Source organism: Pithys albifrons, chromosome 4 (genome assembly GCF_047495875.1).
Source record: "Pithys albifrons albifrons isolate INPA30051 chromosome 4, PitAlb_v1, whole genome shotgun sequence".
NCBI classification, from domain to species: Eukaryota; Metazoa; Chordata; class Aves; order Passeriformes; family Thamnophilidae; genus Pithys; species Pithys albifrons.
The window spans coordinates 79331944-79908659 of NC_092461.1; the positions used below are offsets into that span (position 1 = coordinate 79331944).

At 38.7% G+C, this 576716-nt stretch overlaps 2 protein-coding genes across 6 annotated transcripts; one reads left to right on the top strand and one right to left on the bottom strand.

Annotated features, from left to right (window-relative positions):
• The first annotated feature begins 16044 nt into the window (after positions 1-16044).
• Positions 16045-25783, top strand: TGIF1 (TGFB induced factor homeobox 1). Its single transcript, XM_071554747.1, is given in 7 exon segments — positions 16045-16216; positions 16432-16465; positions 16468-16506; positions 16509-16629; positions 16631-16722; positions 23166-23392; positions 24720-25783. Coding segments are annotated over 7 exon segments (1092 nt in total). The 5' UTR covers positions 16045-16204; the 3' UTR covers positions 25287-25783.
• Positions 25784-44831: 19048 nt separating this feature from the next.
• DLGAP1 (DLG associated protein 1) lies at positions 44832-467877 on the bottom strand. Of its 5 annotated transcripts, none has more exons than XM_071554750.1 (13): positions 307789-307893; positions 218308-218474; positions 182253-183278; positions 168351-168565; positions 140424-140601; positions 137890-138130; positions 107964-108104; positions 71869-72242; positions 68578-68669; positions 60695-61113; positions 50828-50919; positions 48889-49041; positions 44832-46070 (listed from the first exon to the last, which is right to left on the bottom strand). In XM_071554750.1, the coding sequence occupies exons 3-13, from the start codon at positions 183204-183206 to the stop codon at positions 45861-45863; spliced, it is 3069 nt and encodes a 1022-aa protein (XP_071410851.1). In that variant the 5' UTR covers positions 183207-183278; positions 218308-218474; positions 307789-307893; the 3' UTR covers positions 44832-45860. The 5 variants fall into 5 exon arrangements, with proteins under 5 accessions (XP_071410851.1, XP_071410852.1, XP_071410853.1 ...); XM_071554751.1 differs by lacking the exons at positions 218308-218474; positions 307789-307893 and adding exons at positions 240076-240127; positions 243680-243704; XM_071554752.1 differs by lacking the exons at positions 218308-218474; positions 307789-307893 and adding an exon at positions 467514-467877.
• Between the last annotated feature and the right edge of the window lie 108839 nt (positions 467878-576716).

A 576716-nucleotide genomic window follows, 5' to 3' on the forward strand; every position in this document is an offset into this window, starting at 1 on the left:
CAGCAAAATCTAAGAGCTGTTTTTCCTAGGATACATTATTCCAAAGTATGTACAATGCTGAATTCAGGTCTCTCATTTTTCATTAAAACCACATCACTTGGTACCTCTAACAATTTCAGTATAGACCACAAAGAGCTGAATTATACTTGGACAGAAATGTAAGCTTTCAGGATCTAAAGGATGAACTGAAGTTATCACTTCAGATGCTTTAAAAGATGAATGTACAACTTGACCTGAACCAAACTTCAAAGTCAGTGAAGGCCAAGGGAAGATAAAAAGAAAATTGAAAAATATTTCACCAATTACTTAGCACTGCTATTTTAGTAGTAGAGAAACAATGTATGCTTAACTTAGAAGAAACCTCCATGCCTCTGACTAAATAACCTGATACTTTAAAAAACTCAACAATAAACCCCAAAACTATGAAAAATAATATTACTTTACATTCTAATTCATTCTTTTCACATTACAGGATAAATAGCAGTAACGACTGTGTTTCTTACAATACAGATGTTCTTCAAATAAATATTAGCAAGAAGGAAATAGTAGCAAGGGAAGGAAAAGGGGAGAAAAGGAGGAAAAATTATTTTTCCACCCTACGAGTGACCTAAAGACCTGCTGAGCTATATAAACATGGGGGGACGGAAGGGGAGAGAGGCAGTATCTTTCCTATATCCATGAAATTCACCACAATTATCTGTATGTATTCACTTATATCCATCTCTGCAGAATTTTACTGCTTCAAAATAGCATAATATTTCCTAAAAGGAGAATTACACAAGTTACTCATGAAAGGCTAGAGAATTCTGAGGCCTCCCAAACCTATCATTCACAGTAACAGCTAAAGAACTTACCATGTCAGTAAACCATAACCTGGTCATATTAGTGAAGGTACACCAGCTGAGAGATCACTGACTTACAACCAATGGCAGGTAGTGAACCACATGCACACCCATCTGACCATCTAAACTAAAACTTCCATTTTCAATTCCTAAGGTAAGGAAAGCTTGCACCCACAAACTCTCTTAGCCATCCAAATACATTTGGACTTCTGATACAATTTTCTTGGTGGCAAATCTGCAAACCACACAGCTCAAAACCAAGGACTTACCACTTCCTGCTCCTGTCTCAAAGACTTTCTGCACACCATCTCCTCCCTCTATTCCTCAGAGGCCAGGGAGTGCTTTGTAGTTTTTCAGCCTTTAACCCGTTCACAAAGGCTCAAGGGGCAAGTAGGGGTGTCACCATTGCTCTGTGTATGCAGTGAAGCACTTTCTTATGTGACCCTATATAACTACTTGGATCTCTGTGGGTAACACCTTGAGCACCATTTCACCACTACAATATGACTATAGCAGAGCTGCCTGGTTGGTTGCCATCCTGCTAAATATCAATACCCAGAAAACATTAAGCATACACAATAAGTTAACATGAAGTCAAAGTATGCACACCAAAACAGCACAAACTAATCTTGTGAGCTTGGTCATATTTGTGACACCACAAATGGTGTTATGCTAATTGGAGAGAACCTTTTCCACAGCGTTTGCTCAGCAGGAGGTGTTCCTGTTTTATGGATATGGCAAGACCACTACTAGTTCCCTGTACCAAGTCCTTCAGTATCAGGTATGCCAGTCAGGTCCTTTGATTCTTAATTCCTCTGTTCTAATGACAGCTATTCTCACACTTTTGATATGTTTCAAGTTTTTTGTAAATTATTAAGTGCAAGGATTGCAACTTGACACTGCAAATACCAGAAAACACTTAAAGGCAGGTTAAAATCTTAGGCCTGGACATCAGTGGTTATGTTGTGTCTTCATGGCTAGATGTAACTTTTTTCCAAGCTTTAACTGCAGTGTTTACTGTTATTATCAAAACAGGATCATCAACTTTGTAAGCTTTGGTAGCTATGAAAGAACAATTTAGTAAATTGGGAGTCAGAGATCAGTATCTGTCCAGTCCTCAGAGTAAGTACAAGGAAATTATGATATCACAGAATTAAAAGCAAGGATATCTAAAAAACCCTCCTGTGCTTTGAAAAGCAACATGAGAAAATGAAGACCCTTACTTCCTTGCAAATACTCACTCCTGTTAATTTTAAGATCCATCAAAATTATCTCTTTGGCATTCTAAACAAAGGAGGGATGTCCTCCATTCTCAGCGCCAAAGAAGATGCAAAACCACACAGTTCTGGGAGCTCCTGAATTGCCAGCACGAGAGGTTCATTGATGATTTCTGACTTGGATATTATAGTTAGTTTTAATGTTTCATGACCATATCCTCTTTGATCTGCAAGTCTTCCATAGGCAGTTCTGGGTGTTGAATTTATAGGACCAGACACTGCTTCAAGTAGTTTAAGAGCGAACAGATTTCCACTACTAATTCAAACTAGAACTTATTCAAAATATAAAATAAATACCTCCAACAATATAGTTGAAGGCATTGTTCTATTATCAACAGTTAAAATTAAAGCCTTGTCATCAGTTATCCATTGTTTAAATTCCACTGGTGATCTACCACAAAAAAAAAGAGGAAGACAACTGAATGCATCTTTAGAAATTGAACTCTGACAAGGGACAAACAAGCCAAGCTATTCGTTTAACACCTTTGCACAAAACTAAGTTCATCAAGACAAGTATTTGTTTTGGTGTGGTGGAATTTTTTTTGGTTGGTTGGTTTAGGTTGTTTGTTGATTGATTGTTTTCAAAGAGAAATCGAGAAGACATGAGATTTGGTGTTACTAACTCACTCATCTGTGCAATCACCATAGTTATGCATGTGGGTTTGTAACTGCAAGTATCCCAACTTTGGCTTTAAAAGCACAAATGATCCATCAAACTTTTAAAAGGCCCAAAAAGTTCCCCAGGAAGTGAAATGTTCTTCACATATTACACCTTCAGCTTTGTGTCTCATGTTTCTGTTATCCCATTTCAACTTAGATATGAGCTCTCATTACCTTTTCTCTTATGCTTGGGGCATTCAAAATTTCCCCTTTGTGGGTTTGTCACTAAGAACATAACTCCTGTCATAGACTTCCCTTCTGTGGAGAGATTCAGGGTCTTCATCCACTCGTTTAGTTTCAGTGAGAACAAACATCTCTAAGGATTTTGAATTCTGTAAAATTCACCTGAAACTGTCCTACAACTTCTAAAGTTCCTGAGGAACCCAGACAGACCAGGAACACAATTATGTAAACCTCTTTTCCCTAGGAATCCTGGCTAAAATTCCCGACCTTGTTCTTCTATAATGTTATGACTGTAACATTTCAAGGTTCATTCAGTGCCAAGAGCTACCCCTTAGTGCCTGCTCCTTAGAGAAGTCCCCGTTTGTCACTAAGAGGAAGCTCCATGCTACAGCAGCACACCACCTCTGCCCAGACTCTCTGAAGACTTCACTCTGTTTTCTGACCAAGTCTGAGGGGTATAACTTCCCCAAGACAGGCCATGGAGACAGAGCACACTAAGCTTTTTGGTTTAATCTCTATTCAACTTCTATGAAACTCACGGTTCCTTCTACTTTCTCAGCTTTGAACAAAGGTAGCATATGACATTAAAGAGCATATGTCCAGCCAACCCAGAAGCAGCTCTGAATGATCTCATCTGCAGGGGCCAGTTTTCCCTATCCCTCTGCCTCACTTTTATTGAAGTCCCCTAGCTCCAGTGGCATTAGATGATGTTTCAAAACAGCATCAGGCACACTCAAGGCCCATCCAAACATGCAAAAAAAAAGTACTGAAGTGATTTACAATGCATCAGGCAGTGACTTGTGTAACTGGCTCCCCTGAGAGCTCTTTTGAAGTGTACATGAGTCAACAGACTGACAGCAAAGCACAATATGCCATCACCAGGCATTCAGGGGCAGCCTCACTGTTTCTTCTGCTGCACATCTCATTCTTCTGCCTCCATTATTTCTCCTTTATATCTCCCTCCGGCTCTGTCAAAGCAGGTTTCACTTTATTAATTTGCAGATCAGGTCCATTCACACTGGAGAAATCAAGTTAATGAGAAGTGCAGCATCTTTGAATGCTAGCACAACTAGAAGTTATAGGACCTTGCCTCACTGAAGTTCATGGCAGTTTTTCCATAAATCTGAACTAGGCCAAAGTCTCACTTTCAAACTCTAAGATCATCTGAACCCCAAGTGTGGCTGCTTGAGCAATGCTGAGCTCCTCATTTGCCCATGTAGTCTGCAATCCTTGGTGGCCATGTGTTTATCTATCTCCACCAACACATGCTTCCATTTCTGCTGCCTTAAACTGCTTCTGGCATTGGGCCACTAACAAGTTCCTGTCTTACTTGTACTGAATTTTACACTTTTGAAGTATAATGGACATTTCTGACAGGGACACTGTATTTCTGAAACAGCAGTTAATAAATTGTTCAGCCACTTAAGAGAAAGTGCATTGCTGAAAAGAATCATCAGCATGATTCTCTTAGCAGTTGTCATGCATAGCATGGTGTTATGTGGACATGAAAGCCTAAAGTTGGTTTGAGAGGGAAAGGTGGTATAGCTGTATTAGTGTGATGTTTCATCAACACTAAGCCTTACATCTCACTAGTTAGTGGAGCAGGAATGCCACAATGACGAGATCATACTGTCACCAGTGCTCAGAGTTAATTTAGCATGGCATGTGTCACTTGGACAGGACTTAAATTTTGGCCAGGCTACAGAGAACTTTTACAGAAGCTTATCATTTCCCAGCAGACATCGGCACAACACGCACACCAGAATGATCATTTCTGCTAGGCCTTCCATTCACTAAGCCTTCCAAAAATAACAGTGTTACCAAATCTGAAAAACAGTATCTTATTATTATTAGCGTAGTAACACAACCAGGAACATAAATAAAAGAACTAACAGCATTGTGTACATATTTACACACACAGATACACAGATCTATGCAAAAAGAGCTTAATGTTCTCTGCTTTGTATTTTCTTCTGAGATTTACACCAATGGTGAAGCTCAGGAGAGGTTGCTGTATTGTATATGGATTTATTCAGAAGCACATATATATTTGAAAGCCCAGGACATATCCATACATATAGAACAGAACACTCTGAAGTGCTCTGTATATTACACAAGGCAGCAAAAAATATTAGATAGACGCGCTCCACATTATTCTTTATTATTCTTTTCCTTTTAGTTTTATAAGAACAACAATCACATTTTCATACCAAGACTCTAGCTATATTAACTATATTACTATGAAATATAGCAAGAAACAGTACAGCACTGTCAGAAAGCAACGGTTTTCTCTCAATGTTTTATCTCCATAGCATAGCACAAGCTTTATTTAAACTTTTGTATTTATCTAAGTACTGTGTAATAGAGTCATTTAACACTTCAGAATGCATAATAGCTGGCAGAGTTTTAACCTTTACACAATGTAAAGCTATTCCACGTCTAAAAACCAAAACAATTTGAAAAATCATATTTTGGCAGATGACACTTACTACCACCACATTAGTTACCAAGCAATGACTACTGTCTCTTACGGAATCCTTCTCTTTGTCTCTCTCAAGTATGTGATTTCTGTTAAAGAATCAGATAAAAAAGCTTCAGTTTAAAGCAGGAAACTAAGGGGGAAAAAAAGGGGGTGCGGAAAGGGAGGGCAAAAATTTATTTCAGCATTTCAGACCTCCGTAACTGGAACACAGATTGCAAGCCCATGCATTGCAAAAACACCCCCCTTCCCAGATCCTCAGATCTTCCAAACTCTCAGTGAGGGTAAGTACGGAATGCCATTCTGGACTTAGTTTTCATGTCTGTTTCAGTGTTGTACATCTCATACAGTGCAAAGCCTATCCAGTTGCCACTGATGAAAAGGTTCTTTATTTGGAAGGAGAAATTAGGTTCCGCAGAAGCAGCTACCGCTCTACTGCCCTCCTGAGCAGCCCTGATCGTGGCTACGTGGCTCCCAGTACCCACATGACATAATCACACACAGCTGGGCGCTCGGTATTTTTGCATGCCTCGCATGTTATCTCAACCATGACTAGGTAGATACAGGTTAACAATTTGACAGTATATAGTTATACAGTGCTTTGTGTCCACTAGAGTTTCTTGCAGGCATAGACAATTTATCTAGCATTAAACCTGGCAGCAGTTTCTTTCTAGAGAAATGAATGAGGGCACATTCATCGGTACGGTATCAGTTAGCTTTCAGTTAACAAGTAAAAAAATACGTAAGGGGTTTTTGAAACTTTAAAACATTTTCATTTCACATATAAGGTTAAAAGGTTCTGTCTTCGAAGCGGAAGTTACTCAGTCTTAAACTAGCAGGATTTAAGAATACAGCAGCTTGCAGCCAGAACTTGCAGCTTGCCTAGATTTTGTGACTGCAGGCACACAGATGCCACAGGTAAGACAATTAGCACCTTGTAAAGTTGTGAACAACACAAAGATTGAAAGTCGTTCGAACTGGCTGTGACCTTCTGTTACACTTTTCAGGACTAACCAGTTAATCACAGTTCCACACCTCAGATAAGTCAGATAAGTCATGGGACTGTTAGCATCCAAGTGATTCCATTCCAGGTCCTCAGGAGACTGTATTTGTCACATTTTGTTACACTTCATAGGGGATACTAGGGTGGAAGGGGTAGAAGAGATTTCTAATATTTGCTGGAATTAGGATGATACCTCTTACTATGCGTCTTAACTGCAACGGGAGGAGGAAAAACATAGATTTTAGCGTCTTAATAGTTAATGCATCAATATATGATTAACAGCTGTGCAAATATTTCAGTTTGTTTCAAAGATTAAGAGTTTGTTCATCTAGTTTCACTTCTTTCTTAAGTGTCTCGAGGACCTTTCTTACCAAGACATGAAATCTCCAAGCTCTAAGCGTAGGCTGCTAATGTACTCACTTTACACTGAGGATCCAAGCTCAACTAGTTTTACCTTCAGTGTCTCCGAATGCATTACCACGATTTCCCAGAGCTCCCATGGCAGTAATCCCCGCCCCCCTTCTCTGAAGGAACAATGTAGCTCTGCCTACTGCAGGACAAAGGAACAATTAGCTGTGACTCTTATCACCTAGCTATTTATGCAGGCTACGAAGCACTCAGGGACTAAAAGACGTCCCCATGATTTCTGGCATTTGAGATGGTATGTTTAAAGATTCACAAAGATGATCAAAATCATGATGACTATAACAAAAATATTTCCGCGAAGGACAGCTTCAGCATTTACACCCTAAAACCATCCGAATGCTCAAACCCTACGAAAGTCAATGCTTAGAATACACACAGTTTTAGGACTGCCTGTCATAAGGCCATTCATTTTACATAACTAAACAGTGAGAGAAGCCGTAAGTGTTGTCACAGGTCTCATACTGTGCCCAAGAGGATATTCGTAGAGCCACTGTGTTTTTAGGTTCATGAACCCTCATGTTAATTTTCGGACATTGTGAAAGGTTACTTGGTGACAAGGTTGCCTTGAGCCTTCACAAAACAAACCGGTTGTCTTCAGCTGCTTATGGACTACGCAGAATACACAAATCTTCAGGTGTCACGTTCCAAAAAACCCAATCCTGGGGATGCTTCTGGGTTACAGTTTACCCTTCACTGATAGGTCACAGTTAAAAACAAACAACCAAACAAACTGAAATTTTCAATTCTGCAGGCTGCATCCAAATGGAAGGCTGTCATAAGTGCTGGACTTGATCACGTGTAGAAAGACAACACTACATAGAGAACAGAAAGCTTCAGTCAGACTCAAAAGTGTCAGCACCTCTCAACACAGATAGTATCCATTCCTGTTTCTCTCTGCTGGCAAACCCTTGTTTGTCTGCAAACCTTCACGTTTTGGGTTTTAAAATCAAGCACCAACACCTGACATTTACCCTAGTACAAAAGTACCGAGGATGAGAGAGCAGAAGTCTGAATCCAATTGATGTGAAAAACCCAAAACCTTCATGAAATTAATTTTGTCAGATTGTCACTCTCTCATTGTCTCTTAATATTCACATGTGAATGGGCCACATGTAGGTTTAGTGATCTTCTTGGTGACCTAAATCATAACTGCGGGCAGGCAGTCCCAAGTCATCACAACATGCATTTGCCTTGAGAGCACCAGGGCCTCAGGCTATGTCTAGGATTTTATAGAAAGGTAGCCAACACCCATTACCTGTCACTTTAAGGACCTTACACAACTTCTTCAGCAGTGAAAGCTTAACTCTTTTCTTTAGTCATCAAACACCCTTTTCATGCCTCCACCCAGGTGGAAAGATCAGCTTATTACTATCACATGCAAGACAGATGCAGTAGTCCATAATTCTATAAACCTGCTCCTTTAGGCTGAGCCTCTCAAGCAGGCACTGAATCTTTTTTTAAGCTGAGTACTATGTACATAAATGCTCAGTAAGTTACGTTAACATACTGAAAGAATACTCTTGTTTGCACTTAAAAGCACAGAATTTTTTGGGTTGCAAGGGACCTTAGATATCATCTGGTTTCAAGTGCCCTGCCATGGGCAGGGACACCTTTCACTAGACCAGGTTGCTCAAAGACCCATATAGCCTAGCTTTGAGCACTTCTAGGGATGGGGGCATCGACAGCTTTTCTAGGTAATCCATTAACTGTGTCTCACCACAGGCACGTTGAAGAATTTATTCCTAATACCTAATCTAAACTTGCTCTTTTTCAGTTTAAAGCCACTCCCCCTTGTCTCATCACTCACTACATGCCCTTATCAAAAGTACCTCTCCAGCTCTCTGACAGGCCCCTCTAGGTGCTGGAAGGCTGCTCTGAGGTCTCCCTGGAGCCTTCTCTTCTCCAGGCTGAACAACCCGAATTCTCTGGGCCTGTCTTCATACCAGTGGTGTTCCAGTCTTCTCAATACCTTTGTAGTCCTTCTCTAGACTTGTTCAAACAGGTCCACATCTTTCCTGTACCGAGGACCCAGAGCTGGATGGAGTACTCCAGGTGGAGATCTCCCCAGAGCAGATTAGAGGGGCAAAATCACAGTGTTGGCCATGCTTCTTTTGATGCAGCCCAGGACACAACTGGCTTTCTGGACAGCAAATACACATAGCCAGTTCGTGTCCAGTCTTGTATCGACCAGCATCCCCAAATTCTTCTCCACAGGGGTGCTCTTAATCCCTTCATCCCCCAGGCTGTGTTGATGCGGGATGTTGCCTTGACCAAGGTGCAGGACCTTGCACCTGGTCTTGTTGAACCTCATGAGGTTCCCGTGAGTCCATTTCTTGAGCTTGTCTAGGTCCCTCTGGATGGCATTCTTTCCCTCACTTAAGTTTATGGCACCACTCAGCTTGGTCTTGTCTGTGAGCTTGCTGACAAAGCACTTGAACCCACTGTGGATGTCATTGAAGAAGACATTAAAAAGCACTGGTCCCAGTATGGACCCTGAAGGAACACCATTTTGTCACTGATGTCCATCAGGACACTGAACTATTAACCATGTAAATATGTGACAATTAAAGCTAATTTATAATAACACCAGTATTAATTTCAACTTGTGTAACACCAAGGATTGATAAAGCAACCACGGCAGCCAAAAAAAAAAAGATTAAATGGATACAAAACCTATAGATGTGCAAATCTGACAACTTTGAAAACAAAGCTTTCAGGACATATTCAGAGCAGGAATGGCACAAAGAGCAGTGAGTTTTCCTAAATTCAGTATATGGTGTTTCACTGTGGCCTGTCAATATCCTTCTACTTTTTAATTAATATGAAATCTTTTCAATTTCTATTGAACATGAAGTTATATATCTGAATAGTTTTTTCCTGTACTATTATATCTCATAAATAACATCTACATTTATATTCTGCTAAGAAGGCATGAAAATTCTGCACTCCCAGAAGGCATTCTTATTTTCTACATAAATCTTCCACCTTAATGACAGGGAAACAGTGACAGTGTGTCTTTAGCAAAATCCTTCTATTTTGCAAAGTATTAAGATGTGGTATCAACTACTTCCTTAGTTCACAGGTAAACAAGTATTCCAAGGTAGATTTTTCTTTTAAACTAACTTGGTCATTTATTTTTATACTGGATGATATTTAGTGTAATAATAAGTAGTATATTTCATTCACTACCATTGTATTTTTCTGTCCTTCTGCAAGTCAAATTTAACATTGTCTCATAAGAGCAGAAATAACTTGTGTTCCTGAAATGCAATTCATAAAAAACAACACAAGCAAAAAAAAAAAAAAACACACAAAAAACCCCAAAACAAGCAAATACTCGGCTGACCATTATTTTGCTTAGGATAGACTACACTAAACAAAATAAAAGTGCCTAGATACAGCTATTAATAAAGTTATTTCATTTTAAATTAACATTCTACCCTGAATAAAGTCAGCTATGAAACATAGATATCTCTTAGGCTTTGTTTTTGTTGCTTTATACAGTGATTATTGTACAGTTAGATATAGTTTGCTGATACATAACCTTAAGTGGAGATAGACAGTCTTTAGTTAGACAAGTCAGCAAAGCAAGGTCACTCGTTTTAGGTGCCTTGCAGTAAACCTCCTGCCTTGTCTTCAGTATGCAATAAACAGTCTGTGGTAAAAGCAAGTTAGGCATCCCACAATTAAAACAAAACAAAAACCGCTAAAACCACATTTTTTTTTGTTAGCAATACCTGCTTTACCTGCTTAACTTCTTACAGATAAGCAAAACTTGATTGCATAAAAATTGCAACATTGCACCCACAGTTTTGAATTTCAGGAAAGAAGGATCTGTTTCCTTGCAAGCCCCAAGTTCTGGAGCTGAGAATGTAAACGATGATGCCATTTGTCATGCTGATTTTGATACACCCACTTTGTGCCACAAAAGAAAAAGAGCCAAAGCACTGCCTCTTTAGACAAGAGGACAGAGAAGTTACCAGTTACGAGATGTGCCTGTGACAGACAGAAATTATGTCTGCATAACTGAAAGGAATACATGAGTCATGTTCCTTGTCAAAACTGTACTTTTAATTTAAGTTAAAACCTGAAAGAGTAGACTAACTCCAAGAAAGATTAAACCTACAATTCATTTTTTGTCTTTAATTTTACACAGGACTTTGACTTCAAATTATGGAAAAAAAATTGCATTTACATTAATGCAAGTTTCACAAACCACTCCCCAGAGTAAGCTACACAGCTTTTAGTCTCAGAGTAGAAGTGATTACACCACTTATGAAGTTTCTGCATTGTCTTATAATCATAACTAACATTATTCAATATACTTAAGTTGTCTCTACAGTAATAATATTATTCTATTTCCATATCCTTATGTGCTGAGGCACAGACATGTGAGAGGATGCTGTGGAGATGAGGGAGCAATAGGTTGCCACAAGGAGGAGTTAAAGGAGGCCCCAGAGAGAGACAGTGCTACAACCTACTAGAGAAGCCGTTACTACTCTTCTCCAGTAAATGCCTGAAAACCCCAGGAGCAAGCACAGATCACTCCAGCATCTGATCCTCATCAGGAATGGTAAGTACTGCCTGTTACCTTGAGTCATTACTAGAATGCATGCTGAGAACAAAAAGGTGGCAAACATGATGCTGTACCAGTCAAGAGTCTGTATGATTTTACGTTAAGAATTCCTGGGGCTTTTGCTCTTGTTTGATCTTCCATAGCCACAAGAATATGCACAGACAAGAAGTAAAAAGCATGTTCAAATTGCAGAGTCTATTTTGCAGAAGTTCTGAAATCTTTGGATTGTCTTTATGATTTTGATTTATCCTTTTTAACATGGCACAAAGGTGGCAAAGTGAACACTGCTGGTTGGCATAATTTATTTAGACTTTGGAAAAGGTTTTTGACAAGGTTCCATGCAAGGAGCTAATGGAGAAACTAAGATATTGCTAGGGAAAGGAGGCAAACAAGTGTCATGGAGGACTATCTATCTATCTGGTTGGAGCAAGTTAATCTAAAGCTTAAGATTAAATCTTTTGGGTTTTTTTTTTTTAAATTATGGCAAAAGCTTGACAGCGGGGTGTTTTTGCATCCTATACACAATCCACTGTTCTTTAATATAATAACACAGACCAGTGAGACAGGGAGAAATAGGAAGTCAAAGAATAGTAATATGTCAGAGTGTGCAAATATCAAAAATGTATTTGGGCGAAAGGGAGATTTGTAAGTTCAGTGCAACTTCTGTTACGTGAATTAACAGTGCAATAACGAAAGATTCACCACTGAGATGAATATGAAAATGTGCATAAGAGAAACTTCAAACAAGCTATATAACCTGCAAAGCTGATAAAGCCCCATACTGAGTATGTAGCAGCAGCCAAAGATAGAGCCTATCATGATGGATTCCACAAAATAATAGGCCAGGTAGTAATATCAAATACATGTATGTTATAATCAGAGGCATAACCTTACTTAGAATACTGCAGGCAGCATAAGTCACCTTTACTGAAAAAAATATTGTAGAATCAAATAGACTTGTGAGAGAACCAAGGCAAGGAGCAAAAGTTGGGACTAATTCTCACAGGAAAAAAGTGAAAAATTTTCTGTCAAAAAGCAGTGATGCTGAAAGTATATAAAATAATGGATAGTACAGAGAAAGTAAACACCAATTTTTTGTGGGGGTTTGTTTTGGTTTTTTTTGTCTCAAAGCACAAGAGTATATTAAATGAAATAGGTAAGAAAAAATGCTAAAAATGTATTTTTATGTAATTCACAGCTCAACATGCTATTCTGCCACCCTCTGCTAATTACAGAGTTTTAATGCTATGAAGATATTAAACTTTCATGCCAGTATAAAGACTGCACTGCTAGGTCAGTAACAAAATCTGAACTTTTATTAAACTATAGCTGTAGTGCCTGCATTGAACTATTAAAGATTTTGATGGGACATTTGCAGGAAAATATTACCTCACATTTGCTTTCTGTAGCCGTTCCCTTTCCTCTGCTATACTGAAACTAGACAACATCATGGATAAGAAAAGATGAAGAATAGCTGTGACCCACAGTAGTGATTCTTACCCAGGACAGATTTATTCACTAGAAGTTTTTTGTTGCATTGCTTTAGTCTTATTGCCATAAGCATGATCTGCTTAACTGTATGCTACTTAATTCTATCCTGTCTAAAATTTAATAAATTTCATCACAAACATTTCAGTGGCATGTGAGCATTCTATAAAGATCAATGGATTTATTTTCCTAGTGTCAGGAGAGCTAGAGAGGAAATGCTATCTAGTTTATAAATGGGAAACTGAAATAAAAAGACTGAAATAACAAACATCTACAAGTCTGATTTGCCTAGGTCCTCATTTCCCAGACTACTTCCTTTATTAGTTTCTATGCCCAAAACATAGCCTTATCTTCAGCAGTTAGGCAAACACAGACCCAGCACCTCAAAGCAAAGCACCTGTAAAGTAAGAAACAGAATTAGTGGTGCAAGATATCATATGTAGCAGCGTGACAAGATAGAAACTCGCATACAACTCCACAGAACATTGATAAACATATAGACAATCAAGGAGCAAATAAAAATCTAGTCACTCCAGTTTCATTTCTCTCCCTTCTTGGAATCCACTTTTACAAATACTTACAGCATATCTATGCAGATGGGTCCAGACAGAGCTGAACTTGCTCTGACTAAACCAAGCTGTTTAAACCTGTTGGCACAGAAGTATCTTGATGCACGTGTCTACCACTACTTACCCAAGGAGTTGCACAGATGCCAAAGTTGCTCATGATGAAGTAGTGTGAACTGCTTGTGAGATACGATTAATAATGCTGATGTAGTTTCAGCAGATTAAGTAATACTAAGAACACAGCCTCACAACATGTGAAGGGAAAAGATAAACTGTGGGAAGTTACATATTGTCTTCCATGCTATCTATTTCTGCTTGGAAGTAGCAGCCAATACCAACATCCATTATCAATTTACGAGCCACCAGGCTATGGCATTTATTGTAAAACTAAGTTGTTCTATTCATTAGAGTTGAGCTTAGGCAAACCACCTGTCCTTCTTGTTACACCCTTGTTTTCACATGTGTAAAAACTTCACTGGCAGAGAAGAGGATGAGGGTTTTCTTCCACTTATATTTTTGCAAATTTTATCCACTCTACCACTATGAACACGTATCAAGAGTCTTCAAGTAGCAAAGGCAGCCAGAACTTGTTGACAGACCTGAGGTACCGCCTCAGGCAACAACTGCAGTGAGAACTGCACAAACCCACTTTGTCTTTCCATACTCACATCCACGGACTAACTTGGTTCAAAACAATTCCTTTCCGTGCATTTTATACTTGGGGACCTAGGAATGAACAGCCAGTGGTCTACCGCCTGCGCCTACTAGCTAAAAAGCTACTCCACAAAGTCGAAATCGATCTTCTTCTAGCATCCTTTAAAAATTCTTAGGAAGTCACGTTCCAGCAGAGCTAGAAAGGCTGTTTATAAAATATCTTTTAAAAAAGGAGAGGAAAGGAGAGGAGAGGAGGTTGGAGAAAAAGGAGAGAGCTAGCTTCACAGATTTGTCGGCGGTCCCAGGGACAATGAGCAAGCGTGAGGCAGCTCTGGCAGCATGGAGAAGAGGAAATCTCTTCGAATCCTTGACGTGTCTTTTGGTAACTTCCCAAAATTGCTTTTTTGGCATGACCAATGCCCGGACGCTCGGAACAACCAGTCCGAAGAGCCAGCCCTCACAGCTGAGAAGCTGGGCTTTTCCACAACAACAACAAAACAGTAAAAAAACCCCAAAATAAAGCCATACAGTGGCGTGCACGCGTACACCCCACCCCCCCTCGGGGGCACTGCTCGGGTGAAAACACCCGCCCCGAGCGAGGGCCGTGCCCCCGAGCACCGAGCTCTCGCTCCTCTAGACACAACCGAGGGGCGACGCGGGCACCGCGGCGGGAAGGGCGGGCAGAGAGGGCTCGGTCGGAGGGTAATGGCTCGTATCGCGCCGCCGCCGGCGGGACCTTGGTCCGCGCCGCACAACTACCCGCCTGACGCGGCGCCGTCAGTCAGTCAGTGTGCCGTGCCCAGCTCACCACACTGACCTACAGGCGGACACGCCACGGAGCAGCCACCAGCCCCAGGCTGACACCGGGTCCTTATCAACTGACGTGACTCACCAGCTGCCCTCCCCCTCGCACACATTCCCCCCTTTAGGCTCTAGCAGCTGTTTTATCTCCCGCTGCAATTACGCCACATAAAAATAGTTACAAGGTACTTAGGGGAGGGCTTGATGTTAACACGCTGTTGCTTCCCCCTTGTCCAGTGAGTGCGGAGTTGTGCGGGTGCCCGCAGCGCCGGGTGGGGAGGGTGGTGGGGAGGGAACGATCCCTGCTGTGCCGTAGAAATGCAGGATTTCATCAGGCCTTTGACACGGCCGCTGCTCACCCCCCCGCGCCTGGCCGGCCGGGAACAGCCCCGCACGTGCCGGTGCGGGAGTGACACAAACACGCTCCGTGGAATAAGCGCACGTCTGTTCCGAGGCCAGGCGGCTTTTTTTACTTTCCGCGACGAAACCTTCGCCCGTGACACTTCAGCCCGTGCCTGGGCGTCCGGCTCTTTGGAGCAAGGGTATCTGGCTTTGTCGGGGGGGCGGCGGGAAGGGCCGGGACCCACTGACGAGGCCCTCCGCGCCCCGGGAGGGCTCTCCACGCCGCCACGCTCGGAGGAAAGCTGGAGCGAGGCGGCGGCTGGTCCCGCGGCTCCCATACCGGTGGAAAATAAACTGTTGCTGTGCAGCGCGTGCTCGCCCGAGAGGGATGAGTCAAGCTGGGATACTTCTCTCTTTTACAGCTACGAGCATGTGCTGCAGCAAGATCTACCGGGCGGAAGGGGGGGGGAGGGGGAGGGGAGTGGAGGGGCAGAAAACCCCTTTTAAAAAGTGATGTAAAAATAACCGCAGGAACGGGGCTCGCCTTCCCCGCGGGGCGAGGATTGGCCGACACCAACTCGCTCCCTCGGCACCCCTGGGGAAGGAGGTGGGGGCAGCCCCGGCCGGGCGGGCCGCTCGGCAGCCGGGAGGGGGGCACCGAGCTCCGGAGGGCTCTTTTGCTTCCCCTGCAGTGCGAACTCTTCTTTCTTCTCCTCTATTCACGCGAAGGAGTGGGTGGTTCGTCTGGCAGCAACAGGAGGAGGCTAGTCAAGGGCAGCTGTCACAGTCTCCCCCCACCGCCTCTTCCTTCTCCTCCTTCCAGTTTAATGATCAAACGTCTGCCTGGAAGAAAGGCGAGGGAGCGGGAGGCACGGAGAGCTCCCCCCGCCGCTGCTGCTGTGTGTGCATGAGCGAGCGGGTACGGGCGGGCACCCCCCCGCGCTGGCCGGTCCCTCCCCTCCCGTCTGACAGAGCCCCAGCAGCCCGGGAGGGAGGAGAGAGGAGGAGGAGGGAGCAGCAGCCGCCGCGAGTGCCAGTGCAGCGTTCGGTTACTCTCCCGTACTCACTGCGGGGAGGTGGGGGAGGGCGGGCTCTGTGTACCTTTTTCTACCGTGCCTTTCCTCACTTTAACAGGCCGGGGCCAATCGCCGGCAGAAGGGAACAAAGGGAAGGGGGGAGGGAAGCCCACCCCGGCCGCACCAGAAAGCCCCCGGGGAGGCAGAGCCCTGAGGCTCCCGCTGACAGCAGCGCGGCCGCGCACCGGGCGCCTGGCTCCGCGGCGGCGTTTCTTCTTTCTTCATCGACCTTCTCCTCGCCGAGCTTAAAGGGGGAGCAGCGTCCGGCGAAAGGAGAGAAACTTGGGTCGGTGTGTGGGGTGTCCTGCGATCGGCTCGGTCCTCGCGATCAAGATGAAAAGTAAAAAAGGTAGCTGTGATGGGGCGCAGGGACAAAGAGGGGTGCCCCGCACACCTGCCCGGGGTGCAGAGGGTAAGGGGGGGTTGTCGCTAAGCCAGGCGGAGTGTCGTTACCCTCTCGGCCGGTTTGCCCTCCGTGGTCCCCCACCATCCCCTGGCCTAGCTCCTGTGGAAGATTGCAGTGGATGCTCCGCTCCTAGACAAAACATGCAGGGCTGTTTGGAGGCAGTCGCCTCTCCTCGCCGCTGGCTCCCTGTCAAAAACATGTCCAGCCGCCCGCCTCGTGCCTCCTCCGCCAAGTTTTGTTCTCTCTCCCTCCGCCAAACCTCTTCCCCCTGTCCCCCTGTAAAACACTTTTAAACGCTTTTCCGCACCGATTCCTGGTGTGGGGGCCCGAGGGTGCAGGTAGTTTTCCCGACTTGGGGCGAGGAAAGCGGGGCTGTCCGGCAACTCTTTGTTCGCGGGCACGGCAGCGTGGGGCTGAGGTGGTGGGGGGGGTGAGCATCCGCGGGAGGGCTTCGAACCACCTCCACGCCCTCGGCCGCCTAGTTTTGCTAAAAGTTAGTGCCTTTTCCGTCCTTTTTATCCCTTTAAACAGAGGACGAAACAAAAAAATTACAAAAGTTTTTACAAAGGGTTAAAAGGAGAAAGACTATTTTTCCCCCTCACAAACATGAGGCTGTTTTAAGTTTTCTTTTTTTGTTTACTTCCAAACAGGCAAACTTTACAGTTAGAGGGTCGTTAGTCATCGTGCTCGTGGTGCTTTTAAGTGCCTTTAAATTAGTGCTTGGCCACAAAGACGTGTAACGTGCTTTCGGATTTAACGCTCCTACGCCGGCTGGGAAGAAGTTCATAGGAAAGCAGTGTCTGTTCAGTTGCGATTTGCCAGTCGGTGGTGTGGCTGAAGGGTGTTTTACATTCAAAGACCATTAAATGCTCCAAAGTGGAGGTTAGAGGGGAGCAGTGCGCATGTTCAGTACTCCAGAGTTGTGCTGCTTTCCCCCTACTATGCATTCCTGCGGCGCTGTAGTAGGGCAGCCTTGCTCATTGTTAATATCCTTGGAGCAATTAATGCACATGTAGTTCGTGAAATCATTGGGCTGCTGCAGACGTGGTGTATACTAATATGGTTTGTAGCCTTCGTCAAAAGTTTTTTTGGCCGTGTCACTCGGCTAAGAGGAGCGCACACAAAAGGGAACTGAGCCACAAAGGCGAAGTTTAAAGAGCGGGCAGGGTGGTGTTGCGGAGCGGAGTGGGGTTTGATCCTGGTCACAGCCTGGGCTGCACGCCCAGCTTGGCCCCCTGCGTCCAGAGACATTGGCAGCGCTGGCTTTTAAATGTTTCAGTTGTCTTAGGCAGGGCGAGATTCTTAACCCTGACGGAAGCAGTTTGTGAGTTTTCGCCCCCATCCCCCCCCCCCCCTTTTTTTTTTTTTAATAGTTTCACTGAATTAATTTAGCCCAGTTATTTTTAGGACATTCCTATGCTCCCTATTTGCACAGCAGTGGTGAGCTGGTTTCCTGTCTGCTGTTGCTTCCATTGTTCAGACTTCTCTCCCTGAGGGCAGCTGCTGGTTGGTGAAATACCAAACTCCCTGCACTTTCAACTGTTGTTCTTGCCACCCCCGAAATAAATGCGTGTGGAAAACGCTGACGTAGTTTCTAGGTATGCATGTGTACGGCTTTGTGTGTGAGAGCATGTGTGTGTAAGCTCTGCTTTGAGGTTGCAAATCCTGGGCTGAAACAATGGAAACAATGAAAGGTGACAGGCGGCAGGGAGAACTTTTGAGAGGGGCCATGGGCCTGGGGTTTGCGTGGCACAAATTCAAAGGTGAGGAGACAAAGACGGAAACTTGAAAAGATTTTAGGGCTGGGGTGCCTTTGTTTTAATAAAGGTTGGGCTTGTAGTTTTTTGTGATCTCCTGGCATTAGAGGCTCATGCAAGAAGTTTCAAAGAGTGACTTTGTTACAGATTTCTGGCTTGCACTCGTACAAAAACCCGCTTTAACGTCAAAAAAGTATAGTACAGACAAGTCTGGCTGGTTTAAAAGCGATAGAATGAGCTGTGAAGTGCATAAAACAAATAAGCTGCTTCCTAAATTGTGAAACTTAGAGGAAAGAGCTTGTTCTTACTGTGGAAAATCCCTTCTGCATCCCTGTAGTTCTTTGTTACTGATGAATAATTTTAAACTAATTTATTTTTGTTGTTGTTTTTTAAATTCACATTACATTTTACTTCTTTTTTTTGGTATGTGTGTCTTGGATTTTAAATTTTTGTGTGTGTGTGAGAGTGTAGTGTGTTATTTTCTTGTTGGTTGGTTTAGATGGGGGTTTTGTTTGGTTTTGTGCCTTTTTTTTTTAAACTAACAGGCTGCGGATTAAAACCCCGAGGACTCTTCTATGCATAGTTTCATTTACAAATAATAACGTGATAGCAATCACACTGAGCATACTCGGCTTGTTAATTAGCTGATTTAGAACACAGGCTGGCAAAGGCATAGGCATGTGCTCAAGTTTATACATGTGAAGAATCTTACTGAACTTGGTTACAACAGGATCGGGGCTTTGGATGGGAACCGGTTCTGTTTATCAGTGCTCATAAAAATAAATCTGGCTTAACATATTCAGAGAACCCTAAGGGGGTGGGAGGTTTTCTTTAAGGTGATTTTTGTCCATCCCTTCTCTGGAGGGCAGAGATTGTTCCTTGTGGCATACTTTGTCCTCTTTTGAATAACAATTGGCTTCTGCCACTTCCTCAGTGAAGCTCTTCCTCGACACAATGGGATAGTTGTTTATGTGTTGGTTTTTTTCTTCCCCTGATACTCAGACTAAATTTTTCATTCACTTAACTTCCATTTTATTTGTCTCAGTCTCTCTGACGACTTTGTCCTCCCCCTCAAAGTATTTCAGTATGCCTTTTCTAGTGGCGATGGTTTATTTTGAAATCAGATTTAGTCATCACAGTACTTTTACTCAAGTTCTTTCGAGCTGTTAAGTGACGGCTGGGTGTTGAGCCTGGGCTCGAGATCCCAGGTGTAATCTTCCCTGAGCTGATTACGCGAGGACCTGCAAAGTGTTTGGACTGCGATACAGTGCAACAGTGCATTCAATCATGTATGTGACTTCAGCTGGGAAGCAAGGAGGGATAAAGTAATTTATAAAGAAGAGATGCTGATCAAATAGGTTTTAGGTCATTGATAGTGTGAACTACTCATTTAAGTGGCTGTGGTGGAAGTGGAGGACTGGGATTTTGTGTGGTTTCTCAGACCTCTCTGCAAATGAACTTGGAGTGCTTTAATTTAGTCCTATAAAAGCATGGGGGTTTTGTTTGGATTAAATGTATTGAGGAGGAGACAAAATAACCTGGCCCTGGCCTGCTTTTCATACAAAATGAATCAGTAGGTCAGCTGGGGTTACTCATCGTGTCCAGGGCTTTATTCTGGGTGTAAATAGCAGTAAGCCAATGGTCCGGCGTGGAGCCTGGCCAGGAGCCTTTTCACTTGGGCCCTGTTAAAACAGGAAACCAGCAGCGAATAGGCTGATTACTAACAAGACTGAAAAACAAAGCTGAGTTGTAATCAGCAGGAATGCTTTAATGAAAACAGGGCCTTGACAGCAACAATGTGGCTCCTGCTCTAGTAAAAAATATCAGCTGGGGTAGTGCGAGATTTCTAGCCATGACTTCCTGTTGCTGCTGACTCTGAACCGCCGCAGAGATCTGCCACGAGTTCAGAGGGCTGATCAGCTATTGAAATGAGCTCATTTGAATGAGCAGAAGTTGTACTACACTGGGTTTCCTGCTTAACCAAAACCTGCTTTGTGTCACTAACTTACTGTGTCAATTAATATGACACACTAAGCGAGCGGGTCAAAGGGCTGGCTCCGCTGGTGACTCATTTCTGGCTAGGTAGGTTACACTTAGTCAGATGGCAACTTTTACTTTAGCAAAAGGTCTTGTTTGCAGAACAGAGAAACGTTTTTATGCTGCTGGCTTTCAGACAGTATCTTGGCACTTTTTTATTTTTCAGGTGAAAAAGAGCAACAGTTCTAGAAAAAGTTTTCCTCAAGTCAGTTCTGAAATTCAGAGAGGCACCCATGGAATCTTTTAGTTCTGTGGTAGATCCTGGAAAGGTTACTCCAGATAGGGTGGTGTGTGTCTGGAGTACTTTTTGTTATGCCATGTAAATATGGCTCACAAACCATTAGACACTTAACTTTCTCTTATGAGTAGTTTCTTTGGCTTCTCTTCCCTCTTGTTTCTAGCCCTTGCTGTTTGCCTCTCCCTGTTTTCCAAGGTCTTGCCTTACTGCCTTTTATATTTAAAAACAAACAAAAAGCCCAACCTACTGAAGTGTGCTGCAACACTTCTGGTTTCTGACAAACAAGAACAGCACACTTCAAAACATTGTCTGAATAGCATAGGCTAGTTTTAACTAGTTTTTGAATTCAATTTAAAAGGGATGAGCTGCTTTGCAGAGTTGTCCTGTTGTCTGTGCAAGATCTTTGTTCCCAGAAGTGCTTCTCATGGCTCCAGGAGCCCATGGCAGGTTTCTCAGGTTAGGTTGCAAGTGTGACAGCACTTTCCACGAAGCTATGACAAATACAAAGTAGTTTGCTCAAAATCACTTTAAAGCAAACTTGACATACTTTCTACATGAATTAAGAACCTGTTTACATAATTTGGAGTTTATCTTGTGTTAGCTATTTAAATATTGTCCTATTGTTCCTGTTTCATGACTGGATAATCTATGCGGCTAATCAGCAGATGAAAAATTTGGTGTGTCAGTTTGGTGTTTGTTGGTTACATAAATCAGCAATTGGGAGAATGAAAACAATACCAAGTAAGTTACTGAAGTAACTGTGCCAGACAGACGGTAGATTGATCATCCTGTTGGGAATGCTTGCATATCAAAACTATGCATTGCAAATTAGGTGACTTAAACTAAATTTAAGGATGTTGGAGCTTTCACAAATAGGAAAAGGAAAGAATAATTTACCATGTCAGCTTTGGGTGAAGTTTGAAAGTGTGAGGAAAGGTTCTTCTCTGTTTCTCTCCCTACCCTCCTGCCAAGTATTAATGAAAACTTGCACATGCACACCTATCTTTATGTGATGGTGGGGTTTTTGGTGGTTGTTTTGGTTTTTTTTTGAAGTACATTAATTCCTTCTCTGTCTTTACATATGGAATAACAATACTTGTATGTAGTTTTATACTAAGAGTTTTGATGTTACAAAGGAGCAAGTTTGTTCTTCCCCACCCCATCACCCCCCACTCTAAGTTCAAAAGAAAAAAGATTAAGGGCATGTTTTCCTTCTATAGTTCCTAAAAAGTGCTTCTGAAAGCCAGAGTGAGTTCACTTGAAATAAGTATTAATTTTTACTAGTTGAACATGGGTAGTATCTTATGTAAGATTCCTAAAATTTCTGGTGAATTTAACCTGGTGAGTATTTGAAGCATGGTTTTCTTTGTATTTTACAGTAGTAGTGACTTGTGTATCCTACCAGAGGTGTAGAATTATAGCTTTCCTAACTATTGAATGCTTGCTTGTTTGTTTGATTTACTTACCATAGTTTCATGTTACAAGTAGTGTGGTGTATATATAAAGTGATAAACATTTTGAAATCTACCCCAGTTAACTTGTAAATTCAGAGCCCTTGTAGTAAGCATAGCACGTTTCCACAGATTAAAATAGAAAATGAAAAACATGAAAAAATAATCAGGATGCAAAGTGATACATTTCAAACTAACAAATAAATCCAGCTAAACATTGAATGACCATGGTATTTTGATACAGAATGCAATTAAATGAGACTCTGTTTTCTGACTCTTAGGCACCTGATTCTTTACTTTTCCTGTACCTTTTTCATTCATAAGTGAAAATCCTCTTGGGGGATGTGGCAAACACAATTTTTCCCTTTCTTCTTTCCTCCTTCCATTAGTTTTTATTAATAGATATAATTATTAATTTATAAAATATACAAGTTATCTCTCCCAGGAGCGAAACATCAGCATATTAAGAAGTAATTAAATAACCTGTTGCTGGAGCTGGGTGTTGTAAGTTCTTCCTTATTGACCTTTTGCCCAGACACTGGATCGTTATCCTTGAAGAAAAGTGTTAGTTGCATACCATAGCAAGCAAATTTGGACAATATTGGCATTAGATAGAAGCTATCTGATAACATGCACCAGATAAAAGGTTGCCAGGGGAACAAGAAAATGAAGGTTTGCAGAGAAGAATTCCTTTTGGAACAGATCACTGGTGTTAGTTTTTGTTCAGCTGACAAAAAAAGCTACAGCATGACAAGTTGATGCTGCAGGACAAATCTCTGGTGTAAGAGTCTATGCCCTGATTCATCGTAAAGTCAGTTAATGTCACATAAAATTTCTGTACCATAAAATGCTGGAGCTGAATGTGGATTTAGGAGGCTGATTATTCTTGTCTTGTAATTGTAGGTGCAGTTGCAATATCAGGCAGTGAAACAGAGGATGATGACACTATGGATGTCCCACTGGATCTTTCCTCATCTGCTGGCTCAGGCAAACGGAGGAGACGTGGCAACCTGCCCAAGGAATCTGTGCAGATTCTTCGGGACTGGCTATATGAGCACCGGTACAATGCTTATCCTTCAGAACAAGAAAAAGCGCTGTTATCCCGACAAACACACCTTTCTACACTACAGGTATTTGAAAAAGTAGTTCTCTCTTCAAAAGAAGCTGTTTTCTCTTTTAATTTACCTGTGGTCTAGTCATGGATGCAAATGTTTACACTTGCATGTGAGATTTCCTGTTTTATTGTTACTTTCCTCCTGATGGTAATTGTAAGGAGAGATACAGACTGATTGTGTGTTATGATGATCTTTGTTTATTGAGATAAAATTATTTTGCTGGGAGAACAGACAGTCATGAATTTGAACATGTATGCTAATGTTTTGAGAGATCATGCCCCAAAAGACATATAATATCTGTACAAGGTAATTTATTGTGCAAGGAAGGTATTTATTTGTCAACAGAGGTTTTATGGTGATAGATATGCAGCTTAACATATCACTCTGCCCTTCTAAAACTGCAACTTGAGGCTCATTCCAGTAGAATATGCATATATGGAATTCTGTGTATGATGACTCCTGTTAAGATCAGTGGAACAACCTATATGGGATAGAGCTGCTCAAGTGTGTTACTACAGGTATGGTGAGGCTTTTGTGTGGTTACTTTGGATTCTCATCCAGGGATACCTCTGGCATCTGCGAGGTCCCTTGGACAGATTCTCATCTTCTGTGATGATCAGCCTTTGATTATTGCTACTTCCTACCTTATGGAAAGGTGGCTGCATGAGAACTTGAGTAAACCTAGGTTAGGTTTTGAGAAGTGCTAAATAGAAAGTGTTCCTATTGACTTCTGGGCTTTATTTTTCCATATTAATTCATTAGTACAGATTTCATAGTTGGCTATAAAGTAAAATTTCCTTAAGGTAATCATAAAAGAAAACTTCCTTTATGTAGTAAAAAGAGAAAAGACGTTAAACTATAAACTATCCTGTATTGCCCAGGAAACTGGTTTGATATTTAAACAAGGAGAAACTGAAATGAGGTAATTCATGTTTTGTCTGTCGACACAGTCAGTTGAACAAGGAAAATCAGTAACTATTTGTGGGGGGAGTGGCTCTCTTCAGAGAGAAAAGGTTTTCCTGTTGTTAATTAACCTGAGCCAGGGAACAATAGCCAACAGGTTAATGTGTGTGCACAGAGTTAAAAGCTAAACCCCTGGTTTGGACATCTTGAAGCCTTCAGATGTCCTGGGGCTTTCTGTAACAGGAGCAGGGAGTCAGCGGTAGAGCCAGGACAAGGGAAGGGCCTTTGCCAGGCATGTCAGAACTTGTCAGTAGGTCTGTCTTTTGTTGTGTAGTGAAGAAAACTGCTTGGAGGGATTCATTAATCTAATCCAGTGACTCTAATGGCACATAGTTGGAAATAAATGAAGGTAGAAATTAAGATGTCATTATATTCCCAGGTCTGCAACTGGTTTATCAATGCACGCCGCAGGCTCTTACCTGACATGCTGAGGAAGGATGGCAAAGACCCAAATCAGTTCACTATCTCACGACGAGGGACCAAGCTTCCCGAGGGTAGCCTGGTAGAGTCTGCCATCAGCACAAAGAACTACATTCCCCTGCTGGAGGAGACTGCCTTCCTTCCCGCTGCTGGACCGCTTGGCAAGACTGTGTCCTCTTCCAAGCCAACTTCCCCGGGGTCAGTCCTGGCTCGGCCATCAGTGATTTGCCACACGACTGTGACTGCGTTGAAAGATGCCCCTTTTCACTTTTGCCAGCCAGCTGATGTAGGCCAGACCACGGACCTGCAGCAGCCCCCGGCTGGCAGCTTCACAGACAACCCCCTCTCTTGCCATGAGGATGCGTCTAAACTGGGACCTGGTGCAAATGCACAAAGTGGGCTCTTCAACACTCCTCCTCCAACACCACCAGACCTCAACCAGGATTTTAGTGGATTTCAGCTACTGGTGGATGTTGCACTCAGAAGGGCAGCAGAGATGGAGTTGCAGGCAAAACTTATGGCCTAAATCCCCTTCCTTCTCCTTCCCCGTTTTGTTTTACCAGGCAGGGATCTAACAGCTGTGTGGTTATTGCCACCCACACAATATCAAAAGACTTCACTGCATTATTATTATTTTTTTTATTAATCTTATTTGCACAAGAGGATTGCTGAAATGAAGCTTCCTGTCACTGAGATGGTCTTCAGTGGAATACGGTCATTCCAAGAAATATAAACTTAAAGCTACTGTAGAAAGAAAGGATTGTGTGTTTTGTTGTTTCTTTTTTTTAATATTTTCTTTGTAGGTTTTTCATAATGTGAGATGGTTCCCAAGATCATGTGATTTGTTTTTTTTTTCTTTCAGACTGTGCAATATCTAGTAATGATATAGAGTCTTCTTATCATTCCCATGTGGAACAGAATATACCGACACGCTGTCTAAATTTTAAAGTTTTTTAACAATACAAACTTTGGATGATCATGCTTTTTTCCCATAATGTAATAAAATATTTTCTTTAAAAATGATGCATACAGAGTATTTTGTTGAATATGAACTTTGCAGAAAACACAGCTTACCCTTGAAATAAATGGAAGTTAGAAATATTTTTGAGCTCATGACTTTGTTTGGTTTCAAAAGCTATGCTCACAGTTGTTAACCAGATGTTTCAAAGAATGCTGAAAAGTGGACCAGAAGTACCTGATTGTGTTCTGCTATGTTGAAATTTTTAAAGGGGCCCAAGGGAGCTATGTGGGCAACTCTGACTAAATTTCAGAGGGTTATCTTAGGCCCCTCTAAGAGTTCCAGCTTTTGGCTCCTAGAAACACTTTAGAGCTAGAAATGTGATGGCCCATGGGGAAGGTTTCTTGAAGATGAAATGAGGAGGCCATAAGAGGGGTTGAGGCAAATGCGCTTTGCTGCTCTTTGTGATACAGCTCCTAGATGTGACTGGTGACAAATTTTGATAGGGGACGGCAAGGACTTTCTACTCTTACTCTTCTTGGACTAGCAATTACAAGATTTTTATTCTAGTAGACAGAAATAAAGTAGACTACATTGGATTGAAATCTGAGTTCTAGGAGCCAGGTCTTTGTGAGGTACTTAAACAGGTGGTTGGCTAAGATGTAGAAGAAATCCCTGTTGTATTGAGGTGTATTTTTGCCAACAGAATCCAGATTACCTTTCAGAGAAGGACTTTGCTATCCAAATGACTTATTACTGAAAAATGTGAAGACTTGCAGCTCACATTTCAACTTATTTGAATGTGAAGTTGCCCACCCTTATCCTTCCAACAACAGTGAAATAAGAGACCTCCAGGGTGAAAAATTGGTTCCAGCTAATCCTTAAAAACAAGCCAGTTGTCTGTTCGGGAGGTTGGGGGAGGGCTTTGTGGAGCAGGAGAGTTGATAAATTTGAAGATGTTATGAGTAGAAAGAAGACTGCAATATTTGGACTGCAATGTGTATGCATTCTATTTTGCTGTGGCCTTTATCTTTTTCAGTGTCAGAAATAGTCATTTGTTCTCTGGAATACTCTGTGGAATTCTGCTGAACTTCTGTCTTCCTTTAACCTTCAGCTTTAAAATCAAAATGGCAAATAGTAAACATTGGCTTAATTATGCCTGCATCAGTCTCACTAACAGAGTCAGAGTCATCATAATATACTGTATGTATATAGAAATATTTTTTAAAAATACTTTGAAAATAAAGCTGGAAAATAATTTGAACATAGAGATGGCTGTATACTCTGCCTTCAAGGAACTGCATGTGAGTACAGAAAAAGCCTTGTGTAGTATCTTTCTGGACACTGCACTTGATACTTTTATGAGCTATTTTTCCTGCGGATACCTATGTATATATTGTTAGGTTTTTTTAATAACTGATTGTGAAAGAAAATGGAAGTATACTTTTTTGTAACTGAAGTCAATGTTGAGTGAAAAGTTGATCAATAGACATGCTTTCGTGGCACATGTGATTTATCTCAAGGGTGCTAGACACCCTAAGCCGATTATCATCCTTGATGAAGGTTTGGAAGATTCTTCCTTCTTCTTTCCTGTCCTTGCAGGAAGGAGTTTTATTGCAACACTCCTTACACCCATGCCTTAAACACTGATGAACAAAAAACAGCCTCACATAGATATGTTTGCATTGTTTGATTTGAATTGTTTGACATTTTTCTCTAGTTTTTTCTTTTGCTGGTGTGCTGTGGGGTAGAGAAAAAGTGAGGTGCTTGGGTCATTAAAGTGCATTTTCAGAGATCTTTACTCTTCTTTACTCTGCCCTTTAAAATAAAAAAAAATGTCAGCAAGTTTAGAAAGAAAAAAAATGCTTTGTTGGCTGAGCTGACCAGTTCTGTAATTCCACTATTGCAGCTGCAGTACTGAAAATGAAAATAGGATGGGGAAGAAAGCTGTTGCCATTCAGGTTAACAGTTTTCATTAAGAGTAAAAACCTGTGGTGTCTCTGCTGTTTTCATTTACTGTTATGCCACACAAAATGGCATTAGTGTAAATGAGCACTGAAGTCCTGCCTGTGTGATAAGCACTGCATTTCCATTTTGCTGTCTGACTTACTCTGGGAATTTCACTTGTGACCAGTTTTGCTTGAGGCCAATTATATACTTTTAAAATTATTACTTGTGTTAAGGTTACACTTTTAAAATTATTACTTGTGTTAAGGTTACACCTAGATGTTCAGCTGTAGTCATAAGTGAAATGCCTTTGGCTGAGGAGCATCTGACACAACATAACACTTTTTCCTACCCTGAGGTGTTATTTAACTTGGAGGAAGAAATTGACTCATATTGAGTACTCACTAAAATGCATCAAAAGGGAGTGTCTGCTTTCCTGTAATCTGGAGCACTGATAGTTTTGGTGCAGGCTATTAAAGTTTGCTTGAACCTGCTTTCTGAGCAGAAACCTGAAGTAAATTCAGATAAAGTTATCAATGGTAAGTAGGTGTAGGGCATTGTGTGGAGCTAGGATGTAGAACTGAGCAGGGGTCCTAGTGACAAATCACAGGCTTCATGTGCTGGCCATACATTCCTACAAGATCAAAGGAAATGTTATATATCTGAAACTTGTTTTACTATGGAAACTAAAAAAGGCTAAAGAAACCATGAGACAACATGGACAGTTTTGCTGTTCTTGAAGCAATGAGAAACTTAATTAAAAGGCAGTTTTGTCAAAATGTGACCTCTGACTGAAAGTGCACACTTTGGCTACTCAGAAGCTGAAGGGAAGGCATTGCTATGTGTTATTGGAGACTGTGACCAGTCAGGGTGTCAGCGTGCTAAGAGGTATGACAAATTCATGCCAGGGAAAACAGCTCACGTGCAGACTTCATCAACCTTGTTTTCATGGCTTTTGTGTCTTGTAAACAAGTTGTGGCAGCTGCATGTGATAAATCTCTGCACATAGCAAAAATTACAATAGGGAGGGACTTGAGCCTGCCTGTGTGCATGGGGGTGTGGGGGTGGGGCTTCACTGCCTGTTGGTGGGGGGGCTTGTGGTATTCCACATTCTCCCAGCTTCTGCCATGAGATCAGTGTACATGTCTATAAAACAGCTGAAGCTGTAACAGCTGGCCTCACGTGCTGTGGGGGAGGGAAGGGGTGCAAGGACAGCTGGAAGCTGGGCTAGCTTGCAGGGCTGCAGCCTCCTTCCGGGAGGTGCCAGCTTTGCTGCCAGAGGGATGCTGCTGCTCAGGCAGAGGGGGGCAGACAATAACTTCACTGGAAAAGAGGTGGCAGAAGAAAGTAAGCATAAAATAGGGAGAGAGAGTGTAGGTGGCATCAGTTTTCCCTTTGGAGATGAGGTAAGGAAAACAGCCTTTCAAAGGTGCAGGGCAGCTTGGAGCCCAGGTGCACCATGACCCTGTTCAGTGTCACTCTTGCACCTTTGGTATTTAGGCCACTTGCAGTTAACCATATCCTGCCTGTCAAAGTCTGATTTCATTTTTCTCACAGCATTCATGGAGTTTTTTTAGTAACTCTTGGAGTACTTCATACTCTTAAAACTTAATTGAGTTTTCTTTTTTCTTCCTTGACTTGGCATCTCACAGTTGTCAACTTCCTTCCTGGCTATTTCCCAGTAGGGATTACTGGCATGAATACAGCTCATGTTCACTTTTCAGGACATTACTTCTTTTAAGTGTCTTACCAGCTGCTGAAGTTGTTATGTCTCCATCCTGTTTCACTGGTTCAGCATGCTCTTCTCCCATGAGTTCCAGTGTTCAGACTGAAGGGGAAGAGATTAGATTAGCCACTCACTCTAGCAAAATGTCACTTAAAGCTGTTGCTGTTCCAGACATGCTAATTGCACCCACGTGTGCTGTATGAGGTTCAGTGTCTATTCCAGTCCCTATCATGACAATGAGTTCCTGGAGTTCTACACACAGAGAAAATCATATAAGCAGGTGCTAGCTAGGCTACAAAGTAAAAACGCAGGCTTGCCTTCTTCATCTACATGTTGCATGCATTCCTGCTGACAGCTCAAAGCCATTTTGCTCATCTTTTCCTTTGAAACTGTCTTTATTTGCCTTAAAACTTTATTTCTGAAGCTGAGGCATCAGGTCTGGCACTAAAATTGGCACGTATCTCAAGTCTTACTACACAGGCTTGCAGATTTGGGTAGCTTCCACCAACAGGTAGACTTCAGAGCCCTTTGTAGTGCTGCAAGGCTGCCTCACTGTACGATATGAATCACAGTTCCTTAAAGTGATGCAGACATGAATAAGTCACATCTGCCTCCCAGCTAATCCCTCTTCCACCGGATAGCAAGGTTTCTGCCAAATTCCATGTCTTTCTACAGACAAACAAGGTGTTGATCTTTCAGGTGCTTATACCAATATGTAATAAACCTGTAAAGATGTACAGAGGTAGCAGTGCTTTGAATTAGTGACTTAACTAGGGGCAGGAGGAGGGGCACAGGTGGCAGCTTGTGAATTAAATGATTGCACATATCAGTTATCTAACGTGGTTATCTTTGGACAGCTTCTCTGGAACCACAGACCAGGCTTGTGGCTGCTTTCTCTAATTGCAGCCTAGGCTGTGCCTGCCCTGGGCACTGAGCCCTCTTTCTAGGTGTGTAACAACATGACCCTCTTGGAGCAAAAACCCTTGTCTGGGCATATATAAACCCTGCATGTGTTTTTTCTTATGAGCCTTTCATCACATCATTCAGCTGATGATGAAGAGGATTGACCTGAGTACAGTGACAGCAGGTCAGTCCCAGTGCTGTGGGGTTTGCAGTAGATGTATATGTTTGTATGGCTTCTCTGAGTCTTCCCCTCTCTGCAGCTTTGCTGCACTGCTGCGGAAATACTGCCCTGGAGCTCCTCCACCAGTGCTGGCCATACATCTCTAGAGGAGGAAAGGAAAAGTTTTATTTCTGAAACTTGTTTTGCCATGAAAAGTTGACAGAACTCAGCTTCTTTTTGAAAATATTTATTTTTATCTGTAGTAGTACAGAAATAATTCCCAACTGTGAGACTTATAGTTTTACTAGTATGATATTCAGTAAATATACAGAAAATGTTTTATGCTGCCTTTAAAGTCCCAACAGCCTGTTAGCTCTTTGGCAAAATCAAGTGTCATACACTTCATACTTGCTTCTGCTTCCTTCCCCCAAAAGTTTAGGGTCTGAGTGGCTTACATTAGGGATAACCATTTGGTTTATTTAACTGATGTGTTCCTATTTAGTTTCAGCACAAACCAAGTTCTCTTTCCTATCTCAGCTTTGCCTCTGGTGTCCTAGCTCTTTTGCCGGAGCAAAATTGTTTTCTCTTGATTATCAAATAGATTTTAGTGCTTGGCTAGGGGCTTTCAGCTTTTTGACCTCTCCTTTAGAAGCTGTTGATGGAGAAGACGGTCTGGATCATAATTTGCCACTAGCTTACAGATTTTACCAGGGGACACACACACACACACACACACACACATATATATTATATATATATATATATATGTATATATGTATATATATGTATATGTATATATATATGTGCATGCATGTGTGTGTGTGAATGATATAAATGTGATGTGTGTATCTATCTATCTATCTATCTATCTATCTATCTATCTATCTATCTATCTATCTATCCTATATGTTCTAGTAAGAATAGCATACGTATGTCAGTCCTGGTATTTATATAAAAAAATGAACAATATCGCTTGATCAATTGTGAGAAGAACATGATGTCCTCCAGCTTGCTTTTATGGATTTGTGTAGCTTCTCTTGGAAATTGTTATGGATAGCAGACACATAACTGATGGTAAGGATCACAAAAGTTTTGCAATTTTCCTGAGTAAGCATTCAGCTGTTTTGCCAGAGCCTGTAATTTCACTTCCTTTTCTAGCCTGTAATGTTCTTATTGCTTGACCTTGTGTCCGATGTCTTATTTTGTTTTGTACTTCTAGTCTCATTCTTTGAACTCTCCTTCTAACATGTCTCCATCTCTCTCTCTGTTTGACTTGTGAGTGCTTGCATAATATCATGCACAGTCCATTTAGAGATATTTGACTAGTTTTGTATTGTTTTGAAAAACATCTGATCCCTGCCAGCCCACTACACTAACCACAACAGCAAATCTTGCTCTGATGCAAACAGCTCAACTTCTGTTAATGAGAAAAAGCACATTTTCCCTGTATAGACAGCCTGGCTTTTTTCTAACTTCTGCTTTCTGTGTTGAGACAGGGGTAAGCCAAAGAGAGAAGCAATTCATAATAAGATCCATCAGGCATTTTCAAAATTGGAGGGATTATTTTTAGTTTCAAGTTGATTGTGTTGCTTTCAGGACACAGTCCTTGCTCTGCTGCCATGATCCTTCCCCAGTTGGATGCCTCACCTGGTAAGGTGCGAAGTAGACATTCCTCTGCCAACCTTCAATAAAAGGTTAGATCAGGTTATTGTATTAAACACTAAGGCAGATGCTGCTGTAACTCATTCTTCATGTTAACTTCAGCTGGCTTGTGTTCACCCAAGGTATTTTCAGTGATGTGCTGCCAACTTTCTCCAAGAGCCTCCTCAAAAGTCTTTCTTCCTTAGTTGGTGATACACAGAAAAAAACTCCTGTAAGTATCTCCTTTTAGTGTATATATTTGCTCTGCAAAGCACATAATGTCTGTTGTAAAGCTATCAGTCCCTGCACCTTCTCTTCTGCCAAACTGGGCCTTCTTGACTCCCTGCCTACAGATGTGCTATTGTGTACATGTCACCTGGGGCAGGGGGCAATGCCTCAGTCACCCTCTGAAGGGAGAGTGGCATTCCTTACCATCTCCTTGGGCTCTAGAAGGAGGTGGTGGGAATGTGATCCTGGGAGCAGTGGAAGTGGTACAAGTGGCCAGGCCACAAGGCTGCTGATGGTCTTGGGGAGGGCAGCATGTGACACCCAGCTGGGGAGTGTGCCAACAGCCAGCACCACTCTCTGAGCTTCCTCTGATGTGGCAATGTGAGTTTAAACAAGCAGAAAGCATGGAGGGAGGTGTGGGGCGCTGCGTAATTTTCTCCCATATTTACTCTGATAAGCAACAGGTCTTTCCACTCTGAAAAATTTAATTTCCTTTCCTTTCAAAATACAGTGATGCCAAAACTCAGATTTCCTTCCACAGAGTCAGAAGAGCAAGGAGGGGTGCATGGACCAGCTGATGCCTCTGTTGGCCAGACTGTCCCAGTCTGGCAGAAGTGACTCATCGGTGGCATGACCCAGCTGCTCTGTGAGTCTTGAACTCTGGGGGAGCTTGTCTTCAGATCCTCTACTTCCTTGAAGAATTACCTTTAGTCCTTGCCTTACCCCAGCCCTCTTCTGCATTTGCTAGCCAGTCTGGGTTGAAGTGGGCTGCCCCAGATGCCTTTCTGGCTCTGGTGGCTCCCTTGTTAGGGCGTGGGAAGCTGCCATTGCAGAGCTGGAGCTGCTCTCTCCACCTGGGATTCATTACATGCTGCTTCCTCTCCAGCTGCCAGGGGCCTGGACAGAGAGCAAGGAAATCGCACGCGAGGTGCTTGTAAAACCTTTAGCTTAGCCCTGTCTGCCACTGGTGGAAGAGCTGGCTGAGCCTCCCTCCCTGCGAGCTGGGCTTTCTGCCCTAGGAAGTCCCCTGCTGTAAGGCAGCCCAGGAGACCCACCGTGGGGATCTTAAACTGCAGCCGGTCAGTGCTGGCTGGGTACAGGACCAGAGCTATGGGTTTGAGAAAGCCCTAAGAACCCTTGTGATTATACATCAGAAAAAAATTTAAATAATCCTGCCGGCTCCTCAGCTCTGTGGTTTGCCTAAACTGACTTCTCCTTGGGATACACGGGAGTTTGATCTTTGAGAAATCGTATCTAAAAAGCCCACATGTAAAAACTTAACTGCTCCAGTGATACGATCATAATCTGCCTTTGATCCCATAAATTGCTGAACCACAACTCTATCCGTTGCCAAAGGACTGCAGGAAATGTACACAGGGTTATGCAAATCTCCAGGAGAGGGAATGTTTTGCAGGGCTGCGGGGCAGGAGAGGGGGGAAGATGGCTCTTGCCGCAACCGTCGGTTTCTGGATTGCAGCTGGATAGTTTGGCAGTCTCCATGCTCTCCTGTGTCACCCTGCTGCCAGTTCCCACGGCTCCTACCCCTCTCTGCTCACCGGCCAGTTGTGCAAGTCTGGAGCGAGGTTTTTCAGAGCTCTCCCTGTGTGAGCTGGTGGCATTTAAAAGCAGAGTCTGCAAGCTCGGCTCGTCATCTGCATTTTTCTCCAACCACCACTGCGAGAGCAGGCTTCATGTTTCACCTCTAATCCCCACGACTTTTGCCGGTTAGGGATATTTGTGTCGGGGTGGGTGAAGCTGATGGTAAGACACAAAGCAGTTTCTTTGGCAACCTTGAGGGGAGATAAGCCTGCACAAGAGTCCAACTAAGGCAGAACATAGCAACAACACAGCAGGGACACAGCCCACAGCTGGTGAATTGTCAGGCAGAACTTTACTTTTGTGTAAAATGTGAATTTTCCTCCTTCCCAGACTTGTAAGAGAATACTCAAACTCTTGTAAAGAGGCAGGTTGGGCGTAGTGTGGGAGTACATCCATCACCACATTCAAAATAAAGGTGCTTTACATTCTAACCAAGGTTCAGGGTAGCAGATCCTGTTAAACAAACCCCAAAACAACAGAGATCCGTCGATCCCTTCTCCATTCTTTCGTTCATTCTTTCTTTTCTTTTTTTCTTTTCTTTTTTTTTTTTTCCCTTCTGGTATGTAAGCTAAGTGACATGACACTAGACCTTGGTACTTCCCCCGATTTAGTTTAATTTGCATGTTGAAGAAAGATGTCAAAAGGGCAAGATGAGCCCACCATCACGCAGTTGCCCTGGCAGGACTCCCCAGGCAGGCTCCGCTGGCGGCCGTGCCGTGGTGTAGTGCTGTGCCAAGGAAGGATGTGCTGCATCCAGTGCACAGCTTGGCCTTTTCCATAATAAGCCACCTGTGCTGCACAGGTACGGGGCTGCACACACCAGAATGTGGGGCAGTGCTGCATCAGCTGGCCATGAGTTTGTTTTGCTGTTTCTGTTTGTTTTTTTCACCTCGGTGATAATTCTTACCCAATGTGCGATCTCAGCTCTGTGTACTTTACTACTCTTTGAGATAATCAAAATCCGGCCCTGAACTTTTTCACTACAAAGGAAACAAGAACTTTGCCCCTTGGCTGTTAATAGGGCATTCAGCGATGCCACAGCCTCTTCTCACCTGCAAAAAAAACCCCGCAAGTCTGTGAAAATCACTGATATGCTGATGGTAGAACACTTACTGTTTTTTCACCAGTGTAGGTGGAGATCAGGCACTTTGACAGACATGAGATTTGTGGTGTCAGCCTCCTCTTAAAAAAAGAGCAGGCACCCAACCAGTTGGTGGAAAGAAACCTTTAAACGTTGGCAGGATCCCCAATAACGTGCTGTATACGGCTCAAAGTGCAACCTGTGGCGGGCAAACGCTGAAACATTAACCAGACCTTGGGACACTGTCTGTAGTTGCCGCTCAGTGCCCACACCATTGCTCTTGGGACCGGGAAATGTGGTCTACATTATTATTAGTCCGTGTGGAGAATGGGCACGGTGGTGTTTGCACAGTGCAGACGGAAGCACGGAGGTGGCCCTGAGGCACTGTGTGGGGCAGCAATAAAAAGGTACGAGCTTCCCCATGTGGGGAAGAGGGAGAGGTTGAGCGCTTAAATCTTAGTCTCCAGCTCTCGATGAAGTGCTCCGATGAGCACTGTGGTGGTGGTGGTGTGAGACTGTCCTTCCATGTTCAGTCTCACGTTTGCAGGTATAGCTGCCTTGGGTGAAACCCCTGACTCTAAGCCTCCCCCTGTCCTCAAATGAGGTAAGACTGGTGGTAAGAACAAATACAATTTATGAAATTGTGGTCTGCAATGGCTAGGGAAAAGGACAGTGCTTAGAGCTGCTTCTGGGCCCATGCCTCAGGTGGTTTGGATCTGGGTGGTGTTTTGATGTTGTTGTCTTTTTAACACTGGTGAGGTGTCCTGGAGATCAGATGAGGAGACATGAGGAGCCAGAAAATGTTTCTGAGTGTGCAAGTGTTGTAATCACATTACTGCTCCCTGAGCTCAGCTGACACAGGAGACAGGTAAACATCTCCCACTGGCCAGGTAGGTGACAGTATATAAATCTTCAGAACACCCTGAGGAATAACAAGTCTTTTGCAACTTTGTCTTTGAAGGAGTTATGCTGGCATGATAGATGGTGGCGGTGCCCAGCCATACTGTGAGAGATAGCACAGCTTCCTTGCAGAGGTTTTTATCCTTAGCTGGAGGAAGGGTATAGCCAAGCTGTGCATCATGCCAACACTCGCAGCTGTAGAAACTTGTCATTTCCTTTTCAAACACCAGCACCCTCAACAAGGCACTTTGTCATCAGGCCAAAATCCATTCCTATAGTGTCTGTTCATGCTACATACATGTGTAATGTTAACTTACCTGATTCCTGCTGTGAGTTTCTCCACAACCACTGCCACATATCTGTATCTTTATGTAGTGGTTTTGGGAGCAGCCTCTTCCATTAAGGCTTAGAGATTATCTGACAGTATGGCCCTGTTCAGGAGCAGTAAAGTGATGCTTTGCCCTGCTCATTCTGAATCATTCTTACCTGGCAAGAGGTTGGAAACTGTGAGATCATATTTTGTTGTAGTATATTACAGCTGCAGAAAAGGTAGTGGATTCTGGGCTTATATCAAAAGACTATTTGGTCAGCATGATAAAGTCTTTAGGTTTAGATCTTTGCCTTCACAGCTCTTTGTAAAGTAATTGCTCTCATAGTAGTGGCAAAAGAAAGGACATGCTCATTTATGATCCTTTGAATCATACAAGTAACTTCCAAAGACAATAACAAAAAACTGTAACAGAGAGCTCTGATGCAGCGCTCCTTCTTGGATTGTAAACACTGCAAGACAGAAACCATCAATATTTACACAGTGTTCAGCTCAGCCCAGCCCAGCTTCTCTGGTTGGGCCTTTGGAGGCGCTAATAGGAATATTAAATCATGCTGAATACCTTTTTACAATATTTACAATTTAACAATAACCGATGTGTGTGCCCCGTACTGTGGATTGTGACTGTGCAGCACTGGAATCAGAAAACCTGCGATGAGGCCAAGCCTTGCAATATGACCCTGGCACTTGTCCCTGCTTATCACACATGCACTGAGGTGGCCAGGACCCTTTCTGGTGCTGCCAGTATTCAACAGAAACAACTTCTTAGAAGGAATGATGCAAGAGTAAGTGTGTTACTCTGTAAGCTGTCACCGGTTGTTCCAAGGATTGTGGATTGAAAAGTCGTCGGGAAGCAGGAGAAAAAGGATTTAAAAATACCATTGCCATGTTGCCCTCTGGGCTTGCAGAAATGTGACAGAAGAATTAGCCTTTTGCAGTTTCATGTTTCCTTGACCTTTTAAGAGAGGAGAAAAAAGCAAATCCAACTTCTGCTCCCAGTTACAATGCTGAAAGTCCCGAACAAATCTAATACACTGGCTCCTGAGGTGCAAGAGCAGAGTTTCATGTTGTCTATTGAAAAATCAGAGAGAGAGCGCTCAGGTAAAAAGATAATTGAATAAAAGCTTCTGAATTCAAAGCTAAACCTTCATCCTTGGTAAGCGTATTGGTATTTGAGTGAAATTTTGGTGTTTAAGGAGATTGGTTCAGCCTGCTCTCGTGGGATTTCTGTCTTGGCATCAGTACAAGGTAAAGCAGAAAACATGTGGCTCCTACAGCACAATGCCCTCTTACCATATGGGTCACATGGGTGTCACAAGGGAGGACTTCTTGATGCCGGCACTGCAGCTGATAGACCCTGGCAGTGGCAACTGTGGCTAACAGGTGTGGCAGTGATGTTGTGACAGCACTACAATCACACTACTTGCCGCTTGGGAAGGCCTCGAACCACTAGCATTAAGTTCACACGTGCTACCTTGACATGAAAACAGTTCCAGTTAAAAACAATTTCAGAATTGTTATATTGGCTTATGCAACTGTTGACAAACAAAATCCACTTGGATTACACTTTAATGCAAAACTCTGCATGCTTCAACAGGTTTTCTTTGTTTTGGCTTGGTTTCCTGGTATTACTTTCCACCTTCCAATAAAAAACTTTTTAGCTCAGAGAGAGAAAATACAGGAGGTGGGCTGCTTCCTACCTGAAATCTCAGCGTTGCCTGACAGAAGCTGATTGACACGAATGATTGGAATAAATGCAATACGGCACACAAGTAGCTTTTTTACTAGGACAAGGCTGTTAAGCAAAGGACGGGAAACACGTGGAGTATGCTGCAGTTTGCTAATGTATGGCTGGGTTCCCAGCTCCACGTACATTCTTGCAGACAGGCTACAGTTGTCATGATGCTATTGCCAGGAAAAACATAAACAAAAGGAAACCTTGTGTCAGTTGAACCATTAGTATGTAATACAAAGTTTTTCAGGTTGATACATACCATCTATTTGTCAAGAATATATTTTGGTATATGTAGTCATACAGCCTCATTGACGTAAGTCACCATTTTTAAAAATTTTAAGTCACAGCAGTATTTACTATGTGGTGAGTCAAGGCAGTGAGCAAGGTCATAGGATTCTCTTGCAGAGGTTCATGACTTAAAATTCAGGTGTTTTAGGCAAAGCTCTTCTGGGTTCACTTGGAGACTGACAAATGGATATGTTTCTGCTGAAGGTGCTTAAGATTTGCCTTTATATATGCCTCCACTAAATTGTATAGCTGGCAATTAACCTGGGATGAAGTCTGGTTTTATTTCCAACACTGCAAATGCCATTGTATAACTTCACTGAAAATCCAAGCCTGGTTTTTACGCTAGATTAAAACAGTAGTTAGCAACATGAAAACAGGAGTCATCCTTTCAAAGTCTTCTTTCCCACTATGACAGGTTACATGATGGAAGCAACAGCCATCTGACCTGGTTTACTTTTTGGTTATGTTATTTGTGTTCAATCAGCACCACATTCCCCCAGGGTTGCCCTTGTTTCAACAGGCCTGACCTGTGCAAGGCCTGCTGTTGCCCAGGGGCTTGCATTTCCCTGTCCTCATCTAAGGGCATGATATTGCCCTGGTACCTCTGAGGGTTGCAAATAGCACAGTGGAAATTTTGTGATTGTGGTTATGGTGGCACTGATGTACTGGGAAGGGATGTCTTATATTTAGAAAACTATTTATTGAAATGTTGCTCAAAGGTGGGAAGGAATTTCCCCCTTCAGTTGTTGCTATGGGTTATGATTTCAACCCGGTACCACAGTGTAGCAAAATGCCATCTCAGTTTTGGTGCATCATTTGTGAGCTGTCTGATCCGTACCATTTTTTTCCCCTTTTATTGTCAATTATTGAGTGGAGAGATAAGGAATGACATATGCTTAAGTGCATCAGTTATCTCCATTTCCTTCCCCTTAGGCCTAGCTTAGCCATGATTTACCAGAACAGTCTTCAAAATGAAGAAGTTTCAGTACTTTTTACTTTTTTTCAGGTGATAGGAGTTTTTTTCCCAAGACTGGCATAATGACCGAAGCACAGGGAGTTATTATTATTACAACTTGTTTTAAAAAAATGAAGAAAAAAGAACATGCTGTAAGATGATAAATAATACAGCTCAAGCCATGCAATGCATTAACTTCACCGTGCTACCTAATGCACAGCAAAAGCAAGGATGATCACAGTTCTGAACACACCCTCACAAAGCAATTCCAGATTGCAATTGTGAGTACTTGTAGTCAGTACAAGAAGGAAAAAATACAACATAGTATTTTAAGGACACGACTTTGATAATTCTCTAGTTAGAAGCCAGGGGTGATAGGATGAATATTCTCACTGGGGAAATAGGTTAGTTACGTTGGAATGGGTTACTCTTAACTATTCAACATCTCAGCTCCCTGGTTACCGTCTCCAAACTAAGGTGTTTGCCATAGCACGTGGTTGTTTACGCAAGTGACTTATCTTACCTTGGTGAGACATTTGATACCCATAAATCATCCATCACACTCTGTCCTACTGCTTTTCTTTAAATGAGGCCAGACCTGTCCCTCTCCCCAAACCTTTGACGGTTTTCAAATGTGGCAGAACATCGCCATTGGTGCAGTTCAGGGCCTGTGCAGTGGTTGCCTTCTCCAGGAGCTCTACAATGCTTCAGCATTTCCCCCCTTTTGAATAGAGGTGGCAAAATCCAGAATTGCTTCCATTCTACTTGCCCAAACATTAGGAAAAACTCAGCACCATGTCATGGAGATATTAAAGTGAAGAGTCAAAACAATAAAGGCCTCTGCATCCGGAGTCACCCATAATAGATGGTGGTAATAGCTCAGCTTGTTTTTGAATGTAAATATTTCTTTTTCTCTTTTCCTGAGTTGTTATTTTTTTTCCCTCTGGGTGGAGCAGAATTGGGGAGGTGATGACTTACCTGCCACAGCTTGGTAGATTGCAATCTGGAACTGGCAGAGTGTTAACACAATGCCCCAGCAGAGCTTTTCTGTCTCTAATTTCAATGATTATGTTGTTACTGGATCAGTGAAGAGAACCATGAAAAACACAATTACCAGGAAGCCCTGTTCCTTTCCTCGCCCCTTTGTCTCACTGTGAATTGGGCATGTGACTCATACAGCAATAGAGGACCCGCTGTAGTCACATGCACTACCGAAAAGGGTGCTGTCCGCCGATGGGACTCAAGCGTGGGAAAGCCTGACTGCTGGCTGGAAGGGCCGGTCACGTCATGTTTTGCAGCTGGCGTCCAAATGCATCCTGATGAATCAAGTGATAGCAGCTACCTTCTCCTGCCACAACGGTGGCCAAGCAGACACGCAGAAGAGGGGCTGTAAAAGGCTCCCCGCTGTGTACAAAAGAATGGGGAGGGGAGGATGTTGTGAACGAGCTTGCCATGACAGGACAGCAAAGTTTTTTAGGTCACTGACATAGCATCAGACTAAAGGGAAGGGGGTTGATTATGTTTCAACTGTAGGTGCTGGTCCCATGTTTGGTCAGTGCAAGACCACCGGTGCATCATGACTAGTGGGGCTGACCTGACCTCATTATGTGATGCAGGGTGGGAAAACAGAACTTCACTTGGTGACTGCAAATAATTTATAAACATAAGACTTCAGCAACAAATGCCAATAGCAGCAGAGCAGCCAATATCTTTTCCATTAATTGATATAAAAAATGTCAGCTCAAACTCAACAGCGACTCTGAAGAGATCTGATAGGTAAGCATGCTCCAAACTGGCAGTTGAAATTAATTATTTGCTTATTGAGTGCTGCAGAAACAATGTCTTGCAGGAGAGAACAGACTTTGGCAAACAAATTGACATCAAGCTATGCTTGTGGGGAAGGTTCCTGATTTGATCTGGAAGGAAGCATTGAGCATAAATAGGGATAAAGTTTACCTGCAGCATGCATGAAAGGCAGGGCTGTGCCATGCTTCAGACTTCATTATTCTGCTGGAGAACAGTGTGAAACATAGCTGCTACTTTACTCCTTCTGAGCTATTCTCATTACAAAATTAACAGACACTTCAGAAAGGGTTTTAAGTAATAAACCATTATTTTCCCCCCATCCCTGGTACATCCTTTTATCAGTGACCACTGAGCACATAAATACCAGCAGCAGAAGAAAAATCCCTTCATCTTGGTGGTAAGCAGAAGGTTTCCTGCCTATAGGTCCCTAGTACAAATCTTTCTGATCCTCCTGTGCTGAAGTTCTGAGCATGGGCAGACAGTCCATGGTGCAGCACTGGCACACTATTAATGTATACTATTAGGCTCTACAGACTGAATCAGGACCTGTTTAAATACTGGTATAGACATGAACAGCATCATCTGGGACATATTTCTCTGTGATTTTGTATCTGTATTTCATATAGTGGGAAAAACCTCATCTGGAAGCAGGATTCCAGTGAAGGGAAAGTCAGCTCTGCCTGCCAGGGATCTCTTTTGCCCCAAAAATTGAGACATCATGAGAGATACGCAGGAGATGAAGGGAACCAGCAAGGGGAAAAATAAACGGGCTGGGTGTTTCTTGCCACTTCTTTTGAAGTCACCAGCATAACTCCTGGCATCTTCAGCAGGGTTTGGCTGAGCTCTGTGCAGAAGCCCCTTTGAAGATTTTGCTAAGGCTCAAGACCTTGATCACGGCAAGTTTTATGCCTGTGAGCAACTCTGCAGATGAGTGCTTCCAGGGCACTCAGCAGGATGCTTCAGATGAGACTTTGCAGGATCGATCTTAAGCAATGAGAGCTTCAGAGAAACATTCTGCTTGTCATGCTTTTATCCTTGACCACATCAAATGAAATGCCTTGGCAGTTCTGGTAGAACAAATTTGCATTGAAAACCCACAAGCACTTACAAGCAGTGCATTAATTATTTTATTATTTTGCTCTTTTTACATTATGGGAAACATTCATCTATTTACATTTTCCTGTCCACATACAAACCAGATAGATAATCCTATGGAAACTGAAATCGTTAAGCCAGAAAAACACTCTCCTCTGTCTAAAGGCTTTCAAATTTGTGTATTTTGTTTCAAACCAAAAACATTTCTAAAATCACAGTTGGGAATGCAGATAGGCCAATGATTTACATTCCAGTAACTTAAAATACACATTTGACCATTTCCCTAAAAAAAACCCCAAAGCAAAAAACTCCAATAAAATTCACAAAGATACAGTTTAAATTAAAGTGATAGTGCACATCAAAGCATTAAGGGAACACCAATAAATAAACTGAAATATATTACAAATAAATTATTTCTATTTACCTTTTCAAATATTAAAAATCTTTAATCCATTTCTTCATCTTTCTTTAGAAAAAGATTATGACAATTTTATGGAAACATCTGCAAAAAATATAATAAATACCTTTTTTTTTTTTTTAGACTTTTGAAGCAGGAGACAAAACCAACCTTTTCTAAAATTGCCCCCAAGAAGAAAAACCTAAATAGTGTAGTCCCAAAGTGAAACAGAATATAGGCATTTTTAATATACACTGGGCAGGTTAGACTAAAACAAATAGCTACAAATTATACTAAAACAGATGACGGAGCAAATATACTAGCATTACTGTTGGTAAATGAGTCAAGTGGTTAACTAGTGGCATTTTAGGGGCAGAATTTTATATTTTCACATATCGGCTGTGTTTTTAACATTTTGCTAAAAAACCTAGGCAAACATTATAATAACCTCTCCAGTGACAAATGAACTAACAGGTATTTAGCTAAGAATAAATTCTTTTAAAATAGATACGAAAAATATTCTGTGATATACAAAGACAATAATTTTCAATGTACAAGTCTAGATAGTCTTTGCTTTTCTTCTCTTTTATGGGGGAACTTGCTGGATATAAATTTCTGTAGCCACTTGTCAACCAAAGTCTTAACTCATCTTTCGTAAAACGTTCACAAAACTATGTAAGTCTGCGACACAGTTGTGAATGTGGACTCTCACCTGGGTACTGCTTTGAATACTTCAGTACAAATGAGTTCCAAATAATTAATACTTCCTATGACTATATATGCTCAAAAGTGGCAGTTGGCACTATTACATACTGCAAACACGGTGATGTTTTGTTGCTGCTAAAAGTTAAACTCAGTGTTTCAAAACTAGCAAATACACTGTTACTCAAAGGCTTAAAGGGTCAAGCCTTTCGAAGCTCCTGTAACACCAAGCATTCTAGGGTTACACTGGATTTCTGATTACTCTAGTTAAAAGTCTTTTATATATTAAATTATTAGCCCTTATCTTGTAAACCACAGCAGTAAATAGTTGTGCCCTGTTTATAAAGACATAGCTCAGATATTGATGGCTTTGAGAGGTAGCAAATTCTCTAGTGGTTTTAGTATGCTCTCATGAAAATACTTGGTGTTTGAACCTATTACCTCTCCTATTTTCTTGAATAAAATTAAATTAGCACCTGGCTATGATGTTGTAGGAAAAGAAGCTGTCTGGCATGGTCTCAATGAATAGTTTTAGCAAGACCTTAATGTTTTAGTGACAATATTTTCCAAGTGCAAGCTGCAGAATTACGCCACATGTGCAGTGGGATTTTTCACTGGTTGGACTGTCCATACAGGTTTAGCAGCTATGGACACAGCCAGCTAGCACTGGCGTGTGGCAAGTGCTGCAACCTGTGCCCCTCCATAAGGGGTCTTTCCCTGTGCCTGTGCCCACTAGGAGCAGAAAGCAGCGTGCCTTCCTCTCCTGTGTACCCCTGCCCTGGCAGATGGGGTGAAGAGCATGCACGGACCATAGGAGGAGTCTGGAAAGCATTCCCGCAGGACTGCACACACACTGAGGGCTGCACAGTGCTCCTCTGCTCCCGAGTAGTCCTGTCATCCAAACCAGCTCACACTAATTCTGCTGTCAGCAGCACATGCCAGCTAGGCACGCGTGTGCACACACACACACTCGCATACACACACACAACTTGCTTTCAGCAACATGCCTGACATAGCTTTCCTAATGTTGGCACAAGAGACTGTAGTAGCAGTGTGGTCAGCATAGTCCCTCATCAGAGGAGCTGGAGGACAAGCCCCTGCTTCAGCCAGGGTTGGCTGGAGGGGACAGACATGCAGGAGCTGACCTCTCAGGCTCCTCTCCAGCCCTGTTATCTGCCATTTCCGCCCACTACTAATGAGCTACTTGGGATGCATATTTTTCATGACTGCAAAACAACGGCAGAAGCCAGGGTATGAAGGCTTGTTGTGAAAAATATTAAGTTCATATTGATCCATAACTTGTGACAAATAGTCTATTGTTCTTGTTCAAATGGGAACTTTACATTAAGAGGAGACAGAATTAGAAATTTACTCCTAGATATGGATGGTTTAGTGATAAGCAGTCTGAACTGTAGCATACAACCAGCTGTGGATAGAGAAAAAACAAGCCTTGCCTGAAAAAGCATCAGAGACTCCACATACAGTAATTCGCCTACTGGTGTCCATGTGTGGCTGTGTGGACGTATGAGATTGGATGGTCCCACCGAGATTAAGACATCAACAAAACCAAGGTTTTTTTCTTTTTTTCTTTTTTTTTTTTTTAACCAATAAAATCCATACAATACAAGAGGAATTGACAATACAGTACAATTTTAAAAATTCTTAATACTTGGACAAGAAAATCCTTCTTTTATATTATCTCTTCAACTGTCATTGCTTCTTATCTCCTTCCTTTTCACTCTTTTATTGCCTTTCAAAATAGATTATTTCCCTGGAAGATCGAATTTACAATCTTCTGCTGATTGAAATGTTTAAGTAGTGATTGATGAAATAAAAATGAGGCAGTTTGTGCAACTGTGACTGTGCAGGTATCTTTCCACAGTATCTTTTATATCCCTTGCCATCTCACCTGTGGGATGTACTTTCACTTTTTCACCTACCAGAGCTGTGGTTTTTTTTTAATTCCCTGCCTCCCTGCTCCCACCCCAGTCCCCTCCCCTTGTGTGACTCCTTAATTCAGGTGAGAAGACGTGATTAAGAGGTTTAGAATAAAGTGCGCCATCTGCTTTGAAAAAAACAGTTATAAAAAGAAGGGAATCTGAGTCATAGCTCCTTTCATCTTTTGTGAGGAAGACGGCAGAGTCCGAAAGGATCACCCTGCATGACTGAAATTTCCAAAGTCCCCTACAGTTTGATATTGCTGTACACTGGGTAACTGACTACCTTTAGGTCAACTAAAGATCATGAGCAAGTTAAATGGAGTATCTACTGTACAGGTGCGCAAGTGTGTGGAAGTCTGAGCGCTGCGTTTATTTGTTTCAAACAGAAAAAAAAGGATCAGGATCACACTCATTTACATGAGCATCAGTACATGTGACAAAGCATCATGATGACATGGGCAAACCTTCAGAAAGCAAGGGTGATTAGAGGTCGTCTCTCGGAGGACCGACAACTACGCCACGGCAGTGGAGTTCACTGAGAGCATTGGGGCAGCTGTGTACAGAGAGAGGGGAGGGGGAGAGGAGGGAAGAGAAAGTGAGAGAGAGAGGAGGAGGTACAAATACTTTGTGGTGACCTTGAGTAGGAGCCTAGAGGGGCAGATTATACATGAGGCTTGTCTTGCCAGAGAGAGTCCTCCTGGTTGGATCCCTTCATAGCCTGGTCTGGGCTTCGGGGATGTATATCTCAATGCTTTCGGCGCTCTCAGTAGCTGAGTTCTGGCGGACCGATGCAGCGCGCTTGGCAGCCATCAGCCGTTTCCGGGCCTCTTGACGCTGCGAGCTTTCCAGAGAGCGTTCTCGTATGAGTGGCACCTGACCTTTCGATGGCTTCTTTGGCACTGGAGGAGGGACCCTTCTCTCCTGATCAAAGCAGAAGGTTAATGGCATTATACAGCTTCTCAGGGAAAGGCGGGAAAAACTAGGATATGTCAGTAGTTAGAACACACATTTTACCTAAGGTTTGTTAGCTCTTATCTGCCTTTCTGTCTTCAGTCAACTGGCTTTTGTGCCCAAGGGTTCATAAACACAGGGCAAGGGCAAAGGGGAGGGGAGGGCCGGCCGCCGTGCTACTTCTCCTCGGGGACGGTGCTGCTGGGGCCAAGGCCCCCACCACTAACCGCTTAGTGCCAGAAAAGAGACCGGCCTCCCACCACCAGTGTGGCCTCCAGGGAACGCCGCTCTCATCAGAGGAACTCTGGAGAGTCCCAGCTCCTGGGCCACCCTCTTCTATGAGTGCATAACACTAGGTGCTCTTGCAACACGGAGGTACCATGACTTTGGTGTTCCCAAATGCAGATGGGAACTAGCTGTCTGCAGCTGGTGCATCTGTGTAAGTAGCTTTTAAAAAACCACCATATATTTATGTATCTATTTCGTAGCAGTTTAATGACTGCTCAAGCCACATTTTGGGTCTTGCTGTGCAAGCTCATACACTCTAGATTCCTGCTAAATAGACATGAAGATACAATCAGCTAGAAATAAACTGGTACAAAAACTTAAGAGTTGTTAAGAGAACATGCATTAATCATCATGGTGGCAGCTAGCTCCACATCTGTGATCAGCAAGGAGGACTTTTATGTATATCCTCGTGCATGTACACACACACACACACACAAACACAAAGAGAGAGAGAGAGAGAGAGAGAGAGAGAGAAAGAAAAAGAAAGCAAATAAAAAAAAAAAGCCCACAGAGAGGGTTCTCTGAAAAAGTGTATTCAGGACTGAATTTCAGGCGGCCACAAGGACTTTGTCAAGTTAATTAGATTGTCTTTTAAGTTACATCCCCTTCCAACTGTGAACACGGTCTCTGAGTGAAGAGATTTTATCACACTACAAAGGTCCCATTCTGCCCTTTCGTTTTCTCTCATGCTGCTCACAGCAGCTTCCATGGCTCGAAATATAAAGGTGCTTAGTTACAGTTATTCATACTTCATTTTTTCTCTCTGTCCAAGGATTAATCTATGCTGCTTATAAAGGGCCCAGTGGCAAAGGCCAAAGGCAAATATCAATTCCTCACAAAGTTTTTTCTTTTTTTTTATCCTTTTTAAGAAAGGAGATGATCTGTTTCATCTAAAATCATAGACAAATGCTTTTCAAACACGAACACAGTGAAATTCTTTAAAATCTTTACCTTCCTACTGTAGGTCCCTTTCTTCAGCACTACTTAACATCCTTTAACCAGTTATAATCTTCTTTTTGTTGGAAACTCTTTGAAATGGTTTTCAGAAGCAAAGAAAAGGCACCTTTTTTTAAGGAAAGCTCTTGTTTCTTACTGCTGCAATTCAAACACTTAGCCTACCCACTTTACTGTAAAAGCTAATGAAAGACCATATACCAGCGTTTCTGTGCATGCATGTTTGGCAGTTTTAAGTTCCTTTTCTGATAGATACTGGAAAAAAAAAAGATAAGAAAATGACTTGCCTTCAGTACCTTGGGCTAGGAAAACACATTCCCATTCATTCCCCTACAAAACACACTAGATGTGCACAAATGGTGTGAACATGGCACTCCTAAAGTCAGGAATGAGTATTTAGCCTTGATTGGAGGAGGAGGAATAGTGTTACCAGCACTGCCTTTACAAGCTTTCTGCTGCAAGATTAATGGGGCTTGATATTGTTATGGTTATTTGTCAAAAAGAAAACACCACTTTGGTCATCAGTAGCCAGCTGACTATAATTTGGGGTAGCCAGGCCTCCTGTCTGAGCCACTGTACCTGTAAGTTATGTTCCCCCTCCTTTTGGTGATCCTACCTGCTGGCTGGATTCACTGCTATCAGACCAGCCACAGTGCAAATTCAGCCATCAAATTACATACATATAGGATCGTGCCATTAGATTCTTGATTTCTTTAGGAACAGGTCTGTGTTTTAAGGATTTTCTGAAACATTTGTGTATTTTGGCTCACCCAAGTGATGTTGGTCTTGAGGTGGATAGTGAGAAGAAAAAAAGGCAATGGTGCCAAATGAGAATGTAAAGTGAAATGTGGCTCACAGCTGAAGATGTGGTAGTTTTTCATGGTGACAGAAGACAACTACATATACCAAAAAAAAAAAAAGAAAAAAAAAAGACTAAAGCTCCAGATGATTTTTATGTTACCCTGGGTAAACAACATTACCAGCAAAGCGAACATGTTTGTGAAACCACCCATTTAAAAAAAAAGCCCCAAATAAACAAAAACCAAACAAATGGACAAAAAATGTAGTTCTTTCATGTAACATTTTGGAAGGCATATTTTTGATATTGCTCTGTTTGTAATCTGGCTACCAAAGTCAGCGATGGTTACAATGCTTCCCTAGTTTTTCAGTAACGCAACCTAGAACTCTTACTATATGCAATAATATGAACCGTAAATGTGATTTATTTAATATTAAGAATCAATATATAAGGCAGTTCCTTCCAACGATTGGTCGTCTAATATGATTAAATGTAAAGCTTAACAAAGTACCACATTCCCATTATCCGATTCACAAAGACAGATTTGATTTAAAAATATGCCTGAAACATATTACAGATAATATCCCAGATGATTATTATGTAAACATTGTTATTACAATGAAATTAAGTTGATATGAGCTTCATTTCACATTTTTAACGTCAACGCTGTAACACAGAGGCCTATTTAATCTGTCCAGTATTTGTGCAGGGTTTTAAATGAAGCATACAAAATCTACAGTGTTCTACCTTCTTGTCATGAGGATCCATCTGTTTCCAATTATTGGCCTTTAACTGATGAAGTTCATCAAATTTCATACTAATATTTTCTATGGACAACTGCAGCATATCCCAAAACCCTGCTAAATCCTGGGAGGTCGGCCGTGGATGTGCATTAGGATTCTGTGCAACAGAAGAAAAAGAACATGTTGGATTCAGTACTTAATGTAAAGCATTTGTACAAACGGTAGCATCTCGCTAGCAAAGAAGTTTCAGCAGATCCAAGCAACTGCGAGACACAGCGAGAGAAGCAAAGTGGAGCTCTACTTACTGGCAGGTTTTATCTCAAGGATATCTCAGGTTTTATCTCTTGGTTTGAGCTGCTGTGCTCCTGCAAACACCCACTCACCGAAGGCAGCAGCTACCCTCTCCAGACTGGGGTAAAGTCCATGTGTCAGATCCCCTGTGGCAGGATCTACTTAGGGATGTTCCTGGGCAAAACTGGTGATAATCGTAACTGCACTGAAATTAATTACCAGCCTCCTCTTCACCATCACCAGGAAGGATTCCCTGCCATGTTCAACTTGTAAAAAGATTGATACCTGACTGCAGGTGCAAATAGTTATATACCAATGTGTAAGCACTTTTCCCACACCTTGACATCCTAAGGTTGACAAAAATACACTATTTCAAGAAAAACTCTCTTATACACCTCAGGCCAATTTCTTCATATTTTTTATTTTTGTAAAGAATAACCTGTGCAGGATGAAAAGATCAGAAGACAACATGCAGAAGCACAGTAAACCTATTCATGTGTTTTTTTTGGGAAGATGAAACTGGGACATAGGTGTGGAGCACTGCTTTGTATGTGCAAACTCATCAGCCCATCTGGCTGGTTGGCATCTTCAGCACAGGGTGGGCCAGAGGCTGGTGACCCAAGAAATCCTGTCCTACTTTGTCTCTCCAGTGCAAACCAGCTCTAAATACTTTTTGCATGCAAGGGGCAAACATGAAGCCGTCCCTGCTCCATTGGCAAGGTTTGTATGAGGGAAGGCTTTCTATAGGAAAACTTCAGGAATGCTTTTTCGTAAGTGCTGAGGAGTTCCTAAACCAGTCTGAGTCAGCAAGGTTTCATGGGTGCTGTGGCTTCATCAGATTACACTGATATATTGTTATTAATTAATAACTAAATAAATTAGTATTAGCATGTTGCTTGATGTTTTACACGGCTGAAGTTTTACTCTGCCTTTGTTTTCTTACTCACCAGAAGCAATAAACCCAAGAGTCAGTTTCTTCCCTTTTGAGATTTCTATTTGTGCTTTTCACAGCCACACTGACAAAGGAGTTTGATAGGATGATTATACCATCAAAGGACCAATTAATGAAAACAATAAAGTATGTATTTTAGATTCATAAGGACACCAGAGATTACACTTGGATTCCCAGTTTTTCAGTGCTTGACACTAGAAGGTTGTCCAGTTGTAGATCTTTACTTATAAAGATGTGCAATCAGAATACTTTTTCAATCTTTATATTAGGAATTGGAAGTCTTATTGAGACAGAGCCAATTTCAGTTGCATTTGTCAACTAAAGCAGATTTTAGTTTGGGGCTTGTTTCCCATGAACGCCCAACTTAGGAAATTTCTGGTCCATCCTGAAAGACCTTAAGGTCTTTTACCCATTCTTGCACCCATGAATTCAGGAGTCAAGGAACAGATTCTGTCTGTAGTCAATAGCAGAGCCTCAGTGATAGTTCACCCAAAGACTTTTTCCAGTCATATTTTAAGGCTCTCAAGCTATTGTGAAACTCATGCTGAGTCTGACAAGTTTGAATTACTCCTGAATTCATACCAAGGCCTTTACTGGAAAAAAACTGTCATGTTAGTCAGAAAACCAGTGTAGTTTATGTAGGATTATTTACAGGGTTAGTAAAAGGCATATGACAGTGTCTAGCAGAAAAATTACATACCAAGTTTTCTTCACAAAGTTCTCTGAACTGGTAAAATTTCTGGGCCATGAGAAGCTGGGCACTGCCAACTGCAGTTCGAATTTTCCCTAGAACTAAGAGAAAAAGAAAAGTAAGTCATGATGCTTTCTTTGCTGCAGGCAACTAAAAGCCTATAAAAAGAGAGAAGAAAGTTGCACAGTAGTTAGTTCTGGCTTTCAAAAAGCATGTTATCTTTCAGTCATATACTAGAGAGAAGCTGATAAACCTAAGGCCGGATCTTCACTAGGCAAAAATATGTGAAAAGTTGCTGCATTTTACTCTCATTCCCCCAGTGAGACCAGTTGTATCCAGTTGTAATGACAGTGTAAACGTGGCTAATCAATAGCTTTTGCAGCCTGTGTAGAAAGCTCACCAGAAATGTCAGCAGCTGTCATCTCTGTGACCCAGGCTCAGGCTTTGAATATAAACCCAGCTCCCCACATAAGGATATGCAGCTCACAAACCCTGTTTGCTTCTTCACCTCACTTTGCAACTTGGGCCTGACTGTCAGGTGCAGCTGAGTGTTGCTACATCAGAGACGTTCCCAGAAAGGGAACATTTAGTGCATGCCAATTAATTTGGCTGCTCTGAGTATTTTGCATGAGCACAATCTGAGGCTGCTTCTGCCTTTGAATTCAGATGTCCAGGCATACTTCAGGAAGCAATCACACCCTGGCCTCTCCTCCTTGCTAGTGACTTGGAGGGAGGTGTCAAAGAGTCCTAGCCCAGCTCCTGCACTCTCTATGGACTCCTTTGTACAGACAGCTGGGTACTTACTGCCCCTTTGGACTGATCCAGTACTGTGAAGGGCTGCAGTGAACCAGAAGACAGCTCATAGTATATGCCTCTGAATAAAACAAGGGCTCATATTGTTTGGTTGCATTCAACCTCACTGAAACATTGGGGTTTTACTGCTGCAGGGGGGAGTAGCTGGGACTATATTATCCGAAACTGAGGCATAGACTGGTGCACTCAGAGACTTTTCCTGGGCCTTTGCTGAGTTCTCGTCCAGGGGGAGACTGTGTCGGTGTGTGTGTGTGTACCTGCACATGTGTGTTTATACCTGTACCTGTGTGTACCTCTGTGTGTTTATGTGAAAAAAGAAGCAAGAATGAAGAAACACAGAAGAAAGACAGACGTGGCCTTAGCTGGCAGTAGGACAGCGAATCCAGAAATGAGAGTGTGAATTTGGGGACTGCTGATTGAAAGAAAATTGATGCTGTGAGCAAGAAAGCAGCTACCTGTTTGTTTGAGACTTTCAATGTGCAGGAAAGGAAAAACAAAACTATGCTATGTTCTCTGTCTTTAAATAAACAGGGTTGGCATCTCGGACTTAACTGACTCCATCATTAATTTTCCCTCTCAACTGAGGCAATTTATGATTAATTTAATCATAATTAAATCAAATTATGATTAATTTAATCAAATTAATTTAAATAAAATTTTAAAATATTACCACTTAATGAAAAACATGAATAGCAGATACTGTGTCAAAATTTTCACTATAATTTCTGCTCAGAGATATTTGCATTGTCCCAGCCCTCAAATAAACACAGCAACTTTTCCATGGCAAATTTATAGCCTGGATATATGAGACAGGTGAAAAAGGAATGGGGAAAAAACAAAGAAATGAAACAGCCTGCTCAAGGTGAGTTAATTGTTAGCAAAGGCTAGAAGAGATACTAGTGCTAAGCTGCCACCCTCTGCACCATCCCTTGGGCATGGTCACTTTTTATTTAAAAACTAATACAGCGTTAACAGATCTCCACTGGGGAAAATACTTCTAAGTATTTTGACTTACCAGTATGAAAACAAACAAACACATATATACATAAATAGATACAACTTTGTTATAATCCCATCTAACAAGATTTTTAGGGTCTCACTGGTGCTGTGACTGGCTGCTGTGCTTGTGACCAGAATGCCACCATGCAGTGCTTGGTAAGAGAAAGGCCTCTCCAAGGGATTCACTTGTGTAGCCACACGCGAAGCTGACCAACACAAACCCTCATGATGAACTGAAACTAGACACACAGTAATATGACATCTGTGTTCTGCTCCTTCAAGGCAAATGGTTTTTCCTCCAGCAGGCTTAAAGCTCACTTTTAAAGCTGCTGAAGGAAAAGTGGGATATGGAGTTCATTTATACTTCAGACATACAAAAGAGGCGGGGGAAGGGGAGGGAAGAGAGAGAGTCTTTTCACATTTTTTTTTCAGAAACTGTAGGAGAGAGCTCTGTGAACACACACAGAGCCCAGACTTTCATTTTGTTCCCAGAACTCAGCTCAGCACTGCCAGGAAATAACCGTGAGCTGGAAGATTCACTAAGCAGAATATTTTCAGCATATTGCGCAGGGAGTTTTGCACACAACTCTCATTATTGTTAGCAAGGCTTGCGTGTCTAATTCTATGCGCACAGTGCTGAAAATGGACCCCTTGGTGTGTCTAGTCATTTATGCAACCCAATATGCAAACCACTCAACTGAAAGGACTTTTCAATAGTAGGAGGAGCTACTCTGGAAGCTTTCATGTGGTTCCCATTGTTATGAAAACTCTTCCCACTGAGTATATTTGGGAACAGCTGCCTCATCTGGAGCTTGGCAACTCTGATGATGCTTCCCAAGACTTGAGAAGGGGAGAAAAAATGGTCTCTCGATTTCTTAGGACAAAAAAAAAAAAAAGAAGATGAGGTGGGCATTTCCTGGAAACCTGCACCACCTGAGCTGGAAATCACATCCCAAGCATGAAGAAATGTAAATACAACTTGTTGGTGATGGATGGGAATGTGCCCCTTTCTTTAAGGGAAGAAGAGCTTAATATTCAGAGATGTCAGCAGAGGGAAAAGGAAGTCCTTGTCCTTGGCTGCCTAGCGACTGGCTATTTGCCTAAAAACCATCATCCCAGCTGACCGCGGGTGCATGCTGATGCTGTTCCCTATTGTTGCCACTTCTGCTGTAGCTGCGGCTGTATCTAGTCAAGTGTCACTGATTCCTCGCCGCTCAAAAGCAAGGGGTCTGTTAATGTGCAACCCATCAACAACCAACTCTGTCACGGAAGTTATGGGGAAAAAACCCCAAACCCAAAGCATTCAAAAAACTGAAAGGAATCTCTCCAGAAGGCACAAAGCCTTATCAATAGCCTAATTTTTGTTTCCAAACCCACATTGCTTTTAGTGTTCCAAGGCAGAGTGCTTGTTTCGCTTACTCAGTCAAAACCTCCAGTGCCAAAGAGAAAGGCCAAGGTGTAATGAAAAACCAAAAAGTAAAAATAGACCAATACTTTCTTAAAATAAAAGTCTGCAAGATTTGAAGCCAAATACCAAGAAAATAAGAGGAATTGCAAAGGTAATACTCAAAACACATTAGAAAAGAACCGGAGAAATCTTGAACAGCTAGGGAGATGAGGTACAGGAGGAAAAAACATAAACATGCAAATGGATGTGTACAGCTAACAGGATACACACAAAATGTATAAAACCAAGCAACAAAAATATCTCGATCCATCAAGATGCAATCATAATGGATTTAAACACCTATATAATGTTATTCATGTCTGCTTGCTATTCTATACAGGGCTATACAGCACACTCAGCACTGTCAGATCTGAATGCCTTCCAGTAATGCATTAAGCAACAATATTAACATCCATCATATGCTTTGCTGTCACCCCTTCCCCAGAGGGAGAAGTGTGTGTACTGTAGTGGTTTGTTTTTATAGTTTGAATTTTTCCCTTTTTTTCCCCCCTCCCTCCTTGCTGTGACCTCTCTTCCTTGTCTATTCGGGAAGAACTGCTTTGATATAGCTATTTTGATGGCATTCAGCTATTATGGAGTGCCTCCTCACTATTACTGTTCTTAAGTAGAGACCGCAGAATGTTTTTCTAGGAGAGATACTTGCCAGTGAATTTTCTTGTGTCTCTAAGCCCTCAACATACTCTTTTAAAACATTCTTAAAACCAGACTTGGACCATGTACTATGCACTATGTTCATGCAGTAAGTTCTTGCCTGGGTCTAAGAATTGCACAGGACCTGCTCTGAGTCTGTAGAGCTCTATGTATCTCTCCCCTCCGTGTCTTCATAGGAAAAGAAATGAAACCACAAAAAGAAAGAACTGCAAACACAAACAAAAAAAATGGTGTTACTGTCATCTGTTTTGCCTTGGAAGGCGACTGTATGTGTAACAAGAATAATGAAATATAAGAAAATAACAAACCCCATCTGAAGTCATGTGAAAAGTCATCACATAGAAGCCAGGGGAGTTTTGAGAAGGGGCAGGATTTTTTGGCCTTAAAATACCAAGTGATGTATTTGCATTTCAACTTTGACAGGCCCCAGGGTCTAACAAGTGACAAAGGAGGCATTTTAGGACTGTGACTATCAAATACCCTTACTGTGAAAACACCTGGTTGATAGGCAGGGCCCAAGCTAGGGAACAGAATACCAGGGACTTGCTCATTGCCCCAGAAACAAGTGGCAGGAACAATAGCTGAAATTACAGGGACATAGCCTGACATTTGCGTTGCAGATGTTGGCTGGGCACTATGCATATGAAGCAATCCTGCCATAGAGCTGTCACAATCCATTTCCAGGGCAGGATGGACCAGCATTTTAGCCTATTCATGTTGACAGACCTACATTTAAATAACGCCAAGCATGACAAAAGCCAGGAAATTCAAATTTAAAGCTACTGCTCAGGTCTTAAGCTCAGCTATTAAGGAGAAAACAGCCAAATGGAACAAACTGGGGAAGGAGCAGTCATTGCTTTGAGTCATATATACTTATAGGAGTGATCTCATTGAAATTAATAGGGCTGTCTGCACGTGCAAATGTTGTTCATTTGGATTAAAGCAGTTTCCATGTGTTCTCTGACTTTCTCCGTTTTTATTAGCACACTTAATGGTTTTTTTTTTTGCCCTAACTAGATCATTTCCTTGCTTGTGGATTTCTCATTTTGCCTTCCTAGCCTCTGGACACTGGTAGGGCTTTCCTTGCCGGCTTTCCTTGGAGAAACCTTGCACATGGAGAAGTCCCTTCTGGGGAGAAAAGAAAACCAAAAGAAGTTGGGCATATGGCCAGAGGCATGTAGCCAGGGGAATTTCAGCAGGACTCAGCCACATGCCAGGCTGGTGACTGTCCCTCTGCACCCCTGCCACAGCCCATTCCAGGATGAGGCTGCCTTGCTTCCCGAATGGAGCCTTGCAGAGGGAAGGCAAATGATTTTCCTTGCTTGTGGCTGAGAGTGAACTCAGGGGTCTCCTTTTCTTTTGCCATGCACAACTATAACAAAATTGTACCTTTTCTTTAACGTTTTTCTTTTGTGTCTAGCCTTCAGTGCTTAAGTTTTCCTTTGAAACAATCAAAACAAAACAAACCAACAGATGGTGTGTAAGCATTGCATAACTTGCCAGAACTGGCTGAATTTGCAAAGGCTCAGACGCTAAGCAGTGAGGTTCCTGCAGACTTTGAGGTCAACCTTTATTTGCAAACTAGCCCAGAGGACTATCATATACACGCAAGAGAGTTATAGTGACTTGTCCTGTCAGAGCCTTGGCTTTCTCTCGCCACTAAACCCACATTACACCTGACTGTTTTCTTCCGATGATTATCTTACAGATTGAAGCCACAGTACAACCCCAGGTGAAAAAGAAACTTCTGAAGGGGAGTGTGTGTGTGTGTGGGCAAGATAAAACTCCTTGGTTCTTGCAAGAAGGTCAATGTCCCATGTGAAACAGAAACAACAACAAAAAATCCATCAAAAGCCAGGCTGAGGTCATAGGAGTATGTTTCTGTGCCCACTGCTGCTTGGAAAAAAAAGAGGTCAGAGCTGTGCAGGGAGCCAGGTCGGTTGCTGTTAATTTTGTGTGTAAATGGTTACAACAGATGCCTGAGCCAAAAGACACCAAAACCAGGGCAGAGGCTCTGACTATTTGAAATTGTGCAGGGGAGAGGTAGGAGGAGCAAGCAGACGGTTGAGGAGAAAACAAAAAAAATTGTCAACAATTGATTTCAGTTGAGGCTCAATCCAAAGTGTCAATCAACTTGCACAAGGTGTTTAGCCTTGGATGTGCAACATCTTTTATTTTTTTATTTTTCGGGAGCTCTAAAATTTGTAGCCAACTTCCTTGTAGCAGCAAAATACACTGAAGCCGTATCAAGTATCCTAGATTAAACGGAGTAGTGTTCATCTGCCTGTCACACATGCCACGGCTTATCCAAAACTGATTTCAGATAAAATCAGAATATACTATACAATAATCAATTCATGATGGAAGGGAAGCCACATTTCTTTCTATATTGGCATTTCATCATGCACCCACCGAACCACAGCTTGTTTTTATACAGAGCAGCAGACTCCATTTCCCAGCTAGAAACATTCAATCCCATCTGGTAGATTCATTACCAGCTAGATAATACCCAACGTATCTATGTAACATACAAGCTACTGTCAAACAGCAGTGAGCCGTCTCCCCCAGACAGCTGTTTTGCACAAGGGCTGCATTGTGTGAAGGAAGCAGGAATCGTTTTACGTGGAGCGCTGTGTGTGTGTGCGGGGGAGGATGAGCCTTCTGTCAGCTGCCATGGCATCGAGAAAACCTCGCTCATCACACGTTCTCATTATTTTGTTATCTGGCCAAACACATGCTGGGGATGTCAGGTTGAAAACAAAGGATGCGTTCCATGCTCTGGTTACATTTCATTAGGAAAAGCAAAGCAAACACACCTCTTCTCTTTTTCTCCGTCTCTTTAAAGTTTATAGATGTATGAAAAAGACTTATTCCAGGGCAGGGTTCATAACAACCAGGCTTTTGTTTCTGGCAGTGCTGAGCGGGCAGAGTGGCCCTGGCCATATGTTTTTCCTTGGCACCAGGTAGAGTGGGGAGTGCAGAGCTGCAGCAGAAAGCCTGCGCAGCCTCTGGGGGAGGCGACTGCCACGTGCAGGAGCCACAGACAGCATCCCACTTCAACAGTGACTACTAAACCCAGGGGACCTTTCTGCTCCTTCCATTTCCTGGGATCACAAGAAGTGCCAGTCAGAGAAACGAAGAGGAGGAATAACCCACAGGGCACAAGCTATGTGAGCTGTAAGGAGGCACTGGGAATAGCCAGCTTAACTCCTCTATCCTCCCCATAACTGACTCCTCCCATTAACTGACAGCTCAAAAAATAGCTCTTTAAAACTGTCATATATCAAAGACACCAAGACACTGTAAGAAAATTCTGTACACAGATATACACCTTCTGCATCTATTGGCTTTGTAAAATCTGTTTAATGTTCTTTCCTCAAGATGAATAACTACTTCGGTGGGCAAAAATAATACTTATAGGTTTTTCCAGTATTATCAGTTCACAGGATCATAGAGTGACAGAATAGGTTGGGTCAGAGAGAATCTTTAAAGATCATCTAGCTCCAGCACCACTGTACAAGCACAGTGTGATAGTTTTGGCTTTAGTTTTAGCTTGGCCTCAGTTTGGCAGAGTGCACAATGTGGATTGAAGGGGACAAGCAACACCTGACTTAAGCAACCAAAGAGACATTTCATATCATTTTGACAGCAAATCAAGTATAAAAGAAAGTGTAGGAAGTGCCTAGCTCTCTTTCCCCTTCTTGGCTGGGTACTGAGCAGACCTGCTATCACCGTTGCTGGAGGTGTGTTTGATTTGAGAAGTACTTTTTTTTTCTTTCGTTGTTGGTTTTCTGCTCTCTTGCCGAGTGTCCTTTAGGGGGAATTTGTTGGGGTGTTTTTGTGGGCTGAGGTGTTGGAGGTCTGTGCTGTTTGGGTGAGCGAGGAAGCAACTGAGCTTTGCGGCTTTGTCCTAGTTCAGCAGGAGGGACCAGTTAACACTGTGTGTGGGGTGATCAAAGCTGTGTATTCTACCCCCTCTATTCATTCCCCAAGGACAATGGACAATGGCAGCAGCTGTCCAGGGAGCCATTATCACCTTCACACCCAGCCTGAGGGGGCGGAACTGCTAATGGGCCGTCAACAGTTCAACAATACCCCCTGGCTCCCAGAGTTAATCATCCATTGTCTGAGTCCCCGCCCAGGGGGAGGAACTGGGTGCTCCCTGAGGGTACATAAGTGGTGGGTAAGAAGACCTCAGGAACTTCTCGTCAGATCCAGAGGAGCAGCAGGACCTTGACAGGAGGAGATCACTGCTCTCACCCAGACCACAGCCCTCGCCTGCACCAACAGGTTTTTCATTTCCTTTTGCTCTGGACTTGGGGGAGCCACAGGGGTCTCAGCACAAGGGCTAACAAACCCCCTTGGGTTTGTGCCCCAGGACACTGGATTATACTGCTGGGTTTTTGTGAGTTGAAAGCAATTTCCCTTTTGTGTCAGTGTATTTATTGTAATATTATTATTAAATTTTAGCTCTGACTTATAATCTCTCTTGTGGTGAGTTCATTTCCACTGCTGGTTCGCCTTTAAACCAGCACAGTTGTGCATTTCCTGTTTGTTGTGTGTCCATGCTTCTTTTTCAATCTAGAATCTTGTCGTTCATGAGGTTTATTTCTTGCATAGTAACAACAGAAACTCTTTTAATTCTGGTGCATGTTCAAAGAGATTTTTGAATGTATTGCTGATGTAAATTAAAAATGAGATTCAAATATTCTAAAATTTGGGCAACCTGAATCTGCCTCAGGAGAAATCATTAACCTATTATATAACAGTAATATTGTAGAAATATAAACCTTTACATATCTTAATGTTAAAGTTATCTCATACTTGCCATTAAAGTCAATTTCTTGTTGCTTACAGTAGTGAATATTGAGATCAAACTTACTCATTCATTGAGTTGAATGGGAAGTACCAGTAGAAGGAGCTTATGCATTTCTAAGAATGTAATTTTTTTTTCCAGTGTTAATTGCTTTTCTTTCATAAATCAAAACTTTCACATCTAAAAGTATTCAAACATCTCTCATCTTGAAAGAAAGATTTAGAAATGGAGAAGTAATCCTGGAGCAGAAGTAGTACTCCTTGCTTTGGTAGGAGTTAATTTGTGGGTCGGAAAAGTGTTACGTGTATATCCAGGAAAATATGCTTAGGTGTGCCTAAATCATACAAACCTAATAATGGAAATAAATGGGAAAAACATCCATTTTTATTGGGAGAAAAAGAATCTGGACAACGAAGCACATGTTCAGCCCTTCTGCCCTAACTGGAGTGAATGAGTAAGATGTGAGCTACTCAACCCTCAAGCCGTCTTAGTGCTTCAAGCTCATTAGACATTTCCATTACCTTACAGGTAGGGTAATATTTCTGGCAGTAGTGATAAGATGTAGTTTGCATGTGTGTGTTTTTTATCACACATAAGAGCTTGTTTTACTGGGACAATCAAAGTCAAATGAGAACTGCATGGGAAAAGAAGGGAGGCTGAAGAGTGGAAAAGAGAGAACAACTTTGAAGCAAAGCTGAAATTTCAGTTGGGAGAAACATCCAAATACTCTGATGCCAATCACAATCTGAAAAGGCAACTAAAATATTAATTTAATGAAAAGGAACTACAATCTGTTAAATTAAATTCTAAGGTTATGAGAAGTGATTTCAAATGGAAGACTTAAGAAACAGTAATACTACAAGATCCCTAACCACACTCTCCTAATTATTCATTGAACTATGCAACCCCAAAAGCTAATACTACCGGAGTTTCAGAAGTGCTGAGCATTTGCATTCCCTGTCAGCTTTAATAGGGATTGTTATATAAATACATGCTGTCCTTTTGAGAATCACAACCATAGTCTCATTAGCTAAATAAGAAAGGGCACAATACAGAATTCACTGGAGTAAATTTGACCTATATTAAATACTTCTTTGCAGTTGCAATATTATTGTATGCAGTTACTTACTGTCCTCAGGTAAGTTGTTTTCACGTTCTTCTCTCTCCATCTGTTGGCACCAACCCTCCATACGATCCCTCTCTGCCTGAAGTAGCTTCAGAAACCAGTGGCCATCTCGTGGGCACACTGACCTTTGAACAGCTTCCAGAGGATCTTCAGTAATAGAGTCAATCCAGGGGTCAGGAGGAGGTAAAATTGATGGATCAAAATCTGTCTCAAAGTCATCATCCACTGCACATGCATGGTAATGGTTTCCTGACCCTTGTATGCTAACAGTAGAGGTGCTTGCATCTCGGGAAAATTGTCTTGATATTTGTCCAGAACATGTATTGTCCTCTTGAGGGTCGATTATTTCAAAGTTCTCATGGAAATCCAGGTCTGCTTGCACAGCTGTTGTTACACTGTTAGATCGTGTAAACCTGCGAAAGCTTTGGAGAGCACAGACAGAGCACATTAGAAAGCTTTTTCTAGGTAACTCGGTAGGGAAGGAATTATTAAGGATTGCAGTCTTTCTAAGACTGGCTGTCACACCTCTCAGTGCTACACTCTGGTGTTTTTTCTTGAAATGATCCACATGAACTTTTTTTCTCATTGCAAGAAAACAAACAAGCAAGTCTCTTTTTCCGTGCAAGCTCACTGTTTCTTGAGGGAAGTACCTCTAATTGTTGTGTAATTTAACAAAGCCAGAAGCTAGCCCAAAAGTCAGCTAACATTGTCAGTAGCTCCGGATTTTAGGTTAGTGATTAATGGAAAGTTAAAAGGGTCAATTTTTCAGAAGCGGTTTATCTTCCAATTTCTAAAACTCACACCCCTTTGAAGTTACACATCCAAACTCCCAAGACACATTCAAAAATTATACATATGAGATTGATAAGAGTGTAATAGCCATGAGTCTACTATATAAGTAATATACATTCCACTTACTAAAGTATTTTAACTCATGTAAGTAATTTTATTGCTTCTTCATAATTATGTATCTGCCATCTCTCACAATTTTAGTGCCCATTGCCAGTGTTCAGATATTTTGTTTTTCACATTCAGTTTCAAAATGGTCTTCTCTTTTTCACCAAAGCTAGCATTCTGTCTCTGTCTATGCCGTCCTCATTGTGACGGCTGCTACCCTGTAGGGAGCTTCCGTTCACCTTGCACAGTTTCCCCGTGTTGGAGCATCTGAGGGCAGAGAACCAACCCTGAGGGTAAAGGCAAAAGCAGAGGAGAGAGGAGGTTTGGGGATTTGGGTTTGGGTGGGTTTTATGTATACAAACAGAGCTCAAAATTCTGCAGTCCAAGTCATCTGAGGTGAAGAGGCTGACAGAGGAGGAACAAGGGAAGTGTAAGAACAGAGATACCTAATGCTATTGCAGGGGGTGGTAGTGAGAACAGATTTGACAAGCAGTGAAGTGTGGAGGGAATGAGTGGAAAACAAGTGAGGCAGACATCTTTCTTGGTCCATGATGAAAAAGAAGGTAGAACTATAAAATAATTAACATTGATGTTTCTTGAATTAGTAAGATTTAGTCTTCAGAATTAACATAATTTTGAACTGAATAGGGACAGATTTCGATCCCTTCTTCTTACTCATCCAGGATGCCTATGTACTCGTGAAGCTGATAGTTCATTTCTAATTTGTTCACAATCTTACATTTGCACTTGAAACTACTACTGTTTCCCTGAGATATTTTGGCTGTTTTGCCCTTGCCAATTTTGTTTTAATGTGACCTCAAACAGCAATGAAAATGCTGAAGAGATGGTAGAGCTGGAGGCTGGGTACCATTTCACTCCCTTTCATTTCTATTCCACCTTCCACTGAAGAGCAATAGCTAGTTAGACAAGTACAGTTGACAGCAAAATTTCATCAAGTGTATTTAGTCTGCATTTGGGGAGAGAGCCGATGGAATCATACTGAGGGAGAATTTCATGTCCTATATGCCTGGTGCATCCAATTAGCTCAGGAGAAGTGCAGGAGACTTCAAGAAGAACTGCAAAAGGTCCTGCTGATAGGGGAAATTAGTGGCTGTTGATCTGGAGCTTTGAGAGAAGGAAAGCAAAGCAAATCAGGAGTTGAGAAGGGTTCTCCAAAGTGAAAACCAGTGAATTCCTCTGGAAAAGAAAGCTCAATTTAACTTCTCAGCAATACAAGTATTTGGAAAACTTTATTAACAGATTGTATAAATACTGTTTTCTATAATAGCCTAGAATTCAAACATTTTATTGTAGTGCCTGCTGTTTGCAGTTCTTTTGAAAGAGGTGTTGTTAAATGATGCAAAAAGTCATGGTTATGCTACTGTAGTTGTCCACAATACGCACCAGCAAACTGAAAAATATGGAGCATGCATTATCAGCTTGGTAGTATTTATCCTTTGACTAGCAGATAAAAGCATTTTTCTATGGACTGATACAGCAGAAGTAGTTAGAAAAGGAGGACAAGGATCATTGGATAGAGGGTATGACTTCCATAGCAGAAAAGATTTAGATGGCTGAGGAAGACTATGAGAGACCTGTGAAATCCTGACTACGTGATGTTTCACTGTTTCTCAGAGTGCAATAACTCTGGTGGGAAAGGCAACCAGCTGCAAGGATTAGAGGTCTAAAGATCTACATCTAGTGAAAGGAAGTATTTCTTTGCACAGTGTGTAATTAATTTGCCACAGAATCCCGGAAAAACCAAAGGTAAAAATAGGTTCAAAGAGAACCTGGTCAAATCACAGGAGATAGATCCAGGAAAAGCCATTACACAGATGTCATATCTGGCATAGGAAGTCCCTGAACAACAGAATAGTAAATTGGGAATGTCTACTGGGGGAAGTAGTGTTTAATACACACACTTTCTACTTCACACATACTCCTTTATACTTTTTCTAAGTATCTGCTAATGGTCCCTGGCAGAGAAAAGCTTTTATATTGCTATTAGTGGTTAAAAAGACACCAGCTTTAGGCTGACATTACAGTGAAAATCTATTGGTCCTATCTATGCTAGTTTGTATAAAAATTGCTTTAATTTGGCCACCAGCCTGACAATTCCCTTATCTGCACTGAAGTGTGTGCATGCATACACACACACAAACACAAACCCATGTGTGCTCACACAGGTACATGCTCACACAGGATTTCTTTTTAGTCATTTAGTCAGTGTTCACAGAGAACCAAGGCATCAGCACACAGTGTATTCTTCCACACCTTCCACAGCACTGGAGAGAAAAGCAAATGCCTTAAGCCAGGCTTGCTTGTCTCCTTTCCCATACCCCACACAACAGCCACCTTCTGCTTTACTCACTGTCCTAGACTGATGGCCTTCTGTTTCAGATGACCATTTGTATTTCAGTTAACACCCTGGCTTTTCAGTGTACACCAAAACCCAAATGAGACAATATCTCTACTTGACAGGAGGATGTATTGCTGGAGGCACACACTTCAAGTCTTTCAGGAGTGTACTCTTACTGGTTTCAATATGAGCTAGTACCACCAAAACCAGACTCTGCTTAACAAATAAAATAGAATTACCTAATTTTTTTACCTTTATCTATTTAGTAGTATGCTACTGGCTTGCTTGGCAGATTCTTGGCAGTAGATTTTATAACCTGTCTTCAAAAGAAAAACAACTTTGCAATAGAATGTAGCATCAGTTCAAAATTAAAAAACTACTTCCAAGGAAATAAATGTTGAATAAAATGGAAATGCAGGAAGGCATCCACTCTATGCCTGCCTCCAGCTCATCTATATAAAATGACTATTATTTGGTAATAGCTCTGACACAGCTTCCTCACTCATTTCTAGGATGTTTTGCTCTTACAAAATACTGTTTGTGTCCCACATGAGCCTTTTTTTGCTTTGTTCTCCATTAAAACTCCGTACTATAGGAGAGCTGCTGAACCTAATGCCTAAGTTTTCAGTCATTCTACCATAGAAAACATTGATAAGTCTACCTAAATAAAAAAAAAAAGTTGTCATAAATTGCTGGTAATTGTTAAAAACAGACTTTCTTCTTCCTCTGCTTTCAGACTGGGCCTTTTTGTACTCAGTTGTGTCCTGCAGACACAAGATGTAATAAATAGAGCTTCAGAGAAATGCAGCAGATATCTGGCCTAAGGTGCAGAAAGCCATGAAACCTCAGACTGGATAAACCAGTATGGAGCACAACAGAGTGATGTGTTTTGAATAACAACATGGTCACTTGTTAGCATTCAACTCTCAGTTTCTAAGTTATCTTTTGCTTTCTTTTGCAAAACATTCACAATTGAACTTAGAGAACTTAGTTTGGTCCTAATAAAGTCCAAATCCCAGAAAAGATCTTTTTCAAACCAAGTGATGCATGGTGAATCTCAGAGGCACTTACATTAAATTCAGTCTGCCTTACTTTACCCATTGGCTGTACATTGCCACTGATGGGCTTCTCTGCTAAGGCTGCAGTTGCTGTCAGCAGAACAAAACAAACTGCAGACGTAGTTAGCAGATATGGCACCATGTCTTCTAATGGCAGGAACAATATTCCTGCTCCAACCTCATTCTCTACAGTAGTGTTCTTACTTCAGAAACTACTACATTGTTTCAGTATTCAAAAATTCTTGTGATGGCAAATCAAGTACAAACTGGTTGACTTCAAATTGGTTGATTTCTAGCAATTCAATTATTTTCTGTAAGTGAAGAATGGAAGGTGGTCCTTTGACGTCAAGAAGAAGTCACAGATAGGGAGAAAGGACAAACAGAAATGGATCGAAATGGATGCCCCTGAGATTGTGCTAACTGGCTTGATTAGACAGACATTTCAAAATTGCCCTGGAAGGGGTGGGTCATGCTAGGAAAAGGGAGGAATAGTTCAGTTAGGGTTTTGTCAGCATCATGTGGAAGATCAGGTGAGAGAGAAGAGAGTAACAGCAGGAAGATCATGAGGTTAAAAAACTGCATACCAATTTTTTCCCAAAAGAATGACTGGGCAGGTGTACTCTAGAAATGCTAGAAATCACAGAGCTGCAGTTAGGGAATGTGTATGAAAAAGATTATTGAGACCAGGCAACATAAAGAACTGATGATAAGATGAGTAGCAGCACTTGATCCAGTTGTAATATGGTCAGGTAGCAGTAGGTACATTTATCCTTTGAGCAGTACTAGAGGAGTAGGCAGACTGAGGCATTTGTCTTGGCAGGAAGCCCAGGTTAGAAAGAGTGAAGGGCCAGGAAAAGGTCCAAGTAGAGATGGAATATCGAAGGAGAAAGCTGTCCTCTGAAGATGCTCTGGTTTTGAATTACTTAGATCAAGAAATGGAGGCAAAATCTTTTGCTTTCTTGATCCATACAGTAAAGTGGGAATATTTAAAAGGACATGAGGGGGTAAGATTCCGAAGCGTGAGAGTGACAGTTGTATGAGATGAGAGAAAGGGGGAGAAAAGAGCAGAAAGCAAAGAAGAGGATTGAAACTGTGGTAAGTTTTCAGTGCATTAGGCAAAGAGCTTTCTTATTTTGCAACAGTGCACTTAATAGCTTAGACTGGCAAGGAAACATGATCAATTTACTGTGTTTATCCTTTCTGCTGTGCCATTCTTCTAATTTTATATTCATTTAATATTTCTGAAGCCAGGAATATTTTTAAAAACATTCATTTATCAAAGATTCAACTTAAAAGGGCTTTTTTTAGGCTTTGCAGATATTATGGTGCAGGAGCAGAGAAGAATGCATTGTATTTATAATTCTATTCCTGTACAGATAATCAATATATTGTGCTCGCTATGTCAGGAAAAAAAAAAAGAATATGAGTGCCCAACTGTGATGATAAGCCCTTTGTGTCTTGAGTGCACTCATTTTGTAAGGATTAGGGGCTGTCCTTTATCAGCCAGTTCACTTATGAAAGTCCATGATAGATTGCTGCTTGCCTGTTTGCTCCAAACAGCAGCAAACTCAACTTTATCAGCAAGGAAACCCCCAAACACAGCTGTCAGAAAGTAATGCAGAAATATTGCTTTCTCAGGGCAGACTCCCACAGACAAATCTTACCTTTTTCTCTGGAGCAATAAAAACTGCAGTAGAAAGAGGACTTTGGAAGTAAGGTATTTACAAACAGCTATTTCTTTCTTTCTTTGCCAGGGAAGGGGAGGGTTGGGCTTTTGGGGCAGTTATTTCCTTTGTGCTCAGGCTGAAGTGAAACGGTCCTTCAGCGTCTATTTTAATGCGTTCATTTATCTAGTGCTGGAAGAGTTGCGGGTGAATGGGGCTAAGGTCTAACACATACAGAAATGTCTGCTAGCTAGAGATGTTTTAGCAGGTTAATGAGGAACTCAGTAACAGCCTAGCAGGGTCATTGCAAAATCACATTTATTTTTGCTGAAATCACTTTAGCATTTTAGAACCACAAGAAGATATTCTGCTACTTTACAGGGAGATTTGGTTGAATTGAAAATGGTGTAGATATCGTGCTATTTTTGAGTATTTTTAGCAGATGTAGGAAAAAGCCAATGTAAAAATGGACATCTCCACTCGCTTCTACAGTCGGTGAGAGGCCAGAGGAGGCAGCCGACCTGAATTTTATCAGCTCAGATTTGCTGCACACAGGTTTTTTTCTGGAGAGATTGCAAGGGTGACTCTTCCCTCAATGACCACCGAGGCTTTTCATATGACATGGCATGGTACAGAGAGTTATCAAGAAACTGATCGAAGATCTAAAAGTTATACTCTGTCCAAACGGCTTGGGAAAAGTGAGTGAAACTTGGGTGGATGCTTGGACCCACACTAACACTAGGCAGGCCTGCACACTCAGAGGCAAGGGAAGAGTTTGGCTTTTCTTCAGCCCCTGAATCCAGTTTTGGGCAGGAATTAAAATCTTCAGTTGTGGTAAAACACTTAAAAACTTTATGTGTCTGAAAAGTGCTATGCACAGTTATGCTGCCCTGCAATGTAACTGCAATTTGCCATCAGAAAGCTCTTTGTGCCTTTGTGACAACTGTTTTGTTTTTGTTTTTAATTTTTTTTTCCGAGCATATTTGTTTACTGATTCACAATATATTGCAAATTGGCAAGAGAACCAAGTTTTACAGGCTTGCTTTGTAATCTCAACAATTTTTTGCAAGGGAGCAGTTGTAATGCAGAGATGTCTGGGAGAGATACCTGGGTGAAAGCAATCAGTTTGGCTCTGCCACTGTACTCCTATATGTGACTGAAATCATTCTGCTGAAAATCAAGGTAAACTTTTCTGCATCAATTCTATGCTGTTGCAGCCATCCTGAGACTAATACTCCAGCTGCAACACTGTCCACTGTTTAGGTAGATTTTCTGGGGAAAAAGACAAGTGTATTGACCCTCAAAACATGTGGCACTTCTCTTCCAGTTCTCTCACTGGTCCTGAAAAATCCTCTCTGAGAAATAAGAGCTACAACATTTATAGGACTCAACTTTTCAGCTGGGTGATCTAACAATACATCTAGGAAGCAGGCTTATGTGGTCATGTGCTCAGAGGAACTAGGGCTCTTAAAAATTAGTTGTGGCATCATTGTAGCTATGTATGTATGTATGTATGGCTGAACTTCGTGAATGAAGATTTGGGAAGGGTGTGCCCTTCCCGCCTGCACAGTGAATATTTTAGGTGAGGCACAGCGTGCACAGAACTGGCCCCACCGTTTAAGTCCTAAGGTCCATCTTCCATGGCTGAGCAAGCTTGGACAGTGACAGTGAAGTCCTCAGGACTGTCTACAACAGCACCCTGTACTAATCAGGGCTGACCCTGCTGAGCATCTGAGATCTGATGGGATCGGATGGCAGGGAGGCATTGAACTGCTGGTGGACGGTCCCTGCTGAGACTCAAACTCACGACCTTGGGATTCGGAGTCCAGAGTGCTCTCCATTACACCACGGGCCCATCCCTGCGGCATCATTATTTACCTTAGAAAAACAGTATTAACTTTTACTCACCACTTCTCCTCCTCTACTTGAACTCCTATGGATTGGAACTTACTGGTGGCTTTATTTTCACCTGATATGGTGGATTCTTCAGCACCATCAACCTTAAAAAACCCCAAAACACAACAATCAATTAGAATGTATTTTAGCAGAGATATCATCCAGCTACTTCCAGTTTCTATGGACCCTAACTACTAAGTGTCTCCAAATAGAGCTTGTACCATGAGTTCCTTAAACTAGTCAGATAGTTTGCCTGTGGTGTGTTCATATCTGATGTTACTAGTCAATATTCATCATTCTTGTTAATCATTTCTGGTAAGACAACATTCAGACTGCAATATGCAGATGATGTTTATCCAGTATTTAATGGAGGTTGGATTATCACATTTGTCAGAGCTCACATTTCTCTGAGCAGCTGTTATTGTGCTCCACCATTTGTTTGGTTTTACCTTCTGCTTTCCATGTGCAGGTATATATGAACTCGTGTCAAAGTTGTGTTTATTTTGTTTAAATGTTAGTGCCTTGAATCAGAGCACTGTACAGATAAGATTTAAGGGGAGCAGATATGAGTCTTGGATGCATTTTCTTTACTGCTTCATCATGCAAACAGGTGGTTCCCAGGAGTACAGGCAGGCACTTTATACCACATCTCCATCTCCATGAGGAGATTTATACCAATGGTAAAAAGTTAAAATTTACCCACAGATGTGTCTTTGAGCAAAATCACAAACTTCTGTGTCTGGTCAGTGTAGCTGTGAATTCCCAGTGCTGTATACAACACTGATAGTCATACAAGAAAAAAAATTTCCAGTAGACAGAGCTTTTGAGCCACAGCAGAGTCATGAAGTGACCTGTAGATCCACACTGACCACGTGTGTACAAAATCTCCAGCTGTAGTTAGTGACTGTTCCACCACTAAGTAAGCTTCCTGTTGAATAGCCTATGCAGGAAGACTGGTCAGTGAGGGACAGGAGTTACAGAAGCTATTCTGTGAAGTGAGGTACTTCCCTGATACGAAGCTTCTAGGGAGATAACTACACCTTAAATCCCGTAACTGACAGTGAAACAACTTTTTGATGGAAGGGTTTTTCTTTCTTAACTGTGCTTGTTTGCTAAACAGATTTACAGCAAAGGCTTGTAGTGTCCTAAGAGTGACTGAGGGGTGCAGAGGACACACATGAAAGTTCATCATAAATGCACATTAGAGGAGAAAGCAAAGTAAAAATGTCTCTGGCTAATGCAGCTTGCCCTGCTCTACTGAGATAGGTTAAAATATAATTAAAGTTTATACTTGATCTGAGTTCAGACCTGAACTAAACTCCGTTTACAGTCAGTGGAGAGAAACTGACTCTATACTGCCAGTCAGAGGACTGACAGTGTACCTACCTACTTTAGGGCAGTTGTTTGTAAGAGAAGTTATTTCTGGCATCAATAGCTATCTTATGGTATTTCCTCTCCCACACTACGGCTTCATTCGTACAAGCATGACTGCTTGTGCAATGATGCTGCAAAATGGATCAGACAGGAGACTAGTGAAGTAGTTTTCTCTTATTTGTGTAGCCAGTCTGGCTAAAAATTTCACTGATGGTCACAACAGTGAGGGTGGCACTGTACACAGGCAGGAATCCTATAAGGCTGTATCACTGCAGAAGGTTTTGCTTCATGTAACTCCAGCTTTAGGCATCTCCATTGCTTTGTACACAAAACCTACCTGGCAGCCTTTCACATACCATTCCCAGGCAGCTTTCATGATTATTTCATATGATTATATTGGTCTCCAAAGTTTGAGAGTGATTTTTTAAGGCTTGAACAGTGTTTTGAGCTCTATTTTCTTCAGATCTTAAGAAACTGAGGCCACTATACCTTTCAGAAACAGCATTTGTTACTTGCAACACTACCTTAAGAAGAGAGAGCAGGGAGATGGTCTCAAAAACCCTGATTCACATCTCTGTTGTTCCTTTTGGCTTCTGCAAATATGGAAATTATTTTCTTGTACCCATTTTTCAGGATGTTTGCCTGCTACGGAGTTTTTGTTTCTTTGCCTCATGAAATAATGGATTACAATAATAAAATGGCACCTTAGTCTTGGCTGGAAATGGGAATAAGTAATAGAAAAGCTTTCTCTATCCCTGTCCCACTGGACCTTGCTCCTGTTTTAACACTGAGCATCAGCCCTTCTTTCAGAAGATACACAAAACAAACAGCTGTGAAGCAGAAAAGGTCTGCAACAAAGGCAGTGAACTGAACCCACAGGCAATAGTAATTATTACCCTTCCTGGAAGAAGTAAGAGAAAAGTCATATAATCTCCAGGAGCTGTCCCTGAGATGCTCAACAGAGTGCCTCTCATCTATCTCATCAGGCTAATACAGAGATTTCACGGTAAATTCTTAGGTTTTGCTAATCAGATAAACCTGTCCAAGCACATAGTGCTGTTCTCAAAACCACCTTCTGCAAGAAAAAAACCCCATCGTGTCTTTTTGTGAAGGCTGATAAGCTGTGGGTTGCTATACTATTTGCTTGGGATTCATCTCTCATCAAAACCTGTGTTGATTCTCAGTTCATTTTAAATTCAAGTACTTTGTTGCAAAAGCTAATCCTGCAAGCAGATAGCCAGGAGTCCTGTGCACAATTTTTTTTTTGCAGTGGTTGGAGGGGAGGGGAGATGTATGGGAAAGATTAATTAACAATGCAGATTACATTGGTCTAGTTTGTTTGCTCTCCTTTTGGCAGACATGGGTGAACTTTGGTAGTGTTAGTTTTCTTGTTTCACTCCACTAGGGGTAACAAAATGTAATTTTCTTTAGCAAGGGAAATTAGAAGGAACTTATCTTCTGCTCTTGAGGCTGAGATAGGAACAATGCTGCATCATTCAAGTGGCTACCAGTCATTATGAAATGCATGAATAAGCAGTGACAATTAATTCAGTGAGGCTGTACGAAAATAATTTTTGGGTGATAGTGTAATGTAAATCATTGTTTTACACATTCCCTTTCAATGATTTAATTCATGCCTTTCTGCCCCCCGCTGTGTTATGATTCATAGATTAGTGCTCATGTGTATAATTTAACAGAGCTGAATAACAAGCAGCAAGGAGACTTAAACAAATCCTTGCATCTGATGTTTTTATGATAAAGTAGGAAAACATCATTAGTACCATGCACAATGATTATGCTGATGCAGTTTCTACATAGGTACCTGTCAGAACAAGAAGAAAAATACACAAGACATTGTATAAAGAGCAGTAAAACAGATGTAGAAATCCAAAACAATTGCAGACATATTATCCATGTTGTGTACTGTACCTGTATTCCAATAGATAAGCATCTGTTTTTCTTGAAGTGGTCCTTCTTCCTGTCTTCTACTGCAACAGTGGCAATGGTTGTGGTGGTGGTGACAGTGGCAGTGTTGTTCCCTACATGTTGACTTGCAGGGCCATGGATCTGCGCATTGGCAGCTTCAATAGCAGCTGTCAGTGCCTTCATACTGTCCAAGCTTTCCGTGGAGTTGCTAAGTCCAGACTGACTGATGATATCTCCCCTTTGTCCATGCCCATCCATATATGCATCTTGGGCAGACTCTGTGCTGCTCTGGGCTGTGATGGAAATAAATGGTTTGGTGGTAGTTCTTGGTGGGACTGGAGGCGGGGTCTTCTTATAGGTGGTAATGCAGGATGACACTAGAAAAAACATATGAGAGTTTTTGATTTACTGATGCTGCAGGAAAAATAGATGCAAATATGATATCAATGAATCAGTAAGCATGAACAAAGCAGAGGTGAGGAGGAGGTTAAGAGCCAAAGAGCCCCCAAAAGCTCCAATCTAAGTGCCATGGAAATGCCTTGCTTATCAGTGTCTTCAATTCCTCCTAAATGAGTGGCAGAATTGCCAGTAGAGAAAATAGAGAAAGAAAGTACCGATTTGCCAAGTTCCTCCTTATTCTTTTTAGGATTGTTTTCCTCAGTATGTTTTCTCCTAACTGTTCTATGTCCCATGGGAACAAGTCTTTCCACCAAAGTGCTTGTTCTGCTCGTGGTTCCCAAGCAAGGCTCACAAGGATGATAAGTCTCCAAACACTTATCCTAGCTAAACTGTACTTCCAGAAGCTTTATTGAAATTATTTTCTGCCTCTCTACCATGTCCTACTATACTTACCAAGCTTACATAGAATTTTAAACTACATAATTTCGGATCAGAGAGAGATTCCCAAATCATCCTATATCAAACTTGTTAACACTCACCATACTTGGACTTGTGTATTTCTTTCTATAAAATGTCTCACTTGTTGCAAAGACTTCTTGAATACTTTGAAATGCTTTACAAGCTGCTGAGGACATATTTAAAAGAACATTTTGCCATGTTTAATTTCTTATCATAAATATAACATCAGTTCTGCAAAAAGAAATCACTGGATTAAGAAGCTTAGCTTGAAGTTCTCAGGTTAAAAATTATTGTTCTGTATACATAGAATTACATGCAGAGAGCACTACACAGAGGTAAAAACATCTTCCTTTAAGGATTAGTTGGCAGCTCTGCATTACTGAGATCCTGGAATGCTTTCAAGTGAGGAAAGAAAGCTCATTAAGAACAAAAAACCCCAACCATGATATGCTCTATTTTTTAAGAAAATAAATGCAGGCATGAACCTGTGCAAAGTTCAGACACAAACATGTTAACATAAATTCTTATTAACAGTAATCATATGGCAAGGAATGATTCATCAGATCATTTTAATTGGCAGACGCCTGTGCCACCCACATAAAAGGTAACTCTACTACAGCTGTTCTGCTCTCTGTTTGCTCTGTATCTGCTTGTTGAGCCAGAAGCCATTATGGTATTAATTTGACTAGCTCAGATCCATATGTCTCATATCTCCCCATAGCTGTAGGAATAGTTATGGTGTAAAAGGTGTTTCCAGGGCATGAAATCACATGGGATTTTTTAAGAGGATTCTAGTCTAAGTTTCTGGTAACGTGTCTGAACCCATGTTAAACATGTTGAATGCTAATGGAAAAAGTGTTTCAGGTAGTGAGGGTTTTGAAACTATGATTCACTTCTGAAGAACTGAACAGAAACCACAGCATCTCTGAAAGAAGAGATGGCTAAAAATGGACTTGTCAAATTTTAACTCTGAGAAAGTGAATAGTTAATAGGGGTTAAAGGCGTTTTATAAAGTGCTTATGATAAGACCAGTATCTGGAACTAACAGAAAGCACCACAGTTTTACAAAGGGGATTCTGAATGCTGTGCCATTTGTTATTGGTTTTCATGCTGCCAAAAGGCATTTGTTGTGACTGCACTTTCAGGTAAATCAACTGCTGTTGCTGCGGCACAAACATGTACTCCAGGACTCATGGAGAATTGTGGAGGCTACTGGCATGATATCCCAGAAACACCTGAGGTGGTTCATGGTCTGGAAAATGTTCTCTGAAATTCACCACTGAGAAATTCAAAGCACATGCACACGCATATATCCAAGCAACGCTTTGGGAAGCTGGTGCCAAACTTGTCTAATAGAGGTCTGTGTACAATGCTACTTTTCAATTCAGCAAAGCATAAATTGTACCATTTAAAATATACTAGGCAAGGTTACTGGGGAACTTCTGGGGACATGCCAGCACCTTCAGGACATCCCAGCAAGGCACACAAGTATAATTTTTCCTACATACCAGAGAGAGAAATGATTATGAAACACACTTGAAAAGGGCTCTTAGGTATGAAAGAAAGCATCAAAACCAAAAAGCAAGCCTTAACAAGACTTGCCCACACATCACTGGACATCTCCCACTAGAAAGGGAGCCAATAGCAACTGTCTATTGACAGCTACCATGCTCTCTGGACACAGCAGTACAAATACAGAGTCACCTGATTAAGATGTCTTTCATTCTGTTGGTAAATGCACTCAATGAGGAGTCTAATCCACACTGCAATGAAAGATGTTTGCCCTCAGCTAATTAAATCTGAAGTTATTCTTAAGAGGGGGAGAGAATTGACAAGTCATAGGGTGAAATTGTAAAGAGAAATAACAAAACGTTCTTTTAGCAAGTCGAAACAAATCCTCAGTTTCCTGGAGTCACGCAGCACACACTGTTCAGCTCCAGAGATGCAGAGTGTGCGAGTCATAAAAGAACCCCAGGCACTTCATTACTGGAAATGATGTAAGCTCCTGCCGCTCCTCTGCAGAAACGACAACAAAACAATGCCAGGGCCACCGTCACTGTCGGAGGCAGCTGCGTTCTGGATGTCGGAGCTGGCTGAGCTCTCCGAACGGCTGAAGCAGGACAACTAGATGGATTTGGTGCATCACTTTTTCTCTGTGTGCTTTCAAGTACCTGGCAACTTGTTACACTTGAAGGACCTGTGGCTGTGCAAGTGGCTATGGTCCTTTAAATGCTAAGACCCTGACAAATGAAACGAGTAGTCCCCAAGAGAACTGACAAAATCCTGGCATTACCCTTGTCCAACTGAGAGAGCCTGAGCATTCAGTGGGTGCAGGAAGAGCACACAGGTGGCATTCTGCCCCTCTGGACAACAGGGGAAACTCATCTATCCAGCAGAGACAGACTGCCTGGTAGGAGGACTCTGAGGGAGAAGACTACAGGAACAGAGGACATGTGCAAAAGCAGGAGAAATCCTCATGTCACGCGCAGAGGGAACTTTCAAGGGGTTTTGCACATGAAAGTTTGTTTAATTCACATAAGGAAGTGAATTTAAAGGGCTGTATAAATTCCCTGATAAATACGTTCTTGGACAAAGATCAAGGAGCGAAGTTTGTATGGAAACGGATCTGATTGAAGAGTCAAGTCAAAGTAGTTTTGTGATGCATTAAAATTGACATGGAGTTAATCAGAAATATCTTTTTCTGCATAGTAAAAATGTATATGAACCCTTAGTTTGACCCAACATAGACCAGCTTTTCTCATTATTTTCCAGAGTGCACATGCTGCTGGAGCAGGTACACGTTGCTCTCCTAGGGCATATACACAATTTAATACAGGAACTTGTTAAGTCATGCACAAGAATCCTCAGACTCCCAAAACACCTTGAATGTGGCCCACTGTTTCCAGCTGCATCAATTCAGCAAGTTATGCTTTCCTTTTCCTTTTGATCTTTATCCTATTTTTGTGGACTGCCTTTGGGTTACAGTTTAATCTCAAATACTTAGTGAAAAAAAGATTTTCTCCAGATTTAAAAAAAAAAAGGAGAGAGCCATGGTGTTTCTCCTCCTAGACAGTATTTCCAAACAACTAGCTCATGGGACAGGAATTTGGAACAGGGAGTGTCAACCACTCAGTTCAGAAGGAAGTGTAATGATAAAAAAAAATAATCCCAGATTGCATAATAATCAAGGCTTGAATTTGAATGTTTCATTGTAAGGGCACGTCAGTTGTTTAAACATGCTCACTAGGGGAGATGAGCTCTTGGGAACAAACATCAGCATGCAAACACAAATTTTTAACTCAGTGAATGGGTGCTCAGGAGAACCACAAGGCAGATTAGTATTTGTGAAGTCATCAAATTCATGCAATACTTCAAACCGCTTAAGTGATGAGACACATAACCAGTATCTTTCTAATTTGGCAGTCCCATATAAACTTGGTTTAAAAATACAGGAATAAATGAAAGTGCAAATTTAAGTAACAGAATAGTGTTTCTTCTGAGAAAAAGGACTAACTTCACTGTTCAGAAGGAGCAATAAAGGACACAACTTTCTCAGTACAAGAAAGATGTGGACCTGTTGAAGTGGGTCCAGATGAGGGTCATGAAGATGATCTCTTCTATAAAGACAGGCTGGGAAGAGAAAGCTCCAGGAAGGCCTCATTGAGGCTTCCAGTATCTTAAGGCGCCTTAAGAAAAGGAGGACTTTTTAAACAGGTGTATAGTGACAGGACAAGGGGTAATAGTTTTAAATGGAAAGAGAGCAGGTTTAGATTAGATGCTAAGAAGAAATGATTTACTCAGAGGGTGGTGAAGCACTGGAACAGATTGCTCAGAAAGGCTGTGGATGCCCCATCTGTGTAAATGTAAAAGGCCAGGTTAGATGGGGTTCTTGTCTAGTGGGTGGCAGCACTGCTGCCCATGTCAGGAAGATTGAAACTAGATGATTTTTAAGGTAGTTTTCAACCCAAACCATTCTATGATTCTAACTTGTACACAAATAAGTATTAAGCTACAAAGTGGGAATTCTTCCACCCTGCACAAATGGACCTCAGTTTCTTGATTTACGGTCTGTTAAATGGGTGTGTTAACACAGTAATGTCCTTGCATCTCACACAATTGCCACCCAAAACATGAAGGTAGGCACCTCCCAGCAGACCTAAGCCTCAGAACTGCAGCTCCTGAGTCCAGAGGTGCAGTGCACTGTACAGAGATGCAGTGCTTGATCTGGCTTGTTAGACTCAAACAGAGATGTTATTCTCTTTACCATATACTTATATCCTTATTTTGTTGAGGTTTGGGGAGTCTGCTTGAAAGTAAGGTTTCAGATCCTGTATTGTTATTTTTACATGCAAAAAATTGGTACAAAAACAGAGCATTCATTACCTTACTAAAAAACTAAGCAGATGGCTTTGGAGGATGTGGAGATTTTACTATTACAAAACTGAAATAAAGATTTTTATAAGAAGTTTTAAACTGCCCAAGGGAATAATACCACAGTGAGTTATGGATGTCATTATCCCAAATGAGAACTACTGAAATCTATGTACCACACCGTCAGGAGTTCTGCCAAGGCCATGCTTTCTCCATACCTCCATCACGGCCAAGCCAGACACCTTATTTGACAAAAGCCTAAGCTTCACTAGGTTAGGAAATCAGCAAATCATATAACTAAAATCCTGCAGAAATTTATACAAAGTATTTAAACTATTTTTACTGCATACAATAGCTCCACAGATTTAATATCCCATGTACTCTGAGGTTTAAAGCCACTTTTGGTGACCTTTCCATAGGTCTGCACAGTTTTGCTTGCAAGTAGGATGACTCCACCTTCTCTCAGCTGGATACAGTGAAAGATTTCCTGAAGGTGAGACTAAATATGGCTCATTCTGCATCTCAAATGAATTGAGTTGGAAAATCTGCATGACCACAGTCAGTGGATGACAGGTGAATATTTCTCCAGCCAATTTTTTTTCTCCTTTTAATTTCTTCTGCTGGAAGCTGCTGATGCCAGTCAGAAGTTTAATTGCTATCCCAGGGAAGCTGAATTAGTGTGCAGAGAACAGGTAAGACAGCCAAAGGTGTCTGCTAAATGCAGTTTATCACTAAGATATCATCACAAATTATGGATGCACGGATAAAATTCAGGGCATGTAGGCTTCCCATGATCCTCACTTTACTCCTTGTAGCCATAGCTGAACTTCTCTCTCTATAAAAATATTCAGTATGTTAATAGCACAAAACATAAGCAACTCAGCTCTTTTGGACCAAAGAGGGGAGTTGATTAACAACAGAAGCTCTGGGGAAAAGATTTTACAAATACTACAAGTTTTTATCCAAAGCGGATCACTGATGGCTTATAACACTTTACTGCCCAAACCTGTGACCTTTACTAGTGTCAAGCACTTGGCACTTGGCTCTATCTTTTCTGAAGACAGAGGGAAAAATAGATAAAAACATGACCACGTGAAAACCCTAGATTTCATTTCAGTTAATGCCTATGGAACTCCTTACCTTTTTACCCAGAGTGAGCAGTCAGAGGGGACAGCAGTAGCACTTGCTCTGCCATTCCCTCATCAGCAGCTGTCTCAGTCTGATCCCTGTGCTATACCTGTAGAGATGGTGCTTCACAGATGGGTCCTATCTTGGCCATTGGCGTATGGGATGTGATGAAGCTATATGCCCACAGACAACATATATAGCTGCTCAAACTGAAATTCAGTCAGGTTGAGAGAGAAGCCAGAAGTGAAACTCTTTTGCCCTTGCCCCTAAACTTTGGCTACCAACAAAGCATCTGGAAAAACACTGCCAAGAACTGCAGGGATGAGGATGTGAGTGTCTTCTGGATAGATGCCCTCCTAGAGATTTGATGATTCAAACTACTTTAAAACACCCATGGTAGAAAGTCTCTGATTCAGAATGTCAACCTCTACATGCAATGAAATATGTTGAAGAAGGTGAGGGGAAAAACCCCCAGTTGCAGAATGGTCTTTTTTAGTTAGCATGGGAATTATTTGCCATCTTTTTGGACCTGTACAGCATTTTTTTTCTAAGAAAATCAGGGAAATACTGCTTTATCTATTGCTTAAACTAAGTCTAGCAAACAACTCAAATGCTTTTTGCACTTTACCAAAATGTTCTTATTTCCCCCTGTCTTGAAGCAATAATGCAAAACAGGAAACATTATAATTCTAGATTTTAAAGGGGTTGCTAAAAGTATGTAATGTTTATATGCTACTGCAGCACTCTCAAATTGCAGAATTTGCATATTTTCTCCTTTGTTAATAGCGTTAATGAAACAAAATGGGCATTTTTTTTTGTTTAAATGTGGAGTTCTGCTAAACAAATATGGACATATATATGTAAACAGCTCTTTAAGTAAAACCACAGTGCAAGAACCAAAACCTGGATTTTTAGAAACACAGGGGTTGGGTTTGATGTCTCTGCAAGTCTCTAGCCAACTAAGCTGGAAGATGTATTTAAAATTTTCAAATACAAGCATACTCTGAAAAACTAATAATATTTTTTCCTACTGTGCTGATTTAAAGGTAAACTGGCAGGAGAAATGAATCCAGCTCAAGACAGATTAAAAGTCAGAGTTACAACTTACTAAAAATTACAATAAATACAAAGATACAGAGAAAAAATGGTTTATCCCCCAACATCAGAGGTGTAACCCAGCACCCTGGGGCATGAACAGAATGGTGTTTGTTGACCCTTGTACTGAGTGTCACGTGGTCCCTGTGAGTCCAAAGTAAAAGGAAAGGCAAGGAAAACCTGTTGGTGAAGATGATGGTCACAGTCTGGTCAAGAATGGCAGTCACAGTCCTGTTGTGATTCTGGTTCCCCTCTGGAGCTGACAAGTGGTACCGGAAGTCCCCAAACCCCAGGATTATATACCGTCTGGGTTCAGGTGGGAATGCCCAGTACCTCCCCCTGGGCAGGGAGTTTCACAATGGGTGATTTCACTTTGTGAGTCATGGGATAGTTTTGGAATCCTTGATGGCCCAATAGCAGACATGACCCCTCAGGCTGTGTGTGAAGGTGCTAATGCCTCCCTGGAGGGGAGTGAAGACAGGAACACCCTCCTGTCTCACAGGGTTCTTTAACACCTAGCTTGTAGCCTGGGCAGCTGCTGTAAATGGTCCATCATTAACAGTTCATGAGAAATTATATAGAGGGTGTAGAATACAGAGTTTTGGTTATACCCACACAGTGGTAAACTAGTCCTGACTACTGTTACTGGGATACCTGCAGAGAAATGGTTGAATGTAAAGACTTTGTCTACAAGTGCACATTACAAGTTCCTGGGGCTAACCTTGAAAACCTGTCTCTTATTTACATTTCTAAATTGGATCTGGATTCTTGAATACCTCACCCAAATTGCGAATACACAACCTAATTTACAGACTATATCAGTAGCTCTTTCAATATGCCAAAAGTGAGTGTTCCACAGCGGAGACCACACTAGCCAATTTGTCTGGGCATATCACATGAAATTACCATGTAATATTTGTATCTACTGGTGCTGGACGCACTAAGACACTCTTGTATCTATGGTTTCCCCTCAGTTACAGATGGAATAGTTAATATCTGAACAGCCAATACACAGGAGACTTAAACCCTATCAAATCTGGAGATACATCAGGGCAGATGTATGGTCAGAAGAAAGCCCACATGTAAGTAAAGAACTCCTCAAGCAAGTACTGTGTGTCATGCCCTCCTTCTCAGTTTGTTAAGAAGTGTGGCATTTTTATTTTCCTGAGCCTCTGCTGCAAATGTCTCATCCCTCCATGGTGACAGTGGACTAAACTGATGATAAAGCAAGTTTAGCAGTTAGTAGTTTTAGGAGGAGCTTGTCACAAATTTGGTTGAAAAACTGCAGGTTGAAATTGTATAGCTATTGTCACAGAGGAGGTTGGACTGGAGGATGAGCAGGATTCTTCTCTTCTGAATCCATCAATCTCAGAAACTGACATGTGAAACTAGAGGACACTTAAGCAAACCCGTTATCTCTGAGTAATGTGACCATGTAGGATTTAAATTAGCTAGGTATTAATGTTGCATCACTCTTTTCAACATTATGGCAAGGAGGTTTTTTTAAGCTCTTCACTGCAGCTAACTTTCAAAAGGCAACACTTGGCTGGGGTATTGGCATTTTAAAATGTGATTTCTATGTAAGAAAAAAATATTCTACAAGTTGTTCCCTCTTCCTCAATCTGGAAATGTACCTTCTTTGTTTGGTGCTGATGTTAGCAAAAACCCCAAGTTTCTACTGGTTTTTATTCCCAGTGGTTTTGTAGTTAATAAACTTAAGGTAGGGTAAGCAGAATTCTCTATTATTGCACACATTGGCATCAAACTAGTCTCACAGAATTTGATTAGTGATGCATCTAAATTGGCTTAGAAATTAATTAGTTTAAATTGCTGCAAACCCATACATGATGTGGACACATTTAGAAGTGGATATGTCTTTTTTTAAACTTAAAGGAAAATGAAGAGGAAATAAGAGTGATTCCCTAAAATAATTTACCAAATTGAAATTAACTGCATCAATTTGATGATTTTAAAGTGATTTCCTCTTATGCCATGGTGTTCGAACAAGCTGTACATTATTATTAATTCTATTCCTTTGAATCCACTGAAAACTGTTTATGTTGAACCCAGCAACATTTGTGAAATTTAATTTTCTGCATCAAAATCAGTTTTCATGATTGTGGTTTTTGAGTTTGCTTGTGCCTGCATGTTTTGCTTACTTTTATATCTGTGATTTTCTAAAAGCTACAGTAAAACAGAGAACACAGGAAACAAGCATTGTTCTAATGCATTGTTATAAATGGATTTTCAAAGCTGACCCATACTGGGAAGTTCTGCACTATGAGACAAGTATATATATATATATGTATTTATATAGGACAGTTATATTACTCCAGTCATTATGGGACTGGTATACATAGTAAATATGGAAATATAGGTACACAAGCTTTGCATGTTATTCAACCCTAAAGCTGTTCAGAAACTTTTAAGCAAACAAGAAAGTAATTGCTCTGACATACACTATTCAAATGTGTTTAATACAGCCTACATGAGGTGGAATTTACTATTTTTGGTACAGCAGCCACCTAGTTCACTAATCAAACTATCTTATGATGGTGATGTGAGGTTGTGGTTCCTCTCAACAGAAAGCACTTTGTCACTTGATCTAGCAATCAACTCAAATCCCTCAAAACTCTTAAAAAGAAAGTGTGTACTTCAGGTTTTTTACTCAGTACCTGATGCACCAAGGCTTACTGCTTTCACATTGTCTCAAAAGTCAGCCTTTCAGTTTTAAGAATCTTATTTTATGCTACTTGCTCTCTAAGATTGCATTAGTTTGGATAGAAGTCAAAAGATATTCAAATGACAGTGATGAAGAAGAGCTGCTCTGTTTTAATCAGATATATATTGAGAAGAAACTGTACAAATGCCAAAGACAAGAAAATAAAGGCCAATATCAACTGAAAAAAAAAGAATGTTATTGATAAAATCAACATGAACAGCTTTTTAGGTGCTGTGAACTGCCATGAAGCACCACAAAGAATTGATTCATACTATTTTACCATCAGTTTCACTGTAGTTCATTATAACTCAAAAGACCCACACAGACATAACAACACACTATGTTATTATCATAGATATTTACTAATAAACATAAATGTACAAAACTAGCATCAGGAAGAAAAGTATGTGTGTATGAAGCAGGAACATCTGTTCAGACTGGGAAGTACTGACTTGCTTTTAAGCAGCCAGTACTGCTGTTTTCAGCACACTTAGCACTTTTAGGGTGTTCCAATCCAAGCAGGAATTCAAAAAACAAGCAAGTTATGCTTGTGTATTTCTGAAAAAAACCCAAACCCAAACCCAAAGCAAGAGCTGCTTACAGCAGGAAGAAGGAAGGGAAGATGGAAAATTACTGCTAAATCTGTGCTCTGGGTTGAACAGTGACTTGTCACCTGAGAGAATTATGGCCCAGCTCAAAAGTTCTGCCTCCACTCATAAGGTTATCAGATGACCTGTGAAAAGTCACCTGTCAGAGCAGATCCTCTAGTGCTGCAAGGGAAAATCCAATCCCTTCTCAAATGAGGAGGAAAATGTAGACAAAGCGGTTACACAAGAAATTATACTGATCTTTGGCCTAATTTCAGGTAAAATAGCAAAACTGACTCAAGCTTGAGGAAGTTAACATTTTTCTTGAATTAACTTGAAAAAATTTAATTGTTTGGAGACAAATGCATATGAAACATGTTTGAAATACATATTCTGTGTTGAGAGGAATTAAAATCTACACCAAAACCTGATTTCTATGTTCTCATTTTACATTCAAATGCACAGGTTATGTCCTTGCTCAGTGACAGGTTTGAGATTACTGTGAGTGACCTCATCCTTTTAGCTATTTGCTTGTTTTTATGACAAGAATCCTGTTTAATAATGCAACAAATCAGCTGAAAATACTGTCTTGGTGTGAAAAATTCCTAATAATCAGCCCAAGTGCCCTGAGCACAAAAAATACTGACATCTTATTTACAGTCACTATAGTGTACAGATAAGAGCATTTCAGTATATCTGAACACAAAAATGACTTATTGTTGGGAGTCCTAAACTAGCACCCAGAAGACATTTAGACAAAGAAAGATGGTAGCCCAAGCATGCATGAAAGAAGACAGAGCAGTCTTGTGTGGCTTTTAAGCAAGGTTTGAGTGAAAGACATTGTAATTTCTTTCCCCATATTTCTTCAGTTATTAAAAAAATGTCTCTAAAACAGGCCTTAAGGAAATTGAGATTCATAGTTTGTAGGAGATATCAGACACAAACTCCCACAACTTCCATGGAGACAACAGCTTTTTTTCCCTGGTTTTTGTTTGTTTATTTTTTATGAAAAAGCATCATTCTAGTAGAGGTGGAAATGTTAAAACTTGCCAACACGATCCTGAAACCCTGATGTCTGAATTCATGTCACATCATACCAGTGGCAAAAATCAGAGGTTTATTTTACATAATTTCCTCAAGGAAAATTCACAGTATAGAACCATGAGAATTAACTTTTCTCTCTGCGAATCACACAGTAATTTGTTTTCCACTTACAATTCCTTTAGCCAGAGATTTTGGAATTATTGCTCATAAGCATCTCCATTTTCTCTGAGACAGCAAAATAACATTAGCATTTCTCCCTTTTACAGAAATGTAAAAAAAATAAATGATTCATTTTGTACTGACTTAGCTAAAAGATAAACTCAAACATGATTAACCCAGTGTCTAAGCTAAAAGGTAGATAGAACCAAAACACCTATTTGATACACGTGAAGAGAAAGCAAACGTGCCCAAACAAATTTTGATACTGCAAATTATTTAGACAACAGGAATATCTGTACTACCTAAATGCTTTATGAAGATCACAAGGCCAATACAAAATCTTTGCAATGCAAGCAAAGGGAATCCTACAAACCCATACAATTTCACATGCAAATAGCAAATCCTCCAAACCTCTAAGTGCATGAGATGCAGGAAAGATTAAATTTTTAATGAAAGCTACGATTTTTGAGTTTTCTCCCTACCATTTTCTGCCCCAACCTGAAACTTCCTCTTGTTAGTCATCCCTCTACTAGGACCCCTTTATCACACACTTACATTACTCTTACCAACTTGGTGTTTCTTTTGGATTAAAAATCTGTTTTGGAGACTTTACTGGGTAACCCCAAGTCTCTGACTGAAGATGCTACCATGGGCTTACAGAATGTGGAAGAAAGGGGAATAATCAAGCCTGGATCCTCTTGCCCAAATCAGTCAGTTAAAAATAAATAAATAAGTACACTAATACATATAGCTGTGAATGTTGGTCAAAACCAAGGATGCTCAGCAGAGCAACCCACAAACTGGTTCAGCTCAGGCTGTTCTTTTCAGCTCAGCTTTCCTTGAAAACCTTTATATGACCTCAATTTCTGTTTGCACGGATGTTTAAAGAATGTCTGTCTTAATACCAGCCTGGTTAACATGTGGTTATTCATTATTTGTTATTCTCATCGAATTACAGAGTCTGAGCAGCATCACTGTCAAATGCCAATCACCCAGCACAAAAAGCAAATAATTGAAATGGACAGATGATGAATAATCCACAGGCCAAGATCTGATTTTCCTAAACTGTCTGTTAACAAATGCAAACAAATACGTGTGTAATAATGAGGACTCTTCACAAACAACTTGGGAACTGGGAGAAAAATTCACAATTCAAGATTAAAATCAGTTCTAGTAAGTAAATCAGTCAGCTCTTGTAACCAACAATATTAATATAATTTACTTTTTATCACAGGAGATCTAAGAGAATACACAGACTGTGCATAGCTGTAGGTCACAGCAGCATCATCCATGGCTGCACTGCACCCAGCTGAAAGGAGGGGTTGAGGCTAGTTGGATGCTTTCCAGAAAAGCTATTACTCTGCAGTAATTATGCGTTTTGGAAGGGGTTTAAACTGAATCATTGCACCCCTACTTTTATTTGAGATTAAGGGTATCCAGATGAAGAGCTATTCTGGAATAACCACAGTACTTCTGGAGAATTTCCAGAGTTAGGGAGATTTTACTGCAGTGAGGAGTGCAGCACAGTGAGCCAGCAGTCTTCTCCTGCAACCTTTGTTTTCTTTGGAATCTGTCAGAGTGCTGGCAGGTCTGACTCCCTACAGCTTTTAAAGACTAAAAAGGGCAATATTCAAGGTACTGTGGCTGAATGTCTTGGGTGAACAAAACATTAACAAAGTGTGTGCATGAACTTGCCTCTAAGATTTCTCAGGGCATAGACTTCCCTACCTGCTCAATGACTAGAAAAAACATGAACAATAAGATTTTAATAATTTCAAAGGCATCTTGTTACACACACAATGCCATTCTTTTGTGTATAAAACTGCTGTTTAATTCATGTACACCAGGAGTGAAATATACTCATAAAGTAAAAAGTTATTTTCATAGCAGTTTTCCTTATTTTAGTACTTAAGACTGTGGCTGACTCTTATTTTTTTTTGTATTCCCACTGAGTTGACTTTTCTGTACATGTGTTGAATGTGCTGTCCACTCCAGCAGGTTTTTTTTTTTTTTTTTGAGATTGGGAACCTGCTGATTTATCCTTTTTATCACAAGAAAAGTGTTATCTCATTAGGACAAGATTGTTTTGTGTTTCTCCTCCCTATTTTCTTCTTGTGAGCAATTTCTTTTTAACACCCTAGAGTCAAGTTAAAAGTCATGTCTAGGATTTTTTTCCTTTTTCCTATTTTCCAATATTTTTACATAATTCTAAAAATATAGAAACATTTTTGTATATATAAAAGTTTAAAATGTGAAGTTGGAAAAGTATAGATGCTCATAGTGTGAAACCATTTTGTGTCTATTTTTAAGCACATTGAGTGGAATTTACACTCTTATAAGGGAAAATAGGTATCTATGAACAACCCTATCAAGATATAGGAAAAAGTGCAAAAACTGTGATGACAGAAATAACTTCAAATCTTTCCATGTTCACACAGTAGAACGGATGTTAGCTCTGTTGAGCACAAAATCATAGAACCATTAGGGTTGGAGAAGATCTCCAAGATCATCAAGTCCAACCTTCAGCTAAATACTACCCACTAAAACTGTGTTACAAAGCACAATGTTTATTTGGTTTTTTTGAACATTTCCAGGGATGGTGACTTCACCACTTGCCTAGGAAGCTTGTTCCATTGCTTAGCATGTTAAGAATCCTTTGGGATGGAAGGCACTATTCATTCTATTTTAAATTAGCTCTATAGTCAAAGAGCTTCTGGTTTGAAAAGTGTCATAAGCTGCTCTTAAATGTTCCAGAGCTTTCTCTTCCTCACTTCTACTTTTACAAGTTTAAAGTAAGACATCCTAGATCATCATTCTATTAGCCTCACTAAGGAGAACTGAGCACAGGATATTTCCTGCTCTGCTAGAAATTACACATTGTCAAAAGAAAAATTGGGTTTAAAAGGCTGTATTTCACATTCTTCAGACTGCTGCATGCCACTTCATCAAGAACTGAGTTTCCCATGACCTTTCACAGCCTGCCATGTGTGAAATGCATCCTACATGACAATTTTAACATCAGTTGCATCATTAGCACGTGTTCCTGACTGCACAGTGTTTTTTGCACTTTGCCAGAATATGCAGAGACTAGATGAATAGTTACTATGCACATGCAATTTTCTAATATAAACAATATGGACATTAGTATTCCTGGAAAGGCATTTGGAAAGTCTTGCTTTACCCTGTATAATAGACATTAGGGTGACAGGTAGGCAAGGCGCTTGCTGTGGGGTAAGAAAGAGGAGTCCACAAGTACAATAAATACCTGTGTGCATGTACTTGTCTGAACGCATAAATACAGCCACCCATGCATACACATACAAAGCTATGTTAATCTTGAACTCTGCCTCTGAGTTTTGCTTTTGTTCTCATCTTACATGATGCAACAAATTTCAAGGCATACATTTCTCCTGAGCTTCAATTTGTATCTTTGGTTTTTTATGAGATGCTCCTTTAGGGAGCATTCTCAGTTGCCTCAGCATATGACACTGGAAGGGATTATTTGTTCTATCCACAGCTTTTACGCAATTCATGTTGAGTACCAAACTATCTTGTAACACTAACTATTCAGGTTCAACTCCTGAAACTTAATGAAAACACGCAGAACTCACAGCAAAAAAAGGTAAAATTCTCAAAACTGAAATGCTATGGGAAGCAAGCATAAGAGCTTCCAGGGCTTGGCCAGTGTCCTGGGCTTTTCTAGATGAGGATGAAGCTGCCCAGGTGATTCTTTCCTACACACAAACTAGTTTATTTGACACCACAGATTAGACTAAAGAGGTCAGTGTCCCTAGCATGAACTGGTTTGGATCCAGATGCAACTTAGTTCCCTGCCAGTTCTTCATTCCACAGAATAGCATATGTAGATACACTCAGAAACTGTTTTTCTTGAAAGTTTCCTTTGGCTTTAAGGTAAGTGTACATGCTTATGCAGCAATTTGTATAAAGGTGTTACTGGGACACGGAGGGAATTACAGTTAATAGCACCAGATGTCCTATAGCTTTTTGTCAAAGACAAAAAAACTGCAGCTCAGTTGTTCACTATAGGCTAAAAAAAATAAATTTGCTTATGACCAAAATAATGCACATTATTTCACTGCTAGTTCTAACATCAGCCCTGTAATTACTGAATCCTCAACCATCTTCCCCATTATCCTTGAGCTGTGTGAATTACAAGTTTTCAGCATATTGGATACTAGTACTGTGGCACGGTTACATTACCATTTCCACAAGTTGCCAAAGCAGAAGAATAGCTCATCTAGAATATGAATAGACTCATTTTCTTGAAGAGAATTTTATTTACCTTTCAGACTAATAATCTAACATTGAGTAAAAAGAATAGAAATTATTTGCAGGCTACTTCTCTTAGGAAATAAAATGAACCCCCTAGTTTTTATATCCCAGCTTTGAAGGTATGCAGATATGGAGGTTTTGTCTGTCTGCTCAGAAGAAAGCTTTTGTTCAAAGAATGCAGATACAGACCTGCTTCCTGTTGTAGACATAATCCATTAGTCACTAAGGAGGCTAGAACATAATGAAAGTAGCCATTTTGTGTTCATTTTAGTGCACAGCCTGGGAAGGGAGAAACACACAAATCCATGTCATTTTTGATGTGCTATTTAATAGAATATAAAGACTATAAATATTTTATTAGTATTTTATTGGTTAAAAAGGTAATTTGCAGAGAGTACATACTTTCCTTTGGAATTCACGAAAACATAACAGGTTTGAATTTGAAATAAAAACCAGCATTTAAGGATATTTGTTATTTGCAGGCTATTTGTAATGTGAACATTTAACAGTGTCTGTTCAGAAATACTCAAATCACCAGCATGCCAGGAACACCTCTTCCAGTGCCACCAATCAGCTGTACCCCCAGCCTAATGGATAGCACCTGTCAGATTCTCAGCTCTCTTGTGCTGACAGAATTGAAGGCAAAGCAGGCAGGTGAGTCCAGTCTTACAGTCCATTCAAATAAATAGGTACTAGATCACCCTGAGTTTAGCTCAGCTTCTTAAAGTAATGCTAGGTGCTAGTGATGCCAAATTCATGGGTTCAACCCCCTGCATGGGCCATTCACTTAGGAGTTGGACTTGATGATCCTTGTGGGTCCCTTCCAACTGAGATTATTTTGTGACTCTGAAACATGCAACATGCATGTTTTCTTGTGGAAGCTGATACACTGCACATGACAATGCAGGGTCAAAAGCAGCCTTGATGTCTCACCGGCTCTACTTGCCCACTGTTGATGGCATCCTGCTTTTGCTAAAATGCATTCATATCCTTGCCCACATGTTGCCTTCCTATGACAGGTTTTCGGTGGGTACAAAGGCTGACCCATGCAGAATGCCAGAGAAACCTGTGCAAACTCATAGGTCCTTCCATCAGCAAGTAGCCTTTGCGGGCCATTCCTTATGTTTGCAAATTAAATTCCTGCCATACATTTGTGGCCTGCTTTGCACTCTTCTTGCCTTTAACTCTCTGGTTTATGATTTTATTATTTTAATATGGTGTCCAGTCCATCTGCAAACCACCTACAGGGCCTGGCAGCTCATGCAGTTTGAAAAGCATTGGCTTATGATATTTCTCTGTAGTGATTACATTAAAACCTTGTAAAAAAGGTCAATCTAAACAACTTTAGCAATGTTCAAGGAGAACCACAGACTTCTTTTTGACATGCATAATTGTGTAGTTAAAGAACATTCCATGAAACACAAGGATATTTATTATTAAACAGATTACACTCTGTTACAGCTTAAGCTAGACATAATAGCTGCCTTTTCAGTCTTTGTTAGCCCACATGAAGCCATGTGAGCACTGCTCACAGAAATACTACTCCCTTCTCCCTTGCTCACATAGACACACACATAATTCTCCTGACTTTGTTCTGACTATTCCTGAACAGTTTTCCATTCAAACAAGCATCCAGGCAAAAAAAACCCAAAAAAACCCACATGCTTCCCGTAGGAAAAAGAAGCCCTTTACTTTGTGGTGTCCATATCCCTCTGTAGGACAAACACTCACTGTCTTTTCTACTGTGGCCTCTCTCCAAGCTTTCCAACTCTTCCCCAGCCCTGCCTCACATTGCAGCCTTGAAGGTGGTCTCCTGAGCCTCACTGCTTTCCCCCAAACAGGTGTGATTACAGCCAAATTCCTCCTTCCCTACAGACTCTGAAGACAGTGTATTTTTGCCTAGCAGTTCAATGCATCATTCTATTGCCAGCCTCTTGTGCATGTGCTGCTTTACTTTCTATAACAACATAGTAAATGTCAGACTCTTTGTCCAGAAGGATAAAGTCCCTGTCTAAGTGCCTACTCACTGCACAGCACATGCACAAAATACCTGAAATTTTCCAACATGATGTTTATGTCCTGTTGTAGTACTGTCTGTCAGAAAATCCCAGTTATTACCTGACTCCTGTGTACTGAGCAGTTTCAGTCTGGGTAATTTCAGTTCCTTGCCGTAAAAGGAAATCCAAAACAAATATAGAGCACACTCACAATCCACTTAGCAAATATATCCAGAACACAAGAAGGGAGAGGTTCTTGAACCTGTATAAATGGCTATAAATACCTGGAAACCACAGGCACTCTGGCAAGTAACTTATCCCACTCTCCTTACAGGACCTATATTTGAAAGCGATGAACTGCCCTTTGGCAGTGTCTGGCTTCCTCCCTTTACTGAACATCAGGCCCAGATGACTAATTTTGGATGGCAAATTAGGCCAATGCCAAGCAATTCCACAAAGTTGCCCTTGGATCCATTTCTCTATTTTTGTTGAGCCCAGGGATGAAAATCTGGAGACAAAGTGATGCTATTCTAGCTGCAGAGTTTATCTATCTCAGATGCAGTGCTTTTCTATATGCAGAAGAGCTCCGCTTTGCTGTTTGTGTAGTGCCGTGCAATGGAAATCAGCAGCTTGTAGACAGCTCTTTCAAAGATGAGCGTGAACAAACACTTGTGTCTTTCCTCTCTGATTTCCTCTGAGTTAACAAAAGATATTGACCTTACGGAGTCATTGTAGCATGTTGTGAATTAAGTATGAAATGCAATGTCCTTGCCTGCTGTAGACATGTTTGACTATGCTGTTTGCAGCACTCATCATCAGAGGGCTTGCAGTGTTCTCAGAGACACAGTTAGGGCAACCAAACTCACCATAAATAAACTTGTCTATTTTTAATTCAAATAAAATCCATTTTATTTCTTAAAATCTTCCCAGCAAGCAGCTTCTCATAACTTCTGTCCCAACTCCTAATACAGTTTAAAACCTTTACCTAGAATCATGGAAATGGTAAGGCTGGAGAAGACCTCTAAGATCATCAACTCCAACTGTTGACCCAGCACTGCCAAATCCACCACTCCATCATATATCCAAATGCCACATCCACGTGTCTTCTGAACGCTTCCAGTGATTCCACCACTTCCTTGGGCAGCCTATTCCAACTCCTGACCACCCTTTCAGTGAAGAAGTTTTTCCTAAAATCTAATATAAATCTCTCTTGGCACAACCTGAGGCCATTTCCTCTTCTTTTGTCACTCGTTACCAGGGAGATGAGACCACTCCCACTTGGCTATACACTTCTTTCAGGTAGTTGTAGAGAGCAATAAGGTCTGCCCTGAGCCTCTTTTTCCCCAGGCTAAACAACTCCAGCTCTTTCAGCTGCTCCTCATGAGTTGTGGTCTAAAAGTATGTTTTATTCACCCAAGGGTTCAGCGTGGCCTTATGGGTAAAATGCAATGTTAACTAAATGGAATGCCAGAGAACAGAATAGAATAGGCTGGAGTAGAATGGAATGGAGAGGAACAGAGCAGAGTAGATGTCCTAGTTCAGCAGGTAGGACCAGTTTATCACTGTGTGGGTGTGACCAAAGCTATGTATTCTACATCCTCTATACATTTCCCATGAACTGTTAACAATGCACCCTTTGCAGCAGCTGCCCAGGGCACACCCAACCTCTCAGGATGTCAGCTGGGTGTGAAAGGCACCTGTGAGATAAGAGCTGTGATAACTCCCATCCAGGGAGTTGTTAGCACCTTCACACACAGCCTGAGGAGGGGTGTCTGCTAATGGGCCAGCAATGATTCTGAAAATATCCCATGACTCACAGAGTTAGATCACCCATTGTGGAACTCCCCGTCCTGGGGGAGGTACTGGGTATTCCCACCTAGACCTGAGGGTATATAATCTTGGGGTTTGAAGACCTCAGACCACTCGTCAGAACCTTGACAGGACTGCGGCCACCACTCTTGACTAGACTGTGACCATCATCTTCACCAACAGGTTTTTCTTTCTCTTCTTTTTACTTTGGGCTCAGAAGAACCACATGGGGCTCAGCACAGGGGCTAATGAACATCATTGTGTTTGTGCCCCAGGGGGCTGGGTTATACTTCTGGGTTTTGTAGGTTAAAACCAATTTCTCTTTGTATCATTGCGTTTATTGTAATATTTTTTTAATGAAATTGTAACTGATTTATAATCTCTTTTATGTTGGGTTTGTTTCTCCTGCCAGTTTACCTTTAAACCAGCACAGTAGAGTAGAGTAGAATAGAATAGAATAGAATGGAGATATTTTAGTTGGAAAAGTCCCACAACAACCATCTAGTCCAACTACCTGACCACTTCAGGGCTGATGAGAAGTTTAAGTAAATTATTAAGGGCATTGTCCAAATGCCCTTTAAACACTGACAGGGATGGGGTGTTGACCACCTCCCTAGGCAGCCTGTTAAAAACCCCCTCAAATAACACAAGTAAGGGAGATTCAAAAGCGTGGGGTAAATAAAAGCTACAGAAGAGGACTGAATTCCTGAACCTATCATGAGGAAGTTTCTGCTAGGTGTTTTTATTCTCTCTCCTCTCATTGAAGACTTGTTAACAATGTACAGCGTGTACATTAGCAGTGTAGGTGTGGTTGTGGATATGTAACGGGGTAGGAGTCTAGCAGGAGCCCCCAGCAACATGGGAACAACATCCAGTCCCACTGCTGTTTTTTTGAGGTTGAAATTTTTTGGAGGCACTGGAAACTACATTCACACTTGAGCCAGTAACGTAAGTAAAGGCAGGAAATGTAAGCAAGCTGCCTTTAACTGATGATGGTGCAAGTAAATCAGATGAGTACTCAAGTAGGATTTTTTTTTTTAATCAGGTAGATTTGCGTCAACAGTTCATTCTGCTGGTTCAAGGGTTGTCCTGTAAACTGTACCCAAAAGCAAGCAGAGTTGGCTTGGAATGTTTACTTCTGAAAATGAATAATAAAATTGATTATTTAAATGCACCAAATCCCAAGTTCCTTGTGGGCATGTATAATTTGTACTCATGGAAACTGTAGAAGCCTTCTTTTTTACTGCTCTCAAGTAATTAAAAGTGAAACTGTTCAGCTACTTGCATGCAATGAATTTGCTGTTCTCTTACTTACACTGCTATGTCCTGTTCTACATTATACATCCAAGGAGTATATATTTTATACACATAATTGCTTTTGATCTTGTGGTGGAAATAAATTTTATAAGCCAGCCAAACTTCTCTTAACCACGTATACATCTGCTGTCTCTCTGAAGCTTGCTGACAGTTAATTCCCTTCACATCTCCTGTAGCTGCACAAGAGGTACTGTTCCCAGTGCTCTTGCAAGGTTACAGCCAGCTCCCACTCCACATGATTACATCAAAGCATTCCAAAAAACCAAAAGGACAGTCAAGCCTCTGGAATTTCAAAGCAAACATTTTCTGTATGTCTGATGCTTCAACTCCTGCCAAGTCATTTCTCCTGGTAATCATGTATTTTGTTTAGCACGCCAGCCCAGCTCCTGGCTCCCATTTCACTGACAGAGCAGACGCTTTGATTCTGGCCTGACATACACCTCAATAAATTCACCAAGGTCAACAGAACTACACAGGTATAAATTGAAAAGAAATAGATCCAGAGTTGTGACTGTGGACACATTGTGTAGCAAGAACGCACACAATGGTTTTTGCAATACATCCATAGGCCCACTGACTGACCATGCACAGATACTCTCCTGGGAATGGAGGGAACTGCGGCAAGAGATCAGGCAGCTTGTAATAATACACTATTATACATCTGAGGACAACTTGAGGTGTTGCCCTATAGTAGGGTGATCTAATATGGGACTGTGCCACACTGCAAGGCAGAGCTGCAAGCTTGCCACTCCATCAACTCAAGGCTATGTGGGTGCATCAGAAGGTCAGATCTGATACTGCAAGGGTTAAACAGTAAGGCTTGCCCAGCCATGCCGAAGGGTAAGCTGGGCAGGAGCAGTTAGCCATAATGAAGGGTAAACAGACTAATTACAGTCAGTCTCAATTGCACACTGCTTTGGGCCATCTCCAGTATGGTGCTACCTGTGATGGGCATGGGGTGGTGATACATTCATAACACAGTTCATAGAATCACAGGATGGTTTGGGTTGGAAGGGACCTTAAAGACAATGTAGTTCCAACCTGCTTGCTATGGGCAGGAACACCTTCCATTAGTCCAGGCTGCTCAAAGCCCCATCCCACTTGACTTTGAATGCATCTCCTTCCAGGTGTGATTATATGGTCTTCTTTGATGGATAACTGCCAGTACCCAGAGAGAACTAGCAAGAGTGATAGCTCTAGTGCCTGCTCTGGGCAGATTTCCAAGGCAATGGTTCCCTGGTACCATCCTTGCCTTCCTGGAAGAATGTGCCATCAATCACTCCTCTGGCTCAGCCTAGATTAACAGTAGTCTTCTATTCTCTGTTGCTACTGCCCCAAACAGAGCCTTTCAGTTGAGTCGTGTTTCCTTAAGGGGTGCAAATGTAACAAACCTCCACAGGAATCAATGCAAGTTTTTAATCCAAGTATGAAGTCTGCACATGACAGGAGAGAGAAGCAAAAGGAAAGAAGAAAGGAAGGAAAGCAAGCAGGTCCATATCTGACACTGGGCTGCACCACCATATAGACTAAGGACAGGTATAAGTTCCCAGCTTTACTCACACAACAAAGAGCAGTTTCCTCTCACACACACATGCACTGTTCCCTCACACTCTTTCCCTCTGTCTTTACTCAGTTATGCTAACTTTAAGTTTCTTTAAACTGCAATTGAATAATGTCCCCAGTTCTGAAGGAACCACTTGTCAGGGGGATTCCTAGGAATGTCACTCCTATCTGATGAAACCAAGAATAGCTAAATTGTCAAATGGTTCTTTCTTTGTAGTAGAATCCCCTTTTACCAGCAACTATTTTAAAGGAACTCTTAATACTATACATGTGCTTATGCATTCATGCTTCTGTATTTTATCTTCTGCCAAAGAAGATGCCGAATTTCTGAATATTGTGATCCCTCTCTGTGCCTTACTGGAACTTTGGACCTTAGCCTTGCTACCCTCAACCTCCGAGATCCCAAGTGTGTAGGCACCTTTTGAACTGATTTTCCCCCAAATTTCATTTTTTCACTCTCTCTGTGTGTACAACTGGCTCTTATTCACATGCAAAAGTTCTATGTCTAACAACACACAGGCAAGCTTGCAGTGAATGTAAAGTGGGGATTGCTTCATCTCTTTAGGTTTCCAGTGTCTTCTCTCTTTGCCCTGAACCATGTCCCACAATCTAATTTCCTTTGGTGAATAGCCCTTCAAATACTTTTCAGGAACTTGGTTAGTCTGGTATTACTTTTGCTTCTAATATTTCAAGGAAGACCTTGAATGACATTTAGCTACCAGTCAATGTGTAACTACAGACATAATTATTTCTGAGGTAAAGACCTTGAGCTGAATGTGCGTATGGTTTACATTTTTTTTAAGAGAAGTCCCTAATGAAGCACACTGCCTATACCACAAGGCATAATAGTCTACAGAAATGGTGGAGACAAAGTCTTATAATTAATAATTAATTTTTTTTGCTACCACAGTGGTAAGCATTAGGCTTTTGTCTTTGGAGCTATTTTCTCGGATAGGTTTGTAAATAGATCCCTGCTTTCATGGGTCTGATACAGTTAAAAAAAAAAAAAAAAGGAAAGAAAGAAAGAAGATACCTCTTGTTCCAAGGACTTCTGCAAATGTAATGGGTTCTGTCCCAACCACATATGCATTTTGTCTGCGTTTTGTTCACAGCCTTTGGTATATTTATCAATAAGCTATAAGCAGAAAGCAATGTCCACTACTTTTACTCACTTTAAAATTAGTAAGAGATTATTTCTGATGAAGTATATAAACTCTGAGTCAATGCAAGGAGTTGTTTAGGCCACCAGTGTCAAATACATGACACTCTTGGGTTTGCTTGTGTGCTTAACAAGTGTACTTGGTATGTCTCAGTCAGGGTACATGTGCAGCCAATAACACAGTCTTTCCAACTACCACCTGCACAGCTCACTGTTGAAACCTCATGCACAAGTGACCCAGAAAGAAGAGGCAGAGCTCATGCACAGGTATTTTTGGGATGCTTCATACTGCCTCCAAAGAGAACACGATAGATGGAACTTAGTGACTGCTGGTGGCCAAGTGTCCTCAACAAAGAGAGCTACTGACCTGCTGATGCTGCCTCTTCCTTCAATGGCATCATCCCTAGCAAGTCTTGCTTACTAGGACCTCAAGCAGGCCGTGACTCAGCAGCTTCCATGCAGATGCTTGAGCCCATACAATTTAGCCTATGATCCTGTTGCAATACCCTCCTTCTATATCCATACCAAAATCCAGCTGTGAGAACTTGATGTTTGAAGGTGTGTTTTTCTTTTTTTTTTTGCCACAAGTCTTCCAATATCAGTAACATGTTTGAGGTGCTGCTGTGTTTTCCTTTCTTCTTGTCATTTTGTAACACCTCTTATGGATCTAGGTCAGGTTTTAGCACTTTTTAAAAAATGCCACTCTAACTGTATCTTAGCATATTCAGTGTTGGTGGTTTCTTGCTGACCAATTTCATGACGTCTATTACTGTTTGTTTATTAATGGAAACTTCTGTAAAGGGCATTGAGAGATTGGCAACTTCAAAATGCAGAAACAATCTGAGTATCTGAGAAATGAAAAGTGCCCTTTGAATTTTCCATTAAAAATACCTGGAAGGAGCAAAGAATGCTATTCAAAGAGACTTCAAATTACTTTTCAGACAAAAATTATATGGGGGATTTAGTGTATCAAGTCCCTATTGCCAAATAAGAATTAAAAAAATGTAACTCTGTAGCACGTATTCCTAAACAAAACATTATACAAGGTGGAATTCAACAGCAAAGTTAAATATAAAATAAATCCAACAAGATTATAGAAGGGCACCATAAACCTGTCCCTGCAGTGACCCATGTAATAGCTCTGTGCTGGTGCTTGTGATGACATGTCAGCAATCCCACCTTAAATGTACTTTAAAGGTACATTAGCTTGTCCTCTTCTTCGTGTGTCTGGAGGTTTCCTTCACTCCTTTATGAACACATTTCAGTGCCTTCTATCCTCTTCCCCTTGCCCTCATGTTATCTGAGAGCCGTGTTACGTTTTTCTCTCCCTGACCTTGCCCCTCAGCTGACTGCTGCAGTGAGGAAAATATTTTGAGATACCAGCTCTTTTTTTCCCCCTCTTCTGTTTTTAGCAGAAATTCCTTCACAGCAGCTTGTTCTAAATAGCTGCTGTGTGCCAGAGCTTTTGCAGCCATGTTTGCTTTAATGCTGGCAAGCAGCTAACACTCTTCCTGAGACACTGAGGTAGCAAAGACAGCCCTAGAGCAGGGATGAGTAAGAGCACAAGGAGCAAGTCCGTGTACCAGATAAATACTCTCTGGAGTGAGTGGAATCAAGTTTTTTTTATGAACTGGAGGACAGATAGATATGGGGGGATATTTAATTATCATATTTGACACCTGTGAAGTTACATGTTACAGAGTATTTAATATAGGGCCTTTGTCACTTTATTTCAGTTGGCTCTCTCAGAAAATTAGTCCTAAAATTCTATGTTTGGGAGAGCTTAGAACACTGTAATTGCTCCACAGATGTTGTGGGTAGGCAGAGGGAATCTGAATGAAAAAGCCACAAACTTCTTATTTTGAGACCACAATTAAAACCTCCAAGTTTGAAGGCTGGCAAGGGTGAGGACAATTTTTCCATGAGTAAAAGAGCAAATGAAGCCTGTTTTCCCCTGGCTTACCTCTTTCTCACTTCAGCCCCTCCTCTCTCAATAATCTGCACCTCCCCTGTTGTTTCACCTCTTTTCAATATCTCCAGGTCCCTCACAGCCCATGTGAAATGTGGCAAATTATATTTGTATTATTGTATAAATGTATAGCTTTATTAAAATCCATCAGTTCATTCTATGTGCAAATAAAAAACCCCATACATTCCTCTTGCATATATAACTTTCTCTGTGCATAATTTTTATTTACACAAAACTTTCAACGACTGCTTTTGTTTTTCTTGCTGAAAAATAACAGAAAATTATTCATTGTGCCTCTTACACTATTTGCTTTTACTATGTGCCAACATCTGAGATGGGAAAATGGCCACGGCATTGTAGAGAACAACAATAGAAATTATCTGCAATTCCTAGCAGTCCTATTTATACTAAGTATTGCCAATTAGGTTCTTGAATTAGGTTAATATTCCTGTAATAAAGCAATTGCACCTGAACTGTTTGAAACTCAAAATATAAGTAGAGAGAAATTCCTTTTTAACATCTCATTCTTGTTAGGTACTTGTCATCCTTCAGATTTGGAGTTGATGCTGCATACAAATGACAGTGAATGGTTTGAGATATTTCAGACCACAGAAAACCTCATAACTACTGAAGACAAATAAAAATTTTTTCTTCCAGAAGTCATGTATGGTGATCCCAGATTTTCTCGTGGCCTCAGATGGTCAGAGAGAATAGAATATACACAATTCCTCCATTTCTCTCTCTGTTCCCCCCACCTAATATTTTGAAATCTGAACCTTTCAAACCACACCTCTACTCTAAGCTAGCAAAGTCAACCAGAACAATTATAGGAGAAAAAAACCCCATTATATTCCATTTTACTAATTCAAAAGAGAAAATATCTCACACTGTGGTACTACTTTGAATTTTGTATCATGTATCACAGAAATAAAACAAGGTAAAATGAGAAATGAACAGCTTCATAGTCCTGAACAATTCACTTAATATTATTTCAGAAAAGGGAAGTTTTCAAGTCCTAACACTATCACACAGGGACCTGTACCATCCTGTTATTACAGCCTCTCTTTTTATTTAGGTCTGGAAAGCATAAACGGAGAGTAATATTACTTTTGAGACACTCTGCCTAGCATAGTTTGTGTGGGAGTTTTCTGAAAGTTTGCTGTGATAACTGATTTACCAGGACAGTAAAAAGATCAAGAAAGAACTGAGCTGGCCTCTCAAAACAACTTACTTTCTTCACTCACTCCTTGAAATCCTTTAAGAACTTCCTGTAATGATTAATTTTCCAGAATTCTAAAATTTGTTGAAGTCCAGGGTCCATGACTAGCACAAATGTCTTCTGGGATAAAGACTCATGATGGTCTTGGATTGAATCCTGTCCAGTGCATTCACATGTTTACTCTGGGTATCCATGTGTTTTCTTGTTACCTGAACATTTGTAGAGAGTCATTGGGGTTTTGGTATTTTATAGTGCTGCACATTTTACCATGGAACAAAACACAAGAGAGTTTTTTGTCCTCCTTCTTTATATTTGTTTTGTCAAAATAATTTGTTTCAGTCATAGTAAAGACAAAACCAGACTCACAGGGAGGAAGGAAGAGGCATGTGGGAAGATGCCAATAAAGGCAGAGAAGACAGATAAGGGACATAGAAAGAAAAGACTGCACATACTGAGGGGGCTCTGCTGCCTTTCTGTGATACTGGTGCCTCATTGGACCCCTGAGGAGTTTTTCAATACCCATAATAAAGAAATGATGGTAGGAGACACATGGAGAAGCACAATTAGGGACAACAATGAGAAAAAAATTTACAGGAATAATTGTATCTTGTTATAGGTATGATAATAAACAATGACATATATTTCTGGTGATAATGATGCTGCAGTTCACTCTCTCCACTTACTCCAATATCCCCTACAGAGCCACTGCTGTCTGATATAGGATATTTATGCAAAAGATGAGTTAGAAAATTGAATTCCATTATAAAAACATCAATAAGCAAAGCTATGGGAAATAACCTGTTCTGCTTCCTCACCTGTCATTTCCAGTGGTTTCCACCACCCACCCATAGACATTTGACAAGCATTACTAAGTCTCACATACTCTTCATTTTACTGAAGGAGAAATTGAGGCATCGAACACCTTGCCTACCAAGAAGCTGGGCTAGGCACTGGGCCAGCCTGCAGTTGCATTTAACTGTTTCTGATGCTTTCATATAGAATATTATTATTTACTGGCAATTCATGGTAGGCATACCTATATGAGGGCTCTATTAGCAGTATGTGAACACAGGGAGAAGAGCTTCTGCTCCCTGAAGGAGCTTCCAAACAGTTTTAATAGCCCCTGGAAGCTCACATTGGGAACAAAGATCTTTTAAAACATTGCTCCCACAGAAGTCTTGATTATGGCAGATAATTAGTCAGCAAATCAAAGCTCGGGGACTGCTTATTAAGCAGGAAAACCTTGTATGCACAGTTGTGGCTGTGACTACAAGCTGGAGTGCCTCACAGTGCTTACAGAAGTAACTAGAGAAACACTTTCAAGACCTTTAGCAGAGTCAGGCAGGACAGCTTATTCACCTACCACTACTGGGCTGATCAACTCACAAAACCAGGAAGGAGAAAAGGTGCTAGTGATGCAGTCACTGCCTTCGGGGCAGTCAAAGGTTAAGCTTTCATCCACTGTTTAGCAGTAATTTGGTACCTAAGGGGTGCATGTGTCTTTGAAGCTCATTGCAACTGTTTTTAAAGGCTCCCATCAACAGCCCATACTGTAAGTGAGCAGAAACAGCAGTGTAATAGCAGACATCATATTCTTGCAGAGTCTGCAATTCTCCAACACATTTGCCTGACCCTCCTTTCATGGCAGACAAACCTCCTGTCAGGAACCAGTTAACAGGGACTAACATGCAGCAGCTTTGGCGGAAAGCAGTCATGTATTTAAAAAGGAAAAACTACCACCAAGAAGCCCACAAAAAAGCCACACTTTTTCTGGGAGGAGAGTGGGAAGACTTTCAAAGCATGGCTGTTATGCTGTTTTGGCACAAACAGCACTTTTCCAAATTGAAATCTTCCATCAGGTTGGCTTGGAAAACAGTATGTGGTTTATAACCATGTCTTGTTCCTTTAAGTTTTGCCTCCTCTTTCAGGTTAAAGTCAGCATCTAGACACATCTCTGGGAGGAGGGAGGAGCATGAACCACAGTATCCCCAGTGTGTTCTCACTGGCTGGCCCTAGGATCTGCAGGTAGTAAACACAAGTGCTTTCCATAAAAGGACCCTGGTTGGCAAGATACTGAGGGAATAAAAAAGGGACTATTGCTGAGGTGGGTAGCAAAAAGAAGTTATTTGCTGGCAGAGGAGAAAGGAACGAAGGATGCTGAAAAGGTATTGAGCAGCTGCTTTTCCGGCTGGTCTGGGAGCCAAGGGAAGAGCCTTTGATCTGCTGAGCAGGCCTGGGCTTGCTGCCAGGACCTACATCCTTTCTCCAGCACTGACAGCAGGCTTCCTCACTAGTTCCTCTCTGATTGCCGAGTCAAAAAATAAGTGACGTAACTCATGCAGGGACGTCACTGAAATGTTTCTATTGTAACCAGCTCTGAAGAAAACATATGGTACAGATGCCTCAATCTGAAATTATCTTCTCGTTCAAGGCCATTAGCAAAAAAAAAACAAAACAAAAAAAAAACCCCATGAGGTCCTCTGGATTACATCTTGCAAAACCTCATCAAAACCTCTCTAGCATACCTCTGCATTAAGCAAATCCATTGGTTCTACAGGAGAACTACCATGTCTACATAGCACCTTGGCCAAGCAAGCCCTCCTCTAAATGATAATGTGCTGTTACCTCTTGTGACTTGGAGATTGAAATAGGAGTATACCTTCCAGACCTATACCCCACTTAATGGCATCAAGATAGCATTTAGTAAAGAATTACCTGTTTCAAAATAATTGCCAAAATTTTTTATTGTAGAGTGATCTGAAGACCAGCCTGATTGATTTGTGATGTTGTCCAAGAAAGGGGAACATGAAGGCACCTGTGCTTCTTGGCTCCCAGACCAGAACAACGAGAGTATACAGAATATCCTGTAGTACCAGCATGTCTTTAGCATTTATCAGCATAACACACTATTGCCATGACTGCAGGTAAATTCTGCTTGGACACAACTCAGCCTAATATCTTAACCCAGAACTAGTCAAGATTTGAAAGTCTCATCATTTGAAGCACAGAAACATGTTACATTCTATTTCTAATGAAGCTGAATCCTATGTTTTTGCATGACATAACCACCACAAATTCACTTTATCTTTTTTGCAGCACAATGGCTTTGCACTGTTTTCTCCCCTTCCTTTTGATGCTTGCCATCAGCACTGAGGATACAACCTTGCAAGACACTAGAAGTACTGGCTCAGGAAGTGCCATAGAGTTAATGAAATCAAGCACCTCTGTTGTGTCAATAATGCTTCCATCTTGTTCTCAGGTCTGTATTAATGCTCTGTATTAATGTTACTTGCATGGCAGTGGCAGCTTTTCACAGGAGGGGTGGTCTGCAAGATGCATTGGTTGGCTTTGTTTTAATTCTCTTTACAAGGTCACAGCTTAACAATGTGTGATGCTGCCCGCTGCTGTTCACGTGGACAGATTTTGTGCTCTTTTCAACTCCAAGCTGCTAAGTTTTACTTAACCTATTAGACAGTGCTACACATGAGAAGACAATTTAAACAGAAACTTACTTATGAAGTTCGGTTTATTGACAAAACAACAAACTGCAGAATATGAGCAGTTAAACTTTGAAATCACTGGCTACATTTTGCCTTCTAGCACACAATCACCTTTTAGAGAGTTCTTTTTGAACCTGTATACATGAAACACTCTTTTTTCACTTGAGATACTGTCTCAATTATGTGTGATTACTTGAAAATAAGGCAACACAAATCAGTGGAACTCTTACCTGGAGTAAACTGATGGCAACAATTAGGATTTCTACTAATTTTAAAGAAGCTGTTTTGCTCACTGGAAGAGCAGCCAAACATCCACCTCATTAGAGCTGTCTCAGACAGTGGCTAAGGCAGGCTTCTCAAGACAAGAATGAAACAAAGAAAAGTTCTCTCTGTCAGCCACTCTCCCAGCTCCAGGGACTTGCCATTCAGGAATTTTCCAACACTCATGTGGTAGTCTTTGCAATCCCTTAGTTTTTATTTTTATTTGTATCATTGCTTCTTGAATTATATAGTAACAACAAAATACCTAAATACTTTTGCATATTTCATAAAGAGAGTGAATTTTCTTCCCTAGCCTTGTGCAATTCAATTTCATCTTTTTTTTTTTGCACACTTATAGCAAATCCACACTTTAAAATAAAATGCCTGACAAATGGAAAAGAACAACACTAATGGGAAAGAAATTATGTTATCCATCTTCTAACAGCACATTGCAAAAGATAAAAAGTTTCTTAAAAAGGACACTTTGAAAAAGCAGTTGATACTTAAGTTTTCAAGATAACTGAATGATGAGATTTTCTGTTATGTAAATATTGAAGGTTTAATTTTAATTTGTCATCAGTAAGAAACACACAAGTTTAGAGATGTCAATAGTTCGGTTTAGAGGAACTTAACACTGATAAAACTAGAGATAACGCTGCAGAACTGGAAACATACAGCAGCAAAGCCCTCTTCACTCTCTGCCCATAGCTGCATAGAGGGCTAAGCTGAACAAGTCAGTTGAAGGACTTAGCAGAATTATCATATGGCAAGGTATTAAAAAGGTGCAATTTGACCCAAAGAGATGACACAAAAAACCATTTTGTCATGACAGATTTTGCCTGCCATTGGTTCTTTGAAGGTGAAGGTGCATGATGGCTTGTTTTTTCCTGTGGCTGGGAAGCAGGTGTCTGTAGCTTCCAACAGCTCTTGTCACTCACGTTCTTGATATGGCATCAGCAAGAACGATTAGAACCTTCCTTCTGGAATTCAGGGCCAAACACCTCAAATTTGGAGATCGGAAGCGAGACCTAATGTCAGTAATTCTTCATCTAGTTGCTCTTCTCTCTATCCTTTTCCCATGCTTGTGACTCTGGCAAATGATTCATTCACTTAAAGGGCATCACATACTTATACAGCTTCCTAAATTGGTACCATCCAGATCCTACTTAGCAAAGCAGGCTCCTGGGACGTAATGCTGGAACTTAGCCTGCTGAAAAACCAGTTCAGGCTATATGCTTTTGCAATCTGGTGGTAATAAAATCCAGCAGTAAATCTCCTAAGCCTCTTCTTCAGTCTGTTGACAGTTCTATGTGTCTAGTATGTAACTGGCATCAGAAAAAGGGAGGAAAGCCTATAGAGTCAGAAACAGAAAATACTCACTAAACCAGATGCACTGCAGCTATCATAGTTTCCACTTATTTTTACACATCTTTAATAATTGCCAATCTGAAACGGGACCAGCTGACTGGCTGCAATATATAACAAATATGTTCATTTTATACATGTCCCTAATTTCCTCCCCCACATGTACACATTTGAAAGTCCTCGTGTTTTGCAGCCTTACCCAAACATCTGCAATCATTTATGGAATAAAACAGTCTGTCATCTCAGCCTAAGTTTTTCAGTGCACAGTACAACTGATGTCATTTTTGTATCTTGCATTTTCAAAAGAAACAAATATGTTTCCAGGCAAACCACATCACAGAACATGCTATGGTTATCAGTTCAAAGAGCCTCACTGGCTCAGCAGCTAGTGCTATGTTTCATCTAGTCTTCCTGAGGTCAGTCAGGGAAATTCTAGCCCAGGAATACACATCTGTGTGTATACAAACAACTTCAGACTTCAGCTGTTCTTTCCTTGATTGTCCCCCTGAAATAATACTCGACAAAGCACAAGAACTATCAAGTACAGGCTTGGCCAAGGGTAGATTTTCATATGAATCATGCGACATTCTGGAGCATGCATGTCTTCTGCATCATTTTAGGGATGAAGGAAAACAGACTGACTGAAACGTAGATTGTTACTGGACCCTCCCAAAACATTACTATAAAAAGATCCCTTAAACTTCTATACAAAAGTGTATTCTGCTTACATTTTTGTCTTTCCTCTAATGCACACCAGAGCTAGGGTGAGAAATACACTCCCTAAGGATCCCAAAGAGTGGAAGTGAGACTTGATTCAGGATGGAGTACTTATACCTTTGCTTCTCTAATTCAGCAAGGGAAGCTGTACATAAGTTTGGGTTCCCAAAGGACCTGGCATGAATCCAGGCTCCCATGAGTGACAGTGATTAGACTGGACAGAGCAGAGGCAAACCAGAACTGCTTCTGGGGTTGCTCCCAGCTAACTTGAACCTGGTTTCAGTTAATAGTTTCATGCTGATGACTATGAAACTTTTCTGAAGCAAATGCAGCTGCATAAATGAAACTAAGGGGTTGTAGTAAAGGGGATGAGAGCATAACAGCTCAGCATCAGTAGGCATTGATCACTTTGCTGACTAATTCTCACAGGCTCTCAGTGTTAAAGTTTCATCAGGTTCAGGAGTCATCCAGTAAAGTTTCTAAAGAAGTATCTTTTATGGAATTTAGAGGAATAAACAGTTCAGAGGACTTAAAGGAATGATGAGTTTTTTAATACATAAAACTTTTGGATTTACCTTGGTAAATGGATTTGGATCTAGCTGAGAGAGGGAAAATATGCTGCAGTTGACATTATATTTCAGATGAGGTGGGAGGCCTTCAGTTTCAGAAGAATACAAGCATCAACTACCTTGGTGTAGCAACTTAAAACAGAAATTAAGAAAATGCAAAAAATGGTTGTAAGAGAGACTCAGGACTTTCACCCATGGAAATCAGTCCCTGTGTTGTCACTGGGGTTACTATCCAGAGCTTCTCTTCCCTGTTTGAGGTCTGACATATGGAAACACACTGCTGTGACAAAGATCAACTTTATCGTAGGGGATACATCCTCATGAAAGGGCTCAAAAAAGTGCGTGTTGTTCAAAGCAGGCATTCAAAAGCACAGGTTTCTAAAAATGTGTTATTAAAGAAGAACTATATGAGCTTTGAAAGCCATATTTTCTGAAAGGCAAGTTGACCTTTTTTTTTCCTTTGTTCTTATCCCTGAGCTGTGGGATTTCTTTTCACAGACACAGATCTATAAAGTTCCTAGTGAAAAATGACTCTTCATGCTACAAATGCACCTCTGCTGCCCCTACACCTTGTCTGGCAGAGCCTTTTGAGCTTTAAAGTAATATCACAATGAATAGTTTCAAAAGCAAGTCAGGCTTAGCATTTCAAAATTTAACGTTTTGCACTGCTCTGGGTTTACAAATATGATAGTAACAATGTTTTAGGGGACTTGACCCTTCCACAGGCATGTTTATCTGATGAATACATTTAACATTCATGAGCGTGTGACCTTCATTCATGTCTGCCTTGTTCTAGCAGTATGGTACCAATATTCCTTCTGGACTTGAGATGCGAGTCAGTTTTGGATTAGATAGTTGCTATTGCCAGGAAAGGACTATAGTAATGGAGTAAGAATCAGTCTTTGAAACTCTGTTAACGGAGAATAACGTGAGTCTGACTTTTCGCAACTCTGGAAGCATCAAAGAGACAAAAATTTCTGTCTTGCAAATCTAAGTTGCTATCAGCACATATTTAAAAAAAATAGTCACTGCATATTCCCCTCTGTCCCCTGCATAATGCCCTGAGGTTTTCTTTGCTTTGTCTAGATGTTTTGAGGTACTTATGTGAGTTTCTGTTGTTTCTATCTCATGCTGATAGGTACAGCTCAACAAATCAATGCCCCAACTCCTGTGTTTGCTGTAGCACTTTAGTCTTTAGAGATATTCATCATGTTTTTATTTTGGGTGATGAGAACGTATTGCTTGTTTTGGATATCTGAACTCAATGGAGGACAGTTGCTGCAGCCACAAACTCATGTGCAGCTCCTCCCCATTCCCCAGCAAGCCAAGGTTCTTAAGGCCAAGTATCCAGATTCATCATAAAAGCTACTATAAGAAGTATTATTTCCCTTCACCTCAGTGCTACAATGCTGCTGCAGAAGAAACACTGGCACTACAGGAGTTGTGGGCAAATCACATAGAAATGTTTTAGTCTCACATAGATGTGACTCAAGGACATGCTTAAAAGTCTGTAATGGAAATGTTCCCAGTGAATGGCTGTTCATAAATGATCACTTCAGCTCCTTTCAGAGCTTGTATTAAGGAGAAGAATTGATGGCAGCTATCTTCAGTGGTAGCACTGATGAAGATACCTGTACTAAAATACCTCAGTTGGATGGTGCTGTCAACCAGATCAGGTACATGATACCTACCAATCAATTCTTTTACATTCAGTTTTCCCTCCCTTTAACTCTTTCATTTTATTTTATTTTATTTTATTTTATTTTATTTTATTTTATTTTATTTTATTTTATTTTATTTTATTTTATTTTTTTAAACCACATTCATAGTACAGGTCCAGAAAATAGGTGTATTAGCAGAGATGGAGGGAAACACAGATACCGTGTAACAATATCTGAAGATAGCATGCTATCACTACAGTACAACTTTAGGTGCATGGAGAGCCCCTGTCTTTAAATTGACTATGACAGCAGCCCAGGGAGTTTTATTTTCCAAAGCTGGTTTTGGTCTTATATATAAACTTTATTTCTTTCCATATTGTAGGAAATATCAAATTTATACAGTGATTTTTACCTTCAAAATGAGGAGCAATGTATTACTTTGAAACCAAGGAATTACACCTGAAGTCACAGAGGTATTGATATTGAAACAGATTTCCCAAACTAAACCTGCTTAAGCATCTGGTCTGCATAGAAGCTTCTGTGAATTTCACCTATCTACATCATCAAATACACAAATATATTTCTCCCCTTCTACATTCACATTGGTGTAATTGAGCCAAGAGTTTGATTCTAGTTCTCTTAAGGTTCTCTTTTATCTATTGGAAGAAAAAAGATTTACTGCCTGGATAATTCATGTATGGTTCTGTTTCAATGAATTAACAATTAAACACCCACCTCTAATAACGCCCAGATCTTTTAAAAGATCTTGACAATGCAAGTCATCCACCCGGATGTATGAAGCGTCTTCTATGTTCGCCACTGTAACAATGCCAACATCCTCTTTTTGTGCTGGTGAGCTCTGTAAAGCTGACACACCTAAGAAGAGAATAGGCTGATCTCCATTAGATCTTACACACCCACAATAAAACTGTTAAGAAAAATAGTTTTGTTGCAGAATCCTTTGCTTGGCAGCATTGTGAAAGCCAGTGGTATACAATTTAACATTGGGCTCAGCCAGGATTTATTTCGATATTCATCAGTGGAAGGGTGATTTTTACAGAATACCCTTTTGAGAACAGAAAAGAACTTTGAAGTCTTCTGCTGAAAAGACAGCTGAGTTGTGTAATGAGCTGATCTTTGCATCATATTCCACAGGTGGCACTCAGTGTAATGGCTGTGGAAAGTTAAGCACCATGTCAATAATAGAAACTAAAAGCAATCACTGCAGAATTATTAATGACATGTGGGGAAAAAGCAGAGGGTGACTCTTCACTTTATTTCATTATCTTGGAAGTTCAGCAGTGAACTGGAGAAGCTCCCCACCTGCCCCAGCATTGTGTGAAGTGTAATGGAACTGGGCTATTTTATTCACTGAAATGTTTTTCTAAAAGACACTGACATAGATTCACCTTGGGGCTGATGGTCTGTTTTCTTCCCATCAGTTACTGAAAATCAAGCAGTTGCAAGAGTGTCTACATGGAGAGCCCAGGGGATGCACTTTTCCTGGTTGTGGCCAGCTGAAACTTGTGGGCAGGCAGAAGGACAGACTTTTAGCAGGTGTAAAAAGCAGATATAGCTGCTGAAAGGACAACTGATTTCCAGTCAGTAGACAACTTATCTGTGTACCCAGATTTGCGTCCATGGAAGACCAGGGCAGCTGCGGAGATGGTTGCATCCTGGTCACTTTGCAGCATGCAGGACTCTGAGGAACCAGGACTCTGAGGGTCCAAGGACTTTATCAGTTAAGACAAAGACACTGACAAAGGAAAGGCATGCATGCATGGACTAGGCGAAAAGACTCCTTTAATAAACAGGTGAAAAGGTTACTTCTTATTGTCTGGCTCTGGACACTGAACTGCAAGCCTCTAAGACTGTGAAGAGATGTAAAAAAGTTACTGGAGGGTAAGTAGGTGTTATGTAGCAACTCACTGGCACAAAGAATCAGTACATTGGAACTGGCACTGACAATTGGTGAAGAACACAAACTCTTTCAAATATCACTAGAATGTATGGTTTCACCATTTACGTTTTGTAGAGGCACGTCACCTGAACTTTTTCTTTGGTTAGAAACCTCACTCACACTATTAACAAACACTGTATCCTGAGGCTTTCCTTTCCTAGCTCTCCAGTAGAACAATAACTCCCTCTGGTGTTTGCCTGCTATTGTTACTGGCTCAGCCACGGCCCTGGGAAACCGTTCCAGATGAGGTGTGTACGATAAATCCTCTTTCCTTGGTCGATGGCATTTTACACTTTGGGCAGAAAGGCCAGTGTGCACCCATCAGGCCGGTCCCAGGGGTGTTCAGGTCTCCAGGTAACATTACTGCATCAGGAAAAGTGGAAAGCCAAACTCTGAGCTGCTGAGTGCTCATGCTGCCAAAGACTCATTTATGTGTTCCCTGCACTTATTTAATTATGCAAACAGTAGGCTTGCTGCAATGTGTCTGGATGCTTTATTTGATGAATGCTGGAACTTACCATCCCAGTCCCGAGGGGGTCGGGGTACATATAGGGGTAATGTCAAATGGCTGGATGTTAGCTCAGAGTTAATGAATTGCTTTGCTCTGCTCTTGAGACAGACAGTGTGGAAATGTCATTCAGCTGCAAACTTATTTACAGGAATGCTGTCACAGATTCGAGGCTCAAATCTGACCTACAAGTGAGTTTCAAGCTACACCTGCAGGCAGAGGAAGCAAAAGAAGATGCAAGAGAATTAAGCTCATGCCCTTTGGGCTAGACCATACCTATCTATTGCCTTTGTAATGATGATTGTCAATGTTCCCAATTTAAAATTCACAAGAAAATATAAACTTTTAATGTTAAATGTATATTGCACAATAATTTTAAAGCACATATTCAATAATTTTTCAGATTTAAGCTATAATCAGATGATGAAAACAAATATGCAAGACAAGATGAAGGAAACTAAATGTTTGAGTTATGCATTTTGCCAAAGACAAGAGGCTATTTTGATGGGCTATTTAATAGAAATTCCTTTCTGTGATCATTCAACTGTGTGCTTGCTCCAAACAGCCCACAGGCATTTTATATTTGACCTAAATGTCTGGATTTTATTTTTTCTTTTCTTCAGCATATCACAGAACAGGAATCTGTAAGCTGATTACTGTTGCTTAATTCATTTCTGAATGCAAACATCTTTGCATATTTCAAACACTGCTATATAGAGCTGCAATCAGAAATGCTAAAAGAGGTTGAAAGCTCATTCTAAATCCTGACTGCCTGGCTCCCTGGCCAATGCCTCATATTATACAAAGTGTGTAACCATACTACACCTTTGATGTAAAACAACTCTCTTTTAATATGCTGTTATCTCTTATTCCCTTTGTCTCTCAAATAATAATCCTCTTGCACATGGTAATCCTCAAAAATCACATATGCTCTTTAAAGCTTTTCTTTTGGAAAGTATTCATATCCATTTTCTAGGCACTGGCAACTAAATATTACAGAAAACCTAATTCTTCTGACTTTGACCAAGGCAGTCTGAATTTTTTTGTATTTCACAGTTGCTGCTTGGCTAGAACTGGGTCAACAAAATAAGTAAACAGTTTCTAGATGTCCAACAGAGCCATAATGTGAGAACTGTTTGTTTGGCCAAGGCAGAAACACAACATGTTTGGGAGAGTTAACAGGAAACAAGTGAAATGACATTTCCTATTTGGGCTGTAAAACAGAAAATGAGATTTAATTGTCTAGAATGATTTAAAAATATGTCCTCCTGGACTACTAAAACAAACTAGTAAAAGAAAAATTCTCACCCTCTCAGCAGTGATAACCAAGCCTTCTGGGACTGGCTCCTGGACATTTACAAGTGTGCTACTGGCTATTCAAAGTTTCATTATTGCAAGGTTAAATGTTTTTAGATATTACCATCTTAAACTGGAGATAGAGGTCTAGATTAGAATTACTTAATCAGATCAGCATGTTGATTTAAATTATTTAATCATGATCAAAGGTGATGACTATCATGGAGTCTCCTCTGGTCAAATGTAAGATCCTAAATGACATAATACTGCATTAATTGCAGTACATGATGAAGATCAGCCTAAAAGCTCAAAAAGAGAGATCTCTTAAATAATCTTTTTATCTGTTGGCAAACATTCACATTGCCATAAGGAATTTGTAGCAAGTTAGGAGGAGTGCTGAGGTAGAGCTTCCAGCGATACAACAGCACAACCTGCTGATGAGAGCACCTTATCTTGTCTTTCCAAGCCCAGCCAGTTTGCCTCACTTGCTCCCCAAAAGACCAAGCACAGAAATTTCTCCAGGTTTGCTTTTTACAGTGGGAGCAGGACAGATCCTGCTTATCAGCAGGACAGATCCTGCTTGTACTGCTGATGTCCAGGAGCAATTTAGTTTTTTGCAGGTAGTGGGAGGTGCTTCCCCCACCCTTTCGCTTGGCGATGACTCATCCATAACGCGTCTGCATTGGTCTGTCCTACACAGACATCTTATCCTTCCCTCTCCTGGGCAAGCAGAGCAGGCAGGGTGAGGATCAGCAGTGGGCTCTGGGTCAGCTGCTGACTCACAGCAGCTGCCCTGGGGGTGATGATGGATACACCTGAGCTGAACAGCACAGGCATCCTGAGTTAACGTTTCACTGTATTCATAATTTGACCTTGTGACTAAAGAGGCTTAAAGTTTCTCCTGAAGCTCTGTGAACTGCTTATTCTTATACAAAATCAAGATCACTGCATACTTCCTTCATTCAGGTTATAACCTATACCTCCTAAGTCACAAACCAGAACACAAACTCCCCAGTTTTGAGAGTCTGAGGGAAAGGATCTTGACGGTCCCTCAGCCTAAGCAGATAAACCTTGCTGGAGGTGTAGAGATGCTCCACAGACCAGCAGGTCCCTCTTTGCAGGGAACTGTAGTAGCATATGTGTTGCAGCTCAAGACTTCCACCCAGGCTTAACAAGAATGATAAATAGTACCAATAGACACTCCAAGTTGAAGTGGGATGCATGTGGGAATCATGCAGTACTATTTCTAAAAGAAAGGCAGGAAATTAGGCTCTCTTATACCATTTCAAATGTTTACAGTAAATCAGCGAAATTAATGGTTGTAGCAGATAGAAACTCTACTCTGACTGAAAAATTCATTGTACTCCAAGCAAACCAGCCAAATATTAATTTCCTTACAGCTGTTTTTGCCATTTATTTCCTTGACTTCCCAAATTGATGTCAGCTGAATTTTCTCATGAGTGGATGCATTTTTGTTGGAAAAATAAAATACTTAAGAATTTAATCCATTTTTAGGAAATCAAGTTAACATCAACTACAAGAGCTAATCTTCCCATCTCACATGAAAGTCCAGAAACTTCAGATAGATATAAAACTTGGTAACTCAACTGTTTGCATGAAGATTTAGATTCTAAACATTGAAGGCATACACCTGTCCAAAAGATCCAGGTTTAATTTGATAACTAAAGTGATGTAAACCACCAAGATTACAAGCAAGATCTCTAGCAGGATGCTAAACAAATTTTTTCATGGAGATGCATCAATGTATATAAAAAGGAATTAACCTCATCTCCTTAATTCCTCTTTCTAAGGGGGATTAGAAATCCAGCTGTCACAGGAAACATCCTTGTTTTCTTTAGTCCTCATCTATGGTGATGACAAACAACTCTAGTCTGCCAAAGCTTAGTTAAGTAATCACTTTCCCAATCTTTGTTAGAAGTGTATTGATTAGATAAACATGACTTTTAAATTTTGAAATATGTCGCCTGGTTCAGTTTCTGAACTTTTAAAATCAGTGTACTGACTCCTAAGTCACTGTATTTATGCTGGTTGAAAAACAATTTATTAAGGTAATTATACATATCAATAAATTTGTTCTTCAATCTTAATTCTGAACTGAAATGAGATTAAATGAACTGGAGTTAAAATAGAAGCAATGTAAAACCATTGCATATATGTTATTACTATGAGGAGAAGAAAATTTTAGTATTCAGATGAAAAGCTTAATGTTATCTGCACTCATAGACTGGAATTGGAAGGTCCAGATTAAAATTCAAACTCTAATTCCCTTTTTATTTTAGTTTTCCCATCAGTGATACAGGGCTAGTAATCCTTACTTTTATCATTCATGGATTGTTTCAAGGATGAAAAATACAATGTCAGTGTTATTACCATAGTTAGTTTTAGAAGTGTGAATCAAGAAGTTATATGATAAAAATAAAGAAATAGAGTATGGGAAACCATAATGCACAACACTGAATTTGTCAGCAACTAGTAACAGTCTGGTGAGGAAAAGAAATCAATCTTTTTTTCTACTGTGGCAGTGAAGCAAAATTTCAGAGTCACCATTTCACTTTTTTTCCCCTGCATATTTCCTACCAAAGAGGTCCACTCTGAAAATGTTTATAGAGAAATTTTTGAAAATTAATCCTGTAATAAGTGCAACTGTCTTTTGATGCATGTATGGGTAGAGTCTAAGATTTTCACTTTACAGATCAGTTAGACAAAGAACAGGAATAGGGAACTAGTAAAATTCTGTAGCTATGTGGATTCCACATCACCCAGAGATACATTAAAAAAGGAACTACAAAGCCCTATTTAATTACCTATCAGTATAAAAAAACTAACCCTTCCACACGGAGAATTCATGGAGGATATAAATGGCATAATAGTATAACTAATCAAAGAAGAACAAAAAATCTCCTTAAAATATTAAAATGAATGTCAACAGAAGTCATGAATTAGAGTTTAAGATAGCACATGACACGTATAGTCAGCTTATCATTTTTCCAGGCAGTCAGTAGAACAAGATGAATGACAAACCTTACAAGTTACAGCAATTTATCAGTTGCTTGTAAACTAATTTAGCTACATTGCCGTATAGACGTGTGTTGCTATACATCAAGCCATGGTCCAACTCCCTTTTTTGCATCATGGACATCATCTGTTTACCTCTTTTCTTCACTGAATTTGAATGAAACAAACTTTGGAAAGTCCTATGGAATTCCAGAGACCTGGAGATTCCATCTCTAAAAGTGAGTCAATTGGAAAAACACTGTCATTGAAATCCTCCAAAATCAGACCTCAGATGCTATTGCAGCTTCAGAAAAGTCCAGAGTTTGTCTCATGTGGTACTACAAATCAAGTAAGTCTTGGAAAGTTTCCACAAACCTACTTCATGGTTACTGAACCTAACCAACTCTTTAGTTATGTTTATCATTAGTGTTTTGCATTATAGCTAGCTGTAAGATTTAATACTGCAGTTTTTGTTTATCTTTTAGTGTAATGCTAAGCTTAAGTAGTAGAACCTAGACAAAATTTTTGAGTTTTGTCTGTTTCTAAAGGGGGGACTGATGCCAAAGGGATTTTTGTTCTGATTTTCACATTTTGTAGATTTTAGGAACACAGTAGTTGTAGATTTTTAGAGGGTTAATATTTCTAACAGTTTAAGTTTAATGCCTTTCTATCACTACCCCTGTCCCAGAACAGGGAGCTCAAATTCCTTTAGTTAATTAATCTTGTTTAGACTCCTTTCCAAAGTAGAGCTGAAAGATATCAGAAAGCCTACAGAATGAAACATAAACATAGGTCAAAGTGACCCAAAAGCCAGAACTGGATGAACTCCAAAAGACCTTTGTGTGCCTGAGGAAGAAGAGTTGATGAAGACAGAGGGTCTTGATGACCCCAGACCCAATTCCAGGGGGTTGGACCAGGGGTGGAACCAGGGCTGGACTGAGAAATGTGTAAAGCAATGATTGGTGGGATCTTATTACAAAAGCCATGGAAACAAGAACTGAGGCACATGCATGTCATCCTGTATTCCTGTGGGCTGTAGGGCCTGTGTTATTAAAGGACCTTTACTTTTTATCTTACCCTACACTAACGTGGCTCGAAGTCCTGTTTTCGGGGAGAGGGGTCATTCATGGCACTGCTTCTGAAAGAAAAAGTCTGCTCTGTTCTATCCTACACCAGTAAGAGAAAAAAAAAGTCATTTTCTTCTGACCCAAAGGCCACAGAAAAGAATACATGTCTTGAAACAAGACTTGTAGACAATTGTCATACCTTCTACAGAGCAACAAAGTTGAAAAAGCACACAAGATTTGAATTACACAAGCTTTTCCTTTAACTCTTTTTATTATTTTAATTTTCTGAATGGGAATATTTATTTTCTTAAATACGATTCATAGCAAGTTATCTTCCTTATTAATTGCAGCTTGATTATAACACTCATTTAATTATGTCTCTTTTTCTTTTATTCTCATCTGCATTTACAATGTTAGTGAAGAGTTCACGCTTCCAGGTGAAGATTGTTTTTTGAACTGGTTGGAAATCCTGTAAGATTTTACAGTTGTAGCTTTTCTCCATAACAAACTTTTCCATTACGTAGCAATTACCCACCTTTAAAATATTCTTTTTCTTTGTGACGCATATTGTTTTCTCTTTAGAAAGTAAAACTTTCCTAACTAAGCCTCAACAAGAAGAAAGCAGGATTTTACAAAGCAAAAAACCAGAAAAACACAACTCATGGCACTTACAATTTAACTCCCATTTCAAAGGCTTCTCATTTCCTCTCTTGCTTTTTCTTATAAACACCAAAACCAAAACACATTTGTTTGCTTTGGTTTTCAAAACTCTACTGCTACCAAATATATGAAAATTTCTCTGCAACCCATGGTGTTTATTGGCACATCATAGCTTTTGTCCGTATATCCACTGACAAACATGGGAGTGAAAAGGCTTTGAAAAATTTGTCCTCTTAACATTTTTACTCCTAATCACAACAAAATTTCACACCGGTTTATCATTCACTTAGTGGACTTTGGTAGGTTTCCTTTCAGAAAAGATGGTCAAAATTAATCCTACATTTGTATTTATGGCTGAAACACAGAAATTCCAACTCACTTCACATTCTAGGCACTTCCAAATCAATATTAAGGCTTCATCACATGAACTTCAATGCAATTTTTGATCTAATTTAATTTATTTGCGTTGCAGGAACAGGTGCTGATTTAGTTATTCTTTCAAAAATAAAAAAGTAATCTTATATTGTGTTCTAAAAAATCTTTAGGAGCAATTAAATGAATCAGGGACATAATACGGATATAACCTTTGACAAGGTGTATGAACATTGCTATTTGCTATGGAGAAGTGTCAATGCCTTTTATGACCTGTATATCATGTAATAAGAAGGTAAGAGCAAAATTACAGAATTTTAAAAGTGACTCTAAAGCTATTATATTTTACATGCTGGCACACTTACCTGTATGGTGGTACACCTTTCTGTCCTGACTAATTAAAATGTGGAATAATTTTAAAATGAACAAAAAGGACATCAGAACTATGATACTGTGTGTTTTGTTTTTTCTGCAGAAACTGAATCCTTTATTAATTACATTCACAGTTAATATGACAGTTATCTGAAGAAAACCAGTTTAACGACAAGCATTGGTCTAGATTCTCAATTTCCACAGAAAACCAAGGAAGAACCTATTGTATCATTTGACTGTCATAAAATCAAAGACTCATGGAATCATCTAGATTGGAAAAGACCCTTAATATCACTGAGTCCAACTGTTAACCCAGCACTGCCAAGCCCATCACTACACTGTGTCCCCAAGCACCCCATCTACACAGCTTTCAAACACCTTCAGGGTGGATGACTCAACTACTTCCCTGGGCAGCCTGTTCCAATATCTTACTACTCTTTCAGTGAAGAAATTTTTCCTAATATCCAATCTAAACCTCCCCCAGTACAATTTGAGGCCATTTCCTCTTGCCCTATTGCTTGTTACTTGGGAGAAAAGACCACCATTGACATCCCTACAACCTCCTTTCAGCCTCCCTACAACATTCTTCCCCAGTTTGGCGTTTTGTCCAAACTGGCTGAGGGTGGACCAAATCCCTTATTCATATCACTGGCAAAGATACTAAATGGAGCTGGTCCTAGTACTGAGCCCTGGAGACACCACTAGTGGCCAGAATCCAGCTGGATGTAATACCATTCACCATCACTTTCTAGGCCTGGGCATCCAGTCATTTTTTACCCAGCAAAGAGTGTGGCCATCCAAGCCATGGGCACTCAGTTTCTTTAGGAGAATGCAGTGGGAAATGATGTCATAGGCTTTGCTACAGTCCAGGTAGACAACAGCTACAGCCTTTGTCTCACCCACTGTGCGGGTCACTTTGTCATAAAAAGACATCAGGTTGGCCGAGCAGGACCTGCCTTTCTGAAACCCATGATGGCTGGGCTGGTTCTGTACATGCTGGTTGTTCTGTACATGCTGCACAATGGCATTCAAGATAATCTGCTCCATAACCTTCCCCAGCATAGAAGTCCTGCTGACAGGCCTGTGGTTCCCTGGATCCTCTTTCTTGCTCTTCTTGTAGACAGGTGTCACATTGGCCAACCTCCAGTCAACTGGGACCTCCTTGGTCAGGCAGAACTGCTGGTAAATGGTGGAAAGTGGCTCAGTGAGCACTTATGCCAGCTCTCTCAGCACCCTTGGGTGGCTCTTGTTCAGCCTCATAGACCTATGTGTGTCTAAGTAGTGTAGCAGGTTGCTGACCATTTCCCTTTGGATAATGGGAGTTTCTTTGGCAGTTAAATGCCTTCCTGACATCCAATCCCGTCAAATCTTGGAAGCTAAGCAGGGTCAGCCCCAGATTAGTACTTGGATGGGAGACCTTCTGGGAAATGCCGGGTGCTGTAGGTTCTAGTCCTGAGGACTTCACTGTCAATGTCCAAGCTCGCTCGGCTGTGGCAGATGAACCTCAGGACTTAAATGGTGGGGCCAGTTATGCGCACGCTGAGCCTCACCTAAAATCCACTGCGCAGGCTGGAAGGGCACACCCACGTGGGGACAGCCCTTCCCAAATCTTCGTTCGTGAAGCTGAGCCACACACACACCTAATGGGAGTTTCAGTTTGCTCCCTGTCTTCCAGCTCAGGGGGCTGTGTACTGAAGAACAACTGGTCTTACTATTAAAGACTAAGGCAAAGAGGGCATTAAGTACATTGGCCTTTTCCTCATCCATGAAGATATCATCCTTTCTCATTTCAAAGTAGTGTTAAAACCTTTGGTTAAGATAGGAGGTCCATCACTATGTCAAATCCCAAGCTTTTAACACCAAATACATGACTAATGTTGTCAGATCTGTCAAAATTCAACAGCTTCAGCAGATTCTAGATTCAGTAGCACTGACTGGATTGTTGGCAGCTGGTTGGCTTTAGCAAGGCTTGCCACAGGACCAGGTCAGGATGTCTGTCTGGGAGGGTTTCAAGGCTCCATTTTTCCCACTTCTTCCAGCACTCCCTCAGGGTGACCTTCTTGGCTTTCACCATCTCTAAAACACCATGGGTGAGCCTGAGCACAGGGCAAGCTTTCTTGATGATGGAGGGACAGTGAAGGGATTTAACAGGTGGTTGGTGGCTTGACTTTCTGTTTAATGGACCATCTTAATTATGCTGAGATCAAATTATACTGTTTACAGTGTGTTATGAAACACTACTTTGGACTGGCTGTTTTTCATTATTAGTGAAATCAAGTAACTGCCTGCAAAGGGCAGCTGTGCAGGAAATGTATTTTGTAACAAATAATGTATAGTATTACACTGTATTACCAAAAGGCACACAATGAATGTCAGAGGGTGTAAGTTTTCACTGACTCAAGTCTTCTGAAGCTGCATCTTTCCTTAATAAAGACATATTACAAGAACAATCAAAAAATAATCTAGAGTTTCAGTTTTCAAAGAATATTTTGCATAGTTGCTATGTGCCCAACTCTTCATGGCTCAAGCTTTGAAATCATAAAACCAAATAGATATATATATGACTTATGCAAGCTTTTCATGCAAGAAATTGATAATTTCGACTTTGATACATCAGGTCCTTACAGGATTTGAGAGAAGCAGCTGCACAGAACAATCAGGCAGCTGGAGATCAACCCTCTGCAGCGATTTAAAACTCCAGTTTCTGAGCCTGCAGGGATATGCGGTATCAGATTTTAAGTAGTGACGTCTTAACATGCAGAAGAGCTGTCACTGCTGTTTTCAGTTTCAAGCAGGGAAATTATTTCTGGGAGTAAAGCCAAATTTAAGGAGGAAACATTTTGGGAGAGTACTAAGGCTAAAGCTGGAAACACTTTGAAATGGCAAACATGTTTAAAACAGCAAAGTTTGTCTTCTTTTTAAACATTGGTTATCATTACCTTTACCTTTACTTGACTTTCACGCCGTTTACAATGTGTTCTAGTGCATTTGTGTGCAACAAGAATTGTTTAACACCAGACAGGAGCATTTTTGTCAAAAGCAGGGCAGAATCCAACTCCCCAGGGCAGCTTTCCTCTGCTTGCCCAAGCAATTTTCACTCATAGGCTTCTTCACCAAAGTGTTCCTCAGTCTTTCTTATTTCTATGCTGTTGTATTGAGTCACTTTGAATTTCCTGTATTTTGAAAACCAACTACTTCAGGTTAAAGCCTAGTAAAATTTCTCTTTTCAAGCTTAAAAGCTCTTCTAGGTCTTTTTTTGGAAAATAAGGAATAAATAGGCTGAACATGATCTACCTCAAAACATAACAGACTTGAGTTACTTTCAGCTGGTCCCAGCTGAATCTCCCTATGATCATGGTGGGTCCTCTTAGAAATTGCAGTTTAATGCTCCTCTGGCTTGACACCTAAGTCTTCTTGCCTTGTCTGCCACTACCATCCTAATTTTAAGTCCCAGGTTTACCACAATGCCATTCTGTCTCCTTCTCAAGAGTCATCAGCATTTTATAGGTATCCTATGAGGTGATTACCTTGTCTTCCTGACATTTGTTCTTGCAGCTCCCCAAGACAGCTTGCTTAGACAAACAGTTGGCCCTGTAGTTGAATATGTGTCTTCCAGATGTTTTGTTGTTCTGTTGTTTTTTTTTAACACAAAGTACATTCCCCTCAGCATGTGAGGAAGTTTTAGTTTTGAGAAGAAAACTATCTTATTGAATGCATTATGCATTATCTTCTTTTTTAATGATGACTATGACATTAAGTGTTTATATTCTGCTTTAGCCTCTTAGGAAACAACACTTGCTGCAAACATGATTTTAAGGGAACCAGGTATCCATACATTAGGTGAAGATCTCCGGAAGAAATCATTAGCTCTTTGCTTTAAGTGATTCTCTTTCTTCCAACCTGATCACCTATGCATAAGTAAAACCAGCTGTTCTCAGGCTTCACAAAAGTGATCTCTTTCTGTGTCAATGTGAAAGGTCAGAGAACTGCAGCACTGCTTGGTAGGGCTTACTGCTGATGTTAATGAAGAACAACCAGGTCAGAGGAGGAAGCAGCCACATCACATTTTCGTCATTGGTCAGCTGGAAAGCTATGACCCACATTTGCAGTTACCTCCAAAAAAGTTCTCATTTATTAATTTTCAGTTTGAAATGATCCCTTGTCAAAAGCACAAGCCTATATCCTTCAGGGGAATGTGAATTTGTACTGCAACTGTCTGCCTGGGACCAATTTTTCACTAAATTAGGGGTGAAAGCAATGCAAATTGATGCAATTAATGCAAGTAATGTAAAGAGAAAAATTCATTGAATAAAGCTGACAAAACTACAAATTAACAAAATGGAGTCACGACAACAGCTTTCAAGAAAATAAGCATTGCTAATAATAAATTTGAAAACCTCTGCAATAGAACAGGCACATTTCAAGTAAGGCACCTGTTGTAGTATTTTAATAGCCTTCCAAATAAAAACATCATTCATTTCACATTCCTTGTTTCCAGGATCAGATGTCAGTTTCCTTGTAAGCAGGAGGTGCAGAAGATAATGTCCTCTGTTTCACTTTCAACAGTGCTAGCTCGTTGTGACTTTCCAAGCACGTCTTACTGTTTCTATAAACGTTGTGAGAACAGTTTTAGTTTTTGCAAATGTGGGGAGTGATGGTATCATGTCAGTTGCACGATTTCCAGAAAAGTGAAAGACAAAGAGCACACTGGCACCGTTCACGCTGTGCTGCAGTTCACACTCAGATGAACTTCACTCTTTGGAACTGTCTGTCCTCAACACTGTCTGCAGCTGTGAAATTCAGAGCTGTGCCTTGGCTGCTGCTAGCTACAGCATGGCATGGTCACACATCACAGCCTGTCAAGCACTCAGGCTATAAAGGAACTGGCACTAAGCACACCTGCGGGATTTTCTTGTGATTTCACAGATATCCTCAGCTGCTCAGCTTCAAAAGACACAAAATTAATGGATTTAATTCTTATATATATAAAGGATAATCTAGGAAGCCTTTATTTCAGGACAAAAATCACTTTGGTTATGGAAACAGTTTTGGTTTTAGTGTTCAATAAGAATTTTTAAAATTTCAGTTAAGGTACATTAAAAGAAAAAAGGGATTAGCTCACAACTTTTCAGATACCAGAACTAGATTTAATTCATACTACTTCTGTTATTATCAACCTAATTCTTGTAAAGGGAACTGTGTTTAGTTTAAACCCAGTTAGCAGTTGTATATCCTGTGCTGCAGTAGATCCTTATGGCCAATTCTGACCCATTAATAAGATGAGAGTTCCCTGAAAGCATCAAGTGAGATAAATCAACAAATGCAAATGCAGTTTTTAAAAAACTTTACCCTGTGTCACACAGTTCATGCATCTGAAACAAACACAGGCCTTACTTTTGCCCATATAGGTACATTTTAAAATCTGTAAATTGAAAGAACACAATATGCTGCAATTGTACTGTATTTGTAAAAACTTGTTCAAAAAGAGATCTTTCTAAAAGAACAATCATGAAGTGGAACTGAGCCAGCCAGATTACTGGCAAAGCTTCCGGCTGAATATGATTAGATAAAGGGAAAAAGGAGAATGAAGAAAATTGATCCTCTCAGCAGAATCGCCGTAATTATATGCAGGATGAGGAATTAGTTATTATTCCGCTGTTAAATTCCTCAAGTGGCCAGAAGGAACACTCTTGTATAATCTGCTTTTTCAATCTAGTCTATGAAAAATGAAGGTCTTGTTAAGAAAAATGGAGATGTAGCTGATCAAATTCTATAAACCTGGTTACTTTTTTCTTTAAGGATTAGACAGTGGACAGATGCATTGGGGTTGCCTTACCAGCACTTCTCCAATAATCTGCTAGCTTTTGTTTAATGGAAGTTTTCATTTCAAGAAGTAAAACCACTGAATTTCACACATGCATTAATCCCTAGCAAGTTGCAATGCAGAATAGCCTCACCTCAAATGCTATTCTTGTAAGGCAACCTCTTTGCAATGGTTCATTGCTAGCATGACCTGAACTCTGCTGCATTGCAAGAGCAATCACACTGTTGTGATTCAAATTCTTTTGTTTTTACTAACACAACAGGACTTCTCTGATTTCAAGCTTCTGTTTATGCAAGGAACTCATGGCTTGGAGCGCAGCTTTCTCATTGCTACCTAATTCAAGAGGAAATGGTACTAATAAGATGAAATAATAATGCACAGAAGATACAAAAGATTCATTAGCATAAACAGGGAATAGGGTATGTAGCCTAATAAGGGGGGGAGTTGTCCTTGATGCTGCAGAGTGCAGTGAAATAGCAACAATGAAATTGTGATAGGCAGGGATTGCTGGCCCATGGGATAAGAGCTGAATTTGGGAGCAGAGGGATTGTGAGCAGAGCTATACAAGTGAAAACCTTCTCAGTGCTTTTCCTTTCCAAAAATCAGAAATGGTTACATAATTATTCAAATAAACAACATGAAATGGATTCAGAGGAAGAGGAAACAAAAGCAAAAGGCTGTGAAAAGGGACAGCTTGTTTGAAACATAATTATATACAGTTCAAAAGAACAAGAAGAAAAAGCACTGGTATTGTATGCCTCTAGATTAGGAATGATCTTTCCTTAAATGCAGTCTCCTCTGCTAATTATCCCCATTTCTTTTATTATAGAAGTTGCAGACATGATGGTTTCATAGTTCATGACTGGGTGGGTGACCTTAGCTGCAGTATTACTACAGGACACTCATACCCAATCAGCTGCGGTGATCTCAGTGTAATTCTATTAAATAAAACACAAAAAGGGAAAAAAAATAGAAAATCTGATTTACTAGATGGAGCCCTTAAAAATCTTTCAAATTATCAGAGCTGAAACACTGTCACCTCTTCACTTCCTGCAGTCCCGTGTGTAAGCCATCTCCTTCCCTCAGACATAAATGACATTTTTCTGCTGGAGCTGCCTAGTTTGTCCAACAGCACATTGGACTGGGAATGAAGAGTTCCTCTTAGTGCTAACCAGGAGGGTGCAACTGGAAGAAATCAGAAAATTAACACATAGACAAAATTGAGTGGAAATGACTGTTACAGCTCTGGGTAATTAATATACATGTGCACAGTGGGAGTGTTGCAGACCAGTAATGTTATGCAGTAATACTTTTAGCAGATATAAAATACGGCTGTAAGGGATACTACTGCAGAGGCAACAGCTGCATTCAAGAGGTGTGTGCAGAGGTGGATATTCAAATAAAGGCCTTGAGACAACAACTATCTAGCTGTATAACTGATGAGCAAACAACACCTGAAACACTGTCTGGGAACTTTTGCCTAGGAATGCCATTTTTGTTTTGTACATACCACCAGCTCAGATGCAGCAAATACTTTTATGCCATTTAATTTTTAGATATTCTAATTTACATATTTAAGATGGAAGCAGATAATAGCCTATCCTTAGAATGTGTCTTGGAACATATAGTTATCCTCTGCTGGAGGATAGTTCCTCAATTTTTGTGAAAATGTCCATTAAAAAGTCTGTAGTCTGACTGCTGGAGGTGTTGCTGACTGACAAACTGAAAGATATCTGCATTTTCCATAGGCAGGAAAGGGTGAAAGTTAAAAATTTATGGGATGAAAATAATTACGGATACATCATTGGTTTTCTCCAAAGCAGTATTAAAGAATGATTGGAGAGCCACTACTTGTAAAAATCAGAATAAATGCTCTAGGAAAAATGGTGACTGACGTGAGTGTCATGAGGTCATCAGATACAGTTTACTAAACAGCAGGTTTTATTGAGGAAATGAGCTATCCCATTAGCTTCAGCTTGTCCCCAAACAAATCTTCATTAACTAACCACTTCTGTGAAGCATGACAAACAGCTCAGTCTTGATTATTGTGGGAAGTCATCAGGGACTGCACCAGAGAAATCAGTGTAAATACAAGTCCAGGAGAAGACATGCCAGTTGCCTTCAACATCAGCAAGTATTAAAATATTAATTCAGCGGAGATAATTAGAAATATGCAGTGAGAGTAAAGATGAATCAAAGGGTATGAAATTAAAAGTTCTCTACAAAAACATACTTCAAGCAGACAATCTGATAAGAATCAGTAAAGCAGCTAAAGTGAATGGTAGATGACATGCATTAGGAACATGTGAGGCATTAGCAGTCCTTGTTCTACAAAATTATTTAATAACATTACCACTTTTGTGATGTAAAATTATTTTCAGGTAATCTAATTTCAGAAATGCAACACTTTTCTCTATTTGATGAAAACTCATGATTTTGTAACTTACCGGACTTTTAGGAAGATATTTACTAATTTTGGTTTTGTAAAGTTTCTACAAACTGCCTCAGTAGAAAGATATTCAATTCTTCTGATACATTATCAAAAAAGCAAACATGCACCAATTTTATTTTAAAAGTGAAATGTTTTTCATAACAATATGAATGAGCTAGATATTGCTGACAGCTTGAATTAATAATTTCCCTGTACTTCTTTCTATCTCTCCAAAGAAGCATATTGCTATGCTCCAATAATAGTAATAGACTTTTCAGGAGAATAAAAGTAGATGTAAGAGATGATGGCAGATGATGCCAATGCAGTCAGTACACTTATCAGAAGCTGACAATGCCTCAAGTCTCAAATTAGTAAATGTCATGTTGATAATGAGAAAAAGGAATCTTAGACCAGATTGTTATGCCTAATCCTGCACCCATGATTAATGTCACATATTCCGAATTACTACACTTAGGTTTTTCAGTAACTACACTGTTTATTTTTGGAGATTAGTGATGGTGATTGGCATGATTTTGCAATTACATAGGTTTTGACTAGGCATAAAAATGCCTTCTTCCTTGTGCTTCTGCAAAGGCATTGGCTAGAATGTTGTCCTAAGAGTTCCTCACTCCTCTCCACATCTGCTGGAGAGGCAGTTGTCTGCAGATGCAGTAAGGCTTCTTCTCCTCATCAACAGTAGCTGGAATAGGTAGTTTTTTTTAAATTTTCAAAAGATATATGCATACCAAACTCAATGTGCTGAGCAGGAGACAACACAGATGGTTTGAGAGAAGTGCACATGATTGCAGTGCAAATAGAAACAACCCCTTTAATGGAGTCATGCTAGTTCAGCAGTGGGTGATCTTTTTCTATTATTCTTTAGGAATATTGCAAATATTTATGAAATATTGTGGCAGTGGTCAACTCACAACATAGTGTTATGGACAGCAGGTGCAAGGCATCCAGTATTGCTCCATCTCATTCTGCTGAGCTAACTGTGGAGGTGGAAAAAAAGATATAGTTGCCCCTTCTGTCTCTTCCATTTACGAATGTGACAGAAACAATGTTGACATTGGGTAAAAAAATCAGGTTTTCTTGTGTGGCAGATTTGTCTGCTACTACAGGATATGGGAAACATAAATATTTATCTCACTGGCATTTCCCAGAATCTCATTTTTTTAGCAGCATAATGAATTAAAACCTGCAGCATTTGAAAAGATTCCCTGGAAATTATATTTTGCAAGCCATGTCTGTATTATTCCCTATAATCTGATTGTATAATTTAAGTCTGAACTGCAAAAGGACTAGAAATGTTTACATTTTTATCTTCTAAAAAGTATAATAAACTGAATTCCAACAGATTTGTGCTCCAGATCCAGACTCTTCTGGTTGTGAAGGTACCTGCAGTGAAATAAAGGAGCCAGATGTTTCTGTGACACCAGACATAAGGAAATTATCGACTGATTCTAAGATGTCAGCAGCTGAGGACCCTCAGCATCTTATACAACTAGACCCTCAAAGACCAAAGCTTGCAGGAAAAGAAAGATCTCACTTTTGTAACTTAACAGTCTGCTCTAATCTTCAATATTGTAGTTACAATATTAAGAAATGTATCTTAATATGGGAGAAAGCATTCCCCTTCATTTGATGAAATTCCAACAGTGCTTCTGCAGTCCCACAAATTCCCATAACTATTTAAGCTTTCTATCCAATGCCTACTTATCTGTCATGTTCATTATTTTCTATGCACTAGTTTTGCAAACCCTTTGAATGCAATAAAGGGATTCTGGACACTGTTAACTTGACAACCATCTCATATCCCTCTGTATCTCCTGCTGGCAGGGAAATTGGAGTCTCATCACAACCAGAAAACATGTTCTAAAATACGTGTCAAAACCAGGCTACACTGGGAACTCAAACAGCATCAATAAAACATGCTAGACAACACACCATGTCCACATAGTCTACACAAGAAGTCATATGTGATGAAGGAATAAAGAGAATACAAAGCATTTTGGAAAAATTCAGGTTAAAAGCTCTATGCATCTGTTCCTCACCATAAACTATTCACACACGGAAGTGTGCTACTGATTCTACATAATGAATGATTTTTGAAGTGTTGGCCACATTTCTGGTTTACAAAACCCATCTAGACCTACTTTGCTACTCAAATTCAGGGTTTTTTTTTCCTTGTCCTTCTCCCTTCCCTTTTGTCACTTTTCACCTTTTTTACTTAACCATCAAATTCTTTGCCATTCAGTGAAAGGAGGCACATTGAATTAAAAAAAAAAGGGTATTAAGAGGAAAAACTGCTTTAACTGCTACTTCTTTACACATACATGTTTTCTGCAGAGGTGCACATGTTTTCAGGCTCAGTACCCCTTCGCCCTACAGGTATCACTCAACCATCTCGCCCAAACTCACAGGATATAAGACCAATCTTTTACTCAGTGCAAGTCTTCTCAACTAACTTAGTAGCACCAGCTCTCCATAACAGAGCCACATACCTACACTCTAAGTCTTGACAGAAACAGGAAAAGCCTCTCAGGACTGCAGCATGTATTTGAATTCCAGAAAAGGGGATGACTAGGAACGTAAATCAGATTATGGGAGGGGGCTCTTATGTATAATGCCATGGGCAATTTGGGGAAGTATATGACACTGGAACAGATGCTGATGTGCCAGTTGCAGAGCCTGTGTAGACAAGGGGTGCCTGTTTAAGCATTAACCCTGCAGGTAGCTGATGTGATGTTAAACACAACTGACCACTTACACAAAATGACACTGTACACTTATGGGTGAATGTGATGCAGCTTTTTGCCTGTGGACAAAGTCCTAGAGGAAGATTTAGGAAGGGTGAACGTTGATATTGAAAATCTTAACTAATGAGTCATTGTCCTTTCTTTCTGAAAAGAGAATGAGCATTTTGCTCTTAGCTTTGCATTAATGTAACTTCTAACATGATCTAACTTCTCTATAGCAAAATCTCAAAGAGGGCAAGAGGCAGCTTCCTTCAAAGCATGTAACAAGACAATAACTGACTTCACCTAAATCAAAGCATATGCCCTTGCCAAACACACTACCAGAGCTTCCAACACAGATGCAATACTTCTCCTCACCCCACCTCCATCTCTCTGAATACCTTCTTCTCTTGTTTTACCCTTAAAAAAAAAGAGGCAAATGGTAAAGCATCACATGAGCTTTCAAGGAACTGTGTGAGATAAGACGGTGTAAGGCCATGGCACCAGATGGCAACTACTTCCATCACTTGGGTGTAAACGACCCTTCATACAAAGTGCAGATTTTCTCAAGACTTCCTGAGGCAGTCAGACTGGGACTAGTAGTTCATGGATGAATTAGGTTTTATTCATAGCTTGGTTATTTTGGCCTAGTAAGACCCTGATTTCTTTTCTGCCACAGATGTACATAATTTTATTTGACTCTTAGCAAAGTTCAGAAGAGAGTTAAAAGAAACCAAAAGCAAAATATTCAAAACAGAAATAGCCTGCTACCATTTATTTTGCTGTTCTATTACAATATTCTGACTTCTATCTAAACTTTCGCACAAGGATACAGATCTACATTTTACTTTAGCTAAAGACAGAATTAATCTGAAAAATTATTACAGCAAAGAGAACAGTTATCAAACTGCTATCATTTTGACTGTGCACAGAAAAAGAGTAGGTATCTTTCTCAACACAGCAAGCAAGAGCTCTGTCACAGTAGAGAGTTCTGTGATATTATTTATTGAGGTTTTTTCTCCTCTGATAGCTGAGCTCAAATCCTTGACCAAAGCAACTAGGAATTGTTCTGCTCAGATGGCTTACTGCATTTTAAGTGGAATGCAATTTAGCACTCTCCCATCTGACCAAAGCTAAATTCAGTAAGGAAAAACAATTTCTAAAGACCAACACATCCATTTCCCCCTTGAGAAGCCAGACAAAGGTTGTGGCATTAGAACAGATTACCAGCATCTGCCTATAATGTGCCTTTGATAAAAGGAACTGTTAGACTGTGATGGCAGCTAGACTGTTCCTCTTTACAAAATAGCATTAGGTGTTTTTCAGATCTCAGTATCTGAGTTACATTGTGCTTGTTATTGAGTATTGTAAGAAGAAGTGCAGTGAGACCGGTGTAATAGCAAGAAATAAAAAGAGTAAATCACATCTCTATGTATTCTTCAGAGGTTCTGCAATTTTTTTAAATGCAGTTTTCTTTGCTGCCACATTTCCTTTGGGTTTGTCTGTGACATTATTAAAGAAACAAGGCAGTGTTTGTTTCAAAAAGTGGCTAATAATATACACGTCCCATAGTCTACCATAGCTTCAAAGAGCCAATTACTGTTAGACTGTTGCATAAACACATATTTAGGAAGCATGAAAATGTGCAATTATTTACAGGATTCAGTATTTAATACATCATATTTGAGCTCTGAAATGGGAATTACTGACATGATGAAATATAATGGCTCCAAACAAATTGCTGTAGTACAAGAGGGGCCCTGCAGAGCTGTACTCATTAAACACACTTATTAAAATTTTTTCTTAGTTTTTTTAAAATCCAAAATAATTCAGTCACTTAAAAAATCTCATCATCACCAAATATCTCATCTGTAACTTCATGACAGCTTTGTAAGTATTATATCTGAGGACAACCAAAGTATTGAGGTTTGTATTTAAGCAATAATGTGGAAGTTACTGCAGGTGAGTGGCAGCACATTGCTGGAGATTGGACAGTAACACAAACTAAGAAGAACAACCTGAGTTATTTTTAACTCACTGGATGTATTAATTAAGTATAGCCCCTTCAGGAAAGAGGTCTAAGTTCTGCTTCCCAAAAGACAATTGTAGTTAAAAGCCTCTTCAGTCTATTTTAGGAAAATGGCAGGAATTATTACTGAAAATATGATCACATTATATGAATTGGGGCATGTCTTCAGCTTACTGATTCAGCTCATTTCTGTCACTGCATCACAAAACAGTGCATTGAAAATAAGCCATAACAAAGAAGAGATTATGGCCTTTGTTGTAGTTTTCCATAAAGTGAAAATTTAATTATCTGCTCTTGATTTTTTACTGACATTTCAGGTAAGGAATGATGTATCTCTTATTCTCAGAATTCTGTTGGTTTAGAGCGGTGACCAGTGCCTGAGAACAATATTTTGGATAAAGGTTATACTATCCTCTCACAATTTACAAGTGGAAAAGGACTGTGGTTTTATTTTATATTCTGCTGCTCATTCCACCCATTAGTTTGCAATTATAAGCTGGTGCTGCTATGGCAAACCTGCTTCCTTGTGATGTGATTAGAGGCATATTTCAAAGAAAGTTGGTTCCTCCCCCTGTCTGCACGTCAGAAAATGTCTCCCAAAACACAGATACACAAGGCTGCTGAGTCAGACCCACTGAAGCCATATCAACCTTGCCCTGCACCTGAGCTCGCTGTTAGGACACCAGATCTGAGCTAAACTGCTGCCCCTATCTGAGGCAGACCTGCCAGCCAGCCCAAGCCTGATGACAAAGGGCAGACTTGCCTTGCAGCAGTGAGCAGGGGAGATGGTTTGCCATAATCCCAGCTTCGTGGATTGTGGCACAATCACTGGGGTTTCATGCTTGTTTATAGGCTTAGAAAAATGTTAATTCTCAGCTAATGAGACCTGAGGCATGCAGTGCTCAGTCAACAGAGCAATTCTCAAATTACTATTTTGCCTGTAATGCCCTCCTGTACATTTGTTATGGTAAATTAGGTGGTGTCTTGTCTCAGCTAGGTGCTGGGCATTCAGGTTCTGTAACATCCTTAGGCATGGTTGCAGGCTCCATGTGGTGTACTTAGACAAAGAACATGCACACCAGCAGGACCATGGGACCTGGACTGTCTCACTGCATTAGTACATCGGCACACCTACATCTAACTACGACCCTGAACACCCCTACAACAATCTCCAGGTAGTGGTGCATTTGATAATACACATACCTTTTTCATTCATTCATGGCCAGGCTTCATGAACGAAGATTTGGGAAGGGCTCTCCCACAGGGGTGTGCCCTTCCAGTCTGCGCAGTGGATTTTTTAGTTGAGGCACAGCATGCGCAGAACTGGCCCCACTGTTTAACTCCTGAAGTTCATCTGCCATGGCCGAGCGAGCTTGGACGGTGACAGTGAAGTCCTCAGGACTAGAACCTACAGCCCCTGGTATTGCCAGGAGGTCTCCCATTCAAGTACTAACCGGGGCTGACCCTGCTGAGCTTCCGAGATCTGATGGAATTGGGTGTTAGGGTGGCATTTAACTGCCTATACACACACCTAGTCTGAAACTAAAGCACAGTTCAAATCCAAACACATTCTGTACTCCTTTAGGGAGAACTATATAAGCATGGTCACCTGAAATGATTATTACTTTGGTATGTGCAGTATAATCAAAAGAAATGAATTAATGGCAAAACGTATTTAAACACATTCCATATAGGCATATGCAAAGGGCTTCCAAGAATTTTTTCATATCTGTAAATAAATTAGTAGGAGGTTAGCAAATAATGAAACATTACACTTTATGTAACTAATCCATATATACTTTTATTTAGGCTCCACTAATTAAGCAACACACTTAAAAGTTCTTTTCATGGAAAATAGAAATTTAAGTTCTCTTTCTTCTCCAAAAATCATTTTTTTTTCACATTTCATTTGCAACTACCAACTCACAGATCTGATGACCATCCTATCCTCAGCATTATAAAAGGCCCACAGCGTCCTGCAGAGCAGCAGGCAGAGCAGCAGTGAGCAGTGTATCCTTGCACCAAGGACTGCTGACTGCATGCCAGGCCGGCTTTGCCAAAGCACCGCGGGTGGTTTGAGGGAGGTGTAGCGCTGGTGAGACCACGGCTCAAGTGTGAGCCCTATGTGGCACTCCCCAGCATGAAAGAAACATGGAGATTGACAGAGTTGGTGGGGCAGAAGTATGATGTCCTCATTTTCAACCTTGGAAATGTCCACATTGTTTGGACAACTGAAGAAGTCAATCAAACAAGTGCTATCTGAACAAAATTAGCAAAGTTGTTGTTCTGTTTCTGGAAGTCTTCACTAAGTAAAACAACATATTCTTTCAAGACATTTAAGATCACAGTTTTGAATCATTAAGATCTTCTTCATGTTCTTACCTCACTAAGAGCCTTAGCCCAAACGTTCCGAAGCATATCAAGCAATTAAAGAGTAAGAATAGTAAGCAAAGACCGACAACCAAATGCTAATACTGGTCTTTCATTTCCTGCATTTGAAACACACTTTGGAGATGCCTGTGAACTCCTTCAAGATTAACATTTTCAGGGGTGGAAAAAAATAAATAGGCAAAACAAAGTCCTTCTCTCACCCTTTTCCTTTAGGAAGTACTGAGATTTCATTGTGATTTTAAGTTCAGCAAGTTGCCTTGAGCTTCACCTGAAATTGCAAGGATTGAGAACTTTCCATTGTGCTGTGAGGGAAGGTGGACTCATCATAAAGAAATCAAAATTACCAAGTTCTGTGCTGAACATCACAGGTTGTCTCTCTCCAGATCTGGGCAGCACTTCTGATAGGACCAAACAGTTTAAATTCAACACTCATAATCACACAGAGAAAAGAGGTAGAACCAGGGAGTATGATAAAAAATTCATGCAATACTCTCCACTAGCTGACCACTCAAATTGTGAACCATCTGTAACTACCAAGTAGTCTTAAAGTAGGCACATGAATAGTATCTGTTGCTACAGTAACCCCTATCTTTCAGGCCACAAAGTTGCAAGGGTATTCAGGACATACAGACTTTGCCTCCAAAAGGTAAAATGGGTTTTGTCAAACTTGCTACAATTCCTGTACTCAATTGGCATAAAACTCTTCTACATGTAAACCGCCCCAGTGCCACCTGCCAAATGTTTGGGTAGCATTTCCATGGCTGACTCTTTCTCGTGGATCAGTCTGGCTCCTTTTCAGAGTTCTCATTACAAACAATATCTATGAGTGCATTGAATCATACTTTAAGTCAGTTAGAAATGTTCCAGCAAGGGCTCTGTTATAAGTGTCCCATTAAAAACCCTCAATGGCTTCATAAACAGGGGGGGCTTTGGTGTGATGTGGAGCTTAACATTCATAAAGCTAACTACTGGGATAGACAAGATGAAAGTTGTTCTAGCTACAGTCAGATGCCTCTGAAATTGGAAGTGGTATTTTCCTCCAAGGTCAAGTTCTCATTAGTAAAGGAATACATTTTGAAGTGCTGGTTTAAGCAATTTGATAGCAGACCCAAAGGCGGAATGCATTTCAGGATTACTCAAGGAAACAGAGGAAATGAACCATGTAAATTCTTTGTCAGTTTTCTGTACTCTTCAAATCTATTTTAAGGTGCACCATCTGCATGAAGGCCTTAACTTTCTTCAGACCTGAAGAAATATAACTGCAGAAGTATCTTAAGTTTGGTACAGATGCAGAAACCAAACCTAGTTTCAACTGGAAATCACATTTGAATTCCAAATGCCTTGTTTTCTTTTGAACAGAGCAGTCTCTGAAAGGACAGCTCTGATGAGTCCAAAAGAGTTTGGACACATCTGGCATACACTCAGTTACAGCTTTCTTATCCACAGGATTTTATTTTATTTTCGAATTCTGCCTGGCACAAGTAATTATTTAAACTTGTTTGTATTCTATCTATCTATCTATCTATCTATCTATCTATCTATCTATCTATCTATCTATCTATTAATTTTTAATTGGCTAGGCAGCCCCTCAGAGATTTTCCACAATATATCTGACTTTGTCAGATGTTTCAATGAATGGAAGGAAAACAGCTTGCTCAGCTGAAACACCATAATTAGCATATACTGTGGTAACTGTCAGTCCTTCCTTAACCTGGCTCCACAGCATGATTTCCTTGAGATTTGTGTTTGTTTTGCTTCTAAGGAGAAGTGTAATATTACTCAGAATCACCAGATGGCATTGCTGTCGATAACTCTGATGTTTCTCTTTTCCTGACTCTACAGAGGATAGGTGCTATGACAATACTTACTGCAGTCTAGCATAGAGTTTTTCCTCATGTTATACTACTTGAGCTCTGCTAGAAAGACATCATTTTCATATTAAACATGACCAGTCTCTATTCTGTATTCCTATACACATGTGCTAACGCCTAGTCCCTCACAATGTCTGTGGTAAAGGATTGTGCATGACTACACAGGCATGGTTTAGAAACACAGACACAAGAAATGTGGGAGAAAGGTGTTCTTTAGAATACTTTAACATTTCATTGATTCTTACTGTATTCTTTAAGCTCATTGAAATGTTTTGCAGGCTTACAATAGTTAAAAGGCTACCTATTTACTGACCAAAACTGTTGGCCAAAGAGCTTCAGCTACAATAGCTGCATCTGCAAATAACCTGAGATAAAACTATGTAATAACTCCCAGCTCATTAAAGATCTCTGAAGAGATCAAATGACATGGGCGTTAATTTTTAGTGCCGGGTATGGTGTATAACATATGTCAACACTTCAGAGCTGCTGTAGCTCCCAGCCTGCACAGCCCCATGACCAGGGGTGACTCTGGCCAGAATGAAACTCCTTCATGGGTACCACTGATGCTGAGGGAGGAAATACAAGGGCTATTGGACTTTCTCAACTGCTTAGCTTTCAAGGCATGATGAAGTAGTGACATGGCACTTATTTATATTTCCATATAAAGTGCTGAGAACACATTTTTTCTTCTTCATTTCAAAACTCTTAATTTAAAGACAAGGACAAAGGAAGGCTGTAGCCAGGTGGCTATGATCACCTGGTTGTAATCAGGTGTGGGTTGGCCTCTTCCAGGCAACTAGTGGCAGGACGAGAGAACATCGTCTTATGCTGTGTCAGGGAAGACTTAGGTTGGACATTAGGAGGAATTTCATCACCAAAAGGGTGATTAGATATTGGAGTGGGCTGCCTAGGGAGGTGTTGGAGTGAGCATCCCTGGAGCTGTTTAAGGAAAAGCTGTCAGTGGCACTTAATGCCATGGTCTAGTTGATAGGGTGGTGTTGGGTCATAGGTTTCACTTGCTGATCTCAGAGGTCTTTTACAACCTAATTGATTCTGTGATACTGTGATGAAACATCAAGATTCCTTTATGAACAAAGTAGTCACCTCCCAGAAACATGCACACTTTGGTAAGATTACGATTTTCCTTCGCACTCACACTGTAACACTTCATCCCATTGGTGGCAACAAGTTTGTGCCTACACCCCCATTTTTACACTTGGGCTCAGTTTTAGCCAGATGCAGTCCCTCCTCAGTGTTTCTGCAGTAGCACTAAGATCAGTACAGGCTGCAGAGGCCTCCAGTCTGGCAGTAACCCATAGCTGAGCTCTGTGCCACAGTGAGTGCATGAGCACCAGATTTATGGTTAGATTGAGCACATCCTCAAGAACTGAGCTCAAGATGTATTTCTAATTGCAGAACTAAACCTCCAATACTATGTGGCAAAAGGAAATTAAAACCTCACCCTGACACCACCTAACAGGCAGATATAAGTGTGATTCTTGTTCATAGTACTTGATTAATATTTTTATCCAGATGCCCTGGAAAGCTGTAAGTCATTGGTTTAGAGGACTAATTTTGAATCCTGTGAACAGACAGCTCTCCTGTCTCTTCCATCATCATCAAGTTGGCATTTTCCTGGGCTTCCTGCTGTAAAGAGATTCCCAGTATCAGTGTATGATCACAGTTTTGTGTGTTAATGAACTAAAAGCCATGTCTTTGAGGGAATGGCTAAAGATGAAAGACAGGCAGAGGTGTTTTTACAGCAGGAGGACAGTTCTCTAATCTGAGGATGTTAAATCTGTAGTTTAGATCATGCTCACATGTGACCCACAAAAGCATTTGTAGCATCACCTCAGTGGAGATAAGTCTGAGATACTGTTCTCCTTTCTTCATGTGTGCCTAGCTGTTGCGCTATTTCCTATTTTATTGAAGCAGATATTAATAGAAACCATCAGTGATACTTTTCATGTTTCTCTTCTGTCAGACAGCTACAGGCAACAGCAAGGCAGTCAATATAGATGCTTTTGAATGGAATTAATTCAGTTCTAATCCCCATTAAACAGATAGTGGTATGTAAGTCAGGTATTAAAAAAGACAAGTTGTCTGAAATGCTACCAGTGGAAGGGATGGGCCTCTGGGAGCTTAAGAATTAAAAATCAAGAAAGAAAACTCAGTAAAATTCCCACAGCAGAAAATAGGTACATACAGCAGTCTTTAAATGCTTCTACGTATGTCCAAAGAGAAATCTGCAAACCATTTCTCTCTGCATTTTAAGGGCCTGACTACAGAAGTAATAACCCAAGACAGACCAACTGGATTACATTTTTCAAAAGCATAGTTTTGTTCATATAATGTTTTAATAAACCCAGCTAGCCAAAAAACAGATGCGGCCTCTGTTTGTGGTTGTACTACCAAAAAAAAAAAAAAAAGGAGCATAAACAAAAGACAGTTTACAATAAAGATCTTCCTCTTTCAGATTTTTCAGTGGTTTTGGCTAACACACACAGCCCATCCTCTCCATTTATACACCTTCATTCCCAAACATGGTCATCATTCCCTAAGTGCCAGGAACAATCTCTTATATACAGATAATAATAAAAAAATGTTATTCTCTTATGTATTAATGATCACAGTTACTTTTATAAAGAAAAAGCATTAACAAAGCCATTGTCAAAGAACAGAAAACCCACTCTGGCATCAACCTGAGCTGATCTAGCAAAGGTGAATGCACAGTGAAAAATCCCTGAAAGCTACCATCCTTCAGCTTTTGCCTCAGAATACATTTGACACAAACTAATACTGCACAATGAAGTAACACACATGTTATATAAATCCTGTCTCTGTGGTGTGGTGCAAACCCTGTGTTCACATAGGGGTTATTTCTATAGCAGAAATGCTGTCATGTGAATATTATTTCTTAATGTTAGTGATTTAGATGAGAACTACTCTGCAGCACTTGTTAGGAACGCTTTGATGTTTCTGATGTACTGACAAAGTATTATCAACAGTACTTAAACTTGCTACTTTTAGAAAAATCTTGAATTTAACTGTACATTTTTGGTAAAAGGATTCAAAATTTTCTTTGATGACATAAACCAATTGACAAGTGGCTTTAAAAAAGACTGGAGTGAGAGAAAAAGAATTTAGAAGGAACAAACAATTGCACCTGTCAAATAACACACAAAAAGGCAAAATTCACAGAAAACAGTAATAAAAAATTAGGAAAACACACAGCAAGTACAGTGAAACACAGTCAGTATTAGTCAAGAATACGAATAGTATATGAATATTGTGTAAAGCAGTGAAATGGATGCACAGAAGTCAAAAGAAAGGGCCTCTCTCATCCTGCCACAGTGAAAGGCACACACATGTAATCGCTCCTGCCTCTTGCTTTCCTGAATGATACAGGCAGATTTGGATTTTGGTTTGACTTGCTTTTTTTATCCCTTAAGCACAATTTCAGTGACAAAATCTGGAATTCATCGCTGTTATTTCCAAAAGAAAAGCAACATCAAACATTAAAAGGAAGGTTAGAAGTCTCATGTTTAGACTGAAACCTCTCTCTTGCAAGGCTTGAATAGTTTGCACTGCAGAAATAGTAACAGCAAGATGTGAACATGCATGTTTTGCCTGTAGACTGCTTCTTTATTCCTACCTCTTATATGTGGTCTGGTGAGCAGTAACAGTCTCTCTGAGCCAGTAAACAACATATCCAGTAACTTCTAAGCTCACCTCATATCTGTAAAACACCTCAGCAGAGGGACTCTCCTCTGCTGATAGGAGCCAGCATGGCTGCTAACCCAGAGCCTTCTTGTTCAGCCTTTTCAAACTGTGATTGCTCTTTTGGGGAGAAGGGCGTTGAGGCGACATGACCTTGGACTTCCCCTGTACGTGTTTTTAGCTCTGAACAAAGTAGCTTGGGCACAGGAAGAACCCCAACTTTATCAGCATGATCTGTGTGTATTTTGAGGCTGATTAGCCTGTCCAGCTCCCTGGTGAGAAACAGACTCTCTTATGGGCTTGGTGCTTGACAAAGAAGAGCTCATCGTTGACCTGATGGAGCTGCACAGAAAAGTACCTCCCCTTTTCCACCATCCCTCTGGATTTCCCTTTGTGTTACTCACCAGTACTGCTCTGGATGGTCCTCACCGTGGTGGTAGTACGCGGGGGAGATGAAGACCGCAATGATATGCACTCATCATCCTGGGAACAGCCTTTCTCAATGGCTCTTACATAGCTGTGGCTCCTCATGCGGAAGCATCCTGGCATAGGCAGATCCAATGCTTCCACTGCCTGAGACTCGAGTTCACTGAACACTGACTCGCAGACGGATTCAAACTGACCATTCACCTCCATCTCACTCACCTGCAGACAAAAATCAGCATGTTCAGTACATCCAATACATGGATACCACACACTAACTGGTACAAACCCATGCTACAGTTGCACGATGGCCAACATCTGTTAGAATATCCCTTTGCACATTAAGAGAGGTGAATGGCACAAACACATCCCACAGTACAAAGCAACAATTGTGAGAGGAAAAAATGGGGAGACAGAGGCATTGGGCAGAGATTCAGCAGAGTTAGGACTCTTGACTCCTGCTAAAACTGGGTAGGAAACTCGGAACCCGCATAGCAGCACATGTTTTATATCAGTGTGCACTCACAGCAAAGATTGAAAAATTGTACTTTCTTTGCGGGGTGAAGAAAAAACCAAAAAGGTTGGCTTAACCTCCATACATAATCAATAAAACCCACAGGCAATGACAGTGACAAACCTGAGTGGCTGGGAAGCTGGAGGGTAGTAGGTAGTAATAAAGAGGTGGGAAGGGTTGGTTCATAGGGGAACCAGCCTTGCTGCAGGGGAAGAATGTTTGTATAACTGCACCTCTGGCTGAGAGCAGGAGACACATGGGAATCCTTAGACCCTTTGTGGAACAGACACTAGGTGGTGACAAAGCCTTGCACTCATGTGGGTTAAAGAAAAAGCATGCGGCCTTGGTGCAGGTGTTATGAACCTGGAAACCATTTAGCTTGGCTTAATTAGCAATGGATGGTTCATGTTTCTAAACTGAGAGTAGAGTCCTGAGTTTGGCCTTAACGTAAATAATTATCACTGAAAGAAATGTGCAGATGGAAAGCAACAGGTGAGGATTTTGTTAGATTTCAAGCATGTAAAATGCCAGAGTAGCAGGAGAAGTTAAGATTATGTTAGGGTGGTAGGAAAAAAAACCATTAGAAATTCTTTTCAGGACTGTTACCAAGATAAATGTTTTACTAAGTCTTTGCACATGTAACTGAATAATCTCAAAATTTGGAACAAATTTTTTTTTCAAAGGGAAACTATTTAAAAGAGCGCGGAAGAATAGTAGGCAATACATCATAAAGAACAATCTTACTATATCATAGAATATTCAGTACTGAATTAAATATCTCTGAATTAATGCTTTTTTAAAACAAAAAACCAACTTCTTCACATTGGCAAATGATAATAACTCCTTGGGTGACCATTAAATGTCCAGCTAAATATGCAACCTAACCTAATGTACATGTAGTTGTCGCTGAGACCTGAATTTCAATCCTGGTTTTTTCTCTTTTTAGAGCATCAGCCCACACCATATGCAAAGTGCCTCCTTAAAAAATACACAGGTGAATACTCTGAAGTGCCTAAATATAGTATACTGTAGAAATTAAAACTACAGCTCCTTACCGAATGGCATACCTTTGTTATGGCCATAGATGAAGTCCTGTCATCACTGATGTCATGCACTTTTCTTTTGACATTGCAATGACTTGATATGCCAGTCATATGGGGCCAGTCTGGCACCACAAATCCTGCCTGCTGCATGTCTGGTCTAGTGTAAGAAAGTTATTTCATCTAAGTGACTTACCCAAATGCTCCACTTAAGCAAACAAGCCAAAAATCATACCAAGTAGCTACATGATTTAGCAGATGAACTACTGGCTTACTGATCTGTGTGTGCTGGCACTTTTGCACTTCCTTCAGATCTGTTTCTTACGAATTCAACTGTACAAGCATGTTGAATGCAATAACAGGCTATTTTACAACATTAGAACTCATAAACTGAATGTGGTGCAGTGAACTTCATTTCTTTTCTAGTTTAGAATGGGCATGAAGATGTCTTACAGAATTTCAGGGCAACAATACAGACAGATCTTAGAACTTATAGATCTTTGCACTTAATATATATGCTGTAACATTTGTACTATATAGGAAGAAAGTTCAGAGGTGCACTAGGTTAAGAATGCATAAAATAGCATAAGGAAAGCTCTAAAGTTTCTAATATAATTATGGTATTGTGAAATACAAATTATTAAGGACTTAATTTTCCTTTGGCATCTCACTTAACATATGAATCAGCACCTGATTTTGGAAAAGAAAATTGAAAAACTGTTCCTTCAAAGCAACTGCATGCTGTGTTATTCATCCCTTTGCAAAGAGCAGGTTGTAGCACTATCAAGTGTTCCACTCTCACAAACAGCCCTGTTTCCCTAAAAAAAACGTTATGAAAATCTGTGGTATGAGATGGCCTGATTCCACTTGAAGACAAATCCAGTTTCTCCTACTGCAAATGTTCAATCAGTGTCCAGTGTGATAGCTGCTCTCCAGGCAGCTGCAGGTGCATGTCACCCACCTGACTGATGGTGCTCATGGCTCTCATGTAACTCTCATTGCGGGAGCGGAACTTGGGGGATGTCAGCAGCCCTGCAGGGTCCAGGCTGTCCAGGCTTCTGTTGATAGAGACTTCACTCACTGCCCTCAGGTAGCTGTGGCTCCGGATCTGAAGCTTTGGTGAGTGTTCACTGGATATCCTGGGAGTTTTGGGGAGAGGGGGGAAAGAAGAAGAAAGAAAAAAGATATTTCATCAAATCCAAATGGCCTCACGAGGAGTAAGAATAACCAGGTGTTTTACACTTGAACAGCATGACTCGAACAAGTCACTACACTGTCCTTGTATATTTTTAAAGTAAGGATAATGTTAATACTTTTACTTGAATTACCCAACCCTTTTATTTGATGGGAGGAAGAAAGAAGGAAGGAAAGGATTTTCTTTTCATTTTTTTGTAAACTATGTCTAAGCAGAATGGCAAAATCACTTCCATTTTGTTTACTGATAGCAACATGGAAACATTTTACACTGTACTGACAGTGACAGCGACCAGCTCCAGCAACACTCCTCACCCCTCCTCCCCTCCCCCCCCCCCCCTCCCCTTCCCGCCCCACTATATGGGACTTTTGAACTGACAACACCAAAATTACTTCACAGGTTGATTTTAAAAGAGCAAGAGGAGCCATTGAGATGAATGCAGCAGAGATAGCCCTGTAGCTTTACAGAGCTGAATGCAGCAACCAAGACCAGCTGGGGAAAGGGGTAAAGAAAGAAGAGCCCTGATAGTAAGATTGGCTGGATGATCCTAAATTTATCAGCTGAACATCCACTCTTTGAAATGCTGCTGGTAATGTAATTCTGACATGTACTCATGTATGTACCCATGTAACAGGAATGTTTCCCATGGAGCTTTCAAGGGTGTACAGGCTAATAGGACAGGCAGGTCATACAAAATATGCAATGGGTAAGTATTGAAAGGGTGGTTCTTCAATACATTTTTGGATTTTTTAATATTCTCCAAGTATCTCAAAGCAAACTAATTAAAATGTTAACTAAATTTTCCATTTTAAAATGTAAATCTGACGTGGATGTTTACAGATCTATGACAGAAAAATCTGTAACATAATTACAGTCTTCATTTTGGTCCCCTAGTTTTTAGAAATACATACAAAGCTGACCTGAAGGTGGAGAATCCATTTTATGTTTAATTTATCAAGCATTTGCAGATATTTTGTATTCAAGTATCTAATGATGGTAATTAGTATGAGTAATTTCCCAATAGCATGTACGATTCTGGTAATTGTCAGTGTATTTTGGGAGGACAATTCCATTGTGTAATCATACACCTAAATAGTTCAGAAACTGGGTCTGTTTCTGAATGGTACAATACTGTAATAAAATCTAGGCCATCTCTACAATACTGTTTTCTCTGGCTGCAAATTACCTGCCTAATAAAAATACGTAAACTTACACTAATTACTCCATGCTCCTGTCACAAGATAAAGATAAAGCATTTGCTTGCCATTTTCCCTGTGCATTTGGTGCAGTACTGCAGCTGTATTCATATGTTTTGACTCCTTACACTACTTGAATCCACATGACAAAAGCAGAAGGTTTTTAGATATAATAAATTGTGGTGTTCTAAAGAGCTCAAAAAAGGCAGAGAATGGGATGGAAAGGCAACTATTACTAAAGGTTATCTACATTTTGAAAATTACTGGATTAAAAAAAAGAAAAAATAATAAATATAAAATGGAATGAATAATTCAACAGACATAAGTTTTCTGATGCATGTGAGCTACTTCACTATGCTGCAGATCTGCAAACTCATCAGCATTGACTGAAATGCATTACCTAAATTAATTCAAAATGTATTTTATGTGTATGTTCTGAAGAGTTTGCTGCCAGTATATGACATGCAAAATTCGAATACGCTTGATTAGCTGCCAGTTCGTAAATACGTCACCTGGGGCTTGTCGTTGTTCACTGATTAGCTGAGCTTGAAAGAAGACTGCAGCACATCACAAAATTCTATACACAGACAGAAATCTGCAAGTTCTGAGGCAGGTGCCCTTTAAAGACCAGAACCACTATAACAAGATGCAAGTATCCATAACAAGGTTTTGCTGTGGCAGCCAGAGTAAAGATCATGTCAGATGCTCATGGAAGTGTCATGGGAAAACCACCATGTAGCCACCAAAAGTATAGAAATTAATTTTCTGTATGTATTAGTGTTGCATAATATTTTCCCAACTCTGCTTGAAACAAGGACATTGATCCATAGGACTAAATGTTTCCCTGTTTCAGATGTGGATGGTCAGCACAGCTGCCTTCTTTTTCTTTTTGTTCCTGACTATATGACTGACCAGTTTGACACAAATCCAGAACTACGTTTTACAGGTGGCTACTTGTCTTAGTTTGTGCATTTCTCCCATCCATTGTATAAGTCAGACTAGGTTATTGGCTGCTCTTGAAGAAGTTGGCTCCTTGCTTACTCATTGCTATAATCTCTGTTTCACTAGATGTAGTGATGGGGAAAAGAAGAAAAATAAAAAGAATTTAAAGATATAGAAAGAAACACCTGAAGGTTTATAGTTGTGTAATAAATTGTCTCTGTATTCTACAGTAAAGTTTAAAGAATGACTGAAACACCACTGGAAACTTTAATAATATTCCATTTAGGAATAAATCTGACTATATGTGCAAGATCTGAAGGTCTAATTTATTTTCTCAGAGTTACTATTTTAAAGTAATCCCTAAATGAAAATACTATTTCCTTCCTTTAGGGTTCAAGTCCATCTCTTATTTATTCTGCATTACCTAAACTTCTGTTGTGCCATCATAATTTCCACAGCTAAGTAAAACATGTGAGTGACAGATTTTGGGACAGCTCTTGGGCTCCATTCACTGCATTGGATGTATTAAATGGCAGAAGGTAGATATGAATTATTGAAGTTCTTAAACAGTCTCCTCAAGTATGCTTCATCATTTCTGTGCTGCAGTGTCTGCTGGTGTGATATGGGAAAAGTGCTGAAGGGCGTCCTGAACTCAGAGTTTGAGCCATTTCGGAGAGGCTTATATACAGCTCATCCTTACTGCCATGGTAAAAGAGAGATTTTGCCAGGGAGGCTTCTAGTCCCTTGTGGATACAGAATGTGATGTTGGTTGAAGGCGAAATCATGGAGCTTGAGGCATGCTTTGGGGTTGCGATGTCCCCAAAGACAGCATGCTGCACTCACAAGTGGCAGGTCCCCAGACTGGCTGCACCATTCTTTTCCCCCATACTACTGCCTTGGCCGCAGGTCTCACCGCAGAGGATGGGAGCACAGCCATAACAGCAACGTGCTGATATTACACAGGGGTGGAGGTGCAGCACTACCAGATGTGCTTCCCCAAAAATACAGCAAAAGGCACCAGGAGAAGATGAGGGCTTGGGGTTTCTGCTGTTCTGCTTATTGCCATTGTAGCCTTCCCAGGAGGACTGATCACAGAAGGAGCCAGCCCTGAGCTGAGGTGGGTGGAAATGGAATCTGCTGAGTCCCAGAAGATAACTAAATGCTCCTCTGTGTAGAGAAAGGTAAGTATCTCTGATCTACATTGTGCCTTAGGGAAGATCGAGGTACCCCACTAGTGAGGGCAAAATGGTACAGAAAGTCCAGGAGGGGCTCTGAGAAGCAGGACAGTGTTCATTTAATTTGAAATATGTTCTAGTGCAGCATCAAGAACAGAAGATCATGTAGGTGTGTAAAGGAGATCTTTGCATACTGCACTGCTCTGTACATTTCAGACACACTGAAGCTGATTCTCCTGATTTCATTCAAATAGAGAAATAAAAATATTTTAAACACACACTTCTAATCACCTCACTGTTGCAATACATATGATAAGAAATAATTTTAACCACTGTTACAGATATATTTTTATTTGCATAATATTAACACAATTTACACAATTTAATTCAGATGAAAACACATTCTGGTCCCTCATTTATTTGACTGCAGAGTAAGGAGTTTGTTGGCATATGCAGGCATGAGAGGAGCTAGACTCAGCTGTTTTGTTCTGGTTTGTACAGGGAATTTTGAGCTAGAGGTGGGAAATAGCCTGATGCCCTACTCAGATAATGATCCAGGATGAATGAACATGGAAGGAAAGCTATACACTCTCTTTATATGCTGTCTTTTAATTTCTGACTTGTATATGTTGACCACAATTTAGCTCATTGAAATATATATATGATTGATAAACATAGGAATGAATATATACACATCTGATTAAAAACTCAACATGAGCTGGCATTGTGCACGTGCAGCCCAGATAGCCAACCAAATTATGGGCTGCATCAAAAGGAGCATGGCCAGCAGGTCAAAGGAGGTGATTCTTCCCATCTAAACTGGTTTTGTGAGACCCCATCTGGAGTACTACGTACAATTCTGGTGTTCCCAGCATATGAAGAACATGGAACTGTTAGAGCAAGTCAAGAGGAGGGCCACAAAGTTAGTAAGAGGACTGGAGCACCTGCCCTATGAAGACAGGCTGAGAAAGTTGGGGCTGTTCAGCCTGAAGAAGAGAAGGTTGTGTGGAGACTTCCTTCCAGTATCTGAAGGAGGCCCAGAGAGGGACTGTTCATCAGGAATTGAAGTGATAGGACAAGGAGTAATGGGTACAAATTGAAAGATGGAGAGGTTGCCTGGAGAGGTTGCCCAGAGAAATTGTGGATGCCCCAACCCTGGCAGTATTCAAAATTAGGTTGGATAGGGCCTCGAGCAACCTGGTCTAGTGGGAGGATTTCCTACCCATGGCAGTGGGCATGGGGACTAGAAGATTTTTAAGGTCCTTTCCAAGCCCTTAACATTCTATCATTCTACATCAAAGGGTTCAAAATGCAGTGTTAGCAATTAACAGTGAAATAACTTTGAATATATTCCTTGAAGAGTTCCTCTGCCTTCAAAATGTCTTTCAAATGACAGAGAAGATAAACAACAGGGATTTACAAGAAGAGGCAAATTTAGTTTCAAATATTTCCTTTTAATTTAGGAATGCATTCTGTTGTATATGTGCTCTTTATGTAGAACACTTCCATGTATTACATTTAATCTGTCTTCTGCAAGTTCAGCATTCAGAATCACAGCACAAAGTGCAATGTGGTGCCAGATGGGTATTGTGCTCTGCCAACAGAAAATGACAAAGCAGAATAAAGTGAAAGTCCAGAAACATGTCCTGAATGCTTCTGCAAGCCAGCAAGGGAGTGTGCTAAAATTTGCCTTCAAAAAAAAGAGGAAGCCCCCCAAAATATACCATACAACCTGAAAGCAAGAAAAAATAAACCTCAATGTCACCACTACTGTTAGCATCTCAGCTTTCAGTTTTGCAGCCAAAACCAGCAGATTAGTTCCTTGGAGATTAATTATCCTTGGCTGAATCTCCTACCTCTGGTGTGACTGGTGGGTACATCCAATGTACATTTTTGTGCTTAATTTTATTTGCTTTTTAGTGTCATTAGAAGGTAGAATAATCCAGTGCAGCCTGACACAAGGCAAACACTGAAGGACATCAGTGAGGAACATATACAGAACAAAGTTATTGAGGTGTATCTGTCTGATCCTGGTCATGACACAGGTCACCAGGCTGGGTTAATTTGTTCATATTAGCATCTATGTTCTGTTGCTTTTTAGGTGCAGCGAACACAGAGCTGTCATGCTACTGAATGAGACAAGGGCAGCACGTAAACAAGGTTTGGGCATTCTCTTACCCCAACCCCCATTCCCAGGACTTTTCTTGGTTTGAAGAACTTTTGTATTCTTGTTTATAAATAAGTGAACATCCTCATGGGAATTTTCCACCTTAAAGGTAAAAAAAAAAGCCCAAATAAAACATCTCAAATCCTGAGTGTGCTGCTGAAGGGTCTAGCCTGAAAAGGAAAAATCTAAAACTTGGAGACATCCACAAAAATCTCATTTCCTTTTGCATTATGAAAGATTCTACTAACAGGCTGAAATCATCGCTGCTGCATGGGCCAGCCAATACATACCAGAGAAGAGCATGGACATGCTTGTGACAGAGTTTTTCCCACGGTAAGGCTAGGCAGAAATTGCAGTATGGTGTATTTGACTCTGTCTGATTTTTCAGATTCTGGTAGGGCTATAGAGGAAGGCATTTAAAAGAAAAAACAAATAACCTAGAAGTCCCCACAGTGTGGTGTCACACATCTCTCTAATATGTCTATCTCTAACTGTTGTTCAGTTTTTGAGTAAGCACATATGTCCTGCCAGAGAGCTCCTGTTTGTTTGATCGAGGGCAGCAGGAACTGGATGAATGGCTTTTTGGTAGCAAATATTTCTAAGCAGCTCCGTCCCTTTTAAAAACCTCCATGTCTGACTAGTGACAGCTTCAGAATCCACCATGAGACCACTTCTGTGTGATTTTTTTTACAAACTTGCTTTCCTCTCAAAGGCCACAGAAGCTTTGGGTTGGTTTTAGTTTTTTCTTTTTGTGATGTGGAGGTATTGAGGTTGTATGACTTTGTTTCAAGAGCAATCTTCGTTTATTAAAATAGTAGCAAATAAAAATGACTACTCTATGTGAATTCACATATACATTAAAACAAAGATTTCCTTTTATCTCAAAGATCATGTACTTTTTATGACCAAAAAAGACCTCAGGCTAATAAATTTAAGGAACATTTCTCTTGTAATTGACACACTGTATTTTTTCCTTGCTTTCTAGATATGGTGAAAGAATAGATCACAGCATGAAAGGGACATATATGCAATTGAATTGGCAAGAAAAGCAGATGGAAGATGATGCAGACAGACATTATACAATTATCTTTTATCAGAAATCTGGTCTACATGCAGATTCTGATTTCCATGTGCGGGTGTGTGTGTGAATACTTGTGAGCACTTTTCTCTTCCACCCTGGAGAGTGTAAAGAGATGCTGGAAGGTAGAAACAGTTCACTCAGATGAACCAGTTCAACTCAGGAATGCCAGGGTAAGCTGCTTTTGTATAAAACTGCACATTTTTTTGTTTACACTAGAAGACAAATCCAACCTATTTTGTCACGTGAAGGAGGGTAAGATATAGCATTGTTGAGAGCAGCCAGCTTGAGAAGAATAGCTCTCCTCCCAGAAGACCCATTGAGGAAAGCTTGGGCCTTAATGTCCGCCTCTTGCAAATCTTACTGAGTACTTGTCCTAAGAGGCTTTTGGAGGTCCTTGTTGGAAGAAAAGCAGTCTGAGCCTAGACCAAATGCATTACACAAGACTCGTGCCTTTTTCAGAGCAACCATCTTTTGGGTTGGCACTAATAACTTTAGGAACCAGTGCCGCTCAGCATAGAAAAGCCGGAAAAGCTCTTAAATTGTATCAAATATATAGAACTAAGAAAGTACACTGCCTGAAGGCCTGAGCAGGTTCAGCCATGCCCACAGCCCTGCTTGGAGCCCTTTGGACCCTGTTGGGTGAGGATGAATCCCCAGCTGCTTTTGTTGTTAAAGTCCTCCACCACTGTTTTGATGAACTCTTTCTTTGCCAGCACAAAAGTCATACAATCTTTCATGCAGAAACCACTCTTTCAGCTCTGCTCATTGAGGTTAGGATCATCCACCCAATCCCACATCACTTTCCTTCTTGTTTAGTTGTCACCTCTCCTCACTAGTGAGACTCAAAAGTCATGCCCAGTTGGCTCAGATGAAATTCTTATCTTAATAATTCAAGCATTTTGATCTGCTGCCCAGCCATCTGCAAGCAATTGTATGGGGCCACGCCCTCCAAGAAGGAGGAAAGAAGACTACTCCGGGTCCACTCAGGCACAGTTTTTGACATTGGACACAGACCACTTCATGTCCATTTCCATATCTGCAGCTATTATCACACTATTGACACACATAATTGCAGTCAAATCACACTCTTTTCCTTCTTTCTGGTGTCTGGTGTAAACACACTCAAAACATCCTCTCACACACCTGTGGATTTGCACTTTCTTCCTTGCTTTCATGATAAACAGTCTTAGTCTGTATTAATGTTAAGCTTACTCCAACTCTGAATACTGACAGGCAGCTTTTTTTTCTGTTTTACCTCTGGGTACCTAGGATCGTAGAATCATAGAATAGTTTGGGTTGGAAGGGACCTTACAGATGATTTAGTTCCAAGCCCTTTGTCATGGACAAGGACACCTTCCACTAGACCAGGTTGGTCAGAGTTTCATCCATCCTGGCCTTAAAGACTTTCAGGAATGGGGCATTCACAACTTCTCTGGGCAACATGTTTCAGAGTCTCACCATCCTAAGAGGAAGGAATTTCTTTCTAATGTCTAATCTAAACCCACGCTCTGACAGTTTAAAGTCATTCCCTCTTGTCCTGTCACTGCATGCACTGGTAGGAGGTGCCTCCAGCTCTTTTGTAGGCCCTCTTTAGGTACTAGAAGGCTGCTTTGAGACATTTCCTGTTGCAGTCCTTGTAAAATCACAGTCCCCACAAGCTAGGACTTCACCTGCTTAGCTTAATTTTCAGGTCTCTCCTATTCAAACCTTAAAAGTTAGATTAATTCTGCCAGTGAGAACACCAAAGAATTACAGCTTTCTGCCAAACTGCAAGAGGAAAGCAGTTGCTTTTCAGGAATATCACCTGGCTGTGTGCTGAGCTGGCAGCAAAACCAGCCCTGCCTGCTTAGCACCAGGATTTACGCAGGAGCTCTGGCTTGCTCCTGGGAGTGGGAAGATAGCACTCCAGCTCAGCTAAAGAGCATCCTCCGGGCAGACTTCCCGTAACTGAGAGGTCCTCTCATGCTACTCCAACTTACAATATTGGGCAGTATTTATCTACAAATAATGTTTTCTAGGTAAATACTAAGAAAGAATTTGCTCCATTGAATGTCACTGCAGTACTTATTTAAAGAGCGATTTTTTTCTGAAAACTTCCAATGCATTTTCAGCATTCAGTGTCGTCAACTCTCCAGGTCCTTCTGGACCTGAAACCAGGTGATGATCACCCACACACTCCATGGCCATGAGCCTGCAAGCTGCAACCTGTTTCTGCTATTGAGTCACCTAGTTCAGAAAAACATTTCCAAGCATCCAGGTCAGATATACATAAACATCTCCCAGTGGGATTAGGAACACATTTCAGTTTTGCAAGTCAACAAAGTGAGTTCAAAACCTTCACGTGCATAAACAGCCACCTGCATTTTCCAAAAAATGCATTTTATATATGCAGCATTTTTTCACTTCCTATTCATTTTTCTGCCATTTAAAAAGTTTCAGTTACCTTCTAACGGAAAAAAAAAAACCAGCAAACCCAGCAAATTCAACACCATCTGTACAGATGTGCAACACAAGACAAACTACTGGAGAAACTGAAAAGCAAGCACATTTTGAAGCAATGAGGAGAGTAGGCTAGTAACCCTTCAAGCGAGAAGGGAAAAATCCCAAATCCAACTAAGCTAACAGGCTGAACTCTCCTTACACCTCTGAGTAACAGCCCTACTCCAAACGAAAGTTTGAGACAGCAAGATTCAACATAGGGCAAAGCATGCTACCTAATAAATACTGTATCTCACCTATTGTGGGCACACATTATTTCCTGATAACACTCACAAATTGTTGACCTGTCGTGTAATATGTGCTGGTGGTGAGCATGGATCTTCTCTACTCTTTTCTGTTGATGGGGTCATTTGGAAAGATCATATGTGCACTTCTACCAAGCATCCTCTATTTTAACTAGCTTGTATTTGACGAATACTAAGTAGTTTAAAATGCCTAAAAAAACCTACTTTTTCCTCTTTTATAAGCAAGTATTTATCACTTACTGCATTTTGCTTCTCTGCAGACACCTGGAAGATGGTGACTTGAAACAGGATCAAGTTACTCCTGACAGCACAAGGATTGGGGAGGCGAGGGTGTGATAAGACAGAACAATGAGCTCCTGGACAACTCTATAGCCACTTTCTTGAGGTATGTCTGGGTAAGTATAGCTTGGAGCTCAGATATGACTTACAGCTGCCTCTTCCTGATAAAAAAGCAAAGATTTTTGGGCAAACTGTTCAGCTGGGAGTTATCCCTGACTAAGATAAAACCCTGGAATTTCTCTTGTCATACCAAAAAAGCTGGAAATAGTAACTTTAACACTAAATTTTTATTTAAAGTAATGGCTGCATTGCAAGTAAAATAAAATAAAAAGATGATGGTGTGCAGTAGGGTTTCTGGCTACATCTTTACTGATTCTCTGGGAAGCAGTCTGCTGCTCTGGGGGATTTTCCCTTTTCTCACTGATCTTGTGCAGCAAAAGTGATATCCCAGGAGCAGGGAGAATTTCTCTCCATGTAACTTTACCGGAGCTATTCCTCAAAGAAAAAGGAGCAGCTTCCACTCTCCCTTCAGATGCTTTTACATCAAAAGAAACCCCTCAAAACAAGCCTAGCTCATTCAAAAACCCCAGTTATCCTTGCGTATTTTAATATTCTCTCTTTCCATTGCAAAGTCTTTCCAGCTTTATTCTACAGTAATTACAAAAAAGACCTGACTACTATACTAAGATAGAACATGTGGTGATAACCTGTTATTTCAGGTATAGCGGTCTGGGGTAAGTTGTCTTGTCAATGCTCTTATAAACAGGGCCAAAGCAGTAAATAGGTGGAAGTCTGCAGTTAATTTCCATTGTGAATTTTTTTCTGATAAATATAAGTTTGCTGAAAAGATGTGAAATTATGCTTACCACACATTCTTAGATTCCCCTGTCCTTTAAAAACCCCCCACATATGTATTTTTGGTTTTTTTGGGGTTTTTTTTTCTGTTTGTTTATTTTTTAATTCTTTAAAATAAGTATTTTTTAATCCCATGAAACAGAAATACTCTGAAAGATTTATTTGAATCTGTGAGTAAAGGAGTGGACAACCAGTTACCAAGTCATTCATCAAGCTGTTAGTGTCAAGTGCAATGATTCAGATGGAGGCAATGAGAATGTAAAAAACACTTCTAAAGAGTGGATGCTTTTCAGGCTCAGGCAATTTCTAAAGGTTTTTGCAGCTCATTTTAAAGGAAGAAAGCCTTAACTTCTGAAAATGTCAAGTGGTTTCTTGACCATTAACAGTCGGCATTTTTAAGTATTTCCAAATATGTATTTGAATTATCATACTTGGAATTAAAATATGTGGGCTACTGAACTTGTACACTGTTCTTTTCAAATGAAAAAATAAAGCAAAAAAAGGTAAAAAAATCCAGCAATGTTGGATGAAAAAGATAAAAGAAGACCCATATGTTTGTGTTTTCATAGTGAAGGAGATAAAGCTAGTTCCTTAGAGATGAGTGATTAGTAGTGTGCTCTTAATCCCATAAATAATCAAAACAACCAACCACTTAGTTAGTGAATGAATTAAGAAAAGCCCCTCTCCTTTTCAGAGCACAATGGTTGGATACATGGTAAAGCTGAAGATGGTCTGTCCTGCTCAGAAGATGAACATACTTGGATATCTATGCTTTTGACTAAAACACCATAACAGAAAAAAACCCCAAACAAATAACAAATACCCCCAAGAAACCCAAACCAAAACCCCAACTACCCTCTAAATTTTCTGGATAAATACCTTCTACCTAACATTCAAAACCACAGGCAATGGACTGTGGCTCATGGGTTCAGATTTCAGTTGACTGAAAGTTTCTGTGACCTGGAGAAGTCATAAACTCTCAGTCTCAGAAAACAGGTATGTTAATACTTGCCCACAGCACCTCTGTGGCTGTAGGTGGCTTTGCAATGCTGAAGTAAAGTCAGCAAATATAACTGAGGTTCTTTGATGGAACTGAACAGCACTGTATTTTTCATGTATTACTGGAGGCTAAACTCACAGAACAACTAAAAAAATAATAAACTCCAGCCTCATATTTATGTACTGATATTGTACATAAAGCAGAACAGTTTGTTATTAAAGAGTAAAGAATGCTTGGTGTGATGGTCAAAAGGTAGTTTAGAAGAAGTGTATTTTCTGATTAAAACCATTATTAACTACGGATGGTGATTTATGACATCATCTCATGTCAATGGTTTTGCTGAGGTAAGACAAAACTGCTTGAAAGTATCTCCAGCCTAATAAAACTTCAGTGAGTATGGAGAAGTTTAATGCCTAAAATGTCAATTTTAAGCAAAGTGTAATGAAACTTGTATTACTTTTTAAAACATCACAAGTTATGAGGGGGGCTGGCATTTTGCTCTGAAGTTACATAATTTAATTGCATTGTATGAGTAAGTACCCTCTTTCTCAGATGACCTCTACCTCAAATGGCTGTTGTACTTATAGCAGACATTTTTACTGCTCAGACTTCCTCTCACCTTGATTAGGAAAACAACAGTATGACAACATATTAATCCATTTCTTATTGTCAGGGTCATTAGGACAGACCTGTCTGATGAAATTTGAATACCAGCATGTCTTTACATGCAGGCAGGATGACACTTTTGACGGTCTGCTCAGAGCCCTGGGATTTTGGCTTCTCCTGTGATGTGCCAGGTAAGGGTCAATTTGCCAATTTTGTGCATATCTACTCCTACTAAGCAGACAGAGGTTGAAGATAGGCAAAATTAGGTTGAGCATTTCAACTCTGCAACAGCTTTACATTTTTGTGAACTAACCACAAAGGATGTGTCTGTTCTCTCTCAATAACCTGAACATGTCTCAGCTGCCCACTGGTGTAGGGGCATGCACTGACATATCCAAGGAGATGGAGGAAGTGCTAGTCCCCTGCTCACTGTCCAAAACAGTTCCCCATGTTGCACCACTATTAGACAAATTAAACTGCTTCAAATTCATCATTTTTTCAATTTAGTATACATGAGAGATCAGCTGTGATAAATTACCATGTGGAACCACAGAAATGCAATAGAACTGGGTCGACCTTCTTTACCTGACTGCTGCTGGGAATCATGTAATATAATGTACAGAAGCAACTGGGAATGCTTGAGAACACTGTAGAGAAGTGACCTTGAAAAACTGAAAGGCTGGTCACATAACAGTCACAGATATGTACACAGAGGCACCATTGACTACCAAGCAGGCAGGAGCTGCAGGATGCCAGCCTGAAAAAAGTTCCAACTAGCTAAACTAATGGACTAATTCCTCGTTATGGTAATAGAGCTCCACTTATTCTCACTGGAGCCAGCAAGCCACTAGAGGGAGGAATGATCTACCACTGTCAGTGATTGCTATTTATTATGCTTCTGCAATTCATTATGTTTTTTTTAAAGCACGTCTCACGAGACTTGCAAAACCGGTCCAGTCAAAGGAAAAAAACCGGTGCTTTCACAATGGGTGAAGAAAACACACAAAGTTCAAGGAGTCAGGAAACAGAAAGCACATAAAAAGAGAATCTGATGTCCACTATATCTTAGAATATATTCTGATTTTTATAGCCTAGATTAATTGTGGACCTGATTTTCAATTAATTAGGATTCAAAAGGCAATTTGCTTTCATAGCATTCAGCATATCATTACAAAAATTGTAGGATTGAAAGCCTCTTTTGATTCCTTTTGTTATTCAAAGTATTTTTCTTGGTGACTAGAAAGGGCAGGTCAACTGGGGTTGAAAAAGGAATTTTCCTTCTGGACAGAAACCAGAGAAAACTGTAACTTCCATATTCTTTAAGAATAAAGCTAAAGTAGAAACCAAAGAAAAGCCCAACACAATAACACGCTCTCCATGGCTGCATTACTAATCTTGCTCCTTTCACTCCAGATTACTATGCTAAATATCCATTTATAGCAGGAAGGAAGCAATTTGGATATGTGAAACAGGTTTTTGTGCATAGAGCTATTTGCCAGTCCCTGATAAGGAGATATTCAGTAACAGGAAAATGCTAATAAAATTAAGGAATTGTTTTTATCTGAAGAAAAACAAGTAATTAATGACATAGATAATTGCTAGATGTTTAGCGGGTCAAATCTTATTTTGCTGAAGGTCTGTCAGTGGAAAAGTCTGAATATTTTCCTCAACTTTGACAAATTCTTCTTAAGTTAGCATGCCCAGTTCTGCTCTCTCAAACAGCAAAAAGCCAAGCTTAAACTCAGCAGAAAAAAATTCATCTCTGTTTTGAGTGCACTAAGAGCTTGTGGTATAGGTAGAAAATGGCTCCTCCACTCACTCTTATGGGTTTTTCTGTTCCTGGCTCCTAGTGGGCAATTAGGCTGCCATCAGTGTAGAACCATCGGTGCTGCTGTCTATCCTCTCCAAAGAGGAGAAATCAGGAGACAATATCAGAGACAAATGCTTCCTGCAGCCTTCCATACGGATTTTTATCAGAAAATTCACAGGTTTTCCAGGAATAGGCATGCACAGAGCATACAGTGGGAACCCCCTCCACTCCACCAGACTGTGATTTTCAGTTTGTGCTTGCTTCTCTATGCAGCACACACCCATGGCAGCTCAGGCTCTGAAAAGTGCTAAAATATCTTTTCCAATCTCTGAAGACCTTCCCTATGGAAAAAAAAAAATAAAAAAAGCATTTTAAGATTCCCTTCTGCTACAGTGTGAAGGGTAACAAATAGAGAGAAAATTTATAGAGAAGTGAGTGGGAAGCTGTGCGTTAGTGTATGTAGGCAGGGCGTAGAGGGGAGAGGAGAGGTTCGACTAGCTGAAGAGCAGCATGCCCCCTGTGGGGCTATCCAAACCACCTCTAGGACATATGTTAGCAAGGGGTGTGGGCTGCATGTAAGAGACAGAGAGGTCTGTCAAGTTATGAGAAGATCATACCTATGAATTTCAATACACACAGCAAAATGCAACATGACTTGCTGTTACTCCTAGAGTAGCATGCTCGCCTTTGGGCTTTCACACATCACAGGGAGAGCAAAGATGTGCAGCAGGTGGAAGGAGAGAAAAGAAGGGAAGCACAGTTGAAGAGGAACTACAAGAGCTGACCCTTTCATCCCTGGACAGGGTCTTGCCAGCCTCTGCAGGTCATCCGCTAGCAGGGAAGTATGAGGATGATTTAACTTCTCCCCATGCTGTGCCTCACTGCTCATGCAGTATGGTGGGGCTCTTCCCAGACATCTCAGCAGCACAAGGGAATGCTGCTGCAAGCCTTGCTTCAGGAGCCAAGAGCAAGGGGGCAATGACTAACAATGACTGTATTAGCACCTCAGCAGACTCTTTAGAAGGTTCTGTAATTGCTGTACTAGCTGTAATGAATTAATTCTCGTGACAATCTGATATACAGGAGGTGTGTTATTCATTTTTACCCAGAGCTGGAGGCACGCCGACCCCATCACTGGTAAGAGGCCAGGCAGGGAACACCTGCAATGGGGCGCCCAGTGCTCCATCCTTGGCCCCTGCTCCCGAGGCCACAGTCTCCTGCCAGGGAGTCACAGCATGTCAGTGTGGGGGGCCAGACTCTTCCACCACTCTGCTCCCCTCTGGCAGAGGAAGGGGCGTAACACCTGAGAGTTTTGGAATTTCAGTCCTTTGTTTTAATTACTCAACTGATCCTCCCCTTCCCTACAGGAACACTGCAAGCCAGGCTCTTATTCCAGGTGCACCCCTCAGGCTCTTTTTTGACCTGAGAAACACCAAGCAGACAAATCATACATTAGAGTGCTCCTGAACTATAATTAACCTTAGTGTATCATTTTATGGAAGAGAAGCTGTTAAATTTGTCTGAATTCAAAAGAAGCTGGAAGAAGAATAGCAAGATAATGTTTTTTAACAAGCAGCATGATTAATTCATGGAAGAGGTTATCATCCCATTGTGTTGGGTAGGAGGGTGACCTTTAAAACCTCATATCTATTTTGTCGGAGGGAGAAAAAAACCTTGATGGCTCAGATTTTAGATGCTACCCTTGAGACTTGTAAACAACCCACTGCAGAATCCAGCACTGAGGACCCAGATCCCAATTGCATAGTATCCCCAAGGACTATCAGAGAAATAGTCGACAATCATTTCTGTGTGTCTTATTCCTAAAGTCTCATGCCTTAGGGAAAAAAACCCTGTTGATTTTATGTACGATGAATACCTCCCCACGGAGCAGGATGCTATCCCAACGGATATCTCAGGCCTGTACTGGAGGCAGTGGGTAGCCCAGGAAGAAATGAAAGGAATTAACATTCTTCTCAGATCTAACCTGGATCAGATTTCACCTTCCCATTGTGGCTGGCTTCAGTGCTGCTCATGATAGAAATACTGAGTATCTTGAAATACAAGTACAACAAAAACTGTAAGATTCAACTCAGAAGTAAGCTTTTATCTGGTTTTGGCTACTAAACAGAACTAATTTTATTTTCATCTCTAGAAATAAAAATATTCTATTTATGAGAAGGTTTTAGATTTTTAAAAAAATAATGATAACTTAAAAGAGGCTTGAAAATAAGCATCAAGACCTAAGCCCAGAGTTTTAAGTATTACTTTACATATCAATTTTATTTCATCCTCCTCTTTAAAAACATTCTTTAAAAATAAAGAACTTTTTTCTATTTATTATTTATTATGGTCTATTTGATACCTCATTTAAATTAGTTACATAAAACAAAGCAAATAATCTGAGAATATATTCAAGAGAAGAATCTCTGCAACATCAGTGTCAAATCACAGCCCTGTTTTTTAAAGAGACAGATTCAGATGATTCATTGTTTGTATGAACTCCAAATGGATTATTTTATTATTCTTTGGGCTGTTGCCCTAAAGGGACGTAGTTACATTAAATAACAAACTACCATTATATGGACATACTGATTCTGAGAACAGGGGAAAGAAATATAGTCATAACAGGCAATTTCAATGGAAAACGAGGGCTTGTGTACCTTCTGCCAGAGGCAAAGTACTCAGATGGATACCGCAGTCATCACAGAGATATAATGAATCTGATTAACTTCTCTGGAGAAGGAACAATTAGAGCTGATAGGATAAAGCCTCCTTGGCGTTCACGTGTGTTTGCACACGAATCAGTGTGCAAGGGCCGCCTGACGGCTGGTCAATGGCAAGGGCAATGCAGCTGCTGGCCTGTGGTCAGGAGACACTGCAGCAACTTCTGTCTGCAGAAATGGAGCAGGTAGCAAACCCATTTTCTGAAGACATCACTGCAAAGATAGCCTGAAGTGCAACTGAGTGCAACTACCCACCACATGCATGGTGGCAGCAATGGGGCACCAAAAGTAAGGAAGGAATGCACAGCCACTTTTAACACAAGCTGCATGCCTCCCCAATGAGAAAGGAGGAAAAGAGAAGGACCCAAGAGTGCTAGTAACTGACTGCTTCTAGTTGGGACAAGAAACTGTGGGATAAAAGAACTGTGAAGGGCTCTTGGGATGACATAAGTAACAGCACTGGTGAAAAAATAATTAAATGACCACTACTGAAAATCTAGCAAGAGGATGTATTAGGTACAGGGCTATAGTAAATGAAAGCAGAAGAAACTGTTATACACTCATTTTCACAGGTGTGAAATTCACTATAACAGGAAATAAAATAAGGAGTAGGGAGGTAGAAACACAGAAACAGTTGATAGATAATTTCATCCCTGTGGGAAGGGATAGTGACTCTAAATGTATTCTTCTTGCAAATCTTGTCTCTTTTAATGAAGAAAGAGACTTAACTAAGTAATGAGGTTTATTACTTAAGAATATTAAGGAATAATGTATTACAAAAAAAAAAGAAAGAAAAAGGGACAACACAAATAGTGACACTCATTCCGGCTCACATCTTATTTATGAATAAAGCTTCATTCACTCCCTCTCAATTCAACCTTGTTAATCACAGGTAAACAGCAATTAATTTTTACCCCAAATCAAATGATCTATAAGTAGGGGGCAGGAAGAGAGGGGCCAGGGAAGAAGTAATAGACAGTTACGGCTCTGCCAGAAATGACATTCTACCCCACACTAAATGTCTGAACAACTGTAGTGGCACAACCTGACTCACCAGCATTTCAAACAAGTCTGAGCAATATATCTCTGCCAAAGTCCTCTTGTCTCTTAGCTCTTACAGCCCCATGACTGACATGAGTCCAATAGATCCTGCACCAGGCTGCAATCCACAGCTAGGGATTTAGATTGGACCTTACTAACTAGGCAGCACCAACATTTCTGAGATTTCTAACACTTTTGATTGCAACTTCATGAGGATGGTTGAATGACATGTTGGTTACATCCCACTAGAATAAGGAAGAAGACCTTTTCAAAGTAGAAATTTTCTCCCCTTGAAATTCCATCTTTTATAAACATAATTTCTAATACTGCTACAAAAATAAATATTACATGATGAAGCAGATTCAGCTGATGTAATTGACAACATTTCGCCCAGAGTGTTTGTAAGCTTTTGTGCCATATATTTATCCTTGGGTTTGAGATTTATGCAAAGTTCAGAATGAAGTAATTTCTTTAAATATGATAAAAGCAAAGAAGCAGTTTTATATTTTGTAAAACAAAGAATAAAAGTAATAAATGAAATAAGAATCTTATATTATTTAGCATACATCTTCCAATTATTGTTATGCAGACATGACACCGTTCACTATGACAGAGTTTTAGTAAATGTCTATATCATAACTATTTTGGTGTGATAAAGCAATAAATAATAACTGTGAACATTTTTTAGGACCAGCCCAAGGTGGACTACCTCCCAAAATAAGTTTTTCAAGGTTTCCTTTCAAGTGTAGAGTAATGAAGGCTTAGCACAGATTTGCTATAGCAATTGTCATATACATAAAAGAGGAAAGATTTATATACTAGTCATGAAAGCTCCTGAGATTGCCTTCAGCATGATACATCACTGTCACAGTGCAGAGCTGCACAGACACAACCCAAGCATGGCTGCCAGCCTGATGTCACTTAAAGAAAGAGAAAGATTTGGGTGGTCTGGATGTGGCTGCTGGCACTCGGGAATGACAAAACCAGTTAGTGCTTTCTGCGGTCGCTGGGCTGGCAGCTGGGGTGCAGGCCGGTTGGGTGGCACAGCCCTTCTGGGGGGAATGGGAAACTGCCATGTAGCTCAGCTGTGGATGTGACCATAGAAATCTCTCACAAAAACCCAGTAGCTGCTGCAAAAGTGTTTTCAACACATTTCTTTTTTCACACCAGCACACTAAGCAAACTGAATATATGACAGTTCTCTATATTTTGGTGTACGATGAGTAAGAAAGCAGGCACAATGTAAAAAAATGTTTAAGGATTTTCTCTCATTTCTCCACTTCTGAGAAGATTTATAACTTCATTAGGAGGAATGGAGACTTTAAAAAGTCAAGTCTCTTCAGATGAACTTTCATTCACACCTGTCACAGGAGACAGAGTGGTATTTGATGCTTGCTCATACTTTGGGGGCCATACTCCTTCTTTGCTGCCGTGTGCCCCTAACCTTTACCCCACACTGCACCAAAGCCAGCAGAGAACTACTAAATTAAACTGAAAGTTCATCTATCTTAGCAGTAATACTATCACAAGAAAATACATGAAACAAACTACTGGGCATCATCATGACTTAGATAGTATCTTTTATCTGTAAGAGCAGAATAATTCTTCATCTCTTTCTTTCACCCTAACTTGATGCAAATTAACAGGAGATCCAAAAGTGTGTCTAGAGAAACACTATTTGTCTTTCACATTAAAAATAAAGCAATATACATTATTTTAACTTTTTCCATTTTTAAGCTGAAAGAGCTCCACCATTTCAGTGAAAAAAAGATTAGACTTCTAGTTGATCAGAATAGAAAGTTATTGTGAATAATTAACTTAATTATTGTTGCCCGTTTGCTTGTCTTGTTATGTAGAACATTAAGGACTCCAGACTGAATTTTGTGCAAACACACATCTCTTTTTATGCCTGTGAGTTTTCTGCATGGCAGATTCAATACATCAGCTGAGCTCCCCTTAGCAAACTAAACCAGATACAAGATCACATACCAAGGGTCAAGCATGGCATGGCTGGCAGCAGTGGTAACATAATTTCAAAATGCTGGCAATGAAATAACATTTAAAGAGCATGAAAGAATTGTGCAGCACTGCTGTGAGTGGGATATCTATATTTACTGTTCAACAGCAGGCCTTCAGGAATAATTTGGTTCTCATGAGAATTTCATTTTTATATTTAAAAAATAAGTTAAGGAAGTAAGAACAGGGATAACTGGTACATTCAATAGCCTGAGAAAGACAGATAATCATAAAAGATAGGTCTGGAGGGGTCTTCAGGACATCATTTGGTCCCTCCTTCTCTCCTAAAGCAGGCTCAGGAATACCTAAATTTGTCCTGACAGACGTTTTTTACTATTTTCTTGAAAATGTCCAGGGAAGTGATTTCTTTTGGCAATTCACCCCCATGCTTAACTATCATTACTGTTAGAAAAATTTTTGTAACATATATCTTGTGTATGCCCTTGCAATCTAAGGCAGTATTTTTCTTCCTGTCTCCACTGGACATTATTAACTGTGTTTCTGAGGCAGCCTTTTAAGCTGGTGGGCAGAAGCAGGGCTAAAAATAAGACCAGTTTGGCACATAAACATGCAGGTAGGCTGTGTAAACACTATGCACTGGAAGAGATGGCTGAAAAACACAATGTGGGTTGGTAACTGTATCTATTAACACAAGCCCTAGAAGCGCCCATTTGATCCATAAAGTACAGGGATAGGTTTTGCTTTTCAAAACAGACAATGGGGTGAACTTGCATTCATCAACATCATTTGCAAAGAAGTTGGAAGTCCTAACTTTCGTCTGTAGCTATGTCCAATATAAAGCTAAATGTTATACAAAGGTGAGCCAGATGACTACATACAGGACAAGAATTTTCATTTTTGCTAATAAAGCAATCATCTAAATGAGGTTGCTGCTTTTAACAAATTACCAACTTACAAAATTCTTCTCCAATATTGCCAAAAGATCATACTTTGACTAGCAAAGTTACAGATTTTTTTGGGTTTTTTGGCCAGTGTTTATGACTGGAGAAGAGAAGGCTTGAGGGTGACCTTATTGCGGCCTTTCAGTACCTAAAGAGGGTCCACAAGGGAGCTGGAGAGGGACTTTTAACAAAGGTATGTAGTAATAGGACAAGAAAGAATGAAATTAAACTGAAAGAGGGTGGGTTTAGATTAGCTATTAAAGAAATTCTTCACTGTGAGGGTGGTAAGTCACTGGAGCAGGTTGCCCAGAGAAGTTGCGGATGCCCCACTCCTGGAACTGTTCAAGGCTGTGGGCAACGTGGTCTAGTGGAAGGTGTCCCTGCCCAAGGCAGCAAGGTTGGAACTAGATGATCTGTAAGGTCCCTTCCAACCCAACCATGCTATGATTCTATGATTCCATGTTTATTCTTATGTAATTTAATGGTAAACTGTTACATTGCCTCAAATTTCAGTACGTCAAAGTGAAAGTGGCACAACAACAGTAGTGTAGGTCACAGATTATAATAAAATTCTTACTTTTTATCTTAGGCAACACTATTTATACACATGTGGCAACATGGGTAATAACAGGGCATATGGATCTAGGTGTGGAATAACAGAAGGGTAACTTTTAGGATGGCACAAGCAGTGACTGCTACCAGTGAACTGTAATACTAGGGAATCTTCAATCTGTTGCAAGATAAACTTATGGGGATCATCACAGAAGCAGAGAGGACTGTCCATCCTATCTATGCACTATGAAGTGAATTGTAGGGATGTCCTGTCTCCACAAGGGATTGTACAAAGAGATGAGTGGACTGATTTCTGTGCTGTAAAGGCATCCATACCTTTGTGTGAGGGGAAACACAGCCCAGAAAGGAAGCTGCCATGGTCACAAGCTTTCCTTCGTGCCTATAAGGAATACTACATTTTAACTGACTGAATATGTTTTATGAATCCATCAGTAACAAGTGTTCATTAAAACCTCCAGGCTCTAAGTTGCTTCAATAAATCAATATCCTCTGCTTCTTAAACATCATATACACAAAGCAATGTCAGCTGCCATAAGGAAGCCACTGGCTCCAGAATTATGCCCACCTACTACCTCAAAATAATTTTCTTTGCCTTGCCTCTCAAATTGTCTTCTGACTTAGCATTTATTCAGTAAACTTAATCATACCTAACATAGAAGCCTGAAAAGTGAGAAATGTGTCCAACAACTTCTCCCTAGTTTTAGAGAGAAGAGAGAATTCATTGCAATAATATGAATAAAAAGTTATATATAATGCATCAGAGGTTGTGATCTGAGAAGTTACTATCTAAGCAAATAATAGTTCCAGAATACTATTTTGAGGCTGCATGTACAAAGTTCATGGAGATGCTCCTGGCTCTTGCATGGGAAATCCAAAAAACTCCCTCTTCAAGAGAAGAAACAAAACACACCTCAAGGAAAATGGAAACAATTCTTTCCAGCTAGCTACAGGTTTAATAAAAATGAAAGAGATGGCAACATGAAACAATTAAACCAGCTGTACTGAAAACATACTGTAAAACACTAGTGAAAGATTAATCAGACTTATTCCTTTCGTACTAATTAGCAAAGTCATTGTTCCCTAACTGGAAGTCACACAACAAGGAAGAAAATTAACAAGCTTGCCTGCATGTGTCTAAAAATATTCACCATAATGAATATGTGGTATTGCCCCACCTCTCTCTTCCCTCACCCTTCCCAATGTCTGTGATCTGGGTCAGATCAATTTAGCAGAACAAGGACACCACCTAAATTATTAAAAAAAAAAAAGCAAAAAAAGCTTTTGTTTATATGACACCTTTTTTCCTGTATATTTTGAGAGTATGTTTTAGTAATATAGAAACACCTTAACACTTCATTGAGCTTGTTCATTTATTGTGATTTATAGGATATTGAGAAAAATAACTTCAGATTCCCATAAATACACAAGTAGAAAGTACTTATGATATTTGTTATGATATTTGTATTAACACATGAAAATGTAAGTGTCGGTATAAACAAATAAGATGCATATATTTTGAGATATTAATTTTTGAGTATCTCTGATAAACTTTAAACTTAGGAGTTGTTTTGTTTATTCTAAGTATCACTCATCTATGCAGTAAATCACAGGAATAGACTCAGCTATGTTAGAAGTTATACAGATGAATTCTTTACCTTGGGATAAAAAGAAGAAAAGCCTAATGCCTTTTGCTTTTATGCTCAAGTACTCTTTTTATCATTAGTGCTGAAACTTGGTGTGCATTAAAAACTGTTTGTGGTGTTTATAATTTTGTTTCTCCAAGTCACAGTTTATTGGCAAAACATTTCATGTCTAGTAAAATAACTTGAAAATAAAGATTTGATAAGAAAAACCCCCTTTCTGTTCTTACTTCTGTCCATGTGACAAAAATTCTACAAATGCATCTCAAAAGGATCAATATCACTGAAATTTTCAATTCACTAGTGATCATAGAGTAGAACTCATCTCAGAAAAAAGTTTACATGATCCAGTGAGCTCAAAGGAACAATTCTGCAACTGTATATAACCCAAAATTCATGTCCATAAATACATTACCATTAAGTTCTGTAATACTTTACAAAAAACACACCCCCAACCTTCTCCTCCCCAAACCCCCAAAAACTCCACCAAAAAAACCCCCAAAAGCATCCAACAAAACAACACAAAAAATCAAGAACAAACCAAAAATGCCAGCCAAAACACAAAAGCTTCTAGTGGCTGAAGTTCCCACAGTAGCAGCAATACTGAGTTAGGAAGCATAATCTGAACCAGTATTTTAAGCAGTGAGTGTGCCTGCAATGGAGAAGAGGAAAGAGGAAAAATGAAGTAGAATAACTATGGTGACAGGATCCATGTTTTAGACCTCTTGTCTTCAAAAGAGTTTTCGAGTTCCTTCTATATTCCTTATCTTTTAGGCTGGGAAAACGCTGCCATCACATTATTTCTTGTGCTGACTCACCATCTACTTTGCCCATAGTCCTTCAAAAGAACAAAGAAGGCTGCAGATCCTTTTCTGCCTTATCCAGTGTGCTGGTTTAAAGGTGAACCAGCAGGGAAAATGAACTCACCACGAGAGAGATTATGTCAGAGGCTAAAATTTAATAATAATATTACAATAAATACACTGACACAAAGAGAAATTGCTTTCAACTCACAAAAACCCAGCAGTATAACCCAGTGCCCTGGGACACAAACCCAAAGGGGTTTGTTAGCCCTGGTGCTGAGACCCACCTGGTTTCCCCCCCCAAGTCCAAAGCAAAAAGAAGTGAGAAACCTGTTAGTGCAGATAATGGCTGTAGTCTGGTAGAGAGTGGTGATCTCCTCCTGTTGAGGTCCTGCTGCTCCTCTGTATCTGATGAGAAGTTCCCAAGGTCTTCTTACCCGCCACTTATGTACCCTCAGGGAGCACCCAGTCCCTCCCCCTGGGCGAGGGTGATTAACTCTGGAGCCAGGGGGTATTGTTGAACTGTTGATGGTCCATTAGCAGCCACACCCCCTCAGGTTGTGTGTGAAGGTAATAATGACTCCCTGGGCAGCTGCTGCTAATGGCACATTGTCCTTGGGGAATACATAGAGGGGGTAGAATACACAGCTTTGATCACCCCCACACAGTGTTAGTTGGTCCCTCCTGCTGAACTAGGACATCCAGCTACGTATCTTCATAAAGTTTGCTGGAATTTCGCATCTTTCAGATTTCAATCTTTTTAGAAACTTCATGAAAGTTGACCAGTGGATTCAAAAGCTACTGCGAGGTGGAGGTGACAGGTTGGCACATGAACAGCATCGTAATTGCATACTTTTTCCCCAACACAAATCAGGGCAAACATAAACAAGGTACATACAGCTAATGAAGGAATATGTCTCGAATCAAACTCAGCTGTAACAGAATTGTTAGTCATCTTTTGCCTGCACCTTCTTTTTAAGTTAGCTAACCAGTCCATTTTCAATCTGCTTACAAGTGAAAAATGAACTTTTGCCACTTTTGGCAAAAGAAATACCACCTTTGTTTTCAGCTGGATCAGTTTATCTAGACTGTGAAAGCTTAAACACCAGGAGGATATGCCAGCAAAGGCAGAGAAAATATCTCCTGGTAGGATAATGAGAATGCAGCAGCGGAGGTGTGTATTTCAAAATCACAGCAAGCTGTGCTTTATCCAGAATGGTCCCACAGCATTTGACACATGTGCTGTAACCACATGGAAACCATGGCAATGGAGGAAAATTGTAGGAGGGAGATTGTACAGTATAGCAAGAAAAAAACCTCAGCAAAACCAGGAAAATAAATTTGTATTATGTAAAGGAGATATGACACAGTTGTGCTGTTCAAAGGTTATTCCTTATATAAAAAGAAACATTGGTAATAATGAAAATCCTTTCTTAGAAGAGTAGGCGCATGAGCAATGGTAGTTAGGTGGGAGGAACAGTGTGGGTTGTGAGACCAATATTAGACTGAAAGTAGTCAGAGAGGAAGAGGCCCACAAGATGAAAAATTCCTTCAAAAATAACAATAAAAACAACATGTTCTTAAGTTGTTTGCTTTGCCACAGATAAAAGTGAAGCCAACTAGATACTGCCTACAGCAGAGACAGAGAATTGCAGAAAGAATTGTAGAAGATCCCTGACAATTACTGCTATAGAAATACCACTTTCACAGGGGTCTTTGTTCTTCACAGACAGAAAAAACATAATTAAAGGAGTGAAATATCACTCAGCTTTAAGGTGCTAATATTTTGCAAGGTCAACTGGAAGGTTCACTAGTGACAGTAAAAGGCTTCCTGCTGCCTAGAGTGGCTTTTGGCTCATTTCCACAAAGCTCTTATTCAGGTGCAAATTGAACTCAAGTTAACAGCAAGCCAAGGAAATAACTTGTTATCACACATCTCACAACTGCTTGATGACCTACATTCAGTGAGTTAGGGACCCTAATTTAGTCTCTGTCCAACACACCAGCAAAACTATCACAACTCTCAGAGTAATCAGGGTAGCCATGGGATGAACAAGCAATGTCATGGTCAAGGTGAAGTCACATTACTAAGAAAGTATGAAGAAATCTGTAAGGACCAAGCTTAACAGAAGCCTTCAATTCTCAAAGGAAACACTCAGCTGTTTCTTATAAACCCCATTCTAAATTATCATGTTCAGCAGAAAGGAATAAAAGCAATGCATAATTATGTTTTATACAAATTTTCTCTGAAAGTTAAAGCCTTCCCAGGAAGAGATATTTCTATAAAATATCAGCATAGATTAAAATAAATCATTCCATTTCATTTCAATTTATGCTGAAAAGTCATTGAAAAAGTTATTTCATGCTTTCTCCTCTTTTTTGTTTTACTGCCATTTACCATTTCCTTCTTCTGTCTTGTGATTTACATTCTTCTTCTGCATAGCTCCTAAACTTACATGAATTTTACAGAGCGCAGCTTAAAATTTAAAATGTTCCTAAAAGCTTTACCAAATAGGAAGGGATTAAAAAACATGTCAAATTAAGTATTTGTGTGAACACTTTGCTGAATTACTGTGACTTCAAAGCTAAACACAAAAGCTTCTGCTGCCTGGTCCCTCTGATCTAACATCCTCTGTGGGTGAACAGTGACATGCAGGAGTTTTTATTTTCCATAATTTTATAGTCTTTTGAAAATCTTTTATCTACAGAGAACAGAAATGACCAAGAGCAAGCACACTCAGTGTGATGCATTGTACTTCACACATACACTATGAAACTCTGGAACTTATGTTTCTAAAGACTCAAAAAGAATAAGCTCTGTGTCTGGAGTTTGTGGTGGTACGTAACATTTATGTTCACCTTGCAGAAATTGCAATAACCAGTCTCAAAGGGGGAGTTTTGACTCAGGAAAGGACATGGTAAGTCTTCTGAATGATGAAAGGAATCACTGGATCCCTTGAGCAAGCTCCAGCTAGATTATGAAAATCCCTGCAGAAACTGAGACTGCTTTCCACCTTTGGACACTAATGAAAAGACAGAGCAAAAGCAATCCCTGGCTTCCCTTGAGACAAAGTCAGGCAGGCTGCTACGGGGAGCTGCAGTAAGTATGCTTTTTTCTGCTGGTCTATTCATCACTGGTGTCACGAGCATGACATTCTTAACAAGGATCAAACGCTTTTCTCTAAAATCTATTTCTCCGATAAGGTCTCTTAAAAAGATGGGGTAGAGGAGGACAAGGAAGGAGAGAAAATTAATGAGAAAAATGCAGAAGGAGTCTTTTGTCACTAATCATGGATACCAGAAGAGATAGAGATGCCTTTTTTTTTTCCATTTAAAAGATACAGCCTTAGGCAAGTTATACTAAAATTAGGTTATTTTTGGTCCGGTGAACTATGATTCACTATTATAGCTAAGAAGACAGACTGAAACAACTGTTATTTTTAAATCCACACTATTTTCTTGTATAGATATAATTTATTTTCTTGTTTTGGCGGACCTCTCCATTTTAGAATCCTTTAAAATAAAACACTAATACCAAAATTGTCCATTTCTGTAATTTTCCTGAGAATTTGGGTGGCTTTTTAAAAAGACCTCCAAAAAAGGAAAACACATAGTGACATTTAAAAACCATAAACTCATAATCTTTTTTGACTCAAGCTTTCATAAACAATTAAAAAAAAAATTCAGGTTTTGGTTCGCCACAAAATACAGTGCAATTCTGAGTGGAAAACATGGATTGGTCTACTTTCAGACAGTCTTCATTCTTTTAAATTAAATGTCAGACTCTCCCTGATGAGTTGCAAAGACTAGCTTTGGGCTAATTTCACATGTTGAGTATACATAAATACACAATTATGCAAAATTCTGGCAGGCCAAATCTGTAATTCAGCAACGTATTTAAAGACCAGACCTACTATACAAAATTCAAAGTGCAGGTCCCCTTTCAGAAGAGCATTGAAATACGTTCCCAAATTTACTCTTGTTCAGAAAAAAACCCATGCAAAAATAAGCATGATGAAACACACTTATTCAAATATTTTTCTTATTTAGTAGTTAGAAGTAAAGAGTAGAAGCAAATATGTAGAGAAACTGTATGTCTTAATGGAGAGCTCTACATGATGTAGTAAAACATGGACTTACTTGAGGGTGGTGAGCTCTGTAAGGGATGGCTGGGTGGCCTTGAGATAGCTCTCTCTTCGTGCAGCAATCTTTGGGGATGGCTTCGGGCTTGTGTCCGAATCTCCGCTGTCATCATCCCCCATGGCTTTGATGTAACTGCCACTACGCATTCGTCGGCAGGGAATCTCATCATCTTTTCCTCGTGGAGTGTATCCAGTCCATTCATCCTGAGGAACCTGAAGTGATAAACACAATTCTCTTATTAGTACACTCTTCCCTGATTTAATTGCATAGCAAGATTTGATTATGGTAAGTCACAACAGAGCCATAACAAAAACTCTGATGGCCAAAGGCCCATTCTCAATCCTATTTGACCATGTGTTGCTGTTGCAATGGAGACCCACTGCATAGTCACAAGCATGTCTGGAGTTCTTTGCTAGCTTCCATTACATTTCTGGGAAGTTTCTAGCAAATATGCTGATACAGAAGCCTCAATTAGGTCTATTACTGAGGTGGATCAATCTGGTTTTGAGGGTATTTTCTTTCAAAGCATTTAGAAACCAGATCAGGATATTTTTGCTTCAGCTTAACATATTGAACATCTTTAGGGAGGCACAAAAGCTGAAATGTGAATCCCTGTATTACAATCTTTTCTGATAGAGTGTGTATAGGAACATTCACCAGGATTATTTTGGTTCAAGATACATTTCAAATCAGTGGAGCTATGTACTCATCATCACAAAAGTAGGTTTGCAAGTGTGAAATTTTACTGCTACAGCTTCTATATCTCAACTGGTGTGACTGAACACTTGCCAGTTTGCAGGGATCCTCCTTTTAAATTATATTAGTCTGAGTGGCTGAGTCATGTAACTCTTTATTCCCTTCTTTTGCTTCTTCTTACTGACATGCATTATTTTTCTTAATGTGAAGTTAGTGCTGTCCCTTCCTTTTACTGGATATCTGGAACACTGTGAATGTGCGTTTATGAGATTTTGAGACATCACAAAGGACAGTCTTGCCCACCCATCATCTCTCTTCCTCTGATCCTGGGGTTTCTGACCATGTAAACCAATATCCTTTTTCTTGTAACTACAGAAACAACACACAGTGGAGCAGAGGTTTTGGTTATTTTGCAGAAACACCACTTTTTATACTAAAGGCAAACCCTCAAAAGGGCCTTTTAGTAAACTTATTTTCTGTTAGACTTCAATACAAATAGTTGTGAATTTTTAGTTTGCTGCTTCTCTGATTATTCTCAGTGAATCAGGTCTGTAAAGCCATTTATAGCTATAATGCTCAGAAAACCTTAAAAGCCATGTTAAACAAGGAGTCACAAATCTGGGTTACTAAATTTGTCTTCCAAGTTACAAATGCTAGCACCTACCAGGATAATCAGCATCTCTTTTCTATGGAAAGTCTGCTCTTCATCAACATTGAATTTCAGCTGATGATCTTGTGTATCAATTGCTTCCTACCTTTCAGCCAGAGCTTATACATGCCAGTTTGTTTAGAAAACCAAAACTGAAACATTGGAATGTTTGCTAACAGCTTAGCTGTTGATTCCCACTACAAACATAAGTCTAAGTCCAGAGGCTGTAAGACCTTTCAAATTTACTGTCAATATAAGTAACTTCATAAATGGCCTTTTATCAATCCATACTGCTATAAACTGCAAATAAAAAAACCCACTGTGCTAGCAAAGGAAGAAAGAAATTTAATGGTCCTAAGGCTTTGTCAACTTATTACTAATTATAATTAATAGTATTAATGTTATTAATGAAACTATTCTCAAGGTATACCTTTGCTTTGTTTCCTGATGATTTCAACCCCAAAACCTTATGAACTTTTTTCCTCATAGACTCTTCTTTTCTTGCTACTGACACAATGATTTAGGGTTTTCCTTGAACTGCCAAGCTCAAACAGTCCTTCTTTCCTCTTGAGCTCTGTTCTCCCAGATTTCTCTTGGTCAAGTCTGGCCTTGAAAATCACTTGGATTGAAGATTTAATCTTTGAAGTCTACTCTAGTTTGTACCTTTATCAATATTTCTTCTTATGACTCCGTCTTTTTCTCAGGACTTAAGACTTCCTTCTCAACTGCTCCACATTTTATTTAACTTCCTTGTGGCTTTTAAAAGTAAATTTCCATGTTGTCTTTAAATATCCTTTAGTTAATGGCTCTGCTAACTCTGCTTCTGAGAGACATTTAAATTCTTATCTTCCACCAAGCTTGCAGTGTTTGTTGCATGCTGCTATTTTTTTAAATATATATTTGCCTAGGCTTCAAGAATATAAGTTCCTTAAGACGGGAATGCAGTTTGAAGTCCAGTCTTTTTATTGAATGATGGCAAGCAGAACTGTGCATCTATAGGAAGTTACTGAATAAATATACCTAAAGACTCGTAAGATGTTCTTCTAGAAAAGGGTAAGACTAACTAAGACTGAGTATACTAAGTACTAAAAAAATCCACTGGAGAAGCAGGATTGAATAAACAGCTCTGATATTTTTCCATGGGAAAAAAAAGCGCAATATTTCAGTTCTGTGACTTTTAAGTTTATGCCTAGATACCAGATCTGGAAAGCTGATGCTTTCCTGGTGTGAATACATTTTTTTAAGTCTAAATGAAGTCAACACTCAGTAGTGGTTTGGATTCTCATTTTGATGTAGAACAGTGCAGAGCATTTTACACACCTCCCCCAGTCCCTTATGACAGACAGAGGGTAACATTTTTTTCAGGTTTTATTCTTGCATTAATTCTAGGCCTAGAATATCATCAAACAGTTAATATGCAACCTGTATTTATAACACCTCTCACATACATTTTGGAACATACAGCTTCTGCTTGTCCACTGTAAAATCTTGACTTTTCAAACAACTCATACATAAAAGAAGTTATCCTAGGTTTACTAAAATCAAGCTCTGATGACACTTTAATGACACGCTTGGACTTTGGTCAGACGTTTAAAACCTATACTTGCAAATTTCCCATGAGTTTTTAGGCAGATATTGAAATCGGAGTATATAGAGAATCTGTGAAGTCTCAGAGGATATGCACTTTGATGTGTTTAATATTTTATTCATTATGATTTATTCAAAGGTCTTTGCTTTTTCTCATTAAGATAAATTAACAAATTAATCTTTAATGCATTAAATAAAATATGTTAGTATAATGTTAAGGTTTGTGACTTTAATGCAGGAAAAGTCAGGATAGTCAGAGTTACAATGCTCATACAGTACCCATAATTCAGGCAAGCCGAACACTTGTAGCTTTATTAAATAATAGATATACTGTTAAATTTAATGCTGTAGTTTCTAAGTGCAGTAGAAGTGATGAGACATCATTACTGTGGGCACCCTAGCTCTGGAATTATGGAGTTCTGTTATCAATAACCCTGTGTATATGTACAATACCTTTTATTTCACAGTTTCTCAAAATGATTTAGATACAATATGGCAGGTTTTGAATGTTGGTTGCAATGGATTTACCACAAAACTTACAATTCATACATGCAAACACTATGATGAAGTTTGAATGCATTGCTCTAGTTCCACCATTTATACAATGTTGTTGAAAGTTTCCAGTTTGAGATGTGCTCATATCAGTGAGGTGAGTAATCACTGAAAAACAATACACTACCTTTTTAGTAGCTTTTCAACCTTTTAAAAAACACTAGTTGCAAAGAAAGAAAGCTGAGCTGTTCACATGGAGACCAGGGCAAAGCAGTCTCAGTGAATGCCACTAAACCCACTGGCTGGTTTGCATACTGTACATGCAAAACCAAAGGAAATGAAGCAAAAGTGATCCAAGTTCCATTTCTATATTATGGGTTTAAGGGTAAACTCTGTATGCACCAAAGAGAAGAGAATGGCTATGATTACCAGAAAAAAACCCAACAAAACAGATTTAGAGAAGAGCCTAAAACAGCAACTCAGACATGCTTCTAATATCAGTTAATACATTGAGGAAGTCAGAGCATTTGTACAATCTTGTCTGCCTAGACAAAGCTGCAGTAGAAGAATGTCATGGATATTTGACTAAAAAGCTCTTCTAGTGAAACAGTTTGACCAGGGTTTTTTTTGGCAGGGATTTAAGTCTGAGTGTTTGGGGGTTTTTTTGTTGTTGTTTTTTGTTTTGTTTTGTACAGAAACATTTCAGTGTATCGGAGACTATGAGAGACAGAAATTTGGTTCCAGCCCCTCTTTATCTTATTTTTTATTTCAGGTTCCCAAGAGTCAGAAACCCTGATTTGGGAAGAAGAAACAGCAGAAAACAGTAAGACATCACGTAACTTGCAAAGAGCATTTGAAATTTTTCTTTGGCTATTAACAGTTGTAACACATTTTATGAAAAGGTCTTGGGGCACTGTCTGTATATTATTTGAGTAGGACAAACAACTCTTAAAGCTCAGCATTTCCTTTTGTTGTACCTATTTTGGTGTTTAAAAAATACAGGCAGATGAAATAGTGTCAACTGCCATGCCAACAGTCAAATACCTCAAGCAATACCTACTAAAAGAAGTGACCTGATTTTCATAGTGCTTTCTTTGGTGCCTGAAAGTAATGGCTGTAACAGCTCATGCAGACAATGCAACTTACTGGCACAGTAAAATGTTTCATATTATGAGAAAAAAAGTAAAACATAAAGCCCTTTCCAAAATACAAACTGCAAAAATAAAGTAAATCAGATTATTTCACACATTCTGTTTCCACACATATGGTACTAAACATCCAATAGTGTTTTATGCTGATCCAGAAAAAATGCTGGGAGAACAGTCTATGTGAACCTTCAGCCCTTTTTTTTTTTTTTTTCAGTCAGAGAGTCTACACAAATTTTCCCACAGGCTTTTACTTTGTCTGAATGTCCAATATTATGTCTTGCAAGGTCATGTATTACACTGCACACAACTGCATATGCACGGTATCTGCTGCCTTAGAGGATTAATAAGATTAAGACTGACATACTTGAGATAAAACTGTTTCATGCTTTTAAGAAAATCATGTTATCCAATTACCTTGGCAATGCCATTTTTCCAGTATCAGAACATCAAGCAGGAGCATCATTTGCATGATTGTTTTTACTCTTGTGAAAAAGGGGGAAGAGCTAAACTTAGATCTAACCATGAACATAATTGTTTTTATTAAAATAGAACTATTATTCACATTATCAAAGTAATGGAGAACCTGGAAACATTTCATTCTGCAAATGATCTTTAAGGTCATGTACAATTCTTTCTTTATAAGCCTAGAAATCAGGAGTGCACTTCACCTATACAGAAAGCACAGTGAAACAGAACACCATTTTTAACTGAAAATACCTAGAAAACACTCAGCAAAGGCCTCTGAGCCGTGCAGTTGCTGAAACTTAAAACTCTGGCACACCCCTAGAAATAAACTGTTACATATATGAAAGCTAAAGCTGATATATATAACATTATTTCGTAAACAGAGCAGATTCTAAAGATGAAGCACTGCTACTAGCCAACATCTTACCTGTATTCAGCAACATTTAGTGTACAGATTTACTGACCTTATCTTTAACTAAATTTATGTTGCCCTGGAAGTATTCACACTTTGTCATTAGCCAGGTTGGACTGACTAGTCATTTCCTTTAATGCATTTTTTGGTATAAAGGAATGGGATTTTTCTAACAGATAGTATAGACCCCCAAATAAAAAAAAAAACAAGCAAACAGGTATACTGACCTCCCTGTTTTGAAACATTAATTTCAAAAGCCCACACACAGTGCTATGTGAAATAAGTCCAGAATGTAACTACAAAGGTAAAGAAAACAGCATTTATTCAATTTCTAAACAATAAAACTAGAATATCTGATTTCCTTCTTTTTAGCCCCAAATAGTTATTAACTTACCTTACTGGATGAAATAGCAAACAGACTGTCTCTATAGCAAATTAAGTTCATTATTGATCTCTAGTTTGATTTGGTTTATTGCAGCTGAAATCATTAAAGCTTCTCCCCATGCTTTGCCAAAGCAATGTAGATGACTGCAGAAGTAAACAAAAGGACTGGAAGGAGTGGCTAACCATCACTCACAGCAGTAGACTTGTACCTTTAGCTTTCTATTAGTATGCAAATACTTAATGCAATGAAATCACATAACTGAAGAACAATGCTTAATGACTGCTTAGTGTAGATTTTTCAAACCCATGCAATTTGGTCTTCTTGGTCATTATTATGCCTATTCTACATGCTATAAATGAAGTTTCAATTGCCATCTTCCACTTACTAAGCCTATTCCTAGCACTTATGAATATTGAATTAATCAGACCAATAAGGATGAGCAGCATTTCTTTCTATCAATGTGCATGTGTTAAGACTCATTGAAGTACACAAAAAAAAAGGGAAGCCTTGAAAAGCAGAAAGAACAATATGTTTTAATAAGCCTCAAGCATTTTTAAAAAGGCAGATAGGAAGGTTGCCTCTATTTAGGACAAATTTAATATGCTCAGTATCTGCAGCAACACTTGATTTAGCTTGTATTACTTGAGCAGTACTGTTCTACTATAAATTAATTTGGCTGATTTATATCCATTTTTTTTTACAAGAAGAGAATTAACAGCCAGAACAAATAGGATGTCCATGAATTGAGCATTACTTCCACAATCCTGTGCCCTTCCCTAGCATCAAACCTGAACAAACAGGGTGAAGAATTGCAATCCTCCTTCACACAACAGTAGTTTGGAAAGCCTCCTAAACCAGTACGAATCCTCATAGAGTCAGCCAGTAGACAAAATTCTTCAGGCACCACTCCAGTTTATAATGCTTATTCATCAAAATGTGTCTTCACCACTGGCTTATCAGTCTGATTCACATTCAATTTTGTAGAGGAAGGTGTGTCTCCTACATGAAATCACCATGTCTTGTTTCCAGGTAAATATTCTCCTCCTGCTTTACACATAAAAACCCAACCAATCCTCAAAGAACCATGCTGAGACAATGATTCCAGCCAAGTGCCTTTTACACATTCTGCATAGAGGAAGCCAAACAGGAACTACCACAACCATTACCTATGGGAAACATAACTGAGGGTTATAAAGCAGGACTCTCAGCTGGAACCTCAAACCAGAAATTCAGTGATAGTCATGGATGAAATTCTTTTAGTGGCAGAGTACATACATTTCATTCTCATCTTTCGCAACTGCCTTGAAGCATTCAATGCCACTGGTTATAATGACATACGGCTTCTTGCCCAGTTTGGGATGACAGGATGACTGTTAACATGAATACCAGTCCCTGAAAGGACACTTTCAATGACTAGCAATAGAGAGATGTTCTCTCATTTCTTCTATGTATCTTCTTTTGTGGTGAATCACTTCAACACCTGCATACAGTGACTGGTTGGCATCAAAAACAATACTGTTAGATGAGATGTCATTTTATCTCTCTTTCACTACACACCACCACAAGCCCACTATCAAGCAAACAGCAGGAAACTGGTTAGTGGGTGGAGAACATGTAACTGAATCCTAATTCTTAGAAGAAAACACGTGGTGGGGAGAGCATTTTGAGAAACAGCCCTTATGCTATTTCTTTTGGATGATTGTAACTGGTTAATCTCTGGTGCTTTGCTAATATTGTGTTCTCACAGGCAGCTTCTGTAAGTAATGCAGTTAAGATGCCCTCTCCAGCTGGCTGTTAGCTTCTGTCACATCTTAGCAGACAGTGGACAGATTTCACTGAAACTTCCACAATGCTTTCTTTTGGATTACAGCAATGCAGCATACCTGTGTAACAAGCTTTCATTTGGCTGTAAGGAAACCATACCACAGCCTATCTTCACAGTGACTCCAGTCACCTCTGTTCTACAGCAGTGTCCCATTTGATACCAAATCAGGGACTCTCATCTGCTGGGAACTGAACTGCTATAGACCAGGAAACCTCAATAATTTCCTAACAAACTGGTTAGCAGGCTGGGGTTATCCCAGTAAAGCAAATTTAGACACAAACTTATTTGCATAAAAGACTCCTGGACACAATTCAAAGACTGTCTTTGGAAGCCCTGGCCCATCAGAACTGTCACAGTGCCTTATGCATCTGGATGACATTGCTTAGCCTTTGGTGAGAGAAATACATATCTATCAGAAGTCTGAAGAAGACAGTCCATTGCACAATTTCAGGGCAAGAGGATGGAAGGACAAACAGTAAACAGCAGATTGATGTTCTTATTCCTTAATTCACTAGTGACAGAAGCTCACCTGAGCAACAAGCAAAGTATAAGTGCATTTGTAAGGCGCAACAGAAACTGTGACCAGACGACCCAGCTCAAACCACTTTTCTCGCACTGTAGTATTTCCTCACTCAAAGTCTGTACTACAAATTCCATTCTTGAAACAAAAGAAACCCCACAGTAACTGGATTTTAGGAAATACTCCTTATGACTTTGCATGGATAAAGTAAACAATATTTAAATGCAGAGGAATAAGGACACCACGCACAGACCAATGTGATCAAGTGAATGCCATTTATTACACACTGCAAACGGTTTATATAGGGTTAAGGCTACATTCTATTGGCTAAATTGAATCTCACACCATCAAACTACAAATCCTAATTGGTTATAGTCCATATCTCACAAGTCCAGTGTTTTGATGAAACACCCTAGCTGTTCCCAGGTGAATCTCCAGAGTCCTGTGAGAAAGTACTGTGTGAACTCCTAGGGAGTGATTTCCTCCCTACCACTCAGCGGCAGCTGTGGCCTTGTTTATTCTTAGCTGATAACTGCTTTCTATCTCACAGGGTCGATATAGATCTGAATTGCTCATCTTTCATTTTTCTGTACCTATACATGGACTGAGAGAAATGTATAACTACTCAGTGTTTTCTTCCCCACCTACTTTGCATGTTTCCACAATAAAATTTAAGGTTTCAAACTCAAATGTAGGTTGAAATTATTCTCTTTGCTGGAGTAAGACTAGAACACTCCAGTGAAATTACTGGAAACATTAAACATTTAAGCACTCCAAACATTTAAGGCTAGAGAAAGGAGTCAGATCCAGGATTGAATCAAATCTTATCCATGAAGGAACTGAAATAGATACTAAATGTATCTAATGTAGTGTCACCCAAGTATGTTGCTAACTCCTATATATGTTATGCTAGTAACAGGATCCAGCTACCAGAACTGCATTCCTTAATGGATGTATTATTAGAATGTAGGGTGTTAATAGAAGAATGGAGAGTAATTCAAGTTAATGTAGAAAAAAATAAGATCAGTGCCAGTATATTCAAGGCTAAGAAGTTACAGGATGGCAATAAAACTAAAGGAAAGAAAATTATTACTTAAGGAACATGAACAGTTAAAATTGCAGCTAAACATGAAATACTGACTACTATAGAACAGCTCTCATTGTACTTAGGAGACTCCCATTACTGAATTACTCAAGACACCAGACAAATAAGAACACACCAGTTTTTCATGGCGAAATATGTGGCAAGACGATTCTCACCAATACATCTGACAATTTGACTACTTTTGCACTAGCTGTACTGAGAAGTATGTTTCATATGACCTTAACAAAAAAACCTGACACTTATACCTCAGTACTTTGTAGTTCTGACTGGAAAACTGAAGGAGAAATAGCATATGCATTCATTTTCAATCTATAATGGAATATGAAGAAAAAAGGCAAGTCTTGAGATGCATGAGAAAATAGATCTATATTAATGGATGTTAATACAACTTTCAAAAATATATATACTGGAAGATTAATTTGAATAGGGTAGTTGCATCTGAATTACAAACACCATAAATAAGGAACATAAACTGAAAATGCAAATAGACTTGCATAGATAAGCCCAGTATAACAGATCTAACATCAATTGCTGTGTCATGAGGATAAAGACTTTGTAATGTAACATATCATGTTAACAAATCATATTGCATTTACTGGTCCTTATTATTACCTATAATCTATTTGGCCATCCATGGACATAAGCAATAGAAAGAGGCTAGGACTGGAACTGAGCAGTACCTCCTAAGAAGCTGTAGAAGCGCCTTGTCCCGAGACTAGAAAAAGTCACCTTAGATTAGGAATTTCTTAGCACTATACATGATATAATAATGCACATTACAGACAACCTTCACACAGGAACTGAGCACAGTATGAACCAGAACCCTTTTTCACCAGAAAACTCTTATGACACCCAGAAACTTGGCTTACACTTTTTAAATAATATTTCTCACATTATCCCTCCAAATGGCAAGCAATGTAAATGTGGAACTATAATGGTTGCATGGCTGTCCCTACCTACTGCACTTCAGTTTTCACAAGTAAAATTTCCATCCTCAGCTCCAAGTGTCTGACACAACTGACTTCAGTCTCATCAGTTGTGACCAAAAGAAAACTTATGACTGACCCACAGAAGAAGAAAAGAGGATTAATACAAAAAATGTCATCCTTTGTATTTTTCTCAATCTCTTAGTGAATAGACCAAGGACAATGGGAGCAGCAATAACAGGGAACATTGAATGACAAAACTATAATCAGAGATAAACTTCGCAGCATATTTGATAGTCTATTAGCTCCAAAAATCATGAATTCACAGAAAACAAGAGTGTCAAAAATATCCAAATCTATTTAGACCCCATTGTTTGCAGAAAAGGACTGCTGCTTGCATTTTGTCTTTGATAGCTTGGCTTAATTTCAATTTCTTCAGAGAAGCTACTGGAGAAGTGGAGGCTGTCCTACTGCTTTATAAATTTTTGTTTCAAGGGAAGGAAACCATTTTGAAGAAGAATTTTGATAAAACACGAACAGTTTCTTCTCACCTTCCTTCACTTTAGTCCAACTGTAAACCTGGATCAAACAGAAGCACTTTCCTGAAGTAAAAATCAGCTCAAAAAAAGAACCTTATCTTTCTACAATCCAGCTCATCACTCTCCAAAGAAGAAATAGAAGATAAAAATGCAATTCCATTCCCAAAATGCAGGTAAGAGGAAAGATTTACTTGAGTGTCTTTAGACTACTCTGGGATAATATCTCTTTCTGATGATGCACAGTGCTGACCTAAGCCTCCCCTAGAGCTCAAAGGACAGATATTGTGCCTCAGCATCAGGGCTGGAAGTGGAGCTTGCTGGGGTAAATAGACAGTGCAATGCAGGAGGACTCTGCATTCGATCCAAATCAAATTATGAGAAATAAGCCCATCTGTAATACAAACTACTGCCAACTCCTTCCACAGAACAGTTTTGTGGAAAATATCACAGTGAGATGATTGTTATTTCCATGTATTTTCACTGAGAATTCATGCATATACTTTTATGATAAAAGTCCTTACAAGCAAATGTGAAGTCAATGTCCTGTGTGGTCTCTGATATACTCAGATCCACCATTATAAAGAAAATTGTCCTCAGTACCCTCAGTTGAATTCAGGTACTATCACAAGATGAGATTACGTGAACAAATAGTTGCCTCTTTGAAGGATCAGAGTTTATGTGCTGAGAGTTTACATCCTGGACCACAGACAACAATTTAATTACAGAAGAGTTGATAAAAGCATCTATTTAACATTTAATGATTTAAACAAAGCAATAAAGAAGCACCATAGTAATGAAATTAAATTATCAGAGTTGTCATGAATTTGCAGCAGAAATACACTGTATGTATTTCTAATTGTTCTAACATAGGACACCAGCCTTTTGGTACACTAATGAGAAGGCCACCATGAAAACAACAGATATATATAATTCTATAACCTACTAAAGGAGTAGTACTCTGCTGCTGGTAATGTATATTTATATTGCAAGACAGCCAAAAGGCCTCAATTAGGTTCTGTCCCCCATTGTGCTGGGCATTGTGGAAATACAAAAGGGAACAAAGTCTAAGCCCCAAAGGGCTTGTAGTGTAAAAAGATAAGTGATATAGTGAAGAGACAAGCAATGGGATGCATTCAAAATAGACTGACTGTTTTAATACCTATATGCATTTTTCATCCTTTCAAGCTGCCAAGAATAAAGAATAATCCTGATCTGCTTCCTTGAATCTACTGTACTCTGTTTGAATATTGCTTCCAATGTTAACTGGTGCCTGGTTAAGATTTTCCTTTAAAAAAAACAAAACAACCCAAACAATTTCAAACCAGTTATATTTCCCTTGTTTTACAATGGCATACAATTAAAAAAGATGAAACAAAATTAATTCAAAACCAACATAAAACTACCAGCGAGGATGGAAAACAGTGAGAATTTAGTTACTCTAAGTGAGAATTTAGTTATTTTTGCCCTTGACAATTGTTGGACATATTTTCATACAGACACAGATAATGTCCTCTAATTCCACTTCAGGAGTCTATTCCTGTCACTTAAACATTATCTAAAGGTCCCTATGGAGGTGTTCATTTAAAGCTGATGCTGGCACAGTTTTTCACTCTTTTCTAGCCATCTGGTCACATACTAAATTGTCAGCTATTTTATCTAAAACCAAAAAGAAGATTGAAGGAGTAAACAAAAACATCAACAGAAGTCTCAGGCTCTGAAGTAATCACAACAATCAAGCCTAAAGTTATGATTTCTCCTCACCCACAAAATTCAGACACACGAGACTTAATAAAAAGAAACTGTGAATTTCAAAAGGTTGCAACCTGAGGCTATTTTGACACCCCTCTCCCTCGGCAGCCCATACACAGACCTGTAAACACACTTTGAGTATTTGTGTTGCCTCCTCTTCCCCCACCCCACTCTCCTAACAATTAATAGAAAATATACATATCCATTTCTTCACATTTAAAAATTAGAATCCCAGAGGCTGGCAATCAGAATTATTTTGCAAGCCACTTCATATAACCTTTTAATATAAATTTTTAAATGTGGATGCCTCAGTCCTACGCTTTCTCTGCATACTGACAACAGAATGTGGAAGCTGACTGTCTTGTTCAAGCACCCATATGAGAGAATTTGCTACAGTTTCTATACAAATAGACAAGAGTCCCACTACATCAAAATGAAACCAAATCATCTTAGCAAACCTCTTTTTTCCTCATGGTCTTCTCTCTTCTCTGTGCAACGTTGTTCCATCTTACACATACACTTAGATGTGCCATAAGTGCTTCGTTTAAAGTGCATAAAAGCTATCCACAGCTCTCCTAAGAATGAAACAGTTTTAATATTTTCTGATCCATGTTCCTGCCACAAACATTCACCGGCAGTATGATAGCTCCAAGAGGAGACATCTGATTCTTGACATTTAAAGATACAATACTGGTGAAAAATAGTGACGCTGTATTAACTGCAAACAGCTTGTGAGGGAGTAGGTGATGTACTCCTAAAATGTATAATCAGAACAAGCAATAATTTCAGCCTTTTCATTTTTTATTTTTGACTCAAAGCCATGAAAAAGAGGAATAGCCCAATAAACAAATCTGGACACATTACAATAACCATTTTAAGAGAATTTATATTCTATGTCTAAAAGAAAAGTAGGTTTTCCTGCTGGAGAAAGTACTCAGGTACCCCCAAGTTTCTCAAAAAGGTCTCAAAAGCTTTTATAAAAAAGGAGCAGTAAATGAAGGCAAATCTTGAAATTACAGAAATCAAAGAATTTGTATCCTGGTAACATTCAGTTAATTGATATTGTAATGCAAAATGCAAGCACTACAACATCAAATTCCTTATACCCCTACTGTGACAGCCTTATAAATTCAAGAAGTACACAGAAAGGTCTTATTTTTCCCACATGAAAAAAATAATCCTGTTCTAACATGAACTGTTTTTTTGTAATACTGAGTGCTGGTAGAAAAAAGGAAAAAGAAAAGAAAAAGTAAATTTATTTTTAATTTCAGCAGCAGTACCCCTTGTTTGGTGATCAGTGGCTTCCATGGAAGGCTGAGACATCAGAGCAAACCTCCAAACCCCACAAACACCTGAAACAAGGCAGAGCACAGTTAACAGCAATCAGTTTCCACACTGTACCTGGAGGTACTGACATGACCGTTCCTGTTGACACGTCTCTGCCTTCACCACTGTCTGATCCATGTTAACTGATGCTTTCTGGTAAACTTCACGGGCTCTGCTCACGGTTAATGTAGAGGACCAAGAGCTTTTCTTCATTAACTGGGAGTCCAAATTCACAGGCAGGTTTGCACAGGTAGAACATTTGACATCATTATTGCTTCTGGAGGACTTCACAGTATGTTCGCTAATAGTGTTATAGGCTTCCATAAAGTATTGGGAAGAAGAACGATCAGGGCATCTTCCCATGGTCATGACCCCACTGGGACCATGATAAATGCAAACATCATTGTCCAAGTTGTCATCTGAACTCCACCAGCCTGATGCATTGGTTCTGGTCTTACCTTCTGATCGCCTTTCTTTACTCTTGCTGCGCTTCCCATACCTCATCGTCTGTGACTCCTCTGGACTTGCTTTTCCCCCATTTATGCTCCCCTTGGATGGTCCCTCCAGCGAATGGGACTTGGTAAAGAGCTTTTGGACAGAATGAACCAGATGCCGGATCCTCCCTGGGCTGTCACTGCGGTGCTCCATGGCAGTTCGCTTGTACTGCAGAGTGTGGTAGCCATCCCGATTCAGAGGCAGCTGCCGTTCAAACTGGTCTAAAAGATTGGCAGGAATGCGGTTGGTCTTGTTGGCAGTTCCATGGGGAACCAAAGCACACTCGTCCTTGAGTTCGTGGTGAGAACTGTAATGCCTTCGGGGAAATGTGCTGCTGGCAATCTGATCATTGTAGGGCACCATGCACTCTGCCTGAAAAGAGTTCCTTTGAGTGTAGTAAGGGTGGTCTGCAGGATGGGGGTCCACCGGGTTTAACAAATATGGCTTCCTGTCCTGGTGATGTGGCAGACTGTCACATGGAGGGTCACAGGCAACCCCGTGATGATGACTACGGCTGCTAGATAATCCCTTCATCCTTGATGTAAAGCAAGTCCCAAAGTCATCTAATACGTATGGCTGTGCAACAGGCAGATCTCAGAGAAAGGCCTGAAAAAATGAAATACAACAGAGGCTATAAGATATTCAAGCTAAGGGAATAAACAGCATATGCACATTTAGCATTCTTTGTTTCTTATTGTAAAAATAATTGAGATAAATATTTTCTGATTCTTTTTATCACTTAATCTTTCCCATGTCCCACACAGTGCTAACAATACTTAAATAGTACACAAGAAAAATTATTTTGTTCCATTAGCTGGAAAGCAGATGCAAGGAAATTTTCCCAATATGAAAAGTAAGATAAGTATTGTCACCTGTATTCTAAAACCTCAGTCCTGAAAACATTCATGCATGGGGGCCTCCCAGGAGGAGCTCACCTGCACATTTTCAGGGCCACATGGATGCATCAAAATAGACCATGTCAGTAAAGAAACACTTTCTGGACTTCTTTGAGCCAGACATAAAGCACGGTGAAATTAATAGGAAATTTTCTCCGACTTCAATGCACATTATTTGCATGATTCAAGTGCAGTTTTACTCAATCTGTATGTTGTCTGCCCAGACTGTAAACATTTCAAGATAATATCAACACAATTACACCTGTAAGTTACTTTCAAATTAAGAATAAAATAACAATATATTATATTGTCAAAAGGAAGCTAAACCAACTGTTCCAATAACCTATATATTTGGGAGGGTGGGGTTTGGAGGGTTGTATTTAATATTTGTTGGCTTCTATTCACAAAAAAAACCCTCAACCAAAACCCACCCCTCTTATTCTGCTAATGTATGCCTTGGCTTAATTCTCCATAATTTTTCAGTGTACTAAGCAGTGTTTAAATATCCCTACCTACTCCTACCATTAGAGGAACTGGTATAGCCACAACTTGCACATGGCAGTAACAGTGTAAAATATTTCAGCACTTAATTCTTGATTGCAGTTTTTTGACCCTGAAGTGACTCAAAGTGCTACAGAAAATTGGTTACAAAAAGCAAAAATGGAAATCTTCATCCCAAGTGATGCAATAATCTCTCTGAGGCCAGGTGCTCTCATTTGAGCCATCAACACTAGCAAAGTCTGGATGCAACTGCTACTGCAGCCTCTGAGCTACTAATGTGTAAATTACGGGGTTTCAGATGTGGCCAAACAGTCTCATGGTGCTGTCTCAGCTCCTGATGGGCAGAGGACTCCTTAAGGGATCCCCTCTTACACTGCACTGCAATGGCAGTCACTTGGCTATTTTATTCCTTTCTGGAAGAGTTAATCAAATAGTAATTTTGAAAATGTAACTCTTGAGATCTTTCTTGGAGCAGCAATAAACATACACAGCGGGCAGGTTTCCACTATGTTCCTCCAGTGTTCTTTTCATTAAAGTTCATGTTTTAACAGGTTGTAGACATTGTACCTCTTGGCAAATTGGCAAGAATAAGTTTTCTAAAATAGCATTTAGCTACTGTCAGTCTGGAAAAGCATGCTCTGTATTTCATCAGAACATATTTTATATTTTCTTCTGAATCTGTGGTGAGCCAAAGAGGAGTTTTTTTCAATATGCATAAAAGCTAATCTGGATGTCCTGCATTTCATTCCCCCTCACAGGATCCCTGCAGTGCAGAAAATGTTCGTTCTCAGCAGACCTGGAATTCCAAAAAGAGCTTTCAAAACACCACAAAAGACTCTTGAAATATATTCCAAATGGGTAAGTTGACTGGTTGACCTGAAGAGGAGTATGGATAAAGGTGCCTTTAAAAGCACAAAAATAATATATTCATAGAGGTGGACTTCTCAATTATATCATAGTGACAATACTCAGCATTTCTAAAGAACGTCTTACATCCCTACCAACTGTTTTAGAAGTGTGATCTATTAGACTGTAATCAAGAAACATCCAATGCGATGTAGTAGTAGATTCATTACAGAGGTAATTGAAAATGTGACTTGAACAAAAATACCCCATCATGAAGAATACTTATAAAGAATAAAAAGACCAAATAAAAATACTTCTGACTCTGGTATCTATGAATATCTTTCACATACCTAGTCTTATGAAAACAAACCTTCAGCCAGTTAATTTTTAAATTATTTCAATTCTCTTAAAGTAATGCACTAGTGTGCTATACAAGATGAAAAAATTAAAACCTTGCCTCAAATAGTTCAGTAAACTGGGACATGCCAAAACCAAGTGATTTCTTTTCACTTTTTCATTATCTGAATGGCTCCAAAATCTTCATTTTTGTGTACTGTGGAAAAAGACTATGTATAAACAAAGAACTGAAAGGACTGATAATTTGTAGCATAGTAAAGTCATGGCATGCATAGGGGATGTCATAGAATTATTAAGAATATTTAGTCTTAATATATTGATAAAAAGAAATGGCTGGGATGAGAAAATGATCTGATTTATTCCTGGAACAGATTATTGTGGAACATCTTGAAGTTAAAATGAGCTTAAAATATATAACTATGGTTTGACCAATTGGAACAGCCATGTTACAAGCTGTGTTTTGGATGGACTGGCAGTATGGATGCTATGGAGGATGTGAAAGAAGTGGTAAAAAGCGAGAAAGCTTATGAAAAGTGACATTTGTCTGAATAGTGAGACAGTGACAGGCTTTCAAAAAATTGTGGAGGAAGATTGGCTAAGCACTGCTATATGAGCTTGGATGGCAAGCAAGATGGAAATGTTTAGGAGAAAAGATACATATAGTTCTACACCTATTTTCAGTCTGAACTGTCAATGAATCTTCTATGAGGAAGTACTGGAGAAAAAAGAAGATAGATAGGACGATCTACCCAAAAGGAATCAGGTAAATAGATACAGAGAATAACAGAAAATATGCCTGTGAAAGCAAAAGTTCATAGGGTTATGAAAAAGCAGATTTAAAAAAGGGGGATAAAAGAAGAAACAAAAAAAGAAATGAAGACCAGAGAGTGATAGAAAAACCAAACCAAAAATAAAAGCGAACAACCAATCTGTGTAATAAAAAGGATGGTAAAGGCTCCAAAATATGGGAGAAATTGAAATTCAGAGTAAAACCTCTTTATTCCCAACTCCTAGAATGGTGTATGCATTAAAAGAGGATTTTTTTCTGCTGCAACAGCACTGAAAACATCTATTTTATCATGTCAATTGTGATAAAAAGGAGTATTTACTGAAATATAGCTTCATTTCACCTTAACTGTATTTCTGCTGCCATAGTATTGAAAGTGTACTGAATTAGGAAAAGACCCCAATCATGTACCATAGTGTACCATTTGGGAAGGAAAGAATTAGCATAATATGATAAACACTTAAGAAAGGAGTGTTACTTTTCTTAAATATTTAGTAGACAATTGTTCTCCACAAAATTGCCCCAAACAGGAAACCTAAATCACTTTCACACGTCATCCTGTTTTAATACATTAATATATGTCTAGGAAAAGTCCTACAGTCTCTGATTTCATTAGTATTTTTCAATATTTTTGCATAATTTTCCATAACTGTGTTGACTGAACCTGTGTTGGCTGTTAATTTCAATGCTTAGTGAAATTAACAGCTGGAGACAGGGCTATCCGATCATGCCATAAATAGCTGAGAGGAAACCAATTTAGACATTTATTGTACCATTATTTTTTGGCCAAAAGAGGAACATTTAATTACTCATGAAATAAAGCAAGACAATTGATGAACATACTAATAGTTGAAATAGCAATTCTATAGACAGCAGACCAAAACTACTTGATGGTATAGGAATAAATGAGATGTTAAATAGATACAGCATTATAAGGCTGAAGAATATTTATTACTTTCAACATTCATGTCACATTTGCTTTTGTTTTCTTGAGGATGCCCTGGTAGGAAGGATATGAATATACTCATCCTTGTTGTTAATGTGGTCTCCCTAATGCACAACAATTTGCTGGAATAGCCTAGTGGTTAGAAAAATACCTATTTAAAACCTATGTTATCAAAGTGAAAATGAATGCAAAATAACAAAATCTGAATTCAGGAATCCTTTTACAAATTTCATATAACTATATTGTATACTCACATGTTTCAAAATTATTCATAAAACACCTGTTGGGGAAACATATTCTTTCTGTCAGCTAAAAGTGCAAACGTCTGTTGCCACAGAGCCCCTCCAAATTTATCTCACAAGACTGCAGAATTATGTTTCTTACATTTTTGCAGGAAGCTGTGCAAAACAATCAGATAACAAATCTTTTCACTTAATGTGTACATAGGTATACAGAGAATACTTAGATAATACAGGTGAAGTAGCAGGTAGTACAAAATGGAATTAATAAATCAATATTACTAATATAATAAAGAGGGTTTATGGCCATTAGCAACTTACAAACCTTCTTAACTGAAATGTATTTTATAGGCTAAGTATGAAGAATCAACATTCATAATTTTTGAATTTTTTTTCCTAGTAATTGGATTACATTATAGCAGTTCAAGACCTAGAGCAAGGCAAACTGTCATAGCACGATACAATGTGTAATGTAAAGATTTAGTTCAATAGCTTTTAAGATAACTGATATAAGAAAGATATGGACCTGTTGGAGCAAGACAACAGGAGACCACAAAGATTGCCAGATTGCTGGAGGCCCTCTCCTATGAGGAAAGCCTGAGAGAACTGGAATTTTTCAGCCTAGAGACTAGAAGGTTCCAGGGAGACCTTATAGCAGGTTTCCTAACGGGGGCCTACAAGAGAGCTGGACAGGGACTTTTTACAAGGGCATGTGGTGATATAAAGTCAAAGGAGGGAATGGCTTCAAACTGAAAAGGAGCAAATTTATATTAGATATTAGGGAGGAATTCTTTACTCTGCCTGTGATGAGACACAGGAACAAGTTGCCCAGAGAAGCTGTGGATAACCCATCCAGCCTGCAAATGTTCAAGGCCAGGCTGGATGGGGCTTTGAGCAATGTGCTCTAGTGCAAGGTGCAGGGAGGTTGTAACTAGATGATCTCTTCTCTAAGGTCCCATCCAACCCAAACCATTCTATAATTATACGATTCTATGATCTATGTCAAGGTGTGTAACTTAACTATAAAACCATGCAAATAAAATATGCATGAGAAACAGGTAAACGTGCTCTTGAAATTTGCATTAGCAATATATAGGGGCAAGTCACAACATTACATGTAGTCACAGAATCACAGAATTACAGGATGAGTGAGGTCAAAAGGTGCGAGGGTGGGTAATGCGTTGCCACAAAAAGGGACCACAGTGGGTCACCTGGTTCAACCTCCCTGCTCCAGCAGGGTGCCCTGGAGCACATTACTCAGGATTGTGTCCAGACAGCTTTTGAACTATCTCCAGTGAGGGAGACTTCATGTCTCTGGGCAATCTGTTCCAGTGCTTAGTCATCACACAATAAGGTTTATCCTCATCTTCGGGTGGAACCTCCTGTGCATCAGTTCCTGCCCGTTGCCTCTTGTTGTAGTGGTTGGCACCAATGAGAAGAGCCTAAACCCACCCTCTTGGCACCTCCCTTCAGATATTTGAGTACATTGATGAGGTCACCTCTCAGTAGTCACTTTGTGAGGCTGAACAGGCCCAACTCTCTCTGCCTTTCCTCGTAAGTGAGATGTTCCATTTCCTCAATCATCCTTGTAACCCTCTTGTGGACCTGCTTCAGGAGCTCCATGTCTCTCCTGTATTGAGAAGCCCAGAACTGGACACAGTACTCCAGAGGTGGCCTCACCAGGGCTGAGCAGAGGGGCAGGATCACCTCCTTTGACCTACTGGCAATGCTCTTCTAATACACCCCAGGATACCACTGGCCTTCTTGGCCATGAGGATACACTGCTGGCTCCTGGACGACTTGTCCACCAGGACTCCCAGGTCCTTTTTCTTGCAGACCTGCTTTCCAGCGGGTCAGCGCCCAGCCTGTACTGGTACTTGGGGTTATTCTTCCCCAGGTGTGGGACACTGCACTTGCCTTTGTTGAATTTTAGAAGGTTCACATCTCTCCGGCCTGTCAAGGCCCATCTGAAGGGCTGCACAGTCATCTGGGATACTGACCACTCCTCTCAGCTTTGTGTCATCAGTGAACTTGCTGAGGAGGCATCTATCCCTTAATCCAACTAATTGGTGAGTAAGTTAATCAATACTGGACCCACATTTGACCCTTGGGGAATACTGCTAGTGACTGGCCTCCAACTAGACCTGTTGCCACTGACCATGACCCTCTGGGAACGGCCATTCAGACAGTTCTCCATCCCCCTCATCATTCACTTGTTCAGCCTGCACTTCCTGAGCTTGCCAATGAGGATATCATGGGAGACAGTGTCATAAGCCATGCTGAAGTCCTGGTAGACAACATCTACGGCTGTCCCTTCATCTATCAAGCCACTTGTTCCATCACAGAAGTCAATCATTTTGGCTAAGCACAATTTCCCTTTGGTGAATTCATACTGACTACTACTAATCAGCTTTCTGTCTTCCACATGCTCAGAGATGGCCTTTAGCATGAGCTGTTCCACCACCTTTCAAGGGATTGAGGTGAGGCTGTGTATTGGGTTTGCATGGCCACATTTTGGTAGCAGGGGGAACTACAGGGGTGGCTTCTATAAGAAGCCACTAAAGTCTCAACTCATGTCCAACAGAGCCAATGCTAACTGGCTCCTAGATGAACCCACTGCTGCCCAAGGCTGAACCTGTTAGTGATGGTCATAACACCTCTGTGATAACACATATGAAGAAAAAAAAGTTATTGTGCAATGCAATTGTGCCCAGAGAAGAGGAGTGAGAATATGTGAAAGGAACAACCTTGCAGACAACAAGGCCAGTGGAGAAAAAGGGGGAGAAGTGCTTCAGGTGCCAGAACTGAGATTCCTCTGCAGCCTGTGGTGAAGGCCACAGTGAGGCAGGCTCTCCTCCCGCAGTCCATGGAGGTCAATGGGAGTGCAGAGATCCACCTGCAGCCTGTGGAGGAGACACAACTGAGCAGGTGGATGCCCAAAGAAAGGCACTGTGACCCCATGGGAAGCCTGGGCAGAAGCAGGCTCCTGGCAGGGACCAGTGGAGAGAGGAGCCCATGGGGGAGCAGGTTTCCTGGTAGGACTTGTGACCCTGTGGGGCACCCATGCTGCAGCAGGCTGTTCTTGAACGACTGCACTCTGTGAAGAGTGACTCATGTTAGAGCAGTTCGTGAAGAACTGTTGCCTGTGGGAAGGACTCATGCTGGGGAAGTTCATGGAGGACTGTCTCACGTGGGAGGGACCCTATGGGGAGCAGAAGGACTCTTCTCCCTGAGCAGAGGCAGAAACAGTGATGATATGTGCTGAACTGTCCGTAACCTCCACTTTTCATCTCCCTCTGTCCAAGAAGGAGGGAGGGGCAGAGGGAAGGTGTTTTTATTATTTACTTCTCATTATCCTGCTCTGATTTTGACTGGTCATAAATTCAGTTAATTTCCCCAAGCTGAGTCTGTTTTGCCCATTATGGTAATCCGTTTGTGATCACTTATGAGCCTGTAGTTTTTCTCTCCCTGGTCTATTTGCAGAGGGGAGAAATACAGAGCCTTTGATAGGCATCTGGCATCCAGCCAGGGCCAACATACCCCAGGCTCACTGGTCTGTAGTTGGCTGGATCCTTGTTCTTGTCCTTTTTTAAGGCTGGGGTGACATTTGCAGGTACTTCTCTTAAGGACCATGATCTTTCTAAGATGTTTGAGAGTTGTCGAGCAATGATGTCCAGCAGTTCCCTCAACACTTGTGGGTGCATCCAATCCAGGCATATGGACTTGTGGATGTCAGGTTTGACTCCACAGTTTCTAACACAGTCCTTCTCAACCAAGGGGAAGCCTTCTTTTCTTAAAGAGAGAAATTACCAACAGTTAGCTACCAACAAAGACACCTTAGTTGTCATTAGGCCCACAGCACCTAGAGTCTTGCCTGTTCATAAGCTAAGGAGAGAGATGTTAAATTTTTTTATTGTTTGGTGAATGTGATTCTTCTAAGATACCACTACAGTGAGTCAGAGGATGCTTCTGAATCCTCAGGTGTCCGTCACGTCTATAAACCAAAGGGCTGGGACACAGGTGAAAAGCAATGTAAATACATAATGTATATAGACCTCCAAGTCAGGAGGGCATTTAATCACGTGAACAAATTGAAACACACCATATTGGTACTTACACCTTAGACTGCAGCAGTCTTTTCGAAAAGAAATGCTGTCTTACTGTTTGAACTGAGAGGACATAAATGATGCTTTTTAGCAATATTGTCTGTAGTTGTGATCTCATTTTATGCTCTATGGTAAACACACAGAGGTTCTAATTACCATACTGAACTCCAAAGATTCTCAGCATTTGCTTATTTATTTACTCCCACCCTATGGAATGTTCCCAGAGAAATTCCTTTCCCCAGTTCTCAAACATTTACAAACAAGTGGAAGATACATTTACACTGAGAATCAAACTTCCACATGCTCCTCATGTAGCACATTGTCTTATTCCCAAAGGTCTTGGTATTTTGCAGTCATTATGTGTGGCCTTTCTGTTATGTTAAATCACATTAATGAAAATCTAGACATTAGTAAAAGGATAAATATTCTAAAATGCAACTATCCACATATTTCAATAAAGGTGTTCAGAAGAAAATGAGGTCTCAAATTATCTTCCTAATACATTTTGGCATGTAATATGAATGATTCAGTGCCTTGGGTAAAACTCTAAAGAGAATGTCTAATTTTTGCTCCTATGTCAGCAATCACACCAGGCAAGTGATATTTACAATATAATTTAATCTTGAACAGTGGACAGGGAGTCATAAGGAGGAGAGTTTTGGCCCGTAACATTAATTCATTCCAAGTTCACAGGCAGATCAATAGGTGGGAGTTACCAAGGAAAAATACAATTACCTGATCTGTGAGGCGGTCCTTGTGAATGGTACGCACACAGAAAAAAAATGAGAAGCATCCTAACAATAATGTAATAAAAATTGGTGGGTTTATTTTCCCTGTCTGCATCCAACAATCTTTAGTTTGCATATACTTGTGATGACAAGTTTCAGATTTGCACTTTTCATCCACATGCTTCTGGTGAGGAACTGTGGCAGTCAGTTCAAGGATACCATGTGCCTTAAAGTTTTGGGTTTGGTCTTCTCTTCATCTCTGTGGCTAATATAAAGATGATTCTCCACTAGAAGTGTCATGAAAACTCCAGTGACTAAGTGTGGTAGTTTTGGCCTTAATTTTAGTAGGCCATATAGGCACTGTTGAAGCATACACCTCATACACAAATTTAGATGTTGCATTTTATCCTTTGTAGGAGGATGAACTTTACATCCTTAATATTTTTTTAAGCAGAAGTTACAGTGAATTTTCAGAACGCTGTTTCATCTGGGAGAACAGCAAAAGTGAATCAAAAGGAATATACACCAAAATTTGGAATGAGGTTGACACTCACCTGGGTTGCTATCTTTTATGTATCCTAGAGTAGCACCTAAGTTTTCAGCTCTAGAGATATTTTACTTCTTTCTTCACAGAAGGTTTCTTAAAAAGTAAGGACTACAGTCACTACTTCCAATCAATTACAGATAATCAATGGGATATGGGTGTCTTATATTATCTCAGATAATAAAAGGAAGCAAGTATCCAGGAGAGGTCACACGTTCCTACAGCACTGGCATCTGATAAAATTACTGAGGAGATCGCAGTGGTATAAAACATACAGCATTAAATGACTAATACACATATGGAGATATCAAGTATGGATCTAGATTCCTGCAAGCCAGTCAGTTATGAATGTCAACGGTTTATTTTTCTAGTAGGAATGAGGTGATCAGCAGATAAAACCTACCCTCAACATCTGCAATGTACTTTTCCTGTCAAAGTGAAATAAATTCATGCTCTGCAATGTGGTCACATAGTGAAAATGGACATCTTTGTACTAAAAGAAGCTCTTGATCCTCATTGTAAGGACAGCAGTGGGACTAAGTGAAGGAGCCATTATAGTGACTGACAGTGATCTAATGGAAGCTGCTAATCTATGTCAGACCTTGAACCAACATTACACAAACCGCAGCTGCATGGGTCAATAACTTATTTTCTACCAGTTTTTTCAGTGTTCTGCAATTTTGTAGCATGGCAATTTTGTGACAGGTATCACAGTAAATTGTTCCCTGAGCTACAGGTTTTCAACATCTCTAGAGGTTTTCTACACATATATTGAAAGAATAATATTCACTGTCAAGCCAGGGAACTGGCTTTTCAAGGCACACAATACCTGAGAATCCATACTTTGACTTCTGTGATGGCAGTGACAGTGTGATTGTGTGATTACATGACTCTGCTGGTCTTGACTAGCAAATCTCATGACTCAAACTGCCTCTGAGCTTTTTACTACTCGCTATTTAGAAATTAAGTGAAACATTATGTTAAATATTTCTTGCTCCATAAAAATTCACTCAATTCACTCATTTCAATCAGAACACTCATTTTACTTTAATGAAACATAGTGTTATGAGACTCTTTCTGCAGCTTCAGTCTTACTCACAAACCTTGACTTCATTTAGCAGAAACAGAGATTGATTTCCTTAAAAAATATTCTTTGAAATACGCTATGATATTCTGAGTCCAAGCAAAGGAAAAACATACAAGCACCAGAATCTCTACGCTCGCAGATGGTTTCCCATCTTGGCTTTGAATTGGTAGCTCTATTTGGATGGTGCCATCTTTGAACATCTGTTGTCAGCCCCAGAAACCAATGAAAAAGGAAAGGGAAGAAACTCATGGAAATGTTACAGAAGCTCTGTGAAGACCAAGGGTAAGAGTTGTGAAGACATTACTGTTAACAGAATGATAATACAGGGTTTATTAATCATCACACTAGCCCCAATAGTTGCTCACCCCACCTCCCTCAACTAGTCCACTAGAAAGAACATGCAAAGGCTCAGTGAAACTGTCCCATATTGTAACTATGAGCAAGAACTTCCTGGAAAATTCACTTCATAGTCATATTGGTATTATGGAGCTTTGACTGTATCAACAAATGTCACCATTATGACCACCCTGCTTGGTCATGGATATGTTCCAGGTTCTGTGTGCTCAAGCCAGGTTTCTCCATTGAGGCAATAGGAAAAGAGATGAGGCATACAGTGCCAAGAATGTTTTGCTCATATCCAAGACCAGTGAACTTCTACATAGGAGAAAACTGACTCCTGGAAGAAACAGAAGTCCTCTCTGAAGGTAGGAGATAAAAATGCTCAGTCAGCAAGGTAGAAAAGCTCATTGGGTTGGTAGAAAACAATCATGCTTAGATCAAAACTTAATCTTTCTCATTTCAACCAGTTCCTCCCAGCTCCATCTAAAAGTAAAAACCAGCAATTTCGAGCTTGGTATGGCACTGAATATAAAACATCTGTTGTAGTTTGGGATTATTATGTAAATTCTCGAAGCAGTTAACTGTGATCGCTGGGGTGGGGGCAGGTTTGTCTCTTTTGGGTTTTTTTTTTGGATATTCTCCTCAGTCTTGGCTCGGCGGAACGGGGGAGTGGGGGCTCCAAGGAGGCAGGCTGCCCTGCTGGTTACTGCTGGGGTTTTCCCTGGCTGTCTTGCCGCTGCCTACTTCGGATTACTTTTTCCTGCCGTGCTGCTACCTGCCTTGGATTTGCTGCTGGTTGCTCGTACCTTTTCTGCTTCTTGAACGGGGAACACAGGGGGAAGAGACTGAGTCCATCTGAAAGCCCACTGCTCGTCTGTTTCGCTGGAGAGGGACTGAAACTCACCCTGCAGCCAGCGGGCTGTGACAAGGACACTTAAGTATAACCTTTCCTCCCGGAGGAAAACCTGCTGGGTTTTGTTGTTGTTGTTTTTTTTTTTTTTTTCTTCTTTTCTCTTATGGTGTTGGGGAAGTGGGTTGCACTAGTCTGTTTACATATATATATATATATATAGCAGTTATCCTTCTTGTATTAAAATTCCTTTTCTTAAATTTGATAAAGAGTGGGGTGATTATTGTGGAGGAGGCCCCTCCCCTGCTTGTGGGTAAAACATTTTGGTTTTTCCCCTCAAACCGAGACATTTCTTGGCGCCCAACGTGTGGGGCTTGTAAACAAAGAAGGATAACTGCTATTTTGTGGCACCATGTGGGTCTTGAGCTTAGGGTTCATCAGGACCATCCTGTATAATATATTGGCTTTTTGTTGGTACAAATTCATGCCAAAAGGAGCGGCAGGTTTAAGTCTTATCAACAAATCAATGAGCAAAACTCAAATAGCCACAATTATTATTGAGTTCTTACTCTGGATTTATGGTGCCATGAATTCGATGCCTTTGGATGTCATGTGGGTGGTGCTCTCCAGGCTGTTTTCCTGCCGCAACCTAAGCTGCTACCTCTGGGGATTCAGTGATAATAGTACGGACCCTTGGGAAGGAACAAAGGGGAATCTCTTCTCCCAACCCTTTGTCCATTCCCCATTCAAGTCTGCTACAACAGCTTTTGAGATGTTTAAATTCTCCCTGGATGCCAGAGATATCTTGCTCTTTATGGTTTTTCTGCAAGGTTGTATCCCTGCGGCTTACAGAATGTTTGAAGGTAGGGCCAGGGTTTTTCCAGAATGCATTCAGAAACCTAGCCCAGTGAAGGGGGAAAAGCGAGAGAATAAAACCCCTGATGCCACAGTGAAGGGAGAAAAGGATGAGGCTAAACCAGGAGGACAGGCCAAGCCTATGGAAGTTGCCCCTATTCAGAAAAGGAAATATAAGACCAAATTAGACCATCCAGCAGACGATGAGGGGGCTGCTGCACCTCCACAGCAAGCAGACCCAGAGCCTGAGATCATCACTGAGTCATTGTCATTTGATAATCTCCGTAGTTTGCGGAAAGACATTGCTCGACACCCGGGTGAGCCCATCCTGACTTGGTTGATCCGAGTTTGGGACCTTATGGGTGAAACCTTACAACTGGATGGTGCTGAAGCCAGGTTTTTGGGGGCTCTGGCCCAGGATGTGGCTATTGAACAGGTGTTCGTGAGGGAATCAAAGCCCCTGTCACTCTGGGCACGACTTCTAACGAGTGTAAGAGAGAAGTTTGTTTATAGAGAAATCCTGCAGGAACATCATATTAGGAAGACTTGGAAGACGATGGAAGAAGGAATTTTACGTCTGAGGGAGATGGCAATGATGGACGTGCTTTTTGGAAGAGGTGGGCAAGCCAATAATGACCCTGACAAGGTCAGATGCACACCACATATGTGGTGGGACCTTTCACGCTCGGGGCCAGCTGAATACACCGATTTCCTGGCATCCATGTATAGGGAAGAGAACCATGAAACAGTGGGCGCTGTAGCAAATAAGCTCCGGATATATGAAAGCATGACCCACAGCCCAATGCAGGCCCGTATTTCTGCTGTAGAGACATTGGTTGAGAGTCTCAAGACGCTGCCTGCAGAGGTAAAAGCGATCAGAGAGGAAATTAGGGAAAGTCTCCAAGTGGCACCAGTGCGAATGAGAACCTCTGAAGTCAGAGCCAGACGCCCCCCAGCCAGAGGAAGTGGACAGACCTCACGAACTGAGATGTGGTACTTCCTGGCCAAACATGGAGAAGACATGGGACGGTGGGATGGGAAACCCACCCGTGCCCTTGCAGCCCGAGTACAAGAACTGAAGGAGAATGGAAGAAGGTCAGTGAGAGTAAGTGCAGTCCCAGTTTCCCACGGGCAAGAATCTGACCCACAGGAGGGCACCTCCCAGGTGTACTCATCGAGAAAAGGTTCTGACCGCTATGACCAGGATCAGTGTTAGAGGGGCCCTGCCTCTAGCCAGGTAGAGGCACGGGACAACCGTGTCTATTGGACTGTGTGGATTCGATGGCCTGGTACATCAGACCCACAAAAGTATAAGGCTTTGGTTGATACTGGCGCTCAATGCACATTAATGCCATCAGGACATGTGGGCTCAGAAACTATTTCTATTTCTGGGGTGACAGGGGGATCTCAAGAGTTGACTGTGCTAGAAGCTGAAGTGAGCTTGACAGGGAGAGATTGGCAGAAACACCCCATTGTGACTGGTCCAGCCGCCCCATGTATCCTGGGCATTGACTACCTCAGGAATGGATATTTTAAGGACCCAAAGGGGCATAGATGGGCTTTTGGAATAGCCACTGTACAGACAGAAGGGATTGAACAATTGAACTCATTGCCAGGTCTCTCAGAAAGTCCTTCTGCTGTTGGACTGTTGAAAGTTGAGGAACAGCAAGTGCCAATTGCCACCACGACAGTGCACCGTCGGCAATACCGAACGAACCGTGATGCTGTGATCCCCATCCATAAGATGATCCGTGAACTGGAGAGCCAAGGGGTGGTCAGCAAAACCCACTCACCCTTCAACAGCCCCATCTGGCCTGTGCATAAGTCTGATGGAGAATGGAGATTGACTGTGGACTATCGTGGCTTGAATGAAGTTACCCCACCGCTGAGTGCCGCTGTGCCGGACATGCTGGAGCTCCAGTATGAACTGGAGTCCAGGGCAGCAAAGTGGTATGCCACTATTGACATTGCTAATGCGTTCTTCTCCATTCCTCTGGCACCAGAGTGCAGGCCACAGTTTGCTTTTACCTGGAGGGGCGTGCAGTACACCTGGAACCGACTACCCCAGGGGTGGAAACACAGTCCCACCATCTGTCATGGACTGATCCAGACTGCACTGGAGAAGGGTGAGGCTCCAGAACACCTGCAATACATTGATGACATCATTGTGTGGGGGGACACAGCAGAAGAGGTTTTTCAGAAAGGAGAGAAAATCATCCAGATCCTTCTGGGAGCTGGCTTTGCCATCAAACGGAGTAAGGTTAAGGGACCAGCCCAAGAGATCCAGTTCCTGGGAGTGAAGTGGCAGGATGGACGCCGTCAGATTCCAACAGAAGTCATCAATAAGATCACAGCAATGTCTCCACCTACCAGCAAAAAGGAAACACAAGCCTTCCTGGGTGCCATAGGGTTCTGGAGGATGCATATCCCAGCATACAGTCAGATCGTAAGCCCTCTCTACTTGTTAACCCGTAAGAAGAATGATTTCCACTGGGGCCCTAAGCAGCAACAAGCCTTTGACCAGATCAAGCATGAGATTGCTCAGGCTGTAGCCCTTGGACCAGTCAGGACAGGACCAGACATACAGAACATGCTCTACTCCGCCGCCGGGAATAATGGCCTGTCTTGGAGCCTTTGGCAGAAGGTGCCTGGTGAGACTCGAGGCCGACCACTTGGATTCTGGAGCCGAGGCTACAGAGGATCTGAAGCCAACTATACCCCCACAGAGAAAGAGATCCTAGCCGCCTATGAAGGAGTCCAAGCCGCCTCAGAGGTGATTGGCACAGAAGCACAGCTGTTTCTGGCACCTCGACTACCAGTGCTGAAGTGGATGTTGTCAGGACAGGCTGCCTCTACACATCACGCCACTGATGCTACCTGGAGCAAGTGGATTGCCCTGATTACGCAGCGCGCCCGTATAGGAAAATCAAATCGCCCTGGGATCCTGGAAATCATCACAAACTGGCCTGAAGGTGAAAATTTTGGTCTAGCAGATGAAGAGGAAGAGCAGGTGACACGTGCGGAAGAAGCTCCACCATACAATCAATTGCCAAAAGAGGAAATACGCTACGCCCTCTTCACCGATGGCTCCTGTCGCATTGTAGGGACTAATCGCAAATGGAAAGCAGCTGTATGGAGTCCCACACGACAAGTTGCAGAAGCTACTGAAGGAGAAGGTGGGTCGAGTCAGTTTGCAGAGCTTAAAGCCGTGCAGTTGGCCCTGGACATTGCTGAACGAGAGAAATGGCCAAAGCTTTACCTCTACACCGACTCATGGATGGTGGCCAATGCTCTCTGGGGATGGTTAGACCGATGGAAGAAAACCAATTGGAAACGCAGAGGGAAACCCATCTGGGCTGCCGATATATGGCAAGATATTGCCACCCGAGTAGAGAAGCTGATTGTGAGAGTCCGCCACGTAGACGCACACGTGCCCAAAAATCCGGCCAATGAGGAACATCTCAACAACCAACAGGCAGACCGAGCTGCGCAAGTGAAAGTATCACAGACAGATCTGGACTGGCAGCACAAGGGAGAGCTGTTCTTGGCTCGATGGGCCCATGATGCCTCGGGCCATCAGGGCAGAGATGCCACTTATAAATGGGCACGAGACCAAGGGGTGGATTTAACCATGGACATTATCTCTCAGGTTATCCATGACTGCGAGACATGTGCTGCCATTAAGCAGGCTAAGAGAGTGAAGCCCCTGTGGTATGGTGGGCGCTGGGATAAGTATAAGTACGGGGAGGCCTGGCAGGTTGACTACATCACACTGCCACAGACCCGCCAAGGCAAGCGCTATGTGCTCACCATGGTGGAAGCAACCACAGGGTGGCTGGAGACACACCCAGTGCCTCACGCCACTGCTCGGAACACCATCCTAGGCCTGGAAAAACAAGTGCTGTGGCGACATGGCACCCCAGAACGAATTGAGTCAGATAATGGAACTCATTTCAAAAACAGCTTAGTTGCTACCTGGGCGAGAGAACACGGCATTGAGTGGATGTATCATATCCCCTACCATGCACCAGCTGCCGGGAAAGTTGAGCGGTGTAATGGACTGTTGAAAACCACTTTGAAGGCGTTGGGTGGAGGGACTTTCAAACACTGGGATCAACACTTAGCAAAAGCTACATGGCTAGTCAACACTAGAGGCTCTGTCAATCGAGCCGGTCCTGCCCAATCAGAACCCCTTCACACTGTAGATGGAGACAAAGTCCCTGTAATACACCTGAGAGGTATGCTAGGGAAAACAGTCTGGATCAACCCTGCCTCAGGCAAAGGCAAACCCATTCGTGGGGTTGTCTTTGCTCAAGGATCTGGTTCCACCTGGTGGGTGATGCAGGAAGATGGAGAGACACGATGTGTACCTCAAGGGGAACTTATCTCTGGGTAAACGACTCATATTACTGTATTTGTAAACACTTAATTATTTGAAAGAAAATTTAAGTTTAATGTAGAGTATCGGCATGGAAGAGAATTTAGGGGTGGATAATGTTGTAGTTTGGGATTATTATGTAAATTCTCGAAGCAGTTAACTGTGATCGCTGGGGTGGGGGCAGGTTTGTCTCTTTTGGGTTTTTTTTTTGGATATTCTCCTCAGTCTTGGCTCGGCGGAACGGGGGAGTGGGGGCTCCAAGGAGGCAGGCTGCCCTGCTGGTTACTGCTGGGGTTTTCCCTGGCTGTCTTGCCGCTGCCTACTTGGATTACTTTTTCCTGCCGTGCTGCTACCTGCCTTGGATTTGCTGCTGGTTGCTCGTACCTTTTCTGCTTCTTGGACGGGGAACACAGGGGGAAGAGACTGAGTCCATCTGAAAGCCCACTGCTCGTCTGTTTCGCTGGAGAGGGACTGAAACTCACCCTGCAGCCAGCGGGCTGTGACAAGGACACTTAAGTATAACCTTTCCTCCCGGAGGAAAACCTGCTGGGTTTTGTTGTTGTTGTTTTTTTTTTTTTTTTTCTTCTTTTCTCTTATGGTGTTGGGGAAGTGGGTTGCACTAGTCTGTTTACATATATATATATATATATAGCAGTTATCCTTCTTGTATTAAAATTCCTTTTCTTAAATTTGATAAAGAGTGGGGTGATTATTGTGGAGGAGGCCCCTCCCCTGCTTGTGGGTAAAACATTTTGGTTTTTCCCCTCAAACCGAGACAACATCTGATTGCAATGCAGAGAGTAACAGGATTATTTTAACTAATTCCCTAAAACAGGGTGGTAACACTGAGCTTTCTGAGTTTAAGGTTAGTAAAACTGCACAAACTGCTAAAAACTGAACCAAACCTTCATATATGCCGTGATATATAAATGTAGTTAAATAACTTTACCTTATCTTTGATGGCTACAGTAACTGGTCAATATTTCTTGTCACATAGTAAATGAAATGGAAATAATTTCTGGTTTTATAGCAATGCTATGAAATAGACTTAGATTTGGGGGAAGGCTTAAGCCACTTGCTCACATCAGCTTGTTTCATTTCATTTCTACTGGCATAAAAATAATAAGAAACATAAAAAATCTTTTTAGAGGAGAACATTTACTCTAAATACTTTCTCATGCAGCTTTAGTTATGAAGAAGTTGAAATATCAACCACTTTTAAAGGGGACTATTTCTCACAGAATTCCATTAAATATTTCTGAGCTATGGCAAACTAGAAAATAAATCTTAATTTATGAAGAATGTCTGAAAAAATGACTGGTCCTTTCAAAAAGCTTTACCTGATAGAGTAAAATGTGACAGCAAAAGTAAAAGAAATTCTATGGGCAAAATGTTCTTTGCCAGGCATGGGAGAAGATAGGGCTGCATTTCCTATTCTGCCCTTGGACAGAGGACACAACTTTTCTTCTGCTTTGAGGCTTCATTCAATTCTGCCTAAACCACTGAACCACTAGCTATATTTAATCTATTAATTTGCAACAGCAATAATTCTAAAATTTTACAAAAACCTCGAAAAAGGAACTTTCATTTTATGGGGATATGATTCTGATTAAAAACATAAAAAGTTAAAAAGAGTATCATGCCTCTTTTTTGGTGTTTTTTTTTGGCTTTTTTTTTGTTTGTTTTGTTTTGTTTTCTCTTGGTTTGTTTTTTTTTCTTTTTGTTTTTTGGTGCATTTTCCAGAAACAGAACCAATGACCTCCATATGCCTAGAAACAAATAAATTTAAAGCATAAAGAATACTTTTGAGAAGTTTAACTTTGTTCATGTATGTTGAGATATGCATACAAACACCATCTGATAAGAATCTGATTGTAGAAATTATCCTCATCCAATTAAAAATTAAAAAAGGTTCTATTAATGTACAGGTTAAATCAAAACAAAGTTTAATTACTGAACACAAATTAATAAAGTCCTGCAAACACGTTAAAAGCAGTAAACACAGCTTAAACATTTCAGAAAGGCTTTCAGAAAATCTTTTAAATCAGGAAGAGGCAAAAGCAATTGAAAAAAATTTTTGATGAAATTATTTATTATGAATAATAATCTGTCTGATGTTGGACTGTCAAAAAGGAAAATGATTAAACATGCTTATAGCTTGAGTTGCATAGGTCAGCTTTGTAATGTCACAGAACTTAACTGTGATTTGTTCACTTCCACAGTTTGTGACTGATCTTGTATCGATTTGATTCACTCTGAGGCTTTGACACTGTGAAGGTAATGGGGGGGGATATCCTTACATTAGGTGCCACCTAAAATGCTTCTCCATGTACTTCACCTTCTATATTTGTAAGAAACGCAGAACTGTTTGCATTCTGTACAGAAATGCATCACTGTGCTGAGATACACAAAATAGTAAATGAACATCTTACTGCTGAAGCATGCCTGACTTCATCAGCACATCAGGCATTTATACACTGCATGTTTCCCTCCTGGGAGCTCACAGAGAATACCAAAGTGCCAGACTCTTGTTATTTTACACTGCCCTGGACAGAACATCACATATTGCTGACATTCAACATAATAATAAAGAATATAATGAAATTTTTCCTTTATATAGAGGGAGTCAAGAAGTCAAAATCAAGGGAAATATAGTTATGAAAATTTCCGTTTAACTTTGCAATATTGAGGAGTATTCATTGATATAGGAAAACTAAATTGAGGAAGGGATTAGAAGAGAAAGCACTAAAGGAAGAGGAGAAAATGAAATATGAGCTTAATTCTCATTTTTTTTGCATGTTACTAATTCCAGCAATGCCCCAATTCATAGAACTTCACAGATCTCAATGGAATTGCTCCTGAGTGAGACCAGAATATCATGAAAGTGAACAGAATGAACTTAATCTCTATTTTTAATATTTGCTGGCTTAAGGTAAGAATAAAAAATAAGTATCCTCCATAATATTAAGTAGGTGCAATTTTAAAACTATTAATAATGCACTTTAGAAGAGTGTGCTATTATTAATACTCATTGCTTCATCACACAGAACTACCATAAATGAAATACTCTTCAAGGAGCTCCTGAAATTTATTTTACATGTAATTGTGAATTATAGAGTGTACATCTACTGAAATAATGTACACTTTAAAGTGAAAAGCTTTATTTCTAAGGTCTACTGTAAAGCATCTTGTCCTGAATATTTTAAAAAATCACTTAAGTAATGCATTTTAAGTTAATTTTAATTAAATTAGGTTCAAATATTCTGTAAAAACTGTCTGCAGAGTAATATGTAAAGGTGCAATAAATATTTCCATAGCATTAAAAATACTTCAGAAAAACGATTCTTTAAAAGAGAAACCCCATGAACAGACTAATAAATATATATACATATATATACACACACACACATGTATATACATATATAAAAAAAACCTGGTGATATATGCAGAATATCTTGATAATTCTTTGTTGCTTACTTCTCTGAATTTAACTTCATTTAAAGGTGAAGGGCAAGTGGATTCATATAACCTACTTTAATTTGTGCACAAAAAAAGCCATATTCCCTTAAACCTGAATAAAAAGCCTTTTCACTTTATTACATCTTAGCTAATCAACTGAAATCTTTCCTTTCAAAACATCAGCTTCATCATATGCTAAACGTCAGCATTATTGTGTAAGTTCAGGAGGAGCCACAGTGGGCTATGCTGTTTGTTCTCATACATAATATGAGGGTTATAAAAGTCACCTGTAACTACTACTCTGGAACTAAAATTTTTTGTTTACATAGAATACACCTTGTAGAAAGACAGTAAGTCTGATTTTAAAGCTATGAAGTAACAGGAGCTGCCACATTTCCAAGAAAATTGTTCTGGTAATTAGCCACATATGTCTCATGTATCCACTTTCAGCCAATAGCTCTGGAGTTTTTTGGATAGACCTTTTCAGAAGCCCTTACCATGAACCATGTTTCCTTCTGCTGGTATAAGACAGAACTATTTCATGCTCTTCTCTGCCATAAACTAAAATGACTGAGTTTCTCAATGACACCTGAAGATAGATTTTCAGGCCTTTGGTAATTCTGGAAGCTTCCTCCCTTCCAGCCTTTCACTACTCTATAAAATACAAATTCTTATCAGATATGCAGTAATGTTGTTAGGTTACAGATTTGTTCCTGAGAATTGCTCAGTATAAAAAGAATTTAACTGAAAATGTTCAGTAAACCTCATAGCAGGGCTTGAGTTTTTCCTTGCTTTTTCCCATGAAAATCCTAGTTTGGACTGTGAACACAGTACAACATACTACACAAGATACTTATTGACAGCTGTCTTCAGTTTGTATAATAGATATTTTGTTGGTTTGTTTAGATTTGAAGTGTTATTAAAATCCCAATTTTCATATTCTTGACTTCATGCCCACACAGAAAGACAGGTTAACAATTTACCAATAATTAGATAAATTAAAGGCATTTCTCTTGAGACCAGTGACATTAACCTGCATTTCCACAAATATAGTTCAGAATCATATGCAATGTCCGAGTAAACAAAATTTATTTTTCTTACGTATTTTCAGCCCCTACTGTTCACCAGTGTTAAATCTGTATTGCAGAAACAAAATGATGCTAAACCCATAAAACAGTACCTGATCTGAAACTGCATGTAAAGCCAGACCTAGCAACTGTTACATCCTCTGACAGTCAGGCTGACCCCTGTTGAAATAGCAGTGCATATGAGCACTAGCAAAGAAACAGGGCACACCACTTAGAAAAACTGCACTACTGCAACTATAATATTTCATATACTTTCAGAGTGTACATTTTAAGGTACTGCAGAGAAGATCCAAAGAAGGAGTTTTATAAGATAACATGGATGGCTGCTTTCAGAAATGCAAAATTTCTGTAGCATTGCTTTCCAGCAGACAAATGAAGACTGGTTTCAGTAACTATCCATTTTGAAATCACTTGTGCATGAATCTTATTTAAAAATAAAAAAAATATTTTCAGAAAGGTAAATAAATGGCTTCTTTTACCTTACAAATGACCGCTTCTTAAAGTAATTGTATTATTTTTATTCCAGTGATAATATTTATGCATTGATATTCTGAAACTATTCAAAGGATTAGCAGCCAATGAGTAACTAGTTTAGTTCTTTTAGAGGTTATTAATTCCCTCATTATTATCTGAATTATTGAAGGCAAAACAGCAGCAGAACACAAGAGAATGATAACATGGGTTGAATCTTGTGTTGTGGTGGGTAGAATCCAGTGATTTTCAACACTGTACAGTCACAAAGTGCAAAGTTTTTCCATTTGCACTTTGAATTCCTTTGTTTCCACTCTAGAATGCCTGAATGGAACATGGTATTTCAGCAATATCAGGATATATGTTTATTTTATCCTGTCTCTTCCCTCCATTTTATTTCAGGCTCAAGAAGAAATGTAGTTAAGGCGAGATGAGAGGAAGGCCCACAATTTTATTTCACCGTCTTATGTAACACGTTTTCGTAGAAGTGTGGAACAGAAGATAAAATTAAACACGTATATTCCACAAACTCACTGAAAACACACTAAATAAAAGCACACAAGTAGATCCATCAAAGACAGTTAATTTTTACATGAGTGACTATGTGGAATGTTAAAAAGTTATAATCCTACTCTTTTAATTATTAGGATAAATACTTTATTGACTGATGATAAAGCTATGTTCAGAAGAGAGTTTTGTGTCTTTTTAAAAAGTAATTCCTCTCGTTTCCTAAATGAAAAGAGACATGCAGGTCAGGTTCATGCGCAGAGAAAGTTCAGAACAAAACTCTGGAAACAGCATGAAGAGCTCTGTGATCTCTTCTACCCTAAGTGAATCGGAAAAATCCTGCCAAGTCTGCTAAGTCTGTTAACATTGGTTTAGTTTCATAAGACAGTGATTTCAAAGGAAGTTTTTATGGTCTTTATATAGCAGTTAAGAGTATGATCTCAGACAATTGCAGTGCATCTTTGAAGTCTGCAGGAGACATGGCGGACAGCAATAATCTGTTAAGCATTATTTGACAGGTTTCCTTGGTAATAAAGTTTATACAGTCCCCATATCTGTGCATTCATGCCCATTCTTTCACCCACCACCCTACCTCCTGCCCTGCTTCCCTACCTCAAATTTAAACTGGCAAGGGTTGAAAGACAATATTTGTACAACCCCTGAGTGTTTTGGCAAAGAGATGCAAATCCGACCTATTTCCTGAGAGCAGGAAGAACCACAAAAGCAGCCTGAATCTTCTGAGAGATGAAGGAATCTTATTTTTGGACCTTTTCTGGCTCCAGTGGCATGAGGCACCAGGGACACCAGAAACAGTTCTTTTCAAGATTCACAGTGTTGGAAATGGTGGCAGGTGAAGATTAAGAGCAAAAGACACAGAAGGCACCATGCATACTTCAAACTCTCCCTCCTTTTTCTTTCAGTATACACTGGCCTCCTAAATGGGTTTCTTGGGAACCTGGGAATGCCAAAGGATTGATCATTTCTAAGTTTCTTGCAATCAGCCCTCAAGGTTTGCCTGATGCAGGAACTGCTGTCAGGCTCAGATGTGGCCACCTAATTTGTTTTCTTTGATCCTGGAGTCTGAATCCTCTGAGCTGACTGAGCGCCTCTTACTGCCCTCCTCATTCTTATAACAGACTTGGGAAACTTCCTCCATTTGCTCAGGCTGATTTGACCTCTATTAATTCTCACATTACTGGGAACTGTGCAAAAAAATATTTTTACCTTTTAGTTTTGAAGGCTGTGCGATTGTTTGGACTGAATACACAGCTGTATTTTCTGACATTTTCTTGTAAAATTTTGAAATTAAATCCGATTGAGGCAAACATAGTACCTGTAAAGATGATTACATTCTTACGAGTCTCATGAAAAAACAGGAACTCACACCAGGACTGAATATTTAGAAGTTCACTTCTCATAACTTTTTATTCCTGTGTCTGAATACTGCAGGTGAAGAAAACAGTCTGTCTGCTGCTGACAAAAAAAGGATGTGCAAAAAGTCTAAAGATACATATGGGGTAACACAAAACTACTGTGGTTCAACTAACTATTAAAATAGTTGACATACACAAAGCTATAGAAAGTCACATTTCCCAATCAAAGCATCCAAAGGGACCTTGACAGGCTTGAGAGGTGAGCCCATGTAAACGTAATGCAATTCCACAAGGCCAAGTACAAGTTCCTGCACATGTGTCATGGGAATTTCAAGCATATGTGCAAGCTGGATGGAGAACTGATTGAGAGCAGGTTTAGATTAGATATTAGGAAGAAATTAAGTGAGGGTGGCGAGGCACTACAACAGGTTGCTCAGAGAAGCTGTGGATGCCCCACCCCTGGAAATGTTCGAGACCAGGCTGGATGGGGCTTGGAACAACCTGGTCTAGTGGAAGGTGTCCCTGTCCATGCCAGGGGGTTGGAACTAAATGGTTTTTAAGGTCCTTCGCAAACCAAACGTTCTATGATTCCATGAATTATGTTCTTTTTTTTTCACGGCTGCAATCTCAAGAAACTAGAATGCATTGCAGTAGATTAGAATTCCACAGTTTTTTAAACAGGTATTGTAAATCCAAAATGGTACTAAAAACTCTTTAAACATTTTTATTAGTCCTCTATTAAAAAGCTCAATTATTATAATAAGTCTGACTGTCCCACAGTCATGCAGGTAATAAAACAAAAAAAGTTTTTTATTCTTTCAATTCTAGTTAACCCATATTCATATAAGTAGCTAAACCAATCCCTGATAACTGGGAACACAAACTGTCAAAATTTATCAGTCCTTGTTTCACACATTCCAAACCTTGTTCAAAGGGAGAAGTTCTGAAGATTGCAATATTGTCTTGCTGGGCTCAGACTAGATGATTCTGTTCTGAGTGATGCCTGTGTTTCTCAGCACAACCCTGGACCTCCTCCTGGAGGATGTGCCACCTCCCTTCTCAGAGGAACAGGTTCACTGCAACATCCTGCTCTGCATAGTTAGTGGGGCTGCACTCACTTTTAATAGGCATGATAGACTAAATAATCACAGACTTCTGCCTACTCCTTCTCACATGGCAAGTAAAACTGTTGTGACCAGACTTTGTGGTTGCCATTCTCCCATGGCCTGAAATCTTCAGCAATTGCTCATGTTGTTTTTCCTCAACACTAGTTGTGATTAGAAAACAGGATAAGGGCAGGAATGCACAGAAAACAGTTTTGTTAAAATGCACTGAATAACTTAGTTAGATTTATTTTCCTAAGCTGGTAATATTCATGTCGTTGGTCATGAATAGTATGACTAAAACCAAGCTGTCATGGAAGAAACTTACCTGGGTTGCAACAGCACTGCAGGAACATTCAGCAACAAACTTAACCGAAGAATCCTGTTTCAAATCTCTTCTAATGACCAACAAGATGCCCTTTGTGAAGCCAGAATAATTGGCAAATGGTTTTTTAATTGCCAGTAACTGGATATTTTTTTATTGAACACTTAATGATAGGACTTCTTTTCAGGATAGCTGCAGTCCTAAATGAACTCCACAGGCAGTATTCTTTAATTCTGTGACACAAGGGATATTATTCTATCCTGTATTTCCAAGGATAACTTCAGCATATAGATAACCTTCCCTGGCTTTAAGGTGATTTGCCTCAGAAGTACACTCTCAGGGACATATGAGCAGCACCATGATTCTAGAGTAATGTTCTGGTTGAAAAAGAAGATGTAATGAGGTATGATAAGAAACATGAAGAGGACTGAGAGAAATATGAAATGCTCCATGGTTAACAGAGCTTGGCTGCCTTAGAGACAAAGAGACAATAATAAGCAAAGAAATTGGCTGGCGGTATTAAACTACTGGCCAAAGAAAACCTTTTCTGTTTCATCTCCTGTTCTGTTACAGCTTGTGGTACATATTTCTTAACTTCTTGGACTTCAGGGTATGTAATGCCATTCTCCGTGAAGCATGAAGAAACAGAATGTACACAGCTTCCCAGAACATCATATGATACTGAAGAGATGAAGTGAAACAGGAATGTCTCAGTGACGCCCACAGGAACAGTCACCATTGCCAAATTGTCAGCATGCTTCTGCAATGCCAGACCACAGCGAGCATATGGATAGTTTAGGCTTTCTGCCATTAGACTAGATGAGTGAAGCACATGGTTCATGCACATCTAGTCTAGCTTTGTGTCAGTGGAGAATATATTTCCCCTACATGTAGCCTCCCAGACCTAAGGAAGAAGGACAAATTCTTGGGTAACTTCCATGGAAGAAGCCTGCTGCATTCGTCAGGTTCGGTGGTCCCCCCTGGAGAAACTCTTCATGTGATCTGTGATTACACTTCTGAGACCATGAACAGAGGTGTGAAACAGAATATCCTTCCCTTCTGCTGAGCAAACATGACTGACAGTTCTGCAAAATTCCTCCAACAGATGACACTACTGGGGATTTTCATTCTGCTACAACTCACGCAGGCTGTATGGCAGCAATTCGTGAAGAGCCTGCTCTCAAAGCCTCTCAAGGCAAGAGGGCTTTAGTGAAAGATACACCCAGTGATTGATATTCCCAGAACTTTTTGTGAAAAAATGCTCTGTATCATTTGGAAGAGAAAATTTCAGGTCTGGTGGAATTCTATATTTCAAGTTTAATTCTCTTTAGAAAGCCACAAAAAACCCACTGTGTGAATAACACAGTGGATAACGTAAATCTAGTCTCTTTAGAAACAGTCTCTGGTACAGTTGGCAGTGCTGTCGCCTATGTTGCAAAAATGACCATGATATTTTGAATCATAGAATCATAGAATCGATTGGATTGGAAAAGACCTCTGAGATCATCGAGTCCAACCCTTGGTCCAACTCTAGTCCATTTACTCTAGTCCATTTACCATGGCACTCAGCGCCACGTCCAATCTGCATTTAAAAATCTCCAGGGATGGTGAATCCACCACCTCTCTGGGCAGCCCATTCCAATGCCTGATTACTCTCTCTGTAGAGAATTTTTTTCTGATATCCAACTTAAATTTCCCCTGGCAGAGCTTAAGCCCGTGCCCCCTTGTCCTACTGCTGAGTGCATTTCATGTATTTTCCATATGGAAAATTGTTCCATCAGAAATTTAGTGTTCAAATTTGCAGTATATTGACAAGACAAAGAAAACCAGAATATACTACCCTGTATTGCAGTCCACTAAGTAGCTAACTTTCACCAGCCCTGAATGAGCTAAAAATATGGTTATATAAAATGTCTTCCTTTTGAAGTTGACCTGTTTATTTATATCTCTGTACATAACTCATAATACAACTCTGAGATTTAGGAAGGTTTCCAGCTAATATGCTGTGAAGATAATATAATATACCTGTACAGCTATTTCACTTTGGGCAAAAAGCGGAACATAAAATTGGACAATAGTTAAATAGCAAGTTAAATTCTGGTTAACATATACATCTATCATTCAGAAAACAGACATGATTAATTATACTAACTTGAATAATCCTAAGCCAATTAATCTATTTGCAAATAAAAATTCATAATATTAAATATTTGTGAAATAGAGAACAAAACGTTCATGCCAAACACACAGTTGAATATAGTGCTTAAAACATTATTTTAGTGTTTGCCTTCCATTTTTTGGCATATTAATTGCATTTTATTTTGTTCTGGAAGCATACAGGAATGATTTGCTCAAGAACTCTTTAAATATTAGCAATGAGCCCGAACAGCCTTAGAGGAAGGAATTTTGTTAGTTGTAATGTAAATGTAGAAACACACAGTGTTTATTTCTGACATACTACTATTGTGGTCTCTATTATAGCCCCAAAACATTATTACTTAACATACTGTAATTAGATGCCTTTTCAACTAATATAGGGAAATGCCTTTTTAAAGATAGTTAATCTTCATTCACCATATTTTTTTTCTTAATACTTGAATGTTTTTGCAAAACTGAAAAGGACTATTATCTATGTAAAATTTCAGTAAAACAATACTTCTAATTATCTCACCTTCCTTCTAAACTTTCAGGCCGGAGTTGAAAAAGAAACTATATATCACTATGTAGGTTTCCTCTTCTGTAAAAAAATGCCATGTACAGCATTCTTCAAAACTGATCACATTCTTTACTGAAATTATCATTCAATTTTGACAACGACTAGTAATTTTACATAATATAAATTATTCCAAGTAAAGTATCTTTAAAATATAATCTGGAAACATTCTCTTTATTATCTACAAATCAGAAAATACCCATTTGTGACTTAACATATTAATTATAGTAATCTAACTGTTCTGGCAAGCCTTCACCTCCCTCTTGTTTGTTCCTACACACAAAACTTAATCACTGCTCGCACAAAGAAACACTGGAATGAAGATCACTCCAGACTGGATGCACAAAAATAGGTATGTTTAAATAAGTCATAGCAAGATGCTGTTGGAAGAGACAGAGTAACCACTGTATAAACTCTGACTTTGTACACATATATTTTCCTCATAGCTCTTAGCTACATTGTGTATTGTGTTCTCAAGCATAATTTTATCATTTATAACAAAGGTACTTCCATGCAACTCCACTGCTGAAATGAGACCATCAAATGAAGTACATTATAATGACATCTTCTTTAAGGTTCATTTACACTAATCTTCAAATGTACTGGATGAAGTTGTAAGCCTATAAAAGAACATGTCACTGATGCCCCTGTGAAATTTCTTGAGGATTTAAGGTGTTATGACCATACATAACAAATTGCAAGAAACTAGCAGTTTTACAGTTGCAAGTTCTAAGACCTAAAAAAATAATAGAATGTTTTGGATTGGAAGGGACCTTAAAGATTATCTAGTTCCAACTCCCCTGTCTGCATTTAACTTTTTAACAATTATCAATCTAAGAATGTACACATATACTGTATTCCCATGGGACAGAGATAATTGTGGTTTATGCATTATATTATTTGGAAAAAATCTGCTTGTCATATTCATGACAGTGCAAACACATTCACATGTATTCTTACTCATCCTCTTCATAATATTCATTTACCCAAATGATTTGGAAGTGCTGGTTTTCTAACCATCTGATAATCCTTCAGACAATTTTGTGTTCTGAAATGGAAATAGGATTTTTTCCTTGGACAGGAGTCAGAGAACAGAATAAAGGTGAAATTTACAACTTCATCCTTCCTTCAAGACCACTATAATCTATGCATTAAAAAATAAGAAATGAAACATGAGCTCAGCATTCTTTTACTGCTACTCACGATTCAATAAAATATGTTATTCTACACTTATGGAAGATTTTTTCAGTAAGAACTTATTGCTCAACTAATTTCTGTCCTGAATCCAGAATTATCTATGGAATACCAGATTCCTTCAGTGTCCTAGCAGGTATCAAAGGGACTCCTAAGCTTTTCCTGATAAGAGACAGACCAAAAATGGTGATTTGCAGTTTGTCACACACTGTTCATTGCACTCATCACTGCCCATCTGTTCTCCTGACCTTGACAGAACAACTTTCAAATAGCATGGTGCAATGCAATCAGAAGGAACTCCATACAGCCTCCTGTGAAAGCCTGATGCAGGGGAACATCCCCATTAGCAGGAGGCAAATAGAAATTGGCAGCTAATATTTTGGAATGCTGCTTTAAAAATCCTATTCCTTGCACTGCAAGGGAGAAAACCACAATTCTTAAAAGTTATATATTGTTGGACTATGACTACTTTTTCAGTGAAATGTGCCATTGTCTGTAATTTACTATTGCATTTCAATAGTTCGAATGTGAAATATGCATGAATCTGTAAGTAAAAAAGAAAGTAAAAAAAAATTGCTTTTCACCCTTTACCATTTAAAACGGTTTAGGGAAGGAATTAAGTGAAAAAATTCTATGTGTAAAAGAAAAAAGAACATCCTTCTTATCAAGTGAGGCAACAAAACAGTTTTACTGCAGAACACTTATATCCCTAAAGAATTTGTATCATTTTTATATGATTAGGCTAAAAATAAATCTATTCATCATGTTATAATACTGTAGAAAACTGTGTTTGCATGTAAATTGCTGCAACACCCACAATGACTTGCGCTTTCACCCTACGGAAAAAAATGCCAGACTTCCATAAGCATATTTATAATGCCTGAAACTAGCCTGGTGTTTTGTAAAAAAAAAAAAAAAAAAAAAAAATCTTGATATCAGCTGCAACTAAGGAATAAATGAAAAGGAAGGAGAACTGAACTGTGACAGATGTTAACAGCAGGTTGCTGAGTTTTTCAGTTACTTGCAGACTGCTTGTCAGAAGAGTTCAAGGCACTGTGCTCTCAGCTGCACCTCATTTCCACACTGACAATCATGAAGCACTCCCATAGAACTTGAGGGAATTAGACATGGGCACAACTTGCCCTGGCTTCCATGCAGCTCAAGAATTTACTTGGAAATATCAGCAAGAGTGCCATATGACTTGAATAAATATGCCATCATGGCAAACGGGTGTTATTAAAACTCTGTGCGACATAGTGGTATATTTTGTATATGAGACTAGTAGCACCACTTATTACAAAGGCTGCCTTACAAAATGTCCTTATAATCTTAGCACACTTCTGTGCATATAGACTGATATTTTATATTATTGAGAGTTTTCAACTGAATATTTGAAAATTTCAGCCAAAAGAATCCCACTATAAGCAAAGCTAGTAAAAATACTTCATTTTGCTGTTTAAAAAAAATACATTTTTCTCAGAACACAGCTTTCAACCTTATCAATATCCAGATACTCCCATATTTGCCATTTTTTGAGAAATGAGGACTAAAGGAAATCATTTGCAAAACCCCTTATGTGACACCAGCTAATAAATTTTTCATTCTGTGTATTGAGAATCCCCCTCCCCAGTTTATCAGTGTCTAACACATCATCAATTGCAACCAGATAATCTGATCCATTGTGCAGATTCAACTGAGTTTGAATTCAGTTGTACTGAACTTTACCTGAACTGTGGGATAATTCAGGCTATGCTGGAAGCAGAACTTCATTGCATTCCATCTCTGTAATGCCCTGTGAAGAAGGAGGGTCTATAAAGTACCTCTAGGTTTTCTAACTATATATCACAAAACCCTGAAATTATCTCATAGCAGGGGGATTTCAGTCTGCCCCTCCCCTTCTTTGCAATAGGACCATGTTTTTTTAACACAGGCACTGATAACTGCCTGTCCTCTACTACAATGAAAACAGCTGTCCTGTTACTAACAGAGCTGTGCAATGTTTTCTTCTTTCACGGGTATACCTAAATAGATTGTAAAGCTGACCAATTCACTAAAAAGGGAATTGAACTCTCATTGCAATTGTTCTGGTTTTAATCCTGGCTTGTTTCTTGGCATTTCCCACATAATAACACCCCATGCTCTGTTACAAATGTCGTTCTAATTTCTTAGCCACTCCACTGAGGCAGTGAGTTGAGAGATGGTTGTAATTACTAGTGGTGAAAATGTCCCAGTGGACTTGGATATAGGCAATACATTTACACATTTATTTTTTCTGGTTCATTCTAATAATGCTGAAGTGTTTTAAGTTCTGACTTTTTGCATACATTTAATTGACAGAATTTTCTGTCTTTGGGTAACAGTCACAAAACCAATGTAAGCCTGAATCCTTACAGTAAGCAGACTGTTAGAATGTGAGCATAGGGGAATATGCATTGAAAATATGGTATTTATTTAGTGTCACCTTAAACTTCAGCTTATTTTCACCTAAATGGAACTGAAAGTTATCACATACCTAAGAAGTTGGCCCCAGTTTTTTTTCTCTTTTCTTTAAAAGCCAAATAAAACACTTGACAACAATTCATCTCAGTGGTTGTTCTTGGCATTTTCATTATTTCATACAAGGGAGTGGGCTGTAATGGGCTCTAAAATTTACTTTGGGGATGCATGGTAATGCATATATTTAATAGAATTGCACTTTTTGGCCAGTCACTGATATTGTTAAATGCATTATTATGGTAGTCCTGGCTTGAGGCGAAGTGGGAGGAAAGAAGTGGAAATCAAAAGAAGTATCAAAAGCTAAGTGATGATATTACAACAGAGTAATCTTCCTCTTTTCATGGAAGTCAAAAATACAAGTTTTGTCTCTCATTTCCTAATGTACAACACTGTTACCACAGCCCCATGCACAGCAGTATTCCCCACAACTGAATGGACTTTTCTCTTGCATTCAGACTTCTAACACAAATGGTCATAAAAAGCTAATGTGAAATGGCAGAGAAACTCAAGGACAAGCACGGGACCTGAAAACAATTTAGGGGTTTTTTTTCCAGATTTACTAGATTTAAAATGTCCTTTTATGTCTTTTATTTTGTTGCCAAAGCACTTCTTCAAGGGTAGCAATGGGCAGTGTTGCTTTTTTGCATGATTTCCAAGTTAATTCTTTGTTCCCAAAAAGTAATGTCATTATTTCTTTCCTCTGGGAGAAAAAAAATCACAACATGAGGGGTGAGATGATAGGGATAATTAGACTCAATCGTAGCATAGAACACAATGGAAAAATATCTTTTATGAAGACCACCTGTCTACTTATTTTTGTTGCTTGAATGATGCTGTGTTTTGTTCAGGGAAACAAATTCACTTAATAAAACCCAAAACCACAGATGGCAGCTGCTAAGAAAAATCCATACAAAATTTTTTGTAGAAGTGATCTAAGCTCTGAATGGAAGGATGAAAAATTTTGTGTCTCTGTTTGTCAAAGGTGCTGTTTCCCAAGAACTTTCTCATGCAGTCTGGGATTTAGTCAGAGCAGAAATTCTAATCAGGAATGTTAGAAATAAGGCATTCTTTCGTGTCACTCTAAGATGTTCCTTATGTATGTTCTTTTAAAGAATTTTCATTGTTTTACTAAAAATTATTTAAAAAATAATACTTGACTCTATATAGTATTTATTCAGCTTACTTTAGAATGGATTAGGAAAAAATTCTTAAATCGTGATTCCTGTTAGAGGTTCAAATGAACATTTCAATGCAAAATTACCCATTTTTTGCTTTTGTTTTTGAGATAATGTCCTTTATTAGACTAAGTCTGAATCTCAGTTTAAATTCCCAAATTCACATCTACATCAAATATGGTTATTGTAGTTGGCTGAAAACACACCATGATCTATCTAGAATAACAGTAAGAGCAAGAGTTACTCAGAGAATTACTGAAAAAAAATAATGTTGCATATTCATAATCTCTACTTGCAAAGTCCACAAATCCAGAAAACCAGATTACTATTAATTCAGGAAGGTACTGCCTGGGAGTTTAAGAAGACAGGGGGTTGACTGAGGACACTTCTAGATGGCAGGTCAGAAACCTATGAAGTATCTCAGGCTGATTTTAATCAAACACATTTATCTAAAAGGCAGCTTAACTGGAGGGATAAAACAAGGACTGTGAACAGCCAATGAATTCTGTGGTTTAGATACCAAAATAAACTTCTCCGAAAGAAAATGTCTTTCAATGAAAGAAAATTTAAGTCACATTGGGGGTCTTCTTGATCATTTGCCCTTAGAAAGGGAACCTCTCCCATGAGAATCTCACCTGTTCTTAGTGAGATTCACTTTTCTGGACCCAGTCTTTGGACAAGACCAGCATCTGGCAGAAGGATTCTGGTTGAGCATCACAAAGGGTTGTGCCAATACAGCTTGTGGAAGTGATTGGTCTAGAAAATTCAGTTGATTATCATAGAATCAGTTTATTACACAGGATTGGAGTATTGTAAAATTCCACTGAGTATCATAGAATCATGGAATGGTTTGGGCTGAAAGGGATCTTAAAGATCATACAGTTCCAACTCTCTTGCCATGGGCAGGGACACCTTCCACTAGACCAGGCTGCTGAAAGCCCCATCCAACCTGCTCTTGGAAATCAGAAAATTTTCTATTTGCTCTCCTATTATATATATGTAAACAAGAAAAAAAAAAGAAGCAAAATTCCTCTTGCAAGATGTTTTCCAGGAAGAATTTCCCAGAATTTCTTACCATATTAGCAAAACAAGAATATCATAACAAGTTGCAGATGTGTTAAGTCCTTGCTTAACTGATTCCAAGGCAATTTGCAATCATTATTCTAAGAGTTGGTCACAATACTAAAACACAAAATCATTTGGAATTGAAAAAGAAGGTGGAAACCACACAGGGAACATGATGGAATTGCTACTGAAATCGTATAAACCACCAAAATTTTACTCACAACTTAGGACAATTGAACTGTATACTATTGCTTAACAGCAGTAAATCAAGGTGGGCAATAAGGAACTTTTATTTTTAAATAAATGGACATGCACCATACAAATCTCAATTCCCATTTCATTGAGATATTTTATTCTGACAGCAGATCCAACGGTGAAACATGGGCCTCAGTGAGTACAGTCTTGCTGGGTATCATTGTCAATGTATGCTATGATGAGATTTATTAAATGCATTGAAAGCCTCACTAGTTTGCTCTGGGAGCTGAAAAACAGGTTCTATAAATTTGAAATTCATTAGGATAACTTACCTAGAAGCATTTCTGACAGATACATGATAAAATATATTTTGCCTTCCTTCCATAAATGCCAAACCTCAATAAATTAAGCACCAAGTTTGAAAAATTAAGCACCAATTTTGAAAACAACTTCCACTGAAATCTTAATGAAAGCTCAACAAAGCATTAAATGATGATTTTTTACCTCCTTCCAAGTAATTTACTGAAAAACAGGAGTCGACTTTGACCAATAACTTGAGCTATGAGTTTTTGTTATAACTAGATCATTAATTTCAAAGTTTCTTTTGATCCATTGATTTACAGCTTCTAGAGCATGTGAATCACTACTGTCTACAGCATCTACTTTAATATTATGTACTTTAAATCTCTGAGCTAATCAAAGAATGGAGTTGAAAGTAACTTCCCTGTTTGAGACAATTTCTCCATAAAGCCTGTTAAAAATCCTTTTGTGTTGCTACATTCCCTTGTGTTATTAAGACTGAGTACAACTAAGTCTGCTAAATTCGGAGTGGCAGGTGGTATGCGCATGTCAGATCTCCTCCTGTCTTACACACAAGGGCCCACAGATTCAGTTCTATCCAGCTACAGGGTTCTGAAGTTACAGCTCTTCTCCCTGTTCGCACTCCAAAGATTGAAGACAACCTGAACACACAACTACTCTCATTAGCAGCATCTGTGTGAGAAAATATTACCTTTTTTGAAGTAATAGCAGCAGGTATCTTTTTGTTTGACATATTTGCTGAGAGATTTTTATTGCTGAGCATCTTTGATACCACAACACGTTGGTCCCTTGTCTTGTACTTCATCCATTGCCTTGGCAAACAAAACACAGTGCACTTGACTGGGCAAAATCTGAGGTCTGCAATCAGACAATGAGTAACATGATTTACTGTATGTCTTTAAAAAGCAGACTGCTTGTGCTTCAAACAATATAATGCATAAAAGGAAAGCTCAGTTAGAATGGCATTGCACAGAAAAAAAAAAGTGGTTTGGCATTACTTTGTGCTTTAACAATTGATCCCCTTGTCCATATGATGAATCCACTAGAATCTGCCACAAAGACATTTCTAGACTTTGTACATTAGTAGCATGGCTGTTAATTAAAGCATCAATAAAACAAATTGAGTAATTTCTGAAAGATGATTTAGCTGTATTGTAATTTGACAGTTTTAAAAAGGAAATTGTAATGCTAGACTCCTAAAATGAAGGAAACACAATTCTCTAAATACCAAGGGAGCAAAATTACTATCGTACTACTTTTATGAAAAGTCTTTAAAAGGGAGTTTTAAGGCAATAACCCACTAGAATTGAAGTATCTTAAGAATTTTCTTACTAGACTGACAATTGTTGCTGACAAAGATTATTCATGAGCCTATTGTTTCTGTCAAAGAACTGTGAGAATAACACAAAATTGATAAAGCAGTATACAGGGACATATCATCTCCCTCATTATATCCATCTGTATACCTGCATATTCACACCTATGTATATGCAGAGAGTCCAGCATGATGCAACCACAGTCTTGCAATATCTAAAAGGTAGTCATAGAGTAGACTGTTACTCTCTTCACAAGGATGTCCAGTGATAAGGGTGAAGTTGCTTCTGTGTAAATTCCTAAGTAATGAAATTCTACACTGTGAGAACAATTAAACACTGAAACAGGTTGCCCAGAGAACTGGTGAAATCTCCTTCACTGGGAACATTCAAGACAGCTTGAGTGGTTTCGGTAGCCTCACCCAAGCCTTGCTCTGGGCCCAGCCCAGGAGGTTTGACCAGATGGCCTTCAGAGGTTCCTTCTAACTTTGACTTTTCTAGGACTATGTAAGTGAATGAAGTAATAGAGTGCTACAAGGATTTCCACTGCACAATGGTTATGATGGATTTTTCACTCTGTAAGAAAAATTTATTTGAATTTATTCGTGAGCAACCAAGCCATGTCTGAGATATGCTATATATTTCTAACAAGTGTAGACAAAGTCTCTAAATCATATCTGAAATGCACAAGTTTGGTGTCGTATTTATCGGGCTATTTCTCTATTTGTAGGCTCTGTATATTGTTGTAAACATAATGCTGGAGGATTGAGACAGAGAGTGAAGTAGGAATACATAATTTAAAAAACAGCCTAAATCCATCATAATATAAAGTGATATATCAGGTACTTATCTGTAGTAAGGAAAACACTTCTGAGACTGTACTTACCAACCCTGCAGTAACTATAAACCAACCAGTAGTAACTGAAAAACTATAAGATACTGTCCACTCAGTTGAGACTGAATATTGAACATTTCAGATCCCAGGTTGTTGCAAACTTAGGGAGAAAAATCAAGGAAGTTCGATCCCAAGGAACTGAAAATATGGAACAGCTGCTACCCAACTGTGCTCAGAATCTTGAAAATATGTAAATGCCAGGAGTAAATCTGCAGCACACAGCAATGCATTCCTTCCTTTGCATATTGTTGCAGCAGATATAATGTGTTATATGAAGGATAGGGCTTTGTTATATGAAGGATAGGGTTTTCTATACTACAATATCCTCACTGTAGGTTCTAGTCCTGAGGACTTCACTGCCACTGTCCAAGCTTGCTTGGCCATGGCAGATGAACCTGAGGAGTTAAAGGGTGGGGCCAGTTCCACACACGCTGTGCCTCACCTAAAAAAATCCACTGCGCAGGCTCGAAAGACACACCCATGTGGGGAGAGCCCTTCCCAAATCTTCATTCATGAAGCCTAACCATGTTGTTGGTGGTGATGATGATGATGATGATCTTCACTGATAATTAATATTATGAGTCAAGTTAACTGAGGTACTCAGCACTTCAGTTAGTGTTTTTCCAAAATTGCTTTTTTCCACCAGACCTAACCAAGTATTGCTTTAGCCATTGTCTACATATTCCCCAACCACACACCCTTTCTATCTGGGTAGCATAAGAAGTTCCTGACCTACAATTTCAATAGTATCAATCTAGGTTATCCTCTAAGGAATCAACACCTGCTAACAGACTGAAATGATAAATGTAATTCTGCCACACTGTTACAGATAGGCTACTGCACTACTTCTTTTTTCCAATTTTCTATGATCTATGAGAAAGAAGGAATTCCTTATGTTTCAAGTCACAAGACAGCACACATCTTTCCACTACTATAGGGAAAGGAACAGGTAATTTCATCCAAACGCAAAAGGATTTGCATGTGGCCTTTCCTAAAATATTGCACAGAGCTTTTACTTATGCAAAACTATATGAAAATCAAGCATTACAAATAAATCAGTAGAAATACACAAGTTTAACTTGGAAATTTTCAATGAAGTCTTATGTTCCTTAAAACTTACTCTCCTGCTGAAATAGTACTGGCTGCTTCATATTTGAAAGAAGCATGCAAAGAGGATGCTTAAAGCTATAGATAAATAATAGATGATGTTCTTACCAATGGAATAACAGTAAGTGCTATAAAAGTACAGCAAAATGAAAAAAAATCTCTGCTAAGAAGCAGCATGGAGCTGCAATTTCACATGAAAAGAAAGTGCCATTGTGTTTAAATTTGTAAATGATCACTAGATTTCTGGGTCAGTACCCATTCCTGAGTCAGAACAACTTTTGACACATTTTAAAGTATTACTCACACTACTTCAAAGAGAATATAGGAAAAAGAAAGAGCTTTCAATAACAAAACCACAAACTAATCCTTTAGTGTTATATTAAGCAAATGTCCCTGCACATTTGGAAATGTAAATGACATGGTAACTTAACATTAACAGGTTAAACTTTACTCCATTACAGGGGAAAGTCTTTTATTTCCTGGTTAATTTTTAAATAAAGTCACAAAATGCAGTAAGTCTTCTCCCAAGATCAGGCAAAGATTTCCTTGCCAAGCATCAGAGAAAGAAATCTCTATTGCATTCAGCCTAGTTATAAATAAGGTACTGAAACTTATATTTCATGAATAAGAGCAATTAAATATATCTTTGCATTTAAGAATGAAAACCTCAGAAACACTGGCATTAGTCAAGCAAGGAAGAAGGAACAAAGGATTCCAGTCACTTAGCACCTCCTGGAGTATAAGCTAGAAAATTGCTTTGGTTTCCATTTTAGCACTTTTGTGAAAAGCCCAAGTCAGCAACCTGCTGAAAAAGCTTTTAAGTGGAAGGGGAACATTTTGCAAGAAATCCTCTTCTCTCACAGCAAAGGAGCTCTCTCTGAGATCAGATTTTTTCCAACTTGCCTCAAATATTCCCAAACAGGCAGTCTGCTGTGATTCCAGAGGTGTATCTATCATATCTCACAGCCTTTGATAAGTGTTCTAGGAAATTTAATCCCATAAAATCAGATTCGAGGCATGCATTAGCTGGCCCACTAAATTCACAAGAAGTGTAATTGCAGAGTTAAGGAGTATGGAGGGTTTTTTTAGAATTTAGATTTAAACTTCTTCCAAAGGCTAATCTAACCTTCACCTTTATACTGCTAGGATCTACTTGGAAGCTCATTTCACAGTTTTAACATTGTTTTCAATGTGGAAAAATGTACACGACACAGATAATAGATCTTAGAACTACCAAAGCAACCACACCAAAACAGTGTAGCCATGGAAGTTTTGCTATGCATGCACCTCCTGAGCCAGGTAGGTTACTGCTCCAGCATGTTTCAATGCTGAAATAATTTGTTCAGAGGGAAATCTTGCTGTCATTCTCTAGTTTCCTATCGGATATTACAATGTCTTAATCCCTTTCAATTAGAGACATAGCTAAGTCATTTCCTTGAAAAGAAATGGTAAATAATTATACATTAACTGTGCAGAGCATACAATTAGAACTTTTGGCTCAATTCTTGCAGCTGAATTAGTCCATAAACAAGCTTTTGTTGTACTCTATTAAGATATATAAAAGAAAATACTGTAATCTTTTAAGGATTAGAATTGAAGGCATGGGTATAATGAAGAACCTTGAGTGACACTATTTTTGTCACAATGATGTGAACAGTGACTCAAGGGTTTGGGTCTCCACTGAGACTGCCTGCTGCCATGGCATGAGCCTTCAGTTAAATTGTTTTCATGCTGCAAGAAGCAAGTAGCTCTAAATGAGCTGCTTCACAATTTCAATTAAAGACATAATTGTAAAAGTGGCCTGATTCACTCTGCTTCTTTTGCAATCTCAGCAAGGTCACCTACCCACTGTACAGATTTCTCTACTACATCCTTTCCTGTTTCTAATACAGATGTGCTCAAAGGAAGACTCTTATTTTCAAATGATGAATATTAATGTTTTGCAAGAAAGGGGCCTATGGGGATTTGAATTGCTAGCAGTTTCAGAAGAACAGCAAGAGATTGATAAAGACTGTGAGAGAGCTAGAGAAATAGCTAGAACAACAAGAAATAAGAAGGAAGCTGAGAAAAGAGCAAGCTGTGAGAATGGAATATGTGCTGACAATTTCACATAAAACTCAATTTACATCTGGAGAGTGTGTAATATCCAATCAGAAGTTCTGGCAGAGTATATGGACACTGTCATGGACATATGAAAAGTGATCTTGAGAGGAATTTAGAATATATAGAGAGTAACTTGTGGATCGAGGTATTCTTCTCCTTCTACTCCATTTAATTTTTTCTTTTTGAGTGTGTTACATGTAGTTTAATAAAATTAGATCTGTATGAGTCACCTGCAGCCCTGTCCTCCTTCATCTGCTACAACTCAACGGCAACAGGGGCCTACCACTTGAATCTGGAATAAAATACACTCAGGGAAAAAAATCATTGCATTGCTGGTATGAACCCTCATTATTTCCCTGTATTGCTACTTTTTGCAACTCTTCATTTTATTCCGGCAAGGTGTGCAGTTTCGATAAGACAGGTGGAAAATGCTAAAGAAGAAGCATCCTGAGAAGTCAGTTGCTGTGATGAACCCAACAAATGTTAGTTTTCTCTGCTCCCTGAAACTAAGGAATTATTTATTTATAGAATGTAAAACTTAAATTGACAAGTATCTCATATTGAGACTGAAAAATCCCATATCCTACTTTGCCTCTTTGTCTTCTGCACTAAGAAAATGGTAAATGTGTTTATATTGAAATTTAGGTGGATATTCCACTTTTTGTTTGAAACTATCCCCTCCTGATGGTGCACAGAATCAAAATCTGGCCTTCTGGTCAGCTCCACATAAGCCTGTGAATTTTCCAGCTGAACCTGCCCTCATAAGAGAGGAATGCACCATCTTGCAGATGTAACTCAAGCTATTCTTGAAAATCCACCGGATTCATTCTGCTATTTTGTCTCCTGAAGTCAAAGGACATTTTGCTGTCAACTTCAGTGTGGCAAGACAGCCTATCAAGTGTTCAGTGTGACGATACATTGCATGATTAAAATGGGCTCTGAAAAACTTTTGAGTGGAGTTGGAAAGAGGCATCATTACAAGATGTGAAACACCCTGAAGAATAACAAGACACTGTGTTGATTCCAAAAGCACAATTTTCTTTCCTTCTTGGCAGAAGAGATTTCATTAATAATTTAAGCAAAAATATGTGCAGAAAAATAAACATTTCATAATATAAATTCAAATTTCTTGCAAAACAAGTGACCACTTAGAAAAATACCACATACGAGTTTGAGCAATGCTTTTGACAATGTCACTGCACTGAAAAAAAAAAGCAAAAATAAATGTATCCTTTACACATTTGTAATTTTTGTTAAGGATTGTGAAAAGTCAAGGTGCTTGGGCTAAAGTATTCAATTTCTGCTTTATAAGTGCTAGATCTGTATCAAAGATGCATTTTGTTTGGAAACAACCTATTCTTTTCCTTGACACGAACGGCTAAGCATACCATCTTGAATTTTGTGCAAAGCCAAATTGTGATATAAAGCCTAGTTGTTTTCCCCAAGATTAGGGGTTGGTTGGGCTCACACATTTAGAAACATCATAACCTTATATTTCAGTGGAGAATGACAATTTTTTCCTCAAATTATTTTTCAGGAAAGACACAAGGAGTAAAGTTAATTTTCAAATTCAGGTTGTGCCCAGCCCATTATGAACCACAAAACTGGACGTTAGAGTCTTTCCTATACTTTTGTACAAAATACAGGTTGTCTAAGAATTAATTGAGACTGAATCTCATTACACTTTTGTAATACTTTCAGTGGCATCCTGGGCCATGAACTTCATGGATATATGTATTTATAAGCTAACTTTACCATCAGCTGTAGCTTGAAACTATATATATGCCCTCTGTGCCATACATGATAGACACATATACAAAAGTAAGGTTCAATAACAGTCAGACTGACTTAAAAATAGTTGCCTACAAAGCATCTTTAAAACAGAAGGGTGATCTGGTAGGGAAGAATGAGAAATATCAAAAAAGTTCATAACAACAAAAAGAGATAAATTTGAAAATTAAAAATATTTCGCTGCCTTCCCTGTTTTTAAACACTGTAATGGATAACAATTCTAAAACCAGGTATCTGTTATTTAAACAAGATAAAAAATATCCATTGGAAGAATTTAGGAGAGCAAAATATGATCACACAATTTTAATTTTTCAAGTCACCAGAGCTACTCTTTCTATAAGATCACAGAGTAATAGAATCACAGAATGGTTTAGTTTAAAAGGAACTTTGAAAGATTATCTAGTTCCAACTCCCACCGTGCCATGGGCAGGGACATCTTCCACTAGACAAGGTTGCTCCAATGACAATACAACCTGACCTTGAACACTTCTAGGTTGGATAGGGCATTCACACCTTCACAGGGCAATCTGTTCCAGTGCCTTATCATCCTCATTGTGAAGAATTTCTTCCTTATATCCAATCTACCCTCTTTCAGTTTGAAGCCATTTCCCCTTGTCCTGCCACTAAAGGCCTTGGACAGAAAGTCTCTCTGTATCTTTTAACTGCTCTTTAACTACTTGAAAGGCTGCTGTAAGGTCATCCCAGAGCCATCTCTTCTTCAGGTTGAACAGCCTCAACTCTTTCTTCACAGTACAGGTGCTCCAGCCCCCTAACCATCTTCATGGCCCTTCTTGGGACTTGTTCCAACATGTAAACCTTCTTCTTATAGTGGGGGCTCCATGTTGGGATGCAGCGCTCCAGGTGGGGTCTCATGAGAGCAGACCAGAGGAGCAGAATCACCTTGACCTGCTGGCCACACTTCTTCTGGTGTAGCCAAGGATAAAATTGGCATTTTAGGCTGCAAGGGCACATTGTTGGATCATATCTAAATTTTTATCTACCAGTGTTAATGGATGCTACAGCAGGATTGCTTTCAATTATCTGTCTAAGGTCTTGAGAGTCTGGGGAGGTAGCCAACAGTATTCCAGTTTATAAGAGGGTCATGAGGGAAGACCCAGGAACCTACAGATCTGCTGGTCTAACCTCAGTTCCTGGAAAAATTATGAAGATCATACCAGGTACTACTCAAAGGCATTTAAAGGACAATGCAATCATCAGGCAAAGTCAACATCAGTTCATAAAGGGAAAATCCATCTCACTAATTTGATATCCTGCTGTGGTAAGGTTTTCCACACAGTGGATGAAGGTAACATGATGGATGTAGTTTTCCTGGATTTTTAGGAAGGCTTTTGATATTGTCCCTAACAGCACCCTTCTGGACAAGTTGCATAAACATGGGATAAGCAGGTTCGTGATATGCTGGGCAAAGAACTGGCTGAAGGCCAGAGGTCAAAGGGTTGAGGTGAATGGGGCCACCAGCGGTGCTTCTCAGGGCTTAGTTTTAGGACCAGTTCTGTTCATTATATTTATCACTGGTCTGGATGCAGGAGTGGTATGCACCATTAGCCAGTTTGTTGATGATACCAAACTGGGAGGTGCTGTTCACTCTCTTGAGAGACAAGAGGCCTGCAGAGTGCTCTAGATGGATTGGAACATTGGGCTATGATGGATGGGATGAAATTTAACAAGTCCAAGCACTGGATTTTGCAGCTGGGACAAATTAAAGTTAGGCGCAAGTACAAATTACACCCCATTCTGTGGTACATCCAACCCAGCATCACCAGCTGGTCAAAAAAAGTGATTATCCCTCTGTATTCAACATTGGTGCAGCCTTACTTTGAGAGCTATGAGCAGTTTTGGGCCCCACCATCTAAGAAGGATATGAAGGTCTGTGAATGTATCCAGAGGAGGGCAACAAAGCTGGTGAAAGAGCTGGAAGCAATGTCCTGTGCGGAGAGGCTGAGGACACTGTCAGCAAAAGAGACACCATTTTGACCTTAAATGGTCTGGCTTAGAAAACTATACAGAACTGCTTACAGAAGAGAGTCTCTTGTAGAAACTAACAGCTGCTTTGAATTTGACACCGGTTAATTTATTGAGACATAAACCATAAACAGCAGAAGTTGAAGACATGTTGTCTGCGCAAATGAACACACCTCCATACTGAAAGAAGCACCAGGAGAAAAGATAACGGCACCAAGACTGACCAGAGTTCATTTTAAAAGGTCAAATGATTGTCCATGCATTGAGCTGTTTTGCGGGCAACTGAAAGAAACTTGGCTTGCCAAAGAGACAAGGAGTACAACACTAGGAAGACAAATTATGTCCTGGCCAGACTGAGGTAACAGAGCTGGCTTCTGCTGGTGTCATTGGGATGTGCTTATGTTTTAATGAGATGATGGCTGTCCCCTTCCACCAAAATGGACATAAGGCATGAGAAACAACAGATACCAGTATTTGTGTTTATATCATCAACTCAAAGTTTTAGTCTATTAAGATTTAGCATTTTTTATGTGGTACTCATTATGTGCTGCCCACTCAACCAACTATCTTTCAGGGAGGAGAAAAAAATTTTATTCTTTGGCAAAATTGTGACCTCATAGGTGTGAATTTTAACCTTATGAAGATGATGCAACTGGACTGGGTTAGGGAGAATTTATGTGCTTTCTTTTTCTGCCTTTCTCAGATACTTAAGGACTTTTCTGGGTTTAAAATGATTATACTGTGCTTGACTAGGAGTTGCACTCAACTTGCTCTTTTGAGTTTAGAGTAGAGAAGTCACCTCAGAGTACCTCTTAAACTCTGCTTGCATTATGGATTAATACAAATTGTGTTTCGCTCTAGTTGTGTAAGCTATGTTTTATCCTCAGTTGCATTTGGGCTATTTCTAGTGTTCGTTCCTATGAGAGTTCTGACTAAAAAGAAATTTCTACTACTTTCACACAGGAAAAAAATCCCCCAAACTTTTTCCTGAAAGGAAAACAGAAATGCTAAGGTAATACTAATACTACAGTGAAAAAAACAGGGATGATAAAAAAGATTTACAGCCACTTTGTTCTAGACCACTGAGCATCCTAGCTAGTTAAAAAGTTGACATTCTTCCTTTAGAAACAGCCATTAACTTCTCTGACATATATTAAATGTTGACCTATGGTGACAGAAGTATCGTCAGCAAGAGCAGTATCTGAATAATTCAACAATGCAGTCATGGACAAAGAAGCTGACAGAAGTCATATTTAAAGTAGACTTTAAGGATGTGTTCTTGGAGTTTTTCCTATAGTGATGTCAGTATGCCACTTGCTGTCTGTCAGCATAAATAAAAATAAACAAGGTACACTATTGCATTTATTTCAATGACATATAAGGTTACTTCTCTGCTGATTTCTTTAGAAGTGAATTTGTGACGTTATCCAATACTTCTGGTGACAATGATTGGGCAAAATACCACCCAAGAGGTACTGGTTGCTAATTTGACAAGATTAAATTTCTGATGGAGGACACAATTTTTGATTGTCAACTTGTCTATTAACTCAGATTTTCTGAGAAAAATATGGGGATTTTTGAATTTTTACAGTATGTATACTAGCCTTTCACAAATGATCAGTACACTGATAAAACTAAAAATTAGCAGTAAAGTTATAATGAAATATGCTGATTAAGTGTGCAAATTGTTTTCCTATAGATATCTAAATTCTCAGGAAATTAGGTGTTCTCTGCATGTCATACGGATTTAGAGGTATACTATGTTAATTTATATGTTTGTTCTGACTACTCATTATATGAAAAACTAGTATTTAAGACAACACCTCTATTTTGAAAGGCCTGACTTAGAAGCAGTTGAATTCAGCAATGAATTTTCTGATTTTTTTTTAAAATACATTGCATTAGCTGTTTGATATTTCTCTTACAGAGGACAAAAGATAGCATTTCAAAATTCAGTTAGAAAATTACCATCAGGCTCATCTGGCCTAAAAGCAAACTTGAATGGGATTTGTTCTCATTTCTGTCAGTTAACATGCCACACAAGAATAAAGTCACGTTATGTGCTATACAAGCAGATACTGCTTAAGAAGGTGTACAAACAATGTATTTTGTTACACGTGCATGGGACCTGATACCTTCAGAAATCCTTTCAACTACTGCCAAATGGACCAAAGGGGTATGTATGTATGTATGTATGTATGTATGTATGTATGTATGTATGTATGTATCTATCTATCTATCTATCTATCTATCTATCTATCTATCTATCTATCTCTATATAAAAATATATGTATATATATAAATCAAGCAGATGTTATCTATTTAGACTCCAGTCACTGTGTAATAGATACCTAAAAACTAATCTATCTGCGGAAAAAAAAGCCTTCTGGGATTGACATCATTTTTTTTTGGTGAACATGCATGGACTAGTGCAGCTCTTGAATTCCCTGCTGTGACTCAGAAGGATGCTTCCAAATGACAAACATAATGAGTCATCTTGCACTAAAAAAATGGTGTTAGATTTTTTTCCTAAGGGCATTTAATTTCTACAATAGAGACTTAAGCAGATATAAAAACTGTGAGGGTCTCAGTTTAAGGTTATAACTATAGATTTGGAATGTGAAAAACAGATTGCAGTCACAAAATTCTGGAGGACCTGAATGTCCAATACAAAACAGGCTCTTGGACTGTAGCATGATGTCCTCAATATATCCATTTATTGTTTTTAGAGTTAACTGGTAGTTTAGCCATCAAAGGAAACACCTTCCTGCATAAAATCCTTGCATGACACATGAATACTTACACATCGACTTATACACCCTCCCTATTAAAGTACAATTTTCTCTTTGCAAAGCAGTTCTGGTAATCATTAAACATGTAAACATTCACGAAATATGACAAACCCGACATCCAAGTGCAGCCATGTCCTAGAGTCCCTGTTTAGCTGAAATACTAGTGACCTTTTAGGCTGATCCTGGCCCAGTGTGAATCCAGCCTACTCAGTAGAAAGATCAGCAACTCATTTCTCATCCTCACTAAAGCCTGGGTTCAAGGCTCTTTCAGTCCTCGCTTTCCACTCTTTGCTCTTGATTGAAAAGGAATTACTCACTTCATAAGGTCTAATGCCTATTTAAACAATTCTTCTCTACAGTCCTGTATGTGTGACTGGGAGAGGTATTGCCTACTGCTGACAGCCTGCAAAATAATTTAGAGGTTGACATTTCAGTTATTGGAGATGTACAAAGGGAAAAAGAAGAAAAATGACTTAAAACTAGAGAAAATTGAGGTTTATTTGGCAAGGGAATACAAAACTATGGCTACGTTAAAAGAAGGAAAATAGGTTTATTCATAAAATTATAGAATCATTTAGGCTGAAGAAGATATGCAGAGACACACAATGACCACCTACAGCTAAGTTTCACAGAACTTACTTGCTTTTCCTATCACAAATGTAAAGAAGGATGGTAGGGAAAACAATGGAAGCCAATTTTCCATTTGCAGAACATGGAGCAGAATCAAAGAGCAAAAAATAACCCATTCACCTTTTGAGCTACATGGATGATATGTGTATCCCTGCACCACTTTAACAACTCATCAAAAATATGTTTATAGAGATATACCAAATAAAACTATCAACCATGTACTTAGGCTAAAGTAAGTCATGCTGTATTGCTGGAACTTTGGGCAATAGCTTCATATGGTGTTAAATCATTTATTCTCTAGAATTACTTTGCAGGTCCATCAAGAAAAAGTAAATGAAACTCTTATCATACATTTCCCTCAATTTCTCCAAGCAGACAGTAAGAGGCAATATTGCCATTTCTCCTAAAGCTTTCCTTGGGGAAGAGACATTTCAGGTTATTGCAAACTTCCCAAGCAGACACATGAAGCAGAGGTACTGAAAGAAAGCCTCAGCCCCATTGGTTTCTGGCAATACAGAAGTTTCTCTGCAGTTTTTAGTTGTTGGCTCTCCAGAGTCTATCTCTTTCAGCCAAGTGGAACTGCACCTGCTTTCCCTTGCAAATAACCACCACAGCAAAGCCTCCCTGTTGCCAAACCCTTAACCCCATGTTTGTGTTTTCTAGCTCAGTGTAACACTAAATGGCCTATGTAACAGGAGCAATTCCTGTTGATAATTAACGCAGTTCAAATTGGTTTCCAGAAAACTTTCCTTCCTATCAGAAATCCTGAAATCCACAAGCAGAAACTTGAAAAGTCCCACAGACCGCCCTGGGGTGTTACAGGTCTGCCTGTCAGCAACCATCTTGCTGTTCTGATGTGGCTTGGTTTCGACTGAAGGCACATGCATTAAGAAAGACTTTCCATTCATTACACTGGGAATCACAGCCCAGGAAATCTGTGCAGTGAAATAACACCCTGTGGTTTATATATTGTTGTTAAGCCTTTATTACTTTGAATGGCAGATACATAAAAGTGGTTGCCTTCTGCCTGTCTTATACCAGCAACAGTGTATTTAGCAAATTTAATGTACCAACAACTGCTTAAATGATTAATATTTAATCAATCTTAGACAATAAAAAACAAACCAACCAACCAACCAACCAACAAACCCCTCAGTGTCACTGCACTTAGAACAGCTACTGGTTTAATCTAGTGGTGGAAGACTGTTTTTTGAAAGCAAGGATATTATGTTTAATCCAACAGGAAGACACTTAGTCGCTACTATACTGCTTCTGAATTAAGCAACTTCACTGCAAATTGGTAAATTCACATAACTTTTTTTTACAAAGAATGAGAATTATGAAACTGCAGATTTAAAAAAAAAACCAGATTTAGTATTTGGCTTTTGTTTAGTTTTTATAAGAAATTCTGAAGCCTGAGAAAGAAGTAAGCAAGCTAGTAGGCTTCTCACATGATCAATATATATTAACTCTGGAGATTGTCCCGTTTTATTTTGGATCCTCTTCTGTTTTCAGGTGCTATTTATTTACCTCAGACAATATTCCAGTTTTGAATACCAGGACTCTCTTCTCCATCTCATTCTCAATATCTCTGTATGCATAAAGCTTATGTATTTTGTTTGTGTTTAGATACCAATATGCTCAAAAATTTTTTTGTCAGAAGCTCTGGATTTACTTATTGAGTAGATTCTTTAATTCCACCTCTTCAATATGCGAAAAACTTAATTATCATTACTTTCTTCCTCTTCTAACACATGATCTACTTCAATTTAAATCCACTTTGACAGATGGTAGTGTTTTATTTCAAAGGACTTGTGAGCTTAAATTAACCATTTCAAATATACCTTATATATTACCCAGGAGCATTTTATGTTTCTTGGATAAGCACTAATATATTTTCTACTAAAAAAAAGGCAGCAATGAAGTCTGCTGCAGAGTTGGTCAGTAATCATTATATGTGCCACAAAAAGCCAAATACTGGATTAAAATAAATTCTTTTTTTTTGGTGCTAAACGAACTCCTACCTTGATTTCATTAGATATATAGTGATGGAGCAACAGGTGTCAGCTGGAAGTGCACTTCTTCCCAAAATCAATCTAGTTTCATTAATAATGCAAGTTTATCTGAGGAGGCTGTTCCCAAACAGTCTGCATGTTGCCATCACACTGAATGCACACCTGGACTGCATAAAGGCAGCAAATTTCAAATACAGTGGAAAAAAGTACTCCTTCCCAGGTGGAAGTCTTGTAATTTATCCTTCTGACAGAGAGATGAACATATAACCTTTACTAGAAGTTATTAAGCCAAGATTATACTTTTTTGTTCCAATGGGAATATGGAATTTCATATTAAATCTTAGAGATTTTATATTTCTCTATTAAAAATACAGAGATGTGAAGTCAGAAGAATTAACTGGAGATCACAGAATCACAGAACCATTATGGTTGGAAAAAACCTCCAAGATCATCAAGTCCAACTTCTGACTGAACACACCACACAAAACAAACCAGAGCCCTAAGTGCCACATCCAGTTGTTTCTTGAACATCTCCAGGTGACTCCACCACCTCCCTGGGCAGTCTGTTCCAATGCTTAATCACCTTTTTAGTGAAGAAATTCTTCCTGATGTCCAACCTGAAGCTCCTTTGGTGCAGCTTGAGGCCATGTCCTCTTGTCCTGTCACTGGTTGCCTGGGAGAAGACACCAACCCCTACCTGGCTACACTCTCAGATAGTTGTGGAGAGTGATAAGGTCTCCCACAAACTTCCTCTTCTCCAGATTAAACAACCCCAGCTCCCTCAGCTGTTTCCTTATATGACTTACTCTCCAGACTCTTCAACTGCTTCACTGCCCTTCTCTGCACATGCTTCAGTGCTTCAAATGTCTTTCTTGTAGTGAGGGGCACAAAACTGAACACAGAATTTGAGGTGCAACCTCACCAGTGCTGAGTACAGAAGGACAATAATTTTCCTGGTCCTACTAGCCACATTATTTCTGATACATTCCAGGATGCCACTGACCTTCCTGGTCACCTGGGCAAACTTCTCACTCACATTCAGCTGCTGTTGACCAACACACCCCCAGGTCCTTTTCTGCCTGGCAGCTTTCCAGTCCCTATGCCCCAAGCCTGTAACACTGCATGGGGTTGTTGAGAGCCAAGCACAGAACTTAGCACTTGGCTGTACCAAACTTTGTACAACTGGCCTTGGCCCATCAATCCAGCCTGTTCAGATCTCTCGCAGAGCCTTCCTGCCCTCCAGCAGATTAACACTCTCTTCCAACTTGGTGTTGTGTTGTTACAGTAAAATCAAAAGTGAGCAATTCAGATCTATAGAAAAACCCTGTGAGACTGAGCTATCAGCCAGAAGCAGCAAGGAGCTCAGCTGCTGCTGGCTGATAGGGAGGAGGTTACTCCCCAAGAATTCACATAGTAGGAATTTACAGGACTCTGCAGGGACACGAAAACAACCTGGATGAAATAATATAAACATGGGACTTGTGAGAGATAGGTTTTAACCAATTGAAGTATCTGGTGTGGTGGTGTGTTAACTCTTTTAGCCAATAAGCTGTAGTCCTAACCCTATATAAACTGTGTGCTTTGTGTAATAAAATGTCTTCACTATAAACTTCATAAGCTTGTTGGTGAAGTCCAGTTCCTCTGCCGTTTATAAATTGTTTACTTTAGTGTTGTTCGCAAACTTACTGAGGGTGCACTTGATCCACTCATCTAGATCATCGATGAAGATATTTAACTGGTCTGGCCCTAGTACTGAGCCTTGGGGAACACTACTAGTGACCATATGCCAGCTGGATGTAATTCCTTTCACCACCACTCTCTTGGCCTGACCATCCAGCCAGTTTTTAACCCAGTGAAGAGTGCACCTGTCCAAGCTTCTCCAGGAGTATGCCATGGGAGACAGTATCAAAGGCTTGGCTGAGGTCCAGGTAGACTACATCCACAACCTTCCCCTCATTCACTAGATGGGTCACTTGGTCATAAAATATCGCTGGACACGAAGGAGCTGCCTTTTCTAAACCCATGCTGACTGGGCTTAATAGGACTTAAGATTTGTTCCATAACCTTTCCTGGCACTGAGATCAGGGTGACAGGCCTGTAGTTTCCCAAATCCTTTTCGAGCCCTTCTTGTGGATAGACATCACATTGGCCAAACTCCAGTCACTTGGAATCTCCCCAGTTAACCAGAACTGATGATAAATGATGGATAGTGGCTTGGAGAGCTCTTCCACCAGTTCCCTTAGGACCCTCAGTTGCAAATACATGAGCAGTTTGCCGTTATTTCTGAAGCAGACTGTTCACTACTATAGCAATGCCAAGGGACTGAGTCACAAGCTTTACAACATTAAATATCAGAAAAATAATATAAATTCAGATGAGCTATGAACTACTCATCTAATGGGCACATACAGAAGTTCACATGACCATGTATTACCATTGCACTGCGGAGATGCCTTGTTATTTACACTACAGTGCCAGTACTATCATGAAGGCTTTTCTATACTCCATTTAAATCCATACTCTCTAGATACATTTTTCATACAACCTTTGAACACTTTCTCATTATAGATGCACCACCTAGTAGATAATTCTTCTATCTGCTAAAGATAACTTATCTAACCGTAATTCTCATAGAATTTATTTGGTATTTATCAGTTCAACTACTGCCTGATTTGTGGCAATCTTCCAAGTCAAATAACATTCAGAGCAATGAGAAAGCAATTATGTACTAAACAAGTTCATTCTTGCATTTTACAAGAGGTTTCCATGGTTTTTAACCAATAATTTTTATTATGTTTTTAAGGTTGCTGAAGTCTTGCTTTATATAGAATACATATTTTATTTCAAATATATCACAGAATAACCATAACAACAGCTGTAAAGTCTCACTTAGGGAATTGTTCCAAAGTTGTTGAGAGATGAAAAGTGAAATCTTAAAATGCTCTCAAGTTGAGGAGGTCCTTCTGCTTCTGAAGGCTGGTGGCTTAGCTCAAGGTTTTATCTTGAAAATGACATGTTCTTCTCTAATCTTCTGCTTTTTTCTTTTTATTTAGAAAATTAGGACAGTAATTTTATATGCCAAGGTAATTAAACATAACTGTGAGCTATGAAGTGAATTTATAAAATAGGTAATAGATCAGGTGATAGAAGAGTAACAACCCACCAATTCTGTAACATAAATCTAGGTTTTACATGCTTTTCCATTTCATCTTTGTACACCTCATTTTCAAATGGAAACTGTTCACAGGGAACACAGTGACAAAGCAGTCACATGGTAAAGCAGTTCCAGTTTATGGAGGGTTGGGCAGTCTGGTTACAGTTCCTTGATGGTTGCTACTTACTATCCTGTCAGCAGCAAGTCTAGCTTAAAACAATTTTTGTTGAACAAAATTAAGTACAGATAAATCCTGCCAAGTCCATTAATCCATAGTCACAAAACACTGATACACCTTAGGTTTCTCTTTAAAGCTGTAATAATTATTTAATGCTATCTTACAATGACTCTATTCTCTTACTTAAAGAGTATTGCTAAAATTATAAAATGCTCTTTCTCTTTATCCTATTGAAAACAAAACAAGAACCCCCACTAAAATAGATTTTGTGATAGAAGGCCATTTTAAAGGTTCCCCCCATTTATACGAGAAGGAAGACCAAGTCCTTTCAAAATAACTAAAATGTGTATTTTAACCAACAGCCTTTACAAAACAGAAGAATTTGAAAGCAGAGTACAGGAGTACAACAAATGAAAAAAGAATCTGTCCAACTGCCTAATCCACCCAGCAATGCTACAGAACTTCATACTCTGGACTTGGTATGGTCTCAGAAATCTTGAATTAGCAGTTGACACTGTCCAGTTTTAAAAGAGAAAAAGAGTGGAGGAGAATACAGAAAATTTTCACTTTTATATTTTTACTTTGTTCAAAACAGTTTCCATACTATACCTGAGCTACAATTGAGTGACCTGAGCACCCAGAAGAGCATGCATTAAATTAGGCAGAGGACAGACCAAAGGAGCTGTGGAAGAGGACTCAGCAGAGTGGGGAGGCACACTGGACAGATACCAGGCAAATTAGAGTGGAGGAAAGAGGGGAGAAAACCTCAAATACTTCCCAAAACACCCCAGTGATGTCTTAGGTTCTGTGACAACCAGCTCATGAGGAGAAGAAATATGGGTGCAAGTAATCTTAATAGGGAAGGTCAGAATGTCCTAAATTGAAATGCTAAAATCTATAACATTATCAACTTCATAAGCAGACCAAATGCAATGCTGTAGAAATTCTGTCATAGTAATGCTGCTTTAAAATGGAATCTGTATGATGTTTATGGAGATTAATATTTTCTGCTTTGTAGTGGAACTACGTGATATATAATTGTTTTGCAAAGTAAAAAAGCGAACAGGTTTTAGTCAATTACAAGTTCCTGTACTTTGTTAATTGAGCCCATCCAAATAATAAACTTTGAGACCTCTTCATATGAGGTCTGATCCTTCATTTTGCATATTTAGCTCACATGAGTACTGGAAATTAATTATTTTGGACTTTTTCTTTACAGTGCTATCTCACTAATTTTGAAAGATATTAGTTAAATGCTGGGGTGTCCTGGGTTGAGCTGGCAAAACGCCAGGTGTCCAGGACAGAGTGAAGAGGGTTCCTCCTCCCCCCAACCAGCTAAGGGGAAAAGAAGCGGGAGAGGGGAAAAAAAAACTTCCAAAGCCAGGTTTATGCTGGAACTAACTACATGTATTTATACAGAGAAGAGAAAATTAAGAGGATACTACAATATAACACACACTTAGACAAGTTACATATATAACAAGAAATAACTTCCCACTTCCCAGTAAACACAAATTCTACCATTTTAACTACAAAACATTTTAGAGAAGTTGGTTCTTCAGAGACAGACTTAAGCAGAGAGAAAAGCTATTTTACTTCCCTCAGATAACATGATGTTAAGCCGGTGCTCTGGGCTTGGGCCTCCCCATCCCTCCTGGGACAGCAGAGTGTCTTGCTGGCACCACAGCTGTGAAGCAACTGAACAAGCTACACCCACACACCGGTTCTTACCCCTTTTGAGATGATGCAATATGGTATGGAATACAATATTATTGGCCAGAAGAAGTCAGCTGTTAGCTAGCTCAGTCCAGCTCAAGTCAGCTGACAATTCCCAGGCCTAGCTGAACTTTTAAAACCTAAATTTAGGACCATCTGGCCAAACCCATAACATGGGGTTACCAGTTTATCACTAAGTAGTGAGAAAAATGCTATTAAATGAAAGCCGCAGTTGTTTTCACAGCATTTTTCATGGATGTAGACGCATAAACATCTGCTTTTGTGTCTTTTTTTCCCCAAGTTTCTCCAGGCTTGAAAAATAGTTAAGCACCATAAATATCACTCTATGAGTCATTTACTTAAGTGAACAGCTGCCTGCTAATTAGCCAAATGCTCTCCATTTTAAATCATACAGTTAAATGAACACACTGCAACAGGCACAAGAATGAAGTGAAGGAACTTTAATAAAATGATGAAATGGCAGAAATTTGTTATTTCCGTAGCAGCAAACAGAGGTCATTTCCTTACTCTGTGTCTATGGACCAAGACAGACAAGGATCATTGGCAGTAGATTGTGGGTCTTAATGCAGAAAACCAGGCAAACACTACAAAGACTTGGTTAAATATATGAAATGATACAGCTCTTAGACCACCACAGTTTTCTGCCAATTTAATAATGCTGGATTTGCTTTTTCTCATGGAACTGCTTAACAGTGCTAACACTGAAGAGCCAGTTTGATAGACTTTAGGAAGAATGGCTGTTCATGTTTACTGGAAAACTCTTCTGTTCTACAGTGATTTTGAAAGATAATCAAATCAAGACAAAGGATGGAGCAGGCATGCCTTCCTGGAAGAATCCAAATCAAACCAAAGTAAAACATATTTTTCTCTTGACCATTCTTGGCTATTGTCAAATCTTGCAATTTTTTTTTTCTCTGAGCATAATTGTTGGCATTAGAAAAGAACTGTGTGCATCTGGACTTCACTTTGAGCCTCATGACCCGCTTTTTTAAACAGAAATTCTTTTAATCTTAAATACAATTAAAAACTAACACAAACCCACAGTTCTCAAATTAAACTCAAGTGGCTGAAACAACCCCATGTGCATATTGAGAACTAAGCATTTGATCCATCTGACTGCAACTAATGGTACACAGGTCCACCTTTGAATGTCACTAAGCTTTGGGCATGCTTTTATAAAGTTACACTGGGAGAGGAGTTTTTCTTTATTTATTTGAACCTTTAAGCAATCAAGAAAAGTCAGTTGACATAGAAGCTAAAAATGTCAAAGCCATAGGATCCAAGAAATCAATATTTGAAATCTTTACTTAAGTTTTTCATTAAATTCACATTAAACCTTGATGTAAAAAATCCTCCAAGAAACCAAACCCCAACAACAAAAAAACCAACCAACCAAATTAACCACTCATGGAGTTATTTCTTCCTGAGAAATTCCTTTCTTCACAGAAAACTGACATACCTTAGACAGAGGGCTACTGTGTTGTAAGACTCTTTCTGACCTGATTTTCACTAGGAAAAATAATGCATACATTCCTTCTTGTTCTGTGTTCGTTTAAACTTGAGAGGTACACTTAAACAATTAACCAGGTCTGCAATATCATTACAACAGTGACCTCCAGTGAAAGATAATCATAAAACAAATCACTCATTGGCAGGATAGCCATTGTGAGGGGCTTTAAAAATTAAATTGCTTTACAATATTTGCCATATTTCCTATTTTATTTCAGACATATTCCATTAAGATAGAAGCTATGAGTACTTAATGAACAAGCGTTTCAGAAGTTCAGTATTCCACACCTTTACTTCCATTATCAAAATAATTTCTGAAATGGTATGTTTTTAAAATAGAATTCTGTGAGATATGATTATTTGCAATGGAAAAAGAATTGACTTGATAACTACTGAAACCCTTTAAAATCTTATATTCATAATGATTATGAACACAGAAAAAAACCCTGGAGCTACAGGTACTTTGTGTTATTTTAATATGATCCCTGACAATACTTTTCTACCATCAGTTACCAGTCAGACCTTGACCTCTCATTTCAAATGTTAGTATTTTTTTTCATTTTCTCATCAGTGCATGACATCTGGGGACTTAAAGTAGCAAATAATTAAGTACACATGATGTTTCAGCAGTTTTACAGTGATCCATCCACTCATCCAGTCTCACAACCTGTCCAGTAAACCCAGCAAAACTAAAATAAAAAATCCACTCCCCCTCCCCACAGGCTGGAAATGCATGTCCATAGACCCTGCTGATTTCAATTTCAAGTGTAGCCTATGATCTCTTGAATTTTGGGTTTATAGTTGCTATTCTGTTCTTTTGTAAGATGCAAATGACTTCTTGAGGCTTGGAACCTATGAAAATGAATGACAAGAGGACAAACAACTTCTGCTTTAATCTGTGCCACCGTTCAAGTATCAATTATTTTAAGGAAGGTGCTTTGCAATCTGCTCCTTTCATTCTGCTTTCCTTTGTATTTGCAAAAGAGTGAATATATCTCAGCAGCTAAAAGGATTTTATCTCAAAACAATTAATAGTCAGAAATTGAAAAGCTTTGCATGTAATCTCAATTGTTTTACCAAGGTGGCAGAGGGCAAAATTTATTATTAAAAGATGTAGATGTCACCTGTTCATTTGGAAAAGAAACTGCATTATTCACCTAGCATGTCTGTCGTGCCAATAGGCATGATTCAAACAGAATCCATGTATTTTTGCAAAAACTATTCACATTACACATGGAGAATCAACACTTACTTTGTAAGCACAGGCGTTGCCTCTTCTTACCAAGAGCCCTCAAGAAGGCCCTCTGCAACAAAAAGAGATCTAGTTCTCATAAACCGTACCTTTCTGAATCAAACTTTCACCTGGCCAGCAATCCCCTCCTTGCTCTACTGACAACACCATCTGTCAGATAGGCAAATTGTTTTAGGAATGCAACAGCCACAGGTACAGCTGGGGCAGGATTTGAATATTGTTACATAAATATTAACTATTTGAGCTCTATCTTGTGAAGCGATTAAACCCAAAAAGTGAAGAGAACAGTAATACGAATGGGCATAAAGAAAACATGAAACTTTTCAGGATGGGGAATGACCATACATTTGGGGTATTTGCAGAGGGGACTACAAATGTTCATGTTTATGAAACCTGTCTCAACTGTGGGTCAGGAGTCAGGAGTCCGGGCGGAGTCCGGGCACAGTCTGCATTTTTAGCTCAAACAGTCTATGTTTGTTGTGTGTACACAGAAAACACATATCAGTGTCCACAGAGACACAGTTAAATAACTGCAGGACATTTAAAAAAAGGATGCAAGCATCCAAAACTTCATCAGTAACAACAAAAAACTGAAAACCATAATCAGAAGTTCTCAGCCTACACAGTCAATTAATTTAAATCAACGGTTCTTTCACAGAAGAATAAATAACAAGACACAGGAAGTAGAAAATTGACTTTAGATGGATAGTTTAATTATTTCTACCAAGGAATAATATGCCTCTTTCATTTTAAATATCCTAAAAATGCAGAAATTGGTCCAAAATGCTTTCTTCCGCAGGGTTTAGGGACAATTAGATTTTTTGGTCTTTGTTTAGAACACTTAAACTGAATCATAGTCACTTTGAACTTCTGTGCATTACTTTTGTATAAGAAAGACAGACAGCCCAAAGCAAACAGAAAATCAGCCCAGATGTTTGAAAATACAGGTTCTGCAGCAGTGAAATGAAATTAATTTGTATTCCCAAGTTACAGGGTAGAAAAGTAATGCTTAACTTCCCTTTTCCATTCTCTCCTTCTCTCATTCTCCAACACTGAAGTATTACTTGTCTGGAATAAGACAGCCGCTCATTGTGCTGAACTGTCAATTAAAAGTCTACACGCGGATTAAAGTCTTCCTAGCAGGACCAGCACATGCATTGTGTGCTCAGGGACAGATCAATGACTAAAGACTTTCCATCTACCTGTACAATTACAAAAGCGAATTTCACAAAATCACTGTCTTCAGCTTTGTTTCTCTTCAGTGGGGTGTTCTACTGTGCTACACATCAGAAAAGGATGTAATAAGTTTAAAAGCCTTTATTTATTGTCTCACCAACGCAAGTGAATTAAACTCTAACTACAGAGGACAGTTACCATCCTCAGCTGTTTGCTCTGCTTCTCTCCAATGGGTTGCCATTAGCACTGCATGGATGGGCAAACCACATATGAAGCATATCCTGAAACCATCACAGTTAACAGCCTCAGGCTGCTTCCAGGCAAACCAAAATTGATTCTGGGCTATAAATTGCAGCAGGATATGCTTAACAAAAAGCTTAGTAGTTTATACAGTGTGAGTGGGGCAGGGAGTGCTCAGGGGAGTTGCTTAATCAAATATCTCAAAAAAATGTTCTGGCCCAACCACAGTGCTCAAAATGGATCTAAGAAGCTTGGCACTGTGAAACCAGGCAAGTGCTAACCAATTTTTTTCAGCAAAGTTGATGCATATTTACTTTTTCAGGTAAAGCTGGCATTTCTGTTAATCTTCTGCTTTGCAAACACAGAATTAATAAAAAAAGATGACAGGTCTGTCAGGATGGCTTCTGTAAGTCTACTGAGAGGGTGCAGCTTCTTCAGGGAGTGATTTATTTCTTTCTAAGACAGTTAGCTGGGACATCAATTGCTTTCCAGACTCTAGCCATTCCTTGATCATAAAGCAAAACTTCTGGTAATGTTCTCAGACAACTCGCCTAACTTTTAAACATTCAGCTGGATGTCTCCAATGCTAAGCAAACTCCTGTTCTGATTCAGGTTTCACCTTACTTTGTATTTCTTCGTTTCTCACACAGAAAAGATTAAAAACAAAAAAAAAAAAAAAAGAGAGAAAGGCATTTCAGCCACTTTGTACTAGATTGCTACCTGTCTACTGAATATGACATTAGAGAGATTTTCCTAATGCTCAGCCTAGATTTTTCCTTCTTTAATGCCATCATATACTCTTAACTACACTCACACTTCTGTCTGTGCTAAATAGATGCACTGTTACTATTTATGGAATTCAGAAGAGGTATTTCCAAGCCTATGAACAGCAAAAAGAGCTTGCTCTTGCATTTGATAAATGAGTAGATAGTGTATCAGAACAAAAGGAAATAATATTCTTTTGAGGACACACTTCGTTTGTCCTTGTAGATCAATCACATGACTCATTTAAATCTCAAGTATTCTCCGTAGGATTGGAAGGATACCATGCATATCTGAGGCTGAGGTAAAACTTAAACTTCACAGATAGTCTCTTCAGTGTAGGAGTTCTTACTGCTATGCATGAGTTACTTATTTCCTATGGAAATTCAAATTTGTGGCTTGTTATTAATAACAGCTAAAAACGTGAGCTGAAAATACCAGATGAGATGTCAAAATGCTTTTTCTCATACAGATTTGTTCTCACATTCTAGCTTTAGTATTTAAAAAAATCATTACCTAAATTTTATTCTTCTCACTAGGTAACTTTTTTGGTTTTGGTGTGGTTTTTGTTTTTTGTTTTGTTTTTGTTTGTTTGTTTGTTTGTTTGTTTTTTGTGGAGAGGAGTGAGAGGAAGCTGCCATTTAGCCCAGAGTAGGTAGTTTTTAAATTCTAGGCAAGGTTATTTTCTTCTACTTCACTAGATGCCAGTATCTTAAGATCATACTACACATGAAAAACTAAGTCCTTCTGCGAAAGTTCGGTTTGTAATAAATCTCCAAAAGAGAAAGAACATTTTTTAACTGCTTCTGTTCCATAATGTAATTTTCTTCTAACATTAAAACTTCATGGAGTCATTACCATTTAGAAAAGATATGAAGCAAAGTTTATCTGTCACAGAGTGAAAAAAAAAATTTTCTCATGAACTTTACTATGGCAAGGAAAATAAATTAGAACTAAAGGTCAATGAAGAAGACCAAGTAAGATTTGATATTTTATGAAAAAAAAAAAAAAAGTCCCAGAGTGGTTTGTGGAAATGATAGATGCACGTAGAAAAACTACATAAAATCTCTGAAAGAAAAATGGTACTGATTTCTAAAGGTAGCAGAAAACTTTGTCCCAGTGATGATGGGAGCAAGTTACACCCATGCATTCTTTGTTACCACTTGTTTTTTACTTAAACACACTGTTAATTTATGCAACATACTGTAATAGTTTATGATGTAAATGTATTGATTCTAGGATGATTAATACTCTGGTTTTCTAAGTGGTATGGTCTTTGCAATAGAGGCATTTTTACAGAAACTTGTACAATGAACGCCTGACTGAGCAAGGCATCTGGATACTCTAAAATATGCTTATAAATAGTTATCAATGCAAGGTTGAGATCTTTTAAGAAAAACATACTGAGGCTGATTTTTCCTCTTACCTTTTTTTGCAGGTAGTGCATCTGCCTTTTTTTGTGAAGAAGAGAAAAAAAATGTTTTCAGACACTTAACATCATATTTTGCAATATTAACTCAATATGAAAGCAAATAATAGCATGTCACCTCAGACATTCAAAATATTGGCAGTTATTTCATTAAAATTCATGAGAGTTCTTTCAAGTTGCATGGATTTTTTAATATATTGAGAAATGAAAGTGAAAAATCCATACTAAGTATACAGAAATACATAATGTGATTTATGAACAGCTTTTCAGTCTGGAAAAAGAGGGGGAAAATAAGAGGCAAGTCAAAAAATGAAATAAAAAGAGATTTAATTGCACTATAAATGTACATTATTATTGTACTCCTCAGACATAAAAAGAGAAAGAGAATAGTCCACCAGAAAACAGAGCATATACTGTAACAAATTAGGCTGTAAGTCACACAAGTAAAAAAAAAAAACCCAAACATGCATCATTTGTAAGGGTTTCTTCTCTGTTAATTACAGATATTTCATGTGACATTAAGTGATTAAGAGGACCAGACTGTCAGTTCTCATCAGCAGGCACTTAAACAAGATGAGAAGTAGCTTTGAAGTTGTTATAGGAAGGGGCATCTTTACAAGAAATCCCGTGCTATTGCAACATGGAAATTCTCTGAATTCCTATCCAGCTGAAATGAGAAGAATACCAAGAAAAAGGCAAAGGGGGACAAAAGAGCACAAAGCAGGCGCTGATGGTCAATCCACAATGACTTGAGAGGGAAATCCATGGATTCACAATTCTCATATATCTTATCTTCAGGGAATGCACAAATCAGTATTTCCAGAGGTATCTATTTTCAGATCTTGATTTTGATGCTTAATCTGTGATAGAACTTGGTATCTAAGGAAACTGGAGATGGATATCATAAAAAACTGGGATCTAAATTTTTTTCCCTCTATTTTAGTGTTCTGTATCAACAGCAAAGGGCTGTATGAGAATCAAAGAGTCAAGAGCTGGTGAAACACCTTGAATGTGAAGTGCAATTTAAAAGCTGGAACAGTGGCTGGGCCGGGCCTACACGGTCTCACTGAACTGGCTGCATTCAGACAGGGCTTTCTGAGATGGAAAACAACTTCACATCATCCCTCTTTCCACTGAATTGTGAAGTATGCACACATCGTTGCTGGACACTGCGTTAAAACTTGTGCATGAAGGCTATTAATGACAGCTTCTTTGGTATTTCTGATTCACCTACTGAAACAGAACAACCATTTGCAAAATCAAATCAAATGTATTTGTTTGCATTGACTTTCTAATTATGTGCCAGTCCTACAATTTACTGTGTAGTCACTCCTGTGGATTTTGCTCACTGTCCTCAAAGTAGTGATTCAAGAATTGGTTTTCCATTAAATGCTTTTTTATCTTATTAATGAATTCCACCAAAGTATTCTTAATTCTCAATTAGGGTGTTAAGCAAGAGGAAGTATTCTCCTTCATGATTTTTGATGCCATTTTGTTTAAATGGCATCCCAAATAATTGCTCTAGTTAAAAGTTTTTAAAAAGCTGCAGTATTTTTGTTCACCTGCAGTGCTCCCTCTGGCTGCCTCAGTTTTCAGAATTAAAATGATCATCCTGTCAGCTTTGATCTCTTCTGATGCTTTTCAGGTTTAGCTCCTCCCTGAAATACAAACTTTAAAGTTAACTTAGATGAATTGCGCATTTAGTCATAATAACGCCTTGGCATTTTCTCTGCCAGTCGAAATAGACAATTTAGGCAGCATGTAGTATTTAAATCCTTTAGGCTCACTTCACTTTTTTCAAAGGATGTCTAAGGCCTCTGCCTCATATATTAGAGCAGTAATTTTAAACAGTGTTTCCTAGTAAGAAGGCTTTATGGTAGTTACTTCTGCATGACTGAGAGATGCAACTTTAAGGAAATATAAAAGGAATTATTTGCTGTAAGCTTTTGTCTGAGTAGCAAGGATGTTTACATATTCAAGAAAAAAGAAAACAGCACAGTCCTAGTATTGTTACTCAAATAGCCTGGATTTATTTTCTTAAAATTAATTAGCTATACTTCACAGTTATGTAACATGAATTACATGTTCCAGACTTTCCCAGTCTTAAAAGCAACAGGTAAAAAGGTAAAAAAAAACCCCAAACCCAAGCGCCAACCAGAAGCCACTTCTTGATATTCATTTTGCATTTTCCTAGTTGTAATCCCCTTCATAGTACAGGCAATACATCTCACCCCTCAATATTTCCATCATTTAAGTTCTGCAATACATTATTGCCTATGCTGATACTTCTATGGACAGCATGAGACCTCACTCACACAAATGTGATTAACTTTGGAGAAGAAGTGACTCAAAAGAAACTTTTACAGACTGGGAGATTTGCCCACTGTCAACCAGGAAATCTCTTGAAGAGTAAGAGTAATACTTCATCTAAGAATTTTGAATTTTGATGTCATTTTGACAACAAAGTGCCCAAAACTAAACCCAAGGAATACTGGTTTCATTAATGCCACAACTGCAAGAGCCCATGCCCTAACAGAGCTCTGTGAAGCATGGATTCTGCATGGCTTCTGCTTCTTCGGCTGTTGGGATGTTTTTGATAGTGTCATGTGGAAGCAGCACTGAGCACAGACTATCAGAGCAGGCAGTAGAAGTGGCAGGACAAAGCTGAGAAACAGCACGGCTTCTAATCTGTGTAGTAGCTTCATTTACCCAAGTGGAGTCTCCTTGTAAAGACCCCCTACCTAGAAAATGTTCTGCACAATCTTGGTAAACAATATTCAGTGCCTGTGATGAATACTTGTAAACCAGGAGCTTGTCAGAGTCTACGGAAAGAGCTACTGCAGTTTAATGTTATTGTGCGCATCATTATCACCCACGCAAACCTTTTGATGGATGGATGAATAATCCCCATGAGTGGGAAAGTAACACCAAGTGATGGATTTCACCAGCATAAATATCACCAGCAATTACTTGAAACTGGTAAGGAGAAAGAAAAAGGAAAAGAAAAAGAAAAAGAGACAGTACACTGAAAACTTTGATTTGGATATACATTAATTCTAATTGAGAGTTTTATATAGCATATGAGAACCTTTAGAATGGGATGAAGCTTGCTCTACCTTTTCTATGACAGCAAAAGGGATGCATAAATGTTGAAACAACTTTCAAAGTAGGACAGTGAAGAATATTTTCAGTTTAGTTTTTCATCTCTTTTGCTGAAACAGATTATAAACATTCTTGTGTAATATGATCTTCATGTAGACAGTCCCTCACAAATGATACAATTAAGTTCTTCATAGCCACTATGTGGCCAGCAAATATTAAGCATTATTATGGATAAAAACAATTTTTCTCATAACCAATACAGTAGATGATAAGTAGATTGTAAGAACAGGATGGCTGAATTCCTGCCAACCACATGCAGAAGGCACAGAGAACCTTTATTACAGAAGAACAGCCACTGATATCCCTATTTAACAACCAAATTATGCCAATTTTTCTTTAAAAAACAGTATTTTCAAGAGGACTAAGAGGACCAACCACATGCAGAAGGCATAGAGAACCTTTATTACAGAAGAACAGCCATTGATATCCCTGTTTAACAACCAAATTATGCCCATTTTTCTTTAAAAACCTAGTATTTTCAAGAGGACTAAGACATACGCTGGTACTCTTGTGCACTAACTCAAGTCACTCAAAATCTTAGTATGTATCACAGTAAGAAATATGATCTTAATCTATGAAGTGTTATTTAAATTTTGCCAATATGTTCCAAGTTTCTCTGTGTCCTGTAGTATGAAACATACCTCTTAAATTGCTTATTTTTCTACCAAGATTTGCTCTCCTTGCAGGTACTAAAAAATGACAAGATGACCAGTCAGAAAATGGAAGCAAAAACTGAAATTGCTGATGGTGCATCTTGCTGAAGCACTGTATCTGGGCTTAATTAGATGCTAATACTTTTGGTCTGAGTGTTGGCCCAGCCACCTGTTATGAGTTTTTATTTTCCTGCCAAGTTATGGGAAAACAAGCACTTATAAGTGAGAGCTTTGTCCTTGAAGGAAGTCTTTTATATAAACTAAAATTAATTGGGCCCTCACTATTGGCTGACGGCCTTTCAGGGGCATTTGAAGGAGAAAGTGAAGAATGATGAAGTAAGCCCCCAGACCCATTTCATAAAGACCCTCTGGATTATAACACGCAAGTGCAGGGGAATTCCAATGGCCACACACATGCGCAGAAGGAGTACCACTTACATAACAGGGGGAGGGAAAAAGGGCCTCTGGCTGGACAGTGCTGGCCACACCTGCCCAGGTAAGATGTCATCGGCCAACTGGATAGAAAGCAAATGGCTCATGCTCTGAGTTCACTTGCTTCACATAGAGGACAATGATGCCTCTGGACAGGACTCCTGTTAACTTGTGAGCCTGCCAACCCTTCCAGGATGCAGCTCTGGGGAGCCTGGGCATTTTGGGGACTGTAAGACAACTTCATGAGTAACACCCGGGTGGGTGGGTGTGTTATATGTAGAGCTTATTTCCCTCCTTCTCTCTGTCTCTCTCTCGGGTTCCCATTTACTTGGTCACCTCTTGTAATAAAATATTGTTTTGTTAAGCTTTCAATGGTGTTTTGGTCTCAGTTTCAGCATCCCTCCGAACCCTCCCTATAACAAGCACAAAAGTGATTTGTAAAGACAGAAAGAGTTAGTAAATCTTGAACAATATTGGGAGAAGTCTTCTACAGAAGATATTAAGCAGAGCATCCAATCAAGGGCTAAAGGAAAAAGCATCACAGTAGACCAAAGTGGCTTGAGGGAGACTTTAAAAGCCTTTATTTGAAAGATGGAATGGCCTTGAAAGACATGCAGTTCTGTATTGGTATATACATGTATAAATGATAGAAAGAAGAAAACAAAACAGTCCCTAGAATCTTGACGTAAAATTAAAGAAACAGATGTGCCTGAAGCACAGTTCAGCAGCTTCCTGTCTTTTAAAGGTCTTATTTTGGTATGAAATCAAGAGTGTCAGACCAACAAATCAAATCTTAGGAACTTCACAGTCACAGATTTTAACTCTTGGGTGTTATATGGCACATACTCTTCAATGATGTTAATGAATAAATAAATGAGAACATCACACCACTGCTAATGTTGTACAAGTATTCTGTTTTATTCACTTCTATGTATAAGATAGAACATTCCCCACTGGCTTCATGCTCTCTCCTATGCAATTGATGTAGTATCAGTGTTCTTTTCGAAAAAAAATCTCACAACAGAAAAACACAGCAAAAACATTTCTGGGGCTTCACCTAGGCTATTTTGAAGCCTGCTATGACATATATGTAAGACAGTAAATAGATATATGATTCATTGACCTTATACATATTTGCCAAAAGAAAAAATGGCATTAGGTACTACATTATCTTGGGACTCTTGGGAACCATTTAAGATATGCATTGAAAGTTATGAACTCCATTTAGCAGAACATAGAGCTGTGTAGGAGTGACGGTACATGCAGCTCCCTGGTGTCCAGATGGCTCCAACTTCTGGGAAAAGGTATTTGCAGGTACCATTTCCACAGTCACTAGGTACTGACTTTATCTGTTTTTAACTGAAGGCTGTTTTGTTTAGTTCCCTCAGTTTATGTGGCACTTCTAAATTATTTATATCAATTTTGGGAATACTGAAACCCCAGTCCTGCTTTGCTGCTTCTTTGTTAGACACATCTCTTTCACTGACTTGCTGTCCTTAAAACTGTGAAGGCCCCTTCAGCTCAAGACAGATGGAAAGCCTATTTAGTTACCAAATGTTCTTCTGAGAAGACAATTCAGTTAGTGAAGGGGGATTACATATAGCTAGTCCTAGATTTTAAGAGGTTACTGACTCCATTGAAAACATTATTTCAAATCATACCATATGGATGTTCATATTTTCAAAACAAATCCATTACTCACACCTTTTGGGGCAAGGAGAGACAAAGCAATCTTTAATTATATTATGTATTAAAATTGTTAAAGTTTGAATCACCTGAAAGTGGATGTATTCAAGAATGAGAACTTAAAGTCTCAGTTTTCCATTTTGGATTAGCAGAACTTTGTTGTCTGCTGTAATTGTGCTTGTCGAGACTTCATTTATAATTAAAAATTTGATATGGGACAGAAAATATGTATAAATACACACATGCTCACTTTGTCTTTTTATTATATACTTAACACAGCATGTGCCAAGCACGAGAAGACAGACAGTATGTGGCAAACAACTGAAGCATGGCTTAAGATTCTGATAACAAATGGTCCTGGCATTTGTTTTGAGATTTGTATTCTGATGATTGCTGCCTTCTGTTAATTTCCTTTTTGATCATCAGATGTCTGTCTTTTCTTCATATTAAAGGTTCATTGGATTTGTATTCTCTCCTTTCACTCCTAGGTGCAGAAACACTTCTTCTGCTTTCCTCTCTGTTTTGAGTCAGTTCCCCAAAGGTCTATACACTACTTACACATTTTCAACAATCTTATCCCCACAGCTCCAGAATAAAACATGTATGTGCAATATCTCATAGATCAGAGATTCTTTCTTGTGTGGATTGGCTTTAAACTAAAAGGCGGGTGTGGGGTAAAGGTGGTCTTTCTGTTCTTCTTATGAATTTAGTCATAGAAGCTAAAAAAACTAGCTACCTATATGACACACTTCCACAGTAGAGTTTTGATTGCTATTTATAGACACCTGGAATTTCCTGTGCAATTCCTCTGACCCAGCTAAACAGTATTTCAAATGTCAGGCCCTGTTCTGCATGTTTTTAAAGCTATTATTTTAAGTCTGATTGAGCTGATGAAATTACAATCACTGTATGCATTGGCTCACTGTCAGTTCTCTTCAAGACAAAGTTACTGAGGTTTCATTAGAAACAAAATGTATTAGTACTAAACTAAAAAGAGATGGAGAGCAAAAGTAGGTATCCGTATACAAATTCTGTATTAAGGTAATTCTATTGGCTTAAAACCAATGCAATTTAGGGCAAAAATCTTTCCTTTGGAGACAAGATCTAAATCAAGTACAGCATTACAGTACATAATAAAGATAGAAACATCAAATTAGCAGGATACCACAGATGGTTTCCCCTTCATTTTCCACATTCTTCTCCCAAGCAAAGAGTTACAGAAAGAAAATGGAACTAAATATAAGATTATGAATACTTTTGATAGCAGTACAAATTGAAATCTCTGTCCCTCCACTGACCTTCCTGGAATAGAAATGCCCCAAAGGACATAGAGGAAGATATTCTGGCATTATCTGCTAGTTTAATCCATAGAAAACAGACTGACTGCCTTTCACCTTTTTCTGGTTCCCTTTCAGGCATTCCAAATATTTATTTATTTATTTGTTTGTTTAAAAAGCAAATTTGATAGTTAAATTTCCTATCACCTTTAGAGTATTAAAAATTAATGGAGAATGGAATACTACTTAAAGAAGCAGGAAAAATAGAAAAGCGGGCTAGAGAAACAATTTATGACTCCAGTGGGGTACTTAGATTCAAATTAGCTGGGCAAAGGAATTTGAAATAGACAATCAATGCTTTGATGTTTTTTAATCACAGTAAACAGTATTTGTATCTCAAGCTGTATGTTTGAAAGGAAGCCTGTAGAAATTAGACCACTGGGCCCATCAATAGCCCTGGGTAGAAGAATATTTTAAAATCATTTGAAAAGTATAGCTTTAACTGCATCAATGCACAGAAGTAATTTCTGCTATGTACATTCCAAATGTAAAGGCTATACTGGCCTAAGCTGCTGATGCTATCGCATCTGAAAATGATTCTGCTTTAATATGCTCTTCTCTTCCTTCAGAGGTTGACAGGCTGATAAGTTGAGAGTGTCATTGGCAATTCAGCACAGGAAAATTTCTCTGCTAACAAGTCAAAATTAGTTTCCAGATCTCTTCACTCCTGAATAGAGATTTTGCAACAATTGGGTGGCCTTCCAATATGTTTCAGTGGTTTTAATAATGAAGTCCTAGAGGAAACTATTGTAGATTACAAAAAATAGTAAAAGTACTGCAGGGACCCAATCTACCTGAACTCTCTCTCATTCTTTCAGAGGTTACCTTGTTTTTCTTAAAGTAATTTCAACCTAAGCACAGTCTCTCTTGCTCCTTCACTCCCTGCAAAAAATCCTATCCCCTGACTTCAGTGACACTCTCCCCTTAGGCTCTCATGAGCTTCTGGCTGAAAGTCAGCTGAAATTTTCCCAGTGAGAGTGTAGAATAAACCACGTGGGCATAGTGGCTTTCCCAGTGCCTTTCTCTGATTTATTACTCTGTGGCCTAAAGGACAATCAAATTCTAGACTTCATTACAAAGAAAAAAACCCACAGATGTTCAGCTTAACAAATATATCATGAAGTACTCCATATACTTTGGCACATCGAGCATCTTAGGCAGGGCTTTTCCAATGCTGTCGATATTCTTAAGTCAGTTAACTCAGTGGCTCAGAGCCAAATGTAGGTCTTTCAAGCCTACATCCATGAACATATGCACACATGATGGTTAAGGTACTGCTAACTTAAGGCAAAAGATAGATCCAAAATTGGAAATCTGTCAAAAGTGAGAGCTCTTCAGAGGGAAAAAGCATAAATCATGGCTTCCTGAATTGAGCACAACCTTTGGAGATGGCATGTGTTTAAGTGGGGATCCTATATAATGGTACACCACAGGAAAGTTAAAATAAATAGGGTATAGTTACCCTCTAAAGCTTTTCCATTTTGGGGAAGAAAGACTTATTCTTCCCATTAATCCTCTCTCACTGAATTTGTGGTAAGAAGTGAAGCATCATACTCTCTTGTTCTTTATATCCATTTCCCAGTGCATAGGAAAGAAGAAGATGGATTAATGGAGACACAAAGGAAATATAAAGATGGGAGGAAAACCATAAAGTTCAGAGAAAGGATGGAAGATAAAGAGAGTCTGTTGAAATGAAGATGAGTTTTTCCAGTAACTTTTGTTCACTTGGAAGGCTGCAAAAGCTCAATGACTATTTCTTTATTCATAATTTAAACTGAATATAAGTAGCAAGATATCAAATTCTTCTATCATACATTGTTTTGATGAAGGTTTCTGAACACTGAACTTAGCAGCAGCTGCCTAGCCTGCAGTTGCTGAGGGTCAGAGAAAAAAGTCTAAACATGCTTTCACTAGAGGCATTTAAAAATTAAGTGTTAACACTCTAATCAGGGATCTGACATGCAAGACCAAGTTCATGGAACTTTTCTTTTTCTGACAAACTGAGAAACAAGTTCAAAATGCATCTCGTGTCCTCTAATGTAACTCTCTTGGCACAAAACCGCACCCTTAAGGTGCATATTTTTTGTCTTCCTTTCTTCAATTTTTTTTTCAGTTTTTCAAGCTGAACATCTGACCTTTTATCTAGACTGAGAAATGCACTTAGGTCTGTTTGTTTCTCCTCAAGGTAATTTCCAATATTTCTACTTAAAATTTGCATACATTTTGTTTTCCTCCTCAAAACTCACTTAAGTGTCAATGAAATTGAATCTAACCCAATCCCTAGGTTCTGTTATTAAGATATCTTCTACAAATTGACTGTTGCCTTGTACCAGTTTGGTTTCAGTTTCAGGACAGAGCAGTATTTTATTCAATATACTGTAGGTAATTACATTGGATAAAGCGTCTTATTCTAAAACAGGAATAGTGCCCTGAATGCTCCATTTAGATTCTCTTCCCTTGCCAGCCTCTATGAATTACTGGAGGTGCAGATCACAGTCAAGTCTGTCTTGGCTATTTGTATTTAAACCAGAGCCTTTCATATCACTGAAAACTGATCCTAAATGTGGGAGTGTTGTCAGCTCTGAACATAATCCGTCATATAGGTATCCTAATATAGAATATCCTTAGGGATTTGCTTCCACTACTTTATACATTGGAGCTGAAATTACATCCTGCTAGTGTCACAGCACACAAGCCCTTCAAGCAAGAGCCTGTAATTGGAATGTTGTGAAACTTCTGCTGTTCAGTAGTACAAACTACCATTGAACAGTTTGGTGCAAGTCAGTAGACAAAATCATTGGTACAAAGTAAGGAGAAACAAAGGTGAGTTTACATCACCTTTACACTTTACCCTCTCTGTTACAGAGATCAAGTTTCCCCACATTATTACATGATGATGGCTGCGTTAAGTCCATGCAGAAATTATGAGCCAGAGTGATTATGAGGAAGCAATTACAGCAATTAATTTGTGACAAATTAATGTCACAGAGTTTTGTCAATGTTAATCTTCCTTTGCTCAAGGTCTCCAAAACAGAGTTCAATGTACTCCTGAGCTTAGCAACAGTAAGACTATGCTTCATTTTAGCAATGGCACTTTGACAGAAGACAATATACTAAGGAAGTTCCTACTGCTATAAAACCACTCAGTGAAGGCACAACACAGAACAGTAAAGAAAATCACCACCGAAAAACAGAGTAGCTTTGGATGGACAATGTAAAGAACAAAACAAAACCATGCCAAGCTTAGACTCACTTAAGCTCCAGAAAACAGATCCAGAACGGGGATACATATACGACATTGTATCAAAAGTCATCTGCAGCTGACCTGACCTTCATTCAAAGTATATCCCAGCTGGAAAAGAAACTGGCTATATACAGGAGACTTTCGTGGTGGGCAAGGCCTTGCCTTCCTAATCAAATTCACCATTTACATCTTTCAGTCCTGAAGGACTTACAAGTCCAAGTTGAGATAGAAAAGGGTATTATATTCAGACAATATTTTAATACCACGCCTTAGTGGACATTTTAATTAAAAGTGGCAGTATGTTTAGAACAGTCTTCTCAATGTTCCAAATAAGAGAACACATAAATTCAATGAAATTTCAGAAAAGGCAGAAAAGGCAATATTGGACTAATTTTAGATGAGTGAAATCTTTCCAGTGTCCTTTCTTCCTTGTGAGTCATACACATAATTTTCATGGATTGAAGTCACCTATAAATTTCTCAACACTAGTACAATGTCCATTCTGCTATGTTATGCTTTCAGATAGTGGGATACAGTCCAAATTATTTGTGGAAGAAATAAGAAACTGTGATGGGTTTAACCTTGGATGACTGTCAAGCATTCACCCAACCACTGCCTCTCTCTCTCTCTCCACCACTCAACAAGAAAAGGCAAGAAAATAAGATGGAAAAGCTTGAAATAAAGCAAAGAGATCACTCACTGATTACCACCACAAGCAAAATATACTCAACTCAGGAAACCATTCTAATTTGTAATGAGTTAAAAATAGAGAAAGATGGTGAGAAACAAAGACAAAAAGACAAATACTTCTCCTCTATTCTTCTTAGGATCAAATTCTTAATTTCTGACTCTTCTACCTGCCTGCCACTAAAAAAGTAATTTCACTTGGACAGGCAAATTGAGATACTCAATTAGTAATTCAGAAAAATTCAGCAAAAGAAAAAAATTGAGGGAAACCAGAGAGGCTTAAGAGGTGCACGGTTCAAAATATCTATGTTCACCATTCTATGATAACTGGTGTGACAAATGATTATGATGTCATCTCATTATATGGTACCATAGACTCAGAATTTCACTAGAATGTCAGAGAAAATAGATCAAGAATTAGGGCATGTAGGCAGACAGCACTAAAAAGTATTAAAAAACCTCTTCATCATACATGAGTATGAAATTAACTTCATTACACCTTGTCTTTCAAAGCAAGCTGAAAGCCATAACTAATATAGTCCTTTCCATCAAAAGGTCATTTCATTTATTCTTTCTACTGAGGTTTGTGCTGAATGAATAAAATCAATAAGTATTGAAACATCTGGAAGGAACAGAATATTAAAACAGTGAATTAACTGCCGGCAGAAGTTATACATAATGTAACTGGAACATAATCCAAAAAAGTAAAATTAATTTTCCAGTAAGAATGCAAACATAAAGGGAAAGACTGGTGTGTCTAAGGTAAGAGAGGCTCTAAGGTTCAATAATTATTAGACACCTTCTGTAGATTACTGTTTTCACAGTATCAAATAATTTGGCACTAATGGGACGTGGGTTTTTTTTCCTATTCTTTATTAAAGTAGAATGAAAGTCAGAGTAACACTCATCTGTCACACTCAATAGAAAAGGTCTACATTTTTAAATTTTGCTTATATGCTACTAAATTATTATTTTCTTTCTTAATTTCTTGGGTTTGCCACTAGCGATCTTGTTATGTGATCTTCAGAGTTTCTTACAGATATGCTAAGATAAATTCTAAAATCCTGTTTAAAACAAGCAAAGTCCTTCCTGATGTTTTAAAGATTTCTGACATCCTGACAAATGACACTATTTTATCCAATTTCAGTACTATATTCATTACTAATCTATACCTCAAGAAGGCTGCTTACAAGATGAAACCACTTGGGGCCAAAAGGAAGTGACATTAATTACTTCATGCTATTTTAAAGGTATTGATCCTCTTTTCAGACATATATAGAGGGTCCTTAGAATGTATGTAAACAATTGGCTTTGTCTCAGTGAGGAAACTTCCTGAGGCCTAGGCAACACCAACATGATAACTACTGTTTTCCTTTACCTATTCAGGTAAAGGTCTATTTTGAGTAACAAGAGGAGAAATCCCTTAATTAAAATTTACTGTGATCCTTGGCCCACTGCTCATGATCCAGTCCATGACTCTACAGCACAAGATGTAAAGGTGGTTATTCCAAAACATACCACCTGTTGCACTTGCATATCAAAGACTCTGGTACCCATCATTAGCCTAGTCTGACTATATATTATGTCACTATTGGAAGAAAAATAAATACAGAAGCCAACACCAGCTTTCAAGGAATAGTCTGATTTTCTTCTCAGTCCCCTCTAACTTGGATCTTAACTGAAACCCCAGTTTATATGCACAAAATTTAAAGTAACTTTGTGCTCTCTCTGTGTCGAGTGCTAATCACAGAACCACTGCATGGTCCAGTTCAGAAGATCATGTAGGCCAACCCCCACGCTGCTGGGAGCAGGGACACCTCCCAATAGTGCTCCAACCCCTATCCAACCTGGTCTTGAACACTTACAGGAATGGGGCATCCACAGCTTCTCCAGGCAACCTGTTCCAGTGCCTCACCACCACCACAGTGAAGAATTTCTTGCCAATAGCTAATCCAAACGTGCTCTCTTTCAGTTTAAAGTCATTATCCCTTGTCTTATTGCTACATGCCCATGTAAGAAGTCCCTCTCCAGCTCTCTTGCAGGCTCCCTCTGAGTACTAGAAGGCTGCTGTAAGATCTCCCTGGAGCCTTCTCTTCTCCAGTCTGAACAATCCCAATTCTCTCAGTCTTTCCTTATAGGAAAGGTGCTCCTGCACTCTAATCATCTTTGCAGCCCTCCTCTGGTCTCACTCCAACAAGTCCATGTGTTTCCTATGCTGGGGTTCCAGAGCTGGATGCAGTTCTCCAGGTGAGGTCTCATGCTAAATATAACTTGGATCTAATGTTTTGGATTTTTTTTTATTTTTTACTTTTTAAATAATTAAAACCAACCAAAAACTCTCTGAGAGAAATAAAATAGAGTCATGATAGATTGTTAAGAGGATGCTTGTGCAGAGTGGAATGAAGTCAGGGAAGCTCTCATGCACAGAAGATCTTTTACAGCTCTTAGTTGTTAAATGCCTTCATGTACCCATCCAAGTCAAAATGTACTTTCATGTTTCTCAGAAAAAAAACTAAGCAATCCCCTCCCTAAACTACTCTTGAACAGTACTACTACAGAAGTGCACATGGGCACTAGAGAGACCAAAAGGTCTAAGTATGTGAGGTCGAATTATGATTTCCAACTGTGCAGTTTACAAACACCTTCCTCAACACTATTTATATAAATATAATAATTGCTTCAGCAGCTCCAGAGGAACAAGCAGAATCCTCACAAAATATTTGACATAAATGGGTCTGAGTCTGCACGGTATAAAATCTGGTTTGGGGTGAGATGTGTGGGGAGGGCTGCACCGCTAATTCCGGCTGCACTGGATGGTGCCCTTCAGAAGCTGTCCAGCAACAGAAGGAACAAAAATAACATGAAGCAGGACTTTGGCCTGTTACACACCAGAGCAGTGATTATGGGGTCAGAACCACCTTGTGGAGGTGCCTATGTGTGTGTGGAGGGGAAGGAATGGGTCAAACCTCACAGGGGTGGGGTGGTATTGTATCCTCATGGCAGTCCCTGTAGCCCACACAGGGAAGCCCCAGAGAAGCTGCCAGTCAGAAACAGCCCTGGAAAACTAGAACATCCCACAGCTCCTGGAACCCCTGACTCAGCTCAGATTGGCAGGGACAGTGAGAACACAGCCCCTCACCCTGGCCTGGGACCCCAGAGTGACTGAGGGATCAGAAGGGGTTTGACTGTAGAGACCAGAGCAGAGAAAACCAGAGGCTTTGGGGTGCCATGTGTTGTGGCCCTGCCATCTGGACGTGTGAGAGCTGGTCTGTCACAAAGTTTCGGTGGTAGTTATTTCTCCCTCTTTCTCCTCTCTTTTCTTGCTCCCTCTGCTTCTTTTTCTTTGCTCCTTTCTTAATGCTTTGGGTGTCTTGGAGCTGGGGAGATTGGATTCAAGCATTGTGAATTTATTGAATATTGACTTGGGTGTTGTGGCTTAGTATGTGCTGAGTTGGTATTGTGGTGGAACATTTTGTCTAGCTTGTGTGCTGCCCTTTTTGAACCTTCGCTAAGTACCCCTTTTTTCCTCCCCTAAATTAGTAAAGAAACCTCTTGGGAACAAGTCCATGGTTTATTCTCTTGATGTTTCTTTACAGAATCACATATATACAAATATTAAAGTAAAACTCTTGGCAGAACCCATGAGCCTGCAGCGCTGGAGCTGGAGTGTTACATGGGCCATACCTACACAGGCTGAAAAAGAAAACTCATTTCAAGCTATTTCTGTGAGTTTTGGCCTAAATATAATTTCAGAGAAAATGAATGGAAGGTCTAAACAAACTGAGCTGTTCAGATATCACTGACAGTACACATGTGAATAAAATACTGAAGAATAAGAAGGCAACAGTCCAGCTGCAAGTTTAGATACCTAGCAGAGCTGACAGACCTGAAATCTGAAATGCACTACTTTATGAAAAAGATAAAGGAGAGCAAGGAACACGAATGGCAAAATGCTTACCTGAGTTTCTTTGAATGACATTGTGCACTATTTGACATTCCTGAAATATTATATTTGAAAAAGCCAACAAGCCATTTCCAAATTTTTTTTTTTTTGGAAGACAGAATGAAGTTCAAAAAGTAAGAATGACATACTGTAATTTAGAAACTACTGTACAGTTGTACACAATGTTATGCTTTCAATTTTATTTTACTAATATTGTGTTGGGCATAATAACAATGTAGAATCCCATTGTGTATCTCAGAAAAAGAGGGGAAAAAAAAAGTCCTGTGGCCTCTAGGAAAAAAACACACAATCCTCTTGCATAGTCAGAAGTAATGACTTGATCAAATTCCTACAAAGTTCTGTGCAGGTAAGTTATTCCTTGCCTTAAAAATGGAAGAACATTCCCCCAAAAGGATCATCAGGTTCATCATTCATCAGATTGTATGAGAAAAGCCCTCAGTCTGGTGGGAAGGCCTAGATCATTACATTCACCATTTGTATCCCTATATATGTTTCTATCAATCAGTAGACCTCCAGCATGCTCCTTTGCTGTCGCTGGTATGCAAACCACATGTTTGCAGCCCCCCTCACAGAAGGAGTTAGTGGACTCCAAAATATCCTACCTTTCCGAGTCCTACTTATGATGCCAAGTATAATATCAAATCCCATTCATTCACTAATGCCAAGCTTGTCTCCTGTTGAATGATGTCTTATCTCATTTCATTTGCAACTTTCCAATATGCTGTTCTTGCCTATGCAGATAGAGAAGTCTGCAGACGCTTAAATTGAAAAAGCTACTGTCATAATAAAATCATTCTTTTGACAAGTTTTAGCTGAAAAAAAAATCAAATGTAGAATCACCCCACTTGCTTTCAGCTGCATAGCTGGACTTCTGGAACTGAATTTCACCCACTTAATTAAATACATTTTGAAATGTAAAAGTAACATTTACTGCAAAAGGGCTAAAGGCTTTCCTTGTTTATATTGTTTTAGCATTTCTCAGTCTTTGGGATAAGAGTAATGAGATTCCTCCGAGTTAAAAATGCAAATTCACCTGCCCCAGAAAGATGAAAACTGTACCTGGGGGATATCAATAGTGTTTGGTAATCTGGACAGCTCAGGAAATACTCACACCATATTGCCTAGGATGAAATAGTCTATGAATACTACATTTCAGCATTCGTGCATTAACCTTCATTCCAGTGCTCCCACGTACCATCACACTGTGCTGTGGACTAAGACATTTTCACAGCTTGTCGCATTGCCATCACACACTGACTTACTTGACACTATAAAAGATTCTAATGGCTATGTCTAGGGATTTGATGTTTTCACCCCTTAATTATCAAAGGACTTGTTAAGTTTGTCTGTCAGCTCTGTGGAAAGTTGGGGGAGGCAAAACGTTTTTCTCTTGGTCATGGGGTGGCAGCCACAATTACAGTGTTCAGATTGCAGACCTGCATGCCTGCCAGAGAGATGCTGCAGCAGGTTCTGCTCAGATAAAATGTCTTCATCCACACCTTCCTCTGCACTTCTCAACCCATATGCAGCCTCCGACACAATGAGCCTTCACTGAGCTGAGAACCACAAAGCACAAGGCCCCAGGTCCTTACTTTGATTTCTAATTGAGGGGCCCCACGCTGACCAATAAATGTAAGCAGCTGCATTTGTCTCATTAATGATGAAACTAGGAAGACTGATTTGTTGAAGGATCTCTTTTTTTTTTTTTTAAGGACAAAGTCTACCAGGAGGAAGGTTCAGAATGAAGATTTTCTGGCACAAACAAGACTAGTTCAGCTGAAGCTGGTTGCTCAGAGACTCCTGGATGCAGTGGGAAGGGCTAACCAAATTATGTGTCTAACTGCTTGAAGTTTAAGGGGACTGCTTCCTTCTCACATACTCCAACAGAAAAGCTCTACCATTTAAAAATGAATATGACAGTCTTCTGTGGCAGGGAAATATACAACTTACATATTTCTGAAGATAGTTTATCTATTAAATGATACCCTTACTAGTGAAGAGACTACAATTAAGTATTTTCCATTTTTAAAGGATATTTTCATTTTATTGTTAAGAAAGGGGGAAAAAAGTCATTTCTATAAATAAACTGCTCAGTTGCCATGGTAGTTGGAAAAAACCCCAGCAATCTCTCCCACCAGCTCTGTGAGCTGTCGGTACATGAGGCAGGCCAGGCATGCAGTGTGCTGTAAGAACACAGCACGCCATCAGCACAGGCACCCTTACAGAGAAAACAGGATCAAACAAGGCAGGTGTAAACCATTCTGCGTTCGTACAAGGAAGCCCTACAGGAATATAGGCTCCTTTGGGAATCCATGGGATATTATTATTTTTAAGGACAAACACTCCCAGGAGTTTCTGCCTCCTGTTACATACACTTAGGACAATGAGAGGGTTCTGTACTGCCCCATTATATGGTACAGGAATGGTTTGTGCACCCCTTAAAGAGATGGGAATAAGACTGGTTTTAATCCATCCTTCTGTGGACTGAATTTTGGTTGGGATGAGTCCCCAAACCTTAAATGGTCTTCTCTTTTGAGCATACTGATCTGCAGTACCCCTAGATTGTCCCACACTGCACAGTCATGTAATGATGCTCTCCTCTAACAGCAAATCTCTTCCCTTTCACTCAAATACTGCCACAGAAATTCCCAACACCAGATTTCACAAAGAAATCTAGAGAGGACAACACCATGGCTGTCTTTCTCTACCACAGTGAGACGCTCCAACACCAATCAACTAATCAGTCAGTCAGTTCTGAAAAGGAATTCAATCCTGTTTCTATTTAGTAAACTAGCAAAGACTAATTCGCAAGTAAGAAGTTGAAATTAAAGAAATTCCTAAGCAGTCTGCTGAATTTGGATTTTAATAAAACCTCTTGCATAACAAACACTTTTCAAGGCATATGAGAATGTCTAAGTTAGTGAGAAAAAAATCGTCCTTAAAATCCAAAACTTTATTTAGGAATAAAGGCTAATTTAAATAGTATTTCATACATTTATAAGGTCTGAGTTTATATTTTGTATTAATGAAATACTATCAAATGTGATCTAAACAATTTAATGGTTGACTGAGTTAATTAGCATTTTTCAAAGACTGATAATTAGTACTTTTTTTAACCTCAAGGTCACAGCTCAGAGCCAAGATCTTACTAATTAAAGCAATGACAGTAATTAGGAAGACAAATATAGCATTTTCATCTGAAGATCCTGATGTTTTATTTCAGCATGTATTTCCTCAAAACAGTTACAAGTTCAGTGACATTTTTCAAGACTTGTGTTACAAAGAAGTAGGCTGAGACATTGATAGGAAAAAACATTTTCTTCAATCATCATAGTAGAATGCAGGAAGAAGATTTTGCACACAGGCTGGTAAACTGTCTTGACAACTTTGAAAGGCTGATAAAAATATATGTCCGTTTTTAACCTTTTCCAAAGTGGAAGTATCACTGTTGAGATTGACACAAACGGTGTCATATAAATACCTAAGAGTGCTAGTAAGGGTCCAAATACTCAGAATCGCTAAGACCATTGAACATTTCCTTTATTAATTAAAAATTCATTTTACTAGAAATAAATGTATTAAGTACAAAACAGCTTATATAGTACTCAACAATATAAAACCACTTTTCATACAAAAGTAATTGATTTACCGTTCCTAAAACCATTATTATTAATTAGAATACACATCTATCTCCTACATAGGGTGTATTGATATTTATAGTTTGGGGCAGTTTAAGTGCCAAGAGCTTTGTCTATAAATATCAGAACAAAGAACTCCTTTCTCAAATGGTTTAGTTTCTTTTCACTCATTTATTACTATTTTTACTACTTAAGCACAAGTAAGAGCAATTCGAAATCACGGATAATATCATGCACCCACAATTCCAGGATCTTTCCACAGAAAACTTTCCAGTTGATCTAATCAAGGCATATGAACAGTAGGAACAGGAAAATATTAGGATCTTTCATGGAACTGGAGCTAAACCACCAATATATGGGAAGAAATTTCCTGACAGTTAAGCAGAAAGTCTTCAGGGAAAATTGTTTTGATGCCTCAGCAGCCCTCCTAGTAACACAATAAGAGGCAGGATTAAGGTACCTGGCAGCTTGTGCCAGGTTGGATACTCTAGCCACTGGCAATGTCTGAGATACTTTTGTGGGGCTGGTAGGTACAAACTGGGAGCGAGACCTCAGCTGTGCCCTTTTGGAGCAAATGGCTTCAAGTCAGGCAGGATCTCACAGCATCTACAATGGCAACAGATGCTCAGTTCCCTAAACCTAAGTCCACTCTCTGATTCATGCCTGAGACAGAAAACAGCCTCTAGTATTTTAAACAGGAAAATTTAAGCAATCTGTATGGTTTGGTTTTGTTTGATTTGGAGCTCCACTTGTAAAGTAGTGAAAAGCTGGTATGCTGCCAAAATCAGAGCAACATTAGAAAATTCTCCTTTCATACACAAAGTTGTAAACATAAGGCAATGTTAATGATTCAGTTTCAAATTTCCTGATTTTCTTCTGCAAACTGGTGACATGTGGAATCACCTTCTCAACTCCTTATTATTCTACCAAAAATATAATTAATAAAGTAAAATCTGGTAAATCAATAATAAAATCCCAAACTCTTTATATGCTTTCACAGAAAGGATGATACACTGTACCACACATTGTGTTTTTTTCAGGTTTACCTATTTTCTATGAAACCAATTAAAAAACAAAGTATGAAAGGAAAAATACCAAATAAATGAAGCATAAGCTGACTATATCCCTAGGTACTGACTACTTCTGCACATGCACCTCTTCTAAATTCCCTTAAACATATTGTACTCTATACCACATGGGATACATAATTCTGACACTAATTTTCACTCCTTCTTCAGTAGTTTTCAGGGCATCTAGAAAAGTTTGTTTTCTGCCGTGAAGTCTAGGAGGCTCCTTCATTCTCTGATCAAAAGGAATCTGCATAAACACTTTACAACAGTAAAAATAAATATTGTTGGTTAAAATCATAGGACTATAAAGAACACAATTCTATCTTGTAATTGCAAAACATTAAAAAGTGCAGCCAGTGCAATTTTGTATGTATATATGTGCACAGAAGTATATCTGTCCCTGTCAGTTTCAGCACTTTGGATCAGATAAAATATTTGCAATGAAGTTCAAATCCAAATCTGTCTATTTGACACTGCAAGATATTTGGAGTGAAAATCAAAGACTGCACTGCTTTAGAAAGCAGAGGTTCCCTATGATGTGTCAAGCACACAGGGCCTGCTTCTCTGGGCAGAGACCTTAAATCATCCTTCTGCTGACAAGTGTGTTCAGGGAGAAAGAAGGGTTGTTTATCTTCATGTCTATATAGATTTTCTACAGCCTATTCACAGTAAATGCAAGAAAGCATCTTGGAAAACATGTTACTGACGCAATTCTGTGCTGTGGCTGAATAACATTAAACAAAATTTATCTAGCCTTTGAAGTGCAACCTTTTTATTCTCTGTTCTAAATAGTAAAATAAGTAAAAATTGAGGCTTTCATGTTAGCTCTCTTTTCTCCAGCAAATATAAAGGAAACACAATGAAAGTTGGACTAGGAAATGGACAGTAAAGTATCATAGAGAACTATGCATCTGTTGGAAAAATTGGTTGCATAATAGAAAGAGAAATTATAACTTCATACAGCTGTTTTTATAAGAAGTTTTACCTACATCCACATTTTAGTTTTTCCTCAAGACTACTGGCCAAATTCTGTACCTGTTTATATACAGTCTGCGGCAACACAGGACACAGAGTCCAGCTTCTCAATGCAATTAGTTGTTTGGCACCAGGTGTCCATACCTGAACACCAGAAGCACATTCATTTTTACTTCGCTTTTTTAAGCCCTTATCTGTACTGATGTAAGTATGTTGCCATGTCATATTTGAAAACAGTGAAACATTCCTCATAAAGATGTTGAATATTCTTGGTTAATATCTCTGTAATGCAGTACAAAACAGATCTGTAACAGCCTAACACAGATTAACACAAATGACTCATTTTTATTAATATATGCATTAAAAAGTACCTAAACACCTGTTGGCTTCCAGACTGAGTTATTTTTGTCAGATCTTTTAAAAGAAACTGTCAAAGTACTTTCAAACAGGAAGATCAAAGTTCCTATGATGAATTCAAAGGCATTGACTCTCCATATTCAGTTCTCTGTTGCACAGAAAGCCTAATAATAATGCCTGTACCACAGAGCTGATCATATTACAGGAGCAGCAGAAGGGTGCTGTGGCTCAGCTGACGTGTGCTCTTCCCATCCACTCTTAGCAAAAAACTGTGAGAGCCTGGCATGAAGCAGTGGCTGAGGGTAGACAAGGCAGGGACATGCTGTACAACAGCAGCTCCTTTTTGGCTGCGGCACAGCTACATGCTCCCAAGTCAGGCAGCTCCCCGGAACAGAGACATAAAATAATTTAGTCTGGCAGTGTCTTCTGAAAGTCATCCGGTTCAACCCTTTGGTCAAAGTAAGGGCAGCTTCAAAGTTAAAGCTAACTTCAAAGATCAGGTTGCTCCAGGCCATGTCCAGTCAAGTTCTAGTATCTCCATGACTGAGGTGCCACAGCCTCTCAGAGAACTGTTCCAGTGCTTGACCACCACTCTACCACAAATTATTTTCCCTAATATCAAAATGGAATTTCCTTGTCAACTGGCAAAGGTGAAGATAGCAATATATTCACACTCCTTTCTGAGCAGTACTGAGCAAACTCTACTCCCCACATTGCAAACTCTGATCCTCTTGATGACCCTACTCACTGTATGGTGCAATGTCACTCTTGTTTTGCAGCTTCCTATCTATAGTGGTGAAGGACTCTTGTGAAAGGGGAAGAATTATTTTGTAATGAGCAATTGCCTCAGGGAATTTGAGTTCTACCTTTCTTGTATTTTCTTGTGTGAATATGGAAAACTCATCTTCTTGGGTTTGGCTTTATTAGGGACTGCTGAGCTCTATGACTTGAATTAAACCTACCTATTTGTAGTTATCTAATATGCAAAAATAATGCTTATTTACATTCATTGTGAGGACAGAGTGTAGCTGTGACCTTGAAATATCCAATTCAGTTAACTGCCGAAGGTAACTGCAAGATGGATTAGGGTCTGATGTAAAAAAAAGGGGATGATAAGAGATTGAGCTAAATCTGACTAACTGTGGGGTAAAAAATGCCTGTATTTTCAACAGCCATCAACTTCAAACTTGATCACTTTTGTTGTGTGCTTTTTTAAAAGAGAATGGCCAAGGCAGAGTTATTAAAGTGTCAGTCAGACCCAAAAATTGAGAGTTGGGGCAAAAAAAAATTCTGAAGGCCTTAAGAAGGTCAAGCCAGAATTCTTCTATCTATCATCTATCTATTTATCATCTATCTATCTATCTATCTATCTATCTATCTATCTATCTATCTATCTATCTATCATCTATCATCTATCTATCATCTATCTATCATCTATCTATCATCTATCTATCATCTATCTATCATCTATCTATCATCTATCTATCATCTGTCTATCTATCTATCATCTGTCTATCTAACTATCTATCTATCTAACTATCTATCATCTATCTATCTATCTACTAATTCTCCACCTCATTTCATATATAATAATAATCACTGTGCTAATCCTTGCAAATGGGCAGTCAGTTTATTATTCCTCCAGAGACATGAGCTCATAGCAGGGAGTCAGGGTTCCATTGGGCTGAGCCATGAACCCAGCAAATACTAAGGAATACTGCTGCACTGAAGAACTAACAAAGCCCCTTGAATAGTGAACTGGAAATTCACAAATTTACCAACATCTCATCTTGCAGAGATGCCAAATATCTTAGATGGTAATGGCACTCAAAACCCTCTGAGTTGTGCAGAATTTAAACTGCATCTGTAAGGGAATAGCTTTATGCATGACTAGAAATAGCTTGAGACATCTCATGTCCTTAAAGAACTTTGGCTACATCTTTCAGAATGAGATGAAAGACAAGATTATTAACTCAAACTTTAACATTTTTTGTAGCTTTCATCAGCAGATCTCCTGCTTATAAGAAATGGGCAGAAAATCCCACAATATATACACTCAGATGAATATAAAACTGTTTTCAGGGAAATAGCTTTTCTTAGCTGAAAACAGAAAAATGAAACATCCAAATTCACTTCTTAGTGCAAATGTTTTACAGTATAAAAAATATTTTCCATAATCCTGTTGAAAGACTGGCAAAGCAAATGAGTATTAATGCCAATGTAATAGAAATCTGAAGTCTGTTCCCAGCTCTGCTTAAGGTGACCTTGAAAAAGCTGTCCAATATTTTGTGAAAATGAACCACTGAAAGATATTGTCAAAGTTAGAATTAAGAACCATGTGTAATGTGAAGAAAATAGTAATATTAACAGCAATTAGGAGAAGAGCCAGAACTAAAATTTATGGTTTCTGGGCTTCGTATCAAATGTATCTTTGGACATAATCACAGGGATAATAACAAGGACTGCCTGTGTCTCTTCCGCAGTTCTAGTTCAGATGAAAGCCCGTGCTCTGACTGTGGTGTTTATCTTAATTCTGTGTATGAAATAAATGAACTGAAAATATTAAATGATGGAAATCTGAAGGTCCAAACCAGAATCAGTGACACACAGATTACTTTTTCCTCTTCTGAAAGCAATACCTTTTGATTTTTTCCTTTTGCAGCTATGAAATAATTCTGAGACTCAAAATACATTTCTTCAGTTAAAAAACACATCAAATTATAATTCCACTGAAGACACTTTACCAATCTTCTTAAATAATCAAAAACACCTATAGAAAAATATATAATATTTTCATTGCAATATAAACTTCTCCCTTCTCCTAGAAGGGATCTCAGCAGAAAAAGGATAAATAGCAAGCTTGCATTGCCTAAACAAGCCATTATTTGTGTTGCAAATCTCAACCATTAATGATGATAATAACTGCAAATAAAATAAATCCCACTTGACTCTCAGGAAATGTTGAACATTTGCAACATTGAATTACTTTTTTTTTTTACTTGTAAAATGAATACTTGAGACAGTGTGACATGAGCCACAACTAAGCTATTTTTATTGCTATTCTGAAGGTAAAACTAGACCTGAAAATACTGGTGTAGATTTTTCATAGTATTAAAATAATAACAAGAAAAAATTGTTTAGACAGTATTTCCACTAGAATATGGAAACAGGACAATTGTCAACTCATCTGCAGCTTCCTCAGACATCAAAACAATATACTTTATAACAGCATAGTATTTCTTTACATGATATGACTTTAAATCTTATGACACTAAAATGGGTTAAAATTTTTATGTGGTACTAAATTTATTAACAGTGAATTCTATGTCAGTATTATGCTGATTCTCTAATCAGCAATAAATGTGTTTAAGAGCATGTCCTACGAGACTTAACAGGGATGTTTAGCTAAAATAAGCACAAGCACTGAAAGTGTTAAATTTCACTTCGAGTTGTCATTTTCTGAGGGTATTTTAAAGAAAGTTAATACACATCAAAGTCATCAATCATGCCAGCTCCTGAGTGAAATTCTCCATGCCTCCTTTTTCTGTCAACTTTGTGTGCATTAAGAGTATCATCAGACATGATGACTATTCTCTCACTTGCAGACAGAAGCAGCTTGCAGGACTGACAGAACAACTTTGATATAAAGTAAAAAGTAGAAAAAAACTGCTTCCAATGTTTGTAAAATTGCCTAACAGCATAATTATTTGCTTGTTTATGTTGGCAGAGAAGCAGAGCGATCCTAACACTGGTCAGAGGTCTTCAAAGAGCATGGAGAAAGAGCAAAAGATGAACTACTTTTTGTAATTATAAGTGACAGCATTTCTGTTAGCTGTGTTTCTCAGACCTTTCTCCCGATTTTAAGAGAGTCTAATTTCTTCAACTTTCCTTTTCATCAATAGCTATTTTTTGACCTGTAATATGAAAGGTTCATCTGTTGTTTGACGAAATATCAAGTCCTCCATTTCTGACTGCAGAAATGTATTATATATGCACTTCTCTATCTGTAAAAATACTGTATCGGCTGTCTACACTAATGTGGCCTGGAGTGAAGAAAGTTCTCCTTGAGCAATATCTAAACTTTAAGCTTTTTTCCTTCCTTTTCAGTAGTGAATTACTTCCCTGCATTTCAATGTTTTCTACTTGGACAAACAGGGAATATATTGGTTTGTCTGGGTTTCTACTATGACCTGTTTTTTAATTAGAGAAGGTGGACTTGCAAAAATTCTTTAAATGAATTTATTAGGAATTTTGTTTTAGTTTAGAAGTAAAATATATGTAAGTCTATCAATTTTAGGGAGAACATATTTTCCTGAAGAGCTTTTACAAAAAAAAACCTCTATAAAAGGAAAGTAATTAACTTACCTTTTTAAGAGAACCAACATCCTACGTTTAATACTATTGAATTAGTCATCCCTTTCATGAATCAAGCCATTAGCTCCAAGATGTCTTTGGATGAACTATCAATTAACTGTACTACAGGATCATGTTTCATTTACTACACATATAGAGCTTCTTCAAGCAGTGCCACCTCAGTACACTCAGAAAAAAACTCCAGTTTCATTAGACCCATATTTTATGGTATGTGACAAAGAATGTGCACTCTGTATATAAGGTTCTAATTGTGAAAACAAAATCCAAGGGAGTCCCAAAAACTTAGTACCAGCAGCTGAATAGAAAGAAGCAGAAGTCAAGGATTTCTGGAGGTTGAGAAGGTTTTTGAACATCTGGAGTTTACGTTGCTCACTTTCTGCCACATTTAAACTATGACAGGTCCACTATGACGACCACGTGTTGTATCTAAAGCTTACTTAGCTGCCTGGCAAAATCCTGTCTTATGCCTAGGAGTTATCAGTTATAGCATATATTTCTTCTTTGAGTGGACAAAATTAATTTGGAAGATGTAATTTACTTCCTAATTTTTTTTTTTAGTAAAAGAAGGAATGTTTTTCCTACTAAAATACACAGAAAAACCTCTAAAATTACTATTTTTTTCCTGTATTTAAAAAAAAATTCAGAATGTCTAACAGGACAATTGTTGCAAATAGTCAGTAAGCAGCTGTGGTATGTTTTTTGGGTTTGGTTTGGGGTTTGTTTTTTGGGTTTGTTTGTTTTTGTTTTGTTTACTAGCACTCCTTTGCTGCATTATGCATTCATAATTATCATGATGCAACAGAAATTAAGAAGCAAATCTAGCAGGTGAGTTCAGGGGATTGGAGACTTTCTACTAACACTATTTACTTCTGGATGCCCCTCTGTGGCTTGCTTTCAAGCATCCCGTGGAGCTTGGAATGAATCTATAGAATTCAAAATGGTTCAGGAGAAATTAACTTTATATATGTCCTCAGATCCTAGAGTCTTCTGAAAGGGTACAGAATTATGCAAATACTTGTCCTTGCTCTTTTCGCTTTCTTAAGGGAGCTCTAGAATGACACCTACCATGAAACAGTAATGCACCATTTAAATTCACTGAAGGAAACTTTATGGAGACTCTTAAGGAGTGTTATTTGGTCCCCCAAAAGGGAGGACAAAATGACAGATTTTTTTGATCTTCAGTGCAATAAGCACATACCCACCATCCCTACCATAGCATCATGGAAACATTTAGAAAGATCGGTGCAGACTGATTAGATTGAAAGTTAACCATTTTCAAAGATAGGGATGAGATATTTGAATCAGTAAAGACTTTTTAATGTTACAAGTTCAGATAAAAGTTTCAATAGAATCACATGGACACTGAAAGCAAGTTACACTAAATGCTACAATTTCTTAAGGGATAGTGTTCAGAGATGCTTATAACATGTAGTTCTACCGCTTGAAATACACACAGACAATAAAATGGAACTATTTCAAGTGTGCACAGAAAATTTATCTAAATTAGAACATGATTACTGTTATTGGAAGGAGTCTCATTACTGTTAGTGCTGAGTAAGTCTCGTCTCCTTCTCCCCAGGAAGAAAACCAATGACTGGAAAATGCCATAACTAGTGTGGGATCTTTCTACAGTTAGCATAGAATTTTCTAATATTAGGTGCACTTATTTCCTAACTTTACATAAAGAAAGTCAACACAGCCTCTTTTTGAAAACCCTGCTGTGCCAGCATTATTTGTGTTCTAATATTTTCTAACAGCCTTTCCCAAGAATAAATAAGATGTCAAATCAAAATTAACTCTGGAAATATGACCTGCCCTGCTGTTTTGCTGTGAAATGACACCTCCACTGCATATGTCAAATGTGAACCGCCCTCCCAGCTAAGTAGAGATTCAGAATTGGCATATTGCTGAACTGCAAACCTTACTAACAAAACATCAGTGTAAAGAACAAGGATTCCCAAACAATTCTATAAGCTCTAATTTTATTAATGAATTTTTAAAAACAATTTGAGAGTGTTAATTCGTAAAAAAATGAGGTTTACAGGGCCTCACAAAACCTTTCTGCTTAGCAAAAATATGGCTTTCAAATAGCCCTCTTCCCCAGAGAACTAACTGCTTTTTCCACATCCACTTCTTTCAAACAGTCATTTGGATTCTGCTTTGCCCCTTTCTTCCTCATGATCATAAAAAAATCACAAACAACCTGGGATAAACTGCAGAGGGTAATTTTATCAATCACCCTACCAAAGCTGAATATCCAAAAAGTAATTCTGTTAGTTTTTGTCATATCCCGTAGGGAACGGAAAAACAATTTACCTTCCGCTTTGTAGTTGCCTCTTGGTTAAGTAAAGCTTGTAGTATCTCCTCTTTATTTTCTTTTCTTTTCAAATCAACGATTGTTAATGAAAACTTTCCTTTCAATAATCATTATCCTAGACTCACATAATTTCAATTGTTTTCTTCTGAACTTTATCTTGCAGGTTCTAATATTCCCAGAAGCACAGGGACTAGAAGCAGAAACAGTATGTCAGCTGAAACTCCCCAGTGTTACTTCTTTCCCTTCTCTTAAAAGTTCTATGATAAATCCTTCCAAAACAGCAAATAAATCAAAACAACTAACACAAAAATAGATAATACTAACAAAAGAAAGATGTGGTGAAACCTGTGTGTCTTCATTTACCAAACTTTACGTATCTTCAGATGACAAAAATAGAGGTTTCCAGTTCACATGGACTAAAAAAGATCTGAGAAACTTGAAGACTTGCAGTTTAATGCTTCATGTCAGATTAAAGTAAAGATGAAAACCTCCTATTCCTTTTTATGCAAATGATAAAACTATATTCTCCACGGACACCAAGAAGAACAGGAAGAAGAAAAGCATTTTGGAAAATCATGCCATCACATCCATAGGAAAATAGAGGATGATCAAAAACATTAATGACTGGCATGAAAGTAAGATGTACTATTTTTTCATGTTGATTTTCATTACCACATATTCCAATATTGACTCATCAGTCATGGCTAAACATAGTTTATGCACTTGAACTGAAATACTTTTTAGCTCCGAGAAATGAGACACTCATCCACAGTCTTTTTCATTTGGCAAGTGAATACTTGATCAGCACCTTAGGTTTCAGTATACTTCCAGCTCAATGGCCAGCCTATAATTTCCTCTGACATTTTACCTTATCTCTCTACTTTTCAAAATAAGATTTCTGCCTATACATACCACTACAATTCTTTGCTGCTCCACTTTTTCAACAGCATTCTTATTTCATGCAGGCAAGTTAACAATATTACTGATTCTCACCCCAAAAGGACTTATTTTACTATAGAATTTGCAGGACATTGGTGTTGGTTGCTGAACTAAAGTTGAATGCAAGTAACAGGAGTAGAAAGGGAAGATGGAAACATTCCTAATTCACAAGATGGGAGAATTTCAGTCTGCCTCTTCAGAACCTCCAAGGCTGCCCTAGAAGGTGTCAGAGCCTGGTGGCAGCGGGAGCGCATCAGCATATGGGTACAGAATAGGTATGTAAAGCAGTCAAAACTATTTCTAGGTGAAGTGAAGGGTGTAGTATTAAATCAAATGCATCTCACCTCAGGAATGACAGCTATGTATAGAAAGTAGACATTTCCTGAGCAGCTAATTAGAATAGTACTCAGAATAAACAAGAATAACAGCTAGTCATTATTGTAATTATTCATTTCTGTGTCAGTCACTTCACCTTCTCAGTGTACATTAATGTACTTTAGAGATGGCAAGCACAGCTGAAGAAACATCATATTGCACCTGAAATTACTGGAGCACAAAAAATTAACTCAGTATGTACACTGATGGTTCTGGGATAGCAATATGAAGTCATTACTGAAAGTAAACAAACCAGATGCTGTCATATGTCAAAGTCTAAGTGATGCTTTGGAAAGATATGCATAATATATACACAGACTGCAGTTATACATCTAGATAATAAAAGTATTGGCCATATAGGTTCAAACATCTTGTCCATATGCAAATGCACGAATGTCCAACAAATGATTACACATATATTCTGTCCAGAACAGAGGTATATATGTTTGAAGTGTTTCAAGGATTGACAGTTGCACTTCTTAATTCACATTCCGTATTATATGTGAAAGGTTTATTAATAAATATAGAGATGAAAGTTGTCTCCATGTATAGGGTTCTAGAATTCAGCAACTCACTGCTGTGGGAAAACCCATTAACTGCAATACACATTCACTGCACTACTCCATGAGCAGCTTTTGAATATCTGAGCAACCAGCTATTTTTACCACAGACATCTATTGCTATATGAAAAGCTGATCTCACTTTAACTTCCCACAGCCATGTACCAGTCATGAGGTGAATTCCATGAACAAGCTTTCTGTCACAAGTTTTTGGGTTTTGTGTATGCAAAGTTGACATTGAAACCTGAGAATTTTTACTATTGCAATATTAAAGATTATACAGCCACTCTCATTACAATTTCAAGCATATACTGCACTATCTGCAAAACTGGCTATTGACAAATGCTAACTTCAAATCTCACTCTAGTATTTGAACAAAATTGATATAGGCAAAAATATATCTGCACTCTTATGATGCCAAATGTGATGATTCCACAGAATCATTACAGAATAATGAAGAAAACAACAGCAACACTTTTATGATAATGAAAAGGTCATAATAAATACTTCTCACAAGTGTTTTGTCACTTCTCCTCAGACAATATAACTGCCAAGCAGTTGCATAACATCAGCAGACCCATATAGAACAAACATGTCATGTCAGCAAATGACAGACACCCAATATCAAACACTGAGTTAGATCAGAAATAATACAGGAGTAGGATGAATCCCTATGACACTCGCAAATGGAAACCACAAAATATTGACTGGGAGCAATTTGGAACAACCACCTGGTGTCTTTACACTGGGATTTTTAAATCTCATCACAACTGAGTTGAGTAAGTGCAACATATGTTTTGCAAGTGCAGCCATATTCCAGAAATAAACTTGAAAAGAGATATTGTAATTCTTAGTGGAACGTTTTGAGGCATTGGGAAAAATGGCAGTAGAACAGTAGACACATTTGAAATCACCCTTCCCCCTTCTCTTCTGCTAAGATTTTTAATATATTCTTATGTTCATATAAGAGGACAATTCATTGCCTAGTACATCAGGACAGAAAATACATTTTAGTATTAGAAAAAAGATGTGAGTATGAGCTCAATGTGACTTCTGTTTCCAAAATTTCTCAGACTCAGCTGGAAAAGTCTCCCATAATTTAATTAACTGAACCACTTAAACATACTTGTACTGGAGCCAGTACATGTGATTTGATCCAAATAATAATGAAGAGGAGGGGAGAAGGAAGAAAATGTTATCCATTTAAAACTACAATACACTATTTGTCGATCCTTAATCACACCACCAAAATAAGGACTATCTTTTACTCCAAAAACTGAAGCACTGATTTGGCCTGTGTTAAAAGACTCATTACTCTCTTAGGTCCCAATGGACAGATGGACCCCATATCTCTTTACCTCTACAAGATACAGACTGAAATGTGTGGCAACATTTGACAACTCTACATCTTCTTGGAACAATGTGTACATTTGCCTTTACCCTTACCAAGCTCCAATGGGCAGGCCTCTAAGTTTGTGAACAGAAAAACGCTCTGGTCATCTTGTCACTCTCCAACAGAGAGGAAGGCTACTGTGTTAAACCCCATACACATCATGAAGCACATTTCTAAGAAATATGACAGCTATAAGATGGGGAGGCAGCCCCTCCCAGTAACAATGATTATTTCTCACAAGGTATTTAGTGCATAACAGAACAAATTTCTGACATCAGGAAATTAGGGCAAACAGCGCTCAGCTTCACCCCCATGCCCACACAACACTTTCACGGTCTGGGAGAAGAATCACAGAATGTAGGTAAGGTTGGAAGGAACCCCTGGAAGTTATGTAAATCTAATCTCCCTGCTCAGGCAGGGTCATCCTAGAGCACATGGCACAGGATTGCATTCAGATGGTTCTTGAATATCTCCAGTGAGGGAGACTTCACAGCCTCTCTGGCCAACCTGTTTCTGTGCATGGGCACCTCCACAGTAAAGGAAGTTCTTCCTCATATTCAGATGGAACTTTCAGGGCATCAGTTTCTTGCTGTTGCCTCTTGTCCTATTGCTCGGCACCACTGAGAAGAGTCTGGCTCCATCCTCTTGACATCCCCTCTTCAGATACTTGTATACATTGATGAGGTCCCTCTCAGTCTTTTCAAGGTTAAACAGACCCAATTGCTTCTGCCTTTCCTCATAAGAAAGAACGGGAGGCAAGGCAGTAAGAGGCTCACTGGCTCTCACTGGCCTGGCCAAATTAGGTGACAGTGCCAGCAATGCTTTATTGCAAAAGCCCTGGGCCATATTATTTCGTGCTGCATTTAAACTGGAAATACATTAATGTATTCTCAAGAAGGAAGCAGTTGCTTAAGCTGTTGGTTAATATTTGTAATTTTTCTGAGGTTTCTATTTAGTTACTTAAAATAAACTCCTACGCATATCCTGCCCAAGCTGCTCTGTCAGCAAGGAGTGAGTATGCCATCAGGTTTTCTCTGACAGTCATGAAATTGCTCTGTTAAATTCCCATGCTGGTGTGGAAAGAAGAGCATGTTCCCAAGTCTCTGCTCTCTCCTCATGGTCACAAGGCTTTTACACTGACACTGGTTTTCCTTTTGGAGGCGAGAGCATTCCTGCACCACGTGATAGGCTAATAAGCTCCCCTGGGGTGTTGTGAGGAGACGAGAGAAGAGCCAAGCTTATCTGCTGGTTATGTTCCCTCTTTCCCACTAAATTTTCTGTGAATTCACACATCAAACTCCATCTGAAAAGCAATGAACGTGCAAATCTGCAAAATTTCACAGGAAAGAACCTTAGAGATTAGTGTACAGCCAGACACAAAATGCATTTTTAACTATAATACTACTTAAAACCGTATGTCAAGTTCTCCCCTTAGAGATCCAGTGAACAGTTATTAGCCCAGTTTCACTTAATCAAAATTATATAATTCCATAAATTTGCAGTTTAGACATTTTAAGCGCAGAAGCTAGAGATATTTTATGCTTGGGTGTGCCTTTTGACACTGATGCTTCTGCTCGATTTCTGCAGAATAGCATCCTGTGGTCTGTACTGTTTTTCCTCCTTTTCTATCTCCCAATGACTGTTTTTAGTCCACCAACCAGACTTCCAGATTTCAAGATGACCCATTGCATCTTCTGCTTGGATTGACATCAATTTATGTCTCTTCTTTCTTCTTTAGTTAGGTACTACCAACTGCAAAATGAAGTATTCAGAAGCATCTTTTATACTTTTACCTGTTTATGTTGATTGCAACATGGCCAACTCATCTACCAAGTACTGTATTTTTCACTACACATTGCTAAACTCACAGGATTTCATTGTTTTGGATTAAGCTTTTATTTTAAATGCTGTTTTCCCAGATATATGCCATGAATGTACATCTCCAAAGAAAACATTTTTTAGGGTTGCAGAAATTCTGCAAATGCCATTTTTTTGCAAATGTTCTCATTAGGTCATTTTTGTGCCTTCATTTTTATTTCTGGTCTGCAAAAGAGTATCTCTGTGTTTTGTTCGGTCATCAAATGTTTGCTGATGAAGAACTCATGTAGTACTTCTCAAGTATGCTTGCATTGTATCATAAAATTAAAATATATGCTATAACCTGTATGAAAATTCAGTTGCTTATTTTAATTTTTCTTACAAATATAACAAAAAATTTCAAGAAAAAACTAAGCCACCACTTGTTGAAAGATCTGTCAACAACATATTGAATGAAGAAACTATTGAAAAATAGGATCTGTGCAGTCTTTAATGCTCTAAAGGTTTTATTTCTGAAAAAAAAAAAGATTTTTTTCTTACAATGGAATCAGAGGTTAATCATCTCCAAGCTAGATAGATATTTTCATCCAAATTGGATGACTGATGTTGATCCTTGCACCCCCCCACCACCTCCCCTATATAGGTATGTATATACAAGAAGGTTTCTTAATCCCTTTCTATAACACTTTTTATTCTGTACTCCATCCTGTTACAACATGCCACAACAATGTCAGACAACTTTTTTTTTCTTTGAATATCTATGCTTTCTGGATTGTCCACCTCAAAAAGTATCTTGAAAACAGGTTTTTTTCTTTGCTCAATGGAACTAAAGGAACAATAATCTCACAACAGCTCATGCTTAATATGCAGCAGAACTACTGCCTTGTTGGCAGCATTTCCTGCAATGGGAAGGGTCAGCACAGACCATTTCAGTATTTATAAAACCCTACTCTAATGAGCTTCTTCTAAGGCAGAGTTAAGGTGGCAAGTACTGTAAGCACAAAATGAAAGGAAGTGAAAGCTGCTTCTAGGCTGACATTTCTAACCAAGACATTCAAATACACAGCAGAAAATCAATCACCTTGAGTGTGGAAAAGTTTATTTGAGAACATAAATGTGGAAAGACTTCTGCAGAAAATTAGGCTGGTAGCTCACAAAAGCATAAAATGCCTATAGTTGGAAAAGTGGGGAAAACTTCCTAAAGGGACATCATGGTGTATCCAAAGCATCCTATTGCACTAGGTACAAAGAAACCTACAGTGGTACAATAGTGCTGAGAGCTGAAAAAATGGCTTAAAAATACTAGACATTAAAGATCATGTTCATGAGATGTCTCTCCCAGCAAAAGCAACTGGAAGCAAGCTTCTAGACACCAAGATGCTAAAATCTTGGCTGTAGGACAAGCAATTTGCAGTTTGGTTGAATAGTGTTTGTCTCTTTCTTTACATAAATGCTTGCATTATTAGCTAATGTAAGGAATATGTAATTTTATTTTATTAACATGGGGTACCAGTAGATAATCTCAAAAAGTTAGTAGTCCCAATTTCTGACAGAAACTAAATTTGATTCTAAATTGTAAAACTCCTCTAGTTCTACAAAGTAAGGCCAAAACCAAACCTAAATCAACTCATCCTAAGTGTTAACAGCCAAAAATACATCTCCAGAATTTATTTTGCTCACTTTCTAACTTCCTAAATACAGTAATTATTTAAAAGGATAAGCTCAGTTATGTACATTAGAGGAGAGTTATAAAAAAACAGTGTACAATTTCTCTCCCGACTTCAAATTTAGATGCATAGAACATAGCAGAGATCCATTTTGTTCATCAGAATATGACCTCAGAACTGAATTCAATAAGGACTACATATTCTAAGTGATACTAGACTTTCGCAGAAAACTTATTTATATCTTTTATGTAGTAAACTATATATGATTTGTACTTTTCAACTATTGCAATCAGCTTCACTCATCATTTTAGTACTACCAGTGGTCATGAAATGCCAGTTCAATTAAAAACTTTATAATTTTAGTATCATAAATCTCCCAAGGCCTAGTTTTGACATTATGAAATTCTGTTGTTTGTTTAAAAATGTTTTGTAGCTTCTGGTCAAAAACCAGAATTTTGCTTATCAGAAATGTGACATAAGTTAGTAAGCTTCATTCAGGTCAGATTCAGAGCTCTGTTTTAAGTCCCTGAAATAACCAAGATATTGTACTATCTTACTGGGCTCAATTAAAAACCAGTAAATTATGAGGGAGAATTCTAAGCTATCTTTTTGATATTCTGTATCATTATGCTGGGCAGTAGGAGCCCCTAAAACAACAGATACTTATATTGTAATCTGAGATCATATTTTGTAGAAGTAAAATGGAAGATTGTTCTGATTGGCTATGAAGTTCATTCATTGCATCTAGGTATTTTTTGAAACCACTGTCTGTAAGTTGGAGAAAAAACAGTGTATTTTGAGAATAAGTTTTGACTTATGGTTTGTATCGACTGCTATTATAAACGTATTTAGAAATTTCAGAGGAGAAGCCTACTTACCAGATTACAATCAAGAAAATCTCTATTAAAAATACATGGGAAGAAAAGGAAACAGCTTCCTGCATGAAATCTACTTTGGCTTCAGTCACTTGATATTTGTTTGTTCTCTTTATGCTGTACAAAATTACTGAAACACACAGAAGTGACACTTTGCTCTTGGGTGCAATGGAATGACAGATTAAATGAGTAAATGGAAGACTTGGTGCTTCCTCCAAAGCTACTTAATACTTTCAAAGGCGTTTCAAGTATCAGCTTTTTTTTGCAAATCAAGACAGTAATTATTTAGTGAACCAACCTGAGTCTCTTAAAAAGGCAGGGAGCACGAGGGAAAAGATGGGACATGGAACTTCTTTAGTTCACCCACAGCTGTGACTGCCTTCATAAACACCTGAGTTTAACCAATAAAGCTATATAAGTCTTTTACAAGGAAACACAAATTGCATCAGGATGTGATCCACCATAATGCTTCTTTCTGTTGCCTCACAGGTTGAATGACTAACTGTGCTTCACCTCCAGACACTAAATAGCTAATATATTTTGACCCTTCACCATAACTTTAGGGACCCTTATAAAGCACAACAAAATGAGAGTCAAAATTTAATCTACATCAGACTGCAGGCTCATGACAATTTACAATTTCTTTCAAAATTAAAGACAAATTGCAATAGTGCGATACAAATACAGGGTTTTATTGCATTCAAATACCTACCTAATATTCACTAACAGTGGCACAGAGCAGAGACTCAGACTTCTATCCCTGAATTAAAGAACCTCCTTTGAGCCATTTCAGTATTTCACAAGGGATGCTTTGCAACATCTGAGCGTTTCTGTTTCAATTTTGTACTTTTTTTCTGTGTACCCTTAGGTTACATTTTACAGATATCAGTTACTAAAAATTTTGTTCTCTTTTCTATTTATAAAGTATATTCCCTTCATCAAAACAAATAACAAATTTAAAGCTTTACCTCCGAGCATTTAGTGACAAACCTGAACTTAGGATGAATCTGAAATATTAATTTTTTGAGCTTATTGATGAAATAAGCAAATTAAAGAAACAGGTAAGCATTACTTGGATGGTATTATTCTGGTCTCATTTTAAGCATCTATTTTCAAAGGGAAGCACATAATAATGTCAAGGTCAATAAGACCCACGCAAGAAATCACTGTTTTCTGAAAAAAAACCAACGTATGTCTTTTGTACCACGCAAGGAAATTAAGATATGGCCACATTTTAGTTGACAGAAAAGTTTCAGGAAATAGAAAGCATAGACATTGTAGTACTGTGAGACAAATATGAAAAAAGCAAATACTAAAGACAGAGGAGAATAGCAGGAAGGAATCCTGAGACATCTCTTCACGCAACTTAAAGAAAACTGCAACTTTAGTAGAAATATTAACATGAAGCAGCATGTCTTCCTAGAGAAAAGCAAGAAGGCACTGTCAGGATATTTGAGGGTATGTTAGGAAATACTTCTAATTCACATGCATAGAAAAGTGCTGGCATGTGTTAAGGACAATCTGTAGCTTGCACCACAGACTTTCCTGAAGGTCTGACTTCCCCTATGAAGAAAAGAGAGCTGCAGTTGTTCAGAAGGGCCTGTAGTGACAGGACAAGGGGCACGTTATAACTGAAAGACAGTAGATTTAGATGAGACATAAGGAAGAAATATTTTGTGATGAGGGTGGTGAGACTGTGGAATGGGTTGCCCATAGAATTTGTGGATTGTAGATGTGGTGTGATTTGTGGATGTCCCATGATTTTGGAGCACTATCTCTCATCGCATGCTTTGACCTAGTCCTGTATTTTTCTCATGGTAGCTTCATGACTGAAGATGAGATACAATATAGGCAGCTAAATGGACTTTTAACCTGATAAGGTACAGCTGTCATTATATTCTTAGCAATGTCAAGCCCCAGTTCTATCAGACTGAACTGTTCACTGTCATTAAAGACTTAGCAACCACATTCATCGTAGTCCTCTAATACTGTCACAGTGAAGTCAACTGTCTGTTGCAATAAAACAACTTTGTCTGCATGATGAAGTAGGTAGAAATTCCTTTAACTACTCTATTATATAACACCTTATCATCATCATGGCCAGGCTTTGCAAATGAAGATTTGGGAACTGCTCTACCCACGTGGGTGTGCCCTTCTAGCCTGTGCGGTGGATTTTTTAGGGGAGGCACAGCATGCACAGAACTGGCCTCACTGTTTAACTCCTGAGGTTCATCTGCCATGGCCAAGTGAGCTTGGACAGTGACAGTGAAGTCCTCAGAACTAGAACCTACAGCCCCCAGTGTTCCCAAGGGGCCTCCCATCCAAGTACTAACGGGGTCTGAGCCTGCTGAGCTTCTGAGATCTGACAGGATCGGGTGTCAGGGTGGCATTTAACTGCCCATAAAACATCTTATATTATGAAAGCATATCTTCAAAATTCACCAGCAAGCAAAAACCAAAGGTCAGGCAGCAGGAAACTGGTGGAGAAGTGTGACTGTAGGAGTGCCCTCAAACAGAGGTTAAAATAATAAACACATGGTAAACAGGACAGGTTGAAAATGCAGCTATGGCATTTCAAGCAAGGAAATTGCCTGCTGTTTATTTTTCCTGCATTCAGAAAAACATGCTTTCTGTATCCTCTTTGTTAATAAACAGAAGATCATTAAAGAGATAGTTGACTCTCATAATCCATTTCACCTCCAAGCAGAAGCACCTTGGCAAGGATCCAAATACTGCTCTGAGTAATTTTGCCATTAGGCAACAAAAGTTTCCAGAACACGAACAATGATTCAAATATGGTGTTCCATTAGAAGGAAGGCATTAAAAGAAAAAAACCCCACCTAAATAATCACAGAGTGATGCAAACAAATAAACATAACTGAATAATCACCATATTTAAAATCTGCAAGTTTTCCCTCTCATTTTAGGTCTGCAGTTTTCATTGGTGCTCAGTGTTTCAAATCTTTATAAGGAGAGTACAGTCCTTCATATAGGAAATAGCCTGCTGACAAGAAGCTATTTTTTTAGTGGTATTTCCTAGACCTCCTTGGAGTTGTCTATTGACAGTGAGCATCCAAGGGTCATAGGTCTAAAAAGCCTTGGAAAACAGAAGACTGGTTGATTGACTTCCATCAAGAAGCAAACTATCAAGGACCAAAAACCAGCTAAGACAACACAATTTATCTCAATTTATTTTGCTAAGATTTGATTCCGTCACTTTTCAGATTTGTTGTTCAGCTGCTGATAGAAAAGCCCACAGGAAAATCAGAACACATTTCTGTCAGTCTTGTTTCATCACAATTATCTAATCAAATCTTTGTTCACTTATTCATCAATATTTTTCTTCTTGTAATGAAAATACTGCTAAAATAATACACCTCAAAGCTTCCTCCTCATCCTACCTCCTATAAAAAACCCCCAATAACCTTCCAAGATTATTGGCTTGAAATCTACATGTGTCATACTGAAAACTACAGAACAGTGAAGACAAGATTTCTTGTTCTGCACATAAAGTTGACTAACTAGTCTATAAAATACTTATTTTTAGAAAAGAATTTCTAGCAAATATTTCAAGCATCAAAACATGGCCACTTTTTGTCTGATATGCAAAACATATCCTGCATATAAATACAACTTGGGCACAATTGGAATACCCTTAGAAACAATAAACTTATGCACTGCCATCCATAAAAGAGGTATGTAACACTCATGAGTACATATATTGTTCAAAGATTTCTGGAGAAGACTTGCAGATTCAAAACAGTTACTTGGATGAAAAATTATGTTTCTCACCTTCAAGCACCTGACCCTAACTGGAACACTACACTCTGGATTTCAAAGTGTCAAAAATAAACACTGTGGGAGAATTATGATGGACCACTTAAAAAGAAGGAAAACTATATTAGCTACTGCAGGGGAAAAAAAAAGAAGAATGCAAGACAATGGCTTGTCTTTGATAAACGTAGAATATTCTGCTGTGAGCTTGCTACAAATGTATAATTGCACATACATAATCTGTTCAGCATGAAAATGACACTAACACAGGTAATACAGAATATGCTCCCATTCACATCAACATCAGCTTGGGGGATGATGTGCAATTCATCAGAAGTACAGGATCGATCCCAATCTTAAAAATAACTATTTTATCTACAAGAACAGAAGAATTTTACTCTGATGTTCCCATAGGTCAGAATATGCAATGCAGACACATGCATTTTAGAAGGCAAATTTTGGGTGAAAATTCTGATTTCACAAAGGATGTTTTCAGTGATCATACGGGTCTCCTAATTCCAATTTACACTAGGTAATTTGAGAGGCTTTACTATATAAAAAATTTATTTTATTTTTTTGATAGTCTCTCTTTATTAATCTGTGTTCTGTTGTATCATTATACATATCATAGGATTAAACATATCAACATAAAGTATTTTTCATCTATTTCTTAGATGTGCTAACATGAAGAGATAAAACCAGAAAAAAACAGTGCTAGCGTAAAGAGTAAAAAAATTAAAGACACATATCAGAGTGGTGATAAAGGGCAAATGTTCAAGGAACAGTGATCGAAAATACCAGATTGATCTCCCAAAAATTGGTAACTTATATATCATAACAGAGGACAAGAAGGTGTGAAAGAATTTCAGAACAGGGGAGGGATGAATTTCAGGATGTCATCAGATCATACTTTTATGCTATCAGTACTTTTCTAAACTAAATGGAATTGTCTACAGCTTCATGTTCATAGGACTTGATGGAAAGAAATCCAGTTCAGGTCCATAATGAGAACCCAGGGAAATAAAAAGAGATGAGTTCTTTATGAAATCTTACAGCTACACACATGGCCTCTGTTACACCACCTGCACTGCTGATTAGTAGGAACACACCCAGGCCCAAATTAAAAATGCATCAAGAAATGTTTACACTGAAGTATGTGACAGAAAAAACTTGCAAAGATCCTTCAGACAAAAAATGCTGCCACTAGTACAGCCGGCAGCTTGGTCTGGTGGAAGGTGTACCTGCATATGGCAGAGGGCTTGGAATAAGATGATCTCAAGGTCCCTTCCAGCCCAAAATATTCTATGATTTTAATTGAAGAGTAGTCAGCTTTTTCCCCTGCATTGGTTGAATCCAGGGTTCAACAGCAAGAGTTGCAATGAACAGAGAAAACAAAAAACACTATCTCTTCCAACCAGCAGAAACAAGGTATTATCAAAGCACATGTTCTCTTGTCACACTTTATGCATTTTCAGGACAAGTAATAGTGTTGTGTCATAGAAACAAGTAGCTACTTTTAATGCCAACAAAGCACATATGCTTTTCAGAAAGTTTTGAGTCTGAGGAAACTTTGGGCCTGAGTAGGCTTTCTCTCTACCTTGTGCATTCCTGTGTTGCAGGAGGGGAGCACAATCCTCATTTTCATCCGGACATAACATCAGTGTTCTATTAGAGCATTTATGAATGCTCTTTTGAGGCAGTTCCTTCAGTCAACTTCTTAAGTGTTTCACTTCCATGCTACTTGCTGAACAAGGGCAAGTTTACTCTCCCAGAGCTCACTCAGACCAACAAGAGCAGAGCAGACATAAGGTCACTCTAAAGAGCACCCTCTCCAAAAGGTGAGTTTCAGCCCCATGCATTACTGATTTTTGGCTGAGCCAGATACCAGGACAAAAGACATAACCACAGGTGTGGATGGAGGCAAACAAAGGTCAACCACTGCAAATAAGGTCTGTCTTGATCTGCTAACATAGTGCTGATTTTCAGATCGGAAGGGTAATGGGGAGGTAGGGTACATCCCCTGGGCCCCACCAGGGCTCCTCATACTGTAGTTTATGAGTACCAGCTCTGAGGTTCCATTCACCTATATTCACTAATATTTGTTTTACCACACAGGGACTTCTACTTTTTATTATTTAGGGGTAGAAAGAGAATGCGTATATAGAGAGTAGAAGAAGCAACAGTAAAAAATTTAGCCATCAGAGTATTTTTAAATTTTCATAGAATTTGAAATTTCTATCAATTGTTTTTGTCTTCAATTTCAAAACAAAAGGAAATTAATTCAAAATTATTTCCACTTCTGTGTTTTGAAACCAGAACACTTAAGCCATTTTTTTTGGTTTTTGGCTTCTTTAATTTTTCTTTTTCTGTACCATTTCTGACAGCTGTACTGGTTAAGAATCTCAGAAGCAAGCACAAAACCACTCATAGTATTTAAAAGGTTTTCAAAGTGTTTCTCAATGCAGTTTAAATTTAAGCCATTGGTGCCAGATCAACAGCACAACTGCATGGACAAGGAGAGCAGTGGTAACTTTACTGTCTGATGGTCACGGTTTTTCCCTTTCTGCAATGCAACATTTAAGTCTGATTAACTAGAGAAAAGGCAGTGTAAAGAAAGATAAAACTGAACCTTGTAAAGACCAGATGGCCTTTTTTCATCAATTATAAAATCACAAAAAACATCTAAATCAGGCCCTAGTGGGTAGATACTGAACAGCATTCACTACTGTTCCCTAAGCCAGCCAGCCTTACAAAACCCAGAGGAATTTTTTTGAGTTTTTGAGGGATTTGGCCAAAAGGTTCTTCTGAAGTTTTCAGACTTCAACCTTGATCCACAACAATTAAAGATGTCTCACAAAATCTTTATATGAGTGAGAATGATCCCTGAATTGGCTCCCTCTAGCACTTTTCCAAAATTCTGCATCTAAAACCATACACCAGAGAAGAGAGCACTCAGTGACTACTTGCATGTAGGATTTTTTTTCCACATCTGTAGCAGCAGCTGCCTATAGGGAGCTCAGGGGAACTAAATTCATCTGACTCCCTGTCTTTTCACATCTTCACCGGATCTACACGGCCTCAACTCCCTAGTCAAACCTCCATTTGTGAAACTTGAATGAGTAGTCAAAGGATTGCTGCTATTTGAACAAGGGTGAGAATGCACCTGAAATTAGTGAATGTTTAGACTAAAGGAAAGACTGACAGTGTAATAGCACTAAAAGGGACAGAAAGTGAGGAAATAACTTTGTAAAAATATTCAATATGAAGTATGTAGGATTCTTAGAACATGACCCCAGTCCTTCCCCATACTGTCAAAACTCAGCCTGCAGCAACTGAACAAGATGCGAGGAAAGACAAAACACAACCTGGACAAATACTGGCAATTAGTAACAAGAGGATTCAGTCACTTCTGAACCCAAGAATGATAAGGCATAGAAGAAAAGTTAGTATATGACTGCCCTCAAAAACTAAACATTTAATAAGAGCAACCTAGCAACCATCAAAGTTTTGTGTGATAGAAGTTATACATCTGTTTTATGATAGAGGTAACTTTTGAGGAGGAATGCAAAGAGTAAGACTCTTGAGTGAAATATATCACTCCAAACATTATGTAGATACATCATCTGACAGCAACTCCTCTTGTAAACTGCAGTAAAAAACAGTGTAAGGTAATACAAGAAAAGCCTTAAATCAGTGAAAATGAACATTTATTGAAGCATGCATAAAAAGCACAGAAAAATCAGGTCATGCTTGAATTCAGTTATGGTAGCAGCAAAGAGGAGGACCAGAAAAACGTAAGAGTCATAATGAGAAATGAGACAGAATTGCCATGTGCTGAAAGGAGCAAATGATCCTGACAGATGAAAAACCAGAGATCTGTTGCCTTTTCAAAATTTTGTATTAGTAACTGATGTATTTTGGCTCAATATGGTTTAAGATGATTTGAAATATGTAGCACCACTTTGAAATATATATTTAAAGAAATGTTTATGTTAATAAAGATAGAAGGGTTCCGCTCTAAGACATTGCTCCATCTACATTGTTAATGCAGATGGAGCAATGTCTTAGAGCAATGTCTTCTATCTTTATTGTTAATGTAGATTCCCACTTCCATATGGGAGAAGTTACTTTTTGGAACACAACTTCCAAATTCATACAATTGCAGAAATATTTAAGTTGGAAAAGACTATCAAGTTCAACTGTTAATCTAGGACTGCCAAGTCCACCATTAACCATGTCCCCAAATGCCATGTTTATGTATCTTTTAAATACCTTCAGGGATGGAGACTCAAACAGCACCCTGAGGAGCCTGTTCCAATGCTTGACAGCCCTTCTGGTGAAGAATTTTTTCCTAATACCTAAACTAAACCTCACCTGGCACAACTTGAGGCTTTTTCCTCTTGTCTTATGCCTTGATACCTTGGAGAAGAGACCAACCCCCCACCTCACTATAGCCTCCTTTGTGGCAGTTGTACAGAGTGATAAGGTCTTCCATGACTCTTCTTTCCTCTAGGCTAAACAACCCCAGCTCCCTCAGTCACTTTTCATAGGACTTGTGCTCCTTCACCAGCTTCACTGCTCTTTGGACATGTTCCAGCACCTGGATGTCTTTCTTATACAGGATACGAGACTTCCCAATAGCTGGGCAACCAGATGACAATTCTCTGTGTTCATATTTAAGGTCCTGACTACAAATAAAATCATTCAAAATAAATAATCTATGGATTCATAATGCTATCATTCTATCAGAATTTTTCAGCTAGAAATTGTGCCCATACCCCATTCTGCATCAGTCTTCAATCATTTTGCTGCACAGTTAATATTTAAAACCAAGTTACTTTCATGTATTTCAACGATTTTTTTTCTGCAGCAGGCTGCTTGAAATTCATAGGTTTCTAGATCAAACCTGGAAATTAATGCAAATGACATCTACAAGGACACTAATTTTATGTGACTGTCACATGAGAAAAATATGTTTAATTACACTAAATTCTAAAAATTATTTCTTTTGTTTTCTTCCTTACCACTTTAGCTCTCATCCAGTAACAAACTGAATATTTGCACAGTGGGATTAATGTATCCTACTGTCACAAGGGTCCTTTTTAAGAAACAATGTGAAAATGTTAGGATTTCCAAGATACACATATTTCTTACATGTTTAGAGCATCTTTTTCTTTCTGACCTACCCCTGTTTTCCTCCCAAGAAATATTAAAGACACACTGAATTAATCGTGGCCTTGACTTTTTGATTTTAAGCCATCCATGTATAGGACAAAAAGTGCACTGACTTGGAATGATGTTCATGCCTTAGTAGAATGTCAGCACATGGCTTTTATAAAGCAGAAGAAAGAGCAATTGCTACTTAAGAACAAATTTTCTTCATTTAGTAACAATGAAAGTACTAAACCTTGGAGACTACGCATTTATTTTAATAAACATTCCTGACAAGGGCTTGTGTGAATCAATGTTCAGACCACATTACCATTGCTGTGATCCTGCCATTCTCATTTTACATGAGGATCTGCCATTGTTTTGTCATTATTCCATATCCCAGAGCCTCTGTTTTTCCCTAGGAAATGCGCTATTGCAATCTGTTTTCAATTTGCAAAGATGAGTTTCCAAGAAACAAGCACTCTATTGAATAACTGCCACATGAGTTGTATTAATATCTTTCAGCTAACCCTATTTATTTCATCCTTACACACTTAGTGACTCTGAACAATTTTCTCTGCCCATATGTTGTTAGAGCACATGAGCTCTCCATCCCGGTGTGTAAGAATTCAGGCAGAGTAGGCTGGAAAATGGAATGACAGAGCGAGGATATGCTCCTCACACTGAGGACTAAGAAGGAAATAAACAACCAGAGGAAGCAGGGACAGGTGATCTGGGAAGAGTACAGGGACATGGCTCAGATGTGTAAGAATGGGATCAGGAAAGCTGAGACAGATAGAATCGGATTTAGCAAGCAATGTGAAGAATAACAAGGATGGATTCTGTAATACAGAGATCCAAAAAGAAAAGCCAAAAAGAGTGGGAAGAGACAAAGAAGAAAGGAGAACTGGTGACAATGGATATGGAGAAGTCTGAAGACTCTTTACATCAGTCTTCACTGGCAGTCAGGTTTTCCACATCTCTTCAGTCCCTGAACCTCTCTGTGGGGCTTGGGGAGTGAAGTCCCTTCCACTATATGTGAAGAGCAGGTTCAGGAACACTTGATGAAACTGAATATCTCCAAGTCTATGGGGCCTGATGATATACATCCCAGGGACCTGATGCAACTGGCTGATGTTGTCACCAAGCCACTCTCCATCACATTTGAAACGTTATGGTGGTCAGGCAAAGTCCACAGTCACAGCAAAAAAGGAAACATCAGTCCTATTTTTGAAAAGGGGAGAATAGAAGACCCAGGGAAATACAGGCCCGTGAAACTCACCTCTGTGCATGGGAAGATCATGGACTAGATCCTCATGGAGGCAATACTAAGGCACATACAAGACAAGGAAGTAATTCAAGACAGCCAACATGGCTTCACTAAGGGCAAATTGTGCCTGACCAACCTGGTGGCCATTTATAAGGAGTAACTGCAATGGTCGACAAGAGAAGACTGATTGATGCCATCTACCCTGACTTCTGTAAGGCCTTTGACATGGTCACACATGACATCCTTATTTTCTCTCTCCTTATTGGAGAGACAGATATTTGAAGGGTTGACTATTTGGTGAATAAGGAATTGGCTGAATGGACACAGCTGAGGAGTTTGGTCATTGGCTCTATGTCCAGATGAAGTCCAATGGTGAGTGATGTTCCTTAGGGTTCTGCCCTGGGACCAATGCTCTTTAATATCTTTATCAATGACACAGTTAGTGAGACTGAGCGCACTCTCACCAAGTTTGCAGATGTCACCAAGCTTTGTGGTGCAGCTGACACAACAGAAAGATGAAATGCTATCCAGAGGGACCTGGACAAGCTTGAGAAGCAGGCCAGTGAGAATCTCATGAAGGTGAACCAAGTCTGAGAGAAAGGTCCTGCACATGGGTTGGGGCAATCCCGAACATAAGCACAGACTGGAAGAAGAACTCATTGAGAGAAGCCCTGCAGCAAAGGGCTTAGAGTTTCTTGTGGATAAAAAGCTGACCATGAACCAATAGTGTGTACTTGCAGCTCAGAAGACCAGCCACATCCTGGGCTGCATCAAAAGCAGCATGGCCTGCAGGTCAAGAGAAGCGATTCTCCCCCTCTACTCTGCTCTTGTGAGACCCCAACTGAAGTACTGTGTCCAACTCTGGAGTCCTGAGCAAAAGAAAGATGTGAACATTTGGAGAGGGTCCAGAGGAGGACACTAAAGTGGATCAGAAAGCTCGAACACCTCTCCTATGAAGACAGCCTGAGAGAATTGGGGTTGTTCAGCCTGAAGAAGAGAAGGCTTTGGGGACACACTATTGTGACCTTCCAGTACATCCAGGGGGCATAATAAAGGGGGAGCTAGTAATAAAAAAAGGTATGGTTTTAAACTAAAAGAAAGGAGATTTATATTAGATGTTAGGAAGAAATTCTTTACTGTGAGGGTAAATGAGGCATTGGAAGAGGTTGCCCAGAGAAGTTATGGATGCCCCATCCCTGGAAGTGTTCAAGGCCAGGTTGGATGGTGCCCTGAGCAACCTGATCTAGCCAGTGACATCTCTGCCCATGTTAAGGTGGGGGTTGAAACTAGATGAACTTAAGGGTCTCTTTCAACACAAGTCATTCTGTGATTCTACTGGGAGGTGTCCCTGCCCATGGCAGAGGGATTTCGGACTAGATGATCTTTAAGGTCTCTTCCAACCTTCAACATTCTATGATTCTACGTTAGTAAGATCAAAGTGGATAAAGAACTCGCTCCCCAAAAGAATGGAAGATTAGTGCCTACTGAGGACAAAAAGTTATAAAACAAAATGTTAATGAGGCAAGAAATTTTCTTCTGTCTTTTTTTAGCTGTCCTACCTCTCCAGAACTTTCCTGATTCTCAGTCTGTGGCAGTGTGGTATCACTCCCCCAGTTCTGTTTTCACTGACTGTGTTATAGGTTATATTTTCCTATGCATAGTAATTTGAACTTGTGGAGTAACATTATTGATTAATAATTACTCTTTTTAGAAATAATTATCTAATCTTTCATAATTGATTGCTCACAACATAAATTCTGCTATAAAGTGGAAAAAAAGTAGCTGTGCTTTGAAAAAGCTCTCTGATTGCATCCATATAAAACAAGACAGTCTTTGCTTGCATAAACTTTCTTGCTTATTATCTTTCACAGCACATGCACAAACATTCTTGCTCTGTTTGATTCAATATCTCTGAATTTTAATAATCCCTTTAGGTAGACTCATACTAGAGAAAATTATTTAAGAAGTAAAATAAAAGTCATTGAATGGTGATAGAACTCGAGGAATTACAGCTGATACTTCTATTGAAGGATTTTCTAAGAAACATGCAATATATCAAGACTGTATGCATTCAATCAAGAAGGCATTCTTCATGGAAAGTCTAAAAACACTTCCTCAAAATTGAAACAATACCTTTAAGCATTGCTTTTGAAAAACACTGACAAAGCAAAAATAACAATTTACCTAGAATTTACATTTATGGTTACTTGAAGATTTTACTCTGCAAGTAAATATTATCAATCAATCAAATTAATTCCTTAAAGACTATCAAATATTATAATTAATTGTATGAAATAATTAAAAGTAGATTCTTATCATCTCTGGAAATGGAGCAGGCAAACAATAAAGATTATACATTTAATCTTTAGTCTGACAGAAACCAATATGAAAGGCTCTGTGTGACTTTTACTTCTCGCTCAGTTTATTCCCTGTTATTATCCAGTAATTATTTTCACCTTTTTTTTTTTTTAAATAAACACTATCTATAAGCATGCATTACTTAGGACTAGTGAAAGCGTTAAATATAGTAGCAGCCATGTTGCCTGGTTGCACATTGCAGAAGTGTGACATTTGGTATCCAAACTGTGATAATATGGGAATAGGAGAGGATGATTAAAAAAGATTAGGCACTGCAGCCTAAATAGGACACCATACATAACATACCTGCGTACATTACAGATACACTTCATATAGTAAGTGTAAATCCTTTTCCCTTGCTCTTCTGCCAGTTAGGAGTTTACAAAATAATCTGTGGTTGAGTTGTTACAAAGTAAATACAAACAAAATAAATACCAAGTTGAAAATTAAAAAATAGGATGCCTTTACATGTGCATAAATGGGTTTTTTGGACTGCTGGTCAAAACTTATGGTAGTTATTAAGCATGGACAGACTGCTGAGGTGTCCTAGTTTTTAGGACCAAATTATAAGTTGTTCTATTTTCACTAACAATACACAACAGCTTTAGTATGTTGTCACATAGGTTCTGCTCTATAGCAAAACCAGAAAAAGCAGCAATAAGAAAAATCCCAGTAAAAAATATTAATAATTAAATTCTAGCTCTACAGAATATATTTCCCAATACAAAGGTATAGCACCTTCATGTGCCTTGGTTTTTCTAGTATGAAAGTTGAAAGAAAAAAGGAATCTGCTAAATGCAGGCAAAGTGAACTTCATGCCCCACCGTAGCTTCCTGCCCAGCACCCTTCAGATCCATTCTAAGGGCCTATGAAGCATTTAGATCCCACTTCAGCTATAGTTTGAGTAATACATTCTGTCAAGTTATACAATTTTCAGAACAAATCAGATATCACATATTTGGTAGCAGTATTTGCTACTGTAAGTTAAAGTGGTCTACAAACTCACCGTTAGATACACAAATCTTATGAAAAATGCATATAGCAATTTTTCAGTCTGAGATTACATAGCAGTAATGTAAAAGGTGAAATGACAAATGTTAATATTTAAAAAAGGGATGATTACAGTCTACCATAAGAGTATACCCTGCATTGCAGGTTCTTAGGCCTATTAACATTTTGCGTTAGGAAACAGTTCATTGCACTTCAGAGAACTGCCAGACTTGCACTTTGTATAGTAAATTGTATTTTATGGAAGAGGATATTTAAAGAAAGAGGTGGTAGTATTTTTATTCCTCTGAAGTTCAGCTATTCTTCTATTGTAACTGAACTTTCTCTTGCTAAACAGGAAATGTAGGTTTCCCCTGAAAATCTGTTTTCTATCATAAAAAGGCAACCCTGAATTCTGTTATGTAAGAGGCTCAAGCTATGGCAAATGCTCTGGTCTTCTGCAAACCCATTTCTCCTGTCCCTATAATCCAGACGAGGTGACTTCCTCACTATTAGGCCTGGCTACAGGATAAATTGCATAAGCAAAATAATCCTCTCTTAGGGGAAGAATCATCCCTACTGGGATGAAGTAAAAAGTGAGTAGAAAAAATTGTTTGCTGCTAGACAAAAGCAATTCAAGGAGAATATCCTGCGAACAGAAATGGCTGGGGTGACTGGTAGCACTTGGTCCATACTCCTTAACTCCTGAAAATGCAGGAAGATGGAAAGGAGAAACAATGCATAATAGGTAAATAGATAATTTCAGGCCAAGGGAAAAGTACATAAGTAAAATGGCTACCAAACACTTTCCTGTTCTCAAAAGTAGAAAAAATACCCTGGGGAGACACCTCATTGAAGAAAACTCCTTTGTTTAAACCCCATGGAGGAGAAAGAAGACATTTGAAGAATACTTTCAAGATGTTGGCATTAAATGTCACAGACCAGGGTTCCCAAACGTACATCACATACTAGAGTACATGCCTTCCAGTACTTTGACTGGACCAAAAAAGCTTTTGACAATTATGTCTGTGAAAAAAATGAAAAAATTCTGAATAAAATTTCTATTCTAAAGAACATACACTGTAAAATAGAGATACTGCAAGTCTGATTGGTTTTTGTAACTTGTGTTTTGAGAACAACCAAAGGGAATGAAAGAGAGATTTCTCTTATGAAGCAGAACTGCTTTCAGGTAATTTCTTCTGCTGTTGCATTTCTTTATTCATTTGAGAACACATGGATGACAAAGTTACATATTGTAACTCATATTGGAAAGCCACACACAACCAGAAATAAGTTCTGGGCTTAATCAAAATGTTCTTCTTTCAGCTGCTCTGCGAAAAACAGTCTAATATTGAATAACAATAATTTAAAAAACTCCCAGTGAGATTCATTTTCTTAAAAATCACCACCTGTTCTCAGCTCTTTGCCAGTGATTCCTCTTGAGCTGGAGAGACAGACTTATCTAGCAATGAGAGCAGAGTAATCTGTCCTCATTTAGGGATTTGGTCAAAACCATTCTTTTTTCCTGCTATTTCCATGGTGTAAGGCGGAGCCTAGACAACTATCTTAGACTAAACCACTGAATTTGGACGAGTTACCTCAGGGTGAGATGTGCTCATCCACAGCACCCTGACTAATGCCAGTTGTGAAAAGAATGTGAGAATAAAAAGTAAATCATGAAACTTATTAAAGAGCGTCTATGATGCAGGAAAATAAACTCATGACTGATATTAAATAGTCATTTCAGAATTGGTGCAATAGGTAGTACCCCCACATTTTAATTAAAAAAGTAATTAATTTATAGGAAAAATAACATTATATGCATTGAAGAAAAATACCTATTTATAGACATGGTTATTATATTTCCATCAATACCATCTCTGGGTAGCTGTATATTACTTAAATTGCAAAATAAATAACAGTGCGCTGTGGTAAGCAATAACATTTATCAATTACATTGCTGATTTTTCTAGCTCAATTTAACACTCATTCATGCTTAGGTAAATAGATGATCCTTAGCTATCCATAGGATAATAATTTCCAGGCTAATACCCTTCACCTTCTCTGACAGGCTTTACATTATACCTCCAAGCAGAAGGTCAGCTATCAAAGTTGAAAACCAAAATCACAACACTACCACTGACACAATCTATTTGTGGGCTAAGTGATGATGACAGGTTTGAATTAATGGTGCTCAGCAATAGATTTATTTCCCAGAGAATGCCACTCACTGTAGAGAAAGCTTTCTTTGGCTTTATCCAGTCAGCAAAAGACTACCTCAATCATGAGCCCAGGGTAACAGCACAGGACACAAGCATGCTAATGGGAATCAGCAACAGCAGAAACACTGTATTAACTGGGTCCTGTGAAACACCTGGATTTAACATCTGTGGAAGCAATTAAAGGCTATTAGTAGCCCCCTAAACTTTCCCATTTCCCAGAGGTCTTTCAAACACTGCAGACTCCAGTCTTATCTGATACCAAAGAGACACTGATTACTCAACCACTTGCTTTATACTCCACAAAAAACCTGCCTTCCTGAGACACTTACTGGCCCTCTAAAATTGCCATAAACAGTACCTGTCCTATTGGAGATCCATGCACTTTCAGGACCCTCACATCACTCCTCACACTGGAGGACATGGAGGAAACTAGGTGCTTAACATGTATCAGTGTATCAGGTACTGTCATGATGATCAGAACAGAAAAATAAAATTACTTTGTATAATTACATACCAGTGTGTTGGAAGACATTACTAATGTACCTTGGCCACAACTTTCACTAATCTACAAGAACAAATTTGTCTTTATTTTGTACAGTGCAAGTTCCATCACGGCAACACCAAACTAAAAAGATTATCTGAATCAGATCTTTCAGTTGTGTTATTGCTGAGTTGTTATAATTAACCAATTTAAAAGGTTCTGCACCAAAATAATACCTTATTTTCCTACCTATAAAGAGATAAGATTTTTTATTATTAGCAAAGGAATATATTTCAATATAGCTGCAGAGATTTAGGGATCTAAATATATGCATATGAAAGTCCTAGCTTTCATAGATTCTGGGTGAGTCAGGAGGATTACTAAAAACTGCAGGGTAAACTGTTGAAGAGATTAAGAGAATTCATATAAGTTTAATCAGGATTTGCCAGAGTAATGCTTGATATATAAATAATTCAAGTTTGAAAAATATGCCAAAAATTTGCATTCTGTTTTCCTGTAAGAAAACAACATAGCATTTGTGCCTCATACAACCCTTGTTTTAGTACTGCTGTAGCTATGAATAAGACCAGAAGATAATATGCATTTAGAAGGATAACCAACACTAGTAATATTTTGAAGTCAGAATTTTTTTCCTCCTTTTTCATATGGGTCTACCTGCTCAGCAGAAGTCATTTAATTTTGTAAAGTCAAAAAAGAATACCATGTCATATCTCTGTAAAAAGTAAAGCTTTAAATTTATCCAAGATTTGCTCACAGAAAATAAATAGGTTTTCATGTCTAAATCATACATAAAATGAACAGTCTGACAGACTGTGTAGCAGTACAAATTATCAGTGACCATAACAATAGAAATTATTCCACCAATCCATTTAAATAATTCTCACCAAGAATGCTCTCTGATGAAATATCAAAATTGTTATTAAGAGCCACAACATAATGTTAGTTTGCATATAATTAGTAAATAAAGTGGAACTGCAATGGAGACAGAACAGGAAAGCAGTCGTCTACTGATTCAATAAACTGCATTTGTCATTCTCAATTTGTTTTACCATTTGGATTTTAATTACCAATCAAGTACCTAATCTAAGCTGAAACCAGATAACTTGATTAATGCCAGGTATATGTTTCCAGAAAGTAATCCACCTGGAAGGTCACATAGGAAAAGGCTGATGCAACTGCCCAGACAGAGGTTTGGTGGGAACAGACCGCTGCCCCAATGCCAGCTGCAGGGCTGTTCCCTGCTTTTGGGGCAGTACCCTTTGGCAGCAGTGAGCATCCCTGTGCGAGGTGCACCCAGGTGGAGGAAGTTCTCTACTTAGTGACAGAGCTTCAGAAGGAGAATAGGTTGCTCCCTAAGGCTTTGTATTGGGAGTGGTCCAGTTTAATATCTTTACAGGTGATGTGGATGAGATGGTTGAGCGCACCCTCACTCAGTTAAGAGATTACACCAAACTGGGCACAAGTGTTGATCGATCTCCTGGAGGGCAGGAAGGCTCTGCAGACGGATCTGGACAGGCTGCATGGGGTTCAGCAAGGCCAAGTGCCAGATCCTGCATATGGTCCCAACAGTCCCATGCAATGCTATAGGCTTGGGAGAGAGTAGCTGGAAGGTTGCCAAAGGAAAAAGGACCTGAGAGTCTGGCTGGTTGACAGCCATCTGAACATGAGCCAGCAGTGCCCAGGTGGCCAAGAATCCTGGCTTGTAACAGAAATAGTGTGAGCCAGCAGAACTTGTGAGGGGATCATCACCCTGTGCTCAGCACTTGTGAGACCACACCTTAAAGACACTGAGAATGTGAGAATGTCCAGAAAAAGGCAACAAAGCTGGTGAATGGTCTGCAACACAAGTCTTATGAAGAAGTTGCAGTTATTTAGCCTGGAGAAAAGGAGGCTGAGGGGAGACCTTATTGATCTTTACAATTACAAAGGAGGTTGTAGTAAGGTGAGACCAGAAGAGTCTAGATACAGCACTTAGTGCCATGATGGTGTTAGGTCAACGGTTAGACTTGATGATCTCAGAGGTCTTTTCCAGCCTAGTTGATTCTGCGATTGTGAGAGTTGGTCTCTTATCCCAAGTAACAAGTGACACAACAAGAGAAAATGGCCTTGAATCATGCCAGGGGAGATTTAGATTGGATAATAGGAAAAATTTCTTCACAGAAAGGGTTGTCAAGCACTGGAACATTCTCCCAGGGAAGTGGTTGAGTCCCCAGTACTGGAAGTATTTAAAAGATGTATAGATGTGGCCCTTAGGGACACGGTTTAGTGGTTTTGAACTTGACAGTGTTGGGTTAATAGTTGGACTTGATCTTTTGAAAACTAAATGGTTCTATGGTTCTGTAATCAATTTCTTGAAATATAAGGAGACCTCTGAGAAAGTAAATGTAATCAAAATAAAATAGCTGTACGGAGCTGTACATATAATGACAGATGTTTAATATATGAAACAATTTAGAATTTAAGAGCTAAATATGATTGCTATGATTTTTTTCTCGTTCTCTGACAGCTAACCAATTACTCAGAAAAGAGAGAGTACAAGCATGCAATCTTACCATAGTATCATGTGCAGTAAAGATTAGTAATGCAAAATAAAAAACTCACCATGTTGTTGAAGGCTACAACAGTCAGGAAGTGCAGGATAAATAAATTCATGTAGTAGAAGAGTATCAGGATGCAGCCATTACTTTCTGTTTTCTCAACAAGAGATCAATTCTTTACCCCAAGAGTCTCAAGGTATGAAACTGCCTAAACCTAAAACAGACACTCTCTCAAATTAGATAATTTCTAAAACTATGTATGCCCTGTTATATCTGTTTCTATCAGACTTTCCCCATAGCATGGGCTTCTTTGCTTATTGTTGCTCTAAGACACTAACACTCGTGATACTGAAAGAAACCTACCCGGTGTCAGCAAGTATCAAAGTGTCAAAGCCAGATCAGAAATCTTGTTGCAGAACAAAGTTCATTCTTGTTACAAATTTCCACTAAGAATGATCCTACAGTGGTCCAACTGCACCTGCATGGAGGTACTGGTTTCAGAATCACAGCCCACTTACTTTCTTATTTTCTGTGAGTTAAAATAGCTGTATTGCCTATGAAGTTGCTTAGATGTGCCCCTCTTATATGGAATTGCTTCTGATCTTACATCTAAGAAGCTCTGAGTTCAAGTCACATTTCAGCCCAGCAGTTCTCTGTCTTTCTTGATGTCATACCGACTGCCTTCAGTCCTGCCTAGTATTATTTTGCTTTTGGACAGATTCCACATTGTATATTGAAGAAAATATGTTTTGACCTAATCAGTCCATTTTGTACCTCCTGGAACAGCTATGTTGCCTCATCTCCTTGAGCACACTTTCTGAGTTACATTTTCAAATTGAATAGAAGGAAAGAAAAAAAAATTACATTTATTTGTTATTTTTAGAAAATGCTGGGGGAAACTAGTTATACACATATACATAAACATGCATATATAATTTAATGTAAGGAAATGTGATATAAAAACTGCATGACATTCTATGCAAGCATTTCTCAAACTCATTTGGCTAAATCAAGAAGTGAACTTACTTATTTTATCATAAAGCAGCATACCCCAATTTTTACTTTGTTAAAACCCTAATTTTAACAAGGTCTACCTATCAGGAAGCAGTGCACCCTCCAGAACAGAGGGAATTTCCATGCAGTGCTCTGAAGCTAAAATCACAACAGTCTTCCAGGAAAGTATGACGCTTCTCTGAGGTACGGGAGCAAATTAGAGCATATAATTCGAATTGCTGCATTATAAAGCTATTGATGTTAACAGAGACATATATTACTTTTTAGATGACTTAAATGGCGTTATTACTTGCTCATTTATAGAAACAAAAATCCCAAACTGCTAACACTGCACTTTCATTTTGTCAGTCACTAAAATAAAACAATCCAATTTTTGCATGTTGGGCACCTTCACCTCAAGTACCTGGCTGGAATGTCTTGATCTTCAAAATGTAATGTATTTTAAAAATAGCTTACTTAATTCTTTTTCCTTTATTGTGTATCACAATAGATGCTTTTTAGTTTGAACTTTGATAAGCTGCACAAAGAAGACACACAGATGTTGGCATCAGTAATTTGTCTAAAATACACATTGCTTTATCCCCTTGTTGGAGTTGATTGATCACGTGGAAGAGCTACGTGATAAGGATGAGAAGTACAGCAATCTCATCTGTATAATTTGTATTCTGGTAATGATAAGTATTTTATAAAGACAACAAACAGGTTTTATATATTTATACAGCCCAAGGAATCCCATATTATAATCCTGTTATCAGATTGATGTCTTGGATACACAGATTTCTAATATGTCTATGATATATCAACTATTACATAAACACTTATTTATCTTTGTATTTTGTATTGAACTCAAATCACTTTTATACAAATATAACCAATTTTTACCCTGAGTTTTCTTATACAACAAAAAGTTCAAAAAAATGTTAGGAAGGAGACATAAGTTATAATTCCAGTAAGTGTTAATAAGCACAAGCAGACTACTAATTTTTCTACATCAATTGTTTCCATATTTAAATCCATACCAAGCAGAATTTGTATTTCTAGAACCTTGTGAAACTCAGTTTTGTGACTAAACAAAACTTAAGATAGAATCAAGCTTTGATTCAAGGAATACAGTGATCTACTTCACTCATAAGTGAGCTTTACTTTGCTCTCCATGACCATCCGATTTCAGATGGTCTCTCTTAAAAGTAATGCTAGGAATGCAAGCAGTACTTTTACTGATAACAGATGCACTTTACACAACAGATGTATTTTAGCCATGCAGACCCCTTAGTCAGGCAAGTGCAAAAATGAAAGAAAAGAAATCATTTTTGCAGTCAGGGCTGCAGTGTCCAGTGACAGCAAAATTACTGCTTGTGTCGGTGAGTGACTGGGTGTTTAACATGTTGATATAGCCCCTAAATCAACATAAACTCTCTCAAAAGTAAAATTGAGGCAGCCAGACATACTCATTTAAGATCAAAGTTTTCCTGGTGAGAAACAATGGTCTGAAGTGAATTCTTTATTTAGGCAATATTATAGAAAACCGAGAAATGCTTAGTTAATTTGTCTAAATTCATATTTCAGCACCTCCTCTGGTCAACACACTTAGATCACAGAGCAGGTCCTGAAACATGACTGACCATTTCTGCTTTGGCAATGCGACCAGTTGCAGAGAGCCTAACAGACACAAAGTTGTTTCTTAGGTCTCACCTCCATGCCATCTCTGCACACAGGCCTAGTCTTTCAGTCTTTCCCCTACCAGAAGCAGAATGGAGGTGAAATAACATCCTGCTGTAACATGAGTGAATCACAGTCATCTCTAAACAGATGGAGTGTAAGTACTGCAACATCAATCTCAAGTAGCTCCTATTAGACCAGAACACTTTAGCTATTCCCACATACAAATAACAAACACACTGACTGTGAAAAAAAAGAGGCCACTGGGACAATACAGTCTAACCCATGGTGTAACATTACAGAAACCATCTCATACTTCTTCACAGTGCCTCCCAACATGTCCCACTTGTGAATCAGAAGGAACACACTGCTTTTAGCTCCACTGCATTTCTAGAGAAACCCAAGAGATCTTTGAGAACTTAATGAGTACATTTCAAGGATGTTTGAGCATCTAATTCGCTAAATTGCTTCAGAAATCCTAGACTTAATTCCAGATGAAATCTTTTAAGTTACAAGAACCCACAACACTGCTTGGTGAATTGTTCCAATGTGTATTTACTTCTGTTAAAAAATATGCACTTTGCTTCCACATCTAGTTTAACTTCCATGTACTGGATCTTTTCTGTCATACTCACGGGTCTCAGAAGATCAATATTATGCTGCCTTCCACAGAGGGTGTTTTGCAACTCCACACCCTCCCCCAGTACTGATTCAAACCAGAAATAATTTTTAATCCCATTTGAACCAATCTTGAGGCTGTAACCGTGAAAGGTGGGTTTTTGGACCTGAGAGACGACTTCACAGAAGTTAGCAGCAACAGGCTCCTTTATTCATACACACACACACTTAAATACATCTTTAAGACTGTAACCTTCCGCAGGTGCTTGACACTTTGGCACTCATTATTGGCTAACAATGTTGTTTATATTACGAAGCTTCTCATAATTGGCTGACCATGCACATCTGCTGAGAAAATCGGCGGCAGCCATTTCTGATTTCATTAATTAGTTCTTAAGGCTACAGCACTTATTTACATAGGCAGTTCAGCATATGGCTTGCTTTTTAGGTGAAATACCATATAAAATTCCAACATGAGGCTTCTCCCAAAGTCTCCCATTTTCAACAACTTTTTCACCCATGAGTACCTAATGAAATATAAGTCCTGGAGTGGCCATATTTGGAACAGAAAGGTGACCTTCTTATATTAGTAATCCTGAATAGTGTGTTAACCTACCACCTGCAGAATCCTGTTACAGCTGGTAATGTACCAGGCCCTCAAAAACCTTTTCAGAAATTTGATTTACGGGATCATATCGCCATTTTATACTCCTTTATTCTTACACTGCCTAATTCTTAACCATAATATTTTTTTATATCAATACAGGACATACAGAATGTTACTTTACATACAAATTCATCTAAAACTTAAGGAACTCACACTCCTCAGTATTTATCACGTTACCCATTTCTAAACTATTTCAAGACTTTTGATGATTTTATATTTTCTTTCACTCCTTGAAATTGTCCTGATTTCCAGGACTTGAAGATTGGAATTTTAGTTGTTTGAAGAACTTCCTAGACAGTTCATAAATTCTAGGTGCAAATTATTTCATTGTGTTGATTTTGCAACACTGAAATATTTCATTTTTAAAATAAAAAACACTGTGATGAAACTTCTAGCCTACTTAAATTTCAGCAATGTCATAAGATAAATTCTTGCTTTAAGAGCAAAGACAATTCAGAAACCTTCAATAATATGACTGTACATTTTGCTCTTGATGAATGATACTTTGCTAAACTGATTTCCTTGTTTTTTTTTTCCTTCGGTCTTGAGAAAATAGTCACTGCATCCAAACATGACTGTGGTCTCTCTTGAGCATACAAGTCCTGAATACTAGAATTCTTTGCCATATCCCTATTGTGATCCACTACTACACTGCCCCTTTCCCAAATCATTAGATGGTTTTTTAAACCGTATCTGCAGCCTGTAGACTGTAGCTAAAAGAGCTGGCAACAAAATAAAAGGTAAGTAGAAACTATACAATAGAAATAAAACAGAATGCAGCAGCAAACAATAATCATATGGCAGAGTTTCATATAAAATAAAGCTTTCAGAAGACCATAATTTTGTATTACCCAATTAGTTGGAAGAGGTTACTAACATACCTTGGCCAGATTTTCACTATCCAGTAAGGACTAATTTATATTCTACACAGTGCCAATTCCATCCCCACAACACTGATCTCAGAGGATTATCTGAATCATATTTTTTAATTATGCTACTGCTGTAGTTGTTATAATAGCATAAAAATATAAAGAAAGACCATATAAGGGCAGATATGCTTCCTGTACTCTTGCTGGTGTGAGGATAAATGTGCAGTCGTTGATTCCATGAAGCCATCAGGAGATGGTGAGATATTTATCATTGAGCCTATGTCTGCTTATGATGTGCAGTGCAAACCAAAAAAAGGCATCTCTCCCCGCACCAGCACCCTAAAACCAGTACCAGTTCCGTAGATTGGTGTGTTTCTAAGATAGGTGAATAATTTCAGTGATATGATTATATACCATGGCACTAAACTGGTTTTCCCACTGTGCTCAACTTGACATTTTTTACTGGCACAGAATTATGGGAATACTAGAAATACTCCATTTCCCAGAGTTAATAGTGTTATTACTTTCTGACTCACCATGCAAGCTTCTTACAGGCATCTACTTCTAGTAGTATGCTCTAACAAAAATAGCCATGCTGAGTGAATTCAAAGGCTCATTGAGCCACTTTCATGAGCCACAGTGAAAATATATGACTATAAAGAAAAGTATGTCAAGGCATAGAAAGGTTGAATAAAAAGTTTGAATAATTCTAGTATTTCCTGAGCTAGGGATGGCCTCTTCTGAGGGATCTTACAAGAATGTTACTTATCTCTAATACTATGTCCCTTGTCTCAGGGATGTCACTCAACAGCCATGTATTCACATGCAGGTCTATTTTAGCTGTGACTTCCACTGTTGGAAAAGAAAGTCGCAAGGACAGGTATTTTCAAATTAAAAGATCATTTAGCATTCCATAGGATTAATAGGAAGAAGAGGTGTAGTAAACAAAAAAGGACTAGATGCTCAAGTATTTATCCTCACTTTTTCTCCTATCTTCTAGAAACTCAACAGGGCAATGGGATATGGGATGAGAATCAGGCAATGCTGCCTCGAAGTTACTTTATCTCTTTTTCCAAATCTGTTCATCTATCAACCTGTTTACTTTGTTATTTAAATACTATGAAAAAATAAAGTAAATATTTAAAATAAAACCCCACTAGTTTAAAAAATAAATAATAGACTGTGTTTTGTACCTTGACATTGTTTATACATATTTAACTTCTGTAAGCAAACTCCTCACAATTGTTTATTACTCAAAGATAAGCCTCCGTAGTTCTAGTTGTTACTGATTGTTTATTTATAGTGGTAATGAAACTTTTGATCCAATATTTGACTCTATATCTCAGCACCTCCCTATCTGAAGTTTTTGATCTTTTCTCCACCTACATAATATGTGCTGGAACTAGATGATCTTTAAGGTCCTTTCAAACCCAAGCCATTCTGTGATTCTATGATTCTGTAACTGCTTTTCCTTATTTCTACACAGATGATTTGTCAGAGTTAGGAAATTATTGTCATCACTATAGCACTCAAATCTAAGAAGTGTCCACGAGATTTCAGTATCCAGCTCATCCTACAACATTATGGATATTCCCTGGACTTCCAAATGGCCCTGGGTGAAAAAAACACTTGAAAGAGTTATCCTTGTCTTTTAGTTTGTTATTTGGTTTTCCCGTAAGTAGAGGAGGTATTAGGAATATATGAAATGCCTTTATGTGTTTTCGTTTGAAATGTCTTGTTTTATTTAATAGACAGGCAAATCACCTGTCTATCTCACAGTCAGTTTAGTTTCTTTTCTCTGATTCACAGGATTTGTGTAACTGACCAGGGAATTAGAGCTGTAATAAAAAGTCTTGCCTAAATTTTTCTTTAAAATACTCCAAGCAAGTAATGATCAGTTTTTTCCATTAGTACTTGAAAACCATTTTTTCCTTTATATTTGATTGCAGTACCTTTGCCTCATCTAAGCTTTTGTGCCTTCTCAGTATACTTTACCCGAGGTAATATTTCTATTTTTTCTCATTACAGCTGTTACGTTTGCACCAGGATTATTAGTAAAATACCTTATCCTTTCCCTTGTACGGCATCAAAGATCATAATATATTTTAACTGGTATTTTTTTCTCTATGTCTCCTGTCCTTTTCCCCTAAGGAACAACATTTTGAAGAGCCTGAGACTGCTGCATAATTAGATCATACAAAGCATCCACTATCTGGTCTCCAAATAAGACAAGAAGATCTTAAGGTTAAAATTACTTCCATACATTCTCACTCTTGAAAATGAGTTATATTTCTTTTGTTTGCTCTCATTAAAGTCCAATTTCGTCTGCATCCCTAACACATTTTATACAGATTTTCCTTATCTGACTTTCTCAAAGCCTAGTCATCTTCTGCCTGATGATATACATATATGATTTAATGGCCTATTTAAGTTCTGTCTGCACCTCACTTGAACAAAATTCACAACAAAAGAGTAACATTATACTCACAGAATTACAGAATATTCTTAGTTGGAAGTGACTCACAAAGATCACCGAGTCCAACTTGATACTGACAACATATTCCTGTTGAAAATAAATGGACCACACCCTGCTCTTTCTAAAAAATGTATCTCTAATCAAAATACCTTCTTCAACAGCATAATATTTGCTTTTGTATTCCTTTGTTAAGAGATTTCTTATGCCTCTACCTTGCATCCTTTTGCCCTATGCAAAAAGTTCTCTTTATAGAAGGGCTATAAGCTGATATGAAGTTTCACAGAAACTGCTGTTTATTCTGAGAGGGAACTATATCCTTAAGGGAGTATTTATTTTCTGTCATTTTGTCCATTCAGATTATTCTAAAATAAATATTTTTTGTGCATGTGCAGTTCTAACAGTGTATTTACAATAAAAAAATTGCTTCCTTCTGCATTCTCCAATACCAAAATTCCATTATACCTCTTCTCCCAACACTATATTCCAAGTAGTGATGCCTTTGCTTCTTTTGAGTATGCAGAGAGTTGATGTATTAGTAGTGTGTGTGTCTGTATATATATTCAAAAACCCTATCCAAAAAAAATAAATACCCTACTCAAATCTGGGTGGATCGACTGACTAGGTGGACTTTATAAAACACCACAAGGATCAAATTTAATCATGTAACTATATCACAAGTTTACTTCTAAATCATAAAAGGAAAGCATCTATATTGAGGTTAACTTCAAGTAAAAGTATAGGCAGAAAATGGTGCATGACATTGCTGGAAAGCATCTGTCATGATATGTCTGAACTGGCAATATGTGTTTTGGCATTTCCTAATTTTTGCAGAGGTGACTGCACGGCTGTAATTATGTTCTTCCTGTGTCATTCTTATCTTCCTTGACTGTTCAAAAAGACACATGCCCAAATCCAGGAGCATAGGTACAACAACCAAAGTTGAGCACAGCCATTCGGAACTGAATGCTGGGATTAATGAAAATGGTTGCTTTACGCAAACCACCAGGAAATGAGGGGCTAGGTGTTTTTTTGTGTATGAAAATACATAGTAATTGATACAAATATATGTAAGTGGTAAGCAAATGTATCACTGCAAAAAAAAAATTCCTAAGTTAAAAAATACACACAAGTTCCAAGTCCTATTTGGTCAAGAAAATGCACCACTTTTCCTAGTGTATATGTACCTTAGAAATACATACTTAAATATAGAAATACATATATGTATACTACATACATAACATGCAGAATCATATTTTCAATATGTAATAAGTCATCCTGGATACAGTTCTATGGCTATGACAATGTTGCAGCACACTGCTGTTTTCTCATCTTACATGAAGTTTACTAAAATACAAAGCAATTGTTACTGATGGAAAATTAGATAGCATTCTAATTGTAAGAAATTGTATTTTTAATGTAAATGGAAATTTTTTATGTAAATGGAAAACAATGAAAAATATAAATCTCGAGTGATACAAAGAGTATTCCTGAAATGTAAAACATTTAATTCAGTATCTTAAACTCATGATCCACTCAGGGAAATTTACAAACTGAAGTACAATATCATACTTAACTAAACTAATATACTTATAACCCACTACATGATTAACATACTAATTTAAAATTACAATTTAATTCTCAGTAACTGAACTGTAAAGAGTCACTTTTAAAATCATATCAAATCATAAGCAGAATGAACACCCTTTAAAAAAGACATATAAATTTAAAAACTCTCCCCATTCCTAGTGCATGTATGTTAATTCTGCCATGTGATAATAAAGAAACAGGATATGGAACCAATTTTAATTTGTCTCAGTATCATTAACTTTGGGAAATACCAATAGTTCATTATATGTAGGCATTTCACTGCTATTCCAGTAGTGTTCAAGAAACTAGAGGTCCCCTTATCTTATCTTCAGTATGTCTATCAGGTCACCTCTTAAAGTAAAGAAGAAACCAAATGACATAAATAGAAAAAAAAAGGAAATAACTGTGGAAAGTGTGGAATAAGAAGTTCTTTCCTTAGTAGAGCTTCTCCAGGCCATTTCAGCACTGTTTTTGTACTTCATTTTTGGCTCTGATCTCTCTGTTTTGTTATGCTCCTCTATGTCAGATCATTCATTTCCTCTTATATTCCCTACACTCTCTCCACAGCTATGCTACATCTAGCCCTATGGAGCTCTATTCAGCATTTAAGTTTATATGATACATTTTAATGTTCATGTCAGACTTGTGAAAATCATTTACCACAACATTCAAAGACACCTGGTATTAACACTGTCATTAGTTGGCAACTAGGTAAGTACAAAGATGGGTTATCATATATATAATTTTCTAGGCTACCTTCATTTCCTTTAAAGCAGTTCAGAATTAGCAATCCTTTGGCTCCCTGCCTTTGCAGGAAGCAATCTGGAGAAAAATGAAGAGATGCAGAGACAGATCAAGGAGAATGATCAAAGAATAAGAAGAAAGGACTCACCTCCTTTAGTCACTTTTCCATTTTAGTTTGTTTCAATAGTTAAAGAGGGAAGAGATTTTTCGTGCACTCTTTAATTCAGTTGTCAGTTCCAGTATTTGATGCTTGACTGTTCTGAAACACAATCAAAGTGTAGCAGTTAAAGCTACTAGCCTGAAACAAGGTAAAAATATTAACACGGCAAGTATCTATGTATTCATTAAAAATCATAGCAATATTGAGAGGTTTTATATCAATGTTCCATAGCAAGATTTTTATATGGTATCACACTCCCTTCTTGCAAGAAAAAAAGCATAAAAAAGGAATATTTTGACTGTATAATGTTGCTGGACTGTATAATGATGCAAAGACTAGTTACATGCGATTGCCTCAGTATATCTCTGCAAGCTCATCTCTCCCCCATTATCACTCTTCTAGAACCTTTTCTCACACTACATAAGCACCATGGAGTCTGTTGCCTCTGTCTGGAGAAGCAGAGGAGAATGGTAAGAAAACCTGAACAACCAGCCAGCTGTGTACACAGTGCTTCCCCTCCAGCATTCAATGGGTAGTGGACAAAACTGAAACTGTACATTGAAATAAATGCATTTTTAAAATTACGTAAGTTGAAAATACTTATCTCCAAGCCATTTTCTCTCTCTTGTAAGGAAAATGATATGTATGTTTTCCCCTTTTGTTTCTCCAGTACTACTTTCTCAGACTAACAGAAATAAATGGCTTTCCTCTGTGTTCTATATTTGTACTCTATGAGTCATCTCACTATTTCAAGTTTTGTTTCTCATCACCTAAAGGTCTAGTCTATTTTATTTGGTCTTTCTTTTCATGTGAACAATTCATAAGTACAAGGCAGAATAAGTGTGAACATTTTGTCTTGTAAATGCAGTTAACATCTCAAATCAAACTTTTACTTTAAAGCATATTAAAAGAGAATAAAATGTATGGCTAAGGGTGCTTTGATACTAGCTTGAGACTATACTGAAGATTTTACACTACAACTTGTTTCACATGTTCCTAAGCTATTTTAATCTCATTATGCTTAATCAAAGAAACACCTTTACACATCACAATTAACTATTGTGGATTAGATGTCAGAAAAAGCAAGTAAAAATTTTCAGAGCAAAATAACCTGCAAATATTACAAACTCATGGTTATAAAACTACAAGACACCAACCCAATCAGTCTGATGTCACACTTCCCATAGGCTAGAAAACTTCCATGAACGAATTCCTTTGGAAGGCAATGCACACCTTAGTAAAAAGCTTTGAATTGAACTTCTTCCAAGTGATCATTAAGAGAACAGGAACAGTCACTACACACAAGAGAAGGTTATTTCTGTGAATTCCTTGACCCTTAAAACAGTCAAACAGTTGAAGGCTGCAGCTTCCCCTTTGTTACTCTCTTTATACTCAGTCTCGTTTCCAAGGTGAACTAACTTCTGACACTGGCTCACAGTTTCTAAAATTAATATTAGGATAGAAACACATTCCACTAGCACTTCTTGTAGAGTTGGCTTGGAGGGCCTGATTATCCTCTGAAGTATATAACTAGTGTATTTCTGATTAATTCTAAAACTAAATTTCCAGTTCTTTCTGCACAGTTGGTCCTTCTTGGTTGGTTGTGCAGGTTTTTGTGTCAGAAAGGGGGGAAAAGTATGTTTAAAGTAGAAAAATAGGATGATAAAATTACGGGATTAAGAGAGAGGTACAGAATCAGAAACTGCTTTTAAATTACCTCAGAAATGCATACATTTCCTGTTGACAGGATCTCTTTTGAGAAAGGCTTTAATTTGACTACAATATTGACTACACCATAACCATTTCAGATTTTCTGTGAGAGTGTAAAATTGATAGGATATATTTAATTGTAAAAAGTAAGTTGGATTGATTATTTTCTTACAAGATCTTAGGGAGCTTAAAAATATAAATCTTCTAGTGGATCAAATCGGGCAGGTCTTTATGCAGAGCCTTCAGTTGCTAGGACTTCTCTGAAGCCATTGAAACTCCCATGTTTGAAGACTTGCTTGAGAACCTTGCTGAAGCTGGGCTCAGGTGGCTTTCCCTCAGCTGACGGCATTTGCTTGGGTAAGGGAAATTTTAACTTGTCAGATGTATTTCATTATGACAGAGACACTGAAGCCAAGCAATGTAAAGACATCACCTGCATCACACAAGCGTTAAGCACACTGTAAGCCACTGTCTAAAGTGTAAAAAAGATACAATTTGAAAAGAATATAAAAACATAAATAAGAGTTTTCAGAGATGGCCACAGAGTAGTGTGCTTCAAGCTCTGTATTACTGTCCTAGTTAGCAGGTGGGACCAGTTATCACTGTGTGGGGGTGATCAAAGACCATGTATTCTACCCCCTCTATTAATTTCCCAAGAACAATGGACCATTTGCAGCAGCTGCCCAGGGAGTTGTTAGCACCTTCACACCCAGCCTGGAGGGGCATGGCTGCTAATGGGCCATCAACAGTTCAAAAATACCCCAGGGCTCCCAGAGTTAATCACCCATTGTGTGACTCTCCCGCCCTGGGGGATGGACTGGGTGCTCTCTAGGGGTACATAAGCAGTGGGGTAAGAAGACCTGGGGGACCACTTGTTGGATCCAGAGTAACAGCAGGACCTTGACAGGAGGAGGCCATCACTTTCAACCGGCTTGAGACCACCACTCTCGATCAGACTGGGATTTTCATTTGCGCCAACAGGTCTCTCGCTTCTTTCTATTTTGCTCTTGGGGGAACCACGTGGGGTTTGTACCCCAGGGTGGTGGGTCATACTGGGTTTTGTGGGTTAAAACCAATTTCTCCTTGTGTCATTGTATTTATTGTAATACTATTATTAAATTGTAACTCTGATTTATAATCTTTCTTGTGTTGAGTTAATTTTTCCTGCTGGTTTACCTTTAAACTAGCACAATTACACATGATCCCATCCACGTCAACAGTCCAAACTAAATCAATATTTTTTTAATAGTTTTAAAATTTGTTTAATTCTTCATCCATTTTGCTTTTAGTCGTTCTTATTTGTGTATGCCTATCCATGCTAGCCTTCTTTGCCCACTTTCCCTGTATTTTATTTAATCCTGAGATACAACTAGAATACATTCACAGAGGAGAAAGATGATGGAACATACAGACTGACTTCTGTATGAGAGACAAATGAATAGGGTTAGACCAGAAAAAAAGAGAAAATTGAATCATGGAAAATTATGAAAATACTATGACTGGCATGGAGAGGTTTAGTGAAGTTATTTTTTTCAGGTTTTTTGCTTCATTCTGCCCAATGCAAGAGATAGGGGGCATGAAATGAAGCTGGTTAATAAAGGAGTAATATTCATAAGAAGAAAGCAAACTGAACAAATGAACAAAGTGGTGGTGGCCCTTTCTGCAACGTGCAGTTGTGCTGTGGAACTCCTGCCACATGTAGGTCATGGACATCAAATCATACCTTCAAGAGAACTCTGGAAAAGTGTGGGAAAATTAAATCCCCTGAATTTAGACAACTATACAAGTTCAGAAACAACCAGCTCAGAAAGAATCAAAGTTCAGGATATCTAGAAGCTAAGAGCATACGTTTGCCATGCTCTTATATTCTTTTTTAAGATCCCTGATGGGAATGGGAAAAAATAATTTTGAGATTGACATTGCAGCCATATTTACACTTTTTATACTTTTTTAAATGTGGATTTAGTTATGTTTTGTCAAAAAGAAACACAGAAAAGTGTGTAGAAGAACAGGAAAAAAAAAAGAATAACTTGGAACTAGTGCCTAGGGAGGCTGTGGCATCTCCATTCTGGGAGATACTGAACACTCAGTTGAACAAGACACTTAGCAACTTGATGACTGCCTATAATTCCTTTCTATGTAAATTATTCTGCAAATCTGTAGTTCTAAGAAATAGACTCTAATTACATCTGTACAACTCCTGTGCAGAACACCAATTCACAGTGTGACCATTATCATTAAACTAAATTTCACTTCAAAAATGAAGTGCAGGTCTTCAAGAGTCTTATTACATAGTAAACCATTTGATTTCTCCTTTACATGATGCTTCACTACATTCTTGGTGTACTTCTGGCATGCACAATTTTTAATTAAAAATATATAAATGAATTGGGTCATATTTTCACTTGAAAATTTTTTCTTTCACTTTATTATCCCCCCACTTCTCACATATTTATTAAGTAATTCATAGTCAAAGTGCATGAGCATCCATTTTTCTGTACACAACATCAATATACTGATCTACTTTAACAACCTAAACCTATTCCATTACAAATGAGTACTTAGAGGGGCTTTACATATACTGCAACCTTCAATGAGGGTATGTACCTAGGGTGACAAATGGCACCCTGATGTTTGGAAGAGGCCTCTTTCAGAACATAATCTAGTGTATATTAAATCACTAGCATCAACAATCTTTTTAAGAAATAGGCAGGAATCTCATGTATTTGCTACCCACATTATAGCAAAATAGTAACGATTACAGAATTCAGGTCTGCCTAGTAACTACAGGCAAATGAACTTCTAAAAATTTAATTACAACCATACCAGTGTAGCAATAATGGGAATACCATAAAGCTTAGCAATGAGCACAAAACTCAGTCTTCTTCCTATAAAGCCAAGACTGCAATATCGCACACACTTACTGAGCCTCATTTGTAAAATTAACAGTCTCCCTCAGACAATTAAAAATCATGCTGAGTACTCAGCCACAGTAAATTACAAATATAATTAAGTAAATACTAAGAAAGCCCAAGTCCCTACTTAAATATGCTGCCAATTCAGCTAATCCAATCACAGCAAATATTAACGCAATACTTCAATGTCTACAGCTCAGCTCCTGATCTACAGTAATAATAACACATTAAGATTTTGTCCATGCTCAGAGAAAATCACTTATTTTCCCCAAGACAACAAGAGCACCATGTTACCAATAATAAGCTGCTCATATCTTTCGTCATATGGCTGGGGAAGGAGGAACAAGGAATTGAGCATTTTTAGCCTGATCATATTTGTCACCAATTACAGTGACACAGTCTTTTGACTATACTTCACTCTAAACTGAAGAAGCCAATCTGAAGCTGTTTAATGATAAAGGATTAAAATCAATGCCAATTAAAGGGCTCTGCAAAGTTTTATTTTTAATTACACTACTTCAGGAAGTGACTAGACAACCACTATTGTCATTCCCTTGTTTCTGCATCCAAAGCAAAACCGATTTATACCATGGAAAAACCTGATTTCAGCAGCTAGCACACCAATGAGAAAAATTTAAAGTTCTGCATTAGTGATAAGTACTATGCAAGGAATGAAATGTGTCTAAAATTATGCTGACAGCACATCACTCGCCAACAATGTACACTAGTGTTATGTGCTTGTATGTGTTTACAAGCTCACAGAGAAATGATTAAATACAATTTAATTAATTCAAACTTAAATATGTATTTGTATCAGTATACAGCAGTGTGTGAATGGCAGACATTTTACTGTCTCACCACAGTTGTATTATTCTCAGCCCAATCTCATAAATATTAATTGCTTTTGAAACTGAGTTATAAGTCTACACATGAGATAAAGGAAGAATCCCAAGCACGGGCTTTCCCTCAACGTCAATCCACAGGAGAAATAAAATATTCTCCATGAAACGTTCCTGCATCAGCACCAGTGGGAAGTTTTGCAGTCTATTCTAGTTCGAGGTAAATGGTTTTAATTTGCTCTTCAATGCAACTGAAAGAATCAGTTATAAAAAGCCTTAATATTTCCAAAACTGTCTTTTAATAATAAGAAGCTTCCACAGCTCTTCACCCAAGACTGCCCCACTGTGACATTTTTCATGCTGCATGCATGAAGAATTTGGCTCTAAAGCAGACAGAAAACCATAAACAGAGGCAAATTAAAATAAAATAAAATAAAATAAAAAAATCATAAACCCCCAATCTTATGCATCCACCACCACCCTGAGAAGTCTATGTATTTTAAACAGAAATAGTTACAATACACAAAAATAACAACTGTGCTAAGGAGATGAGAAAAAACAAAAATTCTGACTGCAACCAGTGAAAGAGCAAAGCAAGGCCACAGGCAACCCCTATGGTCTCGCTCACTCCTTACAGCTGCTGCATTACTCCTGTCAATAATCCCTCACTCTGCCTTTCTGGTGTTTGGCTGACACAAGTACTTCCAGTGAGCTGACACTCTTGCCCCACACTGACCGTGGAGGAAGAGACAAGCAGCAAACCTGAACAGCATTGCAGCTGCCGTGCAACAAGAGATGTCTAGACCAAGCAAGTAGGCATCTGGCAGCCAGATCCCAGTTTCAACTGTGTTAATCATGAGCAACAGAAGAAAACACATAAAAAAGCCTAATGAAATTTGTAGACTTCATTATACAGGTCAGTCAACCTGCCCTTTGCTCCTAAGTAAGGAAGGAAACGCGACATAAAAATTTTAGCCCAAGATTATTATATATAAAATAATTTCAGTGTAAAGTATTGTACAGAGATACATCAATCCAATTCCTCTTACCATCTGATAGATACATATATAGAGAAATATTTACTCACACCACAAATGGGATGGAAGTTTCTGCATAGTCAAGTGGAATGTTAGAAATAAAAGCAACTACAATCTTTTCTTTCACATACTTTATACATCATATGGAATTTATGACTATAATATCTGTACATCATAGAAGTGCAACATAGATTTGCACCTAGAATAACATTGTCACAAATGTATAATAGGCCTTCATAAATTACACTGATCTCCATTTTTTTCACACAGCCTTTACACTGCATCAATTCCCCCTCACTTCTGGGAACACATATAACAGCGATTATGTCAGTAACACTGCAAGAATTACTCTGCTTTTAAACCAGTCTGAATTTCCATCTCTCTCTTTCTCAAAATAGCATGATAGGCAATAGAAGACAGACAACAAAACCCAAGGTTTGTTGTTTTTCTGAGTACACCGTGAAAAGCAGACAATTTCAATGTGCATCTTCCGGAACCTGCATGTAAATTTTAAACGTGTCCAGCTCATGCTTTTATTGCATCAAGTCCTACTCCTGCAATCATCAAAATTCCCTTTGCTTTGAAATGCTGAAAAACTGCTTCCAGCATAAACAGAAATCATGAGGCATTTGAGCAGTTTTTGATACTGAACAAAAAAATGGCATTGAGCTGTTGCAGGGAAAAATTCTCAATTACACAGTTGGTTGAAAATGCACAGTGTAGTAAAGAACTCTACTTGTGCAGGACTATTAGGAATCTGAAAACATGGGGATACTTTGACAATCTAGTCATAATTATTCCTAAAGGTTACATTGCTAGTAACACAAATCAATCTGTGTAACAGACAATCTGTCAAAATATTTAAGAGTACATTTATTTCTCTTTACCATATCCTGGTGGAAAAAATGCCCTCTCTTGTTTCCTTCATGTAGACCATGTCCTTCCACACTTGCTTTGGAGCCATAACTAAACATCACTGTGTATGATGTATATCTATATCTATATTTATATCTACAGATATAAAACCTCTGTACATGACAGAGGCTTTGCCTGCAAATTTTCATGGTTAATACATCTGGCTAGGTAATGGTTTTCACATACAGTTGACAATTTTTTTTGTTCAGTCATAGTCCATTGTCTGTACTTAAACTCAGACCTTCAAATCAGCTGAACAGAGCTCTGGGTATTACACTGGATGTGGAAAAAAAAAAGCTGTCAACAGAAAAGTCATTATCTTTCCATCATGCTACACTGGGTAGTAAAATGAGGATATTTTACTCCTGCATGAATTCCCACCACATGGAACTGTCTTTGTTAGTCAAGGCACAGTAGGGATTTTATCCTGCACAAATAAGGATTCTTTTTGTGGGCTTGTTGGCAGAGAAATAGCCTTTTTTTTTTTTTAATCAGGATAAACCACGTAATTTTCCATCTTGTCAAGTTGAAAACAAAAGACCTAAGCAAGTTCAAACTACCTTGTCAATAAGAGATGAATCACAAGTCTTCAAAATAACCTTGTATGTTCCAAGCTTACATTATGGCAAGTATATGTAAGTATATGTGAGTTTCTTGTGCATACAGAAGCAAGTCAAAGACTGCAGTGTACAAAGTTTATCTTTACTAGCTGTAAATTATTTATTATTTTTTCTTTAAAAAAGTAACAGATAATACTGCCAGGTCAACCCTAACAAAGATTTTTCTCTTTATTTTGTGCTAATAAGCAAATTATATCAAGAAAATTTTATGGAATTATGAATGTAGTACATTATCCCAGGTGACTGCTGCTGGCCTATTGCTGCTCACACTGTTGATTTGAATGCAACCATAGGCTGAAGTAAAAAGCTTTTAAAAATTCCACACAGTATAATCAGGTTTATTACATCTAACGTGCACAGGCACTGGTTGTAATTGTATTTTACTGTGACAAAATTGAAAAAAGTTACCTAATCAGGAGAAATTTTTATACATTTTTTTTAATTATAGATTTCACAGTGTACCGGTATGGAAGAGGATTGCACAAGGACAAAGAAAGAACACAACTCCTGTTGTTTTTTGCTTAATTCCTTTATGAACTGCTTGATTGGTTAGTTTGTGTAATACTTAGGAAGTATAAAGCAGTAATAAGGGCTAATTAATCATTTATATAACAATCAACTACAGCTGAAAATTGTAGAAATATAACAAAAAAAATTAACTGCATAATGGTGAAGAATGAAGCCTACATTGCCAAGGAACTTGCTTCATTAGGAAAAACAAAACAGTCACAAGCAGCAAACAGTAGGCTGTAGTTGCGGAAAGCTTGCTTCACGGGGAGTGACAGAAGCAAGAGATAAGGTGAATGAATGATACTAAAAGCGCTGCTCAACTGCTTGTATTAAGAACATATGGTGGAAAAGAAGCAGAACTGCAAGGAAAAAATGACAGGTTCATTGAATTGCAAATGAGAAGTAATAATTACAACATCTGCTGCGACAGAATACTTCTATATGTTATTTTAAGTTCTGGTGGATGCTGCATTAGACCAATTAATGAATGGAATCATTTGATGCAACAGCATGTAGTGCAGTAAGTTTGAAAATGAAAAGGTGCTCTTGCTAGCACCTTCTGATGACCTAATGAACCTGCTTTAACTGGAACAGCAGTTTCTGCTGTCAGAACAACTTAAAAGCTGAGTGATAAAGAGGAGACAGCATTTATCACTTCTTCCAAGTCCAAAATCATGCATAAATGGATGAAGCAAATGGAAGAGAGTACCTAGTGACAGGAAAAAAGCAGGAAAAAGCAGCATCTACTGGTTTGAAACAGACAGAAAGGACAGAGAGATCTGCTGCTCCAAGAATGAAGCTATTTTGAGGTCTATGACAACACCTGCAATGGATGAGGAAACAAAAGAGAGAGCCTTCACATAATTTATGCCAAAATTTAAACATTTGATAGGAAGGATGAAGAATGGAAGCAAGCAAGCAAGCAAGCAAGCAAGCAAAAGCAAGCAAGAGAAGGCAGGAAGCAAGAGAAGGCAGGTGGGCGGGCAGGCAGGAGGGAGAGACGGAAGGAGAGAGAGAGAGGGAGGGAGGAAGGAAGGTAGGCAGGCAAGGAAGGAAGGAGGGAAAGGAAGGAGGGAAAGGAAGGAAGGGAAGGAAGGAAGGGAAGGAAAGAAGGAAGGGAAGGAAGGGAAGGGAAGGGAAGGGAAGGAAGGAAGGAAGGAAGGAAGGAAGGAAGGAAGGAAGGAAGGAAGGAAGGAAGGAAGGAAGGAAGGAAGGAAGGAAGGAAGGAAGGAAGGAAGGAAGGAAGGAAGGAAGGAAGGAAGGAAGGAAGGAAGGAAGGAAGGAAGGAAGGAAGGAAGGAAGGAAGGAAGGAAGGAAGGAAGGAAGGAAGGGAGGGAGGGAGGGAGGGAGGGAGGGAGGGAGGGAGGGAGGGAGGGAGGGAGGGAGGGAGGGAGGGAGGGAGGGAGGGAGTTCAGTCTTAAATACTATTATTTCTATAATCTAAAAAGCTGTACATATGATACTAGACTTAATGCAACTTTATGAAGAGATGCATTTTTCTTCCTTACTTTTTGACTGGTTTATTTTGCAATGCCATTGTTAAATTTTTCTAATAATAAAGCAAAAGTCCACCAGAGTTCACTTGCAATTTTCCATTAATTTACTCTGGCCCATTATTAGCCCTTTTTCTATTTCAGTTTTGTGATCTTGTCCTACTGAATCTTCCTTTCCCTACTTTAGGGAATTAGTATTATTTTAATTATTTATGGAAGTTTTCTTAAGATCTACTTCTAAGGTGAGCAAGGATAAACCTTTTCAGGTACTCTGTATTTTATACTGTTTACCATCATTAGGGGCCAAGTATCGAGGAATCAGTTTTATTATTCTGGAAGGCATTATGAGCACACTTTCCACAGCAAATCTTAAAATGAGATGTAAATCAGAGTTTTAGCTTAATGATCATGGAATGTAGGAAAAATTACTTAATAGGTTGAAAACTTCACTGGAAATTCCAGGTTCTCAGCACCAACTGCTTCAGTGCACTAATCCCATCTATGTGTGCTGTGGTAGCTTCTGAACAGGTGCAGATACTGCCTCTGGCACCCAGAGTCCAAACACGTCGCTCACCATCATTTGCATTTTTGGTACTTTTCCTTTTTTCTGACAAAAGGTACATACTTTCCACCTGATGACAACAATCAAGTCATATTTAGCAACCCAAGAGGATGCAATTCACATAGTAAATTTGTAATTTTGTTCTCTATTAAGTACCAGTGGAGGAACAGAGGCTCACCCTAGACTGGGAGTGCTGATGGGGAACAGGCACTTTGTTAGTGGTTATGGCTGTCACTTGGTTAGTGGTCCCTCTCTGCCAGATGCCACCTCTGGACACAGGATACATCACATGCTGCATTATGCTTAGATGACAGTTTTCTGCAGAAATTATGAAACTAGAAGGCATTTTCTTTCATGAAAACTGAAGTTAAGGCTTCAGGAACCATTTTTCATCTGGCTTGTCTAAGCCCTGCTGAAGAAAATAGAGGCTCAAAAGATCCTACTTCATCATTTCTGGAGCATAAGAAAAATCTGCTTTGAATTGTAGCTCATTTCAGCCTTTAAGGAAATGCATCTGAGCATTAACTGCAAAAGTTTTGGGCTTTTTTTGTTGTTTGCATTTCACAGTCCTTCCAGAAGATAACACTACACAATAAAATGTATACCTTCTGTTTCTTCACACTTTAAAGCTCCGTTTTATTTAAGTTGGCATATTTTTGCAGTTATTGCAAGTTTTGTAAATAGATTTTCATTTTATATGTATACATCTTAGTGAAAGAAAAAGGGATTTAATTTTTTTTTCTTCTATCTGAAAAAAGTCTCCAGTCAACAGATCTTGTGTTTTGTTAGCTGAACACAAAGACCTACATGTACTAAACCTTGACCGTGTGGGGCATGGAATGACTGTTTTATGCACAAAGTGACATACAACTTGCTCAACTTTGTACCTGCGTTTATGTGCCCCTACACAAAGAAGAAAATACCCCCAACAGATGAATCTTCCTGTCATGCTACAAAAAATTTTATTGTTTAAGCTTGTAAAGATATACTGGGTGCTACAAGGTGCATGACTTACAGTCCTAACAAAAGACTTTGTAACAGAACTGTCAGTATCCTAACTACATCATTTGATAGATCACTTGGTAAATTTTGCATAATGGCACATAACAACCTTGGGATGGAAAACCGTCCGCAGAATTTCATTAAGTTGTTTCTCAGATGACTCTTGCCTTCTTTCATTTTTAAATAGTTAACTAATTACTGTGGCAGTGAAATCAATTCTTGATATGAGAAAATTCCTTCAAAAAATTCCCTGAATGAGTACAGAGTATTTTCTAATTTTTCTAACCCATACAAACTCCCTGATCTTCTAGAAAAATTCTACTACTTGCTACTGACTTTTTGAGTTCTCTTTTTGCTAACTATTGTTTCTCTAAAGTCCTATTTAAAATGCAGTAATATTTATAAAACAACATACTCAGAGATGGATAATTCAGAGATTTTTTTTAACATAAGCTCTTGAGGAAGTGATTAATAAATGCACTGGAAAAATAAGCAATTAATGACTTTGGCACTGTCTCTATAATGTTGGCTGAATGTCTAAATGTGTTCATTTTGTTCCTTTGTGGTCTGAATTGTTGATTGGTAACATTGGCTTCTGTCTGTTAGATTACAGAAGACATCAGATCAGAGATGATTTCATTCAAGGTTAATGAACAGAAAATACCAGAACAATACAATATCTAAGTGCTCCAGCACTTGAATAACTCTCAGTTGTAGTAGCCACTTCTAATACAAACATCCAAGCTACAGATTTGCTTGGTTTTGGTAAATATATTTGTGTTCTGGACTTCCTTGACAAACCATGACTGTCTAGGTGTTCAGCAGTTTTTGGACAGAATCCCTTCCAAAATGGCAACTTTCACTTAAATAAGCTGGTGCTAGAAACTTCTTATTATGGCATGGCTTGAGTGGTCAGACCGTCCATCCATAAATCCTAGCCTGTGATTTGCAAGGAAATCTTCAGAGGGGAGGAACCTTCCTTTAAACTGACATTGACTTCTCCACTGAAGTTCCTCTTATCAAAGCATTAAAAACAAAGTGATGAGTCAAGTTTAAAGACTTGAAGAAACAAAATTTTGACATGAAGATTCAAATCACTACACTGAATGCTGCATTAATTTTATTAATAGTTTTTCAATTAGACTTCTGGCCCAAAGCAATTGAACTATTTCACTCAGTACTTAAAAATGTGTCAGCATTATAAATGGGTAAGTTTTCCTAAAAAGAACACACAGTATCTGTTCTTTTAAAATAATTTAAACAGGAAAACAAAAACAACTTTAAGGAAAAAAAGCCTTTATTTTCCATGCAACTACAATAAGTACTGGCTTTCTGTCCAAGAAACAAGTGTGAGTTGATGGAGTTTAAAATAGTTTCCTAGCAGTTTTTTTGAGCAGCCTGTAGAAATAAATTTGTGAGCCTGATTTTGCATTTGCAACCAGAATGAGTCACAGCTAAAGATTTTTAATGCATTTTTTTACAAAACATATTGTGACATCACTGTGCACAATTTGCATTCACTGTAAATTGCTCTTATAAAGAAATTGCTATTCAATTGCATAAAACTTAGTAAAATAGAATTTCACCAAATGCATTCACCATGATTAGCTTTCATCTGACTTTTTTCCCCTCATTATTAGGCTTGTTACTTGGCTGAACATTTTGTGGCTTTCTGTAAAAGCAGATTTTCAGTTGAAGTTCTGGAGATGAACAATCCGGTCAAAACTCTAAACCAAGTCGGATTGTAAAACATGTGCCTACTTTTCTGCTGATTACGATTCCTGCCAAAACATTCAACTGCACCAAGAAGCAAAACACAGATCCAATATCCTGCTTACTGAACTCAAATAGGAGTCTTCCTAAACATTACTCAGAATTACTATTGTGCAGTACCTTCACCGAGTCCCAGTATCATGGTATGTTAAGGTTGGCCAAGTCAAGAAAAAAATTATATTAACTGATGTGATTTACTAAACCTGATTGCAACAATAACCAAACATTACTGGCAACCCCATCATCCTCAGTTGCGCTCCAAGAACAGACCGTTTTTTGGTTTTTTTTAATCTTGGAAGAATTTTCTTCTCAAGAATATTATCAGGAAGAATGTTCTGTTGCAATTTCCTCACTAGATCTGACCAGCAGCCAGTGTCCCTTAATATCACATCTGCAACAGACACCAAAGCCAGGAAAGTGAAATAAGATTCAAATCATAGAACTGCTGCCATGTGCCTTGCAGTTGCAGGGCTGATCTACTTCAATTCCCAAAGGTCCAGCTAAAGTAATCCATGAGATTGAATTACTGACCTATAGCCAACCTACCATAGCTATGCAAGTAGTCTTCATTCCTACCTCTTCTTTGTTTACTATCAAAATTAAACCTCCTTTTTCTATTCCCCCACTACTTTCTTCTATTTTAAGTGCAAAAATGATAGAGTTGACAAGATGCAACTTGTGATGGGCAAGAAGCTATGGAAAACCCTTCACTACCTTGAGATCCTAAATGTTAGAATACAGAAATGCAGATTAATAAAGGATTTTGCATGTAACATATTGGACTGGTAACATACCCGTTTTGAAACAAATTCATCAATGAGTCATTCCATACAGGGAGATGAACTGACACACTACAATTGACAATTTCATTGAAGTACTGAAGTGGAAGCTATTAAGATTTTAAACCAAAACTGAGGGAATGATATACAATAACAATGCAGAATGGTGTTTGTAGGGCTGTTGCTAATGTTGTAAGTTGCTCAGCAGTATGGCAAGAAAGTGTATCCTTTTTGCAACAACCTATACAGTGGTGTCCTATGCACTTCTGGGATCTGTCTCTCTGACATAAAAAGAAAGTATCAGAATTTCTCTTGTGCACTTGTCCACCCTTGTCTTGGAACTCTGCTATGTTTAATTATTGCATACAAGCAATAACTCGTATGAGAAAGTTAAAAAAGATATCAGACAAACTAATCATGTTATAAGATACAAAAGAAATTATAAATATCCCCAATCGAATATCAATACAAGTTTTCTTTTTTTAAAGCAAACACCTATTATGCAAATAGCATTTGCTTGAGTTTTCCTGAAGCACCAAAAAATTACCCGTTTGTGTTTTTTCAACCACCTAGTTTTACACTGTTTCTCTGAAATTTGATTTCACATGAAGCACCCTCATGTCCTTCATAGTCTACAGAGCATCTACACAACCTCTACTTCTTCAAATCACAGCTATTTTAATCCTACAAAGCAGACCTTTTCCTTCCACTTTAACTGTCCTTTCAATATTTCAAGTTAGTTGTATGCATATACATAAATTCACAGTGCCTCTAAGCATAAAATCTGGCTATAAATACATTGTAGTTTTGCCGGTGTGAGGTTGTATAGACAGTGCTAGTGATGTGACAGTCTACTGCAATAGGACAGTACTGGTTTTCTCAATGTCTTTAGTCTCAGGTTAGCAAGTCCTTCAGATGCAAGTGCTTGCATACCATCACCAGCAGAGGGTTCTGCAGTGAAGGATGATTAATGATTTTCCTACTTTTTCCCTTTCCAAATTGTTTGCATTTTCACAATTTGGAAAAAGAATTGCAGTTTCATCTGCCAATGACTCACTTTCTGTGAGTACCAGACACACATATGGGGACAGAAATTCTAATCACGCTGATCACAACACAAGTACTGACTCATTTTACCTTCCTTTAACTATCCAGAGAGCTGTACAGAAGTGGTTAGTGCGTCTATGTGTTTGTAAGATACACATATATTTTTGTCACATGAGGCAGATATATGCTGGGTTTGGTGGTGTGGGACTGGCTCGTGGTTTTTAAGGATTCTTTAAATGTGTTTCTTATAACAATTCTCCATAGCGGCACTAGCTTTGGGTTTATTTATGTATGTGTATATATACAGTAAGACTTAGATCTCTGATTGGACTTCGCACATACTGCGGGAACATCTGCATTAAACAACAGCATCATAATAGTATTAGGAGTCTTTTTTGATGGCAATGACTTAATGAAGCAAAGCCCCAATTCACAGTGTAAGCATATGATTAAAAAAAGACAGCTAAAGCAGGGGAGAATGCTACTGAAGCAGGAAATGCTTTAACATCAGATGCAGCTGAACTCCTTCAACAGAGCTCACTTTGACTGCAAGATGAAGGGATGGATAAGGAATGGGATTTGGTCAGGACTGAATCAGATTGTTGTGGATATTTGTCAGATATTTTAATTTAATTTTATTTTGCTCAATCAAGGGCTTGTCCTTGGTGGGTTAGATAGGTTTTCACATAGATAATGGTATATCTGTGTTTCTGATTAAAATAAATTTCACTCAAAAAGGTCAAGAAAAAATGTATCACTAGACCAAATTAATACTTCAGAGTCTATTTTGCAAATATTTTTTCAGTATACAGAGAACAGTATTTAGACAATTCTAAGAAAGAGTATCCCCCTTTAACTTTTAGAACTCTATGTAGCATAATAAATGGCCAACACAAACAGCAGAAGTCTTTGTCTCAGAGAAGGTGGCATGGAACTTTGTAATGTTAACTTTACTTGCAAAATAGACCATGGTTTTAAGGACAGAGGTAAAAACAATTTACCAACTCTTAGTCATCTGGGCACATAGCCTAGATGTCAAACTATCAAAAATAAGAGCACAAGCAAAGATACTATTCCAGCAGTAGCAACGTGGCAGGCAAGCTTTTCCACCTGCAGCTTCCCCTCAGCTGCTCAGAAGCACCTTCCTGTCAGACTTGACAACTCAACTTCTCCTATAGCACTCCCTCATCCTACCCCACCAAATGCAGTTCAGCTTGAACTCTTCTATTATTTCTTCATTATTGACTTTCTTCTTGTTCTTTTTGGCTTTTTTTTGAGATAACAAAGTTGGAGAGCAGCCAGACTTCATAATCGTATTTGAGTTGATTTTACTAAGCATCATCCAAACTACAAACTCCTAACAAATGACAAAGAAAAGCTGCTATATCAGAAAAAGGATTAACTACTTGCAAGATAAAACAACAAGCAATTACATATAACATGATCTCTCAACTAAGGTCTTCTTTTAGATGCAGAATCTCTGAAATATAGATTTTAATTCATTGTCCTTTATAGTCTTTTTGAGAGGTCTTTTGAAATACAACACTATTTTTTTCATATTATTGAACAGGTCTTACATTTTAGAAAGGCTGAACAAACTTACAGTCCACCAAAGTAAAAATGAGTGATTTATCATTTATGAACTGGATAATGCACAGTTCCTTAACAATTTTTTAACACTTTGATTCTCTTGCACTTTGGATTAAAACCTATGTGCTTAATTCAATTCAAATTATCTTTCCACAAACAAGTAAATAAAAGCTTCTCTATGGCTGTTTTTCATGTAATCAAACCCAGTGTTCCCATTAAAGCAAATTCAATATAATGTTTTGAAAGTTATTTTTAATATAATTATATTAAAGGTGTAATTATGGATATTAAAATTACAAATTCGTATTGCACATACTGTTCATGTTGAAATAATATATCTGGAACAAGTCATGAAAGGATAAAGATGTAAATATATAATCATTTCATAAATAGAGGTTTTGGAGACATTTCATGATAATTATATTCCCTGCATGTTATACAATCAGTAAAGTTGCTTTTTTCAAACTATTTTGGGATGTTTATTTTCTCCTGAATTTTATCTCCAGTCAGGAGATGGCTGTTAATTACTAGTAAATTTTCCTCTTGATAAACATAGTTGGTTTAACATCTTTTAAGAACTACTGTTGTTTTTGCAGGTTCTGGTCCACATCTGAAGGTGTATGAAAAGTCAAGGAATTTCATAATAATCCCTCGAAAAGCTGCCAGAAATAAAGTTTTTCCTATGTATAGTTGGATAAAATAAAAAGGTGATGCAACCAGCAGTGAAAATGCAGCTATTTGTGAACTCCTTTTTCAACACACCGATGAAATTGAATGCTTATTCCCATTCTTTTGGCACTTCAGAGAAATACTAATAATTTCCCAATATGTAAATGGAAGGTCTTACCTTGATACCATCTGAGTTTGAAGTTGTAAGTATTCTGACAAGACTGTGACTTTCTAAGTGTGAGAAAGAAAGGCGAAGTCCCCACATTTCAACACGGATGCTGAGAATTCAGAGCTAGAAAGACTTCTGCAATAGATTATCACATCTGACACATCTAGTCAGTTTTGACACATGGCCTCCTCCTTTTGCCAGTCTTAAAGAGATTGTCCTTGGAAGGGCAAACAAATTCTGGGCTTCTGGAGGAATGAAGATTATTGTAAATCCAGGTGAGGGAGCATATCTTCCCACAGGCCGTCTCTTTTTTTTTGTGGAGAAAATGGAGAAAAATTGCCTGTCGCAAAGATTGTGTGCTCAGATCTGTCCTATTTTAAAGCTTTATAAATACAGCCATTCAAAGGACTGTTGCTTATAGCAACAAATAAAAGATAGTACAGATGGAGAGGGGAAAAGCATTACTGCAAACCCATCATTGTGCTGAGCAAATTTACACCTCTGACAGTATGTTGGGGTTTGATAAAGGAAGAAAATGGCAAACATTAATGTTGCAGTAATGAGGTCAGTGCAGTTGCTGGTCAGTGTTCACACACCCTAAGTTACCCTTAGGAGGCCTTCTATAATATAAACACAGGCACTTATCTCTTGAAAGTGTGCCTTAAGCCTATGGACTGACAAGGCACAGTTTTTTTTCAAATGGACACAGCAGATAAATTCACTATCAACTAATTACCTCACTATGTTTCATTTTAGAGATAAATATTTCCAAGCATAAAGCAGCAAATATTACCAAAGAAAATAAAAATGTTCTCACTAAAGATTAGCCCTTCAGTAAAACCACAGCAAACTCAACAGCTATGATTGTGCCCGCATATGTTCATAAGATAGAAAATAATACAATATATAATATCTGCATAATCATTACCTAAATAAAAGCGAATTTTCACTGAAGACAAACATGTTTTCCATTGATTTACTGTGGTAGATAAGATTTTACTAACTACAGAAATGGCCTGACCAAAGCATACTCATAATTTATGTGACATCAACAGCAACATCAAAGGATCACAGTTCTCCATCTACGGTTCTCCACCTACTGGCAAGTGAACTGAAGTCACACTCCTCCTTCCACCAACAGTAATTTTTGCTGCTAAGATGAGGAAAGTTATTTTTGGCAAATTCTTATGAAGAGCTGGTTTTTTATTACTAATGTTATCCCTGCTGTTTGCACATCTTTTCTCTAAGCCCTAACATAGGCGCAGGAGTCCTCAAGGTTTATTCTTCTGCAGTGAATTCCAATACAGATAGTTGCTATTGACTCTCTCTCCCACCAAACCCCTTGGTTATGCAATCTGGATGCATACTTTAATGAGCTGTTAGGCTGCTTCTGTATTGCCTATCACCATCACTGAACATGACACATAAGAACTCAGTCAACACAGGAGATAGTGTACATGAAGGAATATAATGTAGTCTCCTCTCTGCTAGCAGCCATGGCTTAGGCAAAATTTTGCATGCAATCTCATATAGATACAAACCTCTTTTGTAAATAGCTTCTTCTTTGTTTACATAATTACGGAGTAGAAACCATTGTTAACAAGATGTGTCATACCGGAAATCTGGTGACAACACGTATCTTGCAAAGTGGCATGGACTATTATGTTAAAGTTTGCGAAAGACAAATTTGTGCATGTTTTCAAGAAGCCATGTGATTAGTCCGGAAGTATTACAAACATGAAAAATGACTGCTTTCACTTTTAAATACTCAGACATGTAGGAACAAGGAAATACAAAGCAAGGGCCACAGCCTTGGTAACATGCCTGGACTTTGGTGCATGTGATATCAACTTTTATAGGTTCCATGAAAATTTTACAGGCCTGTAAGAACACAAGTGTTGGATGTAAAGATAAAATATAAGGTACTTGGAAACAGCCAACACAGCATTTGCAAAAGAAGTCATACTTCATTATGCAGCATGTGTTCTTTGAAGAGGTTTATAACCATGTGGATAAAAATCATCCATTCATCTACTCTGCTGAATTTCTACTTGGATTTCCAAAGTTACTCCAAAAATACTCTTCACAAAATTAAAAATAGGGGCAATGAATTTTGGTAAGTTAGGAAGTTAGTCTTTACAGGCTCTCTTTGGGTCTGTCTGCAGAGAAAGGCAGGTATGTGGTTCAGGTCAAGAGCATAACCTTGGTATCTGTTGAGTCCTCCAGTATCCAGGCTCTGAAATGCAGACTGGTTTGAAGAAGTTCCTCCTTCCAGTTTAGAGCATCCCCTCATCGTTAGTGTTCCTATTTTAAAAGACTGATAGGAATACTGTTCAGTAACACCTTCATATCACATGACCATGTCACCATAATCCCCAAATTTGTAGGAAACTAGCCACAATACTGTAGCTGAGTCCTGCTTTCCAAGCTGGATTGGGCAAGCCTTTTAGACACTGGTGCATGTGTATCTTTTTCTCATAGTTTTCACTTGGCATAGACCCCTCACAGAAGAAATGAAAATAGAAAAGAAGCTTTAATTTGGAACAGTGACATGCTTCCTGTAGGAATAAGGAACATAGCTTCAATCTACTTCTAAGGCCTTTTCACTGGTGTAAAACAGCATTTTGTTGGGTGATAGAACTTGCGGTTGGAAAAGAGAATTCCATGTGAATTTTCTGTAGAGGATCTTTACCATTTATTTGCCTCAGAAAGATTATATGTTATTGTGAAGCTCAGTGTTATGGGTTTAGCCAGGTGGGCCTAAACTTAGGTTTTAAAGTTCAGCTAGGCCTAGGATTGTCAGCTGATTTAAGCTGGGCTGAGCTAACAGCTGACTTCTTCCAGCCAATAATATTGTATTCCATACCATACTACATCATCTCAAAGGGTGTAAATCCAGTGTGTGGGAGTGGCTTGGTCAGTTCTGCCATGGCTGCACTAAGAGGAAGACATCTAGCAGCTCCTCTACTATGCTAGGACCTGCTTCTGTTGCCTCTGCTTGCATTTTGTTTGCATTCAGGGAAGTAGAAATATTTTGTTGTTATACTTTCTCTTTCTTGCTGAGTGTCTTTTGGAGTGCTTATGAATTTGGAATAATGGGCTTTGTATTAATTGGGAAGTGGGAAGTTATTCCTTGTTATATATATGTAACTTGTGTAACTGTGTGCTATATTGTGGTTTTCTCTTATTTTTCTCTTTTCTGTATAAATACATGTAGTTAGTTTCAGCATAAACCTGCTTTGAGGGTTTTTTTTCCTCTCCCTCTTCTTTTTTCCCTTGGCTGGTTGGGGGGAGGAGAAACCCTCTTCATTCTGTCCTGGACAGTTGGCGATTTGCCAGCTCAACCCAGGACACTCAACAGCTTCTATATATTTTTCTATCCATTCCTTTGAAATGTTGGATGGCAGTGTTATTATGACAGGATGCAGATTTTTCAATATGAATGGAGTAGTTTGTTTATGTTTTTATCCAATAATACAGGAGCCAGCTGCTCCATAAATAATATCAAATCATCTTTACCATCTGAAAGACTAAGTAATCCAATATTAATCTTATGGTTGGCTTAATCCCAGAGAATTTTATTCACCTTTGAATGATTACTAGCAGTCTGAGAGAAAAAGTGCATTTTTAGTCCTTCTTTTTTTTTTTTTTTTTTAATAGTGTTTCCAGCTTTAAAAGTTTTGGTGTACACCACATCTATCCAGGTTTCCACATTTGATATAATCTTACAAATTCCATTTATCATCCAAAGCTGTTACAGTACATCTACACATTGAAACGTTCTGTTAGACAATTTCATCAATAAATTACTGAAACAGCTCATTTTAGGCTTGATTCACAGAAGAAATGTGTAAATGACCATAGAAAAAAAATTGTTTTATATTTATTTTCCTCTCTGTTTATAAGATGATGTCAATCCGTATTCTCAGGCCGGATTTTGGTTCTCTCATTACCCTTCAATCTGTTACTGGCTAGACCCCAGGTAAAACATCTGAACAAAGGACGCAGCTTCCTATAATTCTCAAAAGTGACAAATATTACAGTGAAGTCACATCATAAAAGAGGTTCAAGAAGTGTATTGCACTTGTTGTGAGATAAAATTTGCCTGTCATGGAAGACTAAAGGATGTTAATAGCTTTTTGCTGTGTGGTTAATGAAATACTTCCCAGACTACTAGCAAACTCCTTTATTAAGAACAATAATCCTTTTTTCCCCTGAGATCAGTGACACAGTTTTAATATGCCTTATCAAGTGAAGTTTGCTCTATTTTTGTTACTCTAGACAATAAAACCTACAATAGTAGTGATACAAATATAAGTAATTTCCAGACATCAAATATGACTGTAACTATCATTCAAACAAATTTCCTTCAAATATACCAAAAACTGCAAGAATAGTTCTTAGTTTGAATTAACATACCACTATAAATTCATTGTGATGCAGTTATATCTCAAATACAAACTGCTTAGGAGTAAAAGGACATCAACAACAATCAGGTCACAAAGTTTTCTCAGAGAACCCTAGGTCAGTATTGATGTTATGACTGTTTATCTCTTCTTTTGCTTCTTACAGTCAGAAAAGAGGAAATGAGGGACACTTTATTATGATTGTTTTACAAAACACTTGGGAGTGATCATAGGGGAAGAGTTACTACTCTGTGACGAAGTTTAAGCATAGGAAAAGAAATACATTAAGCAGAAAAAAACTTTAAACATGGGACCGAATCTGGAAATAAGAGTAGAAAACGAAAAAATTGGTGTTAAGGACAAAAAGCAGTAAACCAAGCAGATATCAAGGCTGAAAATAAGAGTGTAAAAGAGAGAAAATACAAAGACTTGCTAAACATGTATAAAAGACTTCTTAAATCCACATTCTCTCTTTTAGAACAGCTTTATTTTCTGCTGGGCTTTTTAATGGGTCTTGAAATATTTATGATCACATTTGCACAGAGTGTCAGTTCATTCTCCGGTATGGCCATTATGTATCATAGTACCAACATACTACTGCACAGCGAAGTAGTTCACTTGACCTGTCACCATAAAAACTGACATAGAACTCTCTGCAAGATGGTTGTCTGCAATACATCAGTTGTACAACAGACATTTCCAACAGCTCTAGAGAATTTACAAAAGCGTAAGAAGAAAATTCAGGAGTATTTTTCCTCCTGTACTATTAATAGTAGTAACAGGAGAATGTTTAGTAAAATCATTTGGCAGCTGTACTACCATATTGAAACTTGTGCTATTAGGTACTTTGCTTTACAGTTAATTGCTTGCTGTTACCTAGCTTCCTTCTCAATTTCTTTCTTCTAACCAAATTCCCCTTTAAAGCTGAGTGATTCAGTTGCTTCACTGAAAAGAGTAGTGTCCCTGCCGTACATCTTGTCCTGTATAAAAACCCTATGATGATAAATGCCTCTATTTAATACAAAGCTTCTTGAACCAGGAAGTTTTTTATTGGACTAATAACTTCCTGTCATTTAACAGGAAGCTATGCAGTGTTTCTTATGATCACCCCTTTTTCCATCCCCAAAATTTCAGATTACACTGAGAATTTCCCTGTGGTTGCTAGCAAGGTTGATCACACGCCAGGACCTCATTCTCTGCAAACAAGAATACAGATTGGTTCAGTCTGACTATGCAGGCAAGCACTGGTCAAGACTTTCACTTAATCTCCTGTGACATGAATGAAGAAACACATTAAATTAGCTGTGTGGAATGATGGAATCCCTACAGTCGAATGATCAAATGCCATCACAGAGCTGCCATAGAAGCTGAGGCCAGTAATGAAGCTTTTCTGACTTACCAAATCAGTTCATTTGGCCCTTGGGTCAGTTTTTCAGCATGGTTTAGAAGGAGAAACTGAGCCCACCTGAAGAAAGAAGGAAATGCACTACTTCTGTTTGCTGCCTCTTAAAACTAATTAACTGCTTTTACAACAGGTACTAAGGGTTCACTTTTTCAACATGATAGAAACTCCATCAGGAAATGGGATCATTTGCTTTTGATCTACTGAGGGAGCTGCTTTGCAAAGCTGCTTTTTAATTTCATGTTGCCACAGAACAAACAGTGCAAGCTGCTGCTTAATGTTAGCATAGAGTGTAAGTACTTGAAATTAGGATGCTAAAATAAGCACCATTTAATTCCAAATGCTAAAGTTTTGCATCAGGGTGTCATACTATAGAAATCAACACCCAAAATTTCCAAAAAGAGGAAAGCATGCGTGCTAAAATGTTGATAATCTAGACCAGAATCTCTTCATAAAACATTTGATAGTGGAGCTTTTAACTCAAGTTGGCTATGCAAAACCTCAAGCAACCCATAAGCTTTAATTCCCTTTTAAAATCATGGCTAACATATTTGCAATCACCATGGAGATTTAGCCTACAGGATCTAATTCCATTTCACTTAGCAGTCTCTGGGAGACAAATTGCCTCTCTGAATTATCATAAATGCATTTGCAAGTTCTTCAATGCATTATTTCAAGTTGATATGCTCACTCAGTAAATACATTTCTCCCTTATGGAATTTCTTCTGAACATTAAATAAGTAAAAGAAAGCATTTCTCATTTAGGAACATCAGCTCTCAGGACAAATTATGATGAGCTAAATGCTCATGATGTGGAAAGAAGATCTGAATGGCATCCTTAAGGATATATCTGTGGCTTTTCACAGAAGATGCAAGAACTGGGAAAACTTCATGCTTTAGAAAACCAGAATTTTAAATGATGCAGTAAACCTCTTTCACTATTAGAAAGACCAGCATTTTAATGACACTGAGCTTGACCTTAAATACATACTGAAACTCAGTTCAGTTTGAAGCAGGGAAGATGATATTAGATACTAAGACATGGAAGCCTGAGTGGAACTCTGAAAATCCTTAAATGCAACTGTGTAATTAGGTGTGCAATGGCACATGAATCTGACTAGGACTACACTGGTTCAAGGAGAGCAGGCTGAAGACAAATTTATATCATCAGATTGTAGCTTCTGTTGCAAATGGGCATGACAGTTCCTATCTACTTTACTACTGATTGAGAGCTCCTTAGTGCAGTGATACTCATGAACTCTGCTAAATTTAATTTCCATTTCCATTTGACAAAAGGCAGGAAAGCATCCTGTCAGTCAGCTTTTAATAGCCATTACCTTTCACATTGCAAAAAGTCATTCTAGATTTTAATTTCTTTTCCAGGGCTATTTAAGGAAACTTTCAAGATGGAATTAAGAAGCAGAATAAACAGCCCTGAATTGCATATGAAGGTTTAGTATGGTAGCAAAAGGGAATTGCTACCACCAAAGGCATCAGTCATAGCCCCACATTTTCTGGCAACTGACTTAAAGGGAAAAATAAAAAGCAAAGCTCTAGCATGAACTAACCCAAAATTTGCCTCATTTGGGGGTTCTGGTCACACTTATTATCACCAGGAGTGGTGTTTCCTATCCAGCCCAGACAATGTCTAAGAGGATTCCTTCCCATGGAAAGCCGGGTGTGGCAAGGACAACAGGAGGAAAAAAGCATTCTTGGTCTCACCCAGCAAGATTCTGGGACCGAGCTGGAAAGCCTTCTCATACCTGGGAAATGAAAGAGCATTTTTACTATGAATTACAGGTTCTCACCCTCAGGACTTTCAGCCACCTTAACTGCACAATGTTTCAGTACCTGTTCCTCAGTATGAATGGCTTTTGCTCATCTCTTCTTTAGGCAATACACTATTACTGAACAAAAGACTTGGCATGGTAGACAGGAAATATAATCACAGTTTGCCAGAAACAAGGTTTTCCAAAATTGATGCGACTTCCTTATTCAACCTTAATGTTATATTCACTGTAAGTCTTTGATATTTTTCTTACTTAGCAGTAAACAGCATAAATCTGGACAGCTTTGTAGTAAGAAACACCACTCTGATAAGCAGTTTCTGTTCTGATGATATCCCTTTTGTAGATAGGAGAACTTAGTGAAATGTATGATCAAAATAGCTGCATAATGTACTTTGATTAATACATGAAAAACATTAATCAGATAAAATTCAAGGCATCCATGAGACATTTCTACAACTCTGACTTGATTTATAACAGTTGAGGTTTTGACCTAAAATATTTGTGTGAGCTGTATGTGAAAAAACAGGGTGGGTTTTTTTCTCGGTAAAAATTGTTCCACTATAATTGGTATATGCTACAGAATGCAGTATTTTTAATTCAGGTGTTCTATGAATTAATAACAATAATAGAGGTAATATAAAATGAAGGATCTTCAGAATACAGGATTGCCACTTAGAACACTTTGTTACTTCTAGATCTGTGTTTGTCTTTACAAGTATGACATCATACACCTGAACACCCACAGTGCTTTCTTCCTTAATTACTGCATGTCTGACATGAAGCTTTAGATAAGTGCAGCCTAGCAATGACCACTACTACTCCTTGCCTGTCCCTAAAATATTATTGAGCCTACCAACTATTATATGCAAAACAGAATGTGATTAAAAAACTTGCTGAAGAGACAAAATAAAGAGTAAATTATTTTCTATCCCAGCAAAAGTAGGTGTCTTGGTTTGAGATAAGCAACTGCCAACCCCCTCCCCCAAGCACAGAGAGAAAAGCCTCCCTCCTAACACCAGGGAAAGGGAGGAAAAGAGAGGGGAAAGAAAACAAACACTTCAAACCGCGTTTATACTAAAACTACATATATTTTTCACAGAAAGGAAGAGACAATTAGAAGAAAGTACAAATATACACTCACACAAGTCTGCAACAACAAATTCCCCACTTCAACTTCTTAACGAACACACAAATTCTACTGTCTTAACTACACATTACTTAAGAAAAGACTTATTCCCCAGGGAGATAAACTCAAGCAGAAAGGAGAGACCCAGAACAACACATTTTACTTTCCTGAGATACCCTGTGAGCCAGTGGTGGGCCTGGTCCTCTCCACTCCCCCTGGGACAGCATTGTGCGTCCTCCCAAGAGTAGGGCTGAGAAGCGACTGCCTTAACCACTCCCACACTGGTTCCTACTTCCCTGGAGATGATGTCATAATGTGGTATGGAATACAAAAGTACTGGCTAGAAGAGGTCAGCTGTTAGCTCAGCCCAGCTCAAGTCAGCTGACAGCTTTGGCCTAGTCCAGACTTCAGAGCCCAAATTTAGGCCCATCTAGGGGAACCCATAACATTCTCCACCCCTTATTCCATACCATATTATGTCACTCATATCTTAGGTTCTCACGCTTAAACACTCTTTATTTTTCCAGGGCTGTTTTCCACCCCTCCATAATGTGGCGAAGAGTCTATTAGGATGGGGTAGATATTTCAGACGGGAACAAAGCAGTTCAACTCAGGTCATCTTATCTGATGATTCATGTCTTTCACTAGGGTTACCATCCTCTCTTCAGGAGTCTCTAGTTTCCCACTGAGGTTGGGGTTAGAATAGTGTTCACAGTCAAATCCACCCCTTGGCATCATCCACCTGCAGGTGGTCTGAGGCATCATAGGCCCATTGAGCCAGGTACAACCCTCCCCCAGCCAGTCCAGGGTGTGATGTTCTTCATCGGCTCGGCTCTTGGGCACATCAGCACTCACACGACGGGTTTTCAAAGATTCAACTCAAACAGTAGTGTCCCACCACACATCAACAGCTTACGCAAGCTTCTCTTCATGTCTTTTTCCTCGGTCACGCAGAAGTACTACAGTTCACCATGTGACCCATCCCCCTTAGCAGCAGTCCTAACAGCTTTGGCAGCCTCGGAAACAGCCCCGACAGCAGCACAAGCAAGCAGCAGAGGCAGAAGCAGCTCCGGCGGCTCGCAGCCCTGGCTCGCTCGCAGCCCTGGCTCGGCTTGCAGCCTCTCACGGCTCGCGGGCTCTCATGGCTCGTGGCCTCTCACAGCTCACAGCCTCTCACGGCTCGTGGCCTCTCACGGCTCGTGGCCTCTCACAGCTCACGGCCTCTCATGGCTTGCAGCCTCTCACGGCTCACAGCCTCTCACGGCTCGCAGCCTCCCCCGGCTCGCTCGCAGCCCTGGTGGCAGCCCCGCCAGTGACAGCTCCGGCTCCTGCGGGTCGCTCAGCACTGCGGGCGCTGGTTCCGGGCGTCGCATCTGTAGGGTTCTCTGCAGGGGGTTCCGCAGCTCCTCTTTTCCCCGTTCACTGGGGTCTCACAATGGCAAGCACGCTTCACAACTGTGGATAACCTTAAGAATAGTGTTCACAGGTAAATCCACCCCTCGACTTTATCCACCTACAGGTGGCCTGAGGCACCATGGGCCCACTGAGCCAGGAACAACTCCTCCCCATGCCAGTCCAGGTGAGATGCTCCTCATCAGCTCGGCTCCTGGGCACATCAGCATTCACATGATGAGTCCTCAGGGATTCAAATCAAACAGCCGTGTCTTGCCATACACGCACAGCTTACATGGGCCTCTCTTTTCTGCAGTGGCTACATTCACAGCAGGCACCAGTCGAGCTGTTTGAACTCACAAAGACAGTGAAACAGTGAAAACGAGCATTCAACAGTAAGGGAGAGTTGTTTACATTTTCTGTTCTGGATGTACCTAAACAAGGCAGTTATCAATCTATGTTTCTACAACAATCCTCCCAGGAAGCCTGCCAAGATTCTGGGACACCCGCCAAGGTCCTCTGTTGCTCCCGGGTTTCGGCACCATTAACTGTCTTGGTTTGAGATAAGCAACTGCCAACCCCCCCAAGCACAGAGAGAAAAACCTCCCTCCTAACACCAGGGAAAGGGAGGAAAAGAGAAGGGAAAGAAAAAAACCACTTCAAACCACGTTTATACTAAAACTACATATATTTTTACAGAAAGAAAGAGACAATTAGAAGAAAGTACAAATATACACTCACACAAGTCTGCAACACACAACAAATTCCTCACTTCTTAACGAACACACAAACTTTACTGTCTTAACTACACATTACTTAAGAAGAAGCTTATTCCCCAGGGAGAAAAACTCAAGCAGAAAGGAGAGACTCAAAACAACACATTTTACTTTCCTGAGGTACCCTGTGAGCCAGTGGTGGGCCTGGTCCTCTCCATCCCCCCTGTGACAGCATTGTGCGTCCTCCCAAGAGCAGGGCTGAGAATCGACTGCCTTAACCACTCCCACACAGGTTCCCACTTCCCTGGAGATGATGTCATAATGTGGTATGGAATACAAAATACTGGCTAGAAGAGGTCAGCTGTTAGCTCAGCCCAGCTCAAGTCAGCTGACAGCTTCGGCCTAGTCCAGACTTCAGAGCCCAAATTTAGGTCCACCTAGGTGAACCCATAACAGTAGGAGAGACATTTAGGATTTTATCACAAATAACATTTTTGAAGATTTATTAAAAAATTGAAACTACACAAATCTAATGCCTTTTAAAAGAGGAAATGTATTTAGTTGTTAAACCAGAATAATGGAATTGACATAATTTGGGTTAATAGCCTATTTTTGTGAAGTACTTATTTTATATGACTGTGGAAATTACTTCTCATTTCTCTGTTCCACTTTTACCCTCTGTAAAATGGGATGACAACCGCATTTTGAAAAAAAAGAAGTATTGAGCTATCATTCTTTCCAGATGCAAAACCACATACAGCTCTCAGATAAGATTCTTTTACAGAATGCCCTCAACCACCTTTTTTTTTTTTGAGCAGAGTTATGTGAATGCTTTCCTAAACTATAACCTTGAGACTCTTATGAGAAGAGACATTACTATCTGCACATTTAATTTTTTTTAGTAGCAAATCATATTTATATTCTTAGAACTTACAATGGCAAAGAAACTAGCAGCTTTTCAAGATAAATCTATTTATGCAAAAGAAAAAAATCCTAACAGCTCCGACTCACAGTTTTGTTGAGTTTGTGGGCTGAATAGTACAAACTGATGTGGGCCATATAGAGGAGTAATCGTAGCCACAGGTGAAGATCTCATATTGCTTATATATGTGATGAGAGTAAACTTCTTGCCCTTTTCATGGTAACAACAGTAACACAGAATAATAGCAGTTTCAGTTGGAAGGGAACTCTAAGGACCACCTAGTTCAACCCCTCTGCAATGAGCAGGGACATCTTCAACTCGATCAGGTTGATGAGATCACTATTCAACCTGACTTTGAAAGTTTCCGTGGATGGAGCATCTAACACCTACCTCTGGGCGACTTGTTCCAGTGTTTTACCACTCACATTGTAAATATCTTCCTTCTTATATCTAGTCCAAATCTACCCTCCTCTAGGTTAAAATCATTACCCTTTGTCCTATTGCTACAGATCCTACTAAAAAGTATGTGTCCATTTTTCTTGTAGGCTCCTTTAGGTACTGGAAGGCTGCTATAAGGCCTCCCTGGAGCCTTTTCATCTCTAGGTTGAAAAAACTCAACTCAGACTGATCTCACAAGAGAGGTACTCTAGCTCTCTGACCATCTTTTTCCATCTTCTGGACTTGCTCCAACAGGTCCACATCTTTCTTATTCTGAGACATCCAGAGCTGGATGCAGTACTCCAGCTGGGGTCTCAGGAGAGTGGAGTAGAGGGGCAGAATCACTTCCCTTGACCCTCTGGACACTCTTTTGATGCAGCCCAGGATACAATTGTCCTCCTGGGCTGCAAGGACACCATGATGACTCATGTCCTTTACTGTCCACCAGTACACCCCAGTCCCTTTCAGCAGGCCTGCTCTCAATTCCTTCATGATGCAGCCTGTATTGAAGCTGGGAGTCACCCTGACCCAGGTGCAGTACCTTGCACTTGGCCTTGTTAATCCTCATGAGGTTCCTATGGCCACACTTCTTGAACCTCTCCAGGTTCCTTTGGATGGCATCCTGTCCCTCGGGTGTGTCCACTACACTACTCAGCAGGACATTGGAATGTGTAGGTACTAACAACACAGCAGTTTATCAAGAATTTTGCTGCATACTTATGTCATCACATAAGTTACCTCTTCAGCGAAAACTACATTTACTTAAGAATTACCTGCAGTATTTTATTTCTTCCTTATGCTGCACATTGTCAAGATTCATGCACTTGAACAAAGACATCACGTAATTCTGTTCCTATACCTACTTTTTAATTTGTAATAGTGTCCAGAGTCCTGGGTTTCAGACTGCAGCACTGATAAAGCTGTTGTATACAGTGAAAGAAACTCTCAGTTTTAGCATCTAAGGACCAACAGCTACTCTAGAACCTTCACAAATACATGAACAATCCTATTTCACAAATAGAAGGAAAGCCAAATGATTCAACCGTGAATCCTATCAGATACTGGTTAAGGAATTCCTGGCTCAGCCTGTTAAACAGACTGACCAGTAATTCTTAATTTTTTAACTGAATTTTATTATTCTTTTCCTTGTTTTTTTTTTTTCCCATGTTAAGAGCTGCAGTAAACTTACATGAATTTCCACAGGTTCACATAATTAATTTAACTCCTCTCTCTCTCTCTCTCTCTCTCTCTCAACAGTGACTAGGAATAGATGCTATTTGAGTTGCCTGTAAAATGTGGTTTGTGCCGGTTTCTTTTGGGGTATTTTGAGATCAATTAAATACAATCCTGCAGCTAAATGTTATCACTTACAAAGTAACCCATATAGTCATTGTCACATACTTGTATTAATAAATGTTATTTTGGGAGCTGTTGTGGAGAAAGTTCTTTTCTTGCTATTAAGTGTAGTCTCATAGCAGAGGTCAGAAACCCTTCCAGAACCTCTGTGCTGTCCAAAGTTGATAGGCAGTGTTGGGTCCACAAGACTCTGATTTTCTGGAGGCGCTTATTGCTACTAAGTTCTCCCTGGCTTAAGTGTGGCCCTCACAGGAAGGTCAAAAATCTTTCCAGCCTGTGTTCTGTCCAGAGTCAACAGGGGGTGCTGGGTTCATAAAGCTTTGATTGTTCCGAGGACACTTACAGCTATTAACTTTATATTACTACAGGTGAGACTAGAAATCCTTGCATTTCTGTCTCTCCTCCCTTTCACGTGACACATATAAACCATACATAAATCTACCATAAATCTGTATATTTCATATATGACTTGAAAGAGTAAACACCATTCCTCTGATAGATCCATGTGCACCTCATCGAGAACAAAGAATCAAGAGTGTGCTGGAGAACTGGTAAATAATTTCATGCAAAATATGGGGAAATCTAATCTCTGCAGTTGTATTCAGTCTCCATTTCATATAGCAGTGTGCTTGCAATTACCACCAAGGGCAGTCAATGGAACATTTATTTTGAAAAAAAAGGTAGTATGAATGACTTTAATTTTTGTATATTTGAAACAGGTCTCTTACTCCTTGAAAACATGTAACACTAACCTTCTTATATGTGAAGCATTTACATACAATGATGAATGTTCTTCACATGGTATGGAAAAGAGTGCAGAAAAGACAATGGAGAAGGGAATCTGGACACAGGCAGAGAGGACATAAGGTGGAGAATGGAAACATGAAAAAAGCTGACAGCAGAACACAGAGTGGGCTTAAAGCTTTGGAGAAGACTAAGGATCAAGCAGAAAGTAGAATCAAGTAACAGAGATATGGAGTAGCAGACAGATGAAAATTTGCTTACTGGGCTACACTAACAAGTGCAGCCAGTGGGTTAAGAAAAATGGTTCTTCCTTTCTATTTGGCACTTGTGAGACCACTCTGTGAGAACTATGTCTGTTTTGGGGCTTCCCAGAAAGACAATATAATGGGTCAAGTCCAGCAGAGAGCTACCATGATGACTAGGGGCCTGGAGCAGAGGACATACCAGGAGGCTGGTTTCGTCAATATCAAGAAGAAGAGGCTGTAGATGGATAGATTTTGCAGTAACATTCAACTATCAGTGGAAATGTGTAGTGTCTCTTCAGTGGTGTTCAGTGTAAGGTTGCAAGGCAACAGGTACAAGTTGTGACAAAGGATATTGCAATTAAATTTCAGGACAAAAAGGTTAACTGCCAAATCCTCAATCAGGTTTGCCCAGAAAGGCCATAGAATCTCCATTCTAGGAGACCCTTAAAACCTATCCGTACAAAGTCCTGAGCAACTTACTTAAGGTTGGCTCTTTCTTTGAAGCCTGACCAGAGGTCCTACCTAACTTATTCTGTGATTCTGTGATTTGAGTTGAGAATTATACTTTGGACACAAAGTGAGAAGGTATCAGATGGCTAGCCATAAGACCATACTCTTCAGAGGCTAAAAATGAAGATTTTGTAGAATTACAAGACTTTTGCAACCAAGTATCTGCAAAGGTACATGACAAAACATGTATCTCATCCCCCCTCTAGTGGTTAGTACACATAGGACTAGTCACTGCTAAAACCACTTTGTAAACTCTAGTGGCAAGTACTTGAGAAGTGAAAGATATTTGTCACACATTTGGTTATAATGGAATTAGTGGTGTTTGTTTCCATTCTTTTTAAGTAAGCAAAAGGCATCTGACATATATTCCTAGCATTTAAGATCTCCATCTCTTCCTAAAGTCACCTTAAATGTGCTTTCTTCTAATTTAGAACTAATTTTTCCTTCCATTTTCAAATAATTTTTGCAATTTCTGTATTTACTCATATATACAAATATGTAGATGTAGAGGATTATCTCTCTGTGTATGTGCATCGTATTTATGGTTGTATATATATTTACATTTATCCGCATGTCCTTAGTAGACTAAGTTGATAAAGCATTTCCAAGATCCATTTGTTCAGACAGTTGATTGGTATTTATGCATTACCAGTTATGTCAAGAAGTTCATGTATTCAGATCAGAGAAAAAACACATCATGCCTCCATGCCTAAGCATCAAAGAAAGTACTCTCAATATTAAAAGAAAAATAGATGTAAATGCTTTGGTCAAGCATTTTAAGAAACGGAGTACTATCTACTACATTTTAAAGAAAATAATAAATATTAAACTTTGTTTTTAAGTGGGCCTACTCTAAAAAAATATTTATTTACAGAGATACTGTTCATTGGTAATATTTGACATATTGATGGAAATATAGAAATAGATGTGAATTATACAAATATGATTCTTACAGCAAATACAAGTAATAAAGTAAAAATAAAAAGTTAAAAATGTTCTTTGCAGAAAAATTTATGTTTAGCTACTGGGCAAAAGGATATGAATTTCCACATAGATGAGAAAGCCAGAGAATATGTTCCAAGTATTTTGATAGTAGCAAATGAAAGTAATCATTAAAGTTTATAGAAAATGAAATTACTGAGAAAAATATGCAAGAAGGGATAATTTTTATCATAGTTCCAGCTATGAACATTCTCAGACTGCTTGGCCTCTAGTGTATTTAAAAGATCTTTCTGTGCATCTGACCAGCAACAGTAAGTCAGCAGCTACCTTACAGCATATAAAATACCAGTTCCTTGCTAATGAACCTAGACATCCCTTTCTGCAGCTCTTTCAGGAAGGTAAGTGATATGGGTTTTCTAAACACAGTCTTGCATATTCACAACCAGGCAGTTTAAACTTAGGTACCAGTCTGTCAAACGGTTCTACATGCAATGTTAGTTTTAGGCATCCAAAGACCTAACAATTTCAACAGGACAAAACATCTGCCTAAAGCAAATGTGCCAACCACATGTGAGTGGGGCCATGGACATTTCATCTGGTAGCAGAGAGAGAAAACATTACAACGAAGGCAACAGAAAGCACTTGTTTCTACAGCACAGAATAAAAGAGCATCTTTGACCACCTGTCGCCTGCCCAATAGCCCTATTCTCCTACCTCCAATAGCTGCTGTTACTAGTTCATAGTACCAAAAAAAATTGTACTAGTCATTTCAGAGAAAACAGTAAAAACTGCAGCCAGTGTTACAACTCTTACTATAGAGAATGACTGGTGCTTAACAAAAGGGTGAGAAAAGGTTTCAGGTGGATAGAATTTACAAGAGCAGACTAACGGGGAAATGTCTTTATCAGGCTGCTTTTGAAACTCCATTTGTTAATCAATTGTATTAAATGTATCTGAGTTACTTCCTCTACAGAAGCAACAATATAAACAAGTCTTGCCCAAGTGCATACTCTACAATTCAGTCTCACACACCTAAAAGAAACATGGAAATACAGCTTATATTGGGGATCACAAACCTCAAAAGCTGGCATTCAGTCTGAGCTTTCCTCAGTAGAAAATGGAGAGAAACAGAGACCTCTGTATCCTCTAAATTGTGAAAGGTTCTTAAATGGGAAGAAACGTACCTTTTGAATGTCCTTTTCCCACCACTACATCTTAAACCCATGGAACTATCTGAAGCAACTAGCTTTGATTAGATACTTAGCTCTTAGCTCAAGTTAAATAAAATACCCACTTTTATTTTCATTTTTAGATACAACTCTTGGATTAATATAACTTGTTTAGCACCAGCTTAAAAAAGGATAAATAAAAGGCTATGCTAGGACATATATATATACATATATATGTATATGAGAACGAAAAGCATATTAATCAATCCTGGTTTAGCAGCTGTAGCAGCATGGCAGAACTCCAGCTACAAAAACTTACTGAAATTTAATAATGCTAATGTAATGCTGGTGATTTCCAAGGAAAGGGATAGCTTTTTCATACTCCTATAAACTCCAGGGAAAGAGTTGGAGTGGACAAAGAGAGAAACAAAAAATCTGGTAAATAATTACTTATTTGACTAGAACAAAAACTTGTTCACAAAACAATATGGTATCCTGAATATCATCAAGCATCTCAGAAGATATAATGCATGAAAGCAATTTTTCAAGTATACTGAGAAAAAGAAACAGGGCACCCTTAGAGCAAAAATTTTGCTTCCTTAAATGAAAAGTTTATATAACAGGGTACAAAGTGAAGAGTCATATTTCACAGAGAAGCACTTCCTCTAAGATCTTTTTCTTGCATTTTCTTCTAAAATTACACATTTTTCCTTAAGTTTTACAGTCCTAGGATACAAATGAAAAAAAATTATTCAGATGGCAATTGACTGAGTCACAGACTTAAATATTTGAGGATATATAAAAATGGTTCTTTTCCATAAAGGATGATGATTGATTTAAAAGTCATACTTTTAAGTTCTGAAATACAGATGCATTATCAATTGTTTATTGAAAACCAACAAATTGCACTATTCCATGGACTGATCTTGGCCATTTGTATTACACAGTTCAGGATCTGCTTGGACATGGTTTGGGTAAGATATATTTGCTATACCAATCCCTTGTAGCTGGAACTTCTCCAGTTTTCACTGCTTCAGCTGATTAGTGAACTATATAGTATTTATTAAGCCTTTCAGTAAAATGAGCTTTCCTGATCAAATGATAGAAAATTAAAAACCATCAGCGTGGTGAGTCACTACACTACTTTTCTCCGAAGTAGCAGTTTACAAAAAATACAAGTGCAAAAGAAAATCTACCTGTGAACTCACTTCATCACTTCAGAAGGTTTCAAGAACGCACCAGTGACATATCTTCCCAAATGACTTGCTGTTAAGCTTTGCAAATTTATTAACCTTCTGTGTGATTTAAAAAATGCTGTGTAACTATCAGCAAGCATAATCATATCCTTTAAATAAGTTGAACTAAAATATGATGTTATTTGTAGTAAAAATGACTAAAAGCAAAAAGTAAAGGGCATAAAATGGAAAGGATAAATCACTTCCAAGCATGACCTTAAGAACAGAAATACTGGAAAATACTTTTTTTAAACAGTGAAATTTAAGGTAATCAGAAGAAAAACAAAGGAATGGGATTTCACTTCAAGCTTTTTCGTATCAGTAACTCTCTGACCTTCCCCTGCAGAAAAATGATACAACACTAATAAAATGATTCATATAGCACTAAACCATTTTCGTTAGTGAACATGGTATACATTAGCAGGATTTTGAGAAGAGAATGTTTCTTTGGAAGATTTATTATTGTGAGATTACAGTAAGATGATCCGGATGGCTCAGTGTATGAAATCTTGTCATCCTGGCAGAAGTACTTTGCTCATCCGAGAGTCAGACACACATTTGTAAGCAGGCAATAGAGCTCAAATTCTGAAGTTACAGGGACAGCTCATATTAACTTGGCAATAGGCAGTGGAACAGCAGTAAGCGTGAACCACTAACCCCACAACAAGCAATACATGATGGCATGGGCAATGGAAGAGGTCCACTTATCTGTTAATTTGAAGAAGACACTGCAATTGCAATAGCAATAGCAAAGCATATGAACAGGGAGGTAAAGAAAGGAAGAGAATAATGTACTCTGACATTTTTAGTGTGGCTGTTAGATGTTTGTTTACGAAAAGAAAAATATCTTTTTCTATAACCAATATTAATATACTAAAAAATAAAGAAAAAGCAGAATTGCCGAGGAAATTTCACATACATTATAACGTAAATGAACTTAAAAATAAGGTTTTTGCAGATCAGATTTTCAAACCACCCCATGAAAATATATTATATCTAGTCCCTCGAAACAGGTGGATTAAAAAATAACACCACAAGCTAGAGCTTAAAGAGTATCTGTCAGAGCTGCAAAGGTAATTTAATCATATCTCTTTTGACAGCAGTGTCACAGCATAAACAGTGAAACCTTCCTCCATCCTGGGAGCCTGCACAGCAGACCACAGACCTAGACTGAGCATCGTGGTCTAGCACAAAGAAGATCAGAGATAGAGGCTATGAATGCAGAGAAGCTGCATATATTTAAAGCATAGCTCCAGCTACAGCCCTAACTCCATCTTCCAAGCTTGCCATTTCTTGCAGATAAGGCATGGTGAGGTAAAGAAATGTGCAAGGAGTTGTGCAGGTTGTAAGAGAAGTGCTTAGAGGCAGAGGCAGTTCTGGAGCATTTGCAACCTTGTATGAGTGCTGTTTGTACATTAGGGATGAGAAGCAGGGCAAGTGATGCAGAGTTAGAGCAGCCGGAAGGTGGGAGGACATAAATTTTGCTCAGGAAGAAGAAATACAGAATGAGGGAATGGGAACTTACAGAAGGAATAGCGGAAGATACTATTTTGGATAGCTACAGGGAATTCATCAGGAAGCTGTGGCTCTCAAGCACTTGGCAGCATGGCCTCAAGAGCCAGAAAGTTTAGCAACCCTTATTCTGTAGTTTCTACTATAAAATTATTCTTTTCTCTCAATTTCACTTGCTCTGGTATTAAACTGTTCTCCCACTGCCCCACCCTGCTGTGCATCTCACACCTCCTCCCAGTCCAACTTCACTTAGAATAACTTTTCTATACAAACTAGGGAATACACTTCCCAGGGGCTTGTATATCACCTATTTCTGTAATATCAAATAAAATGGAAAATTAAGTGTTTAAATTCAAATTGTGAAAGTGGACTGACTGGTGAAGGAATCAGGCTCCATAGGTGTCCCCAGGAACCCATGTGATCATCATTATCCTGGCAGGTGGCAGGGGAGGACCACACTAAAGTAGAACCATAAACTTGTTTGACTTCACTTTGTGCCATGCATGTGAGTCGCCTGGGCCTAAACTCTATAGTCCTATCAGACAATTTAATTAATTTCATTGGGATTTCAGTGAATTTTGTTCATTAGTATATCATCTGTGCTTCAGGAATTACCCAGGTATTCCATGTGGCACCAATGAAGTCCCAAATACCAATATATTTAAAAGACTGATGCTATCTCAATTATTGCTATTAAAACCAGTGGAATATCACAGTGGTAACCTTCTAGAAGAGCTAAGAGAAACACAGGCTAAACCCCCAGTGCTCAGACTTACTTGCTGTATCTAAGGGACATAATGATTAAAACCCTTTTGAAGATCACCATCAAAGCCTATTTTGCTATTGATTTATACTGAATGTTAATAATTAAACAGCTGACATATTTCTCAGCTTCCTCTCATTGAGACCCTGTAAAAGGTAATCTATTTATATTCCACTCAAGATCTCCAGAGGTTCTTTACTACCTCAGTATCTGGTAAATACTAAGCTTATTATGGAGCAGGACTAATATTTCACTTGAATTGGTAGGAAAATGGCTTCTTTAGCTCCCAACAATATGAATCTCTGAAGTGGGAAGAATCTGCATAACATGCAATGAAGCTACCAGTTCCTTCAACAGCTTCTTTAAAAAGGAATTGGACCAAATTCATGAAAAAAAAATTGTATGTTCAGTGGGTGGTAACTTTGATGCAGTTCTTTTATGTATACAAGGGTTAGCCAGAGTGAATAAAAAAGAAAGCCAATCTGCTTTTATTCACGCATAGCACCATGTGGGCTGAATGTGAAAAATAGAAATGGTTTATTAAATGCAATTCTGAGAAGAGACTCATTTTCTTGTTAGCGCAAATTATGGGAAGAGGAGTCCAGCTAAAATGTGTAACAAAATGATATGAATCAGTGATAACTGTAAATGTGGGTCTCAGAACAAAACTTGCTTTTCAGATAGCCGAGAATTATGGTGATATACTTGTTTCTGCCATCCTCACAGAAAAGCTGTAAACACCTGTGAGAGAAATGACTGATTCCTAGTGATGCTCCAGTCCTTCTCACACCCCTTCTTTCCCACAGTGGCCCGATGCGTGTAAGATTGTCCTTTCAACAGTGTGCAATAATTGTGACATTAAAATCAAACCATGTTTGATATCAAAGGTATATTCTTCCTTCAGCCTGTATGTCCTTGTTTATCTCCATTCTGGGGCAGAATGCCAGGGGACCAATTGCAGTAGAAAATTCGTTTACTTTTCCTAGATTAAATTTACATTTGGAACTCACTATGCATCTCATAAAAGGAACAGCTTTTTAAAATTGAAAATCAACCCACTAGTTTCTGCCAAATCAAAAATAGTAAAAAAGAATCAGCAATTTAAGTCACGTTTAAAATTACAGGGGTTACTGCATTTTATTAAAACAGGTCCTATATGAAGCACCTCTGTCATTAGAAATCCAGTGCTGCAAAGGAAAGGATCCTTTCACGGGGATAAGATTTTAGAACAGCTTCCTGATCATTTTGTAACTGGATTTCAGTAAACACATCAGTGAAAAGGATACAATAAATTTCAGATTTCTGTACAAATAATTTTTGTCTGTTTCCATGGAGAAGTGGAAATGAAGACTGTTATGAAGAAGTCGTCTTCATAAACTGATCAACACAGTACTAGCTATGAGACTGAACTCTCTTAGAGAGCTTCTATATTTCAAACCTCTTGAAGAAGTCTTTGCCTCTACCTCTTTAAACAAAGCTTGTATGACACAAGCATTTGAAAAAGAAGTAGGCAGTAAATAGTTTTACTGTAAGTCAGAAAGGCCAAAAATATCTGCAGGAAGCAGATCAGTAATTTATGGCTCTATGAGTAGACTGCCAGTATCACAAACATGATTAACACTGTCTGTTACATAAAAAACTGATGGATTTGGGTTTAAAATTACAATTGTGGTCTGTCCTAAACACAAAATTGCAATCCAAGTCTACTATTTTCTTTCAAAAAGTGATCTTTTGATCATCTCCACTGAAGCAGTAGTGCAATACGTAAAGGTACACGACACTTGTGGGGGCCTGTGATGGACTGAAGTATGTAAAAGAATACTCAGGTCAGCAACACTCCGAGCATGATATTCAGCACGTGCAATTTTACCTAGCCACATTAAGACAGGATGTATTGCCACTTTCCCAGTGGCAGGAAAAGGCACACAGAGAGTAGCTCAGACTAGATGCACAGTTTTCAGATAGCTAAAGTGTTGAAGCCAAATGGTGAAATGAACCTTGCTTGTAATTACCAAGAGCATTGCACTCATTCATAGCCAAACATGCTCTGCCACAGGCTTTTCAAGACCAGTCTCTATTCTGAGTATTTACTTGGGGTCTCCAGCCTGCACCAAAATTCATGATGTTCAAAGCTGTCACATCACCTAACAAGATCAATGTCATCCTGCACCTACCTACATTGACAGCCACCTCATGTTTGACAGTGGTGTAGTTGCGTCTTTCAGGAGAGTTGATGGATAGGCAAAACAGTGAAATTATTTTATCGACCCTTGGGTAAAGTTTCATTTCCAAAGAAATCTGAATCTGTTAGCCTTGGTTTTATTCCTCCTGTATTTCATTAAAACATGTCAGTTCTTTCAGCACTCTAGTCAGTGATCCAAGACAAGCTGTATACTTCTCACATAGCTACAGTGTAAGTGTAGTAAACTAAACTAAAGCCAACTACTACTGTGTTAAAGTGTCCCTATTGGATTGAAAATATTTCAGTTTACATGTACCGTCTTCTTGGGTTTATTACTTGACATTAATTTTGCCTAAGGCTATTAAGCATGTCTTGTGGTCCATAACAGTTTGATTTATCCCCTGTCACACAGGGATCTTTATGGTATTAACAACTCTACTGTCACTATCTGGAATTGTGCTATGCAGATATACAGGGGCTAAACAACTATAACGTGACTATAACGTGAAATTTGAGATCTATAAAGCAATACTCAGAATCATACTTCCATGTGACATTTCTCCACTCCATTCTGACAGGCTGAAAACTACACTGGTGAAAGTTTTTCTCCAACCGACATGGGTTATACCACAGGACGCTCTGTTTCATTAATATTCTAAGCAGTTCTCTTAAAAGAATCCTGTTGACATATGGTATTTTGGGGAAATAGGGTCACGGGGGAGGGAACTTCTCCTCTCCTAAGCCCCATAAATCTCTCTCTCTCCCAAGATTTAGGCAGGCCAAAGGCACTTATGGCTATTTACATGGAAAGCCAAAGCTTATGTATAGTCTCTCAGTTTCTATGGCAGCACAGCTCCTGTAAAAACACAGCTTAAAAACACAGCTCTCCAAGCTCACTGGCATCCCCCCCAGGTTCCCCAGACATTCCCTAAACAGTGAATTTCTCCTCAAAACATGCCAGACTGTGTAAATTAGCTCTGACCCCACCACTGGCAGTGTGAACAGCGCGGTGCAAGGGAACGCTATCAGTATGAATGGCAAGCGGTTACTGCCACTGCCTCCAGCCCTCTCCTGCCTCTCTTCAGCATCCTCACTGGGACCACTGAAGGCTTGTCAGCCAAGCAGCGGTAAGGGAAAACCTTGCCAAAAAATACGCTTTCCTTTTATGTCCTGCTGCCTTCTCTCCCTCTGAGCAAACTGAAAAATCCATCACCCAGAAAATTAAAATGGAAAAGACTGAAATCACTGCTGCTTTCACTGTTGCTAAGATTACACAATAGAACCACTTCCTAGATACTGGGATTTGTCAGCATCAGCTGAAAAAAATGCCTACTGTGTGATAATATTAAGAAACCAACTATTCCCACAAACAGGAAGTGGCTGATACTATTTTTTAGTTAATTCAGTGCCTGAAGCAAAGTCATATATTACTGTTAACTAAATAGATAACTGGAGCACTTTTAAAGAGTTTACTTAAATTTTACATTGCAATTAAAGCATCTGCTTTACACAGACACTTGCTTAATCTTCTTAATACTACCTTTTGCCATTCCTAGGAAGAATTATAAGATTTGCATTTTACTACTGGAACAACTAATTAAAGCCAATAGAAGAGAATATATTCCCTAGGGTATCAGAAAGAATCCTGTATGCTTATTAAAAATTAAATGTATTAATGTATAAAAATAGATTACTTCAGCTGAAAGTCCAGTGGGAAGGATACTTTCACACAGTGAAAAAGAAAAAAATCTGCTTAGGACAAGAATATTCCCCACAAAAACCCCTGAAAATTCCTTTACGTAAGTTAAGTATGACATCATTATGTGACAGCTTTCCCTTCTGATGCTGAGAGCCTTGGATTGGCAGGAGATTTGGAAGTTTTGATTAACAACCTACTGGAGCTCTTGGCAATGTGCCTGGGTGTTTCAGATTACTGCTGCTGTAGAAACTCCCCTGGGTGACTGTGCTGCTTTTCTTTTGCTCACATTTCTAAAATGTTGGTCTTCAATTTTTTTTTGTCCTCTTATGTTTGTTCCACTTAGTAGCAATTGCTGCACTACTGTTCTACTCTCATTCAGTGAATAGCACAGCTACACAAACAGCTATCATTACAGATAACAGGCATCATAAAAGAGTTTGCCATATGCCTTGTCAGCAGGCCAAACTTGATGACATGAATCTTTTAGAGCAGTCTGGGTAGTTCATGGGAGGTATACACATTTCAGGAAACTGGCAAATCATTAGCTTTTCTCTGAGTTTAATATTAGTTTACAAACTTTAAGGGCTGATTATATATGAATTTAATACTAGCTTAAATTGCTATGTAAAATTCATCATTCATAGAACCATAGAATCATAGAATCATAGAATCGATTGGGTTGGAAAAGACCTCCAAGATCATCGAGTCCAACCCTTGGTCCAACTCTAGTCCATTTACTAGATCATGGCACCCAGCGCCACGTCCAATCTGTATTTAAAAATCTCTAGGGATGGCGAATCCACCACCTCTCTGGGCAGCCCATTCCAATGCCTGATTACTCTCTCTGGAAAGAATTTTTTTCTAATATCCAACTTAAATTTCCCCTGGCAGAGCTTAAGCCCGTGCCCCCTTGTCCTATTGCTGACTGCCTGGGAGAAGAGACCAGCCCCCACCTGGCTATAACTTCCCTTCAAGTAGTTATAGACAGTGATGAGGTCACCTCTGAGCCTCCTCTCCTCCAGGCTAAACAACCCCAGCTCCCTCAGCCTCTCCCCATAGGTCTTGTGCTCCAGTCCCTTCACCAGCCTTGTTGCTCTTCTCTGGACCCGCTCCAGCACCTCAATATGCTTTCTGAACTGAGGGGCCCAGAACTGAACACAGTACTCAAGGTGTGGCCTCACCAATGCAGAGTACGGGGGAAGGATCACTTCCCTGGTCCTGCTGGCCACGCTATTTTTGATACAGGACAGGATCCCATTGGCCTTCTTGGCCACCTGGGCACACTGTTGACTCATGTTGAGCTTCCTGTCAATTAGTACTCCAAGGTCCCTTTCTGCCTGGCTGCTTTCCAGACACTCTGTGCCCAACCTGTAGCGCTGCAGGAGGTTGTTGTGTCAAAGTGCAGGACCCGGCACTTGGCCTTATTGAACTTCATCCCATTGGAATCAGCCCATCTCTCAAGTCTATCCAGATCCCTCTGCAGAGCCCTCCTGCCTTCCAGCAGATCGACACTCCCTCCCAGCTTGGTGTCATCAGCAAATTTGCTGATGATGGACTCAATCCCCTCATCTAAATCATCCTAATTTATCCAAGAGAGAATGAGGTAGTGACTACAAAATCAGACAAAATTCATTTATTTCGGTATGATATTCCCTCCTTTCAATTCACTTTCTCAGTTCACTTTCTTTCTTCTCCTCTCAGGATAATCCAAATTACTTTAACATGGTGTGAATGAGCTATCTCTTTTTCCAACATCACCAACAGACTTTCGTGCGAGCAGGAAGGACCATAGGTGCTTTCCATTGCTACTTAATGGAAAAGAGTACTAAAGTACTGAAGTGACTGTGCCTTCTGTAAACACCAGTCCACCCATGCACACAATTGCAAACATGGTCCCAACGTGCCCAAGATTTAGCAACTGTGCCAAGTTCAATCTGTGGGCACCACAACACAGGCACTCAGGTTCCTGCACTTGTCCCCTTGAGAGAAGGACAGCCACTGCTAAGCTAATCCACACCATTCATTCCTGGTGCCCTGTCTGACAAAGACTGCTTTCAACGGGAACAGGCTGCAAGTGGGATAAGCTAGTTCAGCAGTGACAATGTATTTCTTGGCATCTTATCTGTGCACATATGGACAAAGTCTGATCTGATGGGGCATAGTGGGGCCATACGGCTTCTGAATCAATGGAGCAATGGATGAGCTGCCCCTATCAGACCAGCTCATGCAGCTCACACCTTGCTCCAAGGGCTTGTGGGAAAAGAGGTACACTGGGAGACTTCTACAGGTGGAATGAACAGTTTTCAGTTATGCTCAGCCTCACCTTGCACAATGTCAGATGTACTCCAGATCCATGACCATTGTGGTAGATCTATGCTGGACTTAACCCAGCATGTCAATGTATTTCTTTACTGGGGAACTCCAAACTGGTTGCAGTCCTACCAGTGTGGTCTCACATATGCCAACTAGAGGGGAAGGAAGGTCTTGTTGGTTATGCTTGCTAACAGTGCGTAGGATGTGTTTACCTGTCTGCTACAAGGACACACTGCAGATTCATGCACAGCTTGCTGTCCACAAATACTTCTAGAAGCTACCAAGCTGAGTTTTAGCAGTTGGCCTACCAGTATGTGCTCCAACTTGGCATATTCTGTGATTCTGTCTTGTACAGGATCATCCCTGTCCAAACACAGGACTTTGCATTTGCTTCTGCAACGAAACATTTACAGTCTTTCAGTGTGTCCCAGTTGAGCAGGAGGGACCAGTTGACATTATGTGGGGTGATCAAAGCTGTGTATTCTACCCCCTCTATTCATTCCCCAAGGACAATGGACCATTAGCAGAAGCTGCCCAGGGAGTCATTATCACCTTCACACTCAGCCTGAGGGGGTGGAGCTGCTGGGCCATCAACAGTTCAATACCCCCTGGCTCCCAGGGTTAATCACCCATTGTGTGAGTCCCCGCCCAGGGGGGAGGGACTGGGTGCTCCCTGAGGGTACATAAGTGGTGGGTAAGAAGACTTTGGTAACTTCTCGTTGGATCCAGAGGAGCAGCAGGACCTCGACAGGAGGAGATCACAGCTCTTGCCTGCACCAACAGGTTTTTCATTTCCTTTTGCTCTGGACTTGGGGGAGCCACAGGGGTCTCAGCACAAGGGCAAACAAACCCCCTTGGGTTTGTGCCCCAGGACACTGGGTTATACTGCTGGGGTTTTGTGAGTTGAAAGCAATTTCCCTTTTGTGTCAGTGTTTTTATTGTAATATTATTATTAAATTTTGGGTCTGACTTATAATCTCTCTTGTGGTGAGTTCATTTCCCCTGCTGGTTCGCCTTTAAACCAGCACACAGTGGAGTCTGGGTTCAATTTCAGCCTTCTGCAGACCACTTAACTTTGAAGGAATATATTTATACACTGCTATCTATTCTTTTACACCATAGAGGAGAAAAATAGACAGCGGAAACTAGCAACTTTTTTACTAATATAAAATCTAGAAGAAAGGCTTCAAGTCCAAAGATATAAAATAATATAAATAATAATAATATAAAATAATATAAAAATAATAATATAAAACAAAGCCATAAAATAAAAATAAACTAATGTAAAGAAATAACATGTATTACTAGTAAAACATTCCTCTGTGTTGTATTTATGGTTACCAAATCCTAAAAAAGGCAGCCTAAGTAATACCTAGCAGCAGTAGTTTTCAGGAAGAATATACTGAATTTTAAAATGTTCAAGAATTAAAAGATTTAAACTTCTTTTCAAGAGGAAAAAAACCCAACAATAGACATCAAGACTGGATTCAGAGCACTTTTAGAGTCTCATATTTTCTAATTTCCTTCCTTCACATTTCCAGTTCTCAAATAATATCATACCTAACTTCTGATTCAGCTAAAAAAAGGGAAAATCTATCTCAGGACTCATAACACTCCTTCCACTGTCACTGAGATTTATCACTTGCACTAATACAAAGAAGATGCAAAGTACCAGCACATCATGGCCTAAACATGCTACTACCCCACAACATCCACAATATCCATTAATTTGTTGATCAAGGAAAGGAGAATGACAAATAAAAATCTGCTGTTGCATAATTTCATTGCAAAAAATGAGTTTCCCCATGCTTGAACCACCCAGACAAGAACTATTTATGTGAGATCAGGAGTTACCATAGAAATTGGAAGAGATAACATTATAGTGAATTACTACACCAACATTCAGCAGGTATTTAAAGAAATTTAGGAGACAACTGACCACAAGCTATTAACATCTCCAGAGGAGAACTGGAGAGGGTGTGCTCCCCTTTCTCTCCCACATATCTCATTAATAATTTCAAATGATGTGGCATAGCTGTGGTGTCTCTACTCTCCATTTGCAGAATCACCATACACCACTGCATTTCCACATACTCCTGACAAAACGCTGTCTCCCTGCTCCTCCTTGAAAGAGAACTGTGGCTACAGAATAACAATTTACCTCTCCATTTAGTCTTCCCTTTTCCTTCTTTTTCCTTCCACCCTCCAATCTGGTTATTTTTGGACTGCCAGTTGGGATTATTGCTTTTTCCCTGCTAAAATAAAAACAAAGAACAGTTATACTTCAGTTTTTGAGCTTAAGCATGAGATCTGTCCTGAACATTAAACTGCCACATTTTCTAGCCAGGGGTCCAATGCTATCTCCTATGACACTGACTAAAGCAAGCCTTGCAACTAAAGGCAAATTCTGTTTCTGTATTTGCATGTGAACTTTTCTGACTTCTCCAGTAACTACCTATCTGCAATCCTGAGCAGAATTGTGCCCTGAGAATTCAGCACTGGCCTAGTCTTAGAGACTGAAAAAAACAGTATTTCTGAGTTGAACTACAATGATCATTTAAAATACACACAGCTAAATTAAAATATTTGTACCCTAAAATACCCATTCTCTTTGACACATCATATTAATTTCAGATCACTTTTTAATATATTTTGTTTTTTCCCAAGCATCTTGAAGCTTACTATTTGCAAATCGTACATTTGGAAGGAATTCAGCATCTACAAAATAATAGGAAATGTAATAGTATCAATTTCCCACTTCTAAATGAAGGTCTGAAGTAGAGACCATGGTGCCTTGCCAAAAGCAGAGACAGAAAAGAATCTTTCCATCCCAACCTTACAATGTCACACATGAAGTCTCAGCTGAAATCAGTCTCAAGGTTTTTTAATGTGTGCAATCAAACATTCCCCAAATTAAAGTATAATACAAAGTGTTATTCAAATGCTCATTTTTTTCCTGTATCAGAATACTTTCAAATGTACCACTGTAATTTTATTGTGTAAAAATCAATGTGCCAAACAGCTGACAGGAATTGAAAGAAGAGTGATTTTCATTTCAGTGAAAATCATTGGTTTCCCTGTCTGCACAAGAAACCAATGTGTATATACCTCCATTTTCCTGATATTCCATATGCAGGTTATAGAGGGATAAACTGGGTGCAGTTTTGAGTTATCCAAGATGCAAACTTGGTGTTTGCTTCCCTTCTGAGAGGCAGAGTCCCTCTGTCCTTCAAGAAATTTTATGGGTTACTACCTGACAAAAATACTTTAGTATTTTTAGGATAGTAGGCAAAATGAAGCCAACATATAATAGATTTTCAACAGGGTGAGGCTCAAGGGAATCACAGGAAAGAGAAAATCAGAAAAGACAAGCATGCTGACAACACACTGGGAGAGGAAGAAAAAATCTAACAAACTTCATAAAGTACAGCAATGATTCCTCACCTTTCTGAAAAGGATGCTGCTAATAAAGCACCTGATAGCAACATAGAAAAGACCCCTCTTGCAAGAATGAGGAGTCCAAAAATCATGCATAGAAATTTTCCAGTCGCAGTAGGGACTCTTCACAGTCCAGATGTGTGAACTTTCAGACAGAATGAAACAGCAAAGCAAGTGGCTCAACACAGGAAAGTTTTAGACTGCCAGTTTTTAACCTGAACATATCTACAGTGTTAATGGAAACATTTTTAAAATGATTAATATAACATAAATGAAGAGCTGGATGTGACCTATACAGTTTGACTGAGTTCTTCTAGAAAATTTTATGTTAGTAAGGATTCCGTAAGCAGGTTGATTAGAAAGGAATTTTCACTATTTTTAATTGCTTTAAGCACCAGATTTAATGCAGTGACCCTTAGGAATACACATAATTTCCTTTTACAGGTGTTTTGCAAGCCTTGTCAGGCCCTATCATATCCCCATATATATGATATAACCTTTCTCAATGTATGTAAAGGAATGTCTGCAGCTTTTGACATGTTCAATTTATTTATTTATACAAGTACCGAACACTTACCAAATCACACTTTTTCTTCTTCCTTGATGGAACTGAGACTTCATGTGTGACATTGCACTGAAGAATTCAGCCCAACTATCTAGATAAGTATCTGGTATAGTATTCCAGCTTGGTCTAAATGTCAACTCTGTGTTATCCAGCTGTGCTTTCAAAAGGTCTGTTAAATAAAGTCATACAGCCTTTATCATAATTAAAGTTTATGAAAAGTTTGTGTCTTCATTTGTACAATGTCCTGGTACAAGTCAGGACAGGGCTAATGTTTGCAGTAGCCAGAAGGGGCATGGCTAGGATCCAGAGGTTATTCTGTATCACCTCATGTAATTTTCCTGGATGAGGCAAGGGGTCCCTTCTTCCAGATGGTGTGGTGTAGTGTGGTGGAGGGAGCAGTTGGGTACTGTGGGAGTTTTCTACCGCACAGGGGTGAGCAATCATGTATGACTCCTTCACAATTTTCTGTATAATCTGTCATTAGTATTGTTGTTGTTACTGTTGTCTTATTGTGGCAGGATAGGCCCAACGTGGTAAGATATAAAATCCAATCAGAGAATGTATACTATGCAGGCCATTATGGAGGCCATCATGCATGCTATGCTATCCTGCAAGCTCAGCTCTACTGTCAGAATGCTGCCTTGGTACTAAATTATGCTAAAACCATCCTGGTTCACCAGACTTTGAATACACATCCTGCTTTTAAAACATAGTTTGACAGATAAGCTACTCTGCCAGCCTACAGATCTGTGACTACCAGTCAATCACTTTATACTATAAAAGTCCAGCCCTCTTCCATACAGTCAGGTTCTTTTGACATAACCCTTCTTGGGTGTATGTGGCTGGTGATGCCCTCCAAGGATACTCTTGAGGCTGAGAGAAAGAGACCTCCTCACAAGCATTGGTATGTGTGAGTTACATCAAATCTCTACTTAGTAATCATTTTCTTTTTGCTAGCTTTAATATAATGGCTTCAATATAGTGCACTATCCTATCTTACACTATACTACTATATGGTATATTATACTCTATTAGTAGATTTTTAACTTTTTATATTATTTAGTAAATAATTATGATTAAGATACTTGTCTGACCATTTATAATAATAAACTATTCATTTTATATAAATAATCTCATTTTGCCAATTATTAAAACCTGCAGAACAAAAGAATCACACCTCTGTAATTCCTTAAATGCAAATAATTTACATAATTCAAGGCTAAGACTGGATTCAGCTGCATCTATAGTCCTCTCTAAGAAAGAGTTTAGAAAGCAAGGGAGTCCTTTCTGCACCTTGGAACTAAATGTCAGGACTTCTTTAATAAATTTTGTCTAAGCCTTCCACTCCCATCCATGACACTTATTTAATTGCTGTTTCCAGTAAATTGTTTTTATTGCAACCCATAATCTTTACCTTTTGTGCTTCCAATTCTCCTCTAAATCCTGCTGCAGGAGGGGGGAGAGGAAATGATTGAGTGGTTGGAGGGCTTCAGTGGAAACACTGAAGTGGTGAATACCATTCCTAAACTATGATATATGTGGTATACTATGACACAAGAATTTTCATTCCTAGGTTTACAAGACCAGAATACACATTTGGATATCTCCATCATATTTAGACCTCACCCAAAATGATCCCTTTAAGCTTAACTACCATTATTAGAAAATTACATCATTATTTATAACTAGAAGTGAAGGTGACTGTATCAGACAAAGATATAGTTAATTCAGCTACAGATCCACACAGTCCAGCACAATATATGCAATGGTTGAAGTCCCTGGAAGCAGCATGGCTGTCTTTGTAGCACTAGATAGCTCAGACACCAAGCTGTACAAAAGAATTCATGTCTCAGTTCTGCTCCCAGTCATGCCCGTGTAAGCATCTGCTCAGCCACAGTTTGTAAGTCCAGAAAGTTTCATCAGTCTCTACTTTTTCTACTTCTTTCTTAATCAAAAGAGAGAATTGATTTAGCTTCAGATACTATGGGTTTTTGTGGTTTTCTTTAGTAGAGATTCGCAAGGCAAAGATCTCTGAATCATTGCCAGCCAGTTCCTCAAGCAGGCACCTATAGTATACAAGGGACCTGTCATGAACCAAAAAGTAATGTATATATTTATTACTGCTACATTACAATCAAGTGCCCACATTTAGGGATCAGAAATAAATCAAAAGCAAACATGGAGGTTACTGAGACTAATGAATTATTTGAACTCCCTTTACTAACTTCACAGAGGTTAGTAAAACAAGCTCTGAAAAGGTATGAGACACCACCCTACTGCTGCTTCTGTAAGCTTACTGTGCCCTCTGTTGATCATTATAATACTCCTTACAGCTCCGTAACAACACATTTTCCCAATGACCTTGTCTTGTTCAGGACAGTCTGTGGCTGCCGAGTCAACGAGAAATGGCTGCACAGGCAAAAGCAGGATGTCTACAGTGCCCTTTCTTCAATTTATGATGAACTTGGGAAAATGCAGCATGAACAGAGCAAATAAAAGGACTGTTTAATGATTAAAACCACAAAATACCAAAAAAATCCTGCATTCTTTCTAACTTCAGAATTCCTATGCTATAACAAATTAGAGCAAACAATCAATTAAAAAATTTTTAAGTGGTCAATACCCTGAGCAAGACATTTGCTATAATCTGACAAAATGCTCAGAACTGACAACATCAGGGAACTGACAGCAGCATTGCTTTGACTATCCAATGCTGAATAATTTGATATATAATGGAACTAAAAATAATTTACACACACTCCCCAGTATTTTTTACAGACATACAAATACAACTGCAATATAATTCTTACGCCTCAGATCCACAGGTCTAAATACTATGTTCACTTACACTAATAAAATGGCCACTCGTGATACTACATGATTGAGGTTTTTTCTTTTTTTTAAAAGTACTTGGGAAGGGAAAGGGTTCTTTCAAGCCTTCCAAAGTGTATTTCCACCCCTGTTGAGTTTCCCTGGAGAAATAAAGAGGGTGACAATTTTACTTCCTCATATTCCATCATTACGCACACAATTCTCTCCTGGGTATGCTGGAAAATAATTAAGATTGAAGCATATCACTTTCTAAAAGTATTTATAGCATTGATTGTTACCTAATTGTTTCTGCCATTTTTTCAAACAGCTCAGTCACACCACCAGTCTTTGGTTTAGTTTCTTCCAAGCTCAGTTAAGGTGGCTCTCCTTGCTCATGCTGAACAACTATTACAGACTGCAAGAATCCTTATGCACCTACACACCAGAAACTCTGCTGGTGGTAGTCCAGACACAAACTGTGGTGACTGTTACACTGCAGAAGACTCCATTAATACGATAAAAAAGCTGCCGGAAATCTCCATTGCTCTTCTCAAACATCTCTGTGGTGGAAGGGTAGATCAGATCGTTATCAGCAACATGCTGACATTCAAAGTTCTGTGAAAATATTTCATAAGTTAGCTGCATACAAAGACATTCCAAATGCTATTGAAGATCTATTTCTTTGCTACCAACCAGCGCTAATGTTCCCTTTTGGATCTGTCTTAAAAAATGTCTTTCCACTTACATATATGTCCTACCTTTTGCTGTAAGTTTTTGCATTTTGTGGGTGGGTGTTTTGCTTTATCTTCCACAGTTCCATGTTGGGAACTTTATACTTACTCTATGGGGTGTATTTGCTCTAATTGTTTTGGGGTTTTTTACGAACAACTTGCTCGGACTGTCTTCTGCCTTATGCTTCACCTTTCAGACATTAATTTGCAATTACATAAATCTTCAACTTTGTTACAGAATCTGCTGAGTTTAAATTACAGTGTGGTGATGGTAACAGAGTTGCCAATGTTTGTTTCTGCATCTTATTATCAGTCCTATGTCAGTTTGTATCCTTTCACAACATCTCAAACACTTAAAGCAAAACCTTCTTTGTTCCATATAATTCTGTCCCTTTCAGATACACTGTTTTTGTTGGTGGAATTTTTTTGTTTGTTGTGGGTTTTGTTGGCTTGTTTTTTCCCCTATGAACATGTATTAAAGTGCTTTTCTCCCTTTGCTGAGAAGATATTTTTCATATTATAGTTAGGAAGTTCCTTTCTCTAGAAGTTTCCATTTAGCTTTTCTCATTACTGCAAAAGCAGAAAACTTATCATCACTCCAAAGCAAGGAGATACAACATGAAGAAAACACCTTCACTATCCCAAAAGCCCTGTACACAGTTACAGTGTATGTAAGGAAAAAAAGTTTGTTGATGCACTGTCAGTTTTGGAAAAGACTTCCTCTTTCTCAAAATGGTTCCTTAAGCAATAGTTCATTGAACTAGACACCCCGAAACGCTGAAGTGACAGTAATACACGCATCAACTACATTCCCTGGAGTACAATTATTGTGAATATATTCAAAAGGACTTTGAAATGAGGGAGCAGAGATCTGAACACAAAGTATGTATCATCTGACGTATCATCTAATAAAAAGTAGATGACTAAAATATCCACTTTTGGAATTAAGTATTTTAAATCAAAAGTTGCATAGGATTTGGAATGAATGACATACTACTATGGAGGTCAAATCACAGTTCTTCATTCTCCATCTCAGTACCATGATAAAGAACATTTCTCATGAAATATATTTAATTCAACCATATGCTTATAAGAACTAATAACTAACTTCTAATTTTTAAATGTGTTCATTTATATTTTACATTTCAGTAAGAATTTGCACACTGACAATGACTACATTATCAGTTCTGCTCATAGAGCCACATGTAGATTCCAAAAGATTAAAAGCATTTGCACACTCTACTCCCAGAATCAAGAGGTATGAGGCAAAACTAACCCTAATTCCATGTGAATAACGCTAAACACATACTAACAACAAAAATCTAAATGTGGAAACTTGAAGCGATTACAGAATCTCATTTACAGCCTTCATAGTGACAATTACCATGTTACTCCCTCTTCTACAGTCAATACCTTAATTTCAAGAACTGTATAACAGTGCCTTCTGTGAAACCATCTCTGCACTGAGTTAGCACCTTCCACAATATGTATTCCAAACCACATTATGTCACTTTAACCCAGAGAGAAATACCAGTGCTTTGGACACAGAATTCAAGCACACTGCTGTCCTAATACTGTGATTAATGCTGTGAGCTACACCCTGCCTAGCCTTCCTAATCTCTGGGCTTTCTAATTTATAGCAGAGATGGATAGGCTATCAGTGGGGAATTATGAGGATTACTAGCTGTTTATCTCTCCTTTGCAGAGACACTTTGCTGCTTATAGAATTACCATAAACCCTCCAGCTACAGTGCCACTTCTATACTTATCCAGAAGTCTAGCTACCTATTGGGCAAAAAATGTTTTGGTAGCCAAAATATTAGAAAATGTTAGAATTGATGGATGTATTTTTTTCTGTAAATGATTTGAACATACTGTCAGGACCCATCATGTTATTTCAGTGGTAATTTGTCTGCAGGTTATCTTGCATTCCCTTGGAATCCAGCGTTGTGATCTTGTCTACACTAATTAGTGTTCAGCATTAAGGCTTGGAGGTTGCCCTCAAGCATCACCACAGGTGAAACCATTAAACATGTATGCCAAGCCACCTCTGCACTTGCAGCAAGTTACGTAACCCATTTAAAAAGATTTCATCTTTATGGTTACCAGGAATGTTACTGACTTACCTACTATCCGAAACTTAGGAGCTTCCCAGTGCTTCTACAGAAAGTCCCTATGCTATGGAGCACAAGTTTCATTCTGGGGTGAAACTGATCACAGAGTATAAGGAAAATAAATACATTATTTTAGTTTTTCTGAAGAAGAAAGGGACGTTATAACATCTATTTTCCACTAACATAAAAATCTGAATCTGTACAGAAAACCTGCTTATTTAGAGAGAAATTCATGAATGAGAGTCATCAGTAAGATAAAAGTTAGCCATTGTACAACACATCTTTTGATAATTACAAGTGTCCCTCAACAATAACTGTTAAATATGGACTGCATTTATAGGCAGGATATTTATAATCAGGGCATCTCTGTGACCACACTATAATTAAGTGACCATTTGAGCACTAACATTCAGATAATTTGTATGTATGGGATGAATCACATGACTGGAGTGCTGCTATGGGGGGCTACAAGCTCTTCAGAAAAGACAGGCAGGGAAGGAGAGGTGGAGGGACGGCTTTATATGTTAGAGAGTCTTTTGACTCTGTTGAAGTTGAGGTCAGCAGTGACAAGGTTGAGTGCCTGTGGGCCAGAATCAGGGGCAAGGCCAACAAGGCTGACACCCTTGTGGGTGTCTGTTACAGACCGCCCAACCAGGATGATGAAGGGGATGAATTATTCTACAAGCAGCTGGCAGATGTCTCAAAATCTCCAGCCCTTGTTCTTCTGGGTGACTTTAACCTGCCAGATATCTGCTGGGAGCTTCATACTGCAGAGAAGAGGCAGTCAAGGAGGTTCCTGGAGTGTATAGAGGACAATTTCCTTCATCAACTGGTAAATGAGCCTACCAGGGGTAAGGCCCTGCTAGACCTACTGTTTACAAAGAGAGAGGGGCTGGTAGATGATGTAGTGGTTGGAGGCCGCCTGGGGCATAGTGACCATGAAATAATAGAATTTTCAGTCCTCAGGGATGTAAGGAGAGCCACCATTAAAACCTCTACCTTGGACTTCCGGAGAGCAGATTTTGGCCTATTCAAAGAACTGATTCAGAGCCTACCCTGGGAAACAACCCTTAAAGGCAAGGGGGTCCAGGAGGGATGGACATGTTTTAAGAGGGAGATTTTGAATGCACAGCAACAGGCTGTCCCAGTGTGCCGAAAGGCCAGCCGGAGGGGAAGACGGCCAGCTTGGTTAAATAGGGAGATTCTGCAAGAAATCAGGGATAAAAAGAAAGTTTACAGACTATGGAAAAAAGGGCTGGCTACTTACAAAGAATTTACAGATAGAGCTAGGTCATGCAGGAAAAAAATTAGGGAAAGAAAAGTGGAATTTGAAGTAAATTTGGCTATTTCAGTTAGGGATAACTAAAAGTCCTTTTATAAATACATTAATAACAAAAAGAGGGGCAAGGAAAACCTCCATTCTCTGTTGGACTTGGAGGGAAATATAGTTAAGGAAGATGAGGAGAAGGCTGAGGTACTTAACACGTACTTTGCCTCAGTTTTCACCAGTAAGACAGGTGGCCCTCAAGACAACTGGCCTCTGGAGCTGGTGGACAGGGAGAGGGAGCTGAATACCCCTCCTGTATTCCAGGAGGAAATAGTGACCGACTTACTGAGCCAGCTGGATCCTAACAAGTCTATGGGACCAGATGGGATCCATCCCAGGGTGATGAAGGAGCTGGCAGAAGAGCTTGCCAAACCGCTCTCCATCATCTTCCAACAGTCCTGGCTCTCTGGGGAGGTCCCAGATGATTGGAGGTTGGCGAACGTCACCCCAATCCACAAAAAGGGCTGCAAGCAGGACCCTGGCAACTACAGGCCTGTCAGCCTGACCTCCGTGCCTGGCAGGGTTATGGAGCAGTTCATCCTGAGTGCAATCACACAGCACCTTCAGGGTGGACAAGGGATTAGACCCAGCCAGCATGGGTTTAGGAGGGGCAGGTCCTGTCTGACCAACCTGATCTCTTTCTACGATCAGGTGACCCACCTGGTGGATGAGGGGAAGGCTGTGGATGTGGTCTATCTGGACTTCAGCAAGGCCTTTGATACTGTCTCCCATAATACACTCCTGAAAAAGCTGGTAGCCCATGGCCTGGACAAGTGTACTCTCTCCTGGATCAAGAGCTGGCTGGAGGGTCAGGCCCAGAGAGTGCTGGTGAATGGAGCTGCATCCAGCTGGCGGCTGATCACCAGTGGTGTTCCCCAGGGGTCTGTATTGGGTCCAGTCCTGTTCAACATCTTTATTGATGATTTAGATGAGGGGATTGAGTCCATCATCAGCAAATTTGCTGATGACACCAAGTTGGGAGGGAGTGTCAATCAGCTGGAAGGCAGGAGGGCTCTGCAGAGGGATCTGGATAGACCTGAGAGATGGGCTGATTCCAATGGGATGAAGTTCAACAAGGCCAAGTGCCGGGTCCTGCACTTTGGCCACAACAACCCCCTGCAGCGCTACAGGCTGGGCACAGAGTGGCTGGAGAGCAGCCAGGCAGAAAGGGACCTTGGAGTACTAATTGACAGGAAGCTCAACATGAGTCAACAGTGTGCCCAGGTGGCCAAGAAGGCCAATGGGATCCTGTCCTGTATCAAAAATAGCGTGACCAGCAGGACCAGGGAAGCGATCCTTCCCCTGTACTCTGCATTGGTGAGGCCACACCTTGAGTACTGTGTTCAGTTCTGGGCCCCTCAGTTCAGAAAGGATATTGAGGTGCTGGAGCAAGTCCAGAGAAGAGCAACAAGGCTGGTGAAGGGACTGGAGCACAAGTCCTATGGGGAGAGGCTGAGGGAGCTGGGGTTGTTTAGCCTGGAGAAGAGGAGGCTCAGAGGTGACCTCATCACTGTCTAGAACTACCTGAAGGGAAGTTATAGCCAGGTGGGGGCTGGTCTCTTCTCCCAGGCAGTCAGCAATAGGACAAGGGGGCATGGGCTTAAGCTCTGCCAGGGGAAATTTAAGTTGGATATCAGAAAAAAATTCTTTCCAGAGAGAGTAATCAGGCATTGGAATGGGCTGCCCGAAGAGGTGGTGGATTCACCATCCCTAGAGATTTTTAAACACAGATTGGACGTGGCGCTGGGTGCCATGATCTAGTAAATGGACTAGAGTTGGACCAAGGGTTGGACTCGATGATCTTGGAGGTCTTTTCCAACCCAATCAATTCTATGATTCTATGATTCTATGATTCTAATTCATATTGCTTATATATAAATTTTAGCCCCCTTATAGATTTATATAAGCATGTTCTTTTAAAGTCCTCATAATTTTGCATTTTTCTTAAATGTTCGTACTTCTTAACCAGCCTGCTAAACAGGGGACATTAAGAACAGTTAATTTAAAACTTTTGACGCTCTAATTCTGTGCATCAGAATAGGAACATGCATATTTATAAACATAATAAAAAGATGTACAACACAAAGCTGCTTCCCCGCTCAAAGTGACAACATACCGTCTTTGTCATTGCACAGTCATTTTTATTTGTCTATGCTCACTTTATATTCAAACACTGTAACAAAAGAAAATTGTTAATACCTAATCTTTGGCTAAAATAAGAACTCCTTCATTCTCTAAATTATCTTCATTCACTTTTTTCTTATACCTACACATATATTTTGAAATACTTGATTTTTTAAGACTTAAAAAAAACCCCAAACCAACCAAACTGCCTGTGGTAGTTTTGGCTTTAGTTTCAATTTAGGGCTTATTTAGACCTCAGTTTTAGCAGGCCTCAAAGGATGTGACATAGATTAGAAGGTGTAACGGGTTTGATCCATGGCTTCCTCAGTAACCAGTGTAACTAAGGAATTGGACATTACAAGGTATTCCACACGTGTTTTCCATGTAACAGAGGAGGAGGGGAGATAGGAGGGAGTTTTGTCTTCCTGGTTCTGGCAAGGCTGGGGGAAGCAGGATAAGCCTAGACGGTCTGTTCTGTTTCTGTTGGTTTTCCTATCCCGGGACGTGATGAGATTATTTCATGCTTGTTCTCCTTTCCTGAAGTCTTTAATTGTATTTATCTGTTTCATCTGGTTTGGTTTGGTTTGGTTTCTTCCTATTTCTGGTTGACTAGTCCTCTTTTTTCCCTTTTCCCCCTGGGTTGGGGATCCACGTAGTGTGTACAAATTACATATGTGCTTGCAACTGTTAGAAAATATAAGTTCTTATTAATTCAGTTCAGTTTCTTTTAAGTTATTTTCTTTTCATTTTTTTTCCTTTCCAGGAAAACTCTGGGGAGAGGGAGGAGGCAGTCCAGGGTTGGTAAAAAAAACTAGGCCAACCTGAGACAGAAGGGACAGGCATCACCTGACTTAAGCAACCAAAGAGGTATTTTGTATCATTTGAAATCATCAAGTGTCAAGGGGTATAAAAAGAGAGAGAAAGGAGGAGTTTCTGTCTCTTTTGGCCAACACCTCAGCCCCGTGAGGACGCATTGCTCTGACTTTCCTGAGGCCTGGCCACCATCCGTGCTGTTGTTACCTAGGGAGATGAACATTTTCTTATTAATTTCTCTTTTTCTCTTGCTGGGAGGTTTCTCTGGAAGAATTTTTGGGAGGTTTTCTGGGGTTTGGGTGGTTGGAATCTGTATTATTAGTTTGGGCGACTCAGTGAAGGTGCTATTATTCCTTTCCACATTTGTATATATATATGTGTTATATCATAATTTTGTTTTCTTTATTCTATTTTAAATTTTCTTTTCTTCTGTGTAAATATAAAAACCTTGGCATTTCAAAGTTCCATTTCTAGGGTGTTTTTTTTTTCTCACTCCCTTTCCCTTGGATGGGGACCCTTTGACTCTGTATTGGGCAGTTGGCATTTTGCCAAGCTAAACCGTAACACTGCCTCAAGCCTGAATTTCTGTCAGAACATTATAAAATGTCTCAGCACATAAACCACACCAGTGTAGTCATCCAGGTACTTCCTGTCACATCTTGTAATAATAAGTGAAAATACAATTAACCAAAGGAGAGCACCATTCCCTCTAGGAACCAGAGAGTCCAACAGCAGAGTCTCAGCTCACATTTGCGAACTCCTGTCATGCAAGCTTCTGAGGTTTTATCTCATCTTTTAGTTTCTGGTCATGCCTCACTGACTATAAACCACCCCAGATTGATTCCTACTGTCCTGTTTTTTCAAGTACTTCTCAGACATCTTCTGCAGCACAGGACCTCAGTTGCCTGCTAGGACCATCTAGGCTTGTCTTATGCAGTTAATTCCCTTCCATCACAGTGGCTTTGCACACTGAAGATACTTTCATCTTTCCTCTTCTCTGAACTGCAAGTTTAGCCTCCAAGGGAAGGAAATTATTTTGTCTCAATAAAGTAACTTGGATGAAGAGAAGGGTATCTGAAATTTAACAACATAGAGACACAGGAGATCACACTAATTACCCAGTCCAGCCTCTCCCTCTATGAAAGCCTGCTAACAAAAGAGGACTCATGAGCAAGGCTATCCTCTGCTTCATGCCCAATGAATGTTAATTCCTTGTCTTAGTGTGCTGTCATATCCTATCAGCAGGATGAAATCACCTTATTTTCTTCTGTCCTGGCTTTCTTTGCTTTTCTGGCAGGGTATGCTAAAACCATACCACATTGTTTGGATTTGTCAAGACATTGGCTCGATACAGAAAGGCAGAATTGGAAGCTTTCCAACAGGTTCTTGACAACTAATAGCATATTTATGCAAGATGTGAGGCTTTTACTCTGAAAATGGGTCATCTAAATAAGTATGTGTTAATGGATGAAGCATAGATAAGTCATGTTATCGATACAATTTGCAAATTTCTCAAGTGTCCATCATCCTGGTCCATTAAAACTGTTCTTGTCAGTTCTCATATATATATGCCAATGCCTAATTCTCATATTTCCTTGTTGACTGCTACACATCAGAGTGTATTCCAAGGACATAGCCTGTATTACCAAGGGACAACAAAATCGCTTCAACACTTAGAAAACAAGTCACAATTCCTTTGTGCACAAGGAGGACAGAAATGTGCTGCTAACACCTCTAGCAAAACAGTCTCCAGCCTCACTAGCTCTGTTGTACTTGTGAGTAAACAGGCAAGTGTGAAGCCATGCACATCCCTTCCAGATCACCTCTCTGCTGTGGATGAATGCTTGGATACAAGGACTTACCATCTGGATAGTGAGGAGACAGGTGTACAGCTCACTATTCAAGTTTTGATGTCCACATTATTTGTTTGGGTTTGCTTTTGTTACGTTTGCTATATATATTCCTTCAATTGCAAACAGTGGTGACATTTTATCTCTTCTTAAATGATAACGTATATTAAATTACGAAGACATTTAAGAAATATGGATTCTACAAACAAATTATGGATACTAAATCATATTCCAAGAAACAAACTATGGACTATATTTAATTTTAGAGGAAATATTAGGTATTATTTCCATCATTGCACTGGGAGATAGGGTAAATTTTTCCCCAGAATTATTTACCTACCTTATTCACACGCACAACATTAACACAGATCAAGTACTCCGTTAGGGTGTGCCAGTATCCTTTGCATTTTATGCAGCTTCCTTTTTATCTGTGAAAACTTGGAAGTGTAAGTTCTTACTAGGGTATGTCTGTAAGGAGTAAATTCTAGTTACAGACAGCCAAATGATGAGGAGGAGGCCCATGGACTACCCAATTCATTTCTTCACATCATTCTGTATTTTGGACATGAGTGTTAAGCTCTACTGATGGACTCCTGCTACCAACTTGTGTGCATAGGTCAACACAGAGTTTCTTTGGTTTGGTGTTTTTTATGGAATTTTTCAAAGCAAAAAGCACTAAAGAGAAATCAGTTCTCCTGCACTCCCCATCAGGCAGAACAGCACTTTCTTGCACATACAGCGCAAATACAGTCTCTGCCAGTGTTAAGAAGACTTGTGAAGTGTAAAAGGATGTAGCATACTGCTATCCTACAGCAGTGGCACTACTACTAAATCAGAAGAGTTTAAAACCTACTGCAAATAAGAAGATGATCTGTAACTTTTTTTAAATGGTCAGTTATTTCCCATAGAAACTGTTAGAAATTACTTATTTTGCCATCTTAGAGAATGAAAGAATATTAGAAAATATTTTATTTTCACACTTTTCTATCTAATAATTTCTAATTCCTACTGTTCTAAATACAGATTACTCTAAGTTCATGTTCTTCATCCAAACAGAAGTTTTTTGTTTAGCAATTACAAGCCACTATTCTATCTTCATTGTAACCAACTTGTCATTGTGAAGTAATTCCCCCTGTGTTTTCAAAACTCTATAAGTAGGTAACTTTGAAAAAAGTAAAATTAATAGCAGGGTGTGACTCGCTAACAAAGTGGGGACCTTACCACAGCAGGAATAAAAGTACCTGTGGTTCTCTAGTATGTTTACAAGCTCCTTTCCATTATGAAAAATATCTGCCATTACTATTTTTTCTCATTATTTGCACAAGATTGGAAATGAGGCATTGCCAATATGAAAGAAATCCAAAGAGACACCTTCCCATTATCCTGGTAGCCTATATCACAACACTGTTCATTTTATTTATTACTTCACTGAGATGGTCTTCCCAAAACAAGAAAGCTGGTAGAATTACCCCCCAGCAGTTGCCAAAATGAGGATAAATATTATTACAAACTAGTGCTTCTCATAAAACAGAGATTTAAAACAAACCTCCTTTGACATGAGTTGCAAAAATCCCTCCTTGGCTCAGATGCTATGAACTGCTTACACAACATCACCTGGTACTGAAGCTAAAGTTTATGCACTGATCCTTCCCAGCTGAGGCCACCATGTAGCTATTCTTACTTTCGGATTACCAACAAATGCTGGGAGGGATAATGTCTTCCTAGAAGTATCTGCACTCTGATAAAAACACACTCGGTAGAACTTATTCTATAACTTACATCCTTCAACTCCTTTTCCTTCCCTCCCTCAACACACACAGGCACTCCTCCCTCCTTCCCATGCTTCCTCCCCTAACTTCTTTGGTTAAAAGTTTACAGCCAGAAAACAGGCAAAGTAAAGTTCTACACTTAAAATGAAAGATCCACTACTCTATGGGTATAGAGTATCCCAGACTTATGATAGGAAGGAGAGGAGTTACATTTCTTCCTCACAGATCTTCAGACCTTACAGATGAAAGTTAAAGACTGAAAATGTAAAACTGAAAAGCAATTGTTCTTAGCAAAGAGTGACATGGCAATCAAGGGAGAAAATATCATAAAAATAAGCCATTGCTTGCTGGATGATATTCAGGACAGTCAGGTTAAACGAGGCATAAACTGTAATCAAAATCACAGCCATCAAGCTGGAAAGACTAGCAAAGAAAGAGAAGACAGACGTGCTTTTCTGAGATGAGAATAATGCACACTGAACACAGTAGCAGTGAGAAGACTAAAACCTATCTAATGCAGATTATATAATACTTTATAGTCAGTCATAAAAGAGAGCTTTCCTAAAGTTGGAAGCATTAAGTGCTTGGTGGCACAGTCAGCTGAAGCAGAAGTGTGAGCCCTTCCAACTCATAGGAGTTGCTCTGTGGAACCTGCAGTGTTACCAGCTCCTGATGGCATTTGGAAAGTAAGATGAGTGTTGTGGCTTCACCCTAGCTGGCAACTAAGTACCACATATTCTATTGGTACACCACGCCCCTAGGTGTGGAGGAGAATCAGAAAGAAACTGTAAACCTCAGAAGTTGAGATAATTTAATAAATGAAACAAAATATAATATTGATATTAATAACAACAATCATGTGAATAATACTAATAATGATACTTCTAACAACAATAACAACAATAATGATATTTGCAATGAAAAGAAGTGGGAGAGAGAGTAACAGAACCCAAGAGCAGCATGTCATGCACAATACAATTGCTTACCACCTGTGGACTGATGTTTACCACATCCCTAAACCATGATCAGTGGCTTCTGACCAACTCCCTCCAGTTTACATACTGGGCATGATGTTCTGTGGGATGGAACATCCCTTTGGCCAACTTGGGTCAGCTGTTCTGGCTGTGCTCCCTCACGGGTTTTTGCGCAACACCTCACTGGCAGAGCATGAGACACTGAAAAGTCCTTGACATAGTGTAAGCACTAACTAGCAACAATCAACAATCAGTGTGTTATCAACATTATTCTCACATTAAATCCAAAACCACAGCACTATACCAGCTACAAAGAAGAACAGGAACTCTGCCTACCAAAACCAGGACATCTAAGAGACTCACAGGAAAAGGAAAAGGCATTTGTAAAAAAAAATAAGTATAGATGGCTTTCATTTCATTTGAGTTTTCAGCTATGCTTTGTATCACTCAACAAGGTGTTAAACACAGAAAAGGTAAACAAATACATTCGCCCAAGATGCTGTGCATCATCATGTTAAATCAAGATTTTTGTGCCATAATAAAGCTGATTCTTTTTGCAATAGAATTTTGTCTCAGAATTATGTTTATCAATGAAAAAATAGACTAAGAATGAAAAATTATCAGATTTTTACTTGTGATACTTGCAATCAAGTATGAATGACATGTAACAAGAACATTAGCTACTGATGAAGCTCATGTTAACTTCACACTTGGCACTTGGAAATCATCCACCATGTAGTAAGTTTTCTTTTATTAAGGCCAGAGAATTCATAAGTCAAATATTTGTCCAAGTTATTTACTTTTGTGAAAAGTTGCTCAAATTTTACTCTTTTATGTATGTAAATTATACTAACAAAAGGCATCATGTAATTTTATTTCAGCGTTCCATAAGACCTAGTATGAAGTATGCAAATGACACATTGCAGGAGAATATTCATGTACCATAGAGGGCATGCTCTGGGATTCTGTGATGTTCATGTTTCTGCATAACTTGATTTATCCATTAGCAGATAAATAGGAACTGTTAATACTCATGAGATATTTTCTTGGGAAGCTAGAGTGGCCTATGCTGTTCTGGTCTGTTAATGGAGAAAGAACTGTACAAATCCTTCTCTTACACAACTATCTACAGACAGTGTCTCCTTGGGACCACTGAGGCTGTTCTTTGGTGCTCTGCCAGCAAACCCCTTTTGAATTCAACTATCCAATAAATAGGAATTACTCTGGCTAGGGGAAAAAAATAACCTAAGGCAGGAGCAATGAAATGGCCCCTGTTCTCCCTCCTGTGCTCCTGGGGCTGGAGAACCGCTTCTGAGAACTTGTATATTGGGCCAAATGATCACGTACCCACAGGCAGAGTGCAGAACAGACCTCGTGCTCCTCTAAGGTGTTGCATGGGATTTCACTGGCATTTGGCAGCTCAGAGCCACAGAATCACTAAACTGGCTCATATTTGTCACCACACTGTCTACCCAAAACTTTAATGGTTAAATAGAAAGGACTGATCTGGAAGGTTTTCTTATATAATAGTCTTCAATTTCCACAAAGCCTCACACTCTTTTCCAGTCACAAAGATGTCTATGAATCAACATGAAAGTTTCAACAGCAGAGAAGCATAAAGTTTTGCATAAACATTAAAGCAGGTGTTGTGTACCTTTGATAAATGTACAGAGTTACGGAGAAAGAAAGATGGGAGGTTTTGGTCCTAATGACTTCTATTTCTCCAAGTTTCCCTGTAGCTTACCTGGGAAGATTTTACCATATGTTTGACTTAGACAAAAATTATTTAAAAACTGCCAGCTTCCCAGGAAGTTTGGCAGGCCTGTGTAACTCAAAAATACTTATGATTTGGAGCTTTGAACTGCTCCTCTACAGACCCAACTACACAAAAAATATGAAACTATTTGTGGCCAATGCAGATAATTACTTCAATGCAGCAGTCTTCTCTTTAATGACAAATTGCCCAAATTTCCCATTTCATATGGCCATTCTGCACCCTGTTATTCCTTAAAGTATAAAAGGAAATCAGTTGTCACTCAAGCCTATGACTGTATGTATGATATGCATTTGAGTAAGCTCAGAAAAACAACAGTTTTTTCAGACAGGGTAAGTCAGAACTTCCCATAACATATCAGTTGGATTGATTTGTTCTGTAATGATCAGTCTGGGCATTTTATACTTTCTCCTACATTTTTCTTAGGGTGCTTTTTCTTCTGTGAGATTAATTTGTTTAGCATTGCTAATTTCTAGAGATTATCACATCAAAATATGCTTAAGGCTAGAAAAATGCTTAGAAATAATCTGAGATCAACCACAACAGATGCTCAAATGTAATTCAGTTTTCTAGAACTGTGCAGTTTGACAGAGAAGCGAGGCACTCTAATGTATAGAGAAGTTAGAACTATGCACGTTATCAAGAAAGATGTGAGGCGCCCCAATTATAATCAATATCAATTCCAAAAATCAGCTTCAGACTCCTGACATGGACTTCTAGCTGTATGCAGAAATATATCTGAAGATGACTCCCAAAAACACAGAGGTAGTACAGGCAGACTAGATCTTAATTTTACATGTGTTCTCTGTATCTCATTATTTATGCTCACTGCTTTCCCACTACATTACTTGCTCAAGGACAAGATACAGGCAGTGAAACAGAAACACTCATTATACAGTCCCTATTTTCTAGCAGATACTGGCTTGCAACTGAAAACTTCAGCACCGTTTGGGTGAGCAAGAGCACTGAAAATGAAGTCAGTGTCAAAACAGATCTACAAAGTTTCGTACCCAAAAAAAGCAACGTCATTTGTGGCTAATCCAGATATGAATTAAGCTGCAAAACAGTAAAAAATGGTTTAAAATGTTTTGTTCCTTAGGAATATGCAATAGATCTCAGGAGATGTTGTGTTAAAAATACACAACAAAGCTAAGAAAGATGAAAGAAAAACAATCCCACTTCTTTTAGCAGAATATAGAAAACAATAGAAGATTGTAAAGGCAATAGTAAATGCTTACTATACAAATAATTGTAAAATATTACAGATTACACAAAGTTCTCACTGGCTACCAGCAAAATATTATTGCAAATACTTAATAAAACTACACTATTTTCCTTTATGTGTTTCTTTTTATAACTCCAGAATGACTTACAGCTGCCAGCTTGAGGATGAGCAGACAAGTGTCATGTGATCAGAGAGAACTTATACTCAGTTTTATCAGACAACAGTAATAAAAAGAAACATTATTTCATGTCCACATTTCAATCTATGAGTTCACATTTTCATCATCCTCACTTACCCAAACTAGTACTTCCTCTCTTTTTTACTTACCTGTACTCATGCTTTTATTAGCACAGCTACAGCTAAGACTACAAAAATTTCTGATATAAATCATCACATCACAAATTATATGGCTGGAAGAAAAGATGTAAGTTTCAGTAGAAAATTCCTGTTTCTGACATTTATCATTTGACCATAGAGGTGGCTGAAAAAAAAGTCAATAATTAAAGAATTTATTGGATTATAGATTATTTTAGACTAGTTAAAATGTTTTTCCTTTCCCACAATGTCAACATACAAATGTAAACACATTCTGAAGTAACGGAAAAAACATATTAGTTTCTTAAGTGTTTCATTGGTTTTTTAAAGGGTTTTTCTTCTTTTTTTTTTTTTGAAGGTTAACCATAATGAATCAAAGTAACTTACAATGTATTTATTTATACACATTATATTTAAAATTTATTTACACATGGACTAATCGGTCAGTAAAAGCAATTTTGTTGTAATCAGACCCTAAGCAACACCACTGCAAAATTCAGCAAAGTAGAAAATAATTTAAATTATTAATATTAAGAAATTTATATGTCACATAATAATTCCTTGGAAATTATACACATGCACTGTACATTATGCATTTGGTATTTAACTAATGGTTTCATGAATTACCCATAAATGTCATTCATAAAATACAATTTGCAATTACCTCATTGACACCAGCAACAAAGCGAAGTATGCTCTGCATAGTTCAAAGCATCCACACTATATAAGTTCATGGTCAAAATACTATCTGTTGATGTGAAAAGACAGTAATAGCCACTTCTAATGCTCGTATATTCTCTGAAAACTAAAATACCTAGTCATCAGAAAATACGAAAAATTATTTTCCATCATTAGAGAGAGAATGTAGTTATTTATTACAATTGTAATTCATATTCTTATATGTAACAAATAACACCTTTAATTACTCATTTGATTGTGCTAAATAGTTTTATTCCTGAGAACTGTCATCTCTACTCCCCCTTTCCCACCTTACTGTTGCAAAGCCACATAGAGGTGTTGCAAACCAGGAGAAGCAAAGAATTCCAATAATGAACAAATAGTCAACAATTATGCTTGGTACCAAATGCTTGCTCAGAAAAGAAAGTAATAGAGAAACCAGTCACAGCTTATAGTGCCACAGAACAGTAGAAATTTAGTAAAAGGAGTCATGAACAGCCACGATCAGAAAACTTCAGCTTACAGACAATGTTGTTAATATTAGGGACAAATTACAAGTATTTTCCTTAGTTGCTCTGTTCATTTTTATCTTAAAAATTTTGGGCACAGAATTTTTTAGATGACATGCTCACCTAAACTCAAGACCTCTGCTATTGTGACATAACCAGGTCAGCCCTCCAATATTAATCAGTTTTTTACTGTAAACTGTTCAAATATTTTTTAAACTTATTTCAAATTTTAATAATTTTGTTAGATTATATTAAAGTGGAATTGGAATTTTTAATAATGGACCGCAAATTTTTCACAGCTCTGAGTCATCTTCTTTTCTGAAATATATGTAATGCCTTATAAAACACATAAAAATACTACATCTAATTAAGTAATTACTAGAGATGGACTTAAAGGCAAAATAAAGGTTTGTTAAAAAAATTTGGGTGGCTTATTGAACCAAAAATAGAACTGCTCAGATCATTTCAATGAATTGACCTTTTTGGATCAAAAGATGTTTAAGTAGAAAATACTTTTTGAGTGGCACATATTGGAAGGAAGTATGAACAATGTATTGCAAAGAACACAGGCCATCTGTACACAAAAGTTCCCATGTGATTAGTGGAAATGAACTACCAAATTCAAGCCTCCAAGTTTTTTGTACCCCAATATTTTTACTATGGTTAGGCACATCTTTCTCCCAGAAACCTTCAGTGCATTTTACATAAGTCAGAGCTCTGAAAGTACAGCCATAGTTCAAATTAATTTTGCTGCCTATAAAAAGAGCTTATACAATTAAAGCAGCTCTGATGACACTCACTTCTTAAACAATGTAAAGCTTACAGCAGAGGTCACTCTCAGAAGAGCGGTTGTTGGGAATAAACTAATAAAAAAAGGAGGAAATGTCTACTTAATTACTACTGAACATGACACAGACCTGTTAATCTCCTTTCAGTTACTAATAGCTCATTTTATTCCCTTCAGTTTTAATACTAAAACATGTAGGTACATTATGTTTCATTAATATAAGTGACTGAGGCAGCTGGGGTGACTTCATTTAGGAATTACAAAAATGGTACTGAATGCACGAACAGTAAGTGTGTAAAATAAACCTGGAATATTTACGAAGTACCTTCAACAGAGACAATTCCATAGGAACATTAGATTTTTATTATTTTAACTTACTAACTATACTTTATGAACTGTTTCTATGCACTGTTTAATTCTGTTTCAGATATGAGCCTTACACTTTTTCTTGTGATGTTAGTAGCTGTAAGCGTTCATCTTAACTTTATCGAGACTATTTTGTAAAATTTTCCTACTTAAAAAAAGAACTACCTGTCTTTTTGTGCATAAAAATGAAAGATCCACATAGTAACTTATGCTGGCATATTAGTTGCAAATGCTAAAATTAACTACTCTCAAGTGATAATTTTGATGACAAATATGAGAGAAATAAAAAAAGAACATACACTGGTTTTTTTCCTCACACTTGCTGAAATCTGACCTTCAGGATTAGTTTCCAATGCAGAACTTGTTTGACAGAAAACCAGCACTTCTGTTTTAGCAAAAATAATCTCTCTACTTGAAAAAAAAAATATAAAAAATACCTCACACAAAGAAATCTTTAGGGAATGAAAAAAGTTTTCTTCTAATGATCATCATTTACAATCAACTTTATGAGAGACAGCATATACACTGAACATGAAAAAAAGGGAAAGAAAAGACAAATCTCTGTTTTATCTCTACTGCATTTTTTTCAGTAGAGTGCTAAGGTCCAGAAACATGGTGTTCCTACCACTGCAAACTCTGTCTCTGAAAGAACCACCCAGACAAGCTGAACCTATAGAAAGACAACCCCAAAAAGACTTAAATCCCAACAGCTGTTGTTTTGAGATGCCTTAGAGAAGTCAATTCTGTAACACATTTGCCCTGTAAAGAAACAAATATTAATAAAAGAAAAAGAAGTAAACCACCCATCTATTGACCATTGCAGTCTTTAATAGGACACACACTGCAGTTCTATGGACTGAAGCTCTCTAGGCTCAAAATAAGCACATTGTAGGAAAAACAACTCTATAAATTTCACTCAGGTACTGACTATCAACTCCCCTTTAGAACGTATGTTTAAACTAGTTTCTTTGAGTTTTTAGTGGTTAAATATTGCAATAAGCCTGTCTAGCAAAAAGATATCCCATTTGCAATGGATATAGTTAATGAAACAGATAATATTCCATCAGCATGGCAAAATCATTAAATAATTTAATTCAAGCTTTCTAAAGCCCATTGGCATATTGTGGTTTTCAACTCTACCAACATTATTTGGTATCAACCCATTTATAGCATAATGCCCTGAAAACCCTTGTACCTCTTGCTCATACATGCCCATGTAAATTCTATCCTTTCTTCTTTTAGTGTAGTCCAAATGTCACTTCCAGATCAAAATTATGAATTAGTATAATTTTAAGATTCCAATATGCAAATTACGTTTTGTAATTTCATTGTGTTATGCATTGACCACCAATTCAAAGGTGGATTTAATTCCAGAGATGAACTATCATGTTACAAATACAATTTTTGCATGTGCAGCAAGAATAATTCTCATCACTTTACTGTCTTTCAAGGCATCACCCCTCCTAATGACAAAATGATTTACTAACTTTGTTGAACTACTTTTCGTCTAAGAATTTAGAGCCATGAGAAATTTTTAATGACTTGATTTAAAGTGTTGAAATAGACGCACACCAAAAGCATATTAAAATGCTGGTATTCCCCCAAGAATTAACACCTGTCTAATAGATTTTGAAGTGGAAGAAATCATGTCTATTTCAACTGTAAATTTGCAAGTAAACACTGTAAAAGGAATGTATCTTATTTCTGAAGAAGCATGAAAGCTTCTGACTGCAAGATTTGCCTGCCATGAAGCTTCAATATGGTACATCCATATTCTTTTTACTTCAAAAGCTAATTGTGTATGAGAAGTAACACCTCTCCTTTGGAAACTGTCAGTAAATTAGAGAAATGAAAAATATAATTCTGAGACTTATTTAACTGATAGAGCACTCAAATAAAGCTGCTAAGTTTTGCCATACCATTTCCAATGCCTGATATATCAACCAAATGTAACTGTGTATCATGCAAAAAAAGATACATAACACACCTTCAATCTCAACATCATGGATCAAAACTTAATCCAAATATTATACCTAAGATTCTAAGATAAAACTTGTTGCAGTTACTAATAAAATCACTATTTATTTACAAGCATCAACATTCTCTAACAGAAATCCAAAAGGCACATTTATAATACTCTCATTAGGATGATAACATTTCTGGGCAGCATACTTGCAGCTGACAAGAGTCAGCCTACACTTGAGAGAAAAACACACAAAATAACCCCCAAAAAACTATTACTAATTTTTTTTAAAACATACAAATTTCTACTTTAGGTTATTTTCTGTGAAGATGTGTCATATAGGATTAAAAGGTAACATGTTTGTAAACGTCTGAGAAATCAAACAGAAATCAAGTATTTTTATATATATGTATACACTTATATATATATGTTCACATGGAAAAAACCTCCAGCTAAAAGAAATGCGTACATAGAACTGTATAAATGACACTTTTTAAAATTAGAAATAATTAAATGGATTAACCCATTTCACTGGGCAAGATGAAAATGTCCATAAGTAATTTTTTTTTCACTGAACTATATATAAATGTGTGAAACATCCAATCATGCATTCTCCAGAATCAATATAACGATGCCTTTATTTATGAAACTTTATACTACTGACAATATACTTGATCAGTTCAAAGCTCAATCAGAAAAAAAAATTCACAGCTGGTACCTTGAAAATAATGGAGCAGATAGAAAAGAAAAACTCATGCTCAAGGGCATGAGAATTGGATATTAAAACAGCAAAATAAAATGCATTTTCTTATAAAGATTTAGCAATCACTAATTTTACACAACTTCCTTTACTTACTACAAAAGGGAAAAATCCTGAAATACTAAATAATGGTACTACTGTAATCAACTGTTCATGAGCTTCAATGGTACCCTTCTCAGAAAGTAGCATAAGACAGTGTTAGAACAGTTAGACTGCTGACAGAGTGAAAAAGTGTGAAAATAATTTAGGGACACGGCCAATGCCGCTAAAAATCTCATTTTGACATTAATACTGATTGACCTGCCTTTTCCTGAATGTATCACTGAAATAGTTAAGTCCTTTCAGACATCTTTTAACATTTTGATGCAACTAAGTTCCTTTGATTGTTATTTAATACCTGTCCTGGTTATACTCCACCAGAATTTTGTTTTTTCTAGGTTGTAAGAAAAGGACTGTGGCATTACAAGCACACTTTAAATTCTCTGTGGCTGTTGAAGCAAAAGAAGTTCTAGCACCCTACCGAATCTTGCAGCACATGTCCTGCTTTTTTTAGGAAGTAGGTCACCAGCTCAGCGGTACATGGCCTCTGGTTACAGGTAGGAGTAATCAAATTTCAAACACTCACAGCTACCTTTCTGCTCAAGTATACAACTGGTTTACACTGAATAACAAATCAAGATCACTCTTCCTGCGTTCCAGAGCCTGCTCAAAGACTGATCTTCGAATTCATACAGAATCACAGAATGTGCTGAGTTGGAAAGGACCCACAAGGATCATCAAGTCCAACCCATAATCCTGCAAAAGACCATCCTCAAGAGTCACACCATGTGCCTGAGAGCATTGTCCAAATGCTTCTTGAACTCTGTCAGGCTTGGTGCTGTGACTTCCCTGGGGAGCCTGTTCCAGTGCTCAACCACCCTCTGGGAGAAGAACCTTTTTCTAATATAGAACCTAAACCTTCCCTAACACAACTTCAGGCCATTCCCTTGGGTCCTGTCACTGATCATCAAAGAGAAGAGATCAGTGCCTTCCTGTCCTCATCCCTTCATGAGGAAGTTGCAGACTGCGATGAGGTCTCCCCTCAGTCTCCTCTTCTCCAGGCTGAACACACCAAGTGACCTCAGTTGCTCCTCATATGGATTCCCCTCAGGGCCCTTCACCATCTTTGTTTCCCTCCTTTAGACACTCTCTAATGCCTTAATATCTTTCCTATACTGTGGTGACCAAAACTGCCCACAATGTTCAAGGTGAGACCACACCAGCTGAATTTATTACTGTTCTATGATAACTATGCTCTACTATTGTATTTATTTTAGCTTTTTATTAAAATTTAAACCTAGATTTCATTATCCAAAACATTACTATAGCACAGATTTTTTTATTTATGAATAATTTTGTGTGAGGAATTGAGAATTTCTACACTCCTTTTTATTTTTACCAGCTGTTTTATAACAGTAGCATAGGCAAAAAGTAATTCAGTATCTTTTTGTGTGCAGTTCCAGTTCTATGCAAATGTGTCATAATTCTAAAATAAGTAATTATTTTTTGCATAGAGAAAGCTAGGAGTAAGTGCCAGGATATTTGCTATATTGTCTTGTGATTGAAGAAATAAAGTATGGTTTTAATTGCGGGGGGAGTGAGCAGTGATAAAAAAACTATTTAAATGTTTCTTTAAATATATAGGGAAGTTTTTGCTTCACTGAGATGGGGAAAGAAGAGAAAAAATATTATAGACTGACTTGTAATTTATTTTTCCTGCATTTTCCTTATGTTGGCAAAATGCTAGATTTCTAGATGCAAGTCAAACTGTTGCCTTATTTTTCTCCTTTCTGTGTGTTTGCTTTACTTCACTTATAAGGAAGTAGGATTTAATTTCTACAAAAATATTCTCAACTTTTCAGAGCAAAAAAAGGTATAATATCAGAAAACAAAACCAACAAACAAAAAACTCCACAAACCACTGTAAATTCTTCTGCTGTTTTTTTGGGTTTGGTTTTGTTCTGGTTGCTTTTTTGGGTTTTTTTTTTTGGTTTGTTTGTTTGTTTTAATTTTTCTGTGCCTTTACAATTTTTTAATCCTGCTTGTAAAAAAAAAAATCACAAGCCATTTTTATTCCCAACCCTTACTTTATTTTGTACTACAACAGGGTTAATTCAATTATTTCTGTGGCCACTTGTTACTACCACAAAAGGAAAATTATTGTCTTTGTACCTTGAGTTAAGGGGAAATAGCTTTTCAGTCTTTGTCTAATTGGGCTTGAGCAGAAAAGCTATGGGCTTCACTGTCTGAAATAACATATCTTAAGATCATAGGAAAATTCAGGTAGGAATGGACATCAGGCAGTTGTAGTTCAAGCTCCTGCTCCAAGCAGGGTCAGCTGTGAGACCAGACTTGGGTGCTTGGGGCCTTGTCCAGCTGGGTCATGAACACTTCAGAGCCAGCACAGTATCTCCTGGCAACCCAAAGCAGTACCTGGCTGTCCTCGGAGTGAAAATGTTCCTTCTTATATCCATTTGAAACTTCTTGTTTCAACTTGTGACCATTAACCTGTGCTCCTGCCTCTGCACCTCAGCTTGCTAGCACCTTTGCACTGGCAGCTGTTTCAATGCAAAATTTCATGGCCTGGGCTCAAACAGTTCTCTTTGGTATAGTATAGTAATGTCAGACTTATATAAAGGACAACGGCAAACAAGATAAAACCTGGATGATTTTCCTTACTCTTTCTAAGTCTCTGCATGATTGTCATGTCAGTGAGGCTGTTTGCAGAAAATTCAATAAAGATGCAGTTACATATGATTGAGGTTGGCTCAGATTAACACACCCAGCATCTGTTGCCTACATGCAAGAAATATGCTTAAGTTTGCTGTTACCTAGACAGGTAAGGCCTGATTCAGTTGCCCTCAGAAATACACTGAAATATTCCTTCCTGGCTCCACCTAGCTCTTCAGGAGGCTGCAGGTCTCCTACAGATGCTGGGGCTTATTTATCAATTCCAGATGGATGTCTCATGTACACCACCACATTTCAAACAGTGCTAGTGGCACACAAAGATGTCAGTGACTTGGACCTCTAGGAGATGGATATTTCAATCATTCTTTAGGCCTGACTACCATGAAAACATACAGAGCATTTGTTGCATGTGAGAATTTAGACACCTAGCAAGCATTTAGACTCCTACATATGCTTGCACTGAAGTGTCCTCATTACAAACTAAAACCCAGATGCAGCATAAGATAATGGCAGATGACAGAAGACAATTACAGCCCATTAAATGAAATGTCAGTGCTATGTGGTATGGACAGAATGATGTCTGAAATGGTATTACCATATATTGGGAAGCAGCTTCTTCACATTTTCTCCCAGACCCTCGATCAAATACATATTTAAGATAAAAGTTCCACATAACAGACTAACATTATCCTTTTACTACTCCTTTCTTTCTTCTGACGACTTCATCTGAGGAGAGACTACTACTGAAAGAACAACAAATAGTGAAGGCCAAACATGGTCCATGAGGCAGAGGACATGAGAGGTAGAAGGCATAACCCACCTAATCTCTATTTCTTGCTTTCTCTGAGTCTAATAATGTTATGTTGCTCAGTAAAATGTCAACAGTAACATACAGAACTATCCTGTACCTTTTGAGAAACAGAAGGTAAACTAAACTCTCAACTCTTCATGGTTTATATATTTCATGGAATACTAAAAGGGTCTTCCAGATTTCTTTCTCTTGGCTTGAGAATAGAAGAGAATTTCATCTGCTGTTCAATTACAGTGGCAGCCTCTGACCACTAATACCTTCTATTAATGCTCCTCTTCTTCTTTCTAGTAAAACTTTTAGGTGGACTGAAAAAGGACACTAAACCCACTGAAATCTACCCTACAGATGTGGAAGAACTACAAACAAGGAGTGAACATTTTAGGATTTTAAGTAAATATGCTAATGTAGTCAAAACCAGGCAATATTCCTTAGACACAGGCTGTTCTTTCTGCTGGCTCTTTGTTGTACTATTTTCTTATTCTTGCTTTTGTTGTTGGTTTGGTTTTTTTTTGGTGGGTTTGAGGTTTTTTTATATACTCCAAATTTCTAACTCTTGATTTGCACTTCTCATCATGTTTTTCTCAATTTAGTTGTTTTTTTTTCATCTTTCTAACCTTTATTTGATCATTATTTTCCCTGGCTTCTTTGTGAACTGAAATGATGCAAAACTGAAACATCCAAACTACACAGAGTTCAAGCTGAGGTTGAAGGATTGCTTTGATAGTACTATAGGTACAAGATTGTAAAAATATTCAGTAGATGCCTTGATTAAATTTCCTTATATGAATGTTCATGAATTATTCACTTGATTAAAAGTATAACAATTCATTTGAACAATATTGCAAAATGGTCTGAATAACTTATTTTACGATATTATTCAAGCTACTTCTGGCTACAAGTATTCTGAAGCCATCTGGATAAATTCTTAGATGTCCTCCTAGATTATCCTAAATGTTTTTCTGTGAAAAATTTTTTTCTGTTCATTTATCCTGCATCTAGGCCAATAAAACTACTAAAAGGTAGTATTACATTCTCTTTCTGATAATTATGGTGTCTTATAAATCTAGTAATTAGCTATTGCTGGAGAACAAACCCATCCTCTTCCTCTGAGAAATACATTTTTCTTCCCAAGTACCTTTTTATCCAAAGCACAAATTGTTGTAGTGAACACGCTGAGTAACATTGTGAGATCTCTTCATTTGAGAGCCTTCGTGTCTTAAACAAAGACATTTTTCTTTTTGATATTTTTCAAAATACTTATTTATGGAAAACTGTCACATATTCAGATTTAGAATGTAGAAACTACAGTGATGGTTCTTTGGAAATGCTTAAAATAGATAAGATGGATTGACGGATTGCATATTCCTTTGAAATATTTTGAAAGTACCAGTTCTATCTAAATCATGCCATGGAAAAAAGTGGAGTTAGAAGTTATGTAACTTCAAGTTGCTATAAATTGCTTCTTGTTGAAAGCTATATAAAACATTTTCAAATCTGTCATGTTCCACCTCTTCTGCCTAAAAGAAAAAACAGACCTAAGTGAAAATGTCCAAGAAAAGTATGAATCAGGCTTATGTTGTTAAGCTGGAGCAAAAGCTATGCCACCATCAAGACTAGATGCTCTTTTGCAATTAAATCTAAAAAATTGGTCCATTTTTATGTCCAGAATGTATTTATTACAGTAAGTTACTGTGTTTTACTAGAATAGCTAAACCAATGTCGCTAATTCAGCAACAGAATCAGCCCAGATATACTTCTTTTGTCACACACTATCATAATCGTTTTTTTAAACCAAATCTTTTTTCTTGAATACAGATTTTTATCTACTTTCTTTCTGCTGCCGACATTCCCACATGCCCTCAGAACAAGCTATCTGACAAAGCAGCCAAGAAAATGCATTTTCTACTTCTCCTCCCACAGCACCATGCAAGAGGACAGCAAAGCCACAGCATCCCAGAGAACATGCTCTACAAGGTCTAATCTGACCTCTGGTCTTTGCCAGAAAACAGTCTTCCATCTTGGACTGGTCTGATCTATCACAAAGCAGAAGGAATGGAGTATAAACAGACCATGAAGAAGCCAAAAACTGATTTATTTGTAGCAGTAGGAACTGAAGAAATTAGCATAGAAGATGGCAGAAGATAGAACAGCAGTTAAAAGCTGTGGGGCAGCACTTGAAGACTGTTCTTGCTAGTCCTGAGAGTAAACACCACGGTCAGTAGGAACTGCAAAACCAGTGACAGTGAGATGAATGTCAGGTCCTTCTTTTCTATCCTGAAATATATATTGAAATCTAGAAAGGAACTGCTTTTCCCTCATTTGGCTATTTTATATATACATATATATATACATACATATATATACATATATATATATATATATATATATATATACACATACATACTTGTATATTTCTGTATCTTTGAGTTTTTTACTGGAAGTGAAACTTTAAAAACCTTTTCCCAATTTCACTGGGACCACAGAGGAAAACTGCTGTAACTGAGGCTTCGAAAAAGAACAGCCATCATTTTCAGTTCAGAATATCCCCCTGCAAAAGCACTTGCTTACTAACAGAGCTGCCTTCCTCAATTAAACACAGTGGTTAGCAGAACAAAATAACAACAGGTCATGGCAGAATCACAGCTGATATGTTGAAAGTGTGTATCACTCAGCACTGAGTATCACTCTATGATTATATCCTCTTTACGACTCTGAAAAACAACAGTGTCCTACAAAGATAAGGCAACAAAGATAATCATAAGACAGATACCATCTATCCCAGGAAAACTCTTTGCTATTTAAAAGAATATTAGAAAGGAGAAACAACCCCTTGTGGTGAAATTAGCTGAAATTAGCTCTGCTGATGATCTGTTCTTTAAATTAGGAAAGAAGAAGGGATTTTTTGTATTCAGCATGATTTATTTTTAGACTGGCAAAGACACAATGGTAAACAGAACTGAAGCTCTGTGGGCACCTTCTGAGGTTAAATTACCTTTCATGCCATTTGCACAGAAGACTGTTCTCAAGAAGCTTGAGCAGATGGTTGGGGCAGCATTGTCCGTTTACTTGTATCCACAAAGATAAACGATTGCTCTTGGAAAATCTGAATAATATGGTCCTCGTGATGCTTTAGGCTGCCAAGAAAAAAAACCAAACAAGCAACCAAATAAATATAAAGTTAGCTGAAGAGGACAAAAGGGTTTTGATGAATGAAATTTCACTTTAAACAAGTACATACAGAATAATAGAATCATTTAGGTTGTAAAAGACCTGTAAGATTAGCAAGTCCAACTGTTAATCTGACATGGCCATGTCTACCACTAAACCATATTCCCAAGTGTCACATTTACATGTCTTTAAAATACCTTCAGAGGTGGTGACTCCACCCCTACCCTGAGCAACCGGTTCCAATGCTTGACAACTCTTTCCATGGAGATACTTTTCCTACCATCCAATCTAAACCTCCCCTAGCACAACTTAAGGTTGCTTCCTCTGGTTCCATTGCTTGTTACCTGGGAGAAGAGGCTGACCCCACCTCTCTACAGCCTTGCGTCAGAGAGTCGTAGAGAGGAGGTCCACTCAAGCTTTCTCTTCTCCAGGCTAAATAACCCCAGCTCCCTCAGCTGCTCCTCATATGACTCACTCTCTAGACCCTTCACCAGCTTTGTTGCCCTTCTCTGGACATGCTCCAACACCTCATTGTCCTTCTGGTAGTAAAAGGCCCAAAACTGAACACAGTACTTGAGGTGCAACCCCACCAGTGTCCCTGCCCTAGTCCTGTTGGCCACATTATTTCTGATCTAAACCAGGATGCCGGTGGCCTTCTTGGCCTTCCAGGCACACTGCTGGCTCATGTTCAGCTGCTGTCATCCAATACCCCCAGGTCCTTTTCCACTGGGCAGCTTTCCAGCCACTCTTCCCAAAGCCTGTAGCACTGCATGGGCTCGTTGTGACCCACGTGCAGGACCTGGCACTTGGCCTTGTTGAACCTCATACAATTGGCCTTGGCCCAAAATATCTGTAATCTGTAATTATTTCACTAAATGAACACAGTATGTTCTTGAATACTTAGAAAAGTAGGAGATGCAGGTAAAACCAAATCATATATGGTAACTCTTCCTGAAATAGCAATCTACCATCTCTGCACAAATGCTTCTACTACAGATAACATTTGCTAAAGAACGCTGCCAAAAAACCCCTTCTGCCTACTGGGCCACCAAGATGATCAGAGATGCCTAGTACCAAGCCACAGCAGACAACAGCCAGGGCACAGTGATCCACCCAAGTATTAGCAGGGAAGGTAATTTCAGTTGTTTTAATAACTTTCCAAACTTCTTTGAGAGCAGCCCTAGTGAAACATCCTCAGTGTGAGCATTTTGTCAACAAGAAACTTGCCAAAAGAGCACTTTTATTATTAGAGTAAGTTCCTAGTAAGAGAAATGAATTTAAAGGATTGGAGACCTGTGCAATTAAGAAGAACGCTTCAAAATTTTCTGAACAGTTGCTGGGATTTAAGAGTGAAGTAAACAGATGTTAGTCTTTGGACTGCAACTAATAATTGCATAATCTGTCATTCTTAAAAATTCCCAAAAAAAAAAGGAAAAGCAAGGTTGCTGAATATGGAAAGAATCACATGGAATCAGTAAAGGGGCCTAGATGTGGAGTTCAATACATACAGCAAAATAAGACAGAATTGGGTTTAGAAAATAACAGTGAAATGATATAACTGTGACTCACCAGCCACTCAACATCCTGAAGATGGCAGGTATTGCAAAGCATTTAATTAACTAAAGTTGCATATAAATATGTACAGTTGTTGCTGTAAGAACTGCTTATTTGAATAAGGACACAACAAATAAAGTTCACATCCTCCACCGCCACACACTCCACAGCAACAGCAAGTAAACAGTGGATACATTTCTCCCTTTCTCATTCCTGTGATAAATTGACTTCTTTTAATGTCTTTTTGCTGTGCTGCTGGCATATTCAACATGCCTTGCAATAACTGTACAATCGAGACGTTTAAGATTCTTGTAAGATTTTTAGAAATTGTTAACACTTATTGGAGTAATGAAAGAATGGAAAAGACGGGTTGAGATAAACGTCAAGCAGTGGCATCCAGCAACAATATATGTTGCAGTAATATGTTTTGATAATGAAGGAGTAATTATAGATCAAAGAAGAAGAAATAATTGGGAAATAATGTAAACAGGAACAGGAACTTAATAAAAATTATATTAAAAAGTTAGGAAAACAGAACAATTGATTTTCATTTGGGAATACAAGAGAAAACACAGATGGGAATATTCTTCCTCTCTACCTCAGAAAAGCAAGGAGGTCCAAAATTGTGTTTGTTCTAAATATCAATGTCTTATGCTAATGTCATTTCCATGGAAAAAAAAAAGGCAAGGCCTTTCTTTCCCCAAGGGAACAGTCTCTCTGCTTCACTTCTCTGACTTTTTTCACAAAATGAAATGGAAGGCCACTGTCCCTCAGCTGCTTGCCTTCCCCTAACAGCCCCAGCTACCACTGTCTATTTGCAAATAAAATATAATTAATGTAATGAATATGCTCACAAACATAAAATCATAGGATCACTTAGGTTGGAAAATACCTCTAAAATCATTGAGTTCAACTATAAACCTAGCACCATCAAGTCCACCATTAATCATGTCCCTAAGTGTCATGTCTGTTTAATGTAAACTCACTATCTGAGAGAGTAAGTTGGAAATACATTATTCATCTCTCAATAAACCAGCACTATGTCTTCCAATATCAGAGGACTGTACTGCGAAGTATCTCCGTTATTGCAAATTGAACACTACTTTTTCTTCATAAACTAACTGATAAATTGTAAAAATAGTACAATATCTTTATATGAAAAGAAGTTATGAACTGGGTCTGTGAGGAACATGACAAAAATATCCCTGACCTCAAAATAACACATTTGCACTGAAAACACGAGAGGTTTCTTTTTTTTTTGTGGTCCAATAAAACAAAAAAGACAACTGAATAATACTAAAGCAGCTGCACTGTAATCAGATATCCTCTTTGAATGATACCTGCATTTTACAAAAAATATGGCAAATCAGCATTACTAACAAATACACTGCTCAAAATGCATTCTAAATAACTTCCATACTGAATGAACTGAGGCATCCATAAATATTTTAGCTCTCTGTTTAACTCTCTCCAGACATGAAATTTCCCAAAAGTGTATAAAGAAAACGAATTTGAGACTGCTGAGAATAAAACATCAAAACAAATGAAATTTCACTTTGTTTTGTTGCTCTTACCAGGAGCTAAGAAGCATTGTGAAGGGTAGACACCCAGAGAAGCAAGTGCACAAATGCATAGAAGGATTTTCAAGAAAGTCAAGATAAAAATGCAGGGGGCAAAATGTTGCTAGTTAAAACAACTGGGTTTTTTTAAAGTTTTTTGGTATGTATGGCCAAACTTCGCGAATGAAGATTTGGGGAGGGCTCTCCCCATGTGCCCTTCCAGCCTGTGCAGTGGATTTTTTAGGTGAGGCACAGCGTGCACAGAACTGGCCCCACCATTTAAGTCCTAAGGTTCATCTGACACAGCCAAGCAAGCTTGAACAGTGACAGTGAAGTCCTCGGGACTGTCACAGCACCCGGTACTAACCGGGGCTGACCCTGCTTAGCATCTGAGATCTGATGGGATGGGATGGCAGGGAGGCATTGAAGTGCCAGGGCATGGTCCCCACTGAGACTCGAACTCACAGCCTTCAGATTCAGAGTCCACAGTGCTCTCCATTACACCACAGCACCGCCTCACAATTTTTTTTTTGGTATAGCAGTAACAATTACCTCCACATAAATTATTTCCTAGACCCTCTTGTAAGCCAGGCCATAATTAATGTGCAATAACAAGCTGACAGCTGCTGCAAAAACCAAGACAGAGATTTAGGTTGTCTTTCCCGTTATACAACTGGGCATTAATACATATTCTGATGACCAAAGACAGTTTCGTTCCTGCAGGTTTATAAGAGACTCCAGTGGGAAAGTCAAGAAGGTGTTCCCATCTCTCCATTATGCAGTAAGTTAAACTGATCATTATTTATGGAGAGGGAATATGCTACACAGTCTCAGAAATAAGACTCAATAAAGACACAGAAATAAAGAACAACTTCAGTTTTAACAGTTGTACAGCAGCTGATTTCAGAAGGAATTTCTCAGTACTTAACTCCGTTCATACTGCACCTCATTTGTGAGTCTGTATAAATGCAGCAGAAGAATTCAGTGAGATTACTGAAATCTCATATATCTTCCAACAAGCTGAAGATACAGCACGTATTATTCTGTAACCACAGGTGGGAGATAACATTAAAAAAACAAAAAAAATCCCAGTTTTTAGTCTCAGTACTATGAGTGACCAGTCTGGAACACATTTTGAACAGAAAGCTACCCTGAAAAAGGTTTGTCAGGGGTAAAAGAGTTTAGTAGAAAAATGCCTATGAGAAAATCATGTAAGTGACGATTTGGTGCTGAAATTAGTAAAACTTGTCACTTAAATCTTGAAGTTTGCAGCTTAGACGTATCTACAGATTCATCAGTTTAACAAACTTAGAAACTGAGAAGGAAAGAATACTTAACACTGCATATTGCAAAACTATAGTTATTTCATTTTTCCTAAGGCTTTGTTTCACTAAATGTAGTGATACCAAGATGTTAATCTTTTCTGTAACATCAGAGAATGCATAGATATCCATATAAATGATCTGATAAATCAATGGGAGAAAGGATGAGCTCCATAATTACATGGACTGATCACAGACCATTCCATTAAGATCAAATAGAAACCTCTCCCTGAGCAACCAGTGCCATGGTTGTCGCTAACATACTGGCTTCTGACTTGCTGAAAGTAGTAGACCAAGAATTTACAGACTGTTGGACACAGGATTTTATAGAGGTAAATGTAACAGAAGCTTTCGAGTAGTATACATTACTAAGGACAGAAATATTCATGACTTTAAATAAAAATTAATACTATGACATATTTGGAGCAATTTCTCACTTGTACATCTTTTAGATACTTGGCAGAAAACAAGCCCATCTATACAAGGTTAGAATGTCGTTTCTCAATTTGCAACACCTAAAGAAGCAGAAAGAGGAAACTAATGTAATATCCAATCCCAAATTCTGAGTGAGTACTTAAAGACTCTAGAGTGAATGAAATTTTGTGATGTTGTCTAAGAAAATATAAAATGCATGATTGCCTTGGTTTTCCTACATTGTGCATACACATACATTTTGTGCAGAATGAGTGTTAAGAGTTACCAAATCAAAATGACTGTGTTTCACAACATTTGTTACAGGCATAAAGAAATACCTAAAATATTAGTAAATGGTGAAATCTCACACCTTTCAACAATTACCAGAAATGTAGGCCGCTGTAATCTGCAATTTTATAAACTGTGATAAATATTAATGAGTTTCAGGATGTCTCTACCCAACATATACCTCTGAAATCTTTAATTGCACTGCCAAGGCCTCTAAGCTTCCAAGATTTCATTTCAGAATTTCTACAATGTCTGCTTGCCCCTATTTTCTTGTAACTTCTATCAGAATAAAGATTTGTCTTCAGTACACCCACCATTCTTCTACTCTGGGAAGAAAAGACTTGATTAAACTTGCAGACCCACTGATGACAGGGTTCCACTGAACACAAGCCTTATCTGGCTCAGTTAATATTCTGGACATCTGAAAAACTCCACAGAGACAATGACTAGCCAGACTCCAAACAAATTCAGTGGAGGTATTATTAACCTGGACATCCCTAAAGCCTTAGCAGTTACACATTACTTCATATGCATGCAGAGGCCAGTTTGAAAACACAACTTACTTAGGGAAAAGCAAAACAACTTTCTTCTGCATGGAACATTTATAGAGCAACTGATAATACCCAACCTGTTCACCATCAAAGTGGCCAAACCCCGCAGTGAGTTACTCAGAGAGACAGTGGAACCTCCACCTTTGGAGAGATTCAAAACTCAGTGGCACAAGGCCTTGAGCTAGCTGATGTAAATTTTAAGTTGTCCTTGAGGTCCAGAGTTCCCTTTAAAACTAAACAACCCTTTCGATCTAAGCAAAACTACTTTTTCGTCAGCTGAACCACAAAAATAACCAGAAGACAAGGTAGGAATTTGATTACCTCTACTTCAGGCACTTTCCAAAACGAAGAGAAGCTGAGACAGGGTGTTCCAAATTATCTGAATTGCTTTGTAATGGCCATAGGAGAATAGCTCCTCAGTGTTATGATTCATAAAGACAATAGCTGCTCCACTGCTATAAAATCCTTAATTCCCATATCATGCTTCAGTACTGAGTACAAAGAAGGACTGCTAGCAAGCAAAAAATCAGCAGCATAGTTACCTGCCACATCTGAGTGTTCCTTTGAGGTCTCCCATCTCACTAATGATGAGGCTGACTTGGCTTTGCATACAAGCAAAGAAACAGCATGCAGTGATACTAAAGTGGAAAACAGAGCAAATTAAACTGGTTCTCTTCCTGTTTTACTACCAGCTGCAATTACCACACAAACAGGAATCATTGCATTACCGTGCACAGAGTGAATCCTTCCCCAGATGTAATTTAAGGAGTCCTTAAAATATGCAATTCTATCTACTACTCTGAGTCCACAATCACTTTCTACTGTAACTTTGGTTTCCTTCTACATGAAATCCTGCAGTTAAATTTACTTTCAGGATGACTGCCCTGATTAATAACTCTATAATGTCTGTACTCGCTGTGGTATAAAGCATTTCTTTGTTCAGAAGTAATCCTTTTCCTCTCAGTGCTGGCAATTTCAGTGCCAAGGGAATGAATCACGACCGCTTGGTGCTGCCATTCACACTGCTGGATGTGTAGTCATGTGAAGTCATTCTGAGCCATAATTTCTTATCCTCCTCAGTCAGCTCTGTGTTCTGACAGTGGAAGGACTATATGGATGCAAGTACGGGTCATTCAGCATGTCCATCAAGAAGACTTGAGCAACTTCACAGATACTGGATGAATTCCGAATGCTAACTTGAGAAAGAATATTTGCTAGAATGAATCAAGGCAACCAAAAAGGCAGAGCACACTAACACAGAATACAGTTCCTGGAAGGAAACAAAAGTGAAGATACACTTCATTTGATGTTAAGTTCCATTAAAGTTTGATGAAAAACAAATCTACTTGTCAAAATTGGTTATTATTTTGATTTTCAGTCCTCATACTGGAATTAAAAAGTAAACCTCTGTTGAGTTTTCACCCATCAGTGACAGAGGTACACTTTACAGTAGAGAGCAAATGTTCAGTGTCCTGATTTGGGACTTGTGTCCCAGGATCACAAAGAATCATTTCCTTCACTGTAGAGATCTGAGAACAAGACCTTTTTGAAAGGTCATTTCATCTGGATGTAGAAGAGAATCATTTTAGAAAATATATTTCCACAGAACAAGCTAACATTTACTTGCCTACTTTTATTAGGAAAAATGGTATCTTTCAATAAAGGATTTAAAAATAAACACATTTTACAATGATCCTACGAAACAAAACATTATTAAATTTATATTGATGGCTGAGGGACAGAATTGTATAGAAAAATCCACTGAGGAGGAAAGGCTGAAACAAGTCTTACCTTATCAGCTTAGTGGGGCCCATTTCACCTGAATTTAAATTGCTTGAGTAAGATTATGTAGTGAGTCAGCTCAGACCCCAAAATAGAATCAAAGAATTGTGGCTCATTGTCTCTGTCTTTAACTATTAATTTGCACTTCCACAATGAGAAAAATGGATGCTACTGTTTTATTAAGCCCCCCAATATATCATACCAGTACACTGAACTCTATTAGAGAAAAAACATAAACTGAGATATAAGCCTTACAACCAGTCTTAAGAGTGGGCTGCTATGAATAAAGGCAGGAAAGGAGCAATACTTGTTTAAAATTGATAGATCTACAATCTCTACCATTGAATCCCCTATCTTAAATTGCATTGGGTTCTACCTAAAATATGTAAATATCACTTTCAAAACAAAACAAAAAAATAGCAGAGGTTTCCAACCACAAAAAAAAGCTCTTTGGGTAATAAGTTAGATATGTATTTGTTACTGTAAAGGTTCATGCTATCATAAAGACACATTTTAAACTTTCTGTTTTGTTATCCTTTAAAATCTCATGAGTGCATACTACTGCTTGGGAAGTGCAATCCAATACATAGAGCACTGGAAACTCACTCTCAACACCAAATGAGTCACTTCAATTTAAGGACAGTAGTGAATGAATGCCTTGAAAAGTTCCATTTATATGGCACCTTACAGTACAATTTAATGAAACTGTCCAGTATTTACATAAAGAATCCGTGTTCTATTAATGGGTAACTAAAGTTAGCATTTAAAAAGGAAATAGATCAAAGCTTTACAGCTAACAAAACTCTGGTTTGGTTAAATACATATTTTGAAATTAAATATGCATCCTGGAGAACATTCTCTTTCTTTCCTTTTTTCTTTCACACATTATGTTTTTCCTTCACTCATTCTCAGATTTTACACCCTTTTTGTCCTGCAAATGTGAAGGATCTATTTTAAAGTCTGTCAGGATAGTAACAAGTTTGCAAGTGCTGCAAACCCAGCTTAGTATGGACTGTGCCTGCTCTGTTCTAAAACTAGTATTGACTGATTCCAAATCTCTTCTGGTGTTGCATATTCCCATATTTTTCACATCTCAAAATGAAATGCATACTTGAATGCATTTGAAACTATCAGTAGCCACTAAGAACAGATAATATGAGCAAGTGTTTTACAAATTATCTTCAGGTAAGAAGGAATCACAGTTTCTCTAAGAAAGGCACAGATCAAGAACATTATATCTGCAACAGTTCTCCCCCACCTGCTCAGTGAGGTTAACTGGGATGAGCCAGTTGCATTTCCCTTTTCCAATGCTACACAGGATTTGCCCTGTGCTCTCAGTCACTCATCCTCCCAACAGACAGGGAGGTGCAGCCAATATACTTCCACTTCTGCTCCCTCCAGTTGCTCACAACATGTAATAGCAAGTAAATAGTCATCCTTCTCTTTCCCGCAGCAAGAGTCAGGGGCTGATCACTGCTGAGTTAAGGAAAAGGAATTACTCTCCCCAGTCAGCCAAGAGGCAGGTGAGATATTCTTCTACAGTGAGTCTTAAAACCTGAAAATGTTGTTCAACAGCTTTTCACAGGGCAGGCCTCTTAAAAACTTCAAGCTAATGTCTGAATAACTTTTAAAATGTCACATACAAAGAGAGCTGTATAAATACATGATTCTATGTTTCCTTGTTACCTTCTAAACCGCCTTAGTAGACACAACTCTGAGGACTATAGATCACAGGACTGAAAAATGATCAATTAAAACTGTTTCAACATGTGAAGTAAGACATTAAACAGAAGAGGGAGCTGAGAAGGCAACAGGGACATGTGATCACACAGAACATGCAGGGTTTGTATATTGGCAACTTGCAGGCTCAAAGTGAAATTTTCCTGAAAGATACAAATAGAAAAGAATTACAGGTGATATCAGCAAATTATAGCCATCTTACACAATTAAGATAGATATCTAAGTTATACATTTCCTTCTTGACCCCAAGGGAAGGGTGTCACATGTGATGTCGTGTACTCTTGCAGAAACTTAACAACTTTGCTTGGCAGAAGGAGTGGTTTAATTTCTTCACATATATTCTTGGAAGTCATTTTTATTGGTGTGTGTGCAGACACCTTAGAGTGAACTAAAAGATTATTTTGATATACTCTGTGCCAACAGATATAATGCCGCTTTTTCAAAGTTGATAAAGGCAAGGCATGCAATGGACCAGGTAAGAAGCATGCCTGGTCCATTATTATTATTATTTTTATTATTTTTAAGATATAAAGTACTAGGATATACTGATATATGCACAGATGAGGCAATCTGCAAACCTGTAGTCTTCAGAAGATCACAGACTATTTCTGTAGCTCTACGTAAGCTCTACATACCACTGGGAATGAATAAAAAATGGACAAAGAGCCATTTTTCCCTACTACAACTCAAAAATTTGATGCTGTCTTATGACCAAAACAGAAGGATTAAAATTAACCAAAGGAACAAAATTTGCAGATTGTGCATGTATATCAAGGAACTTATTCTCTTAAGATATTAAAGAAGTAAAAAGTATAAAATGTTAAAAATGAGACAAAAATGTTCACAGACAGTAGGCAACCACCCAGAGACTACAGGCAAAGCCACCTGAAAGGCATAATCAGCCAAAGCCAATTTGAAATGCAGTGTAATTATCAGTAACAGTGTAACACCAGCTAACAGTGATATACCCCCGTACAAATACCCAGAAATGCTTGCTTTTGGATCCCCTTAACATTTCTTAGAGCATTTGTTTTGAAGTAAAAGGGTGTTGAAGCAAAAGCTTAAAATGGTATGTGAGTTTTGAAATTCAAAACTTCATTAAACAGGTGGTCTGAGCCTAGTATAAATCTCATGCATCTTGTGGGAGAGTAAGGGACTACTGGAAAAAGTTCCACAATCTAAGGCATTAGAGCTTGCTTTGTTTCTGGCAAATATAAATAACACCTGGTAAACACTTGTTTCACAGCAATATTACTGCAGAAAGAAGCATTAGTTGCCTTTGATGTTTACTGCTGTATCACAGCTACTTACTGAGCCTGAATTCCTGAGCTATTTCTTTGTCTTCTAACAGTTATCAGAAAACAGATAGGTAAAGACATTGTGGTGACCCTAGAGAAGTGTACAATCTGCACAAGAAAGCAGAATCAAATTTCCATCTCTTTCACAAAATCTTCTTTCTTTCACAGAGAAAAATAAAGTAGAAATAGATTTTCACAATAAGGAAATGTTTATTTGTTTAATATTTAATAACATATCAGGATTGACACAAACAAATATTCCAATTATGGCAGATTTTGATATATGTTAGGCATAAATGCCTCCTCTCTACAGCTCTCTATTTTCCCGTCTACTTTTAAATTATTCTAAATATGATTTTGATAATGCAATCAGCTGCTTGAACAAAACTAACCCAATAAAAGTAGTATTCCAAAGAGCATTATTTCTATTATTATGACATCCCTGGTGCACAGCTGTAAACAGACAGCTGAAAGATAGAAAATGACCTAGATAAATCTGTCTTGATAGCTGTCGCTCCTTAGTCTTGACCTTCTGACACTGTTCCAGCTGTGCAATAGCTTGTCCTAGCATTAAGGGAGAGACAATTTCAGGCTCATTCTATTCTGGGAAAACTACTAATGTTTCTCTACCAAGACACACAATCTCATAAAATTAGCGGATTAAAATGTATTTCTAATAAAAAAGCAAAACAACCTTTCTACAACTTCTCATCTTGCACTATAAGTAATAAGTAAAGAATTACAGTACTAAATTAAATGTTACTCGTATTTTACTGGTAGTTACATGGTTTTGCATTTATTTCATAGAATCACAGAATGGCTGGGGTTGGAGGGACCTGAAAGACCACCGAATCACAGAATGGGCAAGTTGAAAGGGACCCCATTAGGTAATCTGGTCCAACTTCTGGGCTCCAGCAGGGTCATTTATCCTAGAGCACATGGTACAGGATTGTATCCAGACGGTTCTCTAGTATCTCCAGTGAGGGAGACTCCATAACATCTCTGGGCAATCTGTTCCAGAGATTCTCTAGTTCCAAGTCTTCTGCTGTGGTCAGACCATTAGACCAGGTTGCTCAAAGCCTCATACAGCCTGACGTTAAACACTTCCTGGGATGAGTCACCTACATATTTTCTGGACAACCAGTTCCAATGCCTCTCCATACTCACAGAAAAGCATTTTTTTCCCAATATCTAATCTAAACCTGCCCTCTTTCAGTTTAAAGCCATTCTCCCTAGTCCTGTAACATGATAACATCTTTGTAGCTCAGAAAGTACAGGTCTCATCAAACCTCATTCCTAAAGAATCCTATTTTCAGTGCCTTTTAGTAAACTGAATAAAGGAGGATAAATGACAGAAAGTAGTTCTGACAAAATATTCAGAGTTATAATCTATATTCCACGCAATTCGAGGCATAACAGTAGTTCACTGAAAATGTTCTGGGCTAAAAAGAAATCTCAGAGTAATCACAGAATATGTAAATTGGGGGAGAAACTACAACCACTGCAGAGTCCAAGTGTAACTAATAATTCACAGAGAAATATGTATGTTATAAAATATATGCTATATTATACACACAGAGTGTCCATGCTTTTTTACCTAAGAAATCAGTCTTACAACACTGGGTCATGCTTGCATTCAAGCATTATTATCTTGCAAACACTGTCAAGCAGTTTAAGACAAAACCATTAATGTCCATAACTGGAGACTGAATTCAGGTGCTATGTAGCCCCAAATACTCCCAGATTTTAAAGAAAAAACGATTTCCTTTCTTAAGTGGCAGAAAATTTTACAAAAAGTTTTAAAAGCCATTAAACCAGATCTGCTCGAGCAACATCACCAGTAAAATGCAGCTAAGACTCTATTGTATTTCCACATTCTACTTGCACAGTCTAGCGAGAGTGAATAAACTACTGTGATGGAAAAGAGAAACTGGAAAACTTTTGATCAAGCTCATTAATCATGACAGCAAAATGACAGAAATAAGGCTTTCTGTCTAGAGCATTTTAAAATTCTGCTGGAAGAAAGTTCTCCTAAGAAGAAGTCCACTAATTTTTCCTTTTATCCTTACCTACTACATTACATCATATTAGGAAATCACTGCTTGAGCAGTGTGTTGTGTAACAACAGGTCCAAAAGATGAGGGGGGAGAGCATATTTTCCTGAAATCTCCAACTACTGTAGCACTGTACAACAAATTAAATGCAGATTGACTATAAAGTCTCACTATAAAAATTAAAAATTACCTAAAATATTGCTATGTAATTGAATTTAGATTAAACTATACACAGAAAATTTTGTTGAAGTATTATGCGTATACAACTGTGAAATGTTCAGATGTCTTCTTTCAGATAGGTATCTTGATCACCTTCAGGTATTCTTAAATGATTATGAACAATGAGTGCTTCTGAAAGGCTACATAAAGGGAAGTCCTTATTCTCTAGGTAAGAAGTGACATCCTCACTCAAGAGTGACCATAATATATTCAGAACTGCACTACACTAAAGTACTTTTATTCACTGAGATTTGATGCCCTTCTACAAACAAGAGCTAGAATTTAAGGCTCGTTTTGAAACCTAAATTTCAGTGACAACTTCTTCCTGACACCTTTGAAAAAAAGAAATCAAAGAAACTTTATTTTTGGCTGTATTTTTAGGTGTTGTATTCAACTCTCCAAAACAGTACTTTTGAAACTAATATGCCTTAGTTTTGAATTTAGATGCAGTAAGATGGCACCTTCCCTATGCAGAACACCTGGGAACCCCCATATGAGAGGGGGTACTCTACCTTCTCCCAAGAGAAGAAAGCAAAAAACCTGTGAGAGCTACAAAATGGAAGCAAATTAATTACTTGATATATGCAAAATTTACTTCCTAGTGAAAAATGTTGGAAGCTCACACAATTTGAATTGCCTCTAAAAAACATGATGCAGAAACCAATAAACAAACAAACAAAAATACAAAACCCCCAAATCTCAGTGATCCCCTGACTGGTTCAATAGTGACTGTGCACCTAAAGCTGCTTGATTCTCCTCCCACTCAAACCGCACTAGGCAGTTTCATGCAGCCCCAAACCAATCTGGCCTCATTTTGTTTCATTATAATTGAGAGCTAGAAGTGAGATCAAATTGTAGACTTAAGAACAGAGATCAGGCAGAGTTAATAAACTATTACCTTTGAAAACATACCTAGGTTGCTCGGGAACTCTTGAACTATCCTTTTGAGTTGCACTTCTCTCTCACAAGCAGTCTGCTCATACAGACACTTAGCAAAATCAGCAAATACAAAGTCAGTTTTATTCTGTTTTTTTTTCTTTTCTCTGAATAATGGGTTTCTCCTCTGAAAGAGTGATCTGTGTATGTAACTGGACAAGTAAAATGTTCACTTTGGAAAACCAGAGAGCAAAGAAGAGGGAAAGAAAAAGATTTAATTTCATCATTAAAAATTTGTTATTGATTCATTGGTCCAGAATTTAACATGGATATGTTTAAGCTGATGCATTTTTTTAGAAACAAAGTGAGTATAAGCAAGGAGATGTTTCAGTCCCCATTTTTTACTGTTTTAATGAAAATTTGTGATAATAGAGACTTTTGAGGCTACTTGCTACCATTCTGGGGGAAAATTGGTTAAATCCATGTATTTTCTGACTGCTCTGCTAACAGTGCTTTTACTTCCTCATCAAGCCAAAGTCAAAACCAATCTAATCCATTTTTCTGCCAATACTGAGTTGATCCTTATTGTCCTTATACCCCAGCTATGTTTACATTACTGAACATCAGTGTTACAGTTCTGTCTCTAAAAACACACTCACACAGAATATTTCTGCCTAACAATGTTCCCTGGGAAGCAGATGATCATGGTAACTTTACTCAGAGTGTCTCGTTCTTGTGCTTTGTTTTTACCTCTGCAAACATGTCTTTGCGCACAGAAGCTATTAAAGGCAGCAGCACCTAAGAGTGTCTGTGTCTTATTCACAGAGAGGAAAAACAATTTCTTTTCACATTAATGGGACTTACAGATACTTGTCTTTTAAGGTCACAGTAAAAAGGATCTAAAAGTTGTCACAAGGAAAACAAGGTAAATCAGACATCGGAACAAAAGACTGGAAAAAATCTTTCTTCCCTGTATAAACCCAAATCATTCCAACAACACACTTTTGTCTATGCCTTTCTGGACCAGCTTTGATACTAAGGCATCCTAATATTTACATGTTTAATAAATACCTGGTGAAACTAAAACAATGTATTCTTGAAAGCTGACCTAAAAGAATGCTTAATAGGGTCCTAGACAAATGTCAGAGTTATTTGTTGGGATCTTTACTGTTTTAAGCCCTTGACATCACTACTAAGTCCTACTGAAAATAAGTATTCCAGGCTCCTTGGAAATACAGGCATTTTTTGATAATGGACACACAGACCTGTTGTAGCTTCTCTCATTTCTGTATGCAGTATTATAGCAATAGATAATGTATTGAGCAATGAAGGACCTCTCCCCCAAGAGGCATAAAACCAAATGGACACAGCATGTTCAGTGCAGAATAATGCAATTCAAATAGTGACATTTTCTTCTCCACAAAACTAAGATACAGTGATTTTTTGGGTACTTAAGAAGAGGGAGACAAGTCAACATCAGCAAAATGCATCATCAACTTTTTAACAGACACCTTATTGCCACTGTGCTAACAGACAGGTAAGGAGATGAAGTTCACAACAGAGGTCACTAAGTGACCTCTATAATGAATAAAATATGCTACAGATGAGTAAGATTGGAATGTCCCCCTCCCAAAGCAACTTGAGCATCCATACAATTGGAAATGCATGCCCAGTACATTATCTCATAGCTTAGATTAATAGTCTCTTAGCTATCCCTGTGGGTATTGAAAGACATTGAGATACAGCATTTGGTAGCACTTCTAGAGGTCCATGTTTGACAAGACCATAACAGGTACTACTCACATACTGTAAATTAAAACTTTCAATGGCCTATATAATGCTCCAGCTAAGATGGAGAACAACTGTTCTACAAACTGCAAGAGAGTCTTAGTTATTAAGACTATACATTCTCAGAGAACAAGAAAATAATGAAGACCTTTTAGAGAAGCAGACTTCAGACACAGAAAAGTTCATCTCTCCAACACCATACAGAAACTCTAGGACAGAATATACCCTTTATTTTAAAGGTTGTTGCCTGACCACAGCAGCCTTTGGTAAATCACAACTCAGTGTTTCAGTGTATTCATCAAAGAAACAACCATGGACAAACCTGATCGTGCATCAACTCTTTTAATCAAAGTACTTAAAGTGCATCAAAATCATAATGTTTTCAATTTGATGTGAGTTCAGAACAAATATACACATTCTGTCTGTGGCTACCAACTGGCAGATACCATACCTCAGAGAAGAAAAAAATATTGGCAGATTTTGAAACTTTAAAGAGGAGATCCTGAAAGAATAGGACTAGTATAGCTTAATTTTTAGCCTATTACACATACAATGTACATAATTTATGTGTACATTAACTCATCTTAATTAAAGAATAAATGGAAGAGAAAAATAGAATGTAACATTCTCCAGCAACAGTTCCCAGCTGAATACACCTAAGTAGAAGAAACTTCCTTTTCTGAAGGAAAACTGCACTAGCACAACTTCTAGCATTTTGATGGAAAGAGAGGAGTCTCTGCTTCCTCCCCAGAGGCTCTTGATAGAAGACTTTACAGAAGGAAAAGATGAGACTACATTCCAAAACCACAGGGTCTGAAGCCTCACAAAGAAATAAAGTTCACAATTGATCATCTGTGTGAGAAAGAACAAGAGAGGATCAGAAAAAAAAAAGCTGTACTATAATTTCTACATGAGACTTCTAAGAAGGAGAACAAAACTTGCTTCAATTAAGAAAATACCAATACTTCAAGTAAGCATAACTTTGATCTTATTCTTTGCCAGAGAAAGGAAATTTAATTTCTTCAAAGCTTCAACCAAGTAGAACCAAGTTATTAAGGAGCAAGAAAACTTAAGTAAGAGCCCTCTAGAGACGCCAAGGACAAACTGACATGTACAATATTTTAATTGATTGCCTACATCAGAGGAATTAAAATAATAATATTTCTTTACTGGTACAACAGTAGTCATATATATTCATCTGAGAACTTAAAGGCATAAAAATATGCAAAATTTGTAGTGGCTTCATCCTTTTAATTTCTACTTACCATTTAGATTTGAAGAGTCTATTTTTTCCTAACAATATAATTTGTCATCACTTAATGCAATATTAAAAATGTATAACAAAAAGTATTTGATGAAATTATGTCATTGACTTTTGAAAGAATACTTAACATAAATTTACATCATTAGACTGACAGACACAGAAACTCAGAGGCCATATTACTGTCCAGCCAGACGAAGTGTGAGCTTTTGAACACTGTGAAACACATCTCATCACTTACCCAGAAGCAATCTTAAGACCTAGCCCCATTTAGTATGACCTCACCTAGAAGTGCTGGCAATGGGTAGCACAGGTGCTTCCTGTCACCTAGAACCAGCTGCTATGGTCCCCAACCAAGTCACAAGGCAGCCCTTCCAAGAGCAGTTAAGTGACAATTTTCAGTCACTGCTGGTGACTGAGCACTATGGAGTAGTACTCAGAAGCCCTGAACAACTGCAAACCTTTCAGTCTTTCAAAAAAGCTCAAAACCAAGTAAAAACAAAGAAACCCCATAAACTCAGAAGTAAAAATAATAGGAAGTTTTCAACCTTTTTAGGCTAGATAGAAGTAGCCAAATCCATATGGTAAGGCTTACTTTTGGCATTGGTCTTACTATTAAGACCAGATTGGGAAAGTAGAGGCAGTTTATGGGTTTCAGTAGTCACCTGTCTCCTCCAAGCCAATCAAGGGCTGTAGCAAAGGCTAACAAAAAACAAACAAACAAACAAAAAAGACAGATGAATTTTGGTAACAAATGATCCAAGGGCACTATGTTCTCAACAATTAAACTTAAGATGAGGAATGTCCCTAATGTTCTCATGTGTGAGCTACCAGAGCCAGATTTTGCTACACATCCTTGGGTCCCTGGTGCCTCACTCTGTCTTATTTATATAAAACACCTGTAATGAAGTACAATCTGGAGTCAATGTAAGTTTATAAATCCAAAGAAAAAGTCCATGGTAAGCAAGTTGAGAGTCAGAATTTGGTTTATACATGAGAGTTATTTGTCTCAATGTGAGGCAGCACATCGTCCTCATCTGGCTCTTCAGATGCCTCTGCCCCCTCTGCTGCTATTAAGAATTTGTATTGATTTTGATTTCCTGTCTGGAATTCTGCAACGCGATCTTATGGATATGAATAAATGGTGACTTGGACCACTGTTAGCTTTACACCAGTAGATGCATATTAAACAATAGAAAGGTCTTTATTTTGCCTTTTTAAATTATTGTTTACTATTTATTTTAAAAAACCCAACACAGTAAGGCAAGAGCTTATGCAAAAGAGGAAGACACAAGTTATTCACTGGAAAGGCAAAGGGTCAAATTTTTGAAAATATTTGCCACAGACAACTGAAGCAAAAGAAAAAAAAAGTGTGATTTCTTGCATTGTGAAATCATCAGTTTTGACTAATATATTATTCAATCCTTCCTGTAGACAAACTAACACTTATGGACTTAGTAATTCCATAAGCTAATCAGCACTTAATATCTTTTCTTATCTGACTTTGAATAATATCTTAACAACTTAATACCAGCTCACACTGAAAGCCTGATTAGCAGAGACAGGTGACAATAGCATTGATTTCTAGTGTGTGTGGGACCATTACTATGCTGTTAAAATACAAAAGGAAAATATTACCTCCTACAATTCTTGCTTTTGAATTTGATGAACACTGCATGCAAAGATGTTTTATATGGAATCCAGTTTGATCTCCCTTCCCTCATCTACAGTCTGCACCTGGAACAAATGAATTCAACTCTTTTCACTTCCCGAGCACATGGCCTAAATCAGTCTTCCATTACCATCACAAATTAATGTATTCTGAATCTTAAATATGCACAATCACTCTTTTTCTCATCAGGAAGATGCAGTAAGCACAGCAGATCATACAACCTCGAACTTAACAAAGGAAAGGCTTGGTATAGAAACCTAACATAAAACATAAATTTTGGCTCTAAAGGGGCCTCAGTTGGACCGTTAATTTTAAACCTGTCTTACTAGTGTTCAGAAAATAATGCAGCATATTCTGCACTTTGAGGAAGCAGTCCAGGTATGCTGAAGAATGTTATTATAGAATTTACACTGGTACTATTCTGCAGACCATATAAATACTATTGCAGGGGGTTTTGTGGAACAAAAGGAGTTGATTATAAGAACTTAGACTGTCCTTTCTTCAGATGTTGATGATAAATGAGTCTTGATGATACCAGTACTAACAAAATTTTGGCTTTGGCTTCTACCTTTGGTATTTAACACTACGCTGCCATGACAGGAAGAATAGTACCAAGATATTTACATTTTTACAGTTTTAAATTGACTTACTTTATAGAAGTAAGAAGCCTATTCTCTATTGTATAGCTGATAAAAACAATGCCCAGAGCCATTGTGTGATGTATGCCATAATATACTCCTGGAAAAGCTGGTAGCCCATGGCCTGGACAAGTGTACCCTCTTCTGGATTAAGAGCTGGCTGGAGGGTCGGGCCCAGAGAGTGTTGGTGAACGGAGCTGCATCCAGCTGGTGGCCGGTCACCAGTGGTGTTCCCCAGGGGTCTGTATTGGGTCCAGTCCTGTTTAACATCTTTAATGATGATTTAGATGAGGGGATTGAGTCCATCATCAGCAAATTTGCTGATGACACCAAGCTGGGAGGGAGTGTCGATCTGCTGGAAGGCAGGAGGGCTCTGCAGAGGGATCCAGATAGACTTGAGAGATGGGCTGATTCCAATGGGATGAAGTTCAACAAGGCCAAGTGCTGGGTCCTGTACTTTGGCCACAACAACCCCCTGCAGCGCCACAGGCTGGGCACAGAGTGGCTGGAGAGCAGCCAGGCAGAAAGGGACCTTGGAGTACTAATTGACAGGAAGCTCAACATGAGTCAACAGTGTGCCCAGGTGGCCAAGAAGGATCCAATGGGATCCTGTCCTGTATCAAAAATAGCGTGGCCAGTAGGACCAGGGAAGTGATCCTTCCCGGGTACTCTGCGTTGGTGAGGCCACACCTTGAGTATTGTGTTCAGTTCTGGGCCCCTCAGTTCAGAAAGGATATTGAGGTGCTGGAGCAAGTCCAGAGAAGAGCAACAAGGCTGGTGAAGGGACTGGAGCACAAGCCCTATGGGGAGAGGCTGAGGGAGCTGGGGTTGTTTAGCCTGGAGAAGAGGAGGCTCAGAGGTGACCTCATCACTGTCTAGAACTACCTGAAGGGAAGTTCTAGCCAGGTGGGGGCTGGTCCCTTATCCCAGGCACTCAGCAATAGGACAAGGGGGCACGGGCTTAAGCTCTGCCAGGGGAAATTTAAGTTGGACATCAGAAAAAAATTCTTTCCAGAGAGAGTAATCAGGCATTGGAATGGGCTGCCCAGAGAGGGGGTGGATTCACCATCCCTGGAGATTTTTAAACTGAGATTGGACGTGGCACTGAGTGCCATGATCTAGTAAATGGACTAGAGTTGGACCAAGGGTTGGACTCGATGATCTTGGAGGTCTTTTCCAACCCAATCGATTCTATGATTCTATGATTTTATCCAGGATCACTACATATGACTTATTCATTATGCAAAGCCAGGAGTCTTAACATTTTCATGCTATCTAAACTGTGATGGTACCTGCATGCTTTATATTACAGAGATATTGTCAATTAAAGTGTAATTATATTTTTCATCTCTATTCCCTCTACATGTATGCTATGTCTCAAGTCATTATCACACGTATTAAAACATAGCTGTTCTGTATCCCATGTCAGCATTTAAATGAAGTATGAGGATATATAACAATACAATTAACAGAAGTATTCCCCATGAATGGGGCCTTGAAAAACGGAGTGAAACTTTGACGGGAATGATTCTGCACTTGAGGCCTACACAGCAACCACTAGGGCTTTTCATCATGTTTTTTTTTAAGACAATTGACAAGCTTAATGGAAGAAGAAAGAGACAGAAACTACAACTCTGAAGATTCATTTTTATTCAAGAAGTAACACCACAGGGACATCCAGAGGCAGCCTAGAAAACATGGGTTACAGGCAGAAATTAAATCTGATTTGGTAGTTGAATCCATTTATTAGTTCCAAGGTTCTGCACAGCACCTGACATGAGGGCCTCTCTCCTAACTCATGTCTTTCAGAATTTTAGTAATAAAATAGCAAGTTTGTCTGAACAAAAAATGCCCAAAAAGACATAAAATCAGCTAGTTTGTACCTTATATTAAAACTTGTGTACTTTCTGTTCATGCAGGAAATACCTCTGCATATTTATTTACCTTGGACAATACAAAAGGTCACTCATTATGTGCATAATAAGCTAAACCCAATGTAATTATGCTGCAGAAACCCCCCTAACTTTCATTTGAAGGTTAACTAGATTCAAAATAACCCAGTTCTCATCAGGGTGTTGCATTTATTTCAATTAAGTCAATCAACTTAACAAGGATTTAATTAAAAACAAGTTAGCAAGTCAGACGAAGTATTTGCAATGTAATTAATAAATGCTTTAAATAAGCAAGATGTAGTTAAATCAAGTATATTATTATAAATGCGCTAACCTATTACTTCTTTGCTGATGTTTGCTACTGGTCAACAACAGAAAACACTGCACTCTGGGAATTCCGGCATGCAGCTCATCCTTGCAAAGGGCAAATGAACACAGTGTGCAGCAGGTGTAATACCAAACTTTCAAAGAATTAGATAGAGCAATGAGTGCCTATTTCCATTTGTTTCACCAGAGGGAGAACTCGAGGTTTGACCACACTTTCATTGATTTATTTCAACCATTGTTGGTGCAAAACAGCTTTTCAAGGCAGTTAAACAAAATATAAAGGGTTTTTTCACTGAACCGACGTTTCTGCATAGTTTCTTTCCTCTGTGAGCACTCTACAAGCTGGTGGAGAGGGGAGCAAAGTACTAATGAACAAAACCAGACAACCATCAGTACGAAGAGCCTAGTGTTCATGACAACCACACAACTTCCCAAAAAGCATCAGTAATTTGCATCAGATAGGTTCCCATTCTGTGCCTTTCCACTGTCTTTTGGACAATTACACATCTCATCCCTGGCTCTGGAGTCTAAGAACAACAGTTCTTAGACCTCTGCTGCCCACAGTGTCCTCCAGTGTTTCCCAGGAAAATCTGAAATGCAATTCCATTATATTCTTTCACTTGTGTCTGACATTCATGGGGAAGGGGGGGAGGGGGGGAAGGCAGAACTCCTCACCCTAATTCCCCAACAACCCACAAGCAAGATTCCTGTTCTCCTTAAGCCATCTTTAAAAATATTACTTTGTTGTCACCAGCAAAGACCAATTGAATATCATAGAGCAGATGTAACCATGTTTTTAGCAAATATACTTGGAAGTTAAGCGCGTATATATACCCAAATGAAAGTTTTTGTCTACCTCACTGTTTACAACTGACTGAGCAGATTTTCTTTCATGTCTTTGACACATTGAGAACAGATGTACAAAGATTAAGGCAAGAATGATCAAGTGTGTCAGCTCCTTTTGGGCAACCAAATTTGAGAAGCCTATGCCTGATCTTTCAGATTATTTCATTTTACTGCACTTTCCACCTTCAGACCACAGTTCCTATTAAACTGGCCCCAGATACAAATATAAGTGCTCCCAAATTGAGTTAATCATCCCTTAGTTCTTGATTATGAAGCCCTTGGAAAATAAGCAAGACCAAGTGAGGAGTTATGCTCGAGAATCTTCATGTCAGATCATTGTTTCCAGCACCATAGGGGGATCTGGGGCAGAGGCAAAGCTGAAACCCAATTAGCCATGTCACAAACACAGTCCTCTTGGAGTCCTCTATTTACTATGAGTTGCCATCTCTATATACAGCCCTAAACTAAATCTACCTCATACACTGAGCTAGCAAAGGTTTTATGGAAAGTAAGGAGAGTCTCTCTTTCTAACCAGATGCATCACATTGTGCATGCCCAAAAGTCCTAAATTAATCCCATACGATTCAACTATATACCCAGCGTTCCTAACTTGCAAATTCTTGACTTTATAGGTTTCACAGCTACTTCTCAGAAAGGAAGGTTTACGGACTTGAACAATGAGTCCATGTCTAGAGAAGGACTAGGTACTCTGCAGTCCTGTTCTTACCAGCATTTAGTTTTGGGAGTTTAGTTTTGGACACTCCATTGCCTTATGCACCCATGCCCCTGTATCTAATTCTGCCCAGTTCCACCCACTTTTTTCATCAACTTGTCTTAAGATTTAGTGAAACAATCTATTTCCTCAGAAAATACTAGATAGGAACAGAAGTCCTTTGAGAGCTCTAAAACTTACAGATGACTCCTTTCAAGTAAGTGATCTGAAGCAGAGAGAAACAGAGGGCAAGGACAGAATTCTTTAATGATACTGATATTGCACCATTCAGGTGACAACCTGTGGAGAGCAAGACCTCTCTACAACTAATATTGCCAAACAGTTTCTTATCCCTTTTCATCCAGATTACTCTACAACCAAGCTGTTGTAAATTGGCAACTGTGACTTATGCTTTAAGCCTTGCTATTTCAACTTTACCGAGGATAATCTGCTTGAAGTATTTTTAAAAAAGACTATGCTGATATGCAAGAATTTACATCTATCTATTAAAAAATGCCAAGTTACATATGGTTAATCTCTAGACTGAGAAAAAGTTTTGTGACCCTTGACTTCAGTTGGCACCAAACCCACTATACTGTGCAGTGATGTTGTCAAGGCTTTAAGCAGCATACTTCTAGAAAAGGGCATCTTAATATCTATTGCTCCATGATAACGAAGATTCCGGTAAGAAAATGTTTTTCTTTTTTGTCGTATCTTTGGATATCTGGACATCTTTGGTCTATCTGTAAATACACATGCCTAGAAAACTTGTGAGTTTATCAGAGACAAGAAGGAAAATAGTTGTATGTGTTCTTTATTCAAAATATTAGCAAATACAGTAATGGTGCCTCCACGTCCATGTAGCTACCTTGGTTCGTCCATTCCGCCCGCTGCCCCATTCCAGCTGAACAAAACAAAACAAATGGAGCACTAATGTGCTATACAGATGGAATTCTGCTATTCCTGAGAAGAAAAAACAGAACACTGAGTGCATTTTGTTCCCTTACCAAACTTAATCATCTGGATAGTCTTGTTATTTCTGTTTGACTTCCATGCCTTGTATCAGAAAGAACTATTTTGGCCTGAACAAGACAGACACAAAGCAATCAAAGAGGTTTGGATGCAGTACAGAATGTGATTATTTTTCCCTTTTACTGCGCTGACTCAATTTATTGCTGCTCACCATACTTTGCTTTATGAAGCAGCATTGGATATAAAACATACTCATTCTTTAGCCAAGATAGGACGCACTAGTTTGTGAGCCAGTTTCCCTCTCCTCTCAGATAATGCTCAAAATCACAATGTACTACACAGTAGTAGTTCAATACAACCATTTGCAAAGTGAATGATGCAGAATGTTTAATTGAGTTATCTTTGAAAGGCACCAGATTTCTACAGGAATATTATCTGAGATTTAAGGAGGCTGCTTTGTGTCTTCCTTTTGACTCCATGCAGGTGTCATTCCTTCTCCTATTTTGAAGCAAGTTAGAAAAAGAAAGGGTGATTTACAAGTAGCAGAAAGAGAACGGATACTTTGGTGAACAGAACATCTTGAGTTAGTGTTTCCCCAACTCCCCGCTGTCAAATATAGTTACAACAGATGATATAAAACAAAGCTTTGTCTCTCATTCAGAGGTGTTTAAAGATATCCCAATATCCATGTAAGCTCTGAAGTGCAGCATTTTTAGCTGACCTAATATTCTGCTTGTTCTGCTGAAGAAAAATAGTGGAGTTTGTTTTCAGGGTGTTCTCATGGCTTCTCCCTAAATCTGCAGCTCACCAGTCTTAGTACAAAAAGGCATAAATATCAGGTAAAGCCGTTTCAGTAAAATGCTGTGAGGTAATAAGGAGACTCCAAATACAGCATGAAAATATTTTCTCCTTAGGAATTCCTTAGAGTCCCAAGAGTATAGACTTCTTCTGTAAAGGATGACAAACAAAATCATAGAAGGGATATTAACTCCTCTGTCTGACTACTTTGCACTGATGAAAGATATATAAATCTATAGGCCATCTCTGAAAATGCTTTTTTCTAATCTGATATTTAAAACTTTCTGAGAGGAAGATTGCAAAGATATCTTGCCCTCTTTTTGGCAATGCCTTATATAATAACAGATATTGACTATACTTCCCAATTACCTCCTTTTTAAAAATTTAACTCAAAATAAAGCATTTTCCCATACATGTATTTCTAGATCTCTAAAAAATGTTGCTGCCATCAAAAATATGGTTCTTCAACCACTGCTAAAAAATGTAGTGACCACAGTTAGCAGTACATCTGAGACCTGAGTGATATTTATTTATTTGTGTAGACCAATTACCTCCCCACACTGGCCTCTTTTGTAACTGCATCACATAGCCAGATTTCCAATCAGCTTGAGAGCCAAAGCATCAGACCCTGCTACTCCAGCTGCACAGCTAGCCATTCCTCATGATTCATTTGCAGATTTCATGTTTCCTGAGAGCAGAATTCCATGCTTGCATTAAATTTGGATCAAATTTCTTCTTGTTGCCATTGTAACATACAAATCAACTCGTGACCATGCTGCAACTTCCAACTGCCCCACTGACATGCTGTGGCACCTGGGAAAGGGGTTTCTCTCCTTGTTTCCCACAGATGGTTGTGGAACACTGAAGTCTCTGTGCCTGATGGAGTGCAGAAGTATTCCCTTTAAACTACTATGTCAAATAAACCACCCTAACAGAGCAAGAGCAGTACCGGTCCCACATCTATATTTAGCAATTGAAGCTAAACATGAAGGGAAACACTACAGCAATTCCAGGGAGACAGTAAGAGCTGCACATTGACTGAGAGTATCAGGTACTCTAAGAAAAATTTCTTTCCAGGGTTTCCCTAGTAGCAGGAATACTCACAAAAGGCTATATAGGCACTGCATGTTTGGACCTCAAGTATCACTGGGCTAACAGAAAAAATTACAAATACTTTCAGTTTCAGGTGAAAATGTGAATTAAAAAAATCAGCTATGTAGTTTTAAATAAAACTGCTACTCAACAGGAAGGAAAAACAGATTCATCAATCACTTGCTCAGTATTTCTCATTTTCACTTAGACTAAAAATGAGAAGGATGTCACTGACAAGTACACAATAACCACCCATTATATCTGACACTGAGATCATTTACTGTATATAAAAAAGAATTGTTCTGGCACTTGTATACAGTGGTGTCAACCTTAATTGCTAAGATGCAGTGAACTACTCTTCTAAACATAGCAACAATTTACATTTTAAAAGCAAACCAAAGACACAAACAGGTGGAAGCACTCCATTGTGCCATATGAGACCCATGTCCCTACAGCTGCAAATCAGGACAAGTGCATAATCCATCCCAATAGCAGCTTGGGAGTAAAGGGAAAGAAGTACAGTGCTAAATCCTCAGAGTCAAAAAAAAAAAAAAATCCCAAACTCAACAGTGCAAGTTTTAGTCCAAAATACTGAAACAACATCTCATCACTGACAAAAGGAAGGATTACTTGGGGGAAGTTCATAAGAGACAATGTTCAGTATGGCATTATTTATTATTTTTATCAGTGAGTTAGATGATGGAGCAAGGAGTATGTTTTATTAAATTCAGAGATCACACTAAGCCGTGAAGGATTACAAGGATTTTGGAGGTCATGAATATAATTCAAAAGGCACTCAAGTAAACAGAGAAACTGTCTGAAAGCTGCAGCTCTCTTATGAAAGTGTACAACACACTGCAGTAATACAGGAATGCTAATTGGCACAAATTCAGGACAGAAATTCAGCAAAGATTTGATTGCTGGAGATTCCACAAAACAGGACCTGATGGCTACAATTTATTACAAAATGAATCTACAACTGTGGTCACACTCTTATAAACAACAAAAATCCAATAAGTCATCCCAGTGGGAGACATGAAATAAATTTCTGTTGTCCTGAGATCCTCAGACACACTTGCAGTCTCTCCCTGGAAACTTCAGTGGGGAGTTCAGTGGGGCTGTGATGACCTTGGTCAGATAGTAAGTAAGCTGCCTGTAATCAGTCAAAAGCTTCAGCTGATCAAACTCAATTCACTCATGTATTGGATAATTCTTGCAATTCTTGGCAAGATTCCTGCCAAACATAGCTAGATGGTGAAATTAGGGAAAATGTATCAGAAAAGCACAAACAGTTAACCTGCCCAATCTTTTAGATTGGATGTCACCCTAAAGAATGGTGCAGCTTACACCCCTGATGGAAAAAAAGTTTGTACTAAAAGAATAATGAGAAGGGATTGAGTTTTATTTAAAAAAAAAAAAAAAAGAAGTAAGGCTCCAGGTGGATTGATTGATATAACAGCATCCTTTCTAAAAGAACTGAAACCCTATAGGGGTTGCAAAGAAATGTGGCTGAGGAGAAGAGCAAGAGTGGAAGTGAACAGATGGGAAGATAATGGCAGACTGGCTGACAGAGCAAAGCAGCTGACTGAGTGAGCAAGAACAACTGGCAGGGAAAGCAGCTAGTGGGAGCAGCAGGCAATGGCCCTGGCTGGCAGGGAATGCCTGGAGGTGAGTGGTATGAACATCAAGGTCGAAAGCATTGCTCTAGTGAGTTGTACTGATGCAACCAATAAACAGAAATCCCATGGGCTAAAGCTGTTTCAGCAGCTATATTAACACTTGGGCTCTTCTTACTGAAGATTCTTCAAACTGATTTATCGCACAGACTTTGTTGGCTGTCATTCAGCATCAGGGGAAATAGCTATCTACCTCTCAGGTCATGCTGCACTGCAGTCAAGCCTTTGGTGCCCAAGGTGCACATGGTAGGGTTGGTTTATACATGAGTCTTGCACCTCAGATGCTCAGAATGATTCAACTGAGAAGGCAACTGTGCAGACCAAAAGAAGGTGGTCTCTCTCATGCAATGGAGAGAAGGTTTAGAGGTGTGCCAGGATAAATCAGGTAAGGTCTGGAAGGGGATCTTGGCGAACAGTCTGAAAAACTGGTAGATGTCTTTCTCAGAAATCTTCTCAACAGCACACACAGACCAACAGAAGCAGCACTGATCTGTGATGTAATTCAAATGGGACTCAGAACAGAATGCATGGAGGTTTGTGATGTTCTGGTGCAGAGTCAGACTAGAACTCCATCAGGAATTGTTGTTGGTTGGAGTTTTGGCATCCTGTTTTGTCCTATTCTCTGTTACAACATATTACTGTCTCTGTGAATGACCAGATTCAGCTCACACAAACTGACTCTATCCATATAGCTTAAATGAACATTTTCATACTATCAACACATCGCAGTTTATCGGCATATTGAGTGTTATGATTAATATCTACCTCTAAGAATTCATTTTCTCTGATTCTTCTCCAAAGAAAGAATTCTGCACTATCATTTGTTTTGGCAAGTAATACTATTGGGAATTTCTGGTTTTAGTTTAAAGAGCAAATAAAGTTAGTGAGTTCTCATTGCACTTTTGAAGGCTTATCCTCCTCCTTCTGCTTGGTGGAAAAGGTAGTGAGGCTTAAACTGCTCACTTGAAACACAAATTAAAACTTCATAAAATAAAAAAACAGGTTCTGTGAAAGTTTTTGTTTTATCTCCTGCATGGATAAGGTTTCGTTTGTCTGTTTGTTTGGAGGGGAACAAGGACAAAGAAGGAAAAATAAGGCAGCATAAGTTTGCACTGTAGAAAAAAAATCACAATTTACAAAGAGGTTCAGAAACACTTGATTAGCAGAGATAAAATAAAGAAAGAAGCTATATTTCCAGCTGCCACTGCTAAAACCAGCTGGCTGGCACCTCTAAATCTTCTAATTATTATCCAGAAAAAAGGGCTAGAGAAAGTTGTTTTTTCTTATTTTCATAAAGGCTTAGAAGTAATTGTCCTTGATGTATTTTCAAAAGCTATAAGTTTTTTATGCCATCTGGACATCAATACCAGGCTTTTTGTTTGTTCTTTTATGAGAATGAAACAGCACAGGACTGTCCATCTATTTTTGTGAAATCAAGAAAATATGGCATGGGAGGTGCAAGACTCCAAAAAAAAGAAATTCAGTTTTAGACAGATTAATAAAATTGACATTATCTTTTACACTAAATTTAGACCTGAAAACAAAGATTGTGTTATGGGTTAAATATGACACACAAGCCTACACTAGGAGCCAGGAGAAAGTTCTGCCATCTACTTCCTACAGAAAACACTCAAATGGCATATGTGCAGAACTTAACTGATGATCACTCTTGGAATACTCAGTTCTGATTATTATTTCTACTTACAGTGACATCTAACACATAACTTTTTTGAATTATTTAGGATAAGTAATGAATATGATCTATACAAATTAAATAAAAATATAGCCCAGGATAATTTTATCTATGGAATAACAAATAAAGGCAAAACCAACTTCTGACAAATTTTCACAAGGAAACCTGTATGCCTTTTTAAAAAAAAACTTAAAACCTTGTAAAACTACTCTTATATAAATCCCAATGGTTTTTACTGAGAAAAAAACCTCCAAATCTTCCAAAAAGCTCCCAACTTTCTACTTTTTTTTTTCAAGGTAGGCTATTATCCAAGTTTACTTTTTAAAGGTTGTGGCTTGTAACTTGTCACAGAAAAAAACCCAGCAAACACACAACAAAACAAATCAGTGCCCTTCCTTCCAGAAACTGAGTGGCACCTCTCACCACTGATGACAACAGATTTTCAGAACAGAACCTGCAGTATTTTCTTGAAATAAGTGATAGGAGAGAATCAAATAATTCTTGGCTCCAAGGATACTCGAAGCAAATGGAGGCCTAGGCTTCTGTTTCTGTAGTTATGCACAAACACTTCTCCTGATTTAAGGACAGGAAATAACCCTATGTCCAAGTGCATATATGGCCCCTACAAATTACACTGTGGAAAATGGCACTGAAATATTTCTTATTTTTTTCAAAGTATCAGGCACACCTAAGCATGTGCTCAGAAATTAATATCTAGAAGAGTCAGAAAGAGACAAAAGCTTTTAGAACTGAGATGAAGTACAAAATTCACATAGTTGGATCACTTCCTGAAGTCAACAATTGCTAATAGGTTTTCTTTGTAAAATAGGCTTGCATACTTGAGTGTGCATGCTTGAATATTATGGCTATTTACATTTCCCTTTGCTTCTTATTATCCTTATTATTATTATTATGTCTATACAAGTATGGAAGCACATGATCATTCAACAAGAAAATAACAAAACCAGCTTTGCTAGAAGTTTACTAGCTACATGGAAACTACACAGTGATGGCTGAAATATTTCCAAGTCTTTTTTTTTTGGAAGAAAATATGTATTCAACAGACTTAAAATGTTCTACGACAAATAATGGATTTTGCTGAATGTAGAAGCAAAATCAATTATTTCTACTAAAGTCAAAGTATTTCCTTTCAAAAGCATCAAAGCAAACATCAAAGACTTAGTTCTTTCAACTTAGTTTACCGCAAGGTTGAGTCAAGAACATTTGAGCTAAATGTTACCTCTTTATTCAGCTTCCCTGGGATACCAACACGCAGAGTCATTAATGCCAGGGCAACAGAAAAATAGAGAAGATCTAATTTCCACTAACCCTCAAAATGAAAATATGTATCAGTAATTTATTAATTTGATAAAGACAAATATATGTCATAAATTATTAAATCAATTTTACAGGCATTTTTTTCATTAAGATGAAGTAGGCCATCCTTTACAAAATACCTACATTTGGTAAGGCTGCAGGGTGACAAAAAGAGTCAGCAATTGAACCAAAGGCAAAAATACATATCATCATGTCTTTTTCTTCCTTGATATGCTCAGGTGGAAGCAACAGTAAAAAACCTCAAACTTTATAGAGCATTTAGTTTTTCTGTTGTCAAGGTCAACAGAAAATGTCATCCTAAGTTCAGATGATGTCACAGCAAGTTCACCTTTGATTCCTAACTACTATCATATAGCAAATAAGTTTTAGAAGTTAATTTTAAGGTGAATGCAATCTCACTAAAAGAAATATGGTGGAAAAGAAGGATGGAACAGAATGCTTGGGTGATTGTCCCAAGCTGGAGACTGGTCACTGAACACTCGTGAAAATATATGAACATCATAAATGCTTTTTCCACTGCTGGCCATAATGCTAATTTGCAGGAATAATCTCAGATACTTCAACTCTAAAATTGTATTCTAACAACGAAGTTAACTGACAAAATATGTTTCACATTTGAAACTTTTAATTACAAGAACTTGTTCAGTCTTGTTAATTATATTCAACCCTGTCTCTCAAAATGCAGGAAATTGGGGGGGGGGGGGGAAAGGAAAAGAAAAAAAAGCAGCAGAGACTAAAAGCACAAGCAGAGTCACAGTTTCAAATTCTTAAGATGACACATTTTTTCATGATTCTTTTTTAATCAATACAATCTACACATTCTTTCTAAGCTTACAGCCATATATAGAACAAAGCAAACTACTGGGGCCAGCAAAAGAAACCCAGGATATAGTTTTTCAAACCCATCCCATAGTTCTATGTTTTGTGATATGTATTAACAGAAAGATGATGGAAAATGATTTTGCAATAAAACTTTCTGGATAATTCCAGCCACATTAATTTTAAACTACTATTCCACTCACTGCTGATTTTACCTGCCAGAATGCAGAAGATTACATGGACTTCAAGGTTCTGATGCTCCTTCAAATTAGCCTCCTTCTCCAAGAATCTGAAAACAACTATAAAGAAGCTGGACAGAAGTGTTGAAGTTAATGCTGCGGTTGCAAGTTGTCCCTTCAAACTCTCCCTCAAAACTACACAAAACCCTTTAACATGTCACACACAGAAAGGACAAATGGCCAACCCATTGCTGGTAACTTCCTACAATAGCATAGTTAAAAATACAGGAGCATTCAAGGCATTGTCCTCAGGGAACCACATTCACTTCCGTATTTATCATCACCTCACAGCCACCAATCCACCAGAAAAAAACCCTTAGTTAAGAATGCATGAATAATAAAACAAGAACTAAATCTGCAGCAGCTGTGACAGTTCTGACTTTACTCATAATGAAGCAGGTGCCAGCAAAAAGGTGCTGCTTGAAGGTGAGGCAAATCAAATGTCACCAGCTTATTCACAGAAATTCTTACTGACAATTCAGCTGCAATCATCCTACCAAAGTAAACCCACCTATTAAAAAAAAAGTCTGATAATTTAAAACTTACTCTTAATGACTAACTCACAAATTCTGCATTTATTCTCTTCAATGGGCTGATCAACCCTAGCTCTCTCAGCCAGTCTCCACAGGAGAGTTGCTCCTGCCTTCTGATCATCTTTGTGGTCCTCCTCTGGACTTGCTGCTATAGGTCCATGTCCTTCAAATGTTGAGGGCCCCAGAGCTGGATGCAGTACTCTAGATGGAGTCTCCCCAGACCAGAGTAGAGATGGAGAATCACCTCCCTCAACCTCCTGGTCACACTTCTTTTGATGTAGCCAAAGAATATGGTTGCCATTCTGGCCTGTAAGCACATGTGGTTGGGTCATGTTGAACTTCTTGTCAACCAACACCCCCAGCTGTCTCTCGTCAGGGCTGCTCTCAAACTATTCTCTAGCCACCTTGTATTTGTGCTTGGGATTGCCGTGACTCTGGTGCGGCACCTTGCACTTGGCCTTGTTGAAGTTCATGAGTTTGCACAGGCCCACCTCTCAAGCCTGTCAAGGTTCCTCTGGATAGCATTCCTTCCCTCCAGTGTGACAGTCACTCCACACAGCTTGGTGTCATCAGCAAACTTGCTGCATTTGCACTCAATCACATTGTCCATGTTGCCAACAAAAGAAGTTAGAAGGCAGCAGTTCCAATAACAGCGCCTGAGGAACTCCACTTATTATTGGTCTCCACTTGGCTGAGGTACCAGTCTTACCTACATGTAGCCACTTGTTGATTCACCAAGTTCAACTGGCCCTCACAAACCCTTTCCTTTTGACCAGGAGAACTGACTAAAAAATTATCTGCACTACAGAGTCCCTTACTACTGCTCCCAGTGCTTCTCAGTACTGCTTCTGGCTTTATCACTGGTGTCAATGTGAAAAAACAGCAGACAGTAATAGTCAGTGGACTGTACAAGGCCTGGTAGTCTTTCAGTGACATCCCTCACACAAATTCCTGGTAAGCAGCACACCTCTCTAAAGAGCAAGCCAGCTCAGCACATGGGTGCTTCGGTACCACTTAGAAGAGAGTCACCTACTGCTAGGATCTGTTGCCTTTTCTTAGTTGCCCTAGTTGTCACACAGGGGAGCAGATCAGGCTGCCTTACTCAGCTCCAGCCTCACTCTGGATGTGATGTGTCTTTGGCAGTGGAGCTGGAACTAGAAGATCTTTGATGTCCCTTCCAACTCAAGCCATGCTATGGTTCTGTGCTTCGTCTTCCATCTGCAGGATGGTGAAGTGGTTCTGCAGGGGCACCTGAGGCTTCAGGTTAAGTCTCTTCCTCCTGCAGGTCCTTGCCATGGCAAGCTTCCTTTCTGATGCATTATTGGCACTCCCTCCCTTCTGTGTGTGCCAGTGAGAGAGTTTTTGGCTGATTGGCCATGGGCTGTGGGTCCATTACAGATCATGCTTGGAACCAGTTATCCAACTCCTTCTCAGCCTCTCAGATGTCACATATCCTTCTCATCACCTCCTGGAGCTCAGTCACCTGCGGCAGGAGGTCCTCTGCCTGGGCACACCTTTGCAGGCAGGTCTGCCACCTACCCCTTCCCCAGCAGAAAGGTCTAGGCACATTCTACAGTCTGAGGTCTGCACTGTAGTCTCTCCCCTAAGCAGCTCCCTCTGAGTGGAGACACTGACCACTGCGGGGATAGATGGTGCAGACCCCCCAGCAGGAGCTGCCACTTTTGCTCTCAGACATGTGCCCACTGTTCTACCTTCAGGGTCAGATAAAGTAGGTGCCCCTGGCCTGTGCCTGGTTACAACCAGGTTTCTGGCTTATGTGCACTATGATTCTCTTCACTGAGCCTTGGAACACTGTATTTCCTGGAGCACCTGGACCTCATCATTAAACACACACTGGTGATTAAGATGTTTCAAACACTGAATTATGGAAACAATGAATGAAGTCAGATTATCAAATTGTTAAAAAAGCTTCTATTTAGGCACATCTCTGCCACAGCAGTGACAAAATGGGGAGAGAAAATTACATTGCTCTTTAATGACATTTTAGAACAATCTAATATGATACTGCTTTGGCGGAGGCTGCACTGACCCTGACAATATGACCATTAAAGACTTTGATATGCTATTCACAACTCACCAATTACCATTTACAGTGACATAAATACTCAGTTGGGAAATTATTCTTTTTAATTAAAATGAGGTTAACATCATCTTAGTTAAAAAAGATAAGACTTGGGAACATTTCAGATCATTTTCTTCCCTACCTCATATTTCACTCAAAGCATTGTATGTTTTGGCTTTTTTCTACAAGGGACAGAGATAGTTTATAAATAATACATGCTATGCAGTAGCAAGTCCCCAAAGCCCCAAAAACCAAACACAAAATGAAAATAGACCACAGAGCTGAATACCTGGAAAAAAAAGAAAGAAAACACCTACATAATACTCTGACAACACAGAGATTTAATTCAACTTTGCCACAGAGCATCTATTAAACCAAAGAACAGCAAACTCACATTATTCACTCTGAAGGAGGCATAGGGCTATACCTAAGATACCAATGTTTCACTAGATCAAACCTCCGTGTTCTCACTGACACAGGCCTTTCCTCACATGTTTGAGGTCAGCACACATATGTACTTAATTTCTTTACTGCCAGACAGAAGTGTGAATGTATATTAATGCAAAAGAAACTCTAGCCCTCCTAAAAAACCTGTCTGCTTTAGTGTTGGGCCTGCCCTGAATAAATTAGAGTGAGTAACAAATGAGCATGCTTAATTCTGTTACAAAATCATTTACTACTGGGGGTGTGGGAGTGTCTGCATTATATTTTGCTTTTAATAGCGCTGAGGGAAATGGTGATGTATTTAATACCTTTCTTGTCTCAGTCTTTAATAGTAGGACCAGTTTTTCTCCAGACACCCAGGCCCCTGAACTGGAAGACAAGACACACATGGAGCTGGATAGGATCCACCAAGAGTACTGAGAGACCTCATCTAAGAGTACTGATGGAGGTGGTCAAAGGGCTCACCAAGCCTCATTCCATCATTTATCAGCAGTCCTGGATGACTGGGGAGGTCCCAGTGGACTGGAGGTTAGCCAGGAGGGAGGTTGACACCCGTCTACAAGAAATACCAGAAGGAGGATCCAGGGAACTAGAGACCTGTCAGTCTGACCTCTGTGCCAGGGAAGGTCATGGAGCAGATCAACTTGAATGCCATTGCACAGCACATGCAGGACAGCGAGATGATCAGGCCTGCCATAGTGGGTTTGTGAAAGGCAGGTCCTGCTTGACCAACCTGATCTTCCTTGACGGGTGACCTGAACTGGTGTACGAAGAAAGGTTACCTGGACTTCAGTAAAGTCTTTGCCACTGTCTCCCACAACATTTTCCTGGAGAACCCGGCTGCTCATGGCTTGGATGGTTGTACTCTTCACTGGATAAAACACATGACCGATGGCTGGACGAAGAGAGAGGCGGTGAACTGGAGTTGCATCCAGCTGGCGGCCAGCCACAAGTGTTGTTTCTCAGGGCTTCGTGCAGGGGCCAGCTTCATTTAATATTTATGGTGATGATCTGGACACAGGGATAGAGTGCACCCTTAGTTAGTTCACAGAATGACATCACCAAGTTGAGCAGCAGTGCTGATCTGCTGGAGGGTAAGAAGGCTCTATAGGGTGATCTGGACAGGCTGGATTGATGGGCTGAGGCCAACTGTATGAGGTTCAACAAGGCCAAATGCCAGTTCCTGCACTTGGATCAACAACCCCAAGCACACTACAAGCTGGGGGAAGAGTGGGTGGGAAGCTGCCCAGTGGAAAAGAACCTGGGGGTGCTGGTTGACAGCACCTGAACATGAGCCAGCAGTGTCCCTGGGTGGCCAAGAAAGCCAGTGGCATCCTGTCTTGTATAGTGTGGCCAGGAGGAGTAGGGCAAGGATCATCCCTCTGTATTTGGCACTGTGAGGTTGCACCTAGAATAACATGTTCAGTTTTTGGCCCCTCACTACAAAAAAGACATTGAGGTGCTGGAGTGTTCCAGAGAACGGTAAGAAAGCTGGTGAAGAGGATGGAGCACAGGTCTCACAAGGAGCGGCTACGGGAGCTGCGATTGTTTTGCCCGGAGAAAAGGAGGCTCACAGGTTACCTTATCATTCACTACAACACCCTGAAAGGAGGATGTAGCCAGGAGGGAGTCATTCTCTTCTCTCAAGCACCAAGCAATAGGACAAGAGGAAATGGTCTGAAGATGCACCAGGGGAGGTTAGATTGGATATTTGGAAAATTTTAGTCACAGAAAAGGTAGTCAGGCATTGGAACAGGCTGCCCAGCGTAGTAGTGGAGTCACCGTCCCTGGAAACATGTACACGTGGCACTTGGAGATATAGACAAATGGTGGACTTGGTAGTGCTGGCTTAACGGTTGGACCCAATGATCTAGAGGTCTTTTCCAACCTAAAGCATTCTAGGATTTTTATCCTGAGAACAATAGATAACTACTTTTTTCAGCTGACTCAGACAGGTATAGCAGCACAGCAACTTCCCCACTCTGTGCACTTCCCCACTCTGGTATTTGAAAAGTAAAGACATGGTGTCTAACATGTTGCTTTGACTAAACTAGGCTGTGGATCTCCATCAGAATCTCCTGTCAATTTACGTCAAAACCCTAAATGCCCAATTGTGGCAATAAATCCAGAGACACATTTAAAAAGTAGAAGAAACATAAAAGACTGATATGGAAAACAGTTCCATCCATAATTATCACTGAAATAAGTTATCTGTAAGGAAACACTATATACACACATCAATATATGCATTGTGTAAATACAATATATAGTATATATAAATTTACATGGGTACAAATTTAATTTTCAAAAGAAAAGTAGCAATAGGAAGGTAACCTGCAGATTATCTTGGTTTGACAGTATGGATAGTTTTATCACATTAAAATGGATGCTATTTTCTATTTAGTCCAGTTTCTAGTCTGTGCACAATCACCTAGTAAACTACTCCACCTGAAAAATGTACCACCTACCTCATGAAGGACTTAGACCAAAAATCCTATACTACAATTTAAATCAGGCAAAGGCACACAAAGGAAAAGTGGAAGCACAGAGAAATTATGCAACAAGTTGTCTTGGGTTGAGCTGGCAAGACACCAACTGTCCAGGACAGGGTGAAAAGGGTTCCTCCTCTCTCCAACCAGCCAAGAGAAAAAGAAGAGGGAGAGGAAAAAAACTTTCAAGACCCCAGGTTTATGTTGAAACTAACTACATGTATTTGTACAGAAAAGAGAAAATTAAGAGAAAACTACAATATAACGCACACACAAATTATGTATAACAAGAAATAATTTCCCACTTCGCAGTAAACACAAATTCTAACATTTTAACTACAAATCATTCTAGAGAAGTCAATTCTTCAGAGACAGACTTAAGCAGAGAGAAAAGCTAAGAACAAACATTTTACTTCCCTAAGATAACATGATGGTAAGCTGGTGCTCCGGGCTTGGGCCTCCCCATCCCTCCTGGGATGGCAGAGTGTCTTGCTGGGACCACAGCTGTGAAGCAACTGACTAAGCCACACTCACACACCAGCTCTTGCCCCTTTTGAGATGATGTAGTATGATATGGAATACAATATTATTGGCTAGAAGAAGTCAGCTGTTAGCTAGCTCAGCCCAGCTCAAGTCAGCTGACAATTAAGGCTTAATCTGAACTTTAAAACCTAAGTTTAGGCCCACCTGGCTAAACCCATAACACAAGTCCAAAGCTAAACAGGAGAGACTGGAGCAGAATTAAAAGGAGATTACAAGATCTGAACTCCCGCATGCACTGTATTATGGTTTCTTTCAAGTCACACTGAAAAAGTTCACCTCCACCCACTGTTCAAGATATCAAAAAAGATGTATCTGCTTAACAAATTTTCTGGAGCAAACCTTTTCACTCCATGCAGCCAAAGAATCCACTGTGCTCAAAAAGAGAATTCACAAATAAATGATTACAGGTGGATATTGGGGGTTTTTCTGATTTTTTTTAAAAAGAAATAGCATTTTTCTCCAAGCATAATCTAAAATTTTCTTCTTAAAGAGGTGAACACAGAGTTTCAAAATACAATAAAAAACAGTCTTTTGATTGAAGTTCCACTTTCAAAAGATATTTTAAAAGATTGTTTTTATACACTTGATTTTAACAGTACAAAAAACTCTACATGACACAAAGGCAGCTTTGATGCTAGCATATTTATAACAATGTTTTATTCATGTATTTCTTTGGTAGCTCTGTCACTAAGAATTGAATCAGCTACATACAACTTAATTCTTCCACTGCTAGTTGTGCAATGAGAAGGATAATATTGCTTTCTGATTGCAGTAAAACAAAATGAAATACATTACTTGCCTGTTCTACTGTAAGTAACAAATGCAATGAGCATGAGATATGACATGTATGGCTACTTTTCAACAGAGATGTCATACATCTAGGGGGAGCCCCCTACACCGAGCCGGGCTGTGAACTGACAGTCAAAAGAGCTCAGGCGCAGCAGAAATCAGAAGGCTTGATCAGAAGGCTCACAACCTAAGAGTTTTTTAAGATAGATTAACAGACAGTTCTCATAGCTCATAGTAGAAGTAGTTAGTTCCTATTACATCACCTCACATCCTAGTAGATCTAGATCTGACTGACTCTCACGCAGTAATAACCACACCTTTTATGCATTCTCACATCTAACATGCCACCACGTAATTGGTTAACCAATTCACCTTACATACACCACAGCCTCTCATTGGTCTCTTAGCCACCACACATACTCCAGATAGCTCTATTCTCTTTAAGGTAGAACCTCCAAACAGCTTTCCTTAAGGGATGCACTTACACTCACCCCCACAATTCCCCCTCTGTAATTCTGTTACAAAAGAGTTTGCTGTAATCTTCTACAGGGCCCTTGTAGAAGACTACCTGCACCTGATGTTAATATCACCACAATTATCCAAATCTCAAAGTTTAGTTTTCCCATAAAGACTCCTTCAGTTCTAACCCATCTCTAGTTCATCCTTAAAGCTCTTGTTCAGCTACCTTCATTCATCATTCATTCCTCACTCATCACTCTTCCACTCACTTTTCCCACTCTTTCTTGTTTTTTCTTTTTTCTTATTTTTTATAACATCTTTTAACACATTTTGTCTTCTCTTCTTTCTGTTTTTTCACTTCTTTTTCAACACATGCACTAGTAACAAAAATCTTACTTGCATTAAACCATATCTTAGCTGCATTAAACCACAGCAAACTTAACATCATCTTCTAGCAGTATGTTACCCATGCTATAAATGTTGTATTACTCTATATCTAGTTAACATCTTAACACCTTAATTTTCTGCATTCTTGACTTTCTTAGCACACCAAACCATACTATGACTCTGTTTCAAGTTAACACCAGTCTTTTTGCATTACCAGATGTTCACTTGCAAGAACAAACCCAAACCACAAAAGCTGAACTATTATTTGTCTTCATCTACTTTGATATTCCCAGCACTGCAACAGCTCTTGTCCATTGTTGATCTTGACCTGTGGAGACAAAAAACCCAAAAACCTTTTTCAAGTTATTAACTGTTCACACATGATATTAACTGTCCACACTCCTTTTCACCCTTTTAGCAAAAGTCCAGTTCACTACTCTAGGTTTCTTTGCTGCTCTCTTCTCCTTCTTTGATGATTTGTCTTCTCTAAGAGGTGCTTTGCTGCTCTCCTCTTTATCTCTGTGGTTTTCTTCTTCTCTGAGAGGTGCTTTGCTGGTCTTCTCTTCTCTGATGTTTTCTCCTTTCCTGAGAGATGTTTTGCTGCAGTCCTGCTCTCTATGACTGACTCCAAGGCTTCTGTCCCGAGTTTCGAGGTGTCCGCCTTTAGCTGCGCTGCAAGCAGGCTTCAGCTGCTATTCATCACTGTCAAACCTGTTCCAGCTGCTTGCCTTTGTTGTCATGATGATGACCTTGGAGCCACCAGATGCTGTTTCGACTCTAACTCCCAGCAGTCTTTGCAAGAGCCGACATTCATGATGTGGAGAGACCTCCCTGGGGGTATTACTCTTGCCCCTCCCCGAGGGTGGGTCCCTCCCTTCTCTGTGGGGTTCAGCACCATCTTGAAGTACGCAGTTGAAATTCCTCATCTTAAGCAAGTTATCAACAAGCAGCAAATAAGCCATTACACAGTCTCTCAGAGCAACAGTTGACTTGAACTCAAACTTTATAGCAGCATTTTTCGCTAAGCAAGAGCCTTCCCACAGTCTTAGCATGCAACACGTTTTTATGGCGGCAATAAATCTGCCTCTCTTCTCCTGCTTCTGTTTTTCTTAGCTAGCTAGTTACCTTCTTATCAGTTCAGCTTGTCAGAGTCCTTGTTAATTACCATCAGTCCTCTTACCAGCACCTTGATTTACTATGCAGAACAGAAAACTACTCCAAATTAACCCTTATGGCATGAGATTTCTTCTTAACAGTCTCTTAGCTTTTTACCCTTAAAGCATACGTCAACAGTCCTTTCTTTTAATCCACCTTATCTCTGCCTTCCATTCCTTGTTTCTTAAGTTCATTTACCATCTTCAATCATTCTGGCTCGAACACTTCTGCGTGCTGTGCCCTCATGATCTTAAAGTGATAATTCCCCCATTCACTTTAAGTATTATCATGCTCTTCTCCAGAGATCTTGTATCTCAAGGTTCCCATCTCTTTTGATTGCTCTTAGTGGCTCACCTGAAGAACTCCAGGTGTTCTTACGTCAACCTCTTTACCGCTATCCCCACATCAGCGGCCTTTTCCGAGATATCATCACAGCTGCAACAGCCATCCTGGCAAATATCTTTTAGATTCCGTTCTCAGAACAGCTTTTCCGTGACCTCGACCACAGCGAAAACTCTGCTACACAAAGAGATACCGTCGTCCGTTACCTTCAGGAGATTACGTCCATCATCAATCACTCACGGCTCATCGACACCTTGGCACGTCTGCATGTCCGGGGAAACACTGAGTCTGCACATTCGGGGTCACCAGATATAGGGGGAGCCCCTTATACCGAGCTGGACTGTGGACTGACGGTCAGAAGAGCTCAGGCACAGCAGAAATCAGAAGGCTTGATCAGAAGGCTCATATCTTAGGGAGTTTATTCAAGATAGATTAACAGACAGTTCTCATAGCTCATAGTAGAAGTAGTTAGTTCCTATTACATCACCTCACATCCTAGTAGATCTAGATCTGACTGACTCTCACGCAATAATAACCACACCTTTTATGCACTCTCACATCTAACATGCCACCACGTAATTGGTTAACCAATTCACCTTACATACACCACAGCCTCTCACTGGTCACAAGCCACCACACATACTCCAGGCAGCTCTGTTCTCTTTCAGGTAGAACCTCCAAACAGCTTTCCTTAAGGGATGCACTTACACTCACCCCCACACATACATATGGAGTACCTTTTCTGTTATACGTATATCAAGGATTTCTGTATTTTTCAAAACTGCATCTATGCCTGTGGAGACTGATTGACCTACTATCCTTTAAACTTGATTACAATAGATATTTTGTGATAACTGTTGTTAAAAGGAAGGAGCATATTATGTACCTAAATTTTAAATTGCTTTTTTAGTAATAATACTCTCATGGACTTATGCCCATTCTTCCTTTTGGCTGTCATCTGAAATTTATTTTAGTGTGGCATATGAGGAGAATATTTTTTTAATGTCTGTAGAAATGAAGACTCAAATGTTAAATTTCTCCTCAGATTAAATAAAGATTGGAGTTGAAAACTTTAAACTTCTTTGGCAAAGCAGCTTGCCAATGACTATGGATGATAATCCAGTGTCATATGAGAAGTAGAGGATTTTATTGAAAACTTCATTATATTGTTTGCAAGGTAATAAATTACTTTTAAAGAAAATTCCAAGCTGCCTTTGCTGTAGAAAAAATGAAGTAAATGACCAACTAAAAAAATGATGCAGTGAAAATACTCATATTTCAATACCATAAACATGAAAAACCACTGATGTCCTGCCACCCCAGATAAGAAGACCTGCTCCCTCCAACAAGCCCTGCATAACAGTGGCATATTACAGACTCCCAGAGATAAAGAGTCTTCAATCTTATGTTTAAGCGGGAAATTTTGGAGAGGAAAACAAATCCCAGGTATAGGCAGACGAATTTTATGAATTAATCTGGACACATAAATTTTATGTTTAATCTGATACCATCGATGTCTTTGGCACTTTGTCCTCAATTTCAAAGGAACCTGGCATACATTAAAAGCAAATAGTAAGAACAGTTTCATATCAGAGCTATTGACTACAAAATATGTGGCTTTGGAGGCACAGTGGAAATCCTTAACTCAATGTAAGTGTAAGATAAAGTTAAGATCTTTGAAACAGAAGAAATTACCACTCTAACCCATGCAGATGCTACTCTGTAGCTGTTATGTAATGCAACAATAGAAATTCTCCTGCTGGTGAAAAGCAATTGCATATACAGTAGTACCAACAACTCCAAAAAAGACAAATACAAACACATCACAGATGCAGCCAGAAAAGGCAACAGAAAACAAAAATATATTAAAGGAACAGTTGCAATACAAGGATAGAAGAAAGCTTAGTATATTTCAGACATAATCTTGGCACTAAGGAGAATTTTTAGAATAAAGAGAATATTTGTTCTGCAAACAAATGAAGATGCATTGAATATTACAGACAATTCTTCCATCACTTTTTCTTCCCAACAGAATAAACTAGAAGAATCTGAACATCTACTAACCATTTAGCTTAAAAGATAGTATGCTATATACTCCCTTTTGGATATAGTTGGAGTACAGTCAAATATGACACTGATCCTAATTAAGATTCTGATATTATAGAGTACTAAAGAAAGTATGACCACTCAGCAGCATCCAAACCAGTATCTGAAATAGCTTGGTACAGCTCTGTTAAACTGTTCATCGAGAATGCCATTGTTTCGCCATTGCAGGCACTGCAAAATGATGCCGGAAGTTCCCTTGGAAGCCCTGCTGAGAGAGAATTATGCATCACATCTTCTTGACCAGTTGTCCATGGCTTTATTGTAGATTCAGCTACTGCCACAGGCTTTTGGCAGCTGGCAGTATGCACAGTGTAAAACGCCATTCAGCTTCACTGTCTCAATCACTGTGCTCCACAGAGCAGAAAATTAAGTTCGACAGATTTAAAGGAGGTTCTCGTCATTTACTGTAATTCATATAAATCATTATATATATGGTTTTAAAATCTCAACTGCAACTTCAAAAGAACTATGACTGAGTCAGTGTAGTTGTTTTGTAACATAATAGAAAAAAAACTAAACAAACCCAAATTATGAGTTCAGATCAAATGCTCATTTTCATTCCCATGGACAGAAGCATTGTCATAATTTCTATCTTTAAACATTCTGTCTTTCATTTTCAGATGAGCTTAATTTCTATGTCATCTAACCTTAATGAACATGAATATTAGTGTTTTCTTCCATATTGTAACTGGATAAGAATTTTCACCTGGAACTAGATTTTTATCAGAAAGAGACTATTTTTATGTGACTTTTTAGTATAAAATATGTGTTAGGTTCCATTGACTTTCTGTAAAATTAAACAGCATTCTACTGTATTCTCCTTGGTACCTGCTAATTTCAGGATGCCACATTTACTCTGTTGGGGACAAGTAACTCAGAAGTCAAGCCTTTCCAATGCTTCAGGGATGAAAACTGTCCCAAATCCGGAGAATCCATGAATTTATGTCATGGAAAGCACTGTACTTCCAGTGTTCCCAGGCATGCTGTGAAGCACCCCACCTGAGAAAGACTTGAGTTGCTGGCCCCATCAGACAGAACAATTCCTATCTACATAGCCAAATTTTTTCCCTTTCTGTTTCACTGCACAGTCCTTGGCCTCAGCGTCCATATTGCACATGTTAATTTCCAAACAGACCCCTGCTTAGAGCAATCCAAGTAGTACCCTCAGTGAGACAACCTGTACACAGAAGAAAAGACAGCATGCTCCAGGATCTGTACAGTACACAGGCCAGTTCAGAATGGCCACCATAAGTCTTACTTCTTGGCCCCATACTGAAGAGCCTCCCAAGAATGGTGCATCTCGGCCTTCAGCCATACTTTCTTTACATCAAAATTTTTCATTGGTCAAACACAGCGACTCTGAACCTCAATTCATTTGCAGTAAAAGTCAGAGTAAAATGCAGGGCCTGTGATAATTTCCTTAAACATGATACTGAAAGTGCCACTGAGTGCCAGGAGTTGTATTTGTGGATTGGTATGTATTGCCTTGAAGTGTTTTATGTCCAGTAGGTCTGAAAAGATCATTTTTTATCACTCCAGTACCTCAGTCTGGGATTATATAATCATGCTGGGCCTCATCTGCTGTGCATCACTTGGCAATTTAGGTTGTGCAAGCTATATTAAGTGTTCACAGACTTTCACAGCAATGGAATGTGCAAGATGTTCCAGCTTACTCATATTGAATCCACTAACTGCAACAGACCAGTAAGGTTTTTTTTTGGGGTTTTTTTTTAATAGGTATTATACTCACAAACATCCCTTTGTTAATATGTGATGATGGCAAAGTCATTCATTCAAATGTTTGGAAATGACAAAATTAATTATTGCTGCATGTACCCTTATGTTCCAAAGCAGCTGAGAGTTCTTAGTGCTTCTGGAAACTTCAACATTTTTTCAAGTTCAACAACCTACTACCTAAAAGTTCACTTGAAAGTCTGACACGCTATCACCTTGGCAAAGTCAGAGATAATATACAGCTATGAAGATCCATTAATCCACCACAGGCATGCATTCATCCTTCTGCTTTCTCAAGATTCTGTTGTATTCAGTACATGTTCCCTTGGTCAGGTAGCATCTACAGGCCAGGGCTTCTCTGCTAGAAACCCTGACATGAGATACCACTGGTCCTGCCTATTGGTGTCTCAGCCACTTCTATCTTCTCTTACAGCCAGCAAGCTCTTCATGCAGGTCTTGCCCTGCTCCTCAGATTCTTAATTGTCTTCAACACCAATCTCTTCACAGCAGTCTCTACTGCTTCAGCTCAAAAGTTCTAGTGCCCTGATTGGCTTTGTCCAAGATTTTAACATGCTCCTTTAATGTCACCAAACTGGTTAATTTCTGCACATTAAATAAAATAAAATAAAAGCCAAGCTGCCATTCAAACAGAAAACAAAAGATATTAATCATATGGTATTATCACCACACAGCACATGTGCGCATATGACTAAGACATGAGGGAGGAGAACCATATGTACCAAACTATTTGCAATGCAGACCTAAAGCAGCTTCCCAAGAGAAAAGAAAGAGAGGTTTTGACAAGAGAAACAATATAACATACACATAGACCCAAATGCAGTATTTTCACAGTCCCAAAGAGGATGAGGTTGTGTGAGGACCTCCTGGATATAATTTATGCAATTTGGGTTTTTTGTAAGACTGAGGTAACACTTGTAACATTGTGAAAAAAAATATTTTGTGGAGTTTATTTCAGTTAAGTTTAGGAACTGGAGTTGCTCATTTGTGTTACTGACCAGGTGTCAGTAATGGATCAGTAATGTCTATTTCCATCTCTGTACAGCTGACATGTTGCCAGTTTTTTTCTAGAAATAGACATTACAGAGGCTCGCTGTCTCTTCTTACCTTACATTTTCAATCACTGCAATCTGCTCTGAACTTAGAAAATATTTGAAAAATTCAGTTAGCATAAAACTAGGCAATATTTCAGAGGCAAACCATTTGGAAACAGCCATCTGTACTTGATAATGGTTGGAAATTTTAGAAAGATGTTACTTTCCTCCCTTTTGTTTTTGTCAAAAAATTCTCAAAAGTTCTTTCACTGGTTCCACTCCTTTTACCCCTTCTGCAGTGGACTTCCCTAGTACTTGCGAAAAAAAAAGAACAGAACTCTACAGTCAAATTTTGTGTGATAGCCTACACAAGACTAATTTTTTCTGTTGACCAGAGATCCTGGCAACCCTGTGCTTCTTCATGCCCCATTTTTATTATTATCCCATCTCTTCGAATGCCTCCACTCTAGTATGTGTCTTCTACTTACTTTTTACCCTTTGCCTCAATCACCAAGACCACACAATCAGTGAGGAAGTCAACATATAAGTTTAGGTGGGATGCAAGTGCCAGCAAGGGCGCCTTCACTAAAAATCTATTTCAATAAAATAACATTCTTTCCTTGTTCATATAGAGCTTGAATTTTTTGACCATTGGACAAATGGCAATGATTTCTTTATTAAACAGCAGACCATTTTTTTCCTCACACATGTGCCAGATGCTAGATGCCTTCCTATGTTTTCTTCAAGCTAAAAAGGCATTTCTATGGAGTAGATAACTGATTTCAGTTAAAGACAACTGAGGACTCACCATTTTTAAGATGTTTAAGCATTTGGTAGTTCAATAGACCTTAGGCAGTTACAAATTTATCTGACCAGACAAGAAGACACATTTACTTTTCCACTACCTTAGTGTAAGTTTCTTGCCAACAATAATTATTTCGATAAGCACTTCTTCCACAAGAAAAACTGAAAAGTTCCTTGCATTCATAAATAAAGACATTAAATTGTTTTTATTTAATATACATGATTGATTCACAAAAGTAAATAAGAATCTGAAGACTAAAAACACTTCCATGTTTCATGGTAATTTCATGTTACTGGAAGCTTTTCTCTTCCTCTTCCTACTAGGAGCTTCCTACTAGAGGCAATTTAAGTAGGAAATACTTCATAATATTCAAATAGTAAATATTCATCTTACTCCAAAAGATGGTAAAATTACCATTCATATTGTTTCACTTAAGACCACACATACACTGACTATTTCACTGCTTTTCTTCCACTCCCTTCCTCCAAAATATTTAAACAAACATTAGAAAATCCTGTTAGTAGTATCAACTCAAACCCAGAAAGCTGTTAGTTCAATGTCTATACTCTCCATTCACTGACCTAAATTATAAGAGATAACTTCAAAACCACTGACTGAAAACTAATCTTAAACACTGAGCAAGTGCAACAGATCCTGTGACTGTACCTCTAGAAGAAATGCATTAGAGATGCACTAGGAAAAAAAAAAAGTCACAAAAATCGCCCCCGAATCATTAGGTGTCACATTAACTCAAAGATGAGTTTCTTTTTTTGCAGGCCAGTAGCCCAAGGCAGCTCCTCTCCAATTCATTTTGTTACTGAAGCTCAAAACCAGTAACCTCGGAGTTCTCTGGCACACAGAAACACCACAGCGAGGCAGTTCTCTCACAGAAAGGGGTGCTGTGGCTCAGCTACCAGCCTGGTATCAAATTACTTCTGCTCTTTACCCAACAGAGACACACTGGCAAATAAAAAAGAGCTGGCCCACTTGAATCTGTGGGTCCTTCCCCAAGTTCTCAGAGTTCCCAGCTGCATCCCACTACTTTGTGAGGTCAAAAAGCAGACTGTTGGCACAGGGCACCCCACTGTTTCCAGATACCAGACAAGGATCATCTCTCCTCCCTGAACCATGAAGCCTGAGAAGACACTGAGTACTTCAGCCACATATTCAAGTTTCAAGACAGTCCACAAATAAACATTAATGCTTCCTGTTCACAGGTACTGATGCAATGGAGCTGGGGATTTTTAGGTGCTGGGAGAGTCTGGCCTTTATCAGAAAAAATCTTTCTTGCCCCTTAATACAGGTGACAGATTAGCATGTACAACTGTAAGACCACTGACCTACGCAAGAGCAGGGTAGTAGAAGCAGGTGCGACCTGTTTCTGAATCTGGACAAAATCAATGCAGTCCAAGTGACTCAATATAGTCAGCTTTGCTGGCTAAAGAAATCAATTTCTTGCTACCTTCGAGCTCCTTCTAGTAATTTCTTTGATACAGGCATTTGCCTTACAGCTTTTTAAGTACATTTTCCTGCTAGTTGCCATTCATCTCCTGGCTTTTAAATGGCTTACCTAACTGAGTAAAAAGTCTTACCTATTTCCACAATGAGCATTCCCAAAATATGTAAAGTATGCACAATATCTCAGGTCTGCATCTTTAGGTAAAAATTAGCAAGTCACCCTGCCTTTAAGCTTTAACTACAGCCCTTGTTTTAAGCCAAATTCAGGATGGCAACAACTATGGACAGCTAATGCCTTTGGCATGACTCTCTATGAAAATTCAACATGACCTTGGGATGCTCAGAAGGAGCAAAACAGGGTATTCTTCTCACAGCATGGCCATATACACATAGATATCATCCTGCTCTGCTGCTGCCCAATATTCTGTGCAAATTAACATGGTACCCATTTTCTCAAATTCTTTTACAAAGAAATCTGGTTACCTCCCATGATTTTAATTGCAGTATTATCAACATCTCAAAAAAACTTATGGTTTAAATACACACATTTTGCACTAGTCCTGCGACTTTTCAGTCCCATCATGTATCCCCTCATTATATCAACACTAATCAAAATAAAAAAATACCCAAACAACAAAACAAAGAGTTAACTTTTCTGTAAGAGCTGTCCTCTTCACTTTGAGTGTGGTTCTGTTTGTTGCTGCCTGACAGAACAGAGTGCATCAAAGAGAAGTAATAATGTATTTTGGCAGCTACAGCTAATAAAGAAAGCATCTACTTCAAGACTTGAAGACAGCAGACTAAGATTAAGTTCATCATGTCCTAGCCAAGAAAACGTGCAGAGAGGCATGCTTACAGTGAAAGCAAAGTTGGAAGTTTAGTCCACAAATTTCAGTTAGCAATGAAATTAAAATAGTGAGCAAGGGAAAACAGATCTTGAAAGAGGTTGTGTAACTGTTTAAAAATAAGTTTGAAATAGACAGTCACTCCTGATCTGTGTCACAGGTATCAGCTAGTTTCATGCATGTCTACCTGAGAACTGAACCAGAAATTATTTAAGGGGTGCTTTAAAGTCTACTGCAATCACACAGGATTAGCCTTCAGTAACATTTCTAGCTTAAGAGTCCTCACAAAAACATTTATAAAAGTTAAGTAGCTTCTCCCTCATGTCTGACTTATCTGTATATAAAACATAACAGGAGAGGGAATGGTCTCAAATTGCAAGGAAGTCTCTGCTTTGAGTGACACAGTCAAATCATTACAGCTCAGAAATATTTTCAGATATGGCAACTCAGGTTGCTTTTAAGAACATGCAAGTGCCCCCCTAGAAGCAAAACTGAAGTCAGTGGGATGATCGCGTGTTCTGGTTTTCTTCCGTACTCCAATATATTTTAGCATTTAAATTGACTCTTTCTACAGTGTTGATGCAGAGGGTATAGACCTGGGGCTGAAGCTCTTCAAAGATCCCCTCTCTACAGTCATGTGCCTTACCTGCCTTGTATTTCAAGAGCTAATGACAACATGCACACAATTAAGTTGTCAGAAGCACTCGCAACAGCTCAGAGACAATCTCAGCATATTGGATTTTGCTTCTATGGACTGTCGTTAGCACCTTTCAAACAAGTACCCCAAATCCTGGAGCTTCTCTATGGTCAGCACTGACTCACTTCGCTTCTTCATTTCTTGCTGCTATTGTTATACTAGCACCTTCCTCTCAAGAAAAAAAAATCAAATTAAGTAAATTCCTGTAAAAGGTGTGTGGTATTTTAAACTGCAGGATGCCATTTAAACACATATTTAAATGGAGTGTCCACTGCCGAAAGAAGCAGGAAAAAAATGTGTACCTTCAATAGCTATCTTAAATTCAAAAGTAAATATGACTACTAAAATTATTATTTTCAGGAACAACTTTAGAGTAATTGAAGTAAGAATTATCTGAAGTCAGCAATATTTTCCCATGTCTGAACCCAGAGGATTTCTTAAAGCGCAGAGCTCTTATGAAATCAGCATGAACTGAACTGAAATACGCCATTTGCCTATGATCTCAAGACAGAAAAAAAATACTGTCAGGTAAAATTGTAAAATTAGTTACATCCTTGAGCTATTATTCTTCAATAAAAAATAAAAAAATCAGAAAAGTTTAAAATCTGTATCTTTAACATGGTACCCTTTACACAATAATGAAGGAGACTAACTTGCATTTAACTGTTACTTGCAAATTCATGCAACACCATCTTATGTAGCCAAAAATATAACAGATAAGACCTGCATAGTATAAACTGCAAACAGTCAAAGTCATCAAATCACTCTCCTGATCAACCTAATGCGTAGAAAACTTCAGTGCACACACTGCAGTTATTTTAAACACAGCATGTGGGCACAAGCAATAACCACCTGTTAAAGTATTGATGCTCCCACACAACATTTCAAAATACATTTTCTCTCCAGTACTGCCAGTAGTTATTTTTGGCACATGCTCCTATTTTGTAAACCTGTTCTCCTCTACTACCTCCACTATTATCTCGACCTAGCAGTTTTCTTCTGCTCTGAAACTACATTTTGAACATAGGCAGAACCAAAACCCAGAGTCTTTCTGAGAAGCAAAGAGGTATGCTGGGACTGTAGCTACAGTATCGTAAATTTAGGGTAATGTGATGTTGACCTCTGGATTTGCCCTGTATGGGAGGTAAGAAAAGCCTGAACCAAAGGTACTACACTGACAGTAAAATCAAATAGTTTCACTATGAGGAAGAGTCTAAATAAAATAAGAAACAACCAGCAATTTGCATTTAAAAGAATGATGGTCATTTGCTTTTAAAAGGACAAATACCAACATTGGGTAAACATATTTTTGCAATGTAATCATGATCAGTTTTATTCAGAAAAAATGCCACTTGAAACAATTTTCTTTACTAGGCTTCTTAGAAAAAAAATAATCAATTTTGTAAAATGTGCTTAGCAAGATTTAAACAGAAAAAAATGATCAGGCCATTTGCCTTCATGTACAATTTGATCAGATAGCATGTAATAGAGACGACAAAACCCTTTGAATTTTCCTCCAAGATTTGAATTTCAGCTAATTTTCTTATGCAAATAAGAGCTAACTGGTTACTTTTAAAATTCCATCTCTTTTGACTACAAAAACTCTAAATAGATTATTCGTAGCTCTCAAGTTTAAGTAGTTTTGAGTGTATTCTCATCTCAGTGCACAGACAGCTATGCATAAACCTCTAATTAAGGATAAACTGCCTCTCATTGAAATGAGAATATACGCCTAAGGGTTTCTGAATTAAATTCCTGTTTTGTTATTCATCCAAATTATTTTACATTTTCATAGCATATTAACTTAGTCTCTAAAACTTCATGGTAGAGGCAGATATGCTATTCATAATCTACAGCAGAATATGAAAACATGAAAGACTATACAGTCTTAGCAGTCAACACATCTGTTATAAGGCATTGTGCTGGAAGATGCATTTGGCAAGACAGTTTTGCTACATGTCAAGACTTCTGTCAGTGTTCAAGGATTGTTTACTATTTGTCAGGGCTTTTCTGGTTTTTTTTTTTTTTTTTAATACAGCTTAAGGTACATTCTGCCAGACAAAGAAGATGGGAAAGAAGAAGTGTTTGACAGAATAAATGGAATATCTGATAAAAACCCAGGCTAAAGAGAGACAGAAACAGTACAAAAGCGCAGGTTTAGCTCTCATTAATCCAAAGCTTGGCTGTTTTACTGCAGGGTCCAGCATACCCTAGAAATACATATTATCTAGATCCTGATAATTTTTTTTTTATTTGAAGTATCTATGTAATCAGTTTGTCAGTTTGTGTTACATTTCTGCTTTACCTCCAAAGAGAGGATGCTTGTTTAGCAGTCTTCAGCCACGAACTCTAAACTTTTCGGTTTAAAGCTATTCCCAGTTTTTCCTTTGCTCACTCTCAACTCAATTAGAAACCAATTAACTAACCAACAAATCAAAACATGCTTGAAATCCCTTTTCTGTCCTTCAATCTTAATAATGGGCAACTAAAAATTAGATACATGGCAATGAGACATGAAGGGCACATGAAAAAGAGGAACTTTTTTCTTCTTTGGTAAACCCATGTGCTTCTGAGGCTAATAGGAAGAGTGAAAAGTAATAATGTTTGTTTTGGTGTTGTTTTTTCTTCCTTCTTCATCATTCTACAATTCATCTTACTGCTATAGTATGCATTAGGGAGAAATTTGTACAACAATCTATTTCTTTAAAACTCCCTCAGAATAACAAAAGTAGTTTAAAACAAAGTACTTTAAAATTTTCTTACTGTATATTTAACATAGCCTGGTTTGAAAAACAAAAACAATTTGTAAAGCAGTGGCCACAATCATCTGATCTTTGATTCAAAGCAAATGCAAAAAAATAATGTGATACCATCTGTAGATTAGCATAGACTTTCTTCTGCTTATGAAGGTCTCAGATCTATTGGTTGCTTAGGTCCATACTCAACTGGAATGTGACACCGTGCTGAGCATCTCACAGCAGGTCCCAGAAATTCTGTCTTCACAAACATCAGTAGGAAATGAAATCTCTATGTCCATAGGACAGGCCTCCTAAAAACATGGTACTTTAAGACTGCTAACAGGATAGTCTCTTTCCAATAATATTATAAAGCAATATTTGTCTTTATCATTTATCATGTATTTTGGTTTAGAAAACCTACACAATCAACACAACTGCAGAATTTCACAAAGGATATAAAATCCTTCAGCTATATTGCTTCTTTCTTTAAATGCGAGATGCTCCAGGATTTACTGAGATAGCTTGGGGTTTGGTTATGTGCAAGATAAGTGGGAGAAAATGTTGCTTAGAGGATAATATTCAGATACCAATCTGGTTTAGAAGTCATTATCTTCAGCACGATTAACATTTATTTGAAATTCTAAAAATATTTACAAGCAGAAAAGCAGAATTTATAGTATATTGAAACACATTTTATGCTTTAGATTGTAATGATTTGGACATTTCAAATGCATTGCTGTGTAACTGCCTCTTAAAAGTTTCACACAAATTTTTATTAAAATACCGAACCTACAAAAATAAAGCTTTGTACACTGGCAATTCTTTAGGTTATATTAGCTTACATTTTCCACTCATTACAAAATAGAAACACCAAAGTAATATTAAATCCAGTGGCTTTCCTTGACGACAATTTTTTTAATGTTTTAAAGAGAGTGAAAACAGTTTTTCAGTCATAAAAGGGATCTGGTTAGCTAGCTGCTATTAATTTTAATAGGCAAACCAGAAAAAAAATCTCAGTGTTGATGTTTAATGTCTAAGATCACAAATGACTGAACTCCCCAGGCCAAACTTTCTTACTGTCAATTTCAACATATTTTGCATACTCCCTCATGGAGTTTCAGCAAGCATTATAGCACCTGTTTTGGGGATATGAAGAGTATATAATTTATCAAACATGCACACTCAGACAGGAATTTGGTTCTGAAACACAATGAGTTAAAAGCACTTAGATGCTCTCCAGAACCATTCAGCTTGAGGGCAAGAAGATGAGTAAGACTTGTGCATCACATCAGCAATAGCAGTGTGCACTGGACTAATGTAACTCAAAAGGATGCATCATGCACCAAAACCTTTCCGAGTTCATATTCTGTCAGGACAGTTATCTCGCTGCACTGGCTCACAGTTTCACAACTGCAGAAAAATGTGCCTTTCCAACAGACTTTGGTCTCGGCTAAGAGATTCGCCCCCTTTTCTTTTCTAATCTGATTCCCTCAAGATACTTTTAAGCAGAAAACTATATTAAGCAGAAAACTAAAACATACAATGCAAAACATTCCCCAAACTCAAATGAACTGGCTTCTGATATTGTATGTTATCCAAAGACTTGTTCTGAATGACTTCTGCTGTTCACCAAGGTGTCAAGAATGAGTAAATAAGAACCCTGAGGCAGCATCTTTGCTTCATCAATGGGGAATAGGAGCACCTCTTAAAACAGACAGCTACAATACTGACTATTGCATTTACAGTAATTAGAAGAAATTCAAGCAAATCTGCACCTCAATGGTAGTGCTTAAAATCAGAGTGGTCACTGAAACAGACATGAAAATGAGAAAAGACAGCCATTACTTTAACCACACAAGCAGTCTACTTCGAAATCCCAGGGGGTGAGAGTAATATTCAGTAGGGCATAAAAACCCCAAGTAAAAGGAGGTCTTCAATATTATTTTAACACTCAGGCTTAAGTAATATTTGTAACTTTGTTGCCTGTGGATCAAGAAAAGTATAAATCGAGCTTCATGCCTGCTGAGCACATGCTGTGCAGGCCAGATTCTGCTGTAACAGACACTGAAACATAAACCCCTGCATGCTGCTCTGAAGAAAGAAAGCTAAGAACTTAGATCATCCAGATAAACTGACAATGTTATGACTTCATAGCAAGATTAATGTAGTCATATAATCTGATGTAATACCTATCTTCAAGATTGCTTTTAAAAAGTCCTAGCAGTATTGTTAAGTTAGACCTGTCTAACCCCTGAACTTCAAGCCTAGAAACTACTGAAGCTTTATATCCTGCATTAATGGGATACTTGCACACTTTATATGTTTACATACATGTAAATCCTTGCATGAATACATGCTGGAATCAAAAGGAACTCTGCAAACAAGCTTTTTAATATACGAGATTGTTAGTATCTGTCATTAATGGCAAGGTGCTCAAACCCTGTGACATCAAGTATGTTAGAATGAGTTCTCTAAGTAAAGAAATCAAATTCAGTACAGGTTTAGAAAGAATGCCTAAAAATATGTGAAGAGAGTGCACATTTCAGTCCCTTGGATAGTTTTCATATTCATCAGAACAGCCTTCAGGTTTAACACCACTCCCAAGGTCAGGCAAACACACAAGTACAACATGCCTCTCTTCACTATAGCCAGACATTGAGTTCTATCCTGGGACTAAAGATTTCTTGTATTTCTTTGATATTAAAAAATTCAACTAATAAGTTATGAGTAGGATCATGACAGCATAAATAATAGTAATACACATATAAGATATGAATTAAAAATACTGCGTCCCCTCAAATTATATACTTCATTAGAATATATTTTGAATCTCAGAAGCATGTATATTTCAGTTTGATGGATTTCATGTACCAGCTTTCACAGCACGTTCTTCTTTCCACTGCATCATGAATTTGCTCGAGGCTAATGGCTCCTAAGGGAACTGACATTTTATTTGTATTTTTTCAGTAAGTTACTGAAAATGATATTGTCATGAAAGAATCACATAGTTTATGCTCTAAATGCTTGGAAAAAGAAATAGCAGTAAAAAAGGATTGCATCTTGCAATTTATTTTTCTTTTTTTAATTTCATTACATTCAACTATCTGAAGCACTTCTCTTGATGCAGTCAGTGGTCTGGGCTACACTCCATACAGAAGCAGAGTACATACCATGCAACTGAGCCATATGCATTTATTCGTCAAGGAATGCAAGTGACAAGTGCAATGACCAGTCATTTGAAGGACAGCAATGTAATTTTTCCCATTGGGATCAATGAAATAGAAGTAAGATGTGTGCAAGCTTTAAACAAAGCACACAGTTTAAATGTATAGGGAAACATACTTGGCACAGAGGATGGAGAGGTAAGAGAAAGCACATTAGGATTGTCAAGTGAAGGAAATGCTAGCTTTTTAGAACAGATCTCCATTCCAAACAATCTCAGCAGCTTCTTCTAGAGGACTGGATGACCGTTATTGACTTTTCCATCCTTGGGGTGACAAGCAGCATCTTAATTGCAGTAAGGCAAGCGGTGATTTTAACGATGAGAAAAACAAAGCTGTTTGGAAGTAAGGAGCAAGACAGCTCGCAGTAAGAGAGTTAGTTACAACACGTGCCCAATTTCACAGAAGCAGCAGCGGAGATTTTCAGGTGACTGATCTTACATGAAAAGAGAGCTTTACCAAAATGCCAGCATCTTAAATTATGTGTTCTGAAGCCCCAGCATGTAACTCCCTTCTTATTAAGAAATCAATGAAAATTGCTTCTTAGCAAAAAAAAAAAAAAAAAGAAGTCAGCAACGCATTTCTGAGATAACCTGCCTCTGGATTATACCTTTAGATGGGTTTAAGACTGTATGGTCAGCTGTAGGTGCATGACTGAACTCAGGTATACTCTTGCTAGTCCCTCCCCAAGAAGAGAAACACTATTTTTCAAAAGGAATCTGTCTGCATGGCTCAGAAAATCCATTTGTAACTAGAGGTGTAATTATACAATGACACATTGCAGGTCCTAAGCAGAAGTTCCATAAGGAAGGCATACAGCCTGGAGATGCTTAAGATCTGCCTTTTAAAGTAATCTTTAGCAGTTATATTTTCACAAATAAAAACTGTCTTCACCAGCATCTGGAAAACTGTCATGGAAAACTGTCATAGAAACCTGTCAAGAATATGCACATGCACTGTTCTATATGATGTTACTGTTAAAAAGCCCATCGGTAGGACTAACTCTTGCTTCTGTGTATTTTTAGTGCTACAGACATTAACAAATCTGAAATAACATTAAAGCACAATTCACAACAGAAAATCTTTTGCCAAGTAAATCTTCAGATCTCATGATATGCTTCTCCCAGATGTTTTCCTGAGTCAGGAAAGCGTAAAGGCCTATCTCAGAAAATATCACTGTAAATTTCACCTGTTATTCTTATAGGCTAGCACAGGTAGTCACCAGGACTACCAGCCAGAATATTGGGACTAAGCAAAACTTACTCATATGTCACACTCCAGTGTTAAATTAAAATGGAATTACAATAAAGCACATGAAACATAGCAAAGAATGTCCATAATGAAAAAATATTTTGATAGACAAGAACTGTAGATTGCAAAGGGAATACATTCAGACTGTAGGGAGGCAGCTCATTAATGCAACAGAGAAATATTTGTTAAAACTTGATGTAGGTATAGATTCATTAACTTTTAGGGCAAAGTTCATGGCATTCATTCAAGCAAAATGCCGAGTGAAGTGAATGAGTGTTTTCCCTAAAGACTGCAACATTTGGCCCTTAGAAATAGAAAACATTCAACATTCATTGGATTAAGTGAATTCAGTAGTAAATTAATTTACACAAATAGCAAAGAAAAAAATTCCTTTACTAGCTAATTAAAGTTAATACGCTTCTAAAATTCTACTATATTTCTACATTTACTTATAAATTAAGTATGAATATCATAGTTTAGTTACTTAGAAACCCATACCAACCTTATAATAGCTACTGGCACAACCTAGTTAAATTGTTGGTATTTCACTGCAGCTCCTGCAGTTCAGTCTGTAACTTGGTATCTAGGAATAAAATGTTGCATAAAACATTTCTAAGCTGGTGAATTTAAAGAACTAATAGAATTCAGGCTATAAAAACAGACACTGCATGGACAAACTTTACATACAGATTAGAAGCATCATACCCATGAAAACTGAAATAAATTGGTTTAAATTCATCTCCTGCATATGCTATGAGATGATTTCTCATATCACAGTCCCAAAACTAGACATCACTAAAAAAGGAAGACTCCCACTGAGATCAAAGCAGACAAGTGTTTAGCACATTTAATCCTAAAATTGAGGATCCAACTTCAACTCTCCTGCCACAGGCAGGGGCACTTTCCACCAGACCAGGTTGCTCAAAGCTCCATCCAATCTAAACTGGAACACCTTCAGAGATGGGGCATGACAACTTCTCTGGGCAACCTGTTCCAGAGCCTCACCATCCTAATTTCTCCCTAATGTCTACTCTAAGTCTACCCTCTTTTAGATTCAAGTAATTTCCTTGCCATGTCAGTACATGTCCTTGCAAAAAATTCCGCTTCAGCTTTTCTGTAGGCCCTCAGTACTTCCAGTACTGGAAGACTGTTCTACTCTAAGGAATCCCCAGAGCCTTGTCTCGTCCAGACTGAACAAACTCAACTCTCTCAGCCTGTCCTCATACAGGAGAGGTGTTCCAGCACTCCAATCATTTTCAGTGACAATGATGACCAAGACTACAGGTAAGCTGGGGGGTCTGGTGATCTCTAAGGGAAAGACTGTTGGTGGGTATGTAGAGATTTGCTTGGGAAGAAGGAAGAACCAAGCACACATCGTAGAGCCTTAGGGTCAGACAAGAGGAGGCAACAAGTTCATCTGTACAGGAGTCACTGGAACCTATCCATCTCCCTCATCCTTGCCCACTCAGGCATAACCTCCTAAAGCATCCCCTCCCCTTCAGCAAGCAGCAGCCACCATGCCTCCTGGGGTGCTGATCTGAGAGGAGGCAGCTCTGGGACAGGTATCTCGGATGCATACAGGGCAAGCAGAGCTGTGGTACTGTCAGCTCTCAGCACAGGTAGAACAGCACACTTCACCTCTGCAGGCTGGCTTCCCAGGCAAACACCATACTTGGCCTACATCTAAGAAAATATCTGTCCTTGCACGTCGGGGGTTACAGGTGACTTTCACCTACATTCAAGCCATGACTATAAGCCTTCACTGACATTCTGTACTCAGTCAGTTACCTATGTTTCTCTCTCAAACAATGAATTCCCTAGTGTAAATAGAATTAGTCCCCAAGGACTAATATGCTTGCACACTGATTTCTTTACACATTGTAAAGCTAAACTTCTTTCCATTTCTGCAAATCAAGTCCTTCTCTGAACTTTAGATATCTCCAAAACATTGACTCATTCCTTAGCATACTCCTACACTTCATGCCAGAGTTGGCAACGAAATGCTAAACCACAACAAATCTGAAGACTTAACTTTGACAAATGCAAACTCCCCCTAGACAATACTGCTCCTTTCACCAGTTAGTGGTCTCCCTCACCTGATACCTTGTTCATGTCAGTTCTTCAATGTTCATGTTTCAGTAAGTTCTCATGTGGCACTGTAAGTGCTTTATTTAAGCTCATATTGATATCTGCTATATTTTCTTGTATTAAAAACTACTTACAGATTATTTTTTAAAGGTAGAGTTTGTTTAACAACATCTGCCTCTGCCAAGTCCATATAAAATTCCATTAAACCTTTTACAGACCTCCTGCCTAGTTTTTCTAACTAGTAATATTTTTATATAAGTATTTACAGACTGTTAAGTCGAAATAAATGTCTTGCAGTTGGTCACAATATTTAAGTGAAGGGGGAAAATATCACCAGCTATTCCGTAATGGCCATATCACTTCAACTGGCACACACGGACATACAATCTGTGGTCACTAACACTTTTGTCTCTGTTATGCCTCACTTTTGCTCTCAGGCAGCTGACAGAAACAAACAGACTCCCTAATTCTTAATTACTTATGGGAAATGACCATTGAATCCACCTAAATCAGGAAACACCTCTTACTGCTTCTTTTTTCTTGTGCCACTAGTTTCAGATAACTTCTTCCATGATAAAAGTAATGATGTTCCCCTTCCACAAATCCTGAATTTCTCTGTCCAGTAACTTCTCTATGTGCTTTTCCCAGTTCTTCTAAACTGAACACCTGAAACATATTACTAATATACCTTCACTTATGTTTCTATTTAAATAAAAATGAATGAGCTTTTGAACACTCAATTCAAAGCAGTTTTTACAACTTTATTTTAAAATAAAATTAATTTCTCTAGTAATTACAACTTGCCAACGACAGAGCAAAGCATTTAAGGCTGTCACATTGGTACCAGTATTCGCTTCCCACTATCGACCTCTGAATTTCTCTGAATATTATCTTTGCTCATAACGCTATAGAAATCTCTATCCACACTAAATCCTGTCTTTGGAGTGTCCACATAGGTCTCTCTTCACAAACAATAGAGTTTCTTTTATTGGCCCCCCACACCACAAACAGATTTTATCTAGCAACACACGTTTTACCTGTTACTCTTCCTTTCAAGTCTATGGCATGACTAATTAATGATTTTCTCTTAAAGGAGCTGTCAGTACATTCAATGAAGATACTGCACATTATTGCCATTGGCAAAAAAAACCCCAAAACAACAAAAACCCCCCAAAACAAAATCAACAACAACAAAGTCCAGCCTTGCAAAAGACTACAGATGTAATATCCAGCCAAATTTGTGTTATTAGCAGGTGCTCTGGTTCAGACAATTAAAAGTAATTATTGACATGATGATCTCTGCAAAAATAAAAAAAAAAAAAAGAAGTGTACTCAAGCATCCCATACAGTGTTTTTGCACATTAAATGAGAAGGGCACATTTGATCTCCTGTGGTAGTTTTGGCTTTAGCTTTAGCTAGGCCTCAGCTTAGTAGGCCCTGAAAATGCTATGTAGATTAGAGGGGATAAGTATCACCTGACTTAAGCAACCAAAGAGATATTTTGTATCATCTAACATCACAGAAAGTATAAACACAGGTGTAGGAGGGACTTTAGCCAGTTCCCTTCATGGCTGACACTGCATGAACATGTTATCACCATGCTGGTAGCATTGGGCCTTGTCACCACTTCACAGCTGTTTGGTTTGGGAAGTACTTTTTTTTTTCTTTTGTCATCGGTTTTCTCCTCTCTTGTTGAGCATCCTTTGGGGGGAGTTTGTTGGGGTGTTTTTGTGGGCTGAGGTGTTGGAGTCTGTGTTGTTTGGGTGGGCGACTTGGTGGTTGTTGTTTTTTCCACATTTGTATATATGTGTGTTACATCATACTCTTGTTTTTAATTGTGTCCCTTTTGTATAAATAGAAGAAGCTTGCTGGTTTGGGGTTTGGTTTGGGGGTTTTTTCCTCCTCCTTCCCTCTCCCTAGGTGGGGACTCTGACAGACTATTGGGCAGTTGGCATTTTGCCAAACTAAACCAAACCACCTCCCAGCTTCGTTTACCTATGTTACATTGTCTCTCAGTATCTCTATGGCACCTTCAAACTAAACACGGATTGAGCCCTTGATGAGTTTTATACAGTGATGCACAATAAATTATTAATATTTGAAGGACTTCCGTATACAATGCTAATTATTACTGACTATTCTGATACATGTAAAACTGATATATGGAAACGATGTAAAAACATCTCTTAATTAGAAGTAGCCATAGGGTCAAAGTGGAGACCACACAATTTATAAATTGCATAATTCTTCCTTCCTCTACAGAAGAAACTATTGATAAAGCAACACAGCTTTAGGGCTAATAATTTATGTATTGCTCTTTTCCAATTAACATATTCACAAAATATAGGGAATATAAGATCACAGATTTGTAAAACAAGTGAATGAAACAAAAGTGACAAAAGCCCTAACACAAAGTTTTATCTTCCTCCTCAAAGAAAGCTGTTAACTTAAAACGTAAAGATTAACTTCTTTAATATTTTGAAGTTATTCAGAGCAGAAAAATTAAGTAGAAGAGGGTGAGCAATAAACCTAAGGAGAAAAAGGAGATCAGGAAATAAAAGTCAGGACCTTCTATTACAGCTGGCTATGCTTTAGACATACTTCATTTGGATTTTTTTTGTACGCAGAGATCTCAAAACAAAAATTTCACTGGGGCAATGAAAATTGTATTTTTCTTACTTTACTATCCTTATCTAACCTATAATTCAATAAACTAATTATTTATTTCTTAAGAAAAACCTTGTAGATCTGCATGATTAAATCCTTCAGTGAAGTTACTATGGTCACAAAGTATTTAATATATCTGGAGTATAAAATATAATATGAAATATCAGACTTTAAAAAAACAACAAAACAACCTTGGAATACTATTATAGCTCTTTCCCTCTTTAAAAAAATATTTATTGTCATAAAAACAAGACAAAAACAAAAGTCCTATTACACTGTAGCAAAGTAGCTACCTCTACAACTGTAGCCACCAGGTGTTGATACGTTAGAAATTGTTAAGCCATTTGCTTCATTTTAATAGATACCATTTTCTGTTTATAACAATAACTAGGAATATTACCAGGAAAGTAAAATGCTAGTGTAAGCACATCTTGGGAATAGACATGACAATTCACTTATATTTTTTTAGACCTACTCAGATGTCAACAACACTGAGATCAGGAACAATGTTAACTAATGAGATCAGATCTGCAAGTGACTTCATCTTGTTTAGCTTCTCAGAGGACAATAATAGGTTTCCCTGAGCCCATGCTATATCCAGTCTGATCACATATACACATTGAAGTCTATGTTCCTGGGTGATTCACTAAGATTTCAAGACTTCATTAACAAATTTCAAATAAAATTTACCACATGTTTGAGTCTTTCTGATAGCTCTAACATGGCCATAGCAGATCAAAATAGCTGTTCCCAAATTCACAGTCTACCTGTGAGAAATTCAAAGTACGCAGGGAGTTAGATCTGTGATACGGTTTATGAAAGTTTTTAATACCCACTCAGAGCCAAACCTGTAGAAAATTAAGCATTTGGCACAAGCGGTGACTGAGCAATGGGGTTTACTTTTGCTTTAAGTAAATACTAATTATTCCTCAGTCAACATAAACTTCTCAGATCAACACATTGTGGCACATGTCTCTCAATGTATGACTTAATGTATGAAGTCATAAGTGTTTATTACTCAAAAGGGAGTAGAGATTTTTTTCAGCAGCTCATAAAAACCCTTGGTATTTTATGTAGCATAAAACCATACTGAACCAAATTCTGCTACCTGCATGAGGGAGGAAGCCAAACTTTGCCAACCTTTACTAATAGTCTTTACAAGAGTACTGCAGGCTATTGCTATACAGAGAATTTATCAAAAAAGTGTCCTCAAAGGAGACATCACCTAGTATTCATTAAGCAACGCAGCTAAAACAGCATGAAACAGAAGAATCTTAGATGAAATTAGTTAAATTTTGGAAACCCTAGTCAGATAAATTCTATGGGGTTTTGTGTAACAGAAGACTGGCTCTTATTGAAGTAATATGGGAAAGCGAATTTGGTTTTACACCTCAAAGTCCTAGGATGCAAGGATATCACTGATGACCTAGTTTTATACTTATCACAGAACTACACAACTTTCCCTTTATCTCTTACCTGTAGGACACCTGATAGAGGAAAACAATAATCAGATGATTGTCTTGCTGGCCTCCATGGAGAGTCCATGAACACCCTGAAGAGTGTCATTTATGTACATGAAAACATAGGTACAGTGTGGCCAGCAAGATCTTTAGAAATATAAAATATATTCTAAACACTAGCCTAAATAATCCAAGAAGGTAAGGTTCAGGGAGTGCAGTCTGACAGTAAAAACAATTCATCAAGTATATTGATTATTAAATAGATGACTAAGTAAAACATAGCTTGATCTTTTGTCTGACTATATAAATCCATACCTATCACCTAATTTGGTAGATTTGGTGCTTTTTACTGCCTTATATGTTCACAGGGCAGTGATCATAAAGGGCAAGAGTAATAATGGTTTTCTACACAATGGCACCACACCAGTATCAATCCATCTTGTGGCACTGCAACAACAAGAACATTAACTAGAGAACATTTAAAGAATTGCAAAATATCAAATAAAGCAAAATTTGGCCTCCATTCTTGCCACCTTTCATGTAAAAAAAGATGAACTTCTTAATAAGGTTAGCCCTGAGTGCCACAGAAACATACAGAGTTGCATGAAAATTCAATTTATGAACCAACATAATCCAAAAATATCCAAACACAGATCTGCTGAGATTGAGACAGCATTTGTGTATCTGTCTGAGGGGTTTGTAACTTTTATGTATATATGTATGCAAATTTGCAACATGAATTGAGGTTACAACTTGTATACTTGACTCTTTTCATGAAAAAATCAGATCGTCAAGAAGTGAACTTTGAGGGTCACTAAAATCAGATAGAAGGCATTTGGTTACATATTGCGTTTGTATTACAAGTCACATACTGTTGTCCTTATTTTAAAATCACTACTCGTATATCTGTATGCAGTCTGAGCTTTCCTTTCCCAGGAGAGTGAGCAGTGTATCTATAACTAGCTCCCATTTTGACATTTCATCCACTAATTCACAGGATAAACTGAGCTCCTCTTGCTAGCTCTGAAGGAAAGACCTTGCAGGACTATGCCTCAGGAGTGTAAGAAATACAAATCTTCATAGTCAGAGTGAAAAAAAGGAGGCAACTAATGCAGTTCCAGCTACCAAAATGTAATAATGCTCCCAATGCAGCATCCTTTGGCCACAGTGGTCCACAATAAAAGTGATATTGTTCTCGTGTGCTTTAACCTAGGCCACAGCTCACAACACAACTCCACATTATCAAGTCTAAAAAGTCATCAGATGCAAAACACAAAAATTAATTCCAACAATCAAATGTTTATGGAAGAACATTACCTTCACAGTTTGATAATACACATTTGAAGAAAAAAAACACCACATATTTTATTGGTGTGATTCTGCATGCACTTGATACAAAGCTCAAGTCATTACCCTTGACATATTCCCTTAAAAAGGTCCATCGGAACAAATGTGAGATACAATCCCTTCCAATGGCAGATAAGTTGGAATCCATTGAATTTCAGCAAATCTCTGAAGTTTCTATATACCAGATTTTCCTTAAGCCTTATCATCATACAGTTACTGTAATAAACCATTTTCGTACACCAGTTCCAAATGCATTTTTTCCATTTTATCATTTCTCTGAAAAGAATCTGAAAATAGGTCATAATTTCCACGCAGTTGCTTAAAATGCATGAATTTTCACCCAGTGTGTTTGAAAAGGTCTTTTGCAGCTATGTGAGACACACAGGAGTATTAAATATTCAAGGTTTATTTTGATATAAAACAATCAGAATTAATTTATTTATGGTCCTTAACAAGACATGATTATGAAAGAATAATAGTTTCAATGCTACAAAGGAACCACCAAAATTATCACAAAGGTACTTGATTTAGCTCTGTTTGAAACCCATGTCAGGATCTGTCAAATTACATTAAATCTGTATTAATTGCTGAAGCTTAAAATCCATTTATTCTTGATAAGATTGCAGTTTAATCCCCTATAAAATCAGTTGATAGCCAAATAATACTGTTAAAATATGAAATTCTTAACGTAATGTGTTTAACATCAAGGAAAATAAACAATGCTGATTTCCCTCAGTTGCAATGTGCCACACCCACAGTTAATAAAAACAGATAAATTAAGTGGTAACCTCTGAGCTCTGTAGAAAACAAGAATTTGTGGTGAAACACTCAAATAAATGGCACATCAGAACGTTGTAATTACCTGGACAGGAACTGGCTTTTCTTTGGAACAGCTATTTCAATTGCATTAGACATATTTAATGGGTTGTCTGCCACAGCAGCAAAAGCCCCATATCCTCTCCTGCACCACAGAACACACAAATCCAAGTAGAGTCTAAACAAAAAGACATAATGTAAATATTTTCTCTGACGGACAGCAACAACTCTTGAATTGTCAGCTGAGCAGGACCATTATTCCTGAAGCTATTGTTTCCAAGATGCAACACTAATGCAGTATAAAGAGATGAGCATTAAAAATATCCATAAGCACAAATGATTTCCCACACACAACATACAATATCCCAGAACTATATTCAACTGTGAACATGGGAAATAATTTCTAACAGATAGCACTACTATTATCTCAAGACACTGAAATACACAGACTGTTTGATATTACCATTACAAGACTATTTAATTGTGAATACGATTTGAGAAATATGGTGATACTGAAGATTAATAACATTTTTATAGTGCAGATGGGAAAGAAAAGTGGTTTTATTATGAGCAATAGAATAAACTGTAGTCTCTACCAAGAGGCCTCTAATACGTGAGAAACATACATACTTTTTGTACAAGGAATGCATAAATGGAAAATACCAGCTAAAATAATTTTAAAAAATTACATTCTGTTTGGGTGAAAACAATCTCATTACTCACCCTATATAAAGAAGCTTACGTTATATTACATTTGATTTCACTGCACTTAGGGGCATAGATCCGATCAAATTAAGTTAACAAATGCTTCTGTCCAACTACTAATGGTAATTAAAGGGGAATTTTAAATTCTTTAAAACCATTTCAAGAAGATTGCAAGTACACATTTACTAGGACAGAAATATTGAAAATTAACTAAATATTACAAAAGGCATTTTCAACTGGAAAAATGAGAAAGCATTAGGAAATTAAGCTACCACTACAACCTTAAGACAGCACTGTTGTAAGCACACTACAGTTTTAGCAGGAATTGAAAAAGGATTATCATTTGGCATCAGAAAACTGAAAAATGGAGGCTGCAATATTAGCTGATGATGAATATATTCACCATATTCAAGTCCAGCATACATCACAGCACCCAGCAAGCAGTTTAATTATTTCCCAACCCTTTTAGGCACTATTACATTCTCCCCAATAAAAATCTACCAAGAAATGGCAGTATTTAGTAACAATTATCCTCTCTTAAAGAAAGAATCCATTAATAGAACCCTGTCTTGAATTACAAACGCTTTCTGTCACAAGGCCAGTTTACTCTTTATGGTGTGGAAATACCTCGTGCAGTTTTCTGCTGGTATATCATGAAGTGTACATTGTACGTAATATGTCTAAAGCAAAATCTCCTCTGTCGTCAGGAATACTTACTGGGATATACAACTGAGCATATCAGTTGATTTCTTGTGTCATCTTCACCTTCCTTAAGAGCACTTTTCAAAACAGCTACCTGATCTTTTCCCAAAACAATCCTAATTAATTGCTTTTGTGTTAGGATATCAATCTCTTGGTTCGCTGCCTTAAGAAGTTTTTGTACCAAAAGTCCTGGTAACTCATCCAAAACTGCTCTTCCTGGCCAAATTTCTCCTGCTGCCATCTCTGTCAAAACACTTTTCAGTACCACCTCTGGATGCAAGTTTCCTGTGAGTAGTTTGCACCATACACTGCTAAATTACAGACTCTGTAGACTGCCCTTGAAAGCAGCTCCACATGAGTGGCAGAGAGACTTTGCACAGTCCTGAGTCATCCGTGATATCCTACCAGGTGCTGCCGTAAAACAATCTCTCCTATGCACTGGAAGCACACCTCAGATGACAGTTGGCTGCATCTCTTCAGTGTCTTAAAATGTTAAACAAAGCAGGAGAGAGGCACTGACCACAATGATGCAGACATGTAGGATCATTTAGCAAGCTTACAGACAGACTGATCTTAGTTCTGATTTAATAATTCAACTAATTTTGTTCAATTAAAAAAAAAGTGAAATAATCTGTTACAGATGAACTGAAAATGCCCAAGTTGTTTAGAATTCTTAAACTTTTTAAGACCAGCTGAACTATGTCTGAGCTTTGTTGAAGTTAAATTCTTAAAAATATCTCACTAAAAAGCTACCATTCTTTCTTAAATATAGTGCAACAGGGTTATTCTGGCTTGAAAGTGATAAAAATCTCAAAAAGGTGGCCTTAGAAAATTGCCACTTCATGACACCCAACAGGAGTACATTAGAAGCTGTGAGAAAACTGCTCTTTTGCACCCCAGTCTCATAGAACATCCTTCCCCTGCACCAGTCACCAAACACACCTCAATCTGAAGGTGAGTGAGAGACTTCGTCACTGCTGGTTGCTGTTCCATGGGGCACAACTGCATGAATGCTAAGAATGAGATAAGAAGATACTGTTTATAGTACCTCCTATCCTCCACCCGCACTTTACAGAAAGCATGACAGTGGTAGCATTCACCATAATGCAGGAAAAGGGCAGTAAGAAGCAGACTAGGGAAGACAGATGAGACAGGAGCAGGGAGATATGCAGTCACTGAAGCATATTTCATTCCAGAACTTGGAATGGAGCCCAGAAAACCAAAGTCTCAAACCCTCCTCTGCTGTCAGCTAGTATTTACAAAAGCTAATTGCAAAGCTCTTTTCTCAGATTTGCAGCTGGACACAGAAAGGGCAACAGTTCTCTGCAGTAACTCATTCCTTCACTATTCCAAAAGGGAGACTGATTTATGCTATAGTTCTTAACTTGGGATCTCAACATAATACTACTAAAGAGAAAAGGAATTCTTTTTTGTTTAAAAAATACATTATTTTATACTATAAAAATGTTTCAAGATTAAAAGCACTGGAAAAAATTATTTTAATCCGGTGCAGGATGAATTAAACTTTCAAATACTGTAATTGTTCCTACATACACTGTAGCATGCACACACAAAACTGGCTTACATCTCTTTTCATCTGCAACTCTGGGTAAATTAACACATGGTCCATGTAAACATGTATGCCAGTATCAATTAGCTTTCCTTTCTTCAATTGTGAAAGAAATTTCATTCTTGCTCTGCTACACATGGTTTCATTCAAATGTAAAGGTTGCCATACAAAGAAAACGGTCCTCCGAGCTGGGGTGAATGGAAAACAATGCAAGGAGAAAAAAAAGTGAGATGTGAGATGGGCATCCTGGGAGTCTCTGTCTGCTGCTCCAGCATTTTGCTGTGCAATCCATAGCATCTCATCCAATCCTTGCAACTTTTCTCCCCCATTGCCTCTTAATATGCCTCACTTAACAGGATGCCCAGAAGTCAGCAATGAGTTCCAAACTGCTATAGAAGATGAACACCATGAGGTTCACCAGAAAGCATTGGAAGCTCTCATCTCACAGAACTAAGTTGAATACAATGATTATCCTCAGAGAGATAGATGACGTTAACTCATCTCTACAACACCAACTATTGTAAAGAAATGTTTTTAACTTCCAAATGTCAAAAAATGCACATTTTCAACAACAGTTTATGAAGTTGCTGTTATTTTCTGATTATTGACAGTTAGTAAATCAGGATTTTCCCCATGCATTATATTTCCTGAATTGTAAAGTTTCTGTCTGCAAGTTCAATCTAATGAATGTCAAAGCACAGAACTCTGGTGAAATGTTAAACAAAGCACGAGAAAGGCATTGACCCACAAGGCAGATGTGTAGCATCATTTAACAGGCTTACAGATAAAACGTATTTCTGAAATAACTCAGCAAGCATCTGCATAAAGCCGACTGTTGATGGGAACCAAAGCTGACAAAGGCATAACAACATAAAAATGCATCTGTGATCTTACTCTGTACATAGTTAAAGTGACAGCCCATCAGTGTATAATTATCATATATTACTAATGGATATTAATCAAACATTCATTACTGTAATTAGAAAAACTTGCCTTGAAAAGCAGTCTGACTTTTCACCTCTGGAACTGTAATTGACATGCAAATGAAGTCTTGATGACAGTCCTTCGTGGGAGAAATAGTGTCTTTCTTCCAATATTAAGTTTAACTGCCAGTTTCCATCCTCCGTATATGAAATTCAAGTCAGTTTAGATGATCTCACACCCTATTCAACTCCTGTTAAGTACTACACCCATATCGAACAGGATGCAGAAATAAAACATAGGCTATGTACAGGTTTACTGAGTGGGGACTAAGTTTTTCTTTGAAAGAAACATGGACTATCTGTCTACAATGTACAAAGTCAAGTCTGAACCAGGATTTCAGTTGTCCAGACACACTGATACACTTTTGAACTGTGTAACGTTTTTGTCCCTTCAAAAGTGTCATTTTTGTATACCAGAAACCCACAAATATTAACCACATACAAAGGAGACCAAGTAGCAATATAAAGTCTGCCTTTCAAATGACTCATGTGGAAAAATAAAGCATTTAGGAGATAATTTTCTGAATTGCCAATATCCCTGCAGGTCTCACATAAAAAAGAAAAAAAAAAACCCAGAGATGCAATCTTTGAGCTCAGGTGTTGATACAGTCCAATGCCTGCTTAAGGCAATGATAGACATTGCATTCCCAGCGCGAGTCACGGATTTCAGTGAGTATCAGATCAGGCTTCTATGGATTATCCTAGCTATGCTCAATCATGAGATGTTTTTAGCAGTAAAAATTACATATGCATAAGTTAGAGGCCCTATCAGGCTATACTGGCTTAAGGACATATTCTTTTTACACACCTTGCTGAAAAAGTAGACATCTATCCCCATTTAAGTCTGCTATTTATTTCAAAGGGTGTTCTAATTTTACCCCATGTAAAAATCATAACTAGACTATCTCAAGTCTGGAGAAACCCACAAGGATCATCAAGACCAGTTCCCTGAAGGACTATGTGAAACCAAACCATATGACTAAGAACTTTGTCCAGAACTCTGAAATGCACAGAAGACACTGTTCTCCCAGGAAAAAGACTGTTTGACCTTACAGAATATTTGGAAAGGTTAATATATATTGAAATTCAGACTGCTGGCAAAATACAATGGAGAATTAATTTTAATTTAGAACTACAAGCATATTTTATCTGTCTTGACTTCATCTAGTATGTAATTATTTAGGGAATATGCAGCATGTTACAATTTGTTTAGCAGTGTAATTTTTTTAATGTTATTATTCTAAATTACTATGCTATTTTCACTTATATTACCAGACATGATCTGAAAGTAGGAACAGACTATCACACCTGAAAGAGGAATTTCATTTGGAACTTACATGATAAATAAAAATCTAAATATTTGAACATCTAAAAGCATAACTTTATATGGTTTACTCTTTCATTGGCTATACATCTTCATTATTTTATAAAATTAATTCCAATTGTCCTCACTTGTAACTAAGCTGGCAAACAAAACGCTAAAATTATCTGTACTACTTTGGTTTGATGTAAACTCAAGGCTGATTTCAAATTCGTTCCCTGGACAACAACAGCCTACCAAATAAAAGGTGACCATGTTTTTACTATAACAGGGATGGCAATACTGTATTAAGTCACTGTGGAGGAGACAGTGAACACATCTCATGTATTACTGTGTTCTGAACTATGCAAATGATTTCCTGATTGTGATATTCACTGCATAAGACATTTCTTAGACATTTCTGCTCTTGCTTTACCCACGGATTATTCAGAGGCTCAGTGTCCTATGCCCTAACCCTTAAGGTCTAAAATTCCAATGCATTCCTTAGTTGGCTATAGAAGCTACTGTCACTGATGACCTTGAGTTTTTTGTTGGTTTGTTTTGGATGGGAGGATTTGTTGGCTTTTTTTCCCCTCCAGTTGTCATATATTCCACTATCCAGATGATTAACTTTTATTCCTCTCTTTCTAAAAAAAAAACAGAAACAAAAAAGACCCAAACAAAACAACAAACCAAACCAAACGAAGAAAAACACCCAATGAAACAAACAAAAAACAACAGTCCAGGATGAGGTAAAATTTAAAAATCTCCAAACAAAGGAATCCCAAAAAAAGGAATTACATAATAAAAACAGGTTTTAATTTGGCTTTATGTACTTACATTTCCACCTACTTGAATCCAGCATTAAGTCAAATCCATTCCTGCTTTCATCCCGCTTGCTTCCCATTAAACACACCAGTCACAAACCTAGTTTTCTGCATTTTCCATCTACTGAGATAAACTCCACTGCAAATACATTTCTCCTTCCTTTTAATGCTGTCCAGTTGGTACATAGAAGGGAACAAGATCGGGTCTATTTCAATAAAATATACACTTTTGAGTATTTGGGGTTTTTACAAAGTATTTTATTTTCTTCAGTAAATCTTTGGTTTAATTTTGTTTCTATTTATTAGGCACTAGCAGAATTAGTTTAAAGTAGAGATAAAGCAAGACTAATTTCATCCTACCTTCAAAAAGTATTTGACCTAGCAACAAATACACAAAATTAATACTACTTCTTAAAATATGTCCAAGCAAACTCTAAGAAAATCTTTAACAAAATAAGCATTAATACTACATATGCCACACTTAATTTTCCAGCATACACACAAACTTAGCTCTAGAGAGACTTCAATGAATTAATTTACTTACTTTAGCTAGTATATTGTAATGATAATAACAGAATCTATTAAGAAAGGGCTACATGATTAGGCTCCATTAAATTGGGGGCAACAATCCATGACTAATCTGCAAATTCAAAGAAGGAAGCAAAATGAATTTTTTTCAGTATTTAGCTATTTTAAACAGATAAAATGTGCAGCACACACACTCATTCATCAATGTATTTAAACATTTTCTTTCTAATACTGTGGCTTAACTTTTTCTACCACAGAACAGACAGCAGGGATGAACAAACTGGAAAGTGACTGAGCATTTGGGTTACACAAAAGTTTCAGTATTGGATGTTAGGAGGCCCCAGTTTGGCTCCAGGATAACTTGTCACTGAAATTCAATTGGATCAAGAACTCTTCTCTTAATTGCTGAATTACATTTTCCCTGATGATTGTTTAAATACTATATGCTGATTTTTTCCCCCAAAAAATACATATAAATAAAATTAATATTGCAAATGTCTGAGTATTACACAAAAACATGCATTCAGCTTTGAGTAATAAATTACAACACGAATTTAATCCAATTTGTTTGTATCCACTAAAATAGAATGAATCATATCCCCACTACCAAATGGTACTAATAAATTATTGAGCTCTGCTAGTGGTGGGAAAATAATCATCCTATTAGATTTTACAATACAGCTCTATTATAGGCACCTTTTATTTATTTATTCAAGCATACAACATAGTATACTAAATAATATATTGGCTATTTACACTCTGTAGAGAGCACGTATCTGCATGTATCAAACTGTTTAAAAATACGATTTCCTTTACCAAGAGTAAGGTGTGTTTACTATTATCAAAAATATGAGTGCAATGTAACTGCACTGCTGGTGCCCAAAAATTTTGGCCAGTCACCATGACCATGCAGAAAAACTAATAATACACCCAATGAGTGATTATTCTGGAGAAGTGGATTTATGACTAGTCAGGTCCACCACATGTGCAGCTAAGCGAGTATATGCAGTTGGTCTGACCTAGGGTTTATGGAGTCTGCTACCGATTTAAGCTATTAGGTCTATAAATTCCTATATCAAGGCCACCTAATGGCAATAGTTAAAGTGACTGCTTCAGACCTGAGGTGGGAGTGAGGAGTGCACTTACAGCCTTCCACACCTTTCAAGAAAGAATTCACCTTTCCTCCTCAAAGTTCTCATTGCTTCCGCCAGAAAGACAAGAACTCTTTTAAGTGTCGCATGTGCCTGAACAGCTAATCTCGGCTTCTCTTCAGCCTTCCCTAGGAGACCAAAGAGTAGGGAGAGATCAGCAGCAAGAACAAGGCAATTTAAAGGGAACTCACTCTCTCACTTTTGTTCTCCCTGTGGTTGAAAACAAAAAAATCCCCATCGAAAGATCAACCCTGACTTAAAGCTAAATTCAAAGCATATGTAAGCCTGAATAGGTACTCCACATTTAACAAGTATATTGGTAATCTGAGCAGTAGCTGCCACAAGTTGGATATGGAAGGAAAGATGAGTATGGAGCAGTTTACGGTTAGGCTAAAAGTTAAGGCAAAATTGACAATCTGGAATAATTTATGTTCTCTAACAACACAAGGGTCTCAGGTACACACAATAACAGAGCCAACACAATGTTCACATTTTAATACAAAGAAGTAAAACATTAAACCAAACTAACCCCAAATGCTCAAAAGCACAACACTGCTTCACTCAACAAGAGTTCAAACCAATGTCTAAATCAGCTACAAAGACTCTGCATGCTAAGGAAGCCAGAAAGGCTAAACTAGATTTGGTAGACTCATAAATTAAGTAATTAATTATACCAAAAGTAATGAACAATGTCAGTCCTTTATAAAAACAAACAAGGAAAATTACAAGAAAACAATCTATATCCAATTTATTCATCAATATCCCTTAATTTGTAATAAAATAAAATCTTGAATTTTTCTGCAATAGCCTCGGGTTCAAGTATTGTTTCTTGCATATGGGACACATATCACACAGAGATCACTGGGAGCATTTGTTTTAAATTATGTACCATATTAAAAATGAAAATAAACTTTAGCATGATACCATTACAGAATAATAATATTGAAGCTTTTAAACAAATCAGATTTACATTTGTGGGCTTTCCTATGTATTAATTTCTCTGCTCCTAGAGAGACTGTAAGTCCTTGGGAAAAGACCAATTATTTTGGTCTTACAGCAGCTCAAGAAACAAACTACAGATAAAGCTGAATAGCAGAAAGCAAGTTACAGTTTCCATAAATGTGCCAAGTCTGCTAGAAAAAATGAATAAATTCACAATTTTCTTCTCATTGTATGCAAAATTTCATTTCAATAGAAACTGAAATGGTCACAGAGATGAACCTTCTTTCTCTAACCATGCTTTGCTGTGTGTTGTCATGGAGGCACCAGAAATTTAGAATAAAGAAATACAATGCAATTCATTTCTACGAGATCCTGCAAAAATGCTGTGATCCTTGAGCAATCACTTAGCAAATGTTTTTGTCTTCAGAAGGGCTCTACAAGTGTAACACAAGTGTTGCTACTGCATTTCAGCATTTCTCACAAAAAAACCCCTCTAATATGGCTCTGACCAACTAGTGCTCAACATTGAACATCTCATACAGGGCAGGAGACCTGCTCCTGCAGTTCATGTTCAAAATGCCACTCAGCATAAAGAGCAAAGAATCAGGTCAAGAACTTCAGTTTACTCTCACAAGTTGCCTTGATTCTGTCAAAAACATACTCTGAAAAGTAATTTAAAATAAGAGATTAACTACTTTGCAGCCTGTTGCACTGATTTTACAAGTACCTTACATACTACCTGCTTTGTAAATGACCAAAGCACTTGAATGCTACAGAACGTCCTTTTGTTTAACTTTTCTCTTTTTATACTTAAAATCTCATTACTAACTGTGCAAGGCTTTTTGCACATAAATTTCTAAAAAAGAATGGCATTTCCTTATTTTGTCTAAATCTACCTCTGAGAATTATGAAAATCTCATCAAACCAGAAATTTGTAAATTGCTATTCCTTTTCTCCTATCCACCTGCTTTATAAAGATATCCTTTTTTTCCAAAAATACATTTTATTTGAAGACAAACAGTATGACGGACTTAATAATATACACAGAATAGTAAATGTCATTTTTTATTGAGCTCATTAGAATATTTGTGATGTGCCAGTAGTCTCAGTCTCACAGGCTTCATACGATTGGTTTTGCTCCTTGACTAAGAAATTAGTGGCATGACATAGCAAACAAATGAACATTTTCATGCATAAATACATTTGTTCATATATAATTCTGCTATACAACTCTCCATGTAAAACACAGCATGATGATTCCCAGTAATGACATTTATATCTTGCTACAGAGAAGTAGAATACCACACAAGTAATTCTGAAAGTCATACCCCAAAACATCACATTATAAGAAAGACCACACAAATTTGCAGGCTGGGGGAAAGAAGTGAAAAATTAAAAATGGCAATTTTTGTATTAAAAAAAATCAACTCACACTTTTGCCCAAGGTGAAATGAATGGTCTTCAACTACTAAGCCATTGCAATTCTGTATATTACATTACGTAGATACTGAAAAGAGCTCTACAAAGAGTATCGTATGTGAAGTAGTTTTCCTGGACCAAAAAAAAAAAAAAACCAAAACCAAAAACACCAAAGCAAAAACCTCAAAACTAAACCCAAAATGAAACAAAGTGGGAGATGTAATTATAGTTTTTGCATTAATAAGTTTCTAACAGAACAGGAATCAAAATTCTCTTTTTCTCCTGAGTTAAGAGCACAGCCAGCTGGTTTGAAACCATTGAGTAGTGTCTCCCAAGTGCAATACCAGTAGCTTGGGGGTTTTTGTGCTTTTTTTTTTAAGAAAGTAAATCTGCACTTTTAAAAAGCAAGATCCAAATGTGGAAGAAAAATGCTTCATCTCCAGTTTATAATTCCACTTAAGTTCACTTTATCATGTAGATATCCATATCAAAATTTTTAAGAAATATATCTTTTTCACTAAAAGCTAAAGTGCCTCCTAAATAAACATTGCATCCTTCCTTCTAGGGCATTTAATTATTAATAATACAGTGATATACATACAGTACTTTCCAAAGTACCAGTAATCCAGCAATCACTAACCCTATTTTGCTGCTGTTATTAAAGGACATACACCATCTAGATATTTGGGATATTTTCCTTGAAATATAATTTTAGTAGTTTTTTCAAATATTACATTTTATGGTTTTAAAGTTCTTCCATGAATGAATGGAGTTGCAGAACCACTGTTCACTTTTTAATCTAAATTGTTTTGACAAGATGATGCTTGCAATGCTTAATATACTTAACAATAAATTCTTCTAATTCTACCTTTTTCATTCCTTGCTGTGCTGATTCTTCCTCTTTTAATTCTATTCTGCCACCCCATTGCTACTAAAAAGGTACATTGGGGTATTCATCAATATTATTTACAAAACTGTATATAAATGTATATTTATAAAGTGTATATGGCAGTAAACACTTCTCTGCCAAGTAAAGATCTGTTAGAGGGAACAGCTAGGTAAATTATAGAACCACAGAACAGTTTGGGGAATTTAGTGATGTTCTAAAAGACAATCACAAAAAAAAAAAAAAAGAAAAGCAACACCACAACATAATAGATGTAAAGCAGATGCAACAACAGTCGACACCTTTAAAGGACCATATCATGTCTGAGCATTATGTCCAATTAATACAGAGCCAGAAGACACAGCTTGAAGAGAATAACTCATCTTCTTTGATATGCTTGTGAAACATTTGCACCAGTGCAGTTCCAGCACCACAAAACCAGAATGTGCATTCTTCCAAACCATGAAATGAAGCTTGCCCTATGTGAATGGTATGCTACAAGACTCCAAAATTCTTTCAGCTGCAGAATGGAAAAAAGATAAAGACACTCGCATACTTCAGACATCTCTGGAACACCATGCATACATAGAACACACTGACTCTCAATACTTCAGACTGGACAAAGGCAAATGCACACTGCCTGCTGTCTGGCTATGCATGAATAGATATGGTTGAGACTACTACCACAAATGAGACACCTGGATTTCATCTCCATTTCCCTTCGGTTTTGTTTTTGTTTTGTTTTTTGTTTTTATCCTGATAACAAGACAGAAGAAACACAGGACAGTAGTGAGACAGTAAATCTCAATGTTGACTTCCAATGTTGGATGCACACAAAGTTACCACAATGAAGATAACTGACATTGCTAATAATTCTCTCTTATTACCTCCAATCAGATACATCATCTTGTTCCACCTGCAAAACTAAACCAGCACATGGGAAGAAAGTATGTGCAAGCATAGTACTGAAGTCAAACTCAGGAAGCTGGCTGTAAACATTCCCTTCATTTGAAAAATTACTCAGCTACCATCCTATCAACATGTGCCTTGAAATTCCTTCAGTGAGGATTTACACCCTGAAAATTAAATAGACTTTCAAGCACAATTCCTGAACAACTTTTTTTATCTCCCTTTTTCTCAACAGAAAGAAAAACTCAAGAAATCCTTGATTGCATCCAGCATAGTCATCACATCAGAATATTAAGATGCTGAATCTTGTAAGATGTTGCAAGTAACTCAAGCAACTGCAACCTATATTCAAAATTAACACACAAAGCTTAAAAAACCCCACCTTTTAGGTATGACACCATCCGTAACTACTGAGACCTTTGATTATGTGTTGATGTCACACTTTTCTCACCTGAACTACAGCAACGGGGGTTTGAAACCTGAATCTAGATATCTAGAAATGCACATTTCCTTCTCAGAGTTACAGGTTCATTTCTCAAAACCCTAGTTTCCTTAGAATGAGAAGTCAAAAGATGAAAAATCTCTTACGTTAGTTAAAGGTGATGGCAAAATTTTCAAAAGGAGGGAAAAAACTGGAATGTGTGACGTTCTTTGAAATGCTACCAATACAGGGACAAGGGATCAGGTAGAAAGAGATGAGAAGTTTCTCATATACAAAGGCTAAAGTATATGAACAGGCAACTGTTCAAAAGTGGTTCTCATCTAGCAGAAGACACTGAAGAGATATATATAGTCAAGTTTATTTAGCAAGACAGATTATGCAGTACTAGCTGCTATCATTAGGGCTTCTTGAGCAGATTTTCAAATGACACAGTCAATTCTTTAAGAAACACAGAAAAGTAGAAATAAACTGTGATATCAAAGCACTGCAAAGTATTTTTCTAGACAATCTGCCAACTAGACAAGTTAAGAAGGCCGAAGTCAGCATAAGCATCTGTCTTCCAATTAGAGAGCCACAAATGACATATTGCTCAATGGCAAATGATGACTGCTGTCTTATATTAAGATGGTTGCTTTAGCAGATGTTTTCAAATTATCCCAAGCTATGTCACAGGGAAAGGCAAAAGAACTGGAAACAGGCCCAGAGAGACCTGGTGCACCAGCAGCCTTAAGAAGCCATTTAAAAAGACATTTGGTATTTTCTCATAAGGCCGTAGCTACAAAAAGTGAATTCAGAAGGGAAGAGGGGAACAGAAAATATGTTATATTCCTCAGTGAAAGTTTTAAGTATCTGACTACAGGATCATCTGGAACAAAATGTATTCACTTCATCTTTGCTTTGACAGAGACACAGTCTAGGCAGACAGTTCATCAAAGAAGAGAAGAGGAAAAAACCCTCAACGATTACACCAGAAAGAGGTCCTTCATATTACTGTTCTGCAATTACAGAGCTAGGGCAAAAGAAACTCTTTTTATTCTCAACATCTCAAACAGTAACCCTGGTATCACATATCACATGCCGACTCAAAAAATAGAATTCAGCCTTGCTCCCTGGTGAGAATAGGTAGACTTCTTTTACTGCTACAAAACATCTGGGACCCCAAAAAGATTAGAGACAAATAACAGCTTAAAAAGAGGCGCACTCACTTTCATCGGAAGTGATCAAATGAGTAAGTTTCTGTCAAATACTGCACACAGTTAGGACAAGACCGGTCTTCAAATCAAAAAACACGATGGGGAAAACAAGTTATTTCCCAAAATCACACAGTAAATCACATAGGTATAGAAATGCTTAAACACAATGCAAGCAGAAGGGAGAATTACAGCATGGAAAAACACAGAGGCTGTGCCCATCCAACGTAGCATCGTTCTGGAGAGCAGGTCCGGAAGCATGTGGCAACAGTAAGAGCACACCCTGGGAGACAAAATAACCAAGAGGAAGGTGCCAAAAAATGCTGCTACAAGTTAAGGAATGGGTGGGCGTTTAGTCTTGACCTACAGTGAGGGAAAAAAATCCTCTCTCGTTACCATGGAGATCCCCTTTTGAGGTTTCTTTGGATGAGCTTTGTGCACAAGTGCAAAATTTGGTATGAGAGGAGAACATGTATTAATGATGTGCCACTGACAAAAACAGCTTTCTTAAATCTTGAAAGATAATACAACAGAGGCAGTAAAATTAAGTTTAGAGAAGAAGGACTGAATAAACTATCTCACGTAAAAGTACCTTGAGTCCCCATCACTTAAAACAGCAATGCCAGTCTCAGGGCATTGCATCTATTTCAATTTGGTTAAAATTTGAGTTACTGGATGGTATGAGATCAGGGTGAAAATTACAATGAAAAAAATTCCACAGCTGCTGCTTACTACTCTTCTTTGGTACAGGATTACCTTTATTTATTACACTAGTTTATGAATTATTCATGCAGTTCTTTTTGTATTTCCAGATGGCAATATCACTAGCCAGAGCTCCACTGAAATGCACCACCTTTACAGAAAGAATGACATTAAAAAGTTTAACTCAAACAGATTACACTGATATGCTTCTGAGTATTAATCCCACAAGAGATAGACCAGAATGAGCCTTGAATTAAACAAGTCTATTTAACATACACAGTTCTGGTGAAGAACAAAAAAAGAAAATTTTAATTCAGGAGCATGTATATATGTAATGGAGTAGCACTGCACTCTTTAAACTACTTGGTAAGCTCTCTAATAAACAGCTATTTTGCTCCCATATGTTTTGAATATTTCACACTAATTTAAAGTTACCTAATTTAAATATCTTATGTAGTTACCTATTTTCAGTTATCTGAAATACACAGTATCAGACAGAGAAGTAAGCTATACAGCAGAAAGCAAAGAACTGTGTTGTTGCCACTAACTATTCCCAATTACCTGTAATCATCACTATCAGCAGTTTTATCTTCAAATATATATCCTATTTATCTTTGAATATGCACCCTTTAGGCTTTTGGATCCCTTGGATCAGTGAACACTGTTCAAATTCTGAGTCTTTTCAGCATATACACAGGAGCCACACAGGCATAGAAATTAGTGTTGCCTTTTTAAAGGTGCATTAATATTGAAATACAATCCAATACAACCAGCTGAGTATACACTATGCCTACAAGCACACCTTACCTTTCATTTATAAGTAGTCTATAAGTTAAACAACTACCTTTGTAATATATATAATCAACTTAATGTGCTGTCCACTACATTTCTCAGCATCTGCTTGTTAATGTTCTTTTTTTTTTTAATCTTTCTGTCTTAATAGCTTATTTAGGCACCTCTGACAGGTGTAGAAAACAACATGAATGAGATGGGATTACCCAAAAATCAATCATGTGTGAAACCGAAGCACTTAAATATTAATTACTGGGGTTTTTTCCTCTGAGATCAAATTAAAACATCAGTCTCCTTCAGAAACAAGCACGGTGTAGCCGTTTCCTTGCCGGCATCCTGAGCCGGGTTTAGTAATAGCAATAAGAGAAGAGAGAGGGGGGAATAAAAATAAATAAAAAGCAGCCGTAATTACATAACGGACCTCGCTAAACGTCTCTCCTCCCCGGAGGACGGGGGGGACCAACGGGACAGCGGCGGCCCGGGCCACCGCGCTCCGGCACCCGCTCCCAGGGGGAGCTTTAACCTCCGCCCCGAGGGGTGCCCAGCGGAGTGTCACTGGAGCTTTTCGCCGCTAACCATCCACACCTGTCTGTGTCGGGGCCGCGGGCGGCCCGGGGAGGGGGAAGCGCCCCGCCCGACCTCCCCCTCTCGGCGGCGAGGGAGCTCCGCTTCTCGAGCGGCCCGGGAACGCAGGCTCCTCAAGACCGCCTTTCTCCCGTCCCCTGCCGGCTTCAAGCGCTCTCCCAGGCACCCGCGTCTCTGGGCATGGAAGTTTGGATCGGGGTCCGGGCGAGCCCCGCGGGACGCGGGACGCTCGGCGGGGCTGCGTGGTGCGTGACCTCTTGGTTCCACGGGATCCCCGCACTTAGGCGGGCTCCGCCGAGGAGGGAGGGAAACATCCACCCTGCTGCTCTTGTCCTGCCGGAGAGGGGCGCAGGACAAACTGCCCGAACAAGTGGCGACAACTAGTTATGGAGCCCGCGCGGGGCTGCGGGGGTTGGCAGGGCAGGACCCGGGACGGCGGATGCCCCCGCGTCGCTCGCCCGCAAGGCTCCCCGGGGAAGTGGGTGCCCCCCGGGCAAAGAAAGAGGATGGCAGTCCACGGCGGCTGGCAGATCCCCCGCGGACGGGGTATAGAGCGCCGCAACACAAGGCCAGCTAGGAATTACTCATTTGAATGATGCAGCAAACGAGGACGGGGGACAAATCACGGGGACGACGACTACTGCTCCCGTTGCCACTCACCAGCCCCGATTAATAAATAATGCACAGTTCCCTGACAGAGGAAGCGCTCTCCTCTTCCGCGCAGACAGCAATTAATAGCTAAGCTCCAGCCCATGAACCGCTGGCTAAGCGCTCCCGCACAGTCGCACCCGCGGTGCCAAGTGCGAGCAGCACAATAGCGGGGACCTCTCTGCCTCTGCCTCGCAGACCAGGGTGGGAAGCGGATAGGGGGATGAGGAAGCCAAACCTCTGGCTGCTAAACCCGATCCAACGAGACGCGGAGTGTCGGGCAGCGGCGGCTGCCGGCGCGGCAGGCGAGCCAGGCAGGCTGCCCGGCAAGCGGAGGGCGTACCGCTCAGCACGCCGCCGAACACCATCACCCCTCGGTACCGCCAGCAAACAGCAAGCCCGCATTTACCTTTTCTGTCCGCTGTCCGTCAGTCAGGCGTCTGAGGGAGAGAAGGAGAAAGGGAAGGAAGGGAGAAGAAAGAGACAAGGAAATACAGAGAACGAGAGGCTGCTGCTAATCCCCGTGTAGAAAGACTCCCAGAAGCAGCAGCAGAAGCAGCAGCACGCGTGTGTGCGTGCCGGGAGTGAAGCACAGCCCTCCTGGCGATGCACCGGCGCTGGCACCCAAGTACTGTCATGTGCGTGTCTCGGTGTGTGTACCCATGGCCAAAAAAAAAAAAAAGGAAAAAAGAAAGAGAGACGGGGAGAGACTCGTCAGTCAGTCACACGCCCGGCTGTGCACTCACTGCTGGGAACGACGAGGAGGAGGAGCCCAGCGCTCCCCAGCCCAACCACCGGAGGAGCCGCTCGCTACTACGGCGGCGGTGCCCCTGCCCCTCCGCGCCAACCCCGCACGCCCGACCGCCCTTCCCGTCCGCTCCCAAGGACGTGCCTTCGGGAAACACCCCCAGGGCCTCCAGCCCTGGGAACCCCGCTGCATCCCGGGCCCGGCAAGAAGCAGATGGAAAAAGCCCTACCCCCACGATTCTGACCACAAAATGCCGCTCGGAGAGCAGCCCTTGGCAGAGGGGATGCCCCGTGTGGGTCGGGGATGCGACGCCCCCCGAGCGCTCACGGCCGCGCTGGAGAGTGCGGGGAGGGGAGCGGGGGACGCAGTGTTTCCTGGGGGTGCTACTGCAGGCAGAGGCGGGGGCGCGACAGACGGACCCCCCAAAGCACGCGCGTCGCCCGCTGTCCGTGCATGGGGGGCCCGGTGGGGCGGCCGTGGGCCGGGGGGCGCAGGGTCTAGAGGTGCGTAGTGTGGGCTGGACGTTTATGAGAGCTCTAGGTATAACTATAAATACTTGTGTTAGCGAGTATAGAAAGTGAAAACGTGGTGAAATACTGTGCCCATCCAGGCCACGGTACGGGCACTCTGGTAACTCACTTGTCCAGTCAAGGACACTCAAGTTTTAGACAAGGTTTGTGACCTACTGAAAGGCATTTGAACACTGGTTCAAATAAATTCTTTACTGAATAGTAAATACCCATCTTTTGGCCGTATAGCCGCATATATGCATATGAATGAGATTTTGAAATACAATTCATGAAAAATCTAAAATAGAATGCTCAGATTATTCTTATAGTCCTAAATTAGTCCTAAACTAGTGGATCTTGCCATCAAGTTTCAAGATGTGATTTCTTTAAGGCTCAAAGCAGGAAAAGTTTGTGACAAAGATACCTGGTATTTTATTTTTTTAACCAAACAAGTAATACATATGGACTAAAAGTTAATATTAGTCATAGAAAAAGGTTTATTAAATGACAAGCATGTAAAAAAGTGGTGGTGATAGCAGGTGTGCAGTGTACACTAATTTTTTGCTTGTAGTGGACAACACAGACTTAATGTCTCAGTGTTAAAGCAAGGAGGAAAGGAAGAAATGTTGTTGATATTTTTAATTCCAAATAAAGGTCATATCAACAGGCTAGGTAGGATAGGATATTGTGATACTTGATAATTCTATTAATAATCAAGCGATCAACAAATTGAGTAGGGAAAAAAATTGTCAGTCTATTTAAAAGTAATTGTTGGGATTTTTTTGTTAGTTGTAGTTGTGATATAGGTGGTGTAGAGGGGAATTCACAGAAAAGGTTGTCCATCTTGTAAAGATTCAGCTGTTGACAGTAAAATACTTTGAGATTTCCCAGAAGTCCTGCAATAAAATGAAAAAGACTAAATTTGTTGTTATTAAGATGTATAAATCAAGTCAGCATGACATTGTTAAAAAATCAAATTGCACCCCAAGGCCATATAATTTGTTTGTTTATATAAAGTATAGTTACACTTATCCTCTTAGTCATTTAACTAAAACACAGATGCTGAATCTGTGCTAGCTCAGGTAAATAGGCTCAATAGCAGGAGGTTCACTGTTTAATTTTGGTGCATACAGCACTATCCTATGCAGTATATTAGTCTATCTCTTAGCAAGAATTTTTTGACTTGTCATCATGACTGTATTTTCAAGCCAGTTTCAAATCTGGCAAAATCTATGGTTTAATATATGATGGTTTGCAAGGACCTCAAAGTAGAATTTATGTAATGTTTCCTATATAATTATGTGAAGATTTAGCCTGCCCTCCGTAGGCCTGTGAAGTTATAAAGCAGATTTAGTCATTTTACGTGTGATAGTTCTATGAAAATATTTATACCAAATGGGTTGATTACATTAGTTAGTAGAACTAGGTAGTCATGAAAACAGATAACATATTTCTAGCCTTCATCCAAACTTCCATAAAATGAAAGTAGAGCCAATTTCCTTTGAAGACTGAAGAGCAAGAAAGAAAGAGGAGATATTTGTGCATAAAATTATCTGATCTCAAAAATAAAAACCAACATGGTGATTTTTGTTCTTTTTTTTACTTGCAATCCCTATTGTGAATGCAAGCCATTAAATGAATTTTCTGGATCCTCGTTTCCCTGACTTCAGTGTGCCTGAGCCAAGAGAGTAGGAGAGGGAAGTCTTGTCATAAATACTCACCTAATAGTTCTAGATGTATCTGTATCCCAGAGAAGTAGGAAGTTCAAGGTGCTTTACATAATGATAGATGGTCTTTATGAGCCACTAATTATTTTGATTTTAGGCATAACACTTGTCAGTACTGGTAGGCCTAGTACTCACGGGTGTCTCAGAAAATGTGCAACTTGCAAAGATTTCCAAGATGGGAGGAAAGATTCTTTACCTGGCTACATGAGAGATGGCCTGAACAAAGCTGAGAAGAGGCTGTGAAGCAGAGGGTTTCAGGAAAGACAGTAAACAAATCTAAGTGAACAAGAAACAAATGAAGAAAGCAATGCTTGAAAGAAAAATATTCCAAAATAGTTTTCAGATCAGAAAAGAAGGATTCAGAAAGTAAACATTTTAAAAGTCCTGAAGAAGTAGCTCAGTTCGGTATGAATATCTTCAACCATCCACAGTTTATGAAATGACCAGGAATGCAAAAGTCCTTATTATAGACTATACTCACACTTTGATCTCTTTCTTCTTGGGGGAAGTTCTCTTTGCTTTGACCGATGGTTAAAGAGGTCATCATATCAACTGTCGTTACTCCATAAATAGTTTATATGCACACTTACATGAACTCCTTCCATATGCTGACATTTTTACCACAGTACAATTTTTCCAGTTTGAAAGTACAGTGAGTTTTTGTGTATCGCTGCCCTCTACTGGAGAGAAGCTCAGAACCGCTCCATCAGGTCTCAGTTCGAAGCCTTAGAGCCAAGGCACTTGCTAGTGGTTCTCGTTTGCTGGTGAATCACCTTTCCATGATCGAGGCATAAAGGTGTGAAGATTTAGATGGCCAGCATCCATAAAAAGATTTCTTTTCCCCTGTGAGTTCAAGTAATTGATCCTAAAATTTTATGTCTGCAGTTTGTTGACACAGAAAAAATGATGCCTAAGCAATGGTAGAGATTTTAAGATTCATGTCTTCAATTACCTTCTGGTAAAGAGGCATCTAAATTCATCATAGAAATGCTGAAAATTTTGAGCAGTGCTGCTTTGATAAGTATTTGCCTTTAATTTTGTAGATAACCTCGTCACTTTTCATATCTAAATATTAACTCTCCACTCCATTACAAAAAGATTGCTCTCTATCCCTTTCACTATCTGACCTTTCATACCTCTATATTTACCTTTTGCTGTCGGTATAAATGTTGCCAGAGTGCCACATTTTTATTACATATTATTTGCATTTTCCTTCCAGACTGGGCATTAGCAGAACAACTGAAACATAAAGAGCACAGCAGTGATGTTCTCCCAGTTCCTCAGTGTTTCATTTCCTTTACCTACTGTCACAACAACCTGCACACATCCAGAGCAGGTTCTGTTGGAATGCACCAAGTTCTCCAGCTGTCTGAGCAGACGCATCACCAAGGCATGCTGAGAGCTGTGAAGGATGAGGCCTGCTTGGAGCATACAGGAAAGTTTCACTATCATACTCAAAATAAGTCTTCTACACAGTAGATGCTACCAATTGTTGTGCTCATTTTAACTTTGCCACATCTGTGTCAGACTTAAAAAGATGGAGATTAGATGTATGCACTTCTCATTCCCTTCTGGCATCAGCTATTGCCTCAAAGCAAGAAGGCATTCTGAGTGTGACTGTAAGGGTAGAATCAGTGAAGCACAGAATCATTTAGGTTGGAAAAAACCTCTGAGATCATCAAATCCAACCTTTGATCACCTAGACTATGGTATTAAGTGAAAATCTCCAGAGATGGTGACTCCACCACCTGACTGGGCAGTCCATTCCAGTGTTTAACAACCCTTTCCATGAAAAAATTCACTTTGTATCCAACCTGAATCTCCCCTTGTACACTTGAGGTCATATCCTTTCATCCTGTTTCTGGCAGCCTGGGAGAAGAGAATGACCCTCCTTGCTACAACCTCCTTTCAGGTAGTTGTAGAGAGTGATAAGGTCCCCCGTGAGTCTTCTCTTCTCCAGGCTAAACAACCCAGCTTCCTCAGCCACTCATCATAGGATTTACTCTCTAGACCCTTCGCCAGCTTCCTTGCCTTTCTCTGGACTCACTCCAGCACCTCAATATTTTTCAATTTTGTATTTTCAACACAGGCAAAAGAATATCTTTGGTGGCTTCTGCCCTAATTGGATTAATGGCAGAGCCATTCAGCATAAAAATCTGCTTTCTCCTCCTCCTCTGAGTACCCTGAAGCAGACATCTGCCTAGAAAATTTTATTTTAAATAGTTTTACCTTCTTAATGTTTTAAATGTGTATTGCTGAAAAGGTTTAGTATCTACCATGGCCATTGTAGGTCTGTTTGTCATATTTTATAGTAATGTCCTAAGTGGATGAATTGTGTGGGTTGCTTCATTTTGTGCTGCTTAATTAGTTGCTATAAAAACCACTTTACTGCAGTAAATTTCTTCCTCTGTCCTAATGGCTAAACTGAAGAAATTAATAGGGCATGGACTAGAGTGGTGGTTCCCACTGAGTGACTCCTAAATGGCAGATGCCCTCCAAGGGAAAGGTAAGCAGGTGTCAGCTTGCCCTGTACATCCACAGAGACTATTAACTGGTCAGTTAATGATGAATGATAAGGCAACCTGATGAGCCACTGCTTATGCATCCAGCAAAATCAGAAAAGAGTAGCAAGTAATCCAAATACAGTGTCCAAATTCCACATAATTACTTAATATAGAGAAAAAACTCTCATGATTAGCAAGGGTTTGCAATGGATACGTATTATTTTAGAAGTAAAACAAGTTCTTTGTTGAAAGTACTATTCTTGTGATCTTTAGGCTATCAAACACACAGTTCCACAAAACCCGTGACTTTTAACCTCTATCAGGAAATAAGTTACAAGGTATCTTGAGAGGCTTCTCAGCAGGGTTTTGGGTTTGGAACATGTAAAACAGAAGATTTGAGAATGTTTTCTTTCCCCCCATTTCTTCAAGTCTTTGTTTGGTGTTAGAAATAAGCAAGTTCCTTTTAGTTTTAGATATTTGAAAGTATTTCAGTAGTACAAACAGCAATATTATTAATAAGCATAGAGAGGAGGGAAAATTAGTTCAAATCAACATACCCCAGAAATCCCCTCAGTAGAATGAAAATACATTTTCAGATATTGAAGGCCCTGAATGAATGGCAAAGTGCAAATTTGTTTATAAACATCTACATCAAGGACATACATTGCATTTCTTAATTATGAAGGGCTATAATAACTTAGGATATCATGTTTTTTAATGAGCATACAATTCTAAAGTGAAGTGCAATACAATATTTTTGCTCCTTTTGATAGAAAAGTGGGGAAACAGAGAAAGAACTTCCTATAAATGAGAAGACTAGTAATCGTGTGAAAATTATCTCTCACTTAAGATTTTGAGGTATTTTTGGATAAAAATATTTTATGTCTGCATTAATTCCAAGCAGCACAAATAGCACAAAGCAATCAGAGCTACCTGAAAACTACCATGACTACTTTGTACAGAAACCATCATTCTGTACTCCTTTCTTACAACAGGTAATAGTGGAAGATACTTCTCTATTCAGACTAACTGCACATCAGAACTTACAACAGTCAACTAAACCAAACTGGGACCATGACTCCATTTTCTCAGTGATGCTGTGAATTTAAAAATTGTTGAAGACAAGAAACTGGTGAAACCAATGTATTTCATTAAAAAATTATTAATTTAATAACATATAGCGTGAAGCATGATGGGAAAATGAAATCATTACTTCCATTTTGCAAGTAGCAAAATGAATATGAATAGAAGCAGAAACAAGAGTTGGACTCCTATATTCTGTTTTAGATTTTAACTGAAGTGTTATAATTTGCATCTACCTTGGTCTGTTTCAGCCACTAAAAGACTTTTAAAACAAAGGCCTTCACACAAAGCATCAGTGTCCTAGAAAGAAGTCCTAAGACAATTCAGCAGGGCTTTCTGATGTGAAAACTCAACTCTCTCCCTCTCCTTAAATGGCTGGATATAAAAAAGTGATAGCTAGATTCGTCCAGATTTAATGTTGTTCAATAATGTCATTTGTGTAGAAAAGGGAGTGGGAGATGATAGCAGTTGTCTGCCTTCTTATTAAGCCTATCCCATGTTGAGAGAAATTGAGCATAAACTGCAATAAAGGAGATGGAAGGATATCCAAAGCTTTTGAGATAGAATTGTTTGTTTTTCTGAGGTTGATGTTTGCCTTTTTATTTATCTTACACTATGGGAAAAGGAGTCAACAATTTGTTTTGTTAACCATTTTTCATGATCCTTTCATGTGAATCCAAATAAATCATGTAGCAAGCACTACACAGCTGCCAAAAGATCCCAGTATTCAAGATTAAACCCACATTTTTACAACATGCTCAGTCATTTTCCACTTTGTGCCTGGAAGATAGGCTGATATCTCACAGTTAGGGTGTTTTTGAGGAAAGCTTTTCATAGAAACTTCTAACTGAGTTAAACTCCGGAAAGACCAATAATTAAGACTGACATCAATAAAGGTGTCAGTCAAGTAGGGAAAAGGAATTATTTTAAGGAACAGTGAAGAGCTGATAATGTTAATGAAGGTAGCATACAAAGGTTTCTCCTCCCATAGAAGTCAACAGAAGTTGTACAGTGAGGGTAGCAGTAGAGTAAGATAATAAAATATCAGATGATAGGAAATACTATTTGCATTTTCCATCTGCACAGTACCCAAAACTGACATTTATGACAGTTAAGTGTATTTATAATTAAACATCATCTTTCATGGAAGATCTGTAGTGAAAGACAAATCAAAGACAACACAGGAAGAAATTACTTAAAGATACTTTTTAAAGTAAATGAGAATATATTCCAACATACTTTAGTCTTAAGTAGAACAAGGTTTTCAGGTAGTGATACAAATCCAAAATTATTCACAAAACAGAGTTCTTGTATGGAAGGTAATACTAAAAGTTTTGGGTTAATATTATCAATTTAACAAGAAAGGGCATCTCACATCTCTTGAAATCCCCAGATTTTTGCATTTCATAACCTGAATGCTTCTATTCCAGAGAAGTCCTTTCTTGTTACAGCATGAGTGAACATATATATATATATATACATATGTATGTATATATATGTATATATATGTATATATATACACAGCAGTTACGAAAAATTATGCACACTGCTTTCGAAAGTTTGCTAGTAGTAAGTATTGAAAAAAGTGTGTATTGAAAACAAGCAACACTATGCTGCATTCTCTGTGCCAGTTTCTGCCAGGTATTTGAGGTGGAGGCTTTTTCTCCTCAAAGCAAGGAGAACAGTTTATTAAACATGATTGAATAAACTCTCCTCAAGAGAGAGTTTTCTCCTCATCAGAAAGCCAGCAACTGTTGAATGGCACTGCCTTGTTCCCCATGAACTGTATTCTGACATTCTTAGCAGTTATACAATGTTAGTTAATTCAGTGTAATGCTAATGCTTACTTCCAAAAAGCTGAAGCAGCCCTCTGAACTCACAACACCACCACCCCCCGCTCCCGACTTTTAATATGTGCAGGAAGAGGCAAGTTTTATAATTCCTGTAACAAGAAATCTTTCTGTAAGAGGAAATTAACTTCTTCCATTCCAGCGTTCTAGCTACTAGCTATTCAGAAATTTTTGTTTTCTAATAATCAGCAAACTAATCTGTCTTCAGCTGACCTAGCACTGCCTGGGAAATCTGCAAGTGCCTGTAAAGTGCTGTGCAGCTCAGCATATTTTATCAAGTTGTTCAGAGGCCACAATAAAGTATATCTGACAGCGTTTTTTATAAATCATTCCTGCACAACAGAGCTCCAACACCAAAAGCTTTGATCTGACCTGGTAATGTTTCATTCCTAGATGCTTATAAATAATAACAAAATGTCCAATTTGCCCCTTTTTTTAGTACGCATTAAATTTTATTTTAACATTAAAATGGCATTCAGTAAAGGACAGCAAACTACCTTGAATAAATCATTATACATACACAATGAAGCATCTCTGAATGCAGAGTTTGGCCAATGATAAGAAATCAGATTCCTTGACTTACAAAATGTACCATAGTATGGCTTAGTCAGCACTTTGGCAATTAAATCACAGCTTGGGGTAGACCCTCTGCTACAGGGCTTCTCTGCACTGCCTCAGTGACACAGGTAGCTCATGAAGCTGGTATAATTGACTATTGTTGAGGTAAGCTGAAGGCAAGAAAAAGTAGCATTTTGAACTTGTTCATAAAGGAATTGCATCATGTAATACCTGATAATTAAATGCTCTGCTGTGATCAAGAGGATGCAAAAGCCACTAGGATGACCAGAGATCAGCAAAGTGAATAGAATATTTTAAACACAGGTGAAATATCAAAGGACATTGCTACCAGTAGCATTACAGGGTACTGTGTCGCTTTATTCTCAATGCTGCCAACATTTATTTATTCAAAGACTGTTTTTTTTAAACTGCCATACTTGAAAACTGAAGCTGGTGTTGAAACCCAGGTGTGGTTCTTTCTGCATCATGGAGGCAACGAAAGTGTCAGGAGTTTGCATTGACATAGTACTTAACAGTGCTGCACTTTAAGCCACATATAAATCCTTTCTATCTGTCACTGAGACATTGTTTCTCAGGGTTAATAAGAATAAAAAGTGGTAATATATGCTTTTTTTCCCTCAAAACAATAATGGTATAGTTTTGAAGAAGGAAATCTTATGTTAAAAAATGCCATTGTTTTAATTGTGTCATATTTTATTTCCTACCATAAATGCAGCGGAAAACAGGCCATGGAAAGCAAGGAAAGAAAAAGTGAGATAAAACACCTTACAGTTTCCTTAAAGTTACTAAGCTGACCTGTTAGTTCATCTATACTTGGTTTCTAGTAGTCTCTGGAAGAGATTCCTGAGGGAAACAGAGTCCCATTTCTTCATCTTTAAATACAGTTTTGGAGAAAGCACTTTAGATTATATTCTTGTTCTGCCAAAGTAGCTAAATAGGCCTATTGAAACATACAGATTTTTTTAACATTGATTTTAATTTATATTTAAATGGATAAATTTGCAGCCATAAAATAAAGTAAGAATTAAATTCTAAAGATTGCTAAACATTGTTGTAAATACCTTTGTGACAGATGACCGTGGTGTTACTCCATCCAGATAATACTTTGTTTTCTCCTTACAGTCTGGTTATCACCCAATATTCTTTGACAGAAAGTGACAGATGATAGAAACAAAGAACAGTCCATCTTTAAACTGGTCATCATAGAAGAGCTGTTCTAAATCCTCTGGGTGACTTTGAACCCAAGTCCACCAACCATACTCTCACTCGCCTTGACAGAAGAAAGTGACGCCTATTTGAAGTAGACAGACTTTCATTCAGGGAGGAAATTAATACAGTTTAAGGTCCAAAGAGCTCTAAGGTGGCCTTCTCTCTCTATATATATATGTGTGTATATATGTGTATATATACCTCTCTATCTATCTATCTATCTATCTATCTATCTATCTATCTATCTATCTATCTATCTATCTATCTATCTATCTATCTATCCCCATTTTTTTCTTTCCTATACAAGGACTGATAATTTGATTTACTTTCTAAAAATATCAACCCAGCCTGAAATGTGCTTAGAAAAAAATGATTCTTCTTTCCCATGAAAACAAACTCATCTAACCAGCATCAAATAAACCAGCTTTGAATAGTTACATCCCAGTATCAGACTGGGCTCATAGAGGAGTTAGCCAAAGGCCAATTACAAGCTGATCTAGCTAAAGCCAGTGTATTCTGGACCTAGGACAATCTGGATTTAGGCCAAGAAGTAGGATGGAAAGAGCTTTACTGGATGATGAATTATCTCCTGCTGTCAGCAGACAGTAGAAAGACATACATTCTCTTCCTGCTGGAATTACATACCATAAGATAAGATAACAAGTGCCACTTAAAGGTAGCGTGAATCCTAAGAAATATGTTTGTAATTGCTTGTGATGCTGTGCCTGCTTATTTTTTAATATTTCTGTGAACATAATATGTACTATATATTAAAAAGTTCATCCCTCTGCATCCCATGTAATCAAAACAGCTCTCTGCACATAAAGAGTGTACCCCAATATAGTAGTTGGCTTTAAAGAAAAGAGATTGTTTAATATTCATATTCTTTTTAAGCCTAAGAACTCTGCTCAGTATGATCAGTTCTCCTGTGTTGTTACAGTAAAATCAAAAGTGAGCAATTCAGATCTATAGAAAAACCCTGAGCTATCAGCCAGAAGCAGCAAGGAGCTCAGCTGCTGCTGGCTGATAGGGAGGAGGTTACTCCCCAAGAATTCACATAGGAATTCACAGGACTCTGCAGGTGCAGGAAAACAGCCAGGATAAATAATATAAACATGGGACTTGTGAGAGATAGGCTTTAACCAATTGAAGTATCTGGCGTGGTGGTGTGTTAACTCTTTTAACCAATAAGCTGTAGTCCTAACCCTATATAAACTGTGTGCTTTGTGTAATAAAATGTCTTCACTATAAACTTCATAAGCTTGTTGGTGAAGTCCTTTCTCTCAGCTGAAAATTGTTTACTTTACTCCTGCTCCAAATGCTTTCCAAGTACAGAAAAAAGTAGTACCTTTTAGAGAGCTAATATAGTTAGAGCAAGACTAGAGATGGAAGATAGGGAAAATAGGGAAGTAACTGGTGAAAGCCAACATACTTCACTAAGGACAAATTATGCTTTACAAATTTGTTGACCTTCTATGATGGGTTTACAGACTCAGTGGATAAGGAAAGAGTAACTGACATAATCTACCTGGACTTCTGCAAAGCATTTGACACTGTCCAATATGACATCCTTGTCTCAAAACTGGAGAAACATGGATATGACAGATGAACCACTCAGTGGATAAGAAACTGGCTGGATAATTGCTTTCAGAGAGCTGTGGTCAAGGGCTTGATGTCCAAGAGGAGACCAGTGATGAGTGATGCTACTCAGGGACCAACACTGTTAAAAATCTTTGTGGGAGACATAGAATGTGGGGTTGAGTCCAAATTCAGGATGTTTGCCAACAGACCAAAATGTCTGGTGTAGCTGACATGCTGAAGGGAAGAGATGCCATCCAGAAGGACCTTGACAGGCTAAAGAGGTGGGCCTGTATAAGCCTCAAAAGTTTAGCAAGGCCAAGTACAAGGTCCTGCACCTGGATCAGGGCAACGCCATGCACAAGTACATACTGGGTGGAGAAAGGATAGAAAATGACCCTGAGGAGAAGGACTTGGGGGTGTTGGTTGACAAGAAGCTCAATATGACTAGTCACATGTGCTTGGAGGCTAGAAGGCCAATTGCATCCTGGGCTACATCAAAAGAAGCATGGCCAGCAGGTCAATGGAGGTGATTTCCCCCCTCTACTCTGCTCTTGTGAGATCCCTGCTAGAGTACTGTGTCCAGCTGTGGGATTACCAAGAATAGGAGGACATGGACTAGTTCTAACAAGTGCAGAGGAGAACTACAAAGATGATGAGAGTGCTGTAGCACCTCTCCTATGAAGACGAGCTGTGACAGCTGGAGTCGTTCAGCCCAGAGAAGAGAAGGCTCTGGGGAAACATTCTAGCAGCCTTCCAGTATCTAAAGGGGACCTGCAAGAGAGTTGGAGAGGGACTTTTGATGAGGGCTTATAGTGATAGGGCAAGGGGGATGGAGGGGCGTGGGGGGGGATGGTTTTAAACTGAAAGAGGATGCATTTATTGGAAGTGTTCAAGGCCAGGTGGGATAGGGCAGTGAGAAACCTGGTGTAGTGGAAGGTATCCCAGCCCAGGCAGAGGGGAACGAACAAGATGATCTCTAGGGTCCCTTCCAATACAAATCATTCAATGTTTCTGTGTTTCTAGAAGAGTCACATGGAAGAGTAGGGTATGCAAGGAAAGAATATGGTTGAAGCTAGCCAGGATAAAAAAAGCCTAGCTCTGCAACTAGCTGTGTACCGAAGTGCAAGGGCTGCAGGCTTAAGGCCAGATTATTCATTGAGCTAATAGAAGACTCCTTTTATTTCAGACATATTATTATCATTGAGAATTTGTTAATTGGGCCCATGGCATCCATTCCAGCTTCTAAATATATGTGAAAACATTCAGAAAACACTCAGAAAATGAATTTACAAAATGCATTATATGGAAAAGTATCAAAAACTTTTGCATCTCAGAATTTTCTCTATATTGAACAAGCATTTGATCTGGTTAAGCAACTGGGTAAAAGTTCAACCAGCCAATTGCTCTGAAAAATTTACATAATCCACATGTCTTAAAAGGTTGGAGGAAGAGTCACAGACATCTACACTTTATAAAACATCTAAACTCAAGAACAAGGCCAATTAGTTTTTAAAGTTAAGGACATGCTAAAAGTGCAATAGAAGTTAATTAGAATTGATACTTGCATATGTTCTTACAACCATGATAGTAATCAAGTGTAAAGCAAACAGAAAGTGGTATATATATGGACAAGTTTGTCCTTCTCTGGCAACATTCACATACATTGGGAGAGAGCTCTATGTCTTCAAATATAACATGTAATATGTGTGATGGTGAAGGCAAAAACTCCTGCTCAAGAGCAGGATATAGTATAGTAGGACACGGAGAAAACGTGTGTAGAATTTGAAAAGTAACCTTATTGTCCTTAGATGAGGTGCTTTCTGCATACCCTCAGTAAAATGGATATCACACACTTTTCTGTGTGATACAGGAATGTTTTCTCTATACACTGAATCACACATAAATCTTCCTCCTGGTCGGTAAAAGCAGAATATGACCTGTCAAGTCCCCTTATTTGCCTGGAGTTTGAAGCTGTGAGCACCCAGTGTTCAGCATGTTCCAGATGTAGGTTCTCAGTGCAGCGACAGCTGGCAAGGTTTCTCACAAGGATAAGGTGGAAACTCTTATGTGGTGAAAAAAGAGGTGAAATAAAATGAAAGTAGAAATTTAATAAATACGTATTCCTTAAGTAACTTTTGGACATGCATATATTTTATAAAATAAAAAGACAGTCTTTTCACCATGTTTTAAGGCACTGACTGATACTTCAGGCTCCTAGCTCATAACTGTAGTTTCTTGGTGCTTAGCTAACGTAACATTAAATTTAATTTCTCTTCTCACCTAAGCAACTTAATATGTATTTTTGAGCCTCCACAATGTCATGTTTATGGCCAGGGCTGCAATGCAGAGCATCTCACTCCAGAGGAACTTCGCAAACAAGTTTGGCAGCAAAGTGCCGATTTGACCCGACATGAGGCTGTTTGCTCCAGGCACCTGTCAGAAGATGCTGAATTGGCCAGTGAGGAAGAATTGCTGTTCATTTTACTGGCAATAACTGATCCAATGCCATGTCAGGAATGCAAGGTTTATTACTCCACACCCATGTGAACATCAAGGCCAAGAAAAGCCTTAATCTGGCCTTTCCAGCAAGGCTGGAAAAGCCTTAATCTGGCCTTAGATACTGAAAGAGGAGAAAATTATGGCTTCTGCTTTGAAATCTTGTAAAATATCTCATATTCTATTCACCTAGACTGTAGACAGTTCTCTAAATCCTTAGTATTATAGTAATAAATTCTGCAGCACTAAAGGAATATAAAGCCCTAAAATTCTAGACAGAAACATGAAGTCCCTCACCAAAGCCAATACCTTCCTCTGAAAAAGAGCACTTTGTTAACAAATTTAAAACTCCTGAACTATATAGATATTTTATAAAGAATTTGTGTCCTCAGAAAAGGCAAAATTATTACTCATACAAATTCTTCCACTGGCCTTCTTCAACTTCAGGCTCTTGTTCTAATCTCTTTCATTTTTATTACATATAGCTAGTTCTCACCCCAGTCTCAGTCTCAGTCAAACCCTGGGTCATTCATTCCACTATTTGTTCTGGAGCAACAAAGACAGACAATAGTTATGTGTGATAAAGATGGAGATTATAATGCTTGAGTTTGTGTATGTCAAAACTATTCCATTCAGATTAAAAAAATGAAAGAAAAAAGTTACAGTTGAAATTAGGAAATGGAGGTAGAGGGAGAAAGAGAAACAATGTCATGAATATGGTTCTTCACAGATTTTTGCATCAATTTCTTTTTTTTTTATAACTAGCCAGAGGTATGGAGAATAAAAGTGTGTCCCTTTATAAAATTATCTAACAAATCATCCTGTATGATATTTCTGCAATTCCTTGTTCTATTGAACAAAGTGTGCTAAATCATTCCAGTGGTCTTTGCAATGTGTGAAAATAAACAGGCAAGAGTTATTGAATAATTCATGTATGTGATATTCGATAAACACAGAGGAACAGTTTATATTAAAAACTTTTTTGTGTTTATTTAGCAAACATGTAGCCTTATGACTGGCTTGTATTTTGAGAAATTCACATTGTTAATGCCAAAAAATTTTTCCTTGCAAGAGTTTTGCCATTCAACCAGTAGTATATACCCTAATACACTGTGTTTGAAAGCAAATGTAATATTTATATGAATAGAAGCAAGAGCAATCAGGGATACTTCAGAAAAGTCATCTAAGCTTATTTATGTCATTTATTCAAGACAGGTGGGTGATGTATAGTCACCAGGTACAGAAAACCAGTATTTAAAACCATTAGTTTGAATCATTAAGAGGCTAATAGTGTTCTCTGTCTGTAAATAGCTACAAAATACATGTCTAATTTCCTTTTTTTGTTGTTGGTTTTTTTGTTTGTTTGTTTTATTTGGTCCTGGTTTTGCTTTTGCTCTTTTTTTTTTTAATCAAGCACAGGAAGTATATTTTATGACTGCAGAAAGATTTTAGCTAAAGGTATCTCATAGGGAAGATTCTTCTAACTTTATCATTTAATTACAAAGATACCATTGCAAAGCATCATTAGCCTTCTTCCTAAACTTGGAAAAAAATCAAACAACAAACCATAACTAAACAGCAGAGTAAATTAGAATCTTGCTGCTCTGCAGGGGATAACTGAAATGTACAATTGCCTTTGTGCACTGCATTTCCACTACAATCAAATGCAAAGTTACCATTCTCAGTTTTACCATTAGAATATTCAGCAATGACTAGATGGGAAAAGTGAACTGCACAATGAAAGAAAATAAAACTTTAACTGCACACTGTTTACTAAAAGCCTATTAAAAACAGAAACAAAGATAGCTAGCAATGAAAGAGCATGGGAAGCCTACTGTCCAGTACACCTCTGTTTTTCCTTTTAGTACATCTATAGATGCACATATTTTACAACTACTTTTTCATACAAAAAAATTACAGATTATTAAAAATCATGTGAGGATGTCTTTCAAAGTGCTCATTTCCCAGGAGGGTTGCTAATAGTTAGTAACAACTGCTAAAATTTACATGGCACTAAAAACCAAACTGGAAAATAAATATGCAATGTATGAGAACTATTATACTGAACATTTATTAGCTTGTAAGTGTACTAAATCAGACTGTCTTTATTAAAATAACTCAAGCTGGTAGTAGAACGTATTTGAGATTATGTTTAGCTTTACATAGACTTTTTGGGAATTTGAACAATAACATTAGATTTGAATGATTTTAAGTGATAGAGGAATTGTTATCTAATAAATACAGGAACAATGGAAACGCTACTATTCAAAAATGTGTAACATAAAAGAAGGACAGTCATGCCATAGTATATGGCTAGAAAAAAGGTTCCTGGCTCTAAAAAAAGAATTTTTTAGTTATTCATATGTGTATGTTGCTATAATCCTTGTCTACCAACCCCTGAAGTGGCACCAGCATTTAGAAAGTGACCTGAGCTACCCCACTTTATGGCAAGAAATGGAGATGGAATTTTCTGGTACACTGAAGTTGTTTAAATGCCAACATACATGCACATTCACTCACTTTGGTAAAAAATAGGAATGTTATCTCCACCTATTAAAAAAAACCCCAAAACCAAAACAAAAACAAACAAAAAAAAAAAACAAACAAAAAACAAAACCAAAAAACAAGACTGACTTCTTTTCATGCTCTTCTTGCTTTCCAGGGTGTACAATTCCTTCACCTCTTTTCTCTTGATGTACACAACCTTATGGTATTCTATGTACAACCTTTCTGCCTATAAGAGGAGTTAAAGTAATGATGGCTATTTCACCACCAACTGAAAATTTTGAAGGTGCAGATTTCCCCAGTGTACTGACTATGAACTTAAGGAGTTTCAATGTGTAGAGTATTAACTACAGCTTAAAATAGGAGACCAGTTAGGATGTGAGTTAGGGACAAAAAGATATTCAGGGTAAAGTATTCTGAGAAAAAAATCAGTTTTTAAACATCATCTAACTGTGAGTACAATGAATCCATCAACGTACCTTAGGCCTGGATGGCTTGCTTATTGATTCAAAATAGGTTTCCCAGGTTGTCTTTACCTAGTTAGAGAACACTGAAGAACTCTGATCTGAAAATTTGGGACCAGACAAAATTCATGGCAAGAAATAAAAAAACTGGTGTTTCCTGGCACAATGAAGTTATTTAAAATACATTTTGACACAGTGCTAGCATTTGAAATAATTGTACTCTTATGGAAATGTTGAATATCCAACTACAGCTAACTTCTCAATACACATCTCCCTTCTTTTCCTGTAACCTCACCTGTATCCCATCTGGGTTGAAAATACCTGAATTTTTGTTCTTTATTTTTTCCAAGTGGTAAGAAAGCTCAAAGGAGAGAACTTTCACCATTTACTGATTTCAATACCCATTAACATGAAAAGCTCTGTAATATGAGTGCAAACAAACAAACAAACAAATCAATGAAGTTTTCTGGATTAGGAGACTTTGTAATAATAATAATAATAATAATAATAATAATAATAATAATAATAATAATAAATCCAACAGCAATAATAATTTCAGTTTGGTCAAATTTTAATCAGAATTCTGATAAGACATCATTTTATGATGTTAGGATAACAGGGGTAGTTTCATACTGAGATTGCTTTATTCCTGGAGTGGTGAACACCTACACTATGTTCTGGGAGACATCAGGGACAGAGGAAGTTCTGAAAAATATTATTCTCCCCAGATGAAAAAAAGCTCTTCTGCATCCATGCCAAAGAAGATATTGCAGGCAGTAAAAATGTCAACATTTTTAGAAGAGGAAACATGCCAGTAAGCTCATAGGTGGGGATAGCAGTGACATGTCAGCTTTGAAGTTCTTAGGTGGCAGTGGCAAGAGGAATTGCCTTCACCTTCTGGTGTGAACATTTATATGCTAAGTCTGCTTTCTAGGTCTTCTTATAGGAGTTAAGTGAATCAAAATACTTGGGACAAATCCAAGTTAAGCACTTAAGTGCTCTCCAAGCTTTAGAGATAACCTTACACTGGTAATGTTACTAAGGAATATACAGTTTTCTACAGAATTTCTAGACCTGATGTTCAGATACAGGATTAAAGCTGTGTCTGACTAGGAATTTTAAGAGTAATGAGGGAAAGGTATGGTGGATGATATCCTATATAATAAGTATCATTACAAGGTAAAAGTAAAATGAAGAAATCTGTCCTTTTTCAATATTGATCTCATGGGTATAAATTTAACATTATTTGTTGATATCTGTGTATTTCTTTTTCTATTCAATTTCTTTTTCCCAGCAATAATGCATTTCTTTGCTGCTGTATTTACTTAACTACTTTATATGAAATCTGCTATGAGTGACTTAGCCTGTAATGCTCTTACACAAGTCCAGGTTGTTGGTTTCATTTTGCTTAAATAGAAGCTAAGAATTTTTCTACCATAAACTCATAGCAAAGTACATAATTCTCTCTGATTTACACTTTTTTTTTGCCTGCTTCTAGCTACAAATAAATTTGAAAATTAAAGTATTTATTCATAAGTATTACTTAATAAACAGTATTTGAAATTCACAGTATGCTTCCATATATTGGAACAGTAATATTACTTGTACTTTATTTCCATGGGATTTTCCAGGAGCTGATCTTTACAATATAAGCCAATTAGGCCAGTCAGTGTTCCTCTGCTCTTCTGAGAGAAGTGAAAATAGGAAATATCTTGTTACAATTTTCTGGAAAAGATGGAAAGCTGAAGAATTAGTGTTTGCAGTCTTCCCTGTTCATCTCTATGGACAGGAGATTTTCATCCAATTAAGTTACACATGCAGTTTTAAAGATCTAACCTCAGTTCCTCTCTGAAAATTTGTATTTTCTCTGTCAATTCTTTGCTGGAAGAAGCCCATCACAAACACTGGTCTCTCACATATCCAGGAGACAAATTCTAGATTTTAAATCTTTGTCCTGTATGACTACATGGTCGACATTTAGGAAATAATTCCGGCTACATGAATACAGAACTGTTAACTTTTACTTTCAAGAATTATCCAGTGGAGAAAAAAATCCTTGACTTAGAAATTTTTTAATAATACGCATAAAAATAATTTTTAACAAGTATTTTTAATTGTGTGCAGATAGCTGAAACAAAATGAAACAACACAGTAATGCATGCACTCTTGAAACTAATCACTACAGAAACCCCATTTGTTTTACTTCACTTACCATATTTTATAAATGGAGAAGAAATTTAATAAATAGAGAAAGAATAATGGCATTAGAATATAAGAAATCAAGAGCTAAAGTCCATGTGTCTAAATTAGGTTTTGGCATACTGGTTTGTATTTATATAAAGAACACTTCCATTCTAAAATACACTAGTTTAAAGAAGATAGTTTGATTGCAAATGAAGTTAATCTAAACCAATAAGCTTCCATAAAACAACAATTTAAAATAGCCTATTATTTTTCTTCTTTTATGCTTTATAAATAAGGTAGAGAAATTTTATTTTAAACACATAGACTGATTTGGTAATTTCATTTAACTTTGAGTAATCAATTTTCACTAAAAACAAGAAGAATTTCTATCCAAATATTTGATTTAATTTTCTATCGAAGTAAACAGACAAGAAACATTCTTTGTAAAATTTTTATCAAAACCCACCCCTGAAATTGAAAAACACTGATGAATCATTCCTCTAAAGAGTCAGAATTCAACTAGTGTGCTATATTTATCAGAAAGGAAATTGAATTTTCTTTTCAAAGATGCATTTTTTCAATTCACATTTCAGCTTTTTTCTAGCACTCCCTCTATTTTATTAATTTGGTTGAGTGATTCAGCTCACTGGCAATAAAGATGATAGTTCTCACTGTTTTCAAGGCCAGCTCATAGAATGTAGGTAAGCTTCTCCAAATTTCTGATTCACAGAAGTTCCTTTGTTAGTGTTTGTTGATTAATGGTTGGAGCTGAAGTTAAGCACACCTTCCAGAAAAGAGCCTGATGTTGATTTTTGAACTACTGGTAGTACAGAGTTTATCATAGGCTTTGGTTACAAGTCCCAGTAAATAACACCTATCCCTTCAAATTGGGACATTAGTTTGATCTCAGTGTTATGGCAAACATTTCGGAATTATTATGTTTAAGTTCACTTCCAGATATTTCGTATTATTTTTTTCATTTTCTAGACAGATTTATCTTTTATCTGATTTGAACACTTACAGATTGGTAATAATACTCCTAAATCATCTATTTGGTAAATGAAATTGATTGAGATCCTTAAATCTCTCTTTGTAAGGTATAATTTCCATCTCTTTAATAGTGCCTGTGCTTTTCTCCAAACCTGGTTTAGTTTCTCAAGATCCATCATGATATATGGACACCCGAATTGCAAAACATGTTTCAGTAATGTTCGCATCACTAGCATAATAGTTACATCTCAAAGAACAACATTACACCAATTTTCTTGTTGGAATTACAATTAGCTATCAACATGATCATAATACCTTATTTAGAGTCATTGCTCCCTGGGGTAGAGTCTCCTGCCATATATGACTGTCTGCACCTTGGCTTTAGGTATAAAACCATCTGACCCCTATTGAAGCACATAGTGGTTTACTGTACCTATGAATCAACCTACCCATATTGCTCTGAATTAGTAATATGTCCTTGTCATGATTTGCCACTCCTTCACTAATGACTTTTTGTGTTTTCGTTCATGTCATTGACAGAGACATTAAATGGCACAGCTCAATACTTGATTTACAGAGTTAATGTCATAAATGATTCAGAAAGTTCTTTTTTTTTTCAACTTGTTTTTGAATTGGCAGTTGCAAGCAAACTGCCTATTCAGAAGTACAAACCTTCCTTGTCATTTTCAGTTTCACAGTTATTCAGTTTGACTGTTAACTGGTAAAATTAGACTTAAATTGGACCAGTCTATATTGTGTAATTCACCCTTTGGCTTAAAGTTACTTCTCCTACTTGATGGTACTCTTCCATTGATCACTGTAAGTTCTATTATATATTTAACTATTAACACCTGTTAAACATTAGAGACTTTCTATTTTAAAAAGCAACTATAAATACCATGCCAGTGTTCAAGAGTAGAAGCAATATACAATCTATTTTAAAACTTCATATTATTGCAAACACGTGTGATTAGATTACTCACTTTTAAAAAATAATCAAAGCTTTTGTGTATGTAAAGCTAAGTGTGTACTTACTCACCAGTTTCCTTTTTAAAATATTGCATTGTTCTGATTCATTCTCCTTCTCTAAAGGTACCATAAAAACCTTATTCACAGAGAGCACTGGCTACCAGCTGTGAGATATGCCGAGGTTAGAGAGCCCATGTAGATACAGTCACATATCCTTTGGATACTCCTCAGAACTGCAGATCCTCTTTCTCTAACTCCTGCTGCCTCAAATACCAGTTGGTGCAGCTGGATCCAGTGAAGGCAGCAGCAGGAAAAGCTGCAGCAACACGGGCGAGGCTGCTTGCCTGCCTGAAATCTGTATCTTGAGATAAATTCTTATTTTTTGTCATTACTGTGGGGTAGATACACATTTTTCTTGTCTACTTGAATTGTTTGCATGTGTCTGTTTCTGAATTTTTCAATGGGGAAAGTAGTGAAAATACAAGGAACTAATCAAAAATAGTGTAGTGAATATGTATTGCGGATAAAAATTTGAGATGTTTTCTGATGAGAATCCACATAAACGTGATTAAAAGCTGTATTTCATCAAGCATCCACCTTTTGTGGAAAGTAAGCTGCCCAATCCATTTCTTAAAATTGCTTTAAAAACCTGGCAACTGATTTAAGACAGTATTAGCTCTGGAACAGCACAGGTGTGTTGTAGGGATGTGCTATAGTTTTACGGTCTCCTTTGGGACCACAGATAGTTCCACTGCCAGTGGTTCTTCAAACTCAGTGAAATTTCCCTTGCTGTTTTCAGTTTTGTATGTAATCAGTTTCTGTACTGTTTGCATCGCTAATATTAAGGTTAGGAGTTTTTCGACCAGGATATTGGTTCTCGCCAAATTTTAAGCTAGATTCTGAAAACATCATACTTGGAAACGTGTTTGTCCATTCACGTCAGACCAATTTGTATGATCTAAGCATAAGCTGCCAGGATTTCTCTGAAACATGTTCTCTTTTTTTCAAAAGGAGCCTGAAATCTAGGACCACATTTGGGATTCGTTCTGTGAGGAACAAAACCTTGGGATATCAGTGCTGATAATCCCATGAAAATGGATAGGAACTGCACGGGTTCTCCAACTGCTATTGGGCAAAAATCTTGTGGGTTTTGTACCTGACCAGAGAAAATTGCAAATTCCTTTAGATTACAAAAGACAGTATTTGCTTCTCTTTTGTATTCCAATACCATCAGGTATTACTTATATGTTAAACCATGTAGCTGACTCAAATTCCATGCAAATGCCATGTCCAAATTGCTATGGCTGTCATCTTAAAAGCGTATTGCCTGGACATTGTAAATAGCAAGCTTTGTTTATTGGATGATAATTCCTTTTCTGCCTTGAATGCTTTTCTAATAGGAAAATTAACTATAATAGGAGCTTTTGTTCAAGAGTCAAATTTAAGATGTTATTGAATTTTCTGAAGCAAAATATCCACAGAAGAGTTGAGTGCTATCTTTTTGTTAGAGATGAAAGATGTACCTAGCAATGTGCATTCTTTCTATTTTCCAGCAAAGGAAATATGCTTAAATTCAGCTGCAATTTTCTTCATATTATCTGAGACATTTCTGATAAATGTTAGGGTCAGGAAAAAAATTAGAGTTCACCTGTAAAATAGCTTTGAAGCTTGAAATGGCCATTTTTTAATCTGTGCAGTGATCTATTGTTTCTCTCCTTATTCCTAGTAGTACTTGTCATTTGCAAGCCACATCTTTCTTTTTAAATGTGGTATTGCAGAGTTCTGGCTAAGAGTAGATGCTCTGAATGACAAAGCAAATTAGTGGAGACTCTCAGCATGCAAAGTTAAGTCATGTTGTATTTGTTTGGGAAACTAATCTTAGAACCAGTCCCTGAGAACTGAAAACCCTTGAGCTACAGGTAACTTCAAAGTTAAGTGAAGTATGAAAAGGTAAAAAAAAAAAAAAGGCAAAGCAAATATTGAAAATGGAAACCTGTGAACATATTTGTCTTGAGAGGTATATTTTAGAAAGTGTAGAGTAAAATAGTAAAAATTCACTGTACTAAGGTTAGTCAGCTAATTAAAAAATGATAAATTTCTTGTTTTAAATTATTGTTAAAATAGAGACATTAAAAATAATTCGACTTATTAAATATGTGATATTTAGGCCAATTTGGGAGTATCTTTTAAAATACATTTGGGTATTGGAACTTGATGATATTTAAGATCCCTTCTAACTCAAATCATATTCTATGGGGCTTTTTTTTTATATTGAGTACAATAAAAATGTTCTCTCACACAGTTCAAGTCATAGCACTATAAAAGAGCAGTATCTTCCCTGTACAGTAAATCCTGTAGTCATTAACATTTCTAGTGACTCCTGCAGTGTATTTTCTAAACAGGAAAAGTGCTGGGAAGCAAGGGCAAAATGAGAAATGCTACCATTTGAAGCTCTATAAACTTCCATTAATTTTCATGCAGAATTTTTGTTTTTCACTTCACCTCAGGCAAAACATTTCCCCCCAGAAAACCAAACCCTTTACTTTTATTCTAGTTTAGGAAAGCCCTGGCTAGGTGGTGATTCTGGAAAACATCTGTAAGCTGGAAGCCATTTAAACAACCATGATGTATCTCATCAACTGTGAAAATCCTCAAGCCATGTGGTTCACCTTTACAACAGCTGCTTGGGACAAAGTTTTGACAAAAGATGATGACAAGGATCTTTTTGGCATTTTATTCCAAGAACTTCAGAAGAGAACTCCAAGTTAGTGGAGGATGAAACCCCCGGAATAAAAAAACAGAGTTTCAGGAAAATGCTCACTTAAACAAGCAACAAATGAGAAGTCAGTCTTGAAAAAAATGATGATTTGTGCATTCTTCTGTGTAGCATAAAAGGAATTCCAGTGATGGAAAGGAAAAGTGCAAAAGCTAAGGGCATCCAAAGTGAGTTTCAGAGAGAGATATTTGATGGAACAACTGTAATATCTTGGAATTTAGGGTCATGTGTCAATAGATGGAAATAGAAATAATTTTAGAAAAGGATACATAGATTAAATTATCCATCCTAGGCTGATGGAAAGAGTTCAGGAGGCAACAAGAAAAGGAACAGAAATAGAAGTGAAGAAGGTTCATAGTGAAAAGGAGATTGTGCTAAAAGCATTAGCAAATAAATGAAAGGCTTGGATGTAAGTATTTTTTCAGTATTACCTCTTCTAGTTAAACTATTCTTGTAAGAGGCTGCTTTGCAATAATCAGTGAAACCCTCTGGGTTAAAACCTCCATTTTGAAAGTGTTTTACACTTTGACCCAACAAACTACACCACCTGAGTACATGCCCTTCTTTTAAATCCCATAAATATTTGGAAAATGCACATGCCTGACTGGTTAATCTGGAAAAAAAACAAAACTGGTTTGAGTCAAGATGGGGTTTGGTGGCATTCAGCGGAATACAAGGGGTAAGTGCAGACTGATAGATCTGAAACACAAGCCCAGCTCATCGAGTCTCTTTTGTGTCCTTGAAATTGTGAAAACTCATCTACAAGAGGTGAGTAGGGAGAGCAGAAAAGTTGTAGTCTTGACTCATATAAGATATTGACATGGTGATTAACAACAAAGATAATTTTAATTGAAAAAATAAGACAAAAAATAAATTTATATTTTGTTAAATACATGTGGATAACTGACAACTGCATCTACAAAGACTTGAAGAAATTAAAATCTGAAAACAACCTTTCATAAAGAACATACTAATTAGCAAAGGCAAGGGCAAGAAGACCTCCAATTTGACATACAGTAGCAAAGGTGTTAAAATGCTTAATTAGTTAATTTCAGCAGATTTAATTCTGAGTCATTCTAATTCAGATAGGGAAAAGGGATGCCAAAGATGAGGTTTTTGGAAAAAAAAATTGCTGCTCTTTTGGAAGAGGTTTAGATTAGATACCAGGTAAAAGTTTTTCACCCAGAGGATAGTTGAGCACTGGAACAGGCTCCTCAGGAAAGTGGTTACAGCTGCAAACCTGTCTGAGTTCAAGAAGCATTTGGACAATGCTCTCAGACACATGGTGTGATTCTTGGGATGTCCTGCACAGGGCTGGGAGTTGGACTCAATGATCCTGACGGATCCCTTCCAACTCGGCATATTCTGTGATTCTAGTTGAGAAAAAGCATTTCTTTGAAAAATATGCATCTCACCAGGAATGATCATAGTAGAATGACTGTGCTCAAATACATTAGAAAGTCCTATTCCAAAGTAAGGCTTAAAGAATTCTCTAATTTTATAATGCAAACCTGAACTGAAAACACTACAAAACTACAATATGGAAAATTCCAATATTTGGCAAAGGGAAACAGCTTGATTGACACAGTAAAGCTAACATGCAATATGAAAAATTAGAAAATTTCTCAGATTTCAAAGAACTACTGCTATAAGCAGAGAAAGGTACAAAATATCATTCTGTAGTTTGTCAGATTTAAAAGCACCTTCACTTAGGCTCATGTATATTTTGACATATTTTTAAACAACAATTATTTTAGAAAAAGTTACTACAAATGCCCTGTTTCTGGACATGAAGAAATACTACTTGATGGAGAGTTACTGTTTCTCTGATTTGTCTGAGAACTATGATTATTTTTTTGCTGTTCTTTTAAGTAAGTTTTGTTTCAGCACTCTTGCTATCTTATTAAGGTTAGAAATTCTGTGGAGTAACCTCATTGCTGTCATAGTTTTTGAACAAGAGTGATTTAATTTTATCTCTAGGTGCCTCCAATCCTCTTTGTGTGTGGTTACCGAAGTGAAATAACATATTTGATCTTTTGAAGAAGTCAGCCCTGTGACATACCTTACTTCTCTATGTTGCATGACCCAAATCCTTCACAATACTCCATTTTCATCAGGGTGTGTTAAACTTTCTATTGAAAGAAGCTAGGGCCTTCAACACATATGATCATGTTAACGTGAAAAACTGAAACAGATGGAAAACAAGTTTAATGCACATGAAGTAAAATCCAACCATTGTTAGGAATTACAAATTAAATGTTGGCAAAATTATTCATCTCCTGTAGATAAGGACAAACTCAATTCTTTTTTGGTTTATGTATCTTGAGAGGCTCTTCTGTTAGACTACATTTATTTGTGTGAGCTAGTAAATGACAGAGAAACACTTTATATTCAGCTAAGGTTTTTCTAGAGACAGCTGCTTTGTATTACCTCCCAGTAAATTTCACACTTTGCTATTTTCTACTTCTAGCCTTTAACAGTAATCCTAAAGATGAATAAAAAAGTATTTGAAAGTCAATTGGAGTATGTTAATAAGTCATAACTATTTTTCACTGAAGATAAGCTTTCTTTCAGAAATCCTTATGAGTAAAATAGATCCCTAAAAGAATCATAGTTAGAAAAGACGCTCTTTGCACATTTGCTTAGAGGGAATGATGTATGGAAAAGGGAAATGGAACAGTAGGCCTCAGAAGTATGTTAAAGCCACCAAATATTGTTGAAGCTTTACCTCTACTTCAGAAGTGTCATTTCTTATTTTAAGAATTAAATGACAACGAGTCAGTGATTGTGTGATGGTGTAACTTTATCACATATGAATGATGGTACAGGTGGTAGCTCTTCCCTTTCAAACAAGATGTGACAGTCATTAAAAATATACTTTGGTACTGTTCATCATGGGGACAGTTTTCCTCTGTTTAAAACTTTAAAATTAAATTCCACAAAGGTAGGAGAGAAGGTTGTCCTACCTAAAGTCTAAGCCAGACTCACCATGGATGACAGAAATATGAATAATAAAAGCAATTTAAAGGTCTGCTAAGGTGTTAGACTATAAACTTAATTATGAAAGGTGCTAATCCACAGAGATAACAAGGGCATCTGTTTGTATGGATTTTACTTTCAAGTATCAGGTTGTCAGATTGTGATCACTGTGGAAAATTTGCAGGGTACTAATCACAAGTAAGCTACTAGTCCAGCCCTTAGACTGCTACAAAACTTCCATGCTATCTCTCTCCTTGGATGTAGTGATGGATAGAGCTACATCCTCTTCCATCAGTAATCTCATCATTTCTTAAAGTGGTCACAGATCCAGAAGAATGAAGAAACCTCTGAGAGGTGTCTTTTGCACAGGTAGGAAATATCCAACAATGGCAGGCAGATGTGAGCTATAAAATGTGGTCTGGAACTGCAGCCTGAGATAGGAATTCTACTTTGCTTCACTCTGCAGCTCCAAAGTACCCAGGCATTTATTTATGGATAAATAAATAGGAGTGCATAATTACTTGTAATGTTTTCATAACAGTCCAAATCCTTAATGTTTAATGGTTATGTAGCATTTTCTGTTTTGATTTTCTAAAAAATATTTTTCTTAACATTGAAATTGTAAAAAACAGACAAAATATATAACAATGGATTTGGATGGCTTTAGAAACTCACTTTGAGAAAAGTATCAGAAACAACATTTAAAGTTTCATATTTGGGACCCTGAATTTTCATCTTTGAATACCTGATTGTGGCCTGCACACGTCACAGAACTGCTCTGTGCTTGAGGGAAGGGCACAGTGCAAGTGCCTTTTGTCAGTTGGGTTTCTTGGCATAGAAATGCAAATGGATTTATTCTGGTTCACAGAAAGCCAGAAAAGAAGGCTTCAGTCATCCTTGGCTGAAAAGACATTCTGTTTCATCATAGTGGATGATATTTCAGCCTTAATTATCTTGGCCACTTCTGGAGGAGGGAATAAAGGTCATCAATCCTTAGGAAAATATCCACAACAATTCACAGTATATGTGACCATTCCCACTTCCACCTCAAATGAAAGGTATGCTTTTTCTGCTGAGATTTCTCAAACATTTTAGGATAAGTATCAAAAGGAAAAGAAAAACTAATCCCCTACTTAAAAACCCTGTTGTCCATACAGGTTCTTTTTTCCCCTGGAAAGGGGATGAAAGGGACCATGAGACACATGTGACATCTTACTGTGTAACTTAATGCGCTACTGGCAGCCACTTGGATGCTCTGGTGATAAGGGTGGCAAAAGAGCCTATATAGAAGAGATTAGCCAGGGATTTGGGAGAAGGGAAGCCAAGTGGCAATCAAACAGGCTGAAAAAATAGAGGGAGCACAGAAAGGATTGGACAAGAGGCACCTGCCTGCTCTGAGTATATATTTATCTTGCTTTAACTATTTCCCATGAGTCAGAAAGCACTGGTAGCTGCAAATTCAAGCACCTTCAGAATCCTTGGATATCAGCTTGACCCTGTGATCCAATAGCAGTAATTATTTGTCATTGTACAAGAGCACCTGAAAGCTGATTTTTTATAGCTAGAACACTTTATGCTATAACAGAAAAGTAAAATTGTATCTACTACTTGAAATTGCTGGGTGAGATATTTTTATTACTACCTCTGAGATACAGTAGATCTTCCCCTCTCTGCCACAACCTCCTGTCTTCCTTTTTTATTTTCTTTTTTCCTTTTCTATTTTTTGACCCCTGAAAAATTAGGAATCTTGATTGCAATCTGTAGGACATTGTCTTCAATGATACATAAACACTGGACAATAAAAAGAGGACATTTGTTACCAGCCATAATACTATGCAGAACTCTATTTTAATATGATAAAATCCACAGTAATTGCCCTTTGGCTTCTATTTAATTACATGAGAATGTTAGTACTAAACATTGTACCTTAAGAACACTGAGCTAGGATTTTCTTGTTTATAGCCTATAAAATTTCTCCAGATATTGTCTGTTATATAAGAGTCAAAAAAGAATCACAAAAATAAATAAATGAAGCAGCAGGATTTTGTTTTTGAAAGAGTATTTTGTAGTACAAAAGTGTATGAACAGCTAAACCTTGACCTCAAATCTGATTAGTTTTACATCGGTTTGTAAGTAATGGTTAGTTCATATTTTTCTACAAGTTTTCATCCAGTGATCTTTATTTGGTTTATTATCCAGCCACAAATGGACCCCACTGTCTCTATTGACACTGAGCATACCTAAAAAGTAGATGTGCTCTTTGCCTTCTTATGTTGCAGGTTGCAATATGGGACTGCTTTTGCTAAAAACAACCAGAGAACCAAGATGTGTTATGGCTACTGTAGTTTTCATTTCAAATAAGGATCTAGATACACATAAAATTTTCTGGAAGACAAACATTTTTGATCAATCATTTAGCATAAAAGTCTACTCAATCAAAAGTTAAAACAATAAATAATTGAAACATCTCATGGAAATGATACTATTCATAGATTTTTGATGAAACTTAGGAGTCTAAATCAGCAGACAATTCTAAGGTCTCACCTGTCAGTGAAGGTGCCCCAATGAATGCCCCAATTTCTCTACCTTCTATTGTGACATGAGTGGAAAAGAAGATATCAAAACATCATAAGCTTCTATAACAACAGATGTGAGACTGTCTGAATCTCAGCTAACACCTCCCACCTTAAAACAAACCTCTAAAGTGAAAATGTGGATGTCCCATCCCTGGTAGCGTTCAAGGTCAGGTTGGATGGAACTGTGTGCAAGCTGGTTTAGTAGAAGATGTCCCTGTCCATGGCAAGGGAATTGGAACTAGGTCATCTTTAATGTCCCTTCCAACCCAACTCATTCTATATTATTAAATGCTAGCTTGTATGATGAATGTGTTCCTCGCCTTGGAAAAACTAAATGAAGAATACTCACAGGGTTGTAAAAAAAATAAAAAATACAGGGCCTTTATAAAGATGGAAGGGCCCTTGAGATGTCACTAAGTTCACTCTCAGTCTCTAAGAAAGCATCAGCCATCTCCAATTCCCTCATTACCTTCTCTTACAAATCTGAAGTGATTGAGACCCTGCACAGTCTCTTTCATTGCCTCACTTAACAAGTGAAGAGTTTTCCTCACATTTAACACGGATCTTTCTTGCTGCAGCTTAAACATATTACATCTGGTCTCGACTCATTTTGAACATGAATAATAGATTATTTTCTTTGCTTTACAACAGCTTTTTCATATTGGAAGCCTGTTATTACATCCCTCTCAGAGTCTTCTGTTTACTAAAACAGCTGAAAAAATCAAGAGCTTTTCTTATAAATAAAGCCTTCTAGATCTCTAAACAAAGGATTGTTGTTTTTCTTAGTGCACTTCAATGGGTCTACATCTTCCTGAGGTGCCTCTTGAAACATCAAATAAGGTTAGGTCTCACCAATGAGAATTATTACTAAAGAATATTTCCACTAATCTGGCTAGCACATTCGAGTACAATGATCTTCTGTGTACCTACATGGCATTAAAAGCTTTATTTGGCTTGTGATCCACAGCAATTCCCAGAGCCTTTCTTCAGAGCAACTACTTAGTTGTTTCACATTTGTTCTTGTAAACCTGCATACTCCCACCTCTTTCACAGAGTTTTTATTTCAAGGTTGAAAATTTTTGTTCAAACCATATAACATCATATATTTATATGATATATATATATAAATATATAATGATATATCTATATTGTGATATATGACCAAATATCATTATGAATTATAAAATGTGCTCGAACTTTACAAATTTAAGTTGTTGATACATGTAATGCTTTTCATTTCATTTCCTACACTATGAGTAAAACCACTTAACATAAAAGACCTCACCTGTGAAATGTGTCTGGTGAATTCAGCTAGATGCTTCCTTCCAGTTTGACAGTAAACCTACTGATATCTGTTCTTTAGGTACTGTTATCCAATCATTTCTTTACTGCACATCATATTTCTTCATCTTAATGGAATCGTAGGATGGATTGGGTTGAAAGGAACCTGAAATATCATCCAGTTCCAAACTCCCTGCCCTGGGCACGGACCCATTCCACTAGACCATATTGCTCAAAGCCCCCTCCAGTCTGACCTTGAACACTTCCAGGGATAGGACATTCACAACTTCTCTGGGCAACCAGTTCCACTGTCTCACCACCCCTCAGAGTAAAAAATTTCTTCCCAATATATAATCTAAATCTCTCTTCTTTCGATTTGAAGCCATTGCCTCTTGTCCCCTCACTACATGCCCTTGTAAAAAGTCCCTCTCCAGATTTGTTGTAGGCTTCCTTCACATACTAAAAGACTGCTAGAAGGTCTCTCTGGAGCCTTCTCTTCTCCAAGATGAGCAACCTCAGCTCTCTCAGCCATCTTCACAGAAGTGATGCCTCAGTCTGATTATCTTCATGGCCTCTTCTGGAGTCGATCCAACATACCTGCATCTTTCTTATGTTGATGACCTTAGAGCTGGATGCAGCACTCCAGGTGAGGTCTCACATTAGCAGAGTAGAGGAGAAAGAGAGAATCACCTCCCTTGACCTGCTGGTCACATTTCTTTTGAGAATATCATAGAGGACTCTGTTAAGAGCCTTACTAGAGCTAAGTTACAGAACCAAACACAGAGTCAGAAAGGAAAAAAGAAATTCAGATTGGTTTGATCTGACTGGCTGATATGAATCCAGTTGACTGCTACTGATCTTTTTCTTATTTTGTAGATGCCATTATTCTTTTGAGTTGCTTTTTCATGGGATTGGAGTTTAGGTGCCTGACCTACAACTTACTAGATTTGCTACTTAAATAAAGTAAAATGAAATAAAATAAACCAAAATAAAAGTTTCTTCTCTATATAATTATGTACTTAATATCCTGTATCATATCATGCCTACTTTAAACTGTATTGGTTTTGAAAGTGCTCTTAGGTCTTCCAGGATAAAATTCATCAGGCCCAGTTTGTGACATTAGCTGTCTTGTCACATTAACCTACAAAACACTTTTTTTTTTCTGTGCTGTAGACTGAGTTCTATTCACCATGTTTTTGAAATCGTCCTAGTTTCGAAGTGGTTCTTGCTGACAGATCACAAAGATTTTAAAATCTGGTGTGGCATCTTTATGGAATACACTTGTAAGACAAAGCATCTAATTTTAAGTGGGTTTATGATTGTTGCAAGATTTACCTCCAAAATTATCCTCCCTGGATATGCAATGCAGTCACACACTCATACCTGTATTATCCCTGATCTACCTGCTGACAAGGGAACACAGGGCAGTCAGGCTGTAGCACTAGTACGTCAAGCCTGCCAGAAAACCTAGGTACCTGTTCTGACTACTAATTAGGTTAATAAAGGTTCTGCTACTTCATTTTCTCTGCTAATTATTATCCTTGCTAATAAAACTAAACTTATGGATATAGTAGATATGTATGTCAATGCTTCAGTAACTCAATTGATGATATATATGTATATATATATATATCTCCTAAACAATAGCCATATGTGCCTTAATAAAATACCAGAAGTGATGAGGGAAGAATCAATAGAGTTAAGCTGCTTTCTGTTTATGGTATTTTATTGGCAACAGATAGTTATTTCCTGTAATTCCTTCTTTAAGCATCACTATGTGATAAAGTACTTTGTGGTAGTGTTTTATTCTTAAATCAAAAAGACTGAATTTAAGATGTCCTTTGCATTAATTATCTATCAGACATTGTATAGCTCAGTTGAATTATTTAGTCACTATATTTCAATTTACTGATTACATAAATATGTAAATGCTTAGGACATAAATTCAATCCACTTTAGTAGATATTTAGGCCAGCAAATTGTATAATCATGTGTGTACTGCCTATATATATATACCCTAATTTTAATATATAATTCAAATGTATAAAAACAAGACACATGAAAAAAACAAGTTAGTTTTAAATATGATACAATATGTAAATAACTATAAATGCTCACTATACATTAATGAAATTAAAAAATAATCATAAAACATATTATTACCATTTACTATTTTCCCTTAGTATTTTCTAAAAGTTCACTTGGTGAAGAATATTTTATTTATTGAAATTCTAAATAAAATTGTTTGGAAGCCAGTGATGAAGCTTCCAGCAATTGAAACATTCTGGAAGACCTTTGCAGTCCACTTGCTAAGTCCCAGGTATAACCCAACATGCAGGAGGAACATAAAACACAGTGAAATGCAAAAGCCAAGGAGAAGGAAAGCAGTGTGGGGATGACAGAATTGGAAATATATTTCAAGTTCAATTTAACATAATTTTAAATTAGCGCCAGAGCATTCAACTAGAACCGTTCAAAAGCCATTAAATTATCCCAGCAACAGACAGAGGACACCCTGAGGGTCCATATGAAGCAAAACCTTCCCTGTTTTCACTTCAGCATTTGGTATGGCCCAGACCTTCACAGTCAGATCAGGAAAAGGAAAAAGAAAGGAAAAGGAATTATTTCAAGAAGTATTAGAATTTTATGAAATTCTGTGTAAAGGTAGTTTAAAGTTGGAACAAAATATTTTCTTCCTCCAGTCCTACTTCCTCCAAATCCTTCATTTCCCCCACGAACAGAATTCAGAACTGACTGAACCTGGAAAATGCTCATGGAGTTATTCATCTGATATCTCATTTTGTATCCATGGTAAACCAATCTGCTTGATTGACAAGGGACCTTTTTTGTCCAGTTGAATTGGGAGAGAGGTCAGAGAAGAGGAAAAGAAAAAGAGGTTTCAGGGAACATGGAAACCACACAAGGATGAAATTATAATGCAGGTCAAGTAAAAGTTTACAGTTTGTTGGAAGTCAAGCATTTGGTTTTGTCTCTAGGTTACTTAACCTTTTTTTCTTGACTCCCACTCTTTATCAGTTACTTATCTCAAAAAAGAAAAGGCCATTTCAATATGAGAAGATGAACTATTCTTAAAAAAAATGTCAAAAGTATTTTGAGTGTTCAGCTATTAGAACATTTTAACATTTTTGAATACTCTCTGTTTCATTTTTTTGGCAGAAAGCATTTGCCCACACAATGTCTTTAGAACTGTATGTAACTGTGAATTTACTATTTGCTAAGGGGAAAAAAAACCACAACAATCCAAAGCTATCTGCAACTGAAAAGCATAAGATTGTCTAGGTAATAATTATTTGTGCATTTGTGTGCCTTTAGAATTTACATCTAGACATTGCCAGGGAACTTCTATTTATAAACAAAATTCCTGGAAACATGTAGAAAGCTCTGTAGATCCTGAAGATTTTAACTGTTCACATCATTCTTTCTCTAAAAAAACACAAACAAACCAAGTTTGTGTTCATGATAAACAGTGTGCAAGAAAATACGAATACTTTAGTTAGACAAATCTTCGCAAAATCCTCAAAGCTTTTTTTGTAAAATCCTTTTCGTATTAGGGAACCATGAAAGCACTTCAGGTGTCTTTGTTGTTGTTTTTATTTTTAACTACAAATATAGACACAGAAAGACACTGCATTTTAGAACAGCTCAGTGGTTAGGTTACACATGTGGGAGACAACTCTGTCTTTTCTCAGTATCCTCTCTGTTGAATCTGTTAAACGTTACAAAAAAAAAGCCATCGAAAGTCATGTCTGCTCCTGGATTCTCACACACTCCAAGGTGATCACTCTCATTAGTAAGCTAAAGCAAATAAATTTGGGTGACTGTCACCCAAGACTGACAGTTTGGTTGATTCTCAGGATGAGGGTTTGAATTATAGATTATAGAATAAATGTTACATTATAGAATCATAGAAAGATTTGAGTTGGAAGGGACCTTAAAGATTACCTAGATCCAACTCCCCCTCCATGGGCAGGGATGCCACCCACTAGATCAGGTTGCTCAGGCCTCCATCCAACCTGACCTTGAACACCTAAGTGATACTTAGGTGAAAGAAAACCACAGGCTTGAGATGTGAAGTAACTCAGTCTACTAGAACACCTACTTCAATCTCAAACCTGTTTCTGTCAAGTGAGTGTATGATGCTACTATGCCAAAATTAAGCTGAATTATGGTTTGCAGTAATTTTTTCAGTAGGCCTTAAAGCAGGCCTTTAATTATGACCTAAATTAATTATTTAGCTTTTAAAATTAATTAGGTCTCACTCCATGCCCTTTTTTCCTTATAAGTAAAAGCTGTACTGGTGTCAGTTTGTGGCTATCCCACTATGAAATTCCACATCTGGTCATCTCACAATGTCTAAGTTAATCTTCCAGTTTTCTAGTGATATGAGAAATTTATGTGAGGAGAAAAATTGTTCCCTTCAGAAACAGGTTTTTTTCCAAAAATGGTCAAATTTGCCTCTTCATTCACTGTATCCTTTGAGGTGCTTACTGCTCTCCTAATTAGGATATTAGTTTCTTTGGAGATACCCACTGAGGTTTGGTTTACTTTTTAATCCTCTTTGTCAGTGCTTGTGACAAGATCAAATGTTTGTACAAACAACTCTTCATGGTACTGAGGGACAGAATTTTGTTGAAATGGATTTTTCCTTTAAACTCGCAGAAAGTTGCACAAAGGCTTTTAGTACAAACTAAATCCTCAAGAACAAAAGCCTTTACCTGTTGCTGTAGAACTGGGGAATGTTACATTTCTTTAAAAAGGGCTCCCTCCCTGTCCTAAGGATCCATTTCTGATGACCTGATACTGGTGAAAAGAATGACATCAGTGAGAACCAAAACACTGGGTTAGACTGTACCACTATATCCACATCTACCGTGACAAGTAGCAGCAAAACGCAGTGTATACAGTTAAGATATCCTCACCATGGCTCTCTGAAATGCATCCATTACTGCAGAGGCAAAGTAGTGATAATCGGTGCGCAAAGCATTGAAGAATAATAATTAGAACTAGGACAGGCCACAGCAGGAGAATTTTTTTTTTATTTCACTGTGTTCCTATCACAGCTTCTCAAAGGCATCCAAACAATAATGCATTAGTTTTTTGAGTCAGGTCTAATCTGGCTTTTTCAGCTAATAGAAGGGAAAAGCTGTTGCTGCGGATAGGGTAGGTAAAACACACCTACATCCAGGATAAAACTCCTCTGACAAGTACATACCAAAACAACTCAGGACTCTAATGAACTAACTACAAGTTCAAAGACAAACATGAAGATTATGACAAATCTCAAAGACATAATTTAGGAGAAATTTTAGTTAAAGGTCTGTCACATGTGCCATGGAAAGACTGACTGCAATACCAGTCCACCAAGTATTGTTCATAGATGCCAATTGAGAGAAAGAAAGAAAATGGTCTTGTAATGCACTGGCTGGTTCCCAGTATACTGCTTTCAGCACTAGTGTTCATTCCTAAAGGATACGAAGCAGCAGAAAGTGGTCTAGCAGCTGGAAGGATGCAGAAGGAGTCATCCATAGGGTGGAAATAGACCTTTGTGTTCAAGGCTTAACTAGATCTTGGGGACATTAATCTCACTCAGCACATTTCTTCAAAATACATTTTATTTTGAAACTTAGATACATGAAGTGGTTAACTGAGTGGGTCTTTGCATTGATTTGCTACTGTAATTTCAACATTCAGGTTGCATCCACACAGGATGAACAAAGAGCTGAAAGACAGATGAGCTCACAGTATCTTAGATTTATAAAACTCCTGAAATTCAAAAGACCCCCTCCACCATTGCAGCAGTATTTCCCACGGTTCCCAATTACTCTGACTTATAATTCAGCAATCTTTTAGCAGTCATGTGTGTACACAGGCCGTATATGTGTATGTGCAAAGAGAGGGAGAAGACAGCAAGGAACACACAACCGTGGGCCAAGTGCTTAAAGATATCTGTCCATTTCCAGATCAGGCCAAAGGAGAAATACCTACTGCCTTCCAGTGACACAACACCTGCATGAATCCTCTGTAGTTCTGGGATCAAAATTTTCTTTACCTGCCCAGGCTGCTGGTCTGCAATCACTATCACAGTGTCATCAATACAGTACAATACATAAGCATGGGCAAACAAGCACATGATAAGACACAAAATTTTATTAGGTTGAACACTTTTCATGGGATTGTACATAATTAATTATTCATAATCAAAACATGATCACACAATTCAGATATAGAGGCAGATAGGAAACCCTGGTCTGAGATCAAACTACCAAAGAAAAGAGGTGAAAGTCTGCTGGACACTGTACAAAATCAAAGAAGGTAAGTAGTTGGCAAAACCCAAAGTGGTCTAAAACTATTAAGACAATAGTGAATAGTGGGACAAAATACCCAAGTGTAAGGCAAGTATGAGAAACTGCCTTTAAGTGAATAGCATTGAAGTACAGTAAAAGGGAGTGCTGGCTTAGCAGAGGTTCTCACCAAGCCAGAATTGCCAAATGGGGCATAAAATCAGCGAACCCAGGGCTAATGGGGGAAAGAGTAAAATGAGCTTGAACTGATTATGTGTGAAAAGGAAAAACAGGAATATTGGGCAAAGCAAACCATGCAGTCAGAGCTGTTTTGCAGCCCTGCAGTTGATCCACTCAGCTCAGGATGGTGCAGGTCGGGAAACCTCCTGTTCTGGCTGCACCCCACATCTGACTGCCTTCTGTAGCCCAGGGGACTGGGAGTGCTGTCCTTCATGTGAATGCAGGGACACTGTAAAGAGGGTAGTGAAGGGACTGGACCTGTCCTAGCACGCACTTGGCTTAATGCTGATGCCACAGGCTTGGGCTTCCTCTCCTACTTCGCTCTGCTAAGGAAAATCAGCAGATTAGTTACAGTTTGATTGAGAGCACTTGCCCATCAATCTGATTCACTTTTCTGTTAACTCTCACCACAGACTCTGAACAGTACTCAGAGGGCAGTAAATTAATCCTAGCTGATCAGAACTGGTAAATTAAGTGATCTCACAGACTCAAAGTACTTGGAAAAACAGGAGCTGGATGAGAGTTACAGAATCAAACAGAATATGGCACCTCTGCAGTTGGGACATTGCATTCTCACTTCACTTTACTGATGCTGTATTTTATATGCTAGGCATCCTTGCAAACTTCCTAGACTCTTGTGAGTTTTTCCAGGAATTTGAACAGAAGTTTAATGATGCTATCTTGGCAAAGCAGGCGTTTTTGCAGTTTATGGTGATTCTAGTGGTAAATTATCCTTCACTGTAAGAGCAGTATAATTTTCCAGTCCTGAGTCTAACACAAGTCATTCCAGTTATTACAGAAATACTCCCAAACATTCTCTTTGCTAAAGATTATTATATACTGCATGATATTCAGTGTCCAGAAAAATATAGACTTGTAAATAAAAACTAAGTGCTTTAACAATCAAAACTAATTTACTTTCACAATGTTTACTAAGTATTTCTCTGTATAAGTTATACTTCTCATGGGACTTTATAAAAAAATTACCAAAAATTTTTATCAAAAATTTTTATAGCACATGCATAATTTAATAATTCACAGCTACTTAAATAGTAACATCTAGTGATCTTTATTTTAATTGTTTACCTCAAAAGTGAATCATAGTTGCCAGAGTATGAAATTTGAAAATGAATCATTCTAAATTAAAAATATCTGTAAAATTTACCACGAGATTACAGAGTCGGTCCCAATTAAGCTTGAGAGAAATACAATTCATCTACAAGTAATCCTTTTGGAACAACTGTACAGGAACTACAGAGTCCTCTTTATGAGAAATGTCAAGACCTAGTATGTTCTAAGACCATGCTATTACAGCACCTCTATCAAATATTTGCAGAGAAGTAAAAGAAAAAAATAAAGGAAGTAAAAACAAGAGAGAAAATAACACTACTTTGTATACCATGTGATGGTACGGATGAATGAACAGCAATGACACAAATAAGATAAAATTGGATTTAAAGTGTTGACTTTTAAGGCTTAGTTCCTTTATCACACTTTTTCTAAAAGCAATAATTGTATTGTTTATACTGTGGAAGGGTTCTGACCACAACAAAATATATGCTTATTTAGGCTAATAGTCTTTAGAGACTGATCCATGCACAGTCCTTTTCACTCTGTAATGAACTACAGGAAAAGAACAGAAGATTTGTTTCAGCACCTATATAGGTAAACATGATTAGTCACATAGGGGAGGAGGAGAAAAAAATTCTAAAAGATATTACTGGAGACAGGGAGTGTTTGGTGGAAGTAACACCTGCAACAGCAGGTTTACTATGGTCCCTAGATATTTACAGCTAGAGGCAAAATCTTCATTGGGATCTGGAAGGATCACTGTGCTCATTTGTGTGATGAGCACCATTAGATTCAGTTTACATTTTTATTTTAATTTAGTTTGGGTTTTTTTCATCATTTCAGATGTAGATGTTCAAGAGTAAATGCTGGTATTTCATGAACCACCATAAAGTTGAAAACTGAGATATTTAAGACACATCATTTGGAGATTAGTACCAATTTACTTGCTCTAGACCATAACTCAAACTGATGAACATGGGTGACATGGATGATGTTGCCCATACATAAAAGGTGATTTAGACACAATCATTCTCTCCTGTGGGACACTTCAGTGTGGGAAAAATAAGTAAAAGAAAATGCCACCATATTTTCTTACAGGAAGTTTTCTTTCCATTCATTCCAGTAGTGAAATAGAAATTGGTACCAGCTTGCTATGTTTGGATCTTATCACTAGGTTCCTGTTCTTTGGAAAAAAAATCTATCCAAACAAAGGAGAGGAGAGAGAGGTGACAGAGCAAACAGCTGGAGAAAAAGTTTCTCCTCTTAAAGAGCTTGCTGAGATGAAAAGTTTCAGACCAAATGTTTCAGCTAAAAGTACAAATGTTTTTGGAAAACCTAAAGCATCTGGGAGGAAAGTGTTGTACTGAAAATCAAGCCAAACACTGAGAACAATAGCTAGACAGTCGTCTCTGCTCACCCTGTTCCCTCAATTACTAATGAATTGTGTCTGTCTCCCTTTCTTCTTTACTTTGGGAAAAAAACCTGAGTGTGACAGCAATGAGTGAATGAGCCACTACATCCAGGCACAATTCCTTTAAAATCATAAAATCATACTGATCTAATCCAATGTTAAAATCAAGGTGCAAGAATCGAATATCAGTCCTAGAAATAACCTCAGGGTAATGGGTACCAGCACAGCAGTAAGAGGAAATACCGTACTTCTATGCAATATATTTTTTTGGCTTTACTTGGAAAAGATGTTTTTACTCTGTGTTATTTTTCTCTGCATGAAAAGTTCTGCAATGTAAATCTATGGGTACATCCATGTGCAAGGGGTTTAGCTGAATCCGTTAACTTACTCAATGGAAAATGAGTAAAAACTGCTTTTCTGGTTTAATAGCAGTTTAGCACGCATCTTTAAGACATATAAATTTCTCTTGCAGGTACAAGGTAGAAGGTAAAGAGAACTATGATATCTATTGCTCATACTATTAGTAGACAGTATTCCACAGAACTAAATTGCTAGATATTTTTTCTAAACTGTGTAAATTTGCAGAGATTAATCTCCATCTTTGATTTTCTTGTACTATCCAATCAGCATACTAACTGATTTCACTCATTTTTATAAATAGCATTTGTCTTCCTATTGCCATTCAAATATAATTTACTCTAGGCAGAGAGATTACAGATCTTGATTTTATCTGAAATGTCTTTGAGTCATAGTGAGTAAAATGACTCACTTCCATCATCGCTGTTCAGTCAAATGATTCTGGGATATCAAAATTATCTGCTCTGTCTAGTCCACCCTGGTCTATTTATTTTCCTTAAGCTTAACTTCTAATGAGCAATGATTTAAGGCAACTTTTCAAGTTTTTCCCATTGTTTTTCAGACCAATCTTTCACTATTACATCTCCTAGCTTCCAGACCAGACGACTTGTTATTTTTGTAGCCATTGTCAAAGACACTGTTTCACTTAAGATAGATTTTGCATTCTGATTTAGATTCCAGTCAGCAATATGAGATTCCACTGGGGAAAAAAGAGCTGATTGCTCCTCAGAAAATCTCACTCTGACAGACAAGGAGAAAACCTGCCTGGTTGGTTTAAAAGAATGCAAAATCTAGGAAGTTATCTATGTGGTGCATGTGACACAGAGTCAATTTTAGTTCTGGACTCTCCAGTAGAAGAGAGACATGGACATATTGGAGTGAGTCCAGCAAACAGCTATGAAGGTGGCTAAGAGACGGAGGTATCTGACATATGAGGAGAGGCTGGAAGAGGTGAGTCTGTTCAGCCTGGAGGAAAGAAGGCTTGGGGGGTTCTTATCAATGTGTATCAATACCAGAGTGGGGGTCTACAGAAGTTGGACCCAGACTCTTTTCACTGGTGCCCACTGATAGGACAAGAACCAATCGGCACAAACTGAAATACAGGAAGTTTTGCTTAAACATAAGAAAAACCCCAAAACAAACCACCATTTTTTTATTATAAAGATGCTTGAACACAAGAACAGGTTGTCTGGGCAGGCTTTGGAATTTCTGTTTCTGGAGATATTCAAAATACAGGTCGACATGGTCTTGAGCAATCTTCTGTAGATGATCCTCCTTTGAGCAAGGGTGTTGGACTAAGTGGCCTTTGGGGGCACTTTTCAGGCTCAACCATTGTAGGAGTTAACATTACTTGGACCTGATAACAAACCATCCTTAGGACGTATACCATGAAGCACATTAGAGGAATACTAAATAGATCTCTATTCCCTAAGTCAACAATACTTTTCCTTTAATAACAAAATGGAGGTATATTTAATGTGCTTCCTGTATCCTTGTTTGGCAACCATGATTATGCTAAAATATCTGCATGCCTAAATAGCCAAGGTAAGAGTCTTTACTGATGAGCCTGCAAAATGAGGAAACATTTGCTTCTCTCTGTACTGTACTAGCAAGCAAAGCTGAAGAAAATAGAAGAGTGGAGGCAATTTTATGCCAGTGTGCATCCTTCAACTTTGAGGTAAATAAAGCCTATTAACTCTAAAACATATAATGGAATTTTGTACGAAGCAGATCAATTTAGAGCAGTTTAGTGCAATTTTTACAAGTTTAAACAAAACCAGTAATTAGTCTCAATGAAAGAAAAAGAAATTGTTCTGATTTCTGATACATCAAGCTACAAATAATGTTTTCTCTTTTAGGATGCAAAATAACCTGAGAGGCATTAGATGCATAGGAAGAACAAAAGAAACTTCTCATGCAGGCATGCAGGTACTATGCTGAAAACTGACTGGAAAGTGGTCTTACTACAACCTCTATAATTTTTAACTCATCCCACTCTAAAAATATCACTGACTCCAAGCCCTGCATTTGAATAACAGTGGCAGAAGTGAAAAAAAGGGCAGCTTAAAGTTCTGGCTTCTACCTGTGAGGGAACTGACCTTACTTTCTTTGAAACCTTGATCAACAGAACAATGTCCAACTGAGCAGAATCTGGGGCAAGAGCAGATGTTTGCATAGCTCAAGAACTGTACCATTAGGCTAGATCTCAGAAAGTAGTTCCATTTTCTCTTTTGAGTTTTTACATCTACAATTGATAGAATGAAACAACCTCCTTTTCCCCTTCCTCACCCCAAAGAAGAGGCCCAGAAATGTCAGATGCACTTTCTCCAGCTAGGTAATGGTGCTGACAAGGCAAAGGAGCCCTGATCAAACAGAAGCAGATAATTCTTGTCTCCATGAGGTGTTTTCACTCTATTTTAGATAAAGTCACCCTCTGGCCCATTTCCTAGAGTTGAAGAAAAGAAAAAGCTGACCATACAGGGGCAAAAGATAATACAGAAACTTTGAGCAAGGGTTCTGCATTTCAAAGGAAATATCCTGGCTAGTCTCAAAATTACTATATGCTCTTACTTCTTCAACTGCTCTTTGTGTTTCTGTACCTGGTAAATAGATATTGTCCTTCCAAATAGGAAGCTATTAATCGTTCAACAATGTTATATCTTTTGCTTTTCCAAAATCTCTTCTAAAATTGCTTCCAAAGTTCGTGCAATTACACTATGATAAATGCAAATTTATGTCAGTCCCTTCTTCCTAATGAATAAGTTGTATTACATATAGAAGGCAGAACATGACTAAATAGTAATCCTAGAACATCTGATTTATTATGAATTCATACCCTTCATTAACACAGAATATTTTGTACCCACTGTCTTCTCCTAGGCAACCTACCTGTTTTTCTGATGCAGAAGGTGGGAAAATGGTGTCCCTGTTTCATGTTAAAATGTACTGTTTTTTCATCATGCTGTAGCATGGATGTGGAACATAAAGAATGTTCCAGTTTGTCAAAGTGCAGCTGGGGCAGCATATTCTCTTTCTTGCATTTTACCTCAAAATATCCAAAGAAGTCATAATGATGATGCAGAGAATGTGGAGTTTGGTTTACATCAAAAGAATTCATGAAAGTTAATGCATATCAAAAATAAAAAGGCATCTGAGTCACTGCACAAAAGCTATTTTTGACCTTGTATAATCAAATATACTTACGTATGATATAGAGAGACTGTGCCAGCTATGGCATGCATATCCCTCTACTGTAATTAATCTTTGCAAGCACTTTCAGTCATTTTAGATCTACATTTACTTCTGCCTCACACACTTGTGGCATTATCTCAGCTTTACCATCTGTCACAGAGATCAGAAAAAAAAGTACTTCAACCAAAGATCATAAAAACAGTTTTTAAAGCATTCTGGTTTTCATACTTTCCAGTATCTGTGGGCCTGCACATATAATTAAGACAAAAAGAACCATGCTACTGAATGAGAATGGAACGGTATCAGCAAAGAAGCTTTCATGAGGCCTTTGCTTAATATACTTACATAGGTTTTGCATCCTTCACAACATGGTTCACATCTTACAGTTCAAGCTCCTCTGTTTTCAAATAAAAGAGCCAATGGAAATAGCAGGGGAGGAAGCAATCTTTTGGCAGATCAGCAGTTGCCAGGGTGTCTTTTCATGCTTCAGTAGTTGTTAGGACTCTTACCCAAGAGCTAGACCATTAATGAGAAGTCTAATGACTTCCATTCCTTTCTTAAAGCATTCAGAACGTCACCAGTATTTATGAGGAAGCCTGCTGTAGCTACAAGGACATTATGTGCCTCTCTGTATTTCAAGCTGAGAGATGCTAAAAATGGACTATTAGTTTATCTATTTTTTGGATTTTTTTTTTAAACAGTCTTCCTTTCCTTCTGTCCTTTGTAAATAGATGTGCCACATTTCTCACAGCCTGAAGCTAAAAAAAAGATCTTCAGGCTTGTTGCCAGATCTATTTTCCTCCAAATATCTACCAAATCACCAGAAGCTCTTATTAACTGAGTGAACTGAACCTTCAGACAACAACTGTTCCAGTCCCCCCTGGGGACTTTTTATATGCATATAGTAAACAATTCAAAGTTTTAAGTTCTGTGTAATTATTCATTTAGTTTGTTTTATTTTTCAAAGCAATCAGTGGATTTAGCATTTTATCGATAAAATGGTGGTTTCTAATACTGAAAAAATTCTACCAATTAAGGAAAAAAAAATCCATCTAGATGGATCTTTTTTCACTTTTCTTCTCACAACATAATCTCTTTTCAAATTTTCCAAAGGGAAATTTTGTTTCCCTTACCTTCCTTAGACCATGGAAACTAGTTGAAGTCTCAGTTTTGCAAACTCATCCTACCTTAGTCACTGAAAATCTCAGAATCACAGAATGAGTCAAGTTGGAAGAGACCACAGTGGGTCTTCTGTTCCAAACCCTCTGCTCAAGTAGGGTCATCCAAGAGCACATGGCATAGGATTACATTCAGAGTGTTCTTGAATACAACCAGTGAGGTACAACCTCTCTAGAAACCTATTGCAGGGCATGGTCACTTGCATAGTAAAGAAGTTTTTCCTCATGTTCAGGTGGAAATTTCTGTGCATCAATTTCTTCATGTTGCCACTTGCCCTATTGCTTGGCAGAGCCGAGAAGAGCCTCACTCCATGTGTGCAAGCATAACCTTATGTATTTGTAAGATTTCTACCTTGATTCTTTACTATCTCTTCCTAGTTTCTCCTCTGGTATCTATGTTATTGTAAGGGCGGTCCCATGGTGTAAAGGAGAGCACTCTGGACTCTGAATCTCAAGGACCTGAGTTCGAGTCTCAGTGGGGACCATCCCCTGGCAGTTCAATGCCTCCCTGCCATCCGATTCCATCAGATCTTGGATGCTAAGCAGGGTCAGCCCCGGTTAGTACCGGGTGCTGTGACAGTCCTGAGGACTTCACTGTTACTGTCCAAGCTTGCTCGGCCATGGCAGATGGACCTTAGGAGTTAAAGGGTGGGGCCAGTTCTGCGCATGCTGTGCCTCACCTAAAAAATCCACTGGAAGGGCACGTGGGGAGAGCCCTGCCCAAATCTTTGTTTGCAAAGTCTGGCCATACATGTTATTGTATTGGGTTTGCATGGCCAGGTTTTGGTGGCAGAGTGGTTACAGGGGTGGCTTCTATGAGAAGGTGTTGGAAGCTTCAGCTGTGTCTGGCAGAGCCAATGCCAGTCATCTCCAAGGTGGACCCACTGCTTGCCAAGGCCAGGCCAATCAGATGTGATAGTAATGCCTCCGTGATAACATATTTCAGAAAGGGAAAAAAGTTGTTTTGCAGAGGAAAATTGCAGTCAGAGAAGAGAGGAGTAAGAACATATGAACAACACTGTAGACACCAAAGTCAGTGTAGAAGGAGTGGGAGGAGTTGTCCTGGCACCACAGCTGAGGTTCCCCTGCAGCCCATGGTGCAGCCCATGGAGGGCATGCGGTTTCAGAGATTCACCTGCAGCCTGTGGAGGAGCCCATGCCAGAGTGGGTGGATGCCCAAAGGAGGCTGTGACCCCATGGGAGGCTCATATTGAAGCAGGGTCCTGTCAGGGACCTGTTGACTTGTGGAGAAAACGCTGGAGCAGGTTTTCCATGGTAGGACTTGTGGACCTGTGGGGGACCCATGCTGGAGCAGCCTGTGCCTGAAGGACTGCACCCTGGAGAGAAATGACCCACGTGGCAGCAGTTTGTGAAGAGCTCTTGCCCATGAGATGGACTCATGCTGGAGAAGTTCATGAGGGACCATCTCATGGGAGGAAGGGGAAAGACTGCTCTCTCTGAGCACTGGCAGAAACAACTGACCTTAACCCCCATTTCCCGTCTCCCTGTGCTGTTGAGGGGGAAGGTAGTAAAACTTGGAAGGAAAGAGGGGTGGGAGGGAAGGTGTTTTTAAGATTTACTTTACTTCTCATTCTCCTCCTCTGATTTTGTTAGTAATAAACTTAATTAATATCCCCACTCTGAGTCTGTTTACATGACAGTAATTGGTAAGTGATCTCTCCCAATCCTTATCTCAACTCATAAACCCTTCCTTATATTTCCTCTCCTCTGTCCAGTTGCAGAGGAGAACAAGGGAGTGGCTTTAGTGGGTACCTCGCATCCAGCCAGTGTTAACCCAGTGCAGTTATCTACCTAGTATTTTATTTAGTACTAGTGAACCTGCCAGGATATAAATTTAAACCTTCCTGTGTTATTTGCCAAGTTAACCATCTACCTAAAGGATTAAACATATGAAAAAGAGAATCCCGGAAGTGCAGTGACAGTCAATAAGATCAAAACTCTTTGAAGTATAGAAATTCCACTGGAATACTAATTCAGCTCTTAAAAAGCTTAAATTGTTCCCCTGATTCATTTATTTTGCTATAATTTGTCATGGAAACAGGAGGAAGATTCCCTCTTCTTCTTCAACCTTCCAAATACCTTTAAAAGCACTATTAATACACTTGCTCTCCAATTCATCAGCAGTTGCCCTAAAGATGACATAAGTTATGTTTCTCAGCCAGTCCCATGATCATTTTTTGTAGTGGTTGTGCAAGCAATAATAAATACACAAATTCTCTTTCTGTCTTTGAAATTGCAGGAATTATTTGCCTTGTGTGCAGAGAAAGCTGCTTTGAAATCAGAATAACTTTTTTTCTCCAAGAAATAGAAAAAGTTTTCTCCTTTGTCATGATATCTCCATCTCATCAGTGTTTTCCTCTTGTGTTCTCTTTTGGCCTCACAGTTTAAGGGAAATTCATATCAAAGTTCAGTGATAGGCTTCTGCCTTTTATAAATAATTTGGACTATATTTTAATTGATGATTATAGGGAGATTAAACATTCACATCTCTTTTCTTCATCCTTCTTGCCACTGTAGACCCCCATTCTGATGCTCTCCTGTGAGCACATAGACTGAAATTTTAAGAAGGAATCAAGAAACAAGACAGAATTTGTATTTGGCATTCAAGAATTTTATTGGATGTGTAAATGTATTTGAAGGCAAAAGTTTTGCTTCCAGTAAAAGCTATGTGAAAAACTACTGAAAGCCAGCTATCATTTCACTTTTTTCAGTGTATCTTTATGGCATTTCATTGTGATTAAGTATCATGGGGTCTTAAATGAGTCATAGAACAGCACAGAATGATGTGTTAATATCCTCAGTTTTGCATTTTTTTTCTCATGCTGTGACTGGAATTGTCCTATTATTCTGTATCCACTGGTACATTTGTGATATATAACTTTAGTTTAGTGTAGTTATGTGTTCTTTGGATGACAACAAAAAATGGAGTTGGTTTTTATATCTTTATTGCATCAACAATCTTCAAATTTTTTGAGTGCTTTTAAAACTATCTTCTCTTAAATGACTCATAAGATTCCCTGTGCAATGTGTACTCCCACTAACCAGGCTAACACGAACTAGCTACTTCTCAGGAGTCTTCTGGAGCAATATCTGTCATAGCTCCTACTTGGTGTGCTCAGGTAGTAACAGAACACAAAAGCAGATTGTATCATTAATCTCAGATTTGATAGAAATAACACAAGGTTAGAAGAACCTATGACAATAAAAAGAAATATTATTACAGCCAAAGGTAAGTGTTAACTTAAACTTTTCAGAAATCTAAAGCACTAGCAGCAGTAATTCAACCCACTAATGTCCACTCGCTGAACATGCTACCATCAATCAGGAAACTCTCCCAGGACTTCAAGATAAAACCAAATGGAAGAAATTTTTGTGCAGAGCTGGTGTACTAAGTGAGGAACAATCTCAGATGCCCATGAGGTGAGAAGTGATACATAACAAGTAGAGGCAGATTTACAAAGGATTTAGGGCTAATCTCTACTGGACTCGGGCCCCCAGACACTACATCTTGGGGAAATAATGGATGCCATGAAAAATGGCTATTTATTGCACTGTGCTGTTTTTGACTTACAGAATATGCAGTATTCCCTTGAGAAATCTCTTAAATGCCATGGAAAATACATCAGTAGTCAATGGGAATTATAATGATGCTTAACGTGGGAGGTGTATTGTAAATTTCAATCTAAAACTTAGGTCATAGAAATTAAATGAGGGAAAACTATAATTGTATATAGTCAATGAATCTAAATGACTCCCTAATTATAAAGTAAGCTGTTCTGAATCCACATGTTACTGCATAAAAGACACTTCTTATTCACAAAAAGCTTATTAATCCCCTATGTCCCAAGGAAGGGACATTGCAATGCAAAAGAACTATTTTTCTAGTCAAGACTGCTATGAATTTGTGCATTGTAGCTGGATGTTGTGAAAAATTTCAGTAATCAGAAAAAGCCCCAACCTTCATTATAGCTAATATTTCATTTTAAGTCCTGGGGGCCATAAAGTGGAATTTTTCTCTAGTGTGATTTTTATTTGTTGCAGGAACCTTACGGAATGTCTTGTTGTTACCAATATTTATGTGTATAAGTTTACACAACTCTAATCAATAGATTAGAAAATGAGGCCCATAAGGAAAACCCAAGAGAGTGGGCACAGAGCAGGTTGCCTTGTCGTATTCTGAGCTCCAGAGCTTTCCAAAAGAAGGCTTTGACTTTCTGTAATCGGCATAAGCAAGTAAATACATTTTATAAAGTAAAAATACTTGCTAAATAGTACAAATACTAAATAAATACAATTACTTGAATGGAGGCATGCATGTTAATAAACAGCTGTCAGATCTATTGGTCACACTCTCTATGCCCATAGGTGAGTCCTTGTAAATCAAGCACAATAGGAGAAAATAGCTAGAAGCACCACTCAGTCTTCCATTAGCAAGCAGACATCCCGTTCCCTTATAAGTATCTTTTTTTAACTTGTAGAAAGGTAGCGAGTGAGGGGAATTGCCCTTCCTCAGGACTTGTTCATCAGTAAGCAGTAAATGTGTTTGAAAGCCATTCCAGTTCATCGGTAGGCAGCAAATGTGTTTGAAAGCCACTGCTGCCCAAAATAACCTTTTAGCAAAAAGAGCCATTGAGAACTCCACTGTAATAGAGAAAAATAGTGGAAGACTTTTAGAAATGAGATTACATTTCTGCTGGACCTGACAACTAGATGAGTGAGCAAAGTGGTCCAGGTGACAGTTTACCACCTTTTCACAATATCTACGCTTATCATATCTGACACCATCACAGCACGAAACTCAGGCACATGATTCCCCCTTTTTCAGTGTCCAGCCTCGGCATTTTCCACATTCATCTGGCTTACTACTGGGCTTCATGGTTAAAGACTATAAATGTTTCCATATATGAATCCTCACAGGTGGATAAAACCCTTCTAATTCTAAGTAATCCCCTTGTTACATGACTCTATACAAATGTTGACCCTAATAACTGGCTACTTTGTCCCATGGTTATGCCAACAGACACAGTCTTGTGTACAGCCTTTGTATTAGGCTAAGGGTTTGTGAAGTAGATCTAGCGGGTCAGTGCTTATACAAGAGCTATTTTTGACACTCCAACAGGTCTAAAATGATCTTCTCTGTTTATAAAATTTAAACCACCTTTAACATCAAACAGATTATGGATTCATGGGAGAAGTGTCTGCATGTTAGAATGTGAATGGAATCACCATTTAATTTGCTGCAACAATCTTTCTCAAGAAAAATATTTCACTGAATAATACATTTCTATTCTGGACTCATAGCAAGGGTTTAAAAAGGACATCCTAAAAGATGCTCAGTACATTTTTTGTAATCTGACAGTATGATCATTACTGTGATTTAGAGAAATGAAGCAAAGACTAATATTTGCATAATTAAACTTATCAGAGCAAGTTTCACTGGGGAAGAAGATCATTGATGAAACATTTTACCTGGTCTGTGAAAAAAGGAAATTCTTAATATTCCCCTCACCCTCACCTTGTTCAATATTCTTTCCTCTAATTTGATTTCACAGTATTTACATAACAGATTTAATGGGATTTTTCCATAAGTACAGCATAAAAGTGCTTTCCAACGTTTCCCACTACAAAAAAAAAAAAAAGCAAACACCCAAAAAACCCCAAAACAACCCACAACACCTTTAAACAATTTAAAGAGATTTAAACAATTATAAAGTGATGGAAAAATCTGTTTGTGTTATGAATATTTGTAAACTTTAACTCATCAGTTTTCCCAGTGCCCCTCAAATAGAAGTTCACTGCTTGCAAAAACTAAAATTTCATACTGGTCACAAAACCCAACATATCACACATGTTCTGAGATGTATATAAAATCTTATATCACCACCTATTTCCTTTGATGCATCATGTTGAAACTACAGTGACCTTAATTTTCTCTCAGTTTCTGTGATGAAGGGCAAATACAGTAAAGTCTCACAAAGGAAACAACATGAGAGTAAGAAACTGCATGTCCAGTACAATTTAAACCTCAGCAGGGATTAGAAAAGATGTGTGCTGAGGATGACTGGCAGGTTCAGCCCTGGGCAATGCTGGTGTCTCATGGCAGGGCTTGGCATCGCTGTCCTCTGATCTGGGGCACTGGCTTACAGTCTGTGTGAGGTGTTTGAAAGGCACAACATTGGAAAAAGTCACAAATCACCAGTCCTGTCAGCTGGTTTTGGTGATTTATAAGAAAATAAAGTAAGAAAGTTTATTTAATTCCCAGCTTCAGTTGGCTGTGCCTTCCTCCAACCCTGGCTAGAAGTGGAGCACAGGCTCTCAGTGCATTAATGCCAGTTTGTTTGCCTTGGTCAGGATTGCCATCCACCTACAAGTTCTTCCAAGAGTGAACAATACAAAGACAAAAAATGGAGAGAAATACCTTCAGTGGTAAAAGGAAAACAAAATGAATTCTAATTTCTCAACAAAATTAGTGAGTTCAAACTGAGCAGACCCAGAAAATCTATATCCTCAGAAGTTTTCTCTTATGACTGAATCTTGGCAGAGATCAACTCTCATAATAAAGTTCCATATACTGACAAAAGTTACCCCTAAAGGAGACAATGTCAACTCACAGGCCATAACACAGGTTCATGTGTTATTGAATGAGGCAATTATTTCAGCTGAAATCCAGAACCGCCCATTGTTCTGCCAGTGTCTCATAGAGTAATTACTCCTTCTAATAGTTGTTCCTTACAGATTCATCCATGGTAATTTATTACCACTGATGTAATCCTTTCTATTATTTTATAACTTCTAGAATTTTTTATCTAAAGAATAAAATGACTTAAAAATGTTTGCATAAACATTTGTGATTATAATGCAGCAAATCACTGTTTTTACCATTCTACCTGCTCTTCAAGCAAATTAAGTAGAATATGCACTAATATTTTTTCTGTAGGTAACTGTCTGGAAAAAAATAATTTTAAATAAATTACAATGTGGGGCTCCTTTTGATCACAGTTTATTCATATTGATGGTCCTTTAGACTTTGATGTTGTACTTCTTCTGAAACTCAAAAAAACCTAGCTTAATGTATGTTCACATTTTAAAAATTCTTAAAAAGTACAGGTATTTATTTACTTCTTTTCTTCAGCTTCAGGATATCTTCACTCTACACCTTAAAGATATCCTCCAAGTATATTAATATTCCTCTTTTGAAAAGGAAGATTCTTTTATAAAACTTGACTCATAAGGTTTGAGATTTGAAGAAAATACAAAATTATTGTGAGCTTTAAGGATGTATTCCTGACATTCAGCTTTGCACCAAAGACAGGAGTGCTGTCTGCTTAATTAGGCAAATACTATTAGAGCTAAGTCAATATCAAACCCAAGGTGCTGATGAAATTGTATTCTTGTTTTCCTCTAACAGCTTTATATTATTCTATAATTTCAAGGCTGATCATTGTATATATGTATTGGTTAGTATTACAGAAAATGAAAATTGTCAGATGTTTCCAGCATTATGGACATTTCTAACCTACAGGTTTCCTCCAGCTGTGTTTTCTCTTGGACTAGTCATGGTCATAAAGACCGAAGGAAAAAATACACACAGTTATTCATTGCAGACACTCTTGGTTGGCTTTTTTTTTTGAGAACTCATACTTTTTGATAGCAATTTGCAATCATTATTACGTGTATCTCTCTGAAGCAATAGTGTCTAGAGCTAAGACCTGAACACTGCAACTAATTCAATACCTGATTAATTTCATATACAAAAATGAATAGCAACTCTCTTATAAAGAAATTGAAATGTAAAGCTATTTTACTAATAAAATAATCTTGTGAATACTTTGCACATAGAGAAGAGTGAACAGTATAGTGTGAGAGATTTCAAGGTGGCTGAACCCAAAGGTTTGACAGTGCTCTTTGCATCTCTGACAAGGCTCAGAATGGCTGAACACATTGGTAAATGCTGGAAGCTTAGACTTTTCCCCCTTGCCCTTTTATCTTTTCAAAATTGTTCATGCCTAATGCAGTAAAAAGAAAAGAAAAAAAACCAGCAACCTTTTTCTTTTTGTAAGACACAGGTTGATTGCTGTCTCTTTTTGAGAAGTAGTATTTGCAGAAATGAGGTCACTGTCTGAAATCACTTCCCCATCTGCTCTGTTTAGCCTGTGAGTCATATGGAGTAAGAAAAAAGATTATATGAGCCAGAGTTAATGTGGAACTGAAGACAATAGAATAATACAGCAGCAAAAGAAATTACTACCCCATAGTCTGCTCTGTTTCCCCACTTGCTTACTAGCTTGCTTGCATTAATTAAGAAAATAAATTGAAAACTTGGCAGTGAGCAAAAAAGAGTGCCTAATTGTGATTAAAGCAAGCAAAGAAGTCATCACAGGAGAACCATGGCACTCAAGATGGAAAGTGAATCTTTTCAACAAGAAACATAATGAATTTCATCAGGGATGAGATAATACCATGTCTTGTAAGTGCAACAGGCTAGTGTGCCTTCTAGTCCCCAGAAATAAATCTCAAGCAAGCCACAGTCACTATGTACATGGTGAGTGGGGGGACAGATGCAAAATGATAACATAACAGCATAGAGGAGATATCAGCATTCTAGTGACACCTTGCACTCAATTCTTTTTCTGCTGAAAAGTTTGAGAAAAAGGAAGTTTATTTCTGTGCTTTTCTCTCCTATAAATATTCAATCCAGATCTGACAAAACTATCAGATTGTAAACAGAAATGATGTCTTCCAAAAGAGACAGTAATAAGATTCATTGAAGTCAACATTTATTTTCCTTTCAAATTTTTGGGTTCATCTACAAAAGTAGGTCAAAATATTCCACAACTAGTTCATGACCTAAAAATGCCGCTTCAGATATTTTGAAACTGTCTGTGAAATTGAGTCTTAAAAATACGGAATAAATTTGGACAGAATGAAAACTGAATAATAAACAGAAGTAGATCAAGGCTTAAGTGCATATTTTGATCAAAAAGCTACAGATTTTGTTTCTTTTCTCGCAAAAATAAAGTATTTAGTGTTGCACATTTGTTGTTTGATATAGGCAGTGTTAAAAGGAAAAAAGTTCTACCTGAGATGTGCTTTTCAGCATGATTCTGTATGTGGCTTGTATTGTGTTTATATCTGTTTAAGTTAAGAGAAGAGAAACAGCTTCTCACACACCTTCTGCAGTGAGAAACTGGGAGCTGGCATCACCTTCACATCTACCTGAGCAGGTCCACCTGCACCCCTGAGACTCAAAGTCAGGCCAAGCTCAGCACTCAGAAGAGGAAGCTGCTGCCCTACTGCTGTGACCTCAGAGCCCCAGCACAAACCCCAGCCTTCACAGCTCTGACCCCAGCCTTCACAGCTCTGACAATCAAATCTCACTTGGGAAGGGATGGGTCGAAATGTAGCACTTCCCCATTTCCAGGAGTGCCTGAATGCTAACCCACTGCCTGCAGTCTTTACTGATAGCACGTGAACTGCCATTTTGACATAAAATAGTTTCAATGTGTGTTTTTCTCCCCACACATACAACATTTTCATCTTGGCAGCTGAACCAGAAAATGAGTGTTTACATAGATTTAGTCAACTCCCTATTGCTTAGTCTTAAATTTATTGGTACACTTCTTGGTGCACTTTTTCAGGGATGCTACTGAAAGCAAGAGAAGCCACTAATGGCACAGGGGAAAGTATTGTCATAAAACACACAAGCCTTCAGAGTTCATCAAAGAGCAGCTTAAGCAGTAGGATCATTTATTCAGTGCTTTGAAAGGGATGGAGAGGGAGAAACTAATGCAGGGATTGCACAAAATGAGATATGCAACATTCATTAAAAAAATAAAAATGTTGATGAAAAATAGAATTAATTTTAATTGTAAACTGTTCAATATATTGAATATAACAAATGTGGGTGTTTGTACCTTGCTTGATATCTTGTAGGCAGAACAGAGAATGAATATTTTCATACATTTAACAAATACATATTTATCAAATGTTTAAAAAACAGTTGTCAAAGCCCATTCATGGTAAACAAACCTATAAGCTCACTACAAGTCAGAGTCAAAATTAAGCCCTTACTGATGCTTAAAAACATAAAAATAATTTAAAAAAAGCCAATTCAGACAAATTTCTGAGAATTTGTGGTTTGTTTGGTTGTTTTTTTAATTCAAGGCACTGTTCAAAACCAGCTCTGCCCTAGCGTTGTATACTCCAGCCCCTTGCTCTTCTGACAAGAAATTGAGCATGCAGCAACCCATATGTAAATGAATAGCTGAACTCATAGATTCTAAGTCATAAAGGTGTGAATTCAAGTTATATTTCTAGGATCTGGTTTTACATTTGGAGCAGGTATGAATCTTGTCCTTACATAAATAAAATTTCTCCCAAGTACTAGAAAGAGGTTGAAAAGATTTTTATTGCTCCCTTAAACTCTAAACCAACAAGCTTGCTCAACTTTGATAGCTGGCAAGGAGAGCAGAAGTATGATGTGATATTTCATTATTATCTGTTGAATCACTAAAATGCAGAAAATTTGTAACCAGAAAGAGTCAATGCATTTGCAGTAAAATTCATTAGGTGACTACATTGATCTTCTGAATACTAAAATGTGTAAAATCTTTCTGTTAACTGCAATGATAATATTTCTGCAGGTAAAACAAGGTCATCTCACTTCTTTCCCCCTCACTTCACCCCAGGCCTGTTCTCATAAGGCATATCATAATACTTTGAAGTAATAAGCCTGATCCAACAACTACATTCTCCTAACACTTCAAAAGCAGAACAATAACCACTGACACAGCCAGCTGGAGTGTCAGCCCCAGAGGATTTACACCAATGGTTACAAAATGTTGTAGAAACCGAAGAACTAAACAGAAACTTCTCCCAGCCAAGACAGTCTTTATATGTTTCTGGTAAGATCCATTAGCTCTATTTGCAATCCCAAATGCTAGTAACACTCACCCCTTTGCAAAATTCTGCTGGCTCATCCTCACCCCCATAAATGCTCCAACCCTTTCTGCATTAGTGACCCCAAGTTTGAGAACTGCTGCCTAGGTCTTTCCCTCCCCTATGCTATATTTGTATCCAGTCAATGAATCCGAAATCCCCTGCTAATTGCCATCTAAGCTGTTATAAAGAATCTACACGTGTTACTGCACAAAAGCGGATTACTGTACTTTAAACTTAGCAAGGCTTGGTAATCCCATGTACCGTAGGACTGGACACCATAACCGATGCGAGTCTCTGGACAGCACTTTGGGCACAGTTCCCTGAGCTCCATGCTTTAGTTGTCACCACTTTGTTTCTGCTGCAATACCAGAGAGGTCTGTTCATGATAGCTGTGTAACTTGCCAAAGGAGTACATGCAAAAAAAATAATACAAATATATGCCAAGCCATATCATTACTTAGTTAGGTGTTTTAACAACTCTTCAGCACCCTTTCAAGACAATAATGGCAGATTTCCTTGATAGTATTTATGGCCTTTCAAAATTCCTCTGAAATCGGCTTTAATGTTTTTTGTTTACAAGAAAAATTGGGGGGGAAAGCAAGCAGAGTTTCTACTTTAAGAGCTCAGACAGTGATCTTAAGGCTATGCTTATGTCCCAATCAATGTGTTTTTGAAATCTGAAATTCGAGTTTAACGAACAAGTTAATAGTTTAAGACAGCATGAGAAAAGTAGCAAGCACTCCATTGCATTAAATATGTTTCCAAATTCAACCAGATAATTTTACAATAAGCAAGTGAAAATGCTTTGACATGATTTACAGACAGGGAAAAAAATCACTTTTGTTAATAACATAAGCACTATCAAAATTTGACACAGCTCTACTAAGAGGCACAGCAAATCATTTGCTCCTAAAGACTTACATAATGGCTTCCAAGGCTTGTGCCTTTTCCAGAGAAAGGACAGGATTATCCAGTAGAAAAGATATTTTCTCAAGAAACTCCAGGAAGGAGACTTACGAGAAAGACAGTACCTACAGATCAAGGAAACATCCATTGCAGAGCTGGGAAGCATTGGAAAATAAACTGGGAGACAGTTAAGAGATGACTTGAACTGAGACTCCAGACTTCATCTTTTAGAAAAAGGTGGGATCAAAATGTTGTTTGGGCAGTATGGAGCATCAAAAGTCATTCCCCACCATGTGTACAACTACAATTCAGCTCTAGAATTTTATTAGCCTTAATTAGTATTCTCTTGAATACAAATTTCCTTTACACAGAACTAATTAAAAAAGAAAGAAAAAGAAAGAGAAAAAGAAAAAGAAAGAGGAAAAGAAAGAGGAAAAAAGAGAAAGAGAAAGGGAGAAAGAAAGAAAGACAGAAAGAGAGAAAGAGTGAAAGAGAGAAGAGAGAGAGAGAGAGAAAGAAAGCTACAGAGACTGTATGTATGTATGTATTTATGGCCAGGCTTCATGAACGAAGATTTGGTGTGGGGAAAGGTTTGCTAAGCCCCGCATGCAAACCCCACGATTCAGGGGCTGACAGGCTAGCCAAGGTCAGTGTAACCTTGAGGCAGCCTGAAGAAGAGGTAAACAACTTCAGATCCAGGTAAACACAGCCTCACTGGTGCCAGGGGGGTCCTGGCTGCCTCCTGAACACCAGTCTTTCCACCAATCAGAGCAGACCACTGTGGCGTGGACAGCGACCCTCACCCTATCAAAACTTGTTGTTCTTGTGTTCTGCCCAAAACCCTATATAACCTGTTTACCCCTCAATAAAGTTTGAATGTTCATGCTTTTAACCTTAGCGCATGGCTCCATCTCTATGAGAATATGCACATGTGACTAGAAGCCCAAACCCGGGGTCACGTCGGGGCTCGCTGGCAAGGACACAAAGAACCCTCTTGCAATGCACCTTCCCCAACAATTTGGGAAGGGCTCTCCCCACGCAGGTGTGCCCTTCCAGCCTGCGCAGTGAATTTTTTAGGTGAGGCACAGTGTGGCAGAACTGACCCCACCATTTAAGTCCTAAAGGTCCATCTGCCACAGCCAAACAAGCTTGGAAAGTGACAGTGAAGTCCTCGGGACTGTCACAGCACCCGGTACTAACCGGGGCTGACCCTGCTGAGCATCTGAGATCTGACGGGATGGGATGGCAGGGAGGCATTGAACTGCCAGGGGATGGTCCCCACTGAGACTCGAACTCAGGTCCTTGGGATTCAGAGTCCAGAGTGCTCTCCTTTACACCACGGGACCAAACAAACCTGTTTTCATGGATTTTTCCACATTTTTAGTTTAAAAAGACTCAGAGTGGAAGACTTATGGAAAAATAAGTGAAGATAAATTGCTGAGTTACCAATTTTAGAAGACCGACTTCCCAGAACTTCTGGATTTTTTAAGCTATCGATGACAAACTAGGTTGAAAAATGACTGATTTGAACACCACTACGAAATCACATTGTCAAGAAAATATTTTCATTATCAGTAACAAAAATGATCATGTCCACTAAAGGGCAAAGTCCATTACTTATAAGTTAGTTTAATCAGCTGCAGTAGTTTTGCGAATATTTTACTGAAAATAGGCCCTTTCCAGTTTAGGAGTTTCTTTTCAACCCTGAACAGAAAAAAAGGTGAATCTCCTAGGCAAATAACTTGCTATGTGTTTTCATCTGTAACAGAACTATCCCAAGATGGGGCAATATAATACCATGCCACCAAGGAAGAATTTGCTCATGCAGTTAAAAATTCCATACAAAATATGAATATGAAAAAAATCAAAACACCAAACCAAACCCCAAAGCAAAACAAAAAAAACCTCCACCAATATTTTAACAGTGAATATGCTTGAAAAAAAATAAAAAATTATAAAATCCCAATCTATTTTACATGGTGTGCTTGTGGATTGAGAACTCCTCTGCATATGTCACTGTAGATGCCACTTGACTACAAAGTTCAAAATTTTGTGCAGTATATTTTCATTGAAGTCACCTAGACTGTACTGATACCTCATGGCCTTGAAGTCTATGGTTAAACACCTCACCAAACTTTTTTTAACACAAAGTCAAGTTTACTTCTCTTGTGTTCTCATTCAGCTGTTCTCAAACTGCTGAAATCCAGAAAATTGTCTCACAAAAGCATTTCCTCCATGAAATTTTTAACTCACACAAATGTCTCAATCCATGAAGTCAGCAGAGCAGTAAACTGCAGAAATGTGTGGGCAGCATTGAAGTGAAACACCACAGACCTCTCGAAAAGCACCACATTGTTCCCCAGCAGAGCAGTAACAGAAGACTAGCAGCCAGAGGTTATTTAATGCAAAAATTTTTGGTGCCTATATGAAAGTTTTTCTATTGGGAGAATGGGTATAAACTTTCCCTGGCTACTATTTCCCTGCTCTCTTTTGGCAATGTCAGATTTCTATACAACCTGTTAACTGAGTTTTATAAGGTCTGATGATAGCTGATAAAGGGCCAAATTGTATGCTTTTGCTTCTTGATTGAATCCAGCTAAACTCTTTGTCCCAGCAACTTGTGGCTCTAAGTTGCACAGTCAAACCCCTCATTTCCCCAGGAAATCATTAACTCAAAATAAAGATTGCCCACTGGCGCTTTCAATTACAATTGTTATAGAAATCCGGTTATAGAAATACACTCCAAATAAGAAAATGTTATATATTCTTATATACTTTCAATGCTCCTATTGACAGGTTTTGGTGCATGACAATATCTTCAATTTTCTTATGATGGTGTCTAGTTATTTTTTCTGAACGGTTAGAATCAAACCTCTCAGGAAGTGCCTGACTGGTCCCAAATATACACTCCCTACAGCAGTCTACTTAGCTTTCTCAACCTCTCATCTTGGCAGTGCCCTTCTGAAATTCCTGTGATGTCACGTCATCTAACATCAATAATATCATCATGATAACAGCAAACTTCACTGTCCTTGTATATAAATCGCATCTTGTCAGTGTTTCCAACCTTCCTAGTGTAAATGCCAAGACTGAGGACTCCATGTCTGAAAGAGGTCATCATTTGCCTCCTTCAATAGTGTTTACAAAATAAAAGGAAATCTCATGGATTCTCTTGCAGAGTAAATGCATTATCATCTTCTTCTCCAAAGACAAATTTTGAAATTGTATAAAGATCAAGGTTTTAAAACCTTGCTCTAACTGAAATCTCTCCCACCATTCCTGACAAAGGACCCATAGAGGAAATTTTACTCTGAGATGACCTTTTCAAAATTATGTAATGCATTATTTATGTGATAAACATTATTAACTTAGCTAAGACAAGGGTGTAATAATATATCTCTTCACACATGTGACTAACAGTCACCTCAGAAGAAATGGATGGTTAAAAACATCAGGCAGCATGATAAGAGGACCAGCCCAGAAGCCTGCAAAGGACCTGATGCACTGCTGACTTTCTGCTTCGCTAGTTTTAAACTCTGCAGCAACCATGGTCGTTTTTAAACTTGCTCCACAAAAGGCAAGAGACATGAAAGAGGAACAGATGGTGATCAAGCATTAATTGAGATTTGAAAGTGTCACTTCAATATTTTTTTCTCTACCTTATGTGTTATTTTTACTACGTAGCAGTAGAATTGCAGCAGGATAGCCTAAGAAGAGCAAATCAAGGTTTGCAGGGAAAAGCAGGTACTGATAGCTGTAAAACCAAAGCAATCTATAAGCCACCATTCCTTAAAAAGCTAATAAAGTTACTCTTCGACTAAAGCTCTCATATTTCCTCTGCTCCAGCTCTATTGTTAAGTCTAAGGAAAAGGTATTGCTTCTCCCTACAAATCCTTCTTCCTTTTCAGTGCTCTGCTTGATCAAAAACTTTGGGTTTTCCCAAGTGGCCGATAAATCTTGCAATTATGTTCCTGCACCACAGAAGTAGACTTAGTAAGAGGCAACATCATTTATAACTGAGCAAGGCTGGAGGAAAATAGGTGCATCTTACAGAGAGACTCTAGTCTTCCTCAGTGTATGTATTCAGTTGCCATAGCACTTTCCCCAAACATTTTCCCTTTCCCAGTTTACCACAGCATACTGGAAACTGCTTTGCAGAGATCTCTTCTCCCTTCCCCCACCTCACATTATTCTTTACATCTTCTCTCTTACACTGAGAAAATGATGCAGAAAGGGCAGACAGTGTTTTCCACACAAAATAATTTGTTGACTGTTAGAGGGCATATGGGCAGGACAAGCGCTGCCTTCAGCAGGGTATCTGTGCCCTCTGTCATTATTTCTGCTCTTGCTGCCCATTCCTAGCTCAAAGCAAGCCCTACTTCCGCCTGCCACTCAGAGCACTCGTTTAAAGGACAAGAGATTTTTTGTAGCTGTGCTGCAACTCACAATGCCAACACAGAAAGCCTGGTTCCTGCTTTAGTTTTTGTCTAGGAATGCACACAAAAGATGGGGTGGGGGAAGGGAAAGAGAGATGGAAGTGTTTCTTCTGGCATATAAAATATTCCTTTCAATGTTCACAGCCTTAACATATATTAACTGGGTTACCTATAGAATATTAAATCATCGAGTCCTTAAATATCAAAAGATAAGTTATTTTCATTTCTATAATGATAGAAGAACAAATACAATTGTTTTTATTGAGAATAATTACACATCTGACAATTACTTTTTAACTGGTATTTGAATCTACTTGCTATTTTGTTAAGTACTTTTAATCACACGGTAGGTAGCCGCTGCAATTATTGCTGAGATTTATCTACCATAATCCACTGCTACTATTTATATATTAAAAAAAAATTAGGTGGGATTTTCACATATGAATTAAGGTTGGAAGTTCTTTTGTGAGCATCTTTATTCATAACCACAGTTCTATAATACACTAAAATCATGTATACTAGCAGATGTAAGCAAATAAAAGGTCTTTAAATTCATGGAAATTTAGAAAATCATGTTTACATGCCAAACAATACAGACTAAAGTCCTTATACTGTCAGTCATCTCATCAGCAAACTTACTGTGAAAGCTTATCTTTCTTTGTTCATATTTGCAAAATATTTTCAAGAAGTTATTTGTGCCATGACATGTGGGTCAAAATTCCCAATATCCAATTTAGTTTACTATTGTAAATTACATAGTAGCTAAAATTTTAGTGTACTTAAACACAGCTCAGTGAAGGACCTACAAACACAGTTGCATGGGGCTCTTATCCCCTAGGGAAGTAACAAACCAAAATTCCAGCAAAGTAATCTTTTACAGTTAATACTATTTCTTAAGTTATGATTTTACAATTACTATCCCTGCTTCTTAAATATGTAACAAAGTATAACAGTGGAAAAAAAGATATTGCAAACCTGTGCTGTTTTCTTCACTTGTTCTTTAGGAAGAAAACATGCCTAGCCTGCCCTATAATAATTTTCTCAGTTGATTATCCCTTATGCCACCCTCAAGTAAGCATTAGACTATGGATAATGTAGCCTCAAATTTTCTCCAGGAAAGGAATCTGTTGTCTCCTTCTCTGGGATGAATGTTTAGGTAGGTAGATTGCATTCAATCAAAATTTTGCTTTGAGGGTAACCATTGGACCCATTTCATACAGAGAGAGGATTAGCACTCATGATTCAATCACTTCATTCTTTCCATAAATGATGTCCATACAATAAACAACAAACTTAAAAGATCAAAATTTTCACTGAGACAAGGTGTACAAACACGGTGAGATAAAACACTTCTTGCTCCAGATAACTTTTATCTACTAAAATCAATTGGAATTGCTTCATGTAAAATGTTACAAATTTGGCAGTACTTCATGTATTATAATATTGAAAAAAAGTCATGCATCTAGAGAAAAGAAGGGTTATGGCTTACTTCAGGTCTGCCTCCCTCTCCAAGAAGCAGAACCAGTTTGGTGCAGAGGTAAACAAAAGGGAGGACAACAGAGCTTCCTTCCAGGGAGGTTTTCCATGGTTGTTCAGGTAGCAGCAGTGAGGGGGAAAGAGAGGGCCTTGCCCACACTGCATCTGATGGTAACGTCCAACTGGTAAACTTAGAGAATTTAAAGAAGAATTCTGCTCCATGTTCAAGGATAAAAGAAAAATAAAGAAAAAAAAAGAAATTATATTCTTTGCGGATTTAAATACTTTGAAGCCCTGTGAAAGTTTCAAATAAAATATTTTTCCATTATGCATGTGTTCATACAAAGTTGAAATAAAATTTACCATGTTATGGAAATGAAATCCTGGAATTGGGCTGAAAAACTCTGCAATGAATGAATGATGCTTTCACTTTGTGCCTCCTTCAAAATGGCATTTTCTCAGTGCCAGGCTGTGCCATTGGAAAATTACTTCAGGTAAGTATGTGACTTATGAGAGGTATATCTCCATCTCTGGGATGAAGGAAAGTGGAAGTTATGTATTGGCTCTCAGTCTTGTCCTAAAACAGTGCAACAGCGTGCTCTCTGATACATTAAACTGATGGCAAATCTAGCTTACCTCCCTGCTACAAAAGTACCTCAGGTATTTTTTAGGTATAAAATATCAGAACTTTTTGTGTTCTGAAGGGTACAGAATAGCTTGAGAGCAACATTAAGGTTTGTAAGAACTGAAGTGATGCATTCACAGCCTTATTTATTAAGTGGCAAATTATATTCCACTTTTCAGTGCTTAAGCCCACCATCTCTGCTGCAGAATTTAGTGGTTTCTCCAGCCTACCTCAACGTTGAGATTTTTTTGTTCTTGCACACAGCCGGCAGTCTGGCAAGCTAATCATCCTCTGCTGATTCTGCCAGATGCCAGTGAAATAGAAAGCTGCCCACCACCAAAGAGACTGGCAGTTTTATGACTGTGACAATTGCTTGTGGCAAAATTATAATTAGTACACCAATGTTGCTCTGCATTCTAAACTGGATCACACTGATTCCTGCTCCAGATTTTTTAGACACTCTGAATATGATTTTTAAACAATTGTGGAAACAGCTGCACGCTGATTGCCATTAAAACCAACACCTAGCAGATCTTAGCATCAAGCACAGTGATGTTTCTCTCTCTCCTCCAAGAGATGGTCAAAGAGGTGAGAACTATGCAGTGTTGGTCCAGGGGAAGCTGTCCGTGTTGTTCCTAGAGTATAAAACGTCCTTGAATGATTACAGATAACAGCTCATGTAATGTCTCCAAGTGGTTGCTGACATGCAGATTATACAGACTTTTTGCTAAACAGAGCACTCTACATAAGGCTGTTGCTGCGATTAAATATTTTTTATGTGTTTCCATTGCAAACATTTTTAAACACCACTAAAGAAGGGAGAGTGGGTGGAGAAATATGACATGCAGAGAAAAATCTTAGATATTTAACATTTCAGGAAAAAAAATATTATTGAACAGGTCAGAAATGCAGTTTCTCCCTGATTGCTGACCCAAAGTGGCTCTTGTCTCACTGCCTGATCTCTGGGAATGTGGAAGATGCAATTCCATTCAAACTATTTCTTTTTAGATACTATTGGTGTTGCTCAGGGAGGGGACAGGCAAGGTGCACACCTCTCTTTAACGAGCACAGCAGGTAATTTGCAGCCTGGTGCAGCTGTCATGAGGTCTCACAGAGGTCGCTGGTGGTGGGGAAGGAGACATCTTTGCAGGGAAGGTGGGCTCTCCTGAGCCAAATAGGTTAGTGGAACCTTCCCCAGAGACTCTTCCCACTCCAGGGATGATGGCAGCTTTCAGGACTCTGGGCCACTCCTGGCCTCCCAAATTTAACTCCTGTTTTGACAAAGCCACAAGAAGGCCCCAGGGAGCTGCCTGGCTGATACACACCCAGAGCAGGTGGAGGGGAGGCAGCCCTTGCAAAAAGCAGGAAGGTCTTGCCATGCATTTGCTAACTGACTGTTTATGAGTCTTATAAATAGTTTGGGTTGGAAGCGATCTTAAAGATCATGTAGTTCCAATTCTCCTGCTATAGGCAAGGATATCTTTCACTTGACCAGTTTGTTCAGAGCTCAATCCAGCCTGGCCTTGAACATTTCCAGGGATGGGATACCCACAGCTCTCCGGGCAACCTGTTCCAGTGCCTCACCACCCCCACAAGTAAAGAGTCAAAATGTACTCTCAGTTTAAAGTCATTCCTTCTTGTCCTATCAGTACATACCCTTGTAAAAAGTTTATCTCCAGTCCTCTTGTAAGCTGCCATCAAGTACTGGAAGGCTACAATAAGGTCCCTCCAAAGCCTTTTTTTTCCCCCGGACTGAACAATCCCAATTCCCTTACCCTTTACATACAAGATTTTGAGAACCTGTCTTGGTTTGAGGGGAAAAAACCAAAATGTTTACCCACAAGCGGGGGAGGGGGCCTTCTCCACAATAATCACGCCACTCTTTATCAAATTTAAGAAAAAGGAATTTTAATATAAGAAGGATAACTGTTCTTAACTGCTATATATAAACAGACTAGTGCAAACCGCTTCCCCAACACCACAAGAGAAAGAAAAAAAACCCAACAACAAAACCCAGCAGGTTTTCCTCCGGGAGGAAAGTTATACTTAAGCAGTGTCAATGTCACAGCCCGGCTGGCTGCAGAGAGAGTTTTCCAGTCCCTCTCCAGCGAGACAGACGAGTGGTGAGCTTTCAGATGAGTCTGTGTCTCTTGTCCCAGATGAAGGAAAAAGAAAGCTGAAATGGGGGGACAGCCACGTGTCCTGCAGAAGCAGCTGCACACCTCTCTCTCCCGGGTCACTGCCCCAGCCGGGGCGGGCAGGCCATGACGGTGCAGGCAGTGGTGAGACTGGAACAGAGGCCGGGATCCCAGATGCAGGAACCAGGAGAAACAGCCACGGTGAGGTAAAAAAAAAACAACAGCGTCTCAGCCAGAAGCCCCAGCAGTAGCCAGCAGAGCAGCTTCCCTCCTCGGCAGCCACTGCTCCCGTGTTCCGCCGAGCTAAGAATGGAATAATGTCCCCAAAACCAAAAGAGACAAACCTGCCCCCACCCAAGTGATCAACAGTTAACTACTTCTTTTTGTTAACTGCTGGCATGAGCAGTTAGTGGCAGGGGAGAGAATTTACATAATAATCCCAAACTACAACAGAACCCAAACAAGAGATGTGAGATACCTTTACATTTGTTATAGCACAGCAGCTCTTGAAAAAAAAAACCCACCCTGCTGTCCTGAGTTCTCAATGGGGAATGTTTAAAGAACATACCAGAAGCAGTGGCTCTTGCTTCCCTAATGATAATGTGCCTTATAGGCATTTAGTGATGGCTGCAACAGACACGTATAAAACAACATTCACATACTGCCACTGCATGATCTGTCTTCCCATTCTGATTTTCTACAAGGTAGGTGCAAGGTCAGGGAGCCAAAAGGTTTGGAAAAAGAAAAAATCACATAGCAGTCAAAACCGTTTCAGCATTTGCTCTAAGGGAAAGCAATGGAGAACAGAAAACCACATGCCTGAGAGTCCCCTGCACACTGCTCACACAGCCACTGCGCCCAGCAAGGGCATCTGGGCATCTCAAAGGAACATCACAAAGTCAGTGATCAGCAGCCAGCTTTGAAAAATCCCACTTTGGAGCTGAGATGTGCTGCTTATAGATTGATGTGGTCACTGTTATTGTACTAAGGACCTAAACACTGCTTACTGTTCAGGATAGGCCTTGCTGCTGCTATAGCAAAAGCCATCAACTTTTAAAAGAAAATACTCTTTCAAGACAATTTCATTGTTCAAGGTCTGTTAGCAAACAAGGAGACCACCCTCATATAGTGATTAGTCCATCTGAAATGCAGGAAAAAACCCCAGAAACAAAAGCTCTCCATCCGGGCATCTCTTTTATCATTCTCCATAATGAATCTTAAAAAAGGAACAAAAGGGAAAATAGCCATAAGCTCAAAATCAAACAAGAAATAAACACTGGTTTAAAATATGTCATTTGAACAAGGAAAGGCATCAAATCTATTGTGTGGGCAAACGAGTTATTGTACTGATTAAAAATACTTTTGAAGCCTTGGAGGCCCATTTCATTAATGACTAAGATTAAAATGCTATGGGTTTGATGGTTGGGTTTTTTTTAAAAAAAAAAGATTTGCCCAGTTGATGACTAGAAAGAATCGCTGCAAAAGGTATCAGCTCTGTTATTAAAAATAAGTATTTCTCAGCAACATGACTCAAGTCTTCTGGAAGTTCAAGACCAGATTCACTGGAACTACTGTTAAGAAATACTAGAAAATTCAATGTTCCAATGGTAGAACTCTGTAATATATTAATGTTGACCTAAGGTATTACTGAAACTACTTGCAGATAAAAGCAACTCTCACATTCCCACACTAATATCTTCTACCTGGAATACAGGAGATCGAGGAAGGAAGCAAGACAAGGAAAAATCCAATTTTGTGGGTTTTAGGGATAAAGGAGTCAGTGGGGAAAATCTCTTCTACTACTACAAAATGTAGATTAACAGTGAATAAGGGATGGTTGAGGGACAGCTTGAAAGACCCAAAAGACCAGTCGCTTATGGGTTTTTTTTCCCAGGAATAGCATACAAGTAGAAAACACTGTGTATAGAGCAGTTGCTTTTGTATTACATGGGTTTCTCTCACTGGTGCTTGCTCTTTTTAGACTATCTTTATGGTTTGGTATCATAGTATTTGGTATACTGTGGAAACAGACAGCAAATGGGAAAGTATTGATCCAGTTAAACATTAGGGATTTATAGGCAGTTAGCAATTAATTGGATTGATCATTTTCATGCAGCAATTTGTAAAGGAGCTAGAAGACTTCAGGGATGTAACACAAAAACTACAATCAAAAGCAATCCCCCTCCCCATCTTCAAAACAGCTGCCTCTTTTCATTTAGCAACTTCACATCTTGCTAAAATTTCCTATTGATTCACACATTTTGTGAAAGGCACTTATTAAATAACATCTTCTGTGGATTTGTTTTGTGATTGAAAATACAGCTTGCCAGAAATTCACAGCAAAATCAACACAAATGGATGGGAGTGAGAAATTAGACATGAGGATTTGTTTACAGGGTGTCTCTCACCTTATTTTATAGGTGCTAGTGTGCTATCTTCAATGACTAACGTCATTTAAACAATTAGCACAAAATCATCTTCTGAATACCATGGTTTGCACAGGACAAACATCGTGGTGATGAGCACTATGTAGCTAAGGGTGCATGTGTGTGGCTGATGGAGGAGGGAAAGCAGGATTCCTCCCTGGTGCATGTCTCCAGATGTTTAAAATAACATGACCCATCATCTCTAGTATACAGCACAGAAACTACAGTACTCAAAGCTCAATTTAATAAAAAAAACCCAATAATTTTTTAAAAAGCCTGTTATGCATTAGAATCATAAATGTTATGGATGTTGAGGCTATATTGTTCTATCATGTTCTCTTGCCATCTCATCCACTATTTCTTCCACAGCTGCACCCCCAAGCACTGTCTCATACCTCCCTGCCCCATGGAAAACCAGCACCAAAAGAATTAAATCCAAGGAAATATGCAGCTTTTATAAGACGTTAGGCAATTTAGCTATTAATAACACTTGACGTCACGCCTTCAGGGAAGCAAAAATGCTACTGAAGAGGAGCTAAAATAGGCCACCTCCAGTCAGCATAATTACAAGAGCCACAGCTGGCCAAAGGCAGCCCTACTGCAACTCACTACTCCAGAATAATCGTGCTCTTTTAAACTATCTGGCCAAGATCTCTGTTTTCAGTGATTTTTCTGAACAATAAAGAGACAGACAATATAGTTGTGGTAACTTGAATGCTATTTCATAATAATTAGCCAGGTCAGCCTTGCTGTAACACTTGAAATAACTGTGGGAAAGTGGTATCATCAGTTCACTTCCTGGTAGCACTGATAGAGTTGTTCAGCAGCTAATCCATCATTTAGAGACAGAGGCAACATTTGGAAAGAAGATACAAAGCTTCAGGCATTGCTTTTGCTCTGTGACCTGATGATGAAGCCTATTATTACTATTAATGTTTTATTAACGAAGATGATAAAGGAAAGAGACATTTACAGACATGCTTGGACTTGGGACTCCTAGCTGTCTCTACCATGATGCATTTCCTAAAAGGACAGAGCACTTATAATTCCGAATGAGGATTGGCAGCTGTCCTTGCTTATCAGGCATTAGGTATGCTGTGTGTCATAAAGTAGTGCTCCCCTCTGTACCTTCAGTACCACCAAACTTGATGTAGGAAAGCATCAGTGTGACATTGCTATGAGGCAAAACTTGTTAGCAAAAGGTTTATCATTGCAGCAGCAGATTTGCACTGCCCCCTGACTCGAGCACTGCTCTGTCTTGCTCAGTGCTAGCAATAATTTTGTACATTCCCAGGGAAGCCCACAGCATCCCTGCAACCTCCACTCTGGTGTTCTGAACAGCCTTTCCCCTGCCTTCATGATAAAGTTATTATCTCACTTTGTTCTTCATAAATGCTACTCAGAAAGCCTAGTGACAACCTGCTTAGAGGAGAAAAAAGAAGCATTTGTCTTCTCTGCATACGGTTCAGCACACACACAAATACACCTCTCAGCCATATAGGATTTCTTCCTCTTTCCAATAGTAATTGCTAAAAGTTTGCTCTCTAAGTCAAATACAGTTGATTAAGAGGGGTTATTTTTTTAATTAGAATTTTTCTTCTAGTCACGACCAAACTTAATAAAATACTGTAAGAAACCACAGTTTGCTGCCATCAGTGAGAACTGTTTGTCATACAAAAATAGACAACTAATAGGCACGTGAAATTGTCTGATACTGACCCAAGGCCAACAGTTTATTATTACCAATTTTTGGTTCATTTTGCTCAATTGTAGATATCAAATTGGGTAAGAAACTTCCACCGGATTAGTCCACTGGGTCATTTTCTGACTGTAGATGCAACTCACTTTGGTAGTAGGCATGTTTTAAATATCAGCAAAATTTTAATTCTGTTTATATGCCTCTTCATAAAATAGTTTAGCTGTAGCTTTTTGACCTAACCTAAAAAAAAGACAGTAAGTCAATAGAAAGAGTCCAACCTTGTTCTTTTACGTCCATGACCTCTAAGTGCAAAAGTTAAATAAATAAATAGATAGATAGATAGATAGATAGATAGATAGATAGATAGATAGATAAATAAATAATCAGGCCAGTAATAACTGTCAAGACATTTTATTTCTAGTTAGACAGTGTGCAATTGTTTTGCCTTCCCTATGCTCCCACTGAAGATAACATATGGCCATATAGGCAACTGTATATGCAGTGCATATAGCAACCTCATCTTTCCCCCCTATCACAGTATTTAAAACAAACAAAATTAGTTCTTCATTCAAATGCAAGATTTTAGTGGCTCTACCACATATTTTCCCCCAAAGAAAGAGAAACAGCATTTTAATCCCTGAGAAAAATAGATTATTTTCAGTGTGGAACCATCATGTATAGTTGCTATGGAGACAAAACCATTGGCTAAATTCAATCAGTTCTCCCTATTATATGGCATTTTGTTTAAGAAATCACTACTTAAAGAATAAAGCTCCCTTCCCCTGCTTCTCTTCACATACATTTAAGGGTAGTCAACAGGTTTATTACTGTCCTGATCACTGTGACACAATCTCACCTTGAAGTAAAACCTCTTCTTGAGGACACCCCTAGTAAGCACCAAGAAAAACCAGCTAACAAACTGCAAAAACATGACACATTGCAGTCCCCCTTTACCTTCCTCTATCTTAGCTGATAAATTCCTGTATCCTTATACACGAAAGTGTCTTTGTGCAGGCTATTTTTAACACCTCAGCCACCTAAGCATCTGGCTTTTTTTCCCCAACTACATTTTCCTTTTCTGACTTTCTTCAATAAGTTGAATTCCATTTTCAGCAATGCAGAAGCTTAGCCACAATGGAATAATTTTGAAACCCCACAGCAACGTGTAATGTTCAACATGACTAGGACTGGAAGCTTTTTTAGAGTCACTAAAGGCAAATTCCACTTCCCAAATAAGAAAATTATTAAGGCTTAGTAAAGGAGTTTGAAAAAAAACCTGATTCAAGTAGATGTGAGGTCACTTTAGCTCCATAAATACATCCAAAATGGCCATAAAACCAGTGAAAAATGAATATAGTTAACAGGGGATCAGGGAAATTTTAGCACAGGAAAGACATAGACCAGCTGGAGCAGGTCCAGAGGAAGGCTACAAAAATGATCAGACAGCTGAAACAGCTCTCCTACGAAGACAGGATGAGAGAACTGAGGTTGTTCAGCCTGGGGAAGAAAAGCCTTCATGGAGAGCTCACTGCAGCTTTCCAGTAGTTAAAGGGGGTCTACGAGAAAAACGGTGACAGATTTTTTTAGAAGGGCCTGTAGCAACAGGAAAAGGGGTAATGGTTTTAAATTTAGAAAGTGTAGATTTAGACTAGATATAAGGAAGACATTTTTTACAATGAGCATGGTGAAACACTGAAATGGCTTGCCCAGAGGTGCGCCCCATGCCTGGAAACATTCAAGGTCAGATCAGACAGCACTCTGAGCAACCTGATCTGACTTGAAGATGTCCCTGTCTGTTGGCAGGGGGGTTAGACTAGATCATTTAAATGTCCCTTCCAACCCAAGCCATCTGATGATTCTATTATTCTAAATGGCACCCAGTGTGCTTGCTTAGGCTTTACGAAACTGGTTAGATTATTAATGTGCCTGTCTTTAAACAGAGCGTTATGTACCCCGTTTTGCCATGCAAGCAGTAATCTGAAGAAAACTCCATATCAAAGGCATAGAGAACAAGGACACAGAATATCTCTATCTTGCAGGCAGAGTGAACTACTGGTCTCTGTGCAATGCCTTGCAATGATTAGGGTAAATCTGGATTTAAGCAAGACTTTTGCATGAGTGTGTGTTGGGATAGACAAGGGGTAATGGCTTTAAATGGAAAAATGGTAGCTTTAGAGTAAGTATTAGGAAGAAAATATTCATAATGAGGGTGGTGAGACACTGTGACAGGTCACCCAGAGAGAAGACTCCCCATCTCCAGAAGGTTTTGAGGTTCAATGGAGCTTTGAGCAACTTGGTCTAGCTGAAGGCATCCCTGCCCATGGCAGGACAGGTAGAATTAGAGGACCTTTAAGGTTCCTTACAACTCAAACCATCCTATGAAGACCACAAATGAAGATATTAGCAAGTCATAAGGTTTTTACACATGCAGAGAAAGACACTGAAATTCAAGTGCTTCAGACATGCACTTCCCTCCCTTTTCAGCCCAGTCCACTCCTGTGTTGTCACCCATGAAGAGGGTCCAAGCTTTACTGAAGGCCTTAAACCAGTGCTAGAAGAAATATATTGTTACACTTCCTCATCCTGCTGTTGGAAAAGAAATGCTACCTATTGGTGATCTCGTGAGACAGGGAATAAAACCTGAGCTGAGGAAAGCCTTGCACTGTCTCTGCAGCATCTCAGTAACTTTAGGGGTTCCTTTCAGCTTTCTACTCTTCCTTCTTACTCTTCCTGTTCATTTATCATAAAAGCAGACAAGCTCATATTTTAATGACAACTCAAAAGATCTCTTTTCCTCTCTTCCTAGCCAAGGGCATTGGATTCAACTCAAAATGCTGTTTCAAAATGTTTTTGTTACTTAGAAAGCTCACTGAGTTTTTAATGCATACTTAAGGAATACTAAAAATGTATTTTATGCAGCAGCTGAAAACTAGCTCCTAAATTCAAATTGTTGCAATAATAGAATTGTCTATATTTATATTTTAAGAATGCTTTTCCCACAGATGTGGCAGCACAAAAACTCACATCTAACCAAGAGAAAAGGTCTCAATAAGATGTATGGTTTGCAATGGCTGCAAGCTTGAGGCCATTAATTTCCCATACTTTTTCAATTCCACTTTTATTTTTATTCTGAAGTTATGTAGTTAAGCTGACACAAAAGAAAACAAAGCATACAGCTAAGGAGAGAATTGTAAGGCGTTTTAGTGTAAAAAAATCACTATTTCAAGGTTTTACAATGGATTGCATGCTGCAAATCTGCAAAGCAAATCTGAGACCATGATGGAATGTGTTAGTGTTATTTGCATTCATTTATTTTCACTAAACCCTTACCGACTGATGCCTGGCAGAAGAGATTTATTTTGTGCATCAAAGGATCTTTCATTTGGAGTTTACAATGACCAGATGGGAGTAGCTGAGAGTAATGATCTTTTTCTTCCAGGGTACTTAAATAAGACACCAGATACTGCCTGGTGTTACAACAGAATGGAACTATTGCCATCTATAGATACTCCTGCATTTTCTGTGCTAAGGAAGTTTGAACAGTTTGTTGGGTACTACCAAAAAGTCCTTTGAAGATATCTGGTAGAATAAGGTAAGTTTTAAAAGACAGACAGTAATGGCATCATAAACCTTTACTCGACAGGTACCATAGCAACACTGCTACCAAACTCTGATGAGCTCTGGAAGGTGTCAGAAGCATTTCAGCAGTTTTATTGAATTTTCAAAACAGATTTACAAAGGTTAATGCACATCAATTATTTACTCACAAACCTTCTGAAGGTTGCTGGGTTTTGGAGCATGTAATTGAGGGAGGATCGTGAAAGTTCATGTTTCATGGACTGGCTCAGCTAGATAGGATAAACATGCCTGAGAGGCCACAGCACTTCTTTAGAGAGAAATTGCACCAAAACTTTGGGCCAGGTACCTCGTCAGCAGTTCAGAATATTAGACAAAGTTCTTTAAGTTGCATCATCAGTGCTGATTTGAATCCTTTTGTGTTAACCTAGCTTGAAAATGCAGTCACATGTAAAGCAAAGTTGAAATTAATAAGACAAATTCTTTTGACAGGAGATGAGCTGTGTAAGTTGAAGTGCAGGAGCAGAGATGGGACAACCAGAACACCAAAATCAGAGCTAAACACCCATGTGAATACTTGTAGGAGACACCAAGCAATTACAGGCAGCTTTCATAAATTCGTCATGGAAGTAGAACCCAGTTTCACATTTCTTTCTACTCTTTGCCTGCCCTTATCGCACCTTTTTTTTTGCTGTTTCTGGGCCCCTGTCCTTAGACCTTATGTTTTTTTTCTTCAGAGAAAGACTTGGAAGCAGTGAAGGCCAGTACTAGCTGGCATAAAAGCAAGCCCATTTCAGAAGCATGAGTAGGATGGCTACTGAACACCAGGACCTTGATTCTCCCAAAGAAAACATAATAGGAACTACAAGCTTAAAATTACTGCAAATTATGGAAGTATTTACTGAATACCTCTGTGTTTCTTATCTCACACTAGTTTGGGTTTGGTTTGTTTTTTTAATTAATCATGACTTTTCTAGACTGCCTGTTCAGAGGAGACACTGAAGTGCAACAGCAACAGAATTGAAACATTTAACAAATAGTTATAGGAAATATTTATTTCCAAATATTTTTTGTCAAAACACAGAATACAAAAGCCCCAAGTTCTGCCCAGCATTTACACATACAGAGTATCTGCATTTCTCACTAATTTACGTAGAAAGAAGAAAATCTTTCCTTTTTTGTCCAGAGGAGAAAAAAGTCTGGAGAAATTGCTTTGGCTTTGGTTCAAAAAGCAACCAACAATGTTTCAGGAACTTCCTCCAACCCCACAGTTCTGAAGAGACCTGCTCAACTATCATTGAAATTTCTTAGATTCTTTAAAGCTTTACTTCTGCACAGATGTAAAAGAATAACCCAAATATCAAAGAAGCTCAGTGCTCAGCCATACCTAAATCTAATTAAGGCTCAACATTTCTGTACCCATATCTCTGACAGTTTAATCCAATAAAATATACTCAGATTGGTACTAGTGTATACTAACAGGATTAGTTCTTCTTGCCATCAAGCACATTTCTCCTAAGGATGGCTAATGCCACTCTACCTTCTGAGCACATTTTATGAGAAAGGACCCTTTCCAATGACTTCCAGAAGTTTGTGAAGAAGAAATGAGCTGCAAGTCATCAGAAGGGATTTTCAAGCAGGTGCTCAAGTCAGCAGAGATGTGGTGTCTTGAAGTATGACTCAGAACTACATCACTCCTCCTTGTGATCAAGGTAAGGTAGTGTAGTGACCTTGGATAATTTTCAGAGTGCTCTCAGATCCTTCTGCATCTCATCTTCTCTGCTAAGGAGTTTGGATACCTGAACTCAGCTCCACTTGGTGCTGATCCTGCCTCAGAACCGTAAACTTCACCCTCATTGACTCTAGTCTATTTTCTATAGCAAACTGAGCAGTTTAAAAAAATGCAAACAAAGTTTGGAAGCAAGAAATGAAACCACTAATAGTCCTTTGGGCTACAATACACCTCCTGGAAGAGTAGTGAAAATTAAAACTTTCAGAATGGAACAAATCAATTTTTAAAGGATGATGTGAGGATGTTTGAAGCACAGGCACATATCACTGCCCTCCTTGCCCCAGCTTAGCCTGATTGCTCAAGAGGAAAGGCTCCTACTGGCCCCCACAAGCCTGCCTTGCCCAGGTGAGAACCTATGTAAGTTCAGTCATTTCAGTCCATCTCTGCAAGGTGGGGGTTTTTTGCAGTTATAACAAGGATCCCTTTCCACAGCTCAGCATATTAGCAACAGCTTTCATTTTAAAAAATAACACTTCACTTAAAAGGAATGTACCAGCTGGAACAGATCCTCATTTTGGAAATCTTGTATATGTATGCAACAAGGAAATAAGTTGTTATTTATAAAGATCCTTCTGAATACTTTAATCAAATGGACATTGATGGATGGCTGAGACAAATATTTCTACCCTCTACATTTTTACCTGAAGTCAACAGCTTATACATGAAAGTCCCCACAGGATAAATACATTCCCAGGTTTCAGCAGCACCCAGAAATGATGCATTTTATGTTACTTGTGACCATCTGTCATCTGCTCAATTGGTAGGTATAGTCTTGAAGTTGAAATGCCCAACAAAATTTCAAAGACTCACGTTACATTCCACAGTGTGGCTGGGGGTTTTAATATTTAAATAACTTGTCTGCATTGCTGTGACTCAGAAGAAGTGTGAATGACAGAATATAACTTATTAGATTAAAGAGTTTGCTGGAGAGAGTAGGGAAAATGAATTCACCCACAGGAATCGGTCCAATATTTTATTAGCAGGGATTCAGAAGCCATCTTCCCACTCCCCTCCAGTTCCACAGTTGTAAGGAGCCATTCAAGTCAAGGCCATGCAAAGCCTGAAAATGGATTAAATTTGTCTCAAATAACATGAGTAGTCCCAAATTCAAGTTTAGTTTAGGGTACAGCTTGAGGAAATCTATTCACCTCTGGACATTCCAGAAAACAGGACTTTCCCTGCTTTTATCACAGAAGGCCAGTGTGAGGATAGGTACCCAAAAGTACTTTGTCTTTAGGTACTCAGCAATCCTTCCCAGTCAATGCATAGCCTGGAGAATTTAGCAGATTCTTACAATCCCTTATATCTACTTTAAACATTTCACTCAGAAGTGGCCAAATCTTGCACCTGATAGCCATATAGTTTTCTGCTTTGAGCCTTTGTCTCTAGAATGTGGCAGTTTCTTTCATGCTGTCACAACGGAAAAACTCAAGTGTATTTGCACACCCTAAGAACACAACCAAAGAAAGCCCTGCAAAGAGTACAGCTGAAGTGGAAAAAGATAGTGCCATTTTATACTCGGTGCATAAGTTGAGGCGAAGCCATCAAAGGCCCCAGGCACAAAAGTCATATCTTTCTCAAGAAAATGAAAGTTTGCATCACTGACTTGGCCAAAACACCATCACTTATGTCCTGTCTCTGCATACATCCACTGTGCACTGCTAAACACCAGCACAGGATATGCACAGGGAAAAGTTTCTAAGTCCACATAATACCTGTGTGCTGAAAAAGTAATAGCAGGTGACATGTCATGCAGGGCTAGAACTACTGTGGCAAGTTTTTTAGCATTTGAGACAGGCAAACTGTAGTGGAAGAAAAGACTGTGAAGTGGATGTCTGGCATTGCTCAAAGGGGAGCCCAAGGGACAGAGGCTTGCAGTCTTAGAGAAGGCAAAACCTGGGAACTGCTGTACTAACAGGAGGTGATAGTGATTAGTGCTGCAAAAGAAAGACAGAGAGGGAGTCTAGACCAAAGCAGACTGCATGGCAGTGCTAAATTTAAAAAAACTAGCAGTTTTTAGTGATACAAATGCATTACTATTTCTTCACAGAGTCTCACAATTTCTTCCACTGGAAGTGTTCTTCACACATGAACACACTGATATTTATTGAATAAGATAAAACACATTGATATCTCAATAAATCACTAAAGAGATCCATCTGCCATTACAAAGACAGTTAAGTACACATGCCAAAAAGGGCAAACACTAAGTAGGAGATACTGAGCAGGTAGAAAGACAAGTTTATTTGGGCAAAAGAAAGATCTGAGCTAGAAATTTCTGTGTCCTGGGACTGTGTCCTGATAGATCTGGTTATTCAGTCAAAGAAGTGATTATTCTTTAGCGGCTTTTTGAAAGGAACAGGCCAGTTATGCTGTTCAGGGAGAGGTCACAGCTAGCAAGTGCACGCTTAACATGCAGTCCAGCACCTGGAGTTGTGTGATGAATTTATACCCAAATTGAAATTAATTTCTGAAGGCAGTCACTCAGTCTTACAAGAGTATCTTATTGTATATAATGTAAAATGATCAAGTAGAACAGCATATTATCAGAAGAGGCAATAGCCTTATAGGAGTTACTTCAAAAAGTTTAGAGTTCTTGAAGCAGAATGATTTTATGTATTTCTACAGAGTTCTTATCACTCAAATTTCATTATTTAGAATAAAATATGTTTTAAAAGATCAACTACTTAATAAAATAATTTATCCTGATTTTTCTTCATAGAAATGTCACACAGAATATAGTGACATCATTAAAAAAAAAAAAGAAAAACAGAAATTCGAGATTTTTTTAATTAAAGCAGATTCCCACATGACATTCCACCCCACCCCCACCCCCCTTGGTACTCACAAACTCAGCGGTTGTGATTACACATCTGAAGCCTACAGCTACATCAGTACTTCAGCAGAAGGTAAGACACACAGTTACTCGGTGCTGGTATCATATTTGGTGACTTGACAGATGTTTCACTAGCAGCTGGGAAAGAAATAATTGACAAATTGAGTACATACTAAAGCAACACATTCTGCTTCTGAGAAGCAGGCATAGGGTTCAGGACTGAAATAGCCACATACAGACAAGTGTTTTAACAAGATAACCCGGGAAAGGAATAAAATTAACCAACCTCCTGACATAGAAAATGTCAGGTGAAGCATTTTAGGAGAAAGGAAAAATAGGACTGCTTTACTTCTTATTTTGAAGAACATGAACCTGGGTTAGATTTTCTGTAATATGTAGTTGTTAAATATGGAAGAGGTAAAAGTATACACACATCAAACCAAAGGCATGAAATTCCTGGGATTCACAGATTACACAAGAATATTTTTCTGTCATTGTTATTTTGCCTACAAGTTAAGTGGACAAGAAAAAAGAACAAATAAATCCAAGGCTACCAGATATGTCATCTCCAACTCATTTGACAACTGGTATTAAAATGAGCAGACTCATATAATTTTCTTGCTTCCTGTCTTTCAAAGCTACATATAGCTTTCTCAGGTCCTCTGAGTGCAAGAAATGTCATTAACTACAGTAATGGCAAAGCAATTTCAGGTTGTAAGACAGAACTGCAAAGTAGAGCTGGGGAAAAGCTCTAAACTGAGCAAAAGAACTGCTGAATATATGTAGGTACAAAGTATTTAACACAAGCTGTTGTGTTAGAAGCAGTCACCTTGGCAAAGCAAAGTTTCTAGAAAACTCCAGTTACTGTGCAAAACAAAATCCTTACAGCTTGCTGTACTAAGCAGGAGCAAACAGGAAAGGAGGACAGAGCTGCACCAGTGCCTCCCTCCACCTTGTGACTCAGTGTTCCTATCCTCCTCACTCACCTTAGATTAAAAAGCAGTAACAGCCAGAGGAAAGAAACCCTAATGTCAGGATGGCTTCATATCTTATCAGTGGTGGTGGTATGTAATTCATTTACTTAGATATGAATGATCTTAGGTACCTTTGATTTTGGAGAGTGAGGCCTAAAACGAAATTACACAGAGAGTGGTTTGGGTCACAAGGGACCTTCAAAGGTCATCTAGTTCAAACCCCCTACCATGGGCGGGGACAACTTCCACTAGACCAGGTTGCTTAAAGGCCTGTCCAACCTGGTCTCAAAGACTTCAGGGATGGGGCATCCACAGCCTCTCTGGACAACCTGTTTCAGTGCTTCACCACTCTCACAGTAAAGAATTTCTTCCTTATATCCAATTTAAATCTACCCTCCTTTATTTAAAAATCATTGCCCCTTCTGTTGCTACAAGCCTTGGTAAGATGCATTTTTCCATAGTTTTTTAAGTACCTTGAAGATCTAATTCTTGAGGCAAAGGTGCACCATGTTTTCTATCAGCTGCACTCCTTCCATACAAGATTCTCAAAATGCTTAAGAAACATCTAATGAGCTTCATAACCCTGGGAGATGTGCATGACATTTTATGGAGGGATGAATAGAGGCACAGAAAGATTGATTGACTTGCCATACACCGACTTTGCAGCAAGCACTTGTTAGATATTTTGAAATGCACAGATTACTTCAGTTTCTCAAGGAAAGGCAGAGCTTCAGTGACTTTTACACAGTTATGTCTACAGGTGCCTGCTGAGGGTCAGACCAAAGCAATGAGATTGCTTAGTAGAAATATGAAAAGCAAACAGAGATTTATTAATGGTATAATTTGGGTCTGAGCCCCTGTTTGTCACATGCAAACATCAGCAAGTGCACAAGTTATCCAACATAAGTTCAACAGTACAAATGCACTTAGTAAGTGATATGTTGAATCAGTTTGATTTTGAAGGTCTTGAACATAAACATGCATTTTACAAATTTATTCCAGGTTCATCTTTCTGCTCCTCCTTTTGTTCTACACTGCTGTTATAGAACAAAGGTGTGTGGTTAAGGGGTTTGACACAGTATCCTCTATGTTCAGTTCAAATGATTTGAATAAGAAATTATGCAGTGTTAATCAAACTTAACAATTTCAAACAGTTTTCACAGAAGGCAAATGAGTGAGTCTTACGTCAAAATTAATGTTTTGGAAAGAACATTTTGTATTGGCAGGACTTGTAATCTTAAAAGCTGTAGATACCACACCTTTCTCAGGCACTGTGATTGGTATTTCAATAAAAAATGAAGATGCTAAGCAAAGCAAGAAATACTATTCAGGTTGTCCATTTATTTGAAGAAGTATTTCCACTGAAATGAATGTAGTGTGCATTGTCAAGATTATCTTTTGGGGATAAAACAGTCTCCATGGAAATAATTCATACCAAAGAACAAAAAAAACCCAGACTGAAAAATCTGGAATTGGATTTTTTTGTTGGGTTTCAGCCTAGTTCTTTACATACAGAAGAGTTCTCTCATGTGCCTCTTAGAAAAGTTTACAGTGTCCCTTGTGACATCAAGGTGTAGTGACCCTTATAAGAGCTTCAGGTCCAGGCCCTATAGTATCTGAAATTTTGACATATCTCCCCTTGGCAGATGAATTCAAGCTTTGCAAGCCATTTACCTCAAGCAATGTATGTGCAAACAATTTGTTTTATATTATTTGTGTTCTCTTCCAAATAACCACATGAGTATTCACTTAGTGATTGGCCTTACTTCATTTTTACCCTTTAAAAAATAAATTGGATATGATCTATTAACATTACATAAGCCCACCTAAGTCCAAAGGCTTTTTTGATGGTTTTTTTTTTTTTCAGTCCTGAGGAAATTCATCATATTTACTTTGGATTTTAAATCCTACACCACACCACACCACCCTCCACCACCCTTTTTTTCCTGTTTTGTAGAATCCAACTACAAAGCACAAGCTAAGTTGTCAGTTCTTGGAGGGGGTTGTTATAAAAAAGCACTGTCAAATACTCAACCAATTTATGTAAGCTACTATTCCTGTGAAAAAAAGATGTGCCTATCTGACTCCAGTCAAAAAGATATACCTCAACTTCCACCAGTATAAATGTAGCTGGACTCCACCAACAACACTTGAGGTCAACGATTACCATACTGGCTTACTTCTCAGCTGCACAGATTGAAACAGCAGCAAAACATTGATCTACTTCTGTTCCTAACATTTAGTACTTTTTCAACTTTACCTGGGCTCATGACTCCCTTTTGTGCTGCATTCTCACAGACTGCCTAGCTGTGTTGAAAGTTAAGTGCAGAAAAAGGAGCTACTACTTTGCTATAAGGCAAACACCCAATCCTATTTATTTTCTTTCTAAAGTACTGAAGAGTTGGCTTCATCTTACATTCTCTGCCTTTACTTTGTGAAAAATAACTGTTGCATAAGGCGTGAATAATATTGTGTTATATAAATATCCTGTAGTATACGAACATGAAAGTGTATATTTATGGAGTGGAAAATGTGTAAAAAGCCAATTGCATTCTTCCCCTTTAACTTAGTGGGCGTTTTCTTCAACAGTTTTTTAACTATACTCTTTAAAGCTTAAGCATTTTCCAGGTGGATTTGAGACAAGCTGGCAAAATTCCCTTAAATTTAAACCCCACAAAATGATTATCATTTCTCCCCAGCTTCTTATGTTCTCACAGATATGAGTGGCATAAGAATTCTTTTGCTGTCATGCTGCTTGTCAAATGGTTAGCGTTGTATCTGAAATCTAAACCAGTAATGAGACAAGGAGGCCTGGGAGATATATGCTATAGTAACAATGTCATGTTGATGCTGCATTCCAGTATTCCCCAGTTGTTACAGCAGTGGTGGCTAATTCTAGGTCAAATGGAATACGGGCTATTAAGCTGACTTCTCCATGTTCCTTTACATGGCATTGTGAAAGTCCTTTATTTTCCAGCTGGATTGTTTTCCTTTGATGTTGCTTTATTAGTGTGCATATCCCTTCTGTTTTGCTCATGCAAAAGGCTGAAGTAGAAAGCCAAAAGGAAAACTGCAATAATTACCACTCCGTACTTCTACTCTCTGAAGGGACTAGCTGGCATAACAGATTTGCAAGAGCTTTTATATGTGTTTTAATCCAGCATAAGGCAGTTGTCTACTGTTTTCCATAATTCTGGTGGGGTTTTTTTAACTTATTATATATGCTTAGGTTTTTTGCCTATTTTAGAAAAGATACAGTGTTTTGTTTTTTTTCAAATAAAAATATTTTTCACTCTCAGTGCTGTAGCAAAGTCTGAGGTCACTTAATCCCGTTATTCACCAATGGAAGCCAAAGTAGTTGAAGTGTCCCTCTTGCAACTTCAGGCAAGATAAACCTGTCTTCCAGAAGGCTTGCCTTCATTTTTCCCTTCAGATGTTGATGTTTTACTGAGGCACAACAATAAAGAAGCCAGGCGGCAGTGTCACCACCTCAAGGTATTTCCACAATTTCATTAAAATGCACCTTTCTGAAAACTCAGTCAAGATTACTTTTCTCCTTAGCAAGATATAAAAATGCTTTTGAACAAAACAGAAAAGAAGAGGCTAAACTAAAAGCTGTGGCTCAAATTAGTTTTGAAAACCAAGGAAGTGAGTCTGCCTCAGGACCTCTCTCATACATGATTTTTATCTATCAGTAGAAGTACAGATAGCAGTTATTTGTTACAGCATCTATTTATTACAGAAGCAGCCTTTCCCTGGTTCTGGTGAATTCAGTACCCAACAGAATTGCCCCCTTACACAAGGCACTAACAAAACTTCAGGTCTCCAACAACCCAATGGATACATGTATGGCACCAATCAGAGCACACATTTGCACCATTATCACCAGAGAAGCTTCAGTTACATAATTTATCAGCACAGGCACAAATTAACCTTGCAAATAGGAAAAGCCAAAGGTGAGCAAAACAGAGAAGACAGGATACTTTAGGCCAAATGTAAGCAATTGTAATTAAGTTTTCCTTTAATTTCTGCACTTCTTGTGATGCCGTGAGTGACCCTCCCCAAAGCAGAACTCCGAGCCGCGTTAGTGTAGGGTAAGATAAAAAGTAAAGGTCCTTTAATATCACAAGGCCTACAGCCCACAGGAATACATGATGACATGCATGCACCCCAGTTCTTGTTTCTCCATGGCTTTTATAATAAGATCCCTCCAATCATTGTTTTACACATTTCTCAGTCCAGCCCTGGTTCCACCCCTGGTCCAATCCCTGGAATTGGGTCTGGGGTCGTCAAGACCCTCTGTCTTCATCAGCTCCTCTTCCTCGGGCACACAAAGGTCCTTTGGAGTTCATCCAATTCTGGCTTTGGGTCACTCTGACCTATGTTTGTTTCATTCTGTAGGCCTTCTGATATCCTTCAGCTCTACCTTGGAAAGTAGGCTAAACAAGATTAATTAACTAAAGGAATTTGAGCTCCCTGTTCCGGGACAGGGGTAGTGATAGAAAGGCATTAAACTTAAACTGTTAGAAATATTAACCCTCTACAAATCTACAACTACTGTGTTCCTAAAATCTACAAAATGTGAAAGTCAGAACAAAAACCCTTTCGGCATCACTTGCATGGAAATCAAACCTCTCTTGGATGCTGCTTTACATTGCATTCATCACAGGGGTTGACAGTGGGATCGTGGAACCTCAAGGCCATTAACATTCAGACCAAGCCACAATCCAGTAAAATATGAAAGTTAACGTTGATCTTTGCCATCTGCCTCCAGCCTGTGAGCAGAGAGTGGGTTCCCTTGAGGGGAGAAGTGGGAACTACAGTGGAGGTGACACTTAACAGATACCAGTTAACCCTAGAGACTCCAACCAGAGAGAGCAAAACTCTGTGCTGCAGTGCACGTAAGATGTGTCATACTGTAAATCACAACTCTGTGGCAGTTGCTGTGGTAACCACAACCTTTTTAAAAATCTGTTGGAGGGTAAATATTTATACACTCTCACACCCATCCTTTGCACATAGGTGAAGGTGGCAAAAATATGCATCCCTCACTTGGATAGGCTTTTATTTTCCTTCCATGAATTCTCTACTACCACCTCTCCAAGTACTCAAAACAAGTCCCTAAAGAAGGAGAGATAGATTGGGTTCCCCAATTTCTTTGTAGAGCTGTGAAAAGTAGCAGCCATTCAAAAGAAAGAGTTTCATCCTTTACTGCCTTTGTCTCCTTTCCCAATTTTCTCAAGGTGAATGCATCATTCCTGAATTTCAGCTGAGATGTCTTGTTTGTTTTGATACATAGATAGCTCTCTTTTACAAGCTTACAGAATAAATGTTAGCATATTACACTGCTGCTAGGAAGCTTTATTATTTGTGTTATTAGAAGGTACTGTGTTAAATGCAACAATACAATCTCTTATCAGTTAAAGAATCTTCCACAGCCCAATAAATCCTCACGCTTATCCTTCCAAGGACAAATGTGGGACCTATATTTGAACCTGATCCCAGTTCACTTCAAGTTACTTAGTTTGGCATGAAGAAATCAGTAACACCACTAACATAGTCCCACGTAATGAAACTATGGTTGCAACCTCTCCTTTGAGCTTTCTCTTGGTGTATTGGATCTGCTGTCCTCCAAAACACTCAAAGACAGAAAAGAAGGTGAAACCCTGGCAACAGAATTATCAAAACCAACCATCAGGTCTTACAAGGATACAACTCATGAACAAACTTTAACAATGATGCTTAAGAACAGTTTGCCTTACAAGAGAATTCATGATGCACCACAGCCAACCTAACACAGTCAAAAAGTTTATGAATGAATTGTTTCAGATATACCAAATTTACATATATTCCCAGGGATTCTATTTATTTATTAATGGACAAATTATCACGAAAGTCTCATAGCTAGCTACTGCTGAAGGCCAGTTCAGCATGGTTCACTAGACCTCAAAGCATGATATAATATATTACAGGCTTAGAAGTAAAATGCAATTTTCAACACTGAGCTTGAAATGTGTAGAGTTTTAGCTTACTGTCCTCAGGATCTCCAAAAGATAGATTAACTATGGCAACATGGGATCTGTATAATGCTCCTTAGTATTAATTAGCATTAAGTCAAAAGGAAGGAAGAAAACCCCAATCAATGATACATTGCTTTTGTCCTTAAGAAAGTCAAAATAGGACGGAACACAGTCCCCAGACATTTCTATTTTTTGTAGGGGGAAATATATGGCAGAAAATAGGCAAAGCTTGCCCTGTGCTAATCTACAGAAATATATTAGGAATTTATTTAGAAGATGCCTTGACAAATAGATGTGTTATAGCAGTTGAGAGTGAGAGTGAACATGTGCCTACCTGCAAGGATCTTCTGCATGTATGATAGATGATCCTTCCCCAACCACTCTTGGAGGTGATCCTAATTATTTTCATTTCATACAGTACACTCCTCAAGGCATTTTCAAGGCATTTTTATTATTACCCCCATATCTGATTTCAACAAACAAACAAAAACCACCAACCTCCCCACACCCCAAAAAAAAACCAAACAAAAACCCCAACACCAAACATAAAAACAAAACCACAAACACACACAAAAATAAAAATTAAAAGAATTCCATAAATGAAAAGCAGATGAACTCCACTTAAGTAGTCCTAGCTCTCCCATAGTTTTCTGCCCACCAAAAGGCCACAAATCAAAAATCTAAAAAAGCAATAATGCTTTATTTCAATTATACATTATTGCTGTTATACTCTAATCATTGATTTTAATAGTAGAGAATTAAAGTGTTTTATAAGGCTATTTGTGTCTCTTGCAAATCTGGGACTTCTATCTTATTCATCTCTTGAATGCATAACTATGTTTAATTTCAATGTAACAACATTTGCTCTCACTGGGAGGGAATCTGGCTTATTATCTCAAATGCTACAGCCATAAAGTAATGGCACAAAAATACTAGTACTTTCTTTCCTAAGACAGAGATTATTTTACTCTAATGAACTTTCCTGCTATTGGAAAAGGGTAAGAAGCAAAAATGTCCTCCAAAAAGAAACAAACTTCTATACATGTTATTATGACACTTTTGTACAAATAATGATTTCTGCCTATGCTATCCTGGATATCAAAACCATTTCTAATGTTTTTGCTATAACAAAGCACTCTACTTCTACAGTGGAAAAGATCTTTTACCCACCCCCCACTTTTTACTAGTTGTTCACATGCAGCATGTCTTCAAAGCCCTGTTAAAGTCTGAAAAACACAGCACTTACTCACTGATGATTCCACTATTGATTCAATGGCATTCAAGTTATTATTAGTCTCCCTATATGAATGCATCATCACCAGTGCCCTGCTGACTTTCAATGGTAATAGTCTACATCTGTTAGACTGAAACTGTCAATATCTCAAATCAAAACAGTCTGGAGATCAACTCGGATCAATAGAGCTCCTGGATGATGCACACTCCCACCTCACTTAGATTGTTAATATAAGACATTTTAATGGTATTTCACTCTGGAGTTCTTACAACCCCATCATTCACATTATAGGATAATTGGGGCTGAAAGGTTATTGAAGTGAGAACTGTGCAATTGAACCAAGGTGACTCCCCACAGTTCCTTCCAACTAGACATAGTGTCCAATCCATGTCAGGTATGAAGCAATTCAGCTCTACCCTTTACTTTGTGATCTTCGCAGGAAGTCAATGTTGTCGCAAACTGAAGCAGGAGAGAAGCAAAAGGAAGAGAAAAAATAGATAAAGCATGGTAAAAGAATGGAAAGTAGAAAGGAAAGTCCATCATCAGATACTGTGTTCCTTGTCATAATCCTTTTCTTCAGCCCTCAATTTATTATTATTAGCTTGCCCTCCCTTTGCAGCTTATGACACAGTCAAAGTTTCTATATAACTATTAATGAATTATACTTATCCTGTAACTCTTCTAACAGTTTAAGGAACAACACAGAGCATCTGATATCCTACTGAGCCTGAGAGGTAGCTTAAGTAGACTCAGAATGGATAAAAAAGAATACTTATTTTGGGCTGAGTATAATAGGTACTTCCTGAAGACAGATGAACTGAGAAATGTCACTGTGAAACAGAATGATTTCTGACACAAAACTATCCTTTTTCTTGGTTTAGATATGATAAACTCGGGTTGACTGCATTTAAATACTTGACTGTTTTTTCCTTCTCAAAAAGAACACTTAGAATCATTATTTTAATCATCAACTGATTATTAATGACTAAGTGTAGCTGTTAAACTGATCCCATTGACCACAGTTTAGGTGTTCTCAAGTTGTGAAGCTATGTTAGAAGTAAGCATAGAAATATCTTCAACATTAGGAATATCTGCAACACCTGATACACTGCTTCTAAATAAGGGGTTTATACCAGAAAACTAGCAAAAAAGAAAGAAAAAAATAAAAAGCCCCTAAAGCTTCCCAGTTTTAGAGGCACTGTGCTAAGGTGTCTATGAAGCTCTAGTGCACAGCTAGCTCCAACCTGAATCCACCTGCCGTTGCTCTAAGAGAGTCTTTGGATACTTGGAACTCCATGACTTAATCCCAATTTTTATTTGGGATTGATGTTCAAAGGCACACTACAAAAGTTAACCACAGAAACAAAACAGTTGAGTCTTATGATGGGCATCAACTTCTCTCCAATAGCATCCTGGTTTAGGCCAAAGGCAGTGTCACATATTTAGGAAATGAAATTTCACAAAAGTAGTGGTCTGCATTTGCCTGCAACAAGTGTTTCCATTGAGACACCCTTTTAACTTGTCATATGACTAATTTTTAAATAGAATAAGAACAAGTCCCTTCTATGTGGTGTTGGGAGGGAAGGGAAAAATGTTCCCAGCTGTCCCTCAAAGCCGAGGGAGTGCTGAGAAAGAGACCAGGCAGTTCTGGGAGAGAAGAGAGGGGAAACAAACTTTATTGCAAAACATACGAGGCTTTTATGAGGTCCTGGCGGGGGGCGGTGGGGGGAAGGTGCTAGAGCTGGTACTGGACTGGGTAAGAACTCTGGATGGGGAAGTGGCTTAGGTGCTCAGCTAGCGAATAGGAAAACGGAGGGACCAACATCCAATAGAAATCCATTATTTGAGGACAGATGGGGGCAGTAGCCAATAGGACTAGGACAGCGGCAGAAGCCGGCAGCAGCCATAGCCATGCTGCCCCGGGAGGCAGCAGCTGCACAAGGCAGAGGCATTCAGGCACAGAGCCGCCCCTGCTTGGACCGGCGGGGGCTGCCCTGGTTCATCCTGGAGCTGCGGGGGGGGAGGGGGGGGAGAATACAGAAACTTTGTAACTAAAAACCCAGTACAGGTAAAATGCATAATTTTAAAACTCCAACAACAAGTCTCTCATGTATGCAGCTTCTCAGGTTCTGGGTGCTTTCCCAGCACTGTTCTCCTTGGAGGTTCATTTTAGCATTTTCCTACACCCTTCCTCTCTAAACTTAATCCTTCAAAGCAATTTTGCCCTGTCCTCTCAAGGACTCTGCCAGCCACTTTCCTCAACACTTTAATGTCTTAAAAGACAGCATGCTTGGTCGTGCTTTTATAAGAGCACTACATTCTTAGTCTTATACAGCCGTTCAAAAGTAGTGTCTCACCAACATACTGCGTGTGTACTGGATAGTTCAGAAGGCCCTCTCTCCTGAAACCTTTCCTACTTTCTCTGCTGAATACAACATCAATAGCTCTCCATAGAATGGCTTGGCATTTTAATGTAGTTGTAAGATCACAAGCAACAAAGGTCTTTTAACATGACTATGCTGCTTTTCTCTTCAATCAGCAACAAACCCTACCAAACCCTCTGTACTTCTTTTTTTAAAATTTTTGATGTGTATTTCAGAACTGAGAAATCAAAGTCAATGCTTTTGAAAATGAGGTCATGCATAGTTCCAAAATTATTTCCCTGACAGACTTCCATCTTAAAATAAAAATAGAAAAGCAGAATTTCTTTTTACAGCAAAGGAATATTCTCTGTTCCGGGGTAGAGATTTTGTTTATTCAAATATCTGAAAATAAACGTCTGGTTCCACTGGGAAGGCAAAAAACTATGCATTTAAAAGACAAAACCAAGAAGTCACTGCCAGCAACTGGAAAAAGGAAGATGAACAGAGAATATTATACAGTGATACCAAAACAAGTCCTGCCAAGGCCCAATAGTAATACTTGCCATTCAACAGGTTGCATCCTCAGAGTCATGCAGTAGTGCACACTGGAAATTTCTACATAGAACTAGAACTCCCACTTCAGCTTTGGAGCATTTTGCTTCAGTCATAATATAATAAATCAATTTTACAGTGCACTTTGACATTGTAGGAGAAAGTAATTTACTAACAAGGGGACATGATGTGCTCCAACAGGAAGCCTGCTACCTCACAACTCTGACTGACTTATTAATTTCAAAGGGAAAAGAGAATGGCAACTGCAGCTCTAACTAGTCTTTTATTCCCTTTTCAAAGTCTGCCACCTCTTAATAAAACTAGAGAGGAAGAAACTTTCAACAACCATAGCATACTAAAAATGAAGTGTACACCCCAATGTATCTAACACCCAAAGTAGTGGTAGTAACACTTTCTCAAGCCCTATCTTAAAGCAGCTTATTTTGTACCATCAAAAGACATTTATATATCAAAAATATGGGTGTAAGCATCAGCAGCAAGACAACTTCTTGCAAGATCTCAGAGTAAAGCATTTCTATATACTGTCACCTGTGGTTTCTGCTGTTCAGCCCTTCACATCCACACAACATCATTACTATCATTATCCCCACCACAGTGTACTGAAGTAGTTATTTCAGAGCCATACAGGCATGAAATACATCCTTTTTCAGTCACTTTAACAGTGAAATAAGTTGTCTGTAGAATGCAACAAAACTAATAACAAAGCTTGTGTTTTTTCCTTCATGAAGCACAGCTTTACCTGACTGGTGACTTAAAAAAAATGTGACACTATACCTTTCAATGGACAGACCTGAAAATTCAGTTTTTGGGAGACAGTTGTTTTAATAACCTAACACAAGGTCCTCTCATAGAGATGATTGCAAAAGTCAGCGGAAAAAGTGAACTTTCAAAAAGTTCAAAGGTCTAATTCTCCAGCTGTGACTTGTGTCGTCCTCCCCCTCACTGTTTCTCCCAGTTTAACTGTTCAGTTCCATTTCCAAGATTAAATTTCCATAACCACACTATTCTTTTATAGTTCAATTTTCCTACTTAGTGGTTTTAAAACAGAATATTTCAGACTTTTTTTTTACCAAATGTAAAATCCTGCAAACTACAGAGCTTTGGTCCCCTTCCTCTTTGATAGTACCAAAAACTGCAGCTTATAGACATGCCAAAAATAAGCTGTCATATTTCAAATAGCATCTTATGTTTATCATGATCATTCCAGCATAGATAAGATTTTGGAGAGCAACTGGCACCATTGTATTCAGCTTCAAGTAACATAGGAAAGATCCATATTGTAGACAAACACTGTTCTCTGAGATCAGAAACCTTTTCAAGGTCAGTTGAGCAACAGATTTGAAACTAGAAATTTTTCACCATTTCTAGAAACCTTGGCTAAATAGTTTGCAGTTTTCTGATTATTGATACTTTATTAACATGCAATTATGCTAAAACCATGACAGACATTGCTTTTTCTGTGTAAACAGTGCATGAGAAAATTTCGGTTCCGCTCAGTTGCACTGTGTTAAGGCTCAAAAGAATTGAAACAGAAAAGATTCCTATACAACCATAAAAATAGTGCAACACCTGCTTAAAATTTTTAGATAAAATTTTAAACGCATGCAGAAAGTAGATAACACAACCTTGTAATGGTTATAATAATCAAATAAGCTTTTTGGAACTGTAATGGCACTGCACAGTGAACAGAGACTAAGCAAAGAAAGCAGAAAATGCAAAACAATTAACCCTGTCCTACTGCTGTAACTTTTTAGGGTAATATGAAAAGCCACTTAGCATTTTAGACCTTTACATAATAATACAAGACTAGAGGGAATTATTCAACAAAATTTTGATTAAATGTGTGTTTCCTTAGTACTATTTGGAGTGATTGGAACCTACTTTGAGCTCAAGGAACAATCTTATGCTAGTGTACACAGCTCGTGAGATATTAAACTTCAGTTACTTATCAGGTTGTACCTTGTTTGGGCTGGTGGACTTAACTCTTTGCTTTAAGTAACTTACCTAACTTTAAAAAATAATTAGACATACCTTACTTAAAAGGGCAAGTCCAAAGGATTTCATGAATGGAGTGGCCTGGCTTGAGGGACTCCATTAGTACTGTGTGAGAACCAAGACAGAGAGCAAGCAGCAAGCTATGTTTGACCTTGACCAAAGTAAAAACCTCATATCTGGGGACTATATGCACAAGCATGGATGAAATGCACAACCAGTTGTAATAAAATCTATCGGCAAAGATTATTGCCAGGTTTGAAAAAGTACCCCCAGTGCAAAGCACCTGTGTATCCTCCTGAGCGGGTCCCTCTTCTGTGTCTCCCCTGATGACTTTGAGGGAAGAACAGAGACAGCATTTATATAAAAACCATGAAAAAAGGAAGTACATAGATGATACGAAGATAAAGAAGTAGCAAAATGCTCTGGAGGACAAAGTCAGCATGACTAAGATAAATTGGACAACTGGTGCAAGAAGATGAAAGACAAAGAATGAAGTGATTGATTTCCTATTGCTAAATCTGACATCCATCTGCAAAACAAGGACCAAAACCTCCAAGGACTGGAGTTTCAAGTGCACTAGAACTAAGTAGGAGTCCTGCTCACCAAAACCACACTCTAATGAAATTGTGTAGATGTGGTGCATTTATGATAGGCAAAGGGTCTGTTCTACTCAGCACTGAGGATGGCATCAGTGAGTCTCCATTTTGGAACACCACACTTAGACAGGAAAAAATTAAAATAAGGCACCAAGCTGCTCATTCCTGTTGCCACCAGTGTGAGAGGGGTCAGCTTCTATGGCACCTGAATGACTAGCTCCTAAGGTAGCTGCCTCCTCTTCCATGCTTCCCCTTTCACTCAGTAGTAATGATCCCACTCTGTCTTCAGATCATGCTCTGTCTCCCCTTGCCCTCCTGTGTTTTTGATCTCTGCATATGAAGTGTTGAGTTCTATTGTTTTATTTTCAGTTCTTGTGTACAGGACTGTACTTTAATTATACTTTCCAAGTTGGAAACATACATTGAAAACATGGTGTGCTCTTAAATCCGAATACTCCAGGTAGATTTAGCTTGCCCAAATGATTAAAAGGTTTTATAAATAGCTATGTTACTAACCAAAGAGATTAAGTTGATAAACTGATGTTTTGCCATTCTAGTTCTTAATCCTCAGAGCGAGAGCAGTTGTTTGTTTTGACACAAATAAGCAAATTTAAAAAAAAAAAAGGCATTTCTAGACTACTGGGAAAACATTTGGATTGCATACTGCTAGAGAGATTGTTTTATATTTAAAAATTGACCAACACTTCCCTTGGATTGATATTCATGCTGTATTCATCCAATCATGCAATTCATGTAAACAACCTTGAGGGGGGAAAAAAGATATCTCAGACACTCTGGTTCAAATATTTCAGTGCAGTAGTTTCCCATTCAATTAGATTTTTGTGCCTTGGGTCAAGTTCGGAATCACACCAAGTTTTCTGTGCTGTTCTATACACCATCAACATTGTGATAAACACCCATATCTTTCAATTTTATGCCATGGTATTTAATTTTTTTAAAAAGTAAAACATTTCGTGGTGCACTGTCACATTCATTCTATGCTCTGGTTTAAACTTCTAGTTTGTATGAACAACATTGTGAACCTACATCTTCCCTTACTGCATGACTACTCTGCTGCTTAATTGCTATAGCAAAGATAAATTCTAAAAAGTGAGAACTTGCATGCCATATATTAATGTCTTAGGCACGATCATAGCATAGAATGTGCAGTTTTTGTCACTACAATGTAAAGAAAGGTATTAAGCTCTTAGAGTGTCCAAAGGAGGGCAAAGAAGATGAAGAAGGGTCTTGAGGGGAAGCTATATGAGGAGTGGCTTAGGTTACTTGGTCTGTTCAGCCTGGAGAAGAGACTGAGAGGAGACCTCTGCAGCTTCCTTGTGAGACCCTGATCTCTTCTCTGTGGTGACCAATCATAGAATCCAAGGGAATGGCCTGAAGTTTTGTCAGAAGGAGTTTAGTTTGGATGTTAGGAAAAGGTTCTTCAGTGAGAGGTTGAAGGAACAGGAGCACTGGAACAGGCTCCCCAGGGAAGTGGTCATAGCAACAAGCCTGACAGAACTCAAGACAGTGTTTAGACAATACTCTCAGGCACAAGATGTGACTGTTGGGAAAGGTCCTGTACAGGGCTAAGAGTTGAACTCATTGATGCTTTTGGGTCCCTTCCAACTCAGCATATTCTGTGATTCTGTGAATGACAGTAATTCTTATTGTGTCCTTTGTCTTATTTTACTTGAAATGTCATTTACGATCACAACTGAAAAGTTTTCCCATGTACTGGAGTTCGCTGTAGAGCTGAATTCTGCAGGGCCTTTTGAATAACTATATTTCTTTGAACTAAGTGATGCCCATTGAGGTATGACTAAAACAGACGTATAGAATGCACTTCTCTAAACTATAAAATAACCCGAAAGATTCAGATTTGAGAAAAACTAAAATCTCTTCTATACCACCACAAACTTGTTCTCTTCTCTTTGTGTTTGAGATTTGGTTTTCTGGTGATGGTGATTCTGTGATAGTGGCAAATTTTTTGCCCAGGAATCAGATGTAGAACAGCAGAGTCCAAGAGCACTGTTATCCCCTCTGTGTTCATGCTTCAAGGAACTAAAGTGGATCGGTTACTTAGGACTCAACTTCTCCAACATTTCCAGAAGCACCCTTTGACTATTTCTCTCTAAAATCAGTGTTGAACTAAATTATGGGTATGAGCATCTTTAGGGGAGAAAAAAATAAGGCATCAGAAACTTAAAACTCAGTTAAGTTTTGAGTGGGTCAATGCCTGCCCTTTAGCTTTGTACCATTCTTAAAGATATCCACTACTCCCACATAAGAGTGGTTTGATGCCTCCCTCAGAAGGCAGACAGGAGAATGGGTGGGTAACCAAACACCTGCTCTCTTGTCCAGAGCCAGCTGGCTCTGTCCCTAGACTGAATTTTTCAGGAGCAAATCAGTAATTCTCCTCCACAGGGAAGTAGTAGGTATGTTTCCATCCTCTGTCTCTTCTCCACCTGTGGATGTTCTCTGTAAACTTTTGGCAAGTCTGTGGCTACAACATGAATAACTAAAGATAGTGATACTTGCACAAGCTTTACCATACCTTATATAATTTGACTACACTGCCAACACTTTAGGGAGCTTAAGCATCTGCTAATAATTCTGCTACTTTAGAACAAGAACAGACACTTTTTGAAGGTGTATGCTTACCTTATCACAAAGAATAGCTGGAGCTGGAAGAGATCTCTGGAGGTCATCTAGTCCAGCCCCCATGCCAAGGAAGAGTCACCTAGAGCAGGTTACACAGGAACATATCCAGATGCATTTTGAATGTCTCCTGAGACAGAGACCTCACAACCACCCTGAGTTGCCTGTTCCAGTGCTCTGCCACCCTGAATATAATAAAATTCTTCCTCATGTTGATGTGAAACTTCTTGTTTTCCTTGTCCTAATACTGAGCATCACTGAAAAGTCTAGCACCATCCCCTTGGCACTCATCTTTGAGATATTTCTATGTATTGATGAGATTCCTTTTCAGTCTTCTCTAGATTAAACAGGCACAGCTCTTACAGTCTCTCTTCGTAAGGGGGATGCTCCAGACCCCTAATCATCTTTGTATCCCCCTTCCCTTGACCTGCTGCCGTGCTGCTTTTGATGCAGCCCAGGACACAACTGGCTTTCTGGACTGCAAGTACACATTGCCTGGTCATGTCCGGCTTCTCACCCACCAGAACATCCAAGTCCTCCTCAGCAGGGCTGCTCTCAATCTGTTCATTCCCCATCCTGTATTCACACCAGGTTTTGTGCCAGGTGCAGCACCTTGCAGTTTTTCTTGTTAAACCTCATGAGATCCCCATGAGCCCACTTCTCCTGCTTATCCAGATTCCTTTGCATGGCATCTCATCCGTCAGGTCTGTCTATGACTGTCTTGTACTATGGAGCCCAGGACTGGAGATTGCACTACTGGCTTCATGTAAGTGTTTTTGCAGTACGAGGTCAATACATGCAGATGCGACAAGTTTTCTGCCATAATTTCTAAATTTCATATGTGAATGTCACTTGCAATTTTCTAGCTGACTTTATTGTCTTACCCTTTTACATAGTCATTTAGCATTTGGGCTAAGCAACTGTAACAAGTTTTAATTGACACTGCATACCTCCCAGTATCTGTCACTGAGGGTTTTTTAAAAGAGATAAATCTCTCTCCTTGCACTAAGCAGAACACAGAATTTCCCATTATGGTTTCCTCTAGCAATACACAGAGAGGTTTGTTATGTTTGCTGTTGCTCTTAAGCACAGTGACATTTTACAGAAAGCTATGCTGTGCACAAGAACACCACATCAGGGAGAGATCAGGACCTCCTTTCAAAAAACCAACCAACCAACAAAAAAGCCAAACCCATCCCCCCAAAAAAATCCCCCAAACAAGATCCCCAACAACAACAAGAAAACCCCACACAGTTAAAAGAAATGCTGAGGAAACAGAAAGAACCAGATACTGTGCAATAGCTAACAAATGCTGCTTCATTTTACAATTCTCTGATGAGGTGCACTATAATACAGTGACTGAAATAACTTTAGGTAATGATACTACCTCTATTAATCTATTTATAAGGAAGCAGTTCATTAATTAGGGTGGACAGAGCAATCACAGAGTTGCTGAACAAAAGCAATATCAATTCACACTGTTGAAAAGTATCTAATTAGAAACTAATGGCAGAAAACTGTCCAAATATATCAGCCTCATCTATCAGAGAAGCACATAGCACAGGTGTACACAATGAGAGAATCCAACACATCCATCTTCAAAATAGCTTCAGAAATCTGTTTAAAAAACATTAACTCTTCATTGCACAACTAGTTCAAAGCAGGTGCCTCGTTAAAACTGTCACATTAGTTCCATTGTCAGCCCTTTTTAGAGTTCCAGATTTTTAGTTGCTTGAAGATTAACAACCTCACACCCACCGAAGAATTAAAAAAAAACCAAAACAAACACCAAACAAACTGCAACTCAGCAACCAAAATCCAAATCAAATGAAAGCACAAAACCCACCCAAACCCATCAACCCGTATTACCCAGGTGCAGCTGAGCAGTCTGACCAAAGCCTGTCTGGAAACAAGACTTTTAGAAATTCTCAGTGTTTCTCTGTACAGTAAGGAGAATGTAGTCCAACCCAAGTTATTTAGGAGACATCTTTCCACCTCAGGACAGCTATGCTATGAATAACTATTTATGCAAGACTAATATAGCTAGTAATGCATGTGCTTAAATCTCTGGATTTGTTTCATTTTTGTTTAAACTTTGAGAAAGTTGAATGTCTGACAATGGGATTTTCTGTCATCCATCTCAAGCAGAGCACAACAAACACTTCACAAACTGTTTATTCATCTGGAAATGCTGATGCACTTAAAAGATTGCAAGACCAAGGGCTTGATAAGCAAACATATTGCAGTGCCTATCTTACCTTCTCAACAATTTTTTATTTTTTAATAATAAACAACATTTATTAATCCCATATCTCCTCACACACTATGTGGAACTAAGTAATTAATGCAACATCTTTCATAAGCTATGTTAATAAACCCTACCGTCTCCATGCATGCTTTGAGGGAAATTCAATAAGCAAAAGGACTAAGACTTCCGAAGAACTTTTGAGAAATCAAGGCAATTTGTTTTCCCTCCCAAAAATCCTTAAGCCTGCCTTTTATTCATAATATCCTAGAGAATGAGGGAGACCTGACCTGACCTCTTCACATGCCTGTGTTCTGGAAGTGTGACTGAGCCAGATTGCCTACCTTAGGGGACCAGAAAGGTGTACCTATTCGCTTGAGGTGTGTTAGGCTTCTCAAAACAAGCCTTTGGACTAGGCAACTTTTTCTGGCTATATTTTACATGCAGATATTTGGACCCTCTGGCCCAGACATTTTCTTCAGTTCTGTGCTCCAGTTTTCTAGGTTGAACAAAAAGGAGTTTGTTTCTTTTTTTTTAATTAAAATTTTCTTTTTATACTATCTAGTAGATATTTCTTATGATCTTCAGCTTTCCAGAATATATTTCTACCAGTGCAATAGGCTGTTTTTTTCCCTGTACCACAAGGGAAGGGCCCAGGCCAGACTATGAAAGTTCCAGGCAGGTAGCCCACACCCATGCTTCAGAGGCACAGAAGGACTCCAGGTCCATCCCACATGGCACACAGCTGCAGTAGCACTAACTTGGTTATTCCTGAACCTTTAGCTCAGATACTGGCTTTTCCTCTATCTGAAGGAAAAAGCTGGTAAGCCAATGTCTTGGTTTCAACTGAAGTAGAGGTAATTTTCTTCTTTGTATTTGGTACAGTCCTGTGTTACGGATTTAGTGTGAGAATTATGTTGATAACATACTGATGTTTTAGTTGTTGCTAGGTAATGCTTCCTCTGAATCAGGGTATTTGTGGTTTCCCATGCTCTGCCAAGACACCAGGAGGGATCACACAGGGCAGGTGACCTGAAATGGCCAAAGGGATATTCCATACCATAGAATGCCCTTCTTATTTTATAAACCGAGGGGGGGAATTGACTGGGAGCCACAGGTAGCTGCTCAGGGATAGGCAGGGCATTGATCATTGTATGGTAAGCAATCATATTGTGCATTATTGCTTCTCTTGGATTTTGTTCCTTTTTCCATTTTCCCTCACAGTTATTTTTTTTCTATTATTCAACTATTATCTCAACCCACAAGGATTACCTCTACTTTCTGATTCTCCTCTTCACTGGGAAGGAGGGAGAGTGAGCAAGCGATTGCATAGTTCTTGATTGACAGCTGGATTTGAACCATCAGAGTTGGATAACTTCTTTGCACCTAGAGACCAAACCACTCTGCTGTCAGCTGTGTACCACACACACTGTAATGGAAATGCAGATTTTACAGCTTTTTACCTTTCTTGTTTACAGAAGCATGCAACAGCAGGACTCTCAGCTTTCCATCAGTGTTGTATACAGAAGTCTTAAATCAAGGCCAGTTAGTCCTCCCTTCCTGTGTTTTGCCCATCTTTTGCAGGCTACAGGATGCAGTGACCTTCTGTCCTGGCACTGTGATACTTGGTTACCAGGGAACCTATATAGACTTGTCTCCTGCTATATGAAACTGAGCAGATAAAGAAAAGAAACCTTTCTTTTCCTTGCTGCCATAGCCCATATTGCTTCACCCTTGAAATTAAAGGTGAGGGAGGAAGCAGAGGGAAAACATATAGACCACTAACTGTGAATATGGTCTCACCAATTTACTTTTTGTATTAATGTGAACGTTTCCCTCTGTTTCAGTACTATACAGCTTTAATTCCTTATTTGCAGCTAACTATTATGCTGGAAGATAATGATTCCTTACTGCAAATTAGATCCTACTATATGAGTTGTTTCAGACTGGCATCTTTACATTAAGATAATGTTACATTTTTAGAAATAGACAAGAAATTGGCTCTTTCACTTTGGAAAATGTAAGCAAAATTTTGCTTTTTCAAAATGCACACATTCATGAATGGCTAAACAATCCAATTTCCCCATGGACATGTATCATTTATCAAACAACCTGGAGAATCTGATCCTGCAATCCTTGTCACACAACAGTCCCATTGAGGCCAGTAAGGTCATTCTCAGAGCTACAGGATCAGGCATTTGTATTTGCTAGCAAACAAGCAAGCAAACAACTATTTTGCAGACTATACTGAATCCACACTCCTGAAATATTCTGAGTTTCCAAGAGTGACCTTTGGATAAGCCCTGACTGCTGATCTGTCCTGACAATTTGGCAATAACCTCCAATCTCAGCACTTCAGAAAGGCAAGTTGAGATTGAGAAGATGATCTTTCTGTCTACAGTATGACAGTATGGTATATTTATCTCAGAGCAGCAGCTCACCCTAATAAAAAGGCACATCTAGGAACAGCTAAAAAGGGGGCAGAGAGATAAGAAAAAGAAAGGAACTGACATTGAAAGGCAATGGAGAATAGAGGAAAGAAATCATGAACTGCAGTCAAATACAAGAGCAGCAGTGCTGCCCCAATAATATAGTGTTGGGTACAAGCTACAGACAGGGGTGAAAGCAGAAAGGTACATGGTTCTGTCTGTTCCTGTGCCTAAATAGTCTGACACTACACCAGCAGCTGCTGTTCTCAGGAGCAGTGGTAACCAAGCAAATTTTCATGTTCATGCATGTTCTGATGTAATTCCTTGCATCTATTTATACTGGAATACTTACATAAATTACATTGATTTGTAATAGAATTTGGGATAATTATTTTCTTTCCCAGTAAATCTTCAGGTACTTCTGAAAATGCTAACGGGGAACAACTATGCAGGCAGCTCATATTTCACTGAATTAACATCTTCAGGTGACCCAGCACTGGTCTTAAAGTCTAGTAGGGTAAACATAGATTTATAAGGCTTCCTTCAGAGAAAAGGTAAGTCAATTCTCCATAGAGGCAATGAAGACATAAGGTCTTTTGAAGAGTATCCAGAGTCCTTCAGCAAGTCACTGCCTGTGGAGCATGTCTTCTGAAAGGTCCCAGACATCATGAAGGACGCAGCAAGCTGAATGCAAGCCAGCAGCATGCCCTGACAGCATGGAAGGTTATATAGCAATCTTGGACTGCTGTTATCAGAAGCACAGTCAGCAGATCAAGAAAGGGGATGATCCCTCTTGGATAAGCATTTTCTTAATTGTGTTTAGAATCCTGTGCACAGATTTTAGGTCCCCCAACTCAGGAAAGCTGTTGTTAAATGGAATGTATTCAGCAGAGGACAATTGGGTTGGTAAGAGCTAGAGTGCATGCCCTCTGAAGACAGGTTGAAGGATCAAAGCTTGTTCAACCTGAAGACAAGACAGCTCCAGGGGCATCTAGCAGCAGATCCTCAGTACCTATGAGGCTACCTTGTAAATGGAGGCATGATCACCATAGCAGTGCACAGGGGGAAGACACTGGGCATAAAGAGAAGTGAGAGGCACAGACCGGATGCAAAAAGAAACCTTTTCACCCTGAGAACAGCTGTATACTGATTCAGATTGGCAAGGGAGGCTGTACAGGATATGTCTTAAGGTTTCAAGACCAGAAATACCAGAGTAATCTGATTTGGTTACCCAGCTGGCTCTATTTGAAGCATAAGGCTGGACAAGAGATCTGCTGAAGTACCTCCCAGCCTCAGCTATCCATCCTATAATCTACTTCATCTGCAGTCCCTGCTCTCAATGTAGTCTTTTTTAGGATACGTCCACAAAGTGTAAACAACCTTGAAAAGCAACTGTACTCCAGCATACCATCCTCACAGCAACTGCCCCTCAATGTATAGGTCCCACTGCTTATTCAGTTGAGGTCTGCTCAAGCTGATAGCTCACCTTCCTTCAGGATGCACTAGCAGGTCACTAGTCTAGTAGCTGGGCAACACTTCAAATCTCAGAGCTGCGGGTGCTGGAACAGAAGTGGCTCAGGTCCAGGTATTCTGCTTCCCAGAGAAAAGATGGACAGACACACAGATAACACCACTGAGTGCTGAAGTGTTGGGTATGGATGTAAAGCTACCTGCTTCTCCATCAAATCTGAGAGACTAAGTGGATTTCTTTTGAGTTCTGCCTCAAAAGCAAACTGGCTATTAAACAACAAGAATATCCAAGCCTGGAGTATAAGCTTTCCTCATCAGCTGAAAGGAAGACTCAGCTTTGATTTGAGGGGTCACCATTGTCAAATGGGACCATGCATGAGCAGATGGAAGAGCTTTCTTGGTTGCATAACACAAGATTTCACCTAAAATGGACTCATGCCCCTTTGTAGGCAACCCATAGCTTTCATTGATTCGTGCTTGGGGAGTTGTCAAAATTCAGTGCTTATTGCACAGCAGAGCTTTCAGAAAAAGAGAAAAATCTCATACTTATATTTAGCAAGTGAGCAATGAAGCAAAATGGCATTGCAAATGCTGACGGTAGTGGCGAGGCTGTGGGGGTGGGAGGGGGGCGTGAAAACTGGCAAGAACTTCAGAAGAGTGAGTTTTGGTATTTCAATTTAAGACTAGATGCTGTGCAGCAGGTACTGAAATTCCAGTGCTGTAGAAATTTAAACATCATCTGAGTTTGCTCTGATCTCCCACCCCTCTATCTTGTTTAAAAAATATTTACAAGGGGGTGAAAGGCAACCTTCAGATGTGTGACCATAGCTGTGTGCTGATGGTTTCTATAAATAGGGCTTTACTGAAGCACTAAACTATGTCCTGCTGCAGTATGGCATTATGGCTTCTGCTTGGCAAAAACTGTTTCCATTCTCATTTCAGACCCCTGCTAGTGTTGGCATCTGGCTCTCAGCTACATGACTTTTTTGCCTTTCATTGACAGAGCATAGGAAAAAGCATATACTCTCAATTCCAACCTTGATTTTAAAGAACAAAGTTTGGTTTTGTAGCTCAGACTTAGCTAATTTACAACAATACAAAATTGATTTAAAAAGTTTGATGATTCCAGACTATATTTTGGGCACTACAAATAATTTTGTGCTTAGTCGTCATTCATTTTGTGGTTTTGTCTGGGTCTGCTCAGAGTTCTCTGTTGCATAATTTAGACAGTGTAGACAACTTGCATTTTATTTCCTCTCCCCTGTTTTCACAACCTACTCTTTCCCTTTTTTCAATACTTCTACCACCTGTATATATGGTAGGCCCATTTGAAACCCAGTTTCCCTGGGACACTTACATGAATATGTTTATACACAGCTCTTCAGTAGTGGTGGGATGCTTGGAAAAAAAAAGTGCGTGTGTGTTTTTCTCCCACATAATCATATCACTTTTACACTTTGTCCATACTGTGGAGTGGCAAGTCTAGTTAATGTTACAAAGAGAGAAACTTGGTTATCCTAAATGTAAGAAAACAATTGCACAGATATGTGCTGGAGTAATCATTGGAATTTTATACCAGTAAGCTCAAATCAAAGTGGCTTAAACTTCTAAAAATGTCTGCAGCTAAAATTATATAGAATCAGTAGCCAGGAAATGTTGTTCTGCCTGCTTGTATAATCATCTTCCTCCATTTAGAAATCAAACGAGGTCAGTAGAACATGCAAGGGTGGTAAGACTTGCAAAAATCTCCATTTTCTTCCTATTCTTCCCTTCTACCATTACTAACTACTCTCTTTTTCACTTGTATTTTTCTCCTTTAAAATTAAAAGAGAACTTGTTTATGTGCATATCTTAGCTTTGTTTTATCTGTAAAAGGAAGAGAAAAAAACCAAAGTTTTTTCATGCACTTTGTTATTGAACTTCTTCAATTCACACATTGTAGGTTCACAAGGCCTAAACTGATCACCATCCAAATTAGTTCAGAATAAATAGTACTGTGTGGTCCTGAGTGTGCCCGCACATGAAATAATCTCATGCCTGACCTAGCAGCCAAAATTAGACAAATAGAATTTGGAAGTAAAGGCCTTCCTGCTTTGGCATTTATGCCTACTTGCATTGGTAGTTTGGGGAGCAGCCAAGAGGGAGATAAGTTTGGCTTTTTTTTTTCATCTTCCCAAAAGCATCAGTTTCAAACACTCCCGGAAAGAGGCTGTTGGGTTAGATGAACCTCTGGTTTGATCCAGTATGGCATCCTCTGAGGGCAAACACTCATGGTCACATTTAAAGGGCTTGCAGCTAACCAGTTCATTCCAAAGAGTATTGTTTGAATCAAAATACAGCAGAATGTGAAACACAAGGTGTTGAAACACCTGCTCAAGAACTGATAAAGACATTGTGGATAGACACACGCATGTGGAAACTAAAACCAACAGAAAGCAGCTATAAGAAAGAGGTGGAGATTTGTTAATCCAAAAGTTTAGGATTCAATCAGTGAGAGCAGGTTTATTAGTTAGATTTTAATATTTTCTTCGTTCCAGTTTGGTTTTTTTGGGTTTTATTTGTTTGTTTTTTAAAAATAAAACCTTATTTTAATAAGCAATACAGTTTTGAAAATTAAAGACAAAGGTTTAAAGTATACCTATGTATTTCAGATTTGTTCTTGCTATTTTAATCTACTACCAAAGATTTAGAAAAAAAAATCATCAGAGGAAATCATAAAAACAAAACCCAACAGAAAAACAGGTACACAAATTCAGCCTTGGCATAAGATGTCTTTTCTTAGCTTTTAGGATAATTAGACATTGAAAGAGCTTATCTGGTAGGTGGTAGACTCAGCAGAGACCAAAGTCTTTAAAGATTAAATATTTAAAGAGATAACTCAATCCAATGTAGGAAAGAAAAAACCCTGAGGTCCATAAAAAAACCAAAACAAAACAAAAACCAAAGCCACCAAAAACCCAAACATTACATGAACAGAATAGTCTCTTGTGACCATAAAAATCTGAATATATAGACAAAACTATATATTTCCTCCTCCAGTAACCATGCAGGGGACAGTTTCAGACACTTTGCAGCTGGCAGAGAAAAAAGCCTTCCCTTTCCCCTGAGCTTTGGGTCATGCTGTCAGATAGGAGCTTGCAGCCTCCATAAACCTCCAGAGACCTACATTTGCTTCAGGCACCCACATACAGGGAGCAAAAAAGGCTCACCCAATCTGTGCCACTGGGTGAACATAGTCCAGAACTCTTCACGTGGCACCTTCCTCTGCCAAGAAAACCAGCTGGGTGAAGACTGGATTGGGCACTGTAGTCTCTAACTGAAGAGTACATTAGTTTGGGGGTTTTTTAACCAGACTCCAGTATAATTCTCCCTGTCACACAAACTGCATATGCCATTTCACCAACCTCCCTGCCATGTTGGGATTCCTGAGCACTGGGAACAGGCACTCTTGCTCTCTGCCTGCAGGTTTGTTTTCCAGGGACAGAACTGTATTGGGATAATGAAAGTACCACTCAACACAGGTTAGGTCATCTGAGGGAAACTGGATAGCTTAAAGCTCAGATGCAGTCAGGCAAGCCAACAGATAGGTTTTTGTAATTCAAGACCTGAAAAGCCTTTTTAAGCTGTAGGTTTGCTTTTCACTAAAGCTTTCCTACAAAGCACGAGCAGAACAAACAGCAGCAAAGCACAGTGCTATTCTTATGAATCATTCCTCTGTTCTGCTGCATGTCTATTTGTGTTTAACATATGACATTAGGGCCTTTTCAGAATGTCTAAAATCACAGAGAAAATAACAATAATACCTTATCAAACAGTCTCCTGAGTATATAAATAACCTTTCATACAAGTCTTCCCATAGCATACATTTACATAACTTAAAAAAAAAAGCCAACAAAAATTTACCTGCCTGCCTCACATTATTCTTCAAAACAGTAATACTCTATTCAAGACTCTTGAATGACTATGTAAAAGATTAACATGCTGTGAAGCAACTGTTCTCCTGGAGCTACAGGGGACCTAAAGGTATTTTTGTCCTTTTAGAGCTATGGATTTTTTCTTGCTGCTTGGAGAAGGGCCATTGTCAAGTCCAGGTTTTGCTTTCATTACAAATATGGGCAGCCATAAACCCAAAAACCCACTTTCTTTTCAAACTATATCCCTCAGCACATTCCTTCAGGCAAGGGCAGAGTTTGGGAAAGCTGATGTGGCTATCAAGGAACACAACTGACACACCTTTTTCATTTCAGTAAGAGCTGACTAGATACAGCAAAACACTTCTGTCAATGGTAACAGAAAGCTCTTTAAAGCAGAAGCTACCAGTTCCAACCAGTGTTATTGTCACCATCTTTGACACTGGACACCTTATTTCCACAAAATTCAGGTTTACATCTGCCTCAATTTTTCTAGCTCCTCTAGGCCATACTGCTGCTGGTGCACTGGCCAACCTTTCCATGGTGAGACAAAGTCCAGTACAAACCAGCCTATGTCACTATCTCAGCCTCAGCAATCTCACACCAGAGCTCTTGGGACACTGTCCTTGGCAAGAAGCCCATAAAGGAGCCCCCTGACAATAACAAGTAATTTTTTGAGGTGGGGAAGAGGGATGCTGTTTGTCCTGCTAGCCATACTCCCTCCTCTGGGAAGCTGCTGCTCTCTTATTCAAAGTTTTAAAAAGCCAGGTGTTGGTAAACCCGATCTCCTACTCTTGAAGAACTGGACAACTCTTCATAGTGTAACTGTAACATCCTTTTGCCCAAGATTTTGTTTTAAGCATCCAATTATCAAGTTCATGATTGCCAAAAACTTTTAAAGAAAAATTAATCACAGATCTTGCAGTACTTTGGTCAATTTGACACCAAGTCCACATACTTGCATCCCAACCCCAAAGATGCAAAGCCTTGTTTTTCTTCCCTTCAGTAGCAACAAGGACCATGGTTGCCTACAGAATAAAATTTCCTCTAAGCTCTTAATTAAGAGAAGAAGCAGAAAAAACCTCATCAAGTCACCTGGCAGATGTTAGTTATGTGCTCTGCTGTACCACTAAGTCATGTTTTGCTGGCAGCCATACAGCAAGAGTGAGGCAGCTCCAGTGGATTAGGGCCCACTAGTTCATGTGGTGACTATCTCCACCCCTTCATATCCCTTGCTGGTGGCATGGAGAACATGGGAAAGTTTTAGTCACCACTATCCTCTGACAACTTAAATTTCAGTTTTTAGGCAAGTGATACCCAGGAGACAGTTGCAAATCAGTTTTTACCAAGAATACATAAACTAAGAATAGAGTCACCAGCAATTTGTGTACATCTTCCTTCTAACATCCCACAGCAGCTAGAACCTACACATGCCTGTAGTTTTCCCAAAAGATATATTCAGCTATTTAGCAACTCTCAGCATTGGTCTGTCACTGAAAAATATGGAGGACTAAACAATTCTTGCCAGTCTTTTGTTTTTATGCAATATAAAGTTTCCCACTTTCCCAAGCCAGGAGGGATTTCCATTTAATGATTATGGTTATTGAAAATTTGGTGCAAGTCAAGTTAAAAATTCTCTTTGGCTTCTAATTCAGCTATTTGCTCAGTTGCTTTTAATCACCTCAGAAACTGGCCCAGAATCTAGATAAAGCTTCAGTTTAATCTTTTTTACTGCTTTAACCAGTAATGTGATGTTAGTATCTCATCAGAGGATAGTTTCATTTGGTGCATCTTCCATCCTTAAAGAGCTCCTACTGAGAATTGTCCCACTTGCTATCTATGGATTGGGTCCTTTCATTATTCCTTTAGTGATTTTTGAATGGCCACAGCCTGGTTCCCTGAATGGTCTTGACCTGGTCAGGATTTTTAATTCTTCTTTTTGTCCCCTCCCTACAATCACTGGGGTTCTGGCACCATTACGCAGTTTTCTCAGAGTAACTTCCATTAAAACTCTGCAGCTTATTGTGAACTTTGTAAATGGGAAGCATAAGTTCAAAGATTAAAACAGACACAGGATTTCAAACTGTGATGTTGACCTCAAGTTAGAAAGTGGCCTTCTCAGGCCACATGAGTCACTGTGAATAGCTCTGACAGCCATATCTCCCTGTTGCTTTGCAAGGTAAAGCAGACAGGCAACACTCTTATCACACAAGTGTGCATTTGTCACTCTCTTCTCTGGCTTACCACTAATCTCCCAGTCAGATGTGCCTACTAACATGTGTGGTTTACTGATTATTTATCTGCTAAAGGATGCTGCTGAATGTTATGGAAGTAACATGTCAGCCAGAATTTTCACCTCTAACTGCTGTCTCTTTCAGATACAGATCTCTGTTGGATGAAGACATCTGTTTTGCAATAGTTTGTGAGAATTTCTGACAACCTTCCATGAACAAGGATTAAAGTAAGAGAACTGAAGTCATTCAAGCCTGAACATAAAGAATTAGTAATTAAGAGTTGCAATGCAAGCTTTTCTGTAGTTATCTGAGCTAACAAGTTTAAGAAGGGAAACAAAACCCACAATCAGCTATTTTCCGCTAGACTAAATCACAGTAACTCAGTTTGGGTAGTTGTGTAACTCACTCCATATAAGTTATGTCCAGAGAAAGCTGTTTTCTCCCATATATCTTTGCATTCAGGTGTTTAAGCCAACAGTAAGCGTGGATGTGGCCAAGATATTTTCTAATCACAAATCAAGTAGTCTGCAGGTACATATTCTCATTTAGCACATGAAGTCAGTCAACACCACTTAAAAACAAGTGTCCTAGGTTTGCTGCATCTTATAATTAGCACTAGCTGATGAAGAATCTGAAAAAGAAGTTTTTCTATAAATGTTATATCTTATTTCAAATTCAGATCCCAAAACTTGTGGTCTACTTACTGGCTTCTACAAACAAAAGAGAGTAATTAAAACCTAGGCTAATGACTTTTCATATTTGTTACTATAGCAAATTCTTACACTGCTTTCTAAAACACATCTACTAAACAGTCCCGATCATTGCATGATGCATGACTAGGGATTAGATAGTCTTGTATGTATGGCCAAACGTCATGAATGAAGATTTGGGAAGGGCTCTCCCCATGTGGGTGTGCCCTTCAAGCCTGCACAGTGGATTTTCTAGGTGAGGCACAGCGTGCGCAGAACTGGCCTCACCTTTTAAGTCCTAAGAGTCCACGGCCAATTCAGCTTGGACAGTAACAGTGAAGTCCTCAGGACTGTCTACAGCACCCAGTACTAACCGAGACTGACCCTGCTTAGCATCTGAGATCTGACGGGATCAAATGTCAGGGAGGCAGTGAACTGCCAGGGGATGATCCTTAACTGAGACTCAAACTCACGACCTTGGGATTCGGAGTCCAGACTGCTCTCCTTTACACCACGGGATCGCCCCTGGATAGTCTTGATTAGTCATACAAATGGTCAACAGGTTCAGACATTCAGCAGGTCTGGGCCCAGAGCCCGATAATATTATTCTTTTAGCTTATGCCAAAGGAGCCATATCTTCTCTACAAAAATATTTTTCCTGTAAACCAGTAACAGGATACATCCAACACAGCCAGCTAGATACTCAACATCACCAGGTGGGGCTGATAGTGTTATTTGCATGATAGTTGACAGTCTCCAGGTCCCATGTGAAAATGTTCATCTGTGTTTGCAGTCATGGAGACCAGTTAATCCTTGGTAAAAGTCCAGCTGGAAAAGCTAAGGCCTGTCTCATTGATGCCTAAGGATTTTGTGTGTATTTTGCAGATTTTAGAATTACATGTTTTCATTGCTCACATATAAGGTGGTGTTAGAAAGTTACTAAAGCACTTTCCCACATATTCCTAAGCTTTCTGAAGGTCATGATGATTTGGAGAGACACCTGTAAGATAACTTGAAGACAAAACAGAAAAAAGAACCAAGAACCCTTGGAGCTGCTCCAGCAGGGCAAACCTTATAACCCTTGGGAGTGGGGCACCAAGGGAGATGGGAACCAGGGTTGGTTATAAATATCTTATATGTTAATTACTGGAAAATTATAAAAACTGTAACATCTCTGTTCGTGTATGTGCATGTTCTGTGGTGTGCACCTGGAAACTTCTAATAAATAGTACCTGTCTATGTTTTTCCCCTAATTTTGTTAAGTGCCTATTTTGCAGGAACTTTAGGCATCACAATGATCATCTGAACTCCATTTCTGACTGGATCTTCATATTCATTGTTTCCACTGGCATGATCCCCCAATTATCTGCCTGCTATTGGATTTGCAATACCATCTTCAGTATGTTTGTTTTGCTCTGGGTGCACAACTACCAATCCCTCTACAGTTCCCTCTACTCCTCCATACTCCCCACTCCTTGTCACACCTACTTACCCCTTAAAGCTAAGATGGGAAAGGTACATCACCAACCTATTCCCTTCTGAAGTTACTTAACTATTCTTATGGGAAACAACTGAAGTCTCAGTTTTCTCCCCTTCATCCTTTCTGGCCCTCTACCTATCCCTGCTCCTTTCTTTCTGCTCTTGGCTGTTTTCCACTAGTTACTGTACTTCAGATCTTCTCCTTACTGCTCACACGCACCCTGCAACTTGCTGGATTTTAGCAAATTCATCCTGGCTAAGCATTAGCTAAATATAGTAGAGTTGAGGAGAAATCCAAAAAACAAACCACAAACCTATCTCTACTCTGTAGACACTGTCACAACAGGTCCTCAGCCACACGGTTATCAAGATGCATGTCTTGGTTTGAGGGGAACAATTAATGAGTGTGTAGAGACTGGAAGAGGAGATACAGTGACTATTGCTGCCTGCAGACAGAATATTCCAAGAATTCAGAACATGTCCATAAATTAACATATATCCTAGGATATATAAACCAATTTTTCCCCCTCAGGTGTTTAGCAAACTCTGGCAAAAGCAAAAACCCTTGACTGACTTTCAGAGACCACCCCCTTTCAAATCCCTGCATCAAGCCATAAACACTGAATCATCCTAAAGAAATTGAGAGTCATCAATTAAAAAAAACCCAAACCAAACAACAAAAAAACACCAAAAAACCAACCCCCCCCCAAAAAAAATAACCCACCCCACAACAAAAACCTCCCCCAGAAAAACAACCAAGAGCCACAAAACTCATACACCCTCAAAAAACACTCAAAAAACCTCCCTCCCTGCACATTTTTCCCTTAGCTTTTTCTTCAAGTTAATGTGGCAATGTTATTTCTTGAATTAACTGAAGTCATTGTGAGCATAGGGCACCTGGGAAGGAAGTTACTAACTCGAAAAATTAAGAACTAGGAAAATGGTGAGTAACCAAGAGCAATATTCTGAAATGAAAAGCACTATGTAGCTCTCATTGCAAGTGCAGTGTCTGAGTATCATTCCAATTATCATTGTCTCAACAAACAAAAACTTTGCTGTACCTAAAGACAAGTGATATAACAAAGAGGAAGGCTAAAACAACATTGATT

Bases quoted from the DNA above. Each gene is read 5' to 3' on its own strand.
- DLGAP1 (XM_071554752.1), bottom strand. From the start codon at position 183,206: ATGAAGGGATTATCTAGCAGCCGTAGTCATCATCACGGGGTTGCCTGT. The intron at 72,243-107,963 runs GTGGGTGTTTAA...TGTTTTTTCTAG, and splicing joins AGATCTGGGCGTTATTAGAG to TGTCATCCTGCATTACCACC. The intron at 49,042-50,827 runs GTATGTAATTTT...TCTGTTGCACAG, and splicing joins AACTTTGTGAAGAAAACTTG to AATCCTAATGCACATCCACG.